Here is a 552,754-nt window from a genome sequence, read left to right on the forward strand (position 1 = left end):
CCCAAGGACCAAAAGTGGCATGGTTGTGCAGTTGTTAGCTCTGTGGCCTTGCACCTCCTTTGGTTTCCCCCCACAGTCCAAATGCATGCAGTTTTGGCTAATTGGCATTTTTAAGTTCAGTCAGTGATTTGGTATGTGAGTGCTTGTGCCCCTGGATTGGCACCCTCTGGAATAAGTCACAGACACTCAGACAGAAGATTTTATGAGACTGGTTTTGGGTCCTCGGATGTATGAAATGTAAAGATGTATTTAAATATTCTGACCAATGTACACACAAAACCTTTCTTACATAGTACCGCTCAAAGGTTAAGTATCATTTTTTTATGGTCGTTCCTGATTTATTATTTCTGATGCGTACAAAATTTTTTATAATCTCCTTTGAACAGTTAATGTTGAGATGTATCTGCTACTCATGATCTGTAAAACTTTCATAATGGCTCTAATCTGAGGTGGTGTTAATTGTTGATTTTTGAGGCTGGTAACTTACAATGTTTCTTTCTCTGTAGAAGTTGTTTTTGCTGTTGGTTTCTTTACATGAAATCATAAAATTTTATTTTCAATGCCCACTACCAGAAACTTCCCTATGAATTGCTTAATGCTCAGGTTAAACTTATAAAGCCACATGTGGCAATAACAGTAAATATATAGGGCTACTTGCTATACTGTATGCCAGCAGCTCTTATATGCCCCTAAAGGAGATCATATTTCTTAATTTCTATGTGAATGGTTTAAGGGAATCATGCGTGTGTGCATTTTAAAATAATTATTATATGCACTGCAATTTAATAAATTAACCACAGTCAAGACTTCAGGTCCTGACTGATAAATAATAAATTAAATTATATATAAATTACATTCTGTATTGCGTAAGCAATATGTATATAATATATACAACTTTATTCATTTTTACAGGAATTTTGACCCTAGATCTACATTTATTTTTGGGTAAAGTGGTTTTCAATTTTTAAGAAATTGTATTTGGTGTCAGAGACATCAATTCTATGTTACACTTAAGTTGCTGTTATGCTAGCAAGTATATTAGCTTATCAGTTATTTCCCTTGGTTATAATGAGCATGCTGTGCACAACTACACAGCTTGAATAAGGCTCCAAAATATTGTTGCATTTTAACATGGTGCGCTGTAAACGACAGATTGCTGCACTTTCATCACCTTTGCCTAATTTGCATCTAAAAGACTTCATGAACCTCCATAAAACTACAAGATCCTTTGTTTGAAGATTTCCTGCTGATAGGCAATGATACTGCAACCTGACAGCAGGATGGATCTTGGATCTCTTGACAAACACATGAAATATGTATCTGTTCTTCTTTTGAAATTCAATATGCATCAAACTACATTAGTGTCTTAGCCTGCTTACTGTATGCTGCTCCAAACTTATTGTGCTACAGATTTCGGTTCATAAATCAGATATAATTATGGTAATCAATATGTCGAGCAAACAATAAAAATTAATCATTAAGAAATCAATTACCAAATAATTGGATGTTGTTAAAAATGAAATAGTAGGACTTGATTTAATCAAAAGTTAAGGTCTAATATTGCATTTTAACAGTGGGCCTCAAATTTTAAAAAGACAACTTTGTTAGAATACATGGGTAAACAGTTTTGCCACAATAAAAAAATATGGTTTAACACATAACCCATAGACAGTCTGAAATATTGATGCTTGTCAGCTGGGTATTTGCATATTTTCCATTTTCACTGCATCTTTCACACTAAGACAGATTCTTGTAAAATTTCATATGGGCTTGTGAGCTACAGTGTGTCTGCTTTAATTGCCTTCTTTAGTTGGAACATTTAGAACAAACAATGATATTGTCATATATATCTGCACCAAGAAATGGTCAATTTTCTTTTCATATTAGTCGTCTATTATTAATGTCAAATCTGCTGGTGAGTTGATGAGGCAACAACTGACATCAGCATGGGGAAAAAGGTGGAAAGAAACAGATTAAAAGAGATATGTGGACACGATAGCAGAATCCAATTATTGTCGAAAAATGATGGGAAGTTCCAGTGTTGCATCAGATGGAGATAATTTAAAAAAAGATAAAAAAAATCCTTCAACATGATCCAGTCCTTGACAGACACCATCTCCATTTGCATCAAATGCTTGAAATGCATAATTATTTGTAAGCTGCAGTTATGCAAGACATTGTAGGCACAGTATATCACTATAAGAAGAAAGTATCTTTATACCTAAATGTCTATGTAAAGTATATATAAAAGTTCATTTAGGCATTTAATCTCATAAGCTTGTCAAATGTAAAAAGAAAATCACTTTCATGCTAAAAACTATGCTTTTTGTGTGACACGACTTGAAAGTTTCACCCTTCTTGGGTTAATAAACAGCTATTAATATTCTCTTCAAAGCTTGGTTGGTTCCACTTTTTGCTTTTAATAAATGTTATATTTTAATAAGATGAGAGGTTTCAATGGTGTTAGCACAGAACTGGCTAATTGGTCATGTATTATGCATTGATTCTGTATTTTTATGACCCCTATTAAAGTATGTGCTATGCTAGATTTAAATTAATACTGATTGCTGCCTGATTGTTCTTGCATTAACAAATCTGTCAAATAGGGTAATGAAACTGAAACATGAATAAAATTAAGATATTTGGAGAACAAGAAACGATAGACCATTCATTTAATTTCTCGTGACCACTGTCAAAAATGTATATTGTGCTTCATTACAAATCATCATTGCACCACAGACACTGCACATCTGTACAGTACTTGCCTCTGCTGAAAAATAAAGTCTAGATATCGATGTAACCTTAGTGATATGATCACCAGTGGTTTTATAATAACCATCATAGGTGGTGAGAATCAATAGGATGCCCTTTGTCCATGTGTGCACACATGCTGAGACCTTCCACATTTTTAAGGTGACTGTATAATGTAATCTTTAAGAAAACAAGAAAGAAAGGAAGAAAGAAAGAAAAAGTTACTATCTGTTAGTGAAACCTTGCCAAGTGTTGCTGGATCTCTTGGTCTCAACTGTGGCACCCTACAGAGCAGCTTGTTGAGCCCTTTGCTGTACTCCCTGTTAACACACAACTGTATGACTAGACAGAGATCAAATAAAACCATAATGGGTCTGATTGTAAAAGATGAGGCAGTCTACAAAAAGAAAGTGAGAGTCCTGGCAGAGTGATGCCAGAACAACAATCTCTCTCTTTCTAAATCAGCAAAAAGAAAGTCATTGACTACATAAAACAAGTGCAGCACACACACCTGTCTACAGTGGTAGAGGTACTATGAAGAGGGTCAACTGCTTTAAATTGCTTGGGGTAAAAAAAAAGGCCCACCAGTGCCTATACTTTCTGAGGCACTTAAGCTCCAGCAATAGAAAGATATTGCTGTCCACTCTAATCTTGATCACATCCTGTTGGAGATGAAGGTGAGTTGAATCATGAAAGACTCCAGCCATTCTGCAATCTTATTTTTCTCCATTCTGCCTTCAAGTAAAATACTCAGATCAATCAGCACATATTCAGCACAAATACCTCAAGACAAGGGACTGCTTCCAATAATGTAAAATTTGACAATTCAGCTTTTATTCATTTATTTTGGAAAGGTTTACCTTCTATACATACATAAATGCTTAAAATAAGATAACAAAATTTAAACCAGCAATTTATCAAGACAATGTCATAAATCAAGAAAAGATTGGGTTATGCCCATTAGGAATGAATGAACAAATAAAGCAATTCAAAATAGCCATACTTGGGAATAAATCTATTTATCTTATTTGAATAAATATGACATATAACTGACAAAAAGTGAAGGTGCTCATTGATGTCGGGCATTTAAATACTCATGGATGTTAAACATGACTAGCATAATGATATACACAACCTGTCCAAGAACATATTTCAATAGTACCTAAGAATTTGCATATCAAGCCTTCCAGTGGCTGAATAGCTTTAGTGCTTCAGGTTATAATTTCTGCTCTCGAAACATCTTATCAGTCATCTGTATTCTAAAGTTGCACCTAGAGAATGTGGCTAGCACAGCACAGTGATTGACATATTGCTTTATTTGGTGTCTGTGCTTGAGGAGGATATTTAATCAGCATAAATTTCATAGTCATACATTCATTCATTTTCCATACCCCTGTGTATGTTTGTGTCACATATTCCAGGGAGCTCAAGGCATAAGGCTGGATAAACTCTGCATGGGTAGCCAACCCTTTGCAAGACAGAGGCATACACACCCTGAAGGACACAGACACACGCACACACACACACAGACATGAGATTCGACCTCCCAATCCTGAAGGTTCAAGGCAACAGTGAACCACCATGTCCCATTTTATGATTATATAAATAAATAAAAAATTTATTGGTTGAACATTAATATAAGTCATATTAGCAGATTAGAACTTGAATTAAAAGCACAAATAAAACATTTCAGATTTATCAGTACAGTAGTGCTATAATACAGATTGTGATGTTTTACCGCTTGGTTATTGGGCAGTGTTCGGAAGAAAATGTTCATGAAAACATACAAAGTGCAGTGGTAAGCAAGCATTTGGATTTGGATCAGCAGGCTTATGATGCATTAAAAAGAGACACCTTAATACAGTAACTTTATTAAACATCCAACTGTGCAGTGAATCCCAGTGAAATATTAAAGCAATTATCTGTGTGCAATGTAATTGTCTTCATTCTCTCCAACCTAATTAAATTAATTTAAATTAGATAACTTAAATTAATTTAGGTTAAATTTGATAATATTTGCCTCCAAATAGGATTAACTATATATATATATACGAAGGGTAACTGTGTAAGACAAGAAAAGGGAGAGGGGAGGGGCCTCCTTATTTTAGCTTCACACACACAAACACGCACACATACACAGCGCATGCGCGCACAAACAAAAACACTTATCTGGATTTATTTTTACTTTTAAAGCTACAGTGCAGGTTAATTAGTTTAATTTCTACTTAATATTTTGTGTTTATTATTTTTATGTTTTTTTTTTTTTTTCAAAAATAATTTGACTTTCCATTATTTCTTATAGGAAAATTCAACTTGGTTTACGAATGTTTTGAAATACGAGCCGCTTTTGGAACGAATTATGCTTATAATCCAAGGTTCCATTGTATATAAATAAAAAAAATGGTACCTGTATTTGGTATGCATTCCTGTACCAGTAGCGCCAAAAAATACAATACTTTATTATTTTGCCAATTAAGATATAGGCATTTTTCTTTTTTTAGTTTATTTATTTATTTTTTTGTATGTGTGTTGGAGTGGCACTGTCTTATCATCAGAATTTTTTTCATTAGGATTTGTGGAAGTATTTTAGAAGTAAAAAAAAAACAAACCCTGTGTCAATCATGTTGATGTCTTTACACCATGCCAGTTCCGGATATGGAATTCTGTTTGAAATGATGGGTTTTAAGGTCATTGTTATTGGAGCTTATTCGGCCATATAATAAATGTCATTCTTCTCTTGATTTTTACGATCTTGATCTTTATAAAGCATGCAGCTTTTTTATTGATATTCACTGTCATTATGACCTTAAAAAAGGGCATACTTTATGCCATAAAAATGGTAGGTTTTTTTTTTTAAGGGGTTAAACAGTTTTATAATGAGATGAATGTACTAAACATTGTTGTTGTTATTAGGTCTATCATGAGTTTCCTTTGCTTAAAATTGGAATTTAACAAATTTTTAATAATATATTTATAGCAAAAATTGAGCAAAAGAACAGCAAAATGTCGTTTTAATTTTTTACTTTTATTTTGGCAAATTATTATTCTTTGACACACAAGTTGTCTATAACTAAATGTTTCATTCAAAAACTACTATAAAACTCATTTTAAGCAAAGCACAACATGAAGCCATTAAAGTATTTAGCAAAAGCAAATGTGTCATGATGAGCCAGTCACATTTGTCAGGTGATCAGTGAAGCAAAGATACTCGCTGTGTAACACAGTGGCTGCCGTGAGTGTTTAAATGCCTTCAAATGTTTTTTTTTTTTTTTTTTTTGAGAATGTTGAAGCTAGGAAAGCCCATTTACCCTCTGTTACTGCATTGCAGTCACTCCAGCAGCTATAAATTAAAGGTATGCATCGCTTAACGTCCTGTATATTTCATGGTAAATAGCACATCATATAATTTGGATGTGGTGAAAACTTTAAATACATACAAGCCATTTGTGTACAAGAGAGACATGAGATGCATGCACTGTGTGTGAAGCTGCCGTGTCATTCTGTCCTCTATTATCATAATGTTATAAACCATAGGATATGACTGGCAGAAATGAAGTTGGTTGATGTGGGAAAGTCATTACACGACACTACAATTGGGAGCTGTACTCATGAACAAAGTGAAATTAAAACCGGTAGAGGAGGAGGCTGATAACTAGAGTTTTGGTCTTCCTTATAATGTTTCTCATAATCCTCAACCATTTTTGTAATTTAAAAGTTTAAAATTTAAAAGTGGTTTTGTGCACACCAATATACTTTTTGCTTGATCTAATTTGCTGCGACTACTTTCTGTTAAACTCACTACAAAACTTGAGTTTGCTATCATTTCTTGTTATTAATACGGCTTTTTAGGGAGATTGTGAATATAAGCAGACTTGAAAACAAAAAACAAAAAATATAGTTACAGTACAGTTACAAATTACTTGGCTGTAATTATAATTGATCTAAGATTATGTTTATAACAGACCGTTGTGCTTTCCCTGATTTAATCATCACCAGCTTCCACAGAGGTTATAAGAATACTCTGTAGATAGTACACCAGTCAAATAGACCAATATGCACATCCACCATAGGGCAATCCATCTAGTTTCCATCAGAGTTTTATTGGGTATGAGTAAACTAAATTACCAATTTGAAACCCATACTTGCTGGGCTATTTCATATTATGTCAGCATAATGTTGTCATTTGCTGCCATTAGAACACCACATTTGTTTAAAATTTTCTATTGGAACAGTCCTGTTGTCACAATCAGGCCAGGCTCCGAACTCAATCCAACACAGCGCTCTTTATCGCCTGAGTACTAACCACCACCACCTGTCAGTAATCAGCATAAACGCATAAGACCAAACACCACACTTCAGTCAACGTCCGGGCTCGTACCCATGAGTGAGGACCCAACTTCTAAAGTTTAAGTAAGAAGATTAATACTTACCTGTTTACTTACCTTATACCTCTGCTTTCAGTAGCGTTCCAGTCACGGTCCCTGAGCGTGGAGCTCCGTTTTGCTGTGGTGTGTGGGTCTTAGTCGACGATCGTCAGTTCCAGGTTTTTGACTCTGTGTAATTCAATGTCCCTTCGCGAAAAATAGGAGAAGTGAAAGTTAACGGATTCCGGATACAACCCGAGGTTACCGTATGGGTTATTCCGGCCCTAGTTGCTAATAAGCTAAAGATTCCGGCCCTGCCGCAACGTACTCTGAATTAAATATAACCTGCTTATCTTGATACTTACCCCTGTGTGGAGTCCCACTTTGTTACAGAAGCCCGGACCTCACCAACACATCAAGATAAGCGAAACAGACCCATTACGGGAGCTGGTGAGTCTACTCCGCCGCTGCCATCACCGGCCGCAGCCACCGCGGCTTCTTCGGCGCCCCCAGTGGCCAGCCCAATGGCCCGACCAGCGCCCTTCTCCGGCACGGAGGGGAACTGCAAGGGGTTTCTGCTGCAGTGCTCGCTGACCTTCAACCTACAGCCATCCTTGTACCCGACCCATAAGTCTAAAGTTGCATATATTATTTTTCTCTTATCTGGACAGACATTACAGTGGGCCGAGGCAATCTGGTCGCATGGTGGACCTTCAATCGAGTCGTACGAGCTCTTCATGGATAATTTCAAGGAGGTCTTTGAGCGATCCGACAGCGAGGTACAATTCAATTTCGCACTTTGGCAGCAACGAGTGGATGGAACGAGAGTGCTCTCCTAACCACCTACCGTCAGGGGCTGGAGCCCGCTCTCCGACGCATGTTGGCCACATACGATGACGATATGGGGTTAGAATAGTTCATTCAGCTCTCTATTCGCTGTTCAGTACGACTCGCTTCATGCCAAACCAACTCCGGAAGCGAAGTCGTCCCAGTGGCTGGATCGCAGAGAGGGGTGGCAACTCCAGAACCCAAGGATGAACCAATGATTCTGGAAAAAGGAAGGATAACATTGGCGGAGAGAATCCGACGGCTGTCCCAGGGTCTCTGCCTGTACTGCGGCGACATGGGGCATCTCAGAGCCGAGTGCCCCGGCCATCTCGCGCTGGAAAACCGGAAAACCCCTATCCAAAGAGTCTGTGCATCTACTGGCCGGCCCCGTCAAACTTCAGATTGGCCTTTTCCATCAGGAAGAGATCCAGTTGTTAGTATTAGAAGACTCCACCTCTGACGTCGTCCTGGGTCGACCAAGGTTAATTCAACACGATCCGATCTTGTCATGGACCACAGGTGAAGTGCTGAAATGGGGAGGAAGATGTGCGACTACATGTTTCCCAACGCTACCAGTAAAACCACAACCATTACCAATCCAGACCACCTCCATCGAGTGCCCCATTGAACAACAATCAGTGAGTATCCCTCCGCAATACTCCTCCTTCGCGGACATCTTCTGCCCCAAAAGGACAACTCAGCTGCCGCCCCATCGACCTTGGGATTGTGCCATCGACCTGATCCCAGGAGAACCACTACCCCGTGGACGTATCTACCCTCTGTCTCTCCCCGAGCGAAGTGCCATGGAGAACTACATCTCGGAGGCAATGCAACATGGCTACATTCGCCCCTCAACATCACCAGCAGCCTCCAGCTTTTTCTTCGTGCCAAAATGAGGAGGTGGCTTACGTCCCTGCATCGACTTCCGTACCCTCAACCACGCCACAGTCAAGTTCCGATACCCATTACCCCTAGTCTTTCAGAACTTCATGCATGAAGTACTCCGAGAATTCCTTCACAGATTCGTTATCGTATACATTGACGACATTCTCATATTCTCCAAGTCAGAAAGACAAAATCGACATCATGTTACACAGGTAATCCAACGTCTACGAGAGTTCCACTTATTTCTGAAAGCTGAAAAATGTTCATTTCACCAGCCCTCGGTACAGTTTCTGGGCCACGTCATCGACCAGAACGGAGTGAAGATGGACGCGGAGAAAGTAGCAACCATAACCACATGGCTCCAACCTACCAACCTGGAGACAAGGTATGGCTCTCCACGAGAGATATGCGCCTCCGAAAGCCCTGCAAAAAACTTAACCCAAGGTATGTTGGTCCATTCGAAGTCTTGGAACAACTCAATCCAGTAACGTACAGGTTACAGTTACCAGCACACTTTAGAATTCATCCCACCTTCCATGTGTCACTGCTAAAACCTTACCAAAACCCTGTCATTTCTCCCACAGAGCCTGGTGCTGAGGAAGAAACACCCCCTCCTCCGATCGTCGTTGATGAAGGTACCATTTACCAGGTTCGTGACATCCTAAATTCCCGATGTCGCAGTGGCCGTCTAGAGTACCTGGTAGACTGGGAAGGATACGGCCCAGAGGAAAGATCCTGGGTGCCTCGCGACGACATTCTCGATCCCACAATGTTGGAGGAATTTCATCACACTCACGCCGAGCGTCCGGCACCCAGAGGACGAGGTAGGCCACCACGACGACAGAGAGGCCGACCCTCAGGAGCGGGTCGTGAAGGAGGGGGTAATGTCACAGTCAGGCCAGGCTCCGAACTCAATCCAACACAGCGCCCTTTATCGCCTGAGTACTAACCACCACCACCTGTCAGTAATCAGCGTAAACGCATAAAGACCACACACCACACTTCAGTCAACGTCCGGGCTCGTACCCATGAGTGAGGACCCAACTTCTAACGTTCAAGTAAGAAGATTAATACTTACCTGTTTACTTACCTTATACCTCTGCTTTCAGTAGCGTTCCAGTCACGGTCCCTGAGCGTGGAGCTCCGTTTTGCTGTGGTGTGTGGGTCTTAGTCGACGATCGTCAGTTCCAGGTTTTTGACTCTGTGTAATTCAATGTCCCTTCGCGAAAAATAGGAGAAGTGAAGGTTAATGGGTTCCAGATACAACCCGAGGTTACCGTATGGGTTATTCCGGCCCTAGTTGCTAATAAGCTAAAGATTCCGGCCCTGCCGCAACATACTCTGAATTAAATAAAACCTGCTTATCTTGATACTTACCCCTGTGTGGCGTCCCACTTTGTTACACCTGTCATGGAACATGGCTCAGTCCTGTCACTCAACAGAACACGAAACAAACCAGTAGGAGATTAAGACATGAGAATCAATGAGAAAAATATTCTATATAAATGAAGAATAAAGTACCTCATTATGTATTTTTTGTTTTTCATTTGTATTGTGACCTCAGGCTTTATATAACCTCATTTATCACATGTAAATACAAAGGCTTAGCTAATTTAAATGGTACAGAAGCTAAAATAAAATGATTACTGCTATGACATGGGGCACTTCCTTAAGGGTAGTGATATCTGCAATATGTCAAACTGGATCATAATAATCACTGAAGTGGAGGTCTGCAGTAGCACTCATTATATTTGCAACATCATCCTGGTATTTTCTCACCTGTGGTTTAACTCTGGGTCCTGGGGTCATGTCAAGCTCAAGTGTGAGTCTCACCCACTGAGTAAGTAGTCAAGATTTTTCACTCACAAGGTGCAACTGAAGAAGCTTCCGGCCATAATGGCAAATGTATTCATGACTGAAAAACAAGTCCAGTCAATAGGACTGCCTGGTGGGAGTGGGCATGCACAGGGCAGGCCTAAGGTTGCCTGGGCAACTGCTCATTAGACATTTTTGGCAAAGCTGCCCCTCTGGACGAAAAACAAAATTAATCATCATTTTATTTTTGCTATTGTGGCTGCGTAAACACAATTAACCCATAATTAATAAGGTCAAACCAAATTAAATTACAACATCTGCCAAAGTTTTATTAAGGCATGCCTATCAAAATGTCTATAGTCTATACTTTTATCTGTACTCATTCTAATTAATTTTCATAAATTTTGAATTCACTGTTTTAAAAATAAATGTAAAATTTAATTAAGTTTCTTAAATTCTGTATGGGGCCAACTTATTTAGTTATTTTCTCAGCTTAAAAGCATTTTTTCCTCCCATCTAACTTATTCATGTTAATTTGCTTTCCCCCAATTTGGTCATAGCCAATTCCCACCTGTCAGACCGCTCTTCCCTATCAACTAGCTACCAACCAGGGATGGTGAAGGCTATCACCAGCTTCCTTAGAAACACATGAAGCCAGGCTGTTCAAACTGCTGGCCATGCAACATTAGGGGGTGGCATAACACACTGAGAGGAAAATGCAATCTGTTCCCTTTTGCTTGCATAAGCTCACAGGCGTGTGAGCTGGTGTTGTTGCTGATAGGCTAGAGAAAGTATGCCACCTCTCCTTCTGTGAAAGCATGGCCAACTGTGTTCCTGATTTCTTTATACAAACAAGAAACTCCTTTTAGTCATATAGTATTTTCTAATATTTTGATCACTTAAATCACTTAAATGTGTGGGGTCAAACAAAAGGTGCAATGTTTTAAGTTATTTAATATATTTAGATAAATAAATGTAAATATATCAATAAATAAGAGTAAAAATTCCAATTAATTGTCTCAAATTCATCTTTTCATGTCCAAATCCAAATGTGTTCTGTGTATAGCAAAAAGAAAACAGAATTTATAGATCCATAAATACAAGCAATCATATAAACAGTTCTAGAATAGCAGAACTGATGATTCAAGATCCTATTTTTAGTTACCTTTTTTGCATTCCAGTTTTAGAATTTTTTCCAATTAAATGCACCCTCAGTGTCAGGGTATTAAGTTAGAAGTGGCACAAAAAGGTGGGTTATAAAAAATAACCCAAGCTTTAAACATCTCACTGTTCAATCCATCATTCAAAAAAGGAAAGAGTGTGGCACAACTGCAAACCTACTGCCATTCACAGAGAAGCAGCCAAGAGGCCTATGATAACTCTGCTGCAAAAAATCCACAAATCAGGTGTGAGAATCTGTCCACAGGACAACTATTAGTCATGCACTCGACAAATCTAGCCTTAATGGAATAAGGGCAAGAAGAAAGCTAGTGTTGAAAGAAAGTAGTAAGAAACCCAATTTGTGTTTGTGGTGGGTTCCATGGGCTTCACAATGCTATTTTGTTCACTGATGTTCTCTAAGAAACCTCTAAGGGCTTCATAGAAAAGGTGTATTTATACTGAAATTAGGTTGCACGAATGTGGACTTTACAATTATGGTCTATCACATAAAATAAAATAGATTTAGAATAGATTTACGTTTGTGAATGTAACATGATAAAATGTGGAAAAGTTCAAGGGGTACAAATACTCTTGCAAAGCAGTGTGTATATAGTATGCTTCACAGGAAAAGGTGACTTGACTGGTAAGTAGACGACCTGATGAATGTTAAGTCCATGACAGTACAGTTAGAATAAGACTGAACAAGTACAGATGTTACAAGTGTTACAAGGAGAATACATCTTTTGTCTATAAAGAATCCGGAAGAATCACCTCATACCCCCTGTCAAGCACGGCGCTGGAGGATAAGGCGCTGGATGATTTGAGCTTATTTTGCAGCAACAGGACCTGTGCACCTTGCATTAAAAAAGTCGACCATGAATTCCTCTGTGTACCAGAGTATTCTAGAGGCCAATGTGTGGCCATCTGCCCGACAGGTAAAGATTATTTTAAATTGTGTCAAGCAACAGGAAACAGGCAAATTCCCAAAAATCTCAAAGAACTCAAGCAAGGTTGTAAAGATTATTGGGCCAAAATCCCTCCATAACCATGTAAAGGACTGATAAAATTATACAGAAAACAATTAATTCACGTTCTGATTTGAGATTTTTGGTTCTAATGGCCATGTTTTTTCGTTATATGTAAAGAGGGTAAACAGATGGTTCCTGAACGTGTGGCTCCTACTGTGAAGGATAAAGGAGGTGTGAGGATGTAAGGGTGCTTTGCTGGTGGCACTGTGGGGGACTTTGTCAAAATTTAAGGCAAAATCAACTATCATGGCTACAACAGCATTTTGCAGTGACATGCCATCCCATCTGGCTTGTAGTGGAACCATCATTTGTTTTTCAAAGTTGACCCTCAACACACCTATGGGTCATAAGAGCTATTTTCTCAAAAAGGAGAGTGATTGAGTGCTGCATAAGATGACCTGGCTTCCACAATCACCTGATCTACATCCAGTTGATATGGTTTGGGATGAGTTGGACCAAAGAGTAAAGAAAAAAAATTAAAAAAATTGAAAACAATTAAAATACAGAGAAAATTTTTAATAAGGAGGTGTGCCCAAACTTTTGACATGCATTATATACACAAACATGGGATTGTATGTAGACAACCAGAAGGTTTTAAGTTGCCAGAAAAATAGATAAAATATGTTAATTCTCTGAATTTACTGGACTACAGTAACGTTGCCTGTTTAAAATAATACTTTACCTATTTGCATTTACCTTAAGCTAACAAGCTAAAGTTGTGTTGTTTGGGTAAAATGACAAAATAAACAGTTATTTAAAATGTAATGAAATTGTATTCACCTATTAAATTGTGCTATCGGCACTGGTTACTACTAATTGAAATTAGCTACTATTATAATTTGGTCACTGTACTTCAGTCTAACTTGTAACAAGCATACTGGAGCTAGGCTGGCATGCAATAAGATTATGTTCTGCTTGTGGCATTGCATGAAGACAAAGGGAAGGACAGTAACACCACACATACTGTAAAAACAGATAAATGAGAATTAAAAAAAACTAAGACAGGAGGTAAAAAAATAGAGGTTGACTGTTTCTGGTCTCAGTATTAATCCGCTTTCTATCATTTATTCTTACTTAAGTTAGAACTGTATACTGTAATAATAAGTTCATGCGTATAGAGTGTTTTATACTGTGCCAACAGTGCAACATCATTTGTCCATGAACCATTTGTGTAATTACTTGTTGTGCCTTTGATGTCTCACCCACTTCTTGACTCTCTCCAGTGTTTTTACCAAATTTTTAAATGGTAGGTTAATGATGCTATACTTCTGTGATACAGTACATAAATTTGCAATGACAAATCCTGCAATTCAACACCTTTGAATCATTAGCCACCTGGAAGTGTTTTTAATAAAAAAAATTTTTTTAAAACTATTCAAAAGTCCCTCTTTTTTCTTCATTCTTTTTTAAAATTTTAATTGCCACCCTACAGTAACTACAGAAAGCCCAAGAAAAACGATGGGTGCCTATCACCCTGAGTACACTAGAAATAGTGTGTGAGGCTGTAAAAAAGTATTAGAATTTTAATAAACTATTGCATCCATTTCTATGTCAACTTTTATTGCACTAAAAAAAAAGGTCAAAATGTCAGTTTTACCCTTTTCATTGATTTGTCCTTTTTCATCTGCAGAGCCGAATTCAGCAAGATTTGTCAAAATTAGAAAGGACTAGATTTAAAGGTTAAACTATTGATCTTTACATTAACTTTCATTAATCAAGTAAGATAGGGTATCTACTTTATTTCAAAATAATAGCCAAGAGACAGATTTATTTCACCTTGCTTATCATGTATAATGTGAAACAAGTGTTATCTGAGAAATGAGGAAAGTAAAACCCCTCGTCCCCATCTTTGAGTATTGACTTTGAGTAAATCATAGTTCTTTATTTACTTTAGTACTGAGCCTATAAACGAAAATAGGAGAAAAAGCCCTTTTTTGCAGGGTCCCAGAAAATAAGTTGAGTCAATCCAAATGGGGAACACAAAAAGAACTGAAGCCTTTGGAAAAAAAATAAGCCTTTGAAATGCAATAAAAAAAATGGCAGTAATGGTTGTGACAAAAGAGATAATCAGTTATGATTATGAATTGCCAAATTAACTAACAACTCCTTTGCAATGTTTGACTCTGAGGTTAAGGATGATCGATGCTATGAGATTTTAAGACTTGTTTAACTTGGTCAGACTGACAGGATTGTTATTACAGTACCATGGCTGGAGGGGGTAACATATAAAATTAGCTATAACCCAAATAAGTGCATAAGTGCATAGAATCATACTTAGGCTTTAGGCATTAGGCATTTATATGGATGCCACATCGTCATGATAAAAAAATGTGGAGTATTTATGCAATAAGTTGCAGCAGCATATTTACTTTGCCAGAGACCAAAATATACAGTTGGAGATATACAGTAGAGTGCCTTCACAACTGAAGAAAATATAAATTCTCTTCCATCCCTCTATCAGAGGTTAGGTGGACAAAGTGGTCAGAGTAGAATTTTTTTTTACGATAGATTTGAGTAATTTTTCAACTGCTATGTACATAAGCTATTGTGTTCACAAAATGCTCCTTATCATAAATATCAATCTGATACTGCAGTTTGATTATTAATTAATAAACATGACATGACTTAATATTCACCAAGTTTAAACAATCATAGATTTGCCTCAATTCTTGTAACCAATCATTACACAAAAGTTCAGAATTGTCAGAGAAATATCAAAAACACTGTACAGCAAACCCAACTTTGCATAAGCTTGCTAACAGTTTGACAATGGTTTAAAAAATGACAACAACGAGAAGTAATTAATTCATTCAAATCAACAAGTTCATTCAGAATTAATCTTGGATTTTTATACCCACTTTTAATTTGTTGTTTTTACCTTGTACTTGTTTAACCTAAATCATTATTGCTTGGGCTAGCTTTCCATAAGCTTCTCAAATTACTTTGTACTCTTTTGCAGTTAAGTCTAAATATTTTCTGTGGGATTCAGGTCATGACTTTATAATTTCCTTTCCTGTACTTTCTCTTTTTTTATCTTCATAGCATTTGGTAATCTTGAAGGTGTTACAAAAGCACACAGCATAATGTCACCATCATCGTGCTTCACGGTTGGACTGCTGTTCTTCAGATTAAATAGGGGAACACTTTTAAACAGTGGGATGGGAACATGGATGAAATAAATAACAACAGGCAGGGAATTACTAAATCTGACCTAGACCTCTTATTAAATAGAATTGCCTTTGTCATAGAATGGAATAAAGTCATAGAATAAATAACTATTTTGGATTTTTATTTAGCATATAAAGGTCAACAGTTAAGACATGTCACAGTTTGGATTATTTTGGTAATATTACTATTTTAAATATTGAATGTCATAGTTTGATAATGTTAACAAATTCGTTAAATAATCTTTATTATAGGAATCATAATGTAAAACATAATGTTAGACTTATGGGGTTTAACAGTAACAAATTTGACTCCATTCTCAGGTGCCTTGGGCCACCACGAAGCTCTAGTGTCAGAGGTTAATGTATATAATAGGTACAATAATGTGTACTGTGTCCTGTCCTACACAAAGACCTTACATTGCTCCATTTTAAAACCCAAATCAAACCCATAATTTTCACCTCACGTTTGCATCCTCTGAATGACTTTATCCATGTCATATTGTACCCTGTACATTTAAGTTTGTCATTCAATTCAATTTTTCAATAAACTTTTATTTGTATAGCGCTTTTAACAATTGTCATTCTCTCAAAGCAGCTTTACACAATCAAAAGATTTATTTAAGTGAATCAAAATGATCAGATAGTCCCTGATGAGCAAGCCAAGGTCGACAGTGGCAAAGATAACCTCCCTGAGATGGTAATAGGAAGAAATCTTGAGAGGAACCAGACTCAACAGGGAACCCATCCTCATTTGGGTACATAAAGCAGGAATTAATCTGCATTCATACTGTGTTAGAGGGCAGGTAGTTCAGTATAACAGTTGATGTTAATTGTTGTTAATATGAACTCCAGGTAGTTATTGGAGACTCAGGTAGACAGGTAGGAAATTCCAGTCTTGAGCAACTGCAGCCAAGTCAAGTCCTCAGAGAAACAACTGTCAAAATCAGTTGAGGCCAGAATCGTCTTCGGGGTAGAGTGAAACCATCCCCAGACACCAGACGCATCTCAAAGAGACACTTGGGGCATCCATGTGATGAGATCTCCAATTCAAAGTGGGGCACCAGGATGGGTCAGACAGGTCCGGAGGGCAGAAGGAGTCTGGATCACTGGAAGCTCAGGAACGACATAGCTCGACAGAGAAAGGGAAAGAGAGAGAGGGGGAGAGAGGGAAGAGAAAGAGGGGGAGAAAGAACAGGAAAGGAAAGAGCAGAAGAGGGGAGATAACAGTTAGGTATGGTCACAGTCACATAATGTATATTTACTGTAGAGTGCAATTTACCATCGTACATACTATGTTACATGTACTACAGTATGGTGTTATGGAACACATACTAAGATACTGGTAAAACATTTAATACATTAATATTTATTTAATAACATCATAAGTTAATTTTTGTGAACTGATGACAATATTTCTCCAAAATTCAAAATAAAACTATGGTTATTTATGGTATACATTTAAAGGAAATGACAACACCACAACACATCAGAAGAACCCAAGATCATGCAGTATTTTCAGAGCTTTATTAACTCAAATAAAACAAAATGCAAATAATCTGCAAACAAATTGTCTTAATGCTTTGGCTAAATAACATTAAGATGTTAAGATACTGTGTATTTGGTATACCAACCCTGATTTGCAATTACAGCTTTCATGCGGTTGACATGCATGTCTGTGTGTGTGTTCAGGACAGTAAATGGAATTTCTACCATGGTTCCGTACAACATTGGACACAACGTACCTGTGCATACAACATTAGGTACCTGCTAGAGGCTTTACTATTTACTAGAAAAATATATTATATACAAAATACAATTCCACACCACTCAAATATGTGTACACACAAAACATGTGTGCAGAACCATGGGGTTTGTTACTGGGAAGAGCAATTTATGTTTGATAATGGAGAAGGAGATAAGTAGAGCGGAAACAGATATCCCGGCTGAGGTAGACTGGATAGGTTCATCAAATACTAAACAACATGTTATTTATACAAGTGGCACTATGTCAGGATTTGTTGTCTTGCACATTTCTATTTCACTTCCTCAGACTGAAGATGTGTGATGCCCGGGTCACTAGCTGCTAATTCTAAAAGTTGCAAACTCACTTCATTTAACCAATCACGGTTTCGACTAAGCCTGGGACCGCCTACCTTATCAGCATACAGCGACAAATAAATAAATGTAGAAATGTGGAAATGCAGAAATAAATATATATAAAAATGTGGAAAATCTAAAATAGATTAATAAAGAAATGTGACAACACAAAAATGAATAAATGAAGAAATGTGGAAATTCAGAAATAAATAAATCTTGAAATATGTTAATAAAGAAAATTAGGAATACATTTAGCAATTTTCCTGAGTATATTGTATTGATGTATTAATTTGTTTCTATATTTAGTTATTTATTCATACAATTATTTATTTAAAATTATGTCATGTTTAGTTCTCCAAAATTAGCAACAAAAAAACAACAACAACTGTAGAACATTTTACAGGTTTGTTAATTAGCTAACATTAACTGCCAGTAAGTAGTCAAGTTAGCCTGTTTCTTCACTAATATCTACTTGGCTAAGCAACATTGTGATGCTCTGGGCAATGTTCAGCTGAGAAATATTGGATCTTGGCATTCATGTGGATGTTACTTATGTACCAGATGTTCCAAAATATTGTTGCAGATCAAATACAACCTTTATGCCAAAGGTGTTTCCTAATGACAACAGGATCATTTGCACTGGTACAGTACACTGCCCCAAAAATATTTGAATAACATGACAAAGATCTCAATCAGATTGATCACCAACTTTAATGTCACAGTTTACCTTATGTCACCATGTCCATAAAAACAGACAGCTGTACTTTTTACCTTAAAAATAAACTACTAAACAAAAATTAAAGCTAAAGTTTATTTAATGTTGTGCTGTAAGACAATTCAATGCTTTATTTTTGCTGGAACTTCAAAGCAGATGTCATTTTTTATTCAGTGTTTCTGTTCTCACTTTGTGTTCTAACTTTTCTACATGCAAGTAAAGTTGAGTGGGAACCACAAGCATAGGGACATGGTGTGTGTGTGTGTGTAAAATTTCAACAAAGGCAGTGTAACACTGTCACAATGTGTCTATCTATACACCCACTCACTCTGACACACACACGATGGACGGGGGCAGGTGTGGTTGATGCAAGGAATGAGACGCCTGCCAGGACAAGAGTTCATCGTCCGCTCCGGAGATTTGCTTTCACTCTTATGAAGTACGGGAAGGGGTGGAGCGTGGGAGTAGAATTTAGAGGATGAAATTACTGGAACTGAATGAGAACCAAGTGGGAAATTGATTTGTCGTTTAAACTTTTTTTTTTTTTTTTGTTGATAAGCAGTACTCAATGAGGACAGTCTACAGTATGTTTGTGACAACTTGACATTTCCCACAGCTGATTAACGTACTTTCCCTCTGCCTTTATTTAACTTTCCTAAGTTGGGCTAAGTTTAGCTAAACAAATCACACTTCACTTTACAAAGTTTTCCAAAATGTCTTTAGAATGTGATGTAAGAGTCAGAATACCTAAGTGGCCTAAAGCCACTTTAAATAAATCACTTTTAAGCATATTTGCACTGCACAAGACAATTTAAATACAGTATGTGGATTGCACAACCCTGGACATTACCATTTTTTTTTACCCTTTATTCAAACTTCATTCCACGCAAAAATGACATAAATCTATACTTACTTTGTACAGCTGTTCTTATTGTTCTATATTTATTTAAATTTTCATTCTTATATCTTCATTTTATATTTTATTTTATTCTTTTCTAGTTAAATTTATCTTTTATTTTATTTTTAATATTTATTTCCTATTCATTTCCTTTTATTTTAAGGTCGCGAGCAGTTGTCTAAGCATTTCACTGCATATCGTACTGTGTATGAGTGTGTATGTGACAAATAAAACTAGACTTTAAATTTGAATATTGGGGGTTTTGAATCTCTCCTTTGTTTTGTGTGCATAGAGTTTGTATGTTGTCCCTGCGCTGGGTGGGTTTCCTCTGGAAACTTTGATTTTGTCCCACTGTCCAAAGACTTGTTGTATAGGCAGATTAGTGTTTCCAAATTGCCCATAGTATATGATTTAGTGAGTCTGTGTGTGCTTCAGCCATAGATTGAGTTGGCACCTCATGCAACTCTGCACAGGATAATTGGCATAAAATTGGCAAAAAAGTATGGATAGATTTCCTAAGAGAATGACATGCAGTTTTAGAAGAGAAGATGCACGTAGATATACTGAAATTTTGATATTTTGCCTCAATATGGGACCATTTTTTTAATTGACAAGCTTTTTGACAAGAGAAGCACAAAACACAATATACATACAGCACAACAAACATACTGTAGGAGACAACAGTTTTCTTTAAAGACATTAAACTTTATATCTATTTTAAGCAGAACTATATTTCCTTTAGGCCAAGCATTACTTTTAGGAATCAACTTTTAGGTTGTATCAAACCTCTTAAAATCACAGCATAGTCAAAGTAATCTAGTGAAAATGTAAAGTGTTTGTATTCTTTTCATTTAAAAGAATGGAAATGTCACTACTGTCCTCACTTCAGAAGCACAATCAATCATCAAGAGGAAGATGTGTCTCACTGGAAAAGAAAAAAAGTGACTTTTTTTTTTTTTTACGATGTCTTTTCCACAGCAGGATTCAAACTTCAATTGTAAAGGTTAGCATCTTCTTTTATAGTAAGCCAAGTACTCTTCTCTGCTTAGGTATGTTACATACTCTTAGGTACTGTACTGTATGTAGATTTGAGATGTCTAATTGACCGCACTGTGTAAATAATTAAGAAAGTCCATGTGGAAAGTATGTTATCTGATAAATAATATCCGATTATAATTCACTTGTGCAATACTTCTTTTTACTTACACTACAGTTCTAGTACAATATGTATATAAATTATATGCCAGAGCTAATTCTATTCTATTCTATTTTACTTCTATTTATTGTTATTTTTCTTTTAATTTTTTCATTTCTATTTCTTTAATTTTATTTTCCTGTCTAATATATATATATATATATATATATATATATATATATATATATATTAGACATATATATTAAAATATATATATATTTCTTTTTTTTTTCTAATCTAACTTCCCCAGTAAATAAAACTGAGCAACGGTATAACCAAGAGCAATTTCCCTCTGGGATTAATAAAGTTCTTTAAATCTTGAATCTTATGAAATTTTCTTATGCAGTAGACTGCATTTCTGTCTAATTCCTCCGAACAGTCACTGACATGTCTTCCTGTACCATTGTGGTTAGAACTAATTACATAAATCCCTTCTTCTCTTTTAATCAACATGTGACAAGTCAGAAGATATGTTCCTGGATAGTATCTCTTAATATGTCCGTTGATGATGTCATTCGCACTATGCTGATAACAGTTTTGAACTAAAAAGTGGAATTTTCTGGAAGGCAGCAGAGTTTCATACAGAGTGAAATGTTGGCTATAAAAAATGTGCGGTATAAGTACTCCTGCAAGGTTTCTTGATCAATCAAATGAGTAGACCAGAGTCTACAAAAGTATTTTATAATATACAAAATATAAAAATGCCTTTTAAATAATCCTGCAGAAAAGGCATACATGCAAATCCTCAGCACTGATACTCATATTGCGAATGTGTTGGTGTAAACAATTATTATATTGTATTTCTAAATATTGCGAAAACCTTGCTTCCTACTGTATACCTAACCAGGGAGTTTTATAAGCACATTATACAAGCATCTTTGTTAGTGTCAGAATAGACGCTAAAACTGTATGCACAGCTATCAACATGTTTGAGAGTTTGTTTCAGGTTTTGTTTACATACTATAAATTGAAAGTTCCCATATTCTTTAATAATATCAAATACATTGGCAAAGGCTTTTGAAAGTGAGAATTGTTTACTGTTTTATATATGAGAATAAAACCTTTACAGAGATTAAAGTTCCCATAAACCAATGTCTGATGTTCAGGGAATCGTTGTTGTTATGCACAAGCAGAGGGCTGAATGCCATCTGCAGGCTATTTGCGGCTCTTGTGAACCTATAAATGGAAGCCTACAGAGCCCCATAGTTATCTAAATGACAAGAGTCCCCAGCTCATTTGCTGCCGAGAAGCAAGGGCAGTGCAATGTAGGCACAGCACTGTACTGTATGTCCAAACAAACTCTAAGTACAAGCAACAGCATGGCCTTGGAACAGCCACGTGGGGCCTTAGGAAAGGTGAGTGCTTCTCATGAGCAGTGACATTCTGGCTAGAAAGATTAACCAGGGTTGTCACACTAATCGAACTTCAGGTAGATTTATTGATTGCTTTCAGTATCAGTGACTATGTTATGGATTGCATTAGGACAGTTGATGTGGTGGATGGAGAACATTGCAGATGGAGTATTTGAGAAGTGTAAATAAATATATTGTTCAAACTACATGGTAAAAAAAATGCATTGCTTTCCTAAAGGAAGCAGGCAATTTCTTTGGCTTAAGTCCCAAAGAAAGATTTAAGATTTGAGTTTTAAGTCCCATCTTAAAACTCACATGTTTTCCCTGGCATTTAAACCAACATGACATGTTGTTTTTACATATTGTTTTACAATTTATTACAAATAATCTTTTATTTTTGTATTATTTTATTTTTATTTTATTATTATTATTATTATTATTATTATTATTCATTATTTTATTAGATTACAATGTTATTTTATTATTTATGTGAAGCACTTTGGGGCATTCATGTTGTTAAAGTGCTATACAAATAAAGATGAGTTGAGTTGAGTTGAGTTAAAAGCTGATTTATCCTTATTCTTACATTATATTTCTAAATTATAGCTTAAGGTAGTTAATACATAAAGCTTATACACACTGGCAAATCAAATTCAAAATGCTTACACACACTGCACATTTTTCACAGAGCAATACATAACCTTTAGTTTAAAAACAGGCATTTTGTTGTATTACAATTCAAGAATTCTTTACATTTTCTTTTAATTCTATTATGGTTCAGAAAATATTTACTTGTAAGCAATCTGGATGACAATTTTGCATGTGAGATATAATTCATATGATTCATACTGTATGAGCTGCTGTAACACAATAAAATCCCAACTTTTAGACGTAAAGTGAATTGGCTAAAACATAGCTTTAATTCTGAAATTTGCCATCCTATTCACAGAGCTGATTAAAAGAAAATATCTTGATATTTTAAGCTCTTTGCCATTAATTATGATGTACAATTAATGGGGGACTGAGATTCGGAAGGCGATTTGTGATGTAAAAATGCATATATCTTCAAGCAGACCTAATAGAAAGTTTAATATCCAGGGCTGGGTTCAGAGTTGAGTTAAGCATTCACAGAGAGAGAATACCGATTTTGGTATTCAGATATGACTACATACAGTACGTAAATGCTATTCAGACGTTCCTGAATGAAAAAAAAAAAAAACCTTGTGGTTTTAATTTTCTTATTGGAAAAGTCTGAGAAATCACTGCTGTTGAGGTATGGAGGAAATTGAGAATCATATACTGTATATCCTAATCAGCTGGTACTTTAAAAAGTTAATAAGAACCGTACAGTATATTGTTTATTGATCTATTTGGAATAGTAAGCAGCTACAGTATGTGTGAGAGAAGGTCCTGGTGGTCATTATTGAGAGATATTATTATGACATAAACACTATTACAAAGAATCTTTTTAGAAACCTTAAACCAAAACAGTTGTTGATGGCTGTCTTTCGTGCATCTTTCGAGCACCCATGGGATCTTTTGATCCAGCACTCATGGGATGCCACAGCACACCCACACAGATCTTGTGGAGTCATACATCTAGCAGTCAGAACTGTTTTTAATACAGAGCAGTATTGTGCATAATGTTTTACGGTTTTTATATTATGACTGATTTCTACAGTATGTACTTCTATTTGCATGGTCAGTATCTTGGACTTTGTGGGACATGATTTGTACAACTCTGATTTGTTTGCTTTACTGCTGTGAACTTGACCAATAATTCTACGCTATTCCCAGTTTTACCTTTTCTCAACTTGCTCGTTAGTCACCATAGCTATTTGTCAGTGGTACGGGCCACAAGGGGCTTATCTTGACATGCCACATCTTCTGTTTCGTCATGATCCACATCCCTTGTCTGTTCAAGGTGTTTTATGACACAAATCCATGGAGATTACTTTCTTTTCTAGGAGATTGCATTTGACATTATCCTCTTATTCACATAGTGTTTGGTTGCTATATTTTAGATTTTGGGTAAAGTGCTCTATCTATTGTAAAGAGGTTTTAGATCTTAAAATTAGCAGCTTCTGGTTTTACTTGTTTATTGTGGCTACCTGATGTCTGCTTATTTTTTTCCCCTCCAGATAGCTGTTTACGTTATACAGTTCTTTGTTTGTCCCCCTATTATGTGTCTGCACACCTTTTGTATACTAATGTTATTTTTTATTTATTGTCCTATTTTTTATGAAGATTTTAGCTAGAAACCATATTGGCAATGACTAATGAGCCTTGTAATTGCCAATTAACATTTTAGTGCCCTATAAATTTTGGTTCCTGTCTCTGGAATCAACATTCTCATTAGAAAGTTTGGCATCTGCTTAACACTCTCTTGGTGTGTGTGGCTGATAAGAATATCTTCAGGTTTATATTATGTTGCTTTGACCATAAAAGCAGGTTTCAACTGTTGTGTTGAACCGGAGAAAGAAGCTTGGCATGTCACGGTGTTGCAGTTATACCATTCTACATACTATACCATTTGTTTGAATACGCCACCTTTCAAAAATGAACACCACCAGTCTTAAAATGTCACCCAGTTTTAAATTGGTACAGTTATGATATATGAGCAGCTATGAAGCAAACTGTCTTCCTTTTGGTTATTAAAAATTTACGGTGAATCACTTATCAAGTAGTCAATGCGACATGTGCATTCTGTCCTCAGGGAAAGGTCACAATGAGACAGCAGACTGAGAAAAATAGGCCTTTGCCTGGTTGTGCTGCCTGAAATTGAAGCTAGGGGAATGGTATTACCCCTAATATAGATGTGGTTATTAAATCTCGGACACAGAGTGGAGTGCGAAAGAGATCTCCTGGCGAGTACAGAGTGTCTTCTGTAACTTTCCCTAGCTTATATTTGTTTGTGAGTCATTCTGTTTCTGTGGTTACACTGTAAACGAACACGACAGGGGGCGACATGGGGGTATTTTTCAAGGCATGTCCTACAGACAGAACTCTCTAAACCATCCTGGGACAAAACTATTAGTGTCCATACATGAGTAAGTTAAATAAGACTAATAAATTAATTAAAAACTTTCCCAAAAAGATAGGATTTTGTTTATATAACGTTTTATACAAAAACATGACAAGCTGTCATGAACAGTAAAAGTGTTACATACAGTAAGTTCTGGAGCACTGGCTTTAGTTAAGGATTGCTCATAGTATCCGTTTATCACATTACTAAAGTTTTAAACAGAACATTAACAATAAGGACATATTTGATTTAGAAATTAAATTATTATGCATAATTGTCCTGTCACAATAATAATAATATAACAAAATGTGTGTGTGTGTGTGTGTGTGTATGTGTGTGTGTTGTTTCCGGATATTCCGGTACTGGGGATCAGATCTCAGTTCACTTGGGAAACTGTTGGTTTTGGTGGAAAATGAAGATAATTGATAAAAATGTCTATGTAAGTTTCTTTTGATAGGGGCAGATATTTTTTGCTTGATATAGTATATGATCCATGAGTATTTTTTCCAGTGGGATTATAGTGATGGATTTGTTTTTTTACTTCAGTTCATGCTATGAATAAAACTGAATAATAATGATTAACGATTTATCTCCTCACAGACAAAGTGCAGGGGTTAAGGTGAGAGTGATATATGAAGAGAGCGATATCAGGTTGCTAGCTTCATGACAGAAATGTTAAATGTGTTTTCATGCTTGAGTCTTGTGTATATAGTTATCTCCAGTGTATTGTGTGTAATGTGAAAAGATTTCAGAGCCGGTGTATTTCATTTTAAGCAATGTTACACCAGTACACCGGTTTCCGCCCGCAGTCTTAAGACATAAAGATTAGGTTAACTGGCGTTCCCAAATTTTCCATAGTGTGAATAAGCATGGGAGTGTACAGTCGAGGCCAAAAGTTTTGAGAATTACATAAATATTGGAAATTGGAAAAGTTGCTTAAGTTTTTATAATAGCAATTTGCATATATTTCAGAATGTTATGAAGAGTGATCAGATGAATTGCATAGTCCTTCTTTGCCATGAAAATTAACTTAATCCCACAAAACCTTTCCACTGCATTTCACTGCTGTCATTAAAGGACCTGCTGAGATCATTTCAGTAATCGTCTTGTTAACTCAGGTGAGAATGTTGACGAGCACAAGGCTGGAGATCATTATGTCAGGCTGATTGGGTTAGAATGGCAGACTTGACATGTTAAAAGGAGGTTGATGCTTGAAATCATCTTCCATTGTTAACCATAGTGACCTACAAAGAAACGCGTGCCATCATTGCGTTGAATAAAATTGGCTTCACAGGCAAGGATATTGTAGCTACTAAGATTGCACCTAAATCAACAATTTATAGGATCATCAAGAACTTTAAGGAAAGAGGTTTAATTCTTGTTAAGAAGGCTTCAGGGCGTCCAAGAAAGTCCAGCAAGCGACCAGAAAAGACCAGGATCGTCTCTTAAAGAGGATTCAGCTGCGGAATCGGATAGCCACCAGTGCAGAGCTTGCTCAGAAATGGCAGCAGGCAGGTGTGAACGCATCTGCATGCACAGTGAGGCAAAGACTTTTGGAAGATGGCCTGGTGTCAAGAAGGGCAGCAAAGAAGCCACTTCTCTCCAAAAAAAGATCAGGGACAGATTGATCTTCTGCAGAAAGTATGGTGAATGGACTGCTGAGGACTGGGGCAAAGTCATATTTTCCAATGAAGCCTCTTTTCGATGGTTTGGGATATCTGGAAAAGGATTGTCCGGAGAAGAAAAGGTGAGCGCTACCATCAGTCCTGTGTCATGCCAACAGTAAAGCATCCTGAGACCATTCATGTGTGGGGTTGCTTCTCATCCAAGGGAGTGGGCTCACTCACAATTTTGCCCAAAATCACAGCCATGAATAAAGAATGGTACCAAAACACCCTCCAACAGCAACTTCTTCCAACAATCCAACAACAGTTTGGTGAAGAACAATGCATTTTCCAGCACGATGGTGCCATAAGGCAAAAGTGATAACTAAGTGACTCGGGGACCAAAACGTTGAAATTTTGGGTCCATGGCCTGGAAACTCCTCAGATCTTAATCCCATTGATTGTGGTCAATCCTCAAGAGGCGGGTGGACAAACAAAATCCCACTAATTCTGACAAACTCAAAGAAGTGATTATAAAAGAATGGGTTGCTATCAGTCAGGATTTGGCCCAGAAGTTGATTGAGAGCATGCCCAGTCGAATAGCAAAGATCTTGAAAAAGAAGGGCCAACACTGCAAATACTGACTCTTTGCATAAATGTCATGTAATTGTTGATAAAAGCCTTTGAAACGTATAAAGTGTTTGTAATTATATTTCAGTACATCACAGAAACAACTGAAACAAAGATCTAAAATCAGTTTAGCAGCAAACTTTGTGAAAACTAACAATTGTGTCCTTCTCAAAACTTTTGGCCACGACTGTACAGTATGTGTATGTGGGATTGGTACCCCATCCAGGGTGTAACCTGTCTCATGCCCTAAGTCTCCTGGGATAGGCTCCAGGCCTCCTGCAACCATTTTAATAGGATAAAGTGGTATACTGTAGAGGATGCGTGAGTGAGTGAGGGAATGTATCTCATATTAACGTCTTCCACTGTAGCATACTCTGGATATATTGATCTATTTATGAGTTCCAGATTACTGATATTAGTCTTGTGGAAATTGTTCCTACAATTTTGGATCAAGAAATAAGCACTGAGTGTAGTTCATAGAACTTCCACCAATTGTCTTGTCAGTAGGATTTAGTGAATCTGGTTTAGATGATTAAATGTATAATTTGGATGAGGATAGGTCTAACATATGCTCTTTTTTATTTAAATTTAAATAAGCAAATATTTAAGAGCCTTTGATTGGATCATAACTGCAGTGATTACTATGTTTTAATGGGCAGCAATTCTTATAACCATAACTGAGACCATAATGCAATAAGAAGCTTCTTGTCACTTACAGTATATCCATGTCAGAATACATATCCTGTGGTCATAAGAAAATATATTACTGTGTTGCAAAAGAGTCCAATGAGAACACCTAAGAAACTGTATAGACATAAGAAAACCAATTGTTAGTAAAGCCTAGATGAGCCAATTCCAGAGTCCAGATTCCAGATGGGTTCAAGGCAAGCACCTGAAGCAATATACCCATCATGCATAGTGCCAACTGTACAAGCCTCTGGAGGCAGTGTTATGATTTGGGATTGCTTCAGTTGGTCAGGTCTGGACTCAGCAACATTATGTGACAATAAAATGAAGTCAGCTGGTGAGCTGAATCTACGGAATGACCATATTTTTAAGATGTATGATGATGTGACCAATCTTTATAAACCATAGTGATAGGGAGATCATTAAACCTCTAGGAAAACTCTGTCAGGTACTCCTGTTTTTTCTTATTGTCCTCTCCCTCCTCTCTCACACTTAACAACCACAGAATGTCACATAGTGTTCCTCTGTTTTTCTTAACTTTACCAAGGTACAACTGTTCTACAGTTCCTCTTCTATACACATAAACTTATATTTTCAAATGTCTAATATATAACATTACAAAATATATTTAAGTTTTTTTCATTTGTATAAAAAAAGTAAAAAAAAAAAAAAAGTGCTTTTGTGGCTTTTTTAAGAATTTTCTTTTTTTGTCTTTGTGTGTGTGTGTGTGTGTGTGTGTGTGTGTGTGTGTGTGTGTGTGTGTGTTATTTATCTCTTGGTAGTAGTACTTAGTGATAAATCACAAAGTATGTAGTCCAGTTTCTGAGTTTAAATTTACATCAACACAGCTTACCTGCAGAAATACAGAGCACAGTTATAAAAGTAAAAAATACTTTTATTTATCTCTATAATGGCTTGCTAAACTAATGCACTTATCCCAGTTTTACACCAGTGCTTAGATACCATGAAGGTTGAATGTTTCCTCAGTACAAAAGAGCCATGATAGGACTGCCTGCTTTACATCTGAAACGCTGGCCTCCCAGGAGCTTCTTTAATGGCCCAAATGCCTTGGACTGAGGTCAGGACTGTAAAGGGGATATATATATATATATACAGAAAATGAAATGGCCAATTTGTTAAGAACAACATACAAAGAGAAAAAACATGCTAAAATTTAAAAGTGCTTAAATTCTTATAATAATTTTTCAGCTTTTACTCATTACATCAGGAAAAAATAATGTTGAATTTGCAATGACTTTTTAGAATACTTGTTCTGTGTAGCCTTGTAATCGTCAAGTATGTGACAGATTTACTAATGTTGGCCTGATTCAGCAGGTTGCAATGTAGCATTCCTCTAATCAACAAATCTTCAAAGGATTCCAGAGAATTGTCTTTGTGGCACCATCCCTTATTCCTGTGTGATATTTAGTTTGTTGTTAGGTTAGAGGAAGAGTTGAGGTTACAAGTGCTGCAGCAATATTCTTTCAATTCCTTAAATTACTTCTGTACCATTTTACAATTATATCGTATAGTTGCTATAGTAATAAAACTATTTTTGCCAAACATTTTTTATGCCTTCCTTCAGGTGTACATTTTTATGTGTGAACCTCTAGGCTACACGCAAATAATCCCTTTTCCTTATCTCTCAGATGGCAAAAAATAGTCAGTTCTGCTACACATTATGTTGATGACATAATGTTACCATCACCTGTCTGATTTGCAGCTAAATAAGAATAACTCAGGTTGTCAAGTTGCCTATTTCTCTTGTATTGCAGAGCTATTATTAAATCCCATTCATTTTTAAATAAGTGTTTTTTATGGTCAGAGCCATTTAGCCGCTCCATCCTTTTCAGTAAAATGCCTTTGCAATACCCTTTTGGAAAATACTGTACTTCCTGGTGTCAATATTACTTTTTTCTTTCTATATAAAAATATATGATTTATGATTTTTCTCCTTTTAAAATTCAGTTATTGCTGTGAAGTGGCAAAGAATTAAAATAAACGCTTACAAAACAGAATAATGAATGGTTGAAAACTGAATAGAATAGAATAGAAGAGAATAGAATAAAATAGCAGTACAATGACATTTATAGTAATAACAGTGACATTGTTAATGTTTATTTAAATAAATGGCATAATGACAGATTCAGATTTATTTCATTTGGCTGCCAAGTAGCTGGTTAGATTGGATAAAGTAGATGCCAAGAGTCTGTGTTAAGGTATTATGCAAAATTCCAACATGTCAAAACATAATGAGAGGATATTATTTAAAAATGTTCCACATATGTATTATTTATGTATAGACTACTGGCCAAAATCTTTCCTGTCATTTGTCATTTAAAGAGTCATTTATGAAATTCCAAATTTTTCAACTGTATTAGGTCATCAGGCAAAGCATAAAAACTATATTTTTGTGAAAGTGGTTACTTTGTGGTTTAACTCAGGATATAATAATAATGCAGATTTACAGTATGAAAAAAAGTGCTGTTATGAATCCTGTCTAACAATGTTTCAAGATAAAGATCTCATTTGCTCCTATTTAATGGTCGTAGTTGGATTCTGTATGACTGAAATAAATCTTTGATACATTAGAGTTTTTGTAGCAAAATAGTTTTTAATATTACATTCCACAGTTCACTCTTCAAAGAAAATCAATGTCAAGGGGGCCTGATTTATTTATTTTTATTTTATTTTTTACCCCCACTCTCCTTTGATTTTTTCTCTGGCACATAGCAAAGAACAGAAAAGCTACACACCACTCGTAACATTAAAACCACTCACAGGTATTAGGCAACATTTGAACAGTGACAAATATGCCTGAAACTGGGTCAGAGCATCTTCAAAACAGCTGGTCTTGTTCACCAGCAAAGCCTAAATTGCTGAAATTAATATACTTAGCCTGCTGCAGAATGCTTAGAGAGCACATGGTGGCCCCTGTCAATCACCTAAATTGCGTACAATAAGCACCTGAGCAGAACCAGACAATGAAGCAATGGAAGAAGGTGTCCTGGTCTGATTAATTATGTTTTCCTTTCCATCATGTGGACAGCCAGATTTGTGTCTATGTGTTTCACGGTTGTTAATCCATTTTATGAATTAATAAATAAATAAATCCAATGTGATATATAGTTGGAACTCTTTGGTTCCACAACGTATGGAACTATGTAGTAAAGCAACAAGTGTAAAACATCCTAGACTATGTTTTATATTCGGAAGAACAACAAGCAGAATGACTTGTTTGGGCAAAAAAAAAAAAAAAAGGAATTGACATTAGATCAGTGGAAAACTGCCCTTTGGTCTGATAAATCCAAACTTGAGAGTTTTGGTTCTAAACACTGCAACATTTTTGGACATAGAAAGGGTTAAAAATTATTCCTGGATGTGTGGTTCCCACCGTAAAGGATGAAGGAAAAGGTGTGACCGTGTAGGCATACTTTGCTGTTGACACTGTTAAAAAAACTTAACCAGAATGGCTTTCAGAATTTTGCAGCGACATGCCATCCCACTTAGTGGGACCATCATTTTTTTTCCAACAGGACAATGACCCCAAGAAGAAGAGTGATGGAGTACTGCATTAGATGACCTGGCCCCCACAATCACGTGATCTAAATCCAGCTGACATGGTTTAGGATGAGTACTAGTACTCAACACCTCCTAGAGCACCTCCTTGACAAGAGTGTGCATTGCTGTCATTAAAGCAAAAGGTGGCTACTTTGAAGAATAAAAATATATACAACATATTCTGGATTAAGTTACATATTTTTGTTGAATACATAATTCCATATTTGTTCTCTCATACCTCCAAAGTCTTCAGTATTATTATACAAAGTTAAAAACAATAAAAAAAAACCCCCAATGAATCAGAATTTGTGTCCAAACTTTTAACTGGTACTGTATAGCAAACAATGCATATAGTTCTAGGTGGGTTTCCTCCGGGTACTCTGGTTTTCTTCCCACAGTCCAAAAATATGCAGGTTAGGCTAATTGACATTCCCAAATTGGCCATAGTGTGTGAATGAGTGTGCAAGTCTGTGTATGTATGTGCGTGCCCTGCGATGGATTGGCACCCTGTCCAGGGTGTACCTCGCCTGGTGCCTTAAGTCTCCTGAGACAGTCTCCAGGTCCCCGCGACCCTGAATAAAGCGGTATAAAAGATGACTGAGTGAGTGAGAGTGTATAGCAAACAACTCTCATAAATGTATTCATGTGCTATTCTTCTTTGTCTTTTGGCTGCTCGCTTTTAGAGGGCGCCACAGCAAATCATCTGCTTCCATCGAACCCTATCCTCTGCATTCTCTTCTCTCACACCAACCAACTTTATGTCCTCTCTTACTGCGTCTTCCTCTAGACCTCCTGCCTGGCAGTTCCAACCTCAGCATCCTTCTACCGATATATTCACAATCTCTCCTCTGAACATGTCCAAACCACCTCAATCTGGCCTCTCTGATTTAATCTCCAAAACATCTAACATGGGTTGTAACTCTGATTAACTTATTCTTGATCCTATGCATCCTTGTCACTCCCAAAAAACCTTAACATCTTCAGCTCTGCTACCTCCAACTCTGCCTCCTGTCTTTTCTTCAGTGCCACTGTCTCTAAGCCGTAGAGCATCGCTGGTCTTACCACTGTCCTGTACACCTTTCCTTTAATTCTCGCTGATACTCTTTTATCGCACAACACACCTGACACTTTTCTTCACCCATTTCAACCTGCCTGTACCCGCCTCCTCACCTCCTTTTCACACTCTCCGTTGCTCTGGACTGTTGACCCTAAATACTTAAAGTCCTGCACCTTCTTTACCTCTGCTCCTTGTATTCTTACCATTCCTCTTGGGTCCCTCTCATTCACACATGTACTGTATTCTGTTTTGCTGTGGCTAACCTTCATTCCTCTGCATTCCAAAGCATACCTAGTGGAAAAATTTTATTGATCTATAATTGTAGTCAAGTGGAAGGTTGACTACACCTCTCCAAATTTTCCTCTACCTGTTCCCTGCTCTCGAAGACTCTTGTCTAACCTTATCTGTCATCCTGTCCATCACCATAGCAAACAAAAAGGGGCACAGAGCCGATCCTTGATGCAGACCCACCTTCACCTTGAACTCTTCTGTCCCACCTGCAGCACATCTCACCAATGTCTTACAGCTCTCATACATATCCTGCACCACTCTTACATACTTCTCTGCCACTCCAGACTTCCTTATACAACACCACAGCTCCTCTCTCGGCACCCTGTCGTACACTTTCTCTAAATCTACAAAGGCACAATGCAACTCTTTATTATCTCTGTACTTCTCCAACAGCATCCTCAAAGCAAATACTGCATTTTATTTACTCTTTTTAGGCATGAAACCATATTGTTGCTCACAAATGCTCACCTCTGTGCTTAACCTAGCTTCCACTACTCTTTGCCACAGCTTCATTGTATGGCTTAATACACTTTTTCTCCATTCCTCTGGAATCCTTTCACTCTCCAAGATCTTGTTAAACAAACTAGTCAGAAACTCTACTGCCACCTCTCCTAAGCACTTGCATACCTCCACAGGTATGTCATCAGGACCAACAGCCTTCCCACTCTTCATCCTTTTCAATGCCCTTCTCAACTCACTTTTACTAATATTGGCTACTTCCTGCTCCACAACAGTCACGTCTTCTACTCTTTGTTCTTATTTGTTTTTCTCAAACAAAGTCCACCTGAGTGCTTCTGCCTCCACTCTAATATATCACCCTATGTTCCTGCCTCTTCTGGAAGAAAGTATTTACTACTGCCATTTCCATCCTCTTTGCAAAGTCCACCACCATCTGTCCTTCTACATTCCTGTCCTGAAGACCAAACCTGCCCATCACATTTTCATCACCTCTGTTCCCTTCCCCAACATGTCTATTGAAGTCTGCACCAATCACCACTCTCTCACCTCTGGGGATGCTCCGTATCACATATCTAACTCACTTCAGAATTTCTCCTTCTGTTCTAACTCACATCCTACCTGTGGGGCATAACCACTAACAACATTGAACATTATCCCTTCAATTTCCAGCTTCAGACTCATCACCCTATCTGATACTCTCTTCACCTCTAGAACATTCCTTATAAACTCCTCTTTTAGAATAACTCCTACTTCATTTCTTTTTCTATGCACACCATGGTAAAACAATTTGAACCCTGATCCTAAGCTTTTAGCCTTGCTACCTTTCCACCTGGTCTCCTGGACACACAGTATATCCACGTTCCTTCTCTGCATCATATCAACCAACTCTCTTTTGCCTTCCCTGTCATGGTCCCAACATTCAAAGTCCCTACTATCAATCCTAAATGCTTGCCTTTTTTTTCCTCTGTCTGCTTTCGGACACGTCTTCCTCCTCTCCTTTTTCAACCAACAGTAGCCCAATTTCCACCGGCACCGTGTAGGTCAACAGCACCGATGGTGGTCGTTGTTAACCCGGGCTGCGACCGATCCGGTATGGAAGTGATATTTGTGATTCGCATCATTGATTTGGCAAATGTTTTACGTCGGATGCCCTTCCTGAAACAACCCTCTGCATTTATCCAGACTTGAGACTGGCACAAGAAGACATTGGATTGGGCCCCTCCATGGTTGCACAATTCATGTGCTATTGCCAAAAAAAAAAACTGTTGCTACATGTTAATTCATATACAAATGTTATTATTTACAATCATTTACAGTCTCTTGAATTTACTGCAAATTATTTACAATATCATTTTATATGTTTGTAATGAGGTTGACAGTACTTACCATATAACATATAAAGATATAAGAGAAAAAAGAAAGGGATAAACAAAACCTAAGTTAGTAGACCTTAACTGTCCCCTGATCCCACAAAAAAAATAAAAAAGTAAAAGGGTACCCCTTTTACATTTAAACAATAAATATATATATATAAAAAAAGAAAAAATAAATACAGTGGCAAGTAAAGGCATGTGAACTCTTTGGAATTTACTGGTTTTCTGCATTCATTTGTAATAAAATGTGATCGGATCCTCATCCAAGTCAAGGGTGTTAACAAATATAATGTGCCTAAAGTAAAAACAGGCAAAAAAAAATTATCTTTCATGTCTTATTGAGAAAAGGCATAAATCATAGTGCTAGTGCAAAAAAAAAGTATGTGAATCCTTGAGTTAATTACCTCAAAAAAGCTAATTGGAGTCAGGTGTTAGCAGACCAGGATTCTTGTTAGAAAAATTAATTTGGACTAGAGCTACTTTGGCTTCACACAAGAAGAATATGTGGGCCATGCCTTGCCAAAAAGAGCTTTCTGAGGATCTATGATCAAGAATTGTTGATTTACATAAAGATGAAAAGGGTTACAAAGAGATTTCAAAGACTTTGGAAATTTACCAGGGAAATGGATTTGGGACGGTGGCTACTTTACCAAAAAGTAGGATCCATTCAAAATGACCTGAAGAACACAACAAACTTCATCAATAAGGTAAAGAAACAACCGCAAGTGACAGCCAAAGATTTTAAGGCATCGTTAGAACTAGCTTACATCTGCATTCATGAGTCTAGGGTAGGTAACACGTTGAACAAGTAGGGTGTCCATAGCAATACACCACAAAAGAAGCTGTTGCTCACTCAAAAGAACATTGCTACATGCCTGAAGTTTGCGAAAGAGCACATTGATACTCCACAGTCGTATTGGCAAAATGAGAAAATGAATTCCCAAGTGTGTCTATGCCTCAGCTGAAACTCTGTAGAAGTTGGTTGATGCAAAAGAACAATGAGCCAAAACACCAGAGGAAATCCACAACAGAATGGCTTCATAAAAACAAAATCCGCCATCTGGAGTGGCCAAGTCAGAGCTCAGACCTCAACCCAATTAAGATGCTATGGAATGCATATGGGGGTTCCTTATTTTTTCCACTACCATTTTGAATGTTGAATGAGTGTATTTAATGAAGGCAGGAATGGTTAGATTTGTGTGTGTGTGTGTGTGTGTGTGTGTGTGCGTGTGTTATTATTTTAGGCACATTATATTTGTCAATACTTTTGACTTGGATAAAGATCAAATCACATTTTATGATAAATTAATGCAGAAACCTATCTTTTTCTTTTTTGTCTTTCAGCTGTTTCCTTTAAGGGGTCGCCCGGAGAATTATCTGCCTTCATCTAACCCTATTTTCTGCATCCTTTTGTTTCACACCAACTAACTTCATGTCCTCTCTCACTGCTTGGCAGTTCCAACCTCAGCATCCTTCTACCAATATATTCACAATTTCACCTCTGAACATATCCAAACACCTCAAAAACCACTTCCAAAACATCTAACATGGGTTGTCCCTCTGATGGACCCATTCTTGATCATATCCATTCTTGTCACTTCCAAAGAGAATCTCCACATCTTTCTCTGCGACCCCCAAGGCATCTTTGTCTCATGTCTTTTCTTTAGTGCCACCGTCTCCAAGCTCTAGATCATCGCTGGTCTCACCCCTGTCTTGTACACCTTTCCTTTCATTCTTGTGGATAATCTTTTTAATGCAGAAAACCATAATATTCCAAAAGGTTTACATTTTTCTTGCCACTGTAGCACAAAAATCCTGTACCTCACACACACTTGGTTAACAGGCAAGTTCTTGATTTTGTTTGTGGAGAAGTTAAACATTCATGAGTTTGATCGAATGAGAAAAGAATGCATTCTTCTCTGGTGGTATGCTACACATTGATCTGAGGCATCTCCTGGAGGGAATACAATCAAATACAGTATGTTGTGGCTGTGGATGTAAGGGTGTCAGTATTTATTATTTATGTATTTTGCTCCTGCTGCTTTCTGGATCTAGACAATATCAGAGAAGGTTTTTAGCTACAGTACAGTATGTGTCTTAGATATGTGTTCAAGATAATCAGAGAATATTTTGCTGCTCAGTTTATTAGTAGCCAAACCAAATTAGACCGCTATAGAGGTGAGGAAAGATTCAGTGGTGCCATTATAGAGGCTGTAATAGTTTGAATACTTAAATGCAGCCAGTTATGTGTCTTTTTGTTGGCTGAATAGCCACAAAGTGCTTTAAAAGCCAATGATGGAATCACAGAAATACCCTTTCAGTAACACTTTTATGAAGGTGCCCTTTTACACAAGAAGCAACCTAGCAACTGCTTCTCATCCAGCTAACAAAATGTTTAAAAAAAATCACCAACATTTTCATGTTGAGCCAAATTTGATAGGCTGGTCAATGCCTGTCACTTCAAGTTGATGACAATTTAGAGATGATCTGTTGATGGTGTGGAAAGTCAATAATCCAAAATTTGACATTGTGTCTTTCTGGCATGTAGTAAATAGGTTTTTTTTTTTTTATCCATATGTCTTGTAGCATCTGCTTTGTCTCTTTAGGGGTGGCTATTGATTCGGGTTTGTTGCCAATGTTAGGAGAAGGCTTGTTTATTTAGACAGCTTTTCTCTGTCTAAACCTCTTTAATTCCAAGAGTGATTATTCAATTGCTTCAATATTGAGCTATGCTTAACCCAAGATCCGACATTGAAATCATGAAGAATTGTAATTAAGTGTGTCTGAGTCATCGCTTTGCAATCACAAACCCTTGATTAGTGTTTTACCAACCGTTCAAGGTAAACTAAGCCCGAGAGTCTTTACTCAGAGGTGTTCAAGGAAAAACATTCTAATTAATTTCATAAAACTGTTTTTTTTTTTTTAGCGTTTTGTGTCTCTGCATTATTACTGAAATGAGAAACAAATTTTCTCTACCCCTAGGATTTTTCATTATGCCCTTTGTTTAAACTCTCCAAAGCACTGAGAAGGTTTAAGCATTAATAATGCAAATTTTGAATGGACTGACATAATAATTTATATACCGTATATTATATATGTGATTTTGTTTTTGCAGATCTCCATTGTTTTTGCAACCAAGCTCAAGTCATTTACATTCCTGCCAGTTCTCAAAAAGCTGCCTACAGAGAACATACTTAAATCCCCGCGGGAGGAAGGGTCGAGCAAAGTTAGTGAGGTAAGCATTGTTATGCAGGACCACATCATTGTAATCCTTTGTGAATTTAACCCTGGTGTTTGGATGTGTGGGACCTGTTTTCAATGTTTACTAAAAGAAAAAATATGTGCTTAATCTTTTTTCAGATGTATTGGCCGTAGCTCATTTCCACGGACAAATTATAAAATAATAATTTTTAACAACATGGTGGTCAAGTGGTTAGCACTGTGGCCTTGCACTTCCAGGGTTTAGGGTTTGATTACTGCCTCTGGTCTGTGTTCATGGAGTTTGCATGTTCTCCCTGTGCTTGTTTTTTTCCCTCTGGGTACTCTGGTTTTCTCCCACAGTCCAAAGATATGCAGATTAAGTTAATTGGTGTTTGGCAAATTGCACATTTTGTGTGTGTTTGTACTGTACAGTATATATGTGCGCATGCATGTTAGTTTTGTGTTGTCGCAGAGGATAACGATGGTACAGTAATTAGCCAGCTCCAAAATGAGCCCACCAGCAGCCAGAAAGACACATTATACGTACATGAAGGGCACGTAATACATACAAACAGCAGAATTTTGTCCCTCGTGTGTTGTATAGAATGGCCTAAATAGGATTCAATTGGATTAATGTTTTCTGTAGACTGGAATTTATGCTTTATCTGTTTAATTTGGCTAATTTAAAAGATAAAGAAGGGAAAATTTGTGAAGGTCAACACATACATGTGCGCATGCAAACACACACAGAATTAATTATTGATCAATTACCCTAGTTCAAAAGACTCTAACAGGTTGGGGCCCATGAGTAGCGTAGTGATAAAGTTCTTGCTTTATTATCTGGAGATCGCTAGTTTGATTCCCAGGTGATGCTCTAGCCTCCCGCAGCGAGGGGTCCAGAGAGAGCTGATTGGCTGAGTTCTCTCAGCGGGGTGGGATGGGAGGCACTTGGTAGCCTCACATCAATCACTGCTCTACAGCCAATTTTTATTTTGTTTTGCACTTCTTCAGCACTGTACATTGCTTAGAACGATACATATTCTGTACACATGGCAGGCTTCAGAAGACCATGGGGCAGCAGAGGAAAAAACAATGGATGAAGGTTCATACAAGGCTGAGGTTGTTTACATTAGTGACAGGGAGCCCCAAGAGATAACCAACCACTATGAAACTCAGGTGAGCACAAGGTCTTCTTTATTTTTCTACCTAAAGAACAAAAAGTCCAAAAACTATATCTATGATGACACTATTACATACTGACCTGTATTTGTTCTCAAATGAGATAATGCATAAGTAGCAAAAAGAGAAAAAATAAATATTTATTGTTGCTTTTATATCATTTTTACAGCAGAAATTTACTACCAAGTCAGCTATTGCCCCATTGCCTACACCAGAAGAAATGGGATACAGTACTCCAAAGCCTTGGTCTAGCACCCAGGACACAGCTAACAATAAAGATCCAAGGACCCTTCAGTTAGGGTGTCACAGCACAGGAGCGGTAGTCAGCTCAGGTCTGTTTTTAAACAATGGGTCTCAAAGAGAGGAGGATGTTCTGAGCCCAGTCAGCTCTGTGGAACTCTTTACATCCCCTTTCTCTTCTAAAGAGTCCATCCTATCTGAGGGCTGGGAGCAGGAAACAGGCTGGTCTGCACTCCGAATGCTCCAATCTCCCAGTGGTTCTATCTCCCCCTGTTCATCTGTCAGGTCAGGAGCTTTTACCCCATCAGTAAGGAGAATCAAATGCCATACACTGGCCCCAGCATCCAGCCTAATGCAGATGCCACTTACCTCCTGCCAGAGCCTGGGTTGCAACAAACATATCACCTTACCATGCCCATTGTCCAAGCGAACCCGACATAGGCCCCCACCCACACAGCTGTCACTATTAACAGCCATCTTAAGGAAGGGCCGTTTGCCAGTCCTTTCTTCTGCATTTCAGAGGCCCTATTCTCCTTGTTGGCCCATTAGCCAAGTTAACATATCATCCTGCGTGGCCTGCTCAGCAGCATCAAATGTAGCTCCCATGGTGGGCTTACAATCAAAGTCTTGTGTGTCTAAATGCAAAACATGTACAGATTCCAGTTGCAAAGCAAGACCAAAGCTGCCAGATATAACTGATAAGACAAAGCCTGTGTCACCCAGGGATGAAAACAAGGGAAGTCTCTCGCCAGCAGTCATAGAAACAACAGATGCAACTGATTCTAAATCATATGCAGACAAAAATAGGTTTATTTCTTTCCCAGAAGGTAGAAATTATTTGACCATGCCAAGTTACTCTCCATGCGAGCCTTCTCTATCACATACATACAAACAACCCCATAAAGGTATTGATTTATCCAGAGACTCCATGCCTTTTTCTCCTGAATCCTATTTAGGCTCTCTTATTCAAGCAAATGGACAGAACTCAAATGAAACCTCTTCAATTGTAGGAAATATAAAACCTTGTGAGACATCATTCTCTCATTTGAAACTTGTACAGAAGTCACATGAACAACCTTCTACCCCTGATCACAAATCCAGTCAACAGTCTCAAGACACCTTGGCCTCAGAAAGCTCAAAGTACACAGATGTCAACCTAGATTCTCATTTGCGAAACAACAGGAGAATCCTCCAAGAATTAGAAAAAATTCATTCAGCATCCCCAGGTCGCAGTTCTCAAAATTCTCCTTCCCCAAGGGTTGCTGGCCTCACCCATCTCTCCAACATATATTCTGTTTCACCTGTGCTCCCTTTACCAAGACCAGACTCCTGCACTTCAACATCAGATCGCTACATATGGTCTCCATCACCATCAGGCCCCTATCATCACCTCTCCCCTTCTCCCAATTACTCACTCAGTTCCTCGCCTACTCCATCCCTAAGGGACAGTCAGACTCCAGACTCCATAGACAGGGGTAGCAAAAGGGTAAGTAACCAAAAAGAAAAAACACATCATCTCACACATGGGGCTTTGCTGCATACTATTTTTGTAATGTAATGAGCATGAAATAAGAGATGCATTCATACTATGAAATGCAAATATCGTTTCCCAAAAAAGACCCCACACATTTCAGAGGAACCTGATATTCACAAGCAGGAAATCAGATTTATATATTCTATTTACTGGCTAAGCTCAATATGCTTTCATGCATGCTAATCTGGCAGATGTATTTTTATTTAAGACCTAAATTATTATTTTTTTTTCTGTAGATATTTTTCTGTACTACATTCTATTCAATGATTCCCTTCTAACAGCCATACAAGATTAAGTCTACCTACAAGGCTATTGCTGCTATTCCAACAAATAGACTTCTTCTGGAACAGCAGGTGAGACTTCACAGGTAGACAGTTATTGAATTTTAGTTATTATTAAAACAGATGACAGTCTGTGAATGTCCTGCATAATAACTGTACAGTCATAACCTTTTCTGATCTCATCAGTACTACCAATAACCATTGTTTCTCCATTGGACTGTTCTGTCTGATGGATTAGACCAATGAAGTTAAAATGAATTTATAAGTTGACATATATAATTAATAATTATTAAGTAAACCCAAAAACTCTCTTTATGGCAGAAATTATACATACAGCAAAAACAAGGTATCTGTCCTAAAAAGTCTACAGTAGGTGAATTTTTAGATGGAATCATATCACACCATTTTTCATAATACTTAATGCTTCTTATTCTTCGATCCAGGCTTTGTTTTTTTTTTTTAATATGCATACACATAAATTTCATGCCCTTATATGTAGTGTCCATACAGTAACTAATTTAAATACAATGATCTAAATTGTCATTTATGTGAAACTTGGCAAATTTAGATTTCACCTGAAAAGACATAAACCTGAAAAAGTGTATTTTTTTGTATTTAAAAATGCTAAATCGTTAAGATATTGCAACATAAATTTGACATGGTTCTTAGTTTTGCTTTTATTTAAGCAACAATTTTACAGGTCACATGCTTCTAGAAGCTTATATCAATTTTGGTATCTATACCCACAAAGAAATATGAATAATATTGATATAAAATACAGTAGACTTAACATTACCCACTATTGTGAATTTTTGGGTGCTGTATTCTGGATTGTGGTCTGCTTGAGTTCTAAGCACAATGTTAATGTCTCTTCTTTACATTAAAGGCGATTGATGATGAAGTCAGTAGAAATAATACTCCTTTGGACCCTAGTGACAGTTTTGCATGGGAGGATCCTCATTCTCAGGTACAGCAGAATCATACTGCCTAAATGATGTACTGTATAGCTTGATATATAAATGTTAAAAATTATAGTGCTGTGCAAAAGTCTTAAGTGACCCTTCATTTTTTTTTATATTAAATTATGTAGATTAAATTAAAGAAATGGGAACAAATATTTGACTGAAATAGAAAAAAGTAACTAAAGATGCAATTTTTAAAAATGGTATTATGTACAAACCACAGCAGCAGCCTCATTTTCCCTCTCATGTGTTCCGACCAATCAGCATTCAGCATCACCATTATATACTAATCACCTGTCATCAACTGATCATCTGTTTCACACTGGTTTATGCCTTGCTTTCGATGTTTTCTTTATGCCTAAATGATTAATTTGTCACTCTGTAGTTTAAGGAAACAAACAAACAACAACAAAAAAAAACATTTATCTGAAACTGGTCAGGTACATTTACTGGACTTAAAATGAGAGGCAAAAAAAAAATCATCAAAAATGTGAGTCAGAAAGTCCTTCAGGAAGCCTGGAGAACTATTCCTCACAACTGCTTAAAAAGTGTGGCTCGTTGGAAAAAAAAAAGATAAAGAAATAAGGGGTGGCTGAATACTTTTGTCTAGTACTTAGTAGTAAAAGCCTACTAAGCTTTTACTACTTATAAACTTTCTGTATATAGATGTACAGCCCTGCTGAGCTCCGACAGCAGTCCGCAGAGCTGTATGAAGTGATCGATGAAGTATTAAAGGACACAAACCAAACAGTAAGTTTACCACTTATCTACACTCTTTCTGGGATTAAAGATGTTTAGTGCTAAATTGTAGTAGTTATTTTTTACATGCTTATACACTTTCTTTTAGGTTACCTCAAGCCATAATAACAGACTCAGTGCGACATCTGTGGCAGCTGAGTCAACAAGGGTGTGTAATGTGCAACACTCTGCATTCAACACTGTAATTAAGCCCCAAATCTAATATAATCTAAATAAATAATTACAAAACTTAATAAAACAAATGTATCATAATACATAGTGTGTACAAGGTCAATAACAGTTTAACTAAAGAAAATACAGGCTACAATTTATTTATTTTTATTTTTTGCTTTGCCCACAGAAACTAACACCATCACCATCACCAAGATCTTTAGGACGAGAAACAAAATATGTAAGTTTATATTTAGACTTGCCAAATACATTTGAAGCCCTGTTCCATTGCATTTCTATAATCAAAATTTGATATAATTAATTTATATTGTGTTGTGGTTCTGTAAACAGCAATTAACTGTTGAGATCATGCCAAAACCTTCACCAAAGACACATATTGTAATCAAATATTTGTCACATGTACCTTACAGTACAGTGAAATTTTTTTTTTTCGCATATGCCAGTTAAGAAGCTGTGGTATAAGTGCAAGGCCAGCTAGGATACAGAACAGGGCTAAGGGGGCTCCCATTCAGGAACCCAGAGCTTTAATAGTTTAAGTCACCACTTGCTCTCATATGGAATAGGATTTGATTTATTGTTGACAAATGGCCATGTGTTTATTTTTTATTTTTTAGCTTTTTTTAATTTAGTGGCCATTGCTACAAAGAATGCAAAATGGAATGCTACAAAGTCAATTGATTGGTTAGCAAGCAATCTTTTTGCTAAAGAGACCTGTACCAGCGAGGTAAACATTTTTCTTTTGAGACAGGTTCATCTTTTTGAGGCCAAGGTTTTATTCCATTTGAAACAGTTGATCTATTCTGCCAGGATTATACTGTAGTTTCAATAGTGAAAGCTGCAGTAGAAATCAGGGCCTCTTGACCACAACTGGTCTGTTTGCTCAATTCTTTGCCAATGGCAGAGGTAAAAATTCCATATTATAAGTTCCACCCTAGATATCAAGTGTTTGATGTGGTATTACGCGGCACCACTTTGCTCCCCAGTCAGTGAACGAAGCATCAATGCTGAGGTTTTGTGACTCCCATATGGGGGGACAAATCCTTGCCTCTCTAGCCAATTATAGCTTGTGCCCCTCTTGCAGAGGACAAATTATATTTGGGGTTTAGCTGTGGGCTAAACTTCTGGGACTTCTGATTTCTGATAGGTAAAAATTTACTTTGCATTTATTTATACAGACAGACATCTACTAATTAATTACTAAAACTTATACAATGACGAATTGGTGAAAGGGTGGTCATTTAAGCACAGACCCATGTTTCTTATGATGTTTACAGTATCTTGCAGTAATGCTTGCAGTCTGTCGATGATGATCATAGGTTACATAACAGCTTTGCATCTCTGCATGAGTTGCAACCTATTTTATCCTTCTTTTATAGCTAGTGGTTCTGTTCCAGTTCAATAAATTAGTCATACCTTTGAATACAATTATTTAGCCAGGTAACCAGACTAAAACTGGTAAAAGACAGGTAAAACTCCTGAACAAAGGAAGTGCTTGCTATAAAATCTCATGGCAAAAACATAAATTACTAACTTACCGATGATAGTCATACAAAAAACTATAAAAATAAAATAATAAACTTTAAATTGATGTTAAACTGTATCTCTACAACAACTATCAGTCTGTTTTCTCACTGCTCTTGACTGAGCACCAGTAACAACTGATAATATATGACATTTGCCCAGTTGCACCCTCAAATATTTCATTCATCCACCTTTAGCTTTGATTAAGAAATGAGAGATGGTGGCTCATTCAATTTCAACTCATGTGTGAAATTGATTCCTCATGTGCCTAGAATCACCCTTCACATTAGGATTCCTGGAATATAGCTGTGTCGTCAGGGAAGAAAAAAGCATGCATTCATGGACTAACATGGCCATTCAATACATTCAGACTTCTTTTTATTATCACATAATGTTCTCCACCTAAACTCATGTTATTTCTCTGCCCACATTTTTAGAAATTAATGGTTCTATCTTCCCAGATTTAAATATTGCATTGAAGGAGTTTTAGCCCAATTCCATTAATTTCAAATCTCAAATTATTCAAATCAGGTCAATAATTTGAACCTTCTCTGGCCAACCAGATTTTAATGAGTTATTTTGATTTTCAAGAAAATCAAAAATAAAATCAAACATTGCTATTTTTCCACAAATATGTTTTATATGGATTGTTTCTAGTAAGGTAATTTATAAATAAAATTCATGTAAGCTTAACATTGATATATAATTCCTCTCTCAAGTAGCAGCAATTATAGCGGAAACATGATCATTATAAATAACTAGTTGATAAAACTTTTTTTGTACTACAAGTTTATCGTACAACATTTAAAATAAAGCCGCTCATTATAATTTATTAAGATTTCTCTTTTTATCCAAAAAAGCTGCCGCTCTACTGTTCACTTGCATTTGTGTGCCATATTCAACCGAGTCTTGTCTGTGCTAATAGGACATATGTATTAACATATCGCAGATCTGTCTAAAGCAGGCATGTGTGGGCATGATGGCAAGTGATGGACTGGTGTCCCATCCAGGATGCACTTGACAACTAGTGGAAAAGGAACTTAACAGCTGGTTTTCCTACTATAGTTGATTCTCATGAAATAAAAGACTAATTACAGTATAAGTTGGCCTGTAATTCCTAAATGTTTATCTAATATGGATAAGCGCATTGTTTCAGTAAGGCTGATTTCATGTGTTTTAAATCCAGATTTCGCATCTGTTCTTCTTGTTCTTTATGGCATAATTACCTTAAATTACAGGGAGCAAGTAGAAAAAAACACACCAGAGCACCTATACTCATGCTGCCTTTTTTTTTTAGACGAAATGTACTTCTCAGCAGGAGCACTTCTGAATGGAAAAAAAAAATGAATGTAGCAAATCTGTCACTAAAACTGAGGGGCAAATTAAAAATGTGCATGGTCCTGAATAGTTGATCTACATATTTCAGAAGATAAGCCTCAGTGAAGAGGTTTGCATAGCTAATATTTCACATGTACCAGTCCTCTTTCAATAACATGTTTGGTCTTTTATGAGGTAAATCTTGTCTATTTGAAGTAATTTGAGTCTATTAAGTCAAAATCAGTCCTGTGTGTGTGTTTATATCTACAGTATGTGAGACTCAATAGTGAAAAATGCAATAGTGATGTATTGACCTCAAATACTTCAGACCTAGCTGTTTTTTGTTATCTTCCATACACAACTTTATTATTATTATTATTATTATTAGTAGTAGTAGTAGTATTTATTTACTTAATATTATTATTATTATTATTATTATTATTATTATTATTATTATTAAAGCCAATCCTAAATGCCAGTGTTATAGTAAATTAAAATCATAACAATTTACAAAATTAACAAATACTCATTCAGATATATGTGCCATCATTTTTTTAGGCTCATTTTCAACACCAACCTCCTGCACATGCGAAGAAAACACTGGTAGGTATTTTAGTCCTGATTTTTGCATATGTACTAATACAGTATCAGTGGGTTTGGATAGTATTCAGACCCTCTTAAATTTTTTACTCTTTGTGATAATTCAGCCACTTGCTAAAATTATTTAAGTTAATTTTTTACTCCTCATTAAGGTACACACAGCACCCATATTGACAGAAAAACACAGAAGTGTTGGCATTTTTGCAGATTTATTAAAAAAGAAAAACTAAAATATCACATGGGCCTAAGTACCCCCCCTAAGTACACCCTTTTGATCTAATACAGCCATGAGTCTTTTTGGGAAAGATGCAACAAGTTTTTCTCACCTGAATTTGGGGATCCTTTGCCATTCCTCCTTGCAGATCCTCTCCAGGTCTGTTAGGTTGGATGGAAAACATTGGTGGACAGCCATTTTTGGGTCTCTCCAGGGATGCTCAGTTGGCTTTAAGTCAGGGCTCTGGCTGGGCCATTCAAGAACAGTCATAGTGTTGTTGTGAAGCCACTCCTTATTTAGCTGTGTGCTTAGGGTCATTGTCTTGTTGGAAGGTAAACCTTCGGCCCAGTCTGAGTTCTTGAGCACTCTGGAAAAGATTTATATCCAGGATATCCCTGTACTTGGCCGCATTCATCTTTCCCTGGATTGCAACCAGTCGTCCTGTTCCTGCAGATGAAAAACACCCCCACATCATGATACTGTCACTACCATGCTTCACTGTTGGGACTGTATTGGACAGGTGATGAGCAGTGCCTGGTTTTCTCCACACATACCCCTTAGAATTAAGGCCAAAAAGTTCTATCTTGGTCTGATCAGACCAGAGAATCTTGTAGTCCTTCAGGTGTTTTTTTAAGTGTTTTGCACTGAGGAGAGGCTTCCATCGGGCCACTCTGCCATAAAGCCCCGACTGGTGGAGGGCTGCAGTGATTGTTGACTTTCTACAACTTTCTCCTATCTCCCGACTGCATCTCTGGAGCCCAGCCTCAGTGATTCTTGGGCTCTTCTTTACCTCTCTCACCAAGGCTCTTCTCCCTTGATAGCTCAGTTTGGACGGACGGCCAGCTCTAGGAAGGGTTTTGGTCTCCCCAAACGTCTTCCATTTAAGGATTATGGAGGCCACCGTGCTCTTAGGAACAGTGCAGCAGAAATTATTTTGTAACCCTGGCCAGATCTGTGCCTTGCTACAATTCTGTATCTTCAGGCAGTTCCTTCGACCTCATGATTCTCATTTGCTTTGACATGCATTGTGAGCTGTAAGGTCTTGTATAGACAGGTGTGTGGCTTTCCTAATCAAGTCCACTCAGTATAATCAAACACGGCTGGACACAAATGATCAGAAGAAATGGACAGCACCTGAGTTAAATATATGTGTCACAGCAAAGGTTCTAAATACTTAGGCCCATGTGATATTTCAGTTTTTCTTTTTAATAAATCTGCTAAAATGTCAACAGTTCTGTGTTTTTCTGTCAATATATGGTGCTGTATATACATTAATGACGAAAAAATGAATTTAAATGATTTAGCAAATGGCTGCAATATAACAGAGTAAAAAATGTAAGGGGGTCTGAATACTTTCCTTACCCACTGTATTTATTGAACACGCACACATAGGGAAGAGCTATCTATTAACAGCAGAAAAAAAGCTTTTCTGAAAATCACCACTGAATTAATTACATTTATTAAAGAGCTCACTGGATGACTTAAATATCATAATTGGTTTAGAAAAAGGCAGCCAAATGTAGTTTTTAACAGTTATGAAGAAATTACGTACATTATAGCTTTTTTTTAATATAGGATATTTGCTTATCCAGACCTCATAAAAAATAATGATCTGATATGACAAAAGCAAAACTAGCTTATGGGAAATATTATTTTAGAGGCTGACTGATCTAGACTTGGGACATCATCTCGGATGTTGTTATGTAACTGAAACACAGATATTTGATTGTTACAACATGATTATCAAAAATAGTACAGTGAAAACAAGATTTACAGTACAAAAAAATAACCTAAAAGTTATGTAATTGTAAATTTAAAAAGAGCCAAACCTAACACATTAAACCTTTTTTTCTTTTTTCATTATTCCAGACAAAGCCGGGGGTTATAAGACCAGTCATAGTTATGGCAAGATTAGATGACAATGAGAAAAGTTGTTTGTTGAACGCCTGTCAAAAACAGCATGATAGTTCCTCACCTGATCACCAGGACAAGGTAAGACTTCATTCATTCCTTATTTATTTTCTTACATAAAACTGTATTCACTACTGTATATTAAGGAAATGGGTGCCGCTATTCAGACCTTTTTTTATTTTTTAAGCATCTTTTAAACAAAATATATATATATATTTTTTTAGAGATGGTTTGGGTTGTTTCCTTTTGTTACCGGTTTCTTCCACCTTCTTGGCAATGCATAGGCTAAATGAGTATGTATTATTTTTTTATGTATATATTTTAATAGTCATCGGCATTGGCTAATCATTAGTTAGGTTTCTATAGAATGTATGTGAGTTTTGTACCGATCAGCCATAACATCAACAGCACTGCCAGGTGAACTGAACAACACTGATCACCAGCTACACCAGCAAAGGGGCGTGATCATGGGCACCCAAGGATCACTCCTTCAAAAGCATTTTATGTCAATAACTTCTCTTTACTGTGTAAATCATTGTATTAAAATATTGTCCCCTGGGCTTTTGTCTGCTGCTAATTTTAACTTTTAAGTTAGGATTGTTTCCTGAGTACCATCAATCGAAACCGAAAAGATTTAAAAAAGTGTCATACAAATTCAAGATTGAAATAGTGGAATGCTATCTGAATGCATAGCTATTTGGAGCACTACAGCCTGGCCATGAGCACAAACTAATTTTTTTCATTTTCAGGTTCTTACTCATACTTGCTGTTTTATTTTTTTTACAGTAAATATTGAAGATAATGTATAATTGTGCACCACAATATTGAAGATAATGTATAATTGTGCACCATAACTCTTTTTCTTTGAAAATTGTCTGTAATTTGTGTAAAAAAAAAAAGTTACACGTCATACAGCATAATTTTTCCCCAGAATAGTTTCAAATCATCTTTACTGTTTGCTGCATTTTTTAGTAGGGCCTAAACCTTCTCCACTTTTCAAAGTTTAATGATATGTTGCAGAACATGCGTTTTTTTCCCTCTAGTGGTCAATGTACAGCTTGATTATTGAAGGGTTATAAACATCTCGTAAAACCAATGTCACAACATAATCTGAAATAATGAATTCAAAAATGCCTTAAGATGTGCTCTCTCTCTTTAAAGATTAAACTGACCTCATTATTGAATGGAAATGGGGTTTCTTGTGGGCAATCATATGCTCATCCAATGCAAACCAGGAAACTAGAGAAATAGGATAGCATTAAGGGAAGGCTAGGTTTCATCAGCTCAGATGTTCTCCCTTGTCCATCAATTTTCTTACCTAAAGTCTATGTTCTTCTCATAGGCAGAGCTAATCACTTACTAATAGGGGGTCTCAACGAGAAAAAAGCCCTTCAGCATTCCTCTGTTTAATTTGGCCCCTAAAGGCCATCTATACTGATCAGTTTCACCCATATATACAGTAATACACAATTCATCATCAACCCATAATATCCTTTGATCTATTGGTCTCTTCTCACCTTCAGAGCTAGCAGCAAACAACATAGGGAATGGGTGATAGCAGACAACCATCATGAACTTTGAAATGTATGTGAAGTGCTTTTGAAGGATGCTTTTTAACAAGAATTCTGCATTAAACCTATGTTATAAATCTCATATCTTCTTAGATCTCTTCCCTTCTGTTGGCTAAAAAACATTCTAAAGATGTTTGCAGTTCAAGTTTAACAGGATGATTTGACTCTAATTCTTTATTAATTTTCTATATTTTATGTGGTGAAATGAAAGTTTTACTAACCTAACGTTGTCAGGCATTCAATTTGAAACCATTAAACACCTTGTGGTTTAAAAAATCTCCCAAAAATACATTCAATAAAAAAAAAACCCTACTCCTAAATTCCTCCATGCATAATTTCAGGTGCATTATTTTATGCACTTCTCTTCTTGCTCTGAACTAGGCTAAATCTGGACTTATCAGACCACATGACTTTTATATTTCACTCCAAAGTCCAATCTTTATGCTCCATAGTCAACTGTAAAGGAAACTTATTAATGCAAATGTCTATTGATATACTCAAATGTATTAATGTTTGCTTACAGAATGTTTGTTAAACCTAGTCATGGTGCACATTATGGTGGACCCAAAAGTATTTATAATTTGTTGAACATCCGCCTATATTAAAATATAAAAAAAGAGCATGTAGATGAATGCTTAATGCCTATATACGTATAAAAGCATCTGCTGTTAAAGCCTTGCCTCACTCTTTTCATCACTCTCCTGTATTAATTTGGATTGTTGCCTTGAGCATATAAACAGTGTAGCAAACCAGACTTTGTAAATGCTTTGATCCTCAATTTATTCCATCGGGAGAAACAGGGGAAGGTCTTATATGTGATGTTTTAAATGTTATTGAATTGCAAAGTGATTCCTGAATACCAAAGCATTGGATACACAGTATATACTGCACATAGACAAACTAATAGAACACACACACACACACACACACACACACACACACAATTTCAATAGCCCATATGTTTGTATACCCAGATCAAGTTTTACAATTTATAGGTTTAAAACAGGAGAAAACATTTATGTTTATTCTGTATTACTCAGTACTTTACACACTGTTAGGCGCCATTAAATCATTTTAAATATGTTTATATATGTGCCTATTGCATTAATATGTCAGTAAAAAGAAAAAAAGCTTTTGAAAATTTAGTTTTTATCAAAAGGATTCAGTGGTAAAGAGAGCTGCTATATAATTTCTGGTTCTCTTGACTTGTTTATTGATTGCTTGACCCCTGCCTGCACCTTGACCTTGATCCTAATTCACATACAGTATTTGTCATTCGCAACATTGTGCACCTGCACTTGTGACCATTCCTGCCTTGCTGACATCCTCATTCATACCTTTGTTTAATATCTGTTTAAAAAGCCGCCGCTAAAACAGTGTTTTGACATTTTTGTACATCCTACTGTTCATACTCATAAGTCATGTGTATGTGTTTCTATGCAGTATGCTAATACTGTGTTGATAAGATTAGATTTTATTTTGTGTGTGTGTGAAAATAATTAGAAAAACTAAAACTTTAATCTTTGTTTAGTGCTATATTTCATGTTCACTCTTTGCATTTCATCCTTAGATATGTTTTAAGAATAGCCCATTGTTATGAGAAATGACATTGTCCATAAAGTGTAAAAAATTAACCGGTATGTCAAAATTTTGTTGCAATGTTAATTTGGCAACCCTTCAGATGTTGGGACACCATTGGTATTAGGCTGTTTTTAAAAGCTGGAATTATACTGCCTGACCAAAAAAAAGAGTCACACTGGGGGTTTAAACTGAGGTTTGTTTTGTTTTGCTTGAATTGCAGCACTCATTTGCCATCACATCATTTCGATAAGCTTAAGCAAAGTCAACAACATTAATTTTCATCTTGAGTCCTGTTAATTTCTTTCCAAGATCTTTTATTGATGATGGGAGAAATGAATTGTTGGATAAAGGTCTGGTGGTGGTAATCCATGTCCAAGCTTGGCATTGTCATCTTTCATCCATCGATTTAAAAACCTGGTTGTTTAGTTTATTCTGGTAATCAGCTGAACAATTTTTTGGACACATAATCTCGCCTTCATATAACACGGTCTTGTATGGTAGGCACTAGCATGGTGGGTGCCTCACGTCGTCTGCCTCTCTTCTTACCCTGATGCACCATCACTCAGGAACAGGGTAAATCTGGATTCATCAGACCACATGACCTTATTCCAAAGCTCCACAGCAAATTAAAGGCTTTTTTCTCATTAGCCTCATTGATAAGTAACCAACTCTTAATGCCTGCGCAGCTGTTTAGTTCTAATCTCTTGATTTCTCTTCACATTGTGTGTATATGGGAACACTTTTAATTTAACTGGTAAATATAGCTATAAAAACTACTTTTACAATTTTTTTTACTTTTTACAATTTGATTTCAGCACACATTTAAGTAATCTCCAATCATAATAATAAATTTTTCTAACCACATTTCTTTCTCAAATACCTTATCCCATGTGAATACACCACATAAAAACTGTGAGGATTTCTAGATCACACAATGTCCCCAGATAAACTAATCCTATGCGAATATGAAGTAAAACATCAGGTGTACTACAGAAAGAAATTAAGACAATGGTGGGACAATTTCCTGCAACTCAGTGTTTCTGAACCCATGCCCTAGATTATTTGATTAGTAGCTAAGGTAACCTATTTAATGGTACTTCTACAGTGTTAACTGGGTATTAATACTAATGTTAGTTTAATCACCACTAGTAGAAAATATGAAAACGCAAACAGTGTTTTTATGTTTCCCTCAATGTCTGAGAAAAATCTCGGCTATGGTTGTAAGTAAAGTTAGGATATAGGAGCTAACAGTACAGTATGTTTGTCTGGTATGTAGTTACAGCCTACACAGGAGATACAGCACCATATCATCAGAACAATAATTCTGTGTTACTTTTTGTCTCAAAAGCTATTCATTCATTTCACATAGAGTAGCTGTGCAATGGTCTGTTATTATCACAAGTCTTTATCCTTTTGTCCATAGCCTAGATCTACTGTATGATGTTACTTTCACTGCTTTGCTACATTGAAACATTGCTACTGTACATTTTAGTTCAAAGGATAATTTCTTAACTAAAACTACAAAAACTTCTTCCTGCATGTACATCACTTCTGGCCTCTTCAAGAATGAAACAGCCTTGACTGGTACATGAAACTTGAAAATTTGCAGCTATGACCATTATAAAATAAATAAGATCAATTTCCTTTCAACCCAAGTTCAAAGACAGCCTTTATACTTGTCTTTTTGTGGCTAATGAGGTGACAGCAGCACATTAATAACTGATCGTGGCAGTGCTTAAGTGTATTTTTCATATAATTATCACTATGTAATTACCCCTTCATTACTTCAGAAAAAGGTTATATGTAGGTGTCACTGAACATCCATTCTGAATTATAGCTAGTCTTAATTGATCTTGCATACCCTTATTACTTATACTTTATACTAAAGCTTTCTTGACAGCTGAGCACAACCCGCTGAAATTGACATGTTTTTGGTCATGAATTCAAACTAACTTGATGATTTGTCCTGAAATAAATTTTTATCTCTTTTACTTTAAGCACCAATCAATCAAGTGCAAGAGCTTCAGTAATCACTTACTGACTACAGAGCGCAATCAATAGGTTTTCCTAAGTAATCAAAAATTGCCTCCTGAGACCTTGATCCTGATTGCTGGCATTTTATCAATAACATCAGACCTTACTTTGCAGCTTGCCAGCAGAATGTCGTCCCTCAAGGATGAGGCTCATGGAAGAGGAGACTTGGAAAGGGAGAGGGATTCCTCAGAGGTACCTGAGAAGTGTATGTCAAGCTCAACACACATGATGAATCAGGCCAGGGACTACGATACTCCATCGCCAAGAGGCACGTCTCTATAACAAGTCCCCGCCTCTGTAAAGTCTTTGAAGAGTGAAAATGAAAAACTGTGGTAGTCACACAAAATAAGTTGCACAGAGGAAAAAAGAAAGAAATGCGACAAGGTGACCTCTTATATTGTAAAATGAAAGAGTCCAACCTCTGAAGATGACAGCGGAGGGTCTTCTAGAATTCTATAGGAAATAAGATTTACCTGATGCAGCTCAATTTTATTGTTACTATAGAATAATTTGGTGTATTATTTCTCTGAAGTATGTAAACAGCAAAAGCATGTATTTTTTTAAAGCTGTTCTATTTTAATGCATTAATTAAAGCGTCAATAGAAAATTAAGAAAATGTTGTATATTTTCTTTCTTCTGCATTTCTACAATCTGATTTATTTTGCCCGTAACGTGTGAATGAGTGTGTAAGTATGTGTGTATCTGTATTTAATAAATCCTTAATATAAAGCATTATTGTATGGTAGGCAAAAATTATTTGTGCTGTATATCGAGATTAAAAATTCCTTGCTTTCTACTGTTTCTTCTTCATTGAGTTCTTGCTAAAGGAAGCGTGCAGGCTAACAGACATCCACTGAAGCCTGCAGAATAATTACAGAGATGACACCACAGACAAGTTCAATGTGCACTTGTTGGATGACGAAGTATAAAGAATAAAAAAACCAGCATGTGGGAGAGCATTAATTCCGAATGCTACCACGAAAGTGCATAAGATAGTGTACACCTAAATTTTTAGACCATGTCGCATAGTACCTTTGTATAGGAGAAAGACTTATTCGACCAATATGTGCAATGTGAATGTGGAGGGTCAGTTAATATAAAGGGTATGCCTACTTTTGCATTACTTTTGGTACTGCCCTCATATAACCTGTTAAATTAATTTCCAAAAACATGCAAAAGTATTACTTCTCCTTGGGATAATTGTAGATTTTCACTCAGCGTATTACTGCTTCAATAATTCTTTGTGCATCTATAAACATAAAATTTATTGACTTTTACTAGCTTTCTACTTTTGTATTCAAGTTTATAATTGCACATATTTTCTTCTGAAATAAATCTAGTTAAAAAAGAACACTTTTAGATGAACAAACACCAGGAAGTTTAAACCATTTCTTTTTACATCTGTGTGTCTATCCACTGTCATGCTTTTTTTTTTTTTACCCACAATAGTGCCATCCAATAGCCTATTAAGAAAACAGGCTTCTGTTTTTTTTTGCACTCAGATTTGTGAATTAACTGTGCATTTTACAAAAGTAAAGCCAACAGATTCCAAGTAAAGCCACTTACATTTCAAATAGCATTACCCATTGTCAATAAGTCCTGATTACTTACCTATGAAAGTGAAGTGGGGAGTAGCTGTGTCTTTCTGTCTGCCAAACTTCAGGCCCATCAATTTTCAGTAACAAACACAATGGGCCCAATTACTACGATATTTGAAGCACATGTGGATTTAAAGATTTGAGACTCAGTGGATTCCTTGCCTGGGAAAATAGCTGGCAAATAGCTGAAATCTCATTAATTGCTCATTTATATCCAGCTATCTGACTTTGACAGGCTTATGCTAATTAAATGTTTGATTTGAGCATTCCATGGCTGTAAGTCCTATAAGATTTCTGTGTTTATTGCCGTCTGTGCTCAAATTTCCTGCATGGTTCTTTGCAACTATATAAGGTGCTTGCAATCTTTATCCCGGTTAAACTTTAAAAAGTCTATTTACAGCTCAACCAGCTGTGTAAAAAAAAAAAAAAATTCTCCCAACAACCAATTTTATTTTTGTTTATTTGTGTAGATTTGGGTCATACAGTATAATCCCAGTTAAGTCTATTTCAGTGCCAGATTGTAAAAACAACAAAATATGCACTACAAGTGAATATGCTTGCAAGCCACTGTATGGGAGGAAGAATATATTAACTGTTGTAAATGTCAACTGTATTTGGTTAAGATAAAGTCAGCTGTTTACACACCATAATGCTTCATGACTTCCTCAATTATTTTATCAAAGATGTTGTCTACAGTAGTTCCTTGGAATCAATCGATATAACATCTGCTAAGTGGACTTTGTCTTTTTGCAATACAGTCTGCATACTGTATGTGCAATACTTCTTAGAACAGAAAAGCCTTGGCTAATTATGTGCTTTCTTATGAGGAAAAATATTATTTTTGTGTAATGAAGCATCCTGCTGAAAGACACCACTGACATTACAGAATACTGTTGCTGTTATGGGCTGTACTTGGTATGCAACATCCACATGGATGCAGAGCCCCAAGGTTCCTCCGTAGCCCCATGGGCCACTTCTGATGCTCACATGCTCATATAGTAGGTGGTTTTAGTATTGAACAGGAGTCAGCACGGCCAGTGATCATTCTAATGCACTTTTTGTCAATATAAATAATTGTATTTTTATTATAGCCAGCAAATTTTTCAGCAATTTGTGTTTCAGTGGCACAGCACACACACATCAATGTGCTGCTCACACATCAAAGAGCAGACCCATGGCACACCCATGACCCTGTCAATGATACAAAGGTGGTGCTTTAGTAGACCACTTATGGTAGGTATAAGACAAAAAGTAGAAGAATGTCTCAATTGCATTCATTTGCCAACACAACAATGTTTATCCACTGGTTTACAGCACCCATACTACTGCCATTCCAAACCTGGTAGCTTTTTAAATGCAAATAGTTAATCATAAATATCAGATTGTAAACCTATCTACAAAACTGAAAGGTTAATAACTTTTTATTTATTTGTTATGAATGACCTCCAGCTGCCCCCTTGCAGTACCCTTATGGCCCACCAGGAGGCCGCAGCCCACACTCTGGGAAACACTGGTCTACAGTAAGTATGAAGGTAATTTATGTTTTTTTGTACTCTAAATGTAAGTTGAATAATAAGCAGATATCACTGATGCTGTATTTTAATGAGCCGTTAAACAAACAAAATGATAAGATAGATTAAGACATTTGGAAATGTTCTTAAAGCAGGCCTGGGAGAGCATGACTCCCTCTCCTAATGAACCTCTTTTACATGTGCATGCTGTAGGTAGAATTTCTGAGACTAGGTGCAATATTAACTCTGTGGAGCTAAATGGAACAGTGTGTCCAATACCCCACAGTTATTTAACATCTATAAAGACAAACATGCTTGGAACATCAGCTTTTGTCTATTATTAGAACCATTATTTAAATAGTTGGCCACTTGAAAAAGTAATTCGATTTTATAGGAATTAAAAACATGACTACATGAAGAGAATGACTACTTTATGATGATTAACATTTGATAACATATTATGGTTCTGCACCTGGGAAATGGTGTACGGATATATTCATGACTACGATAATTTATAGGCAACTCTTTTGTATTTTGATAAACCATAACAAAACGTTAAGACATAAACTGTTTGAATGAGGTCCATGTGAGATTACCTACAGCAGCAGAAGGCAAATCAGATGTGCAGAAGGTTCCAGATGAGAGGAAGGAAGAGAGCAAGAGAGCATTAGAATCAATCGTGCTGGGAGAGTAAAAGGAGCCCCACCAGAAGAAGTGTGTCAGAATTTGGCAGTGACATCACATGAGGCAGATTGTGTGCACATATTGCTTAACAGAGCGAGAGAACAGATTATATGGTAAAAATGATGATAAGATGAAAGGTGCATAAGATGAGAGATTAGATGAGGACAAGATTAGGCAAGAGGATACCTCAACAAATTTGATTTATCATGTGTGAATAAAAATTAATTAATTTTTCCAAAACCCTGGGCCTTTGGCTTGACACCATTATTGCAAGCAAGGGATTTGCAACAAAATATTAAGTGTTATTTAATTTAATCAGCAATTAAATGTCTTCACTGTAAAAACAAAACAGGCACTGTGGCTCAGTGGTAGGTGTTTCGCCTGCCATGCTGAAGGCCCGGGTTCGATTCCCAGCCAGTGCCCAAACCCCAACCACTGGATGCAGTGCTGGTCCAAAGCCCGGATAAAATGGAAGGGTTGCGTCAGGAAGGGCATCCGGCGTAGAACCTGTGCCAAGTTGTAGTGTGGACGGGGTATTGCGCTGTGGCGACCCCTTGCCAGGAGCAGCCCAACTTAAATAAAATCTTGTTATAGCTAAGGAACGACAAAGAGCATCTCTAAACACACAATTCATTAAGCTTTGAAGCAGATGGGCTACAGCAGGAGGAGACAACACCGGCTCCCACTTCTCAAATCATCTCAAACTAGTCTCTTGAACATGAGAATGAGTTGGCCTCTACAGTCACAAATCCGCAGTAACTGTGTGATGCTATCAAGTCAATAGGGACCAAAATCTCGAAGGAATGCTTTCAGATTCCTATGCCATAAAGAATTACGACAGTTCTGGAGGCAAAAGGGGATCCAACCCGGTACTAGCATGGTGTACCTAATGAAGTGGCCAGTGACTGTAAACATGTATTACTGAAAGGACTATGTGACCTTTAATATTTATCCTGGAACATAATTTTTCATTAATAGTAATGATATAGGTATAATTCTAATGGGAGTAGTAGGTCAGGAGTCGTTCATAATAACCTGTGCCTCAGAATCTTTTACGTGATCATCAGTCGTCCGGCAGTGTTTTTATATTTTGCCCTGTAAAAGGAATATAGAAGTTAAAGTGCATGTCCAAACAAGCTTACACGTATAATAAGATAGCCTGCATCGGATCCCAGCAAGCGATGACTGCACTGACAATGAGGTTTTCACATGACTCACTAATGATGCAACTTGCTCAAGGGAAAGAAACCAGTTGTGGTACGTATAGGTCATAATATACTTTCAAATGGTCTACAAACTCTACACCCACCTGAGTAATGCTTGCTGTTAGACAATACACCCAACATTCTTACCACCTGTTCAACTACTTCTTGAGAAATGTACAAAGGAAGTATTTTAATTCAGGTGGACCTCATGACCTTATATCATATTCTGTTTGCCAAACCACAATGGTGTTTATTAGCTTTCTTTTACAATCTGCCCCACATTTGTTGAGTGGATTACTGAATGTACTGGTAATCATAGCTGCGTACAACACAAATCGGATATTTAGTGTTTTTTTTTTTTTTTTAATCTTATGCAAACCTTTATTTTTAGTTTTTATGTGAATATTCCCTTACTGACCTTTTTACTTTGAAGGTCTTAAAAGGAAAATCCACTCACTTCTAAAGTAAATTTAGAAGTAAACACTTTTTTTAAATAAAGTGTTTCCCCAAACTGTTAAAACAGTTTAAACAGTCAAAATATGGAAACTATCATTTCAGTGATGATAATAATGTCTGAAAACCTAAAACACTGTAGTCCACCTTAGTCTTTGGTGCTTTACCTCATAATAACAGCCTAGTATTTTGTCCATTCTGCAACCACATTCTCATCATGTCACAACCTGCCACATATAGGACATGTCATATTCGTTTACAAGCCACCAGACTAAACCCACGGTAAGGTGCATTTGTATTTACCTTTAAGGTTTTGCCTCTGAAAACCTTTTAAGAAGTGTGACATGGTGTAACAATGCTGCAGGGTTATCGGCTTATAAAAAATCCACCAGTGAATACTGTATATGGTCAATTTAAATACATTTTAATCTGTTAATCTGCTCAGACTAATAACCTATGCCCAACTCGTGTCACACATATTCTCTGCTGTGTAACTTTTCCACGGTTGTTTGGAGTAGGCATGAGAAGGGACCAATCTGATCAGATTTTCTCTGTAATATCACCATTTCTTCCTGTAACACTTTGTATCGTTTCCTGTCTACTTCATGATCTACGTATTCAGCTCCGGCTTGTCCACACCCATTGATTATCATTTGTACATGTGTTTTAGTCAAAATACAATGTTCAATGTATAGATTCTTCAGTGTTTGTTTGCTTAAAAAGCACATTTGGTTCATTGCTACTGTAAGAAAATTAACGAGATTAAATGAAGACTTTATATCATACAGAACCTACACGTGTTCTCAGTGAAAAACAATAAATAGAAATATACCAAATACTGATATCTATCTACTAGTATCTAACTGAACTCTGATCTGTTTTTTCCACACAAGGAGGAGCGAGGGGGGGTGGGGAAAGATAAAGAAGGTAGGAGACATAGATCGAGGTGTGGCTAAAAGTGGCTCAAACAGGTCTGTTGCCTGTGGCCAGGGAGAACGTTTCAGTTTTACGAATCCCCACCCATTCTTGTTCCCAGCACTTTTCAAGTTGTGACATCTCCGGTTCTTGTTTTTTTTTCTGCCATAACTTGCTAGCAGTAAAGACCTGCATTGCTTAACAGGTTACATTAAAATTAGAATGGATAGAAATGCTTTATAACAACACTTAGGAGATTTTCCGGTAACTGACAGCTCAAGAGAGTCTTAAAGAAATAAAGCAGGGTTACAGAAATGGCAAGTGAGTAACATTTTATATTAAATGCATTAAAGATTCATGGCAATAACATAATGTTAACTGGATAATAATAATGTTTTACTAGATCACAATTACTGTACTATTTCCTGTAACTGACATTTCAAGCAAGTCCTAAGTAATTTGAATATATTTTATGTACTTACTCTTTCTAACGAAGAGCATGCATGTAACAGTGAATTACCGGGCTTTGCTACTTTCAGTCATTGTCCGTCTCTATCTGTTGATCCGCAATTATCAGCCAGTCATTATGTTTTTAAATAGACAGTTTAAAATTATGTAGCACAGTTATGTCAAGTATGTCAAAGTATTTGACTGGCCATTGAATAAACCTTTGCATTGAGAAACAATGACTTATCGATGTAGCATAATTAAATCTCTTCACAGAATGCAGAAAATGCAGTAATAATACACTGTGGGGGCTTTACAGCTGGGCTAGCTAGTAACATCCAATCAGGGGTGGCAGAATTCTCATAGTTTAAAAAGCAGATTATACTGTTGGGTAGGACTTTACAGCATCTTGTTCAGAGGTTGTTGTTGTTTCAAATGCGTGACTGTTTTTTTCATCTGCTGTATTTAGAGCAACATTTCATTAATTACCCTTGCCGGCACCTGGCTGAGCAAGTTTTCCATGCTTGCTGTGGCCATAGGGCAATAACACTGAACCATGTCTTTAACAGTTGCCTTTTGCCTTTTGTTATCCATTATTTTCCATGATGATTCATTTTAAATTAGAATAGAGAGAAACCTTTGTCATTTTACTCTTTTAGGAGAACTATAATAATATGGAAAAAATATTCTTTTTTTATCTATTAACAGAATTAAAAATAGAGCATGAACAGTGGTGCATGTTCAGGTTGATTTGTTCTACAGTTTAAATACAAACATTTGTTTTCTTACTGACTGACTGACCAGGTTACTGGTTTACTTTTCTTACCTACCTTATTTAACTTACTCAATTTACTTCACTGACTGACTGACTTGGGAAAACTAACAGAACATCTTTCATAAAACTCTATGCTTCCTTTGTTTAGGTGTTGGCTGATAAGCTGCAATTTTGACGAGTGATGATCCAAGACCCAGGTATAATGATGGAATCCAATCTATCTATGCTCTCATCCTTGAAAGAGGACTTCAGCTCTGAGGATTACATCCTGCCACATTATAAGGAAGCTTATAGGTTAGCCATTGACTGTTTGGTCAATGGTGGCAAACGCGACTATCAGGAATTCATCCAAGCTGAGAAAATCCTGAACTTCCTTTCTGAGGATGAGATTGACTTTATAACACAAAGCACAGAACAGCTACCTGTCAGTGAACACATAGATGATGTTGACTTTGCCAGGGATGATGACGCCTCCACAGGGACATATTGGCCCACAAATTCAGATACTCCTGCTCCAGACTTGGATCTTGGTTGGCCAGAGGTCATGCACAACAGAATCCAGACCAACATAGAGCTGCTTTATCATCCACCAAGGTTAAATAGCCCCAACATCAAGGAGGTATTGAGGAAAAATATCCAACAAGCTAGACAGGTAATGATAACATGACACAGAAGTGCAGTCTTCTTGCCCAAACCAGTCTTTATGAAGATTTGCTGAATGGCAGATGTAAATTACACACACCAATCAGTCATAACATTAAAAATACCTAGGCTTTTGGGTTCCTGTTGCGCTACCAGGTTAGTTCTGGCCCTTCAGCTGTGGCTCCGCAGGTGCATAGTTGGAGATCAATATTGTTCATGTCACCTGTCAGTAGTCATAACGTCAATGACATTATGCACATTGTGGCGATAAGGTAAAATACTAAGCAGCACTAAATCAATTTATATATAGTGAGAATTTTTTTTTCGTGTGTGTGTCTACACACTAGTCCTTAATTCTTTAAAATAACACGGAGTGCTATCAAAACTCAAGCCATTTTCTTCTCAGAGATATAGGATGACACTCGATTGAAGCTGCAGCACTTGTATGGAAATTCAGCAAACACCTGAAGTGGGGTCTCTGAAACATATTGAATTGTCTGGATTGCAGCAAATCTATTGGGCTGACAAGACATTGGTGGTGTGTCTTCTCTTTTGTTCCGTGCGGACAAAAATACTACAGTAAAAATGTCAAAGTGGCCATGCCGCTTTTATCGAAAAAAAAAAAAAAACAAGTCTGTATTGCTAACTACCTTTTATGTTACAGGATATGCTAAAACAGCAACTGCTGCTTGACTGCGAATGTGTATTTGACTTTAACATCATGTACATAAATTAGGCTGTTAGCTGGTTTAAAACATTTAGTAAATATGTTTGTTTGTTTTTTAAACTGGCTACTCCAGTTGGGTCAAAAATGAGAACAAGGTTGCAGAAAAAGTTTAAATAATATTATGTCAGAAACTCTTGTATTATTATCTTATATTACAGTTAAATTTTTTTATTTAAATAACAACTTAAAGCACATAGACGTTTAGGTCATACTATTAAACATTTAAGCCATAAATATAATCTAGTTCATTTGAGGAAAAGTGCATTATATCACATAAATGCACAGAAGATACGAGAATAGCAGCATGTGTTTTAACATGTCTTACTGACTGCCTGAGCAGCATGTTGCATTATTAAACAGCTTGAATTATGACGATATCCCTGTTTGCCTTGTGAGAAAAGAGTCAACACACAACATTACACCTGACCTGTCTTATCATTAGTGAAAGGAACATATAAGCATTAGACTCGGACTTAAATAATTCTAAAAGTCTTCTAGTCGCATTATTATGCAGCTTTTAAAAATGACCCGCCATAAATCAATAGCTGTGATCAGTCATAAGAAGCCGATCACACCATATCTTATATGAATTAAAATAATGAATCTTTTTGCAATGGTCTCACATCAGATGTAATAAACATAATCAGGTCGGACAAAGAAAATAAATTACACAACGAATAGTTCATTAGTGCACACCCTTTACTAAGCTACCTGGGTGTGACTAGAGAACCCTGCTTGACAACATATGCATACAGATTCTTTTTGGGTAGTGCTACCAGGGTGTGACTTCCATTCTTTTTTTTTTAAGTAGTAGTATGTGTTTCACAGCACCTAATATAAAAAATGGTTAGGAGGTGATTAATGTAATGCTTCATGAGAAATTCAGTGGAACTTAAGTCCTCGATGAAGCAGATATGCTGATAAAGTGCATGTACAGGCACAAGCTCTTTCCCATGACTAAATTCTTTGGGCCTACAGAAGCATGATGAAAGCATGTGCGTATTACATATTTGCTATAAATATATATTATAATGGCTAGTATAGTGCAGTCTTCCCACTCCAGCACTCCAGCAGACAACCTATGAGTTTCAAAAAAGTGTTGTTGTTGTTTTTGAGGATAGAGTGTATTCTGGTATCTATTATGTTATATATAATTTTCAGTGGTTATCATGAAGAGACTGACATCTCCTGAACACAGCAATCTGTCACACTCAGTCAACTGCAAAAAATAAGGGACTCAAGTAGGGAGCTCAATGGATATTGAACACATACTGCATTTCAAAAACTTTAAGACATAAATCTTTTAGCACTCAAGTCATATGTGTATGCGTGCACATCATATATCTTTTCTTGGCATTGTCTTTTGTAATATACTTGTGCCACGTGTTAAGAAAATCCACCTGTTAGGAAAACATTCAGGTCATCGAGTTCATTGCAAGCAACCTCAGATCACACCACTGACTCCAGGGGCTTGTGCAGTAGCCACTATGCATAATGGGTGCATCACTTTATGTGGTCCCTTCTCACCCTGATACACCAGTTGCTCTGGAGTAGAATCTGTCTAGACTCATCAGACCACATGACTCACTACCAAATAGTTTTCTTATGGCCACATGGCGGTTTAGTTCTGTGAGTTCACACTGATCAGGTGGAAATTCTTTTAATTTCACTGTTGAACATAGCTGTGATTCCTATTTTTTTTTTTTTTTAATGATGCAACTTGACATGATTAAATGATCTCCATCTATGTTTTGGTTAGGACATTAATATGATGCTTCCGAACACAGTAACATGTTTTCCACAATTACAGAAAACGTATTCAGACATGTTTTGTTTTTTTAAGAAACAGGAAGCTAATCACATTAGTTAGGGTTAAAATGGTTGTTGTTAGCTGCAGGACATTGATGACTGCAGGATTCTTAAGTCAACTAGTGCACATCTTAAGTATTTCTTTATTTAAATCTAAATTGCAACTATGTTTTGGCAGGGTAGTGTATGTGTATAATCTCTGTATCAGGTTAAAATTATGATTGATGGTAACTTCTGTGCCTTTTCTGGTAGCATATAAAATTACTATGACCTTCTCATGGAATAAAGTTAAAATATTACATAATATCAGTAGTGAAAATATGCAAATAGCAGGGTAAAAAAAAACACTTAAGAAAGAACATCCTGAATAGTGTTTTTTTTTTTTCAGAATTTTTTTTTTCATAAAAATTGAAAAACTAATGAAAGTTTATTATGTGTTTAATGCATAAAAACAAATCAACTAAAGATCAAGTCAACTGAGCATGGACAGAGACATGGATTAAAAGTGAATGTATGGAGCATTGTTTCTTGACTCTAAATTGACCTAATGAATCCAATAAGGCTTATATTGGTCAGACCCATTCTAAAAGAACTCTTAGAATTGTGTTTGCTTTCAACTGATTGTACAAGGTGTTGGCTTAATAACAAGATCTATATAAAGATTTTGGAGTCCATGTCTCTGCTTTTTAGCTATTAGAAGAATCAAGCTGCAGATGAGCAGCCAGCTGCTGTTAATGATAACAATCTGCTGACGTTCATGAAACCATCATCTTAAAAAGCATGCAATTTGTTTTCCCTTATGCCTTGTTGCTTTGAAGTGGTACTAATCATTTTGATAGTCAAATTAAGTAAATGCATGTAAATGCATCTGTAGTTGTGACACAAGAAATAGTTAATAAATAATGGCCGCAAGCAAGTTAGTTGTGTAAATCTTGTGGTGTCAAGAATGAGTGACATTAAATACTGTATATACACAGGTTAACTGGTATACTGTACAGTATATACACTGGTTAACTGGTATACTGTACAGTATATACACTGGTTAACTGGTATACTGTACAGTATATACACTGGTTAACTGGTATACTGTATATACACTGGTTAACTGGTATACTGTACAGTATATACACTGGTTAACTGGTAAACTGTACAGTATATACACTGGTTAACTGGTATACTGTACAGTATATACACTGGTTAACTGGTATACTGTATATACACTGGTTAACTGGTATACTGTACAGTATATACACTGGTTAACTGGTATACTGTACAGTATATACACTGGTTAACTGGTATACTGTACAGAATATACACTGGTTAACTGGTATACTGTACAGTATATACACTGGTTAACTGGTATACTGTATATACACTGGTTAACTGGTAAACTGTACAGTATATACACTGGTTAACTGGTATACTGTACAGTATATACACTGGTTAACTGGTATACTGTATATACACTGGTTAACTGGTATAATGTACAGTATATACACTGGTTAACTGGTATACTGTATATACACTGGTTAACTGGTATAATGTACAGTATATACACTGGTTAACTGGTATACTGTACAGTATATACACTGGTTAGCACAGTTTATAAAGCTTTTTAAAGAATGAATGTCTACCTTTGGAAAAATATTGATCATATTGTCCTACTATATCCATTTGCGAAATATATCCAAATATGCCTTTACTTCATTGCTAGTCATAACAATTCGTGCAGAAGGTGATGCCAATAATCTGACTTCAACAAAAACTGGGAATGTTTTCAACTGTCAACTTGTGTAAATTCTTTCTCCTGCTGCTGGGGCAAGAAAAGCGCTTAAGCAATTTTAGGCTGACAAATGTTTAAATATACCAAACAGTGTATTAAGACAGTGGTGAACTGCAAATTATGTTCATCTATTGCAAATTGATTCAGTATTGAAAGAGTGCCAGTACTTCAGTTTCAAATTGAAAGGATAATGAATTGTCATTACCAGTTCTGGTAATGAAACACAGTGGGCGATTGAAGGAAAACTTTCACCAGTGAAGTGTGTTGCCACAATTTATACTACGCTGAGGTTAAATATGTTTTATATAAACAAGTTAGTGTATTTATATATGAAACAAGTTTCTGTTATTACTTTATCAAGTTCATTTTCTTGTAGCCAGGGCACATTTTGCAGGCTTAAAGAATTGTCTCATTTTCCTATAGCATTTTCTGCAGTTTTTTCTAATAGTGTCCAAGCTAAGATATACAGTATGTATGCATATGTTTTATCAACACTTTGTGTTCAAGGCTACTGGCTTCCCCGTCACTTCTGTGCAGATGTGAAAATGCTACATCGGTTCATTTGTAACTGTGTTCTGAACAAAAAGGGATGTCCTACTTGTGATTTACACCTAAGAAGACCATGTGCCTGTGTTTTTGTGGTCTGAGGGTGTACCTGGTGTTGAAACAAGTTACAGAAGAGCAGATGAAGCTTGAGGTCCTGAAGGTCCAGGAGGTCTTTAGAGCAGTCGCACAGATAAGAGTAACACGTGAGCGGGGTGATGTAATGCGCCCCAAGGACTTCAAAGGCACAGAACCGAATGCCGGCATTTGATCTCCGCGTTTTAGGACTGGCGCAAAAAGACTGCATGAGGTCCTGCGGCACTTTTACTTTTGCACAGAGCCAGCTTCCGTAAAAGAAGAAATGGCAGCTGTAGTCCATGTTAAGGCCTCCGTTCCTAAAACTCCTGTCTGTGGCAATGCCCAATAAGGGCAGGGAAGGGCCGGTTCGCCAGTCAGCAAAGAGAACCTGTTCAAGGAAGCTTGCAGCATTTTCCTCCCCTTTTTCCCTTCCTCCCTCCCTAAGCCTCCCCATCACTACAATCCTGAGAGAAGTCAACCATCTGCTGAAAAATTACAGATGCTTACAGTTTTCTTTGGATTAAAGACAAACAACTACTATCTGAGGGTATTGTGATCTTGCATGACAATGCTCCATCTGACTTTCACCTGTTTGGTCCCCTGAAAGCAGCCCTACGAGAATGGAAAACAGCAGTGCATTCGTGGCTCGAAGTTCATCCTACAACTTTTATATGTTAATGAGGGAATATGAAAGCATGTTGGCAGATGAACAAAGTGTATTGCAAGTGAGGAGATTATGTCAAAAAATGATGCATTTGCCTTGTATACATACACTTAAGCTTAGGGTTATGATTTTGCAACATTAAGGTACTTTCTATGACCTATTTTTGTAATGCAGGTGAAATACGGGTGTGGTGCTTTAAAACTTTAGCATAATGCCACGTATTACAGACTCATCAACTTGTTGAAGCTTGAATAGAGTAAAGCTGGAATTCTGGTAAGATACTGTACAAGATCAGATTAAAGTGGCAAGCATATCCTGGAAAGCTAATCACTTAATCTATTTGACATCCCTCACCATTACCATGCTGGCTGTAAAAATATAAAATGTTAAATTTAGTGGGACTATGAGGCCCTGAGGGTCAGATCTTTGCTTAATCTATTGAAGAATTTTCCTTTTGTGAGACCACTGCTTTTATCTTTCTCAGTCCTGAGTAATTTTCCAAGCCCTAAACAATTAATAGATCCGTGAGGTTTTACATTGCATGTATAGAAAATGTCTGCTAATTGTCTACTTATGCACTTGTGCTTTATTTTCTGTTTTGTTCTTACACAGGTCATTGCAATTGCCATGGATGTGTTTACTGATATCGACATTTTTAAAGAGGTAGTTGACGCCTCTATCCGAGGGATTCCTGTGTATATCCTTCTGGATGACTTTCATTTCAAAAGCTTTCTCGCTATGGCTACAAACCTTGACATCCAAATTCAAAAACTCAGAGTAAGTGACATTCCTTTCTTTTTTAGCCCGCACTACACCCATTGCTCATGTAGATATCTTATTTTTAAATTGATCAGTTTAATGTAAGATTTTCCATGATGAAGTTGTCGTTCATAATTCCCCATTCGTTTCATTTAAATTTAAAAAATGATATGATTTTCCTTGCCAGATTCTATTCTGGACTTTTATTCAACCTTTTAAAGTATCAGATTTTTATGCACAAACAAATAAGGCAGCATCGCATTACTGATAATAAAAAAAATCTTTATTTCTAGTAGGATGAGCAGAAGCAAGCAATAGATCAATAAAATTATGTAAAAATGACACAAGTATTTGAAATAGTTGTCTTTGCCTAGTGTTGATAGAAATACGAGGTCAAATTGCCTTTAAACTGCCTTTGATGGCACAGAAGGTTGCTAATCTGCAGTGAATTAAAGAAACACTCTTAAATGAAAGCCCAGGATTTTCTTGTTGCATCGTGACAATACTTTGGTGCATCATTTTACTCCTGAATCAAAATCAAAATAGTGGAAGTAAACAGCCTCACCGCCTTCCAAAAAATGCATCTGCAGTTCAAGTGTCGGCCAGTATTAGTTGGGTGGTGTAAACTTGAACAGTGAATACAACTGTCACGTTCTATGAGATGTGTTTATCTATGAGATGTGTTCTATCTCATTAAAATAGCCTAGTTTGATCGCCAAGGGGGTTCTGCTTTTGCAGAACAATGCATACTGTAAACTTATACTGCCCACCTCACACACATTACAGAAGTTCGGTTGAGGTTAGCATTTACAGGATAGCCACTAAACTAGGCTACTCATCTTTAGATATAGTGAGTCTGAGCGTGCTACAGGGTGAAACTGAGGATATCATTGTGAAATAATACTGTGGCGTGGGCGGGGCGGCGGCTGACGACCAGCATGCCTTGCGGAAATGTCGGTGTGTTCACCATGATGGGGAAAGGTGTTTGGGTTAGTGACTTCGGCCCTGTTGTGTGTGTTGAGGTGTGACGTGTGAAATGTGCTCCAGTTCAAGCTAGTGCTGAATTGGATGTAGGCTCCTGAGTGAAGGTACTGCTCATGCCATACCTGCTGTGTGCTAAATAAAGTACTCCCAGCCATTGCACTGGGCAGCAAATAAGCTCACTCGTCTCTCCAGCATTCTTCCCGGCGTAAAAACGCTACATTGGTGTCAGAAGTGGGATGGAGAATAACGGGTTCGAGCGCACAAAGGAGGACCTTCTAAAAATCCAAGCGGGCCGCCGAGTAGCGGAGCGACTACTCGCGCAGAAGAAGCGCTTTTCTGGCGGAGCTAGCGCGAGCACACCACGTCAACCAACGCGGAGCGGGAAGCAGAAAAGTATTAGTTGGGTGGTGTAAACTTGAACAGTGAATACAACTGTCACGTTCTATGAGATGTGTTTATCTATGAGATGTGTTCTATCTCATTAAAATAGCCTAGTTTGATCGCCAAGGGGGTTCTGCTTTTGCAGAACAATGCATACTGTAAACTTATACTGCCCACCTCACACAAACTTTTGTTCCCGCAAAAGCAGAACCCCCTTGGCGATCAAACTAGGCTATTTTAATGAGCTCCGTGCGCTGTTAGCCGGCAAAGCGATCTGCCGCTGCGCGAGGCCGAGCGCGCTGAGCCCATATCGGCGGCACGAGCAGTTCTCCGACGTTTCGCGGCGAGGCCGAGGCACGGGACAGCGTACACCAGCAGCCGCTAAACTAGCGCTGGGAGGACGCTTGGGAAGCCGCGCTGGGCTTTACATTGACTGTGTGCTGGATGGCGTCTTACTGCGGGCGCTCGTGGACACCGGCTCCACTGTTTCGCTGCTGCGCTCTGGAGTACTGGGGCAAAGCAAGCGTGTTCGCCGACGGCCTGATCCTGCCTTCAGCATCCGCACCGTTGCTGGGGGCTCCGTCAAGGTACGGGCGTGTTGCACAGCGCGAGTCCAGGTGGGTGGTCGAACTTATTCCCACGGGTTCGTTGTGGGGAGTGTCGAGGAGAACTGCATTTTGGGGTTGGACATTCTGGAGAGATGGGGTGCGGTGCTGAATTTGGCTAGCAGAACTCTGCGTGGTAACTTCGGGGTAGCCAGGTTGCTCGGACCCAAACCACAGCCGGACAGGTTAGCAGCACACACCCGGGGGGCGGAACTTCCGGTAGCAGACCGAGTGGGAAATCTGCGCGCTAACACCGGCGCTTTACCTCGCCGGCCGGGCAGCAAAGCGCGTGGCCGGTACTGCGAGCAAGTGGAGCGCCGTCGCGACGTAGAACCCTCGACGCAGGACGTTCCCCCCGTGCAGTCCTCCAGGCTCTCCGGTGGTGATCAGCCGTCCGAGCCAGCGTGCAGCCGCGTTACTGCGTCACCCGCAGTCGCTCCGGTCTCACAGAACTGTGAACCGCTCCTCGCCAGGCAGAAGGGCCCCACCCAGCGCTCGCGGGCTCCGCTGCAAGACTTTCGGGTGGGGGCACCTATGGAGCGAATGGGCGTGGACACTCACAGCCAGGGGCAAGATTTTGCTGCTGGCGAGCAGGTGTGGGTGTGTTCCTCCGGAAGGAGAAGGAGGGGGCTCTCAGCCGGGCGTGTGTCTCACTGGGTGGGCCCCTGTACGGTAATAGCTCGGCTCTCCGATGTCATCTACCGGGTGCGGTTGGCGGGGCGGGCACGAGTTTTGCTCCACCGGGACCGTCTTGCGCCTTGCCAGCCGCACGCCGGGGAAACATTGAACTCTGTGGAGGCCGGACCGCCTCAGGACTACGTTTGCGTTCATCCCTCACCTGCCAAAGGACGCCGGCGTTCCCACCGCCAGCGCCGACCGCCTCCACGCCTTCAAAACCAAGTTCGTCATGGTGACCAGGGATGGTCACAGCTCGGGTGGGGGCAGTGTGGCGTGGGCGGGGCGGTGGCTGACGACCAGCATGCTTTGCGGGAATGTCGGTGTGTTCACCATGATGGGGAAAGGTGTTTGGGTTAGTGACTTCGGCCCTGTTGTGTGTGTGTTGAGGTGTGACGTGTGAAATGTGCTCCAGTTCAAGCTAGTGCTGAATTGGATGTAGGCTCCTGAGTGAAGGTGCTGCTCATGCCATACCTGCTGTGTGCTAAATAAAGTACTCCCAGCCATTGCATTGGGCAGCAAATAAGCTCACTCATCTCTCCAGCATTTTTCCCGGCGTAAAAACGCTACAATACTATTGTATCTACTGTATACACTAAATACCATGTTTGTTTGTTTGTTTGTTTGTTTTTTGCATGTACAAATACAGTAGAGTCCAATGTGCCTGCCCAAAATTATTATAAAGGTAATTTTGCATGATTGGTCTCCTTAAATAATCAACACATTAAGACAATTTCTGTTCAGATAGTGTATGTTAGTGTTTAATTCTGCACTATTTCATGCCATTGTTAGAATCATTAAGCTCAGTGACATATTTTAAATATTTATAGTTTATTTATTTGTTGTATCCGTAATCACATAGACTGAGGTAATACCATATTGGAAACAACTGCACATTTAGGCAATTATTGAAAAAGACAATCATGTGGCAGTCACACATTGCATTAAATTACTGAAACCCTACAGTTCAAGTGAATGTTAGGGATAAATAAAGATATAGATAAGTTGAAGTTCAATCAATCAATCAATTAATCAATCGATAAGATCATGCAGCCAACGATTAAAAAATCCCTGAACTGTCTTTCTACAGTAATATCGTAGCCTAACTGCCTCATGATTCAACATGTTGAACAATTTGGGATGCTTTGTGCTCAACAACAGTATCAAGTTGTTTGACCGTTGCCCTCCCATCAACAAATTATTTCTGCCTACTGAACAGCTGCGCACTGGATGCTTTCGTTTTTTACATCACTCTGTCTAAACTCCAATGACGGAAACATTTTCCCCTTTATCTGTAGCTTTACATTAATGTATATTGTACATTCTGTTGACCTGTATGAGCAGGATTTCCTGCATTGCACTGCCACAACACTTACTACTGTACTGTGAGTGTAACCAATGAGAAGATCAGTAACATTTATGCTTTTGAGAAAAATGACTTTTACCTTTTTTGCAGAACATGAGAGTGCGCACAGTGCAAGGTCATGAGTATGTTTGCAAATCAGGAGCCAAGTTCCACGGAGGCATGGGACAAAAATTTGTCCTAGTTGACTGCCAAACAGTGTTTTTTGGATCATACAGGTAAGTGAGTACAGTAAATGGCATTCACAATTAGTAAAGCTTAAATACGTCAAACACACACCCAAGAATAATAAAAAATGATGAATAAAACATGAGGTCATGAAAAAATAAAAAGTAACAAACAAATATATAAACGCCACCTTTCGCCACCTCCTGCATGTGTGTCTTCTGAAAACAAATGTGTGTTTTTTAGCTCATATTCCTGGTTATACTGAACTTCATATCCCATGTCTTTGCACTGTTGACTGTCAATTTATAAGTGTAGGGAAAACACTATTTATATGCTAACATATTTCGCCCTGAAAATAGTATGAAGACCGCATTATCATTTTCATTCAACACTTCAGTTTAAGTAGCAATATCCTGTTGCAAACTGTTAGTGTTTGTACAGTATATCAAAATAGTTATCAGGTAACATGACACATCACACATGTTAAGATTACATTCACACACCTTTTGCTTTGATTCCAGCACACAATGTATATGTGCATTCAAAAAAATTGCAATTCATTTTGAATTCTTTCATGTTGTTATGCAAAATATTAAATTGTGATTCTTTTGTTTCATTTAGTTTGCACTGAGTGTAAAGTATTTAAATTATGTTCTTTCACCATCTTTTACAGTCTCATGTGGTCCTGTGAAAAGATCCATCTGAATATGGTTCAAGTCATAACAGGTGGGTTAGTGGAGTCTTACGATGAAGAGTTCCGGACTCTTTATGCCCGCTCCAATATCCCAGTTGAGTTCCAGTCCCAGGACATCTTGCAAGACAGAAGGATAAATGGCAAAACTGAGAATTACTTTGGTCATCCCATTAGAAACTTTGAAAGGAAGGATCATTTGAGGCATACACTTGACTCTGTGTATCGACAAACCTGTGAAAGACAAGCAGGCTTTAGGAGCACAGTGGAAGATCTTCCTATACCTCACCATAGCAGATTTCTTCAAGATGCACTGGAGTTCAACAAGCGGCACAGTTATGCAGGGGAGCGACGGGAGCCTTCGCACATTATTCAGCACCCTAGATACGGCACCAGTAACTGGAATGTCACAGAAGACGTTAGGCTTCATGGGGGGAACTACCCTGCTGTTATGGAGAACCCCTTTGAAAGCTCCAGATTAAACCTAATAAACAGGAGTAATAACTTGCGCCAGTCCTACCATGGTCATGATAAGCAGGTTCTCTCAATGCAGCAAAACTTGCCAAGTTTGGCAAATACCTCCAAATCTTTTTTGCGCACATGGAGGATCGAATCCTACCTCAATAACTATGATGCCCCCATTGGAGAATCATATGATTATCTTGACCAATACGAGATGGAGAACAAACCTGTTCCTACAATGCCTTCACGTCTAAGGTCATCATTGGTGTTCAGGTCGATCATCCCAGAGGATTCAGAACCCAACAGTTACACTAATGATTCCTTATCCTCTAAATACCGCGAGGATCAATGTGGAATACAGCCTGTTGCACATTACTATCCTTCAACACAATGGAACCAAACAGAATTAATGGACAATCGAATCCAACCTGATGACTTTATGTTAAAGAGACGAAGTATACAGGTCCCAGAACGCTCAGGAACCAGCTTAGGTTTTGGCTCAGGGAGAGATTTAATATATGCCAGCCTTGGCAGAGCTAAAAGTCGATTTCAGGTAAAGGAACCTGAGCTCCCAAAAGACAACTTATACAAAAGGCACAGTGTAGCAGACCCCAGACATAATACATATAATAGTACCAACAAAGAGAATCCCAGCCTCATGTATGAACATCTATATAGAAATCACACAGAAAAGGGTTCAGTGGTTGAGAATTCAAAAAATGGAGGGTATCCCCAAAACCTTAAAGAAGACCAGAGATCCATCTCACAGTATGACTTCCAAAAAGCTGAAAGCAATGATGTGCAGCGTACTATTTGGCAAGAACCTCCCCTGAGAACCGTGTCAACAACAGTTCTAGAAGTGGAAGACATTAACCAGAATAAATCCAATGCATCATCGCCACATTTCTTTAAAAAGAGCACCAAAAAAATTAAATCGCTTTTAAACATTCCAGAGAAGCGGGACGGCTCACCAAAGAGAAAGCACATGTCAAGCCTTAAAATGGATGGCAGCTGTGACACCATTACTTCTGAAGACAATGAATACAAAACACAGTATAATGAGAGACAACACAACTCCACTACCACTTCTATGAAATCCACTGACAGCAATATGTCAAAAAGGGCAAATGGAAGGATCTCTGGAAAGGAGTTTGGCTTGACTGGAGAATCATCTGCTCCTCGTTTTAGTACAGAGAAGCTTCATAGTGATGGGTCTGTGAGAGCACAAGACCGGCTGCATTCCAGCAGTCAGGACAATAGAAAAAATTTGTTACAGAGCTCCACCAGTCAGTGGCAGCGAGACCAAGTTGGAGCAAACCGGGCATACAGTCGTTTTGAGCCACTTTGTTCCTTTGAGGCTAAACAAACCTCTGTAGTACAGGTAACCAATGCATCCATAAATAAAGCGGAGAGACACAGAAGCTCTTTCCATACAAGAGGAAACTTAAGTGCTGATCAGAGTAACCATTTAGGTCAACATAATACCAATCATGAAAATAAATTTGGACGTTTAATACAGAGGTTTGGAAATTTTATAAACAAAAAATAAATAACAGGTTACATACCAGAGAATATATAAATAAGGGAAGAGCTGCTTTCTTATGCCTTTTAATTGGTTTTTTTTTTTTTTTAACAAAGTACTTTTTTATCTTTTGCCCTTGAGCGAAGAAAGAACCCTTTTTGATCAACCAGCTGCATTATTGCTAGGGAAATTATGCTATTCCAATAAGTGCTCTGCAGGAAAAAATATCTTAATGATTTTATAAATGTCACCTTGGTATCATTTAAAAATAAGTGCAATATTTATATTGTATTATTTGTTTTGTAGCCATGAAATTATAACATGCATCATATGCACCTTTTCCTGCATATGGTCCTGTGCTGCCAGGTTGTTTTAGGCCATTACTTATTTTTAGGCACATCACACAAAAGTATCCAAAAACAAAGTATTAACATTTCTGTGTATCTCATGACAATCGGTTTGGAATATAACCAAACACACAAAACTACCCCTCAATGAAATCAAACACCATTTTTCAACTTAATCAGTTTATATTAAACATGTACATGTACAGGTTCTCCTTCACTTAGGAAACAGCAGAAAATGATATAGGACATTTTTGGATTTGTTACAAGAATTGTTTACATTTATAATTGCATTCTTTTTTTATCCTGTGTGCAAAATGTTACAGTACTTATTAAAAAATATTTGGGAGGGGGGATGGTGGATTTTAGTCATGGATATATGTCAAGCGCTTTACACCATGCAATGAAAACAAATTAAAATCAATTCTGATTTAACGCTGTGTGGTTTTCATCATGCATTAGATATGGCAAATGCTTTCCAAAATACTGTCAAGGACTCTTTTAATAGGAAAGTGCCAGCAATCTAGCAGAAATATAATGTGAAAAGAAATTCATGGAGAATTTATTGAATTTACTGATTTGCACAAAAAGTGTGCTAATTTTACATGATACAGTATATTAAAATCAGCATAATGGGACAAGTATTTCCTTGATGGGAAATGGCTATGATTAAATTAGCAAAAAAAAATCAGGGAACTGTGATACCATAATTGAGCCGCATACTCGACCCCACAAGTAAGCCAGTGTAGCTCAAATTGCTAAAAAAAAAAATCAATGCTGGCTATAATCAAAAGGTATCAGACCACTCAATGCATCAGAGCTTGCAGTGTGTGTGGCTTAGAGAGGAGAAATTTCAGTTATCAAGTTGTTGATCCAGCATCCAAATTCCCCAGACCTCAATCTGACTGAACATTCATGGAATGTGCTGAACAAACAAGTCTGATCCACGGAGGCCCAACCTTCAAGTTAAGGCACTTAAAGGAGCTGCTGGTAAGGTCCTTCTGCCAGTTAGTCTTCCAATGCAATTTACACATACTCTCAGGATCATACGTTTGGTAGGAACATTATTTTTTCCCATTTATAAAGACAAAGTAAGTGCCGTTTGTTTATTTATTTATTTATTTATTTATTAGTGATAAATAATACACGGTTTTCTGAATTCTTACACATATGGGTAGTAAGCTGAACATTTAAATTGTACATATTTTTGCTGTCTAAAGAAAATTATGACCACCCACCATAGACACACATCTATAACAATGTGATACGTGACACAACAATATGTAATAGATTCCAAAGCCAATAGCTCCTCACCAAATTTATTAAACTATTCTAGCTCTCATGCCTTTGTAACAAAATGTACATATTCCCTTTGTTCATTAATATTTAACCAACTTTAACTTTCTTTTCATAAAGTAGCCAGTATCAAATTGTTTGGGCATTTAGGTACCTGATCTATACCAACAACCTAGCCAAATAGTTTAATGCAGAGTTTGCCAATACTGGTCCTTGAGTCCCTTGTCTGATTGAATTTGCTTTTTAAAATTAAACCAAATTGTTGATCAATAATGTCTGCATGGACTAAATAGAAAAAAAAAGCACAGGAGTATAACAGCTTAATTCACAAAATACTTTGATAACGGTAATGCGTAAACACAACCCCACTCGAAATGTTCATCATTCTCCTGTAGGGAGAATGATGAGTGCAGCAATAGTTTTCTAAAAAAGAAAAGAAGGTACAGTATATGGGATAATTTCATTACAAATGTAAAAACAAATTCATTAGGTTTAATTCAATTTAAATTTATTTTCAATTGTATACATTTGGTAAAACAATAAAAAAAAAAAAGCTGCCTTATAGAAATCTGAATATAGTTTTAGAATTTTAATGAACAAGCCATAGATGACAGTGTCAACTCCCTGAGATAAGGAAACCCTGATTGGAACCAAACTTAAATGGGAGTCCAAACATTTCGGGGTACCACTGGATTGTGGAACAATAAATAGATCTTTGGTGGACTAGTATTCGTAATAGCGTACAGCACCTTCACTGCCATGGTCCATTTGGTTCATTTACTAACCCTAGCCATTATTACATGACATGCCAAGTATAATATTTGTAGAAGTTTCCTTATTAGAACACTGTTCAGTGCACCATACTGGCAATCATCCTAATATATAAACTGTGGCCATTTCATTTTATATAAAATAATAAATAAATAAATAAATAAATAAAAACAAGTCAAGAATTAGTGGTGATTCTCATCTCCGTGTGCATGGAGTTTGCATGTTTTCCCCGTGCTTGGTGGGTTTCCTCCGGGTACTCCGGTTTCCTCCCACAGTCCAAAGATATGCAGGTTAGGTGAATTGGTGTTCCCAAATTGCCTGTAGTGTTTGAATGGGTGTGTGAGTGTGTGTATGTGTGTGTGCCCTGCGATGGATTGGCACCCTGTCCACGGTGTACCCCGCCTCGTGCCCTAACCCTCCTGGGATAGGCTCCAGGTCCCCGCGACCCTAAATACAGAATAAAGTGGTATAGAAGATGAGGGAATGAGAGTGAGTAAGTCAAGAATCAATCAAGTTTCACATACCCAAATATAGGCCCTGCCTACAGTATAATGTTCTGAAGCATCAGCGGGCAATTGGACCCCAGGGTTAGAATGTTTGTCACACCACAAACAAACTTTACTTAGTATGAAATAGACGCCCTGGTTATGTCCTACACATCAAAATAGATCGTAGGGTGTGGAAAAACAATGACTTGAATTCTAAGGGTTTAGAAAATGAACCCATCAAACTTAACAAATCTGAAAGATAAAAAAAAAAAAAAGAGCTGGGTGTCATTGCATATATTTCATAAGTTTGCGAAAATTAAATGAGGTAATGATTAGGCATTGTTTGAAACTGGGCTAATTTAAAATGTTCATACCAGATGTCTGCTATAATAAATGCATCCTATTCCATTCTATTCTAATTAAACCCTACTGAGTTAAATAGAGTTCTCTCTCAAATGGTCTTAATTAAAATTAATTGTGCCTCATTCATAGGCAGAGCCTAACTAAATAGATCCCTTTTTGCTTTCAGAACTGCATTAATTCTTCATGGCATAAATTGAAAAAGGTGGTGGAAACATTCCTTATCTATTTAGGTCCATATATGATATGATAGCATCACACTGCAGTCCGTGATGGGAATCTCCTGTTCCACGTTTCATCTCAAAGGTGCTTTTTTTCGATTAAGATCTGGTGACCGTGAAGGTCATTTGAGTACAGTCAAATCAGTCTTATGTTCAACAAACCAGTCTGAGATTATTTTAGCTTGATGATATAAAATATTTCTCAAGTTATTCTTTATGTACAAAGTTTAAGAATATCAATGTACCAGTAGAGTACTTCCATAACTATACTACTAAGACATATTCTGTATTAATAGATTTATTTTCTTTAAAAATCATCATAAAAGTCATTATCATAACAAAATTGATAACAAACATACATTATGAACCCAGTTTTTGTTATGCAGCAACATCTACTAAATCATTCCCTGGCTGCCCACATGCAGATTGTACTTCTTTAGTTCCTGTTAAATGACTAATGCAGAAGAGACTTAAACCAAACTAACTGCTAAAAAAGACAGACTGGGAATGTTGAGTGTTCAACAACAATCTGACATCTAAATATTTTTTTAATCTGCATTATGATTGGTTAAGAGAATTCAGTTTCATCCATGATTGATTATAATCCTAAATGAGTGAATCCTGAATGTCTGATTAGAGCATGAAGGTGGATCCTAGGGGGTCCGTTAAAGTGATTTTTATAATATATAATATTTTTTAATATGGAACTGAGTGTAGGTTTGTTATGCAACTCCCATCTTCCTCTCAATTGCCTACAGCTTTAGTTCCACTAAGGCAACCATCATATTAGCCTGCAGCGCATTCTCCACTTTTTCTCTACACTCTGATTATCAGACACAGGCTATCAGACCTCTCCTACAAAGTGTTTCTCAAGACTAGGGAATAAGACACAGCTACTGAAAATACAACAGCAAGCGGAAATGTATGAACAGCCAGCCGTATTTTCCTAGACTAAAGGGCACACTTCACATGTCAATAACAAGTGTTTTTATTTGTGAAAGTGCAAATGTATGCGCTGATTGTTTTTAGCATGTCAATTATTTAAAAGGTCCATTAGTGCTTCATAGAACAAATACTTCACCTTTCTACCCTGAAAGCACAAGACATTACAACTGATTTTTTTTCAGACAAATTATGTGTTTATGGATTTATAAGATTACTTACTCTGTTTGTACACACTGCCTGTGCATTAAAAAAAAAAAAAAAAACTTAATTTCCATCACCCATTGTGCATCTCAGTAAACTGTATACTGCAACATAAGAATAGGCTTTTAACAAATTGATGCATAGCCATGTGGACTGTGTGTGTATATATGAACTTCTTCTTATTTCTATCTTTAATTACAGTATGATGTGAAAGCATCCATTATGAGTTAGTGTACATAATGATAAACTGACTGCAATCTTTTTAGGCAGACACACATACTTACACCCAATCATGCACAATGGACCATTTGGAAACACCAGTCAGCTCCATCACACATCTTTGGATTGTCAAAGGAAACCAGAGTACTTGGGGAAACCCTTCAAGCATGCGAACTCCACACACGAAGACCTAAGGCAAGATTCAAACCCCCAACCCGCGAAAGACACACCTTCATAATGAACCAAATAACCAGTGCCAGGTTTTTTTTAATAATACACAAACAGTGTATCTCATGTCTGAATCTGTAATGTACATCTGGACTAGGCAAAATGTTCCATATAAGGGCATATTTCAAATTTTGTAATTAAGTATTTTAAGTATAAGATTCTATATATATATATATATATATATATATATATATATATATATATATATTTTTTTTTTTTTTTTTTTTATAACTATTTCACAGAGGAAATGTTATAGGTCATAAATTACCAATAATGTATTACTATCCAAAGTAACTGTTAAAAAAGATTTAGTTGTAGTAAAAAGTCTCTTGTCTAAACTAAATGAAATAATTTCAGACTAGCTAACTTATATGAACTTAGCTTGGGAATAGTCAATGCTAATAAAAATTAATAGCAAATAAAAATTACCATTAAACTAATATATTATATTTCACAAGATAAGCAATTTCCAGCCTAACCTAGATTTGCATTTAATGATGTAAATAAACTGTGCATACACAGAGGAAAGGTTTATGCAATAAAACAATATATATAGTACTGTGCATTAATAAGCTTTCACGTTAACACAAGGGATTATCCTAAGGGATCATTAAACAACTATTAACTTAAACACACAATGTAATGGGATGGCCCTTAAGGTGGCATGTGGAATTCTTCAGGAGAAAAGGTATGTGCATGTTAAAGAGGTAATTGAAGCACATCCTATGTTTTGCTTTATTGAGGGTTTGCCTTTATTTTGTAGTTGCTCACCCAAAGTAAGTGGAAATTAAGTTTACTATCAGCCAAAACATGTGACAACGTTTTTCATAATTTCATTTTTGCTTAATGCTTCTCATCTCCTGATTCATGCCTACTTTTTTTTTGCAAATATGCATACACATTTTTATTTTTATCAGATATGAAGAAAAACATTTTCTAAATACAATTTAATGGACTTTGATGTAGCATTCGCAACCTTTTAAAATGTTAATCTTTCAAAGATCTTAAGTATCAAACATCACAGAGCTTACATTAGCTCATAGTCTCCCTTAAGTCAAAGTAAAACAGTCTCTCTCTGTATCTGCTTGTAGAAAGTGTGAATATAGTAGGGTGTAGTGAAGTGTAAGTAATGTAAGTAAAAAGTATTTACTAACAAAACTAATTAAGTACAGATACATAAAAGTAAAGGTACTTAGTTTGTTCCTGTCCACCTACTGTATGATCATAAGAAAATATTATAAAACACCATGCACACCCACTGCCCAGGTTAGAACACTTGAATAGTAATGAATACTGTTTGACAGTGCCACTCTCAGAGACCACTTTTTTTCATTCCTTCAGATGATCAGTCAAGCAAAACTATTGACTGGGGGACAAAAAAGAGAGAGAACAAAAGGTTCTCACTGAAAAATGCAGAAGCCAAGAAAAGGGACATTCATGGCCTATTACTGGCATTGTTGTTAACCAAGCAATCATGCACTTCCATGAGGTGCTATTGTCATTTTGCATGTTACAAATTGTTGTCACTTCAACATAATGGTAATGGTTTTGTGTGCTTTTTAAATATAACATTAGTACATTAAACTGCTTCGACAAAATAAGAGGCACACAAATGTTGGGACCAATTGATATGTGAAATGATTCCTCATGCTCCCAAAACCACTCTTTCACAACCTGAGTCCTGGAATATGAAGAAATGGACTAATGGTACTTAGTTATTAACCTAGTTAACCCAGTGTAACTATGTATCCAATGTTGTAAACATTAAAGCACTTTTTGTAAGTCGCTCTGGATAAGAGCGTCTGCCAAATGCCTAAATGTAAATGTAAATGTAAGAAAAAAAAAAAAAAAAATCCATTGCTGCGATAACCTGTAGTGGTTTTCCTACAGCCACACAACTGTTTATTCACAATCCTGTGAGTTTTCTTTGCATTGTGTATGTATTTTCCATAGCTATGATTTCTAATGTTAATTTTTTTTACAATGCAACTTTTCCAAATGTTTGTGAGCTCCACAAAGTTGACAGTTCAGCACTCTTTTCCCAGATTTTAATAAGATGTTAAAGGGTTCTTATCCCATGTAACTTAATACTGCTTTTTTTCAAATTAATATCAAGCCCAATATGCTGAAACTGGCTGAGCATGGCATAAATATGTAGCTACATCTAAGGTCTAAATACCTACAGTATGTGCAGAACAGAGCTAACCACTAAGCCATCATGCTGCAGTACATGAACCTTTAAAAAATTTGCAATTTGTTATTTTGGAAGCATGAGTGCTGACTGTTCTGTTTATCTCAATAAAATTATTATTGCAGGTGCGGTGGAAAGGACAGTTAATGACAGTACTAGCTTTAAAATACAAAGAATTTCAATAATTAATAATGACTTTTACTTTACAGTTTAAATTCATAGCCATATACTTAAAATAGATGCAATTTTCACACAAAAAACATTTCACCTACACATTCACACCAAAAAATTATATAAAAAAAAAAATTGTATGCTAAGTATATTAAATCCTAGCATGTCAAAGCATATTTAGGTGTACTTGCAGCCAGACTAATGACTCTTATACTTGAGGTTCGCTATTTTAGAACTAATTTTGTAGTGCATTTAAGTTGTAATTAAATTGCACAAAAAGCACAATTTTAAATGTATTAAGTATACTTTTGTGTGCTAAAGTGCTCCTACTTAGTGCGCTTAGTATATGGCTGTGTGTGTACTAATGTAGCGACACACCTGACAGTAATTAATTAAACTAATGTATATAATGTATATATTTTATGTATTATAAATACATTACAGCAATGTTTTACTGTCTTACAAATACATGAGTAATATATGAATATCATCTTGTTGCACAAGTAGCATGCGGTAATACTTTTAGCCAATTACAAATACTAAAAAGTACACTTTGTGGTTTATAAACTATACTTTTAGTATAATTCAGTATACAATACAAATACAAATGCATTTTCTACACTATGAAATGTTTTTGAAAAACATTACATCAGTTATTATGAGGCAAATTTTATTCATTAGTTCAAACAGATTTAATTTGCACAAGGTTTTGTGTTATCTCACGAACACACAAACAAAACTTTTAACTGTTGTCTAAACAAAGACAGACATTAGTATTAGAGTATACAGGCCGAGAGCTACGGAGCATTATACCACAAGCAAAGTACATAAGATTTAAAAAATTGATTTAAAGATAAAATAATAACGATATGAAATAACGCAAGTCAAGTTGGAAATTCAAACTAGAAGCGGAGGACTGGGGAGCCAATCAGAAAACAGACAGTCCAAATCTGCCTGCTTCCAGTTTCTGATTGGCTGGTGTTGCCCCTACTCTAGTCTCTGGTTGGCTGGAATAGTTAAAAATAGTTCTAACGCTGCTGCAGTTCATGCAATTGTAGCTTTCTGATATTGGGCGCGCAGAAGAGAAAGAGTTCAAACACATAAAGGAGCTTGAACATGCAAAAGTGAGTTTTAGCGCACAAAAGAACGTGCACAATGGTCGGCGTGCAAAAACAAGTCTGAAAGCATGTGTGTACGAGAGAGTAATGCACTAAATATAAGCATAAATAAATACATATGAATAAGTACATTCGCATTAAACTGAAAATATACTAAGACTACCGTATATTAAGATTTTTATTGTAATGTATACTTCCTGTACATTGTTACACACAATATTTAGAGAATATATTCAACAAATATGGCAAAAATTAATTGAAAAACAATGTTTAAATAAGTGTGCTTTACATTGACTTTTCACTTAAAGTATATTTTCCTGTACTGGAAAGTGTACTATAATACAATTATTTTGCAGTATGTTTAAAGTTTAATTCTAAAATTATTTAAAACATGATGCTAGTATGCATATATGTACTATTGAAGATTTGCATGTATTTATAATGCACTAAAGTGTATTTTTTTTACTAGGGCAGTCCCTCACCCAGTGATTTAGCACACATTTTTCCAATTATACATGCAATTAATAAAGACTATAGACGCTCAACCCGTTGTAAAGTAACTGCTCATTAACAACCCCTTGATGAAATGTAAGGTTTACATTTGGTTGATGGTGTGGTTTTGTTATCTGGAGTTTGAGTATTTGGCGCCTCTGGTCCTGTTTGCAGTGCACTGACCTATAGTATGCCTGTTCCCGTTTATGATTCTGCCTTGTATTTTTGGATTGTTTGCATGAACTGTTTTCATTACAGCATGTAACTGTAATTGCATCCGTTTCAGCCTGTCTGACTTGTCATGGTACAAAATAAGGCAAATAAAAAAAAAAATAGAAATGAGAACATGATGAGATATTTTTTATCATTAACTTTAGTGTTTTATATGAGGCGATGTTGACTCAGTGGCATGCCTTCCATGCATAAGGCCAGGTTTGCTACCCAGCAGCTGGGGTTGATAGACACCCTTATTAACAGTCTCAATCCCAAATAAAAAAGAGAGGGCTGTACCTGGAAGGACATCAGGCATAAAACCTTTCCCAAACCAAACATGTAAATTCTAAATGATTTGCTATATTCACCCCAAAATGAAACAGAAAATAGAACACCTACTTGTGTGTTGTATATTATTTATCTACGTACTGTACATCAATGTTTTAGCAAAGTTAACATTTCTTTTCCAACTTTTATGGAGAGCATACAAATGCAACATGCCAGTATCTTGTAAGATATCTTACTTTAGAACCCTTATGATTACTGACACTTCTAACACGATTAAGGGTGGAGTCACAAAAGCTACAGTAGATGTGTGACATCTAAATTGTATTTATGTGCTATGAGAGTCATTCAAAACAAACCAGGGCTATTGATCAAGGCATAAAACCAGACAGAAAATGGATTATATAGAAAAATAGGTAGTTTTTATCTTTGTCTTCTTTTATTCTGCACAATCAAAAGTATTAGTTTGACTTGAATGCCTTTCACAAAAGATGACAGCAAGTGGGAAGAACTAGTGAAAACTGCAGTGCTCTGTGTTCTGCAAGGTTTAGCATTAAAACAGTCTTATTCATTTCATTTTCTTCTGTTTTCTACAGGAAAGCTCTAAAATGGCCCTAGCATAACCTCAGGCTCAATTACTGAGCAACAAAATGTCATTTCCCACAATGTACCAATTCTTTCCACCTATTTCCACCTTTCTCTACTCCCTACTGTACAAGAAACCAGACCTACACCTTTGTCTCATCCTGCAGCTCACGAGTCAAATAATATGTATTCATGACGTAGTCAGGGGTGGTTATGCTGTAGGCTTATAAGGCATCAGATTCCTTTATTCAATCTCAGCCATTTTATGTATTTGGTTTATAACATTTTACCAAAAATTTAATTAATGTCCCTTTCAATAGCCAGGATGGCTCCACACCTAGTAACGAACCACTACTACCATCCGTTTACCATGTTTTACCATTTTAAGGTCCGTATTATTATTAAGGAGTGAAAAACTTAAATTTTACACATCATTGTTAGAAGCACTATTTAGGAAGTGATGGGGGAGTTAAACAGACATACACTGGGCAGAGTTTGCATAAACAAGAGGCTCATGATTCATGAATCTCATTATTCTTACTTAAGCTTCTAATCTAAACTTTAATCCACAGTATGTCCACTTGAAAGATGCTTTAGGTAGTATACATGTACTTCACAATTGTGGGATGGAATTCAACAGCAAGGACTGAATTTTATACGGCACAATGATTGTTTCAACAACATTAGGAAATCCACTGAGACCAATATGAAGTAAGCTGTGAGCATAGATCCTAACTGCTTGGACTGCTTATTGTTTACATGGTTAGCAGCACATCCTAACTAAAAGTTGTATACAGTTCATTTATTGTTAAGCTAAAAATGTCCTACTAAAAGCGGGAAGAGTATATTGTGCACATGCGGTACACCGCAATGTTACAGTCCTTAGTTTTGGATCTCATTGTCACTAGGTTGTGCTTCTAGTTTACTAGGCACACACAATTCAAAAGAATACTGATTTGGTTACATTTACATTTTTTCCAGCATTCGCACAGCACAAAACACTAGGCTTTTTCCAGTTTATCATACAAAAATATTAATATTCCATACTATATGCTAGTTTCTGATGGAAGCCCAAAAACTCACATAATCGCACAAAAAGTAATTATCAATAATTTTTCCAAAATTCATTTGTATTTAAAGTAGCCTACATTTTAGAGGTCGTACTGTACTTAGTACTTCAACTTGAGCAAAAACATTTAAGTTGTACCTCTACGTGTAGTGAATACAATTTTATGCAAGTAGTTGTCATTTTTTCTTGAGCATTGTGTTTGTGTTCTACCACCTATGACATTCTGCAGGAGCCCATAAAACTGAGAGCATTTTAGCCATTTAAATCCACTGTAACCCAACAAACCCCGAGGATTTTATAGCGTGGGGTGCAAGCCCGGGATCATTAGCAAGGATAGCTCACCAGCAGTGTCTAATTCCAACTAAGCCCTGCTTCTTCGCATATCTGAAGGGGAGGACGCCTAACTAGTAAGCGAGGAGTGATATTGATTTGGGCGCACGCCGTGACAGGCTAAAAAACCCATTGTCCTAAAAAATGTAACAGATGAGGACTCTGATTAATGTGCAAAAACTATAATAAAACTATATAAGACTACATAGTCTTTATAAGACTTTTATTTAAGCGCACTAACAATAATGAAAAAAACGTTATGATTTTGTAAATAGGCTATCAATAATGAGCAAATAAGCTGCACTGTTCTGTATTGTTTTTGGTGAACTTGAGCGCGTCAGAAAATGATGGCAAACGTTTTTTAAAATGGTCAGAGTCAGTCTGCTTGCTGTTTTTCCCGACGCATTCACAATCATTAGTCAACTTCTGCCGGTGCGCTCTGGAAAACTTTTTGCGTGCGGCTGAGCGCTGATTTAGACTACGTAGTAAATTAAAGAGGAGGACACATGACATGACGGAATTAGGCACGGCTGGTGAGCCGTTTTTTAATCACTGGAATGGAAGAGATAGTCCTTATCGTAACATGTCTTATATTGTTTTGAATCGCCCGATACACAACCCATAATTTTTTTAATGCTATTTTACAAGTGTAAATACAAATGGAATAATTTAATTTTGTTTTATTTATTTATTTTTTATTAAAATCTAAAATTAAAACATTGTAGAGTATTTAAAAGCATGCATGTTATAATAAGAAAAATCGCATTCCAGAGATTAAAAACGGTAACAAGGTCAATTTTAGAATGTAGAATCCAGAAGATTTTAAATTTACACAAATTTAAGAAGAGGCCCGAAGCAAGATCCAAGATCCTCCACTTTGCTGAAACCATGCACAGTGGAGAAACTTATTCACACCTGGGGAGGGGGTATTATTTGCATTTGAATGTGTCTGACATTGCAAAGCACGCACACTAACACTTGGACAATGGAATATCGCAGAACGTGCGAGTTGATGCCCTTGCACTGGTCACTAACCATTAAAATGTTGGATTTGAATTAAAATGTCACTTATATTCGTGTTTTTAATTAAATTCTTAAATCATCGTGTTCACCCATTGTTTAACTGCATAAACACAAAGGTCTAGGGACAAAACGGAGAAGTTTCTTTTTTTCGTTTTTTTTTTCATTGAGTTTAATCATGCAGCACTTTTAGTATTCATAGCAAAAGCAACTCAACAGTGTGATTAAAGTACCTGAAATAACACAGAATTTTGACCCAGCATAAACAACCGAACAATGTGATTACAGAAACCCAGCATTTTTTTGTCTACTACTACAGTACTAACGAATGAAGTGCAGTCAAAGCCCATTCTGCGTGCTGTCGCATTGTATTCAGAGAGTAGTACATATTTTTGTGGTTATTTTTTTTTTTCATTTCATGTCTGTTGTTTTATGGATAAATCTGCTCATATCTGCACACACGTTTATCAGCCTTTTGATCAAAAAGCCGCACGCGCAACTCACTTTCACTTTGCACAAGATTGTATATTTAAAGTACATAAAACAATAAAACAATTGTTTTAGGCTAACATATCATACATCATTGTAGTCTTTTTGCACACACGTGCGGGTGCGTTACAATAATAATAAGAAAAATAACAATGATAAATTCGGAGCACTACTACTAAAAATAATTATAATACTGATTGAAGAAAGCGCAGTTGAAGAAGTATCATCATTAAAGGAGAAAAGAAAATGAAGAATTAATACATATTAGTATTTACCGTTTGAGCTCGACACGTTTATGAGCTCCGTCGCTTGCTGTCGATAGGTGCCTAAGAGAGAACACATTTTCGGCTTCAGTAGACACACAATACTTCAGACTGAAACACGACTGCCCCCTACAGGTAATGAAGGCTTTACAGCTTGCCGCGCGCAGCCGCGCAGAGCCGCGGCAAGCCGCGGGATCCCTTTTCTCGAAACGTGTGTTTTTAATAGCAACATCTGTATATGTTTTGCTGCTATTAAAAAGAAAAAAAATATGTAAAGGGCTTAGGGTTGCAGCATGACTGAGTGACATATATTTTTCAGCCCCATTTAGGCAATATTGAATTTTAGCTAATTTTAACCAACTACCCAAACATAACTGAGCAAAAAAAAAAAAAAAAGAAAAGGTCACATAGGTAAATAAATAGCACAGTTACACATAATCATGTGTTTTATTGTTGTTTTCGGTTGTTTCTATGACAATTTTTTTTTTTACATAATATGCTCATTTTTTTCTTTTGAGGCGCGGCCAATCAGAGAGAGGCGCGGTCAATCATAGTAATGATGGCGAACTTAACGAGCGAAGAGCAGTTTCCACCAAATTCGGTAAGATCCTTATTAATATACCCGTTTTAGACTGTTGTGTTAAATTCCATTTTTAAAACTGTTTTTCTTTGTGTGAACCACTTTGAGATGCAACTTCGCTTGGAAGGTGATCCAGCTGATCATACCCTTTGATGTTGATTATTGTATTTAATACTCTCTTAAGAATACATGGCGTATTATACAATGGAAATTTGTTCATTTACTTTATCTGTGAAACTGGTGATTTTGAGGAGGAGATTAAATCATTACTGTTAATTGTAATCATCGTCTGACTGTTGATTCTAATTCTTATATTGGACTAAGCAAAGAAATATTTTGTCACATCAGCCCCACCAGGAAAAATTTTCACCAGCCGCCACTGCTGGTAAGGCTTCCATATAAGCTCTATAAGCCCATATAAGCACTTTTTTTTCATCATCATTGATCTACAGTATGCTGTGTTGCCAGCCCGTATCTGTGGTGCTTAAGTTTTAAGGGATATATTCTTATTAATCTACTTTTAGTTGTCTCTTGCTTTGCTACATCATACAGCAACATTGCTTTGTAAGTTAGAATTTTCTATCAAACATTATCCACTGAATGTTTCCATGGTTAAAGAAAGCCTTGTCTTATACAGACTGTGGACTGAATACAGTTGCGGCAAGCTTAATCTAGCAACATCAGTGATGTGAAGTGTAGGCACTTAGTTTCAAATGTAATGCTTCACAATGCAATTGCATACAGTATACCATATGATAAATATGGAGAATTTTGCCACACTAAAACATGTGAATTCCAGGCTCTTAAAATACCAGCTGTATAATAATTGTTATAATGGTGGGGATTCTGAATTTTTTAATCAGTTTTTGAATTTATGGACAGGATGATCAGTGCACAAGGCAGAAAAAAGTGCCAGTACACTTCACAGCATGTTCCTGCTCGTTAAGTTTTAACAAGTTTTAACAGCCAATTAAATAGGCTACACTGATTAAACGCTTATAGTCCCATTGGTGCAGCAAATCTCTCCCCTGTTTTGCAAGGCTTGTCAGTGTGTGGTTGAGTAGTTTGCTCTGTGTCATCCTCTGGCTCCATAAAGGTCATGCTTACTTGTTGTATACATGCATTTAACAAGTAAATTTAGACATTTAAAAACAGCATTGGGTGTAACAGGTTGTAGAGTACTTGGATTATGCATCTAACGCGTTAGGTCCGCCACTGAAGTACTCAGTTGTTTAGTTATATTTTCAAAAATGTAATCCGTTATTTATGTAATCAGTGAGCCAGAAAGCAGTGATTTTGTAAGTGTATGTGTGTGTGTGTGTGTGTGTGTGAAAGTCGTAATACAAGCCCTGCCCCCAGTAACCCACCTCCTCTGTTATTCCTGCTGTTGGTACTGTAGTTAACAGATAATGGGCCAAACTTTGCCGAATGATGATGATAGAATAATTATACAAAAAACAACATGCATAAAAAAATCACAAAGAAATTTTCATTTTCTGCAATGGAAAAGTACTCTAACTAGTTACTTTTATCAAAAAGGTAATGCTGTAATGTAACTGATTACTTTTTAATGACAGTAGTTTTGTAATGTAATTAGTTACTATATAAAGTTATGTCCCCCAACACTGTTTAAAAATAGGAGATTTAAAATGCTTTATGCCTATTGCCAACTCAAAGTAATTGTTGGTGGTGAAAATAGCCTCATGCCTATTAGCAAAATGGAACTTCATAGAAATTGGTTGCACAATATAAATCACATAGTCAAACTTTTTTAAACATACAGCCAAAATACATCATTGGTGCTGATTTTATGATTTTGTTATGTTATAAATATAATACAGATAATGTGTTTGCCAAAAACGCTACTGCTGAAGTTGGAAGTGACCAATCTTGCACTTTGGATAAGGCCATTTTCAGCATTATACTTTCTCACTTGAAACAACAATTATTTAATATTTTAATTATTTATATTTCTTTGTGTGTATTGATACTAAAAGTATGTATTGATACTTACTTAGTGTAAACTAATCATAGACCTATTTGGTCATTATTGATAGCATATGACCTATAAAATTTGTTGCTTAAATAGTTTTTTGGTAAATGCTTTAAAAGAAAAAAAATCTGTAGTGTCCATGTCAAATTTATCTTGCAATATCTTAATAATGCTGCATTTTTTAAATAATAATAATTATTGGCCGAGTTTCATCTAAATGACTATAAATAAAATTAAAATTTTTATTTTTTTGCACATGATTGTAAATAGAGGATTTCTACTTTTACTTTTTTTTTACAGAATTTGTGTGTCTTGACCGCCTCTGGGGTCTTTGCATCCAAAGTCATTAATTGGTGTCATATTTTATTATCCAAGCTGTAGCTTAATGCAAAGAAAAAGAAAGAAAGAAAATAGTTACAAATCTAGAATGTTTTTGTCCCAGCAGCAGTTAATGGCCAGAGAGATCGATGAGGCATACCAACATTAATAACATATATTAAACAAAATTGAGAGGCTATAACACTTGGCTTATTCTATAAGCTACCGGTAAGTGCCTTTTTTTTTTTTTTTTTGCAAACCTGTACTAGGCTGTCATCCAACAAACAGTAAAGCAGCTTGTTTTAAGCAGCTTTAGGTATATATTCAACTATGTTAAAGGTATTATTATTTACCTGGGTTGACTGGATTTAGCAAAAATCCCAGCACAGGTTTGTAAAGGTGGAATAGGGCAAGAGGTGAGCCTACACCCCGACAGATTTACTAATGGGTGCTTTGTCTTTCAAGGAGCGGCTGGGTGGAGATAAAGTGTGAAATGGCCACACACAAGAGAAAAAGGCAAGAGACATATAGTATTGTGAGAACTGAGCTGAACTGAAGTGTGTGTGTCTGAGTAAGACAGCATTTTAGGAATGTAGAAGAAGATGAAATAAAAGGCTTTTTAAATTGTCTCCTGCCTGCTTGCATGCCTTCCATTTCCTCACTTCCCCTTTGAGCACAAAAGAGGTCAAACTGGTGCCGAAACCCAGGAGAATTGAGATATACATGCCTCACCTTTTGACCACTACTGTTGTTATAATTTGTAAAGTAATTTGGGCCAGGTGTCTGCCATATGATTGGTCAATATCTAGACATGCAAGCAATTTAAAGGGAAATTGGAAAGTCCTGAAAAATAATGCCAATTCTTTTGCTGGCTGACTGCCGTGCCATTTTTAACCCGTGTATTAAATGGGAAAGCTCTGATGACCTTAATATCTTCACCTATACTTTTCCTCAGATATACGTTATGGTTGACAATGCGATAGACATGACACTCAAACCATGCATCACACATTCCAATCACATGCCTGCAAGGCTTGATAGTTCTGTAGAAAAGCTGTGGCTTGTTCTGCTATAAACTGGTCTAACAGACCCTCAGCGTGTGTTTTTTTTTTCCTGAAATGTTGATCATTTTTATAAGTAAGCTGTTATTGTAGTGATATTATAACTAACAAACCAATATGAGTGAATAATGTAGTGACATTAACCAAAGCACATAAAACTAAATTTCAATTTACTATTAAGTGCATGACCTAAGCAAACATTTAGAAGAAGCTTGTTAAGTAACTGAAAGAACAATTGTAATGTAAGAGCACTTATTCATTAAGATGGGAGACGTACTCCAGGTGTCAGAGCTAGATGAAAATAATGGATTTATTTAACCATGGAATCACTTTTTTCTCCTTAAATCAGAAAAGGCTGCACTTATAAAAAAAAAAAGAAAAGAAAAAAGGGAAGAAATGTCTTCTAGGTATGCAATTTATATAAGTCAATATGTAACACTTGCATTTTAGCTGCAACATTCAGCATCAAACACAAGCTGAAAGCCATCCCCACACCTTTAAAGTCTGGCACATGAAAGCATGTCAGCGCTCTGATAAGTGAGATGTTGACAGCCTAAAACATTAATACTCCCTGCTGCATTCAGGCAGCCTTTCCTTATTGATTCAATGTGGGTTAAAGAAATCACTGTGGCAACTAAGACATTCATACAGACAGGTCCATAAGTATTTCGACATGGATACAGTTTTTTTTTTAAAAACATATTTTTCCTTCTGTAACCCACCACAGTGTATTTGAAAAAAAACAATGTAGATGTGACTGAAGCCAATTTTGCACTTAATTATATATTGAATTAATCATTTAGCCATTTTTTTTAATCAAATTCAAATCAAATTTTATTTGTCACATACACAGTCATACACAGTACGAAATGTAGTGAAATGCTTATATGACCGCCAGTGACCTTAAAAAGAAAATTAAAGCTTATAATAAGAAATAAATATGAATAAAATAGATAGAAAAATTAAATAAAAAATAAAATAAAATAAAAAAATTATATAAAATAAAAAATAAAATAAAATCTAATAAAAATAAATATTTAATATCATCCCGCCATTTTCACAGGCTGAGAAGTAAAAAAAAAAAATCTAACAATTATCAACATTTGGATGATTTTTAAAACCACCAAAACTTTGCAGTTAATAACTGCCTGAAGTGTGAAACCCATGACTATTACCGAGTTTGCTCTGTTTAGATGTTTTGTAAGGGTTTTACTGCTTACAGCTTTGTTTTCAGTTAAGAGCTCTATCCGTTGATATGAGGTTTTTAAACTCTTCCCTTTAAGAACAATCAATTTATTTTCCCCTGTTGCTTCTGTGGCACATTTTTCACCATGATCCAGTTGTCTTGTAAAGCCTGTTCTGTCATTTTTGCAGCATTTTTCTGAATTTGGGCAGAAAGTGGAGCTCTTTACACTTCAAAATTCATCCTGCTACTTCGATCAGAGTCACAGCTTCAGTAAACATCAGTAACCCAGTTTTAACGAGGACCTTTTATCCCTTTGATTTGTCATAAAATAACTACAAAACAGGCCTTGAGAGTGTTATATGAAAATATGAAAATAGTGTTCTTGTCCAAATACTTATAGACCTGACTGTATTTGGTAATAGAGAGCACATGATTTAAAAGTCCATTCACGTACATGACCGTGAGAGCACAGTAATAGCAGATTTTAAAATGTTTCAGACAAACCCATAACACATACTGCATAAAGCTTGCTTAGGTTTACACATGCACAGCCTTGATACATCCACGTGTCAACTAACTGTACTTTTATCATTTTGGATGTTTTAATTAACCAAATATGAAAAGCACATATTCAAACAATGCTTACTTTTGCTCCACTGTCTATACTGAAAACGCATTATATTGTGTCTCAAAAAATTTAATTTAAGTTTTTTGGCAATTTAATTGAATTCAATTCAAGTTTGAGGATCTCTCATATTTTCTATATTTTCATTACATATCAAGTGGCATATTCCAATCCATGTTTTTACTTTAATGACTATGGCTTACAGCTCATGAAAATAAAAAATAAAAAATAATTATCTTAAAACATTACAATATTCCAATTTGAATACATTATTATTCATACAGTACACATGCCGTGTATATTTCAGGCTAGGACAGACACATGAACACAATCATGGGGAATCATGAAGTGCTTCCACTCCATGATTCCCCTACACCCTCTACTGTTTGCAGAATGCTGTATCAAGGCATATTCATTGAAAGAGTAAGGGCATTAAGATCCGATGCATTAAGAGCCGCCCCATGCACTGACATCTTCAGGCTCCAACTGTTGCATTCCTAGTATTAAGCCACCCTTGAATTAAAAGCAGTTTCAGACGTGTCTTACCTGGCCTAAGGAGAAAAAACTGGGCTGTTGCTCAGTTTTCCAAAGTCTTTTCTTTCAGATGAATGTAAATATTGCAGTTGCAAATTTTGCCCAAAAACCAAGTTGCTGAAAGTGGCGTCACAGGCAGTAATGATTTGGGACGCTGGTGTTGGTCCACTGTGTTTGTCAAGTGCACAGTCTACATCTTCCAGGACATTTTGGAGCACTTTATTCTTTCATCTGCTGATGGGCTTAATCGAGATGTCAATTGTGTTTTTCAGCAGCACTCAGGACCTACCCACAGGGATAAAAAAAAAAAAAAAATGTAAAAAGTATTGAGTGCATAAAATACCATGCCTTTCTGAATTTGGACATTTTTATATTGTAAATCCTATTTTAATTGACCTTAGAAAATGTTCTAATATTTAGAGATATTGTATTTTTAATTTGTATGAGCCTTAAAATATTTCTTTTTGATGTGTAATGAATCTAGAACATATGAGCGTTTCACGCTAAAAAAAAATCCTGATTTTCCTCCCATTACATAATTTTACGCCCATATACAGTAGAACCTTCTAACCTGAAAAAAATCAGGAATTGTTTGAATAACATGGGAAAGTGTACTTAATATTGACATCCAAATTTAACTTCTTGGTGCCAGATACCACAACGCACATTCAGAGAACTCCAACAATATGAAACAATTATGCCTTTGTACCCCACCACAATGGATTTACAATGCAGCAATAAAAATCCAGTTGAGTGTAAACTTTCATCTTTGAGGCGTTTGACAAAAATATTGCTGCGGTGGCAGAAGGGAGTAAGAGTCAGGTGAGTATAAAAGAACGGGCACCTGATGGGAATGTGTCTGATTATTAGCTGTCCTTTGCAGTGAGCCAGGGAGCAGGAGAGAGAAAGCAGAGCTTACTCCCACCACTGTGTGTGTGTGTGTGAGAGAGAGAGAGAGAGGTTAAAGCTTACAGAAAAATAACTTGAATTGAAATCTTCTATCCCCCATCGTGTCAAAGACGTTTGTGTCACAATTGCCTTGACCATTAATGTATTACAACAAATGACAGTATCCCATTTTTACATTTCCAAGTAATTGGACAACTAATTAATAATATGTTTGATGGAGGACCTTCACATTACAGATGGGTAGTGACTCAGTACATACTGTGAAAGCTACCCAAGGCAAAGTAATTCAATGATCCAAAGGGAAGAGTCAGTCACCTGATCAGAAACCAGTTGAGCATGCTTTTTCCTTACTAAAGGCAGAACTGAAGACAGAAACACACAAACACAAGTAGCAACTGAAAGCAGGTGCAGTTAGGACCTGGCAAATCTTTTGTAATGTTCAAGGGCAAAGTTTTTGCATCCAGGCATTTAAAATTTGCCTAAAATTTATTAATTTTTTTCTTTCATTTACTTCTGAGCCCTAAAGAAGGCTACAGTATAACTAAATAAAAATGTTCTTAAATTATCTTTTTAGGTAACAATTACACCTATCACAGCATAACATAATATTCCTTTTTTTTTTTTACAACGTTAATATGATGTAATTCTCAGTTTTTAACACAGTACACATAAAGAAACAAACAAACAAAAATGTTTTATGGGGAAAGATAGTTTCAGTGTTTCAGTCTCTTGTTATATTTGTCATAGCTTACATTGACAGTATTTCGGTCTCCTCGTCTAAATATACCATGCACATAGAACACATCAAGAAGGTGCTATAAAGCTCCTCAAGCTAGATCTCAATGACAATTGTGAGATTTGGTAATTCTATATGGGAAAAGTGGCATTTTTGGGTGCATTATCAGACCAGGGGGCTTATTATGGAGAAAGGCCAGCCCCAACTACACAATAAGGGAACGTTAGTGCTTCCTGGGGTTCTGAGTTTTATTAACACATTAAAAGAGAATTAAGCATGCTGTCCAGCCCAAATGACTTACCTCCTGAAAAAGGACATGAAGCATCTCAGCTGCTACACTTCCTTGACACCAAATCTAAAAAAGCTCCCCAATTTATCAAAGTGTCTGAAAATGGGGTACCCCAGAGTCAGGGCTTTGTTCTCACAGTGGTTTGGGGAGAAGCCTGAACTCCACCCTGAAGTTTTTTATCTCATGCAAGTTGCATATGTCTCAATGAGTGTAACTATGACATATGGCAACAGAAAACAACTTGCTGTGAAACTTGGTCTTGAGGAGTGGCTGCACTGGCTGAGGGGAGGACGCCATCCAGATTTGTTATCTACACCGACCACAAGAAACTGGAGTGTATAAAAACTTCAAAAACGGTGAGCTCCAAGCAAGCATTCTGGACACTATTGTTTACCCTCTTTTACGTAAAAATCTCATATTATCCCAGATTCCAAAGACATCAATGATGTCACGAAAGTACCAAGTTCCAGCCTGCCAGCAAACAGAAAAAAGCATACTGCTAAAATTTCACTCTTTTTGAAAGATTATGCCCTTCTCTTTTCAAAACAATCCCATTACTCTGCCTTATACGTCTCTAGCTATGGGGAATCCCAGCAATGAGAAAACACTGCAGCTCCTACAGGGAAAATATTGGTGGCTAAACATGCACCTAGACATTCACAGGTAAGCCAAAGTACATCCAGCACTTCCAGCAGGTAAACTACTCCCACTACATACACACTGGTAGCAATATTAAGTCCATTAAAGACCAGGCACTGTTCCAATAACATGATGACTATCATGGTAATAATGAAGTTGCTCTTCAAATCATTACACCTAATTCCTCTGCCCAGTCTTCCATATGCCATTAAAACAGCTGCCATGTATTCAGATACTTTAGCATCCTAGAAGTGATCAGGGAATGCTAAAATTCATGTAAAATTTCCAGCAAGGAATCATTAAGAAATTTAAGATACTGGTTATACCATTCCTAACCCAATGGGTAAATGGAGAAGTCCACAAGATTTTTGAGAGTACTTTATAAATCAAATAAAAAAAATGTGCATAGCTTATCCACTGGGCAGAATATGAAGAGAAATAACTAAATCAGATAGAAACCCACCTCACCTGATTCCAGTGTGTCCTGGGGTACCTTCCACCACTGTGTCCTTAAAATGCCAACCCCACATGGGGTTGGCCAAGACATACCATTTCTAATCCCCCACAATTCCATAGGATAGGTGTGCAACACTCAACAATGGACATCAGGACTTTATACTCATCCTTCTGCACAAATCTGATGCACCCCACACTGAACTCCACACTGAAGAACCCCTGTCTGTGGGTGACATTGCTTTTTACCTGAACTCTGGTGTACAGGCTGAACATAAGAGGGAGACACATATAATCATGCAAACTGTGCTCTACAGTGTAACATAAGTAGTGGTCAGTTAAGTAGTGACTTATACAAGATGATGGATTCAACCACCTGCCTCTACTGGAGTTTCTCTCCTAACAGATCAGGCTCATATGGTTCTATCTACAGTTAACTGTTTCTCTACAGTATGTCTTACTCTTACAACCGCTAAGATCCTAAACAGTCTGGCATTTAAGTAAAACATTCTATTACAGACTGTCCTTTTTACTATCTCTGAGATGACAATCCTCCTCCTTTTCTTAATCAGTATTTGACATACTGTATAGTGATTAGCTGCAAGATACTTTTGTCTTACCGTGAAACAAATTGTAATGGTTTGCTTCCTACCTGAAAGGTTGATCATATCATATCTGCTCCATGTAAACTCTCTACTGGTGTCCCACAGTGCTCAGTTATTGGTCCTCTTCTTTTCTCCTTTAATATTTAAACTCTGTTTGAGGTCATATCTTCACATGTTTTTTTCATAACACTGCTCATGTGGATAACATTGGACTCATCCTTTCAAGTCAAATCATGTCAATTTTATTTGTTGTAGCGCTTTTAACAATGGTCATTGTCGCAGAGCAGCTTTACAGAATAAATAAATAAATAAATAAATAAATAATGGAAATCCTCTCCTTCTCTACTGCAGCCACTCATGTTTCTGTTGAGATCTTAGCATCCCTGGTATCTTATCATAGATAGCAGCTCATCCCATGAAACAGTTTTCACACTAGGCACAATTGCTTCATACGTCGCATATGATTGCTCCCCACTAAGCCAGCTTTCACACTAGCAAAATTGTTCTGAACCTGATTTCATGTGCTTATTTACATAGGCCAACCATCATACTATGCTGAATATTATAAAATTTTGAAGACAATAAAGCTCTTAAAGCCTAAACAGTTCCAGCATTTTAATGTTAGCAGCAAAAAGTATATATATATATAGAGAGAGAGATATTGATAATGTTACATTACATTATATTACAAGAAACCAAAAGAAGCTAAATGGCATCTGCAAAACAAATGACTTACTGTAGGTTATGTCACTTACTTTAAGTAAATGGCTTTGCTTTAGACGTAAGAGCAGAAATATGAATATTAAAAACAAAGTTTCAGAGGAAATACAAAGAATAAAACATGCTCATCTTTAATAACAATATATTAAGAAGCCAAGGGATCTCTTACCAACAATAGCTAAATCAGAAAGATTTGTTACTCAGTTTTAAAAGAACAATCACTCCAGAAGCTCATGCTGTTTTGAAATTAATTGTTCAAATAGATAGAACTGCTTTCATATACTGTAATAGGGAACAAAATGCAATGTTTATAATTTATTGGGGATAGTTTCTCCCTGATGGGGTCAGGGCACAGGGTCAGCCATAATACTGGACCTCTGGAGAAGCAGGGTTAAGCGTCTTGCTCAAGGGTTCACAGTGGCAGTCTGATGAACTGGGGCTTGACCTGCTGACCATTTGATCAGTAACACAGTGCAGTGCCCACAGTGCATTAATCTACTGAGCTACAGTACCTCTGCCCCTGGCAAACCCTGCAACATGCAGGCAAGGATTCAATATACCCAAAAAGGCTACTGTATGTAACCAAATATTACCACCAGTTACTTGCATAATGTTACTATGGGCAACATCATTGAAGACTTTTAATAGTCTCCGAGAGTTTTACGTCGATCAGTAGACATTATGTTACAGATGTATATTTACTAAAGGTAAATTCAATTATGGTGTGAAATTTCTCAGGGTAAAATATAATTTACTCAATTTATGTGTATTTTTCTGTGCCTTCTGTGCATTGCTGGTTCAAAGTCATTGTAGGCTATTTTGCAAGGCATTTTCCTCTTTTTTAATAGTCCATTTTCTACTTTGGAGCAAATGGAATTTAGATGTTCTGTGAAGATGTCACATTTCAGTCCATTGTGACGATATACAGTCAAACTCAATACTACCTTATGTGAATGGATTAAAAAGCACAGGTCGGCTCAGCAAAATACACTATACGAACAAAAGTATTTGGACATTAGAACCTGCAATGACATTGTATGCAAATACACATACCTCAATATGGAGTTGGTCTCCCTTTTGCAGCTATAACAGCTTCCACATGATTTTGAAGTGTTTCTGTGGGAATTGTGTCCATTCAGTCTGTGGAGCATTTAGGCACTAATGTTGGATGGGAAGGCCTGGCTCGCGATTTCCATTTCAGTTCATCCCGAAGGAGCTCGGCGAGGTTGAGGTCAGGGCTCTGTGCGGGCCATTCAAGTTCTTCCACATCGACTGCATTACACCACGACTTTATGCACTGGGGGACAGACATGTTGCCACAAAGTTGGAAGCATTGCAGTGTCTTGTATACCTGTTTTGGAACTGTATACTGAAGCATTAAGATTTCCCTTCCCTGGGGATAAGGGGCCTGATTGAAACACCTGAATTCAATAAATAACAGGCCAAATACTGCCTTGGGTCTGTGTGCATGGAGTTTGCATGTTTTCCCTGTTGCTTGGGGGGGTTTCCTCCAGGTGCTCAGTTTTTCTCCAACAGTCCAAAGACATGAGCTTACTCTTATGCTCATCATCTGTAATGCTTTAGGGCACAAGGCGGGGTACACCTTGGACAGGGTGCCAATCCATTGCAGGGCACACACATACAGTACACGCACTCACACACCACAGGCAATTTGGGAATGCCAATTAGCCTAATCTGCATGTTTTTGGACTGTGGGAGGAAACCAGTGTACCCAGAGAAAACCCACGAAGCACATGAATCCCAGGGCGAAAATCGAACCCAGAACCTAGAAGTTCAAGGCAACACTACTAACCACTAAGACATGCAATGTTTTATTCACAAGGATCAATGTGACATCGGTTTTCCTACACATAAAAATCTTTTAACTTTTTGTTATATAGTACAAGACAAAAAACACCGTGTCATGATTTTTAAAATGTCTAAAATGCATAAACTATTGTATACTTCTAAACACATAATCAGCTAATTAGTGATATCACATGGTTAAAAAGGACGCATTAGTGAGGAAAACCATTCCGCGCAAAATGAGAGAGGGGATGCTTTATAAGGGATTCCTACGGACATGTCCGCGGATCTCGTGCGCGTCTCGGAGACACGGGATTGGTCACCACGAGATCCCCACGAGCGCGTCACGGCGGCGTTTAAAGCCCCTCGCGAGCGCGCTTTCGCCCCTCATTCATTCATTCATCCAGCTGCCCCGCGATGGTGTCGGAGTGACAGTCGGCATGGCCGGGGTCACCGTCACTTACGGCTGCCGTGACTGCTCCGTGTCCAATTTGACTGGGAGCTCCGCGCATCTGCGCTTCGACGAGGACGACGAACTTCTGAAATACATCTGGAGTGGATACTTGTATCCGAAGCAGTACGAGTGGGTCCTGATTGTAGCGTACATCGTTGTCTTTTTGTGCTCTCTGATCGGAAACACATTGGGTAAGTTTCAAATGAAACAGTCTTATCTTGTTTCGAACACGTGTCCAGTGGTTACCGCCTTTTAATCTAAACTGGGATTAAAAGGCGCATTTATTCCCCACCGACTGTGTGCTTTATCTAATTCAAAGTTGATTTAGGAGAACTATTTGGTTTTATTCCTATCATTATCAGTGAAGATGTCTGTCTTGCATATATATATATATATATATATATATATATATATATATATATATATATATATACTGTATATATATATATGTGAATGTGGAATATGTATATGGAATAAATCCTACTGCGCACAACCTGTTTGAGTGTGTGTGTGTGTGTGAAGATTTCTCAAATGTATATGGACTACTGTAAGGAATTTGTTCACAATATTATTCCACTTAAAGCCTCACTGGTGTGATTCAGTCTACAATGCATTGATTCATCTTTGTCATTCTGGTACAAAAACTGCATTTGATGGAGTGCAGTAATGTATTTTAAACATCAGCCACATCTGTATGCCTGTATATGCAGCTCTTCTCTCTACTTATTTGCATGCCCTGTAGCACAGATTTGGATGCCGGCGGAATATTTCATTTCCTATATTTTAATTTGCTAGTTTGTTTTTGATGTTATGTTTCTGAGACTCAGTGCTCATAGGCAGTGGTGGGAATTGATGCTATGCCTTTGATTATATTACATTCACATGATGGAGATGGTTGTTAAAGTGGGATTTCTGTATTTTAAGCTTATAGCCAATGCTCCAAACTGGAATGGAATCCAAATGACGAAGGATGCTCTGTACATATTTAAATTTGAATGATTGTTTAATGTTTTACCTTATACATTAAGGAGACTGCAGAAGATTTTTATTTATTAGTTTATTTATATGTTTGTTAATTTTTTTTCATTAATTTGCATAATAAAACAATACGTTTTAGTACTGTCTTTGGCAATATTTATCCTCTTTATTGCTCTCAGTTATACAAAGAAGTCCAATCAATCATTGGGCTCTCATTATAAATGCATTATTAAGTGCTACAGGGGGTACATATTTAAATTCTATCTTTATATGTTGTGATCACCTAAGTAAAGATTTGCTGAAAATTGATTTAACAGGTGTGTTTTTAGTAAATTAAATATTTGTATTTCCAGGCATATTTTGAGGCAAGTTTCCACTAGGTGGATGGTATCTTTCATTAACTGCTAGAGATTACTGATCCTCTAATTATATAAGTAATTAAGTATGGTATGGCAAATGGGTGAGGTTTATTCCCTGTCCTGATTCCACGTTGAAACATGGTTTTAAAATAGGGTTCTGATTCATTACCATTTATTTATTATTATATATATATATATATATATATTACTGATCTTTTAGTCTGGGAAAAAGAGGCACAAAGAATTGCATAATGACATAAAATACCTAGTACCCTACTGTATATGTTAATCAAATTCAATTGCTGTGACTGGGTTTTCATATTGTAATGTACTTAGGTAAAGACAAATAAAAAAGTTAAATAATTATTGGCATCTCGTTATGGGCATCATACAGAATAAGGAAAATACGCAAGCTGGTACTTTAAATTGTAAGGTGTGTCCCAATTATAGGGGAATAACATTCATAAGTCTCTCACAAAAAAAAATCTGCCTGGCAACTATATACAGTATGTGGTTTCCATGGACAGTATAGCAAAATACATCTAAGGGTGGGTAGATGTTCAGTGTGATGTGTTAGAGATAGTATATTGGCTTTAATTTGCAAGGCCATATATCTTATAGTTGGTTTGTAATGTTCAGAGATCTCTATGAGGAGCTGGAGATGATAAAGTCTGAACTGACCTTCTTAGTCTTTTACTACTATGACCTTGTGATGGTGGGCAATCCTCCCGGACAAAAGATCATATAAAATTCCTTATATGACTATCACAGTGGTGCTAAAAGAACAGCACCACTTCAGCACTACAAATATTGTGGATCAACAGGGAGGACATAGCAGGCAAGTTGAAGAAATGCAGCACGGCTGGTAAGCACTGTGGCTCCTCAATCCTTTGGAAAAGAGGGAAACGTATAAAAGGGAGCCAATTAATCACATAGCCTGTAATCCTGACACTAATCCTTGTGTTTTATTTTTATATGGAGACTACTGACAATTACTCCCCTCCTGTTAAACTAGCTTTGGTTCCACCCGCACTGAGGAAAATCTGCGCTGCCACTGCTGACAAGTTGGTCCTTGCTCTCTCCTCACCATGCTGGCAGACACAACAACCTTCATCAACAGCCTCCCCTAATCCTGCTCTACAATGCCTCACCCCTGAAGAATAATGAGAGCAGAAGACAGAGACCCTGGCCCATTTTCCATTAGGAGACTCCTTCTTAAACACTTGCTGGAGGTGAGGCTGAACCCACAAATAGTAACATCTAGCTCACCATCATATGGAGAGCCATATGAGAAGCCAGTGCCTCCTTTCAAAACTTACTACTGTGTATAATATGGAGGTCTACATCCTGGCCTTTGAGAGAATGACCATGAGAGGGAACTGGAAACTACTCATGGTTTTCTCCAGAATGCTGTCTACTTACTTCACCTGAAGTGTGAAAGCTGCTGATTATGACATGCTTGAAGAAGAGGTTCTTTACTCTTTGGGGTCTTTTATTTATCCAAGCTGCTGCCAACTTTCAGCAGGCCTACAAGGTAGGTAGCAACCCCAGACAGCTGCTACAAGCTCTGCTACACACCAGCCAATGTCGATTGCAACCGAACAAGATAATGGGCCAAGAGGTTACAGAACAGCACAATAGATAAAATCCTTAGGGTCCTGCCCCTAAAAAAATTCCTGAGGAAAAGCTGTTGGCATTTGTTTATCTACCACAATGAAACAAACAATATAGACTGGTGATATGCATTTTTCAAACTGGCAATGGAAAATAGAGCTCAGAGAAGAGAGATGCCCTCCATGGTGCTGACCTATACCATACATCACCTGACAAGTCCGTGCAAACTAATCTGAGACCCCAGCGAGAGACCAAGAAACTTTGGCTGGTCTGTTGTGTACCCCCTGCTACCTTCATGTCTCAAGCACATGCAGTGACAGTTATGCCATCTCCAGAACGTATGATTACCCTGGCTTGCTCCTCCGCCCTGTGGAGGTCGGTCAAAATGTACAAGGGATAATGAGGCCATTTTGAGGCCATTGTCACTCCACTTGATATATACATTGTTTTGAGACTGCATTTGCCACAACATACCAGATACTGAGAATATTTTATGCAGGGCAGAGTAATCTGCTCAACCTTGCGCTACCTGCACTAATAGTAGATCCATACCCCACCAGAAATTACAAATCACAACCAGTCACTTTTAGGCTACATTGGGCACAGGCTCACCAAAATCCACTCCGAAATGTTCAGTTTTGGTGTGCCTGTGTGCTCTGTAATTTGACTTCTTACTTGTAGTGTAACTGATCATTACAATTAAGTATGAGAGGCTTACATGCTTCGATTCACACCAATCCAGATCATACATCTGGCCAGGGACCATTTGAAAAAGAGACTATAGTCTCAATATGATTTCCCCTGGTTAAATAAAGGAAAAATAAAAAATAAAATAAATAAATACAATTTTGAAGGTTTATGCAATTATATTTCACATGAATTATAGGTGATATTTATTTTATACTGGGACAAACAAAAATATACAACATTTTAAATAGTGTCAAACAATTGAGCTTTATAAAATAACAGTTTACCTATATTTAAATTTAATTTACTCTTCCTTTATGTGTATATAAGCATACATAACATCAGTCATAGAAAAATCGTACCCATCCATGAAATTTGCATTTTAATGGAATAAATGTGTAAAGGCAGATGTACTTTTTCATGTTACATTCACTTTTGTTTTGCATTTTTGTATAACTAAATCTCAAGTGGCACTACAGGTAATGCATGTTATACATAGTTAAATACAGTTTAAATTTATTGGAACTCTCTCAAAACTAATGTAGGTACTAAAAATGAATGAATTAATTCATTAAGCATTCATTATAAATACCCAACTTTTTTTTATAACAGTATGTAAGAAATGCAAAACAGGAGTGTGGGGTGGAGGGGTTGTCCCTGTATTAAAACTATGAATTAGATTGTAAACACAAGACAATGGAATGTGTATGGGCCGTGAAGGATTTTAAATGAACAACTTTTAAAAAATAAAAATTAAGCACAGTGGCTCAGTGGTTAGTGCTGTGGCCTTGCACCTCTAGGGTCCAGGTTTGAGTCCTGCCTCGGGTCTGTGTACATGAAGTTTGCATGTTCTCTCTCCCAAAGCGCCTTGTGATGTATTGGCACCCCATCCGGTGTGTACCCACCCTGTGCCCTAATTCTCCTGTGTTAGGCTCCAGGCCACCCATGACCGAGTGTACAGGATAAAGTGGTATAAACAATAGTAAGTACGTGAGCTACACCTGGACAAACAGTAGAATAAATATGTATTGTATTTTATTTTTAAGCAAACAATACCTGTAAGGGATAAATGTTCTTTTATTAATTATATAGTTCAATAAAGAACCTGGTCATGATGGGTTTTTTTTTTTCTTTTTTGGCAGGGATTTGCCAGGTTGGCGGTCAAGCTTTTAGCACTAAATTGTAAAGAAAGAACAATAATTGTTTTACAAGGTCAGACACCTGTATGGTGGTTTGAAGTTATAATAGAAGGGAGCAAGGGAAAATTAGAGGAGTCTGTGTCCTTCCTTCCTGCTGATGAAAAAGGAGGGATTTGTGGTTATCTGCTATTATTTGAGGCAACACAGATAAAAAGGGACAGATGTCGTAAATGAATGGAATCCAATGTAGCAATCCAATCCACCATTGCACCGCCATTCCCATAGATAATTCTCGCCTTTTAATAGCTTTACACTGTATAGTGCTACACACAGGGGAAAAGTGGGTGGTAAGGATGTACACCTGAGCAGGATTTATCTAACAAGTGCTGCGTGCTTCAGTGCCACAGCAGGAGCAGGGATAAAGAGGGGAGAAATGAGAGCCATAAGCTAGACAGCTGAGCGACACAAAGCCAAGGGTGTGCATGTGTGTTTAAAAGTGAAAGTGATGAGAAAAGAAAGCCTTGCAAGTTATTTCCTCATATCCAGACCTATAATGACATGGTGTTGTTTTAAACAACAACACCTCATCAAGTAAAATATTATTTTGGACAGACGTATTGTGATTAAACTAGCATTTTAAGATATGAGATCGAAATGAATTCCAGTTATGCAAGCCTCTTTCCTCTTGCAGTTATGACTGATATGTCCCTTGATGCCACATTCCACACCTAATGATTTCTCGTACAGTAGACAAATACATAAAATTTCTTCGGTAAGAACTGACCAAAATTTAGGAAGTAGTTATAAATGTGTGGGTGTTGCAAGCCCGTTAAACTTGAACTCGAATCAAGATGTGTATGTGAAGGTGTGAGTTTAAAGAATCATTAACTATTACAGCAGTAATTTTGACTGTTGACACCAAGGCTACCTTGACCACCAATATCATCACTGTGAACAGTCTGGGTCAATGTAATTCACATGACTGCAGGATCTTTACATATTATAACACCACTGTATATACGTATTCACATTTTTGCTCACAGACAGTAGTATACAGTAGGTGATCAGAATGTACTGTACACTGACCTCTCAGCATCTTTGATATTACTCAATGAGTTCACCAGAACTATAACTACATTAACATTTATCAGTATTGCACATTTTTTGGTAGATGTTTTAACTACAATTACCCAATTCTCAGCAATAGCAGGTTTGAGATATAGTATATTGCATGAATTTGTATAAAAAGAGTGACTTGATCATTACTTAGCAGTGTCTGCACTCCCTCAATCGGCATTACATTTCAGTTGTCAAGTGTGCCCTATAAACATGGCTACAGTCTTTACAGAACTCATGTTTATCTGGTTACTAAAGCACCTGGACTCACACAGCCACAAGATTTAAGGAATCTCTGCATACTCAGTTGTGGTGACCTATTAGCTGTGTGGTCATACAACCCACAAGTCATTAACCCATTGATCGTTTCACTGGTTTTTGATTTTGTTTCTGGTTCTACAAACTTGCTCTCTTGTGCCTTAGTCCACTTTGTCCTGCTTGCTGATATTGGGAGAGATGCAGTCACACACACACACACACACAAGGATTTAAGTCTCGAGTCTTAAGCCAAACACTTTATGTCACATACTTCTGATACATTAAAGAACATAAACCGTTTAACATGTTCTGGTGAGATCCAGTAGAACAAAGAGATGAAGTTGTATAGATATCTATCCAGAGATGAAAGATTGTGGGAGAGTTAATAGCAGAACAAAGAGGAAGACGGGAGTGTGGGAGAGTTTATGCGTTAAAAAATCAAATGAAATAACATATCATGCACTATAACCATAACCCTTATTTACGTTTGCTATAATTTAATAATCCCCTGTCCTTCAGACAAACTGCACATTGAGGTATGACCATGTACCTGTCTGAATTTAAGTGCCGAATGTATTGCTCTACATGATGCTTGCTATCATCAGGAAGTTCCTTCCGGATACGAGTGTATATAATGTAGTATTTTTGCAATTTTGGACAAGGTATGACAGCATTTAGAAAAGCAGACAATTAAATGCATTTACTTTATTATTTTGTGGGCAGTGGTGGCTCAAATGGTTGAGGCTGTAGGGCCAACCAGAAGGTAGGGTGTTTGAGTCCCAGCTCCACCAGGTTGCACTGTTAAGCCCTTAAGCAAAGCCCTAAGCTCTATCTGCTCCATGGGTGCTGTTTTCTGGTTGGCCAAATTTGTGGAAAATTTGTGAAAATTCCAATTTCCAACTGTACTTCAGGATGGATTCATGAACTTAATTTGAGTAGTTTTATTGGTGCATAATGTTTACTTTTACTCCTTTAAAACCTACAACAAATATTTGTACTCCTTCCTTCCTTACATAGTGCATAGTGTTGCGTTACATAACCACATTGGTGTGTAGCATTTGAAATGGTAATATCAGCATCTGCTGACTATTACATGTAACTGCACGATTTTCCTTAGAGGTCTTCGAGTTTTACTTAAGGAACATTTTACCTGAGATGTCTCTGCTTTTACTCAAGCACATGATTTGTGTACTTGGTCTACCACTTTATGTAAGAGAAAGACAGAAAGAAACAGAGTTGAGAGCTCCCTGGCAAGTAAGGCACTCAATTCACTATCAACAAACCTGAGTGAACTCATAAGACCAGGAGGAGACAGCATCCAGACGTATCAGTTCACCATAAAACTCTACATGAGTTCCCCAGATCTGTTCCTTTAACTAAGGAAAATATTCTTAAAAGGCTTTAAAAAGAAAAAAAAAATCATCCTAGTCTTAAACACTGTCGCTGTTCCTGAGAACTAAACTCTAATTGGATAACTACATGGCTTAGTAAGCTCCTCTACCAATTAAACATGGTTGCCTTACAGTATGTAACTGTATCCAGGAGGACTAGCTCATTTGATGCATGGACTTCACAAGATCTCTGAAGGTTTTCTGTGGTTATTAGCAGCAAATCAGAATTAATTCTATAGGTCGTGATGTGAGGTCTCCAGGGATCAGACTTGATTATCCACTTCAGTGCGGCAGGGAGCATTATCCTACCGAAAGAAACCATTGTCACAAGTAAGTAAGTAATGCATACGCATCAGGACCACCTATTTCACTTGTTCCATGGTGATTCCAAGGTGGCTTTTTTGGCAGTGGACAGGGGACAGGCTTATATTCAATAAGCTGCAGTGCATTTTGAGTATTTTTTATTAATTCTTTCTTTAATCACAACCAGTATTAACTTAGAAGTAGCTCTTCTGTGGTATCAAAACAGACAGGCTATGCTTCACTCCCTATGCACATCATTCAGCCCCCGAACATACAGTATGGAATGCTCTGACCCAGTCGTCTATCTATCACTGTTTTGCGACTGTTTTACCCTTTCCCATTGATCCTTCAATTAACACTTCAACTTTGAGAACTGACTGCTCACTGTAACGAACGAATTGTACTACTTGACAGATGATAATCCATATTATTTGCTTATCTTGTCAGTCGTTTTAATGTTATTGCTGATCAGTGCATCATGTAGTTTAAGTCTTTATAGCTGCAGTCCTCATCGGGCAAGAAAATTGTTCTGTTCTTACCGACACAACTGATGAGTCATTCTTTCTGTAATCTATTCATCATTATACAATAGTTAGTTCCAGTCTACCGATTTGATTGGATAAGTGACTTTGACAGTGTCAAAATATAGCACTACATATTGATGTTTGTAGGACTTTGCTTGTCAATGTTTGCCGCTTAACGTTTTCTATTTTCTTTTTCTATTTTTAAAATTATTAATACACTTACCCCCGGCTGGTGGGATCTGTTTATTGATTGGCAGCATGCAATATTTAATTAGTTGGGTAAATCTTGTCAGATTTGACAATGATTGTGACTATAATTTTAGGACTTGCCATTGTGCACAGATTCCTAGTAAATTTCTATTAAATGTCAAGCGTACACTTTAATGAGTTCTGACCAGCACTTGTTTTTTTTCTATTACCAAAAAATAATAATAATTTGTAAGTGACAGTATGTCATTGTGAAAATGTCACTATCTGCATTCCTACACTCTTGCACTCTTGTTCTTTAAAGAAACAAGAAAATATATATTTAAAATGTTATATTGCCACCTGCGCCCATTCTCATGGAAATGGCATAAATATTCAAAGCAGTCTTGTTGGTGCATGCCATAATCACCAAAATTGCTTATACTGTACACCAACCTACGTTAAGTAAACATTATTACTATATTTTGACATGTGATGTATGAAAAAGATCACACACAACTAAACAGGCATTATCTAAAAATACACTATTGTAACAGTGAGCTTCTTTAATAAGCACTTACAAGCAGGTTATAAGAATGCGGTCTTAGTGAAGTTACGCTCTGTATAAGCAGCATGGATGCATGCAGTGCATGCAGATACGCGGAGCAAGTGACACAAGCGATGCTGAGCAAGCAGTGCAATGCAGGCAGGGACAGCAGAGTGTGTGCGAGAGCAGGAGATTTCTTCTTGGTGAGTTGGACTCAGACGTAGTCGAATCTGTGGCGACAGGTGAAAAGTTTTAGAAAATAAACAGATATTCTCTTCTTACTGAGTGGAAAGGTCCATTATGAGCAAGGCGTAAGTGAAGTTGGCATTTCCTGATGAGCCTTCAGCCCTGGTGAGTTGGCCCACCAGCTTGTTAAGCATACAACGCCACTGGCACACCTTACACCGCATGCACAGTGTTGTGAGTGCGAAAAGCGCCTGCAGTGAGTAGCCCACTGTCACACTATACAGTATGGTCAATATGTTTGTGGACTCCTGACCCATACATTTACAGAGTACAGTGGATCCTTGGATTACGAGCATCATTTGTTCCGGAAGTAGGCTCATATTCCAAAACACTCGTAATCCAAATGAAAATTTCTTATAAGAAATAATGGAAACTCAAATTATTCGTTCCACAGCTCCAAAAAATAAATACATGAAAATAATTACCATAAAATATTAAGTAAAAATAAAACTAATTAACCTGCACTTTACCTTTAAAGGTCCTACACATCATATTTTTCATTAAATGTTAATATGATCTTTAGGGTCCTAATGAAAAGTTTGTATTATACGTTAATTAAAAATTCAAAAGGATTGTGTAAAAAAAACACTACTTTTACCTGGTAAAAACTAGCTCTGTTCTCAGCAACCTGTTTGCCTCAGCAACATGCTAATTTAAATGCTCATGACCTCTGCTGAGCCCCCCCCCCCCCCCCCCCAGTTCTGTGGGGCGTGACACGTGGGGTATAGCCACAGAAGTGTAGCCCAGTGCGGGCAATGCTTTGTGGGTAATGCAGTCCAAACTGGAAAACGCTGTAATATAGAGCCTGAGCCTGTTTTCTTCAGTCGTTTTTGGTTTGATTTAAGTACGGAACCTACGCGGAAGTTTGTAATATCGCCTGACAACGCAGAAATTAAAAGAATGGACATGCATCGACTCGATTTGTCTCTCATCACTGCATGGGCATGAATTAACGGGCTGTTACGCTGCCGCGAGCAACAACAACAAAAAGCGGTGAAACTTACTGAGAGAGATACGGACGCGATGTGTTTACTGATGTGTTTACATGACTTCTTAATCTTCTAAAGACATCGTTATAAATCATCTAACGTAACACATCGTAAGCATAATATAGTTTTCCGACTACGTACACAGTTTGCAACTAGACAGTCACCTTAATGCATTGTTTATTATAAACGGGCGATTAGGAATTATATAGAGACGGATGTACATAGAGAAGAAGCCATAACCATGTTCTATGAGAGTATAAGTTAACTTACACTCCGCATTCATCGTGATTATTAGAAAAGGCGATCTGCAAAGAGTCATAGTAAAATAAATCACACTCACCGAGCCTGGTGAAGATGAAGCAGGAACACGAAGCGTTAGTACAGATCCATTTTTAGGAGCAGCTTCCTAGTAAAACCTGCTTTATATTGACCCGCGTTTATAAAGCAGTCTGGTGAAAAATGATTATCGCAAACATGAACGCATTTAGGTAAATCAGCGGGGACGTTAGCTTTAAAAACTAAATTCAGCCACTGCCTCCTCAGTGGCTCAGATACCTAACCCTAGGTAGGTACCCTAGGTCACTAACCCTAGGTAGTGAATGACGACTGCTGTGTTCGCTATTACACCCAACAACTGTACATCACACTCGCTTAGGCAACATTTTGCTCCAGCGGCGAAAAACAATGGCCGACAGCTTCTTCTCACTCGGGGCGGGTCTTTGCTAAAACACCAGTGTCAATCAACTTGTGTAGGAGCGGCCTCTGTCGTTTTGGCGTCACATCGACAGGCATTTGTGATTGGCCTGATTTCAGAAGGGGGATGTTACTGTAATAAACGAAAAGAAAACCACTGGGCGGCTCTTTATCATCGTAGAGTGGTTGTGTACGCACTCTCCTAACACACAGTTCAGTCCAAACAGCTTAAAATAGTGCATGTAGTGCTGTATGACCCCTTTAAAAAAGTAAAAATAAATCACGACAGATAAGTGTTTTCGTTTGTGCACGCAGGTGCTGTGTACCTTATGTGTGTATGTGAATCTAAAGTAATCTCCCATTTTCCCCTTCTCGTCCTACCGCCCTCGTCTAACTGCTCTTCCTCTTGGGGGTCTGCATGGTGTCCGATGACGCGCACGCACACAGACACACACAGCAGGCTAAGAGCAGGCAGAGAAAATGGATTTTAACCTCTCTAATGAGACTTGCTTTTGCTTTACACGCACGCTGTTTACACACGCATACAGACACCAAATAAAATATGTTTCACATGCACATATTTATGGTCACAGTGTTATGGTACACAGTACACGCGTGCATGGATGGTAAATACACCCAGAAAGGGACGTGCACTAAGATCGAGCAGGGGAGACGATTACTCACAATTTCGCAGCACAAGAGAGAGATAAAACCCGTTGGTTCATTTGTGATCTTGTGACCCTCGGCGTCAAAACAAGAAGTGCATTCGTGATACATGATACTCGGTACTCGTAAACCAAGATTTGTTTGTTTTCCACATCTAAATTTATAAAAAAATCTTTGCTCGTCTTGCGAAATACTTGCAAACCGCGTTACTCGCAATCCGAGGTTTTACTGTATGTGCAATTTGGACATTCCATTCTAGATTTATTCGCCCATTTGCAATCAGTGTTTTGGTTCCTCCCAGAGGTGTACTGTAGATGAGATAAAGGCTTTGTGCTGGGTTTTGTTCAATTCTACACCAGCCTTGACTAACCATGTCTTCATAGAGCGTACTTTGTGCACAGGCGTATTGTTATGCTGAAATAACTATGGTTTTCTACTTTCAGTGAAGAGTGAAATTATTGTCATAGAGCAAACAAAGACATCTGTTATATGCAATAATATACTCTTAGGGCTTCCAACTTTGTTCCAGTAGTTTGGGCAAGACTCATACATTTTTGATGTACCAGTTATATAATTGGCTTATTCTTATCAAAATGGGGTTCACCTTTTTGATTTAAAAAAAAAAAAAAAATTTGATAGAAATACTGGATTTTGGCTTCTCTAGATGTGATCAAATGAAAAACTTATGCTTGACATATCAATTATTTAATATATTGTACTTTCAAGCAATTTCTTTGCTTCAAAGGGAACAGGGTTAAATGTGTCTGCATGCACTGCAAGATAATATGGTTAATAAAGACTTGCTCTTGAATGAGATGGAGTACAATGTTGTGTCAGTGGGCAACCAACAACTGTTTTTCATCAAGTGTAAATGTATACTGTACAAGAGAGACTGCGCAATCAACCCTGTACTGTAAGAATACTGACAGAAATTTGACAGCACACTAAAGCAGAATGAATTTCTATCTCACACTTAAGCAACCTTTGTTCCATAGGATTTCTATATGTCACTAATGCACAAAAATTGACTTATTAATTGTGTGCATCAACCGAAAAATGTGTTCTTTTTCAGTTTGTTTTGCAGTGTGGAAAAACCATCACATGCGCACAGTGACCAACTACTTTATTGTTAACCTGTCCTTTGCTGATATCCTAGTCACCATTATTTGCCTTCCTGCAAGTCTTGTAGTGGACATCACAGAAACATGGTTCTTTGGAGATACACTCTGTCGGATCTTACCTTATTTACAGGTAAGTGTGTGAAAAAAGCAAATAAAGCAGTAGTGAATGTATTTTCATATTTAAAGTAGTGTTGAAAGGCAGATTATTTTTACATTTTATTTTCATATGTTAATATTAATAGTCAAACATTTGTTAATACAAATTTTTTTACCGATGTTTTACTTACAGTAAGGTCTGGTTAAATCATGAGAATACTAATATGTTCAATTACCTGTGAAAAGTAATCAGCGTTGGTTTCAAAGACGTTTGTAGTTATACTAAAATCCAAGAAAGTTTAATAGACTTGGTGTGTGGACCTTAGCTTATCTTTGCTACAATACAGAGGAACCAGTCAGATCTTTTACCTGAAAGCTCACAAGCAGTTTCAACAAATATTCCTGAGGTTAGTATTAAGCCTTTAGCTTAGACCTTTTAATAATTAGGACAAACATTTACTCCCATCAGCTTTATGATGGTGTTTTTCCTACAGGCATATTTCACTAAGAAACTGGGAAAACAACAATTTTATCCCTTCACTGATCATTAAACATAGATCAAGATCACAAGATCATTCTCCTGCCGTATAAGATATCCAACTCCCCTGCAAACCTCACGAGCTTCCAAAAGAATGCACAGTGTGTAAATGTAATTGTGCCCACCAGGCGTGTACTCTACCTCATGCTCTCAGTTCCCTGGGATAGAGTCCAGACCACCTGCGGTCTCACCTGCAAGCTTACATCAAACGTAGTTTTGGAAGATACTGTTTAATCTGGTTCCAAACCTACTACAGTATGTTCGGATTTTACTCATTAAAATCTCTATTCAAGAAATAAATAAATAAATAAATAAATAAATAACAAAAAAAAAGTAGAATGTTGTTAATTAAAGACCGAAAACTCAAAAATATTTGACTGACAGTGTACACAAAACATTTTTTTTTCTTTTTTTTTTTTTTATACAATAGGTTTAAAACTCCAACTTGGGATCAATTTTTTTTTTCCAGTGTTGATTTGCAGGCCTATCGTGTGAATATTGATACAACTCGTATACTGCCACAAAAAGAGACAGGTAGACAATATGCAGGTAAACTATTTAGAAACATTGGCAAAGACAAGCACACTTCTTTGTTTTTATCTAAGAAAGTTATGAAAATCTGCTGTTTATTTTTCTCCCTGCAAATATTATTCAGTTACAACCATTTAAAACAGTTTAGTTACACCAGCATCTAATGTGATTTCATTCCGCCTACAGCTTCACACGACATATGAAAAGTATGTGTTGATACTGTATGAAAAGTTAGTGTTGAAAGCTGTACATGCGAAAGGTGTTTGTTCCCCCTCTTTGTAGATAAGACCCATGAGGAGTCAACAGGCATTCCTTTAAAACCCATAGCAGTATCAGTTTCCCCAGCCTTAAAAGGCAGACATATAATTTTAAGGAGAAGCTTGGATTTTTTAAGACAATGCAGAAGTAACCTTGTCTTTTTATTCAAAATATGAATATATAACTACTGTAAAAATAATCTCACATCAGAAGTGGTTTTAAGCTAGTTGAATGGAACATCATGTATAATCCATTCATTTGACTTCATTCATGGGAAGAGAAAAAACACTGAACCTTTTATGTTTTAAAAAATCAACTTTGAAGTATTTAATTCCTATCCTGTTAATTCATATTTTCTTTCCTCTATACTAGCAAGTTTATATTAGTCAGAGTGACGGTGGGATGCATGCACCCACACATTTATATAGCCACTCGCACCTAGAGAAATTAATCATACTGTAGCTACTGTACTTTAATCTAATGGAAGGAAACCTGCATAGACCTTGGAAAACTTGAGAAAGGATGAAAGAAGACTTATACTTCAAAAGTCACATTTTCAAAGCCTTTGTTTGTTGTTGGATTAACTCGGTTGATGGTATGGAAATGGAGTTTTAATACATTTGTTACTTATTGTACTTTTGGTTGACATCATCTACACTGCTTTATATTCATCAGTTTTTTCTTTCTAATCTTTTGTTTGTGCCAGACAATATCTGTGTCTGTATCCGTTCTGACGCTCAGCTGCATTGCCCAGGATCGGTGGTATGCTATCTGCCACCCTCTAAAGTTCAAGAGCACTGCAAAACGGGCTCGTAGGAGCATCATCTTGATCTGGTTGGTGTCCTGCATGATTATGATTCCCCAGGCTGTCGTCATGGAGTGTAAAAGCCTGCTGCCTGAGCTTACCAACAAGACAGTTCTCTTTACTCAGTGCGACGAACAGTGGGGAGGTAAGCCATCGAATCAATCTGGGATATACACATTGGCATTTATGGAATTTGATAAATGGACGAATACATTTGCCTTAGGAATGTTTCACTTGTTAAATATTAGGGTTAACATTTAAACAGCCAGTTAGGCAAGTGTAGGAATTGATCACTAAACATAAAAAATATATGAATATTTTGGATTAATAGTAAGCAATGTCACTTCACATCTCATGGATTGGAGACTTGAATCCTGCATCTGGTCCTCAGTGGGACAAGTTTGCATTTTCTCCCAATGCTTGGTGGTTTAGCTCTGGTTTTCAAAAACATGCCCCATAGGTTACGTGGTGTTCTTAATGTTCCTATAATGTGTGATTAGGTGTGTTAGTGTGTGTGCCTGTGCCCTGCGATTGGTTAGCACTGAGTCCAGGGTCTATCATGCCTTGTGCCCTGTTATAGACTCCAGGGTCCCTGCAACCTTACACAGGATAAGCAGCACAAATAATGGATCCGTGGACATTTAGTCAAACATGCTGTTTTAGAATATTTTTATTTAATCTGGTTTCAAAATCTGCTATGAGCAGTTAAAACAGGTTTTGTTGGATTTTAGGTTTACAAGCTAATTCTTTTTTCTTTAAATACTAATTTTTAGATCCCCCAGAAGCCTGTACACAAAATACTGGCTTTAATATGGTAAAGCAGAAAAAAAATATCACAGTTTAAAAATGATTAAACAGAGACAATTAACTAGCAAGCCAATTTCATTTAATGTATTATTTTAAATAAATTGTACAGCAAAGATCATAATGGTACACCACTTAATTTATGAATGAACACAAAATAAAGGTCTCACATTTTATTGTTTCGTAACAAGTTAACAGAGGTCTCAGAGGTCCCCCAATTGTGTATTGTATTTTAATGCTCCAGCTGAAATACCATTTACTGTAGATAGTGCATTTTTGTCATCTCTCAAACTGACTTCTTTTGTGCACGTGCTCTTTCAGTGTAATCAGTTTATTTAAGCCCCAGAAAAATTCAAAAATAAAGCACTGAATATTTATTTCTGCTTGAGTTCTAATTTTTTTTTACACACAGGAGACCAATTTATGTGCATAAAAATGACTTAAAAGTCTATTTTATATAATGTTTCTCCTTTAAACTATAAAAAATATTTGCAACACAGACTCTTATGTAAAATTATGCAGAAGATTTTTGTTGTTGCATAAGGAAAAGGAAAAACAGACTGCTTCCTTAAACAGATGCAGGATTGGTCAGCTAGCATTTCTGCCTTTCTAAACAGAGACTTTGACACCTACAATTCATATTAGCATTAAAATACAATACACAATTGTGGGACCCCTGAGACCTCTGTTAACTTGTTACGGGAGCCCACAATCAAATTAGTATTATTTGAATTAAAAACATCTCTTTTCTCAACATTTTTATGAATGTGGTCCTTAATAATAAATTTTCTCAATAAAATGTGTGCATATGTGTGGCTGCCCTCTTATATTACAGATGAGATCTACCCCATGATCTACCACACCTGCTTCTTTATTGTCACCTATTTTGCCCCTTTGTGTCTGATGGTTCTGGCATACATCCAGATTTGCCAAAAACTCTGGTGTCAACAGGTAAAATATTTCCTACCACTTTATATAGTTTCATCATAAACAAAAATAAATGATTTGTGTATCTTGTAGGTTAAGTTTTTATCTTGTGTGCACAATTTATTAGCGTCTACAAACAGATTATTTATCTATTTAACCAACAGAACAACCCAAAACCGGAAGAAAAGCATTGTTAGCTGCATCAAGATACAGGTTTATCCAGAACCATTATGGCCACTACCTTGAAATATCATTTCAAATTTAATCCACAGAGAAAAATCTGAATTAAACCTTCAATCCAATTTAAAGAATAATGAATGACTGGTAATTATAGCCATTTCTAATTAAGTAGCCTGCAGCAATAATGACCCTTTCCAGATGACCCTGAGGGACCCTTAGGTATTATCATCCATAGTAAGCTCTCCGGTATCTTAAGTGCTATTCTGAACGCATCATCTCTGGAATAGCGTGGCCTGCCATGTGTACAAAGTACTGCTTTAAAGCTTTTTTCTTTCTTATAAGATGAACTGTGATGGACTGAAAGTTACATAAGGTAATTTCTGATAAGATTCCAGGGAGCTCATCAGTGGTGCAGAGAAAATGGAAATCCCTGCAGTGTTCAGCTCAGGTTGCCGGTCCTGGTGAGTCAGTTAAGGTCAGGACCAGTGCAGTGCCAGCTGAGATCAAGCCAATGAAATCTCGACGGAAAACTGCAAAAATGCTGATGGTGGTGCTCTTTGTCTTTGTCATCTGTTACCTTCCCATCAGCGTCCTTAATATCATGAAAAGGTACCTTCAGGCATCTATACAGTATGTATAGATATCAGAGTTCTCTAAAGTTATGTTGTAATTGTTAATGTTATTCCAATAGAGATTAAGCTTGATATGTTAATGAAATGTCTTCATCAAGGCATTTCTTTAAATCATAGCTGTCCTTTTAATGTTGTTAATCCTTTCTTCTGTTTAGAGTGTTTGGTTATTTCAAGAACACAAACAACAGAGAGACAGTGTATGCCTGGTTCACCTTTTCCCACTGGCTTATATACGCCAACAGCGCCGCCAATCCCATAATCTACAATTTCCTCAGTGGTAAGTTTCTGAGCTGGTGCTCTAATCTGCCTGTACTGTATATGAGACATTATCTCCATCTGCTGGACACATTGAAGCTTTGCTGGAAACTTTCTTCCACACCATATCACTGTCAGCTATGGTTGAAATAGATATCCATAACTTTTAAAAGACCACTGTTTTTCAACAACATCTGTTCCCATGCAGTTCAAACAGTGTAAACTCAATTAATATTTAATGGTTCATATTCTTTACGGATCCCTGATATGTATCCATGATACAATACTTCAGCAACTTATTGTAGCCAGCCAACTCGATGGCATGTTTTTGGGAACGTTATGGTTACTGTGGGACCCAGTAACCCATATTACTGTATCCCCCGAGGTCTGGATCAAACAGGAGCCCTGGAGCTGGGAAAAAACAATGCTACGTGCTCCTACATTTAATTCACATTATTATTTTTTTTTACTTACACTACCAATGAAAAGTTTGGACACACCTTCTCCTTCAGTATTTTTTCTTATTATTTTAGTATTAATACTGAAGAAATCCAAACTACGAAAGAACATGTATGGAATTATGTGGTAAACAAAATTGTGTTAAACAACCCAGAATATGTTTTATATTTGAAATCGTCCGAAGTAGGTACATTTAGCTTTGATGAGTTTGACATTAAGCGTATCTCTCCTGCTTGTTGTTCTTCTGAAGTAATGGTTTCTTTGCCTTTTTTTCTGATGAAACTGTTGGTGACTTTAAGGTCAAAATTAAGGGAACACTTAACCTGCATTTTCATTGCACGCCATCACATCTGATTTGCACTTAGTAGGACCATCTTCTGTTTTCCAATGGGAGAGAGACCCCAAACACATCTGTAGGTCATGTAGGAGCTATCTGACCTCCACAATCAGCTGGTCTAAATCCAATTGCGATAGTGTGCAAAGCTGTAATTAAATCACATCTTTGTTGAATATATAATTTCATATTTGATCTGTCATCATTTTAGTGTCTTTAGTATAAATGTACAAATTAAAAAACAAGAAAAAAAACACAGAATAATAAGGTGTGTCCAAACTTTTGACTGGGACTGTATATCCTAATAAGCAACACATGGCAACCTGCACATTGCTTGTGCCAAAGTCCTAGAAGAGTAACAAGACTTGCTGGCAATTCACCTTAAGTCACATCACTAAATAAAACAGTTTTAAATAATAAAAAAAACAGCTATTAAATAAATAAATAAATAAATAGAAATAAAAAATTAAGTCATTTAGTCATTACTTTATGCACATAGCTCTCCATGTACACTATCACATTTATTTAAGGCAGTTTATTAGTGTTTGCACAAGCTTGCATTATTCATTTATCTCTCCGACTTGCTCACTTGTCATGCTGAGAGATATTTGCTCCACATAATAGCTGTTTGCCAAGGCACATTTAAAGATCTTAACATATGGGCTGTTTTCACGAACATTCACCATTTAGAGATAAAAATGTCACTCTTGGTACTTAGGATATCCATCACATAAAATGCAGTGCTGATTTCAGAAGCTTATACTGTATTTCGAGCTTTTTGTGCTTGTGCCACTATTCACACAGGTAAATTTCGAGAGGAGTTCAAAGCAGCCTTTGCCTGTCACTGTTCAGGTCGAGGGGAACGAAAGGAAAGGGTGAGGACCAAGATGGGCACCGACAGCCACAAATCCCTGTCCACGCAAGTCAGTCATTTCGACAAAGTCTCACGGATCTCGGACCAGGTCATGTAGCAATGATCTGCAAGAGTTAGAATTGCACAGCATGCCACTTCACTACTGGTTTATAGGACAAAGCAAAGACAGTGAGGGCTCAAGGGCTCAGACTTACTCAATTGATATGCAAGATGAAGTCATATTTGCTTCAGCGTATCACCCACTCATCAGAGGGAAAATGGCATTCTGCATCATTAAAGCAGACAAGAAACCAATGAAATTGTTGTTTTTTTATTTTTTGTTAGGATTATTAATTTCCTTTCTTGCAATGCATTTTGAACAGAAACCGCAAAATGTTAGGATCGTATTTTAAACAAAACATGCCCTTTTATTTATACGTCACGAAGATTTTACCTTGATAAAAATGCAAGTTTATGTTTAAAACTTTATAGTAGTTCATTCTTTATAATGCCTAATCGGCAAGTAAGACAAAATAGTCTGAAATCTCATCAGCAATTTCTAATAATTTAAAGAAGATAAAAAAATAGCTTGCCATTTGTTTCATTTGAGATTATGCTGAGATTGTTTTGCCAAAGCTTATAGAATTCATTTGTCACTCTGTCTTGCTTGCTTGTCATGTGGAAAGATATTCGCACCAGATAATAATTATTTGCCAAGGTACATGTAGGGATCAGAGGGCAATCAGGGAAAAAAAGGCTAGCAGCAGATTTTACATCTTTGTTCTGCTTTCATTTGCCTCTTAAATATGAATGCTTTTTAAAGCAGGGCGTAGAATCGCTTTTGCAATAGTGCTTTGTTGTTAGACATTCTTTCATGTTTATTCTTTGTTGAGTTCTTGCTGCTACCCATAATGTAAATGCACTCCTGTTGAACATCATCAACAACAAAAAATAGTATAAATATGCTTTATGTTGTCTTTGCTGCTTAATTTGAGGTGTTTTACATGTTTGAATTAAATTTAATAATGTTGTGCTGTTTTAATTGCTTATGGCAATTAAATATATTTATTTATTTATTTATTTTAATATTCACAAATCATTTGCATATATTTATATAGTTCATTATATTTTGAAGAACAGATACCCCATTACACTAAAAAAGGTGCAAAAATAATTTTACTACTATCCAGTGAATATCATGGATCTGTGAATTATATTCTTTTTTCTGTATGAATGTATTCACATTAAATAGTTTATTTTAAATCGAATTGTTTGCGATGTGGTTTAATCAATGTTATCCCTTGATACCTAATAAACTGTTTTAAAGGTAAAACCCCGTATTGTGTGTTATTTCTGCTATGATAAATCAGAACAAATTTTTGTTGACATTTAACAGTACTCTAACTAATAATACAATCATAAGTCAACAGAGTGACACAGTTTAGAAAGCTGGGGGGGGGGGAGGGAATGGTTTGCGGGGTGTTCAGGTAAGGACGATTTCAATGGCCCATAAAATGCTATGGCAATTGAAACAGGTAGGCATTATCAGCATGTTAGGATTTCAAGGACCCCAGAATCTGTGGAGGTGCCCTTGTCATAAACACTTAGTTCCTAATTTACATGGTATTGCAAACTGAATTAACACACACTGCATTAGCATGGCAGAGGTAAATTAACTAACAAAACAATGAATTAGCACCACTGGTGCTAAAGATGTAATGTGAGGCTTTAATAAATAAATAAATTAATTAATTAATAAATAAAGCGAGTCACGGGGCTACAAAGATAATTTTGCACATTGGTATCTATTGAAATGCTTTAGATGTTTGTTTTGTTTATTTGTTGTTGGTTTTTTTTGTTTGTGTTATGAAGATTTTGTTTTAATATCCTCCACTGTTTCACTGTTTGCTGAAAAGAAATAATGGCTTGACTCTAGGGTAACATAAAAATGGCTAGCCTGGTAAGTCTCAAAACTAACCACTTACCTTCCTGCCAAGACAAGGAAAAACACACTCAGAATCAGCATCTGTTCATTTTGCGAAGTGTGTTAGGAATCTGTCTTGTTGTGTTATACACTAACAGACTAGACAAATTAAACAGACATTTACAACATATAAATAATGTCCACAGAAGCATCAGGGCAAATAAATAGTACTATAGAAGAGCAATTCCTAAGTGCCACAATGTCCCCACTGAAATATTTTATGATGGTTCCAAATGGTTATTTCGGAGGGTTAATATGACGTACATAAAGCACTGCTGATTATTATACATGTGTTTGATAACATTGTATTGTGCAGTAATTGCACTGTAATGATGCTCATAAAAGTGCACTAAGTCATCTTTACAGACGCATTGCTTTGTTTTGAATATAACAGTATTTTATTGGTTTACCAGCTTGCTATGTTAGGGTTGTGAGTCTGCCCCTTTAAAACCCCAGTTTAAAAACTACTAGCCAGCAAAATACATTAAAAAATCGCAGTGACATACTGTAATATATTATACGCAATACATAAAGTGGAATCTGTGGTTGGGATAAAGCTGGACTCACTGGTGCTGGAAAGAAGGACATGAACAAAATACTGTCCATCATGTCTAACACCAGTCACCAACTATATAGTATAGAGCAAGCAGAGGAGCATGTTCATTGGCAGAATATATATATATATATATATATATATATATATAGTCTACCAGTGAACATGCTATTCTCTCTGTGCTTGGTGGGTCTCCTCCGGGTACTCCAGTTTTATCCCAGAGTCCAAAAATTGTTGACATGCAGATTAGGCTCCCAAATTGCCCATAGGATGTAAATAAGTGTGTGTGTGTGTGTGTGTGTGTGTGTGTGTGTGTGCGTGTGTGTGTGTGTGTGCGATGGATTGCCACCCTGTCCAGGGTGTACTCCACCTCCAGGCCCCAGCGACCCTGTATACAGAATAAAGCAGTATAGATGATGATATAGAAGTAAGTTAGTGAGTGGAATTTCCATTGGGGTGAATAAAATATCTATCTATCTATCTATCTACAAATTACTTTAATTCTATTGTTTAAAGTGGAAGTATCTAAATAAAATAAAATTGAACTGAAATTGTGATTTTTTTACTGAAACCGTCATAAATGTTTCATTAACCTTATTAATAGGCTATGAAAAAAAAACAGTAATTGGTATTTCAATAAAGAAAAAGAATTAGCAACCTCGGAATGGCATCACTGCTTTTGCTTCAACCCACAATTTGTTCGCGTAGTCCAAGCAACAGATACCTTTATAACATTCCATTTTGTACACCATTTTCCTTTTGTTAATGAGAAAGCGCAAAAAAACACATGAAAGGATAAACAAGCACGTCACGTGAACATGTAAACCGAACATGTGCGCTACATGAAACGCTAGATGGGAGGGACGTCATGTCCGGTTGCTGGCGTTGCCATGGGGACACCAGCGGCAGTCAGCGAAGTCCGCGAGCGCAGGTGTTGCGGCAGCAGTTGAACTTCAGTATAGAGTCACGCGCTCTGAGAGAGAGCGCGCGCGCGAGAGAGCATGAGGACGGCCCTGGGTATCGGTGAGTAACCCTAATGTGGCGACATGAAACCCCTAATATTCCCCTTTTTTGTTGTTTAGTTTTATTAAAAAAGTTATTTTAAGTGTATGCTTGGTTGGTTGGATTTACCCTGGGGATATACTGTATGTAGTTTTTTATTTAGTGAAAATGTCTAATTTTAGATAAAGGGATATGTCTAAGAATAGGCTTGGAAAGTGAAAATAATTACATTTTAAAAAAAAAAGAAAGAAAAGAAAGAAAATTAAAACTAAGTAAATTTAGTGTTATTATTTGTGTTGCATTTTATATTACTATTGTAATGCATTTAATGGCATCACAGTGCCTTAGTGGTTAACACTGTCGCATTGCTCCTCCAGGGTCTGGGGTCAATTCCCGTCTCGGGTCTATGTGCATGGAGTTTGCATGTTCTCCCTTGGCTTGGTGGGTTTCCTCCAGGTTTCTCCAGTGTACTCCCACAGTCAATAGACATGCAAATTAGTTTAATTGGAGTGCCCAAATTGTCCGTCATGTGTAAATGTTGACCGGAGGTCCTACCACAGTTGTAAAATAGGAATAAATACAATGGTAATCACCACTGGCCCCTTTAGTGTTCCCAGACGGATGGATGAATGCATTTATGAGTTGCAATATTTACATTGCAATGCCTATATTTATCCATTTTCTCTGAAATTAAAAGTTATATTACAAATCATATTTACAGTCAGATTATGCATGCATATACTAATGTCTAATTGTCCTAACTGACATTGCTTGTAAATGAGTATTATTTATAAGTTCTTAAGATTTGGATTGAAACTCAAGCAATTATATATTTTTTTTCACACATTCAAGAAGACTAATAACTCTACATAGCAAATACAATAACTTTTTAATGCTAATGATTTTTTTAACTGCATCAAAATAAAAAATAAATAAAATAAAAATCAGATCCCAGACAGTCCTCTAATATTGATCAGAGCAAATTGAATTGTTTGTTTGTTTGTTTGTTGTTTTTATATTTGCAGGACTCTGCCTGGTTTTGCAGACAGTTTGCGCTATGATATCGACACCCTGCTTGTCACAGATGCAGCCTTGTATTTCACCAGATCTGTGCAGAAGCAAACAGACTCTTCTGAGAAATGCTTGTGTTTCTGAAGGTATACATTTGTCTTCTATAAGTGATTTGTGAATAATCCAATATATCCAAAGGGCCATCAGTTTTCTGAAATAACGTGGCTTGGCAAGATATTGATGCTAACTCAACGTAACCCGATTTGAAAGCAACAGCCCACGGCACCTGTGTTTACTTGCTTATCCTTGAAACCGATACATTATCAAGTGGCTGTCTTACAAAGAAAGATTTATTGGTTAGCTAGCTGTTATTGAGCACATTGAATATTCCAGATGTGTAGTGAAGAATGATGGGTTAAACATATAAACAGCACCAAATTATTTTTATTTAGTGGTAAGGGAAAAAATGTCATTTCAATTCAACACAATGTTTTGTTAAAAAATATATATATTTTTGTATACTCCAATCCTATTTGTTTCTTTTTTAAATACTTTTGAGGCTAAATAAACATTTGCAAACATCCTCTTAATGAGTTCATTTGTGCCATTGTTTGTTGTTAGCCTAGATAAATACGTTTGAATACAAAATGTTGCTTTCAATAGATACATACATGTATTGCAGTTTACATCACGTGTCAAAATATTCTTCTTATTATTTTTTCATTAAATTGCGCAGCCCTCACTTATAGATACAGGTGAGAAATTAAAAACAATCACCTTGATTATTTTGGATAGACACGTAAGACAGGATATCTTTTGTAGAAACAGAGCCAGAACATAAATAGGTAGATAGAATTAGTGCTCAGAAGCATTGAAGCTGTTCTGGCAGCTTGTTGTGGTACAACACATTAATCAACCAATTTATGTGGGTTTATTCTTTTAATATAATACAGCTTAGTTTGATGAAAGTCGAGCCCGTCAGTAATATTTTACCATTGCAGGTATCAGTGCTTAGTGGAAGTCACATCACTAAAACCGGCTTTTCTGCTTCGCCTCTTTTATCAGACAGCAGCTGTCAGATAGAGAGTTTCGAGAGCTGTAATGTGATCATTCAGGCAATATTTGCACCCTCGATAGAATGTATATGTGCTGATGAAAATCCCTGCAACGTTCTACAACTCCTGGCTTCCTTCTGCCGTTCCTACTTAGGTACAGTATACAGCACACATCTTATCTAACACTATACTCTGAATAATTGTAAATTAAAACCAGTTATTTTCAAGCAGTTGCTGAGCCCTCGCGTGCATCTGACAAATCAAGATTAGCACCTCAACACTCGAGCCATAAGGACAGTCGTCTACATCCTCATCCAGGTTATTACCTAATCTTATCAGGTCCTACTATTTCATTTGTCATTTGGTTATTAAATAATATTTTCAGCATTTCATGCTATTTCTTTGCAGTTATTGAGAACAGCCTGAAGGATGAATGGACAGAAAGTAAACTGTTAACCTATGGTAAATGGATGTTCTGTTTATACTGACCTGCTGACTTAATATTAATAGAGGCTCTGCCAGAGGGCTGTATTATTAAAAACATGACACCCCGTCGCATAATTAGGGATCTACTGCCGACATGTGTGTATGGGTAGGAGTGCAAATTAGCATTGGAGGAAATGAGACAGGGATCAAAATAATGTGTTGTCATTTTTAGAAAAACCCAACATTACTTATCAGCTTTATTTCACACTGATAAAGGAGGGTTTGTTATGTTTAGGTAATGATAGAATGACCTAAACATCATCCTTATAATTTAATTATCATTCTTGTGTTAAAAGTCATTTTTAGTCACATATAAAAGTAAATGCCAAAATTCTGACAAAGTTTCTATCTGCTTATTTCTTTTAAAACCCCCCAAATTAGCACCGGCCCCAAACACGTCCTGCGTACAGGAGATGACGCTATGCCTTCAAGATGAAGTGTGTAATCGGCAGCTGGTGCCGTTTGTCCAGTCCTGTTCTTCTCCTCAGTGTGATGAGAGGCTTTGCAGGCTGGCAACAAGACGTTTTTATTCACACCTACCTGAAAACGTGGCCGAGATGCTGGTTTTCTGCCAGTGTGTGACAGGTGACCACGATTGTCAGCATTTTCAGAACATGCTTGATTCCAAATCCTGCAAAAAACACCAGACAGTACAATGGAACTGCCTGGAGATGCTGGACAACTGCACCGGAGAGAAGATTTGCAGGTTTGGTCGTTTAAGAACCACACACCTATTAAGTTTTAAGACCATCTATTTTGCCACACTGTGTTGATTTATGTGCACCGTTCCAGGATAAAGCCCATCTGCTCTCTTCATAAAGTATCAGGGCAATGCAGAAAATGATGTTTACTCCTGCTTGCTGATTTATATATAAACCATTTAAAGAGCTACTTTGATGGTTGTTAAGAGCCGCTGGTAACAGTACACTCATTTGTGTTAACAGGCAGACATTTGAGGCATTCCTGTCCAAATGTTTTGGCTCAGAGGATCAGTCATTTAGTGGATATTCAACCAGGGACCTGCTGCATGTCATAGATCTCAACTTTTTTGTCAGTGGAAACAAAGAGTGCAGACTGGCCTTTGTAGCTACAATGGGATCTGTGCTTCAGAGTCCGTGCACCTGCCATGGACTGGATCATCCCAATCTTTACAGGTGCAATGTGTTGCAACAAGCCATTCATAAGAGATCCTATTTCAGTAAGTACTTACGCACAGTCAATATTTGTTATAGCCAGAAATATCTATTTTCTGTACTGACTGTTGATTGGCACCAACAGTGCTGACCTGCTCTTAGATATCTAGGTCAGCGAGAGACATGAAAGTTAAAGAGACTTATTCCTTATACCCAAAATATGCAGAAATGTATATTGTACTGATGTAATTATGTACAGCATGTACATGCATGATTCAGAAGGGACTATTCAATAATAGTTTAAATTATTCAAACTCCCTATGTAGAAATACTGTAGTTCTGGCCAAATGTTGGGCAATATGGCTTGCTAGGTTTGTCAATAGGGCTAAATGCTTTGTTAAGCATGAAAGTTATGTAGAGTATATGCAGGATCACCAGGGGTATTCCATAATGCAAACCAACAAATTTACTCAGCTTCCATGAGGTTCCACAAGGAGGCTAATCATAAATGCTGTTTAGTTGCTATGGCAACATACACTTTTTTGATAAATCTGTTCTTTGTCAGGATAATGGCAAATATTTATTTAGCTTGATCAGTTCTTGAATAGTGGAAAAACAGCAAGTCAGTAACTATGTGCTGCCTACCTGGCATGTTCTCCATTGACTTGCCTAACAAGTTTTATTGGTATCCAATACTGAATGTATATCAATTCATTTGTAACTGTGGTGTAAGTAACAGCAACTGTAAGAACAGTTTTTTTTTTTTTTTGTGGTCTGAGAGTGAACCTGGTACCATAAATGATTAGAGACTTATGGAGAAAGTTTTTCGTCGCAAAGAAGTGCGTATGAAGTAAAAAGCCATCAAGAAAAAGCCGGGCGTCCGTCCATGGTTGATGACAAACGTCCGCACACTTCTGCCCACACTGTCGAACCTCTGCAAAAACTTTGTTTCAAGGTGTTAAAGCATCCTCCCTATAGTCCTATATTCCTAGTCCTGATCTTAGATCATTAGACTTTCACCTGTTTGGCCCTCTGAAAGCAGCCCTATGAGGATGAAGATTTACTTTGTGGCTTACAGCTCAGCCTAAAAGATTTTTTTAATAAGGGAATATAAAAGTATTACAAAGTAAGAAGATTATGTCGAAAAATTATGTATTTGTGTTTTCTAAAGTTACTTGAATGCTGATTTTTGTTGTTGTTGTTGTTGTTAAAAAGAATAACCCAACATGATTACTGTCCTTTGGAGAAAAGCAAGCCATTCTAACCACTTGCTTTCCTCACAAAGCGCGACGATCAATGAGAACCATTTCACAAGCATAGCGCATAGTCAATACAACAATTTCCATGTGCTGAATCAGAAATAAAAAAACTGGTTTGTTACCAACGTCACATCAAACAACAGCAATTGATGACTGAAACATTCTGTATGCCAATTTACAGAGAATAATTTTATTATGTAGCAAGACAATGACTCAAAGTACTTTGCCAACACTGGAAGCAAAGTATTTCATTCCTCCAATATAGTTTTAGAGACTTGTATAATCAAAGCCCAAGGTGTAATGAAGCAGTTCTGTCAGCTTGTGGTGGCACAGCACGTAAAAGACTTTCTGATGTATTTGCTTTTAAATTGTTACCAATCTATAGTTGTGCAGAAAAGGGAAACACTTCATTCTGCAGTGACTTAGAGATCCAGGATTGACAGTACGTTCTTGTAAATCAAATAGCAGAATGTCTTCTTGATAGTTTTTTTTTTTTTTATGTCATGAATCTAGGACATCAAGGACCTAAACAAATTTTTTCATCTACAAAGTCAAATGTAAACAAATCACAGGAAGAGTATTCATGGCTAAATGGTAAGAAGAAGTGGAATTGTTGTTACACTTGCTGCACATCTACTGTACACCCTGCTGCTGATTATCTGTATGCTATCATCCATGAAACCTAACTATATTTTTTCTAATTTATAGATCAATTATTGTACATTCTGGTGTCCGTTTGTGCAGTGGTGCTAATGATCATTGCAGTTGCTATCGGCATTGTTATGCATAAACTGGGGTGAGCAGTGAAGCACTATATAAATCATAAGCAAAGTATATAGGGAATTACTTTTAAAAAATTGTTTTGATGCTTTGTATTTTTTACTTTCAGGAAAAAGCAGAATATGTCCCAGAACCCTGGTTCCAGGTTTAAACCCCCAGAGGACTCCACAAAATCACTCGTCCTGTAATTTTCACTTGTTTAACTATAAATATTTGTAACTATATAAGCATACTGTATAATATAGTGATTGTTTTACGTGATGGCCCAGGTTTGTACAAATTTAGATATTTTTGTTGTAGATCTGCGAGTTTTATTTTCTGATGTGAATGTACACTTGAGTGACTGTTGTTTTGTGACTGTGCTTTAATTATGGAATAGTTGAACAACAGAGATTTATTATTTTCTACAGACTATTACCATTTGAAATGCTCTTTATATATAATGTACATTCACAGTCACAAATAACTTTTATATACTTTACCTAAAAATTAGGTCCTGGGTTTCTTTTTTTTAAGTTTTTGATGCATGTATGAAATGTGCTATACAAACTTCCCGTCCTTAGCTCACTATTGCTGCCACTTTCCCTACTGCTGCTGCCGCTGAAATTGCTGTATATGTGCATTTTTCTGCATCACACAATAATAAAGATAAAATAAAATCTGATATTTCCCAGCAGTTTGCGGGGCATTTACAGTAACTATACTGTCTGTTTTCTATTTTGGCAAAATCACTTGCCTGTGACTTAAAACCCTGGCTTTTATGTTCGCAAGTCCTGCAAGTAAGTTAGAATAACAAGTAAGCTTGTTTATCAAAAGTGACAGCCAGGTTTTTATTTCTCTTATATCTTCCTGCTTACTGCTTTTGTGTCTCTGCCTTGTGAGTCAAAATAAGCTCATCGGTATTATTTCACCGAGTGCAACTTTGCAGCTTGTATTTTGGGTTGAGCTGGGATGCTTTAATATTTTTTAAAAGATCTAATCTCTTAATTTATTGTTTATGTAAATCAATTCACTGTATAAGGTAAAAGCTTGTTAAAACTCAAAAATAAGATTTTACTGGGGCACAGCACCTCAATCAATACCATGCTTGAACCTGCCTCACATGAAAGTCAATATCTCCCACTCCATTCATATGACTTTTTTTATGACTTCATACAGTATGACTTCCACAGGACCTGCTTTTAAATAGGTCATAGTATTTATAATAATTAAATAGTCAGAATAATTTATTTGTATTTGTTTACAGTGTAAAACAAAAAAATTAATGTTCGACAGGATCACAATTTATTATTTATGTAAAAAGCAGGAAAGCATAAGAAACAACGAATCAAATAAAGAAATAATAATGCAACCATTCATTCGAGAGTTTAAATTAAATGCTATGCATGTACCTTATCCTGCTTTGCCAGCATGCAGTGTGCTGTGCTGTTTGCCTTCTATTTCCTTCCTATTTATCTTAGCTGATATGTAAGCTTCTCGAATTGAAGCAAAGGCATATCTGGATAGCATTATTTCAAAGATACAATTTGCTATATGATTAACTTTTTGGAATTGATTGATTTGTGCTAACCTGTAACTCAAATCAATAAAGACCTGGTTTTTGTATGTCTATCCAGCTCTGTGCAAGCATCACCACAATCACAGTAACAGCATCAAGCAAGTTGTCAACTGTTTAATATTTTTGTCTTTGGCACGTTTCCTACAAATTAAGGTTTAAGCATGTATGAAATCTGCCTTGACATAAAATGTACTTCTGACCAACAGCAACCAATAATATTAAAAACCTGCTCATCACCACCAAGTGATTACAGTTGCATTTTTTGGAGAACGAGTATTTCTCCAGAATGCACAGTGATACAGCTCATAAAGAGGCCTGGATTGATTGAGTTTGGGAAAACTATTTTTGTCAATAAAGCTCTTGTAGTCATGTGGGATACAATTAAGACATTATGTCTAGTAATCGTGCCTGCCACAGATATTTACAGCTCTTACAAGGTAGGCTTTATTGTTAAACTACCATTTAGTAAAATCCAAGTATTGTTTTAAGGTTACATTATATTATTAAACACATCAGTTTCTGTCTAATAAGTAAATGCATTTATTTAGCCATTTAGTGCATATGATAAAACCGATGTGGAATAAACAAAATTAGATGGAAAAAAAAATCCATGTAATGTAAAATTTAAAGAAAACAGTAACTTTATACCATAAAAGCAAATGAATACCATGGGCAGATAAAAAATGCTGATAAAAACATCATACCTGTATACCCTATAAATAAAAGAAAAAAACACAAGCACCTTATAGATAAACACAAGTACCTTACGGATATACTGTATAATATTGTGCTAAATGTACTGGCCATTTGTTTCGTGATTACAAGAGTTCAAATGATTCCTACACAAATACCAATAATCACCAGCAGGGGTTCAACTTTGACCAGGATTAGCCTCGTCTCCCCAACAGTCGTCACAAATCTCTTTTCTTTTTTGTCAGTAAGAAACTGGTAAAACTGTATTCCAGGTTTATATCAGGACCTTGGATGTTGTATATTCCCATGCACAAGTATTGAAAAACAGCAGAGAGGTCAACAGACAGAAAGGCGAGGTGTTGAGTTTTACAGCAGGTCTGACATTACACACAAGAGCTCTATAAGTGAAAAAAGTAACCTCAGGAAAAAAAGATCTTTTACACCAAACCACAAACCTTTAAGACAGAATAATCAAAAAACATACTCCATAAATACCATTTAGTTGGAAATTCACTTAGAAATAAAAAAAACCTCCAGGGATGGAATATTAATTGCTAATGAGATCAAGACTAAGTTCCTTTTAATGTTTTATTCTATTGATATCTAGTCACTGCTCCACATCCCAGTCCGCACAGTGAATGTTACGTTGTCCTCTGTCAGCTCCGATCATGGTCATACAAGAGTTTCCAGTCATGATCATACAAGTGAAAACATTTGCTATCTTTATTATAAACCTCTAAAGAGCAGTGTCCTAGATGCAAAGTAGATCTTTAAAAACATCATATAAAACCTTGACTTGGCTCAGTTTTTTAGGCATTTATGTTTTAACACTACATAATTGTGTATGAAGTGGAGGAGGTGACTAAGAACATTAAAATTCAATTAAAATGAAGCTAACAGTTAAAAATTCAAGATCATCCATTAAACACAATTTAGGTATTCGTCTAACCTTTAAACAGCATGTATTGCAAAACAGAGATGATATAAAAGTCTTGCACCTGCATTAGGAAAGTGATTTGAATTACAAGTAGCTCCACAGCCTCTATTGTATTAAGACATTTGGTGTTTATAATAGTGTTATTGTAGCCATCTCTAGACAAGCTAGAAATATCCTGAAACATGTATCCCCTCGCTAGCTCAAGTTAAGAGGTTCGATTCCCGCCTCGGGGTCTGTGTGCCTGGAGCTTGCATGTTCTCCCCCTGCTTGGTGGGGGTACTCTGGTTTCCTCCCACAGTTCAAACACATGCAGATTAGGCTAATTGGTGTTCCCGAATTGCCTTTAGTGTGTGAATAATCGTGTGAGTGAGTTCAGGGTGTACCCCGCCCCGTGCCCTAAGTCTCCTGGGATAGGCTCTGGGCTTCCTGCAATCCTGTGCACAGAATAAAGCCGTATAGATGATGAGTGAGTGAGTGAGTGAGTGAGTGAGAAGTCTGTAGAATCATACTTGGATTGTGGTAAACAACCTATTTAGAGACTCTGTTGAATCTCTAAGAAATGACAAAGACTTTTAATGCAATTACTTCTTTTACATTAACATTAAGGAGAAGAGTATGACCTGGAGGTATTAAGGTCTGGTAGGCAGCAGGGGGTGCAATAGATGAGGAAACCTGGTTAGTTCTCAATGGCTTCTGTTTTGTTTCGTTTTTTTAAAGGTGGGTGTGGACGAGGGTGTGTGCGAGAAATTGTAGACCATAATTACCACCAGGACAGTTCCCGTAGCATATCAGGTTCATAACTGCCAAACAAAGGCCTCAAAGTTCTTTGCCTCAAATTTTTTACTACATCTGAGTAACATTATACTTTTTTACAAAACTGTTTCTGTGCAATACATACTTAAGAGCCAGACACACAATATGAACACTATGTTTTGTTTACAGTGGAATTGTCTGGAGATGTATTGTTGCCTGGCAATAAATCATTCACTGCATTCAATGATAAAGATACAGTTATTTATAGTAATGGGATTCCCGTTCTTAACATTTTTTGAGAATGATATTGAAATGAAATAATAATAATAAAAAGCACATGCACTGTTTCAATCAATCCAATGTATACTGTACATTATTTGTATACAATATTTATACATATGTCTGCTCTACATTACTTGGAATCGAGATTGAGACCAATGAGATTTTAAAATTGGGAATTTCCACTCAACTCTCTAGAACGAAATTTTTTTTTAAATGTATTATGGCTATTATCTTTGACCTTCTTTGTGTCTTTATTTATCTTGGAAATACATTGACTGGCCATTGCATATTCATGCAGTTATTCAATTATGTGGCAGCAGAAAAGGCATAAATATCATGCAGATGTGGATCAAAAGCTTCATCAGAAAAGGGCAAAAATGTTAGCACAGTGACTTGGCCATGGCACTACTGTCGATGCCAGATGGGCCAGTTCGGGTATTTTAGAAAGTGCTGCCCTTTTGGAATGTTTGCAACAAACTTGTCCAATTTATACAAGTTATTCCTTAAAATTAACATGCTAATATCTTAAGCCATAAAATGATTATTATAAACTCTTTGTGACTAATTTGTGTAAGGTTAAACTTGTCAAGTTACAGCAGGTTGTTAGTGATTAAGTGGTGCAGTGGTATTCCGGATCCATAGATCGCGAGTTCGATTCCCGGGTGATGCTGTAACCTCTAGCGGCCGGAGGTCTAGAGAGAGCTGATTGGCCGAGCTCTATCAGAGGGGAGGGATGAGAGGTACTGTACTTAGTGCTCCTATATTAGTCACGGCTCCACAGCCAATCAGGGGCATCTGTGAGCTTGCGCAAGCGGAAGGAGCGGATAGCGCTGTCCTCCGAGTGTGTTACGCCTCCCCCAACGGAGTAACGGAGGAACACCTGATAGTCTTTGGCCCTCCTGACTGAGTGGTAGTAGCCTTAATGCCCCCTTAAAGCCCCCTAGTGACGGGGAGGAATTGGACACGACTAAATTAGGGAGAAAATAGGGGGAAAATCCCCCCCCCAAAAAAAAAAAAACCTTAAGTTACAGTGTTGGCTCAAGCTTTTGTGAATGGTGGCCAAAACAGAAACAAAATTTAATGCTTTAATGACATTATGAACATTTTCAAATAACGACGATGAAGATCATATAAAATATTGTGTTATTAGCAGCAATGAAATTGCTAAACAACAATCAATATTTAGTGCAAAGTCCTTTATTCTTCAACACTTGCTGAATCCGTCTGGACCTAGAGTCAAAAGATGTCTGCAGTAATGTGGTGTCACTTGCTCAATCTGTGCCCACTTTGGCTTCAGAAAGCAAAAATCCTGCCACATATCCTTTAACTAAACCAGCAGATTTGAACTCATCAGAGAGGTGAGAACTTATAAGTGATGTCACCTGTTCTGTGCCAGGGACAACTTTAATACATCTTGGAAGCTAAATATTTTCTATAATGTAACATTTCCTAACATGTAACCTTATGCAAAAAAGGCTAGGATACTTAAATGCTCGTGCATGTTTGAGAGACGAGAAAAAAAATGGAGAAAAAGAGATGGAGAAAATAAATTGAAGAGACTTGATGCTATTGACATAGCTACGTTCTTCAGTAAGAAAGCAGCAACGGAAAAAATGGTGAAAGAGACAGAGGAGCCAGCTGTGTCAGCTGTCACTTTTGACCAGCCAGGTATGCTGCAATTATTGTCCACGCAAAGAAATGAATAAGAACTGTGTTGTGGACAAGTTTACACTAGTGTCTAGGTATATTTTAGTAATCAAATTAGTCTAAGTGTGAAAGTAAGAAAGAAAGAGACTGTGTGTGTGTGAGAGAGAGAGAGAGAGAGAGAGAGAGAGAGAACTCAAGGCTATGAATCGGAAGATACTTGTAAATAATAAAAAAATATAATCTGCGCTTCCCCAGGAAATAATTAAAGCCCTTTATAATATTTTTTGGCAATAGTACATTTAAATTGGAATTTGACAATTAACGATTACTATATAATAGCATGACCTAATATTTACAGGAGATCAGCCAAGGTATTAAACAGCATGAACTTTTTTATACTAAATATAAATGCATGATCTTTATCTTGGTATTCCTGTAAGTTGCTTACCCTAAACCTACTCTGTGCTGTATAGTCTTCTTTGTGTGTCACTCCAAGATTTTCACTGGTCCCATTAAATATTTTCTGCAGATGCCACTGAGAGAGATTACAGGACAATGACCAGAACAGAAAAGCTACAGTAATGCAATAAGCAAGCAGAAAAGCATCGCAGTGCAAAATCCACAGCATCTTGAGATGGATGAGCCACAACACTCCTGTCAGCCAGGAAGAGGAATCTGAGACTACAGTAGGAATAGGTTCATTTAAACCAGCCAGCTGAAGATTAGACCAACATTGCTCCTGTAAAAGCACCTGTACCTTCTTCTGTATTTTTTTTTTTATCAGATCCAGAGAGAATCGTATATTACCCGTGGCACCCTATATGTGGGATTTTTAACATATGGAAAGTAATAGATTCAGTAGTCTGGTGATAAATGTTTTGTTAATGATTTTTTATTACCACTTTCTCATAGTGTCACAAAAAAGTGTAGACAAGAGCAAAAAGTAAATTAAGTCAGGGGAACGCTGTCATTTCAAAAAGAAACATTATGACTAAATCTTAGTTCTGTCACTTGGTAGACCTAGAAAAAAACAGAAAACGAAATCACACAAGGCCCTATGGTGTCTTTGTGACCATGAATAAATTCGTAGTTCAAACATATGAAAGTATAATTACATGCAAAATGTTTTCCTTGTCTGCCTGAACTTCCTCAACATTAATCTGAATTGCAATGTATTGATAATAATTGCAATTAATTATGTAAGCCATTTCTGCTTCCAGAGATTTTGTTGGATGGCTTGCATGGTTGAGCTGCCAGAATTTTTTTTCTTAGCTGGGTTTGACATTTCTGTCAAATGTTTGTATTTACTTAAAAAAGGAATGTGTTTGTACTGGCAAAACTGCTGATATGTGGTTCTGCTCATTCAATATGAGTCAATATATGCTGCATGTCCCAAAAGCATCATCTAATTAAATCAACAGCATTTAACCAATTCCTAAAGAGTGATTTGACCCCATTCTGTCCCAGGTGGTATAAAATAAACTTGGACCTAATATTTTATTTCGAACACTCTTCGTGCTTAGATGAAAGATGGACATTTTTGGCATTCATTCCCCTGTATGGTGGGAACTGCTCATTCCACCACTTACAAACTAGATGCAACACTAAATGAGGGCAAGATATTATAAATTTTCTTGAGGTTGGTTTTGTTTATACATAATTACAGTGTTAATTAAATCTTTTAATGGTTTAAACCGCTTTCTGGTGGGATCTACACGATATAAGGTGCAAAAGAATTTTTGTCCTGCTTTTCGATGGATCTGCGTCTTAATTAGTTGAAGTGTGAAAAGTTCATGGTGCACCTGAGCTAAATAGTCAGGTGCGACAACACCTACAGAGGCGGGGCTTGTTGTTATAGAAGCTTTTTAATTACTTTCACACTACAGATTAAAATATCAGAATGTTTTTTTTTTATACATATCCTGTTTAACTGCCAGAAGAATGTTCAATATGTTTTCCAGATTTCTTACGAAAAGCCAGATGTTGAAAGTGGGGAGAGGAGGAGGGTGGTGGTGATGGCGGAAAAAAACAAAGGGGAGAAGTAAAAATTAGATTCAGTACAGCATCAGTACTATAAGGAAAGGGCACACTTCAGGGTTCTTTGGAGGAAACTAAGTGGGAATAAACAACAAATGGAGCACATATTGCTTTAGAGAACAATTCATCCCTAATTGTTAACTTTTTTTCTATCTCAAGTCCTGTTTTAGAGCAGGAGCTTGTCTGGCTGAGCCATAATTACTGTTTGTGTTGGCAGGAAGTGGAGTAAGCTTCATGCACTGTTCACTGCACAGACCTTTCTGACTCAGCACAGAGCAAGGCAGATGGGCCTTGTAGTATACACTTTTACTGTTAATTACAATTTAATGTTTAGCAGCCAGAAACCATGGATCTGGTGGGAAGAAAAGGTGACATGCAGTGTCAGGAAGATCACCTGCATATCAAATTCAAATTCAAATTTTATTTGTCACATACACAAACATACACAGTACGAAATGTAGTGAAATGCATTATACGGCTGCCATTGACCCTAGAAGAGAATTAAAGTTTACAAATAAGAAATAAATATGAATAAAAGAAATACGATAGAAATTAAATAAAAAATTAAATTAAACTAGGAAAAATAGAACTAAAAATAAAAATAAACATAGAAATAAACATAGAAATGTGCTAGGAAAAAAATAGAACTAAAAATAAAAATAGAAATATGATGTGCAAAAATAGAAATCTACTGTACAAATTGAAATATACTGTGCTGTGTGTGCAAATATGCATAGAACAAAGTGTCTTTGTGCAGAGGTTATTAAAGTGTCTTTGTGCACTGGTCCAGGATGTAAACGTAAAACTGTAAAATGTAGTGTAGTTGTGAAGGTAGGTGTGCAAAGTTATTAAAGTGTCTTTGTGCAATGGTCCAGGATGTAAACGTACGACATGTAGTGTATATATGAAGGAAGGTGAGCATGTAATTGTCCATCGTGTTCATGAATGTAAGAAGATTGATGGATTTGATCAATTATGAAAAAGATGAAAAGATTGTTAGCTCTGCATAGTGGTGTGGTTGTGGTTGAGAGACCTTATCTCCTGCGGGAAGAAGCTCCTCCTCAGTCTCTCTGTGTTGGCCTTCAAGGAGCGGAATCGCTTCCCAGACCGCAACAGAGTAAACAGTCCGTTATTGGGGTGACTGAGGTCCTTCACGATAATTGAGCAATATCATATGAGAGGGAGTGCTGTAATGCTGGGGGTGCAACCTGTACAATCCCTTGTTTCACATACCAAGTAGTGCCCTAGGTCAGGGGTTAGAGAGGGATTTGGGTATTTGTATTAGAAGCTACTTAGTTTTGTCACTTGCATGTCACTTCATTTGTCACTTGTTGTCCGAACTGCCAACATTCTATAAACCTAAAAGCTAAAAAACACATATAACATGTTTAATATGCAGTGCATGGGCTATAGACAGTGTAAAACATTTTATTGTTAGTGTTAGAAATCACAAATAAGCCTTGAAGCCTCTGTATTTTTTAAATTTAAGATTTAAGATTGGAGAGGCTTTATTTGTCGGTTGTATGGAGTACTGCAGTAGTGATATGGAAATTTTCAAAATTCTTGCATGTGCAAATTAAAATGAGCCTAAGAACAGCCATAATTATAATAGAAATAAAAATAATAATAGAAACACCTACAGACTGTCATACGAAAAAACCTCATTTGGAAATGTCTTTTACAAAAGAGAATAATTTCTTTTTTACCCGCAGAAACCTTCACTTTCTCTGTATCTTCATGCAACCTATCGTCCCCCCCCCAGACCCAGACTCCTTCACCTCTCTATCACTGGAGACTGCGACTAAACTTTCCTCTCCTCTCTTTCCTTTTTCATAGATCTCCTATGCCCTCTGTCCTCTAAACCAAGGAAAACTTCTTGTCCTGCTCCTTGGCTATCTGATATATTGCAGCAGAGAATTAGAACTACAGGGAGAAAATGGATGAAATCGCAGTTTGATGCAGATCTTGGCTCTTACCGGACTTCGAACTCTCATGTGATGTGACATCTGCCAGAACTGACTCCTCCTGCCCCATCCTCTCTGACTGCTGATGATTTTGCCACATTCTACGACGGGAGAATTGCAGCAATCCACCTGTTGTTCGCTCCCTACCCAACTTCTAAACCAGAACTTCACGACCTTTCCTTTTCTCCCTTAGCAGAATTCTCCAACCTATCATCTGATGAGATTCATCAGATCATCTCGTCATCCAACCCCACCCCTGTTCATTAGACTCACAAGACCTCCTTTCCTTCACCACAACCATTATCAACAATTCTATATCTGGTCAAGTTCCTGCTGCTTTTAAGAAGGCAAGGATTATTCCGATCCTCAAGAAACCCTGCCTGGACCCAACAGAAGTTAATAGCTATTGCCCAGTATCGCTTCTCTCTTTTATTTTCAAAATACTTGAAAGGACTGTTCATAAGTAAATCTCTCTTTATCTCTCACAGAACAACCTTAATCATCCCAACCAATCTGGATTCAAAGTGGATCTGCTAAACAGCCATCTGTCCTCATCCTCCTGGACTTGTCAGCTGCATTTGACAGAGTGAGAAACAAGATTCTATTATCTATTCTTACAAGCCTTGGAATCTCTAAAAACAACGTGGCAATGGTTTGCTTCTTATCTAGAAGATAGGTCATATGAGGTGACATGGAGGGGGTCCACATCTGCCCCACACAGACTCTCTACTGGTGTCCCACAGGGCTCAGTACTTGGTCCTTTTCTGTTCTCCCTCTACACCCAGTCTCTTGGTAAGGTCATATCTCACATGGATTTTCATACCATTGTTATGCAGATGACACACAACTTATTCTCTCTTTTTCTCTCTCAGATACTCAGGTTTCCACCCGGATCTCAGCATGTCTGACAGACATCTCATCCTGGATGGCAGCTCATCAGCTAAAGCTTAATCTGAGAAAAAACTAACTGCTGTTCATCCCTGGTGACTCATCCCCAGGTCAAGACCTTGTGATATCCCTGGACAACAATTAGATTCTTTCAGTCACTGCCCGCAATCTTGGGGTAAATGTGGACAATTATCTGTCATTTTTCTCACACATCACTAACCTTACTCGCTCTTGTTGATTTCTTCTTCAGGTGCTTGTTCTGTCACTCGATATTTCAAGACTGGACTCCTGCAACTCACCTCTGGTAGGTCTACCTCTGTCCATGATTAGTCATCCGCAACTGATCCAGAATGCAGCAGTACGTCTCATTTTTAACCTTCCCAAGTTCTCCCACACCACGCCACTCCTCCACTTCCTACACTGGCTTCCTGTAGCTGCCCGCATCAAATTCAAAACCCTAAGGCTTGCCTACAAAGCTAAAAATGGCCCAGCACCCACTCATCTCACTTACCCATCACATTACGCACTGCACCACGGTTCCTTCGATCCTCCAGCACTGCTTGCCTCGTTCCACTATATCCCAGGGATCGAGGACAACATTATCCAGATTTTTCCGTTCTGGCACCTAGGTGGTGGAACAAACTTCCTCTAGATGTCCGTTCAGCAGAGTCTTTGACTATCTTTAAACGATGGCTTAAGACGCATCTGTTTCTTCAATACTTGGACTAATTACAGCCCCCACCCGAAAAAAAACACATCTTTCCAGTTGCGTTTGACTGATGGCACTTAGTTAGTAACCTGGTAACCCAGTGTAAGTATCTATCCAGTGATGTAAACTTCAAAGCACTTTTTTTTAAGTCGCTCTGGATAAGCGACTTATTTGGCAGACGCTCTGGAAAAGAGCGTCTGCCAAATGCCTAAATGTAAATGTAAATGTAAATTCCATGCACACAGACTTAAGGAAGGAATTAAACCCAATGCTAACGACTACCCCACCATGGCACTTTGTGTCATATAAAATTTCAAATACATTGCAAGACTAGCTATTAAAAAAAAGATTGAAAGAGTAGGAGTAGATGTACAGTGGTACCCCGACATAAGACCATGCTGCCTCACAAATTTACAAATTATTTTCAGCATATGAGCAAACAAACTGAGCCGAAACAAAGTTGTGTGTACGTCAGGGAGCCGTTCAAAACTTATATGTGTCAGTGGAAAGCCAAGTGAAGCGAGTTAACGTATTTTTTTGTGAATTTTTTTGCATTTAGTAAAGACATACTGTAGCACCATGGGTCCCAAAAATGTTAGAAAGGATGGTAGCAAGAAAAAAAGGAAGCCACCTTTAGTTTTGTTTTTAAGCAGCTGGTTCCACGAGGAATCATAAATTAAGGTAAAGTGAAGTTTAATGTCTATTCATTTTATAGTTTACATCATTTCCATGTCTCTTCTAAATGTTTTGAAAGTTTTTATATACAAAAATATGATTGTAGTGTTGGAAATTGGATATGCTTTTGGGTAGCTGGAATGGATTATCTGCATTTACATTATTTCCTGTGAAAAAGTATGTTTCACAATGTGAATTTTCATCTTAAGATCTCGCCCCCGAAAGGGAATAAATTCCTATGCAGAGGAACCACTGTATGTTGTAAACCAATAGGATTTGTTGACATGTGCACAGCTTTAGACCCTTGCTGTAACCAGAACCTGAAGATTACATCAAGTACAGTACACACAAATTTGTTAAGTGACAGAAAATCATTTGATACTTGTAGATGGCCCTTTTTTCAAATGGTGTTAAGTGGAATTATAAGAGTAATATCAAGAATTTTCAAATTGTTTAATTTAAATGTCGCATACAACATATAATAAAAAATTTTTAAACATTTAGTTTGGTGCTAATTTCCTATTAAAATCATCTGAACTGCCACAATATGCATTCACATTATTTGATTTAAAAAATGAACCTAGGAATGCTGCTGAAGTGGTAGCTTCTGTGGCCGATGCTTTTCATAATAGTCTTATGTAGTAGCGAGCCCTCATTGTGCTAAATTAAGGTTAACGTTTACATGTTATGGATTATTCTCAAAGATTAATGAGTTTAAAAAAAACTGTGTGGCTCCAAATCACCCAATCATAAATACTTTGACTACTCTTTTTCTATGAAAACAACCAGGATCTATTGCAAATAATTTAGCATGGAATCAATTGCTGTGTTTTTATTAGGAGTGGGAGAAACAAGAACCGAGCAATCTACTTCCCAGCTGCAACTGTAGGACCCTTGAGGAAACAGTGGCCCCAGAACTTTGACCCTCCAGACTGACAACATGGGCCATATAAACATGGGTCATTTATCCTCATCTCAGGTCAAACACTTCCTGTTGAGTTAAGCATCTTTCCTTCTCTTGATATATGCTTTGCTTCCCACAGAGACCAAGCAGCAGAGTTTCTTATATAATACTTTACTTTTTCTAGTATAGTTTACAGTAAGTCTGCATACTCTAGAAAATATATGCTTGTTACTGGTGATACTTTCAATATTACTTTCCTGAAAAGTATTAAAGAGATAAAATAATGTGAGTTGTGATTTATTTTTAATCTAACATTATTATAATTTAAAGTCATCAATGGTAAACAGTCATAATACTCACACTAAACAAGTAATGGAGCAAAATAACCTCTGTCAAAAACAATCTTAAACACAGGCCTGTTCACTCAGAACTGTCTGCTTTATATTAACATACCCACTTTACATTGCAATTTTTTTGCTTTTAAATTTTAATATATACCATAGCCAAGAAGCTTTTACTTGTCTTGCCAGAGATAGATTACTTTTTTCATCCATGCAGAGAGGTCGTGCCAAGAAGGGTACAAAGAGCATGCCGTGACCTCACAATGAACAAAAGCACAAGTGACTCCAAGTTGACAGGGTTACCAGAATTCATTTCTAACTCAGCTGGTGGTAGGGAACTACTGAAACTTCATAATGAAATGCTATGATAAAAATCTTTACTTTCCCCTACTTTTTTGGGTGGGGGTAAGGCACAGGACAAACGGCAGGCGAGTTATTTTCCACACTCATGGGGTGTGCGTGATAAATCAGCTCAATTGCTGATTCATTCCCAGGAATTCCTGTCTCTTTTTGTCTCTTCTGTGTAGTCAGGGATGCTGAACTTCCTGACATGAAGCTCTAACCCAATAAAGTCAGGTGTATAAGCATTCGGACAGGGACTGTTATTTTTGTTTTGTTTTGTTTGGGTGTTTTATTTGGAGGTAGAAACTTATGTGTTTTTTAATTAGTAATTTTTCGTCTATGAAACAGCACACAGGCTTTAAAATAATTAAGATGTAACTGAAGTGTAGGCTTTCCACTTCAAAAAATAGTCTCGAATTATTTTTTTTCTCTCTTGATAATCATTTATATTTATAAAACAAAAACCAACAATTGCACAGAAAATGCATTTATTCTTTTTTCCAACTGCCAGGAAATGCAATTTTCCTCTCTTTTTTTGTCATGCACACCTCATGGGAAAGCTCCCACATGCAGTGACTAAAGACCAGTGGTTTACAATGTTTAAGTCCAATAATAGCATAAGCTTTAAAAAACTTAAACAATATATTTTAATCCTAAATTGTCTTATTTGCATTTCCACAAACACAACTACAGGCTGATTTATCACTTGTGAAAAACTGGTAGGTGGATTTATAGTGTTTTGCAATATCTGGCAAAACCCACATTGATATCACCAAAACAGTTTTGACATAATATTTTGTCATTTGTGCTTTTTGACTCAACACACAAACATTGCTTTTCATCATTTTGTAACACTTGTTCTATTAGGAAAAAAACAACAACGTATAAGCCGTGCAAAACATCTAAATACTACATTCCAGAATTTGATATGTTCTTCTCCATTGACACCAAAATATTATTTATTAAATCCATGCGCAGGTACAACAAAATGTTAGCTATTAATGAATGTACAATGTCAGCATATGAACATTTATATTGCCATTTTCATGACTTGAAACACAATTTAGCTAATTGAAATGTACAGGAACTGAAAGAACAACCTACACTTCATGGCTAAACGTCTGTGGGCACTTTTCCATCACACACATCAGCTATTTTAAAACATTCCTTTCCAAATTTTGGAAGCCATTTGCTGTTTTATATATAAAAGTTATTTATATGAAAGTGTTATTTGACAAGTTATTAACATTTTGTATATGTTTATTTTTGTTTCATCTATTATTAACCCTATAATTTTAAAAATGAGGGGGTTTATCTTAAAAGTCAGTCTCTAATTTGGTTCTATAAGGTTCTATCTGCTAAGCACTAACCGAGCGGGCAGGCACTAGCCCTCAGGTCGTCTGTGGAGAGCCTTTAAAACTCAAGACTTCTTAAGAGGATTTTAGGTCTTCAAAATGACTTTATTATGAGCTCTTTAGGAAATTAGTCTTAAAGATGTCAGGAGTGTTAACCTTTTTTTAGGATTTAATAGCTGCTGACGATGTTCCCCATAGGTCCCTAGTTCTGAAGACATTCGGAAGTCTAACTTGTGCCCACTGGAGATCAGTGTTCAGAATACACACCCAGGGGCCAATCAGCTTCTAACATTTTGTTATGACAACTAACTGCCCTCTGCTACTAAGATTAAATGTGATAAAAAAAAAATAAACATTAAATTGTGTTGAATTTGAAAAAAAAATGCATAATCGATTATTCTATTATAGGGATTCTAAGGAACAGATTCCAGCTACTGTACATGGAAAGGCCTTATTTATGTAATACTAGGAACCATGCTTGTTGATAAGTAAGGTGGTAACTACAAAAAAAAAAAAAAAAAAAAAAAAAAAATATATATATATATATATATATATATATATATATATATATAATAACAATATAACAAAACTTTCTTCTTTTAGTCACTGAAGCTCCTAGGAAACATTTTCACACCAATTCCTTTACCATTATTTGTCTTATATCTTCCCCACTGGGTTTTCATCATCTGCTTTTTTCTGTTTTGTTTTATTGCTTTTTTTTGCCTGGCATGTTTTAAGTGGTTAAAAGGACCTTTTAAGTCACGCATGTTTATTAACAGCAGGTTTGAGCTCAGAGCTAACACACATACGTCTAATGATGCCATCCAAACTTTCATCAACAGCTATTTGGATCACATTTAGTATCACATTTACAGTTAGGTTTAGAGTTATCTCATTACACATCTGAGCAGTTGAGGGTTAAGGGGCTTGCTCAAGGGCCCAACAGTGGCAACTTGGTGGTTGTGGGGTTCGAACCTGGGACCTTCCAAACCATAGTCCAATGCCTTAACCACTCCAAGACCCAAACTCCAAGTCTGTTATCTTCTTAAATTGTCGAACAAATGGGGACACAGACTATATATGTATAGCAGTATAAGGTAAAGAATATTTGATGGTAGGATCATGATTAACAACTTCCAGCATGACAAATAAGAATGTTTATTTATAGCAATGAGTAATTCTAAAAATGACACATCTACGACATTCATCTGGTTTCGCATGCTGTAATTAGCACTTCTAGGTGTTAAAAGCTGCTTTTATTATCTGCCAAATCTTTAAAATGGCCATTAAGATTGCAGGCCAGCTTTCAATTTGCTTTTGATTTTGTCATAAAACTGTCAGTGGAAGGTGGGAATTGTGAATTATTTTACAGTTTTTGTTTACTGACCATCATGTCAGTTTGAGCCTTTTCAAACACTTCCATCAAGTTAACCAATTCTCAGAGTAAAATTGTCTGGGAATATTCAAGGCCACTTTAGTTGTGCTCTCACGTCAGTTAGGGTTACAAAGTTCAACGAGGGAAAGATGGATAAACAGACAGAGGAGGGGAAAAAGAGGAGTGAAAGCAAAGGAAGGAATACTAGAGCCTATGGAGTTTTTCTTTCTCCCCCATTCTCAGTGCAGTTAGTAGCGGGCGATGAAAAGATAATTTCTCTCTTGCCCTTTAAGCAAAGCATTGCCATGGGGGATCGATTCCACTCCAAAATGCTCCTGTGCTCCCCTCCAGCTCTCAGGCTTTTCAAGATCAGGCCACTGTCACATGAAATAGACACCTAATAGGTAAGCTTTTGTGTTGACCACTTCACATCTGCCAACCGTCCCAACCCCCAAAGACCACTATGGCATAGTGAGCAAAGACAAACTGGGAAAAAGAGTACAAAGGGGGCTGTAAAGGATTTAATAAAGCTTCTGGTTTCTGCTACACAACCAGAGCTTCCCCCCTTTTCACATTTACAAAAGAAGATGACCACAGGAAGGTATCATTTTGAAAAATATATGAGGAAGCATATATTATCAACCACAGGGCAGGGGCGTAATGTTATCATGTTTTTTTTTTTTTTTTTTTTTTTTTAATAATGTGGTTTGTTAGTATTCTGGGGATTTTTTAAAAAACTGTTTGTGCTGTATTTTTACCTCAAAGGGGGATTTTCGTGCTTTGTAAATGATTTTGTTTTTTACCAAATCAACAGACACCCACAAACGTCTCCTTGAGACATGTGCATATAGTGTATCTTTGATACCATTTGTGTATCGGGAAAAGAAGGGCAACACAAATGTGCGTTTGTCTTCAGTAAATTTCTCCACTGCAAGACAAAAAGGCTTCTTTGCTCGAAATGCTGCATCGCCCTGCCACAAAATATTACCCAAGCTACTTTACCTCAGAGGCCACAAGCTCTCGTCTAGAGCATAAAGAGAGCATTGAGAGTCCTCACCTGAAGTGCGGTTAGGATGTTGGCCAATGCCTGGCCGTAAGTGTCATGGCGGTGCGCTGCCGGAACGTGGACAGGCACCTGTGTCGTCACTTTGTACAGCATCATGCCCGTGCCTGTGCCAGTTGTGTGCCTCAGGGACTCTTCATAGCAGCCAAGCTCAAACAGCCGCTTTGCCACCTGGGCCAGAATGAAGGAAAGACAAGCCTCTAAAAACATAACCCCCCCAGGAAAGATAAACAAACAGTGGGGATGTGTATACAGAGAGCCTAGTCTGAGGGCCAGAGAGGCCCTGCGGCTTTTACAGCAAACAACGTAATAAGCCCTCCAGGGAGTGTGAACCTGATGAGAGAGAGAGAGAGAGAGAGAGAGAGAGAGAGAGACGTACAGTTCTTGGATGATCCACTGGTTTGGATGACCTGCTGTGGTTTAGCACGTTCAAGTTTCTGAAAGTGCATAGACTCAGTATGAAGTGTAATGTTCAGAAACCGCCAATATGGGCTTGGTCATGTTCTTACTTTACCTGCTCCTTTACAGGTCCAGCTGTACTTGTTTTTCACATAAACAGCAAAGTGCACAGGAAATATACCTCAAACGCAGTGCATTCGCAAGTGCATGTGAATCTGTATTGCAAGATTTTAAACGAGAAAATCTGTGACAAAGCATGTCCCGCTTTAGCAGTGGCTTGAATAAAATAGTGGCTGTAGTGTTGACAGTGACAAATGAGAAATAATGCAAGAAGTGAAAAAGGCATACTGTATGTGCTTTCCATATGTGGAGGAAAAAAAACATACTGCTTGAAACAGTAGACAAACATCTGAAAAGTCGTGAATGTTTCTCCTGGGCATTTGGATGATACCTTAGTTTTGCTACTGGAATTTCCATCTCTCACCCGGCCCCAGGAAAGGCAGAGCATTTTAGTTGTCTCAAACTGCAGGAATTAAGTCACTTTTGCCAGAATGACAGCATCATACAAATGGAGTTAATGCTCTCAGTGTGCAGTTTGTTTTTCTCTCCACCACTTTTTTTTTTTTTTAAAACAAAATACTCTGACACATGTGGACGTGTATGTGTGTGTGGACGTGTATGTGTGTGTGTGTGTGTGTGTGTGTGTGTGTGTGATTACAAAAAAATTTTTTTTTTCAAAAACATGTGCACATCTGGAACTTCATTTATATACTCATTAATTTTGGGATCCGCTAAGGTCCCCTAGTTCGGAACCCTAAACATAAACAATGGAAAAAATAATGCGGGGTCTGTGGTATAAACAAAGACATTTAGAGCATGCCATAATCACCCTCACATTGCCGGTGAGCTGTTTAAACCTCTGCATGCTTTCTTCTATGGATCATTTGATGTTCCTCCTACTAAACATCTCAGGAGCAGAACCAAACACAGCCAGTTCACTAGCACTTGTCTCAAGATTTAGGAAGCAACACCTGACTAAATATATACATGCAGGTCCGCGAAAACACCACACACACGTAAACATTTATAAATAATGTTCAAATTGACACAGGTTTTTTTTCTTTTCTTTTCTCAGTGCTGTTATGTAAGACGTTGTGTAAGTTAGAAGCTTTGCCAAATATATGCAAACATAATTTATTAAAGTGGATGACTTGGCATGAACATGTTATAAACACTTGTGGAAATGTGGCCTCTGGGGAGGCAGCAAAGGGTACCTGATGTCTAATATGTGGTGATAATATTAAAAAGCAGTTTTAAAACCCAAGTAGCTACTGGGTCATTCGTGCAATAATCTACTTATCTGACTGAAGCATATGAGAAATTATTTATAAGGAACAAAATGTAAAAAATAATAAAGAAATAAAACATCCAGTTAGTAGGCGTTCTGATGGTGGGTATAGCTTGTTGATTAGAAAAACGAAGATCTGGTTTGAGCTGATAAGAAGGCTATGATAACTCTAGTAAAAGTTTTTAAATCACCATAAGCAGAAAAGCATCTCAGAATGCACAACACCTTAAACCCTGAGGCGGACAGGCTTACGAATGCAGAGGACCACACTGGGTTCCTGTGGGTGCCAGCCAAGAACAGGAATCTGAGGCTACAGTGGGCACAGGCTCACCCAAACTGGGTAGTTGGAAAAGCTGGAAAAACATTGGCTGGACTTTTTCTTGCTGTGGGTTTATTCCTGTGGTGTGTGTGTGTGTGTGTGTGTGTGTGTGTTATGCATGCATTAAAATACTTATAGTTATGGCCTAGGGTATTTTCCCATTTTAGGAAAATAAGTCATCTAGGCTCAATAATCTAAATCTAACCTATTTATGGAAACTGGGTTTTAACTTCTTTGGTATTACTTTAAATAATAATGTTAGTTCCTTGAAAGCAGTGCATATGATATTTTAAGATTTGGTTTGGGGCTGGTTTTAAAGATCATTTTATAAACCATTGGTCTGCTTTTGTCATGCAGAGCTGCTAACCCCGAACACCAAAACAGGCAACTGTATTCATAAATGCATGCCTAATTACTAATAAACACATCAGGTAGTTGTTGATACAGATAATTATATTATATATATATACATAGTAATCACCAGGGGCCACCCAATACAATATTACTAAAATATCTCGATTTGTATTGCGATTCTGTAAGCATGATTTAAAAAAAAAAAAAAAAATTAATGTATATTATGTGGCAATTCTAAACAAGATTAGCAATTAATTTTTACACAGGATGTTGCGCTGCCTGCCAATGTGTGTATAGTAGCCTATAGAGCGCACTGCAAGATTTTACAGCCTCTAATTCAAGAATATATGAATGTAAAATAAATTTTAAGAATCGATTTTAGGGTCAGTGTAGCGATACATGAAATTCTCCACACAAGAATCATGATACATCACTGAATCAATTTCTTGCCATCTCCCATCTGGCGTTTTTCTGGGCGCTAACAGTGATCTAAATACTTAGTCCAGCTAAATGCAAACTAGGTATATTACAAACATGATACAAACAGTGGAGATAAAAAAACTGCTAATACAGAAGCCAACCTCCTATTGAATATCTGTAGGTCTACAGGCATAGCTGGAATAACTCAGAGCACATTTCATCCTCAGTCCTTTTTGTACAGGACAATGAGCCCTTAGTAAATCACTCAGCGCACTAAATGCACACCCTCCAAATGCTGGATTATTACCTGCACAACCCACTTTTAGGACACCAGGCTCGTCTAGGAGAGTCTGTCAGCTTCTATTCCATCTACAGCATTTCCTGTGAATAAACAAAGACCAAAAAGAAAAAAAGATTTTTGCTCTATATATATTCATATTTACTCTAGACTTGAGAAGCCCAGTGCGGTAAATGCTTTACTACATACATTGTGCATTTATTGTGAAGTTTCTGAAGATTCTTTTTGTCGGTTAAAGAGTCCATGCTGCTTTGACTTCAAATATGATTCCCTGTTTTCAGCTTAAGGGCCATTTTTCACTTATCAGTTCAAGTCGGGAGACTGGAGGATTTAGTCAATGTAACTGTAGACTTCTGGTGTAACTAATGACTTCAAAATCATGTTTAGAAAACAATATGAGTAAAAGTGTCAAAAAAGTATCTGATATTTACTGTCAAAAGTAATCAAAGTCATTTTCTTATATTAAATGTACTTAAGTATTAAACAGTATAAAAAGTGAGCAGTTAGAATTCTGATTATGAATGTGAGACTTGCTTATAGTAAATATAATATAATATATCGGAGTTTCCAACCTCCTTAAATGGATTGTTTTTTCTTTTTAAATCAGTCCCAAGTTAAAATTGAGGTGCATATAAGTACTTTACAATAGGTCTCGGTCATTTACAATTTTCCTGCTCTGCACAACCACCATGAAGTTTGTCACCTGGAATGTGAGTACAAGGTAAGTAATTGGGGCCAAATTCCACAACACTCATTCAGTGCAAAAGTGCATTCCAAAGTTCAGCTGAGACTCGTGAGGTTTGTGCAGTCCCACTGACCGAAATAAAGTTGGTATCTTTTCAAAGGACGAAGTGCAAATTAAACTTTGTTCTTTCACAGGAACTAGCCATTAGTTAGCGTTAGTGTACTTGGATTACTTTTTTGATGCAACGAGTAATCTAACGTGTTAGGTCCGCCATTTACGTACTCAATTATTTAGTTTTTTTTTTTTTTATGTAATCCGTCATTCAGACAATTTATGTAATCTGTGAGCCAGACAGCAGTCATTCCCAATCCGTTAGTGTGTGTGTGTGTGTGTGTGTGTGTGTGTGTGTGTGTGAAAGTCATCTTACAAGCCCCGCCCCACAATAACCTGCGTCCCCCCGTTATTCCTGCTGTTATACCCCTATCTTACCTATGCGGTTTGACTATGCGAGGACCGGCACGCTGAAAGATGGAAACCTAATCACAGCACCAAAAAACTCACGGTAAATCATGAAGCCATACTTATGGCCACTGGGCGAAACTGCGTAGGTGAGATAGGGGTATTAGTAACAGATTATGGGACAAACTTCGCTGAGTGATGATGGTAGAATAATTATAAAGGTCTTGACTAAAACAACATGCATGAGGAATTACAAAGGAGTTTCATTTTCTGCAATGAAAAAGTACTCTCACTAGTTACTTTTATCAGAAACTAACGCTGTAATGTAACTGATTACTTTTTAAAGACAGTAATTTTGTAATGTAATTAGTTACTTTAAAAAGTAGCATCCCCCAACACTGGTAACGACTAACAAGGTTCTGTTGGGAAATGTATCAGAGTAAGTTATTTATTTATGGCATTCAATAGAGTAAAAGTGAAAGTTGATGGAAATATACACAACAAAGTACAAATACATGAAAATTTTATTTAGGGAACAAAGTATACTTCATTAGTTACAACCCTGCAAATAACAGATGAGCAATATGGTTGTACCGCTTTGTGTTTTCTAGATGTTTATGGTCAGATTACTAGTAAAGTGAGTAACAGAAAAATATGAACCACATGTCTAATGTCCTTGGGGGGAAAAAAAAAAAAAAAGGGTTTAGGCAACCCACCAGCAGGTAATAGGTTACAGTCAAAGGAAGTGTGCAAAAAACATTAATATGTCATGTAAAATGAATAAAGATCCATTGTTTTACCTGTAAGTTATACTACTACTACTACTACTAATAATAATAATAATAATAATAATCTCACAGGTTAATATTTTGTTATTAATGTGTAGTAATGCGAAATCTAATGTTTATTTCAAATTGAGTTCAAATTGAGTTCAAATTGAACACTGTAAGATTGTTCTTACTTTTTTCCAGAAACTCCTCTTGGGTCCTTAAATCCTGTCTGCAAATCCAGGTGCTTCATCAAGTGCCTGTAAATTGAATAACAGTGATTGTGTACTGCCCTTCAGTCCCAGAACACATCAGACTTTGTGCTTTGATTCAGGAGATCCAGATCCTTCTTTTACTTTCATTAAATTCATGATGAACAGTTTCCTACCCAAGGAACATCATTTCATATTTCATATTTTAGTTAGTGTGTACAGATGAAGATTAGAAGACAGTGCATGGAATATTTAAGCTGAAATAAAATCCATTTCCAAAATCTAATTTATATTGTTGTATTGGCTTTTGTAACTGGAAAGTTTGCTCGTCTACCATCCCACCACAGAAATGACAAGAAAGTGATAAAGCAGTAATACTTTATTAGTTTAATTCAAAAAATTAAGAAAATTTTACTTTTTATCATTATGACATTAACAACACATTTAAACAAATATTAAAATATTACATATTATATTGCACAATTTAGATGGAGTTTACATTATAATATGTTAAAGAGATGGGAGCATTTTCCTAACAGTACATCTTTCCGCACTACTGTTTCTGCAATACTGCCTTTAATTCATGTATAAATCACACAGTGGAAACTCAGACGGAGATAAAAACCCCAACATTCTCCTGCAGAAGTCATGCCATCCAAAGAGAGCAGCGAGTGAGATTACCGAAGCTAGCTAGCACCGCTTGCTTCAGATTTATTAAACACCTGCTGCACAGGCATGCAGTGTTTTCCACAGCATAAACAGCTAAATCATACAATGATGTCACAAAGCTCAGTTGTGTATATCCATGTCTAATGATGGGGGGACAAAGGAAGATGCATCAGGGTTGTGAGAGAATGGGGGAGTACAGGGGAGGGCTGGGGCACGAGACCTTATGCTTAGCACGTTTGTCACTGTGGGTCTGTCAATGTTACAAGGAGCTCTGTGTGCAGTCAAAGGGAGGCATGGGACTTTCTGGGGGTCCTCTGGTCTAGAATAAGCTGAAACCACAAGCAGCTTATTTTGCAGCCCCCTCCTCCCCCACCTTCAGTGGAAATCTGCAGCTTTAGGGAAACACGCCTCCTTCATTGATCTCCTGCGAATAGAGTGGGCTGCAGGGTTTTCATAGTCAGCCATGCCACTCCTGCCAATGTCAACTGTGCTCTGTTATAAAATCTCTCTGTAAAGCAAAGCCACAATTTACTTGTGAATGGGCCTTTCTTCTGAGCCCAGGTGTTAACAATAGAGGGTGTTTAAGGAAGCCCTTGTGCGGAGATTCTGCTCAATAAGATGCCAGTATTTACTGTGAGAACCAGCCACTAGTTCAGCATTGAAGGACTGTTTTATACTGACGCTGAATAAGTTATTCATTCTGCAATAAAATGTACGATTCATGTACGATTATTGAAGTAAAAAATGTCACATTTACAGTACACACCCAGCAAAAAAAAAAAATCATAACTTACAAAGAATTAAAACAATCAAGATATAAGTAATAGTACACGTTTTAAATAAAACAAAAACACAATAAAGGGATGCCTACAGTAGTACGTGCAGATATACTATAGATGCAGTGGAACAAACTAAATGTATGAACAGTTCTCCATTGTGATTATAATAAACCACCATAGTATGTCCTTACAAAATGGTACAAATGTGTGCCTCCTATGTGCCTCAAGGTTGCTTAGTTTAATTTTCCACTTGCTCAGACCTTGATGATATATTTTAATGTGTAGTTTCAACTCAGTGATCAACTGCAAAGCTATGCAGGAGTAATTTGCGGTAGGGAAATATGATTCAAAATTGCCCCCAGCTGGAGCAGACGCATCAGATTTGGGTCCCTACCCAACCATTTAGCGTTCCCTTTTCTCAGCAGCTTAAAGGACAAAACATGGACATTCGTCTTGACAAACACCAGCTGTTGAGGTTTACTTCAAAGAGGTGAGCCATCGCCTCCAGGCCAACCTGGGTAATGTTACACAACACAGTGCAGGTGAGTGGGGGGTCTGAAGGTTTTGTCTAGGTTTTGAAGTTCTTTTTGCAGCCTAGACATGGTTGTAGACATTTCATTGATATCAGTGGAACTTTAGGTTTAAATTTTAACTTTAAATGAGTGGATTTCTAGCATACTTTAATCTACTTTAATCTGTGTTGAACTGATAATGTTAGAAGGACACTCGATATGTTCTGATAACTTTGCATTAGAGAAATTAATTTGTGATATAAATATGGGACATATTCATCATTCCTACCATAGACGTTTCTACAGATCTACAGTACATTTTCACTTTCTCAGCTAAACAGATGTGGACCTCTTTTTGCAGGACTCAGGTTTAGATACAGTAGGCATCAAACTAATATCATCAGAAAAGTCCTAAGAACGGCTAAAGCTATTTTTCTTCTTCCTTATAACCACATTCTTCCTTTTTAAAGTAAAATAATAAGATTTAAAATGTACACACAGAAACATAAGTTTGTTATCCTTAATTATGAAGTTCTTTAATTATGTTCTTTAATTAAGTTCTGTGCTTTGCAGATGTAACGGGTGTGGTTTAGTTTAGTTCAGTGAGGGCTGAGCTAGAGGGGTAATAACTAACAGGGCACACCTGAGCACTGTTGTCCTCTACGTATTTATGTGATCTGTCTTTCTTTCTTTCTCTCTTGCCGTAAGCAGCGAGGTGAGTGGTTATGTAGGTGGCCCTGAGCAGAACAAAGCCAAATCTGTGAAGAAACATGTGAGAGAAATGGAATGCTGTAAAGTAAAAAAAAAAAAAAAAAAAAAAAAGTTTACATGTGCTTTGGGTTCGCAAAAAAAAAATTAATACTGAGATTATGACAGCAGACTTAATCATAATTACATGTATCTAAACAAATCAATGTAAAATTAGTAAACATGTAAGTACACTTCAAACTATTTGTAACATGTCAATGGAAAATACAGTCCCAGCTCTATTCACTATTCAAGTTGTAGGAATGCCTTTGAGTTTAACCTTAGATCTAAACAGGTCTTAATTTGAAGGCAGATCTAAAAAGATGCCAGCACTCCCACCCCAGTTAAAACGCGGCAAATGCAAAACAGACCACCAAGGCAGATTTTTTAGGTACTACTATAGTGTATATCCCATCTTCTTGTTTCCTTACCAAGTACCAGCACCAAAATCATGAATTCAGTATTTTAATTTTAATTTATTTATGTAGACATTCGAACAAAGAACATTGCCACAAAGTAGATTTACAAACATCTTTAGAAAGAAAATGATTTATCCCAAATGATCAAGTCAGAGATGACATTGGCAAGGAAAAAAACCTCCCTGAGACATAACGAATAGGAAACCGTAAGAGGATCAGACTCAGGAGGGAAATCATTCTCTTTTATGTGTTTCCACTTTGTAAGAATATAAATGAATGATCATTTACTATTGTACAATATAGCATTTAAGTGTGTCTAACAAACTTCAATATAACATCAGAGTATTTTTCTAGATTTTAAGATTTTGCTTTACATCTATAATGTCCAGATTAAGTTATCCTATGTTCATTATAATCCTCTGAATGAGTCTTAAGACCTAGTTTTTACTGAGCATAATCCCATTTGAGAGATGTCACAATGACCTTTGGGGTACCAACGACAGCAATGTCAAGGAATATAGTGTATTAGGTACATACACATAGGGACATAAAGCAGCCAACCACTCCACCATTATGTGAATGTGTGAGAATGGTGAATGACAGGAACCAAATATCCCAAATGAAACACTGTGAATACCCATGAACCCTGCGCATCTACATGAAAGAAAAAAGACTTCAAATCTAAGCCTATATATGGATTCCAAACACTAATTACAGGCTGTTTTATAACTTTCAGGTTTGAAAGGACAAAGCTCTGGCATACGCAGTATTAACCATTATTTTAGGTACCAACAAAAATCCTGTAACTTTAGGCTTCTTACAACTTATATGATTAAAATATACACAGCAGATTATGAAAGAAAAGAAATTTTACTGCCGTTCAAGACCATTCACTGCTAGTATTTTTGTCTTATCTCACCAAATAATATAACTACACAAGCTCCAAATAAGAGACTGGAGTCAATTATCACACCGACATATTTTAATGCTATCTATCCAGAATTTCTTTGTAATAAAACCTATGAAAAAACTACATTTTTGCAAACAGAAGTTCCTCAAGTTGTCTGGCATGCCTTTACTAAGTCATAGACAGAAGAATACATAGATAACCTTTGCCTGCAAAACCTGCAGTTAATCAAGACATCAAAGTGTGTGCACATGTCCTTGCCACTACTACAGTATTGACACATGCATTGTGACATGGCTGACCTGTACTTAACACTCTCTGGTGCAACATTTGCTGTTTTCACTACTGTTGCAAATATCACCATCCTAGTCAGGAAATAGCCTGTGTGACCACTCAAATTTTCAAAGCTAAATCTTTATTTTCAATGTTTGTCTTTTATCAAAAACGCCCGCAGAGTATAAGAGATGATCCTCAAGCTAAGGGACAATAACTCAGACTTGCTAGTTGGTATGGATTTCACCGCTTGTGTTTTAGTTATGATCAGTGATAAATCTATAAGTGGAAATATGTTTTCACTGATACAGAGATGCCTCAACACATTTTATTTCTAGGAAGAATAGCTGGCGCTGATCTGATTTGGATCCATTTTATGAGCCAGGGTTTTACAAAGTGGTCCATGCCTTACCCTGCCAAACTCCATCCACTAGTACTCTTTTAAGAACAAATCTGGTGGAATAGTGTGGTGGCTACAGACAGAATGCTTTTATTTCATCATTTATTTATTCATTTATTTTCAATACCATGGTGGCCCTATACTAAATTTAATAGGTCCTGGAGATTTCTAGTGGATGCAGTAGTAATGTTCGGTTGCATGATCAAGTATAAATCAGTAAAGACAAATTTTCAACTTTACTCATTGCAGATAAGGGTACTTAACAGGTAGACTGCTGCTTCCAAATGTCCATTCTGTGTTTAGTTCTAGGACCCGTTCTCTGACACCTGTCCTGGTACTAGGTGCAGCAGATTGTTTTACCAGACACAAGCATTGGTCTTTGAGCCAGTCAACCTGCTCTCTTATCTTCTTCAGTCCCTGTAATTTACCAGACTGCTATGTCGTCCAGTAGGACTTCTATAACCATTGAGCCTGCAATTTATTTCATTAAGGGCCAGGAGCAGCTAAGTTCTAATGTTAGAGACATAACCACCATTGTGACATATGCTTTCTGAACCAGTGTGTTAATCCTTTTAAATTCAGCTGGATGCCGCATGGATTTACACGCAGAGATTTGCCTGCACCACTAATTAGTACTTCTACATCTGCTGGTGTAATTAGCAAGAGTGTTCTTTTTAGCTTCAATGTGTTCCTGAAAGCACATAAGTGCTCTTTGATTGAAACCATGCTCGATTGGGTGACAATGCCATGAAATGGTTTTATCATCACTGTCAAGTGGATGATCCGACCGCGGCACTGTGGAATTACCCTAAATTATAAGGACATTCTGATGACAGTCTGTCAGAAATCCCTGCCCTAGACTACCCAGAAGGTTGCATTTAAATTCAATTGTGCTTTGCTTTTAACAGTGAATAGTCTGTGAATAGTCATCGTCGTATTCACACAGTTGCACAGTATTTTATAGGTTATTCATATTAGGTCACATTCACAATATGATAACTTTGTTGATGATATGCAGCAAGGAAACGAGTTCATAGAAATACTTCAGTAGTTTAGATGGAAACTAGTTTTGATTAGCATTGTAAAGATGACATTTTGCACACTGCAAGCATTCCACAAAAGCTACGTACCAGCACCATAGTGTGCTTGACTTATCAAGAAAATAATGTCCAAATGTATTGTTTAATCATGTAAATTAGACCTGGGGATACAGCCTATAATTATTATACAACTAAATATAAAGGTGGCATGACACAGTGGGACAACACTGTGTAAACACTGCATTGAAGGATACATTTTAAGACTTTTTATGATTTATAAGCTATTTATTCATGGTTTTAAAGTAGATAGAAAGCACTATTTCAGTCGATTCCCATAATTTCATGTTTCACTAATGGGGAAAAAAACACGTAAAATAAGAGCTGCACAATCCCCAGTTAGAATGAATTTCGACACTCACTTGTTTGCATTGCAACGCATTGCCAGTCATTTGTTTGACCTGACAGGTTGCTTACTGTTAGTAGAAGGTCTTGACTGTAAATTTGCAGTAAATTGACTGTCCAAACAAAACACTATATGTATATACACATTTAAATGCTCAAATGAGCTCTACAATCAATAATAATAATAAAATCATAAATAAACTAAATCACTTATGATGTCAAGTCATTTGATGAAATATTTCATCAAACCAACCAACCACTCAACAATACAGTTACCATATGTATTTAAGGTGTCTTCAAAAAAAATCCCAGTTTTTATAAGCCTTTGGCAAATGCTGGGCATGGAAACTAAATGGAAAGTCCCTTCTAAGCCCAAGTATGTGAGCGCGAAACATGTGAGAATGGCACAAAAAAAAGGAAACCATGCTGAAAACCTCTTTCAAATGAGATGTGAGATGTTCTTTTTGTTTGCCTACCTACTTGAATAGATCCTTGTTTTCGTGTTCAATGTGCATTGCAAATAAGACATTGACACATGGACTGTTTTATTTAAAGAAGGAACAAAAGATTAAGCTGTAATGAAACACAGCCTTGAAAAATTACCTTAAAATACATTTACTTTCAGTAATCTGGGTGACAAAAAGTGCAAAAGGTGTCTATAATGCACTTTGGAGAGGGCTAAGATATAGAGTCTTTTCAATTTTCATAGAAATGTGCGCTTTCAAAGAAGGTCAGAGAGAGAGAGACAGAGAGAGTTTATATTATGGCTGAATCCATTCACAGGATTTGGATTTAACATAAGAAAAGCTATAAAAAGCAACCTTCAGCACAAAAATATAAAAAACCATATGTGGAAAAATTTATAAGACAACATTTTGATTCGATAAGGTTTTAGCGGCCTTGTGGACTGGCTGTGAGCTGATACTTGAAAAATAAACTAACTAACATGTGGACACATGAATAGAATTTTATAAATAGAAATGCCAATAGTTAAATCAAGTGGATTTTTACTAGAGACATTTACAAAAATGATAGTTAGAGACATTTTTTTTTTTACTACTTGTATTAGTAATGTTCTGTATTCATACTATTTTTAATTATTATTAGTATTGGTTCTATATTAAGTTTAATTGAATATCAACTGTAAGCTGTTTGTATTAGTTCATGGCTTTACTGCGAGCCTGAGAGTTTTCATAGTCACAATGTGGTAACAAGGATATAATAAACGTTCTGGCAACTGACACAGTATAATATACATATGAACTTAAAGGATGTCAAGTTTATAAAGCACAAGGGGCAGAAACAAGGCCTCAATTCAAGGTAAAAACTATGATTTACAGGGGAACATAGCTCACATTTGTAATCTAGTGGGCAATGTCCCTTGGTGTTATGGTTTAGGAAACCTCAAATCAAAATACTACTTCACGTTTATGTTCCTAGGTAGTTTAGAGAAGATGCCATTTGAGCCCGACTGTGACGGAAATAAGATGAAATTGAGCGTCAGACCTCCTCTGACTCACTCTAGAGTTTCCCTAGTTAGACGTGCGCACGTGTTATATAGCGTATCAGCTGGTACATTAATTCATGTTCAGAACTGTTACCTTTCCCACATATACATTCTAGCAGCCACATAGTTCGGTCCCATCTGGCAGAAAATTCCATAAAATATTTATTCATATGGGCAGAAAGGAAGACATTAACCAGAACTGGAAAAAGTCCCACAACATTAAACACTAGATAGAATTGTGAAGTGGCAGCAGTAGTCATGCAGGGTAGTGGGCCATAGGAACGCAAATTGTCTGCACTGCCATAAGTTAAGCTAGCAGGTGGCCTCTGCTAGTCATCTTATCTCACCACTTGTTTTCATATACAGCTTCTGGTTGGCTGCACTTTTGTTTTGATTAAGTGTACACACATCAATGGTAAGTATATGTCAGAAGATATACTTGTATTTTGCATGGCTCAACATATTGATAGCTGGACACATTAAAATCTAATTTAATCTATTTGGTTTGATGCAAATCCAGTGCTTAAAAAAACTAGATGGACACATTCTGGCTTGATTTAAAAGTAATTGGTGTGACAAGGGAATAATGCTGCACGACTGCCGCAAAGTCTAAAGTAGAAATAACATACATTTTGAGCTTGGCATGTTTAAGCTGCAAAGTGGAATAAACCACAAACACAACCATACTAGCCAAATATTTGTGATCGTGAGTTGTAATGATGCATATATTTTCACAAAACAAAAATTTGAACAGGCGGCATGGTGATGTAGTGGTTAGCACTCCAGGGTCTGGGTTTGCATGGGGATTGCATGTTCTCCCCTTGCTTGGAGGGTTTCCTCCGGGTACACCGGTTTCCTCCCACAGTCCAAAGATATGCAGATTAGGCTAATTGACGTTTCCAAAAAAATTGGCTATAGTGTGTGAATGGGTGTGTAAGTGTGTGTATGTGTGTGTGCGCTGCGATGGATTGGCACCCTGTCCACGGTGTACCCTGCCTCGTGCCCTAACCCTCCTGGGATAGGCTCTAGGTCCCCGCAAACCTGAATACAGAATAAAGCAGTATAGAAGATGAGTGAGTGAAAAATTTGAACTAATACAGTATATCTAAATTGATTACTATAAAATAAATACTACTATTAGATTATTTAAAACGCCATTGATGCGATACAATGATTATTCAGTAGTATTAATTCATCAGCTGACAGAAGCTGACTTTCAGGTCATCAGCTGACTGTTATTATTTTATTGCCAAATAACATTGCTGAGTCTAGATCTGACTCACTGAAGCACCGGCAGATCATAGCACTGCCTCCAGAGGCTTGTACAGTGGGCACTATGCATGATGTGTGCATCGTTCGAGCACTTCGCTTCTAACCTAGAAGTACCCAATGAGATTGATCCTTAATCTGAACTCATCAGACCACTTGATCTTGTTCCATTGCTCCAAAGTCCAATCTTTATGTTCTCTTGCAAATTCAAGACTTTTTTTAAAATTAATATTAACAAGAGCTTTTCTTGTGGCCAAAAAAAAAACTAGATGAATGATGAATGAATTAATACTGTATTGTTGGCCCAACGTCTTACAGTGGTATTTGTTGAGACAACAGGTAACATTGTGTTCTGGAATACTCTGGAGGCCCAGAATCAAGTTGAGCCAGTAATTGACCTTCATTGAGATGCAATCACGTGATTTATAAGACCCACCCCCCCACCCCCGGATTGACGCTGTCAGACTGCATTAAAGAGGTGAAGACGGCCGTTTTGTGGACTCATTATTATTTTATTAAGTATTTATTGATTATTTATTAATTATTATTATTATTATTATTATTATTATTGATAAAATTTGTTCTAGTTGGCCTACAGTGTGTTTCCGCTTATTGTTATACTGAGGCACCCTGACAATACTGAGGTGAGCTTAACTAATGTTATGTACAACTGTAGAGGAGTTAGCGAGCTAAACATTCATAGCCATATCTATATTTTTCCCCACTTTGCCCTGACTTTTGCCCAGCAACAGCGTACACGGCTGCGCAAGCGCTTAGCTAACGAAACTTCGAGAAACCCTGAAGTGTTTAACAGTTAAGGAGTAGCGGCGCTTCAGTACTCGGTAAGTTAAAGGATATAAAAATGTCTGTGCTAGTTTGACCTTAGAGTCGCTAAGGCTCATCTACGAGTGTTATATCGGTTAACTTATCTGTGTGAAAACCGAATGAGTTAATGTAAAACATCACTTCAAACATGTATTCCTGAGAATGATAAAACCCTGAAAAATATAAAAACCTTTTGAATATGGAACAATACATAACTTTAGGACATCATTAAAATTTTAGAAACAGTGTTTTACACTTTGGTGGTATATAGCCTTATTGATATATTTTAAATTTGATCATAACTAGTTATTCAGGTAAATTTATCATCTTTGTCTTTACAAGACTCCACTTGTTCTCATTAACCAGAGCTCTGCTGTGGAGGATTGGGGTCAGAGGGGTGATGGAGCTTTTGGAGCTACTGGAAGAGCGTGAACATGGTGTTGGAGGGGACTGTAGTCTTTGAGGGTGACATACAGCGGCTTTATGAGTGATGTTTGGTCAGGTCTTCACTCTAAACATTGAATTACAAAAGGACTAGACGTACACCTATGAAGCCCCATAAACGATTATTATTGGACATGGAGAGACATGCTCAGATTCACATGCTGAGAAACAAACTCTTGTTGCCATATACTGTAGACTCTTTTTTTATGTGTGACACATTGGAGGGAAATAGTCTTCAAATGTCAAATTTTTGCTAGTTTTTAAAAATGGTTATTATGTTGCAATGTAAAAGAGTTAGTAAAATACTGATAAGCATCTGGGGTTATCCAGATATTTTATTGACCTTCAAGCAAAATAAAATGTGTTTTATGCAGATCACTGTTTTAACTTTAACTAGTTTTGAAAGAATAAAGTATTTTAAGTAATGTTTGTGGGTTTTAATTTTCAGAGTATTGTCGGGCCAACCTGTTTTTATAGAAAAATTATCACTTTAACAAACTACATCAATGGGAGACATCTTAAGACCGTTGTTTTGTTTCACTGTGTACTAACTGTATATGGTTGAAGTGACAGTAAAGCCTACTTGAACTTATATTTTAAGTAGATGAAAAGCTGGGCTAAATCAACCCTAAAGCAATATAATTAATTGAACCCAGAAGCAAATACTACTTGAGCTGACTTAAATATTTAAATTACAAGTTGAGTCAACTTAAGATTTTGAACTGGGTACACAATGTGTCAACCAAACAGCAATGTGAAATATTTTGTTTGGACAGCAAATTTCTATACAAATTGAGTAAACTTAAAAAAGCTTTGCAACTTGTTACTGAATGTTTTTAGGTTGAGACGGCCTGTTATTATTTTTTTACAGTGTAATTATAGGCTCAATAATAAAAAAAAAAATCACAAAATTGTCAAAGAGAGCATGATACATTTAAGTATAATTTATTATTTTCTAACTAAGATTTATAAGAAACTGGTATGAGCATATAAAAATGTTTCTGTTAAATGATCCTAAACAGTCAGTAAAGTCAAAGGTTGGTTACAAATGGTTTCTATCTGATGATACCAAAACCCGATAGATGATGAAACTCATTTAAAGGTGAAAATTCCCTTAAATTTAAAACGAATAAACCTTGAAAGAAATTAGAAATAAAAGGAAAATCATTCTCCTCTGAGTGATTTGGACATTTAAAGTTTAACAGTCATGCAGGTACAGACAGACAATAATAATCACTATATAAAACCAGAATTTGGGAAGTGCTAGTACTATTCACGGTAGCCTAAATGTAATTGCATAAGACTTTTGCCTGCTGTATGCAGAATTAAGATGTATGATGACTGATGAAATTATTATGTAAAAGGAAAAGAGACATTTCATTAAGATTGTTTAAAATATATTTAATAACACATTAACATTGGTCCTAAAACAATAAATGTAATATTTTGATATATATATATATATATATATATATATATATATATATAATTCAAATTACTAATGTAAATGTGTGTAAAGTCTGAAGGAAATCAAAACATCTCCATTTAAAATCACCAGAACTGATCAAAGGAGCAAAAATAGCTGCTGCTTGCTTGACTGGCCTCAAAGGGGGTTTCAGGAAATACCGGTTATTACCTGCGAGTGGTAAATGTTTAATGTGTCTCCTACTATTTAAAAATAAAGCCAAATAAATAAGCACATTCATGAGCTAATATATACATAACACTGTACATTACTGTAAATCTCCAAACTATCTATCTGGTATTTTTTCCAACAATACAGAAGTGGCAGATTTATTTCTTTTTTAACTGATTGCTCCAAAGACTCCAATCAATAAAGAACTTAATTTATAACCCGCACTGACAGTGTGAAGCATAACAATATAAGGGCTGATGTGTGTTCCCTCCAAAAAAACAAAACAAACAAGCCCTCTCAAAGATGTACTGTATGACTTCAGTGGCACCCACAAGACCTGACTACCATATTGCGATATTTTTTCAGAATTACATTTGAGCTGTCATCGAAGTATAGCACTGATATTGCATTCAGCTTGGTTGGTGCACAGCAAGGCTTTGGCACATTATCAGGAAACATGAGATGAACCTTAATGAAAGAACAACAAAATCACATCAGTTTTTACTCAACAGCCATGGCGTATTACTCATATCAGGATTTATTGTGTTTTTATGACACATGCTGCATTGCCTTATTATATATATAGGTTTCAACTTACCAGAGTTTGCACAATTGCATGGTTTGTTGCATTCATATGTGCATTGAGTGGGAAGGAGCATTCTCCATCGCAGTAAAATGCTGCATAGCCCTCCGGTGCAATTATCCAGTCCTTGAAAAAGGCGGAGAGACAAAAAAGGTAAACAACAACAAAAAGACAATGTGTTACCTTAAGAGAGAAGCATTTTAAAATATTAAAAATTTATGCTCATTTTTGTTTTTTTTTCTGAAACATGCCCCTCACCTGCCATCCTAATTCACGAAAACTGACGTAAAGCTCGTGCTTCTTGCAGGCCTGCTTCTGTTCGCTGATGTTTTGATCTAGATAAAGGCAACCAAAACCCACCATCAGTGTTCAAACGCTAGCATAGTCATTTACTGTTGTTTAGTCTACTCCTGCATGGGTGGGCTCGGTGGCCAACCCTTATGAGCACTTCTTCTCCAGCTTCTAGAAGGTAGTTTTTCAAATAATGATGTTAAGCAAGACATGTCTTAGTTGCCTAAGGATTTACACTAGTGTGTGATATTTAATCCATATTCAAAGTAAAATGTATTGCCTATATCCAGCTTTCATGTTGGGTTATACCTCCGGTCCTGGGAACCGGTGGGGTTTTCGATTGACTTCTGCCTTTGTTTCTGTTAGGATTCTTCTTCTTCCCCCCTGCGGCCCTTACAGAGCGCAGCAACACTTCGCTGGCTTTGAAAAATGCCACAAGAAAAGGCTGCTTGGATTGAGGCCCACTTCTGCCAATGATCCCGGCTGATTTCATGTTGATGCTTCGACCTGTAAAGGTGGACACGTTTCAAAATGCCTTGTTTATTCAGCAGCACTGATAATACATTGTCCAATAGCGAGCATATGTTTATACGTAATTAAATAACTAGCAATCCCTGAAATTGTTGCCCTGAAGTATTATGTATTTCTACAAATTTATTTGGCTCAAAAAAAATTAATAAGCTGTCTTAGATGTCTTGTGACGTATGACTTTGTGCCATGCACTGTTTAGCCAAGTGCAACAAAACAAGCACTCAACAGGAAATAAACATGGTTTGTGACAAATGATTAATGACACTAGAATAGTCTTCTTTTTTTTTTATAAGAATCATAGCTATATAACTTGTACAAATAAATGTTTGTTTGATGAAAAATATACCATGCAGTTAACATTAATTAATGACTGGATAATCCAATTCAATAACTACTGTATATTAACAAGATATTTTTACTTGATATATACTATAACCCTGTTTAAAAGATTTAAAAGTGGTAATTAATATAATAATGTCTGACAAGCAATTGTATTAACACAGACAAGGTTTAACGCATATGAGTTTATGCTAATTAATCCTGTCCATAAAAACAGTTCCAGTGTCAGGCAGGTTGTATCTTAGCTGATGGTTGTAGTGCAGCAGGTGGTGCAAATGCGTAGTACAGTAGCAGTGTGGAGAGACATTACCTGACTGTAAAGTGCATCAAGCTTAAACATAGGTAAATAGTTTGTGTGGGTTATCATGAAAATAAGGAGTAGGATTTTTCTTTCTGTTTCTGGTTGTTAAGCCTACTAACCTATAAATGAATAATGAATAGCACAGACTTTAAATCTTCTTATCCCTGGAGCCTGAGCTTATTATTTTTTTCACCCTACGTGCCCGAGAACACAAATACTGAACTTCATAGTGCCACTAGTTACTGACAATCTGATAATATTACAATGCATTTATTATTTCTTAGATCTACTCCCAATAACATGGGTGTCATTTCCTTACCGTCCATGGTCTCTACACAGAGCTGGAGGCCCTTGTTCTGCTGTGGGTTAAGTACCCAGTGATTACTGGTGGCTGTGATGTCAAACACCAGCCATCCTCCATCTGAGGCACGGATTTTCTTTGAGTCAAGCAAAAATGTATCTGCATCCCTAAATAACAAATTCAGAGGACAGCTGTGAGAGTAGGTCTTAAAAATGGTGGTCATAAATGCCTGAATTATTTAATAACAACTTCCAAATGCATGCTTCAGTATCAATCTGTTCCAGACATTCCTTTGTCATCTTGGCATCAATATCATGGACCAGCAATTCCTGTTAATCTAATTGTCTCATGTTCCAAAATGGTCTGTGGGCCACACACCATGAGAACAGACACAAAAAAAAAAGCAGATCAGAGACAGCAGCAGGCCCAGACATGCCACATGCACACTTTTGTTCTAATCATATCACAAACAGTTCTTCTTAGACTTTACTCTTCTTTGACTGTTCTTTTTTTCCTTTCTTTCTTCTTTTTACTTTGAATCTAAAAAAACTCATCCAACAGGATGCTAAAATTGTTTTCCTGGCCTAATCCCTTTATCTTTATTTTACTTACATTTGTCACTTGTTTTTACCAATTTATAAAGAGCAACCACAGAGCACTCTTATTTTTTAAACATTATTTCAGTTCAAATGTTAACATCTTGTGAAAAAAATTATAGCAAAGACTGTTGGCATTGGCATTGCCAATAAAAACTATTGGCATCAACAGCAATTGTCCCTAAAACTAGTCTAGTGGTACAGTAGGCCTTTGATGACTACGATAGCTTAAACCCAACTCGTGGCCATCACAGGGGTCACATATCTCCTCTGCATTCACGCTGGGCAGGTATAGGCTGTGTCTATGGTCTGGTCATATATGATTAAAGATAAGTAACAGGTTTCTGTTTCAGATCATTATTACTATAAAAGGGACCAGTGGGTTAGCTGGCACACTATATGGAAGTGGCGCTTCTCTTTTGGAGGTCATTATTAGAAGCAGATGGCCCTGTTTGGGAAACGACTAGCCTGACAAGGTGGTAGGGATATATCAAAAGCGATAACTAAATGGGCTTCCGAGACTTCATAGGTAGAGGAAACTTGCAAATGGTCTGTTAATGGAAACCTTTGATCTCTGGGTTTTATCGGAGAACATGGTGAGAGAGAGGCAGTGCAGGGTCTGAATAGAAGGTGAACTAATAACAAATCCCACAACATGTGCATGGTCCCCCTTTGTCTGAGACAAAGGAACGTACGCAGCTACAGATCTTGGCGCAGACTATGAATGAGTGTAAGCCGATAGATTAGATATCATAAGTGCATAAGCACATAAGTGCATAAGCACAGCTGCTTCTAACTCACTTTTGAGTAGTGATTTAGAATGGAACTGCCATTCTAACGTCTATTAATTATGATTATGTGTACTATTTACCATCCTACCCTCCATTCCGTTTTATATAAACGTCCACAATCATTAACTGTTATTAAAAATCATGTACAGCCCAATGATAACCCTTTTCTACAGAGTATGTGTCTTCTACAACACAGTTATATGACATATTTAAACATATTATTTAAACATGTTTATTTTTTTATTGGAGCTTATGAAAGAGAAATAGTAGCAAGATTAATAAATCATTTCAGCTGTAAAAAGAGAAAAAAAGAATTTGGGATTTTTTTTTCTATTTTTTTTTACTAAATGTATGAATTGGTTATTTTCTTCTCCCCTTTTTCAATGTATATAAGCTGAAATAGTATATTAGCTGACACGTGTGGGCAAAGACAGGTCAGTATTTCAATGGTGACAAATTACTCTCTTAAAACTTCCTGAAACATGCTGTTTTATCACCACTAGAGAAGACTCCAGACAGACTCCAGACACACACAAGTGTAAACAGGATGTTCTTTTATTTTCTGCCCGATTGCCTACCTAAAGTTTTACAGAGCAGCTATAGTTTTAAAAGACTAATGGAAAAAAATTTAAATGTACCCTTAGTTAGAAAATTTAGTCCAGACAGTGTTGTTGGAAGACTGGGGATAAAAAAAAATAATCATTCTTTTCTTTATCAGAAAAACAAATAAAAATGGTTTATGCTCTGGTGTCTGGTTCTAAACATCATGATTTGTGCCACATAAAGAGAAAACTGGACAGGTAAATATAATTTCCTAAGTAGTCGTGGTACTTATTGTACAAATGCGTATACAACATTACATCATTATATGTGTCTATTGTACTCACTTGTTTTGATATTCCCTCGTCACCTGGTATATGGAGACCTTTAAAGTGACATTCTCATATCTTCCATGACTGTGATCTTTATAGATGCGAAACTCTGCTGCAGTTACAGCCTCCCCTTCTGGAATTTGAGTTAGGTCGAAACGGAACTCTTTATAGTGTCTCCTCTGGTGGGAAAAGTCCCTGTCTCTTTCCACTACAAAAGAGAGGGGTGGAAAAGTGTTGGTAAAATGGTATTGACTGAGCTCTATTCTCTTCAGATCATGAGGTCTTTGCTGGAGGGCCATGATATGTCTGTTAACATTTGCTTCCTTTAAATTCCCATCATACAAATTTCGAAATCTAAACATTTAGATAAAAGAGACAGAGACAGAGAAAAAAAAACTGTATGTCCATTAAATTAGTCAAATGTGCAGAGGTAACGTTTTAAGTACTGGGCCTCTGCTGTGAGCTTTCTGTATTCTCTCAGTATGATGAATGATCTGCCTGTTAAGCAAAACAGGCCTTCACTAATGACACTCTGCCCTTCAGCATAGACAAGTCCAAGATAAAATGTTTGTTCTCTTGGACAGGCTGGCAATATTGACATATTTCACATATTTTACCTCATGGATGTTTACTTTTTAATTGTCCTGTTTAAAGTGCACACACATTCCAAAGATAATAAGATGTTCCACTGCTTAACAGACATTTAAAAATGTCTTCATCTAAGACGTCCTGCTTCCCTAAACTTATAACACCCAAAGCTTTAGTCACAACGTCCCTGATTTATAGACTTTATGAACTCTGAACATTCCGAATATCTAGAATCTAAACAACCAGATGTTTATATGTCTAACGACACTACGGTCGGGGTTGTTATCACATTGAAAAGCAGTGAAATCATCCTTACTGTTATATACAAGGCCTAAAATAAGAGTGCAAAGTGATAACAAAGGAGAAAGCATTGTACGTCTATAGTGTCAGTGATATAAGGCAGCACTGATAATTTATCTATAGTAAAAGTTTACGGCTACTTAACAGGAAGAGGTCAGAGGCCAGGCCCAAGTCATACCAGCTGCTCAGGCTCAACTTCAAGCCTGGTCGGCTAATTAAGAACAGAGGTCAGGGTCTGTTAGGACACGGACAGCACTGGTTTAATTCACAAGATTGATTTAAAGCATAACTTTCTGGAACAGTGTTTGCAGTTTAAACAGTGAACCTGTAAAGCAGTTACTTTTACAGGATTGGAGACCCATGGTTGTGAGTTACTCATTTATTTTATGTTTCTAAATTTTAGATTATACATTACAATGCGAGGTTTAATCAAATTTATGAAAAATGTAGTGATATCCTGTCAGAATATTTTTGTAGTATGGTTTATTAGGCAAGAATCAACTGACAGAAGTGTTCAGAAATGAGATATTTAATTTTACTTCCAAATAGAGTGTATACTTCTAATAAATACCTTTAGGATAGTTTTTTGAAAATATACACACATTAATAAATAAATGGATGGCAATTTGTCAGTATTAAGTTTTTAACTGCATACAATGATTGTCCCAACATTGGTTGTGTCTTATTTTAAATTAGTAGACCTGTTCTTCTAAAGTGAACCGTGGACATGCCCCCTAAACTCTAAGTGAAAACACATGTAGTATAGTCGTTGTGAGGGCTTTCCCCGTGGGCTACCTAAACTGAAATGTTTCAAAAGGTCAGCCAGAAATTTAATCTGCTTTTGTCGCTCTCGTGTCAAAAATCTGTTATTATTTTTGACAATTTAACAACTTTTACATACAGTAACTGACCAAAAACACAGCACAGGATATGAAAACTTAGTTTTGGTAATTCAAGCTCTCATGAAACATGACGCAGTGCAACCATGAACTTATGTTCATAAATTCTGACGCGGGAAAACAGCAGCACTCGCGAACGTTTCATGACCAAAACCAGTCTACCCTGTCCCCTGTCCTCCCTATAACAACAGGAAACAATTACGTCAAATTATCAACAGGTCAAACATTCATTTGATAAGTATGCATGAGCTTCTGGGTGAGAGAGGTCATGGCTACTGGAGCATTACGGTCTTAATCATGCGTATCGCTGTGACTCTTTAAAAACACACAACATTCCAGAAACCAGGGCCTTAATAGCATGTATTCAACACAACACTTGAGCATGTCCCAGAGAATTTATTTAATGTTTCCTGCTTACCCCTACTGCATACCATGTGTATTTATCCCATGTCTAACAGAATTTTCACAGACACTACAGAGGCTTTACAAATTATCAGATATAATAATACTCTTTAGAGGCCAGTGTCTTTTCCTTCTCTAACCTGTAATTGTCTCAGAGTTTCAGAGTTTCCAGAGACTTTGCTGTTCTATTTTATCTCGGTTATGGAGATTTAAATGCCATGCTGTATATAGTCTAGCCTATAGGTTGTAAATGAAAGGGTGTCAAAAGAAAATGTAAGAATAGATCCTGTTTTAACATTACATTTGGTGTAGTATTCATACACGATATAAAAATAATTTAATAAAAATTGGAATTACTTATTACTATTTTTTTCTGTGTAATTTGAGGCATATTTTTGTTATTATAATTTAGAAAAACAGTTTTAGTAAGTTTCATAGATTACAAGTGACAACACTGGGGTTTGCGACATACAGTACAAACATCTAGTGATTCATTTTTATCTTAATACAATCATCAGAGCAAAACACTGACCCTCATGTATTCATCTACGGTCACTGCCGATAGGAATTCTTTTGTTAATGTGTTGAAAAGTTTACTAATAGATAATAAATGAATGAACATATTGCTGGTTATGTATATTTATAAGCCGGTGAATCTTAAAATGAGGTCTGGGAAGCTGAGCCAGGGGTGGATGTGGATGGTGTTGTTATTTTTTTTTTTGTTTTTTGTTTTTTTTTACATGAATTTAACAGAATTATCAAATCTACATTATTTATTATTGAATTTGCATAGGTATTACTGTGACTTGAAAATGTAATTCTACAACACAAAAACAAATAAGCGTAAAAATAATGTTAAGTTGAAAAAGGAAGAATGTTCGAAAAAAACAAATAACTTTCGTGGCAAAAAAATAATAAAGGAAAGAAATACTGTATATTTGAACAGATGGGATATGTTTAAAAACAAATCTTTACTCATAGGGTTTTTAAACCTTGAAAAGTTTTGAAAGTTTCTGAAAGTGTGCGTAGCTTCACCACAATGAATTAAATCATATTTTAAAATAGTACTACCAATAGTAAAGTATTGTGCTGATGGCGTCCCGGCCCATTCTCCCCCCAAAAGGAAAAAGTTACTAAGGCCAAGCCAGACTGTGAACAAAGTTCTGATTGTGAAGGTGGAAGCTTTTTCTCCATCCAGATATGTATTGTTTTCTACAGGATGTCCATTTAATATTTGAATATGAGTACAGCTGTGTGCATTTTCTAAAGAAAAAAAAAACCTGAATACAGGTTATAGAGATATATATATATATATATATATATATATATATATATATTCTTTTTTTGTACTATAGGTGTGTTGAAGAGAGTGGGCATGTTTAGTGCGCTTATAATGGGCTCTAACAGGCTTTTTTCAGTGTTGGTAAAAACTCTCAGAAAGTTTGCCAAGAGCGAAAAAACAAAACGAAAACAAGGTAAAGTATAAAGTTCCTGGAGTGTATACCTACCCAGATTGACAAAGCTCATAACCATGTCGGCATCGTTGAGAAAGTTCGCGTCGTGTGAAGTCGCCAGAGGTGGACTCTGACTTGTCCAGGCCACGGGCGCTCGGGAATATCCATAGGGAGCCGCGCTGTGCTGGCTTCTCGCCGGGTTTCCCAGGGAGTTCATGCTGATCGCTCTGCCTGCGCTCTCGAGCAGCGCGTCCTCCTCCTCCTCCGCTTCCTCGGTCGTCATGGCGTTGTACAGATCGAGCATGAAGAGAGGCGCCGAGGATGCCTGCTTGGCCGGAGAGAAAGGTTTCGGGCGATGGGGCAAACCCAGGATGGAGAGGATCTCCCTTTGGATTTCTCTGCGCTCGTGGTTTCTCAAGCGTCTGTACACGAAGCTCGAGTGGACATGGTTGTCCCCTAACGCGCACTGGACGCTCTGAAAGAAGCCGAGGCAGCTCCAGACGAGTGCGAAGGCCGCTCCGTGGCAAAGCCTTAAGACCTTCATAGCTGGCGAGGTTGTGATGCTGTTTGTTCACCACGCGCGTCTCGGGCTGTTGACCAACTCCATGACAGTGCGTGTACCATTCATAATAATCTAATCAAGCAACAGCCGAACTGTAGATCAGAAGTAAAACCGCGTCGCCAAGAAGTCAGAACCTTCCAGTGTGATGGGTTACATCACGCGGGATCCGTGTTAGTAAACTTCTTAGCCTGTTCTTTAACTTTGTTCTGCGCAAACGGAAAGCAAAACCCCGACGTACAGACGTACAGACAGACAGACAGAACTGCTCGTTGAGATCAGTGCTGGTGGACTTGGTGCTGATCGGCCCCAGAGCTCCGAGTCGCCCGAGTGAGTGAAGAGTCAGGGCTCGCTGTTTAAACCCGCCGGAGCTCCTGCGCTACAACAGTAGACATCAGTGTGGGGGAGGAAAAAAAAAAAGAGTTCAGACCGAGTAGTCCGTCCCACACACACACACACACACACACAGGATTCGTGTTCACCTCTAGCGGTCGCATGAAGTCTCGTTGACCACGCTTCATCGTGAAATTAGAGCCACTTGATATATGACACCCGTAGTAATCATGCAAAGCAGGGAAACGCACAGAATAGGGTTTAGTCCCTGCACGTTCTAGTGGAAGTGATTTTTATCACGCGCATTGGCCTCACGCGCACTATAAAGAAACACCAGCAATAACTTAGCAATATGAGAGTTTAACACCTGTTGCTTAAAAAAAACAACAACTCTAAACTCTACCTTTCTTTATGGATGACTTTGCAACCTCAAAGAAACGCCTTTTTTTTTTATTTAGTGTGGAAATCTTGTGCACACCTGATCATTATAACCCGTGGCCACACACTGGTCTAGAAAGTCTTTGTGTGCTGTAAAAGTACAATTTCCCCCCACTGGACTCAACAGGCTGAGCTCCAACATGTTCCAGCATGACATTGCACAGGGCTGTGCACAAGGTTGGAGAGGAAGAACTCATACACACCTGATCTCGTGGCCACTAAAAACCTTTGTGATGAACTCATGTCAGATCATCTTGTGCCTAATCTCACAAAGAAGATTGGTAACACAAAGGAATGGGTAAATGCATGCTTTAAAAATCTAGTGGAAAGTGTTCCTGGAAAAAAGGATGTTATAATAATTAAGGGAAAGGGGAAATAAATATAAAATAATATGTTCAACAAGCACATGTTAAGGAAGGTGGTGGAGGGTCAGCGTGTTAAGGTTACTGATTAAAAAGGTTGGCAGTTCAAGTCCGAGCTTCACCAGGTTGCCGCTGTTGGGCCCTTGAGCAAGACCCTTAACCCTGTCTGCTCCTGTGGCACTGTATAATGGCTGACCATGCGCTCTGATCCCAGCCTATGCTGGGATATGTGGAAAATAAAGAATTTCACTGTGCAGTAATGTATATGTGACAAATAAAGGCAGAACTTAAGATACTGGTCAGATATCCACAACATTTGGTCATATAATGTATATTAGGACATCAGGTAAACTTGGACAATTTAACTTGGCAGTATGTATTTTCTGGCCTAAGAAGTGTAATTCAAAACTTGTGCTACTGGACCTTGCTGATAGAAATTTCATCACCTTATTGGTGTAATATCACATAAGAGGATGTGATAAGCATCAAACAGGATGCTGAACACCAAAGCTTTAGTGTTAAAAAAAAAACATTGCAAAATATTTTTTAGCTAGTTTATATACAGTTAGCAAGCTGTCATGAATTGTCATTTGGGACAGTCTGTGTCAGGCTGAATGAAACATTAGGTAAACGGAGGAAAATTAGAAGAAAAATAACAGATGCATTGCCCCCACACCTATGGTTAAATGATGCTCCGATGTGTTTTCTAAGCATTTTATGAAGCATCTTAACAAGCAGAGAGAAAATGTAGACTGGAAAATATATAACATTACTTAGGCCTAATAACAAGTAAGGTTCATAGACATTTATTGTAGTTTGCGTATGACATTTATATTAATTAGTGCACTATGGTTATATAAGACCAATGATTATGTTTCTTTTTATAGTCATGTCTAATGATGCTGTTGATTCATAACAAATTATTATTATTTTCCAGTTGTTGCCTTTTTTAGTAATTCCATACTAGAATTAGAACACAGTGGCTTAGTGGTTAACATCGCCTTGAACTTCCAGAATTGGGGGCTCAAATCTCACCTCCAGTCTGTGTACATGGTGTATGTATTTTATTAATGGCAGAAGTTTAGATGTATTTATTAAGAACTCCCTAACCTACGTAAAACCCCTAACCTACATAAAACCGCTGATCATTTCAAATAAACATTTCTTCAGGTTACTGTTCAGCAGTTTTCATTCAGCCAGTTCTTTGTTTTGGTTCAGTATCTTACGGAAAAAATAGAAACCCCATGAGCATAACACCTGTTGCTGAAATAACTTTTGGACTTTTTTCCTACTGTATTACAACCAGATGGCATTATAAACCAATGAATTGAGCAGAAAAGCTATACAAATCGTGGATTTATTTTTGCTTACAAAAAGTAGGCAAGTAGCCCGGCTGATATAAAAACTCATGGATTACTTCAGAGATTTTTAAGTGAGTGGCTAGACAGGTCTGGGGATATTTAGGCATGGTGGAATATCTGGAGTATCTCTATACTGAAGAAAATGGGGGAAACATCTTTTCCCACAGAATATTTATGATGCCAAATTAAACAGGATAGAATTTACTAGGGGATTAATATACATGTTATTTTTTTGTAGTTGTAAAGGAGGTGTATCTTTCCAGATTCAGACAAGACTAAAGTGCCACTGATATGATATGTTGGTAATAATTGCATTTTTCCATAATCCTGTGGGGGGAAAAAACCCTTATTTAGTACTCATGACATTGTACAAAGAACAAAGAATAAGGATTTCTTTCTCGTCTGTTCAAAAAAGAAAAAAATAAGGAGTCACAGGTTTGTATTTGTACCTGTTTGTTTAATTAAACAAGCACAATGTAATCATGAACTGTGTGGAATGCTGATTCAACTGAAAAAATATTAGGATAGCAACTATCAAATGTCAACTGTATTTCATGTATATAACTTTCTAACAATGAAATTCCTTGTACTTATCAGTAGCTGTAACTACTTTGTACAATTGTCTGATTACATTGTAGTGAAGTACAGCTGTGGTAACATGCACAGCCACGTGACAGTGCAAGAGTCTGTCCAGGTAACAGTCTACTCCTTAGCAAAAGTCCTCCAGAGTAAGATCTCTGACCAACTGGTGCCCTACCTCAGCGTGATGGTTGAAGTAATCTGAACACCATGTACTCTAGTGTATATTAAGTGGGGTTGTGCTCCAAAGCTTGCATCACATTAGATCATTGGGGATGCGGGGCACGGAATCATGTACTGTAGTTGACTGACAGGCCAACAGTAAGAATGGCAAATGTTTCCCAATGTTTTAAGTGGCAGTCTGTTTGTTGGCTCAAATGTCAGGTCCTCTTAGTTATGTGGATGCCCAGGTGGCAGCACAGTTCTTTCAGGCATAATAGCAAAAACACTTGGCCTGGATTAAGGCTGAATGTTTCATATTTGTGCTTGTTCCATAGGCTAAATCTGGCCCTGTGTCTACATGCACAACACAACAAAAACAAGCATGGATCTGTATTACGGTCTGCAATGGCCCAGTTCCATGATTTTTTTTTCAGTGCTTCCTTTAGTTTAAATGTGAGCCAAATCTGTTTTATATCATTCTCTGGATCACTTCTTCCCCAGCATAACATGCTCAGCTGTTTTTCAGGCTTTGCCTTTCAGGTTTCAGGGTCTATCATCACAGGCTCACTGAAATTGGTCAACATTCATATGGGTTAAAACAGCAATGACGATTCTTCCTATGCCACCTCAGGTGTGTGCTCAACATTTTCCTGCCTCTTCCATCTCTAAGATCACTTAACCAAGAGGATCATTAACTGTTAACTCAGTAACCGGGTCATTTAGATATTTAATTGACAACTAACTTAAAACTTTTTTCTCTATAATGTGAATGCTTGATTGCATTGTTAATTATCTGGTTTAATGTCTACTGTTTATTTGTAGTATCATTGCACTGTCTGTTGTCTGATGTCTTGTCCAGTGTCATGGAATGATTTTATTGTCTGTTTCTGCTTGTTTGTGGTGAGCTCAACTTGTACTGATTCTGAGTTTAGCCGTTGCTGCTCTTAAGCATTAAGTTTGTAGATAAAACATAGAAAATATTAATAATAAAGTAAGATTCTATACATACCATAGGTGCTAAATATTAACATTAACAAAAAAATAGATGTAATGCACATTCATTACTGTACATGAATTAGACTTCAGTACCACAGTATTATGTAAACAAGTAGTGTATTTGTTTATTTCAAATAATATTAGCACTGTATTTAAATGCAGAGGTGGGTAGTAACGAGTTACAGTTACTTAGAAAAAAATTTACCCGTATGAGTAGTTTTAGTGCACCATACTTTTTACTTTTACTTGAGTAGATTTGTGAAGAAGAAATGCTACTCTTACTCCACTGCACTCAGCTCCACTCGACTCGTCACTCTCCTAACCATTTATTCTACACATGCAGGCTGTGGATCTACCACATGACTTTATGTTTCACCTATAATAGCAACAATAATCACATGACTTTGTTTGACCAATCAGCTGCAGTAACAGTAATCACATGTCACATGACCACGCGCAAACCGGCGGCATTGCGGGAAACATCAATGAAAGTGAATAAAAATAACAACAAAAATAATATATAATTCTTATAATAAAATAATAATATGACGTTACGATTGAAACTGTTACTCAGTACTTGAGCAGTCTTTTCTCTGAATACTTTTTTTTTACTATTACTTAAGTAATATTTTGGATGACTACTTTTTACTTCTACTTGAGTAATATTATTTTGAAGAACAGCTACTTTTACTTGAGTAAATTTTTTTGGCCACTCTACCCACCTCTGCTTAAATGTCCTATAATTCAAAATTCAAATGAACAACCTTTTTATACATTCTCTATAATGTTATTTTGTGTTATTCCTAATCCCATATTCATAAATATAATATCTAACACATGTGTTAACCTGAGTTTCTGTTTGGATAATCATAGTGATAATCATAATAGGTATGTTGGATCGTATGTTATTTCTTATTGAAGAAGCTAACAAACTAACATAAAAAATATAATTTAATTAAAAAGTAAGCAAAGATCTAGTAAAGGTCTGGTTATTGCTAAAGCAGATAAAGTGACAAAATTTTGGGGGTCATTTTTTTGCATACCAACCAAGTTCTACCTACATACACCATACAGTACATTATTACAAAATTACAACTATGTGTGCAATATGGTGCACATGCAAATTTTCACAGGGATCTAAGATAATAATCGATGTGATGCTACCACCACCATACTTCACTGTGGGGATGGTGTTTTAATTATATTGTTTTATATCACAAAACAATATTGCCCAGAATGTTTTGGCTTTCTGGCCTGAAAGTTTGACAAAAGCCAAACATTTACATTTGGCATTTTGGTCTAGAGAAAAATTTCCCATGTGGTTTCTGGGTCTTCAAAATGTTTTTTACTAAACTCCATATCATACAGTATGACTCAAGATAGCCCAGCTTTTAATCATGTTACTTCTATGACAGTTCTTTCTCAAACTTTGTTTCCATAATTTCATTATTATGATCATTTTGTGTAAGTTAATGACAAAACAAATACATTTTCTATTTCAGTTGCAGGTTAGAACACTAGAAAATATGCAAAGTGGGGAGAAACTTATACAAACCACTGTACTTGCAAATGTTTTCAGGCTCCCACCTGAGATCAGACTGAGGATGTGAAATGCCTGACTGTTAAACAGATGTGGAAAATCGATTTGGAGTCATCTGCTATCTAGGAAGAATTTTTTTTAACATCCTCAGTAATCTCAAGAAACCTGAACAGCTTTTATAAGAAATAGGAACACACCTCATAGCATTGGACAAATCAGTGACCCAAGGTCATAGCATGCAACCCAGACAGTTATGAGAACTGGCCCTAATGTCCCTTTATTTAATGGTGCTCAGGAATGAGCCATGACACCAATATATGTTCTTGGTCCCAGAAAATCTTTTCCACTATCCACAACCATAATGAAATACCACACCTGTTCCACTGTAAGAACACAGCTCAGGGCTTCAGACATCTTCCAAGCTAAATGCAAACTATGTCCAAAACCGCGACTAAAGACATAACAAAGGACAACAACTCCCTCAGGACAAAGAGGTATTTTACTTAGATGCATGCAAGGAAAAACAGGAAAAAAGTCTCAATGGGTAAAAGCAATGATTAATCAAAAATACAAAATAATAAGGCTCAGGCTTACAGGCAAAATTACACGCCCTTGCAAAGAGTATTAGAGTCAGGTGTTTAAGAGGAAGACAGGGAGGAAATGAGCAACAGGTGCTTGTGATGAGTAAAAAGACTAATTCAAAATTGGGAGATTGAGACCTCTGGTGGACAGAGTTTTTTGTTGTTGTTTTTTTTGTAATTCGACTTCCCAAAGTACAGTATTGAAACACTAAAGCTTTTATTCAGATACATTATTATTATTATTATTATTATTATTAATAATAATAATAATACTTCTACTACTATAACGAGTAGTAATAATAATAATAATAATAATAATAATAATAATAATAAAATGAATAATATTTTTTTATTAAAATTTAAAAGTGGTTGAAATAGGGCAAATTAAGAAAACAGCCAGCGTGGGTTAAATAAGACTTAACTAATGTGTCTTTACTTTTTTTGACAAATCTGAATTCAGTGGTGGATTAAAATATCCAGTTCGAGACAATCCAAACTATGTTGTCTTTGTTCTGGTTCCAACTCCAGCACGGTTCCATTGCAGTTAAAAAGTGATTCGACCCTGAATTGACCCAACTGCAGAAACTGTAAATTATACACACCCAGTATTTTGGGTTGCAGACAGCATTTTTATTTCTGGTTTATATGACGTGCTAAATAAAACTGTAAGCCAAAAGACAACAATAGCAATGCAGAAATGTAATTTGTTCTGTATTTTTAAACTACAGTAGTTCTTTATGTAATTCTTTAATTTTGTTATTTAATTATGTTTTTTTAATTGTGAAACCAACTGAAATTGTTTAGCAAACCAAAAATATTATTATCACTTTCATTCAGACTCTAAGTCTAAAGTCTATTAGAAGCAAAACATAAACTGATCCACACCCTGAGGGGTGTAGTAATGAATAGACCATTGTAGTCAAATCTAATTCTGTAATTATGAAATACATAATAATCATTAATTTATTGTTGTTGCTTTTTTGTGACATAATATAAAGAGCTCCTTGTGAAAGTGTTCTACCTGGGTTTCTGCAGACTACATCCTGGAAGTCCAGCTTGCTTATGTGAGGCCTTTCAGGGTGTTAAAGCACTTACTGTATGTATCTTCAGTGTGTTTTCAAACATTTTTCAAAAAGTTTTATGAATTGTCAAGTAGTAACAGTTGATATAGTACCAAAAATATAACTGAATTAGGACAAGTCTGGACCAATTCTAACGTTTTAATAATATTCAGGCTTCCAATATGGCAGCATGGTGGTGTAGTGGTTAGTGGTAGTGGCAGCTTGCACCTCCAGGGTCCGGGTTCGATTCCCGGCCAGACTCGATGACCGTCTCTGTGAGCATGGAGTTTGCATGTTCTCCCTGTGCTTGGTGGGTTTCCCCCGGATAGTCTGGTTTTCTCCCACAGTCCAAAGACCTGCAGGTTAGGCTAATTGGAGTTTCCAAATTGCCAGTAGTGTGTGTGTATGTGTGTGTGCCCTGTGATGAATTTAGATTTAAGCAGTATAGATGACAGTGAGTGAGGCTTCCAATACAGGTCTCAGCAAATTGTTTTAGTTTGATTAATTGATCATTTGATTGATTTATGAAGGTTTAGGATTTTCAACAATGTGGTTGATTTATCATTTATCATTCATGGATGAACTAGGAGGTGAAGTTTTTTATCAAATATATATATATATATACTGGTCAGTCATACCATCAACACAACCACCATTCGAATTAAACAACATTGATCACCAGCTATCCTCCAGCAGACCCATGCCCCTGGTAACCTAAGGCCAGCCTGTCTGTTTCGATCCCACAAAACAGCCAATGTAGCACAAATTTCAGAAAAAAAGTCAACGCTAGCCATTAAGAAAACCCATCAGAAACCCAATGAACCACAGCAATAAGATAAGTCATGCCAGCAACCTAGCAGACAGGGCCCAAGACCTCCAAACAACAAACTGGGGTGGGTCATGGAGGACCGACCCCACGACCCACAGCACACACTGTAGAGACACCACAGTATCTGGAGGACTCATGAACCTATGGCCTGAGGGTCTAGTGCTGCACTGGTGGCACAAAGGGAACCCAAAACCTAGGTAGTTTTAATGTTATGGCTGATCAGACCAATATACATATAATCCAAATACAGTGTACACATCACTGGAACTCTATGTAATTGGTGTCAAGTGTATATGAGGTGATGTTCCTTTTCACTACATAGGTCAATCATGCACAGCGATCACTTCTGAGACTGCCAATATTTTCACCATTCATATACTGTATACTTTTCTGTGAGCTGCCTTGTACTTTAAATCTCTTTGATCACAAATTAAACTTTAATGTAATTGTGAATTTTATCTGGTTTAATTTAATTTATGATTCTAACATGTATTTATTTTGTAGCTCAAAATAATAGATAATAGATAGATCAAATAAATGACACAGAATGTAATAAAAATGGGGTTTAATTAATATTATTAACATTGAACTGAAAGTCACAAAAGACAAACAAAACAAGAACATTTTAACATATCAAAAACAATTTAAAATGTGGAATTATTATGCTTTTTAAAGACAAATGAAAACAATACTTAAAAATTTGTCTTAGCTGTTAAAAAGGCATGTTGGGGGAAAAAACAGTTTTCCTAACAGTAAACAACTGCTTTATACAAAGCTCACATTTGTCATCCACAATAATAATAATCATCATCATCATCATCATTGGCTATAATATTTCTCCCATGACAATGAAATGAGGCAAAAAACAATAAAGCATCATTTAACAGATTAGCAGAAAGTCACTTTTCAGCATGCAGGTTTATGGTTTATATTTGAGCTATGGAAAAAAAAAGGCTGAAAATGTACAAAATGCTGACTAGCTACACAGCACATATCTTGAACATGTTAAATAAAAATCTATGGGAGTGGTGAAAAGCTACAGACATACACTGGAGGGTGCTAGAGATTCAGAAAATTAGTAGTGTTGCGCATTCACTTGAACGTCTGTAAGCTTTTAAGTGCTTCAGACATTTGATGCTACCGTTTGTCTGATGTATTTTACCCCATACGAAAGTAACTTTGCAGCTCTGATTGCATTCTTCATGATTATGAGAGACAATGAATGGAGACAGTTTGTGCCATTGAGAAACCATGTAATGATCCATACACACAGGGATGCACGTATTTATTTACACTATTAGAGGTACTTAATGACTTTATGCCTTAGAGACACCCTTCAGAGTATGATCATCCTGAGTTTATAAAGGCTGTTAGTTAACTTTTCTCACATTCTCTGAGCACCAAATCCAGACTGGCCTGTTTCATCCAGGTCTAATTCAATAGTTTGGCCCTTTAAAAAAAGGGTCCCTTCTTAAAACACTATAACACATAGATGGGTGACACACACCTGGTGACCCAGGTTCTCCTGGATATCCACTCTTTCCCTGTTCCCCGTCCCGTCCAGGTAAGCCAGGTGTACCTGGATGACCAGTTTTGCTGATACCTGGGGGACCCATTGGACCTATAAAAATAAACCGAACAATATTGATTATAATTCAATATCATGACTCTTGAGTGCCATATCGTCACATGTATTTCAATTCTAGTTAATGTAGCATATTAATGTAGCATTGAACAGCAAAAGCATTTAAATGGTTTAAATGGAATAAACCTTGTCCTTTTGAAGGTAAAGTGCTCCCTGAAGTGTTTTTTCACTTTATCTGATGTCACAAATAAGTGTTACATTACCTTAAGTAGTATTTATGCTTTAAGCGACATTCATACACCAAACACCAAATTTTTGTAAACCATAATTTTCTTCCTGTTTTTTTATTTCCACAAACAATTTATTAATAGCACAGTATTTGTTTCTTGCCTGGAAGTCCTGGTTGACCTGGATCTCCGACTCCTGACCGTCCTTGATTTCCTTTTTCACCCCTTTCTCCTGGATCACCTGGAAAATCCCCCCCGCGAAAAAAAAGTTAATACACAAGCCTGTGTCTTTTTTTTTTTTTTTGCATTTGATTCTAAAATATATTTAATTCATTTTGGTTAATCTAAAGGATTATTAAAGTAATTAGAGAAATTACAGCATTGTCACTCCTTATCACAAATGGTAGGAGCACTGCCTGTAAAAGAACTTGTTTAATGCATGCTTTAAGTGCATAAGTAATCTTAACAGATAAATTGTGCACTAGTGGCCAAGTTTGGGAGTTTTCCCAGGACCACTAGAAAGCTTCTGTTGGGGCCTTGACCAAGATGCTTAACCCTCAACTGTTTCGAGGTCATTGTACAATGTCTCAATTTGTAACGTGACCTCTGCTTCCTTTCTAACTGTAATGAGAGATGGCCTGGGGAAACTTCACATGGTCCAATTTGACTATATATATAGATCGGAAAAAGTTTCTAAACTGAAACTTTTTTTTTTTTTTTTTTTTTTGCGCATATCTGAAGTTTACTGAAAGATGCCTGGCCTACCTCTACATTTAGATCCTAATCTACTGATGGAAAAGCAACAAGAATGCTCAACATTTCTTCACACTGATTATTACAGTACATTCACACTAACATCAGTGTTGAAATAATCCATCGCTTTGGAAATGTTTCCTTTTCAAATGTATTTTATTTACACATGTCAAAACTGTCAGGTGTCCTATGAACAGAGTGTGTAAGCTATTGTGTTATAAATGAGCAACATAGCAATGACATTGACCCAATACAAGAAAAACTTTAATGAAACAAGCCACCCCTGTTTAATAGCCATGCCTTGTTACCTTTCATGCCAGGAATCCCAGGCCGCCCAGGAAAACCTCGATGTCCCTGCAATCCATGTGATCCTGGTACTCCGGAAAATCCTCTGGAACCCTTGGGACCAATTGGCCCTGCTGGCCCTGGAGGTCCCAGCCTTGTGTGGCAGTGTTCACAACTTCTCTGTTGGCTGTGTTGGGTACTAAGAAGAAGTGAGGGAATCTCTGCTGCAAATAAAAGAATTATGTTCGCCATCAGGCACAGCAGATGATACCAGAATGAGATACTGTACCTACAAGAAATACCTACAAGGTGGCAAACCTCTCCTGATACCTGTGGCTGTAGACATGCATTGTCAAATTATAAACATCAACCATTAAAAGGAACTAATTATAAGTAAGAAATAACATTGTGTAGTAGGAATCTGGAGAAACACTTGTCCCTGCCTTTGGTCCTAGGAACCAATCAAGCCAACTATGTTGGTATCTCATACAATCTGTGACCATGGAAAATGGATTCAGCTTTTTTTTCACCTATTAAAATATCAACATATGCATTTGTCAGTTGTGTTTTTTTTTATAATATCACAGCTCTACATACTGTGTTTTTTAACAAATTTTTAAAGTTTTTGACACATTGTCAATTCAAACAAAAATATAAACCAATGCAGTTAAAGACTTCCATTACACCAACTACTTCTTCTAATTCTGTAGAATTATGTCTTTATGTAGAATTATACTATATGTGTTGTTACTCACATCGAAGGACCTCTCTGCAAATCTGCTGAATGCGCTGCTCAGACAACTCTCTCCCCTGCAATAACATAGTTTATAACAAAATCTTTAAAACACTGATAATGAGATCATTACCTGAAATATCTGCATCAACAAATGTTATGAATTGTACATGCAATAATATTTTCAGGATCATTGCACAAGTTCAAAATGGGGTCAACAATAAATTTGAAGGTACTCTTAAAAAAACTTAAAGAAGGCCTTGACATATGGTAATGGTGAATCTTTGGATAAGGTAGATCTGAATAAATCACTGCTCGCTCTATGGATTTTGAAGGTTACCTCACTGTGCTGTATTACATCGCCAACATCAGTGCAACTGCTTTGATTTCTTATTATGAAAGAAAGTGACAAAAAACAACCAACGTACTATACAACAAGCAAAATCATTTGGCATAAAAGACGCTGTGTACTTTAAATTATACTGACCACAGATTCATAATAAGTTTAGTGCTAGGGCGCATGAGTTACAGTTAACAGTGAGATACTAATACTATTTTCTATTACACTACCAATGCCACTGAGACACTCTATTGTCCATATTTATACAAAAGGCATAAGCAACAGTATGCACCTGGGGAATTTATGTCTAACAGGTATTGGAAGCTAGCATATCCATTAACGAATAAAAGAACATACTGTATATGCTTAACTGTCCAGGATAAAAGCTTATCCATGTAGCAAAAAAGTCTGTTCACAACCTGGCCTCTTTATGTGGCTCGCACAAGGGTGGAGTCTTCCTCTATGGACCAAGATTTAGCGATTGCCAGAGTCTGTAAATGCCCTTTGATGGACTTTGTTTACATATCTTTGTAGACTGGATTCCTTGTTCATTATTATTAGACTTGTTGCAAGTGTGAATCACTGTATGCTGGGTTTTTTCTCTGGCTGCAGATGTGTGAATCAGAGCTGGCACTGGCAGATGTGCAGGCTGGCAGATGGTCCTGGCAGATGACTTCAGTACCTTTCTGATCTGTGATCTGATAGAGCTCAAGTGCTTTGTTCATTTCCTTCCCAAGCATGCTTCAATTTGGTGTGAACCCTATGTGGAAGTTGGATAGACATCTGTACGGTTCTGTAAAGTGTGGCAAGTATTGACAAAGTCCTTTTGGTTTTCTGCCATATATTTTTTTTGTCTTGCGGAACAATATGGAAAACCTGTAATGGTCTGCTCAAAGCCAAAACTAATAGTCAAGCACATTATTCCTGAATCATCTTCTATATTTAAATACTGCAGGCGAATTTTATTTTGTTAGTACAGTACGGTAGCATTGACATGAAGACTTAATGTATAAACCGTGTTGGAGCTTTGACAAAAAAAAAGCACAAATAATGCCGCCTGAGGCACTGGTGTATAAAATAAATCGTAGTGGTGTGGAGCGGTGGTTGGTGTCAGGTGGTTGTTCAGCCTCTCTAAAGCTATTTCCTGGGTTTTATCTCAATGGACCTCTTTCATCCTTCTCAGTTTAATGTGCTGCAAGGTTCAAAGAAAGTCTTCGCAAAGCATCAATAATAGTTTCAAAGTCTCAGGAAGCTTTTCATTTCCCAGAGCCTTTTGCACAGTTTCAGTCTCATCTCTGATGTTGTGGACATGGTTTGGCTTTAGCTTGATGTATTTACCATGGTAAGTTGTCACAAAAGCAGAGCCTCATCCTTTAGGATATTGTATTACGCTTGGCTTAAGGCTTTAAGCTTCAACCCATGTGAAGACTCTCATTCTCAGACCACCTCAACATCAACAGGTTTACTTCATTTTAGTGATCTAGAAATACTACAGTTTTCATTGTTGATATATTTAAAACGTTTTGTTTTTTAATATGTTACGAATTTAAAAAACTGTTTATTTTCTGTTTTGAATGAAAGAAAACCCACTTTGAAACGTTTTAACTCCACTGTCCATGCAATGAGTAACATAGCTGAATCAGCCTGAGGCTGGGGTTGATGCCAAACACTCATGAATAATTCTGAAGAAAAAGTGGGATCTTCTTCTCTTGGTTCCTAATCAGACCATCAAAAGCAGATGTGAATTATTCACAATGTCTAAAGGCTTAAGGCAGCAAAATAGTCATCTATCTATTGGTTATGGTCAGAATTCACTTCATTAGAACGCTTAAAGTTATCGAAATATTTTGACTATTTCTCCTCGGGTAGTTGTTCTTCAGTCTGTAGATATGTGTGTGCCAAAAGAAAATGCACAAGCAGGTATTTTGTTCCTATTTCAACAAAAGCTCAAACAGAAGCCAGTCGCATATGAAATTTAACAGCATTGGAGCCTTGGTACAAACCTGTCTGCTACCAATTGGTCTTGTAGTTATAAATCTGTTCCTGGGTATGCCAGTGTGACTAGAAAACAGACAGACTGGAAACCGACTATTGGCGGAGCTCACAGTGTTAGGCAGTCTGTAAATGATCAGGCGTTGCTTCTATAAAAAATGCTCCAAAAAATTCATAACTCAAAAAATTCTCTCATACTGTACAATACAAGGTGTCCACCCTCTGATCACTAATGCTGCTGAATGCTACCTCTACTGTAGGTCATTTTTTCACAAGGAGCAAAGAAGTCAGGAAGTCAGCTTGTGATAAGTCAGCATGTAAGAAAACGAGAGGGATCCTGAATTTCAGTGGGATAGTGACCCTCATGTAGGAGTCTACTACTCTAATTAAGGGATGATGTGTCTTAATTGAGTCATATTAGCTAGCAGGCCTCTACTCCTACCAGAAATTAGGGAGTAAACTGATGGCTGTGTGGAAGACCCTTCCAAAGTCCATTGTCTGGAGCTTAAGTGAGAGCAGGATGTCAGATCATGTAAATGTCTAAGATAATATTAAAGACGCCAGCTGAGATTACAGGAGTTACCTCATGAACGAGGTGTTGGCTGGAATAGAGGATGAGGTCAACACATTATTTGAGCATTCAGACCTCTATGCCTGGGTCTTGTATGTTTTGACTAATGGATCCATTTGACTTATTAATCCTGTTTGATTAGATGTTCCAAGTTAGCTGATCTGTTCACTGCAGATGGAGTGTCTTTTGTAGGAATATGGGCGATTGTCTTTGTTACGATTTTTAGTGGAGACTATTTGTTGAAACAACTAAACCATTCCAGGACATGAATTCTTAGTGATTTCAGTGATGAGGTAATATAATTCAGCAATTGTCTACATAAGAACAAAACGCCTTCTTCTTATGTACTAGTAGAGTCATTATTAAAGTACTTTTCTCATCCAACTACATTGAGGCAACGCCTGTGTTTGCACAAAATGTTTGGTTTGAAGAACTGAGAGGAATGAATAACGCTTACAGGTCGGCCTTCATGTCCAGGTGGTCCAGGTTGTCCAGGGTCCCCATTCTGTCCTCTGGACCCAGGAGGACCTGGCTGTCCTGGCTGTCCTGGCTGTCCCTGGTGGCCTATATGTCCTGCCTGTCCAGGCTCTCCTGTTGTCCCTTTCTGACATGTACACAAGCACAACCTCAGCAAAATAAAAAAGTCTAAAAATTCGTAAAAGATCATTCAACATTTTTTGTCCAACATTTTTTTCATCTTTATGAGACTATCAGACAAGTGAACTTTTCCACTTAGTTTGGCAGTAAAACATGGATAGGATTCTTTATATACACTGCCTGACCAGTCACCATTTCAGAAGGGTTAAAATATTGGCCAGCATCATAAAAAGAAAAAAAATTGGGGAGATTTAAAATTAATGGAACACACTACTCCAACCTGGTGAGGAACTTCACAGAAGAAAAGAATCATGAATGGAGATCACTTTAACATTTGGTAAAGTTGTGTCATAAAAAAAATTGAGAGTAGAAATCACAACAATGTTTAATAGTGAAAGTAAGAGCATTTCCACATGCAGAATGTAACGAGAATTCACAGCATTGTTTAAAAGACTGCTGTGTGACCATAAAAAACACTTGTTAGAGAGATTAATTAGAAAGGATTTCAGTCTGCTAGTGAGCATTAAGACTGGACTTTGGAGAAAGGTCACATGGTCTGAATCCAGACTGACCCTATTCCAGAGCTCATGAAACAAGCCCCTGGAGTTAGTGATGTGACTTGGGGCTGCTTCAGTTGGTCAGGTTCAGACTCTGCAACGTTACTTGGAAATATAATAAAGTTAGCTGACGGACTGAATGACCAGGTTATCACATCAATGGATTTTTTTCTTTCCTTGCCTGATGCCACAAAAATAATCCAGGATTCAAATAGTAAAAGAGGGAGCATGAGGAATCATTTTTTCACATGAACTAAAGTTAAAGGTGATCATAGTGTGTGCAATTTTTTAACCAGGCAGTATAGACAAAAAAAGATGTACAATTTACAGGATTTAATACAATACTCAAGGTAATCATTGTGTTTGCAAGTATTTTTGTGTGCATACGGTGCAAATATTAACTCACCTCTCCTTTTTGTCCTGACAGCCCAGTTAGACCCTGGTCAAGAACAGAAGTGGGACACGGGTCATTAGGGAAGAACCATAAGCAGCGTCGACTTTATCCTCCATCCTGTATTGCAGGTTTTATGTGTCTTTTGTACTTCTGGCAACAATGAGCTACTACTTTCATTATGTGATTTATCACACCTGTTCTTAAACCCATCTACTTTCCTCACATCAAACCAATTGGGCTTTAGCATATTTTTCATATTTTAAGATCATTTTCCTTAAAAGCCCAAAGCTTAGGGCTGTATCACATTGATATTGTTCTCAGGACAGAGCCGATTAATTACCAGTAATTACCAGACTCTTAATTGTCTTGTTATTACAACCTAAAATTGCCTTGATTATAATATTATCAGTAATTATCGACAGTCAATTCACGACTAAACAAATGGTTTTATTCTTCTAGTCATTTCACTTGTCTTTCACTTGTGTTGATAACAGTGATAATCTATTATTACATTTTATGACACGAGCTTTTCCACATAAGCAGAATATGGCACATATAATTAATTATAAATAAAAATGTGAAATATCAAGCTTACACTGCGGCCAGGTTCTCCTGCATCTCCTTTGTCACCTTTTAACCCCTGTTGTGTTGTAGAGACGGAATATATTTGAATTCTGTTACAAATATTTCAAATGTATGTACAATATAAAATAAAACAGCACTTGGAACAAGAATACATTTTTTCACAAATTTTTAATTGTGCTCAGGATTGTGTGCACAACTTCATGCCACCACAAGGTACTAAATAAAACAAGCTATTTTATAAGGCTTTTCTTTTTCTCTTTGAGTTCCTAAAACTAAGCTAATGTTCCTTAAATTTGATTTGTGCTCCCATAAAAAAGTACACTGTTTAAAGGATAAACTGAGCAAGCACTCCTCTTCTGCTTTCAGCTCACTTTTAGGTGCTGCCTTTAGTCTTAGCACAGGTGAAGTACTTAAAAGACAGGGAGTGATCCGATCTGAACTCTGTTTTCAGTTTTTTATTGCACTTGTCTACTTATCCAACAACGGGAGCAAGACATGCCTCCTGAATGGGCTTTAATCACATTTAAGTAAATTGCAGGGATGAAATTTAAAATGCACAAAGCATTTTAGAAGATGTCTAATTTTATATATAGTTAATGGAAAGAAATACATTTAGATGTGTATGTACTTTAAACTGTCACATACCTCTTCCCCTCTTTCACCTGGGCCTCCTGTTTCCCCCTGGCAAAAGAAAAAAAGAGGTTAAGAGAATAACGATTGCATGATCTATTGCATAAGGGAAACATGGCAAACAGTGCTTGTTGAAAATTGTCATCAAGGGCTGTGGGCTGATATTTGTCACATGAAACTCATTCCACAAGAAAATCTATTTTAGCTTTTGTTCACTGTAAAAAAAAATAACCATAAAAAATAACCTGGGTGGCTTAAATTCACCCTGTTGCCTGGTCAACCTAGTGTATGTTGTAGGCAACTTTCTGTCAAGTTTACTTGTTTAAATAGAATTTAACTATAAATATGACTCAATGTTCAGAAGAAGTTAAGTCACTGGGATCTTTGTTCAGCAGCATCTATTTTTTTCCATTGACCTTTATGCATGACATTTATGATGAACTAATCATAAGGGAATGTTGCATCATCTTTCCACTGTAGCAACAATCTTCAATAATAATAAATCTGGCAAGGTTTAACAAAGCAAGGTTTACATTGAAATAATTCAGTGAAACTCTTTCTTCGCTTACAGCTTTTTGGGGGGGGGGATTGGGGGGTATGGGGGTGGTGGGGGGGCTGATGATATAGGGTTAAGGCCCTAGCTCAAGGGTCCATTCATGGCTGCCTAGTGTAGCTGGGGTTTAAACTGATGACCTTATGATTAGTAACCAACTGTTAATATCCATGTTTGTGAAGTACTTTACAGCTTTAGAATAACTGGTTAGATCTCATTTCCACTGGGTGCATGCATGTGTATTGCTGCCTTATGTGGCCAGTGTTCCTACGGGGCTGCTGCAGAATGCGATGAGTTCATTCTAGATGACCAATCATGGTACAAATTTGCCTTGTCATTTTAAAAAGGAAAAACTTTTTATAGTCTAAAACATAACTAGATTGTTGACTACAGTTTTATTTTTATTTTTTTTTAGAAGTACCACCAACCATCTTGTCCAGCAAATGGAAAATAAATCCTAGCCTGGTACTGTATATATTGCATGGGGAAAATAATACAATATTTTTACACAGGTAAGATACAGTACAATGAGGTCCAGGTATACTGCATGTATCTCAACTTGAAAGCACAATTCATTTACAGTACATCTGAAATGTCTATCAAGCACTATACAACCTGCACCTACTAAAAGGACACCTTGTGAATTGCAAAGCTGCAGTTAATGGCTAAGAGCTGTCATGATGTTTAAGAATAAGGAGCAAATAAAAGTTCAGTAACAGGGATAATATGGTGATAAATGAGGTTCTTTTTAAACAATAGTTTGAGGAGACATGTCGCCCTAATTTGTGATTGAGAGAAGTACGAACAGCTCCAATAAACAGACAGCCATTGTCTGTTTGGAAAAAGCAACATTTAAACCATTACACCAGAGAACCAGAAAAATGTAAAAAGATGCTATCTTTCCCGCATGCGATTGACCATACAGTATGTGCATATGTAAGTCCATGAAAGAAGGTGGCTTTAACTAGTAAAAAAAAATGCAGTCGCAGAGTCAATAATTTGATAGCTTCTGCATGTTACAGTGCCATGAAAAAAAAATTACCCTTCTTCCAGTTTAGGCATAACCCTAAACAGATTAAACCCTCCAATTCTTCAAAGAAGAGTGTGCCCAAATTTTTCAAAGACTTTTTTCGGTTTGCCAGATCCTCACCTTATCAAACAAACCCCCATTAACAAGGATTACTGTATTTAAAAATGTACACTACCGTTCAAAAGTTTGGGGTCACTTTCTAACTCCATGATGGTTCTTGATTTTTATTTATTTCTACATTGTAAAGGAATGCTGAAGGCGTCCAAAAATGCATTAATCTCCTTTGAACAGTTTATAGGTGAGATGTATCTGCTACTTATGCTCTGTAAAGACTTCATAACGCCTCTAATCTGAGGTGATGTTAATTGGTCATTTTTCAGGCTGATAACTCTAAATGAAATTCCTGCCTGCGGCAGAGGTAGGTTTTGGTCTCACCCTCCTGGGATGGACTGCATAAGAGCCAGTTTCATTATGGTGCTTGATGGATTTTGCAAATGCACTTGACAATACTGTTCTTGCAAGAACTATTACAGAAAGGCTGATCTCTGTGTCTTAAAATAACAACTCACTGTTGTTTTTGTTGTTGTTACATAATTACCTAATTCCATATGTGTTATTTTATAGTTTTGAAATCCCCAGTATTGTTACAGAATGTAGAAAATAAATCATGAATCACAAATAAATCAAATGGTTGCATTTTTTAAATATTCGAGAAAAAGCGCACATCTGGCAACCCAACCTGCACCAATTCAGAGCATCATTTTCACCTGGATACGGGAGGAGAGCAGAGACACGTGCACACAACGTACTCCTGCTAAGTAATAATTTCAATATTGTTCAGTATTTTCATTTTTCTGTTGAATAAGTGCTCATTTGTTGTCCAGTGGCCTTTAAGCAAGCTCATAGATAACCGTGAAACACTTTTCACGCAATTCCTAAACCTTAAGGGAGGCTTGAATAAACAGTCCACTAGGCGTCCAGTGGCCATTTAAACATTGGGGAAAATGACAAACGAGTAATAAATCTGATAAAGTGACTAATACAGATGTGTATAATAATGTTAACCACAATGAGGAGTTAGTGATGTGGTATTAGCTGCTAAGGTTTCAGCTGTTAGTTGAAATGCTAACATTTATGCTAATAAGTCGGTGACTAGCCGATGAATGTGTATTAAATAAAACGGACGGCGTTATTTTTTTTTAAATCACATCTTTAATACTTTAAGGTTTTAATTAAAAACGTTTTATGTTCATAATTTTGCAAATGCCATGAATCTGCGTGAGCTTTAAAACAGTTTATATCTATTTATGTTTGTTTATATCTTTATTAGGGATAGGAATCACCAGTCAATATTATCATGATTCTTGCCGCCGATTTGGTTCTAGAAAATTCCAGAAGTGTCGCGACTTTATAAATATCCCAATTCGATTTGTATTTTCACTTGATTTTAAACCTATAAAAAGTTGAATGATTAAATACAGTACAATACGTTCCTGATAATGTTGGTTCTCTCACATAAAAGCCGAGCGCAGCATTTAAACAATACACAAGAACTTCAAACATTTTAAATTATTTTTTATTCAAAATTATTTCTAAACAAACTTAGCAAATTATTCACTCCTCCCACGGATGAAAATGTTTAAATAGTTTACATGCAGGACGGTAAAGAAACGGTGACCTTTCACCTCCACAAACGCCTCCAACGTTTCAAAACTCAGAAGTGTTGTAATGAGTGGGTTTGAGACTAATTCACTCAGAGAGTTTGGAGAAACCGTTTTGTACAGAATCGTTTATATCTGAGGTTGATCAGATGGTAACCAGCTTTAAAAAATAACTGTCAACGAAATTTGACACACTAAAACTGTTCACCAGGGGTACTGAATTAAAAATTTAAAATTCAGTCTGGTCCATACAATTTTCTTGGAGCTAAGGTCCAAATTTCATGTTTGTTTTAGGATTCATGTGAAGTCATTATAAATCTATAAGAATTAAAAATGTAATTTTAGTAGTATTAATTGTCAGTTTTCACTAACTACATTGTATGGAAAATTTTCTCTTTGGTTGGCCTGTACAGTATATTTTCTTGTTGAAACGAATGCAAACATCAATCTTTAATCAGTATTTAGTGAATCTTCATTTGTACGCTGCTAGGCTGTAAATAAATGTGAAAGGACTCTGATTGCTTTGATATACCATGCTCTCCAAATACCAGGTATTTTACATGCCCTCACCTCAGACTGCTGCAGATATGTTTGCTCTAATGGCACATTTTGTTATATAGTGGCGCTTTGCATCTCTGCTTTTTATTATCGGCATGGTTTCAAAACCTATGAGACCAACTGATTTTAAACTTCCCGGAGGAAGAATAAACATGTATTGGTCTGTCTATTCATCTTTGAAGTTTCAGTTTTCTTTAAATCTTAAAAAGCATCAGGGTTGGGATAGAACTGTCAATCGGTTAAACAAAACTGACAATAGTATAGTTGTTTCTTAATGCTTTTAATTAACGCAAAGCAAACTGCAATTTAACGGCATATTTAACTTTAGTTTCAACATGGGGGGGGGGGGGGGTGACATCTCCTCCAAGGTAAGTGATATTGGGTGATATGTCCCGCACCTACTCCCTGAAGGAACATCACATGCATAAACTAGCATAAAATCCTTCACTTTGTATAAAAGCACCAAATTTGAAATGTACAGCATCAGTTTGTTGTTCTGGCATTAGTTAATAGCATGCCTCATGTTGGGACGAATTTTTTTATTATAAAAAATGGGTTGGAATGAGAGGATGGGTCGGGGTATTTTTTGCTTGCCAATTACATTGTAAAATGTAGACTTGAACTGTAAAAGTCATCCAATTTATCAGGTTTATAACAATGTAATTTTAATCCATCATAATATAGTATTTGACTGGGTTTGTACTGGCTGGTTTTAATTATCGACCCCATGTAGCAAATTATCAAAAGGAGCCTACTACATTATCTTTCATATTACAAACAACCCAAATTGGTTTACCTGGTGCTTAAATATGATTTAATACAGTACATAGTGGGAGGACGGCTCATCTGGCCATGCAGAGCTTTATCCGTGAGTGAAACAGAGCACTTTACGTCACTGTGAGCACTGAGACACGTACAACTCCGTCCCCTCAACTTGCCATGGTCCAGGGGCAGTGCTATAAAGTTGCTTGACTTTTTAGCAAGGGAGATTGGATGGAGTTTGAGGTTTCCATCATTGTGCCGGTCACTACACTTTAATATCTATTTTACCGGTCCCAACTTACACAAACACGTATATCTCACTGTCCCACTCTGTGACAGTTATAGTGCCATTTTGTGTTAAACACAGTGTAAGATATTCAGCTAATAGGATATTTTTGAAATGATTACGAGCAAACCTACAAAAACTGACATGAATACAAAATTTCTTATAAGTACAGTGCCCATGACATTTTGTCACGTTACAGCCACAAATGTAAATGTATTTTATTGGGATTTCATGTGATATACCAACACAAAGTGGTAAAAAAATTTTAAAGAGGAAGGAAAATGATAAAAAGTGTGGCGTGCATTTGTATTTAGCCCCCTTTACTCTGATACCCCTAACTAAAATCCAATGGAACCTACTGCCTTCAGAAGTCACCTAAATAGTAATTGGAGTCCACCCGTGTTTAATTTAATCTCAATATAAATTCAGCTCTTTTGTGAAGCACCTCAGAGGTTTGCTATTGAACATTAGTGAACAAACCAAATCATGAAGCCCAAGGAACACACCAGAAATGTCAGGGATAAGGTTATGGTGAAGATTAAAGCAAGGTTGAGTTATAAAAACTATCCCAAGCTTTGAACATCTCACAGAGCATTCAATCCATCATCTAAAAATGGAAAACGTATGGCACAACTGCAAACCTACCAAGACATGGCCGCCCAACAAAACTGACAGGCCGAGCAAGGAGTGCATTAATCAGAGAAGCAGCCAAGGGGCCCATAATAACTCTGGAGGATCTGCAGAGATCCACAGCTCAGGTGTGAGCTAAGAAATCCACTGTTGAAAGAAAGCCATAAGGCGTCATGTGGAGGACTTTTTGGCCTAAATGCAACCAAGACTGCATGTTGCCCTGAGTACACCATCCCCACCGTGAAACATGGTGGTGGCAGCAGCATTTTGTGGGGATTCTTTTCTTCAGCAGGGACAGGCAAGCTGGTCAGAGCTCAACATCTAGCAGGAAAACAACCCTAAACAGCCAGAGCTACAACGGAATGGTTTTGATCAAAACATATTCATATGTTTCATAGTCCACTTTCAGACACTTTCAATTCAATCTGACTGAGCTTGAGCTATTTTAAAAAGCAGAATGCACAAAAATTTAACTCACTAGATGTAAAAAAGTTGGTAGAGACATACAGTACTTCTGTAGCAAAAAAGATGCAGCTGTAATTGCAGTGAAAAGTGATTCTACAAAGTATTGTCTCAAGGGGGCTGAATACAAATGCATGTCACACTGCCTCTTCACAATTATGTACCACATTGTGTTTATCATAAAATATCATATAGTTTTGCAACACACTGAATACCCTAGCCACGGCTTACACACAAGTAGCAAACCACACATACAAGGATTTAATCCTGCAACCAGCACCTTTGCAAGTCGTGGTTAGTTAGTTCCTCCATTCACAGTACATAATCGAATCAATAAACAATTATAGTCTGTTAATAATAAGTGGCCTGCCCGTGCCCCGCCTATCCCAAGGTTTAATTGTGCGTCAAGGTATAATTTACAGCTCCCATCAACTCCTAAAAATTAAAATTACCATTTAAAAGCCAAAATATTAACATAGCTGAATAAACTGTTCATTTATGCATCTATTTAATACTAAACAAGTTGCTCTTTTCAATAACAATGCAAAGAATAGGTTATCAGTGCATCCTTGAAATAAAAAAAATTGAACTGATTGAAAACCTTGGATAGAATAGTCAAATATAGGAGATTATATTTAAAAGTGTTAAGATATTTACTAAACTTTCCTGTTAAGTTATTCATACCTTGGGTCCAGTTATACCAGGCATTCCAGGATGACCTGTCTGTCCTTCGTTTCCTGGTTCTCCAGGTTCACCCTTAGTTTAAAAAAAAGAAAAGTTAGGTATTAAAAATGTTTAATGATTTATAAAATCAATTTCTTATGCTACACTGCGTGGCCTAAAAAAGTTTTTAGAAGGTAAAAATTATTGGGACGCATCAAGCAAGAAAACAGCTAAGGAGATTTAAAAATTAATGGAACTAGGTTAAGAGCACTTAAAACCTGAACGGTTAGTGCTGAACCATCAACTTTGTGGAAGAAATGTGGCTAATGGGGATCACTTGGTAAAGTTGCATGGTAAAAAAATCAAGAGTAAGAACCATAGCCACCTTAACAGTAAAAGTAAGAGTGTTTCCATACATGCACAGTATAATGAGAACTTTCATTTTGTGTCCCAACTATGTGTCCATCAGCCACACTGATTAGTAAGGCTTTTAAAAAAAAAAAAGGCTTTTTTTTAGGGAGCAAAAATATATAATTTTGGAGCAATGGTAAATTGTCATGTGGAGTGATCATTTTTAAAATCAAAACTACGGTTCTGAGGGATGCACTTTTTTTTCTTTCTTAAAACAATGGCTTTCACAATAAATGAGCTGATGTTACAGAAGATTAATCACCTTCTGATATGAGAATTCATTCAAGCTGGATGAACATCAGTATCAAATACCTGTGAATTTTTGCATATTATTATTCATGACTAGGGCTGTAGCTATCGAATATTTTAGTAATCGAGTATTCTACGAAAGATTTAATCGAGTAATCGGATAAAATACTTTTGCTTAATTAAGCAGCAATGTAAAATGTAAGAGAAATAAAGCTTAATTGGTTTTCTTTTTAGAAAAATCAACTTTATTTTTTTAAATGCATACAGCATCTTATCAAAAATAAAATTGTCATTATTCACAATAAAAGGAATAGCTTAAAGTTGACTAAGATATATTAAGTGCATTACAGTGACATACATTCTATAATGCAAGCTTTAAAAGAAGCTTCAAGGCAGAAGATTTTGCCTTGACCATTTTTTTGTAATAAAATTACATGAGTTACTCGAGAAATCGTTTCAGCACATACAGTGGAACCATGGATTGTAAGTACCTTGGTCTGCGAGCATTTTGCAAGATGAGCAAAATTTTTTAATAAATTTAAACTTGGTAAACGCACGAGGTCTTAATATATGAGTAGTACATATGGGCTTTGTCTGCTGAGTGTATTTGAGGAGAATATGTACATATACTGTACATACAGTACAAGGAGGTATACATGTAAATTGGGAAAAGCTGAGCCAATTTGCTCCCATTTAATCTAAAATGGAATATAAGTAATAAAATCAGTATGGTAAATAAATGTAAGAACTTAAATAAAGTAACTTCTGTGTGGAAATTTGTGGCATTTCAAGACCTTGTCAGAGGTTATTATTTTTTTATCAACCACACAGTCACAATCCTTGAATTGCTGCATCATCCCTAGCAACGGGGTCAACCACACCTCCTCACTATAATAAAGGTTTTTGTACTTTTCTTATTCTAGAAATTTCCTTTAAGTTTCACTTTTAGTCTTAGACTCCCAGCGAAGACTTTTTATGCTAAGATAGGAGCTCTATCAGAGAATTTTTAGTAGAAGCTTTGTGAATACGGGCCCAGGACTTAAATTGTGAAAGAATGATTCACTCATCATAAAACATGAAGCTGGAATCATTTTGCTTCACTGGCCACCATATTGTGTGCTGTAATCAAAGCTAAAGGTGACTGAAAATCTTAGTGTATTCAATATTATAAATTTTTTTTTTTTTTTTTTTTTTTGCCAGGCAGGAAATTTTACCTGTAACCATTAAAAGTGTGAAAGTATTCATGTGTATACCTGTTTTCCAGGTAGCCCGGGTTGACCCTGCAATCCGTTGTCTCCTTTACTGCCCTAATGACAAAAAAGAAAGAGTAGAAAGTGCGTAAAAATAAAAATGCTTGAGATACTTTGCCAGGCCTGTACTGCAGTTGCTGCTTGTTTGTACTGTATGGCTTTCTGCCTTCAGTTTTGTCTTCAGTAAGTGAAAATCATTTTCAAGTGTGACCGACCTGACTGTTTAAGGTCAGTCCATTTCTTTACTGTTTTGAGTCTGTACTGTGAAGCCCTGTCCTGCCATTTTCTAGCATCTAACTAAATCTGAGTGAAAAGTATATCTTTATACACGTCACAATTCATCCTGCTACTTCTATCAGCAGTGACCGTTCAAAAATAATGACCGAGTTCTGTGCCTCCACCATGTGTGACAGATGATGTGTTCTGCTTTGGATGAGTTTCTTCCAAACATTTGTGTTGCAAGTTAATCTTGGATCTATAAAATATAATATGTGAAATTAGTAGAAATGCCCAGTGAATTATGTTTGTCGAATGTGATAGAACACATTTGTCTCAGGAGGTAATGCCAGCCCGTTCCAGCATGGGAACCAGTGACTTCTGTGACCAGAACCAGGGAGGTTTTTAACATTTGTTAGCAGATATTAATATTTTATTTCTGTTCTTTGGTGCTTTAGATCTTGAGGCAAACTGTCTGCCTTTACATTCATGAAAGCGTAATTGATTATCGACCTTGATAGCATGCATTCCTCCCTGAGATTGTTCTTTACTTGCCTTGAGATTGTGTAGGGGATTTTTAAGGAAGCAACTCTAAGATCATCCAATTCAATTGTCTTTCAAGGTCTTCCAGGCCTTTTGGTGTTTTTGAGATTGCCATTGTTTGTTTGTTTGTTTTTTGTTTGTTTGGTTTTTACATATGAACCAGATTTTTGATTTGGCCAATCTTAAAGGGTTTGATTTCTGATTTTTTTTCCCCCCAGTCTAATGATGGCCTTCCTCACTTGCACTGGTACCTCTTTAAACCGCTACCCAATGTAAAATCTAACTGGAATCCACTCTAGACCCGCCATCTCCTTGATTTTCAAAAATTATGTGGGAACAGGTCACAGCTGGGCAGCAAAACTGCTTAATTAATATATTATATATAGATATATATATATATATATATATATATATATATACACAGTGTGTGTATATATATATATATATATATATATATATATATATATATATATATACTGTATATATATATATATATATATATATATATATATATATATACAGTGTGTATATATATATATATATATATATATATATATATATATATACTGTATATATATATATATATATATATATATATATAATACTATAATTCCATTATGGTTAAATTAAATTCAAACTAATTGTATTATAATAACTCCACTGAGGTGATGTATAGAGATAAATTACTAATATAATCACTGTCTATTGTCACTACTTATGGAAGTGAATTTAATTCCTGCTATTGACATCCAGAGAATTAAGTATACTGTGCAATATGGGGCTAAAAACATGCATTATGACCTTAGATCCAGGTAATCCGGATGGACCAAGTATTCCAGGCAAACCCATCTCGCCCTGTAAAAAGACACTTTCAGTTGTGTGTTTTTTTTTTTTTTTTTTTTCAAGCAGGGTTCATTGTTGAACATTTATTAGAAATGACTTTGTATTAATATTGCAGTAATGACCAAAGGGTGTGAAATATAACTGAGTATGTTCACTTACATTTTCCCCTGGTAAGCCTCTTGCTCCCTTTGGTCCTGGCAATCCACTCTCACCCTAAACAATAAATTATTACAATTAATTTTTTATATACTTTAGGTTTATTATCTACAGTGTTCTATTTATATTTATTCATTGACTAATTTATTAGGAATTCACAAAATTGGCCAATCCGCCAAATATATAGCAGATGAATGAAGTCATTACGCTTCAGTTAATAATCACATCAAACAGTGTGTGTGTGTATGTGTGTGATCTCGGTGGGGGGGTGGCGGTGGTGGTGGATGATGTGATCTCAGTGACTTTGATCATGATACTGGCTCACAGAACCTACACAGGAGTTCCAGCTATGTTTTCCAATCTACATTAGTAGTCTTATTCTGCCACAATCAGTTTAAGATCTTTTGAAGCATGGCACATGTGTGGATGTAGCCGTTCTAAGATGTTTATCAGGTCATAGTGGGATGTATGTACTCAGCAACATTACTTGAACAGACGGTGGAGGTTCCAAACAAAGCTTTATTTGGTAGTAAGCAGCTAGGTGTGAGTCAAGGAAACATTCCTTTATACACACCAATACACTACCTCCAGCGTGAACTGTTGACACAAGACAGGGTGGGTAATAATCCAGTATAGGGGTGCTTGATACTTGCTAATATGTGAATCACGATTTTTATCCATGGGAAGTAATATCATAATATCTAAATGATTCTCACACAAAGTCCCTTCATTTTTAGAACATTTTAAAGTGAAAAAAATTAAAAGCTGTTACACACAAATAGAATGTTAACAAAAAATAACTAAAATAAAAATAACAAAAAAAAATAGCACCTGTTTTATTTTTTTGTTTTTTTTTTAAGACACGCAGTACTTGATCATTATGTGTTAGTTTATAAGTGTGTGTGTGTGTGTGTGTGTGTGTGTGTGTGTGAGACTAGTGAGAGTAACTGACATAGCAATCTGGGCTTGCTGTCGAGTAAATAAGTGAACGTGTAAATGCAGCGTGATCTGAATAAAGGGAAATACATGCAAGTGATTCGCCATCATTCAGAAATGAGATTGCGTGTATGTATGAATAAAGATTGTGATTTATTTTTTTTCCCCCTCCTAGATAAATCATGCAGCCTTTATCCAATTCCATAGTAAAATTATACATTCTCGTAGACTATAATTGAACTGAAGATTAGGGAGAAAATTAGATATAATCTTTTAATTATATTAAATAATTATTTGGAAAATTGCATTCTTGGCATTGCATTGCAGTTTGGTCATCTGTTTTGTTAGATGATTTCCTTTAATCCACTTATGTCTGAATGTAATGTGCCTTATTATTTAAAATTCTATGGCTTTCATTTACAGTTTCAATGAAGTATTAAAAAAAGAGAGAATTCTGAAAGTAATCTGAGCATTAATGCTGTGACAATTCTGACTGATTATTTCCCAGCTGCAAGATGAGTTTCAGGATTCACTGAAATGGGACCCTGGCCACAACTGTATGTTCGCCACTGAGTAATTATGCAATGGTAAAGTTTTTCAGCACAGATTTAGCTTGTCCACAGTGGAGCAACTGGGTGAAAATATTTGGCATAAGGAGATGCATAAAATTGACAATGCATTTAATTTAATGCTCAAAAATGACCAGGCTGCGTGTGATCTACAGTGCTGCAGACTAGAGATGGCCGAGTGCTCTCCTAAACACCGGTGCTTTTTAGAAATCTCGGAAAAACAAACTTTAAACGGTGTATGCATTTAGATGCAATTAAGACCTTTTAACTAACAGTCTCCTGACAAACACATGGACACCAAATGCACAGTGCAGACACTGTGGAGGAAAGTGCAATCAAGGCAATTGCTTAGCTAAAGGCAGACAGTGTAAAACTTCTGGAAATGTAAAGTGCTATGCCAAAGCCTGTCACTCATCCAGGAAGACGCCTGCACAGCAGATTCCTGGCAAGGACCCTACCCTCAGCAAGCAGCCCAGTCTACAAAAGAAAGTTGATCACGCAGCTGTGACTCTTACAATATCAGCTGAGACAAATTCACCAGCAATGATGCTTTCGTGTTTGTCATCAACATTGGCGCATTCCTACAGCAACTTGTTCTCCAAGACCTGCTTCTCATCATTAGTAACACTGCACGGTTGTTAAACTGGCCATAAAATCCTTAAAAAATGATTTATCAGTGCTTACCAAGCCAAACACAGCCACTCTGTGCCATTCTCCAAGCTAGACCTCACAGCGGGTTACCCTCAGGATAGTCAGACCATTCTGTATTCTCTCAACTGTAGAAGATGTCAAAGCCCAAATTGTAGCTACTGTTCTGCTACCAAAGTGCTCCTGAATTTCCCAAATGCAAACCGTATAGTTGAAGCGAATAACCTCAGGGATATCTTCTCTATGCTTTCACAAGACGCATATGGCAAAACTCTCTTCCAAAACATAAATGACAACAGCCTGTGTCTCAGCAGAAAGAACTGTGGGCTAAATAAAAACACATCTCGAGTTCCTTGGGTTCATTTTCTTACCAGATGAGATTTTAGCTGGCATCAAACAGGTGATTGACTGACGTTAGCAGCCCCAATAATTAAAAAAAATTAGAAGCTTTTATGTCACAGCAAATTACTAGTCCAGATTATTCAAAGACATTTCCATCGTCATTTTATCTTTTTGTAAACTGACAAAAAAAAGACATACCCTGAACATGGAAAGAATGAAACTCAACAATTCTTGAATAATTTACAGATGTAGAGACAGTTCTGCATGTCAAACTTTAATCCAATGAAAAAAAAGGCTTGGTGGATTCCAGCCTCCCTCAAGCAGACCAGGGGGGAAGGGCAAACATTGCATGTACAAGCTTTGACTTTAGATATAAATGCTATTCATAGACACAGCATACATTTCCAGACAGTCGAAGTTGGTGTCCATACATGTCCATGTTATGATTGAAAAATGGGGATTTGGATTTTAACCCTACTTCAGAGTGGGAGCTGAAAACCTGGCCAATAACATGTCCAGACACCTCAATGCAGACATCCAAAATATATAATGGCACAAAGAAATTACAATGCATGCTGTCAGATTCGTACTCCACAAACCCTTTTATAGCGACCTATAATGACCTTACTCTTTTAGAAAACAGTGTTCTAATTCCAGGTCCCAGCATGGCCTTGCATATCGCGCTTGATCAGCTACAACATACTCAGGAAAGTCTTCAAAAGGTAAGATTCTGTAACAACCAAGTGTAGATTTTTATTAAGCACTGTCTAGAATGTCACGCAAACACCACAACTTCCCTGAATGAACCACTTAAGATGTGCATAGTCCAACATTAGTGCTGACTTCTGCAGTCTGCTCCAATCAGGAGAATATTCGTTTAATCAGCAGGAATGATTAAACATGCTGTCCATGCCTCTAGCAGTTTGCTCCACGTCAACACAGCATACGCTTCTTGATTGGTATCCCGCAGGTATGGTTGCTATGTTTAAACATTCATGGAATGTTGATTTGGTCTTAAAATAACACATGATATTAATTAATAAGCTGTTGGTTAAGATAAAACGAAATATCAATTACAAAACTTTGTGCAAATGTGTCTCTTGTATTAAGAAAAACCAAAAAGAAACACCAGATTAAATGCTTTGTCTTTCTGGGGTAAGATATCCAGACATTTGTGTTGAGTAATATTACCACACGATGCCTGTACTCACTTGGGGTAAATGATCTCAGGATAAATTTCAGAGTTGGTGTCTTCACAATGTATGCATGGCTTTTAAGCCAAAAATTCTAGACATATGCCTCGTTTTAATACAAACTGGTTATAACAGTCATTATCATCATCATCTCTCTGACCAGTTCGTTAAATCATATTTTTTATTTTGTCATTTTAAACTTGGCCAAAATTTAGTTTTATTTTGATAATTTAAAAGAAGGCCCTAAAATAAGTGCTTTTTTTTCTATACAATTTAGAATTGAGTTCTCACCAACATATCAGCTCAGATGATACGTTTGTTAATGGTCAGTTTACAGTGGGTTATGATTATTCTGAACCTCTAATTTATTGAAAGAAATGTAATAGAAAAAAAACATGAATGGATTTCAGTTAAACATTGGTGAAGTTGGAAGCATAGAGAATATACAGTAGAAATGACAGTTATTTCATATATATATACCACACTGTGCACTGTAATCCCAGATTAAGGTGGAAAGTGTGTTGAAGTTTCAGTGTGTGCATCTTCATTTTGGCCAGGCAGTGTAATATTGTTGTTCAGTGTGAAAAAGGAGGGAGCTGTTGCTATCGTTGTGGTTCGCACAAATACTTCATAATTGTTTCGCATTCCAGGACAGCCAAGTAATTAATTTGGGAATCTGTCGTGTGTTGTTGTTAATGTAGTGTGTATGAAAATACCCCAGATGTTAAACATTACCTCTTACTGTTCTCATCATAAGAAGTGTCTCACACAAACATTACACCATTCCTTATGGTTTATGGAGAGCATTGTACGTTGACTTGTTAGTTTCCTTTATGAAAGTTAAGCACTGATTGGCCACTGGCATGGATGGAATGTGTGATGTGGATTGGACACTCTTACACAAGGCATCTGGCGGAATTTAGTACAGTTCCAGTCTGGGAATGGATTATCAATGTGTGTGCATAAAGAGTTATTTCAGTGATTTACAGTAGGCATGCCCAAGACACAGATCCTCTCAAACAAAAACTGACCTTTAATCCTGTCGGTCCTTCACCTCCGGGCGTTCCTGGCCGTCCCTGAAAAAGGTCAAAGGAGCATTAAGATATGGTATAAATAATAGAGTAGTGGTTTATTTGCTGGTGTTATAATTTTTTTTGCATTTCATTAATACAGTACATATAGCATATAGTATTTATAGCATACAATTTTAAAAGGCTAAGTATACTACTATGTCAGTATGTTTGGGTGATTTACACTGGGATCAGATTATATTGTACATTCGGACAGCGTAGGGGTTTTCTTCCCCTCTAATGCCACAAACATACATGGTTTTGGAATGAACTTTTCATCTGGCTGTCTGAATTAATCACATATGACATGTTTCCCTGCTGCTTTTGCCAGCCAGATTAATAGAGTAATAGGTTTAACAGGATGTTGTTTTAATACTAATGCCAACATATAACAGGAAGGAGCTCCATTTGAGATGACTACTCCAAGGCTCTAGGGAACATGTGGAAAGACAACTAATCAAAGCTTGCTCTTGAAACATGTTCTGCTGCTGCTGTAAATTGTATCTAGACGAACATTTAAATCTAAAGATATTTAAAGACCTATGTCACAAATTGCAAAATGAAAAGGGTTGAACAAAATATTGGATCACTTCATCATTTATCTTACTTTTGGACTAAAAAAGGGTTATGAAGAACAGAAAACTGTTATAGATTTTGTTAACCAAATGCGTTCCGTTGCATTTATTTGTTAAAGGCATGATAGCAATGGCACCTCATGTAAAATAAATGAAATACCTTGCCTTGTCTATATAAATAATGTCATGCTATGAAAGTTGGTATTTGATCTTGGAAAGCATACATTAAGCTATTACTATTTTGAAGTATTTCCAAGCAATTCCTGCTTCCTCTTTGAACAGTGATGTATGTATGGGCCTGGTATCTGTTGGAAACATTTCTGTCATCAAAACTATGACTTATGGAGGTTTTTTAAAAGCAAATTTAATGACTGTTCCATGAAGTTTGATTAGTTTCCCCAATGCTTATGTCAGATATTTTTATATTTTAGGAACATCTCTGCATGGTTTCTTCGTATTGACCAGTTCTATTACACAAAGTCGCTCATATGTACACTACCACTCAAAAGTTTAGGATCACTTCCTAACACCATGTTTTTTTCTGATTTTAATTTTTTTCTACATTAAGTAATGCTGAAGATGTCCAAATAAAACAAAGAAATAAAAATATTACTTGTTTGGAAATCAAGTAAATCACCTTTAATTTCAACTTAAACCTTTCAAATTTTAACCTTTACTTTTAGCTTTAATTGTTTTGTGTGTGTTATGTGTTCTGTGTGGTGGGTTGTGTAAAAGGGATAAAAAAATAAATAAATTATGAAATCAATAGGACATTAACACTTTTTGTAACTGTTCAATTGTGTTCTTCCTTTAATAAAATATATTAAAAGGAAATATTAACTTTAAATACCTATAGTAAATATATTTTATTAAGTAATTTAAGTTATATAAGTAATTTATGATGGTACCATGTTAATCACATCCTGGGGTGAATTAATTGGCAGAAACAATAAATGCAGTGTTTAGCAAATTTAAAGGAAAGCAAACCAACACTTTATCATTTAATGCATCCAACAAAGCCACCTTGAAATGACTCTTAGCTACATTTTCCATGATAAGCTGAAGCAGATGTTTGGTCTGAATTTGCTCTGCAGGGATTAGGAAATGAACACAAACATGTTGCAAAATAAAGTACTTTCCATTCCTTTAAGCTGTATACAAAGCAAGAGAATGGGCTATAATTTTAAGGAATATGGGATGGTAAGGGTTGGTTGTATAAATTAATTAATGCATGAATGTTACATTGGAGACATTTTTAGGTTAATACATTTCATGTTTTAACACAGTCGGAGACCAGAGGTCACAACATATTTTAAACTTTTCTTAAAAATGCCCTGTACCCAAAGCAGGTGAAGTAAGTACCGCCGTTTAATTGCTGCACAGGAGACAGCAGATAAAATGCTGCCATCATTTACCAGTCTTAACACGAGAGTGGCATGTGGGCTGGGCAATATCCTGTGCCCCGGGGGGTTTAAAGGCAGGTTGACTTAAGTACCACATTTTAATCGCTGCATAGGAGACAGCAGCTGAAAGGTCTGCACAAGCTGCCGTGACACAAAATAAAGATCGGTTCAGCCTATAGGTCACCCCAGAGTCATCTGGCCGCAAAGCAAGCTTATCTCCAGAGGACACAGCTCCCCAAGACTCTTACTGTATCTCCAGAAGTTGCTGGCAAAAAGGTTTTTTATTTATATATAATTTTAGTTTACATGTAGCTTCAGTGTTTCCCACACATAAAGTATACTTGGGTGGTCCACCCAAGTACGGTATGCGCCAAAATATACAGTACTGAAAGTCATGCATCTTGAACATGTGCATTTGTGGACAGGGCATAGCTCCAACCACACTTGTTCGCATTAAAAAGGAAGTAGCGTTGTGCAGTTGGTGTTGGAATTGGGTCTCACCGGAGGAAAACGTATTAATTTTCAGTTTGTGAATAGTGTGCATGTTAGTTTCTTTCAGGAGAAATAAACTCACGGATCACAACAAGGTAATATTGTCAGTTTTTTCATTTTAATATTCTATACTTTGGGTCATATTTTCTATTGATGGCCACCCATGTATATTTTTACATGCTCTTTAAAAAAAAAATTCCAATATCATTCCTTTTAAAACGCATTCATTTTACTGCTACCGGAAGATGTGAATGCCATCATAATAATTTATTTTATTATTATTATTATTATTATTATTATTATTATTAATACTATTTGGTCACATTTAAAACAATCTAGTAATCTTCTGGATCTTCACTTTTTTTCTTTTTTTTTTTTTGTTATAAAAAAATAATAAAAATCAGCTCATTATGTTGTTTCCGTTGGGGGCCTAAGGGCCCAACAGTGGCAGCTTGGTGGTCGGACGGCTATCAGATAGGAACTGTGGCAAACAATATATACTGTAGATGTTGGTCAGAAGGAAGCACAGGGTGATTTTGGAGTTTTACACTGATTTGTTGTGATGGTCAATGCCAAGAGAGCATCAGTACTGTGACATGATTTAGTAACTACTCATTTGATACAGTGTGGTTTATAGGTTCAATCTAACCCTAGTTTAGAAAAACACTCTAAAACAAAGAGCTGCAAAATAATAATAATATTAATAAATCTAACATTCTGACTCCATCTCAAAGATTTAAGTTTTCTCCATTTTTGTATAATTTTATGCTTATCTAATTGTTTCTTCCATATATGGATTTTATAACAGTCCTCTTCTACATAACCTAGCTGGCAGTCATGCATAATGGATATTAGTTGTTTGTTACAATTTTGGTTGTTTTTCGCCATTATTGCTAGGTTTCTCAGCTTTGTGAGTGTGTTGCTAGAAGGACGAGCAGTTTGTATGCTTGTCCAGAATAAACTGCATGCTTTTGTTTTGGGGTGTATGGGGCTATAAAAGTGTCTGCCAGTGGTTATCATGTTTTAGTTGCTACTTCATTGTCATTAATGACCTAGTTTTGCAAAAGTATAAGGCGTCGCTATTCAATGTATATTCAATGTATGTATAGAGGCCCTACATGTTGCATGCTGGTCAAGAGGTACAGTAAGCAGAGTCAGTACTACAGAGTGGATTATTTCAGAAAAGAAGTGCAATGAAGCAGGAATGAATAAAAGAAAACCAGACCCAGCTATGACCCATAGTGCTAACAAGCTGCCATGAGGACAGTTCCCTACTCTTCTTGTTGGCTAACGTTAAAATGGGCAAAATACAATGATTGCTGTGAGATAAGATGGCAGTATTTATAGTCATTACTGCATCATAAGTTACTGTGTGACCTTGTTGGAAGGTTTTTGTATGTCCAGTGATTTTTATCCCCTGGCGGTCGGGAGGGGTGAAATATAACCAACTTTAATAATAATTTGGTAATATTAGTTATAACTATGAGAAACATTTTTATAGCCTAATTATGTTATGATTTCCTTTAAATGGTAAAAAAAAAAAAAAAAAAAAAACAGACTTCCACATGTTTAAATTGCTATTCTCCAAGTGGCGCTAAATTAAACAATTTGTTTTGACAGTTTTAGGCAACAATGTGCCTTTTTATGTAAACCTGTAAAGTAGATAAAATTTATCATTCTGATTTTTTTTAATGACTTAGTGGTCCATAGCTTGGGAGTAAATCAGCTTTTTGTTGTCTTGTTTTACCCCATATTTTTAGATAGTCAGGACAAAAGAGCACAGTGCCGGTCAAAAGTCTTAAATCACCTCTCATTTCTTCATATTTTGCTTCACAGGGCCAGACTTGTATTTTTAGGGTAGTCTTGAGGAATAGTTCTCCTGGATTCCTGAAAGACTTTTTTGGATCTTATTTTTGGCAAGTTCTTGGCTCTAATTTTGTCCAGTCCCTGTACTTGACCAATTTCAGAGGATTTTCTTTTTTGTTAAGCATCATTAGACATAAAAAGAAATCAAACTTAAGGCATGAACCAGTGAAAAAGAAGTGCAGTCGATCAGGTAAATATACTGCTAATTAGAGCAGAGTCGTTCTGCTCTAATCACACCACGCACTGCACCACGTTCCCTCCGATCCTCCAGCACTCCTCGCGTTATTCCACCATCTCTCAGGGATCGAGAGCTGCATTCATCCAGGCCTCTTTTCTGTTATGGCACCTAGGTGGTGGAATGAACTTCCTCTAGATGTCCGTACAGCTGAGACTTTGACTATCTTTAAACGACGACTCAAGACGCATCTGTTTCTCCAGTACTTAAACTTCCCAGTTGTTTTGGACTAATGGCACTTAGTTATTAACCTAGTTAACCCAGTGTAAGTATGTATCCAATAATGTAAACTTTAAAGCACTTTTTGTAAGTCACTTTGGATAAGAGCGTCTGCCAAATGCCTAAATGTAAATGTAAATGGTCGATAGACGAGAGGGGAAATGAGGTTGGAGCTTAGGTTGTTACATGCACATTTTTTAATTCTCTTCTGGCACTTTGCAGCCTGTCAGTACTAATTATCATTTCTTCAATTTATTATGTATATTTAATTTAATAAAATACTAATACATAAGGGGTGGCTCAAGACTAATATAATAAAGTAATCCCTATTCAAAAATTGTGCATAGTTTTTTTTTTGTTATTTTTTTTAATTTTATACTTACTGGATGTCCTTCTCGTCCATCTTGTCCAGGAAGGCCAGGAGCACCTGTCTCACCCTTAAACAATACAAAGGCATATGTTTTAAAATAGAACCATCATAAAGCAAAATATTCAATTAATGTTATTGTATTATATATAGATATAACTTTGCTGGACACTAAACCTCCAGGCGTGAATTTGAACACTTTTGCTTTACATAGTACATACAGACTATAAACATGGAGTTACAGTCCCCTCTGAAAGTATTGGAACAGCAAGGCCAATTCATTTGTTTTTGAAATACGCTAAATATATTTGTAATGTTTGCATTAAGACATGTTAAACACGTTCAAACTGTTTATTTAAATGCATCAATTTTTTTAAGTAAAAAAATTTTTTGTTTTGACTTTGCAGACTGAATTTGCTGTTAAAAATGATTAACCAGCATGAAGCTCTCTGGGAGAAAATAAGTCGTTGAAATCCACCATCTGCCAATGAAAACAGCAGATGACAAACATTGTGAGAGCTTTAAAACCCCAATGCAACAAATTGTGAAATCACCAACAACTTCCACACCACAAAAGTATATAGAGGCTATATCCCAAAATTCCAAACCACTCATCACCGGTAAGAATTAGGTCTCACCATAAGTACTGGAGCCAACATTACCCTCTACTAAACTGACTGAAAAGCCAAAGTGTGGGAAAGGAAGGGATCAGCATGGGGTTAAGGGCCTTGCTCAAGGGCTCAACAATGGCAACCTGGTCTTCGGATCAGTAACTCGGTGCCTTAGCCCTCTGAGCTACCACTGTCCTAATCAGCTCATTCATTAACTAATCAATTTGGTTTTTTTACCACATCTATTTGAAAAGCTACAATAAAAGCTGAAAATGTGCCATATTCATCTTTTGATGTCCGACCCAAAATATCCCCAATGTATAGCAAGAACAATGTTGCTGGTCCAATTGAAGGGTGTAAGGGGGACTGTACATGTACCACGGAATACTCAACAATATATACTGTAGGTTTTTAGCAATAACTTGAGGCATTAATTAAAAGATGCACAACTAAAGTACTGTAAGCAAATGTGAACTTTTAAAAAAACATTCAGCTAAAGTGCATCCAAACACTTTTACAGTGGAAAGCAGTATAATAAATAATATCTTCATATGTCTGTCTGAAGGTACACTAGTCTACATCTATTCATACCTAAAAAAGTATATGTTGTGTGGAGATGATCATGCCAACTTCATACACCATTTGGTCAACTCTCAGTTCAGTACTTTGTTCTTTATGGAGCTGTGTCTGTGAAGTATTTTAACTCATTCCTCTCCTTCAGGAATCATGTACTGTATAACTTTACAGTCATTTGTTTCACTTGGAAAAGTGCTTTACTTCCTACAGCAGTTGTAGCCAAGGACATCCAAGCAATAAAAACACAAATGTAAGGGGAGGCTCTAAAGATTTGCTAATGTCACAGTAGCATCCTTCATATTGAATGCAGTTGCTTCTATTATCGTCTACACAATAATTTGGAGGAGTAACTGCTTAGACAGTGCCCTCCAATGGACTTGATAAATGCAGCTGTCTGTTCTGCTCAGATTCAAGTATAGTGCCATAGAGTATAATGCCAGGGAGTTTAGTTTAGGCACATTCGTTTTTGCTAAGGCTTAATCAAGGCAAAGAAATTCTGGTTATTGCCAAGGATGATTCCCAGGTGTTTAGACTTGACCCAAGTCTAAATTGGCTTCTATTGAAAGTTATGTTCATTGAGTTTGTAGCTCGAAATTAGAGATGAAGCATTTGCAGTGGATGTTGCCAATTGGATGCTGGGTCCATGTCTGGCCTACCAATATTGGTCATGTACTGTACATATTACCCCCTTTTTTAATTTTGTGTTTTTGTGTAAAAACATAATACTAAGACCCACTGTGATCAGATTATTAGGCAAATGCCACTTCATATGAACAATATATATTTTTTTTTCCACCATGCCATTATTTATTTAACAAAAATGAAGCCAAAAAGAAATGTGGACAATACCAGGTAACCACTTGAATCAGTAGCTAAGGGATCCACCTTTAGCAGGAATTACTTGAGGAAATTGTTTGCATTATTACTTTCAGTCGCTCGTTTCAGTTTATTGAGGTTTTTTCGGCAATTGTTTGGGCACAGATTTCTTCAGGTCTTGGCTGACCGTTAAGGACTTTGGCTAGGCCATTCCAAAACGTTGCTTCTTTCTTATTCAGCCTTTCTGATGTACATTTAGCTGTTTTACAGATGGCTTCTTATTTACCACCAGAATCTCTGCTATACAGAGTTGTTCATGGTCGAGTAAATGGTTGACTGCAAGCTGCCCAGGTCATGTGGTAGCAAAAAAGCCCAAGTCATCACAGTGGCTATGAGATGTTTCTGCAAAAAATGTATTTGGTTTTCCCCAAACATGGCGCTGGGCATTAAGGTTAAACAACTTTAATTTGGTTTCATCTGTCCACAGGACATTGCTTTCAGAAGCCTTGTGCTTTGTTCAGATGCGGTTTTGTAAAGTTCTTTTTGGACAGAAGAGGCTTCTCCTGGCAGCCCTTCCAAACAAACTGTACCTGTTCAGTCTTTTTCCAATTGTGCTGTCATAGCTCAGTAAGGCCTATAGGGTCTGAGATGTAGATCATAGGTTTTGTTGCATTTCTTAGAGCATTGCACTGTCTGTTCACTCCCGGGTAAATTGGCAGCTCTCTTGAATGCTTTCCACTTGGGAGTAATCTTTCTCAAGTGGAAGAACGATGAACTTTAAATTGTATGGAAATGGTTTTATGACTTTTTTTAGATTTATGTGTAGAAATAATTGCTCCTCTAAGACAACTGCCTACAGAATGTCTTGCCCTCTTGGCATTTTGTTAACACACACCTAAATGCTCCAGACCTGCAAACTGCCAAATCCTTTATAGAGGTCTTAACACTTGCTGATCACTTAATCAAGGGCTGATGTTTAGCAGCATCTGGCTGCAACTTATCCTCTTAAATCTTTAGAAAGCAGTAAAGAGGTGCTTAGTATTGGCCACATGTTTGTCTCTTTTTGGCTTTATTTTTGTTAAATAAATAATTGCACTGTGAAAAAAAAAAGTTATATACAGTATTGTTTGTCTGAGGTTGTATTTGCCCAATATTAAGACCCATTATGATCAGATGATAATTTTTTTTAACACAACAACATATGAAATTAAAATAAGAGAGGATTCACTTTTAAACACGACAGTACTCTGAAATTACTTGAAATGGACTTTAAGATCACACATCGACTACTAGTTTAAGGTGTTGAGTACAAGATTATTTAGATGTTTAGAAACTGCTACTTGTAGTACTCTTGTACTTGTACTCTTATTTTCCTCAAAAGTCTGGATCCAGCTACAGTTTTTAATTATTTTGGCCAGTCCCCGAAAAAAACTTGTATCAGGTAGAATAGGATATATTCGACTTACTAAGTCAGTTTATGTCAAATAATAAGAAAATATACACTTCATAAAAGAAAACAAATGCCTAAAGGTCCACAATTTTGTGTCACCATTATCTAGTACCATTTATCTACAGCAACTTTGAGTTATCTAATTTATTGAGCGCATGTATATTTATGATGCTGTCGACATAAACCGTCATGTCCAAAACTCACCTTATCGACATTTTACGGTGGCTAATTCAATCATGATGGGCCTTTTAATACAAGGGGTGGGTACAACATATCACCTAAAAAGTAATGACCTAATTTTCCTTGAAACTCACTCCCATACCTGGCTAAGATGAGATTCTGCATAAGTTGGTGAACAACAAGAACGCCTGCCACCACCTGATATGCAGTAAGCAACTGCATCAGGCCACCTCTAAGAGTTTCTGTCATTACTCATTTGATTTGCCTTGGGATGGTTATTATATTGATCCTCATTAAAAAATAAAAAACTCTAAGGACAGTGAAGAATTTCTGACTTTTTCGACTACAAACACATGCTGGACAGGCATCAACAAGATTAACAGCAGCTAGTTTAAAGACATGCAACAGCATGCTTAAAAAGCTGGCAAGAAGTTTAAAGAAAATATTTTATTGTGATGCCAAATGGGATTGTTGTCATTCTAGCCAGGGGAAATTAGTTGAATTAATAGTTTGGTATTAATACAAACATTGGGTGAAATCTTGGCTGGATATGTAATCTGGCATCCTTTCTTTTTCCTGGTAGTCCAACGTGCTTTGGGGCAGATTTATTGGCAAGGACAGGCCCATCATCCACCTGCTGGTTTTCCTTCTATATGGACAGCATAGGCACTATCAAATGATGGTGCAGCCGCCCCTCTTCTTCTCCAGTCAAAAAAAGGACAAATATAAGTGGAAGGGTGATGTGTAAAAGATGCGTAAGAGAAAGCTAAAATCGGTTTGTGTGCACCAGAATGATGAGGGTTAATTAATCTAAAGTACTACTCAATCAACTGGTGTAACAAAAGCTACAGTGGAACCTTGGATTGCGAGTGCCTTGGTCTGCAAGTGTTTTGCAAGATGAGCTAAAATTTTGAATAAATTAACTTCATTAATGAGGTCTTGATATACAAGTAGTACGCATGCACTTTGTCGAGTGTCATGTGATCACAACTGAATCAAGATTCTTCTCTCTCGTGTGCTACGAGATTATAGGTAATCATCTGAAATGCTCAGTCTCATTTTACCAAATTGTTTCCTAACTGTTATGAAAAGGCCTAGAAACACAGCATGATTCCTAATTCAAAATGAAACTGTAAGCCATGAAATAACAGCGCACCATTATATTAGATTCACCCATATAATGCATTAGGATTTATGAAACTAGCCTTGCCAAAGAACATTCTCCAAATGTAGAGGTAATTAATATCGAAATATGCTTAAGCATTTCTTCTTAAACTACTGCATACCTTTTGCCCTAGCCCTCCTGGAATTCCGTCTTTTCCATCTCTTCCATGTAGCCCCTGTTAAAAAAAAAAAAAAGCAGCTTAGTGCTTATTTACTAACTACTATCATAATAATAAACAAGGGAAAAACTGCGCACATACAGGTTGTCCTGGATATCCGGTTGGACCAGTAGGTCCACTGCTTCCCTTTTCACCCTGTAATAAAGACGATGTTAAACTTGACATATTTCGTGGACAAATGCATATGGTCATGGTGAAGCACGAAGCAGATGAGTCCAAACAAACTCTCTACATATTTTATTTGTACCTGTTCCCCATCTTTTCCTGGTATCCCTTGCCCACCTTGAGAGCCAGTTGCTCCCTTAGAAAATGCAGAAAAGATGATAATGAGATTAGTAATGGCAGTACAATATTGTCAATTGTGAAATTAATGGAAGAGGTTGTATGTATTTTATAACACTAAGACTGGGGTGTTTTATGCGTGACACCTGTCTTTGTGTGAAGAAAAGGAGACAACATGATTAGTGATAATCACGTACAGTACACTTCTCCTTGCCATGTGTCTATTCTACACTCACTAGCCACTTCATTCGGTATACTGTAGCGTGCTAGTACTGGGTTCAAATACTGCCTTTAGAACTGCTTTATTCTTTATGGCATAGATTAAACAAGGTGCCTAAAACATTCCTAAGAGATTTTGGTTCATATGACATGATAGCATCACATAGTTGCAGCAGATTTGTCGACTGCACATCCATGATGCAAATCTCCCATTTCACCACATCCCAAAGGTGTTCTCTTGGCTTAAGATCTGGTCATTTGAGTACAGTAAACTTATTGTCACATTCAAGAGACCAGATTATTTTAGTTTTATGACATGGTGCATTATCCTGTGGTTGAACTGTTAATTGATGGACATTGTTCAATACTCAGGTAGGCTGCATCTTGTAAATTATGCTTAATTGCTACTAAGGGTCCAAAAATGTCTGAAAAAAGTATCACTCACACCATTACCAGCCTGAATGAAGGTAGGAAGAATTTAAGCTTTCATGGTGTTAGTCAAATTCTGACACCCATTTGAATGTCACAGAAAAAAATCAGTGCAGGCAATGTTTATCTTCTGTTATCCAATTTTGGTGAGCCCATGTGGCCCAATTGTAGCCTCAGTTTACTGTTCTTAGCTGACTGAAGTGGCACCTGTGGTCTTCTGCTGCTGTAACCCATCTGCTATAAAGTTTGATGTGATACATGTTCTGAGATCCTCTTAGTATCTCAGTTGTAAACCAGTTTTATTTGGGTTACCTTTGCCTTTCTACCAGCTCAGTCTAGCCATTTTCCTCTCACCTCTGACATCATCAACATGGCATTTTCAGCCAGAGAACTGCTGCTTACTGGATAGTTTCTCTTTTTTTTTTTTTCAAAACATTCTCTGTAAACCCTAGAGGTGCTTGATTTGAACTTCAGTAGATTTTCTTTACCAAGCCTACATGCGTTGAGTTGCTGCCATTTTATTGGCTGATTGGATTATGAAATGTGCATAAGTTACATCCCTGGCTATCTAGTTTCAAAGTAAAATTTAAGAGGCCTCACCTTCGCTGACATTAAACACACTGAGCTCATCATCAGGAGGGAGTGTTTTTGTTGTCAGAAAACATTCTGCCTCCAGAATCAATACCTTTAATGGACCTGCGTGCAAAAGACTTGCTTGTGTACTGGGAGCCGGAGGCTTAGAGGGTTTTCACAGGCTCTGGCATTTGTGCCATTTGAGCTAGCCAAATATACATTTTCCATTGTGTTAACAGTCACAGTTATTTACTGCACCTTTTTCATTGCTGTCCTAGCGAGTTCCCTATTTGGACAGGGCACAATTCCTTCCTTGTTTACTTCCTTGTTGTGTCCATGTTTGGTCTGCTCAGGGGGGCCAACTTTTACCCTGCTGAGTCTTGAAATGTCTGGCCATAAATATAAGCAGCCACTCATATAGTATACGTGTGTGTATGTAATATATATATATATATATATATATATATATATATATATATATATTGTGTGTGTGTGTGTGTATAAATACCGCTTAAAAGTTTGGGATCACTTGAAAATTTCTATGTTTTTGTTTACTGATTTATTAGAAACATATTAACATTAACTGTTCAAAGGAGATTATAAAATAATAAAAATCAGGAACGAACATGGAGTTAGAAAGTAATCCCAAACTTTCTAACCTTAAATATACAAAATGTATTGCTATACATTGTATACATTTATATACACTTGTGTGGGTGTATGTATGTATGTGTGTATATATAAATACAAACATACATACACACACATACGCAGTGTTGGGTGTAACACATTACAAAGTAACGCGTTAGTTGGATTCCTTACTTACTTGGATTCCTTACTTGGATTCCTTTTTTGATGTAACGAATAATCAAACGCGTTAGGTCTGCCATTTAAGTACTTATTTATTTAGTTATTTTTCCAAAAATGTAATCTATTATACAGACAATTTATGTAATTTGTGAGCCAGACAGCAGTCATTCCCAACCTGTTAATGTGTATGAGAAAGTCATCCCCGCCCCGACAACCCGCCCCCCTCTGTTATTCCAGCATACCCCTATCTCACCTATGCGGTTTGACTATACGAGGACCGCCGTGCAGAAAGATGGAAAATAATCACGGCGCCAAAAACTGAGGTGAATCATGATGAACTGTACTCACGGCCACCGCGTAGGTGAGATAGGGGTATTAGTAGTTAACAGATTATGGGCCAAACTTCGCTGAGTGATGATGGTAGAATAATTTTAAAAGTCTTGACTAAAACAACATGCATGAGGAATCACAAAGGAGTTTTCATTTTCCGCAATGGAAAAGTACTCTAACTAGTTACTTTTATCAGAAAGTACCGCTGTGATGTAACTGATTACTTTTTAATAATAGTAATTTTGTAATGTAGTTAGTTACTTTAAAAAGTAACGTCCCCCAACACTGCATATAAGTTTGCTGTTTTTTAAACTAAATACCTTCATATGGTAAGTTCAACTGAAATAGGTGTTGTGGATTTATAAATGTTGTTACAAATGGCTACACTACCTTTTCACCTGGTTGACCTGGAGGGCCAGGTAACCCTGGGATACCTCTTTCACCCTGCACAGAAGAAAAGAAAGTAATGTTTGTTTGTTTTTTCAATTTAAAAGTCTACACACCACTTATGTTGAAACAAAACAAATAAACAAAACAAATAAACATGGCTCAACATACATTACTGTGTGCACACCCCTTAATTAATACTTTGTTAAAGATTCTAACCACTCGTCTAAACCCTTTAAATTCATCAATATTCTTTGTAAGTGTCTTCTCAGGTTTTTAGATAGAACTTGGTTTGGCCTCTAGCTGGGCCATTTCTGTGTATTTAGTTAAATGCTTCATCACATTAAATGCAGAAAAAGTCTGCATTTAAAAGACATGACTTATCTTAGTTTTGGTTTTTCAATAGAAAAAGCCACAATTTTAACAGGGTACACTTTTTTTTTGTTTACCTCCCCTACAATGTGGAAAAGTAATTGTATAGTAGAAAAAAAAGTATTCACACACTGCTGTTTCTTATAGTGCATATACACACTTAATTCTTAAAAATGTAACCAAAAAAGTTATTCATTAGCATAAGCACATGTTTAAAAGAAACAGTAAGGGGAAAAATCGTTCAAACACCATAAGCTACCAACATTAGATTCATAGAATTACCTTTGGGATCAGTAAAGTATCTCTCTATCTGTCTAAGACTCAGATATTTGTCACATGTACCTTATAGCCCCTGAAGCTGATTAGGGTTTCCTCAAGGGCTTTTGCCCACATTGGCAACATGGCTGTACTGAGACTTGAACCCCTTGACCCCAATCCGTAACCCCGAGCCTTAACCATTTGAGTCACCACATCCCATTAATACTTTCGTTTTTGCAATTGCAACTCTATTGAAAAAAGCAGGGACATGTTGCCGCAATGTGGCTCTTGGCAAATTGTCTTCATTTTCCCCAGGGTTACAATGGTCTTTTTGATTAATTTCCAATTTGAGTCCTCCCAAAATTGGGATTTAAGTTAATATATTGTGTAGGCCAGAGGTTGGCAACATTAAACACTTAAACATGGTCCAAGCCATTTGGACCGGTTTCCCACAAAAAAGAAAACACTGGGAGCCACAAAACCCTTTTGACATCTAAAATGAAAATAACATTGCATACAGTATATATTTGTTGTTGTTGTTGTTTATTTTTTTTACCTTTACGCTATGTATAAAAACTGGGTTAAAAGTTACTCTTTAAACTATACTCAATGTCTGTTTGTATCCTCCTCATATTTATTAAATAAAATGCCGAACTTTAATTATCCACCTGCAGCTAACCAAAATGCCGTCTGCTTCTCTGTGCCATCATCCTTTTATCACATGTACTGGAGGCTGAGGTCAGCTGTCAATCTGAATATACCCGGGGATCGAAAAGCTCAATAAATCGCATGTCGGTGGGTGTCACACATCGGCAGTTGTGACGCATAATTTGAGCGACAAAAAAAATCAACACGTTTTATTTTACTTGTTTTGCTTCTTTGTATTTCATATGGGCTCGGTGTTCATGGGATCATAGAGATATGATGAAGAGATTTATTTAGGTCTTTTTGTGCATCTTTAACCTGTCCTTTGTCCAGTTTACTGTCCTGACTTCTCACTCACCTCAAAGCCGGTCGGTGGCAGGTCTGACAAGAGGTAACAATGAGACAGCTTATAGTGAGGTAATCAAGCACCTAGTACCATGAAGTGCAGTGGATTTGAGACAAGCTGGCAATTACAATTGTGCTCCCATTCCTATCAATACAGTTGCACCTAGCTTTTCCTTGGATCATCTCACATGGTTTCCAAACTCTTCTTTCCTGATTAGAAAAGCACAACAGCATCTGTACTTTCGGAGAAGACTTAAAAAGTCTTACCTATGCGCCAGGATACTGGAGAACTTTTAACACTGTGTCAGAGCATTCTCACAAACTGCTTCTCAGTGTTTTACAGCAACTGCTTTGCTCCGGACCGTAAAGCCTTTAGAGGTTGGTGAAAACCACCCAACGAATCATTGGCACCCAGCTACCCACCTTGGACGACGTTTAAATGAAACATTGTTTGCACATGGTGAGGGGAATTATCAAAGATTACTTTCACCCCAATAATGTACTATTCACTCTTCTTCCATCGTGCAGGTGCTACAGGTGCCTCAGAGTCCGGACCAACAGACTGAAAAATTTCTTCTGTTCTTGCTTTTCGTCTGTGGCTGTTACTGCACTGAGCAGCTGATCATGCAGTGTTAACTAATACACCACTGTACTGTCACTTTCTGTTTATATTGACTGCTTCGCCCACTGTGCATCTTTGCACCATCCATAACTTATGCTTATCATTGCACTATTGTATATCCACAATGCTAACTGCATTTAATTGGCTCTGTACATTTACCTTGCCCAGTGACAATAAAGTTGAATCTAATCTAATCTGTTTGTTTAGTCAGTCCTGAATTTATGTTTTTCATTTCTTTCTTAGCAGGTTTTGTGTGGATTGTAGAGAACTTGGAATAGAGAACATGGCAGTGCAGTTCATTGCTTATTATTCTGTATAGTCATTGTCTCTGCTGCTTCTAGGTCATGCTGCTACTTATTTCTTTTTTTACCGTTCTTATGATTATTCTAAGAACATGGTGCACTGTCAGAATGATTAGTTGTGCCTCTATGAATTTTCCAACTGCCTAATATTTAACTGATTGTACTGATGGGGGTGTTTAAGGTCTTTGTTTTGGCTCTGTAGGTTTCCAATTGAGTGTTGCTTTTAATATTGTTGTTTCTGAGAACAATATAATGTCCCGATCACCATTGATACGATTGCTACGTGTTGCATGAAATCAACTCAACCAGTGGCAATGTCTCTTATAATGAAACCATGTGTGTTTTTTATAAGCATTTATATTAAGTTCTTAAACAATTTTTTGTAATGTTACACCTTTTTAATTCAGTATCTCAATTATTTTTGTAATTATATTTTTCATTGCTTATGAATACATACATTTCTGTTACAAAATAAAAAAAAAATGTCTGAATACTTTTTCCCCTTACTGTGCATTATATTAAAATATATAGAATAAATAGCCTCTTACAGGTTCCCCAAGACTTCCTTTATCACCCTTGTATCCATCTGCTCCACGAAGCCCCTTATTGAAACAAAATGTGTTAGATCTAAATACACTGTAGGTTAATTTACAGAATTAATTTACAGTATTAGTGTTTCCATTCTTACCATCATGCCAGGAGGACCTTGAAGGCCAGCGCTTCCTCTTGGCCCCGGTAGACCCTTGAATAAATTAAGAGATCCATTTATTAGATTATCAATATAGGACATCTTTTATATGGTCAGAGGTATCCAGAGTTTGGTTGACGTTTAAGATACACTTCTTATTGCTATGTGCTAAACTAAATGCACTGCCCTGTGGCCTTGATAGTTTTGGTATTGTTTAATTGTGGCACACCTGGTATGGAAGCCTTTTCTGCCTCACTGTGTGTAATGGCTGAGATGAAAACATCTGTCATTTCATGTATGCATTTGGATGGGACTAACATCTCCGTGTTTATTACGAAGGTAGGGGTATCTGTGTTTTACATGTGTGCGTTGCACAAGACATTATTGGTGCGCAAACTTGAATACCGGGGCACTGGAGATAGTACTGTAGGTCACGTTGACCAAAACGTGTTTTGGAAAAAACATTTTCGGCAATCACAGACATTCACATTGGGACGGGATTAGATTTTCTTAAAGTAGGTAATTTGCTCTGGAATTTCTACAGAGGTCATGTGAGAGAAAGACAGACATGGCAGATTTGGGCGGGATTAAAATCACAAAGTACGTCTGTAAAACAGAAATTTCTCTAACAACCCCCTGTAAAACTAGTCCCTTACGAATAGGGCTATAGTTCTGGTTAATTTGCCTGGTTCCAAAAACTAATGATGGTGCTGTGAGAATGGTACAGTACTGCCTCTGTGTTTTGCTCCTACCTCTTGTGTTTGCTTACATGTGTGAATGCAGTGTTTGTACATTAAATCCAGCATGGAACAGGAAACAACCTATTACTCTAAAATAATTTAAACAGTGCAAACCCAATAAAGATTATGCCCAAATACAGATAAATACGGTCTGGGAAAACCGTGATAGTAATTAAAGCTATCTTGCTGTTATTAATCACAGCATTACTCTTAGAGTCCTTGGTCAGTCTGATCAGTTCATTTGATTCAGTCAATCTATTGAATTGCTATTTTATCTTAATAGATCTTAGGCTTATCTTCGAGGAGGCAATAGGCGGACAAGATCTATACCAGTGCTGTCTAGTGTCTCATAAAGTGTTTGTCATGTCTTTATGTGTCTCATATAAGACTTATGTTAAAAGTTTTGTCATTAAAGTTTTTTTTAGATTTAAACTGGCCCATGGCATTCTAAAAAAAAAAAAAAAAAATTGGAATGGGTGGGCTAGATGTTTGAGAGAAGAGCATCAACTGATGACCCTGTGGAGCATCAACTGATGACCCTGTTTGTTTTACCCTAACCAGGTGATGTGAAATTCTGTTGAAAATGAAAACATTTGAGATCAAAGGCTGTACCTTTAGACTGGCAAACCAGGATGTCAGTCCATATAAAATAAATAGACTAAGGGATATGTTCCAATTATAGGGGAATCATACTTTTCAGCCTTCCAGGAAAGTCTGTGCTAGGGTTTTGGAGAGAAGATGCCAGCAAGCAAGTTCTGCCAAGGCTCTTTAATCTTGTACAGCTGTACGAGGGGGTCATGAAAGTATGAAATTGCAGTATAAATGTTTAGAGGACAAGAAAAAGGACAACGGTCTGTCATGTGCCAGCATTAGTTGAAGATTCTGCATGGATACAGGGCATCTAAAGTCCCCTAAAAGAAATTTGGAATGACAAGGTCATTTTGGCTTTTCCTATACATTTTGCTTAAACATTTATGTTAGTGATTCAGTATGTAGAGGAATTTTAGCTTTAATTTCCTGATATTTACTGTATACTTGCATGTTTTAAAACATGAAACACTGTACCCTTTTGTTTAAACACATTATTTTTCAAGTGATCAATATACAGTAGGAACATTGAGCTGATTAACAGGAAACACATAGGCAAAGATACAGTGGGTATAGATAAGAATCACCCTCTTTAAAATAATCACATCAATAGGAAAAAAAAATTACTTGTAAACTCAATCAGGTGTAGGCAATGTCCTTCTCAATGGCACACAACTACACACTTTCTACTGTACATCGAGACTTTGCAATATTTGCCCACTTTTCTTTGCAAAACTGCTCAAGATGAGTTAAATTTGATGGTGACTGTTTGTGGACTGCTGTCTTCATTCAAGTCATTACACAGATATTCAATGGGGTTTAAGTCTTAAGCTCTGACTAGGCCATGCAAGGACATTCAGCTTTTTCTCCTTCAACCAGCGTGTGATTAGATTTGCTGTCTGCTTTGGGTCATTATGTTGGAAGGTAAAGCGTCTTCCCATTAACAACTTTCTGGCACAGGGCAGCAGATTTCCCTGAGCAAAGCTCAGTATTGAGTTGCAATCTTGCAACTCCCATACAGTACAAGCCACATTTGTGGAGAATTTGTGATATTATTGTCACATACACACAATGACCACTCTTTGACATCAATTCCTACAACTGCTTCAGAGTTGCTGTAGGCCGCTTGGTAGCCTCTCTGACCATTTTCTTTCTGGCTTTTTCATTCGGTTTGGAGCAACGTCATGATCTGTTTTCTACGGTATTAAATATCGTCCACTTGTTAATAATGTACTTCACTGTAATATTTTTTTATCCATCTCCAGACTTTTGCCTGTGTACAACTTTATCCCGGAGATCTTTTGACAGTATCTTTTTGACACCCATAGTTGACCCATAGTTTCCGTTGCACTACCAGGTGCGGAAATGCTCCAGCTTTTCATGCTAAGATAAATAAGATCACCATAGCTGATTATGGTTCAAAGTCAGATGGTATTGTGTTTCAGGATATTAGCTTCACCTGATAAGTTTACAAGTCATTCTTTGGGAGTGGGGAGCAGGGTGATCCGATTAAAGGGGTGTTATTCTATTGTATACCCACTTTATGTATATTTGCTTGGACAATATTAATTAATAGCTATAAATGCCCGATCTTGTTTGTTAAAATGTATAAACAAGCATGAAGACCACAGCGCTGTCAATGGGGGAAAAAAGCAAGCTATTTTTAGACTGAGAAATAAGTAAAAAGGCCATTGCAGACATACTGGGTCTAGTTAATTCAGAAAGTCTTAAAAAAATAAAGAAACCAACCAGACATTAAACTGGCCAGCCAAAGAAAACAACAGCATTTACTATAAATTTTGTAAGATCTGTTATGAGGAACGAAAAACATCATCAGTAACAATTCCCACAAGCAGCGGTGAAGGTTTTACAACTCACTGTTTGAAGAACTGTTTGGAAACAGACCTGTATACGTCCGTAATTCTAGATGCAATCAACTTATGAGCAGAAAGACTTGGAAGGCCAGAAATACAGAGATGAACTGAAAAAATTTTTGGAACCAACATTAGCCTACAACAAAGTGACTGAAAGGCGAAAGCACTAAGAAAGAGAGGATCAGCTTACGATCCTAAACATGAGTTCACTGGTCAACCATGAAGAGAGACATGGCTTGGGAGTACACGGGTACTTTTCAAATAGGCTTACTAATCAGTAATGATGATGTAACTCATCATTACAGCAGCAGAGTCTAAGTTTTAAGGCCTAAGCTTTATCCTACAGTAAGTTTTTTTAAAAATATCTTCTTCATGAAAATACAATAACACACTGTGAAAGGCTTCCGATTGGCCAGAATATACACTCAACAAAAATATAAACGCAACACCTTTGTTTCTGCTCCGATTTTTCATGAGATGGACTTAAAGATCTAAAATTCATTCCAGATACACAACATTACCATTTTTCTCAAACATTTTTCACAAATCAGTCTAAATGTGTGATAGTGAGCACTTCTGCTTTGCTGAGATAATCCAGGTGTGCCACATCAAGATGCTGATCTGACATCATGAGTAGTGCACAGGTGTACCTTATACTGCCCACAATAAAAGGCCACCCTGGAATATGCAGTTTTGTCTCACAGCAAAATGCCACAGATGCCACAAGCATTGAGGAAGCGTGCAATTGGCATGCTGACAGCAGGAATGTCAACCAGATCTGTTGCTCGTGCATTGAATGTTCATTTCTCCACCATAAGCCGTCTCCAAAGGCGTTTCAGAGAATATGGCAGTACATCCAACCGGCCTCACAACCGCAGACCACGTGTAACCACACCAGCCCAGGACCTCCACATCCAGCAGGTTCACCTCCAAGATCGTCTGAGACCAGCCACTCAGACAGCTGCTGAAACAATTGGTTTGCATAACCAAACAATTTCTGCACAAACTGTCAGAAACCGTCTCAGGGAAGCTCAACTGCATGCTCGTCGTCCTCATCGGGGTCCTGACCTGACTCCAGCTCGTCGCCGTAACAGACTTGAGTGAGCAAATGCTCACATTCCATGGCGTCTGGCACGTTGGAGAGGTGTTCTCTTCACGGATGAATCTCGGTTTACATTGTTCAGGGCAGATGGCAGACAGCGTGTGTGGCGTTGTGTGGGTGAGCGCTTTGCTGATGTCAATGTTGTGGATCGAGTGGCCCATGGTGGTGGTGGGGTTATGGTATGGGCAGGCATTGGTTATAGACGAAGAACACAGGTACATTTTATTGATGGCATTTTGAATGCACAGAGATACCGTGATGAGATCCTGAGGCCCATTGTTGTGCCATACATCCATTTCAGCAAGATAATGCACGGATGCATTATCTTGCTGAGGATGTTGCAAGGATCTGTACACAGTTCTTGGAAGCTGAAAATGTCCCAGTTCTTGCATGGCCAGCATACTCACCGGACATGTCACCCGTTGAGCATGTTTGGGATGTGCTTGACCGGCGTATATACGACAGCGTGTACCAGTTCCCACTAATATCCAACAACTTCGCACAGCCATTGAAGAGGAGTGGACCAACATTCCACAGGCCACAATTGACAATCTGATAAATTCTATGCGAAGATGATGTGTTGCACTGCATGAGGCAAATGGTGGTCACACCAGATACTGAGTCCCCAGACCCCCAATAAAGCATTCCAGGGTTTTACTGCCTTTTATTGTGGGCAGTATAAGGTACACCTGTGACCTACTCATGATCTCAGATCAGCATCTTGATGTGGCACACCTGTGAGGTGGGATGGATTATCTCAGCAAAGCAGAAGTGCTCACTATCACACATTTAGACTGATTTGTGAACAATGTTTGAGAGAAATTGTAATATTGTGTATCTGGAATGAATTTTAAATCTTTAAGTCCATCTCATGAAAAATCGGAGCAGAAACAAAGGTGTTGCGTTTATATTTTTGTTGAGTGTATATTCTGGCCAATCGGAAGCTTTAAAAAAAAGTACTCGCCTAGTATGTGACCCTCTGATCTCAAACAAAGCAGATTCCGACTATGCATGCTCTTAAAACCCGAAAGCTCAGTTTTTTCCTGTCCAGACATTAAAATAGCTTCACCCTGGAAGGAGTTTTCCCAAAAGTCTGCTTTCAGTGACCAAAAATGGAGTTTGCATTTGGCCAAAAAGCCAAAACATGTAAAAATCCCCTGCTTTTAAAAATACCTGTCTGTGTGGTATAAATGGAATAGTTATCTATTATCTATTCGACTATCGAGTTCCATCGTCCTACATTGCCAACATCACCCAAGTATATGCTCAGTCAAGCATCAGACCAGCTTTCCTCAGGAGAAGTAACCAAACAGGTGTTGCTAAACTGGTTTCTGCACTTCATCCCTGATGAAGAAAGGGAAAGCCATTAGCATTGACGCCCCTGACACAACACAAGTGACAGTAGAAGCCCTGGAGACCCCCAGAGACAAGCCTATGACCACTACTCCTTATGTGCATCCATCGACCTTGGCAAGAGGGCTCAGGCAAGAAGGCCATCTCAAACAGTTTTACTCGAAGAGACAGTTTTTGCCTTTTTTGAGAGAGATAATTCAAGTGCTTTGTACCTAACTTTTGCTAAAAAAAAAAAAAAAAAAAAGGCCAACCTGAAAGTCTATGGTGGACATACAGTAAACAAAGTAACGAGCTTTCCAGCAGCTGAAGAAACAACTCAGACTTTAACCACCCTTTCCTGGTTCACACCAATGCCTCGGAGACAGGGCTGCATGCAGTGCTGACACAAAGGTTTGAGGGCAAAGGACATCTTGTATGTGAGCAGGAAACTTACTCCAGCCCAGAACACCACTATGTGGAGCAAGAAGCCCTTGCCATTAAGTGGGTCATGAAGGAGCTGAAATACTACCTTTCCGTTTGCCACTTGCATTTTGTAACTGACCATGCTTCTTTACAGTGGATGGGCTAAAGACACTAATTCTTGCATAACATGCTGGTTTCTCTCCATTAACGGTCTACTGTACTTGTTCGAGGTGTAGCGCCGGGCCAGAACCTAGCTTGGAAAGAAAGCACTTTGCCCCTTCAGCCCCTCTCATGTTTTGGACAGCCAAAGAGCACGCACACAGGCTATGAAACATGGAACATCTGGTAGTACATAACAACTTGCCTTCATCGACTCGCATCCTGGATAGAAAAGGAATTTGATTTGACCATTGGATGAGCGGTGTGCTATGTGCACCTTTCAGTCTTTGTTCTCTTCCCAACTCCTTAAATAAAAGAGAACTTTTTTCCACCTTTGTTGGCATCTGTGTTCTGCCTGTCCACTTAGTTATACTGCAAGTTTTATTTAATTTTAGACCATCTATACCAATGCTTTTACTTGTCTAGATATTGAGTCGTCTCCCACCAAAGCTGTTATGTTCCAAGTTTAACAGGTCTGGATGTACATATCAGGAAATGAACTTCTGGTCTGTTGTCTTTTTTTTATCTTTTTTTTTTTTTTTTTGCATCTAAAACCTAATTGTCTTTATCTTGAAAAAACAAAAACAACAAAAAACAGCTGAGATGAAAATAAAGGCTATGGTTCTCAACGAGATTTGCATAGGCTCTTCTGTTTTCAGAGAAGATTTAACATCTCTGCTAAATTTACCCTCCCTGACACAGTATATAACAAAAGTACAATATTAATAGCTAAGTATAGGGTAATATTAGGCCTAACTAGCTAAATTTTAATTAATAAAATAAATTACTTAACATAAAATGACTCACTGAAATCAGCTGAGAAATGTAAACATTATCATACTTCTTATCCAGAGGAAACACAGCTCTGAATTTACAGACAAGTTGTTCCAGGGCCAGTGTGGCAGTGATGGTGGTGGTGTCATTAAGCATGGCCTCTAGCTCATAATCTAAAGCAGAAGAGGACTGAGAGCTCCAGAGAACCCAGAAAGAGGACCAAGGCCACACCAGAGCTAAAGAGGATCAGAAAGAGACCAGAGTCCTCTTTCAAATGAACTCACAGTGTGAATTAAGAAAGAACTTAAGAGTCTCTTTTTTGTTGCTTCACTTTTTGGTCCATTTAAAGAGGAGTGAGTTTAGTTTGTTTAAAAAGGACAGTGTGTGAAAATGTGTTAAAACAAACCAGAGATAATTAAATTATTTTTTGGCCATTTTTTTTTTTTTATAAACATTTTTTGCCCATATGAACTAAATTTGTTGGGGACTTTAATGACAAACATTCATAAATAAAGCTTTCATAAAATATGACATGACCTGCATTATTTGATTAATTAATCAAAAGTTACTTTTAGGTCATGTCATATTTTGGAAATAAAAAGTTAGCAGTAACTAAAAAACAAATAAATTCAAGTTATTGGAGGTGTGTTGTGTTTTTAACTGCTTAGGTAAAGGTTAAGCGAAATAATTTAATGTTTCTAGCTCTGCATGCTCCCTGCTGATTTGAGGTTTGTATTAAACTGTGTAGTACTCACAGGCTTACCATCAGCACCAGTAAGACCAGGTCTCCCAGGATCCCCAGCTCTTCCTGGCTCTCCCTAAAATGATTCGAACATGCAGATAATATAACACATTTTATATAAGAACTAACATCCTCTATAAATTAAAGGTTAAATATTTAATAGATAATTGGACATTCCTAGCTTAAGAAAGTGATTATTATTTACTGTAGTAATACAAGCTCTGCTCACTTTAAGCAGATGGTTAAGATGGGAGTTCAACCTAACAGTAAATTATTTTCTTATTTTACTCACTGTAATGGGTATGACTCTTTATTTCTAAGTCTTCTACTGTATGTGGCAGTTTAAAGCTTTATGCCATGGTAAGATTTTGCCAGTCTGATTAACCTTTATTGTGATCACTTGCAGCACATAGTTTCAAGTCAAGACATGACATTATAAACTTTAAACATTCCTTATAGAGTGTTCAGGTAAATGTACAGTAGTGCAGTGTTAAACTGAATTCCTGAATCCTTTAGAAAACTACATGTCTCCCTTTAGTCATACTCACACATAAAGCTTAATTTACTACAGCAGAATAGAAAAATGGCTAAAGGTTTCAACCTTTTGGCCTGGAGTTCCAGGTGCCCCAGGTGGACAGATGCATGGCTCTGGGGTAGGATCAATATCATCAGCAAACCCGTTGGCACACTGAAAGAAGCCCCAAAAAAAGCTCATATTAGTTCAAATTTCTCAGCTCAAATGAAAGTCCTGGGGTTTCCATCAGCTACAGTTTTGAATAAAACATTGTTTCTGGTGCATTTGAAAGTACATGCAGCATAATGCAAAACAGCAGTCAGTGCCTCGAGAGAATAAAACGTTAAACATTCAAAATTTTCAACATAGGGTAACATTTAGTATGTAATCATATCCATACAAATACAATTGCATGCATGTTTGTTTTTTATTTTGCTTTTGTGCTTTTGCAACAAAAAAGAAAGTACAGAAAATCTTACCTCTGCAGCTGAAATGAGCTTAGCAGTTACTTTTGAAAGTAAGAAAAGACACTGGCCAAAATACATACCTCTCCGTTCTACAAATGAAAAGAATGGTATGATGTTATCAGACAACATGAACTGTCTATCAGGCAGTTCTAGATCAGGCAGTCAAGTTTAGTAAGTTGAATGTGTGACGGAGGAGCATAAAAACTTGGTTAGATTAACATCATTATGCATGCACAGCAAAATCTCCAGTGTTGATATACTGTAACATTTAGGGTCCATTTAAGTCCTACTGGACCTGCAGAAAGACCTTAGGGTGTTGTTGAGTGCTACTACAAATGTGAATAAATTCATTTATTAGGCTAGGAAATGGGAGGAGGGGGCGGGTTATGAGGATGCGTTATGAGATTATCAGAACACATCTCAAATACCAAGTCACTCATAATTGATATCACAGTATGCTTTATTCTGGAAAAATAATGTGACATTAATAGTTGGAATATAATAGCTTGTGCCAAAATATCAATATCCAAGAATTTGGTACTCACAACTCCAGGTATTTCACAAGCAGTTTCCCTGTTATTCTGCTCGGGGTCACAGTAGATTCGTAGTTTCTGAATTTCAAACTGTTTAAGCATAATTTATGATGAATTATTGTTTCTTTGTATTAATATTAATTAAATATTAAACCATTATCTTACCATGTTCTAATATATTTTTTTCTAAAATTTCAATTACACTGATTAAAATTAAGTATATGGTACACTTACAGGAACAGTTGTTTCTTTTCTGACATATTTCCCAACTTGGGTCTTTCCATTGATAAAAATGCCAGCAGGGGGTTCCAGGGGCAAGCTTTCAATTTCCAAGTCATCAACATAAAGCGTTACATCTTCCTCTGTTACCAGAAGACGAACCTGATGCCACCTTTCGTCAAAGAGCCTCTGAGGAAGGAAAAATGAACAGTAATCTAATAAAATGTCACAATTATGCTTGATCTTATGCAAGACTACAACTACACTATTATTGGCATCTTCCATTAACAAAGTTAATATATAATATACAATCATATATAAAAGAATGGTATGGGAAATATTTTTAGCACAAATGGAGCGGCACTGTTGTAATATTCTTACATATATGTCTCTCTCCAGAAAAAAAAAACTTCTAGTTCTTGCGCTGTCAGTTGTTGATCTTTGTTGATTGTTGAACATGTACAGGCTACATTTTCAGGTTTGCAGGCCTTGTCTTTGAAGCATTTAACAATCAATCAATCAATAAATTATCTATTTAATCGAGGGCGATTTTCATTCATTCTGTGAATCATTCCCCTCCACACAGTTTTATTGATCACCACTTGTTTGAGTTTAACCATGCCCGTGTTGGTTTTAGATTTGACCAGATCTAGCCATCAACTCCTCGGGCAACCTGTTCTCATACTTCCACAGACAATTCCCAGCATGACTGCTTTCTCAAATTAATTGCTTCACGTGACGTGACCGAAATAGGATAATTTCTGCTTGGTGATTTTTGCTCGCACCGAGGTCTCTGGCTTGATGCGCTCTAGGACTTCTTTGTTGTTGATTCTGGGATTCACAACCATCTCCTCTAGCACTACAACTCAAAGGTGTCAGTCTTCTTTATGTCTGTCTGTTCTGATTGTCTAAGTCTCGATGCAGCCTCTATTTTCGGAGGTTATCACCGTTGTCTTCTTAATGTTGAAGCGCAACCACATCCTTGCACTGTTGCTGCTTCAAGTTTTCACTCCACTTTTTTTCAATATCTTCTGGTAGTTGAAAGTTGAAAAGTACAAGTAGTAAAATGGAGCCTTGTTTTGTCCCTTTCCCGATATTGAGCCACTCCGTATCACCATACACAGTTCTCAATGTGGCTTCTTAGTTGACATAAAGCAATCTCCTGAGCTGGACAAAATGAGTAGGTGTTCCCATTTCTAGGAAGAAAGTCCACAACTTTTCATGTTTAATATAGTCATATGCCGTTGTGTAATCAGTGAAACACATGTAAAGGTCTTTGATATTCTCGTGCCTTCTTTATGAGCCATCCAAGGTTGGTGATGTGCTCCCCAGCGCCACTTCCCTTCTAGAAACTGTAGGGATAAACAGGGCTCCCAGAGCGGACAATCAGTCTATTACATTCCAGAACTCCGCTCCCAGCCGACTGGCAAAATCCTAATAACCTTATTGAGCATCCGCGAACATAAAGAAGCATATCCACGAACATAAAGGATCGTCTGTAAAACAAAGTTGCCGGAAGCTTAACCAGGCATAAGACAGGAAGCCCCGGTGTGCCTGGATCTACGCTGAGACCAGATGCCGCAAATTAAACCCGAACACAAAGCGGACAGTTTTGCGGGTTCACCCCGAGTTGGCGAGGGGAACCACCGAGACACTTTGACACTATCATTGACCCCAGGACGCAGGACGTCCCGTGTCCTCGTAACTGAACAAATAAAGAGGTGTACGGCAAGAGGCACTATTTCGGACAATATTTAAATGCCATTAGGGCAAAACTTTTTCCACAGAAAAAGCCCGCATTTACACTAGACAGGAGCTCAGCGGGAGCTGCATGATAATACTTCACAGGCCACGCCCACTAAACAGAAACGACCATGGCCGAAGTCAGTTTACTGGTTATGCTCCAAATTAGTATGAAAATGTATTTCAGTATCCAAAAGCAGCTTATTCACTTTCCAATTCCTGCTGAATCTCGGCGAATGTCCAAAATGCCGAAAAAACACTTTTTTTTTAAACTCTTCCAATAACTCCGCCCACCGCTCGGGACGTCACAGGTTCTCGCAACTAGACCAGCAGAGTTTAGGGGCCGGTTCGGTGTTTATTTTGGGGCTCTGGCACAAATTTTTTTCTGTGGAAAAGCGCCGCACTGGTTCCAAAATTGGGAACCGGCACGGGAACCAGAGCAGTGGAAAAGGGGTATAAGGGTCCTCTATTCGTCGTCCAATGGCTGAAAGTCACTTACAGGTTGAAGCAAGCTCTTCCACCGTCAACAATTGCCCTGCATCTGACCGGCAAGCGAACTGCTCATCCGCACTCCGAGACCTTCAAGAAACTTCGTGCCAGAACTCCAAAAGTTCTGCAATGAAGAATTCATAGAAGTGCCAGAGCTCCGCCATCAGTAACCAAGCAAGCAACGCAGCCCTGAAGGGCTTACCCGAGAGACGCCACCCCAGCATCAGAGCACCAGCCAATCAGCAATAATAAACAATACTAGAAAACTCCATTTTCCAACTTTACTCCAACTTTCACCTTTGAACTGTTTGTGTGCGTGTCTGGTTAAGTAGCGTAGTATTATCGTAGTATCCATGGTTGTACTCAGACGTTGTTCAGGACGAGCGTGTGGCATCATTTGTGTCAAGTTTTTTCTGTATTGGGACGATCACTGGCCTTCTTTGCTCCTTTAGCCACAGACATGTTCTCCAGATGTCGATGGTCGAATTAGGAATTTAGATGCTGGTTAGATGATGAATGTCATCTAACACAACACTGATTAGTACAATGAAGTTGTCATTGTTTCTACATGTGCATTCCAGTCTATTCTCCTTAGCTGCCAGGTTACATCATCACGCAAACCGTTCTCGTGATATTTAAAATGTCTGGACTTTTTCTGGACAGACCTTGTAGGTATTAATATAGCTTCACAATATTAACTAATAGGGTTGAAAGGGAACACTTCAGTGCATCTTTCTATAATGCCTAACAAAATTGCAGAGTACTTATAGCAGACAAAATACTGTAGAAAGACAGTGCAATGCTCTAAAAAAGACCACTGTAAGCTATGTTATATTCTTGGGTTGTGCTTATGCATCCTTTTTGAGGCAAACTGTTCTATTGAGTTACTGTTTAGGGTTTTCCCCAAAGGGGTTTCCAAAATTCCCAAAGTCATACGACTAAATTTAAATTTGAAGGCCTCTATATACTGTATCACTTACTATATAATAGTATTTTACTATGCATTCAAAAGTCTTTAAATATGAATATAGAGTATCCTTCTGACATAGGAATAAGAAAAGTGCTGAAATATGAAAAAGTTACTTTCAATATTTTCGGGGAAATGTCTAAAACTACTACAGGTATACCTTTGCTGGTGATTTGCTGAAGACCACTGTCTGTATTCCGCTTGGAGCAGTGCTTGTAGTAGTGAACATAACTGTTCTCTTCAAACCACTCAAAGTAACTGCCATTTGAGACTCTCCATCCCTAGTCTGTATTCTCCAGAGATCCCAGTCCTCTGTTAGGAGAGAACCCTTGTATTTAAGTGTGGCCACAAACACGTAAGAAGGTGGAAGCCCATCAGGAAACAGTGTCCTATGAAAATTAAAGACTTGTGACTGTTTGCAAGCAAAAACAAACCGATGAAAATTTACTGTAAGAACAACAGAATTCTTTTCAGATGGTACCTTGTATCCTCCGTTAAATCATCTTTGGGCGTCACTTGGTAGGCTTTAATTCCATAAAGTGATCCTTGTGTCTTTTTAGCGTTTTTGGCCAATTTCAGGTGAGACAGAATGTCAAATCCCTTCTCATCCCGAGAGTTAATTGGTATTTTGTTTGGACATACAGTCTCTAAGGATATATTAAAGAGGGGAAACAAAAAAAAACAGTTGTGTTATTGCACCGTGTATGGCCATACATAAAAGTTCTTTTTCATACCTCCTTAATAACCTAATTCTCTTTCCTGTATTGCCAAAAAAAAAAAAAGTTTTAAAGAATTGTCTTTTTTTTGGTCTTGTGCTAAAGTAAAGAATCTGTAAAGTAAATCAGTAAGCATCAGACCTTGGCATGGAACTCTGGACATCTTGCAAATATGCAAGCTGTCCAAGGTACAGCCTAGCCAGTGCAAAAAAGTCCACAAATGCTTCATAATTCACATTTATTAATATTACAATGGTTTTGTGTTATTTATTGCAACAAGAGTGGTGAAAAATGAGTAACTTCCAGTTATTTTTTTTCCATAATTCTGACCCTAAACCAGCCATGAATCTTTTACCTACTGTCATGAATTCACAGACTTGTGCAGACTTGACAGATGCAAATAAAGGATAGGGTATATTTAATAAGTACAGTGATCAAATCCAAAGGGCAAGAATCACAAAACTGAAACACATAAATTATTAGTGTATAAATAGAGTTAAGCGCAGCAAATACAAACAGGAAAGTATGAAACCTACAGATTGCAATAGAAACAAGAGACTGTCTCAAATGTTGTTTCTTTTTAAACATTTATTCTTGAAGCAGAGGTTCACCCTTTGAGTCATCATGCTGAATTTACCTCCAGGTGAAAGCTTTAGTCAGACACTGCTTATAACTTGCTCTGAATGCAAAAGAAAAGAGCCATGCCCCATATCACCAAGTCCACACTTTGGTGACATTGTGGTCTGGTAATCCAGCATGCATTCTTCTGTCTGCTTTGATTTTTTCTTACTCATACTCAAACAGGTTTTTGGGTAAAAAGCCGTAGCAGTCTGCTTTGATGACCTTTTTTGATAAAAAAAAAAAAAAAAAAAAAAAAGCTGCTTGCAGCATGGTGCATAGAAGGCACACCATTTAAAGGTTAAAAATTAAATAGGACACAACCTTTGCAGGCATGCAAAAAAGTGGACTTCAGGATATGATACAGGGCCTAAATCTACTTACTTATTTCACAATATTGAAAAATTGACCTATAATTCATAAAAAGCATACAGTAGCATCTCTTACATACTACTGATAAAGTAACTTTCTAATATTATACATTTGTAAAATGTCTGCATTTGTAAAAACATTTATAAACAGACACCCCCCCCCCCCTCCAGGCTACTCGTTAAGAGCTCCAAACGAAGCTCAAATGCATTCTGTCTGCTCTTATTATCTTTAATTGTCTTTTATACTGTATAATGTTACCAGGAAACAGTGAGCCTCATCAGCAAAAATAAAAAAAATAGAACAAGGTTGGAAAGGAGCCAACTGGTTACCTGGCCAAACACAGTAGGGTTAGGGTTAACCCTAGAAGGGTCTTGGTCAGGGAAGTGACCATTAACCCAATGACCACACCATTAGAGCTTCAGATGTCCACACCAAAGATGGGAGAACCCTCTGAAAGAACACCAATTTCAGAAATCCTGTCTCTACCATTAGTCCTTCATGGAAGAGTGACTAGATTGATGCCATTTAAGAGTAAAAAAAAAAACAATTGGAAGACACTTATGATGCACTCTTCAAGCATGATGAAACAAATTTACTCTTATGGCTTCACATCTAGTGCTACATCAAAGCCATGTACCACTCATCAGGTGACAAATCCTATCCCTGTGGTAAGGCATGATTGCAGCACCATTGTGCACTTTAGGTGGGGGTAGGATCTCACTAGCAGGAAAAGGGCTACTAAGTAGAATTTGAAAGAATGAGCATCCTTTATTTATTTGAACTATCTTAATACTGGTTATGAATGTCCTATACATAATTCTGACTTTGAAGCTTTTTTTTTTTTGGTGGTTCAATGTAGTGAATAAACACTACAATATTATAACCGAATCAAACTTTTAGTTTGATCAAAGCCAAAAAACAGAAATAGTGAGTGCACAGTTTGAGCCATCTCCATCTTTTCTTTTGAGTCTGAGCTTTAAAATAGTATTTTCTTTTCTTTCTGAAATTTATAATAACTGCATTACTGTTAATGTAACTCTATTTACTTTGCTAGCTAGTTAAAGATAGACATTTTACTATGAAATAGATTTAGTCTGCAAATTAGCTAGGAACTTAAGTCATACATACTTTCAGCAAGTGTGTTACCATTATAAAATCATCATTTTCATGTCTTTTTGGAAACAAGGAGGTGATTTATATACAGTAGGTGAGGTTTGTTCTGGTTTAGGTTCATTTGATCTTGATTCTTTATATTAGAATTGTGTATGTTTCGGATGAGATTCTTGGCTTGGAACTGCCTTTGTTTTCCTGTAAACGAAAGCCAGGGTTGTTGACCTGATATCTAAACTTATATACTGTATATATAAGATCTGGTACTTCATCTGTAGTAACTACTCTAACTTGATGAAAGGTAAAGGTAGAGAAGCACCCAGTCAAATTTTAATGATTTACTTGCAAGTCTTAAGGAGGCATATATACCATAAACAAGTATCCTTTAAGTAGGACCCAGACTAACCTTTTTCCACTAGTAGCACTAACATTATTACTGAAAATGGGAGGGAAAAAAAGGGAAAAAGAAACTGTCCCTAGTTTATGATTTGAGTTGCTGGCAAACTTTTTTTGTCCCTGGAAAATGTTGGGCCATGCTGAAAGCAGTGCATACAGAAGAAGTTTACATATACTTAGAAAATCTATTTTATGTATAAACCAAGCAATTGTTCCAACAGTTTACAGATAATTTTACTGAATTTATTATATGATGACTACAATGGGTCAGAAGTTTGTATACACTCAGTTGATTATGTATTTAAATAGTTTGAAAAATTCCAGAAAATTATCTCATGGTATTAGAAGCTTCCGTTAGGCTAACTGACATCATTTGAGTCAATTGGAGGTGTGCTTCCATGGCTTCAAAACTAAGTCTCTCTTTGTTTGACATCATGGGAACATCAAAATAAATCAGTCTAGTCCTCATAAAAACAACTGTGAGCCTCCACAAATCTGGTTCATCCTTGCAGACAATTTCCATATTCCTGAAGGTACCATGTTAATCTACACAAATAATATTACACAAGTATAAACACCATCGGACCATGCAGCTATCATACCTCTCAGAAATAAAGGAAACCTATACTTTGCTACAAAAAGTACAAATCAATCTCAGAACAACAGCAAAAGGACCTTTTAAGGAAACAAGTACAAAAGTATCTATATCCACAGTAAAACGAGACCGATGGCAACATAACCTTTAGGGCTGCTCATCAAAAGAGAACTACTACTCCAAAACCACCAAAGAAAGCCAGACTACGGTTTGCAGCTGCACACAACGACAAAGATCTTAAGCTTTAGAGAAACTTTCTCTGGTCTGAACTGGTCACTGTAAAACACATGGTTGGCAGCATCATGTTGTGTGGGTGCTTTGCTCCAGGAGGCACTGGGGCACTACACAAAATAGATGGAATCATGAGGAAGGACCATTATGTAAATACAGTATATTAAGAGACATCTCAGAATATCAGGAAGTTAAAGCCTGAACACAAATTGGGCTTCCACATGGACAAGGTCCTGTTGTGACCCCAATTCAAATAAGGATTTGTGGCAGAAGTGAAATAGCATGTGCAAGCAGTGAGGCCTGTAAACCTGACTCGTTTGCAACAGTTCTGTCAAAAGGAATGGGTTAAAATTCCAGCAACTTTTTTTTTGCTTATTAAAAAAAAAGACATTTGACCAACCTGAAACAATTGATAAGCGATGCTACCAAATACTAAGTGTGTGTAAACTTCTGACGACCTGGGAATGTGTTGAAAGAAATTAAAGCTGGAATAAATCTCTTTAAAGTACTATTATTTTTGATATAAAGTAGTCTCATAACTTACCAAAGACAGGGAGTGTTTACTAGGGTTAAATGTTAGGAATTGTGAAAAATGTTTCCAACTATGCAATACATGGTGTTCCTTGTTTTGCTGTGTGTCAGGCATGTGATGGAGCTATTTCTATTGGAAAAAGTAGGTCCTAGGCCTTTTTAAACACCTGCTGATTCTTTCTTAGAAATTTGGGACCATGGGGCAAAGGAGCAGCGATTTGGTGGTTTGTTTAATGTAGCACACATTACAGTTAAGTTCTGGCCTGTTTTAAGGGCTATGAAAACACTTTTCCTATGTTGATGATTTTATTTACTTACACGTCTCGAGTCAAGCCGCATTCAAAACCTCCAGTCTGAGGAAAAGTTAAAGTGCAGGAAGAGATCTTGCTTATCCAATCTGAATGTTCTTGAATCCCCCTCCCCATAATTTAATGACTCTAAACACCACACAGGACTACAACAAAGAGTTTCCCTATATACAAATAAACCTATGTATTATATACCTATGTTATTTTATAAGCAGAAAAATTATTTGTGAAGTCAGTCCCATGGCAATCCAATGCAAATTGATAATCCACCCACATACACCTAACAACCTGTAAGAATACAAATATAGAACTTTAGGTCAAACAGTAAATTGTTAAGCCCATATATAATAAACAGCTCATATGTTATACATAAAATGATGTCATCTGTCAATTACAGTGTGATTCCTGCCATTGAAGAGATCAATAATAGGGTAAATAAATAAACAATATCACATAATTTCTAAACCCTGCCTTCGTTTTATTAGTTTTAAAAAATTTCAAGGACAATATTTAATCATAAGTATTTAATGTTAGTTAAAATTTGTTTACAACACAAGATTAAAAATGTTTTATTTATTCATTAAATATCTACATGAGTTTGACCGTTTTAGAAGGTCCCGGATTCAAAGCCCACAACCACCAAGTTGCCATTGTTGGGCCCTTGAGCAAGGCCCTTAACCCTCAACTACTCAGATGTACTGTATAATAATCTGGATAAGGGCGTCTGCCAAATGCCTAAATTTAATTGTAAGTATGCGCAAAAGCAGCGGGGATGAAGCTACTACTGCTAAGAAGCGCCAAGCAATAACGATGGAGACAAAAGAGAAAATAGGTGAAAAGCTGGCAGACATTGCTCATTCCTTTAACATGACGTTCAACCATTGGCATGATTCATTCTCATGTAGGAACATACTAGCTTTACTAGGTGAAAATGGAAAATTCCCAGAATGCCAGCTGTACTGGTATAAGTAATATGCATTACATTAAGCATCTTTCATCTCTCTCACTTTCTTTCTCTCTCTCTCTTGCTCTCTCAGGAGTAACATATAACCTTCACTACTGATTGATAGTTTAATTTTGTTTTTAATAAGACTAAGACATCTAAACACCGTAAATGGACATCAGCATGCAGAACAACACTGGATTGGATCTGAGCAGCATAACACAGATCATGCACATAAACACAGGCCTCAATTAACACACTGCCAGTGTGCCTGTGATGTTTCACATCATGTCAACAAAGTCTTGCAGAGGCGCCTTTGTTACGATCAGAATCAGATGTGCGCCAGCTCTTAGCATTCATGTTCTTTAAGTTAAAAAAGTTTACCTTCACACAGCTTCTGTCGAATAACTTCACGGATCTTGGAGATGGCTTTATAGTCTTCCACATAGAAAACATAGGTTGAGGACGGCTTGTTGGCAATTGTTTTCAGCTCTGTCTCCTCTGTCTCTGACCCAACACCAATTGCAAAAAGTATTATCCCTTTTTTCCTTGCCGCCTCTGCAGCTTCCATCACTGCATCTTGTGACTTCCCATCTGTCATAACCACTGCGATTTTTGAAGCCCCATTCGGACCACGCTCTGATAGTGCAAACAGTTTCTCGTTAGCAAACTTGATAGCTTTTCCAGTGTTGGTGTTGCCCCCCATATATTCTATGTCCTCCATGGCTTTGATTAGGTCATTGGTTGAGTAATGTTTTCCCAGGGGTATGTGTAAAACAGGTTCATCACTGTACTGGACCACCCCAACTTGGGTGAACTTCTGGCCAATGTTAAAGCTGATTGTAATGTTCATCAGCCACCGTTTCACTATTTCAAAATTTGTGTCATCCACACTCCATGAGCCATCAAGTATAAATACTAAGTCACTTGGAGCTGTTCTGCAACCTGCAAGGCAAAAGAAGCAGGCTTACTAAATGTATTTAGTTGGGAAAGTATATATACAGTGAATCTCAAAAAAATTACAATATTGTGGAAATTCTTTCTTCCCCTCTTAATTTGATTAAAATTCTATTTATGTTTACATAACTTATTCTGGATTCATTTCACATCTACTGAAATATTATAAGATTTCTTTTTCTTTAGATTTTGATTAGATTTTGAGTATGGCTCACAGCTCATGAAAAAAAAAATTCATTATCACAAAATATTAGAATTTCTAGTCTGACATTTTAAGTAAATTACATATTTAATAAGTATATTCTTATAGACTATATTCTATAGTCATATAGTCAATTAGTCATATAGTATTACTACAGTACACTGCAGCTTTCGTTCTAGTTCCATGCATGCAAACACACTCATGGGGAAGACTGCTGCCTTGACATTTGCCCAGAACATGATCAAGTTCTGACTGTTCACAGAGTGCTGTATTGCAGCATATTCACAGAAACGTGTTTGAGAGGGGAAAAGTATGGTAGGGAAAGGTGCACAAGCAAGAGGGATGACTGCAGCCTTGAGATGATTGTCAGGCAACTCTGATTCAAGAACATGGGAGAGCTTCACAGGGAGGGCAGTGAGGCTGGAGTCGGTGCATCGAGAGCCACCACGCACAGATGTCTTCAGGAAACGCTGTTGCAGTCCTAGTCAAGCCACCCCAGAACCAGCCTAGGCTAAGGAGAAAAAAAACTGGACTGTTGCTTAATGGTCCAAAGTCCTCTTTAGAATGTAAATTTTGCATTTCATTTGGAAATCAAGGCCCCAAAGTCTGGAGGAAGGGTACGGAGGCACAAAATCCGAGTTGCTTAAAGCCCTGACCAAGTATTGAGTTCATAAATTTACATCCTTTTTAGATGTTGGACTTTTCTGTATTGTAACTCCTTTTATGATTATAGAAAATTCTAATATTTTGGATTTTCATTACTCGTAAACAGTAAAAAATAAAAAAGGCTTCTATTATTCCCCTTGTTTTGTAATGAACCTAGATTAAAAACCTACAAAATAACATTTTCCACAATATAAATTTTTTTTAGATGCAATGTATATATATAAAAAAACATTACAATCAATCTTTTAATTAACTTAAGTCCTAATAAAAAAAAAAAACTGCGTTGACCATGATTATTAGATGATGTTATTTCAAACCGAAGTCTTCATGCAGTGATAATGGGAATGAGAGAAGCATCTTACTTAATCTCATGTCCTTGTCTTGGGCTGCGCAAAATAAGTGAAGAAACATGAAGTGCATACACCAAAAGACAAAATGCATGGATCTCATTTTGCAACCAATGATCCTGAAGCACGAAGCCTCAGTTTTGTACCTAAAGAGAGATGAAGATAAATGTGTCTTAGAGAACCTCAAGTTAGACAGTTGATTCTGTGAAATCTAAAGTGGTTTTAATGGCTTGTTGCATGAAGAGATGTTAATTCCTTTTGTTTGTTGTGTGCAAGATGACAGACAGTATTGTAGTGGCACCCAGAATGTATACAATATGTTCAGTATTGTAAGTCCTGCTGCATTTTAGGACCACAGGTCACAGTTTGGCTATGGAGTATTACATTTTGAGAGGCTTTATATAACTAGGGTTCCTGTGGGAAACCACATACTCTATTATGGTTTCCAGAGGGGGAAAGATTTGCAGGCATTATGAAACCACAGTAATAAACAAGAAACATGAATGTAAGACAGTCTTTTTGATCTGGTGATCATTCGATTTATTTATTTTTTTATTTTAAAAAATTGTAAATTTCTCCTACAGTTTTACAGTATGCGTAGCCTGGTGTGTTGTATCAGTGGGTTGTTCTAGGCTTAGACCTCAAGAAGCAAGTATGGCCTCTTGCTCCAGTTCTTTCCTAAATCCCTCTGTGTGTGTTGGGGGTGGGGGGGCGTGGAGGGGTAAATCTGGAACTCACCACCATTTATATGAGCCAGTTGCCATATCCCCTCCTACTTGCTCTTTCTCAGAACTGGATATTGCTACTTCTTTGCCAATCGCACACGGAATCCATTTACAGTGTCAGACAGTGAAATTCCAGTTCTGGTATAATGACCAAACACATGTATTCATGACAAAAAAAAAAAAAGTATTTCAAAAAATATAACTTACATTACAGTACCTTCCTGTGTGTAAAGATGATGCATTTAACTTGCTCAAAACTAGCTGTACATTCACGCCTGCCAGACAGTTAGTTAGATGGCATTTTTAATTCATGACCTCTTTTTGAGGACCCTTTCATTGAACTCTGAGAGCGTAGTACTTTCACTACTACCGTATTACTACTAAAATTGTTGTAAATGCATTATTAACAACATGACTTGGAAAGCTTTGTGGAATTTGGTTGTGAGCAATGTTCAGCTTGCTTGCTGATTTATTTAGGTTTGGAGCAAGACATGAGACCTTTGTTCAACAACTAATTCATCAAGATGAGATATTGCTACTGTACGTGTGTCCATTGCTCAGAAGCATTTAAACAAATTACTGAAATTAGGTTTCTTTTTTTTTTTTTTAGTTAAGAGTATAATGTATAGGATGTCTGTAGATGAAATTCATTAATGAATATTGCAACACACGTGGACAACAAGGAAGAGTCCAATCAGTGTCAATTAGATATGCTGAGCTTAATTTGTGTTTCAAGTTACAGTATATGAACTGTAAACCCCACATTAATGAACAGTGAGCCATTCTGTGTATCTCACTATGTAAAGCCCCAGTTCTTTCCATGTTGGGGATTCCCCCTTATGATTCCTGCTGTTCATCCTTATCTACACTGTCATTCTTTTCCCTACATGTAAGTTATGTGAAACACACAAAAAAAAGCATTGTTTTTGTGTAGTGCAGTGCCTGCCAATTAATTCCATTCATTCTTCATATGCATGTAACTGCATATGTGTCACAAACGTGGGAAGTGATGATTAGTTAATGTCTTAAGTATGTTGCCACTGCAGAGACTGTCAGCCTATATGGTTGGGTACTTAATTTCTGTTTCGATGCATATGAACTGTAAATGTGATTACGAGAGGATATGACCCATTGTTAAACATAGAACACAACCATGAAATGAAAAACAGATCTAGCAAGAAATTTGATTCAACAAACTGCAGAGAGAGAGGAAAAAAAGCTTTTGTTACTTATTAGCTCAACAATGGACACAGCCTCAGAAAAATAGGATATAAAACAGTCTGATTGGCCTTCTCAGTTACTTCTAACTGAGACTTTTATTTAAACTTTCGTGACAAAAAGTTTAAATAATACAAAGCCGAACAACTTCCAGCCCAATCAGCCATGCAAGTAAAATTAATGCTATCACAGTAGTAATTAAGACAAAAGGGAAAGGGTTTACCCAAAGTCAGCGTGTGCAGAGCTGGATTCTTGCTGAATGAAGTCCCTCTTACATCCTCATAGGTGTGCCATGGCCGTGGTTCCGCAGTGTACTAGGCTGCAGAAGCTTTGGAAAGCTGCAGAGTCGCAGATGTTGCTCCAGTGAATGTTCCTGCCCTTTCCATCCACTTTCCAACTCTCTCTCTCTCTCTCTCTCTCTCTCTCTCTCTCTCTCTCTCTCTCTCTCTCTCTTTATCTGTCTCTCTCAGCTGTCTGAGCTCTCTCTCTCTTTTTTACTCTCTCCCTTTTTTGTTTCTATCTCTGGCTCGTTGGCTCTTTTTCTTTCTTGCTTTGTGTGTCACTCTCTTTTAGTCTCTTTATATCTGTCTCTATCAGTGTCCATTTATCTGTGTTTGTCTTTTTCTGACTGTCTTGCTCTATAGTTTTGGATGACAAGCACTCTATTATCAAGGTATTAAAACAGACCATGTTAAAGCAAAAGATAAACACAAAACACTGTGTACTTTAAGCCAAAAAAAAAAAAAAAAGGGTGCACACTTTAATATTTTGTTGCACACACCTGCGCTTTGGTTACAGTGCACATTTGCCATGGCACTGTTTCAAAAAATCGAAGCAAAACCAAACTGAAGCATGATGTTAATTTCTGTTCAGACTTACAGCATAATTAATTTTTGGTTGAGAAGTTTATTGATGATGGGAGAGTCTAACCATTCTGCAAAGTCTGTTCAGCACAATGCAAAGACTTTTAGTGTGGTTAAAAACAGGACTCTCTGGTGACCAATTCATGTGTGAAATTGATTCCGCATGGTCCCAAAACCACTCTTTCCCAATTTGAGCCTGATAAATCTTGGCATTCTCATCTTGAAATTTGAAAGGAAAAAAAACAAAAAACAATCTGCATTGATGTGATGACCCTAGTCATTCAGTACACGCAGGTAGTCAGCTGATTTAAGGAATTCAGGTAGACCTGACCAACTGAAGCAACCCCAGATTATGATGCTCCCTGTATAGGCTCATACTGTACAGTGGCCTTTATGCATGTTGGGTGCACCACTACAAGTGCTTTCCTTTTTATCCGGACATGCCAGTCGCTCTGGAATAAGGTCAATCTGGATTCATCAGTTAGTCTGAAAAAGAAGTGGTTTTCTTATAGCCACACAGCTGGTTAGTCCTAGTCCTGAGAGTTCTCATCACATTGCGCATGTTGAGATGCTCAGGGTCAGCTACCGGGTCAGGGGTAGCTCAGTGGTTAAGGCATTAGACTATGGTTAGGTAGGTGCCAGGTTCAAATCCCATGACCATCATGTGTCCCTTAACCCTTACAGTAACTGTTCAGATGTATAATGAGATACAAATGTAAGTCACCTTGGATAAGGTTGTCTGCCAAATAATGCTTGACATTCACTATTAAACTTTCTACTTTTTTTTTTTTAACCTTGTGACTTCACCAAGTGTTTAGTGATCTCTATTCATGTTCATTTGTGTGTGTGTGTGTGTGTGTGTGTGTGTGTGTGTGTGTGTGTGTGTTTTTTTTTTCTTGACTACATTTTTCCCAATTTAGCACCATCCTTCCAGGTTTTAATAATGTGTTTGTACAGTTTTTAACCTAATTGCAGTAATTTTTGCAATCTCCTTATTTGTTTTCTTTGCTTGATCTGGGCCAATACTTTAACATGTCTGAAACACAATAATTCCATTTCAATGACCACAGAATACTTTCTGACATGCTTGTTTAAGAAATGAGAAGCTACACACTGAATCGTTGCCAGCTGAAATATATTAATCACAGCAGAAATTATCCAATCAAAGGCTCTTTTTTCGATTTTTGGCTTGCTTATTTATATACAAACGGTGGCTTTTTTTGGCCAGCCAGTGTATTTCCAGTCGTGGATTTGGAACAATAATGCCTGCAAAGTGGGTTTTTCGAATGAGGCATAAAATTAGAAACGTGTAATGTATTTGGGAACTAACTCCAATATGTGAATAATTATTCTCTTTTTATTGTTCTTTTTAATTGACTTAATTTGTCATTTTCTTGTTTTTTTAATACAGATTGTTCAGTTTGATGCCTGTGGTGTATTTTACAATTAATTATTTTCCATGTAACTTTTGAACACTTAATGCTAATAATAATCTGTGCAAGACATTCCGCTTTAACTGTAAATTTAAATATTTCACATGCTTCGAGTCCACTGCATTATTCTTAATTCTTAGTAATCCTGCTCGGTGCATGTTCCTACATGTGGACTCTTGTATTCAAAACTATTTAGAGCCCTTCTGGGACTTTGATTTAGTATTTCGCAAAAATATTCTTCACTTTCTTTTGCTCATCAGAGCTTAAACCTACATGTTGAGATACTAGAGTTGGGAAAATGTGCAACTTATCATCTTCAAACTGAGCAGAGCAGCGTTCTAGAATAATATTACAAGCCAATTTTTTTTATTATTATTTATTTTGGCAGAAGTACATGCTCGGCTTCCGGATCTTTGTGACCGCTAAAATAATAATCGCTAATAACATGAGGTGAAAAAAGTCCTTAAAAATTGAGTAGTTAATTAAATAACAATGTATACTGATAAACTGTGAATAAAAGAATATTATAGCTGTTAAAAATTTTAAAATTAAGTTGTATAATCATAAATCATAAAAATATTTTATAAAATAAATAACTGCACAGTGTAATAGATCCACATTGTGAACATTCTGAACTGTGTGTGGTAGCCTTATGTAATTCGGTGCACCATGTGTTTTTGTTACACACTATTTGATTGAGCAGACATGCGTGGGTAATGGACAGCTCACAGATGCTGCTTTACCCGCAGTGCCAGTATCTGTCTATTCAAATTTTCTTGAATACTTTCTTATTAGGCTAATTGGCGTTTCCAAATAATGTGTGCATGAGCGTGTGAGTGTCAAAATTCTGTCCAGGGTCTACCCTGCCTCGTGACCCAAGTCACCATGCTGTGCTGGACCAAGCTATTCACCTGCCTAAAGTGAAAGAACTTGTTTCTTCTATTAATCTGCTCGACCCTGTTCTGCTCCCAAATCGTGCCCCTGGTTTCCTCTTCCTGCTGATCCCAACAGAGCAGCTGCCACCTTGATGAATGTTTAATCAGTGGTTAGGGGATCCATGATTGATACATTCGAAAACAATGACTTAAAAACCAGAGAATCACTTGTGGGTCTCACAGGAATCCTAGTAATTGAAATGTACAGCTGGGCTTTGTAAGACTGTATATTCCATTTGGCCTGAAAGTCAACTGCTAAGTCATGACTGTAGGGTGAAGGTTAAGCTTGTTTCCTGAATAGGAAAAAATAGCAGCAGGATGTGGCAGAAAAATGATGGATTTTGGAGTGGTTGTGTAGTTTGGACATCCTCAGGCTTACTATTATCAAGCCATGACACTGGAAAACATATGGCATGCCTAAAAAAATAGGAACTGTTTTGAAATCAGAAACTTAATTTGATAAATGCTTTTCCATATTGAAGAAAGTAAACATTTATAGGATGAAAGTGGTATCTAGGGTAAGTGAAACAAGCATTCTCACTGCACTGCATTAGTCTAATGCATTGTATACTGCTTGTACAAACATGTACAAACACAAACGTTATAAAAGCAACATGTTGCCATTACAGGTTTGTTGACCTTCAACTCCTTGACATTTTTAGGTTTAAAAAAATAATTTCATTGAAAAAAAAAAAAAAATCATAATAGAAAGCATGTTTTTTTTTAATGTTTTGTTGCAGTACCCTAACTCTGCTTACCTCTTTGGTACGTTAGTACTTTTCGCTTGTGCTGTAATGGATAAAACTATTGTGTATTAAATGACAATTTACATGCTTACATTTGTGGTAACCAAAAAAGATGTGTAGCTGAAACACATTTCCCTGACACAGAAAAAAAGAGATCTGGAGGGATGGAGAGAAATTTATAAGACTTTCCATGGAAGAAATTGGTGAATCATCTTGAGAGGGAACACCGCACCGCCTCCCTGCTCTTGCTCAGTTTGATAGGGGATCATGCAGATGCACATAATAACTCTAGGGGACTTTCCCTGGGCAGTTCAGTGGAATTCATGTTTAGCAGAGTACAAAATTAACTTCTTGTACAGTAGGTTTAAGAAGTATTCTGTGTTTCAGCTAGTTTATTGCATTTTATTTGTTAATGGAAGGCGACAGTATGTTCTTTTGATATATCTTGCATACTGTTGCACAACTCTTTGCATAACCCGCTGATTTTATTAGTTGTGACTGTTTGAAGTCTACCATGGAATATCTGATTATGGAACAAGTTTGTAACTAAGCAGGATTTAAATATATACAGATATAAAGAAATGCGTCTTAAATGGGATGGCAATCTATCCCAAGGCACCAGTCAGGCACACTTTCACAGACTTGCAATATTCTGGAAAATTGTTGAGCCAATGATTCAGCAAGATTACACTATAGATCGGGATTTTTGTGACTGCTTAACACAATCACTAATAACACGAGGTAAAGTAGTTAATTAGGCTAAGTATTTCATAACAGAAGAAGGTTGTTAGGACAACCTTGCAAATAAGGTTCCCGTGTTCATTGATTATAAAAGGTGTTTGTTGTATACTGTATTTTTACAAACCTCAATACAATACTATGATTCTATCTAGCTGTCTATAATAATCTCATATAGATAGGTGCGCATTAAATCTCACTAATTCACTAACTCATTGTCTATCCCACTTTATTCTTTATACAGAGGGGCCCTGGAGCGTATTCCAGGAGACTTGGGACACAAGGTGTGGTATACACCCTGGGCAGCATACCAGTAAGCCCTCCAGTTAGCACTGTGATAAGCTAAAACTACAGTTAACATTATCTGCTCCTCACCTTCTTCAGCTGGGAGTCTGGTTTGGGGAAGAAAATAAGGACTGTCTGTCCTGTGATTTAGAAAGCGAGAATGAATTAAGATATTATTGTGAAAGTTCACAGTAAATTTTGAAACAGCACTGGGTGGAATAGTAAATTACTTTTATTCTTTTCTTGAGACCATCTTTCACAATCTTTGTTTTGATAAAGAGAACCGCTCTTACATGGCGTAGATTTTGTCATGTAATGGTGAATTCTCTCGCTCAGACTAAATTAAAGTCTGGTGTCCCACAAGGCACTGTTTTAGGGCCACACTTTCCTCTTATTCATGTTGGCACTGGGTACAAATATATTGTTAGCTGGTTTGCTGTACGGTTTGGACACGTGTTTTATGCTTCAGCCAAAACAGTTCATAACTACCATTTTAATGCTCTATGCATGGGATTTATTTTTAACAACTAATAAAAAGCTTGGTTAACGAAGTGTCATAACTTCTAATAAAAGTGGTTAACAGAGCTATATTATGGGTGTCAGATTAGAATTGACACAAATTTTGTAAACATTTGTCATGCTAGCTAAACTGCATCACGCACACTGACTTTAGAAAGCTGTCTAAATGGTGACTGGCTTGGCCCAGCAATTAATTAGCCAGAGACATAGTCTATAATAAACCAAACTTTGGGGAGATTTAAATACCGTCATGGTCAAAAGTATTAAGACAACATATGCCATGTATTATAGTTCTCCTTGTGCACAAAACTGGTGATGTCACTAATTAGTTAGAGCCTATCTGGCTTAAGAGTTGTGCTAATTTGAATCAGATGGTTTATTTAATGGATGCAGCATGACCTACTTTCTGAAGCTGTCACAAAAATGGCTAAAACTAGGGAATTCTCAAATGAATTGTAAACCTTTGTGGCAATTTTCTGTATACGATTTTTAGGAAGCAATCAAGCAGGCATTAAGCGAGTGACATCAGATTTTTGCAGAAGACTTTTTGACTCTGTGCCCAGCAAGATACAGCAGGTTTTGAAGAATAACGGACTACATAATGTACTAAATATTGATTGTTGCATAGCAATTTTATTGCAGAAAAATTATTTCTATTATTTAGGATTGATTGTGTCATTAAAATACTTATTTTAATATTGTCTTAACACTTTTCGATACCACTGTACAATATTAGGTAACTAGGTAGTAAGGTTATTTCCTTCTCCATACCATACCATGAAGGCCACACTTAATCATGTTTTTTCTTTGTTATTAGCTTCCTAAAGAGTCCTGATCATTAAAAGTAAATTTACTATTTACAGTGTAAGGCATTTGTGGAATTTCTTGGGCACAAACAAAAGTCTTCCTTAAAAAAGAAAAGAAAAAAAGACCTAAACTTGGCATTCACCATTTTGATGCAACGTTACTAGACTAGACCTTTTGGTCCAGTGGACCAAGCTGATAGAAGATAAAAAGAGCAAATCAATCACTGCAGGGATGCACCAGAAAACTGACAGGAAAATGATTGTATGGCTACCGGCTTAAATTATGTTGGACCATTCAAGAGCCAAAATCCTCATTAAACTGGTGTATTATACAGCTTCCTCCTCAGCTCAAGTTACCCTTATCCCATTTCTTCTTAAACTTTTCATAAACTTGCCCTGGGAGCATACACACTCCACCTCTCCTGAATACTGACACCTGTGTGCTACTGAATCAATAACTCGTGCAATAAGTTTCTTTAAGGTTTTTTAATGTAGATGAGGAGCTGGTGGAGAATCAACTCCATTTGTCCTTTAGATTAATCATGGGTCAGGTTAAGCCACAACTATCACATCAGGAAAATAGCTTAAGAAATGAGTTTTATGTTGTTGTTGTTTTCTGCTTCCTAGATTTGCTTTTAAAGATTTTCAATTACCTAGGTGCAAATGCAGAATGCAAGTGACTCACCACTATTACCCAGCTTGCCTTGAGAAATTAAGTGCTAAAAGCTACTCATACAGTACAACAGTCAGTTCCACACAAGCAATCTGATTGGAAGAGGCATCCCACAAGTGTTGATAATAGATACAAGATAGAGAATAGTAACACCCATCTGTATCCAACCAAAACACATCTGATGATAATATCATCTGAAGCAGAAACTTGTTTCCTTACTAATTGCTTCTAGGTTACTCTGAATTGTCTCTATTTATTTTATTTAATTATTTAAAACGCCTAGGCCAATTACAAAGCTAGTTTATAAAGCAAGACTGTATTCCAACTCTAACCCAAGCGCACTACTTTAGTGTGTGGAACAAGTGATCATGCGCTAGCTTTCCATTTCGTGCTGTCTGGGATTCAACCCCGGAACCTGGAAGTTAACAGAGCTGATACTCTAAAGTGGAATAAATGAAAATATAGACTTATCTAATGAGATTTACAGGACTGTCCACCACGTTCTTTTACTCATATTTTGGCTACACAGTACCAGTAAGAAAGAACCAGTAATCCCTGTTAATTACACTAACTGTCGTGGTTAGTTAGTACCAGTACCAGTGCCAGTCACAGAAGAATATGTGTTGGTGGAGCAAAAATAACTAGCCTCTGGCGGCATCACAGCTGCGCTAATATTTACGTTTACATTACGCCATTCAGTAGACGTCCTTATCCTGAGCGACTTAAATTTTATCTCAGTATAGATCTGAGAAGTTGAGGGTTAAGGACCTTGCTCAAGGGCCCAACAGGGACAACTTGGTGGTTGTGGGATTTGAGCCTGGGACGTTCTAAACTGTAGTCTAACATCTCATTTAGTTTGATGAAGAGAGAGGGTGTACTGTACGGAAATATTTAGGTATCAGAATTTGAAACACCAAAGACCAGGTCAAAAATCTTAATGTTTTGATGAACTCTGATTAGACAAATGAAAACATTTAAAAGAAATCGTAAAGTCTAGTCAGATCTAATTTAGTTATGTTAGTATATCTAGCTCGTAAAAATATTTTAGACATCAAAAATTAACGGACTGACAATTATTTATAGGCATAATGTAGACCAGCCTTTCATATCTTTTAGAAACAGATCATGTCAGTCATTTAAAGAGAATGAGACAAATTGTTGCAGGGAAATTCATCAGCAGCAGCTGGGTTATTTAATGCTGGTAATTTAATTTCTAAATCTTTATTTTTAATCACTTGTGTTTATAAATCAGTTGTAATTGTTTATAACAACTGTATTTTACTGCTTGTTTTTTAGGATTTTTAATAAATCATACATTTTCTTACAATAAACTAAAACTACGGAGCTTGCTGAAAACACCAAGATAGAGCTTTAAGAGAATCACTTTAATAAAGTCATGTGTTATTTATTCTGGATGAACATGGTATAAGAGCAGTATCCTACTTAACTGGATTTTTAAAATGTTCAAACTCTCCAGGAAAATTTGGGAAAAGGGAAAACAAAAATCCTGGCAATTTGAGGACATGACATCCAGTGACCTATCCAAAAAACTGTCGGCATCTGATGGACAATAGTTAAGTATCATTTGCTTAAAGACCTGGGGGGGACAATCTCCTGACAGTAAAGTGGCATCATCCTCTTTGGGCAAAACGTTCTTGGAGGAATGTGGGGAACTGTGATTAAAATGTTCGGCTACGAACAAGACATTTTAGTATACTGGATTTCATAAACCATGGCATGGCAACAGGAGGAAGATGAATGTAATTGGAACTATGAGTTGGATTTTTTTTGGTTTGTTTCAGTTACAAATGCTACCACTAGGACAGAGGAACAGTGTGTAAGAATCAAAATCTGTCAAGAGGTTTCTGTCAAACACAGAGCAGACTTTACATAGTGTGGAGGTAAATTTAAAAAATTTCCTGAAAGCAGGACTGGTCAGAATCAACTGATACACTCTGGTGTATTCTAAGGAAATAGATTTTGATTTGTGATGCTGTATCTTTGGGGAAAACACTTGCCTGGAAAAACCTTTAATAACCTGCTTCCAAATACAATTACAGCCTACTTTCTGTGTATGTCTAATGTGACAATCACAATAAATCATCTTCCTCAGGACCAGGACCTGGACATGAAGTTATGCAACTGTGTGGACACATTTGGACAGGAAAAAGGTTTTCATGATGCTCGGAGGAATCTCCCATAAGAGTAATTAAGAAACCACATAAATGCCTTATTAAAAACACAAGATAATGTTACAAAGACATAAGCCAATAAGCAATAACCCAGATCAGCTTCTAAACATAAATTTCTCAGGAGGCGTCAGTTGATCTTGTACCTTTGTGATGGTTCTTCTCTTTATTATTGGAATCTTACAGTCTTTTGATGTGATGGGGTTTTTAATCTATTTACAGCAGTTGTTGTCTCACTACGCAAATGCATCTGTCCTGTAACATTATGGGCGTGCCCGCAGTCTCTGTGGTGTCCTTCGGGATGAGCTCTGAGGTTCTGGTTGGGGTGTGCTACCAGCAGGCCCGGTAAGCGAACCACACCCTGAAGTCAGGCAAACTCCAGGAACCCCAGGTAGTCCAGGGTGACCCCTCAGCCCGGGTCGGCCAACATGGCCCCTCTCACCCATTCGACCAGGGTGCCCATCGAATGCTCTGCCAGGTCGCCCACGCTGACCTGTTAATGTAAGAGGTAAAATTTAACAGTCTGTCTGCTTTGTCGTGCTTTGCTTTTTTATCACTGTAACATAATTAAGAGTGCTTTCAGCTAAATTCAGTTTGTAAACTCGAGGCCAAAAGTATCATATACCCAAGCCATACTCAATTCTTCACAACCTTGGACAAGGTACAGGTAGGATATCTCCTTTATTTCAATAAGAGGACATTTCAAAATACTTGGCCAGAAATTTGTTTAAGCATTTACCTAAAAGATTTTCAATGGCTTCATTTTGCAGTGAGCTTTTTTTTTTTTTTTTTTGGTGGTAAATGCTTTGGTCAATTTTTTTAGCAAAACATCCCCTATACTGATTACCTATGTATATGCATAATAATATTTTTGTTTGTTCATTTTTTTTTTATCTGCCCAAAGACAACTCTTCCGAATTTCTTCTGTTGATCACCTGCAAACTTCAGTCTGGCTTTTCCATTGGTTTCTTGGATCTGGTGAAGGGGTTCTTTATGTGACATTTCTTTAAAGTTATCACCTGATGTATCCAAGGGGCGATTGAACCCCTTGGACAAGTTTATTCATCCCACAAAGTTAATTCGTGTCAGTAGTGTCTGTGCAGTATGGAGCTGTTTATATTTTATATCATGTGTCCAGATGCCTGTGGTTCCTTTTGTTGTTTAAAAATTGTTCCTACTGGACTTGTGGAGGTTTACAGGATTTTTTCTTTCTTACTTACTTTTTTTCTTAAAGTCTCGACTAAATTTTCCTATGGTATCAAGGCCACCAGTACACTCCTGATTAACTCATAAGTATGTTACTAGCCAACCAAATGTTTATAAATAATATTTCATAAATTTCTTAATTCTTATAGACAGAAAGAAAATGTGGTATATGTACAGTATATGTACATGGTATATGTGCATTTTTAACCCACAGAAATAAAAAACTGAATACATCTGTCTCAAATCTGACATGAACAACAGGACTTTTCATAAAAGAAACATCTGGTAACATAAAATATGTAAAGTTGTGAATTAACTGAGGCCGAGTCAGGTATACATAAACATTTGGCTTCAAATTTAAAATAAAATAAAAAATGAACTTGATTTCTAACTTGAATGCAATAACTGAAATTACCTTTTTGTCCCTGGTCTCCAGTGTAACCAGGTAAACCATAACCTTTTGGACCTTTGCCTCCTTTCTCCCCTTGATCACCTGTGTTAAACAATAAATACATACATACATACATTAAAGTCGATATTGCAGTCTAAAGACTATTAAAACTTGGCTAACAGGTACTTATTGAATCTTATTTTTAACCAATTGCAAGATACATCCTGTAACTGCTAGCTGTATTTTTGCATTTAGACTTTATCTTACTAAATGTGTATTGTTTTGTTAAGTTATTATTAGGAATGAGTATTACCTCGCACTCCTTGTTTGCCTGGATCACCGTGCTCTCCATAGAATCCTTGCTGCCCCACTTCTCCATCAACACCATCAGTACCAGGAATACCCTAATGAAAGATCAGCAAGAGTAATATACTGCACTAGGTTCGGCTATAATGAATACATAGGAAATGTTTGAGCTTTATAGGTCAGGAGATGTTTTAATAAATTTCTGCTGACTATAGTAAATTTTGGCTGACTACATTTTTGTTCACTACAGTAAATTTACTAGATAACACCAGAACCTAAAGTTATTCAGTCTTTCCCTTAAAGCACCCGAAGTCATAAAACATAAGTTTGGAAAGAAAAAAAAAGCACCATAATTCTTGTGCAGAAGGATTTTATAACTCATACAGAGTCAGTTTTATAACTTTATACTTTTTACATGCATTGGAGGCTTGGTGAACTTTTATCAGCCTTTGAGCTTCCCGAGTGAAATGTTTGATAATTCAGAGGAAACTGAATGTGGAAAAGACTTTTTGCTCCAAGGGAAAATGATGGATTCTCTCCAATTATTTAACACAGCAAGTGCCTCTTTCTCTGACCACTTATGTGTCTTTATAGACCCTTGGAAATGTTAGTGTCTCAATTTCAACCAGTAATATCAACCACTGCACCATGTTCTATCGCGGCCTACATGCTATGTATCTAACTCAGCCCAGAAAATATTGGAAAAGTTGATATATGGTGCACGTTCTGTCTTTGTTTATCATTGCAAACAATTTCCTGATGTGTAATGGGGCTGAAAATCATGCATTATCACTTCAGGTTGTCTAAATCAAACCACATCCAACGGTGGGTTTATTTTTTTATTTTAGAGTTTTGTTTATTTATTTATTTATTTATTTATTTATGGTACTCTTTTCACTTTAATGCCATGCAGAAATGGTAGACTCACAGGTGGGCCAGGTGGTCCTTTTTTGCCTGGGGGACCAGGGGCACCCATGGGCACATCACCATACAGCGGACACACAGCAGCACAAGTCCGCTTCACTGAGTTGGCAAACATGGACATCTGTTCCAGCACCACACGCTTGCAAACCTCGATAACATGTTGGGCCGAGAGCGTCGGGCCCTGGGAGAGAAATTAATTCCACATGCATTACTGGCTTACACCCATCCCTGAAACAGTTCGGCCAGCTAAGGACAGCTTTGCCCTATGTTATACTGAAGCTTGGAAAGGAAATAGCTAACGTTGTAATGAGTAAGAAACAAACACAGCCAGCCTTTTGCTGGGATCATTATAGATTTACAGCTCATAGTAAATTAAATCCTTGCTCCAAGCTGCAAAAACCACACTAATGAGATTGTGTTTTACTCTCTTGACACACCATGGTTGCCACACATCTTATGCATGCAAAGCTAAGTGGCACAATAATATCTTTGAAGTTGCAGTGCAATGCAAATAGCTGATGAGGAAGGTAAAGAAGCCCATTTTATGAAACATTACTTAGTGGACCATTGGCATGATGTATGTATTAATTGCACAAAATGTGTTCATGAAAAGCCATCATTTATTTTCATTATTCAGTACCAAGAAATCCACTAGAATGCTTTCAACCCATGGCCACGAAAATGGGTATTTTTTAATATTTGTAAAAACATACACATTTCTTTATGTTTCGGCCTTGCATCCACAAAGAGATGGCAATTGGGGTCACAGAAAATCAAAAAACACCAGGAAAACAGCTTCCAGAATGAAGAAACTGTAACTTTCCCCCCAATCTGATACAACCTGTTTTAAATCTGTGCATGTTTGTTTTAGTCTTTTTGTTTGTTATTGTATTACATTGAGTGACTTTATCATTGCTGCTAGCTAGCTTGTTTCTTTGCGGACTGTATGTTATTTCATAACATTTTTGCAGTTTGATTTCGCTATTATTACACATCGCGATTACATGCCAGAATATTATCCAGGCTCTCTTGCTTTTAAATCCACTGCTTCAGCCTAACTAACCACACAGCAAACGGATATTTTGGATGAGTCTCAATTATAACATTAAGTTCTAGTTTCATCTTGTCATCAGTCCATACAAATCCTTGTGTGTAACATTTTTTGTTGTTTTAAAATCTTTTGCCAAACTTTTTGCAAACCACAACCCTAACCAAGATAAAGCATTTACGTTTAGACAAATGAATGAATTTTTGGCCATGTCACTGTTTTTTCTGCATTACAGCTTCTCTTCCACTTAACACACGGCTCTGAATGTTGCTCTTAAGGAATTTAACCAAACAGTTATAATGTACTTTTGCCATTTAATTGTCTGGCAGGTTCATTTGAGCATTTCCATAAATTTTTTGTTTAAACAGAAATATTTAAACATTCTGTTCAAGATTTTTCCTTTTTAAACAGGTTTAAACATATGTGTGTGTGAGTCACTGTTCAGCTTGCGCTTGATAAATAATTTCAATTTGCAGATCATAAATGTAAGATTTATTATTTTTTTTTAAACAAATGCAAAACACTTTCTAGGACAAACTCAGTAGCTTCAATAACACACAAAAGTGAATAAACCTAGAAAGTCTTCTTACTTTATGGTCAGGGTCAATGAGGTTGATACACAATTGCATAGTATATTAATATAACAAGGCAATAAAAGGGCTGTTACGTTTTCAATTTTGTACATTCAGTACTCACTGGTGGTCCTGGAGGTCCCTGAAAGCCTTCTAGCCCTTCGTCTCCTTGGATGCCTTTGGTTCCCACGTTGCCTTTACGACCAGAATCTCCAGCTGGACCTCGCTTTCCTTGGCCTCCCTGTGGCCCTGGCTTACCTCTGTCCCCCACCTTAAACATGTACGAATAACAGTTATTTTAAATGGTACAACAGTTTTTTGTAGGCTCCTAATTTAAGTGAACAGGGAGCTGAGAGTGCTGATATTAAGCATAACAGCACTGGTACCTTTTACTATTTATTCCACTCTGCTTTTCTGTGTTTGCTAGATAAAATTCCAATAGCAATAGTTCATAACATTGAAACTGTTACTAAGCCAACACTGGGTTGTTGGCAATGTGCTGTGTTTAATGGGAACATACAAAACTATATCCAGCTGTGGATTTTTGAGGGAGTATGTGCATTGTCAGAGCAAAAATAAGCAAAACATCAGGCCATATATTGTCTGAAATGTCAGTTTCTTGATATTCATTTTACGGTTAGAAATGTTTTATAAAATTAATCTCTCACTTGCAGTTGTACTGTTCTACTGAATGTTAGCAGTACTTTTGCTCATGAGGTATTGCTTAAGTACAGTATATGCAGGTTAAGTTCTCTGTGGCGGTCACTGTCAGGATTGGACCTTCCTGTTCAATATTTAATCCATCATTTTGCATCTGTACACCATCAATTGACTTAAAATGCATAAAACTTTTAGTTTACAATATAATAACAAAAAAAACTACAGTAAACCTACAGTATGAAGATAAAGGGAGTGTAGTACATGTAGCATTTTTAAACACCTTAAAGCTGAATGTCTATAAATCAATTCCATCTTGTTTGCTTATTCAAATTCAAATTCAAATTTTATTTGTCACATACACAGTCAAACCCAGTACGATATGCAGTGAAATGCTTATACGACTGCCGGTGACCTTATAAAGAAAAATAAAATTTATATATAAGGAATAAATATTAATAAAAAGAAATGAAATACAAAAGAAAATAAATGTAACTAGTAAAATAAACAAACTGTACAAATAAGGGCATGTAAAAATATCACAAAATATAGGAATATGGGGGGGGGTGGAATATATATATATATATATATATATATATATATATATATATATATATATATATATATATATATATATAAATTTTTTTAATGTTTTAAAGTCGCATTAAAATGTTTTAAAGTGGCAAAGTGTCATGTGCAATGGCAGATAAACATGTATTGTATAAAGTGACTTATGAAAAGTGACGTGCAATGGCTTCAAATATGTTATTTTTAAATGCATTGTGGTGAAGTACAGAGACAAAATAATAAAAATTGTGTCCTTATGAATAGTATTTACTATTTATTATTTCTGCCATATACAGTAGGGGTCATACAGCACTGTTTTACTGACTGTCAACTGGGTGCAGGAGTAGCTTAATGGTTAAGACATTAGACTACTAAAAGGAATGTCGCAGTTTCACACCTAAACACTGCCAAGCTGCTGCTGTTGAGGCGGCCCTTAACCCTTAACTGCTCAGCTCTGGATAAGGGACCTCCCAAATGCCGTAAATGTTGTACAGTATTTATGACATTCATTGCAGTCACCACAGTGTTATGTTTTGAAAGTACTTCTGCCAGAAACAGTACACTACCAGCTACTAATGTCTATAAAATGTTGGATGAACCTTACCCTGCCTTTTGGTCCTTTTTGGCCTTTCTCACCCTGCATGAGCAAGAAATTTTAATAAGATCAGCTGGACGCATATAACAAGAACTATGTTTATGCAGAGAAATTGTGATGTATGAAGTTTTTTTTTTTTTTTACCTTTTGCCCTTTTACTCCTTGAAATCCTGGAATACCAGCACTGCCCTGGAAAATACACAAGTAACAACAGGAAAATAAGACTACAAAATAGTGATGGGAAATCCAGCATTTTTCAGAGAGCCAGATGACTTGGCTCAGCTCAGCAATATGAGTTAATTCTTTCGGCTCCCAAAACGCTTTAAATTTAATAATATTTCTGGCTTTTATAATTATCCAAATTTAGGAATGTTTTGAACTCTTATTGGTATGCATGCACCTATACAACTTAAATCATTTAATGTAATTATACTAAACCTTTCTAATTCTAGAATACCATTTTTTTGTAGTTTATGTGTGGTATAAAAATATTAATGTGCGAACATCAAACATTATTACATATGTGTAATGAATGTTTTATTTATACTGGACTTTGTAAATTAGCATTCAAATGATGAAAGAAAATCGACGCTTGTTCACATAGTCTATTTCGCTACTAGAAAAGCCTTTTTATTCAGTTATTGTACATTCAAGATGTTGGTCACATTATCATTGCCTTCATACAAGAACGTGTGCCAAATTTAGCTTTTATTTTTACATTGTAGCTTTTTAACTGCTTAATATTTAAACTGCTCACCTTACAGGAAGGAGAAAATTTGTGGTGCAAGAGGCAGAATATAAAAAAAAACCCGTAGTAGTGGAGTTTGTTACTAATGTTTATCTCCTTGTTTGTCATTAAACTGTTTGTGTTTTAGGTTTGTAGGCCATGTACTGCCCTGAAGGGTTCCTGATCATGCATATTTCATAAAATAGCCATTAGCAAATTAGTCAGTGAGAAGAAAGGTCTGTTCTAGATTGCCCACTGGATGTTTCCGCAAAACAGCTTAAAGCTATTATAATAGTGTTGTTGCAAGTTTGAGACAGTAAATGTTTTATAAATCTTGCATATGAAGAGAAGAAATGTACCATCAGTCACATGTATAAAAAATATACAATTTGAAAAATTATGATAAATATACAAATCTCTCTCTCTCTCTCTCTCTCTCTCTATATATATATATATATATATATATATATATATGTATGTGTGTGTATATATGTGTGTGTATATATATATATATATATATACATATACATACTTATTTATTTATTTATTTATTTATTTTTGGCTATACTATAGCAAGGAATGAACATCTTTATAGTTTATGAAGAAAAACTGAAAGAATTTTGTACAAGTGGAGTTTGCAGGCATTGTTCCCATCATGAGGAAATGGGTTCGAGAGCGTTATGTGCTGCTTTTGCTTTCCATGTTCTACAAACCATGGCATGCATACCATTAGCGTCATGATTCATTAGATTCTCTGATCATGTGCTCTAAAAAATCCATCTAAATGGTCCAGTTAACTGATGACAAACACTTTATGATAATATAAGTCATTGAACTGTTTGTCGGGTATCTGTTTAGGCATCTGTTTGAGGCAGTTTTTAGATTTCCAGGCAGATTATGCAATTATTGTTTACAGCTCTAAGGGTGGCAGATTTTTTATCGACTTAAGCATCTTAGATGAGGTTTTCCAGTAGTGTATTAATAAACTCAGATACAAAATCGGGGGTACCTGATACCTAACTTTGACGGGAAAAAATTTAATTGATTTTGCTGACAAGAAAATATAAACAAGACTAATTTGATGATCTGTGGATGAGACGATGGCAAGCACCGAAGTAAATATCTGAGAGAAGGCTAGTATATATTTGAGCAGGGTTATCAGTTCAGTGATGTAATGTATTTGTTTTTTTATTATTTATTTATGGCAGTCTGTGTATATGCCCACACTAACTCTATTTTTTTTAATTTTTTTTACTATATGTGTTACACCTGGGTTTGAGGTGGTAAAACGTTTGATTTTCTTTATAATTCTACAGATGGTGCAATCTAAACTGTTCACACATTGGCAGGCAGCACAGCATCCTCTATTAATGTATAAAATCATGATACGTATAAAATTGCAATAAAAATCGAATCGCCTCCATTATCTCACGATGATATTGTATTGAGTGATTCCTGGTGATTCCTTCTCTTGTATGTATCACATTGATCACTGTTTTTTATTTATTTATTTTAACAATATGTTTATATCTTCAAAATCATACGTAACTAAGACATCTCTTAAATAACTCTATAAATTAAGTCTGTATTTATATCTCAGGTCAGAATACTGATTGCTGTATTAAATCCTCAGCGGGAGGGTAACTTATCTCTGAATACAGCTCTAAAAGAGGAAAATGATCTAAATCCTTGGGGAATTCCATTAAATGAATTGTAAATTAAATCTAAAATTTAAAAGAGGTTGGACTGAAGTAGAGAACTGAGATTGGAACAAGAACAGAGGACTCAGTGTTTTTAGTCACAGACAGTTTCTTGTACGAGTTTCTTGTGTGTGATACTCTCGTTGCCAGCTGGCTGTACATGGGTAACATGGTGCACGTTGCAGGGCAGACATGACAGCACTGTTTAAACACGTGGGGATTCCACGCTGTTAGAGAAGCACGACCATATCGATGTGCATATGCTGTGTTTCCTGACATTTTGGAGAAAGTTATTATCCAGAATACCCTACATTTTATTTATTACACTACCCCCAAATCCTGGACAGATGTTCAAAATGACACTATAGCTGCTCAGTAGGGTGAATTCTTAAATCTGATTTGTAGGAAAGTAATTTCTGTTGTAGCTGGAATGAAAGTTTATTATTAAGGCACTTTTCTAATATGGTATTATTTCTGTTATAACTGCTTATACACAGGAACTTCTATGTCAGACATTCAAAATTATATGAGACTAATAGTAAACAAAAAAACATGTTTAACAGCTTTATATCTATTATTGCTGAGAGATTTATGAATGTTGAGACATTTAACAAGACATTGTGCTTTGAGAACAGGATTGTCGTGAGGACAGGGGTTTCTGGAATGTCAGGAAAATTATATGATGCATTGACTGAGTAAGCAAGTTGTCTGATCCACTGAAGTTAAGGTATAAAGAGCAAAGCTAAAGAAGCATAACTATTTATCATATCTAGACCATATGGAAGAACTGAAATCCTCAAACATTCCACAACATTGACTCGAACTGTAAACAAATAGATGTGCTATATTTTGTACATGAACATAATGCAATTTATATTTTTCCAGTTATATGTGTTGAGCCTGGGTAAATACAATTTCACTCTTTCAGTAAATGGAACTTACATTTGGTATGTTAGATTTAAGTTCTAATAAAAATGTACAGTAAAAAATGTTTATTGTACGTGTTTTATTGTACATTTTATATTAGAATTTAAATAGAATAATAAAACATACTCGCTCGTTTGTCCCAACCTCATATAGTAAATGCATATACAGTACCATCTCCCCGCTTGCTGTCATGCTTTGCGATCTCAGGCCTCATTTTAAAGTACAGCGGGCCAGGGGTAGCTCAGTGGTTAAGGCATTGGACTACGGTTCGGAAGATCCCAGGTTCAAACCCCACAACCACCAAGTTGCCACTGTTGGGCCCTTGAGCAAGGCCCTTAACCCTCAACTGCTCAGATGTATAATGGGATAAAAATGTAAGTCGCTCTGGATATATGCCTAAATGTAAATGTACAGTGAGCATTTAGTTACAGTGGCATTGTAAGCAGAGTTCATTACCTTGGGTCCTGATCTTCCAGGTAATCCTATATGTCCCTAGAAATAATACACCACATTGTAAGATCTAAAACAGTTTTATAGAGGATGCAATTAAATTTTACAGGACTTTGGAATATCTTTCGAAAACATATACCGTTCTTCCTGGAGGCCCAATGAGTCCTGGTCTTCCTGGCTTTCCTCCTGAGCCTTTATATCCTTGGAGACCCTGCAAAATAGTCAGTTGTTATAAATTCAGCTAAAAGCTGACAAAACTGTATTGTTATAGAGGCATCAAGATGTTCAAAATGTTCAGGTGATGTGTAACCCGGTTGCGGATTGTAAGCAAATACTTACAGGTCGTCCCTGAGGCCCCATGTTCCCTGGAGGCCCCTGAGCACCTTTCTCACCCTGTTTCATAAAGATTTCATTATATTTCATAGTCACAAATAACAGTTGTTCGTTAGGACTGCTGTTTGAGAGTGAAGCTGACATTACCCTTTCTCCAAGTCTTCCAGCTTTGCCCTCAGCCCCCTGGGGTCCTTGATAGGCCTGAGAGGAAGCAAGCCGAGATTAGCACAGAAGAAGAAAAAGTAAAAGAGGCAGCAACATCACAGGAATGGCGCCAGAAACAGAGCATACCTCAACGCCAGCGTCTCCATCCCTCCCAGGTAAACCTGGATCACCAACAATGCCCTGAAAAATCCACACGCTTTCCATTTATTCACACGCATTTCCATTTCATCATAGATAACTTATGTTTAAGGTAGATTATGGCAACCTTTATTCCCATGTATCCAACGTTTCCCTTAGGACCTTGTATACCCTGGATAGATGGAAAAAGAAACCGTTAAAAGTAGTATACGCGTGTAAAAATCAGTGCATTTGCATTATAAATTAATGGCGTGATGTAAGAGGAAGAATATTTACAGGCTTTCCTTTTTCTCCAGGTTGTCCTCTTTCACCAGGATCTCCCACAACACCCTATCATATAGCACAACAATGAACTTTATATTAGGGCAGGGCCATTCAAGAGAACATTGAAAAAGGCTGAAATCTAGAACCATTAAAGGTGTGTTCACACTTGTAGTTTGGTTCTCTTGGTTCAGACCATGAAATGATACATTAGTTATGGTTCGTTAATATAAAGTCCTGGTTTGCTTAGCTTTCACACGGGATTTTTTAACATCTGACCAAAAGACACAACAGAAAACGTGTTGATTTTACATATGGCGATAACTTTACCAGCTGATGAATTCTTAATCATTTTAAATGGTTACATTAAAAACAACTAAATCATTGCTCCAGATGGTAAATAGAACGTCCTTAACGTGGCTATTTTTTGTTTTTTGTGCGACTAGCTTTTATCCTGACAGTTGTCAGTGGAGGCCGTCCCCCACATAAATAAATAAATAAATAAATAAAATACGTGACTAATAAAAAAAGCAAGCAGTTATTTATTTATAATTTTTTAAGTTTGATAGACTTTCCCTTCTCCTGCGTCTGCCTGCATGATACTAAAGCACAGGACCATGTGTGACAGGGCTGCGTTCAATAACGAGAGCACTCGAAAACATATGACATTTCATCAGACCGTTCGACTATCATGTGTTCCTTAACGTTTCACAAGTGTTCGTTAATGAACGCAGCCCTGCTGTGATATCACGTTTGCTGTCCAAAGTGAATGTCCTTGGATGCCCGTTTAATGTAACACTTTATTTGGCGCTGTTAAATTTATTAATGGCGGGGTTTTTTTCTCTCTCAGCAGCTTTTGAACCTTGTGCCATGCTTACTGACACACATGCGGAAAAGCTAGGACTTTTTCCCCACTCCCCGCTCATCCAAATGCTGCCTCCTCTACTGTACATCGGATGTCACAGATACAGAGTTGACCTGTAAAAGATCTCAGGTACACTCAACATTAGAGTACAGAAAGTGTTAGCAAAGCATACTACTGTAGGTTTGTTTGCATATCTTTGGTACATACAGTACAGTAGCGCCTCTTCACATTTCAGTCGAACCACACGAGTTTATTTGGAAGTGACCCGACACACACATTTTAAAGAGGTCTCGGTTCATTTGCAGCGCTTACGGATTAACCGCATTCGTTTTAATCAAACTAAACATCTCAATTGTGAACACATCCTAATTGTTCTTTCGTTTTTTCCTTAGTTTCAAGGGGGCCATTATAGGTTATATCCAAAACACAAGAACAGGGTTTTCAAGTAAAATCCCTATGGCAAGGGGAAATTATACCCCAAAAAAGTTTACTAAACGAATTATTTAATAATAATTTCAATTTTTTTTATCTTTGTGGAAAGAATAACCAATTATATTACTCAATTCTTTTGTAATTTATTGTAATTATATCAGCGTAAATGACAGAGACTACTAAACCGGTTGATAGTTCTGAATGTTACAATAAGTTAAATCTTTTTATGTAGCAGATTAAAGTAGTGATTAATCAAAACGCTGTAAACAAATCAAAACATTTGAGCTGCTATACACTTCATAAATGAATTTAGAAAAGTGTAACAATTTGCCTCAGGATCATGGCCTTCGCCAACGTTCTGTTTTATTTCCAACAGTTTAAAGTATGTAGGTGATGCAAACCGTATAAACAAAATTTTCAAAGGCTTCGAAAGCCTCCATGACTCCATGATTGTTGTGTTTAAGCTGGTGTGGATTTAAACAAAATAGAAGCGAATGTTTTCCACAAGATGCTTTAGAAACGCTTTTGGGGCACATGTGGACATGGTTTATCACTAAGTACATTTTTATATCCTATCATGATTCTTGTCCCTGTCACTTCTAAAAAAACTAATTTATGTCCATATCAGTTATTGTTCTTACATAACAAACTTGTACAAGCTGCTGATAATCAGCAAGCGTAAAGCCGTTGTTATTCAGCTACCAACATGACTTTTCCAGCTGATTTTGTGTTTGCAGTGTCAGCTAAAATGATGCCCTTAATAAAACATAACACGAAAACCATAGCTCAAACCTATAACAACTTAGTCTGAGCCCAAAGCAAAAGCTTAGATGATTTTCTCTGTAGACTCAACTACATACAGATTTACTCATTTCCCAAGTAATGCATGCATGGATGACCTTAGATTTTGATTTAAAAGTGGACCAGGGGTCTTAAATGTCTTTGTGGTACATAATGGAGCATAGTGTGTTAATGCCTCCGTTATATTTGCATACCTGCGCGCCCTGTGGTCCTGAAGGTCCAGCTTTTCCAGAGGGACCTTCATCTCCCTATAAAGAGAGACAAATGGAAACAATGACACTGGCAGACCACACACAGTAGATACCTGTTTTTGTGATTGAAAGCACAAAGTCCACTAAAAGTACCTTCACTCCCTGATATCCAGGAATTCCCTGGTATCCCTGATCTCCCACTGAACCCTGGAAGAGACAACAAGGAGCAAATGAGTCATGTATTATCCAACAGCAGTACAAACTGCTTGCAAAACATTTGCTTTTTTAAAATGGACTAAAACAGTTATTTAATTTTGGTCTAACTTACTCTCTCTCCTGGCAGCCCAGTCCCCCCTCTCTCTCCAGGAGGTCCTCGCACTCCCTACGGTTGTTAGTAGAATACCATGCAGTAAAATATAGATAAAAAGAATGATGCAATCAGTTCCATTGTGCGGTTGAGTTATATCATACATGCTCATTCGTTACACTAACATAAGCCTGAAACAAAAAATATGATCATTTAAATCTATGCTTTTTACCTTGTGGCCTGTAGCGCCTGGTAAACCTTTTAATCCTTCAGGGCCTCTGTCACCCTGCAAGAGGAAGATTCATTAACAATGCTTATGTGTAGAAGCAGAGTCACAAATGCAGAACAAATGTCGTCCACAGTTTGATCATACATCAGGGCCGTGGAGTCCCCGCATTCCCTTCTCTCCTTTGATCCCAGTATAGCCCTAGGGGGGGAAACATACAGTACGATCCAGTTCAACTTTCTCTGTATAGATTTTTTTTATTTTCATGCCAGACCAGGACCAGGAGTGAATAAAAATCTTTATGTCTCAATAGAGACGGACTTACTTTAGGACCTGGTTCACCTATGTTTCCATAGTCTCCAGTGTCTCCTCGTCGGCCCTGCAATAAGATAGCAACGGCATGGACATTGAATAAATAAATAAATAAACAAACATAGTTTCTTTTTTCTTAAATCTGTTTCCCTGAGATGTGTTGTAGGCTTAGGAAACCCCTAATATATACAAACACCTGTGTTGCAGAAAGAAACCTTTTTTCTTTTCATCATTGCACCAGGTTTTAAAACATACAACATTGCATACAGTAAATATATCTAATAATAAATTAAATAATTTACTGATCAATGGATTTTTAAAAAAAAATGCTTACACAGTGCAAAGTTGCTTCAGTTTTTGCTTTAATATGAACTGAAATGTGCATAATGTAAATGTACTACCATTTGTTTTCAAAGTAAGACAGCAGTAGCTGCAAGGTCAGTTATTGAAGTTTAAAATTTGTGTTAATTAACCCCTTATGCATTTTGTTATTCATCCTGAGGCATAGTGTAATGTACAAATCATACTGTATGTATAAGGGGCCCAACAATGTGTTTAAAAGTATACAGTTAATAAGTGCAAATGCTCAAACTGATGACCTGTGAGATTGTGGCACTTGTGTATATGCTACTGTAAAAGCAAAAACTTTGAACATTTATTAATGTATCAGAACTAATGTTATATGCAGAGATGATTTCATTTTTTAGTGCAACAATTGTTCTGGTTCTTAAGAGACAAATGAAACTTGCATTCTAATTTTATAACATTTTCATTTGTTAGAAGCCATCTTGGTTCATATAGCCATCTCAAAACATATTTACAGTATATGGAAAATGCCTGAAGCTTTCTATAAAATTCTAAAAACATGACTGTTTTAAAGTCGACTGCACTTGAGTCTTTAGCTCCTGCTTTTTATCAAACAATAAAAACCTTAAAAGTTATAGTACTGATACACCTTCGAACTTGAGCGGTTCATATCCTAGGTGCCTTTTCTGTTTTTCTTGTGATTTTTAAAGGGAACTTTAAAAAAGGGAACTCATTCATGTATTTACTAGGTTAAACCAATTAGATTTTCTTTCATATGATGCTCAGCCCTGCTGCTCTCAGGTAGCGTGTGTGGCTCAGCAGTAGCTCATTTACCTACACATTATGAGACCTATGATACCTTGTTAAAGGGATAGTGAAATATGGGATGTTTACCACCAGCTGTCACATATTTAACAGATATCTAAGTGTCAAATTACTGCTAAAATGGGCATTAAGTGTTGCTTTGCACCAGTAAGACCAGATATCTAATTGACTGTTTGTCTTATCCCAGTTTCCTTGTCAAGTCATTCACTTAGCACCTATCTTCTAAGCAACTTCATTTGAAAGTAGTTGATTAATACAAGCTGAGTCTGGTCTCTAAACACACTGCAAGTGTCAAAGAGTATAAATGAACCTCTGCAAACAGGTGTTCAGAGTGAATAGTAGAATGTGTCTAACATATCTAATACCACCAAGTGCAGCAAATATCCAGTGCGTCTTGGCAGGGAAGGTAATACTGTGCCGTCTTCAGCAGAGCAAGTGTAAACACATGTGATTGACTATGAGGCACTCAACAAGACTTCCTTTTTCAGTGTTCATGTATACCCAGTTTAGTTAAGGGTAGTTTCTCTTAAGGCAGGGGCATGCAGTTTCTCCCTTAAAGGTGAGATCAGTTTATGCATGTCCCATGGTTTTAAAGATATTTCTCTCTTTCAGCTCACTTCTAAGAACTGGATGCAGATCAAAGGCATAAATTAGTTAAAAGTCTGGAGTGGAAAGAACTCTCAAGGGAAACAAACACCAACCAAATGTGTGCAAAGTAAGTGGATCCTCATGCATTGTGCCTTGTCATCTAATTATGCTGATCCTGAAACCCTGCCGTTTGTATTTGCTGCCTACTCTCTGGCTTCACTCAGTTTGAGCGTACTGTCACCAACCTATGTTTTTAACCCCTCTCTTTATTGATATGTTTAACAATTAGTCAACTAGAACGACAAATACTTTGTCTAAATCGATAATTATACTATAAATATGCAGCGCTAAGCATATTTCTGTTTACTGTATTGATATAGTGTCTCATCATCTCACCTCCCAAACACAAGCGCTCAGTGCAGTATGAAGCATGCCTGTACATGCTAACTATTCTAACTTTCTCATCTGATCTTATATAGATTGTGTGTGAATGTGAACTAGAGACTCATGTTTTAGTGTTACTTTGTGTAATCATAATAAAGGCTCATTATTGCCTTGGCTGCCCGCTGTACATCCCTTTGCTAAAAGAGTGAGGCAAGCCGCAGGATTACTCGTTTACCAAGGCCTGTTCCTAACTCTCTTTCCATCATGCCGACACTCAACAGGGCTTTCGCTGCCATTTTACACAACTGCACTCTTTTCCCAGGCCAGCTCCACTCCTACTTTCTGCCTTCATCTCTCTGTCTTTTCCTTTTCTCCTTTCATTTGTACTCCACCCCTTAGCTCATGACTCGGCATGTTTGTTTCCCAGTGAGTCCCTAATGAGACTCTATCAAAAGTTACATCAGTTGAATGCTACAGTTAACTGCTGCCAAGGTTGCCACATAAGGGGTAAGAGTTGTTGGCCTGCAGTTCTTACCCAGTTTCCCATTTGCCCTGGATCTCCAGGCTTTCCTGGTAGACCGCTGTGACCCTGCGCATGGACAGAAGAAAACGTGGAACTCATCATAGTGCAGCACACTGTGTATATACTGTAACCACAGGGAAATGTGTAATAAAACTATGACTACCTTTGGACCAGAAATTCCCTGCGGACCTGGCTGTCCATGGATGCATTTACATGTGGCTCTGCCTCTACTGGCACTGAGGCCAATCTCTGCATGTCCCCCACACTGCAGAAATCAAAGGGAAAGGGAATAGTAATAAAAGAGGACTGATCAGAAAATGTAAGCATACACACAGCACAGGCTGACTCACCACACTGGACAGCTCACAGCAGCCGTCAGAATATGCCTGGTCAGCATCACAGGAAACACGCATCCTCTGCAGGTCCACCTGTATAATCATAGGGCACCAGTGTGTACATTTAACAACCTATTTGATGTAGCATGGTGTTTCTCCAGTCTTCAATCACATGTACTGTATAGGTTTTTGATTTTTCGACTAGAAACTAAACGGATATGGTCTTGAAGCAGTTACTAAAAATCTATTCTAGAAAGAAAGTGAAATACAGTATTTCAAGCCCTTATTTTTGTTTTTGTTTATTTTCAATGATTATACTTACAGCTCATGAAAATCAATATTTCAATATCTCGATTTATGAAAGTATTTAATTTCAGTGTGAGTAAATTATCAGTCTTATAGTGTTATACCAGATATCCCTAACACTGCTGATTGACATTTCATCGACACCCTCCACAAGCCACAGAAGGTCATCACTGAAAGGGCTGCCTGTTCACAGAGTGATATATCAAGGCGTATTCATGGAAAGTCGAATGGATTAGAAAAGTGTGATTAAAAAAAAGTGCACAAGCAATAGGGATGAGTGCAGCCTTAAGAAATGTAAGCCACTTCTCCGCGCTGGCTTCGTGTAGCTGCCCGCATCAAATTTAAATCCTGATGCTTGCCTACAAAGCTAAAAATGGCCCAACAATACCTCTCAGCTTTAATCGCACCTTGCACCGCACCACGTTCCCTCCGATCCTCCAGCACTGCTCACCTGGTCGCATCAACTCTCAGGGATCGAGGAAGACATGCATCTAGATTCTTTTCTGTTCTGGCACCTACAGTAGGTGGTGGAATGAACTTCCTCTAGATGTCCGTACAGTTGAGTCTTTGGCAATCTTTAAACAACATGTCTATTTCTTCAGTACTTGGGCTAATTTCTCCACCACCACAAAAAAGAGAGCATCAAAAGGAATGTAGTGAACTGGAGCCAGTGCATCAAGAGACACCATGCACAGACGTCTTTAGGAAATGGGCTAAAACTATTGCATTCATAGTATTAAGCCACTCCTGAACCAGAGATAATGTTAGATGGGTCTTACCTGGGCTAAGGAGAAAAAGAACTGGACCGTAGCTCAGTGGCAGATATCTACCAAGAGATTTTGAAGCAATTCTTGCTTCCATCTGCAGACAAGCTTTATTAAGATGCTGATTTTCTTTTCCAGCAAGACCTTGCACTAACTTGTTTGCTGACCATGATTTTACTGTGCTTGTGCATTGTTTAGCCAACTTGCCTCACCTGAATCCTTTAGAGAATCAATAGAATATCTATGCTGAAGGCTGCTATCAAAGCAACCTGGTTTTCAGTCCCACACAGCAGTGCCACAGACAGATGCCATGCCGTGCCACATTGCTGCAGTAATGCGTGCTTAAGAACCCCCGGACAAGTATTGAGTGCATAAATGAACATAATTTGGTTATTGACCATTGGACGTGTTCTAATATTTTAAGATACTGGATTTTTGATTTTCATGAGCTGTAAAGCGTAATCATGTAAATTAACACACAAAAAAATCTAGTATATACTGTATGAGTATATATTTTTTTTAAATCAAATGACCATAACAGGTCTTAGCAAATACCACGGAACAAAAAACAAATATTATAAAACATTTTTCACCATGCCATTATTAATTTTTTTTTAACAAGAATGAAGCCGAGAATAAAATGCATGTGGGTAATACTAGGTACCCTCTTACTGCTTCCACAGGATTTGAGAGGGTAAGCTGCAGCCAGGTGCTGCTAAGCATTAGCGCCTGATTAATTGATGATCAGCAGGTGTGCTGATCCACTGTTCATAGAAAACATGACTTGAATGTCTAATTTAGAACTTCAGTTAAATTATTCATTCCTCAGAATAAACAAATAATGTGTTCTAAACAAATGCAGATAGGAGGCACACTTTCTGTCTTCCTTTCTCTCTTTTTTTTTGACCTCACCACAACTGGAATTTATAATGAAGCAATCAAGATGTAATTGTCTGAAGTCTGGAACCTATGGATGTCACCAAATGCTGATTTTCCTTTCTTTAGATGCTTTGTTAGGCTTTTACTGCTGTCGCCTCCAGTTGCTGCTTATTTGCGGGGTTTTATGATGTCCCTTTTGTCTTTAATAAGTGAAAAGCGGCTCAACTGCGTTGGGCACAGGTCACTGATTCGTGCCTTCAAAAGAATTTCATTTTTTTGCCTTGTCCTGTTTTTGCAGTATGCTTTTGGGATATTATCCCTCTCTATTGTGAAGCACTGTCCAATCTGTTTTTAAAGAATTTGTCTGAATCTGAGCAGAAAGTAGAGTTCAGTGCACATGAAAATTCATCCGGCTACTTCCATCAGCATTTCCATCAGTAAACAGCAATGACTCAGTTCTATTAGCAGACATGCTGTACATGCTCATACCAGAACAATGTTTGACAGAGATGATGTAGTATGCTATAGACTACTAGCACTCTTTCCCTTCTTTATATTCTTCTTTTTTAGCCATTCTGGTCTAAGTGAGTCTATTTATTTATTTATTTATTTATTTATTTATTTGTAACTTTCATTTAAAGCAGTGTTCAGTTCTTTCTAGGCCGTTCTGTTCTTGATTGTTAGCAGTGGTTTGCATCTTGAGGTAAAGCTTCTGTATTTTACAATCATGATATTTGAAGCCTTCAATTGAACTTTGACAAAGATCTAACCATCTCCCCCAGAGTGTTCTCCACTTGGCTAGATGTTATGGAGAGGTCTATCTTCACCAAAAAAAGAATTTTGTGATCTTCCATTTTAGGTCACATCAAGTTCTGTGACGTTAAAGGCCTTTTGGTATTGCTGCGCTCGCCGGTGCATTCTTTCTTTTTCTTTTGTCCTATTTTTGACGACTCCTAAAGTTCCTGCTACCTCTCTGATACTGTAGGTCTGTTTTTTTTCCCGCCTAATTAGGGCTTGATTCACTTGCATTGGCATCACATTGGACTGGATATTAAGAGTTTCCATGAATACTCATCGAATGCAACATCCTCAACAAGGAAACAAGCTGCAGCTGGACATCAAATTCCTTATCAGTCAGTTGTCCAGTTGGGTTGTTTGAGGAAAAACAGTACAGTACAGCAAAATTTCTATTAAACTTTAATCCCCTGGGATAAAATGAAATTCTACACAGGAATCATGTCTTGATTGCTCTTTCAAGAGGCAAGACTACAAAAAAAAAGTTGCTGCCTGAATACCTACATTATGAACCAACTGTGTTTTGGGAAATAGAACAAGCTTATGGCATTTTTTTTTATACAACTAGAGTGCTGTATCTGTTGTGCTGTTTATAATTCAGCTGTTTTTCTGTGTGTCAGATGGCAGAGTGGTTGGGTTTATATTAAATAAACAAAAAGACGAAAATACGAATCTGTTCAGGTTTAATTCTCAATTTAGATAATCATATTTTAACCAGATATTTTAAACTAATATTTAACAGATACAGTACTTTGTATACTAGAGCCTGGGTTTCTGCTTCATTGGAGGTGTCCTGCAAGTGTGGCGACATAACAATGACATGTTTATGTTAATTTGCTACTCATAATATATAACTTACTAAGTTCACACACTTTCCAGTTTACATAAAGATTATTCACGAAGTGTTGTGAAGCATTCCTGATTGTTACTCACAGAGATAGACCGGTCGCCTGCAGCTCTCTTGACGATGGAGGTGTAACCGCGGACGATGACCGGCCTCGGCTCATCCAGCGGCTCAGTTCGCACTTCCTCACAGTCCACCAGTAGCTTCACTTGGTCTCCCTTCACGCTGAGCGCCAGTTTGTGCCACTCACCGTCAAACAGCTTCTCCACACCATGGAAGGAGTGCAGCATCTGTGTATTGCTGGGGCTGCTGTAGAAGTAGTCCAGCGTTCTAGAGTCGCCATTAAAACGCAGCCCTACCAGGTCCCGGCCCTCAGGGTCGCTAACCTGCCAAAGGTTCCAGGACGCCTTCGCCTCATCCTTGGTGATCTTGAATGTGGCTATGACAGAGTAGTCAGTAGGCAGACCATCTGGGTAAACATCGCTGGATGAATAGGAGGTTGGCCAAAATGTTGGGAGTAAGATGGATATAAATAAGAGACAGAGTCAGGTGGTTATGGCGGAGAGATTATACTGGAGGTTGTCAATGATATATAAATGCAAGAAATCGCAAGTAGAATAACATTTACAAATCGATAAATTAATAAGACAGGCAAAATCAGACAATCAGAGCTTTGTTTTTGGGTGTTCTTTGGGTCATGGTAATGTACTGTAGGCCACATGTGCTCTTTTGTTTTACTCCCTTTATTTTATGGTTTAGCTAGTTTGTATATTATAGCTTCTGTGGCTTTCTTTCTTCTCTTTTTTTTTTTTTGGTTTGTTTTCAAGCAGAGCCAGTTTGTTGAAATTACTGTAGTAGTTAATGTTTCTAGAGAACAATGGAGCTGTTTCACAATCCACGTTAGTGGACAGTTTACTTGGGAGGCCCCCACTCAGACTTCTCTCTATTTTCCTTGATGCTATTAACCACATTTTGCCTGAACACTTTTGCACTAATGTGCACCTCTCCATATGTAAACATGATTTGGTTGTCAAGCAGAAGTTGTTCCATGAGGACAGCTTGCTTGGCCCACACACAACTAGGAAAGACCCGACACATGGAGAAAATACTGCTGTTTCTGGAAGAACACAACTAACCCACTTCTAGCTTTCTGTGGTCCCAGCAGAATATTATATTGTACTTAAGGTCATGAAGCTCTAGGGGAACTTCAGTGCAGCTGTAAATAATGAATAATGAATGTATATATATATATATATATATACTGTATATACAATGCAGTTTGATCCATATTATCAAAACCTTTTGCATGTTGTCCCGGTAATCCGGCTTGACAGCAAATTCTGATCGGAAACGGTTAGCACTTATCAAGTCTGATCAGCAGAAGGAAACTAGAGCTATTGTTTGGAGGAGGGAATGATCACACTCAGTGGAAAATCAGGACCAATGGAAAACTCATGAAAGTAAAAAAAAAAAAAAAATTACTGTTCCTTCTGAGCACCACATGTCGCAGGGGACTAAACACTTCTCATGTGTCTAAGTATAACACTCTCAATTTAAACCTTGGCAAGGAATCAGGGTTGGCATGAACAAGCTTTTGAGCCACCTGTGCACGATCTGTGTGTAACCCGGCTCTTCTTTAGAGCCAATTAACCCCTAAGAGCCCGGGCTTATTATTCGCCAGGTTTATTTTAAAGCCTACGTATTTTCCCGAAAGTACCATGAATTATTCATAGTGAATCTTGTTTGCATTTAACTTGAGAGTTTTACCTCAAGCTCTTCCTGAGATGCAGGGAGGGGTTTATACGGTACGCTACTGAGTCTGGCTCCGAGCCTTTTACCTGCCTCACCCCACTGCTCTCAACCAAGCGGAACTCTTCCAGCAGGTCATAACCTAGAAAACCAGACAGACATAGCAATTATATACGGTGCAGTTTTTTTTTTTATTCACATGATTTACAACTATGCAAGTCTTTTCTGATATAGAGATTAACAAAATTGGCTAAACATTACCAGTTGTTGAACAAGAATGGAAAGCGTCTGACCTTTATTTGACTAGGTTTCGATGAGTAATGAGTAATGTTCAGAAAGACTGACTGAAATTCTTGACCGTTTTGTAATTCCTAAAAAGTCTTAATGAGTACATTATTTTAGGCATGATTTAATAATACACAGGCAGTTTAACTGCAGGTAGGATTAAAGCCATCTGCTCTTCCAATAGCCCTAATACCAGTAATGATCCACACACAAAATACTTATATTCATTTGGCAAATCATTATTTTAGAGGCAAAAATCATACCAGGAAAAATGTTGAATTAAAGGCAGAGTACTATCGATAGCTGTGTGTCCTAGTTTGATTTGCTGACTCTATGTTTAGCCTCTCTTTTACGTATTGAAAGTTTTGCCATTTTTTCCCCAAATACATCTAACCTGCTCATGAAATACTGCAGTGTGTCAAAATGCTGTGCCATATATGGTACAGAATACCCATAATGCACTCTGCTATAGTGCCTGGTGTGGCTCAGTGCTGCCCCTTGCAGGTGGGACTGCAATATCAAACACCTACAGTACTGCACTGTGGTCTGGAGTGACATGGCACCCTGGAGCTCTTCAGTCCACTCATGTGACGTGTCCGAGTTTACGTTCTCTGGTATCTTAGCACAGTAGTTAACATTAACAGTTTTATACTTACTTGGAAAATCCTGACATTTTGCAAAGCCCAAGAAAGCCAAGAAAACCCCGAGAACCTGCATTTTATTTAAAGCTGGCATTGTGAAAATTCTGACTCTTAGTTCCTAATTATACCTGCAGGACAGAGGGGAAGAAAAGCTGAAAGGTTTGTGTCATGTAATCAGTAAACAGATGTATCAAATGCATCAAAAATAATAATAATAATAATAATAATAAAACAAAAAAAATGCAAATTTTCAAACATTCCTGAAAATAAACTTTTAAAAAATGAATGAATGTATTAATATTGTATGATACAGTGTTATATACTGTGCATAAGTCAGCACTTTATGAGGAAGCTTTGGGATTCAACAGCATCTCACTTTCAGTTAAAAAAATTCTTTAGGCTTGAAACTGAATGATCATGTACACGCAAAGTAACTGGACATAGGCTTTAACATAACATATATCATTAAATACATTTTTGGTAAAGCAATGTAAAAATTCCTATTTTTTAAGACATTTTCAGTAAATTAATTAATTAGACGGGCAAAAAAAAAATGTATGTGATGGCAAACCACCATTTGGCATTCTGTGGTTTAATAACTGACTTATTGATTTGCTAAACATGCCTACTAGTAAATTTTTTTGTGTTGGCCAAGTGAAGAAGAAAAAAAAACCCTGATTAAAAAACGAGAGCGATAGAGAACAAACTCTTAGCTGCATTTTCACTTCATAGGCAGAGGTCGCTTATATTGCAATGTCTCCCAACAAAAAATGTCTACATTCACCAGGACGAGTGCTATGTACTAGATTTGTGGCTTTATAAACCTTGATGAAGACATATACATAGACTCTTTTTTTCTTTTAAATAGCCAAACCACTTTGCAGTTGAGTTGAGATCAATTAAAACCAATTTTAAAGTAAATGTATAGTTAATTAAAACAGATGAACGCATTTGACTTACATGTTCCTCAAAGAGTGGTGTATGGTGCTGAGGGAAGCCGGTTCCTCACCAGGTTCCTGCAGTATAGTCAGCTTTAAAGTGCCATCTCTAGGCCGAGCACTGCTTTAAGTTCAGAGTCCATTTACAGTCGCTTGTTCTCCAATGCGATCCTTGCGCTCCACTCCACCCTAGGTCCCGATGGCTCTTGCCTGCTCCTGTAGCTCACTGCACCTGATTTACCCCGAGTAAACAAACACTGTGCAACGAAACTTTTAAGATGAGTCGGATAGATCAATACTTCTCAAATTTGATCTCTTGACATCCACCACTTTTGCAATTTCTGCAATTCCTATCACACCCGATTCCCTTGAGCACTTTACCAGTTAGAATAATGTGAAAAAGATCAAAGCGTCAAAGTCATTGTTGCATTTTAAAAACAGTCCTAGATGTAGTACTTTATTGAATTCCTAAGCGCTTTGATTTATAATTTATCAGTTATAATTTAAAACAAGTAAAGCTAATACTGATAGAGTAAGTGCTACTAGTCAAGCCTAAAGATTGTTCAGAATGGTGGCTGCTCTTGATAGAAAGATGAAGAATGTCACAGATAGGCACGACTCAGGCTTTGCAAACATTCCAATAAAAAGGAACAAAAATGTGCTGGTGTACACAGAAGTGGAGTGCGAGCTAGATCCTACAAAGCAAAACAGAAAATGAATTTTATAAATGAATTCAATCGGTCCTTTAATTCTATTAGTTAATTAACCGGTATGTGGGGATTCAGCGATAAACATGTACATTTCTTACACTTGAATATCCAGTGTAATACGGTAATTTCTGTCACTGTTTTATCACAATGTCTATTCTTAATTAATACTTATTTAATAGAATAATGTGATGTGACTTCTGCCAAAACTACCTTCTTCAGACAAAAGTTGGAAGCGTCTGCACATGATCCTGGCAAACTCCACAACATCTTCTCCTCACTACTCAACCCACCGACTCCTCCTGCCCCTTCCTCTCTGACTGCTGACGATTTTGCCCCATTCTACGATGGGAAGATTGTAGCAATCCGCCAGTCCTTCGCTCTCAACCAAACTCCTACGGCAGAACCTCAGGACCTTTCCTTCCCTCCTTTAGCAGAATTTTCCAACTTGTCATCTGACGAGATTCAACAGATCATCTCGTCATCTAACCCCACCACCTGTTCATTAGACCCAATCCCTTCCACAATGCTCCAGGCCATCTCACGAGACCTCCTTCCCTTCACCACAGCCATCATCAACCAATCCATATCATCTGGTCATGTTCCTGCCGCTTTTAAGAAGGCGAGGGTTATTCCCATCAGAAGTTAACAACTATCGCCCGGTATCACTGCTCTCTTTTATTTCCAAAATTCTTGAAAGAACGGTTTATAATCAAATGTCTCTTTATCTCTCACAGAACAACCTTAATGACCCAAACCAATCTGGATTCAAAGTGGCACATTCCACAGAGACTGCCCTTCTGTCAGTCACTGAGAAGCTCCATGCTGCTAGATCTGCTAAACTTTCATCTGTCCTCATCCTCCTGGACCTGTCAGCTGCATTTGACACCGTGAACCACAAGATTCTATTATCTATTCTTACAAGCCTTGGAATTTGTGGAACAGCGTGGCAATGGTTTGCTTCTTACCTTAAAGATAGGTCATATGAGGTAACATGGAGGGGATCTACATCTGCCCCACGTAGACTCTCTACTGGTGTCCCGCAGGGCTCAGTACTTGGTCCTCTTCTGTTCTCCCTCTATACCCGGTCTCTTGGTAAGGTCATATCATCGCATGGATTCTCATACCACTGTTATGCAGACGACACCCAACTTGTCCTCTCCTTTCCTCCCTCTGACACTCAGGTTTCCACCCGGATCTCAGCATGTCTGGCAGACATCTCATTTTGGATGGCTGCTCATCAGCTGAAGCTCAATCTCAGTAAAACCGAACTGTTGTTTATCCCTTGTGACTCATCTCCAGGTCAAGACCTTGTGATATCCATGGACAACAACCAAATCACTCCCTCGACCACCGCCCGCAATCTTGGGGTAACCGTGGACAATCATCTGTCATTTTCCCCACACATCGCTAACCTTACTCGCTCTTGTCGATTTCTTCTTTACAATATCAGAAGAATTCGCCCATTTCTTTCTTCACAGGCTACTCAGGTGCTTGTTCAGTCCCTTGTTATTTCAAGACTGGACTACTGCAACTCACTCCTGGCAGGCCTGCCTCTGTCCACGATTCGTCCTCTGCAACTGATCCAGAATGCAGCAGCACGACTTGTTTTTAACCTTCCCAAGTTCTCCCACACCACCCCACTCCTCCGCTCCCTGCACTGGCTTCCTGTAGCTGCCCGCATCAAATTCAAAACACTGATGCTTGCCTACAAAGCCAAAAATGGCCCAGCACCCACTTACCTCTCTGCGCTAATTACACCACGCACTGCACCACGTTGCCTCCGATCCTCCAGCACTGCTCGCCTCATCCCACCATCTCTCAGGGATCGAGGGCGGCATTCATCCAGGCTCTTTTCTGTTCTGGCACCTAGATGGTGGAATGAACTTCCTCTAGATGTCCGTACATCAGAGACTTTGACTATCTTTAAACGACGACTCAAGACGCATCTGTTTCTCCAGTACTTGGACTAACCCCCCTCCCCCCGAAAAAAAAAAAAAAAAAAAAAATCAGTTGTGTTGGACTAATGGTACTTAGTTATTAACCTAGTTAACCCAGTGTAAGTATGTATCCAATGTTGTAAACATTAAAGCACTTTTTGTAAGTCGCTCTGGATAAGAGCGTCTGCCAAATGCCTAAATGTAAATGTAAATAATGAATAGCAAATTGCCTTTAAACAAAATACCATTGTGTTTAGATATTTTAACAATATTGAGATATTAGGAGTAGGAGAATAGTTGCAACAGTATTAGTCCTGAGAGTGTATAATGGGAGAGTGTGAAGATTTTTACAATTTGTGTTTGGTTTTTGGGACACATTCAGACCTCCAAATAATCTTTACAAAGCTACAAACTATACCAGATTGCTGAGAAAATAGAGAGTATTCAATGAATCCATTTTTTAGGTTGATTTTTTTCTTGTGTTCATTGTTTTTGTCGCAGTTCCAGATGAATCACGTTTTTCTTTTTCCAACACCGGCTACCAACAACTTCACCACGGTCAGGAGTGTGCTCAGGTACGGTATATAACCTGCCTGTAAACTCTGGATGGTTCCTTTACTAAATGTGTAAATGGCTGTTAAGTTTATCTAAATGCATGTGTGTGTGGTAGAAATGTGTGTAGATTCATTTATTCACAAGGTTGCAGCAAATCCTGAGCCAATCCTGAGAACACAGTGCAGGAGGTGGGAACAAACGATGGAAAAGACATCAGTCCATCTCACATTCACACACTCCTCCACAATTAAGCAGCTCAAGTCTAACTGCAGGTATGTCTTTGGAAGGTAAGAGGCAACTGGAGAACTTGAAGGAAGCCCACAGGGAGAACATGTGACATTCTGTATATACAGTATATCTATACTATATGATAGAGGAAATTCATAATAAAAAAAATAATAAAAAAAAACTTAATGAACTCGTACTTTCTCAAAATACAATAATATTCCATAAGATTAGTCAAAACCAACCAAGATCAATCTCCGTCAACATAACATGCTGGTTCAGAAGTAACTCAGTTGTAGCCCATTTCATGAAGAGTGCGTGTGTTTGTGTGTGGTGACTCTTGATCCACTGACTCCAGCCTTACTTCACTCCTTATAGCAGCTCTAACAAAATCTTAAATCTGCTTTGATTGACGATTTTCATAAGAGTGCAGTCATGCCTGTTGTTTGTGCATCTTTTCCTACAACACCTTTCCAGTCAACTTTCCATTCATATGCCTCGATAGAGCACTCTGCAAACAGCCCTCCCTTTCATCGATCATCTTCTGTAAAAATATTACATTTGCTGTGTAACTTTTTTTCAAAATTACAATTAACTTTTCTATAATATTAAGATGCACATTATAAATGCACTATATATATATAAAATTACTATTTATTGGAACTTTATTGGATAAAAATCAATTCCTTTAATAAGTGGCCTGCCAACATGGGCTAACACCACTGTTAAAACACCACTGCTCCAGATGTTTTAATGTAAATCTTCAATAATCTCATTTTATTTCCCCTTTTAGAAGATTAGATGCTTTGCAGCTAACTGTACCCAAGCTATAAAGCTAAATTTTCACTCGCACGCATTTTAAAATCCCGGTAAGCGGAAAAACCCGCATAGGTATTAAATAAATGCTTATGACCAGGCAGTGGTCCACTCATTAATTCAGTAAAAGTTTAGTACAATTATGAGGCATGAAAATGCTTTACAGCACAGCTTATAAATTTTGCTTCTACTTGCACTTTATATACTGTACCAAGCCAAATCAAATTGTCGTTAATGCTGGAGCTATAAGAATTAGATTTTTTTTTTACTATAATGTTGTTTTAGTCATGTCATAGATGCAGGGTTGTAGCGTGCCATGTCAGAGATCTGAGATCTCCACAGCCGGATTCTTTCACATGATCCCGTTAATCCAGTACACAACATAGGGCCATCTGGCACGCTTTAGTCAGGAAGTCCCCCTTTTCCCCTCCACTGTGCTTTGTGCCAAATGCTGACACTGTCTATTTTCCTCTCTCATGTCCTGTTAAATTTAATTTACTTCTCATAACTCATTAAAACCCACTCCTTTAACATTACAGCTTGTATCTGACACAATGCGTTGTTGTTTAAGATGGTACAGAATCAGCACAAACCACAAACAAAGTTTAAAAAAAAAAAAAAAAAAGACCAGGCTTTGCTTTTTCGATACTGCCATAGCTTTCTGCAAGCAGGTTTATTACAAAAATGTTGTGAGGAATCCACCGACACAGAGTCAAACAGTACACAGACATGAATGCACCTACAGTATGAATATCTGCTATTAGAACCGTGAAAGGCTCCTGTCAAGGTTAAATGGCACACAATGATAGGATCAGGAACTTAAAACATTATGCATTATGCAATGGTTTTACGTTTGTTTTTTGTTTTTTTGGATTGAAGGCCATGTAGTGTTTTAGGAGGAGCACTTGCAGTGATTATAATTAGTATTGTATTGTATTGCCCTTTACAATGCATTCTCAGCAACATATCATTGCACTTTAAATAGATGAATAAATAGTCAGGTGCCCTGGTGATATGCAGTGGCATAATATTATTTGCAAGCTTTGTGGAGATTTACAGTACATTCAGCTTTCAACGTGAGCTCGATCCCAGAAAATGGAAAATTGTTATTTAGCTTCACAATGTACAGTCTACTTTTCTCCCGCCGGTGCTTGCTAAGATCTCCGGTTGTAGCAGCGATACGATAAAATAAAATAAAATCTGATGCGACATTATTCACAGAAATTAAAAATACACAACAAATACACAAAACTGTCATGTTCCACTCACACAGCATCAATCCCATGTACTTCACACCTTGTTTCTCCTCGGAATAATTTACAACGTTTGCTACACTTTTTTTTTTTTTTTTTCTTTGATAATTTACAACTTGCTACCTGTTCGTTTTAAATAAGGACATTTCGCAGGTTTAGTGTCTTCGGGAGTCCAGTTTTTGTCCAGTGTGTTCCAGCACAGTGCTGTAAAGATAGAAGTCAGCTGCTGACTATCTTTTGGTCGTGCATTTGGCCAGTTTGCTGCTGGCTGCGATTCTCCTTTGCGGCGTAGGAATTTTGGAAGGTTTAACTCCAGGCTGTCGTGGAGACGAGCGTGGCCTTGCGGAGTCCATCACCGTCTCCGACATGTCAGAGCAGACGGACTGGATATCGGAGATGTCGAAGTCGGAGGCGTCGCTCCCTCGTCGGCTGCTTCCACGACTCCCTGCCTTACTGCCAGGCCTGCTGGGAAACTTACTGTGTCCTGAAAAGGGACAGATTCAGCCATGTGGTAAATATCTATTTGGAATCTACATGCATTTTAGATGCATCACAGCAGACTACACTCACTGTTCACTTAAATGGAACACTAGTACATTAATGCAGTTACGTACAGTATGTGTCAATCATCTCACAGTAGCGCAATGCAAAAAAAAGAAAACACGCAGCTACAAGGAAAGAGCTTCAGTTAACCTTTACATTAGTTTTAAGTTTTTACATTAAATATCGGGATATTAAAAAAAAAGTTATCTCTGTGGTTTGAGTATTTCAGAAACTGCTGATCTCCTAGGAATTTCACACACCATACTTTTTAGGTTTTAGACAGAATGGGGCGATATAAATTAGTAAAATATATTAAGTAAGTGATAGTTTTGTGGGTGGAAAAAAAAGCCTTGTTGTTTGGAGAGGTCGGAGGAACATGGCCAAGTTGGTCCTAGCTGCCAGGAGTGCTATAGTAACACATGTAATCACTTTTTCTCTCAGCCACGGTGAACAGAAAGGCATCATGCACAAAACAATAAACTTCAAGGTGGCTGTGCTGCTACAGCAAAAGACCACATCAGATTCCACTCCTATGAGCCAAGAACAAGAACTTGTGGGTAAAGACTTACTCAAACTAGACAGTTAAAATAAAAAAGATGATCGTCTTTAAATAATTTCAAATCCTTAAAACTTTTGTGTCCAGTGTTGGTGCCCATGATGGCGTCACATTCCTGTTCATGGCTGACGGGAGTGAACCCTGCTGTGCTCCTCTGCTGATGTCTACATCCATCCACATCAGTTAAGCTTTGATGGATCATTTGTTCTGAGCTCCTTTTCTGGTTACTGCTATTGTAAAAAGTGCTTATTGGAGTTATTATAGACTTCCTTTCAGCTCTCATTCTCAGCAAAGATTTTTAGCCTGAAGAACCTCTGCTCACATTTTTTGTGCACTATTCTGTTTAAACTTCAGAGTCTGTTGTGTTTGAAATTCCCAGTAGATCAGCAGTTTTCTGAAATACTCACACCAGCCCATCTGGTACCAAAAATCATGCCAGGATTAAGTCAGAGAGAGAATGTTGTTCCCTATTCTGGGGTTTGATGTGAACTCTACATGAAGCGTTGACCTGTACAGTACCTGCAGCTTAAGCGTCGTGTTCCTGCCATATGTACAGCTGATTCAATAAATGCCCAGACGTTCCCAATAAAGTGCATGAAAATGCCATTTCTATGGCTATAGTATTGCATAGCAGTGTTTAACCTCTTTTAGCCAGGTATAATCAGCGTGTAGAGGAAAAAGGATTTCATTTCTAATAAGTTCATAAAGATGAGTGTTTGATTGTTTAACTCACCAGCAGCCTGACTTCTAGCTTTCAGAATAGCAGCGTTTAACAGGGTTCCCTCCTCTCCAGACTGGAAACCTTTTCCTGACAAATAGCCAGGCAACCGGAGCTTGCTGCCTTGGATGGGTGTGCTCTGTGAAAAGCAAAGGATTTAAATAAAAATAATATTATCAATAATATATTTTCATAACAGATTAGAACTTCCTTCACCTGGAAAGATTTACATCTAACACAGAACTGACAGGGCAGGCAAGTCTTAAAGGAGTTACATAAGAAATAACATGCGGTTGTAGGAAAATAATCCACAGAGTGTTGATGTGTTCTAGCCTGAGACAATGCAGAGTTACTTTGACCACACTGGAGTGGATTATTTTTTTAAAACGGCATGTCCGGGAGTTTTTTTTTATTACTCTTATACCACAGTGAGCTTGCGATAATTACAAGTTGTGCTTTGTAACAACTGGTTCAATGATGTGCGACCAGCTTCTCCTTTCTCTTCACTAAGCTACAGACTGGAGACGTAGACAACACTGTAGTATAAAAGTAATAATCTTTCTTTTAGTAGTGTAAAGTGACAGCACAGCCCAGCTAAAAGAAGAAAAGATATTAAGAGAGAGTACTACAAAAAAAAAAACCCACACTGAACAGAAACGACTTAACCGCATTACAGAACGTGTTCACTGTGAAAACACTTAAACAAAAGCGTAAAGCTGTGAGACTGAATTGATGAAACCCTCACACCGAGTCTGTTAAGTTAAACAGCAGGAAACTGACAGCGAGTTAGTGATAGTGTTAGATCAGTATTAGGCTTCGTCACTCCTGTTAAATCACGATACCTCGTTGGATGACCCCTGGCTCTCAAAGGAGTCGGACGACTTTAAGGGAGTAGCTGATTTGCTGTTTGTCAGCCAGGGTTTATCGTAATTGCGGCTTAAATGTTGGAGAGTCTGTGAGGAACAACGTGGATCAAATACAAAAATATAAAACAGTGATTTAAAAGAGAAGGGAGCTGAGAAGGTGAACAAGGGGCTGGGGTGCAAAAAACTTTGCACTCTAGAGAAGGTGTTTGAGGAATACTCTCCTAATAGTAAGAGAATTCTTTTGGGATAATAAGGCAGCAATTATTAAAAACATATTTAGTCAAATTTAATGACCTGCTGAACCTTTGCTTTGCATTTAGAACATAAATGGACACATAAACTAAATGTAGTTTGTAAAAGTGTTAAGATGACGCGTCTATAAGAGACACTTTAACGCTCCACACTTGACAAGAAAATGCTCGTACCTTCGGCGTGCCCGGTGCAGCAGGGTTGGTCTGTACAGGACAGCTTTGGCTGGAGTTCGACCTGTTCGGCGAGGCACCTCTTGAGGATGGCCGTGACCTTCGACCTCTGTAGCGGAAGCTGGCCATCACCTGAGTGGTCCCTTCCGGCAGTATGAACTTCTCTCGCAACTCCACATTTGTCCTCCCTTTAGCTAAGAAGAGAGCGCATAAAGGAATAAGCCAGAGCTAGCAGGAACACAGACACACACACACACAGTGCTTGTATGAAGTGTATTTTATGAAAGTGTCCAAATGAGGTTTTCATTTAAGGGTGAATGTGTTCGAGTGAAGGGCAGTGATGATGATGATGAGTCTGGTGAGCAGTGGGCATGCAGCGTAACATCACTGATGTGTAACAGGTTTTCTGTACAATCTACTGAACATGATGGTGACAGAAGACAGACTCTTTCTTATCCTTCTGTTAACAACGTGGTTTTTAGTAAGGCTGTTTTTAAATAACACTGGGGATAAATTAATTCCGTACTGAGTATAAAAGTGTGTTCACACTTGACATTTTTGTATTAATAAAAAATGAACTCTTGTGCGGTCGCTCTGTTAGCACAGATCACTTGAACAAGTGTTTAACTTAAGTGTTACATTTAAATGTAAACACATCAATAACAAAAGTGTCCACGAAACGTTCATAAGCAAACAACAGTTGATTGAATTAATGAAATGTTATATTTCAGAATCTGATACTTTCGCTTAATACTTATTATTCTCTAACACATTTCATGCTCATTTCCCTAATCTTCTTTTTTATTATTATTATTATTATTAGATTTTTTCAATTTTCTCCCCATTATTAGTCGTAGCCAATTCCTCCCCGTCACTCGGCTAGGTCACATTAAGGCTACTACTACCACTCAGTCGGAAGGGCGAAAACTATCCCGTGTTTCCTCCGAACTGCGTGACATCAGCCGACCGCATCTTTTCGAACTGCTTGCTCACGCACCATTAGGAGTGGAGTAACACACTCGTAGGAAAGCGCTAGCCGCTCCTTTCGCGTGCGCGAGCTCACAGATGCCCCTGATTGGCTGTAGAGCCGTGATTAATGTGGGAGCGCAAGTACCTCTCGTCCCTCCCCCCTGAGAGAGCTCGGCCAATCAGCTCTCTCTGTGCCTCCGGCTGTGAGAGGAAAACAGCATCACCCGGGGTTCGAACCAGCGATCTCCGGATGATAGGGCGAGCGCTTTACCACTGGGAGGCCTCTTCCCTTTTTTTTTTTTTTCATTCTGTAAAGCTGCGTTGTGACCAGCTGTTGTTGAAAGTGCTATATGAATAAAATTAAACTGAATGTTTTTAAACACTCTCGTTATTGAACGCAGCCCTTCTGTAATATCACGTGCTTGTGCTTAAGTCTATCAAAGGATTAAAGATCACTGCTAGTATTTTTTTTCTTCACATTTTGTTTAATACTTTATTCGTTATTTTGTTGGGAGCGGTCACCAGTGGCGGCTGTATGGATAAAAGCTACTCGCGAAATAAAAACATTAGGGAGCACTGATGTCGTTTTATTTTTATTATAATTGCGTATGCTGTTTTTAATGTATGACATTACATTTTATAAACACAAGCAATTATAGTAAGAATAAAACGACATTAGTGCCCCCTAATGTTTTTATTTCGCGAGTATCTTTTATCCATACATAAGTACCAACGTACAACATACGTTACTTTAGGTTCGCTAGTATAAAGTCCTGGTTCACTTTGCAATCACACTGGCACTAGTGTGAACGCTAAGTGAACCAGGACTTTATACTAGCGAGCCTAAAGTAACGTGTTGTACTGTACTTGGTCCAAGCAAAAGAACCGAACTACAATCTTCGTACGTAAGAATCTTCGTAATGTAAGCCTACAGCAGCATAGACTGCCATGCTTAAACAGTTTGGGACTACCCTTTGCTTGTAGGTTAAATTTGTGTCACCTTTGTGTTCGTTTCTGATGAACATGTTTTTTGAAACTGCTCGCACACCCTAAACATTTCTATTACAGATTTAAACAGCGCATAACATCACGCCCATAAAACACTGCTGCAACAAATATAAGCAGAGTTAAATAAAATGTAAAATGTTAAATAAAGATGCCCTGATTGCTTTATTCCAATTCTGTACTAACTTGGAACATGCAAAAAAAAATACATCAATGCATCCTTAAAACACTAAAGTTTAAACTGTATTTGTTTTCTAATACAGTTTTATAACAGAAACTCAAGACCAATTTAGTGCGAAGATAAGACTGTCAGGCAGAGCTGCATAGAAAGAGCTGCGAACACACAGAGCGTTTGCATGGAAAGGCAGCAGGGACCGGCCAGGAAAGCAGCCTGGAAACGAACAGCAACAAACAAGTGCATGCAAGAGAGGTCTCAGGAAGAAGCATGGGATTAATGTTAATGAGAATACCATCGCTCCAGCAAGAACACTCAGGTGCACACGCGCACACACACACAGTCACATGGGCCTGCACACATACCACTGGGATGGAGCAAGGAGAGAAAGTGTGAGAGTTGCCAACCTATAGGAGACTGAGTAATGGACGAGTTTGATTCCGAGCGCAACATTTTACTCCCGTGGTGATGAACTAGAAAAAAATGATAGTTGGGTTCTTAGCACAAAGAAAACAGTGGGTATATTTAGCAGGAAAACAGTAGAGATAGACAGAGACAGAGAGTAGAATACTGAGAGAGCTGCTTTATAGGAACAAGACAGCAAGCTTTCAGAACCTCATACACAGCCAACCAGAATGCAGAGGCAGAAGACACGGCAACGATGTCGTGTACAGTATATATGAGCAAAAAACCTCAGTCTAAACATTAAAGGTGGCTTCTAGTACATGCCTATATATTAAAATGGTACACGTTAATAGCAGAAATATAATTCATTCATATAAAATATGTACTACAGAGTCTTATCAGTGTCACTTCTCACATTATAAAGTGCATGTTTTTTTAAGCAAAAAATAAATGAATATAAACTCTGTTACCTCGACACGGGTCGTTCTTTACTAGGAACTCATCGAGAGCCATCCAGCCTCCTCCGACCCGCACCATAACGGTGCTGCGCAGGATCCGCACCAGCCTGAGCTGCTGCGAGTCTCCAAACTGAGCAGGCAAAAGAGAGCAGTGAGTCCATACTGAAACTCACACAGCTTTACTGACATAAAGACGCCACAGGCTGGGAAACGGCACAAGCCAGACACTACAATGACATGCTAAGCTGTTCTTGAAGTAATTGTTCTTTTCTGTATAATGTATATATTGATGAAGATGCGATGAAGACTGATCATGGTGTTGATCAGACATGTTTGATTGTGATTTGTCCTGTTTGTACTAGTTTCCCAGCTGAGCAAACTATTTTGGACATAAACACAACATGTTTCATTCCAAAGAACAAACAAATGAATGGTCAATCCAACTGGTTCAAGCCTTGTCATTTGCTAAGTATCTACAGTACTATTAAAGATTAGAGTTTTTGCTTTATATATGTGAAATATGTCAATATTATGTAATAAATCTTGATATATTCTTCTTATACGGTCAGACTTGACAGTGAATAGTTTTTTTTTTCTTTCTTCACCCCCATATATGAGCCTCAACCTGATGACCACTAGAGTGTGCTGTAGTGTTGTGAGTTTCAGAACAGCAACTCCACTGTATATACTAAAAAGCTTTTTTTGGCATCAAAGATACAGTAGTATGAGGGTGTGCAGAACTCTTATTCTTAAACAAATCAACAAAGTGCAGGTTTCCAGTTGAATATGACCATGGTGTCATTCACAAGACACACAAAGTTATGGCTTCATGCTTTCTGTTCCAAAACCAAATTAAACCAATCATAAACCAAAAGAAATCTTTCCACAAATTAATAATGCATACAAAAGGTTGCACTTTCTAAAAACCACCATACTGATAGAGAATGTGTTTTACATTGATGCAGAACTAATGTGGCTAAACTCCAATGACAGAATTAAAACATTATGGAAAGATGGCTGGACTTCACTCTCTAACACTCCACATGATCGACACACAGTGATGACCCCTCTCGCTGAGCCCCGTTTTGGCCTCCGGTGTCTCGTAGTGAGAACTGAAATGATTTAATGTCTCTGGTGAATTTGGTGATTGATTGCAGGTAGAAGATGGGGGTTGAAGCATGATCGGATAAGAGGTAAAAAGAAGGCACAACAAACGGCTTAAAAGTGACCATTTACCAGGATACAGCTTTCCATAACAGCAACGTGCAGTTGGGAGTTTAGATTTTGATTGTCCCTGTTTGTTATACTCTCATCGGCGATTAACGGATCATGTAAGCAGTGAACCAGACCAAACTGTCAAAAGAATTGTTTCAGTTGATATGGAACAGCAAAGAACTGAACAAACTGGTGCACACGACAGCCAAAAAAATAAGAAGAACAAAGCTTCAAGACAAGCAAAGGAAAAATGAGGTTTGCATGAATTTCCCACTCCCCAACACGTCACCAGATAATCAGTTATGAGTTACCATGTATCTTTACAAAGCATGACCTTGAGAAAGCATGCGGACCATTTTTTCAGTGTCTTCTATATTTACAAAGCAGTTTCAATCTCAAAGACTTCATTGAAAAACAAGACAGAGATAACGCAAGTATTAGGTGTTACTGAAGCTTGGGTTAAAGGTCCTTTGAGATGGAGATTTAATCATATAGCAAGGCAATATAAGGCAAGCACCCATGATATGTTAAGCTTCAAAGCTCTCAAAAGATGAACATTAAATCAACTTAAATCCTGGCGATGGAGGGGGGGGGGAGGTTGCTCAAAATGCACTGTGACTCAAAAGCAGATAGGCAAGATCATAAAAGCCATGAGATGTCAAAACTTCCTAAAAAGGACTAACATTCTTTTTCTTTCTAGATAAATTGGGATCTATGACAGAGAACTCACTCCTACTTTATCCTGACCTTAGTTTCAAATAGTTTGCTCATGCTGGCATTAATCTGACACTAATAATCACTAAAAGTAAAGTAATGTTCTACATCCGAGAACCATAATGAATATTTTTAGCCTCTTTTTTATATACCCTATAGCAATCCACACCATTTTTGGTGTCATTCTGAATAAACGCTTTTAGCTCTCTCTCTCTCTCTCTCTCTCTCAGCTCCACCTGATTTTACACACCATTGAAATACTCCCAAGGAATTTGCCAGAAACAGAGGAAAACAAAACTAGTGTTGTCGAGACCCGGCATTCCTAAAATTCTGTTTGCTTATCGGCTTCTGAGTTCATTAGTGACTGGGTGAAAATCTGATAAAGTATTAAAAAGGAAATTGATGAACCCAAAAAAAAAAGGCAATCACAGCAGCACAAGGTTAAGGAAGCTGGATACTGTATGTATATACCTGGTTTCCGAGGTAGAACTGAACAGCAAAGAAAAATAAAAAGACAAATATTAGAACACAGTAGATTTCACTATGATTTATTAACATTCTGTATTTATTCTGTTGCAGAATTGTGACAAATCAATACACGAGTTTCTACAGTAAGGAGTTAAAAGTGTTTTGGCAGTCCACCTGCCCTCTCAGTGAAAAGTGAAAAATTTAACATCACATGAGAATGCTATGAAGTCAGCCCTTCTGGCAAAAGCTGTAAGAAGGGAGGTCTGCCTCAAGAAGTAGCTGGACACCAGCCAATGGCACACTACCAATTTTCCACAGATTTACACTGCCATTGAAACGCACTTTTCACCACAGGACTAGATATGAGCTGCAGGATGCTTCACAAATGCCAAAAGCAGATAAAAGTAATATGGACAGTTTCTTACCCGGTATTTGTTTGCACCAATTTGTTCCACTTGGAACCGTTTAGGACACTTGCACTTTGCCACTTGGCGTGTTACCTAAAAACAAAGTCGATATATTAGGATGGGAAAAAAATTATGGACCTGAAAAAAAAAAATCTAAACAGTCCCAAGAAAATTCCATACCTCGTCTTCTATCTTATCGGCATCAGTTAGTGGTTTGTAGGCATCTTTATTTGGGTGCAGAGCAGCCACAAACTCATAGTAGTCAATGTAGCCATCACCATCACGGTCGAAAATGTCTGCTACAGCACTCATCTCCAGTCGACTGGTGGGAAACTCTACAAGGAGCAGAGAAAGAAATGATTGGTATATTATATAATTATAACACAATATAATAATCAAATTGTGACATTTTCTGATGTTTGTATTGCCCAGGATTACACAATCCAATTACTGTAGACAATACTTGTCATTTTCTTCTTCTCTTTGGTTGGAGTCCTGTAAGTAACATTTATAGATCCTATAGAACTTACTCAATTTCCGGGCTTTTAAAGCCTACTTTTCAGTCGTCTTCCTCAAAAAACAACATTAAGTGTTTCCTCCTTACCTAAGTGTGACTCCCCAGTCTTAAAGACTTTTTAACACTGCCTTCTACTCCCCCTAGGTAATGGAGCTGTGCCACCAATTCAAGCCTCTTCTGCATATTATTTCCTGCTTGAGAGCAGAACATGTTCATCAGTCTCACTTTCATGGCATGGAGTCCCATTGGGTGCTCATTACTTTTTTCCTATTGTAACATCATATAAGAATATGCCCTGTTATGACTTTATGCTCAGGTCTGCTTTATTTGGAGGAGCGTGGCTCAGCAGTAGCTAATTTATATAGACAATGAATGAGTTTGAGGTATAAAAAATTCATTTACTGAGGCGCAGTAACACACAATCTGGGGGAGCTCCGATACTCATGTTAACTTGTCAAAGATTTAGTAAAATATGGGAACTTTCAAGGAACAATGCAAACAAAAACGAATACAGAAAAAAATATGAGAAATGAGATTTTTGTCAGTGCAGACTAGGTTTGTCTAAAAACTAGTAAAGTAGGTTTTACTCACTTGAAGAAAGAATCCCATCAATAAACTCCTGCCTTGTGACTTTGCCATCTTGATCCTTATCCATGCGACGAAAGAAATCCATGACTCGTGATTTCTTGTGGTTCATCCATCGCATGTATCGCTTCCTCCAGACATCAAAGTCGAAGTTGGCGAACTCTTTGAGCTGAGAAGATTATTACGGTATAAGCAGAGTGAGTCAAATTATTTCACATTTGATACGCTTAGCCTTTGGCTTAGTTGCTTAAGTTTGTGGTTGTAACTGACCTCCTCTAATCGGTCCAGTGCATCGTTCAGTTTTCTTCTTCTGTCCAGGGCCAAAAGCCAGACCTGCTGCCATTTACTGACTAACAGGTTCACTCTGGGGTTCTTGGTCTCTATTGGAGCCTGGACTGTCGCTGGATACATGGTCTGTACCTGGGATCTCTTTCCTGATTATCACAGACATTCACATATTGTTAACATAAGATTTGGCATAAAATAAAACATAAAAATTGTAACAAAAAGATTTAAGGTAAAACCTACTGCTTGTTCTTCCTTTTTCCAGTACTGGTATCTGAGACTGAACTGGTGGATCAGCTGTGGTTTTCCTTTTATGAGTTTTAGTGACTTTGTCCACATCTGGTTGTTTTCTGGTCATCTCCTCCATAAAGGTCTAAATCACAAAATCAAATCATAAAGCTTCAAAAATTTAAGTAAGGATACCTTAAAGCAAAGAGAATTTAATAGTCGTATTAGGTGTAAAGTGTTTTAGTGCATATTCCTCATACCTGATGCTCAGTGATAAGAGCTTTGACCTCCTCAATCTCCTGAGGCAGGGCCTCCATGTCTTTCTCAGTGAGCGTGGTCTCTGCCCACTGTAACCAGCTCAGCAGGTTCTCTAGGAGCTCTTGAGTGGCCATGAGCTCGTTCAGAGCACTAGATAACCTCTGCTGATGCTGTCGTGCCCATGCTGTGACCTGAGCAACAGCACATACATTAATTTAAGATTTTTTAATTTTTTTAATTTATGTACAATACCAGTCCACATTTTCGACACACCTTCTAATTTAATGTTTTTTATTTTGTGATTTATTTTCTACACTGGAGAAAAATACTGGAGATGTCAAAACTATAAAATAACACATACAGTATGGAATTAGGTAACTAAGTAACAACAAAAACAGCAGCAGTTATTATTTTAATACATGAAGGTCAGCTGTTCTGAATCTCATCACTATATCCACTGTTCAGAGGAGATTATTGCAAATTTTGGATGCTTTCTGCATTGTTTTACAATGATATGTTTTGTTCTCTCTCTCTCTTTATCTCATTTTAGATACACCTTGTTTCCCTTTCATACTTAATGGAATTACTTATTTGTACAATATCGGTAAATCAGCTTAATTTTTTTAATCTCTTAAGCAATCAAATGTAGTCAGGTATTTTGTTACACAATCTAGGACAAAAAACAAAACAAAAACTCAGACCTCCTCGAAGCGAGCTTTGATTATGGTGTTCCAGTGTTTCACAGTGGTGATAGAGTCTGGATGGCAGATAGCTAAGATGGCTTCACCCATGCTGATCGCTTTGCCCAAAGCCACACTCTTCTCTTCGAGCTTTCTTATAAATTCCTGCGTGGAACAACGTGCCTGTCGTTAGTCAAATGGCAACACCACCATAATCAAAACAATAAGGATTTACTCGGACGTTCCAGTGAGACTTTTCTCATCCATCCACCTTCTGTGTGTGAATAATGTCTGGTGAAAACTATGTGGAACAAATTATTCTTGTTTCAGATATGAGCTCATGCTCAGGGGATATGTGTTATTAAAGGCTGAGTGCTGTTTTGGCCAGCTACAATTAAGCCAGAGAGGCCATGTATGGTTTATTTTACTCTACTGACGTCACTGACCGGTTAGCAAATAGTAATGTAAGACTTAACATTTTTAAAACTATACTGTAAAAAAGGCCACAAGCACTGGTCACTCTGGGGCATGTTTGCATTGACAGTATAAATACAGACCAATATGGTCAGTTTTTTTTAGGTGTGTATCAGTGTTTGTGTTCCACTTTAAGGCAAAAATATGGATGCAGGCCTGGTGTCGCAAGAGAAGCTTACTTTGTGCTGCTCAATCAGGCCACGCAGGGCTTCCTCGTCCTCAGGCAGAGACCCGTGGAAACGGAGGCTCTGTTCTGCTTCAGCCAGCCACTCTAGCAGGATATGGACAGTCGAGTGAAACTCCTCTGCCTAAAAAAGACAGAATATATACCATTTATTTGAAATCATGCACTTATAAGCCATTTAATTAACCCCTAAATATTCTTACAAACCCATGACAGATTAAATAAAAGGTCATTTGTCTTTTTATAAATTTCAGACCCAGAATAGAAGACCAAATATAACTTTTTCTCTTCTCATGAGAGGATTCCCCACATCTCTACAGATAATAGTCTAGTAACTCAGTTCATATTGCTATGTAAAGATCATTTTAATACATGTGCCATTCAGATAATAGAATTTTATTTTTATATTTTTTTATATTTCTATGTATATTTAAATGTTTGCAATATCTGAATATATAAGAGAACAGGCTTATTTTACAATTAAAATAAAATGTGGCTTGGCTGAACTGTAATGCAGTACGATGCTAAGAGCTGTTTACCTGAGACAGAGCTTGTTCCAATCGTTTCTGTTTCTGCACCGAGAGGGCACACACAGTCTCCCAGCGCAAGCCCAGCTCCTGCATTTGAACTTTGACCCAGGAAGAGTCGTCATGGCTGCTGTCAACAAGCTCACGGGCTGAACGTTTCAGAGCCTGTACTGAGCCCGTTCTTTTTCCGAGCTCCTTTTGAAACACCTGTGAGAAACAGAGTCAACCTGTTTAATGGCCTAACTGCAGGGACTGAGCCAACAATACTTTACACCACTTTGTGTTGTAGTCATATACATACTATGGCCAAAACTATGTGGACACCTGGCCATCATAGCCATATCTGCATTTTAATTTACAGTATTTATTTTTTATCATCCCATTTCATATGGTTAATTATTTATCAATTAATTCCTGGAATGTTAGTTTTGCATAATGTTTCCCTGTAGCCCACATATTAAATACCTTGGGAACCACAAGAGGGCAGCACTTAAAGTTCCCAAGAACTATTGGACAGTTGACATTAGATATTTAGAATAGGGAGATTTTTGTATAAAATATATGTGCTTTAATAATTTGTTATATGTAACTTACTTGCTGGGATTTTTGTGCTGTTAAAATAAAAATAAAACTGGGGAAAATGTCCATCTTTTTATAAACTTTTCAAGGATTAATTGATTATAGATTGCTAATACAGTATGTGTTCAACTATCGGTTAAGGAAAATCTAGGCTTGATTGAAAAAAAGAAAGTAATTGCTGGATGCAATACACAAAGTGTTTTTAAATTAGTTACTTAATACCTAATTACCTCATTGTTTGGTGTTGGCTCAGATTTTTGCATGCTCTTAGCAATGATTTCTTTATTATTTTTTTTCCATCACTATATGTCTGACCAATGAATAGGGGTTTACGAGCATTTTTACAACCTTTTTACATTTTTTTTTTTTTTTTGCTTTATAGTGCATTTAAATATGTGCAATGTGAAAAATGCACAAATAGCAAAAGTATCTGCTTTGTGTTGAATCAAACTCCACCCCCTCCACAGAAACAAGAACATTCTGGCACATTTCTGTCTCTGAAGTTTAAATCGAATCCAGAAAACAAAGAAAATGATCATCACTGATTAGGAGGAAAACGTAATAGCTGAATCTAAAAACACTGCAGATTTAGTAATCTGAGCCTAAGGCCCTTTAATTTGATGAGCTCAATCAGAGAGGCCAAAAAAGGCTTAAGTAAAGTGGAATGTAATGATGACATGAAGTTTTGTTCAGTGACTAAGTTAAGTTGTCTAATAGAAACCTGCAGTGACAACCTGAGATAAAAGAGATGAAGGGAAAGAAAACATAACAAAACTTCACAAACCATAACAAACATAACAAAACATAACATCTTCAAAACATAACAGAACCAAGAAGCCCAAAAATAGAAGCACACAACGGGGTATTTCAAAACAAAACTCTATGAACTCAAGCAAGCAGAAATTTAATATAATAATTAGTCAGTCCTGTTTAATTCTGTACTGGGCTAATTGAGTAATCATTTACTGTAGGTGTGCATTGTGTTTTACAGTGAAACATTTCCAAAGAATGCAGAGGGCCAGCAGTACCTTGTGGCTGTCAATGAGGTTGAGAACTAAATCAATGTCTCCATGGACAGGCTGGTCCTCTGCCAGCTGCGGCTCTACTTTATAAAGCCAGTCAATCAGAGCCTGCAGAGCGTCTGTGAACTGGCCTGAGAACAACAGAGCCTCCTCCAGCTTGTTCTGCCTATGAGGAGAGAATATTTGAAGTCAAATAGTTGCATTTCTAACATGTCAGTTCAATGTCCATTAAAAATGAGAATCTTTTTTATTTAAACTGGAATCTTTCACAGAAGAATAAATTAACGTTAGGATTCAGTTTCACTACAGATACGCGTACCAGTTCGATGTATATGTTAAGTCAGTGGATACTCGGCTTACAGGATATAAACTTACCTTTCTACAGACTTGCCACAAACCGTGTCCCATTTGTCTCTGAGCTCGCAGAGCATGTCGTCCAGTTTCTGGTTGTCATCCTGAAGTGAGGTTTTGTCCTTCAGGGCTCGGCCTGTCCGGCTGGTGGTGTCGTAAACAGAATGCTTGGCACCCAGGGCCTTCTGGAACTCCTACAGGAGCCAGAGACAGCATTTAGCCTCAAGGACACACAGTGAAACAAGCAGTTTGATTTGGCTGATTGGAATTAGATGCCTGAGTCGACAGAATGTGAGGGAATCTGCTGAGGCCGCGCTGCTGAGCTGTTAATTACATGGCACTGGCACTGTGCTCTCTTCTCTATTGTCAACAACACTGAGTCATGCTACTGTTAGAAGGGAACAGCAGAGGATACTTTGGTGTTTTTTTTTTTTTGTTTGTTTTTAGGGGGCAAAATAGTTATAAAGTAGTTATACACTAATTATGCAGTGTAAAAGATATGTGCAATCAATATAATACTATTGTGCTGTGGGAATAAGAAAAAAGTGATCATAAGAGTTTAGTTTAATTGTACAATCCTCACAGCCATACTTAATGACTTTGGTCTTGTTTGTGAGTCAGCTTTTGTTTTTTAAGTAAACTGTGGTTTAACTTGCGAAAACAGTTTACACTATTTTAATGCCAAATAGGACATTAAAATTCAGATGGATTTTTGTCTATCACTGTGAAAGAGTAGTTTTATGAACGGAAATAACACAGAAACTGAGATGAGCAAGAGCAGCTGGTTGATGCCGTGATTCACCTTGTGCTGAGTCAGCTGCGTTTTGATCTTGTCGGGGTCATTAGCGATCTCCAGCTCCGAGTCCAGAGCTGTCTCTGACTCCTCGAGCCACTCCATCAGCTTGGTCCAGCTCTCATGGAACTGCAGGAAAATAAAAATGTTCCATTGAGTTCTGCATTATCACTATCGAATTCTGATATTAGGTCAGGTTTGCGGTGAAGTGAAATGCACCTAGGACACTAAAGTGTAGCCATATTAGCTAGATCTTCTAGGCGCAGAGATGGTATAGACCATGAGAAATTGCTAATTATATATATATATATATTATTGAGAATCTACAGCATGTAGCATAATGCCAGTCAAATCTTCACTCTAAAACTACTCCTCTGGATACGCAGCACTTACTGTACTACTAAATACTATATGTATTTGTTTTGATTGACTCTCTTCTCAAAGTTAATAGTATCTTTAAATATCTGTAAGCACTTTGTGCACTTGTTGGTTCCATACCTGCTTCGCACGTTTCCTCGCATCATCCAGCAGGCGCCCTCGCTCCACTGATCGCTGCACTACTTTGTCCCAGCGGCTTTGAACGCTCAGGAGCAGGTTTTTAATCAGGACCACATCCTGCTTCTGGCTGAAGTATTTCAGATGGGTGCCTGTCTTATCCAGCTCAATTATTTGATCTCGGTGTGAGTTGACCTCTGTTGCAAAGATCTGTCAGAAAGCAAGTTAGAAGCTAGGTGGATAGAGCTGGGACTTCAACGTCTTAAAGGCTTACATGAATTGTGTTTACAAATACAACAAACTCTAAAGTATATAATATCTAGTTTATATATTCTTTTATATAAATTCTTCATCTTTTAAATAAAACAACATGACAAAGATCACATGCCTTATGTTCATCAATCTGGAACAAGATCGTTTCTAGGATGAGGGAGCCTGGAGAGACCATGTTGAGTGTCTGCTCTGCCTGAGTCAGCCAGTTAATGAAGTCCTGCAGAGAATTATGAAAATCTGTGGCCATCGCTAATGCCTCTTCCAGTTTCACCTAGATACAACACACACACACACATAAACAAAGATTTACTCATTCGAGCCATAATTACATCAGCGCAACCGAAATAGCATTAAGAGCTGCTTGTGATTGAGCACGGACAGGAAGTGTTGATCTCTCAGCGCTATAATGACAAATAAAATAGGATGTGTAGAAGAAACATTTCCCCTGCAGGCACAAAAACATTGTCCTTTGATTCAATATTCAACAGGGTGACTCACACCATGCATCTGGTACACGGCGTCTTTCTTAAGCGAAAGCTGAGGAGCCTTGGAAAGCATTTAACGATATTAAATAAGCGGCTTCCTTAAACCTTTCTGAAAAAAAGTCAAGGCCAAATCTGCTGGTACCTTCAATATATAAGACATTTAATAAATAAAGCAATAAAGCAATGTCTTTAAGTCAGGCTTTAATTCCAACATCGTCGGTCAAAGAGCATTAGGTCTGGGTTCAGGAACATGTCTGGACCGGGATGGTCTATATTTTTCTTCAAGGTATGACACAGCCCTTAATAAGCACTGGCATATGACACATTTCACAAACAGACTATTATGTCTCATACTGATTGCCAAGTTCCCCAGACAGTCACCCCCACACTTTCTGACCACATTCGCACTGACATCATTACAGTTCTCATCTCACATGAAGCTGCATGATCAACCATGTCCTTTATGGAATCTGAAGATGTAGTTAAGCTGCTTAAGTGACTTTATTTTATTTCTTATAAATAAATAAATAAATAAATAAATATAGCACTTGCCTTCCTCTCAGCCACTTTGGCCTGCACACATTCCCACTTTTCTTGAAGGTTATGGAGGTCCTGATCAGTACTGCTGTCCTGGTTCTCTGGGGTCATGGCTATCAACTGCTGACCTTTTTGAAGAAGCTTCTGGTAAAGGTCTTCCTTTATCTCCATTGCATTACATAACTCCTACAAACACACACAAAAAACAACACAATATAAATTAATTCATCTTATATACCTTATCCTGTATACAGAGTCATGGGGGGTCTGGAGCCTATCCCAGGAGAAAGGGTACACCCTGGACATGGTACCAATCCATCGCAGAGCACCCGGAAAAAAACAATCAAGCATGAGAAGAATATACCAACTCTACACACTCAGACCCAAGATAGGGCCTGAATCCTCGACCCCAGTGGTGGGAGGTCAAGTTTGCCATCAGAAGTAGGCTTTTTGTAGTCTTAAATACATACCAGATGGGTGTTAAGCTGCTCGCGGGCCGTATCTGGTAGGCCTCCAACTGCTTTTGATGCCAACAGCTGACATTCTGTTTCTTTCAGCCATTGTTGCATATCTTCAATCTCCCCATGGAAACCCTGGGCCTATAACACAATACAGCTAGCATCACAACAATGAAGTTCACGTTATTCTCATTAGTGCAGGCTTCTAAGCGCGAAAAGAAGTTTAGATTAAAATGGATGTTCTTCTATATTAGTCTAGGAGGATTGAATAAGGCAAGTTAGTAGGAATTCCCAGCTACAGCATTATCGTCTGGGTCAGAATTCAGTATTTATCGGTTTATAATGCAGCGATGTTCCCTAAGTGTCTACACGTTTTGAATGAAGAAATTATTTTAATACTAGGTGAATTTATATTTATGTAAAATAATGTAAAGGTATATCACTAATAATAAAGATGCATTGCTACAGAAGCTGAATTAATAAAATCAGTTAATGCATTATTAAGTGATATATCACTACATTATTTTACATAATTATAAATTCATAATCAGCTCTCAAAATGGGAGAACTTCAACAAAACTCATATTTGTTGTGCTTTGTTGTTAAAATGAGAAATTTACATACTCTAAATCTAAAATGTTTACTGTGAGCCCCTACAGTACTGCAAGTAATCGTCAGGATCTAGAGTAAGTCATCTATGACCATGTATGGGCCATATCCAGAGCTGAGTTACTGAGCAGTTAATACAGATGTTGTGCACTTAATACAGAAGTGCTCAGTTCTTAGAAGCAACTACAGAGTTAGAGTAAGAAAGCTGAGTTTGCCTAAAACAAAAGGGTGTGTCTTAGTTACATTTGATTCTCTAAAATTAGAGACAATACTTTTCTCATTATCTCAAGGAGCACATTTGTCATGCATAAATAGCACGCTGTTAAACTGGACGAGGCTGCCAATGAGCTAATCCGTGTGTTTGAGAAGAACCTGGAGTAAGGCGCTGTCCAAAAGCTGCCTCCTCTGCTCAGTCTTTTCCAGGATGCTTGTCCAGCGTTGGTTAAGGTTTTCCAGCTTGCTCTGCAGGCCACATGCCTCCTCCCCTGCACTGGACTCCATCAAATCCCTGCCAGCTTTGTTAACTGCTTCGACTGTGGTCTTATGGGCCAATACATCATTATGCAGAACCTGGTGGTTAAAGACAACATTTAATATTTTTGACCACAAACAATTCTTTTAAATTAAAATGCAGATCTAATAGCAAAGAGACAACATAATGATAAAGCTTAAAGCTGTTGTGACTGTGAAGTTATTTCACAAGTCTGTTATGTCACTATGATTAAACATTACATTGTAAATATAAATATACTGTATATTGTATACAGTATAGATGGCCTTACATGGTGTTTGGCAAGCTCAATCTCTATAGCCTTGGGGTCACCACTGGTTTTCTTCTGTCCACTAAGCAGCTCTTCAGTATGAGTCAGCCAGGCCAAAAGCTCATCCAGAGCATGTTGGAACTGTCCTAAAGCCAGCAAGGCTCCCTCCAACTTGTGCTGTAAAACAGACAAGACAATCACATTTAGCAAAAATCTAGATTCTGAGGGCAAGCCAAGGTTATGGAGCATAAATGACACCAGGAAGTAATAGATTAACATCTTACCTGTCTGTTGATGACCTTCTCATCCAGGTTGTCCCAAAGCATTTTGAGTTCGTTCATAGGTTCCTGAATGGCAACGCGGTCTGCTTCATCCAATACTTTCTTTAGGAGCAGTCCTGCCTGGTGATTCAGCCTCTCCATCTCAATCTGAAGCTGGTATGCCTCACCTTTAAACTCCTGTGGAAAAAACAAACATTGGTTAAAATAAGATATACGTTTAAAATCACTTATTGAATAGCCCTCAAAAATCCGGATGTGCCCATGGGTCAACAATAAAGAGACGTCTCAAGCTGGCTCAACGCTGACTAGACAATGCATCTTTGAACTACTTGTGGGAGAGCACATAACATGATAATCCTCTAAATAAACACAGCTGGCATTTGGCCTGTATGCTCACTGCATTTATCAAACAAAAAAGGACAAGGCATGGCTGGGTGTGATCACTGACACATGTTTACATGCTTTGATCAGTATAAACCACACATGTGCAATAATTCTACTTCAAAAATCCCTATAATGAAACATGGTAAAAGAAATACCTTCAGCTCATCAATCTGCTGTTTCACAGTTTCCAGGTCTGTTCCCACAGGTGACATGGAATCCAATTTACTCTCCAAAATGTCTACCCAGTCAAACATGCCCTGCAGAGGAAGAATGAAATGCTATTAGTATGTATAAACACAAAGTACACTCAAGTTACACTATTACCAGCTCAGACACTAGACATGTGGGAAAACTGCATCACGCCTCAGCCTGTGCAAGTGTGATATGTAATGATTTCCTACGGCCTGTCACCTTTTTTTATTTAGAACAAATTTTAAATGAATTCTAATTAAATTAAAACATTGTCTATTCTCTAAATGGTTTTTACACTTCTTCGTCAGCTGAATAACTTTTACATCAATTCAGCTTGCCTTAAGTTTTTCACTCAGATGACACACAAAAACAGTAATATTTTTCCCATGTTTTAAAGATATTTTATGCATGCATTTAAATCATAGGATGTGACGTGATTAAAATATTAAAATATATGATTGATATATTTTCATTTATGTCTAATAAAATTAAAGAATAAGCACTGTCAATACTCAAACCCATTCTTTGTCATAATGAGTTTTTTAAGTTGCTCTTGCAGAGAAAAAAACGCTTTCGGAGTCATTCTGTGACTCACTGTACCTGTAGACCATCCTGGAACTGTACAGCAGCCTGCATGGCCTCCTCCAGTCTGTCTACTCGCTCTTTCCATGTCTTATTCAGAGTCTCCCATGCCGTGTTCACCTAGTAGGCAAGAGCACACAGAGGATTGAGTATAATATGTTTTAGTCAGAAAACACAAGAACATTTCTAATACAGTGAATTATTTACTTAAGACTAAAAAGGTTACAAATTTCTCATTATAGTCAGTAGCAATTTATATGTCATATACCTGTATGCTTCTTCATATAGTCCTTATAATGTTACCTCATCAATGCTCTTTTTGATTACAGGCTTGTCTGGTTCTCCACAGGCCGTCATCAGCTCTGCCCCTAAATTCTGGACCACATTCAGTTCCTCCTGAAGAGAATCGATTTCCTCTCTGTACCCCTGTAGCCAGTAAATTCCACCATGAGCCCAGTACGTGAAATAAAAGATCATAAACAGGCTACTTCCTACTACAAACATAAATTTATAGGTTAAATATAACTGCTTTAGTTATATATAACATATCCTCTTCATTAATAACAGATTATTATCTCCAGTAAAAAGTTAAACCTGAGATGAGAGCTCACTAACCTCCACAGACTCCTGTTGCTGTTTAACAACAGAGGGGTCGACTCCAGGGTCCTCCAGGTCTTTTAGCAAGTCCTGGGTGTCTTTGATGGTGATGATGAGCGCACAGTGGTCGCACCAGAACTTCTCTGCCAGGTCCATAACATCCAGAAGCTTAGCCTCCCTCTCCTCCAGCAGAGCACGGATATCACTCCACACAAATACCATCTGATCCAGTTTGTCTTGTACAGCTTTAAAACAAACAAATAAATGTTTACCTTTAGATGACTACAGAATATTAAAGTTTTTTATATCCTTTACAAATAAAAATGTTTACCCTTGGCTGACAGGTCTTTGTCTGCGCCCTCTGAGCGGGTGATCATGTCCTCTCCTCTCTGCTTCAGCGTTTCATAAGACGGCTGCAGTTTCTCCAAGTCCACATTCACAAATTTGTTTTCAGAAATCTGCTCACGAATCTTTTCCACTTCCACAGAGATGGAGGGGGGCTGGCGCAAACGCTCGGCTATACGATTCAGAGATTCCAGCATCGGGTCAATCTTATCATGGAACTAGGAGAAAAAAACGGCGATGTTAAATAATAGAATTTTTAAAGACCTGTTAAAATACTTTAGCTGAAGCCCTAAGCAGCTGGGCAATCACGCAGTGGTTAGGTCTTTCAACAGGACCAATCAGCAGACCTTTCACTAAAGCAGGTAATCACTTGTAGACATGTTAATCGTCAGTTTGTCAGGAAGTTTCTTCGTGGAAACATTATGTCAGGCCTCACATTTCCTCCTGGTCTTATCAGTAACGACATGATTGATATATCCTTCCCTGATAAACAGCGGTTTAAGATTTACTTCCGTCAAATTGTTTTTGGCTGCACACTTCATTAACCGGCTGTCACTTGTGTTTGTAGGACATGAAAGATCTTATTGAAACATAACTTACTAAAGATAAGATTAACAGCAGCTATTTTTGAAGCCATGTTCTGACAGGAGCGCACACAAATCAGGGTAATTAACATATAATTAAACTAGGAGTACTCAAACTCTCCCTAACATTGAGAACAATGGCATTAATTTATCTTTATGTATATTCCACTAACACGCTTTGTTAAATGGCCGATTTAATTTTTTTGAGCTTTTTTTCCCTAACATAAAAGAAATTGAAAAAAGAACATGGCATAATAAAGCGCTGTTTTATTTATGAAGCTAAATAGAGAACAGAATCAAAGGCTTGAAACAAACCTGAGTAGACTGAGAGATGGCCTCGTCCAGGGCAGCAGCTCTCTGCTTAACATCTGCTTTAAGCTGTGCGTACAACTTGTCTGTGGCCTGGAATTTCTCTCTGATCGGCTCACCCTCCAGTGGACTGATCTCCACCAGCTGAGGACCCGTTTTGTTCATCTTGTCTATGTGCGGCTTATGCTCTGCAATCAGCTCCCTCAGTTGCTAGAAGCAAAAATATACAATTTAACAGGGATATGGAAAAATGTATATACACTGCCCGGACAAAAACAAAGTCACCAGCTGGATTTAACTAAGCAAATCTCCATCAGATAATTACTGCAGTGATTAATATGTTTCACCTTGCAACAAGTTATTTAACCCTAACTGATGCAGTCAGTAGCTTCTCATTTCTTAAACAATCATGTTAGAAGGCATATCCTGTAGTTGTGGCAAAGATTTTTCAGATGGGGCGAATTACTGTCCTGCATCAGGCCAAGAAAACAACTAAGGAGATCGCTAAAACTACCAAAATTGGGTTAACAACTGAAAAAAACTTCTGGAAGGATAGTGACAAACCATCGACTTAGAAGAATTGTGGTCAGTAAAACATCCTAAATGAAAAGTGAAATTTAAGAAAAGCTTTTACATGTGAAAGTAAGTGCATTTCCACACGGACAACATGAAGAATTAAGGGATTTGGACTAAACAGTCAGGAGGCTTCAAGAAAACTACATATTAGTGAGGCTAATCAGAAAAAAGCTTCAACTTGCTAGGGAGAATAAAGAATGGACTGTACTGCATTGGAAAAAGGTCATGTTGTCTGATGAGCTCAGATGTACTCTGTTTCAAAATAATGGGTGCATCAGGGTAAGAAGAAAAGTGGGTGAAGTGATGCACCCATCATGTCTAGTAGCTATCGTACCAGCAGTGTTATGATCTGGGGTTGTTTCATTTGTTCAGGCCTAGGTTCATCAACATTGTGTGCCCAAAAAAATTAAGTCGCCTTATGACCTGAATATACTGAATGACCAGGTGTTCCCGCTATCAATTAATTTTTCTTCCCTGATGGCATGGGAGCATGAGACATTATTTTCATTTACGGATTGGCCACATTGAGAATCTTTGGGATGTGCTGGAAAGAATTTATGTAGTGGTCTGAATTACCAACATAAGATCTTTGAGCGAAATTAATGCGATTCTGGACTGATATAAATATTGTGACAAATATTGTGATAATGAATAGGTAAATGTGTGCCGTTAACGAAGCAGAAGGTGGACCATTGAAATATTAGAATGTGTGGCTTTTTTTGGCCGGGCAGTGAGTTCCGCTTAGCAATACTATTCAATAGATCCTATTCATCTAGGTAAACTCTTTTTTTATAACAATAACTTGAACACGATCCGTGTAGAATTAGAAACAAGCACCCATGTTTATTTATGAATTTAGCACTTTATTTCCAAAGTTATTTAAGCAAACAGACTGCATGATGGAGTTTCTCCAACAGTTCTGGTTGATATATTAGTTGGGCTTTTTAAGAAATTTCTTACCCGCAGTTCCTCCTGTTGCTGTCTGAGAGTGTCATACTCAATAGCAGGGGACGGGAGCTGGGTAAAGTTGGCCCGGGTCTCCTGCAGCCATGGCCACAGCTCCTCATAGGTCTCCCAGAACTGGCACGCCAGAGAGTGCGCTCTCTCCAGCTGCAGACAACGCTCCGAGTTCAACTGACTCACCACGTTGTACTTCTCCAAGAGGGCCTGGATCTTAGCCTGAACAACACAGTCACACTGGTCACATCCCCCCCAAAATAATCGAGCATCTAAATGTAATCAAATATTTACTAATTTTTTTCCCTTACCTTTAGGGCTTGTTTTTCAGTCTCGTCTTTGCCGTTCATTATGGTCTCGCCTGTCTTAGTGATATCATCCACAGCGTCTTTATGCCTCATAATGTCCATAGAGAAGCCCTTGAACACAGAGAGCACTTCAGTTGATGGCATGCGCCACACATACACATGTTCGCTGTTTGTCTCCGTGGCGAGTGTACAACTAAATGACCTGAAGGCATCAGACTGACCTTTTGAGCCTGCAGCTGAGCTGTGGTCTGCTCTGCCTCCAGCTTGATGTCCCCTAGAGATGACAACTTCTTCTCTGCTTCAGTCAGCCAGGCCAATTCTGTGTCAGTAGCCTGTTCAAACTGGACAGCAGAATAAAAACATATTTAAAAAAAGCAGTAGATTATGCAGTGACGCCCCTATTAAAGGTCTGATTAAGATGGTCTGTCCATCATAGCAAACTCAACAGGCAATAACCAGTAGCCTTTCAAAGGAAAATCTGTTTATTTTTGTTAGTATTTACATATTTGCAGTATTTCACCTGCTGTGATTTTAAGATGGCAGCTCCTGTCTGGTCTACGTGCTGAGAAATGGCATCACTAGTTGTCCTGTAGCGCTCGTTGTCCTCTGTGATCAGTTTGTCGAGCCCCTCTCGGGCACGCCATGGCACCAGCTCTAGCAGAGCGCTGCTCGCTTCATTCAATGTATCTACTACTGACTTGTGCTCTTGAACCTCCTTCATTAAAGCCTGAACAGGAAGCACATTCAATGAATACAAGTTGTATTTAGATTAAATCTGATCTAGCTGTCCCTAATTTTCGCCTCTTTCAAGGCGGAGAAGGCTACTTACTTTCTGCCTCTCTTGCACCTTCCTCAGTTGCTCTCCCACTGACTCCTGAGCTCCAAACGTGTCCAATTCGGATTCCACTTTCTCCAACCAGAAACGCAGCTCTTCGTGCGTGTGTTGTACTTTGTTGGCCAGAGACAGTGCTTTGTCCAGGGTCTTCATTACGTCGTTGCTCATTGAGCTAATGTCGGAATATCTCGTCTTTATTCCATCCAGTTTGCCCTGAATGATAATGACTTCATCGCCTGCACAAAACAGGAGGGCTTGAAACAGTTAGGAAAAATGGAAAATGCATTCCTGAACTGATATATTATACAAGTACAATGTTACTATACAAATGATGTCATTTCCATGCTATGTTCTCTATCAGGCCAGTCACAGAAAGAGTGAGGCTGCAGTTTAAAGCCATTTATTTATGTTATTTAAGTAAAGAATAGATACAACACAAAGTGGTGTGATACATTACTACCCCAAGGTAGATAATTTTCCAATAACATCACATGATGAAGTGCTTTATGCCTCTCATACTACAACAGGTTCCCAAATAGTATGTTACTTTTGTTTATAGTTACAGTATGTTTATCAACTGGTTTTTCCTGCTATCACGTATAATAGCAGTGCTAAATCGTTGTTCTTGCACCAGCCTGTCCACTCACAGGAAAGAAATTCTCAAAAACATCCCTTTGTAGAAAATGTTCTTTAAATACGTTTACATGAAGCATCTGGGATAAACATGCGAAGGAGTACATTTATATAAACTTTGCATTTGGAAGTAGCTGAAAAAAAAAAGTTAATCAACGCCTTCTGACCATCCACAATTGAGATATCAACAAGGGCCGTAAACTTAAAATTAAATGCCACGTAAAAAGGAAAGGAATGAACACATCTAATTATGGGGAAAAAAGCCTTGCCTGTGGTCTGTTTGAGGAGCTCGAGTCCATTCTGCAGGGCCTGTTCAACATGCTGTCTCCTCAACTCAATATCCTCATGAAGTGCCTAAACATAGAACATGCGCGTTAACTGCAGTCGTCATAACTGAATGACCACGCGTTAATTAACTTAACACATAAATCATATAAAATAAACTGATGAAAGATAAATTAATAATGATGGGTTTAAAAAAAAAAAAAACAGATTTAAGAGGAGGATGTCTGTTCTACCAGCTGGTCAGCATGTTGTTTTGCCAGTACGTCTGGTGTATAGTGCTGGACAGAGATGTGGCTCAGTCTGCCGTGTATTTCATCCAGCCAGTTCATGAGTGCTACTTCGTCCTCTCCAAACAACCGTGCGTTGCCCAGGGCCTGGTGCAGCAGCTCAGCCTTCCTGCGGCAGCGTTCCTGCAACTCGATGTAGCCACCCTGAGTGCTGTCCAGTTTAGCTTGGACGAGTTCTTTATCATCCACACAGCTGACTGACCACAGAGCCTGTCCAAGACTCATTGCCTGGTACAAGCTCTTACTGTGCCCTATAATCTCCTCCTCTAAAGCCTGATTAGCAATTAGGGCAAACGGTGTGGATGGGGCGAAACGTATGAGTGGAGGGATGATGATTCCAACATAAAGAGAATAAGGAAAATCAAGAGAAAATAGACATAAAAACAACCAAACATAAAGAATACAAAGGAAAAAAATGAACAAAAAGTACCAGTAGCATAAAGCTACTGCCAAACAATAAAAACAAATCTGAGGGTCTTCACAATAAACTACTAAGGAGAAGCGGAACACAAAAGTATCTGAGTTATGTGTGTACCTTTTGCTGGGAGATCTGCTCTTCGAGCTTAGAGGCCTGGGTGCCGATGGGCTCAGAATTGGCCAGGCATTTCTCTGTAGCTGTCAGCCACTCTGTTAGTGGCTCTAGGGTCTCATGGAACTGTTGGGCCACTCCCAAAATGCTCTCCAACTGTTTGTGTCTGCCAGAAAAAAAAAGCATAACGGCTTACAATATAATCAGTAATTAACAATGAACATAAAATAAAAATAGCAATGTGTAAACTTTATCATGGCATTGTGTTATAATATATACTGTACTGTAGGTTCATGTCCAGATAATGGACATGTTCATGAACTAACATTCACTAACATATGATTTTAAATGTTATGATATTGCCACTGTGTATCAACATAGTTTTAAGAGTCCAGTTAAGTTGCGCTAAATAAAAAAGAAACGATTTGTGTCTATATACATGATTTCAGTTCAGTGTCTTGAGCCCCCAGCTATTTAAAAAAAAAGAACAATATCATCAATACTAATGATTATTAACAAAGTAATAACTTCATAGATCGGTATTCTAATTATCCTGATGTCAACATATACATCTTTTTACCTGCGCTCAGCTTTCTTCAGCAGAGCATCCCATCTCTTCCCCAGGCTATCAATCTCTTTTCCAATCTTCTCTTTATCCACAGAGTCAGCCATCTCTAACACTTTCCCTCCTTCCTTCTTAATAAGCTCCACTGTGGGTTTGCGGTCATCTAGCAGCTTCTGTAAGAGCTGAATAAACCAGAGAAAAATAAACTTTTGGGATGTAAGGAAATCCAATATGCATTATACGTATAACCAACCATAGACACTCCAAATCTCCGGGAAAACCTGATCTCAATGTCTTGCTTTATTAACATTAATAACATTATTATTTATCATACATAAATGTAACATTTAATAACATTAATATTAATAGCAGTTTATTCAAGGATCTATTCAGAGTGATAAACTGGTGTAGAACTTTTAACCTCCTACCCTCTGTTCTTGTATTTGTGCTTTAACAACTTTAAACTCTGCTGATGGAGGCTTCTGACTGGACACCAGTTCCTCTGTGTCTTTAAGCCAGCTGAACAGGGACTCGAGAGCATCCTGAAACCTTCCACAGTGCAGCAAAGCTTCATGAAGCTGCGCCGAACGTTCTGCTACCTGACAGCATTGCAGACACAACAACTCAGACATTACGACAAAATAACAAAATTACAGGGTTTTTTTCCGTTGATGCTTGAAATCAAATTCGTCCAGACCTTTTTGTTTAGCGTGTTCCATCTCGTACCGATATCCTCCAGGTCATGTTCAAGTGCTTTGGTGCTGGTCCCTTTAGATGCATTTTGAATAAGTCCTTGGCCTAAACAGTTCACCTCTTGCAATTGGGTTTGCAGTGACTCGATCGTTTCCTTCTGGAAAACCTGAAATCAGTGAGGAAACAGAACCGTAATGGAAACAGTCATGCAAATCTCATTAAGACACATAGCTTAAAGTGACACAGTAATTTATTATGGTTTGCTGAGAAGTTACTGATTAAAGCCATTTTGAATAAATACCCATTTGGCACATTTATTCGTCTGGCACGTGGATCACAAGAAAGAACACACTCCAAGCACTCACTAGTCGCTGCTAACAGTGCTGGGTTCGAAGTCACCTCGACTTCTGATCTCCAGCACAGAACCACAGCCATTCTCCTCATTATGCTGTACTTCTATCAACACCAGAAATGCAAGACTGGTTTTGTTAAATAAAAAATACATTTCTATTCGTATTAAACCAGTTTTCAATAATAGATCATGTAAACTTTGCACTGATAGTCATTTGGTATTTTCCTCTCATACCATATAAGTCAAGGCCAAAATAATAAGACCTTTGCACTTAGGGCACCAGAACAGGACCACCACGGATCTAATGTTTACTTCACCTGTCACACTTGTACCAGCACTTGTCTAACACTACCATGTCAGTGTCACCTGCTGCGCTAAAAATGGGTTTGTAGTTATTAGTCAGTGTCTGTATACCTACAAGGAGACCTATATGGTAAGTGAACTTGATAACATTGCCATTTAGTGTAGATAAAGTGGGTAGAAAACCTTAAATCTTGCATCACAACCCAGTATTCCCCAGCACAAACCATCTGTGTGGACAGGATCCACCCTATCAGCCACCTTTGTACCATTCAACCATTTCACAGGATGTACAAAGCAACGGCCACATACAAAGTCTCCATACAAAAGCTTGTTTACAAAAGCCGTGCATTAAATAAAATATTAAATTCTACTGCCTTGACTGCTATAGCACGTACTCTTGAACATCTCAATACCAAATAGAAATAAATAGTATTTAGTTTTAACATAAAATGTAATTATTTATTGATAGACCTATATGTACAGTACAGTAAATCATATTGGCAAGAGATTCATGTTAGTACTGCTGCATTTCCTGAACTACAAAACTGTCCAAGTAGTTTAGTGCAGGGACTGTCAGCTCCCTACAAATATAAAGCTGAAATGGAAGAAATTCTTTTCAGTGTAAACCATTATTTGAGTACCTGCTACTTTACGGCGTCGGGTAGCTGAATGATGTTTACTTTTACTTATTCCTTACATGGCAAGAGTCTCTACTGAACATAGCATACGCTCTAAAACAAGTCTCTGTCTAGGAGCTGAAATCGATGCAGATCTGTGCAGTATCAGACAAGCTGAGTCACTGACAGATTATTGCACCAAACATCATTTATCCAGCTCATGATCAAGATAAAGAGAGATCAGCACTAGCTAACTTCCCAGGAATCCATAAATCCACCCAAGAAGATAAGGTTTTTGTGAACTACCTGTGAGGACTGCATGTCCATGAGATCCATTTGAGAACATGCGGTTAGGGAGGTTAGAAAGCTCTCTAGCTCCTCATCTTCTATGTAATTCACAGTCTGGTTTATTCCATTGGTGAGACCTGCCTCCCTTTCTACAGACAACAAAAACTCTTCCAAATCAGCCATTTTGGACTCGGTTGCTCTTTGCTCACTTTCATAACATTCAGCATCTTTGATCACATGATGCTCTACAGCCAACCTATGATGCGGGGTTGACTCTGGCTGTGTGACAACCACGCACAGGAGTTCACAATCTTCCTGAGATGTGTCCTCAGGAAGCTCAACTGTGGGTAGCTCATTGTATCCTAAGCAAGTCCTGGTCTGGCTGTCATAAGTAGAATTTTGTGCTCCATTTGTTGACCTTGCTGTCACTCCGTCCGAGTAATGATCACTGGAAATGATGTGCTTGTTATTGTGGAGATTTATGGTACATGTGTCTTTACAATGTTGGTCCTCATGCCATGTCGAGTCTGTGGAGCACACTGGAGTTGGTACCAAGCTTCTGGCAGGGGTGAATGGAAACTCCTCTTGCCCGGAACTGATGGACCGGCCCGGTTTAAGCTCACCAGATTCAAGGGCAGCCTCGGTGGAAGAGAGGCTCCTGGTACCTGGACCTGGTCTCAGCAAAGCTCGCTGCTTCCGCCGCTCCTGCTCTGTAGTGGGGCTGCACAGGCCAGAGTCATCCTCTGAAGTTAGAGAATTGGTCATGCTCCTACCGTGGCCCACTCGTACCAGGGCTTGCCGGTCTGGTCCATCAGCACACAAGGTTGCATACTCATTGAGGTTGGCTGGCCCAAAGTTTTTCCAAGAACGGCGGTGTTGTGGGGGTTCCTTTTTCTCCCCCTGTACTTGAAGCCTGCCAAAAATGGTACCTGTTCCCCGAACAATGTCTCCATTAAGCTTGTATCCATCAAACAACGGCCGCTCGTCCAGTCGCGTCACATCCCTGCTGCGCAAATCAAGGGTGCTGGAGGAGGCTAGAACACCATTTCCACAAAGCGTGGCCATGTCCAAAGTCCGGTGGCTGTAAGGCAGCGTGCCAATGAAGTGCCGGGACGCCAAGCTTCCCTTTGAACCAGAATCGATTTGCTCATTCAGACGCACAGTGTCGTAAATGGACCTCTGGGGAACATAACAGTCATCAATGTTCAGGTCCTCTTCTTCTGGTTTCGCCACACAGGAGGGGTTTTGCCGCAGACAGTCAGGTCTGCTAAGAGGTTTGCCCATTCTGATGACACTTTAATATTGAGGTAAATGTTTTCAGTGCAACAACGTTTTTACTTTAAAGGAAAAAAGGATGTATAATCTTTGCACATTTTAAGGAAGACACCTTAGATAATAAATATGTAATCAGTTTCATGAACAGAATTTCATAAAAATATAGAGAACTTTTAAAATCCTATAAAATATAATTTTTATAAAACCTAATAAAAAAGACAAAATATAAATGCTTTTAGGATGCTATGAACAGAATAAACAATAAGTTCCACAGTACAGAGCTCTTCTTTTAATACTTCCTTTCCTTTTTTTTTTTTTTTTTAAATAAAGTATCCTATTTCAAGATGCAGTCCAGATCATTCGTTTCCATATCTTCTCACTGTCAGAACTTGCCCATTGTTGCTTATTTCCTCAGTCCTAAGTTCCGGCACGAATTCCATGGAGGAAAAAAAAGTGCTTGGATTTCCATGCGCTCCTGAGTGGTCAGACATGCCCCAGAAAAATATCTCCGATTGAAGGTGACATCCTGCAACAAATCCTCTAATTTGTGAAAACAAAGCGGCAGGGCTCCAGGATAAACACAAAGCTGCTCCTGCCTCTCTCTCTCTCTTGTGGTCCACCCGGCTATGACATCCACCCTTCTGGCAATGAGCTCAAAGCCCCGCCCCCCTCCTTATTATTCTGGCAACATCTGCCACAGCTCCATTTGTCCTGAGAGCACATGTTGATTGGTAGATGCTTGAGCCTTTTTAAATTCTCCCCCTTCTGTCTCTGTGGCGTGGCCTGGTTGATTTTACTTCCTTATCTTCAGCTCTGAGAATATATATAACCCTCCCTTCTTCAGTAAAGTACAAAATGAAAAAAAAAAATATATATATATATATATATATATATATAAATAAAAAGCTTTAAGAGTGAACAGCTCCCTCCCTGCATGAGATCACACGGTGCAGAAATAGATACTCTCTCTCCCTCCTTTCTTTCTTCTCTTTCCCTGGAACGATCATGCAACAAGCTGTCTACGCATCTGTATACTGTCCTAATTACTCTGGAATGTTTTAGGAGGTACTAGTCCTAGGTGATAACACTTACAAACTTGGCCAAGTGCTTGTTTTTATAGTAAGCAATCAGCCTCGGAAAATGTTTGTAGCTAAAGCCATTTAGGAGTAAAATTTATTTTGCTTCTATTGCTGTTAACTCCAGAGGACTGTGGTTTGAAATGCTCCGCTGTCCTTGAGTGGAGAAAATAATGTGAAGCTGGCAATGATGTATAGGTGCTTAAAAAGATCTGTGGGATTTACAGTAAGGATGAATCATGCATACTTTTGACATAATCCAGGCACCGATTTAAACTAAGTGCTACATTTGTCAGGGCACACAGCTCACTTACTATAAAACGTATTCAGGTAATAGGGTTTAAAGGTTTATTGTTTTTTTGTCCATGTCTAAAAGAAGACCTGATAAGACTGTAGTACTGTTGCAGCTTTGTTACAGCATGTAATAAACTCTTTATAATTAGATGTTCTTGGGCTTTAAAGAGAATGGTTATCAAGAGAATGCATGGCAAGGCACACAAAGAAGGCAGGAACACCGGCACGTCTGAAAAAAATCCTCTGTCAACAGTATCTTTTATTGCTCGCACAAACAATAGGCCCAGTTAATGAAACACACAACTAATTTTTCACGAGAACAAAGCATGTCCCGGACACTTTTTTTTTTTTTTTTTTTTTTAAAGCTCTCACAGTTTAGATCATGAACACTGGGTGTTCCTCCAACTCCACTCTCACTGTTGAAGCAAGTGAAAGGGGATCGCTATAAAATTCCAAGGTCATGATCACACAATAATGTGCAATAGGCTTGTTGTACTGGTGCAAGCATCTCATGTTTCCTCTTGGGGGTTTTTCACAGAGAGTCAGGAAGGTGACTAAGCTCAAATCTGTACACTTCATAGGGCTTGCACTTTTTTTTTCTCTTTTTTTAAACAGTCATCACCTTTAGTGTTGGGCACTGGAATGACTGAGAGAGAAAAAAATTCCTTTAGGTTCATGTTAGATGCTGAGGTCATAGAGAAGTAGTGGAAAAAAAGCATGCGCTCAGCCTTTACAAACTCAAGTTGTCTTCCTTAAACAGAGTGTGTACTATTTTATACTGTACGTACAATGAGCAGAATATAAAAAAATGGTCAAAGAATATAGAAACAATAAAGTCCTTAGCAAGCAAGTAGATTAAGTTTTCAGGAGGTCCTGAAAAGCCACTGAATCAGATTTGATGAATTGACTGAATAGCCAAGTTAAACAATAGAAGCCTGAGCTGAAGCCATTAGAAATATTCTTTGTGTTTACTTCACAGAGGATTCTGCTGCAAGCTAAAAGCTAATTCTGTACAAATTATACTAATCAGCCTGGGCAGCCAACTAATAAAAAAAATAAATTTAAAAAATCCAGTTTTTTTTTTTTGATTTATTGATCCGGTTAATTTTTTACTTAAATGACTGGGCCATCGAGAACAATAATGATTTTGACCCAGCAGCTGATGTAGCAGCGAGGAGCCTCCCAGACGCTGAGGCAGGACAAAAGAACGACAGCATGAACAGCATGAGGCCCAAACGATCAGCTGCAGCTGATAACTACTAATACAACCCCGACTATGCAAACAAATGCTCCTTTCACATGCATACAATTTTGATTTTGCTCATATTTGCGCTTTGCAAGCCTTGTTAAAATGCTTCAATCATAAACAACTGACTTAAAAAAAATATATGTATTTATTTATTTTCACTGTATGAAAAACAGGGTTTAAGGTTTATATCACAAGTGTTTAAAATCTTGGATCTCTTGAAAACATCCAGAAATTCCGCTTACAGCAGCAGGATATGTTTGATGTTTGGGGTCATGAAATATACCTTCCAATTCAGTCAGAAAACCACATGGTCCAAACAGATAACAGAAGGGATGCGTATGCAGACGCTAAACTTTGTACTGTATTGCTGAAGTTGGCACAAGTTATCCTACTGAAACTTGACATAAAGCATAAAAATGACATGCAAGCCTATTTAATTCAGTTTGATCTTATTTTTATCTATACATCTTTTGGTTTAGCCAGTGGGATGAAATAAAACCACTTCATTTTAAGTAGGGAGCTGTTGTCCAGGGCATATCTCTCAGGCAGAATAAAACAGGAGTGCTGGGTCACTAGTGCACACAGGCACACGTTGTCTCCCTGCTGGCAGAACGTTCTCCAGCACCAAAGAGCCAATAAGCAGGCACTCTTTTGTTACCACCAGATGCTTACGAACAAACTGAAAGGGGCATCTTAAAGCATAACCAAGCATGTGGCTACAATATGTCAGACTATAAGGCAATAGTTGATTGTTTTTTTTTATGACAGTTTAACACATTGACACAGGGTGCAATAAATGTGTGTATATGCTTTTACAACTGCATGCAATGTACTGTAAACACATTTCATATGATTTTGAACCACATGACCAATTAATCTGGATTGTGATTCCCCAAGGAACATAAAGAAGGCAAGTACGTTATTTCAGGTGCCCTTGGCCTACAATATAAAAAAGCAATAATAACATGCCTGCTGACTTGCTAGGCAAGGTTCAGTGAGTGAAAAGTGAGAGACACATGTGAGACATGTTTGAGGAGAAAACATTTCCTAATTCCAAGATGACTTGAGATGATCTAAGACCCGGTAATGTTGCAAGCCAGGGTTTAAGATTGACCTGCCTGAAGTAAATGAAATGAAAACATTCATCCGGCTCTGTGACACCTTGGGGAATCTCTCTGTGGTGAAAAAAGAAGTGGCTTTTTCAAACTAGCTTCCCCACAGATATGGTCAGCGACAGACTTTCACTTATCACACACTCACTCATCGTCTATACCTCTTAATCCTGTATTCAGGTCATGGGGACCTGGAGCCTATCCCAGGAGGCTTGGGCACGAGGCGGGGTACACCCTGGACAGGCTGCTGATCCATCGCAGGGCACACACAAATACACACACTCATTCACACACTACAGGCAATTTGGGGACGCCAATCAGCCTAATCTGCATGCCTTTGGACTGTGGGAGGAAACCGGAGTACCCAAAGGAAACCCACCAAGCATGGGGAGAACATGAAACTCTGAGGCGCGAATCGAATCTGTCCTGGAATCGAACCTGGACCCTGCAGGTGCGAGGCGACAGTGCTAACCACCAGGCCACCTGGCACAGATTCCTATTTTAATCACATTTCAAAAAAGTTGTGAAAACTACCACTTAATTTCACTCACTCCGTGAGGTGAATGGCTCTGTGACAGGAGATGAAAGCACGGTGAAATTTAAGGGACGGCTTGCCACCTTGCATTGTGTCTTCCACTCTAACCAACAAAATGGGATGTCAAGGTCTGGATCGTGGCAAAAAGCTCCAATGTAATATGGTTATATAGTTATACTACAATGAGTCAAAAATTATCCACACTTTTGTTATATTAAAACTAAATATTGGTCTTATCAGTGCTTTCCATTCAAGGATACTGTCTCCCCAGTCACTAGCTGAAGCCGAAACTCTGGATTAAACACTGCTATCCAAGGGGATTGTGATCTTGCATGAGGTGTTAACGCATCTCCCCTATAGCCCTGATCTTGCTCCATCAGAATTTTACAAAGTGTTTTGAAAAAAGGGAGATTGTGTATTTTTCTCTTCTAAAAGTTAATTGAAATACATTTTACAGCGAGAGAGCAGATCATTTTGTCTCTCCCTCGTAGTTATTGCGCTACCAAAAAAAAAAAAAAAAATTAAATATGTAAATCTGGATGGAAACAACAAGCATATTTGCCAACATTTTCAATTATGTGCATTTGTGCGGTTTTCCTTTTTTTAATGAATACACTTCATGGCAATAATTTGCAATAAAAGCCAGATGTTTAAATTATTTAAGAAAATAAAGTTTTAATGGATTTAAAATAATCTGTAAGGTTTTTCAAAAGACCATAATAAAATTATGAGGAGGTTGTAACAATTTATAGAATATATAGAGGAGAAGCATTCTTATCATTATACAACACAGTGCATGTTTTTTAAATAGAAATCAAAAATAACACTGCTTATTGTCTGGACAGCATGCCCTAGCACGTTGCATGTTTATCACACCTGATATAGTATTTCATCAAAAACAGACAGACTGAGGCTGTTCTTACAGTACATGCATCACTATGTTACAAAAATAAGTCTGATATGAGAAAATAATCTGCGTGCTGTAAAGTAAGCCGTCATGAATCTAATTATTCAATTAATGAATAAGAAGCAAATTGTTTTCTCCCACAACACAAAGCAACAAGTCAAAATAATATATAAAGTTATATTACCTTGAAAGCCTCCAGCTGTTGGTTAATGACCTCTGTCTCCATGCCAACTGGACCTTGGGATTCCTCCTGCTCCTCAGCACCAGCCATTTTCTTTGTGAAAGTGTCCAGCTTGTGGTAAAACTCCTCCAGATTTTTCAGCGTATCCTCAACCTGCTCTTTCCTCCCAATGGCCCGATCCATGAGTTTGCCACTTTGCTTGCTCAAGGCTTCCAAGTCTCTCTTCAGGCCTAGTAGATCTGGTGAGGTCTCTGACTCCAGCATTTTCTTGCAGTTATCTCTGGCACTGGCTGTGTTGTTCATTAGATCCTGGAGTTTTGTCACAAAGTTCTCAATGGTTCCTTGTTGTTCCTTTAGCGTTTTCATGTCCCTGGCTACTGGACCCATGCTATCCAATTCATCATCCAGATCCGCAAAGGAGGTGAACATCTCCCGAATATTGTGCTGGAACTGTCCAATGCCCTGAAGTTTGTTCTCCAATGTGGTGCACTTGTCATCGATTGCTTTACTGATGGAGCTGTGCTCTTTTTCCAAAGCGTCTGCCTGAAGGAGAAGATCTACCACCCCTTCAACTTCTGGTACATCTGCAACCATACTTTGAGCTAGGCTTTTTAGGTTCTCTACCTGGTTCTGGACAGCCTCTAAATTTTTCTGCTGAGCCTTCATGTTAGTTAGGTTCTTTGTACTATAACCTTGGACACCAAGACCAGATTGATGTTCTAGTTGCTTTCTGGCACCATCGATTTGGTCTGAAAGTTCTTTATGTGTATCACTGAACTCTTTTAACTTCTGCGAGAGCTTCTCGAGAGTATCTTTCTTGAGCTGTAACCCCTCTGTCAACTTATCCACATTCTTCCCGATCATAATCTTCTCTTCGTTTACATCATCTAAATCTGCTGTGGCCACCTCTAAAAGGCTGTCAGCAGCGACATTCAGTAGTTCCATCTGACCGCGATGCTTGTCCAGATCCCTCTGGATGGCCTTTACTTGCAAAAGAGCGTCCTCAACCTCTACAGGCTTTACACTGAAATTTGCCTTGTTCTGTCTGTCTTCACACTCCTGCAGCCAAGTGCCAAAGCTTTCTTTATGTTCTTTATATTTTTTGGCCCTCTCTAATGCAACATTAAGCTTCTCTGCTTTCTCCATTGCGCTCAACTTTACTTTCTCCCAGTTGGACCTAAGGGCTGAAAGCTGGCCTTGGAGGGCCAACTTTTCCTCTCCCTCTGTGTTTTGTAGGAGAGCCTCAGCTTCCCGCATAACGTTCTTGTACGGTTCCTCTTGTTGACTCAGTGCACTCTGGACAGCACTGTGCTCTTTTATACTTTGCAACAGTGTCTCCTCCTTGGTTGAGATTGACTGTGGCCCAGCCTGCTCATTAAGCGTTTGCTCTAGCCAGCTCTGGAAGTCTTTAGACGTCCGATGAAATTCTTGGGAGCTGGCAAAGGTGGAGGTAAGATGTTGAATTCTCTTTCCTGGAGAAAGTATGAGGCCACAAGGTCAGATAAGCAAAGGAAGTGACAATTTATTCTGATATTCAACATTATACCTCAATTATCGTCGGCAGACAGACAGACAATCGGTTTATCAAATGTGATAGCTATTTACAATAAAACCTGCTGAACCTGTTCATGTTCTGGAAAATTATTTTTCAGACAGTAATGTCCCCTTTTACCATAATAATGTGACAAAAACAGGATGTAGAAAAGTTTTTTTTTTTTTTGTTAAAGAATACCCTGGTTAGTAAATATAATCCAACAAACCTGCTTTGTCTTCAAGCGTCTTAAAGGGTTTGGAGACACCTTCCAGCTGTGCCGTAAGGTTGGCTCTAAGATACTCCTCAGTCACTAGAGCTGACAGTTGAGAGCAAACACTTTCTGCCTCCTTTAGCTTCTTCTTCTCTTCACATAGCTTAGCCAGGACAGCATTAGTGGCTTCTAGCTGCTTCTTGACAGCATCAGGCTGTGTGCTAAGAGTCTGCTGGCCATTCAGCTGAAACTCCAGGTCTGCTGCACTCTGACCTAGGTGTCGTAGAAGCTCCTGGAACTGAGTGGTCTTACCCACGGCTTGCTCAATGAGGGCATCGCGGTCAGAAAGCTGGCTTGTCAGGTCCTGCCACTTCTGGTTGATAACATCCAGCTGTTTCTTTACATTTTCCACAGTAGGGTCCTGAGTTCCCGATGCAGTACTGATAACAACGGCAGCTTCGTTCAGCTGCTCGTACTGAGGTTTGCGGCCTTCAAATTCTTTCAGCAAAATCTAGGATTAAAATAGATATGTTGTACAGTGTGTTTAGGTGGTCAATGGGTTATAGGTGTGATGTTCAGGGTTTTATGGCAAAGACCATAGGGAAAAGCTGCCGTTCATCTGTAGACACCAAAACAGTTTACATGCACACTTGGAAGACACTGTGAACATGTAAACATTTTAAGTGCATACAGTTTAACTAAAACAGATGCTTTTCAAGAGGCTGGAGGTTGCATTAAAACTCTGTGTATGTACATGACCATGATCTGACTGGGGTTTTTATCACTTTCTAGTTATCAGTGTTCCTCTATCAGGATTTCTGCTTTAATACCTGGACTTGCTGCTTTTGTGTATTGAGCATATTGGGGTCCATAGACAGAGGGCCCAAAACACTCATCATCAGATCTTTCTCTTGAAGCCACTGTGAAAGCTGCGGTTGGTTTGTCTGGAAGATCTCCAGCATGCGAGCTGACTCCTCCAGGTGCTGCTTCCTGTTCTCCACAGAGCCCTTGACCTCCTCCCATCCTGCGTCTGTGACATGGAGCAAAGAACAGGGAGCATCACTCAAAAGCTCTTATGAGGAGAAACTGCATGTAAGGTCAGTAGAATTGGTTTTATATAAAGGAGCATTTTATGCAGAAGGCAAACAGGTCACTACTATGGTTCTAAAATTTTCTTAAGTCAATAGATTGTAGAAGAATTATTAATTATTTATTAGATTAATATTTCTGAAAATGCATACCCATCTGTTTCAGCATGTTCTTCCATTTTTCTGCTTCAGGTGAATCAGGATTTTCCTCGATCAGGTTGAGTAGCTTCTGCCGCAGTTCTTGGTACTGTTGCTGTTTTTGGTGCATTTTGTCTTCATAAGCCTTTTAAGTAAAAAGAAATGTGATATCACTATCAATATACAGTAAACAAAGAAAATATTTAATTGTCATTGAAATGTGTATATTCATACAAACAGCCACACATAACTTATTAAACACGAGCACACTCACTTTCTGCCGTTCCATTTGCATTTTCATTGAGCCATCGCCAGCTCGCTCAGAGTTCCAAGACTCCGCTGTCTTCTTCATTTTGTCCAGCCACTGCAGCGTTGTCTGAGCCTCATGCTGAACCCCTTGGACCTTTAGCAACAGTGCGCTTAGCTCTGACCCCCTGTTTTTCAGCAGCTCCCCAAGGCTGCTATAATCCTCATTGATGCCGGACATGTTCTGCTGCACCAACATCAGCTCTGTAAAAATTACAGGGAAAAAAAGGTGTAAAAATAAGGTATATTTGGTATTTTATGATATGTCTTAAGCAGCAATAGCAATAGCTATTCTTTAATAGAAATTGTATTACACCGTATGAAATGTAGAACTTTAAGCAAAGATGCATGGGATACATTTTTACCTTTGTTCGTTAGATATGGACCTCCAGGACCTGAGTTATTACTGACTACTGAACCTAGGGCGGTAAAATAGAGTACATTGCTTTTCATCCATTTAAGATCATACTGAAAACATTGTCTTGGACAGAGACAGGCACAATAAGTGAGCTAATAAATTCCTGAAAATAATTTCTGGGAATACCTGATTTATGATGCATTCTGGCTTTGGCTGGAGATGTTAAAACACTGATTAGGGAACACAGTGCAGACCCTTTGCTATTTATGTCTTGGACAGCAGGCGCTTTAGTGGTCCATTCTTCCAGCAAACTCTGTAGAGAAAGAACTGAAGTTTATTAATGGGTTTAATCCTGCTGCTTGAAAATGTGTTGGAAGACAACTATTTGATTAACACATAATTGAGTCCATGTTATACGCTCAGGAACGATGTTACTGTATTCTAGGATATCATGGTCCTTCTTTTTGTCGGAGATAACCCTTTTCAAGATCATATGTTTTGTTGTGTACTGTAGTTCCATACTACAGTACATGGAAAATAAGAACGAGAGCAAATTGGCATAGCCTTAGCCACAACTCAGGATAATTAATACACAAGCATTCTCTATCCGGTTCTGCTCTCTTATTAGATTATTTTGCTGCAGCCCCCCCCCTCCTCTCTCTGTCTCTCTCTCTCTCTCTCATTCACTCTCGCTCTGTTTCTCACAACTGACCCAAAGCTGAAATCACATCATGCCCAAATTGGGAACAAGGCATGTCTGTATATGCTGCGATATTTTCTACTCAATGTAGTTGATCCTATTTCGCTAAATATAAACAAATGCAAACCACTACAACCCTGACCAGAGCAAAGCAAAGCCCAATTTTCACAAGAAGCAATAAACGTGTCACATCACGCCATATCTCCTACTACCGCGTGTTAATTAACATGGCATTTCGGTGTCCCGGGAGCTTTATATCTGCCTGCCTGCTCCCGTTCCTGAGCAGACAAAAAAAACAAAACATTCCCACGACTTTTGTGGGGTCCCACGGGATCCCAGTCCGAATTCACACCTCTACTACACTGTTTTGTCTAAACGGAAATAACTGCATTTTTTTTTTATGGCCGCAAATAAAATTGAGCTCAGCTCTAAAATATCACCTGTGTGGGAAAAGAATGAAGAGGGTGCACTCACATTCACTTTCTTCACGTCATTTCCCAGGCCCTGTTCACTGCAGTTGGGCTGAACCACAGGCACTTGCTCTTTTGTCTCTTCCAGCCACTTCATCAGCACCCCTGCAGCTGCTTTGAACTCACTCAGCTGGTCCTGGCAAGACAAAACCTCCTCCTGTCTGTAATACACAACATCCACACACATACTGTTATGTTCTCATGACACAGCACTAATGAGGTCCCCCATGCAGGTGGCAATAATTATATTTTTCGCCATGACTTATTATTGAGATTAATCTTGATTATTAATTCTCACATAACAGAACACAGTTCAGATGGCAGTGTTTTCATCTTTATACTGTTTATAAGGCAAAAAAAAAATAATAGTACTAGAAAAAAACACAGCACTCACTTCTCCTTAACCGTGTCCTTAAAAGTATTAAATGTGTTCGACAGGTTCGCCATCTTGCCCTGAATTAGAGCTGTGCTTCCCTCTGGACCACAGTTAGAAAGCTCCTTTGACAACAAGTGCAGTGTTTCCATGTCCTTCACGTGTTCAGCCAGCTCTACATTTATATCCTAAAAAGACAGATTTGGAATGTTTTTAAATCGATTCATTTACACACACGTACTGAAGGGACAATTGCCTTCAGTAAGTAGCCTGGAAATTACCTGGACCAGCTGCGAGAGCTCGTTTACATTTTTCCCAGGTCCGTCACCCTCACAAAGAGCATGTGAATGCTTTAACACAAACTCCTGGACCTTCTCAGATGTTTTCTCAAACTGTTCCACCTTGTCCTTCAGCTGCTCCATCTGTGAAATCTTCTGCTTGTGCTTCTCACAGGCATCGTCAAAGCGTTGTGCCAGTCCTTCCATCTTTGCCTGGAGCGTAGCTGCTGCTGCTGGCTCTGCAGTCTCAATAAACTTCTTCACTTTGGCCTTCATAGTGGAGATGCTGCTGTGTCTGCTGGACATGTCCAGCTCCAGGGCCTGAAAAAAAAAAAGTGATCACCTGGTTAAATTTGGCTTTCTTGTCTACATGTGCCATCAAATATGCCAACATTATTCATGATATTTACAGCAAAATGATCTGCATGCTGTCAGCATTGCATGAGCTAGGTGTCTACTAGTTGGAGGGGTGGGACAAATGGTGAGGAAGACAGGAAGTGGATACTACAAGTAGAATTTTTAAGCAAACTACTTTAATAAAAATGTCCTAAGAACATAATACTGGTAAGGAAAAAAAGCAACATACTGCCTCCTTGCTGAGAGCATCCGCAATAGCAGCTGAGTCTAGGGGCACTTGTAAATCGCCTTCAACACTTTCCTCCACTTTCTTCATCCAGTTCATCATCTCATCCAGACCATCCTGCACACTGAGCGAGCGTGTTAACGTCACCTGGAGCTTCTCATTTCGGTCACTCACTAACTTGGACAAGTTATCGTACCGTTCCACAATGTCGTCTGCAAACAGTTTAGAGACAGTTAAATATGGACACCACAAACCATTTCAAATCATAAACACTATATGAGACTGACACAGAATTCTAGCATACAACATGGTGTTCTAAAATTTTTTTTTTTTAAATATATGGTTATCAGGGTTCAGTTTGTTCTGACAGAAATTGGCTTTAAATTGAGCACAATAAGCAAAGAAATTTGAGAACGTTTGTCTCACCAACTGCTTCTTGAATGTCTTCCTTGTTGTTTAGTAGGTCTCCCTCTGCTGTGATGAGAGCATCTGCTGTTTTGCGCAGTGTCTCCAGAGCCACCTGATGGCCAGTGGTATGCCCTTGAAGAGCCTGAAACAGAAAACAAAATATTTAATTTCATCACTAAGCAACGGAAAATAATTCAAGAGAACTTTTAACAGAATACCCTTTGCCCCTATATTGATTGCAGAGTAAGCATACAGTAAATGGTATATTTCACATATACATTACTGCACAGTAAAATTCTTTTCCTTACATACTGTATGCTCGCAGGAAACCTGGTCCAAAGCGCAACATCGACCATGATATGGTGCCCCTGGAACGGATAGGGTTAAGGACCTCCCTTAAGGGCCCAGCCTGGAGGAGCTCCTGATCACTAACCCAGACCCTTAACCTGCTGATCTACTACTGCCCTTAATTAATACAGATTGTATACTGGAGCATGCTGGCTCACCTTTTAAGCGTTTTTTGTGGTTCATGTTTTTGTAGGCTGTTTTGAAAAGAGTGTATTTATATATATAATGTTTGCTCAGTCCTTTTTGGACCCTTTTGGGACTTTGAGCAAATTCTGAAGTAAGTGTGAGACCAACTTTTGCATTCCGTGTGTCTATGCGAAATGTAAATGTTTGGACTCTAGCAACATAGCTGTGTATGGTGAAGAAAATGTGTCTGTTTTCATGCCTTGGTTTCTTCCAGTTGTTTCTGGAGTGTTTGGGGATCTGCAGCAATCGGTTCAGACTGTTGCCTTCTGGCCTCTTCTTCAGAGCTCCTGAGCCATGTCGATAAACTGCTCGAGGCATCTTCGTACCTTTTGTACTTGTCCACAACATCTTTGAGATTGTTTCCAAGCTGGTTGCACTGAAACGAGGCAGAATTCAGAATATGTGTTTAATAACATGGTATGATGATGCGAATTTCTTTAAAAATAAGTAAAAAAAATTTATGCTCTTCATATAACAGTTAAACCATTTATTTAATATTTTCTGTGATGTGAAGCTGAACATATTTTCATTTACACAATTACGTATTTATTTTAAAGAAAATTATTTATAGGAGGTGATAAAGATGCTTAATTGTATAATAAGCTAATAATTTAAGGAATTAACAGTCTGAGCTATCAGCTTTGGATGATGGGGCTGATCATTACTTGAATTGCATAGAAATGCTGCCATCTGTTGGTCAAGAATGGAAAGCACCATGAAGGAAAACACTGCAAAGACCAATAACAAGCAAAGATAAACGGCAATTACTTGGGTGTGCATGACTTTGTACTGAGTAGCAGTGGAATCCAGCTTCTCCTTCACAGCAGCGCAGGTTCCCGATGCGTCCACCTCAAGCGATCCTGGTTTCTCCTTACACTCACCCTTGGCCACATCCAGCACCTTCTGGCCTGCGATGGTGATGAAACGCAGGTCTCCCTTGTGGGAGATCACATCTTCGTAAAAACTTTTCTGTTTCTGAAGCTTTTCATGCAGATCATCTATCTGGCTAGTGGGGGCTCCCAGCTCTGCCAGCTGCTCCTGTGCCTGCTGCAGCCAAACTCCGAATTCCTCGTAGTCACTTTGGAATTTGCGTAGCTCCTCCTGAACACTCTGCATCTGCTTCATCTGTTGCTCAGCCTGGGTGAGTGAGGCCTCGTATCGCCCCTTCAGCTCCTTGATGTCATTCTGGAGCTTCTCTTTTTCAGCTGGAGAGAGAACGTCACCCTGCTTGTCCAGAAGTGTCTGGGCAGACTGTGTAGCAATGAGTAGGTCTTGCTGCTGGGAGAGGATCTCTTGGTGGTGAGCCTGTAGAGAGAATGTTTTAACACTTTGTTATTTATTTCTAAATCCTTAGGAATCTTTTAATAATTTTATATAGCTCAATAAAACATGATTAAGCAACATGACGCTCACCTTAAGCCTTTCATATTGCTGATCTATATCTAATTCCTTAGTGTCTCCACCTGACCACTGTGAGGCGTTATCTGTGGTGTCCATTGCATTTCCATTAGGGTCATCTTCCTGTCCTGTCATTTTTCCTTTTATCGGTATGTTTCCATTCTCTTTAACCATTCCTTCTTTTCCGATATTGGATACCCAATCTAAGAGAACCTCGATTTTATTTTTGGTCTCTTCAAGTTGTTCCACAGCTGCAACCTAAACACACAAAAAAAAAAAAAAAAAACTAAAATACTGATGACGAGATAGTAATTATAAGCGCTAGCACAAGCAGCAACAGAAGCTGTCCAACCTTTTCTGTCTCCTGTTTTATAACAGTTGTCACAACTTTCTCCAGGTCTTTCCTGGTTTCTTCTGCTTTCTGGTTAAGCATATTGGCTTTGCTCTTCACTTCTTCTGACTTAAGCTCAATAGCAGCTACCTGCTCAGGTGTCAGCTTGTTTCGGTTCTCCTCCAGGAACTTCTTAGAGCTACTGATGACTTCATTCAAGGCACTGACATTAGACTGGATGTCTTTCTGTAAAGCCTGATTGAACAGTGGAGAGACACCAGGTACTAAGTATACGAATCTTAACAAATTGCACTTGCAGATGAATAGAATTAAGTTTGAAATACAATCTTACATTTTACATGTTTTATTTTTTGCCAAAATATGGTACAGTAAACCATTGTATTGCGAGTAACTTGGCCTGCAAGTGTTTTGCAAGACGCTTTGTCACATGATCACAACTGAGCCAATCAGGTGATCAGTGCATGTGCTCAGTGCGTGTGCTTTGGATTACAAGCACGCTTCCGAAATTAATTATAACCGCAATCCAAGGTTTAACTATATATGGTGTGTGTGTGTGTGTGTATACTTGGTTCTCTTGTTGGTATTGCTGCAGGTCTTCCACATTCTTTGCATTGCTGGATTGCTGCTGGTGGCCGATGAGACGGTTCTCAGTTTGCGTTAGATCATCACACAGCTCCTGAAGCTTGTCTACAAAGTCCTTTTGCCTCTCAACAGCATTCTGGCATAAAAGACAACTTGAGTTATTCAATGGAAATTTCTTGCAATTAATATTAGCTTCGACAAAGTCAAAAGAACTGAGTATGCTGTAAACATGCTAAACTATTAACAAGACTAGTGTTTTGAGTTCTGATAAAAAAACAAGACAGGTTTTCTTGGATGTGTTAGGGCTGACTTGTTGGAGAGCATTCCAAAGATAGAGAGCTGCAAAGGAAAAAGCTTTGGTCCTCTCGATTAAGTGCTCGACAGTTTCTTGAAGCCTGCAAAATGTCGACAAGGTCAGAAAATATTTAAATGCTGTGATCATGCAGTGTTATTGTTGTGTTGTTAGGGAAATCATGCAAACCATGACCATGTAAGCATTTCCTACCAAACAGCATAATGATTCTTTCATCAGCAAAAGCATCCTGTTCCAAAACAGCTAAACACATTTCAAATGTAGTCATTCAGACCTGCTGCTGAATCTCGTCCTCACGGATCTCCAAATTGAGGTCCAGCGTGTGCCTCTGAGTAATCACTCGGTCTGTCACTTCCTTTAGAGCTCTCTGTGTAGCACTGAGCGATTTCAGCATCTGTCTGCTTTGGGCTGGGTTTAGGAAATGTGCATACTCAGATATAAAGTTCTGGACATCAAAAGCTAGATCTTCTAGATTCTGTCGAGTGCCAGATAGGTTCTTCTCCAGATCCTTAAAAATAATAAATAAATAAAAATGTAGATGAGTTAAAATATTTTGGGATTATTTAATTCCAGTACGCTTTACATTATTTTCATCTGTTTTTTAATGAACCATACCTTATTCTGTTGAATCCTATATTTAACTGTCTTCAAATCGTCTGTGTTCATGATGTCAAGCTTAGACAGCATCTCAGAACTATCCTGAATACAGTATGATAGTTTTCCAAGGGAGCTGAGAAGATCTTCATATGTAATCTCCAAATTTGCCTGAGAAACATTCAGATGTGAATTTAAATTAAAACGTGTCAATGCTAACTATTCATTCTAATCCTAAATTAATAAAGGAATATAGTCTATTTGTTAAATACTGACCTTGGCTTCATCGATGGCCTGGAGAACCGAGTTAAGTCTCTCAGATGATAAATGGCAAACATCTGTGAAAGCGGTTTGCAAATCTACAAAAACTGTTGCTAAATCGTGTTGGACTTGTGTGGGAATGAGTTCATTAGCAGATTGTAAAAGCTGTTCAGCTACCTCCAAATCTTGTGTTAAAATGCCAGGAAATGCGGCAAGCTGTGCTTCCCATGACTACAAACATAAATGTTTGGGATTAGATGTTGTACAAACAGGAACATGATGATGAATGGAGATGAATGAAGACAAATCTAGCTAATAAATCAAAAGAGTCAGAAGAATGCGACTGAAAAAAAAACAAGACTGCAATAATTGACAAACCTGAGCTGCTTCCAGTTGGTCTTGTAAAACTTCATTGTGTGCTGCTATTGGATCTTGGGTCAAAAAATCATTCTTGATGTCTTCAAGTGCGTCATAGTGATCCTGGAGTTTACCGACACACTCCAAATAATCCTGGGTGGACCATTTCTGCAACATATTGCAATATAATGATTATTTAAGAATTCTTTATAGATTTAGTATTATTTAAATTCAGAATGTTTCTCAAGTTTAAAGGCTCACTCTGTGTGTAACTTCTTCTACTTCATCAGTGATTGAACCATTTGCCTTGAAGTGCTGCTGATCGGACAAAGCCGATTGAAAGACATTATCATCATCACAACCATCACTGGCAGCGGCTTTTGGCTGATTTTCAACAGAGTCTTCATCATCCAGCATTTTGGCTTTTTTGTCAACAGATAGCTCCTGGATGATCTTTTGAATCTGTGACTGCATTAGCACTGGACTACTCGGTTCCTGCCCATGGCCAGTCGCATAGGATGGACACTTCTCTTGATTTACACACCCTGGAAGAACTTTCTCATGCTCGCTTAAGTCTTTGTGCAGACCTAGATCTGTGACCTCATCAATGACTTTACTGATATTTGAGTCATGTGGAGTGGCTGAGATGCGCTCAGTGCTGTCAAAGGCTTGCCTTTCCTCGCTCTTTGTCTCATTAAGAGTTTCTTTCATTGCAGCTTTTTCCTGTTCAGTTAAGCAACTTGGTTGAAATGCGTTCTCTGTCTCTAAAGAATTCGTACACAGCTTATCCCCATTACTGTTGGATTCCTGGGGTGTATGAATATTAAGCAAGTCTTTGTCTAATGAATTTGGTTGGATATCGGTCTTTGATGCAACAAATTCTAAAGACTGTTCATCTACAGTGTGCACTGTGGTGGTTTTATCCTTTAAGGTTTCTGTATCAGAGCTGTTTTTCTCAGATATAACAAGGTCTGAGTAAGGCAGGTTGGAGTCAACTGCTGTGTCAGGCACTCCTTGCTTGGTGGGTCGCTTATTATTTGAATCATCACTAAAATGCTCATCAGGCAGGAACTTTGAAGTGGGACTCATTTTGCTAGTTTCTCCAAAGCAAAACAGTGACATGTCCATAGACCCTGAGGTATTGACACTGGCCAAGTCAAAATCACTGATTGTCTTATTGTCAGCACCGACACCAATATGATCAGATTGGGTCTCTACTGCTTTGAATGTGTCATGGCCTTTTACAGTTCCTGATGTGCACTCATGCTCAGGTCCTTCCACAATCACCCTTGTCTTGCTAACCATACACTGATTCAGATATCTTCCATTCATATCTGTTTGAACAGAACAACCCATTGACTGAGATGATTCAAAATGTTCCTGATCCTGCCTGTTTTTCCTTAATGCGGGACTCATGTCTGATAACTGACGTAACTGAGAAGATGACAGTTCATTATCTGTTATTGTTTTGCTATTTTCTTTTGCATTTACACTTTTTGAACCTCTCTCATTGGTGAACGTACTTGATGTTTGTTCTGGTTCATTAAAAGAACTGAACTGCTGTGTATTTACTAAGCTTTCTGATTTCCTGTCATCTAAATTAATATAACTTTGTAATGGACAGAATCTTCCAGTGTCAGTCTGAATAGAACTTGTCCTCTGGTTTGCTGCCTCATCCTTAACACAGGCTAAATGAGGTTGACATAATGCATTATTGAAAGAAAACCCATTAATCTCTTTTCCATTATGCTCTGTATGGTTTTTACACTCATCGTATCTGGTATCCAAATTATCTAAATTGTCCAAATCCTTTAAATCATGGGCATGGACATCAACCCCATCCTGTTTTTCTGGATCAAAACCAATACCTGGAGAAATATCAGTAACTGTCTTTAAGATGAATGTGGACTTCAGACAAGACATTTGTCCTGGTTCTGTTAATTCATCAGTGATGACTTCTGTTTTTTTCGCTACATTTTCAGTACATTTTTCACCCAGTGTCTTGTCAGTGATTGCCGCACTACTGATTATTTGGGTTGAGATGTTTAATAGAGGAGTTGCTTCCTCTGTCCTGTTCACTTTGGTTTCAGTACGTGGGCATTTTTCATCCAAATTTTTATCAATGATTGCCTCACTATCTGACCTTGAGTCCAAATTACTGATTATTTGGGTTGAAATGTTCGATGGAGGAGCTGCTTTCTCCGTCCTGTTAAGTTCGATTTTAGTACTTGAACATTTTTCACCTAGATTTTTATCAGTGATTGCATCATTACCTGGACTTGAGTCCAAACTACTGATTATTTGGGTTGAGATGTTTGATAGAGGAGTTGCTTCCTCTGTCCTGTTCACTTTAGTTTCAGAAGATGGATATTTTTCACCCAATTTTTCATCAATACCTGGACCTGAGTCCAAACTACTGATTATTTGGGTTGAGATGTTTGATAGAGGAGTTGTTTCCTCCTTCCTGTTTAGTTCGATTTTAGTACTTAAACATGTTTCACCTAACTTTTTATCAGCGATTGCCTCACTACCTGGACTTGAGTCCAAACTACTGATTATTTGGGTTGAGATGTTTGATAGAGGAGTTGTTTCCTCCTTCCTGTTTAGTTCGATTTTAGTACTTAAACATGTTTCACCTAACTTTTTATCAGCGATTGCCTCACTACCTGGACTTGAGTCCAAACTACTGATTATTTGGGTTGAGATGTTTGATAGAGGAGTTGCTTCCTCTGTCCTGTTCACTTTAGTTTCAGAAGATGGGTATTTTTTATCTAACTTTTTATCAGTGATTTCATCAATACCTGGACTTGAGTCCAAACTACTGATTATTTGGGTTGAGATGTTTGATAGAGTAGTTGCTTCCTCCGTCCTGTTCAGTTCGATATCAGTACTTAAACATGTTTCACCTAACTTTTTATTAGTGATTGCCTCAGTACCTGGACTTGAGTCCAAACTACTGATTATTTGGGTTGAGATGTTTGATAGATGAGTTGCTTCCCATGTCCTGTTCACTTTAGTTTCAGAAGATGGGTATTTTTTATCTAACTTTTTATCAGTGATTTCATCAATACCTGGACTTGAGTCCAAACTACTGATTATTTGGGTTGAGATTTTTGATAGAGTGGTTGCTTCCTCCGTCCTGTTCAGTTTGATTTCAGTACTTAAACATGTTTCACCTAACTTTTTATCAGTGATTGCCTCACTACCTGGACTTGAGTCCAAACTACGGATTATTTGGGTTGAGATGTTTGATAGAGGAGTTGCTTCCTCTGTCCTGGTTACTTCAGTTTCAGAAGATGGGTATTTTTCACCTAATTTTTTATCAGTGATTTCATCATTACCCGGACTTGAGTCCAAACTACTGATTATTTGACTTGAGATGTTTGATAGAGGAGATGCTTCCTCTGTCCTGTAAAGTTCTTTTTCAGTACTTAAACATGTTTCACCTAACTTTTTATCAGTGATTGCCTCACTACCTGGACTTGAGTCCAAACTACTGATTATTTGGGTTGAGATGTTTGATAGAGGAGTTGCTTCCTCTGTCCTGTTCACTTTAGTTTCAGAAGATGGGTATTTTTTATCTAACTTTTTATCAGTGATTTCATCATTACCTGGACTTGAGTCCAAACTACTGATTATTTGACTTGAGATGTTTGATGGAGGAGTTGCTTCCTCTGTCCTGTACAGTTCTTTTTTAGTATTTGAACATGTTTCACCTAACATTTTATTAATGATTGTCTCACTACCTGGACTTGAGTGAAAACTACTGATCATTTGGGTTGAAATGTTTGATAGAGGAGTTGCTTCCTCCGTCCTGTTCAGTTCGATTTCAGTACTTAAACATGTTTCACCTAACTTTTTATCAGTGATTGCCTCACTCCCTGGACTTGAGTCCAAACTACTGATTATTTGGGTTGAGATGTTTGATAGAGGAGATGCTTCCTCTGTCCTGTTTACTTCAGTTTCAGTAAAAGAACATGTTACATCTAACTTTTTATCAATGATGGCGTCACTACCAGGACTTGAGTCCAAACTACTGATTATTTGGGTTAAGATGTTTGAGAGAGGAGAGGCTTCCTCTGTCCTGTACTCTTCGGTTTCAGTACAAAAACATGTTTCATCTAACTTTTTATCAGTGATTGCCTTACTACCTGGCCTTAAGTCCAAACTACGGATTATTTGGGTTGAGATGTTTGATAGAGGAGTTGCTTCCTCTGTCCTGTTCACTTCAGTTTCAGAAGATGGGTATTTTTCTCCTAATTTTTTATCAGTGATTTCATCATTACCCGGACTTGAGTCCAAACTACTGATTATTTGGTTTGAGATGTTTGATAGAGGAGTTGCTTCCTCTGTCCTGTTCACTTCGGTTTCAGTACTTGAACATGTTTCACCTAACTTTTTATCAATGATTGCCTCACTACCTGGCCTTGAGTCCAAACTACTGATTATTTGGGTTGAGTTGTTTGATAGAGGAGTAGCTTCCTCTGTCTTGTCCACCTCAGTTCCAATACTTGCATTTTTTTCATACAACAATCTGTCAGTTAACTCATCAGTGTCTGTCTTTAAGATGAACGATGAGTCTAAACAACTGTCCATTTGTGTTGAGATGCTTAGTGCAATATCTTTTACTACTATGTTCAAAACATTTTTATTATATGGGCATTTTTCAGCCATCTCATCGCTAAATGGCTTTAAAGTGAATGAATCCATACTACCAGTCATTTGTGTTGAAGTTATTAATGGAGGTATGGCCTCCTCTGTACTGCTCACTGAATTTTCAGCACTTGGGCCTTTTTTAACCAAGTCCTCATCACTACTTATCAAGCTAGTGTTTGATGAATCCAAAGTGCAGGCCACTTGTGTTTGGATTGGTAACAAAGAAGCCTCATCTGATGTCCTTCTTGCATTTTCAGTACTTGGACATTCATGGCCAAACCCCTCCTTCTCAATGGTCTCCTCATTAATTATCTCTAAAGTGAATGAGGAGTCCAAACTACTCTTGATTTGTGCTGACGTCGTTAATAGAGGACTGACTTGCTCTGTTCTGTTTACTGCATTTTTAGTACATGGACATTCATGGCCAAACGCACCCTCAATAGTTTTCTTACTAACTGTCTCTAAAGTCAATGAGGAGTCTAAACTACTCTTGAATTGTGCTGATGTCGTTAATAGAGGACTGATTTGCTCTGTTCTGTTCACTGCATTTTTAGTACCTGGACATTCATAGCCAAACACATCTTCAATGGTCTCCTTACTAACTGTCTTTAAAGTTAATGAGGAGTCCAAACTTTGTGATGATGTTAATAAAGGACTGGCTTCCTCTGTTTGGTTTTGTGCATTTTCAGTATTTAGACAATTTAGAACAGGGTTTTTGGTGCTATCAGTTTTTAGGGTGGCTAATGAGTCCAAGCCATATATGATATGTGGTGTTTTTGTTGTGTCGTTTATTAAATCTGTGCTTTGCTCTGTTCTGTCCAGCACATTTTCAGTGCTTAAACGTTTTTCACTTAGATTGTTAGCATGAATCTCATATTTATCTGTTTTTAAGGTGAACGATGAATCCAAAATGTTTGCCGTTTCTGTTAGGTTTGTAGACAAAGGAGTCTCTTCTGTTGTCTTCAATAAATTGTCAGTACTTGGACTTTTTCCACCAAATGTGGCTTCAGATATCTCCTCACTAACTGTCTTTAAGGTAAATGCAGACTTTAAACAACTACTCATAAATGAAGGTGTGTCTTCCTCTGTTCTCTCCTCAGTACTTGCATTTTCAGTAATTGGGATTTTTTCAGTAGGGATCTCATCACTCTTTAGGCCCTTTGATATTTTCAGCTCACTTTCAGTACGTTGACATTTTTTACCAAGTCCCCCGGGAGTGACCTGATCATCACTAACTGTCTTTAAGTTGAAAGATAAGTCCAACATACTTGCTATTTGTGTTGAAGTTGCTGTGCTTTTCACTGTATTTTCACCACCTAGACATTTTTTATCAGCACTTTCATCACTAAGTGACGATAACAATAGTGTGTTCAGACTACTGGTCATCTGCGCAGTGTTTGTAAAAAGGGCATTGCTTTGGTCTGGTCTTTTAATTTCAATTTCAGTACTTGTATATTTTCCCTCAGCAGTTACATCATCACTAACTGTTGCTAGCAAAAACGATAAATCTAAACAACTGGGCATTTGTAATGTGTTTGTTAGCAGATGAATGTCATCCTCTGATGTGTCCACTTTTTTGTCAGTACTATGAGCAGTGATTTTATCAATAACTGTCTTCAGGGTGAATGATGTGTCCAAATTGCTGGTTAATTCTGTTGAAACTGGTAATAAATCAGTCATTTCATTTGTACTTTTAATTGCATTTTTAGCACTTGGAGATTTTTCAGTAGTGATCCCATCACTAACAGTATTTAAGGTTAAGTTTGAACTACTGATCATTTGTTTTGAATTCGCTGACAGATAAGTGCCATCTACTGTTAAATTTACTGTACTGTCAATACTTGGAAATTTTTCACTGAAATCCACAGCAGGGATCTTAAAACTCTCTCTCTCCAGAGCAGTCATTTCTGCATCACTGGCTGTCTTTATCAGGAATGGTAATTCTACACCAGTAGTAGTTTGTTTAGAATTAGTTGACAGATGAATGTTGTCTTGTCCTTTTATTGAAATTTCAGTACTCAGACACTTCTTAGACACTTCATGAGGAACAGCAAGTTCCTCATGAAAGATCTCATCACTAACTGCCTTAAAAGGAACTAACCTGTCCAAACTGCGGTCAATTACTGCTGAGTTTGCTGGCAGACAATTTCCTTCCATTGTTTTTATATTAATGTTATTGTTTAAACCTGTGTCACTGGAATTCCCATCAGTGATGTACTTATCACTATCGTGTGATGTGCCCAAGCTAGTGGTAATTTTTGCTAATTGTGTTGCTAATAGATTAGATGTTTTCTCTGTGTGCTTCCCCTCATTTTTAGTATTTAGACACTTTTCAAAAAAATCCGTGCTCTCCTGACCAGTAACTGTCTTTACGCTAGACGCTGACCTACTCGTGAATTGTGTTAAATCTGTTAACAGGGCACTGCTTTCAGTTTTTCTCATTAATCCGTCCTTAGTACTTGGACATGAAAGAGTTTCACCCGAGTCCTCAGAAACAGTTTTCTCATTGCTATATATCTTTAAGGCGAACGATGAGTCCAAGGTATTTGTCAATTCTGTTGAAAGATTAGTGACTTCATCTGGTGTTTTATTTGCATTTTGAATGATTAGAGAATTTTCAGCGGCGATGTCCTCGTAACTACCAGTATTTAAGATGAGTGATGAATCTAAACATCTGGTCATTTGATTTGAATTTGTTAATACTTCTGTTAGCGTGCCTGTATTTTCAGTACTTGCACATTTTTCAGTAAAGTCCACAGCTACGATCTCTACATGGTCTTTCTCCTGTCGAGTGATCTTATCATCACCAAGTGTCTTTAACTGAAGCACTGAGTCTACTTGTGCTGAAGTTGCTAAAAGATTTTCGGTACTTGAACTTCTTCCCCCAAATGCCTTAGCAACAATCTCCTCATTACAAACTGTAGTTAAGATGACTGATGAGTCCAAAGTACTGTCAATTTGTTGGGAGTTGTTTTGAGCTAAACAGATGAATTCTTCTGATCTATTCATATCATTTTCAGTACTTGGACATTTCAGCACTGATACAGCAGAGATCTCATCACTATCTGCTGTGTTATCATGAACAGTCTTTGCCTTAGACACACTGCAAACACGTTCTTCAACAAGCTCAGCGGTTTCCTCCTGGGCTCCTTCTAAACCAAAAACAGATCTGCCAATATCATCAGTTCTCAAACCCATCTCCCAAGCCTCCCTAGCACTGACGCTTTTTCCAGATGAGTCACAGAAACCACTATGTAAATTTTGCTGCTGTATGATTTTCAAAGCCAACTGAGATGAAATATAGCTTTGTGACACAGCTTGTTTTAGTACTGACATGGTAGCAGTGTTGTTTCCTTTAACACTGGGCGTTCCAAGCTGCAGTCTGACTACCTCTAACACAGTTTCTTCATCAATCATCTCCTTATCAAAAGCATCATCGAGGTTATATCGCTTTGCAGAGGCAACATCTAAAATGCCTCCTTCTTTTAGTTCACTCAGAAGGCTTAACACCTGATCTCTGTCGAGCTTGTTATCATACACACCTTCACAATGCGTGGAGTTAGTGAGCAGATCCAAAGTTTTTTTACCCTCAGTAGAGACCTCTGAAATACTCTCTTCTGCTGTTTCTGGTAAAGGCTCATCGATATGCAAAACTGCAAGTTCGCCAGTGTGTGTGTAGCAGTGCGCATCGTCAGGAAAGTGCTCATCTACACTTGACATTTCTAGCAGTACTTTGGCCATTTTATTTATTTGCCTGTCGAAAATTAAAAGCCTCCGTCCTGATTTGGGGTCCATGTAGCTGTTCATCATTAAAAATGAAACGAAAAGTTGTTTGGCTTCCGAGGGAGACGGGGCATTTACGCTCGGTTTGTTAACTTCCGATTCTTCTCTGGAGCCATCAATTTGAAGCTCACGCATTACTAACCATGATGAAAATCTGTCATTGAGATTATCTAGATCAGGAAGCATATCCGGTATCTCTATCGTTTTTAAAAAGTCTACTGTGCAAGCATTGATGAAACCATTCTGGGCAGCAGTGTCAATATCAAGCACCTCAGAGTTCTCTGGTATGCAAAATGCTGCTGTTTTATATCGGTTAGACAGAAGCTCACATGCCAGCTTCTCAGTCATGATTTCGTGCTGTATGGACATCGAGACAGAGAGGATTTCACCAGAGTGTGGCCAAAGGAGGCCCATAAAACATTTCTGCCTCTCCAGAACTAACAGAGCACTTCTGGAACTAATTAAATCGCACTGGACAGCTTCATCGACTGTCATTCTGGCGCCGTCTTTAGGGTTTACGATGCCACCGTGTTGGGCTTGGTGACTTAGAATTGCAGTGGCAGTGTCCTGATCAATAAGCCCCTCAGAGAGCGCTTCTTCTACTGTAAGCTTGCAGTTTGTCCTAGGATCAACTATGCCTCCTGCGAAGAGCTGTGCACTCAGCAGGCGGAGCGTGGTCTCTCGATCTATCAGACCCTCATGCATGGCTCTCAGAATGCTCACCTCGCTTCCTGATCTAAATGCTACGCTTCCGGACTTTACCGCCAGCAAACGGAGCCCTGTCTTCTCGTGGACAATGCTCCTCTGCACGAGCTGAATAAGAGAAACCTTTTCAGCTGTATTAGGATCGATCAAATCCTTCCAGCTATTTTGTCTTTGTAAAATTTGAACATAGAGAGACTGGGGAATTAAACCAAATTCAAATGCTCTCTCAAGACTTAAACTTTCTCCAGTGTGTGTCACCCTTAACCCACCAGTGGCAAGTTGGATCTCAATGATCTTTACAGCTAGACGTTCGGAAATCGCCCCGTCCTTCACCGCAGCTACTGTCGGCAAGGGTTCAAAGGCATAGCGTGACCTTTGAACACGTGTATGGGCTTCGTTCAAGTCTTGCAGCTGCTTATACATGGGTTCGTCCACAAGGTTGTGCTTGAACGCATCCTCCAAGTCTAGGCACATGTGCAATTCAGGTAGGATAAGTTCAGATGTTATGAGCTGGGCCTCTAGGAGACTGAGCCCAGTGCAGTGGTCAAGGAGACCATTCTGTACTGCACGACATACAGACAGCACTGCTCCCTTTTCCACATCGAGAACGCCTTCAATGACTTCAAACTCCTGCAAGAGAAAGAATCCGAATTAAACATACACCACCGTGGTGAATTATTTGCAGCTTTTTCAACCTTTTTATAATGTTAAACATGTACTCACCCATTAAACATTCATTTTCAACAGTCAAATCAGACTTTCAACAGCAAGAAGAGTAGAATTAAAAGCACTCATGCATCTGTGGACAGAAGTTTTTGCATCTTGCACAAACAACAATAATGTCAGTAAAAGACGACACAACGAGTAGTACTGTGGTGTGGCCAAAACCTTTTGCGTGAAGAAAGAACGAGCATTGAAAACCCATGCTCTGCTATGTTTACAGCATACTCAGTTCACTCTGTCCAAGAATACAAGAAGATAACCACCTTACCCAGAGATGATTAAAATGTTAGAGTGAATGTACATTTCCAACATTTCCTACAGAGTCATGCTCAATATGCTGAAGCTTTAACATTGTTAGACATGCATGGAAAACAGCACTCGTTGCTCATTTAATTACGGCAGAACGAGTTCACCCGCCTCACCTGTTCAGCAGCGCGTGTCTGGTTGTCACTCATCTGAGAGAGCTCACTGGAGGCTTGCTCTAGGAGTTGTAGCTGCTCGTTGGCTTCACGCTTTTCCTCCTCAGACATCCTAACGAGACAATCATTCATGATTCAGCTGATTTAAACAATAAAGTGGAAAAAATTCTTAATGTTATGAATGTGAAAGAAATATAGAAACATACTTGTCACTGTGCTTGGTCAGTATCGCCTTTGTACTTCTTAATGCTTCTGTTATTTGTTCCTTCTTTGACAAAACCTCTTCTATAGGAATCTTGCATAATAAGCAAAAAAAAAAATTATTATATTAATAAATGAATAGATAAAGAAAAAAATTTCTGCCCACATTACATTGCATGCTATACAATATTTATTGTGTTAATATATACAAATGTATTCTGTGAGAGAATCCCGCATGTTGCTCCACTAAGGCATGGATATAACATTTTTTTTTTCTTAATGGCCTTACACCACACTTTTTTTGTGGTGTAAGGCCATTAAGCACTCTTTGCACCATTCTATGGGGTATGTTTTTATAAATCATAAATCAACTGTCATGATCAATGTAGCAGATGAACAATGATGAAAAAAGGACACAAAGGTCCATATGCATCTCTGATGTTCACTCATTAAAAAAATTTATTCTGATTAACTGTAATCTCTGTACACTCTTTGTAATCTATTGCCATGATTGCATGCAACATTTTCTATTTGGCACAAATGATGTACAAATAATAGATGACTTTTTAAATGCAGGTGAAAGTATACTGTGTGCATGTATTTAAATGAAGGGAAATGTTTGGCATAAATAATAATAAGGGATGATTTCTTGATATAAATGTATCTCCATGTGTAAAAACGTAGACAGGGTTCTTTATATAAAAATAATAATAAAAATAATAAACTATCAACTTTGTACGTTACAGGTTTTATGCAATATCATTTGTGCTGAGGTGAAGATGCTTCATATGTTATACAGTGATATGTTCTCAGCCATGATGTATAATGAGAAATATTTAAATATCCAGGGCAACTGCACTGTTTACTATAATAAATATTTTTATTAGAATAAAATGTTATCATTTTTAAATAGAAATTATAAATGTTGTATTTACAGTGGGGATGGGAATCACTCCCTGTATATACAATCATCATGCACCTTAGATTTGACACAATTTTTACCCCTTGAATGCACCTTAAAGTGTTAACAGTGGTAATTTGTCTCCTCCTCACTCATTGCAATTCTTGTTTGCTGCTTACTTGTTGTATCTTATATGAACTGGCAGCTGTAATGATACAATTTCTCTTTGGGATTAATAAAGTACTCTCTCTCTCTCTCTATCCATCTATCTATTTATCTTTCTATCTATCTACCACCTGTAGGATCATAGGGGAACTGCAATTTATTACCACCTCATATGCAAACAGAAATCAATTTAAAAAACGTATTTAAAAAAATTCTTTTGCAACACAAAAGAATCGGAATACACAACCAAAACGATTACCCCATCTCTTATATACAATATATGACAAACGTGAGTGTGAAATTGTGTTTGTGTGCTTGTGAAACTTTTCATGGTCATAAAAATACCATCATCATGTAAAAGTTATATTTTATTAAACTCCTTTATTCAAAGAAATGTACACACATACTGTAAAAATTAACTTTCCCAACACTATAAACTTGCTTGAAGCTATTTCCAAGACCTATAAAAAACAAAATAAAAAAAAGGGAGGGGGGGGGCTGAGGTTTGGGACATTGTGGAAAATGATTTACCTGTGGCTTATTAGAGCTGCCTGTGCTGCCTTTGTCATCACTTACAGCCTTTCCATTTTTGTTCACGTCCGATTTCACATCAGACATCCAGTTTAATAACTTGCTAACTTTAGCACCGTGCTCTTTTCTCTCCTCTTCAACAGATTTCTAAAGTTTGTGGAAAAAGACGTTGTAAAAAGTGAATTACTGTACAAAAGCAAAAATGTCGACTAACTGTTGTTGAGTTGAGTAAGTATACCTCCTTGCCATTTTGCTTATTACTTGAGAAGTCAATTCTTAAAATTAAATACAAATCTAAACAATTGCTTTAGATAGGTTGTGTTCTGTAGTTGCATCCTGTCGATCAGTATCAAACAAATCAATGTACTGTAAATATTAAACAAACAAATATACACACCTCTGACAAGAAAAATATCTTCTCAGTTTTGACACATAGATACATACAGTATGCATACATTCATACCACACTTTCTGTGACTCATAAGCCCATTTAATTGATATTCCTGTCATGTTTCTTGCCAACACCTAGTCATATTTAACAAATAGCTTAAACTAACATACTAACAATAATTGGAAGCTAATAGCTGCCAATTTACATTCACACTTTCATTACACTCACACAATTATGCTTTGCATATTTTAGCTCAAATATCTTTAAACAATGCTCTAGAAGTGACGATAGGTCCAAATATATTGAAAAGACGATGTTGCCCCAATACTATGCGGCTTCGTCGCATCAAGCAGCAGGAGTCCGGTATGGTTGTCAAAGACTCCTTTTTCCAGAGCTTCCTTGAAAGAAATCTTTCGCTTTGTTTTGGGGCAGGTGATATTTTTACTGAGTGGATGGTCATCTTTCAACTGGGCAGCTGTTGCTTTGTCGATCAGCCCGCTCTTGACCGCGTCCTCCAAAGAAACCCTGTCGTGGCTTCCTGGGTCTATCAGGCCTCCGGTTGCAAGCTGATATTCCAGACACCTTAATCCAGTATCTTTAGGGAAAAGGTTCTCGTGCATTGCCTGACTTACTGACAATGTCTTTCCAGTTTGAGGTTGGGTGATGCCATAATAGGCTTGCTCACACTGGTGCAGAGGTCGGACAAAACCTTCATCCAGAAGTCCACGGTGAAGAGCGTCTGCAACCAGGAATCGGTCACCCGAGGATGGGTCACAGATGCCTCCGGTGCAGGCTTGAGCTTCAAGCAGTTTCATTGCAGTGAGCCGGTCCACGAGGTTTTGTTGAAATCCTTTGAGAATAGAGAGCCTTTTTTTAAATGTTACATCCCAGAGTCCTGCAATAGGACTGTGCTTGTCGTTTACTACAAACTTTCTAGAAATTAGAAGGTCAGCAAGCTCACAGATGCCCATATGACCGTTACGATAGCTTTGAAGTTCACTTGTTTGAAGGATCTTCAGACTAAGAGCATTTTCAATGCAAAACTGCCGCCCACTTTTTTGATCAGTTAGAATATGCAAGGTTTTTCCACTGGAGTCGACGACTGTGGTCTCTTGCCATTCGCTTTCCTGTTGTGAGAGGAACAGATAGATTCTTTTATCTATGAGATTAGCCTTGTACGCCTCGTATGTTGACATCTCTGTCCTGGTAGAACTGTTAATGACTGACACTCTATGAGTGCTCGCTGGGGTGAAACTAGAGATATGGTCATTTCCAAAGGGTAGAAGATAAACTCCCCCGTCGACATCATAGACACACAATTTGAGGAGTTCGCTATAGTATGCTCTCTGTCCTGTTTCTGGGTTGTGGAAGCTTTTTGGATTTGAGATAGGATCAAAAAGGGTTTGAAGGGTGGCTTGATTTATGAGTCCCTGTTCAATAGCACAATCTAGTGGAACTCGCATGCCAATTAATGGGTGAATCAGCCCTCCAGTTGCTATTTGGGCTTCAAGTATTCCCTTCCCTCTGTGTCTATCTAAAATTCGTTCTTCCATAGCTTGAAAGACAGAAAGCAGTTTTCCACCATGAGGGTAACCACTGACCGCTTTGTCAGCATCTGTTATCCTGTCCCTTATCTCTCCACCAATAATCCCTTTATCAATAGCATCTGAAGCACTGTAGCTTACACCAGTGTTCGGATCGATTATGGCTCCTGTGGCAGCCTGTGCTTCCAAAAACTCAATTGCATACGTCTTGGCCATAATGCCCGCATCTGCAGCGTCCATGAAAGACATCTTTTGCTTGCCAGATTCGATATAGATCCCAGCAATTGAGACAGGTTTGCCACTAAATTGGGTTAGTGATGCTTGAACCTCATCCATAGTTATCAGTCCAGATTTTAACTTAAGTGCAATTTCCTCAGTGATTATTTTGGTCTTAATCAACTTTTTAATACTGACCCGACCCCTGAGTCCTTGAAGCTTTGGAGAACTCGAATCATTCTGTTGGCTCGTCTTTGAGGAATCAGATGCGCTATCATCAAAGATCTCAGTGGTGATGATGTTAAATGTGACAGACTGATTTCTCCCAGACTTGCTTTTGTCAGAGAGTGAGCTTTTCATGGAGGAAACCGTATGTTCAGGATAATTATTTTGACTGATGGACAGATTCAACAGTTGTTCTTGTGTAGATGTATTTAGTTTAGAGTTTTCAGTTATCCTTAGTTCATGTGATGGCTTCTCCAGTGGTACCATTTTGTCATGTTTGACAATTTTCAGGTCCTCCAGTACTTTGTCCTTCTTCCAACTAGCGATCTAAAAGCATGATGAGAAATTATAGTTAGTTATTAGGTATTTATTTCAGGTGTAATACATATGTAATACATAAAAATGATTAAAAATCTAAATTAAGTCATAGTGTCTAAAAATTCTATAAATCCTTATTCATACATACCTCTGAAGTCACTTTCATTTTCTTAAGTTCCTCTTCCAGGTTTAGCTTTGCCTCTTCATAAGAAGACACTATTTTCTGCGTTAACATCAACTCGGTCTTCAGCTTTGCAAGCTCGCCATCTTTGGCACACTGATGATTGACTTGATTCACACTTTCTGACTCTTTCAGACGTTTTATTTCTGAGGTATAAGTCACTTCAAGCTTTAAGTTCTTCTCCTGTAAAGATTTCACTTCTTTTATGTAGGAAGCAATCTGGTCCTTCGAGGATCTTGCTTCATTTTCTGCCATGGTTAATTTCTGTTTAGTCTCAGTCAACATCTTTTTAAGTCTTGAAGTTTCTTCAGAGTTTTCCTTGCGGATGTTGTCGAGCTGTGATATACTGGATTTCACCCTAATTTTCTCGGTTTCTAGTTCTGTAATCTTAGAATTAGCTTTGAGCAATTCAAGGTCCAAAGCTCCTTTTTGTTTTCTGGTCTGTTCCAATTGAGAGTTCACACTGTCAAGTTGTTTTTGAGCTTCCTGTTTAGCTTTCATGGCATTTAAATGCAAAGTTTTCAGCTTCTCGATTTCTTGCAAGAGTTGCTGGTTGTCTCGTTCGATTGACTCAGTGCTTTGCAAACGTTCCTTTGACTTTCTGTCATATTCTAGTTTCATGCGAGACTCCTGCAATGCCAGTTTTTGTTCCATCTCATTCTGCACTAACTGCAACTGTGTCTCGTAGCCCTTCTTCTGCAGTTCAAGCTTCCCTTTCAGGTCCTCAAGCATTCTTTTACAATTTTCCAACTGGTCCTCCAACATTTGGGATCTCAATTTGGCAGCTGAGGTTTCCTTCTGTTTTTGCATCAGATCTTCTTGAGTCTGGTTCAGCTTAATTTTTAACTGTGAAATTTCATTGGTCAGACTCATGACCTTATCATCTGCCGTACCTTTTTCTTTAAGAAGGTTAGAACGCTCCTGTTGTAGGTTTGCTGCATACTTGTCAGAATTAGAGTTAATTTCTTTAATGATCAACCTGTTTTTCTGCAGTTCTGTCTCTAGCTCCTTGGCTTTCGACTGATTTAGCTTCCCTTCCTGTGTCACTCTGAGCAACTCATCTTTTGTCTTTTTGAGAGTCAAACTAAGCTCATCAAATTCAGTCTTCAAAGCTTGCAACTTTTGGTCAGCAACTTGTTTTTCCCGCTGAAGAGTAGAGATGTCCAGTTTAAGGTTGACAGTAGCCTTTTCAGAAGTGCCGCTCATCCTGCTTATGGTCTGTCTGCATCGTACAAGTTCATTCTCAAGCTCTCTCAACTTGGCCATGTTCTTTTTACCCTCTGTGGATTCCTTCTGTGCTTCAGCCTTGGACTTTTGTAATGCCACGTTCAAATTGTTAATCTCCACTTTATGCTCCTGAACCTTTTGATTGGATAGATTTTTCTCCAAAGACATGGATGTCAGCTCCGCTTTCAGATTTCTGATTTCGGTTTCATAATTTGTAATGGTTGCATTGAGAGTTTTGACTTTCTGCTGAAACTCTGAAGTTTTGTTCACTTCCTCATTGTAGTCTCGAAGTTTTAACTGAAGCTCATGAGCTGTCTGGGTTTTTTTTAGAAGTTCTTCTTCAATTATTTTCAACTGAGATTTTGCACTCTCTGCTTGTGATTTAAATATGCTGATTTGCTGATCTTTGCTGCCAATGTCCATATGAGCTTTGTCAAGTTCAGCATTCAGATTCTTTACTGACCGGTCATTTTCCAAAATGGTTCTTCTTAAATCATCTACTTTTTTTGTAAGTTGTGTCACTTGTACATCACTTTTCTGAAGTTCTAGATCAAGATTTTTGATCTTTAGCTGCAAATCCTTTTCGACTCTTGCCTTAATGTTAATTTCTTCTTTGGCTTTCTGCAGTTGCTCCTTAAGGTTCTCAGACTCACTTTTCAAGGTTTTTATCTTTTGCTCAAAATGTGATTTTTCTTGCTGGAATGACTCAATACTTACCCTCAGATGCCTGACATCACCCTCCAACATCTGATTTAATCTGTTTAGTTCATTTACTTTAAATTTGATCTGTTCTCCTTCAACTTGTTTTGTGGAAATCTCTTCTTCTAGACTTCTCACTTTCTGACAATTCTCTTGTTCACTAGTACTCCACTGAAGAAGCTTCCCTTGACTGATCTTAAGTTGTTCCTTTAATCCATCAACCTCTGTTTTATGAAACAGAACTCTGTGCTCTAGCGAAGATTTGTCTCGCTGAAGGGATTTAACTTGTTCTTGATATATATAGACTGATTTCCTAAGTTCAGAGGCTTCCTGCCTCAGTTCGTCTGATTTCTGTCTGATGCCGCTTCTATCTGACTCCATTTCCACCTGAAGCTTCATCAGCCTATTATTTGCGTCATCCAGGAGCTCTTTGAACCGTTGTGCTTTTTCATCAGTCATATTCTTCTGCATGAGCACTGAGTTCAGCTCAGACTTTAATGTCTTGATCTCAGTTTCAGCTTTCATTTTGCCCATCATGAGTTCATCCACTTTGAACTTCAGAGCTTCAGCTTCTGGTGCAGAGATGGAGATGGTGGATTTCTGTATTATGTCCTTTCGTGATTCCCCATGCACTAGTCTAGATTCAGACTTTTGAGCCAGATCTATTTCCATGGTCCTAACCTGACTCAGGAGATTTGCTTCAGCGCCTTCCTTGGCTTTCAGTTCCCTTTCCAATGAACGCCTGTGCTCCTCGAGACCTTGGACATCGTTGTCCTTGCGTCGCAAGTGATCTTCCAGTTTCCTACGTGCCAAAGTGCTGTCCTCTATGTTCTTCCTTAGGACACGTAGACTCTCCTCCAGAGACTGCTGTTTGGCCTCTGCCTGTTGAATTAACTGACGAGAATTTTTTAACTCTTGTTCAGTGGCAGCTTTGGATCTAATAGCACTCTCTAGCTCTACACGGTATTGTTGCGCTTCATACTCTGCCTTAGATTTCTGTACATTCAGTTCCTCAATACACTTTTTCTGCATCTCTATTTCTCCTCCCAGGATGTCCAGCTGCTGTTGTCTGTCGGATAAGGAGGCCTCCAGTTCCAGTACCTGCCGCCTGAGCCTGGAGATCTCCTCTTCACTTGCCACCTTCTGCAGCTCCGTACTATCCAACCAGCTCCTATATTCAGCTTTGTCCATACATGTCTTCCTCTGCAATTAAAGGTAAAATTACCTTCCATTCCTTGGCTAGAGAAAGAGAATGTGGCATAAGGAAAAGCTCTGGCACACTTACCAAACCAAGCATCAAAATGCCCCTCCACCTTCAACAATACAAAATATTGAATATTTTGTATTAAAAAGCAGTGTTTGAATTTAAAGAAAGTGTAAAAGGGAGCAGTTTGCCTTATTGTGCCTGTGAAGAAGCAAAACACTTAAAGAAAGTCAACTAGGATGAATAGTGTTTCCAAACTCCGCACAAACTTCTCAGTACACTAAAAGGTGTTTGCAGAATGGCAGAAGGTATACAGTACCATACCCAAAACCAAATACACAGTTATTAAAAGCACCTGTTGCAGAACATATATGCAGCTAACAATGTCTACATTAAAAACACCAAGCATTTCATTATATTCAAGATTATACTTGAATATAACCTGAAAAGCAAGCACACCGAAAACATTTCATATGCATGTACTTGAACAAAGGCTATTTTAATAGTGAAAATCGACACAGTCATATGAATAACCTACCTCATCTTCTTCTGCCCTTTTCAAAGTCTCACTAGCAAACTTCACATACTGTGTCATAAGAGTGACCAGCGCTGTGTAGCGAGTGCGGAGGTCCATGAACTGAGGACAAAAAGGAATGAAAATGTACAACTTGAGTAAAGTCTGATCATTGTTTAATGATACCTTGACATTGCTAGATACATTTATCATGATTGTTCTCCCTTACCTCCTGCTGAATGGTATCTGATGAGCTCTGCATCCTCCTCCTCTTAACTGGAGACTTGTGCTGAGAGTCTACCATGGCCCTGTAGGTCATCAGTTGAAGCTCGTAATCCTGAAAGCAGAGAACAACATGATGCTACATCTCTCTGGTTCACCATAAGGTTCAGTAAGGTGCGTTTAGAAGCCTGTCTTACTTTTACTCCAGATGAGTACTGCTCTGAGTACTTCTGACATTCATCAATCTTACTCTGCTTACGTTCAATTTCTGCAACGAGCACCTAAAAGACATGAATATGACAAAATAACTAAATGAAAAATGTGTAAGAACATTTAAAATAAATAATAAAAAATAAGCAAATTATGCTGTTTACGTAATAAAAAGATTTCTTACCTTCTGTTGGTTTAGCAACTCAGCCAAAGCTTTGCTGTCCTCTGGCTGGTTCTCTTGTGTTTTCAGCTGATTGGTCTCCATCTCTTTGCTCCACTCATCAAGGTTACTATACGCATCCTTATAGTATTTCAGAGACTTGCTCATGCTTTCCAGGTCTCGAAGTCTGACAAATGTACACAAATTTGAAAGAATTGTTTACATATTTCCATCAGACAAATTAGGTGGCAAAATCACTGCACAGAATATTAAAATTTTACTTATTAGCCTGACTGACCTGTTTTCAATTTGGGAGTGGACATTCCTCCATCTCTCTACAAGCTGCTCAGCCTTCTCCTTGTGCCAGTCAAGGTCAAAGTCCCTCTCGTTATGGGTTTTGAACATACGGTCACTGATGGATCTAGCTTTCTGCAGTTCGTCCTCCAGGTCATGGAAGACATCTCTTCTTTCGTCTATCTCAGACCTCCATTGCTGAAAACATCGACAGTGAAAATTAAACAAAAGCAACTGTAAACAAATATGTATGCAAAGACATATTAGTTCTGACCGTTTACCTTGAGAGTGCTCATAACTGCGTCAATGGATCTGATGTCCCCGTTGACGGAGTCTTCCTCACATAGTTTGCCTTCATACAGCTTGACCAAAGCCTCGGCGCCCTGGCTATGCTTTACCACCAGACTCACTGTCTTTAACCTGAGATAAATCGACATTTTAGAACACAGCCAGTTTCTGTCAAACACTACTTCTGATCACACCAGTAGATGACACACTCACTTTTCCAGGTAAATTGAGCACATGGAGTAGACCTGAGCCATGCTTTGCGTGAGCACATTGAGTTCAGAGGACAGCGTGGGCACCGAAGGAGAGTTAGCTGCCTGTCTGAGGAATACCTCACATTTATCCCTCAGCACCTCAAGATCCTCGTTTAACCTGTCCAACTCAGCCTTCTTCCTCTGTGGGTGTGAAGAGAACCAGACACAGAAGACCTCAATCAGTGCTAATAGTTGAGTTGAATGGTTGTGCTTGAGAAACCCGGCCTGTTGTGAAAACATACCTCCTGGTCAATGATGCGCTGCATAATGGCCTTCGGTTCATCTCGTTCAAGAGGGGAGCGGATCTGACGAATGAGTTGCTCCTCGTGTGCTTCCACCCGCATCCGAAAGTTACGCACCTCAGATATGAACAGGTTGTACACGGACTCCTCGTGTTCCTCTGTTAACCGCACGAAGAAGTTTCAGTCAAAGTGGAGATTTTTAAAACTACTCATGGAAAAGACGTATTCACTCTAATAAATGTTTTTTTTTTTTCATTATGCTCTAAATCATGATTGGAAAGTGATGCATTATGTTAGATCACAGTCTTAATAGAATAGTTCAAAGCTGGATAAACAATAGTTCTACAAGATTTTAGTTTTCTATTCAAGATGCTAAATAGTGCATGATGGAATAATTAGTTTTGAGTGGCTTACCTCTCTCTGCAGACTTAAGCAATTCTTCATAGTACTCTTTCGAACCCAGCACCTCTCTCTCTAGCTGAGCGCAGTCTGCCACTGTGAAAACCTCTGATTCCTCGCTGTCCTCTTGGAACTCCTCAAAGTGGGACTGTAAGTTGCTCAGGACCTGCTGGTGCTCGCCGGGCAACATAGTCTTAATCTGAGGAGAACAGTTTATGCCAAGTTAATTCTGGCTACCACAAAGAGAAAAAGGAAAAAAAAAACTTGTTAAGCAAACTTGCCCCGACAGGCTGTGGTTTTTTAATTTAATAAACGGCATGTTGATACATCATGCCTTCTGGTGATGAAGTAAGATCAGAGCTTGGCATGCATGTAATTTTCTTTTATCTTTTTACTTATTTGTAAAAAATAATTTAGATAATTCATGGAGGCAAAAATGCTTACAGAAGCAACAGTGCTTTTGCGAATGTTGCGGATATCCATCATGAGATAATGCCAGGACACCACACTCTTCATGTTCACGTGAGAGCGGTGCCAGAGAGCGAGAACTTTCTGATACAGCTGCTCAATCCTGATCAAAAGGGGAAAAAAAACGCAAAGACACGAAAACATAGTCACGAAACCTATTCATGTTCAAAGGCCAGATGAGGTTATAGGCAGGGCAGAGCATTGTGTTGCCTGTACAAGCAGGGAAACTGATACTGTGGTTAAAGGGGAGTGGTGCAGGATCACTGAAGTTTTTAAAGGGAATGAAAAGATTTGATAATGGTGCTCACCTGCTGGCCATCTCAGCTGCCTCCTTATTGGGTGGAGGGACAGTAAAGCAGACAGAAGGCACCATGGCCTCGTTCCCTGAAGGGCTGATCACCTTCCATTTTGCTCGGTGAGAGTTATTAGCCAGGACACACTCATCATCTTTGTAGATAGTGATCTATAATCAGAAATAGGATCCAGCCAAAAAAGAATAAAAAAATGAACTAACTATTTAATAAACAAATGAATAAATATCAGAAACATGTTTTTAAAGGGATTCACCTCAATCTGCCGGTAGTCACAGATGGCCTTGACAGGTAGGGATGTTCGGACAGGGTTCTCTGGGTTGCGAGGCTTGAGTTGGACAACAGACTTGGCTCGACCCACCAAGCCAGCCACAGTGGTGCGGTACTGAAGAAGCTGCTCTTTTTCTTCCTATTATGACAGACATAACATACCAGATTAGAAAGTTACTGATGATGACTGAGAACACATTGTGTAGTGTTTTTTGTAAGATTACTAACCATGGACTCCTGAATGAGATCCTCCAGTCTATGCAGACTGCTGGTACGGTCACACCCATACTTCCTTGTAATTGAATCCTGAAGACTTTTAAGGTAGTCCATAGACTCTTTGGCATCGTTGAAAAACTGTTAGAAGAGCACATGCTCAGTCAGGCAAGTTGGAAAAATATCGAGTTATTAAACATAAAGTGGACTCTAACCTACCTCAATGTAAGTCACATTCTCTTTCAGGTGCTGCTCCACACAGTAGCAGAGCTGCAGGATCCAACTCCATTGGGTTTGCATTGCTGCCTTGTAGGCCTAAGGGGGGGAAAAAACAAGCCAGTAGACAAATCATTTATATTGTTGTAACAATTCATTCTGATCTAAATGCAATTTTTAGTGCAAAAAAGTGAAGCAATCACAAAACATGCAGTTGTGCTTTACCTCTATAGTAAGTCTAGCTGGATGGTTCTGTTGTAAAAGAATATCGGCTTGGTCCTGCACTGACTTGATTGCCCCCTCCTTCTCATCCAGCTCTCTCATTAGTTCCTGTGGTGGTGCAGGGTGAGGCAAATTACTACCATTTTATGACTTCTGGCATGTTTTAAACTATACTGGCACAATGGCATGGGCTCAGGGTGGAGCCTAAACTATTAAAACCCACTGCAACCTATTACATTGACTGGGGCTGACTAGATAAATAGAAAGAAGAGAAAAAGATAAAAGAAGAAAACATGACAGAGACTCACAGCGTGGTAATCCTTCTTCCTGGAGATATTGCTATTGCGATCACTCCAGTCAAAGGCGACCTCCTCTTCCTCTTTCTCATTAAGCCAAATTAACTCCTGGGTGGCATGCGACACAAAGCTATGAAGGCTCTCCAGGTGTTTCTGTCTCTCTTTAGAGAAATTCTGAAAACAAAATAATCAAGGGAAACTAATGGAAAACCAATTCCTAATGGTAGTCATTAGTAACTTTAAGTTTAAATAGCATCATACTCACAAGTAGTCTCCCATACTGGCTTTCTAAAAGGTCCAGCTTGTCTGAGTAACTTTGTTTCAGTGGATGAGTCATCTGAATCTTAAAAAAAAGACAAGCATTTTGTATTCCAAGCGATTCATATTGCTTTAAACGGCAGCACCACGAATTGAATTGAAATTGAAACCCACCTCACTCATTTTTGCTTCCTTGATGCTCATCTGGAAGTCATCAATGGCTTTGTGAACATTTCTGTGATTTTCTAAATGAGACTCAACACTTGGTAGATCAGATCCCCATTCACCATGATCGAGTTGAACCTTAAAAGTGTAAAAACACCACTTGTTTTTATCAACACCAATCACTGGAAATATATCCAGGCAAAAATAAATCACCAAACAACATTCTCACCTGCATCTCATCCACCCAGTTAAGCAAGTCCTGGACGAACTTCATATTGACCTCTTCCTCAGATAAGCTGGGGTCAACTAGCGAAGCTTTAAGCATCGGCTTGCGGATCTGCATGTGTTTCATGTGCTGGAGGACCCCTGGCTCCATGGACCCTCCGACGACCCTCAGCGCAGGCTGCAAGCCAGGTATCAGTCCCGGGGTCAATCCTGGGGTCATGGCCGGTGTCAATGCCGGAGTTAACCCTGGAGTCACGGCTGGGGTCAGCACTGGTGTCATGGCAGGGGTAAAGCTGGAGGAAAGAGCAGAGCCCGGTGTCAAGGCAGGACTTAGCCCAACATTCAGGGTCTGAGAGAAGCCGGAGTTCAAACTCTGTGTGATGCCAGAGATCATCATCTTGGTCTGTTCCGTGCTGAGACTGCGTCCCTTGCTGTAGACCGAGGAGCATTCTGTTCTGAGTGTCAGGAGGTCATCACGAAGCTTGGATACCCTTTAACAAAACCCGGTACAGACATATTTAATCGTGTAAAAAATGTCAACAATTACAGCTGTAAAATTCAGCAAAAGATTCAAGAACTTCGCATGGGTTTCTCACCTTTGAACAAGTTGATCTGCCAAGTAGAACTTCCCATCCAATAAAATCTGGATGTCAACCACTTGTTGCCTCAACAGATTCTCACACTCCAGCAGGTATCCTGCAATTTCAGGCTCATTCTGCAACTGGATCCCAGATTCAAACCTTTTTATATCCTGGGGAAAACATCAACAGGGGGAACTCTGTTAACTTCCTATGCATGAAGACAGATTTCATAGATGTTTTGACTCTCCCTATACTTACAGATTGCAGAGATGCCCGTGCCAAGGCTAATTTGTCTTCTCCAGCCACACAGTCTCGCTTAACTCTGTCTGCGATTTGCTGCAGCATTTCAAGTCTAAAATAAAAAATATGACAATAGATTTAGCTGCATGCATAGCTATATCACAGACTGCCATGTGCTTAAGATGAGTAGCTTTATCTAAGCAGTACCCAGGACCTCACCTTCCCCCGTATACCGAGTGGTTGTTAAGATAGAACGGAGTGCTGGAGAACGGCTCCTGTGCTCCAGACAGCAAGTTCTCAGCCGAGCCGAGGCTTGTCAGAGTGCTGTTGCTCATGGATGACCCCCCACTACTCCGATATACCACGTTGCTATTCATGATATCCAGGCCACCCAAAGAAAACAGTGTCTACAACACCATCATCCGAGACATAATCCTCACAGCGCTACCCTTCTGCTGGCACAGCGCTCTATCTGCTGGCATTTATAAGCTCACATGCTGCAGCAGAAAAGCCAGCCCCCCAATCATATTTCCCTCTGGTGAAAAACACCTAACATTCTTCTCAGACAGATGAGTCGCTGCATGTCCGGACACTTACGGTTTGTTTCAAAGAGCGTGGAATGTAATACCGAATCTGCCACACCCACCTTTTCCACCCATCTCCCTCAATGGGGTTATTTAGCTGTTTTAACTGGACAGAAGACTTATAATTATGAAGCTTAGTGTCCATAAAAATATCAACAGTGGAGGTCCTGAACAAGACCCAACACAGTGCCGCCTCTAAATATGACTTAGATTTCCTCTGATATGAGTCACAAACTGCAAACCACTATCCAGATCTATCCCTGTAAACAAACCACTCCCAGCTTGTTCAATAACAGAGCTGTATTTGCAAGCAAATACTGTACCTTAGGGCGTACAATTAAAAAGAAGAAAGCGAGGAAAGAAAGCAATCTGCAAATCACACACCTCGCAGGAGAGTTAACTAGCACAAAAACAGCTAAGCATTTCTACGTTTACATTTATCAACATGTAAAAATCTTGTTTTGCCTTTCTCCAAAAAGGTCTACGAATACCTTCCCCGGACCCGAGAGCCAACGATAAGAAGAAAATAAAGTACAGATTCATACCTGTCGACCTCAGGCCTTAGGCTCTTCTCTCTCTCAAGCATGGCGACGATTAGCTTGCCCCATTCCTTCTCCACGTCGTTAGGGTGGTAACCCTCCGGCAAATGAATGCGACCAAACTCGATCCACACCTGCATCATTTACAGCGCATCTTAATAGATCCTCAAGGATCTTAAACAAAATCAGAACATATTCTGAAGCATACCAACCTCTAACATTTTATAGAGATGCTTTATTTTGGTCTTTTCATTTTCCTTGAGTGGGATTTCACTCTCCTTGAAGTGCAGGTATTGCAAATAAAGTGCCTGGAAGGGAAAAAACGACCAGCTTGGTTTACAATTGCTTTTTTACGCCAGAAAACAAAAAACAAACTGTATTCGTTTTTTTTTAAGAAATCTAAAAAACACTTTTAGCTGATCTTTTTAGGTGCAGGAGAGCTCTTATCACCTCCACACTTGTCTGAGCAAAGGCTGAGCCGTACGAAATTTAGTCAAGCTTTAATACTCGTTAACATCAGAGGGACGCTACATGTTCTCAGAGTAAGCTGGCACAATGCCTCAGGCTTTCGTACAGCATAGAACGAGAGCCAGTTACACCTCAAATCTCAGCAGATGCTGAACACAAAAAAAATTGCAGGTTCCCGATACACCTTATTTGGACTAGCATTCAAATAAATCTAATCCACATTTAACCTGTTAACTTCTACAGACATCCTGATAATCCTACAGGCTGCATGAAGGCTAATTTATCTTCTCTCTACTTGTGAATTGTTGCAGCAGGATACAGTATGTGGTGTTTTACCTTAAGTTCCACAGGGTTGCTGGGAAAGTTTCTGTCCGACATGACAGACACATTGTGTTTGATCCATTGGCTGAGGTAATTGACCATATTCTGGTATTCCACCCATTTAACATCGACATCCTACACAAAAAAAGTGAAGTAATTCAGGATTTTGTTTTGTAACAAAAATGGTTGGACAAGGAAATCTTTCTGCTCCTTACTCACATTTGCACTAATGCCCTCAAGACCCTCGGGTACTTTAGGGAAGACATCATATAATGTCGATACGTAGGTAATGACGGACTTCTCGTCCGGAGATGTGACGTCGACATCTGTGGAGTACGAGAGAGACGTTAGAGCAAAAGCTGGATCTAAAATGAGATTATGGTTCTGATAACAGACTAAAATGGCCTAATTGGTCATTTAGAAAAGTGAACGTGGAACCTGTGAAGTGTAAATGTTTCATAATGGCAAGCTTATCAATCAGCTGACTTTACAGAGATCTATCATGCACTATGGAAAGACCGTAATGGACACCTGTGTCTATGGGTCTTACCCTCCGGATCCAGCAGCCGAGCCACACCCAGCTGCTCAGCAACATTGAATGCTTGCTCCAGGTTTGATCTGCTAGTTTGTGTTGATACTTTGCTCATATCCACGAGGTCAGGCCTAAAAGGGTAGAAATTCTTCTGATTAGCTGACCGAGTAGCTAAACTCCAAACATCATATTTACAATCCTATCGGTCATGAAGTCTTTTTCTCAGCATACAGCGAGCACTGTTTGTTTATTGTTCTCCGTGTGCTTTTTATTTTGTTATTGTAGTCTTGTCTCCACCTCATCATGTTATTGGCTGATCATTCCTGTTGCGTTTGTCTGCTCTGTGTTAAGTCATAGTTTGGGTTGTCAATTTACAGAGGTAAATCTGCATACATATTCAATCTGATCCTTCGTCGAGTTCTTCGAATTGCGAACTGCATTTTTCTCAAAGGAAATCAGGTAAATGCAAACACTGCAACACTGATGATGGATAACCAGAATAAAGCTCACACCAAGTTTGCATCATTCTTTTAACAACACAATTTTTACAACACGGTTTTTGTAGTTAATCAGGTAGCATTATATTTACTTATAGAAATACTTAGTAAAAAATTATCCGCATGCTGGTGGTGGTATTTATTTTAATTATCTTTCTAAAAAAACAAACACATCATTTTTCAATATACCGTAATCTCCTTGCTTTTAACACACTTTCCACTTCTGTCAACAAGCTTTAATATTCCCTCATTAAAAATCCCTTATTAAAAATGTCTTAGGCTGAGCTGCGAGGCACGAATGGAAGTCAAAGGACAAATAGCAGTACTCTGAGTTTAATCTGAAGGTTAGACTTCAGCTTTTCAATAAGCATCTCACTGTAACAAGCACTGTTGATTATTGAATGTTTTCCTCATAATATTTAAATACTGGCCCTTGAAAACCCTAGCTGATGGTTGACTTTTGAACTTAGGCTCATAGTGATAAAGCCATGTCACGCCATCAGTAATGATAATTTTTAGGGAACTTTCACCGAATTTAGTTTGGAAACAGTTACAGTTACCACTGAACTGATAAAACACGTTTACATCTGCACAGCAGTGACTGGGGAGACAGTAGCCTTGAACGGAAAGCGCTAATAAGACAAAGTTTTAATATAACAGGAGTGTGGATAATTTTTGACTAGTTTTTTTAATTATGCTAAATTTAATATCTGTAAACATCTCAATGTTTAAATACTTATCAATAAATTTCTTAATCACCAGCATTATTGCCCTTTTGCTGGCTGGGAACTAACAGGAGAACCCCCCAACACACACACACACGCACACACGCACACACATTGAATCATGTGACTATCTACAGAAACACAAGTAGCACATAATGGGAGGAAGTTATTTTTAGTCTGGGAAACATGTACCGAGGTTACATCTGAATACTAAATCAGTGTCCCTGGCAAAACCTGGATGTTTATCCTAGTGGCGCAATGGGTCAAAGTGATAAGAATTTCAGTGGTTATAAAGACAAACTGAGGTTAGGTCACCCTGCCTGCTGCAGAGTATTTTAAATTTCAGAGCATTAATATAAAATACAATGCCTGGGGAATTATTAACTTTTAAAGCCACTTGAACAGAGTGCGGTTATTACCTGTGCTTGTGAATGATGGCATTGAACAGCCTTCCGTCTTTCCAAGAAGTAGTGAAGTTGTCACAGCGGACCCCTACGTAGCCTTCGGTCATCTGCTGGGACCAGAGCAGAAGCCTCTCCTTTGCTGTCATGTCCTCGGACTCTCCAGTAACATGGATGTCCGAAATCTGCGGAAAAGAACCACTTTTTACCCAGGATTGACTTGACAAATAAAATACGTGACTATGTGAATATCCTCGGGAAAAATCGTGAAAGAGTTTAAGCTGAAAAAACAATGCTACAAAGCCGAGTGTATTTGAACCCTTGATTAAGACTATTTAAGTCTTATTTAACTCAGCTATCAGATGTAAATTTATTTTTGGTTTCACATCCATAAATTGTCCACTTTAAGAGAACTTTATATTTGAGTCTGGCTAGCTGCTTCATTCTTGCTGATCCCACGTCACCTTGCCCAGCTCATACCGTATCCCATGTCTAAGCCGTGCAATCTTTCTTTCCAAACTCAACAATGCATTGTTCAAATTTCATGTAGGTGCCAGTTTAGTGCCAAATAAGTAAAAAAAAAAAAAAAAACTTTCACTGTTAACAACCGCCTAAAACAGCAAAATGCCATATAAAATGCAGCCTCAGGAAACATCAGCAAGATGTCTATAAATGCAAAGGTTGTTCTTTACAGTGGAGAAAATGAAAGTGAAGAACATGCCATAAAAAGTGCTAGAAATGTGTTTTCCATTTAACAAAGACTACTTTTAAAAAGCACAGGCACAGAATGTTCAATTTCGAAACAAATTGTGAGCAGGGAAAAATTCTTCGAACAAGCACAGAACATTTTGCTTGTGTTTCCTTTGTGGTACAGAAATGCTAGATAGATTAAAATAATCAAAATCATCCCATTTGTCTGCTAATGTCAGTCTCTTCAGTTCACAGCAAAGTATCAGGTCATTCCCTTGGTCTCTCTGACCTTTTGTCAAAATTGAGTTATTCACATTTTTATTATACTTATTCTTAAGAATGCATTAATATGTCATGATTTTTTTTTTATGGAAAACTAATTTTTTTACTTTTTATTTGGAAAACAAAAAGGTACAGCACGGGTTTGCTATATGGAGCACGAAAAAATGTTAAACCTGTTTAGAATGCAGATAGAATATAACTCTAAGGAATGAGGTATCTGTACACCTATATGCTTTGACATCACAAACACTGGACTGTACACATTTGTATCGTACCCCTCAGTACAGGGTGGTAAGTTCGGTGCTCAAATGTCAATTCAGACATCTGAAATTAGTTTAAAAAGTTAAAAAATTTGGATGAACAAGGTTATTTAAGATATAATTCAGGGTTTCATACTAAGTGATAACTCACTGGTCAGAATTTACGTCATTTTCAACTTCAGCATGTTCGACAGACCAATGTCAAGAAAGACTGATTCACTGCTGATTTAATTTATGTCGTGACTCTTTCTGTATCACGATTTTATAAATATCCTGAATCAATTATTTAAAAATTCCAATTTTATTAAAATTTTTATTACAATTACAGCTTTTCGTCTTCAGGACTAATTTCTTCTTGCAGTGTTTTGAGAGTACGTGTGTATAATCAGTGGGTTTATGATTAATATCGCTTGCAGAGGCTGGGGGGAAAATGCTGATCAAAGGCTATTTAACACGTGAAACTTTTGATAACATAACTCCCTAAAAATGTGTTTCTGTTACAGAATCGGGGAACATGCCTCCTGCAAGCCATCACACCCTTCCTCCGCTCTCATTTCAGAATGAGCCAACACCAATGCTTGCACTGTTAATTGTTTTTGTTTACACAGGAGAAATATCCACCTCTAAGGGGTGTCAGAGGTCGGGGTTTAGGGGTTAATAGATACAGTAGTTGATCCTAGGATTTAGCAGGAACTATGCAATTTGCACCTCAGGCTCTAGACGAGTGAACCAGCCTTTTATCTTTGCTCCTTTAAGACTCAGTACTATCCCTTGTGGAGGTTTCCAACCCCCATTTCGTACAAGGAAGAAAGTGGTTTTTGAGGTGGAAGTTAAACTGATTTCTTAAAAAATATATTAAATAAATCTGCCAGCTGCTCTCTAGAAACTCAGAAGACTCTCCTGGGGTTTCCAGGTAAATTTCCAGAGGACAAATCCAACTGACAACTAACTAAGAGATGATCAGTGGTATCCAAAGGTCTCCGCAAAATATGGGTTCATGTCTGATCATATAATGGTCAAAACTAATTGTTGAACTTTGACACAAGGTGCTCTGGTAATATCTACATTTACCTAAAACCTGAACAAATTTGTTTGAACAAACTGCTTTTAAGGATTAACAAAAGTTTACACCTTGAAGGCTTTTACAGAAGCTGTAACAGATCATCATATAATTTAAAATCTCTAAATCTGTTCTTTTTTACTCTGGTGTCCCCTAAAAGCACTAAAATAGAAATGTACTTCTGTGAGAAAAGTTTGGAGACATTTTATACTTTCTACATCGTAAAACAATCACAAGTCATCAAAATACACAATAACCTTCTGAGGTGCTCTGGTAATTTGAAACTGGTGATTTCTGAGGCTGGTAACTCTAAATAAGCTGATTGATCCTCTATAAGCACCAACGGCTCCTCTGTGGGAATCGTCTAAAGCACCAAATTCCTGGGTGTCCACCTAGAGAAGGACCTCACCTGGTCCCTCAACACCAGCTCCCTACACAAGAAAGCCCAACAGCGTCTCTTCTTTCTGAGAAGACTGAGGAAGGCCCAGCTTCCACCACCAATCCTGACCACCTTCTATAGAGGAACTATCGAGAGCATCCTGAGCGGCTGCATCACTGTCTGGTTTGGGAATTGAGCCATATCGGACCGCAAGACCCTACAGCGGATAGTGAGGACAGCGGAGAAGATCATCGGGGTCTCTCTCCCCTCTATTGAAGACATCTACACCACACGCTGCATCCGCAAAGCCACCAGCATTGTGGCTGATCAGACACACCCCTCTCACACACACTTCACACTCCTGCCATCTGGAAAAAGGTACCGAAGCATTCGGGCACACACATCCAGACTGTGCAACAGCTTTTTTCCACAAGCCATCCGTCTCCTCAACAAAAGGGACACACACACACACAAACAAAAACATTATCACTCAGCTTAACTCAACTACCTCAAAATATTGGGACTGGACTGACTAATCAACACAAGTGCAGACACACTGACCTACACCACCAAATTATCGTACACACCAACCTGTAAATGCTTAACTGTTTATATCTTTTGCACAATGATCATTACTGGACTACTTTTTGCACTAATTCCTCAATTCTTGCTGCTGTGTTAAGGAATGTTTATGTTTACCCACTACCTCAACACCATATTTTATGTTCTGTTATGTCGTGGTTGCGCACTGTCACTTTGTTGTTGCTCTTGTTTGCACATTTGCACATGCACTTTATGTTGTCTATAAAACCTGTAGTTATACTTAGCTAGTTAGTTTTTGTTAATTTATGTTGTAATTTATGTTAGGTCTTTCTGTTCTGTCTCTGCTAGCCAGCTAACTAGGCCTCTTGGTTAGCTAGTTTAGTGTTTCTGTTAATTTATGTTGTAAATTTATGTTGCATGTAGCACCTTGGGCCTGAAGGAACGTTGTTTCGTTTCACTGTGTACTAACTGTATATGGTTGTAATGACAATAAAGCCTACTTGAACTTGAACTAATACAGAATATATAGAGATGTACTGTATAGCTGTACCTTCCCTCGCATCATGGTATAAAAATAAGCCTCTGATGCCTTACGAAGTGGTCTGCAACAATTTTTGCTCCATGGTCTAGCCCTAATGTTCACATGCCCATTGTAGGAGCTTTTACCATCGGAACTCTCACTAGTCTGTGTTTATGCAGCAAGCTGTAATGCACATGGGTTCCAACATCTTCCTTTGATAGCCAGAAATAACTTTTTTATCAAAGTGTTCTACAGTAGCTCTTCTGTTGGATTGGCCCAAACACCAGTAGACCAGTTGTCCTTTCTTGGATTGCTTTCGATAGGTACTAACCACTGCATACCAGGAAAACCCCAGAAGACATGCTGTTTTGAATACACAGCTTTTTAGCCATCGCAGTGTAGCCCTGGTTGAAGTTTCTCGGATAAGGTATTTTTTCCTAAGGTATGCTTGCCTATTTTTTTTGCTTCTAGCACACCAGCACATTATTGACTGTTCACTCACTGCCTGATATATCCCACCCCTTGACAGGTGTCAATATAAGGATCAATAATATTCACTTCACCTCTCAGTGCTTTTAATGTTATGGCTAATTGGTGTACTGTATGTTGCTGGAAATGTGTAGTGCAATTTTCACTAGAGTATTTTTAGGTGTTTTTTTTTTTTTTTTTGTATTGTTGTTGTTGCAGATTATAAGAGTTTTGCAATTCGTTAATTTGGTTGTCCCTAGGATTGCTAAAGTAGAACAACTGTTGGATAGGTAATGCTTTCCATGTTTTACACACTGCATGAGCAGTGTCACGTACAGGTAGTGATGAAAAGACTTGTGCTTACTATCAGTAATCCTGTTCCTTATTATAATGTTATGTGGAGTCAAGTCGAGTGTTAAATGTTTAAAAGTCTTTAATTAAAGATTAAATATGATTTTATATATGTTATATATTATATTTTATATATTATTTTCAACTCTACATGAGAAATAGACGATACAAGAGAAAAATCCCGAAACTATATTATATGAATGCATGATCTAAAGAGGAGTAAAACAAGTAAAACAAACAAAGCCCAAGTACTGCAATCATAATAGTAAATAATTTGAAAAGTAGTATAATCTAAATAAGTTGAGTTTAATTTTTTTTTTTATTAGACAATGATCAAAATATGAGCAGGACATGTTTGGAGAGCTTTCATGATTCGCTGTGGCGACCCCTGAAAGGGAACAGCCGAAAGACAAAGAAGAAGATGATGTTTGGAGAGCTTTCATATCCTATTTAAATCATTCTAGTTTTCCAATCTCATCAAAAAAGCAAAAAGATGCTATATTACAAATTGCTTGTACAATTTTTACCTTATGATCATTATGAGAAGAAGACTTTTTTTGGATGGTGTCCAGAGACTTGTGGGAAACTAATTCTCCGGAAGATGTGTAGGCCCTCTTCCTGTGCACTTGGATGTCACATAAAATCCTTGACAGCCCTCTAATGTCTCCCCACTGATGTCCCTGCAGCGTACGAAGCGAATGCTCCACAGCTCCAAAACTCACTGCCCTCCTTAGCTGTCTCTGAAGTAGCTTCTTTTCCAGGAGCCCATCCTTTGGGGGAATACGCTTAGATCTCTTGGAAAACTTGTGGAGGTTTTCTTCTATAGTGACCCGGCTTCCATCTCTCTCTGACTGTTGTGTACATGGTCTTCTGCCAGTTCTGATAATCACTGGAACCTCTCCAACATAAACCCCTTGGTCTGTGGGATCACAAAACTTTTCTTTCTTCTCATTTTCACTTTGGGTCTTCGTGGTGGCATCAGGTGGAAGTTCCAGTGACTTTCTGCTCTTTCTTCTCTGAAAATACCGGCGTCCTCTGAGCTCCTTCGAAGTAGGGCTGAGTGGAGCTTTAGAGGGGTCAACATAACATTCATCTTTATGCCCCCTAACACAACCACAAACATTTCCCATTCCAGACAGACTCCAGGTTTCTTCAAATACAAAGACCAGAAAATGTAACAAGTTTAAAGGTTGCTTTATCCTGGCAAAATGCGGCCATTTTCCTCGTTTCTATTTGCAATTTAAACAGCTTTTTAGAGAGTCACCGTGAGAAGTTTTCCCTGGTAAGTTTCTCTCCATGTCCCGCTAGCACTCTGTTGACACGTTTCAGAGCTCATGTTCCTTCTCCCAATCCGCTGAGCTCTCTTGGCCCAGTGCCGACACGCTGGAGTCCGCAGTGACCTTTGAAACTGCTCCCTTTGCCCTGCTAGCCCAGAACAAATACCATAAACGCGACGTGGCCTGGAGGAAAAAAACAGTTCACGAGCCACTAACTGCAACTCAGTCACTGCTGAGAACCTGGGACGTGCACACAAGGGCAGTCGGAATAATTTTCCCCAAGCTAATCTGTATGCAAATGGCCAAAGCCTGGGGACACGGGACAAACTGTAAAGGAAGAGGACGAGTTCACACTGTGTGTCCTGATGGATTCTGGTTGCAGTAAGCCACCTGTGAAATGCAGCTCAGCAAAATGAGCTGTTCAGATCACATGAAGCGGCCTGAGGGAATATGTGGACTATCATGCGGGCTTTAAAAATAACAGGGCAACGTGGCTGGCTCAACAAAATACTCTGAGGCTGAGGTGGCTGGAGATGACTAAGCTTATTTGCTTTGTTTTGTTTTTGTTCTTTTTGTGCTACAAAGCCTACGGCAGGTTGTGCAGGACTTTAAACACATGGGCCTTACCAATGGTGTACGCTGATTTAACACCACAGTTATAGAAAATATCTTATTCTCACAAATTCAGGTCTACATCATCATACTACTGAACTCTACACTAAACTACTTTATTATTTTCTTTCCCAATTTTTCACATATATAAAACTAGATTTGTAACTGTAGATTTGTATACATCACTAGACTCTCTTAATACATACACACACAGTTATCACATATTATCTCTATATACTGTATATATTACAAATAATCCAGCATTGTTCTTTTGTATATATTTTTTTATATTCAATATGCAGCATATATGACCAAAAGTCATCATGACTGTTTAAATAATGACAGTATTATCATTAGATAACAAAACTAAGAATAAACAGTCACATGATTATGATCACATGATCACATGATTTTTTTTTTCCAGACATATTTTATTGTACTTAATGCTGGATTAATAGAAATTTTAAGTACTGACTGTGGTACCTTAAAATACCTCAATCTGAAATTAATTTTAAAAATACATTATTATAAAATTTTCATAATATCCCTAATACATATTCCTGATACATACATGATATGCAAGTATGATATTGATGCTGAAATATTATTCAGCAATACTCCAATATAATATTTATTACACAAGAAGCAAATAAAGATGCCAGTTTATGGAAATCAATCCTCTACATATTATTTACAAAAATGGTCCGAGTCACACAGTGTTCATGTTAACAGACAATTTTTGTGCGCTATTAGCTTTCAAGGGCAAAAAAATATATAATAGAATGATAAAACAATTATAAATTATACAACAATCATTAAATGAACCATAACCCTTAAATTCATTTAATACCAATTCTTTTTTTACTATTTATTCTTTTATATATTTATGTATTTATTTATTTTATTATTGTTGAATTGTTTTACCTAATAAATCAACTTGTACAGCCCCACTGGCTGGGTGTATGGTGCATTCGCCTGGGTCACCCATGTGGCAGATAAGGATTCTACCAATGTACTGTAATGTAATAATAATAATAAATATTATTATATTAATATGTATTAACATACAAGACATCACATATGTCTGTGACTAGAGTTCCTTTGATAGACAAAGACACAGAGTGACACACGTGTCCCATCTAGACAGCAATTTTTCCTCTCCTGTTTTTTCAGACATAGATAGCTGAGACCATTTATTTTGAACTTTTCTGTTCAATTTGAAATGAAGTTTTTTTTTTTTTTTTAATAAGAATAGATTTTCTAGAGAAAATGTGTCTATAAACCTGATATAAACTCATACAAACACACAAACATCGTTCATATTGCTAATAACTATTTATGCCACTTGGATGCCAACAGTTTTAAATGTAATAAACTCACTATGACTGTATTGTAACTTCAAGCAGATGATCCTTATGTAAGTTTTGAAAAGCTTCTTTTGTAATATTATTGCATGAGGAAACATGAAATACATGTACGTATTAAAGTAAATGTGCTATTTACACTCCCTTTCTTCATTAAGATCAAAAACTTGCTCATTGTTAAAAATATAAATGAATAAATAAATAAACAAAAGAGTGCCATATACACAAAACAACAAAAAGCAAGGACTAGAACTGGAAAATAGAAACTCAACTTTTTTTTTTTTTTAGATGAGTGACAAAATAAATGGTTTACACTAAATCCTATTAACACACAATAGCTCACAAGCGCATACATTTGAGAAAAAAAAATCTATCTGCTGGATAGAAAAGACTAAGACTAAGATCTAAGACTGCTGCTGGACTCGGACATCACCCAAAGAGCTGGAATGTGCAGGGAACTGTCAAAAAATGCTGCCACATCTACAGAATCAAGAGGCAACAGGCCCACAGTCACCAGCGGCTCATGCCCAACGGCTTGCGTGAGACTGACGGGGCAGGTGTTTGGCACACACTACCCCACGCTATCTGTCAACGTGTTTTATGTACTCAAAAGTTAAAAACCTCGGCTGCCACACCTATTCACTGGGCATTTTTTCTTTCCTCTCTGCGCAGCTTCGGACCTGCCTCGAAAGCATACAAATATTAGTGTTTCATCTTTAGCCCAGCAGCTAAATCTTGAATGCTGTCTGGGTGTAAAAGTGTTGTCTCACTTTAAGCAGTCTTGACTGACTTTATACCTGAAGGAAAAAACATAAATGCTGGAAACGTGCTGGCTTGTGAGCTAGTACTGCGTGCTCCGGACCTGACCGCAGGAGCCAGGAATATTAACAAACTCAGTCAGAGGAAGGAAGTAGGAGAATGAGGAAGACAGAAACAGAGAGAGAATTACACAATCCTTGAGACAAAATAATGTTAAAACACTGGGCCAACAGTGAAAATATTCTGGAAGATCCCAATAACTCACTCTGGTCTGTTAACAACCTAATAAATGCTGTGTGTGAGTGTGTGGTGCTACAAGCAAGGGCAACTTCAGGATGTTTTCTCGCTTGGCCCGAGTCTGAAACCTGTATCAATTCTGAACTTGTCTGGCGGAGGGAGCAGTCATCTCAGGTTTGTTTTCGCACAGAATCATTTCTTAAATACATTAGATTGCAGTATTGATTCACAGGCTTTAATGAAACTGTTCTGTGACATATTTATATATTGCTGTGTTTATACACATCAGTGTCCTTTAATCAGTATTCCTAAATGTGTTCAGGTTTACCAGAGACGTGGCTGGATTTTCTGCTCCTTGCACGTCGAATCAGAAGCTAATGTGCAGTACCATGCTAGCATTCTTAAAAAAATTTTCATGGTAAACTGTAACAAATCCTCAACCTGGACCTGCGCTACATGTTTTACTGCGTCAGTCGTCATCCATTTTCTTTCTCAAAATACGTGGCAAATCCTACAGATATCGCGAAGGATCGTACAGACACATGTATATTATTTCGCAGAAATGGCACGTAATAACCGAAAACTAACATTCCACTACTGATAGCCGCGAGCTGCGATCCCGAGTATAATCACGAGCACGTCAATCAAACAGCACAGCCAAATTTTATAATCTTTCATCATACATGTTAGCACACTGCAATATTTGACTGAAGCTTGACAAGGAATGTTCCTGTAGGCGAGGACATTAAACTGATATATAGTAGATTGGAGTGTGCGCTTATTATTACTCCATACCCTGTAGTTATGAGTGGAAATCACACGCCTTGTATGTGTGTATATACACTATTACATGCTATTTAGCGCTTGTTACCTCTTTACTGCAAAGCCACATGCTGTCAGAAACAAAAACTACACGTTTTACAACGTAAACAAATCTGTAAGTTACACCGACAGTCCTTAAGTTCTGATTATGCACCTTATATTATTGTAATGTACTTATGTGTATTAGGAGTAAAGAAAGACTTAGCCTTTACAGTGTCATATCATAAAGCTGTATTTCTTTACATTTTCTTTGCACTTTCTTTGGTGCACATGAGCCTAGTCTAAGAAATGAGTTCTCTTTATCACTGACTCTTTACATGAAAGACAGAAACTGACCAAACTGAACATAATGTTTACGTCAATACAGATATTACAGATGGCAACACAATCCTTTATGAGAATGGAGTTTACTGTTGGTTCTTGTGCCCTCTTGTGGGTGGAAAATGAACTGCATGATCAAGACAGTGCTGTAAAAACTCACACTATCTCAACACACAAACTAGAACATCACACAAAGGTAACAACAGTCGCAAAAGTACATGTACGAACAACAATGAACAGCTTACAGCAAACATGTAGATAAATGGTAAAGCGTGCTTACCTGAAAGTGCAGAATTATGGTCCATATTAACCCCAGTGTCAGCTTTGGGTTGCCGTCTGTGATGTCATCATTTCTGATGTTCACTAGTTTCACCTGTCGAGAAACACACATCAGTGTGAACAGATAAAGTATAGCCTTTCAATTGAGTTGATGATTGTTGATGAGACTTTGTTACGTTATTTTTCGCTACGTTATTTAACATTCCAGTTTTTCAGTAAAATGACAGGCTGTGATTTTACAGATACTGTAACTGCTGTTGCAATATTTTCAGACTCTTTCAAGTTAGTTTTTTCGCTCAACTTAAAATAGATTAAAATGCTTTTTTCCCCTCATCATTCTACACACAATACCCCTCTCTCAGGACTTTCACAGTGCTTCTACTGCACAACAATCTTCTAGAAGTCACTTCTGTGTTTTCTAGGGTGTTGTGCTTCGGGTTGTTGTCTTGATAGAAATGTAAACCACCACCACAGTCAGAGATCCTGAGCACTCTGGAGAAGGTTTTCCCTTAGGATAGCTTTCTTCCTGCATTACCTTACGCTCTATTCTCGCTAATCTTACAGTCCCAGTTGTAGAAAAACATCCCCACAGCATGGTGCTGCCACCACCGTGTTTAACTGCACGATGCCTGATCTCCTGGTCCCAAATAGTTAAATCTTTGTATCAAAATACCACAGGATTCTTCTTTTCATTCGTATAAGAGATCTTCTGGTGCTTTTTGGCAAATATCCAGCCGGTAGTTGTGTACATTATAGTGAGTAAGGGCTTCTGTATCATATAGGCCTGATTTGTTAAGTGCTGCAGTGATGTCTGTCCATCTGTAAGGGAAAGAGAACTCCAGATCTCATTTATAGTGAGTTGCCATGAGTATCCCTTGAGTTGTTGGCTACGTGTCACGTCAAGGCCCTTCATCCCTGATTACTGTTCCGGAATTTTTTCCCGTCACTAGGGGGCTACCACATTAAGGCTTCTTCTACCACGCAGTCGGGAAGGCCGAAGACTATCACGTATTTTCTCCGAACCACGTGACGCCAGCCGACCGCATCTTTTCAAACTGCTTGCTGACGCACCATGAGGGTGGCGTAACACTTTCTGCTACTTTCTGCTCCTTCCGCTTGCGTGAGCTTGCGTGAGACGCCCCTCATTGGCTGTAGAGCTGTGATTAATGTGGGAGCACCAAGTACCTCTCATCCCTCCCCTCTGAGAGAGCAGCACTTGACAGAGTACAAGCATTTGGCAAACGCCCTTATCCAGAGCGACTTACAGTTTTATCTTATTATACATCTGAGCAGGGTTAAGGGCCTTGCTCAAGGGCTTAACAGGGATAACTTGGTGGTCGTGGGATTTGAACCTGGGACCTTCCGAACTGTAGACTGATGCCTTTAACCTACCCCAACTATGTGTTCCCGTCTTCTAAGCTTTAAATACATGTAAGTATTCTTAATGTTTTCCAAACTGAGACACAACTCATGATAACAATCAAGCCAAGAGTTTTAAGTTTTAAAAAGACTTAGATCTTATCATTGTATTTAAATTTGTCATTGTGTTGAAAGTGAGCTCGAGAACCCCTGATCTAGAGGGCCTGCATACAATGCTCACTTCTGAGCAGACAGCTTTACTGTCTGAAGTGAAACGTTACTGTCTGTTATGGCCATAAGAGGGCACTAGAACACAAGAAAAACAGGACACTATTACACACAGCTGTTATTCCAGAACAATGACTTCTTTGGGGAGATGTTTGCCCATTAGTAGGTTTCTTTGTTAGTGTAGTGATGAGAATGAATAACAAGATCAGTAGAGCCAGCTGTGATGAACCAGAACAATATAAAAACTAACAATGACGTAATGCGCTTGTGATTTATACAATACCATCATTACTTTAAGTCATGAACACAATACACTTATAAGCTAATTCTCATGCTTTCCTCGTAAGACTACACAGCAAGCAAATGGCAAGATTTAATATCTTCAGGATGTATGCTATAAATCTGGTGCGCCTCCTTTTATTATTCCCATAGGTGACCAATCCAATTTCCCATTAGCCCGAGGCTATTCTGAGGAACTGTCTGCATAGGGGAGAGATCATGAGTTTGTAGCTTGGTGACACATTGGTGTTTGTGTGATTTGAGGATAAAACTGCTTAAGGGAGGCTCGTTCAGGCTTACCTGCCGCCTTTTCAAGTAGTCCAGTGCTATCTGTACGTTCTGCAGTCTGTGGAAGCGCATGCGGCCTTTCTCCCGAGGCTGCAAGAAAGAAAAGAAGTGAAAGAAAAACGTGAGCGCACATCATTCTGCAAGGCGCCAGCTATCAGCTGCACGTACTCACTGCATCCTCAGTGGCAACAGCAGTATATTCCTTGTTTATAGCTTTCTGCGGGAGAGAGAAATACTGTGACCCCTATTTCTTCTAAGGGTCATGGTGTAATTATACAACCCCCATGCAGGCGAAGCTGAAATTACTCTGCCAGTGATTACTGATGCATCGATACCATTTTTGTTTCCGGACCGAGTATGAATGCTATAGTAGCGCCTTTTGATATTGCTTGGATTGCTATCATTAATCGTGAAATACTTCCAGATCCCTGCTATTTCAGTTTTCAGTTTTTACAAGTAAAAACAAGTATGTTATTAGACTCAGTACAAGTACAGGTATAGATGCATCACAAATGAGCAGAAGCTCATGTAAAATGGAAAACATAAACCAGGTCATAATCCTAGGACGTGTAGCCGCTCGTGAAGAAACTCTGTGTTGTCTAAAGTGTGAGTTACAGTACAAACAGACTCTGTGATGAAAGAGCAGACAGCCAGTGGCAGAACGACTGGTGCTATAGCATGACGCAGCGAGGCAAAAACAACATCGTGTGCCGTATAAATCTGACTCACATAACTGAAACAATGTAAAACAAGTGAAAAAAAAAGTGATGCGTGTTATAACAGGATGGTGCTCATGCCAGCGTTTCTCCACTCAAGCCAATTTACTCTTCCTAATAATTACTACCTTTAAGGCAGATTAGTGGAAACGTGTCACTAATTATGCCATTATCATGCACCAGTTTTCAGAGCTAAAAATGTCTGACAGTTATCATTTTGTGTTCCACTTTGTCAATGTCTTTCATGTAGCAATACTGTATGTACATTTCCAGCCACTTTCAACAAATTCACCTCTGAATGATTCATGGTTTACAAGAACGTCATTGTTAAAGCCCTGGAAAATGTTATTAAGAGCGGGATGTGATGATGATCATAAAGAAACTCGTATATAAATAAAACGAGATTCAGTATCACTGCAGAATTTGTTTCAGGTTCACATGAAAGCCACGATGCAGTTTATATAAAAACCACAGCAACTCCATTTTGAAAGGATTCTAACTCTATTTTTACACTAGCAAGCAACAAAGTGACAGGTGAAAAAGTTCGGAAGTCACAATCTCTGGTGAATAGACAAACTGTAGCTAGCAAACTTATCTTGCTTTGCTAATCTAAAAATACAGCTAGGAAGAAGGTATGCAAAAAATCTAGTAGGCTATACGTTTTGGCTACTACTAGGGGTGTAACAGTGCGTGTATTCGTATTTTACCCATTCTGTAAAGTCACTTAGATTGTTGTGTTGTTTTCCTGTGAATACAGTCTAATCAGATGAACAAGTTTGTTTAAAATATAGTTCAGCGTTCCATCCTAAGTGCCAAGTCATTGATCAGAATTTCCTTGTTCGACAGACAAAGTGGGAAACTGAATGTTCAGGTTTTGTTGGCAGCGTTAGTCAGTTAACCCATAAAATGTTTATTTGTATAGCGCTTTAATCAAGTGTCATTGTCGCAAAGCAGTTTACATAATCAAAAGAAAGTTATGCAAATTTGTACGAAATGTGAAAAACGAGTATGAACCAAAATGATTAGATTGTCCCTGATGAGCAAGCCGAGAGCGACGGTGGCAAGAAAAAAATCTCTGAGACAGCAATAATAGGAAGAAAACTTGAGAGGAACCAGATTTAACAGGAACCCATCCTCATTTGACTGATAACGGATAGCAGGGATTGTTGTGCAGTCATACCGTGCGTTAGACAGCTGGAAGTTCAACAGAACTATAACAGATGATGTCTTTAAGTTAATATGGAGTCCAGTTTGTTACTGGAGGCTCAGGTAGACTGTAGGAAATTCGATTCCAGTCACAAGTCTTCGGAGGACAGCTGGTCACAAAATTTATTCCATTTAGTCTGACCACTGCTTAAAGTCTTCTCCAGCACACCCCAAATGGGACGCAGTGGGTTAAGGTCTGCACTCTGTGGTGATCAATCTATTTGTCAATTGATGTCTTCTGCCCCAGAACATCTCTTTCACCTCAAGGAAGAAAAAAATCCATTGATGGGAAGAAAATCTGGTCATTCAGTATATTTAAGGTCAGTCCTGACCTGAGTTTTTGGGCATATAACATTGTTGAAAATACACCTGTAGAACCGAACAGCCCCAGATCATAATACTGCTGCCACAGGCTTTTATGGTACTGGATGGATGCATCATTAATCTTATACTGATGCACCCATGGCGGCACTGTGGTGGTGTAGTAGTTAGTTAGCACTGTCGTCTTGCACCTCCAGGGTCCGGGTTCGCTTCCCGGCCAGGTTCGATTCCCGTCTCTGTGAGCATGGTGTTTGCATGTTCTCCTCGTGCTTGATGGGTTTTCTCCGGGTACTCTGTTTTCTTCCCAAAATCCAAAGATATACAGGTTAGGCTAATTGGTGCTCCCAAATTGCCCGTAGTGTGTATGTGTGTGTGCCCTGCGATGAATCGGCACCTTGTCCAGGGTGTACCCTGCCTGACCCTTAGTCCAAGTCTCCTGGGATAGGCTCCAGAATAGGCAGGATAAAGCGGTATAGAAGATAAGTAAGTGAGTGATGCGCCCATCACTCTGGAACAGGGGGCATCTGGATTTAACAGACCACATGACCTTTTTCCAGTTCTTCACAAATGTTTACTATTAAACAAAGCTGTAAGTTTTTTTTGTTGTTGTTGTTGTTGTTGTTGTTTTTTAAACAATTCACCTAATGTTTAAGTGATCATTTGATCTTTTTTCCCCCAACCACATTTGATTTGATTTGATTATTCACCATGATCCTTTCAGGTTTTAATAACATGTTGGACAGAGCTTAACCCAATTTTAATAGTTTCAGCAATCTTGCAAGGAAAGTTCTTTCTTTTCTTGATGCAGGACAATAATTTGACCCTTCTGAGACCGAGTAACATTTTTGCCACAAACATAGGACTGCATCAGTTAGGGTTGAATAACTTGCTGCCAGATGAACTCCAGTAGAAGGCTCTTTACTAATTGTTTAGTTAAATTCAGGTGGTGACTTTTTTTTGCCCAAGCAGTGTATATTTTCTTTCTAAAAATACTGACTCGTTTAAGATTCAACAAACAAATATACCTGCATGTTGAATATTCTAAAGCTTATACTTAAATATACAGTATTTGTCTTTTAAAGGTAATAAGTTTTACTCTGTTCATTTCCAATGCTGTGTGCAGCCATGTTGGTTTGACATCACTCTGTAAACTGGGAAAAAACCCTGAGTGGACTATCACTGTGTATTCCTCTGTTTCTGAGATAACCCCAGGACTTTGTTTCAGATTATGTGTTGGGACTTTGGCTGGGATGTTATTTCCCAGAATGCACTTTTGTCACATGTTTGGATTGTCATTACCTGCAGCTTGTTTAGACATGTGTGTATAAATAGTCCTTGGGGTAGCCAGCAAGATGTATCATTTCCTTTTTTATTATACTGTACATTTCAGGGCTGTTTTGTTCAAGTGTTTAGGTTTTGTTTGTATGTGTTCAGTTTATTAAAATGTATTTACATCCACGCCTATGGCTTGCCTTCAACATTCCACACCTGAGACTCAGTCAAGTAAAAAGGTTCACAGAGTTGAGCAAAAATAGTAAAAGCAGAAGCAAGTAGGTTAAATAGCCCACTTTTTTAATTATCCTTCAACTATTCCTTATTTAAAAGAACCATTGTTTGCTCTATTTTTATCAATACTACCGTTACACTTAACTTGCCACCTACTGTAGATACCTAAATATAGGATTTTTTGGGGAAAGAACGGTACATGCCTCATGAACTGTTGCACTTAATTACACATCTACTGTATACTGAACACTATATTAACACTATACTATAAACTATACTAAGTTTATGTTTTCATGTTAAATTCATAATAAATTAAAAGATACTTTCTAATAATTCACTGAGCTGTGATTTTTGCATACTATCACACCCTTAGCTTCTACAATTTCTAACTAAATGTATAAATTCTGTACAGCATTCATTACATCATGTCCACAACATGAGTGACTTGTCACTTGCTAGTGTGAAGGTAGAGTAAAGCATCCTTTATTATGTGACTGCTAGAGAGTTCAGGCACAAATACTGAACTGTTTTTTTTATCACATTCTGCCATAACTCTGTGAATGACTGATGACAAATGGACACACAAACAGATTGCTATTGGATGCAACAAACCACCCAAGAACTAAAAACTATGACTCGATTCCAATGCGCTTTATGAAAAACTGAAGGCGTATCTATGCGATTCCACAGTAACGCCACTGAAATGTTTGGTGATCGATGAAGCGCAAGGAATCATAGTCAGGTCATTTAGTTCACAAGCTTAAAATGACACATTCTGAAGCACTCCATGGCAACCCCATCAATGGCAGAGGCTCTATTCATACCAAACAGCACATAGGCTTTGGGATCCCTTAAAGTAAAAGTGCAAGTCTTAACTTCTAAACTCCTACAGTCCACCATCAAGAAGACGAGCTCGCTGGTTAAGCCACGCTGATTAACTGTCACTGCACACTCTTCATTAGTTGTGTTAAAGAGGGGCAGGAGGTCATGTGACCAAACCTACCCCCTTATCCTCATCCTCCTTCTCATCATCATCATCCTTCTGCACACGGCCATGCTGCTCAACCGTGCATGCTTCAGCTGAACTCACCAACCGTAACGTCTTCAGAAAATTGCGCTCTCTTGGCTAAACCATGGGAGAGCGAGCAAGAACGAGAAACAGACATAAAAAAAAAAAAAAAACAGACAGACAAACAGGGCACAGATCAGATCAAGAAGGCCGAAGGACGAACAGAGAAGAGAGAAAGGGAAGAAGAAACAAACTACAGTAAACAAAAGAAAATGCATTAACATCTATTACTGTTGATTGATTTAATTTATTTCTTTAAACTAATTCCAGCGGTTCTTTTGTGCTTAAATGAAATCCGCAAAACTACCCTCCTACTTCACGCTCCAGCACAATGTGTTTTTGCACCAAAAACTCTTTAACTGTGTAATCAGCTATATATTAAATGTAGCTGGTTTGTAGCTGGGTTTATCATTGAGGATGACTATTAAACACACAGGACAGCATTGGCAGAACTGCACAATGCCACACTTATGAAAATATTTTTTGTGTTTTTTTTTTCTTGCTTCTTGCACTTTGCTTTCTGCATTCATAACAACATAATATGGTAAGGCAAAAATTTTAAACTTTAAACTGTCCATTCAAGGCTACGTTTTGAACGCACTTTCCATTCAAGGCTATGTTTTCCTCAGTCCCTGCTGTGCATGTGTGAACGTGTTACATTAGTTCATTTGTAACTGCGATGTGAATAAAAATTTATGCCCCAATGGTAATTTGCAAAAAAAAAAAAAAAAGAGCGTGCAGTGATTCGCTCTTTAATGGGGGAGTTTGAAAGCTTGGTGACAGATGGGACAAAGTGTATTAAAAAGCAAGAAGAAATAACACGAAAAAAATCATATATTTGTCTTAATTGAATTAAGGTTAATCTAAAATAAATTTTACATCCAGAGTGAGAATAATTCTTGACTCACCCTGGTAAATACTAACAGAACAGTTAGGGAATTAATTCTTTATTACCATTCTTTTTTTTTTTTTTTTGTCATACAGAATATTCAAGTACATCTATAATTCTGTTTGTGTGTTTTTGACTCTACTTTTAAATTGGAAATAAATGGTAGGTTTTTACCATTTAAACAATGAATGTCCATTTTTTTAAAATAATAAAATATATTTAATTTCAAACTACTTGTGGGGTCAATGTCAGCTTGAGCACATAATCCAGTAGGTTACTCCAGGTGTTAGTAACATTATCAGGGGAAATTCGATTCAATAGCACTAAAGTTTACAATATGATCTGTCTCAAGCAGCTACATTTCTTACATATTTGGAGTAATAAGAACAACTAAAAGTGTCAAACACTGAAATTCTGTGTTAAGCGTTCAATCTTTTTTTCATCTGCCCCACTCTTCACTCCAGGAGGAGGCGGTATTGCACCAACAACAAATAAAGAAGTTGCGATACTCTCACAAAACTTGAATATTTTCATAAGATGAGAGCTATGGTGTATTTTTAAATAATTAATACTTTTTATATTTGTAAGTTTAGCTTAGTAATTTAAAATACTTGAATCTACAGTATTCTGTATTGAAAACTGACCCATCGATTAAAGTCTTGAAGTGGATCGAGCAACAAAAAAAACAGTTTGGTTGTAGTTGATCAAATCACACAGCTATAGTGGACATAACAAAAATATTTTCAGTAATATACATTTTTTTTTTTTATTAAGTTTGTCAAATGAATGAATGACAATAAATTTAACAAGAGACTCAACTTTTAATTACATCATACAAACCAAGGTGAGCTAGCTATTATCTAGCGAAAGTGAGCAAGGGTAATTTGAAATCTATTTCTGCTAGCGAAGAGATAATTTACAGAGCATTAACAGAATAAACTGAATTATTCTGCTTTTTAAAATTATTTACAGGCTATAAGAACTTTTAAAATGAGAATCAAGCCACAGAAGCTTCGATTAAATTTATATTTGTATTTCTTAATATAGACCAACTGCAATGAAGTACACAAAAAAACTAAACTCTGGAGTTACTGGCACAATTCATGACAATAACCAGAAACAGAAACATTACATAGATATAAATATCCATATAATATAAAGATTATAATTGCCTTTATTGTTTGGAGAACTATTCAGTTAATAAAAGAAGTCCTGCAAAATGATTTATCTTCAGAATATGTAATTAAATAAAAAATGTGTTAAATTATTTGCTTAATAAATATTGAATACTATACTCTTTTGATGGAAATTGTTTACTTTTTTAAGTATCTAGAAACTTTATAGTATGTTCATGTATCACTGGGGTATGAATATGAGGTACCTCATTGGTAAAAACTTTCGTCATACACCAATATGGATAAAACCAACTTAAACACGGGGGGGAAAGCCCTGCAAGCCTTAGTAAGTAAGTTTGGTTAACATAGAACCGTTAAAAATTCACTCAAAAAAAGTCTGGTGAAGAGAATTCTAAGAGAGGCAAAGGGGATACTAAATATCTATACAGTTCTATACAGAACTTAAAGTATATACCATAAAGTATAGATGAATCTTGGGATTTTACTTTTTCAAAACTAAACGTTTTTTGGATGTATCCCCTGAAAGAATCGCTCCAAGACACAAATCCCAGCATCTAAACTTTACCATAAAAAAACAGCTAGAATAGTGTGTTGTAGTCAGACAAGGCAAAATAAGTTTTCATCGTCATTTTTGGCGAGGGAAAAAAAAAGGGACTGCAGACAAAGAGCAGAATCCCATACCCTCATACCCACAGTAAAACACGGATGACATGCTGCTTTGGTGCTGTTTGGCTTCCAGTGCCTCAGCTCCTTTTATTAAAGCATAATAAATTCCAACAAATAAAAATCTGCTTGTCTATGCCAGAAGCCTGAATCTGGGCCATTGTTAGGTTTTTCAACAAGAGGAAAGAAATTGTCGCAATGATATAAAAATCAAGTTTCCCAATGGCCTTCTCTGTCTCTAGTCTTGAATCCAGTTGAAAATCTGCAGTATCAAATACTGTAAGAGGGCAGATTACAGAAGAGACCCCAAGAATCTCACTGAGTTGGAGAATATCTTTTCCATGTGGAACAGGCAATTTTGTCTAACACTGCAGAAAGAGGCTGTTACTCTCGCCAAGGGAGGCTCCACCAAACTAAAATCTGTCTAATGAAAACAACATTTTGTTTATTCCGAATATCCTTATTGCACATGTGGTTCTTTTTATATATTCATTTCAGCTTATTTTCATGAAGAGTGCCAATAATTCTGGAACTGACTAAATATAATTCATTTATATTGAGAATACCTAGCAAGGTTCGTTCTCAGACTCAGAGTCCACTCTATTTAAAATGTTTAATTCTGTAAATGTTAAAATGTATAAAATATAAAGATAGTTACGTTTAAAGTGTCTGTAATGCCTTTTAACCCACACAAACGTTCTACAACTGCAAAACAGTAGCACGATCAGCAGATTTCTATTTACAAATGGTATAAAACTGTGCAAATACAATCTGCAGATAAGCGCTATAGCTCAAAAAAAAAAAAAATAATAATTCTCCAACTACACCCTAGTTGCAATCCTATTTAAAGAGCAGTGTGTAGCTGAAAGGGTTTTAAACACCGCACAGCAATGTTAGATGCAGCGAACACACATTCATGCGTCAGCAACTTAGTCGTGCTGTGTGTTTTACAGGCTTTTTAGTGACATACAGTAAATGTGGACTGCTGTGACTACACAAGGTACTGATGCCGGCCTTTAGAACATTGTGAGGTTACCACAAGAAAGTGCTAACTAACAAACCAGTTTACCAAAGACAGAAGACATACCCGACAGCAGATACTGATGTTATAAGAACTAGACAAAAACACTACTCACCAATTTGTCACCAGACAGGACCTCCAACAACGAGATCAGGTTATGTCCATCCCGCAAATCCTCATAAAGGTCGTTAACATGCTTTCGTACCTGGAACGATAAAAGTTTGAAGTTTTACACATCCGCTAGTAGAACATCAGGTCTGGTCTATTTCAGATGTTTTTATTATACAAACACTGGGACTTGTGTATTTTTTGTCATACATTTCTTCAGAATTTTATGCATCAATTAACAAATACAAAATCAAGTTCTTTCTCTCTCTTTCTGTTGAGCTACACATGGCATTCCTGAGATGTCAGTGATGCTGACCCTTTATCTCCTCCAGACCTGATTGATCAATCTTAATACCCTACTTCTGATTGGAGTTCACATCACTACAGCTGAGTAAGTCCCTATATAATGGATCAGCCACTAAGACAGCATGAAGGTGGATTTGGACTGCAATTGATACAAACAGTTTTGCTATCATGGCTTATAACTAATTGCCCAGATTCATGCTAGCAGGTTGCTACAGTACATCATGTTAACTAAAATTAATGTACAGTAAAACCTCGGATTGCGAGTAACGCGGTTTGCGAGTGTTCCGCAAGACAAGCAAAGATTTTTAATAAATTTTGACTTGAAAAAAGAGCAAGTCAACTGAGCATATTTTTTTCTCTATTGCGCTGCGAAAGTGGGTAATTGTCTGCCCTGCTGGGTCTTTAAAAAAGTACAAATAAATCTCCTCAGATAAGCGTTTCCATTTATTCGCGCAGGCGCTGTGTGTGTTTGGGTCTGTCGATATGTGTGCACATGGGTAATTTGACTATGCGCGCACACATAACGACAGACCCGAACACACACGCACACAGCACCTGCGCAAATAAATGGAAACTTATTATTTTTCAAAGGTAAAGTGCAGGTTAATTTGTTTTATTTTCACTTTATATTTTGTATTAATTATTTTTATGTATTTTTTTTTTTTGGGGGGGGGGGGTATTAGGGTTAGGGTTAGGGGGCTGTGGAACGAATAATTTGAGTTTCCATTATTTTTTATGGGGAAATTACATTTGGTTTATGAGTGTTTTGGAATATGAGCCCACTTCCAGGAATGAATTATGCACATAAGCCAAGGTTCCGCTGTATCTGTTATACAGCTGCATATTTGACCCTACACCACATAGTTTTAATAGAGATTTATGGTCAGGTCATCTGTTATCACCCAAATAAAGTTGAGTTTCTTTCTGAGTCTGGTTCCTCTGGTTCATCACAGGGAGTTTATCGCAGTTAACGCCAGCTTACATTTTACATTTATGGCATTTGGTAAACACCCTTATCCAGAGCAATTAACATTTATCTCATTATACATCTAAGCAGTTGAAGGTAAAAGACCTTGTTTAGGGGCCCAACAGCGGCAACTTGGTGGTGCAGGGGTTTGAGCCAGGAATTTCTGATTAGTACAGTAGATCAATGCCTTAACCACCAAGCTACCCCTCCCCCCTGGATTAGGGATGGATCCCTATTTGTATAAGTTATTATTATTATTATTATGATTATTATTATTATCATCATCTTCTTATGACTTATATTTCAACTTATATTTCTGTAAAATTACCATGATCCAATGTACATTTCTTTTTATCTATATTTCTTGATGTATACTTAATAATAGCAGTGTAAAAATAAAACTAAATTAAACTGCTAAAAAAGGTATTTTAAAGGATGCTGTGTGTGAAATCTTCCATGCCAGTATTTAATCATTTTAAATTGATTATAGAAATTCAATCATTAATTTTCTATACCGCATCTTCTATGCCAAAATTATAATTTTCTTGTGTAAAAGGTGCCACTAATCTTGTTTTTTTTTATTGTAAGATCCTGAAGATTTTTTAGCCGAACAAACTATAACATTTTAACATGTCACAGTTTAAGCATAAAAATAAACATTTCTCACATATATTCATCAGGATCATGTAAATAACATGATTATAAAATTTAAGTCTGAGTCTTTTATTTCCTTTTTACTAACTGCACCAGGATAGCCCTTTTTATATACGAGATTAATACAGCACCATTCTCTCTCCAAGTCGTTTATATCTCTAGGCTGATTTCTTACTCATGAAATCTCATCTTTAGGTTCTTTAGGAATGCATCCAGGCACAAGGTCAGTCCTAAATGACTGTAAAAAGTCACTCGAAATGTTGCCTTACTGACCTACTTTTACCCCATCCCTCCTGCTCCTAATTCCTTAGTCACAACTGTGCAGCCAAAATAGCTCAGGGGCTTTCAGGTCTGAGTCTGTTGCCGTCTGCATGTTACACAATACCACAGACACCCAGTAGAGATCAACCAAACTTATGCTGCATCAAATTCTTTTACTGTCAGTTTTGTTCCATCATCATCATCATTATCTTTCCTGGAAGCATTAGGAAGGAATAACCTTTAAACACCTTCACATTTGCATACACATTCCTGTCCAGTGTAGACATTGCATCATTGAGTAGCTACACATGCCTCTAAGTAGAATTCCTCATGACGTAGAGTTTACTTTGTTCTTAATTAGGTTATTTATAAATGCTTTTTCAGAAAGGACAAAACAATATAGTATGTTCTGTCTCAGTCACTCTTGAAACACTGCTTTAAAAAATATTTGACTGAATTTCTCTTATTTTTTATAGAAATTTACATATTTGACCTTTCCACTTTCCACTCACTTACCACCTGTTCCTTCTATGATCTTTTAAAGAGGACACATTCTTAACAGCCAGTTCGATGTGATCATTTTCCTCTTTTTTAGATATATCGTATGCTGTGCGCTGGATCATATTTATTTATTTTCATCCACACTACAACACATACAGCTATATGGTTGTATGTTTTAATAGGTTTATTATGTTAATTTGGGAATTTAATAGATATAAATATTTGTAATTTTTTTCTTCTTCAGAATTTTTTTAACAAGCTGATAAGATGCCAAAGTAAACAAATGCCATGATTTACACATTACTGATCCATGAATTATGGCATAATTGTTAATTCTGATGGAAACCCAACAAGTCATCGCTTGTAATTTGCAAGGGAGGAATCTCTAAAGTAAGCTCTCAGAGTCAATACAAGCTTTAGCCAGAAGATAATTAGGCTCCATTCAGAACAAATGCTGGCAAACCAGCTTTTTTTTTCTTATATGTGAACCGCACCTTTCCAGCAGAGCAAGAAAATATTCATTACAGAAAGACTAATAAATCATCATCAGGTGTCTGCAAAATAAATATGGACAAACTATTACAAGAGTTGTCCTAGTTGTCTAAGAGTTGTTCATTTTTTTCCAAAAATGTTTTTTATAACAAGCGTACCATATCACTGTAAACCTGTCTACAGGTTAGAGGATCATGTTTTTGTTGACTTGATGACATTCTGTGCAACTAGGTAACCTTTTTTGATCATCATGGAAATTATACCAGTTTCATGAGGACATTGACCCACTCCCAGACATTCAGGGGAAAGATGAACAGCATCACATCTCTGGCATCACATCTCATCATTACTTCTAATACATTTTATTTATAACATTTTTTATTAAAATATGTAAATTCGCCACTTAGGTAACTCTGTGCCAATTCCTTCTGTTCCGTGGATCCAAAACAGTAAAAACTAAACTGCCTCTGTTGTCACAGGTGAAATCACAAATGAACAGATGACACATGCTGTTCTGATAATAACATGCTCAGAACATTTTAAAAATATTAGCTATATCAGTTCCTTTGTGGCAAAAACAGCACAGTGACACCAATAGGGGAAAACAACAGCAACAAAAACTATTGCAACATTTTACAAAGGTACCAATGTAAGTAGATTATAATTAAGAAAAATCACTCAAGAGTGAGTGCGGTACTGCTGAATGTACTGTAGCACAGCCATGATGGCAAGCGAAAGTTAGTGAAATTAACAGGTAAAAGTAGTTTTTAATTATTGGTACTACATAGCCAAAATGTGAGGAGACTAAACCATGGAGGTGGAGTTTCTCTTTATATTCCACTTTAGAACATCAGCTCTGTTAACCTGAATCCCAAATAAATGGAAAGCTAGTGTGCTAGGGTGTACAATCCCTTGTCATACATTCAAAAACAGCCCTTGATCAGGGGTTGGAGAGCGATTTGGAATTTCGCCCCGTGTTCGGAGCTAGTTAGCTGGGAAGTCGTAAATAAAAGATCACAGATGGTTCGGATGCAATTTGGAATGACTTAGTGTTTATTGAGTGTTTTTCAAAATGACGTAACCAATAATAATCAGATGTGTTTTCTTGCTGAAAGTGCTTCTTTGACTGGTTTTAAATGTGAGTTTTGGCAGGAACCTGCTCTTTGCTCAATACTGCAAACCGTACCTAATTTCACACATGCTGCGATTAACGGTTATTTTATATTATATTTTTTATACAATTATAATATTTCAGATAGACATGTTTACTGCTTGACTGTGTAAATAGGGAGACCATATTAGTATAGTAGCCTAGATGAGTAAAGATGTTATTTTTAATTTTGCTCTAAGTGATACATTACATGCAAAAGAATAGCAGGACTTGCTAGGCTGGTGGTGAGAAGAAAGGTTAGTCTCGTGCTGCAGTCTAAATTTACAGGACTTATTCATTGTAGCTAACTGAATTTTTACTTTGTCATGACTAAAAGCATCATTTTGTCAGGGTTTAATATTTTTGTTCAGGTTGAAAAAGTCACACAGTGGATCAGTTAAATCGCAAATCATTATATTTGAACATTATATTTTTTTTGTATACAGGATATCTTTAGTTTTCTTGTAAGGTGCTGTTAGAATAAAGCAATAGCTCTATGACTGTCTCCTCACATAATGTGTAACATAACAGTGTATGAGAAATCTGTAAATATAAACTTAAAACATATTACACAGACGGCTTGTGGAGGCGTTTTCATGTAGGCAGGTCAACACAGTGCTGACTCTTGTGCATCCAAGGCTTCATAAAAAGTCAGTACGCCAGCATGACCTTAGGAGTGTTAAACCATTAGCCTATATAAAGTGCCTCAAACATTGAACTTTACACAAAAAGTTCAGTAATCACCACTTTCTCCTGTATCTGTTTGGGTTTCCTCGGGGTTCAATGCTCTTCTCTTAGCGTCCGAAAAAAAACAGATGAACTGCCTACTCTAAATTGCCCCGAGGGGTAAAAGAGTGTGTAAATGTGTGTGCACGTTGCCCCCTTCAATGATCTGATCCGGGGTTCCCATCCTGCCTCACTTTGGAGATACGCTCCCTATTCATTACAAATCTGTCAATAATAAAGCAGGAACTGAAAAGAAATAAATGACTTGCAGAAGCTGTTTCCTTTTTTTTGAGCACAGACAGCATTTTTTGTAACTGCTGTTTACGCAACACAAAGGTTGTTGTCGGACGAAAGCGCTATCCACCCACTTATGCATGCATGAACTCAAAGACGCCCATTGGTGGCTGTTGCTGTCCTGATAGACAGGAAAGAAAAAGTATCCCTCCCCTACATCCCTCTTACCTCCCAGAGAGTACGGAAAGTTTAGCTTCCAAGCACTCTCTGCATTATTAAGATTCAAAGTTGAGATTGAACATTGTGAGCAACAGACATTTTGTCTTCGCTTTTGGTTTCAAAGACCTGACCTAAACCTCTTACTATTATTGGTATTATTATTATTATTATTATCATCATCATCATCATCATCAAGGCCATTTTATTGTTCTTCCTTTATCCCACCCTGGAGTTTTTTATTATCTTTTCATTACACACAAAAAAAACAAAGTCCTACCTTGAGGAGATGCTGGTTGATCCATTTTGTAAACGTCTTTTTCTGCACTCGGTCTCTTTCATCTGTAAAAACAATAGGTTTAAATTTAGTGTTGGTTTGACGTTGTACGCTACAAAGGGGAATGTTATATCTGTATGCCTATATGTATTAACAGTATAAAAGCAGCACTGTACTCATGTTTTCTTATTTGTTTTTATGTATATAATGTAAATTAGCACAAAGTAAAACAATCAGGACAATCGTGTACAGCAACACTATTGTTTTCCAGCATTAACACCCCACCTGCAGCCCTCATTTATAGTCTCAGATCAAACCTTGACTTATCGCTATGATGATAATATTCTTTCTGAAAATAAACTGTGCATTACAGTACAATAACTACGACTGTGTGTACAATTAAAAGGATATAAAACACACAGTTAAATAGGATGTTTCCCTGCCATGTGATTCACATATTCTGAAAGGAAGTATATTTATAGAAAGCTGCATTTAAAAGAGGAGAAAAAAAATCGTGGTCTCCATGAGGCACCGGCTCCATTACGTACTATTCCTGACCACAGTATTTTCTTTTTCCTGTAACTACGGTGACAGTCTTCCCCACACCCATGCCTCATGTCTCACACACACAAGCACCAGTGTCCCAGTTAATTCTGTAAATGCACATGGAGAGATTTCATTAGCCAGTAAAAGTCCTGCATTATTCACAGAGTTGGCGCTGCCAATTTAGCAGACTGTGAAATAAATCATCACGATTTTCTGTGTTTTAATTACCATATTACTTAGTAGATGCACGGTGTATTGAACTCGTCACAGCTTTTTCAATACTGATCCTGACTAATAAACTAAATTTATTAAGTAACGATGGATACGTCCGGTGCAGTTCAAGATTAATCAAACTGCGGATGTTAATTTGACTCACACATGGTGGCTAAAGCAGCAAATGCAAGGACAAAGAGGAACGTCAATGAAGACAAAGACCTTCAAATTTACTTTTTATGTTTAGTAAGACACAAGCTGTGTTATAAATATTTCTACTGTAAAACAGCCAAGATGAGCAACTTTCCCAACTAACATCACAATGTCAACTGCGATTCGATTGCCAATATCCTGAAATAGCCAATTATTATATTAATCCTAATAAGAATCTGTGACAGCGGCATCTCAACAAATCTCTACATGCTTAATATGGAAAAAGTAACATGCATAGAACATTCCTTCAATTTAAGTGCTTAGAACATAAGACATGACATAAATTACACTACTTCAGCCGACAAACATCTAATGCTCCACAATCTTCCACCCTGGAAAGGGAAGCGCCACATGTTTTGCAATAAAAAGCTTCATGGACTTTTGACTCGTTATCACAGACAAACGCAACCTTTCCCCCCCTTTTCCCCAAACACATTCTACAGAGCGAAAGAAGGAAGCAGGCTCGTCAGGCAATAAAGAGGCAGAGTAAAGCGAAAGGAAGTGGAGAGAAGCTACTGACCCATGCAGCACATGAGCATCACCAGGTGAGCCCTGATCTCCCTGTCGCTCTTCAGAAGACTCAGCATTGTGCCAGGTGACTCGGCCACTCTCACAACTCCATGCAGGTCTCATATTCCTGCTGTGGAAAACGCGTGTAGCTGAGGGAGTGACTCCTAAACTGCTGAAATGCCTTACACTAATACTCCCTCCTTCTCTCGCGCTCTTGTTTTTTAACGCGCACGGTGCCGAACGAGTTCTGTCAGGTTTTCCAGCGTCACTTGCTGACTGGGCGACTTAGTGAGAGAGCGACTGCGGCACATGGGGAATGTTTACTTTGTGGTAAAGGAGGGTGTGAAAGACTTGAACGTGACCTGCTGCTTAAAAACTGGTCCAAAGGATGAGCCGACTGACTATTTTGGCACATATTGGATTTTTTTATTTTATTTATTTTTATTGGAATGCAAAAGTTGTTTGTTTTGTTTGAGAGAGTTTCAGAGAGCCACGATGTGTGGCAGTGTCACGTCGCTTCTTATTTCAGGACGATGTGATCAGGGGAATTGTATGGTTTGTGCAAAGTGTCTGTGATTAAACATTTGTGATTAGGAGTCGTTGCAATAATAAAATAATAAAACAATTATCTCTTAATGGCATATAACTGCCTACTGTGCAACTATTACTGTGGCCTGGACAAGAAATTATTAACAGTTATACTCTTATCACACAACCTTATAATGTTTATCGATACAGACTAGAGCAATTTCTGCCATATAACCATGACACTAAGTCATATTCTCTCGCAGTGAAAGTGAAAACATATCTAATCATGATTTTGTTTCAATTTATGGAACATAAGGTTTTATTTATGTATATAATATCAAAACTCATATGTTCATGTACAGTACCATTAGAATGTTTTACATTGATTCTGTAAAGCTGCTTTACAGTACATCAATGACCAGCACTATATGCTGTAAACAAAATGGAATTGAATTGAACTTAACTGATTAAACACAATTACCTAGGGACTATCTGGACACAGATGTTCATTTCTACCACATAAGCAATTACAATCCCGGGAGAATTCTGCCCCCTTGAGGACTATAGCACGAAAGTGTGCATTTTTATACTGTATATCTACATAGATTATAGGGTACAAGTTAAAAGGATTTATTTTTCTACATTCTAAAACAATACTGGATTCTTTTTTTAAAACTATAAAATAACAATAACAATAACAACAACAACAGTCAGTTATTCAGACGGTTCTTGCAAGAACAGTATTGTCAAGTGCATTTGCAAAACCCATCAAGCACCATGATGAAACTGGCTCTCAACTGCTTATTTAAAGATATGCCACAGCATATCTGGACTTTAAGTAGGCCACTCCAAAAACTTAACAGATCATTGTTCTTCTCAAATGCGCAGTCACAAACTGTTCAAAGTTTTCTTTATTTGTGAATAATTGCTCTCACTAGGGTTCGCTTGAGTCCCAAAGCCTTAAAAAATGGCTTGGTAAACCTTTCCAGACTGATACAGGTAAACTATTTTGTTTCTTGAATTTCTTTAGACCCGACAAGAAATATTGCTTTTTGAGATATTTATTTGGATAGATTTTCATAAAGGTCAGGTCCTCCTCTGAAACCTGTGCCATACAACACCTCAGAGCTGGTTAAAGGTGACTATGTGACAGTCACCATATCAGTTATTGAGTATCTGATAACAAGATACTGATAAATTGGTTCCCTAGTGATCATAATCACATTATATCTAATAAATTCATAAACAGTCTTCTCTAATCTCTCTTAAACGTGTCCATGCATGCTCCTCTAATTTTTTTGGGCAGCTGTCAAAATGTCTGTCACTAAATAATCAGAATGTGTTCTGTTGTAGTTCTGATTATTTCCAACAGGTGGAAACGTTGTAGCCTGGAAAGCTTTTAGACACCGGACTACACACACACACACTGGACAACAAATTTGTGTTGCAAAAATGGTTGGGACGAAAACTAAGCCAACTAAAGTTGCCGTTTACATTGGCTGTAGACAATCTTAGTCTTGAGTGGATAAAACAGCGGATTAACACCATATCTGGTTGTCCAGATTAGTTTTAGGGACATTAAATATGCATTTATGTACACTACGCGTGATAGCTTATTTTGACTGTTCTTAACTCAGCTGGAATCAAGGTAGCTATCCTGTCAGCTAAAATATGTATAGTAGCTAAATCAGTCCTTAATACTTGTAGTATGGTTGTTATATAACACATGGACCTGAGCCACAACTCTGATGAGAACTTCCTCTAGAATCAATCTGTCACTCCACAAAAGACTAAAACGTTAATGCAATCAAGACTGCTTTGAAATGGTTTTCCGGCACAAATTCTTGTGTTAAAATCAAAGCTTATCCTTTATCCTACAAATTTCCTCGGCTGACAGGTCAGGGATGCAAAACTGAATTTTCATTATAACTGTTCTCATAGAATCGAGGGGACGTTTCTGGTATACCTCATCATTTTAGGTGATGATGCACAGAACTCAATCGGCTTGGTAGATGGTGGTAGTATTAAGTCAGCTTGTGTCGTTCTTGTAATTAAGTGCCACGTCTACAGTAGGTCTCATCAGTGCACCTGTACAATTAAGTCAGGCAAGTTTTGCCTTCTGGGCCACTTTTTGTGGTGCAGGGTTGTAACACTGTTAAGGATGAGGGTAAATTCCCAGCTGTTACTAACGACAGGCATAGGAGATTTTTTTAAGAAAAAAAATTAATAGTCGCCTGGCCATTTACACACAATGCATTTTCTAACTAAGAAAAGCCAAAGGTTTATACTGTAAATTACATAATACTTATAATATACCTAAATACCAAACATAATACTTATAATACAGTTAAGAACTCCTTTTCTTGTGTCTGTATTGCAGATACTAACCTGGTGATAATGCAGACATGATTTTGATGCTACAAGTTACAAGAAACATAACACAAAATCTGGAGCTCCTCTGATTTTCCAGGTCTTTTATATCTAGTGCAAAAATGAAAGCTGCCTTTTAAAAGCAAATAGACAATCTAAAGCGTACAAAATGGTTTGTCTTTAAAAGGTTAATGGGTTAAAATGTTGGCTTTAACAGCTTGTTTCTAAAATAAACCTTTTTTTTTTTTAAAGATATCACATTTTTACTTATAAAGATGCACCAATGCAGGGATACCATAAATTATTCTGGTTCATCTGCACCAACAGCACTTTATCTCCCCTTCGCACAGCCCCTTCTCCCACTCATTTCAAAGTGAGTGTAATAGCAACAACTTTAATGAAAGGAGCAAGTGGGACTATCTTTTTGTCTTTACTTTAAGTTAAACATCATTAAGTAAAAGTAGGATTGAGCTTAGCACTGCACCTCTTGGTCGCCTGGCAGCATCTATGTTCTGTGACAACAATAACAATAGTGAAAGTAAAATACGACTATTTATTATGTCTCACAAACACAAACGGCGACGGTGTTATAAGCCACGTGGGTTATAAAGATAACCTTGTCACGTGTAAAAACGTGTTTACATGTGCACGTGCATAAATTGAAACCTGTATGACAGAAACAGTGGTAACATTATGTTGCCCTGCAGTGTATAGGCATTCTTGCCCAGGGTGTACCCTGCCTCGTGGCAGGAGCCTCCTACGATGAAAATATAAATGAAAATAATAAATTCAATTTAATTTTATTTTAAGGCTTTTAATTAGGGCTGCACGATTTGGGAAAAATGTCATATTGCGATTATTAAGGTCAAAATTGCGATTTACGATTGCGATACGATAAACAAGTGGTATGACTCAACTTGCTTGTTATTAAGGAAAATCCACCCACATTACTAATAATGCAGAAATTTAAATTTCTGAACTGAGATGTAGTGTACAGAGCAATCTAGCAACTATGAACAATGTTTTCTAATTAAAACAAAATTGTACAAATTTAAATAACAGTAACATCTTTACATTATTGAATTAAATACATTAAATTAACTTTAAAATAAAATTAAAAAGTAAAAAGTACAGATAAATAAAACAAATACCTATTTAAAATTTTTTTTTTTTTACATTTTGTCCCAAAACAGGGACATTTAAGGAGGATGTAACATATACTTTATTGGTATTCTTATTAAATCACTCACCATTTTTAATCTAATGATGAAGAAGAGATTAAAGGAAAGAAAAGTGTCCTTTAAACATATTAATTTTAGAGTCATACACTCTCGTACACTGTATTTCCATTTGTTCTTAAATAAATCTGTTAATAGCTGTCCTCTCTAACATACAGTTAAGTAGCTTTAAATAGCTTTAAAAAATTAAATTAATTTAACTTACCGATGGCCAAATAAAGTCTATGCCCGAAGCATTGTAACCTAGTCCAGTGATTAAGTGCCACTGCTTTGGCGATGTTGTCTGTTGTGACAGAGACCAAACCATCCCTACAGGGGTCCCATGCAGCCAGTGCCTCTCTCAAACTCGCGGCTACAGTATGTTCTCTCCGGTGTGATCGTCAGGGAAATACCATGTTTGCAGGCAACGGCTTTTCAGTTTAAACTCATTGTGCGCGGTTAGGCTAATATATGGCTCAGTCGTCCTGCTTGACCAAAGGTCCGTAGGAGTTAAAAAAATTTTCACTGCAGTTATTTCAAGTTCAACGTCGCTACGTCACTTACTGAGACTTACAAACACATCTGTAATAATGTGTTGTTTTGTTTTGCTCACACTGGGTTGTGCTTTGTTTGGTCTTTTTACTACTCTTGGCTTTTACCGCGATGCATTTATCATACTTTTCTGTGTTGCTTCAGGTGCTGATATAAATTTGTCGTGTTGCCACCTGATGTAGCGACTTTAGTTTTGCCAATTTTGCGCAGTAGCTCTTTCTGCTTAGTGTCCGATATCCTGAAACCAAAATATCGCCAAATAACAGAGCTTGCATATTTTCAAGTTCAGCGTCGGTCTCTTCTGTATCCATTTTCTTCCGTCTCCACACTGCGCTGCGGAAAGTCACGTGACCACCAGCACGCGCGCTACACGAGTCTGACTGGTTATTTTTTATTTTTGACATAAAAAATGGCCATACAGCACTTAGAATGAATGTCTTGTTACGTCCGCGAACGCATTTGTTTATTTAATATAATCGCAACATTTGCTGTAATGTAATCGCATAGGCTGACATTGCGATTGCGATTGCGATATCGTTAATCGTGCAGCACTACTTTTAATCAAAGTCACTGTCACAAAGCAGCTTTGTAGAATCAAAAGAAAATTAGGGCAATGTGTAAGACTATATATATATATATATAAATGAGGCGAATTTCCTGTCCAAAAAATATTTACTGTTATTAGAATGAAACATAAGTTATGTAAAAAAAAATATTTACACAATTGTACTTTCCAGGAAGCACAACTACATGTAATAAATTCATTAGGTACACCTGTTCAACTGCTTATTAACGCAAATTTCTAATCAGTCAATCACACGGCAGCAACTCAATACGTTTAGGCATGTAGACATTTTAGGCATGTAGAAGTTTTGCTGAAGTTCAAATCAAGCATCAGAATAGGAAAGAAAGGTGATTTAAGAGACTTTGAACATGGCATGGTTGTTGGTGCCAGACGGGCTGGTCTGAGGATTTCAAAAACTGATCTGCTGGGATTTTCACACACAACCACCTCTTGTTTTGTTTTTTGTTTTTTACAGAGAATGGTCTAAAAAAGGGAAAATATAAAATGAGTAACAGTTGCCCTGTTGTTGCCCGAGGTCAAAGGAGAAAGACCAGACTGGTTCAAAATGATAGAAAGGCACCAGTAATTTAAATAACATCCCATTACAACTGAAGTGTGCTGAAGAGCATCTCTGTATGGACTTGTTGAACCTTGAAGCAGATGGGCTACAGCAGCAGAAGACCACACCGATGCCACTTCTGTCAACTAAAAACAGGAAACTGAGGCTACAGTTTACATGGTCTCACCAAAATAGAACAACAGAAGACTGGAAAAATGTTGCTTGGTCTGATGAGTCTTAATTTCTGCTGCCACATTTAGATGGTAGTGTCAGAATTTGCCATAAACAACATGAGAGCATGGATCCGTCCTGCCTTTTATCAACAGTTCAGGCTGATGGTGGTGTAATGGTGTGGGGGAGACCTTCAGCCTCTTAGTATCACTGGAGCATCATGTAAATGCCACAACCTACCTGAGTATTGTTGTGACCATGAACATTCCTTTCTGACCACAAAATAATGCACCATGTCACAAAGCGCCATGTCAAAAATCATCTCAAACTGGTTTCTTGAACATGACAATAAGTCCACTGTACTCCTTCTACAGGCACCAGATCTAAATCCAACAGAGCACCTTTGGGATGTGGTAAAACAGGCAACTCGTGATGATATCATATCAATATGGACCAAAATCTCTTAGAATTTTTTTAAGTACCTTGTTGTATCTAGACCATAAAAGATTAAGGCAATTCTGAAGGCAAAATTTGGCCCGACCCAGTACTGGCAATGTGTACCTGAAGAAGTGACTGGTGAGTGTAAAAAAAAAAAAAAAAGTACTACAAAAGCTTTTTTTTGAAGAAGCACATCAACAGGTTGTTGCAGGACATTTCAGTGTGCAACTTCATCATTGATATCTGTTCTAGCATTATCAGGGCTGTGTCCCTAATCAGTTTAATTGATTAATGAGGAATTTATTTCTATATGCAAAGCAGTGCAGATGTGCAGTAGATTTCAGGCCTGGTACTGATAATGGAAGTTCTCATATTCAGTCTGACAAAATGTGCCTTCCTATTTCTATATAATCAATATACGATATACATATGAACATATAAAGCAAATACAGAAGAATATATGTTCTGCTTCTCTGGAAACATCTCTATATCTTCTTATTTAAAAAATTATCCAAATCATCCAATCATGGGGCAGAGGCACAAAGCCTAAAATCATGCAGAATCAGGTCAAGAGCTTTAGCTAATATAAATCAGAATGAGAAAGGAAAATGTGATCTCAGTAGCTTTGAGGTTGGCTGGTTGCTCGTGCTGTTGTGAGCATTTCAGGAACTGCTGATCTCCTGGGGTTTTTATACACAACAGCCATTTTATACACAACAACGAGACTGAAGAGAAACGAAAAGTGAGCGTGAAGTTAGCAAAAACATCAAAAAACATTGAGAACTGTACAAAGGAGAATGTCCAGTCTGGTTAAAGCTGACACGAAGGCTACCAGTCTCACCATTCAGAAGAGAAATCTCTCAACACATTAACACAATGATCCTTAAGGTACTGTAAATGGGCTACAACAGCAGAAAACCACACTGGGTTTCTCTTAAACTTGACATTAGAAGATCGACAAAACATGACCTCATCTTTTTCCAATCTTCCACTTCTCAGTTTGGGTGAATCTGTGCCAATTGCAGCCTTAGATTCCTGTTTGTGACTCAGATTGGTTAAATCTCCTCAGACATGTTTAGGAAATTAAAGTACTGTTGTGTCTACTTCAAACTTCTGCAAATTTTTTTTAAGTTAAAAAATAAGATGATTTCTTCATCCTAGCTTGTTTGCTGCCAGAGCTCAAGTTAGTTCAGTACTGTAATGGGGCTCAGGGACAGCCTGTGATTTGGTGAGGCAGTTGGTGTTACTTTATGGAGGGTAATGTTCAACTATAATTAGACTCTTCAGTGAATCATGGGTCTCGTGTCATGCCCACAACAAGGTAATCTATGCCAGTTTAGTGGCATCCTACCAGCCTTTTAGTTTTTGTGCAATGAGTAATTTTTATACCTTAACTATTTCATTTGTCGATTGTATCACTTTAATTACTGTATATTCATAGTGTAAAAGTTAAAGGGACTGACATTTTGTTTATCTGCCTTTTGCCATTTAGCTTTGATTATGGTGTGCAATTTGGAAGCTAATTCATATTTCAAAATGGTTTCTTACTTCCCTGACTTTTCTGTCTTTCATAATTTGAGTCCTGAAATATGCCCGGGCCATACGGGAAGACAAAGCATCGCTATATGTGCTGCCTTTCTTTTCTTCTGAACTAATTTGTTCTATAAACTCAACATTTCAGCACTACACCTCCAAATTTTACAAATAAAAATTATGTATTTTAGTATTTCTTAGAAACCATTTTGAAGTGGTCACAAAGGGCTCCTTAGTTCATTCTGTATTTCAATGTATTAAGGAGGCAAGCACAAAAAGGGTCTATTATTATTGTATGCTTTCTTATTAGTATAAAAGTTTTTTTTCCTCTACTTCTTCTTCTTACTATTTTTTTATTATTATCATTATTTTCCACTCTTTTGCTAAAGTATGAGATCATATCTCCACAATGCAGTTACATCTGAGAACAAACTTCTCACATAGTCAGAACATTGTCCTCTCAAATACAGAGATATACGAAAAAGCAAGGAAATTATTTTTTATTTATTTTTTGTGTGTCACAATGTTTCTTTTTAGCCTTCATTATAATCTTAAAACACTAGATAGCAGCACCAGGGGTGGTAGCATACACAGCTAAGAGCTTACGAGTGGTAACCTAACACTACGTCCACACAGTTCATTTGATTCAATGCTTAATGATTTATGTCATTTATCTTAGATGTTATCTTACTTTCTTATCGGGTACATGGCCACCAGAAACTACGTCAGAGCCAACACGTCAGCTATGATGTAATTAATGTAGTATGCGATTTGTGTGGGTATGTCGGCTACAAACGTCGATTGTAAACAATACACAATACTCTTCAGCCACTCCTCATCACTTCATATTTTGCTTTGAAAGAGCCAGACTTCCTTGGATTTTAATGTAGTCTTGAGGAATAGTTCTCCAGCCTTCCTCATATTCACTTCTGTCCCTGTACCAGATCAGTTTCAGAGGAATAATTGTGTTTGTTAATCCAGGCATAAAAAACATCTACCTTAAGATAAACCAGCGAGACACAGATGCAGACGAGGACAGATGATCAGGCTAATGATTAGTATACGGGTGACGCCGAATGCTGAGTGGCTAGAACAGACGAAAGGGGAAATGAGGTTGCTGCTGAGGTTGTTACATAAACAACCAAATTTTTGCAGCATGTCAGAGTAAAGAGTGGTTTCCATTTCTTTAATTTAATGTATTTTAACATAAAGAAATGAAGTGTGACTTTTGCACAGTACTGTATACTGTATGTGTAGAAACTAAACTGACAAACTCAATTTTACTGATTGCAGTTCACACTGTGTGTATGAATTGAGCTTGAACCTCACCCTTGCCCTCTTAGTGACTGAGCCTAGCGACTGAGACAGAGAAGTAAATTAAATCTTCCTTCTTTACTGGTGTTGAAGACAGAGTGTCCGTAAGGGTGGGTGGCTTGAGCACTTTGACTTTTTTCCCCCTTAAACTCAACTGACTTTCACCTCCATTTCTCGTTCTGACCTTATCATTTGCTTCGGCTCTTTCTTTCCTGCTCTTCCCTCCTCATCTCCTGCAGTTCCCTCACTTAAAGAGAGGTCACCTGACTGCTGTCCTGGATTTCTTTTCTTATCTGGTGCTACGCTGGAGGGAAGGGGGGAAGTTTGCTTGATGTTTCATGGTCAGTTATGAATGGGTCATTACTGCCACATTTCTTATTTTTTTATCCAAATTCCTCTCCATCTTAAACCTGTCCCTGAAGGACTTCCACCTGATCCTTCACACTTCCACATTTGAAATACAAAAAAATAAATAATAAAAAAATAAAAAATCAACTAAAGGATTGTTAAACATATTTAACAAGAAGCTCTACGCTGCATTAGTGACATGCCTTGTAACTGTGTAATCACTATCATTTTACTATTTATGCTAACTTTGCTACTTAATTAATATAGAAATTTGTCACATATTATGAATAGCATCACAGTCATTTGAATCAGGTGGATCGATTTCTGTGCAATAGCATTACATGCTAACTGGAGTCCACAGGAACTAAACTCCACAACCAGACATACAGTATGCGTACCAGATGTGTCCATTAATAGCATTGAGATGATGTGACATGATGCACTGTTTTAAAGTAGAGCCACATGCTGGCTCATGCTAGAAAGTACTCAGGGGGGTTGAACTCCAAACCCACACGAAGGCCCAACAGCTACACCATCCTTCATCCATAGTCATGATTTTCAGAGTGATTTTGAAAGCTAGGCATTATTCCAAACTTGATTTGTTTAGCCCTGCACTGTAGTTTGAAAACCTTGCTCAACCTTCATCAAAGCAACATGATCCAAGCAAACGAAACCACAACTCTGGATGTCATTCCATTAAAAGTGAATTGGGAGTGCCAGTTAGATCCGTGTGAACTAATCAGAAGGAAGCGCGCACTACTTAGGATTCACAGCATATACGTACTGTAGAGTGGTCATCCAAAGGGTAATTACTATGTATTATCTCACGCAAATATATGATCTTACATTAAGTGATTTCATTTGAAACTTTAAGGGCTACTATAAAAAAAAAAAAAAATCATATTTCAGGAAACAATAGTACGTCTTGCTTTCAAATTTATTTCACTTCTCAGGAACACACACTGATGCCCTCCAACAGCTTGTGGCCTTCCTCTGTAGCCACAGAGTATAAATAGTCAAGGCTTAGCTTGTAGTAATAAATAAATAAAATGAAAGTGCCACATCCTGACATTAGGTTATTAGTGTGAGCTTTTGACTTGCACAACTCAGCATAGCAAGACCCAATCATGTTGTATAAATTAAAAATTACAGTATGTACAAAAACAATTGTAATTTTATAGTATAATAGGTAGGGATGCACCGAAATTTCGGCCGCCGAAAATTTTCGGCCGAAATAGCATTATCGGTTTCGGCCGAAACGTAAGAAAGCGCCGAAAATAAAAGCCGAAATTGTCGCCACGCCTCTCCCATCCTCCCGTCTCGTTCGCGCTGTCATTACGCATCAAACACGGAGTATGTCGGCGGTTTGGAAGCACTTCAAAGTTTCAGATGAGGACAGCAAAGTTGCAATATGCAACATTTTTTTTAATACAAACAAAAAGAAAATATTTTAAACATGTTTTTTAATGAAGCCATTTTCGGTTTCGGTATCGGTTTTCGGCCAAGTGCATCCAAAAATTTCGGTTTCGTTTTCGGCCCAGAATTTTCATTTCGGTGCATCCCTAATAATAGGTATATATTACATATTTTAAATTCTGAATGAGACGAACTAATAAATTTATTTTATGATATACAGTAAGAGCGTTTTCCATTCAAATTTCAAATTAGCATGTGCCCTATTCCCGTGGGCTGACTGCGATGAAACAAAGCCTATATGTTACTGAGCTCAGCCAAACACATCTGTGAAAACTACATTAAAATCTGTTGAGTAGTTTTGATGAGTGTACAAACAAACAAAAATGAAAAAAGACAGACGAAAATTCCAAAAACCATGTTGATGTGATTTGTTGCTCATCAATTAATTTTTTTTTTTTGTGTACAAACACGTCAACTTTACTTTATTCAATTCAATTCAATTTTATTTGTATAGCGCTTTTAACAATTGCCATTGTCTCAAAGCAGCTTTACACAATCAAAAGAATTATTTAAGTTTGAAATGTATAGTATTTATGTATAGTACTTATACATAAATAGACTATAATACAGAACAATATATTAATATTTAACAAAATGGTACACAAAAGGTCTCTGAACTACCTATTTTGATTTAAATCTCTAATTATGTGTTTTAATTGTTCACATTGGACACGGCTGACCCTGGACAAGGTGTTGCTTACCAAGACATAACAAACAAAAGAAGACGGAGACAAACTTGCACTGTATGAGACATTCCTCTCATGCCCCACTACTGAGACAGAGGAGAGGCTGGCTTTGGAAATATGTCCATGAGACAGACCATATGTACTAAGCCCTGAAGGCTTCAACATAACCATTACTGCCAAACAGAACCCAGTAAAACATGATCTTGACGGTCCAGTCACTGACCTCTCTGTTCAGCTCTCTCTCGAGATATAGGCTTCCTGTAAACTGTGATTAACTCTTCCTGCCTCATTACTTTTCCAATTGTTTTTTTTTTTACAGCTACAATCTTGAATCTGAAGTAATGAGGAACTGAACCGAGCTTATCTTGCTCCAAATTCAACCTACAAGAAAACTTTACATGCACTAATTAATAATGTTAATATTTTGGGTTAATAATGTGGGTTTAATTTTGGGTTTATTTTATTAATAAGCAAAGTAAGTAAGCAAATGGTTGACTGGTATTAGATGTGTTGCTGTCTGCTTTACAGCTTCATTAAAAACTGACTAATTGTATACCATGGTGTGGGGTTGCTTGTGTTGAATACTGGTTACTGGGTATGCTTTAAAAATGTCATACAGACTGCTCCATCTAAGCCTCTCTACATGGCCCTGATGAAACATCTCCTCCTGTCATAGAGGTAGTGTGAAGTGTTTAACAGGAGTTCATGGCCACCTGCTAAAGTCAGCCAGGCAGCAGCTGAAAGGCCAGAGGCTGCGTCATCGTACGGTAACCAGAACCTTAACCTCAGCGGTAGGTCAGAGCCAAAAGAAAACAGGAAGAGAGAAAGTAATAAGCTCCAGGATGTTTTTAAAAATTCCTTGCCACTTCTAAACATGATTCAGGAGACAATCGTGCACTAATGTATGTATGTTTAATACAGAGCTCTAAGGCAGGGCGTGGCACGAGCACAGTGATGTGTATTGATTTTTTTTTTGTCTCAGCTATTAGTGCACAACCACTCAGTCCTGAGTCAGACTCTGCGTAATACAGTAGAGCTGAAAGGGTTTAAGGTTTAAATACAATGAGTGACAAACGAAAGGAAAAAACAGGAGATGTGCTTTGTGTCCACATGTCCTCCTAAACAGAAGCATTACTGGAAATCAATACCAAAATTACTTCAAATAAATTTTCATCCAAATATCCATCCAGCCACTAATTCTCTACATCGCTTAGTTCTGCTCAGGGCCGCAATGACAGCAGGAGAAGCAGAGATGCCCAGACATCCCTGTCTCCAGCAGCCTCCTCAAGCACCTCCCAGGAGATCCACAAGGAGATCCACTCCAAGGCCAATCATCCAAGGAGATCCGCTTACAGGCCAATCATCCAAGGAGATCCACTCCCAGGCTATCTGAGAGATATAATCCCTCCAGCGTGTCCTTGGTCGGCCCCGGTGCTTCAGACAAGCTGGATATGCCTGGTGAACTTCCAACAGAAGTCTCCCAGGGGAAATCCTTATCAGGTGTCCGAACCACCTCAACCCGTTCCTCTCGATAATCAGGAGTAGTGTTTTTACTCAGAGCTCCTTTAGAATTTCTCGGAGGGCAAGCCGGACCACAATACGAAGCAAACTCATGTCAGCTTTTTATATTGCAATCCTGTTCTTTTGGTTAAAGTTCATGACTTGTTAAGTGGCGGGAGAGTGTGGGGCCTTTATGGGCCTCATAGTTTTTGGCAGTTGAAACGGTTTTATGGGTATCTTCATCCAATGGCTAAACATATCGTTTTAGCTGTGAGTGTCATCCAGGGTGACTGCTTCTCTTACACCCAATGCTACCCAATACTGAATGGGTTTTAATTAAGGAAGAAAACTGTAAATCCTAAGTGATGACCTTAACAGTAACAGCATAACAACGGTTCTTACTATGTAGCTGTTCTCTGTGAATTCTCAGAATGTTGACTTTTGGAAGAGACTAATTTGCTTTAACAAAAAAGTTGACGTTTTTGTTTCTCTACAGACCCTTTGTAAAATTGTACAATGTCTGGCACAAAAGTGAAATTAAGCATAAATGTATGTAGTTAAATTTGTCCAGTGCTTTCAATTAATCTCAAATATATTTTCCATGCTGAAATCAGACACAACTGCAAGATTTCTTTTTTAAGTAATGCAGTTGCATTCTGGATTATTTTTTAAAGCGACACAAGAAATATTAACCGTCATGGATGATGTCTTATTTTATGCTGTGTAAGATTTTCCAGTACTACAGTATTTACTTAAATTACCTTTTTATTACTGTTTGACAGTAGTACAGTTTGTTTACTGTAAAATTTCTTACTGGAAAACCGACTATCTGTAACAATTTAAAACTACAGACTCCATAACAAATAACTAATAGTAAAATGCTTTAATAAGAAAACTCTGAATAGAGCCAGTAGAGCAGATGCAGGAAACTGCTAAATGCTGCTTTTCACCGAGTCCTTGTCGACTCTAAAGTGAAATGTGACGCGGGCTCTCTCCTTTCCATGGACACTTACATCATTAGAAATCTAAGGCCATATAAATGACACAGAAAAGGCTGGAACAAAAGAAGAGCTTCACTCATGCATATAGTATAATGATGCACAAATTCAGGCAGATGAAGATAGCGCTAACTAGAGCTAAAAAAAACCCCCACAGATTTACAGAAATAAAGCATTGACATTTCATTGTTTTTCAGTTTAAGGCCTGGACAGAGCAGCATGAATCTGTCTCAGTGGGTGTGATTCTCAGCATCCTCCGTCTATTAAATAGAGGAAGCTCTGTCGAGTCAGCCAATAGCTTGAATTCGTGAGGGTGGAGGGGAGGGGCCTGTGAGCAACCACATGACCTCATCCAGACAAAGCTGAACTGTCCAGAGCAGGGAGCGGCATGCACACTTGGCCGAGTCACCATGACTACCAACCAGTACATTTACACACCCTCCCAACACACAGACACACACACAATATATACACATATGTAAAATTCACTAATATTTACACGCTCGATTCATTGCTGTCATACAGGGAAGCATGTTCTGCTCATCTGAAGCATGATTTTAAAAAATTCCAGTCCTGTTGCAGCCGTTTTCCATGAGTAATCGCTTGCAGCTGAGATTTGTGAAAGGGATTTAATCTTGTCCCCGAGCCAGACAAATCTCACAATCAAGAACTGGTCAGCATATAACATACTTTCCACCGTTGCAGCTGTTGCAAAGAATATGTATAATTATATTATAGGTGCCTGTCACACATCTACATTCGGGGATGGAATATTAGAATAAAGCGCATCTATCTACCATTTTCTGATAGCAATTCCAGTTAAAGAGATGATGTCATGCCATACCCAGCTGCCGGACAGCACTTTGGGAAATGACATCAGTACTGCAACATATCTGTGAAAGCACTTGGATTTTGAAAAAAAAAAGAAGAAAAAAAAAAAGACAACTCTATATTGAGTCATATTTCATGTCCTAAATTTTACATTCACTATTAACCCTTTAAACTCCAAAGATTGCACCTTTCTGACTTCCCTCGTATCTACAAACCCTCTTATTAGTTCAGATGCATATAACTAATAATTCAAATTAACGTTATTTATATTAAAAGAACATGGGACTTTAGTCTGACACTTCAAAGAACTATGTTATGAGTTAAATATTCATTTCAGTAAATCCTTATCCTGGTCAGGGCTGCTGATCATTAAGACAAAACAAGGCAGAGACACACCCAGGTTGTTGCAGGACATCACACATTCCCATTCATGGGGAGATGAGAATAGTAGATGAGAAAACCTGAAGAATACCCATACAGATACAAGGAGAACACGATAAACTCCATATAGACAGTAACACGAGCTTAGGATTGAACCAAGAACGCTGGAGGTAGCTGAGACATGGCGATGCTCTGATCTAAATACTGAACGATGACATAAGATAAAAATGACTGCACAAGTGTTAAGAATAAACTTGTCCATTATGAATAGTACAATTCATGCTGTGGACTTCTTCCTTTTATGCTGTGAGAGCAATGATGGAAGATTCTTCACACAATCGCCTGAGACTTTCTGAAAGAAATATGTGTCTGTCTGCAATGCTGAACGTGAGAAGCATCTCTGTCACCTTGCCTGTCTCTCACCTCACCATGTCCTGGCACTGCATAAAGCTCAGAAAACAAACACTTACAATATATAATTCTAACATATTAAACTGTTCTTTTAATTACTTTTGAACTGATTTGATCTTAATTTAAAAGCTACACAAATTTTATCTGACTGGATCAGGAGACTTGCTATGCACTGCCACACCCTTGTCCTCCTTCTCCATTCCTCTCTCTACATAACCTCAGCACAACTTAAGCTGTATAATGCAGCAATCACACACAATCAGTCCTCCCTGTCCTCAATTCTGCCCTACAGGACACATAAAAGTCCTTTGTTGCAGGCATAGATGTACTGTAAATGTGTCAGACAGTCAGCTGGCTGTTTGTTCTAACGGTTTGAACCAGACGCTGTGTGTATGTGTGGAGGAGGGGTAAAGGGATGCAGAGGAGGTGAGGTGGGGCTCTGCGGAGGAACAGCACAAAGATAGTGACTGTGCAGAAACACATGCTTTGTGTGTTGAATGACAAGAATCTTGATCTAATCGAGAAGGTATTTTTTTTATCATGCGTACTACATGCACAATGCTAATAAAACTGGGGAAAAAAGCATATGATGTCAGGAATAAATATTCATAGTCTTGGGTTAATGTGAAAAATATCATACATGGCATGAATAACTTAACAAGACAGGGTGTTATAGGAAAATAATTCATACTGTATTGTGCAAAGCTGATCACCTTTCTCTAAGTGACAAGGTTGTTTATCACTTACATCACACCAGCTACCAACACTCATAGCCTCTGTTTTTTCCTTTTCTCAAAGTTACTAAGAAAAAACACAGCAATGTAAGTGAGAAACTCCTAAAAACCTGCCTATGACGAAAAACTTCATCGACCACTCACTGGCACTGGAGACTCATCTCTATCTCGTAAAAGGAAGCTGTTCTCACAATCGGCGTTGAATGATTGCTCCGCCCTCTGCACTTTCCCGCTGGCCAACGTCCACATTATATCTCCGTTCTCGGGTACATTTGGGCATTTACACTGATACAGCATTTATATCTTATACAGCAGGTGACAGTATGCTTCACTCTGGTTTGTGAGCCGCAATAAAAGAAAATGAAACCCAAGAGAATGAGGAAGTTAACCTTCGCACTATGCTTAATATTATTGATATTTCTGTAAAAAAAAATGTCAAGAGCAACATTCTTGTGTTTCTTCCTTGTTTATTAGTTATTGGTTATACAGGTCAAACAATAAGATTTGTGACGTCCTATTCACTTTATTGGTAGATTTTCAGGTATGATTGGCCTTCAAATCTGATTCAAGCTCATGTTGATCTTTTTTTTTCCCCTTGGCTAACAACAAAGGGTCTTGAATCCATTTATTACAAGTCTTTTATTATCCATCCATCCATGCATCCATCCATCTTCAACTGCTTATCTAAAGTCGGGTCGCGGGTCTTTTATTATTATTATTATCTTATTATGTTATATTATTATTACAAGCTATTGTTACCATGGAAACTATGGCATATTAACATATCGCTGCTGTGCAATGACATTTAGGTCAAGAAAATTAATTAATATTTTCTATCCAGTTTTAAGACTGGATCAGCACTGTGGGGTTATTTTGGCTGAGACACAGTGTTTTGTTTTGGAACTGAAAAACATGATAAACAGCAGAAAGGTGTAGACATGTTTCTAAGCCAAAGCACAATTAACATGCATGGACTGGATATATTTATGTATATCGTGGTGGCCATGACGTGTGGAGCAGGCTTTCATTGCACTGAACAGAGATGAAAAAGAAATTTAGCAAAATGTACATTTTTGCTCTGTAAAAAAAGGCATGGCGCATTAAAAATGCGAAGGAAGCTAAACCTCATGCTGACCGATTGCCACTTCAATTCAATGACTTTGTTTCATTTAGCTGGGATTAAAAATAAAGAAACATGTCTGAGACAAGACAAGATTTACTAAATATACTTCTCATGATCATTATCATTAGCCCTGAAGGCTCTCAAGAATACTCACTATAACACTAACAAGAAGGAAAAAAAGAAACTCCCAGCTGATCAAACGAAGACGTCGCTTAGCAACTAATCAACAGTCTGAAAACAATCGAAATTCCTAGAACGCAAAGAGAAAACAAGGTGCCATGTGACTGCTGAGGTCTAGTCCGGCAGTCATATTTTGCCAAGGTATCTCTGACCCCTGGCCTCTTTACAAATCTAATGTTACACGTTTGGGAGATATTTACGGAGGTTAGTTTAGACTTTCACACTCTACTGTACTCGAGTGGTTCTCAACCCATTGGGTGTGAGCAGGGAGAGCAAGAAAAAGTACAGTGCGCATGATCTGCCAGGACCAAAGTTAAAAAAAGCAGAGTAGAATAAAGCGAGAGCGTTTGAAAGACATCGACTTCTCTAATCTATTTCTATCTATCTAGTTTTTACAGATGAATTCGTCTTTTTACGGGCAAACTAATCCTTTACTGATATGTAAGGTCTGAGTGTCGGATATCGGCTGACGCCCGACACCTGATTCTCGTACCGTTGAACTAACGATTCTGAACATCTGACAGCTTTTACAGCCAAGTTATGCAAAATATCGCAGGCATGATACCAGTCTGTCAACATCACACACTTCTAAGGGATAACACATCTACAGGGATACATTTAGGTACTATGCTCAGTTTACCCTGATACTGGTCAAGACCGATACCTGCTCCAATACCGATAGCAATACTAGCCTCGGTTCACAGACACCCTACTTCTTCTGTCAACAAGCCAATAATAATGTACATAGAACCTGATCTTGTGAATTTTCTCACAACACAATCATCCAAATCATGCTGCTATAATCCTAAAGACAGTCATATGATCACTGGAACTCTTATTTACAACAGACTTAGACTGAACATCCTTTCATCAAATTTTTGCTTTGCATATCTACAAAAAGAGTCGAAACTAAGAGCCATGATGCTGTGTCAGCTGTGAGGTATTTTTATTTATTTTTTCATTTGACAAATTCACACAAATATCAGTTCAACCTGAGTTCATACGATTTAAGGCCAATTTAGACTAATCACGACGGGATTAAATTCACAAGAGTTTTAGGCTGATTACCTATTTAACTGGTGCACATCTGTCCGGATGTTTTTTTTCTGTTGTCTTTTGAGAAAATTACAGGCTAATTGTAAGGATACTTACTGATAGTATTCTTTGCCTCACACTTTTAAAAAAATATATGCGTACATCAGTGGCCTTTCCACGGTATTAAACACTTCCAACACTTCCCTCAAATCAACAAATCAACACGATCCAAATCTGGCTTATTCTGAATTGTTGCTGAACATCAAGTCACATTTCATTTAATGACTGAATGTTACAAACCAACTGTAGCAATAAAAACTGGGCTGAAATATAGATTCACAAATTTGACAGATGCAAAATTCAGGAAGCCATTCTGCAATTAAAAATGTTTACACTGTCCGCAATGGTTTTCTTGACAGTTGGTTTCTCTTAAGGTTTTTTATTTCCAATTACCTCTGGCTAGGATCTATAGATAAATCTGTGTCCTGATTTCTATAATGTTGCTCTTTCCTGTCCTTGTCAATTAGCACATCCAGTCCTTGGCAATTAGCACATCTCACCCTGTATAAGATAATATAGACTTGCATCAGATACATCATCTATGTATTTTCTGTAACAATATACTTTAAAGACAAAACAAGACTAGACAGAACAAGGCAAAACAAGACAATTTGGGTAATTACATTAATGCCAATTATTACTAATCATTTACGTATCACAACTCTTCTGTGTGGTGATTCGTGTATCGCCATGCTGACATAATTGTTTTTTCACAAATTATTTTATAATAATTTTATAATTATTTATATCTTTGCATTTTAAGTGGTAAACAAGTGGTTGCAGTTCGTCTATTATCATACAGGTGGAGTGCTCTAAACTATTTACACATTTGAAGGCAGCACAGCATCATGTGTGGTAGGAGCAAATTATTTGCTAAGTTTTTTTTAGAATTGTCAAAATAATAATAAATATTATATTAAATCGAGATATTTATTAAATCATGATACTTACAGAATCGCGACACAAATCAAATTGGTACGCAGGTATCATGATAATGTTGTATCGGGTGATCTCTCCCTGTAGATTCCAATCCCTACCAATCAGCACCATACTTCAAAATCAAATACTGAATCAATGAAACGGCTCCATTTACAAACACCTGCACAAAATCTGGTACTGTTGTTTATAACAGAAGCCTTGGAATGTCATGAAAGACACAGAGTCAATTATATTAAAGAGAGAGAGAGAGAGACAGAGAGAGAGAGACAGAGAGAGAGACACGCCCACCCTGCTAAGAAATCTTGGGCTTTCAGAGCAATGCTCTGCTTTGTATAAAGCCACAAAGGACTTATGTAATTCATCCTCTTCGCATGTCAGATGCCTTTGTCAGAGCACTGTGGTCCAATCCATTCCCAATCCATTCCAAGTAATGTCCAATGTGCGTGGTCTGAAAACGCCACGACGGTCATTTTGCATTCGATTTATTTTAAAATGTCTGGGTTCCTAGCTGCAGGATTTGGGCTGACAAACAAACAGCTCGGTATTATTCTTTTGTGTAATTACCTGAACACCTAATTACATAGGTAGGATGTCTACCATTCTTAGAAACATGAGAGCCATTACATTCAGCAAAAAAAGATTACAACTAATCATGCTCACACTGTACAGAATTGGGTAAGTATGGGGGGGGGACCCCTCCACAACGAATCTGAGGTTCTTTTATCTGAAGAACAGTTGCATGACTGTTGATGTATTTCTCTACTGTATGGTACTGGACATTTATTCTGCCATTGTTTAATCTGGACCCCTTTCACCTTTAAGCTCCAAATGGTCTACTCTTCATTAGGCCTTTCTAATAATTTTACTGTATGTCCTGATATAATCTAACATGATACTGAAGTGTTCATAGTATAGTATATAGTTAGATATAGTTTGTTTACAATATATATAGTTACATTATTAAATTGGATATCAAAAAGATGTACAGCAACAGAATAAACAATATACACAGTTTTGCCCATTGATTTCTATAAACTGTGTGCCTCCGGAGTACCAAACCTATAGCACTTAAACACAATAGTGTTAAACTGTATTAAAAGTGAACAATCCGAGCACTGCTACAACTGTGAGCGCACCAAAAGCAAAATATTAATTCACCTAAAGCTAAATGATTGAACTTTTATCTCAGTCGAAAAGAGAATTATACACAACTTATTAATATTTAACTATAAATATTTATCTTGTATCTGTTTCATACAATATGTGCAGTATTTCTGTGTGCATGTGTCCGTATTTAATGTGATTTGTATCTAAATGCATTTTCTGTTATTGTTTAGAATCGTGTGTAGTCTAATGCTCAGACTGTTTTACTACAACATTTTGTTATGTCAAACGCAATAACGATAATTCTCTGAATCCTCAAAAACAGTTTGGTAAGAAGATGAAATCAAATATAAGTCATAGTTTCTAAGCTAATGCAAGCTGATGCAATGTCATGTGACTTAAATTGCGTGTGAATCATTACATACATTGGTGTGTGTATTAACCATTTAAACAACCAGCATTACTCTCATTGTACAATACTGACAGATTAATAAGGGATAAAGTTAATTTATACCTCAACATCAATTAATGTGATGTTGAAACTTCTATAGTATCAACTAATTCGCAGGAAGATTTGTGGCAGACGCTACACATAAAATAACAGGTGTCTGATTAGTTTTTCTAAGAGGAGATGCAATTTACTTGTAAGTGCTGAAAAGTGCAGTTCCTCAAAAGACCACTTGGAGACCAGTGATAAATTATGAGTTGATCCCCACAGACCACCCAAAGTTAAATTGTCCAACTTCACAATAGCAATAACATTTGTAGGCTGGTACAAAAAAATGGCTTTGCTCTCCTTAGCTAGATTTTCCATTCATGACAACTGTATGGAGATGATTTTTTTATGCGACTTTTCAGTTAAATTTACAGTAACCCATAAAATTGTGCCTAATGGGTGACGTGCAGTTATGGATGATGGAGTTTAATCAGACGCAAAGTAACATTAGTGTATAAATTAACATTAGCCACTTTAGCATTTTAGCTACAATAGGTAGCTTGTTGTGATTGAGGTAAGTAGTTGTGTTCCAACTAACAGCCAGGCTCCCTTCTTTCCACACATTTGCCCATTTATGGATTAATCAGGGTTTAGGCGTGGTGAGATCCTGGCAAGTCAGTGAGACCAGAGCTCCCACATTTGAGCTTCAAATCCACTCTTCAGAAAACCTGGGGGTTACATCATAAAGGGTTTATCCAGTTCTTTTTATACATTCTATGTCAGCTGATGTGAAGACGAAGCATTAACAATTTTCCCATAACAGCACATCCTTTTTACCCCTAATAGCAGTGACAGTCTGCTATAAAACCAGTGCTTACTGTCTCTTAAAAAAGTTTAAAATAAAACAGTACTTCTTTTTCACAGCTGAATAAATGGCGTTATTATTACATGAAATACAAAGTGACTTATTCATAAACCATGCTTTTCAGATCCTGCAAAAAAAAAAAACAGCAATATCTATAGAATGATAATGGAATAAAGACAACGCATGTTAGTAAGATACCATCTCTGAGGCACATACTGTATGATACAGTCTGGCCTAAGTGGAGCAATCGTAGGTGACAAACAGGTTCTTCAAGCAAGCAGATATTTTAGTTATGAGCCGTGGCGTTGCCTTAAATGAATGAGACATACAGTAGTAACTGATATCCAATGCACATCCTGTTGCTTAAAAGATTATCTGTTGTGCATTTTTACACCAGACCCATGGTTCTCAAAGTGGGTTCTGTGAAGCACAGTCATGAAATGTGTAATTTCTTTTTTTAATTGTCTATATGCCTTTGGACAGCAAAGGTCACAATGTCATAGATCAAGTGACACCAACAAATCCTGAAGCTAAATTAAGCCTTACTGACAGATTCCTTATAATACTCAATATATGAGGGAAAATCCCAGTGTTGGATACTAGTAGTCATCCTGCTGGATGTCTCAGGAGGTCATACATTAGGCATGTAGCTCTTAAAGGTACATAAAGCTGGATTTTTTTACCAGATTAGATAGGTTTGATCATGAAGCACCGTGATGTTGATCATTATTATAAATGTGATTTATATTTGCCTATTGTTACTAAATAAAAATATATACCATGCAGCCCTTTATAGCCTTACTGGTAACTAAAGTACTATATTCTGGTTATTACTGACTCTAAAAGCACAAATAAAATGAAAGCCTCTCATCCGATAGATGAGACAGATCAACAGCCAAAACCTAGCGCTATCACCTAAGCCCACTTCATGAAACCCCGCCCACAGGATCTGCTCTGACCACTAGAACAGCCAATCTGTAAAATAAATGTCAAGAAACCAAACAAAACACTAACAAGCTCTTTGTACTGGAAGTCTGCTTTCCAAACAGCAACTAAACACGTTTCTGCAACAGCCACACCTCACAATTAATGTTCCATTTCCAGGTTTGTATACAGGAATTCAATGCATGCAAATATAAATATTATTCCTTAAATAAAAGACTGCTGTAATCGTGCAGATCAGACAATAGACAGGACTCAGGGAAGCAGTACTTTACCGAGAGCGCACTGAAAACTGTCTCCTCTAAGGCGAATAAAACCAGAACTGATGTGATGGATGTGACGGCTGATATCATGTGATGGTGGAATCTGTAGCCTATTTAATTATTTACTACAAAAAGCTGAATATCATAGAAGAAAATGTGATATTGGAAAAGTGAATAAAAAACAGAGCTACAAACAAAAGGCTTCATATTTATCCTTGTGCTGAACGCAGGTCTTGTATCTTCCCACTGTATTTTCATTACTGCACGTTGAGGCATTGATAGCTTTAGAGCAACAATCTGAATTTATTTGCAGAGTAAAAGCACTTATAGCTAAAACAAAGTCCTGACGCCATTTTTGTTTTTTTTAATTGTTTTATTCATCTCACGAGCGCACTACAAAATAACGGTCGCCTCTAAAGGATGACGGTTAAACTCAAAACTACACCAAACTTTTTGCTAATTCTTGTCACATTTATTATTATTTTTATTTATATAAATAATTTTAACACACGAATTGCCTTCCTATAGTCTTAAGCACAGAGCTTGTCAACACTCGAGCTGGCTCTGGCTTATTTTTAGGTCCTCACACTCGACCCTCGGTACACAAAGTCATTCAGGATACAAAAAATATATTTATATGATACCTTTATATTTCTCGAGTACGTCCTCGTAGGCTTGGAGGAAGTCCGTCTCAGTGGCGAGCACACACGGCCCCGGGGTGTAATGAGCCATTTACCCGGCTGCTGGAGGTATAAAGGAGCGACTGCCGCCCGGACCCGGACCGAGCCGCTGTGTCTCACTGAAGGCGACGCCCCAAGTGCTTGTCCCGCCCACCACATCCATTAACCGACCAATCAGAGCGACTTCCTCTCAGGCGTCGGGAGAGAAATCACAGCGGCGTGCGCGCGCTCCATCATATACCACGCCATGTGCAACTCATAAGCTATATAAAATCTATATTAATGTATACAACTACATAAGTTACATGAAGCTATATTTATAGTATAAACGCAGATTTATAAACGATCTATTCACGCGCAGTTTAAAATGTGAATGCATATTTTGCGTAAGCTTTATTAATGTACGTAAGCAGCCACAGCAGGGACGTGATTGCAGTTCAGGGATGATGTATGATAATTCCATGATCGCAGATCACATCATGACACATCAACACCAACGCAGAATCATGACCATCTTTGTCATGCTCAATTATAACACAGTGTGTGTGATAAGCTACTGACAAATCCTCTCTAACCCTCATAGTAAGGCAAAATATTTGTTTCCCCCCCTCCATATTAAGGCAAACCCAAATCGTCCCCTGAGCGACTGTGTGAGAAACTGCTGGTCATACACGTGTCTGGAAGGACAGCCGATATCCTCATGGTCCTGCTGCTAGCCGGATTTTATCCCTCTTACAGGTTGAACTGTGCGCCTTTTACAGGTAGCACAAACAAGACCACTGAACGTTTGAGCATCGGTGTATTATTACACATCTGGCTGCACAGCATAAATGTTCTTATAATTCCAGCTAGACACAAATACATCTTATGATATATGAAAACGAAACACTATGTCTTTTGTATAATTAATTAATGTCTGTTATTCGTGTTTTCTTACAATTCACTTGCAATATGATTATTCCACCAGTCCTAATTAATATATTAGCAGTGAACTAATTATTATAATGATTTTGAATAAATTACATTATCCTTACTAATTTCGTCCTGTCATATGATTATTTATTTTAAACTTTTTTTAGAACACACCAGGAGGTTTTATTTTTCTGATTATATTAGGATTAGGACTATATTTAGGTCAGTCATCACATCATTTCATCATTTGCAATGCTGTGCTGTGTTTAAGGAGGAGAATGGGGAGGATGACAACGATAACCATCATCATCATTATGGCCTTTCAGGTTATACAAGGACAAGTCGTCAAGGCTGTAGATTTACATACTGTCCACGTATATATTCGCCTTTAGCGATTGGTTTACAAACAAAAATAACCCCATGCAGATTTTTAAAGCCTTACCAACACCTGGTTATTAATGACTCAGAAAGCACAAATAAAATGAAAGTAATTAGACAGAACCAAGCCTTTCATCCTGTACCCTGATCAAAAGCCCAAATCTAGCGTTATATCTGCGCACGCCAACAATAGACGACGGTGATATATTTACAGACACAGGCCTGCCCCAGCCCTGGATGTAATTACGCAGCGAGCTGTGAAATGTCTAGGGGAGGGGGGATTTGAAGAAAAAAAGGAAAAACACCACAGCAGCCTGTAGCTCTGACCTGCGATCCTGAGCACGGCTCTCTCAGCCGGATCCAGCACCGAGCCGCCGTGGATTTTGCGCTTGGAGCGCTCGTGCCGGGGTAAATTCCACGGAAGTGTGTCTCCGGGTGCAGGGGACACACAGCCCGATCTGACGCTGTAGTCGTCCTCATCCGAGAAATCCACAGATGAAGACATTGAGCAACGCAGGGACGCGTTCCCGGATCCGGAGCTCTGTAGAAACAATGGTAAAAAAAAAAAAAAAAAGGAAAGAAAGAAAAAGAGAGAGATCTCAGTAAACACTCCACATCCTGATTGATGAATAACACCAGCGCACCGGCGCGTTTTCTGCTCTCACCATCGCTGCTGTGCCCGGGGAAGGTGAAATCACGGAGGAAATGAAACGCTTCAGGAGATCATCTGCTCGCTGGCACTCTGAACCGAGCTCTCACTGACAGTCACATAAGCATATAAAAACAAAAGCGCACGCCGTGTGTGTGTGTGTGTGTGTGGAGAAACCACCGTCTGAGTGCGTCTGGCTCCCCCGACAGGACAAGACGGAGACTTACCGCTGTGCAGATTTCAGCTGGAGGAACCGAGCGGCTCGTGCCGCTGATCATCGCTATAAAGGCAACTCAGAAACCGCGCCCTATTCGGACGGTAATCGGTTTCATCCAGATCGATCTCGGTGGGCTTTTTTTTTATTTTGCGGAAGCGCGCAGGCTGAGAGCAAAGACCAGGCGAGACCTTGTGGCATGATAACGCGTCATCGCTCCCTGGATACAGACAGACTATATTTATTATTATGGGATGTATAGCAAGCATGGTGTTACAGCGCCATCGCTCTGAGCTCGCTGGGTCGGCGCGTGATTAACGGTACCTCCACACCAATTCCCGCACACACGCAAAACACCCCCCAAAAAGCGCACGGTGCAGGTTTTACGCCTCTTTGTTTGCCACTAAAACTGTATATGAGTAATTTATTTTTAGATGTGAAAATAAAAATCTTTAAAATATCCAGAATTTTTAAGTCAGGTGGTTTAGTGGTTGGCCTTGCACCTCCAGGGTCGAGGGTTCCATTCCCATCTCATGGTCTATGTGTGCAGTGTTTGCATGTTCTTCCCTTGCATGGTGGGTTTCCTCCAGGTACCCCGGTTTTCTCCCACAGTACAAAGACATCCAGATGTGTCAATGAGCATGTGAGTGTACTTGTGTGTGTGTGTGTGTGCCCTGCGATGGATTGGCACCCCATCCAGGGACTACCCCGCTTCGTGCCCTAGGTCTCCTGGGCTAGGTTCCAGGTCCCCATAACCCTGTATACAGGATAAAGCGATATAAAGGAGTGAGTGAGTAAGATTTTCAGATCATCATAGCAATGACTTTAAAAACCCAGGTCTGGTTTCCACCTGAAATCCCAAATGGACTTTCAACAGAACACAAATGTCAAATCATGGCAAAAAGTGAAAATCCCTAAGATATTTCTGATTTTCAAAAAGGCTGGCTTATTTGCACAGTTTGAGGGTGGACTGTCTCAATAACATCCATACATGCTTTTGATTCCACTTCACATACGTACTTAACTTGTCTTTTGTATATTCAGGCCCTATTGCACTTGACGTGGTTTCATATTTTCCCCAGGTGTCTTTGTTCAGGAAATCAATAATCTCTGCTGTGTGTATGTGGGTGTGTGGTGCTCAGTCATAGACTGTCTGTTCCAGGGTGTATCCCTGCCACGTACCCAGTGTTCCACAGATAGACTTTAAATCCACAGGTATCCATACAAGCACTTACTAAAAATAAATGTATTTAAATTTGCGTTAAAATTGACCAAATTCTTTGGCACTAAATGAAAGTTTCATCTCAGGAAAAGGTAATGAATTTGCTGGGGCATTCAGGAGCAGACAGGTGTGCCTTCACTGAGAATACCTGAGGTTTTAACGCATGACTCATTAGATTTTTATCTCCACAAATGTTGAACGCCACACGTGTTCTTGCTCCGGGTTCCTGTGCCATCTGTTTGTTCTTCTCCTTGGAATACTGAAGACTGAGTGAGGTCATCTGTTGGACCACGGTTTCAGGTTTCCGAAGGCTGTCCGGTTTTCCTTCATGGCGAATGTTTTTAACACTGAACTAGGAGTGCTAGTTTTCCAATTTAAAGCAAGTAGAAACAAATAAAGTGATACTGGCAATGCTTAATATGAAAACCCATCACTGCAAGATTACAGGTAGAACAACAAAATGACATTCAATAAATGAAAAAAAGACAGAAATGTGATAGAAGAACATTAAATGTAATGCAACCTGTTAAAATTATATCCCATAATAGTTTTTCTCTTTTAATCACATGGTAACCTTAAAATAAACAAATGGACACACTGAAATTGAAAGTAATGACTAAATGTAAATGATTCCTCCAGTAAGTGAACAAATGTTGAAAATATGTGCATATATGCATATTGATATAATATACCAAATGGGCAAAATTGAACATTGGAATGAAATGGATACCAAAGTTATTTGAAACGTTTTTTAGCAAATATACAGCTCCAGAATCGAGAGTCAGCTCCAGAATTGGTGAGATCCTTATCCTTATCTTAATAAAATATTATTAATTATAATAATAATTATATTAATCTCACACTAGCTTTTTTCTTATTCTTTTGACTTTTAGTTTAGAAAACAGACAGGCCATGTTAAAAGCTTCATTTTATAGTCATTGAGCTAGGCACACATCACCGGGTGCTTAAATTTATGATGAAAGAAAAAATATGATAAATTTGAGCTGACCTTTAAATCCATTCAATGGAATCAAGGTGGTGTCTGATTTGTAGAGTTGGAAACGTGGTGATCACAAAATGTTCTCATCAATCAGAAAAAATATCTGCCTGTTATCTTCCAAGAAACCGTTACATCTCTAAGCATGCTCCTCATGGTTTGTGGGAGGAAAACCATGCTAAAACATTTTTGTTTTAATTCCCTCCATTACTGCAGTAGACGTGGGCTTTTTTTAAAGCCTTCGCCTAATTTACAAAGGCCAACACTCTCTTGTCTCATTTCATTTAGCAAATCCTAATTCGCAAAATTCCGCATGTTAATGAATGACTAAGGAAATTTTGTGGTACCTCATTACAACAGGAGGTCTTGAACAACTAAAGCATAAAATACAAATCGGAACATGATTAAAAATTTCTAGGTTTGCCAATAATTGTGAAATGTGGTTTTGAAAACAGGTGAATGGCCAGACTGCTCTGATCTAACAGGAAGGATACATGGTAAGCAGAAAAGCATCTCAGAATGCAAAATACATCGAACCTTGAGGCATATGGATGACAACCGTAGAAGGCCAGGTCAGGTTCCAGTCCTCCGAGACTAAGAGAGCCACACCAAAACTGAAGAGTTAAAGATAGCAGGAAAATATCACCATCAACAGCGTTAAACCATGGACGTAACCTGCATTTTTTTTGTGTGTGTGTGAACACTTCAGGCTGGTGGTGGCGGTGTGATAATGTGGGAAAGATTTTCTTGGCAAGCTTGGTTTGAACACCACAGACATTTTATATTGTTGCAATCAATATGTATGCCTTAATGGAGCTGAGTATATGTTTTTGGCTGAATACATTTGTACAAATCCTCACCTTTAAATATTTGCTATTCAGAACCAGGAGAAGAATCTTAACTGGCTTTTTCCCACTGTATATCTGATACGTTTCCTCTTCCTGTACCAAGAGCTCTTTGGAACATAAATTATAACTGATCATATTCTCCTTATAATGGAGCATGGCCGAGCCTCTCAAGTATCAAATGCTGGGGCAATCTGATACAGGTTGATAAAAATGGAGCAATATCTTCTATGGAGAACATAATCTGAGGATAATGTGAAAGCCTGTCTCACAGCTTCCCTGCTCAATCCTCCATTTAAACAGTAACAGGACGCAAATATCTCAAACACGCTATATTCGAAATCTACATTAAAAAGAAACACAGAGTAATGATGAGGCTACAAAACAACATTCCAGCTATTATGGAGAATGATTAACTGATATTTTATAACCCATTTATTAATACATGTTATAATAAAAGGTGTGCAATATGAAAACCAAAGCAACAATAGATGCCGGATCAGAATGAAGAACCAACAAGCACACCCTTGTCTATACATGTTTAATCCTCCACGCATAAGCACATCCTGTTTTCTTAAGTTAAACCCCAGCCAAAAAAACATCTGACTCCTTTCCTGTTTTATTACATTCTATTAGGAGTCTTGAAAGACTTATGACTGTTAGAAAATAATTTTTTAATAACCTCAGTGTCTGGCTGAGTGGTACAGGTTCTGCAAGATCAGCACATTTTTATCATAAAAGCATAGAGCATTAACTAATACAATGCCCGAATGAATTCATGTTACGAGTTTATAATAGAGGCCTAACATTATGCAAATGAATGCTGAGTAAATTCATTTTTGTGAGGCAAGTGAAGTAAATTTGGGGTATTATTTTAGATTCTGCAAGAAAGGATTGAGCTTTAGTAGCACTGACAAAAGCAAATCCTTTGCCTGAATAGATACAAAGCAAAGGAGAAATTTCTTAAACATACACTTTTACCTGCATGAATCAGCTATTTTATAATATTGAGCAATAAGCAATAATTTTTCTGATCTCATCTTGTTCACCCCCCCCCCCCACAACATAAACAACTTTATGATCATAATAAAGCTTTTCGTGTCATGCTTTGGTCCTAAATGTTCATTAAACCTATCTAAATTAAAAGCCTAAAATGAAAAACTCTAAATCTAAATCTGTCTCATTCCATGAGCCCTACAGTATAACTAGCTTTTAAAGCGAAAATGATTTATCCAGCATTGATTTTATAATCTAATTCTCTTCCAACATTACCCACAATACTATTAGAGGACCTACTGATTATGCTGCCAGTGGGACTTTGCTTTAACTGTACCTTAAGACAGTGATGTAGCAATATTTTATTCCCTTACGGTGCCCATATACAACGGTGAGTCGAAAATTATCCGCACTCTGGCTGTAGAATGTATAATGTAACTTTTAGAAAAGACAAATCCATAATTTTTCGGCATAATCTCCTATAACGCAACACACTTAATCCCTCAGTCAACAAGCTCATTTAAAAATGTTTAAGCTGAGAGTCACAAATGTACCGCTGTCCTCACTTCTTAATCAGAATTGAATCTTTGTCCTCTTAGGGCTGCCTTCAGATGACCAAACAGGTGAAAGTCAAATGAAACAAGATCAGGACTATAAGAAGGATGCTTTAACGCCTCAATAAAACTTTTTTGCAGATTGTCGACAGTGTGAGCAGAAGTGTGAGGACGTGCATCGTCATGCGATGTCACAACACCCTTGGATAGCAGTCCCCTGCGTTTAACCCGAAATTCAGGCTTCAGCTTTTCAATAAGCGTCTTACTGTAGCGAACGCTGTTGATTGTTGAATCTTTTTTCTGATAATGTTCCAATACTTGCCCTTGAGAATCCCAAAAATCTGTAAGCATCAATTTTCCAGCTGATTGTTGACTTTTGAACATATTCTTGGACAGCGATTGAGGATGTTTCCATTCCATACTCATCGTTTACTCTCAGGCTCGTAGTAATGAACAGTGTTGGGTGTAACGCAATACAAAGTAGAGTACTGTATTTGGATTACTTTTTTGATGTAAAGTAATATCTAACACGTTAGGTCCACCATTTAAGTAATCAGATATTTAGTTAGATTTTCAAAAATGTAATCCTTTATGCAGATAATTTATGTAACCTGTGAGCCAGACAGCAGTCATTCCCAATCCATAAGTGTGTGTGTGAAAATCGTCCTACAAGCCCCGGCCATGATAACCCGCCCATCTCACCTATGCGGTTTGACTATGCGAGGACCGATGCGCGGAAAGATGGAAACCTAATCACAGCACCAAAACTCGCAGTGAATTATGATAAACTGTACTTATAGCCACCGGGCGAAACCATGTAGGTGAGATAGGGGTATTAGTAGTTAACAGATTATGGGCCAAACTTCGCTGAGTGATGATGGTAGAATAATTATAAAGGTCTTGACTAAAACTAACTAGTTACTTTTATCAGTAGGCAATGCTGTAATGTAACTGATTACTTTTTAATAACAGTAATTTTGTAATGTAGTTAGTTACTTTAAAAAGTAACATCCACCAACACTGGTGATGAATCTATGTCTCGTCACCTGTAATGATTCTCATTAAGAAACTTTCACCTTCTTATAGAAAACTTATAACTGCATGGTGCTCTTCTTTTAGGCAAATCACAAGTGGGGAATACACTTCTGCTTGCAGCGCAGTTACAAAATGAACCGATGTAACACGTTCACACCTGCACAGAAGGGACTGATAAGGCAAACAGAAGTTTTAATATAACAAGTATATAAGTGTGGAGAATTTTAGATTCACCCTGGTAGTTGTGCACATGCAGCTACAGCAGCAACTCCCGTGCCAGGGGTCACATACTGGACTTGGTGTATCATAGACACATCTGGAGGGTTGGGTGAGGTGTCCACTAGTTGGTGCATAAGAGCCAAAACATCTGTGCACCTGTGTTTAAAGTTGTACCCTTATGCAATTTCATGCAAAGCAGCAGTCTGACTGACTTTTTTTAAAACCATTCCGCAGTAGGCGTGACTGTTGTCCCTGGACTGTGTCTCTATTTGTAAACGCGAATATAAAATGTTATATATAATTATTTATCAAGCTAGAAAATCCAAATGACAGATATTTATTGGCACCCTTTGACAGACAGGCATAAATCAAATAACATTTATGTTAAAGTTTTACTCAAATAACAGAAGAACCTCTTTAACTTTTCGTTAACAAAAAACATTGCGTGTGGCAAAATTGATTACACAACAATAACTTTCTTAAATTATTCTCAGTCTTAAGGACCTCTTTTTCGTTGCTCTGCCTACTTCTCTTTTTTTTTCCCAAAATATTGCACTTAAACACATTCAGCCCTGTCCCAAATAGCTTCTGCATCCCTACTATTCTCCTCCAAGTGGCTGTAATGTTGTTTCAGTCGCTTTGTTGCTGTCTACTAACCTATTTGCTGCTTCTGGTCCTTTTTTAACACCACAAAGTGACAGTGGATGAGTCAGTATTGATGTAAGCATTGCTGGGGTTATAGAAGGTGCCCATCAGCACTCTCCTAAACCCCGAAGAGACAAATAAGAGATCTTGCAAACCCCCATGGGCAGGCACAAATGAGGACCAATAGATTCCACTTTGGGATAAAGGATTTGTCATCCATTACCATGAGGAAAGCCAAAGAGTATTTTACATATAAAAAAGAGACAGATGGTTGCTGATCAGAAATCAAATAATAGATATTAAAAATGAATAAGCATTAAGTACCATTAAGCACTATCAGAGGCATAAGGGAGAATGTCTGAAAGCTCTGGGACGATGTACAATTTGCTCAAAAGTAGTCACATGAACAGTGAAAAAAATGGAAACAAAGACAAATGCATGAACCATAGATTTTCAGGATTTTCAATTGTTAAAGATCAAAAATTAAACAAACAAAATATTGTTTGTAAGAGTTTCTTATAATCTATAGAGAGAGAGTGAGAGTGATACAGTTTTTTTCTTATTCTTTTTAAAAGTAAAAATAATTCTGGTGCTGGCTCTATACCGGCGTACAGTGCTGTGCAAAAGTCTTGACCCAGCCCTCATTTCATCATATTTTGCTTCCAAAGAGCCAGACTTACTTGTATTTTGTTGTCAAACCAGTGATTAGTATACTGGTGATGCTGAATGCTGAGTGGTTGGAACAGACAAGATGGAAAATGAGGTTGCTGCTGGGGTTGTTACATAAAAACCAATTTTTAAATTGTGATCTTCAGGCGTGTTGCAGGCTGTCACAATAAAACATTTGTTCCCATTTATTTATTTTAATTGATTTAATTTAAAACGAAGGAATGATGCTGACTCAAGACCTTGGTACAGTACTGCATATTACATGAAGTAACATATAACAAGAGACCACTCCAGTAAGGCTTGCTGAATTATTTCAAAGCTGCACTGGGCAAATCCACAATTTCATTATAATTTACTGTAAGTTTTGAGTGCAAGAATGAATATGTACTTAAATTAATTTTTTATATTTAGATCTACTTGATAAAATACATTAATCATCACCTTAATGATTCAACACTTGGATTTTTTTTTTCAGTTTGCCCCTTTTTAAATAATAATAATAATGATAATAATAAAAAAGCTTTTAATGGTTTAAAGAAATCCATTGTGTCCAAGTGATCTATTAAAGTGTTCCAAGTAGGCTACATGTAAAGGCTATAATTTCTCTTGCTAGCTAGTATTTAGCACACCGTCTGAACACGCCACAGCTGAAGAGAGAGTGTGTGGGTGTGTTGAATGACCTAAACAAAACTCATCCAGTTGATTCATTGCATATGAACTAAACAGAAATCAGCCATGTTACACGTTAACCTACAAATGAATGAAATGCATCATGAAGATCAATATTAAATTTTTACCTTTTAGTCATTGTAATTCTGGCCATGCCATAAACACATCAATTTTTTTACTTTGGCTGTTTGACATTACCCCTCTTAATTTTTACATGAAAATCTATTTTTAAAAAGCAATTTCCTTTCTTAATGAGCTGCTGAAGAAACTGTGATGTTTTATGTTTAAATACTAGAGTAAAGTCCACTCAATTTACATATAAAAGGTTAAAATAGATGTTAGAAAGAATAACTGTCCAAAGTTTAACCCTTTGAAATGTGGTTCTGTGCTCTGTATAGCACTAATCTGTAATTTTCAGTCATTGATAGGGTGAGGAAAATGACAACCTACCAGAAAAACTCATTGAGTTTGAACCGTTAAGTACTCCAACTTAAAAAAATTCTAATAATAATAATATTAGGTCAAAGTATTATATTATGATTTGACCAAAACCATTAACCAAAGTCATCTTGTGGAGGTAATGTAGGGAAAATCATTGACTCATTATGTCCCACCAGGGTTAAAGAGGTCTAAATAGGTCACTTTGAGGATGTAATAATCACGTTTAACATATATACAGTATATATATATAACAAAGTGAATTTTCTGAGGATGTAAGGAATGACCCCCAAACAGGAATGTGAAACGTACACCTACTGGTCTCCGCGTGGGTGTTACTTGGACAGAGTGATAAAACTCAGGTTGTACTCTCTTGGTCACTTTGCGTTTCCTGACAACACTGCTAGATTCTGGCTCGCTCTCGGCTGGATCAACCACAGGCTTTTCTTCACACGCTCGGGCTCTTATAAGCCTCCGTCCATGGCGCGGACTGTGCCGGAAACCCTGTCGACAAGGATCAGAAAACACATTCACTTCCATACACAGTATCTTATGTTTGAAATCCTTACCGTAACCATGACAACACTTAGTATCCACACTGAGCAATGGCAGTAATAGTACTAAGATTAGCAGATATACTAATTACGCGTGCACAGTGCAAATTAGCCTGTAAATTTTTTAGATCTTGTTATTGTATATCTGACACACTTTTAAAGTGTTATAATACAACTAAGACAGAGCAGACACCATGGGGGTTTAGAAGTTAACACCTAAAGATTGCATGTCTTTTTTCCATGCTTAGAGGGTTTCCTCCGGGTATTCCGGTTTCCTCTGATAGTTCTCAGATATACAGATATAAAAGCCGTTCCCAAATTGCTTGCACTGTGTGAATGAGTGTGTATGTGTGTGTGCCCTGCTAAGGATTGGCACCCTGTCCAGGATGTACCCCGCCTCGTGTTCTAAGTCTCCTGGGACAGGCTCCAGGCCCCCCACAACCCTGTAAACAGGGATAAAGCAATAGAGAGAGTGCACAGCTTTCTTATAAGCAGGCTCTTTTTAAAAAAAAAATCAAATAATAATAATCCCCAGACCATGATTACACCATTATGTAATTCTTATAACCTTGACATGAGGGGGAAAATGATCTTAGCTCACATTTCACTCGCTGCACTGGTACTATTTAGGTTACTTATTGCGCATGCGCAATGCGTATTTTTTTTGGCGTTATGCTGACTGCTGATATACACCGAAAGTGTCATAATGGAAGAAAAACAGCACAACTTTTCCCAATGCGGATTCATCTTGTATACGAATGGGCAGAGGATAATTACAAAGCTTGCAATGACCTTGACATGAATAATGAGACAGAGAAATTACCTCAGATCGAAAATGATGCGTCCGAAGACCAGCTTCTGGAACAAACGGGAGAGATTGAAACACCCGAGTACTGTTAGCTTTAAGCATTTATCTATAAGACGAGAGAGTCTGATCGATTAGTTTTAATTGTAGCATTTTTTTTTTTAGATAAACATTACACAGCGCTCGTTCTGATGAAGATGCAACAATTCTTATTTTTATTATTTATTTATTTATTTGTTTATTTTTTAAAGGACGAATGCACACTAAAACACACTGAAATACTTTATTCATGAGAACAAAAAATAAGTCTTGGACTCGCGCCAACGAGGCGTCTTACGCACCACGACTCCTCGATCGCCGGGAGAAGACGGATTTTATGGGGATCTTCTCATGGCGAAGCCTCCGATGCCAGCAGCAGAGAAACAGGATCGTGGCCACCGTTCCCACCAAAAGCAGGATCAGCAGGAGCAGGCACTGGAGGCTCAGAGGTCTCAGCAAAACCAGAAAAGCCGCAGCGATCATCGCGATGTAGCGCAGCCGCACCTGCACATCCGCGCATATCTCTGGGCTAAAGGCTAACGGCGCGCGCTCCTCACTCTCACTGCTACATGGCGCTCCATTGATCTAAGACAGGCCGTGAGTCAGCACGAGCCCCGCTTATACTGCTCATGCAGAACAGAGGTGTGTGTGTGTGTGTGAGAGAGAGAGAGAGAGAGAGAGAGAGAGAGCATCTGCATCTGAGCTCAGCAAAGCTGCACGATATTTAAAGGCATCCGACCTGCGCACTCACTGTGGGCTCTGTCTCAGATTAACACACACACACACAAGCACTCCAGCACGTTCACTGGGTTGTTCTGAAGCAGGTCCTGAGTTTTCTTGGTGTTAAACCTCCACCCCAGCCTGAGATCCCGAGCGCTCTGGAGAAGGGCTTCACTCAGGGTGTCTCTCTGTTTTTCTGCATCAATTCCCCTTCTGTTATGTATGTAAAAGCATTAAGGGCACCATTTAAAATATATTTGAGTTCTGACCTCCCCTCCTCAGACTTCTGACTTTAATCGTAGCATTCTGACTTTTTTCTTACTATTCTGACATTAATATCAAAAATTTAAGTCAGATTTCAGAATTCAGAGTTAGTACTGGTTAAAATATTTATTTTTCAAAAAATATATTCAATTTCTGACATTTCTTTCACAGAATTCTTACTTTAATTGCAGAATTTTGACTTGAATGTCCGGATTTTAACTTTTTTTTTTCTCAGTAATTTGATTTCTTTCCTCAGAATTATGACTTAAATCGTAGAAGTCAGAATTTTGTAAAAAGGTCAGAATTCTAAGATTTTACTTTCTTTACATTTACATTTTCAATCTCAGTATTCTTTTATTCCAACTTTAATTCTCAGCAATCTTTTTTTATTTATTATTATTATTCTGACTTTTTCCTCAAAATTTTGAACTGTGACTCAATTTTCTCTCTGTTAACTAGGGCCACTATTTAAAATATATTTAAGTTCTAACATTTTTTTCTTAAAATTCTTACTTCAGTCTCAGATATTTTACGTTAATATTAGACTTTTAAAAAATTCTTGGTATTCTGATTTTTTCCCCTCAGAATTCTAACTTTAATCACCTACAGTCAGAATTTTGTGGGGAAAAAAGTCGGAATTCTGAGATTACAGTCACACTAACAATAAACTCTGAATTCTAAGGAAAAAAGGTTAAAAAAAACAACAAATAAATAAAATATCTATCTATCTATTTCTCTCTGTCTCTCTCTCTGTTTTACTTCACGTTCATTACACGTACACAACCCCACATAATATGATATGCAGTAAAATGTTTAAGATGCAGTGAGATGGTTTTAACAAGATGATGTACAGTGCCTGATTTCCTGTTTAAAAATTGTTCCATCTTCATGTCACCTGACCAGAGGGTTTTATTTCCCATGGACTGAGAGTCTTTCAGGAGCTGTTTGAAAAACTCCCAGTAGGCTGTCATGTCCTGTATGATACCATAAAGTTGGTTTAAAGTTTTTAGTTTTTCGCTAACAGGGTCCAGCAACAGAACCCCACCTACCCCGCTGATAATCACACTGAGTTAGGGACCATCTGCAAATTGCTGTCAATTCAGCCTACTTTTCAAAACCTATATATGGATATGCATTAGGAGTAAATGTGGTTACTGATTGTTTTTAATATCTCTAATAGTAGCGTTTTATGACTCTGCGTCTTTATGAATAAATAATAATTAGAAATGATTTTTATTTTAACTCCCAGTTCATACAACCTGTTGGTTCAAAATCCATACATTAATGTGTCGCTGTATGTCCTGCAAAGGGCATACTGCTTTGTATAGGATACTATTGGCTATTATATATAATATATATATTAACACTATTATTAATGCATTTTAATAAAAATATTATTCATTTTATTTCAATAACTTCAGTGTCGGGTTACAACACTTACATGAACTTATTGGTTAACCCACTGGTATCACTAACAATGAGGGTCATTTGTTGTTACTTTGTTACTTGAGCCATCTTGGGTCTCAAAGTAAAAAGAAAAATGCTAAAGATTTTGGGCCACAGTGTGTTTTTGACAGGCACACAATGATGCTTTCATTAGCCCTTTCCACACTCTTTTGTTTCTTTCTCTTCAGTAGCATTGATTGATCTCTTCTCAATGCAGTTCACTCCTTTTTTGGTCGGCAGCAAATGAGAAACGGTCTGTTTTTTTTGGACAGCGTCTGCCTCAGTAGCAATCAGGGATGAGTCGCCTTCATAAAGGAACTCTCAGACACACATTCTTTAAAATGCATTAGTGAGTGTGTCTTAAATTAGAGTGGAAGAGAAACAATAAGGACTAGTATGATATATCATAATTGATGTACAGTTTGAGAGGACTAAAAAAGGAAGATGGAATTGAGGAAATAGTAAACTATAAAGTTGACTGCACATAAAGATTTGGAGTACAGCACAAGGTTGCTTTACATAGGATGTTTTGATACCAAAAAGAAATCTGCAATGTCAAAGTTGTAGTGGTATTTGGCTGACAATAAATTCTACTGTTCTGCCTTTTTTTTTTTTCAAATTGATTGCCTGATATTTTAAGAACGACAATATTGGTCTTTCATGCTTAATTGTGTTGGCAAAGGAAGATGTTTAAATAACATTTGAAGTATTCAAATATTTCCCAAAAAATGTTATACAAATAACTGTCAGAGAAGAATCTTTGATCAAAGGAAAGGTAAAAACGGAATAACAGTTATAATTGTTGGTAAATATGGAAATAAAAAATGTAATTGATATATTAAATATATCAATTATATATGAAATGTATTAAATTAGAATTGTGTAATGTTGAAACTGAAAGAGTTTTTAAAATAAAATTTGTAGGGGTTGTGATTGATCACAAACTAACATTAAAAGGAAAAATCTTAAAATGTCTAGCAATTTTGTATTAGTGATGTGTTAAATTATAAGGCTTTGTGTATAACTTATTATCTTCTAATTTATACTCCATTACTTATCTTATTGCTTTGAGTTGTGAGAGTCATTCTTCAAGAAAACGATAAACGTAATAATTCCTCTATGGTTCTACTACAAAACCAAGCTACACATGCTATAAATGAGGCTGGTTACTGACCATACTAATTTTTCATCAATCACACATTAGTGTATTTAAAAAAAATCTAATAATATTTAGAGCAAAATCCAGGTTACTCCCAGATTCTGTGCAAATTAACCTTTTACACAGAATCAGGGAGTGACCTGCAATAGCTGTTGATTTCTTTATAATGTTTGACTTGGTGATATTGTTTAATTCGTACTCTTTTATAACTTTCTATTATTAGAAATAAAATACATAAAGAAAATAACTAACTAACTAAATTGATGACTTAATTAAAAAAAATTAATCATAAAAGGATGAGCACTTTGTAAGACATGTGGGTACACCACAATAGGGCACACTACATGGAAACTATCTAAAAATGTTAATTGTTTAAATACATATAAAAATCCATAATATACGCTAAAAGGGGGTGCGCCCTCTGCAGGACATGTGCCTACTACACATTTTAAACAGACAGTGTTTTTAACCAATAGGTCACATGACCTGGCAGATACTACAATAAAAACATATTAATTATATAAAAAATATTACTAAATATGAAGAAAGTTATACTATTCAATAAAAGGGGTGCGCCCTCTGCAAAACATGTAGACACACAATTTAAAAAATTTGATTTTAAACCAATAGGCCACATGACCAGGAAGTTATTAAAATAATTGTATAATATTAATTTAGAATTATTATAATAATAATAATTATTATTATGATTATTAATAAGTAAAATGTAAACTTACACATTCCAAAAAAATACAGTAGGAAATGTTTTTCCCCCCTGTATATCTTGTCTTCTTTTCCCTTTATTCACATCTTGGGTTTTGTTTTCCAAGAAAAATTTATCCTATTACACGTTACAGAAGACGACACACACGACACAGTCATACATTTTGGGATAGGGTTTGAACCAGTAGGTCACATAATTGGTAAGTTATTAAAAGAAAATGACAACATTTATTTTGAATTATTATTAATAAATATAATCGTAAAATGGGAATAAATACAGTGTTAATCACCACTGGCCTCCACGGTCCTGCACTGGAGATGTAGATCTAGATGGATGGATACAAAGTCATCATATAAAAAAAAAAAAACAGTGTGTGCCTTCAGCAGAACACGAGGCCACACATTTAAAAATCAATTTTAAAACAGTACTGGTACTCCATAGGTTATATGTCCTGGACGTTAATAAAATAAACTTTATTATTATTATTATTATTAGCAACAAAACAATTCAATACAACATAGTCTGGGAGGATAAACTATGAAGTACATAAAATATATAAAAAAATATTATTATTATTGTTATTATTATTATTATTATTAATAATAATAATAATAATAATAATATCGTGCCAAAAAAAGAAAGAAAACACCGTCAAGGGGAACTAGAAGTAGACGCTGAAAACCTATCCCATGTAACTCACAATAAATGTCATTTTTAGTACAATAAAGATGTTTATACACGTATAATAAAAATCTATGAATAAAAAACTAGCAATTATAAAGATTGAATTTATATAATAAATTAAATAATAAAAATAAACGTATCATCGTCGTCGGAGATTTGTGACGTCACGTCAAGATGGCGGCTCTCAAAACTAAGAACAAGAGTCTATATTAAGGTTTTAAGCCTTAAGATTACGTACACTTAAATTTACTATTATATTTAAATGATTATCACTATTCTTTCTTGTAATTTCGGTAACTTTTGGCCACCTTTTATTCCCTGATTTCGCTACTTTAGACGATAGTTCCGCCCTTCTCAATATGGCTGACTAAGTGTGCTAATATGGCTAAGTGCTGCGTTAACCTAACAGTTTTCCAGGTTCCTCCGCTGCAGACTGACTTTTACTATGAAAATTCGCTGCATGTGTGTTTTTTCCGCGCTAAAGCCACTTGGGCTGTAAATCACAGTGGGTATGTTTGTATCTCCCTCGTCTACGGTCTGTTTGCAGTTTTTGTAGTTGTTATTTTACTAATATGTCATGCGAACGTAAAAACCATAGGATACTCTCTTTTTTAGCATTTCCTCATGATAACTTCAATAATAATAATATTTATATGAGTGCAGACATGAGGTAAGGAAGCTAGCTGGCTCGCGAACTAGCCAAGTTCATGTTGTTTGAGTGAAGAGGGACGTTTGGCAGGGAGCATCAGCATTAAGCAGAGTTTAGCATGTGAATGAATTGCATTGCTTGTAAATAATGAGTTATTATAAAGATGCAAATCAGTCTGACGGGTAACACATTTATCCACGGCACTAAAAAAAAGCTTCTGTTATTGTTTTTTTTTTCTCTCCTTTCACAGATCTAAGACTCAGGAACTAAAACACACACAGGACAATGTCCACTAATGCAGGCACTGAAGACGCAGAGGAAGATGATGTGGAATTTGTGTCTGTAAGTGCAATCCTGTCCCAAGTGTAACATAACATTCTGATACTCACACACACACACACACACACTGATGAAATCCTCACCTCTATCACACAAGCATTTCTATGATGCTACATAATGTTTCATTTAATCAAAATGAAACTGCAGTAAAATCTGAATGACGCAGCAATTTTATTTGTATAGCGCTTTTAACAATTGGTATTGTCCCAAAGCAGCTTTACACAATCAAGAGAATTATTTAAGTTTGTATGGAATTTGAATATGTATGAATCGAAATGGTCAAATAGTCCCTGGTGAGCAAGCCGAGGGCGACAGTGGCAAGAAAATACTCCCTGAGATGGTAATAGGAAGAAACCTTAAGAGGAACCAGACTCAACCGGGAACCCATCCTTATTTGGGAGAAACAGAGAGAAGGAATTGATCTGCATTCATACTGTGTGTTAGTTGGCAGGCAGTTCAGCGTAACAGTTGATGTTAATTGATGTTAATATGGAGTCCAGTTAGTTATTGAAAACTCAGGTAGACTTGTATGAAGTTCCAGTCCTGAACTATCGAACAGTTAAGTTCTTAGAGAAACCGCTGCCAACACCAGTCGAGGCCAGGACCGTCTTCTAGGTAGAGAGAACCATGGGGCACCGGGCTGGGTCAGACAGGTCTGGAGGGGAGAGGGAGTCTGGATCACTGGCAGCTCAGGAACGACATGTGTAGCTCGACAGAGAGAGGGGGAGAGAAGGAAGAGAAGGGAGAGAAAGTGCGGGAGAGAGAGCAGAAGAGGAGAGATAACAGTTAGGTCTGGTCACAGTCATATAATGTAAATGTATATTTACTGTAGAGTGCAAGCAGAGACTCTGGCAGGACTAACTATGACAGCATAACTAAAAGGGAGAGCCAGAAGGAGAAACAGACATGAGGGCTTCCTGAGATGTAAAGCAACCAATCACCTTACCGTCAGCAAACCTGAGTGATCAATGAGAGTGGGGAGGACAGCATCTAAACATACCAGTTCACCATAATACTCTATGTCCATGAGTCCCCCAGATCTGCTCCTTTGCCCAAGGCAAATCTATTTATAAAAATGCTTGATTAAATAAATAGGTTTTTAGCCTGGACTTAAACACTGAGACTGTGTCTGAGTCCCGAACACTATTTGGAAGACTATTTCATAATTTTGGGGCTTTGTAAGAAAAAGCTCTGCCCCCAGCTGTAGTTTTCATAATACGCGGTACTGATAAGCAGCCTGCATCCTTTGATCAAAGTAGGCATGGCGGATCGTAAGACCCTAGCAGTTCACTCAGATACTGCGGTGTGAGACCATTTAATGCTTAAGATAAGATAGGTGTAATGTGCTTGTATGTTCTGGTTCTAGTGAGAACTCTCTGCTGCATTCTGGACTAGCTGAAGCTTGTTTATGCACCTAGTTGAACAACCAGACAGTAGGGCATTACAATAGTCCAACCTAGAGGTGATAAAAGCATGAACTAGTTTTTCTGCATCGTTTAGCGACAATATATTTTTTATCTTGCCAATATTTCTGAGGTGAAGGAATGCTATCCTGGTAATATTATCTACATGAGCTTTAAATGAGAGGCTGAAATCTATAAACACACCGAGGTTTTTTACTGTTGCACTTGATGCAACAGAAAGGCCATCTAAAGTTACAGAGTGATCTAGAATCTTAATTCTAGCTGTATGCGGTCCTATGACTAGAACTTCTGTCTTATCTGGATCAAGCAGAAGGAAGTTAATTAGCATCCAATTTCTTATGTCCTGCACACATTGCTCAACTTAAAGGGGTCATACAGCACTACATGCACTATTTTAAGCTGTTTGGACTGAACTGTGTGTTAGGAGAGTGCGTACACAACCACTCTACGATGATAAAGAGTCGCCCAGTGGTTTTCTTTTCGTTTATTACAGTAACATCCCCCTTCTGAAATCAGGCCAATCACAAATGCCTGTCGATGTGACGCCAAACCGACAGAGGCCGCTCCTACACAAGTTGATTGACACTGGTGTTTTAGCAAAGACCCGCCCCGAGTGAGAAGAAGCTGTCGGCCATTGTTTTTCGCCGCTGGAGCAAAATGAGTGTTGTGTACAGTTGTTGGGTGTAATAGCGAACACAGCAGTCGTCATTCACTATCTAGGGTTAGTGACCTAGGGTACCTACCTAGGGTTAGGTATCTGAGCCACTGAGGACGCAGTGGCTGAATTTAGTTTTTAAAGCTAACGTCCCCGCTGATTTACCTAAATGCGTTCATGTTTGCGATAATCATTTTTCACCAGACTGCTTTATAAACGCGGGTCAATATAAAGCAGGTTTTACTAGGAAGCTGCTCCTAAAAATGGATCTGTACTAACGCTTCGTGTTCCTGCTTCATCTTCACCAGGCTCGGTGAGTGTGATTTATTTTACTATGACTCTTTGCAGATCGCCTTTACTGATAATCACGATGAATGCGGAGTGTAAGTTAACTTACACTCTCATAGAACATGGTTATGGCTTCTTCTCTGTGTACATCCGCCTCTATATAATCCCTAATCGCTCGTTTATAATAAACAATGCATTGAGGTGATTGTCTAGTTGCAAACTGTGTACGTAGTCGGAAAACTATATTATGCTTACCTTTGTAACGTTAGATGGTTTATAACGATGTCTGTCGAAGATTAAGAAGTCATGTAAACACATCAGTAAACACATCGCGTCCGTATCTCTCTCTGTAAGTTTCTCCGGTTTTTGTAGTTGGCTCAGCAGAGGTCATGAGCATTTAAATTAGCATGTACTGAAACAGGTTGCTGAGAACAGAGCTAGTTTTTACTAGGTAAAAGTAGTGTTTTTTTTACACAATCCTTTTGAATTTTTAATTAACGTATAATACAAACTTTTCATTAGGACCCTAAAGATCATATTACTCTTAATGAAAAATATGATGTGTAGGACCTTTAAGTAAGCTGGTTTATCTCATTAGGTTTTGCTGAGACATGTAACTGTGTGTCGTCAGCATAACAGTGAAAACTAATACCATGCTTGCGGATTATGTTGTCCAGAGGAAACATGTAAAGGGGAAAAAAGCAGTGGGCCTAAAACTGAACCCTGTGGAACACCAACCTCCACTAGAGAACAAGCAGATTCCCACTTCCGTGTGTGCATGAAATTTGCATATTCTCGCCATGCTTGGTGGGTTTTCCTCAGGGAACTCTGGTTGCCTTCCATGGTCCAAAGACAAGTAGATTAGTTGTGTGTGTCTGCGATAGATTGCAATTTCATCTAGCGTGTACCCCGGCTTATGCCCAAAGTATCCTGGGATAGGCTCCAGGTGTCCAGAGACCCTGTATACTGATTAAAGTGGTATAGACAATGAGTGTGTGAACATGTAAATAGCATAAGTTGAGAGAAAAAGGAGCAATGTATCTGAGACTGCTCCTCAAAAATGACAGTTTCTACCGATTCCTCAGGTGTCTGGTTCCTCCTCTCTTGAGGATTCAAAGCAAACCTTTCAAAAAGGTAGCATAAGCAATAGGGATTAGAATCACCAGTCAACGTCTGATACGATCACATCTTGTAATCTTTATAATTCTAAAAAATTATACAAATAATTTGCTAGATGATAACTTCCTCATATTTGAGTCTTCCAAAAGGTCTTGGTCTTCCTCGTGGTGGATACAGTAGGTGGACAACCAGAATGCTCATTACCGTCGCGCTCACCGCTGTGGGGAAACGGCAGCAGCCAAAATAAATCAGTTGCATTTTAAAGTCATTCGTGAAATGACCGCCAGGTGGCGCAAAGTGACATTTTTCTCTCTACGTAGTTTAAAATATAATTAAGTCAATAAAAAAGTCCTAACAATATGTTGTATCGAAGACATACTACAGTGATTGTAATTTCCATATCTGAGAACTTTATACAACAAAAATGAAAAATCTGAACCAGAGATATTGATATTTATTGTATAATAATGAGTAAAAAAAAAAAACATTGGTTAAATGTTGTTTTGACAAAGGATCAAGTTCACTAGCTTTTTATTTGTACTCACTCATTTTATTTGTACAAAGAATGAACTGTTATATAGCCTATCTCTGTTTGTATCTTTTTATTATCAAAATAAAAAAAAAATACATCAAATTTTAAATATAGAAATAACTGGTAAAATAGACTTTCAGCATAAAACATTACAATAACTAAAAAAAGACGCACTATAAATGCTGTGTTGTTTATGTAAACACATCGTTGGGTGGTTTATGCTGGGTCAAAATTCTGGGTTATTTCGGGTACTTTAAACACATTGTTGTGTTGCTCATGTTGGGTCAGATGTAGTGAGTCATTTACAAATGAACACCTGGTTGGGTTATTTTGAGCCTACAACTGGTTTATTCTTTATTCTCTGGTTTCTCCAAACGGCAGCCTGCAAAATGTTTGAAATATTACTGTTATTGTATCACAGGTGTAGCTTTCGGAGATTTGAGCTTCAGTACATCTCCCGGCGCTCTGCGCATAACACCGGCCCAACGCAGCCTCGGAAAGAATTTCTAAACGTGGGCTATTGTTGTTTACTTACAATATTTGTTAATTTAATTTAAATGAGGTTTGGGCTCGGGATTTGGTATTTGTAACGGGTTCGAGCCTATTTGCACGGGCGGCACCATGAAGCACGGACACGAGGCGAGGTCTTAAAGGAAAAGGGATCATTTATTTAGGTAAAATAGGAAAGGAAAGGGTTAAAGGAGAGAGGACAGAAAGAAAGGGGAAGGGTGGGAGTGCACGTGCAGATCCGGGGGCTGTGCCATGCTGGCATGCGGGCACACAGCTGGTTAAAGGTGACGGTGAGCAGAGTGGCAGAACGGAGCACGTGGAGGCAGCGCGAGAGTGTGAGGATCAAAGGGCGGACTTCCAGTGTCCTGTTTGAAGTCCCTGGACCGCGTCACATCGCCCTGCTCGCATGCCACTCTGTCCTGCTCCACCGCATCACGTACTTCCCGGACTCAGCTCCGCGCCTTGCTTTTATAATGCGGAGCCTAACATTAATTATCGCCAGCCGGCCCGAATAGGCGGCTCCGTCCCTTTACATACCTGCCGCCTATCTAGGGAGCCTACGGAGTGAGCAGGGAGCGATAGTATATTTAGGCGCACGCCCATCATAGGCGCACGCCGTGACATATCGTGATCCACGTTTTTAACTTCGTAGTCTAATCAGCGCTCAGCTGCACGCATAAAGTTAAAAAAAATGCGTTGGGGGAAAAACAGCAAGGAGATTCACCCTGTTTTATTAATGCACGTATACACGGAGTTTCGGTTCATTTTCTGACACGCTCAAGTTCACCGAAAACAATACAGAATAGCGTTTGCTTTAATTATTTACAAAATCATAAAGTTTTTTCATCATTGTGACGCCTAAAAATAGATGCAGATTATTTTATAGAGTCTAAATAAAACTGCTTTTCTAAACGTAGGCTATTGTTGTTTATCTCCTCCTCTCGCACGCATAATGTTTTCCCGAGCGCGGAGGAATTTTGTTGTAATATTAAATAATATCCATGCCGTTTAATCAGGGGCTCTTATTCCTATTTGTCCTGGTATGTTGTTCTTTTAGTGTTACTTTGTGTGCTTTACAATGGCAGGCAACATCCAAATGCAAATAATTTTTTATAATAAATAGAAAAATGAAGATTTTCCTTATCATAACATAAATTGTATTGGTTGTAATCACTCTATACACAATATATATATATATATATTTTAAAATAAAATATTAAAAGTTAATATTTTCTAGAAAATAAAAATAAAAAACAAAAAAATATTCCATTTGTATTTCCCATCTCTAAAATAGCATAAAAATCACGGGTTGTGTATAGAGTGATTAAAAACAATACAAGGCATGTTATGATGAGGAAACTTTCTATCTCTTCCATTCCAGCGATTAAAAAACGGTAACAATGTCAATTTTAGAATCTGCAGGAGCTCAGTGGTCTGAGCACAACCTCTCGCGGGGGCGCTTTCTCTCTGAATACGTTGTGTTCACGGTGGTGGGGCTAAGAAACACGCAACTCGGTTTATTCATTTTACCCCCTTTTACATTTACATTTAGGCATTTGGCAGACGCTCTTATCCAGAGCCACTTAGATTTTTATTTGGGGTAAAGTGACTGATGTGCCTAACGTTTTTCAGCAGAGCCTACAGTATGTTTCACTGAATAATCCATGACTTTTCATGAGTATGTAAGACCTCTCGACACTTCTCTCTCTTTCTCATAAACACACACGCATCGATGTGTGTGTGAGATTTATGAGATTTCTCTTTCCCAGAAATACAACAAACACACATTTATACGTGTTAAATAAGTGCTGTCTTTGCGGCCCTGTGTAACAAAAAAAATAGACTATCAAATAAAGGTCAATAGCTAACAATTTTATTTGTACAAAGAATGAACTGTATATAGCTTCTGTTTGTATCACATTCAAATGCAAATAAATCACCCTCCCTAGGTGTAAATCAGCTGTTCTCACCTTTACACATTTGAAGGAACTATATAAAACAATACAAGGCGTGTTATGATAAGGAAACTTTCTATCTCTTCCATTCCAGTGATTAAAAAAACGGTAAAAATGTCAATTTTGGAATCCACGAACGCTTACTGGTCCGAGCACAACGTAATGTTTGTATGATAAAATAACTCGTGGCATAAATCTACACGAAGCTGTTATTGTCGGCTCATATCGGGAGCACTTTGATCAAAGGGGAGATTAGAAGGAGAGAAGTGAAAGTGTACAAACAACATAGCATAATGCATGTGTGAATGGCTGAAATGTGGTTGTGAATAAGCCTTTTAGTGAATGTATAATGTTTGCGTGAACCCACGGCGCGCGCGTGCGCCCTTTCACTCGTTCACGACGATATGAGAGATTTATGGGAGATTTCTCTTTCCCAGAAATACAACAAAAACACCTTTATACGTGTTAAATAAGCGCTGTCTTTGTGGAGCTGTGCGAAACGCATGCCAATGTAAGCTACTTTATTATAACTTAACATATGTTTGCTTTGTAGTGGACCGCGCGAGCGTCCGAATACAACGTTTTAACGGGGGCAGGGGATAAAAAAACACCGCACCGGCAGAACTGGACTAATTATTATGAATGCGTTGGGGAAAACAGCAAGGAAACTGACTGGCTATTTTAATAATTCATTGATAAGTTGACACACACACACACACACACACACACACACACACACACAGCAGACCAAATCGTCATTAGCACGTCCCTCCCCAAACAGCACAGCAATGAGATACATACATTTAAACAATTTATTTATACAGACGTACCTGTATGTGTGTGTATGTGTGTGTATGTGTGTGTATGTGTGTGTATGTGTGTGTATGTGTGTGTGTGTATTTGTGTGTGTATTTGTGTGTGTATTTGTGTGTGTATTTGTGTGTGTATGTACGTTTATGTATGTACGTTTATGTGATCCTGCATCAGCACGCGTAAAGTTTTCCAGAGCGCACCGGCAGAAGTAGAGCAATGATTATGAATGCTTCGGGAAAAACAGCACTGAAACTCACTCTGATCATTTTAATAATTAATTAATAAATTAGTGATTTCTTTGGTTTCGGCTGTGCTGATGGTAATAATGTCATCTCGTCGTCTCTGCACAGGTGGACGCGCCTACAATTCACTTTTCATACGAATTACATAATCTAATAATTTTTTTAAAAATTATTTTATATAAAAGCAGATATTTCGCTTTCTATAAGTATATATTTTTCACGTCTGTGAGGCGAGTATACACGGAGTTTCGGCTCATTTTCTGACGCGCTCAAGTTCACTGAAAACAATACAGAACAAGCGCGCCTTGTTTACTTTCTTTATTTAACAAGATCATAGTTTTTTCGTCATTGTGAGCGCACCTAAATAAAATTAGAGTTTTATAAAGGCTATGTAGCTTATATAGTTTTACTATATAGTTTTTGCACATTAATCTGACAGTGTTTTAATTTTATGGGCGTTTAGTTTAATTTATTTCAGTTAATAAATCTACTACAAATTTAAAGAACACAAAATAAAAGATGACGCAAGACCCTACATGTGTAGCTTTTCTAATTACACAATCTAAAGGCTCAGTGTGGTAACGTTTATGTTGCTAAAAATATTTTTAAAATAATTGTAATTATAAATTTGTACTGTAATGTTAATACTGTGATTATGAATTCGTTTAATTACAATGTTTCACTTGATTTTATCTGCAACTACATGCGACTATAGCCGGGCTGGGACTCATTAATCCTGGAGAGAACGAACTAAGGCCTGAGGAGTCAGTCTGTAGATATATAGCGCCACTCAGCGGTAAAATCCAGCAAACGCAAATGCAGTTGCCGTGCGCCGCAACGGTAAAAGTCGCATACCGCCTGTCCACCTACTGTAAATGGGCAGCATGGGAAAATAGAAGGAGCAACACCTCAGGGCCTAAATCAGGAGTATAGTGTCACCTTAGGTACACACGGTTGAAGATGAAAATGTAAGAATTTTTGATAGAGGGGACAGATGATTTGAGAGAGGGGTGAAAGAAGCCATCTATATGCAGGTAAAAAATCCTTTCAACAGAGGTAGACACCACCTGTGTTGTATTTTCTAAATCACACAAGATCCACAGATGATACTAATCCTGTATAGTACAAAGGGCTCCCCTCGTTACACCTTAACGACTTTCTCCAATTTCTCTCTATTGTCTTCCTAACACATCCCCCCCCACGGTCTCTAATGACCCTCCCTCCTACTCTCACCTTCTTTACTGTTCACCTAACGAGCCTTTTCAGACAGGGGAGGATCCTTGGATTTTGAAGGACTCAAATATGAGAAACTTACCAACTTACTCTTAGACTGAAGAAGCTACTTGTATGAGTAGTAGGAAAGATGTATCTACCTACTGTAACAAAAAAGTTGTCAAATTGACATGATGCAACTTCCAGATTGAACCAAGAATAATGGAATAATAAGTTTATCTAGAAGTTGAAGGAACTGCTCATGATCTGAAGCGTACCGCTTGATTTCATGGCATGGGTGTGTATGGCTGCTTATGGATACTTTGCTTCACTTGTATTTATTAATGATGTTACTGCTAAGAGAAGCAGCAGGATGAATTCACAATGCAGATGGACAATGACATAAAGCATTCAATTCAAACTCAATCCATTATGCAGCTCCATTTTCATTTCTGCTAAAACTTAAATACAACTTTTTGAAGAAAACAGCATGGTCACACACATTCTCCATCATTTCGAACAGTGTCAATTGGATTATTTTCCATGTAATCACCCTTCTCCCCCCCACCCTAACTTGGGTGTTTGTTGTCAGAATGTACCTTTTGGCTTATGTGACTAATCAGAAGTGTCACTGAACCCTGCCTACTGAGGTCACTCAAAAAAATAAATTTTTACTATATTGTTCTACAGTACATATCCCACAGTCCTGTGCGTCATTAAGTTTGTCTTTAACTTGGTTTAAAGCATTCAGATGTTTAAGTCTGATCTGGTCATGTTCATGGTTAAATGGGCCCATAACTTTCTTCTACTCTTTTCAGGAGGGTCCTCTTAGACCTGTCCTGGAGTGTATCGACCTGCTGAGTGATGGAGACGATGATGCAGGAGTTTGTACGGTGTGTGTCGTACATAAAACATTTATTGCTCTAGAAGATAGAGGTTTTATTACAACTTCACACACGCTCAGCAATTAAATATGGACAGATAATGTATTAGATAGATTGGATAGATTATATAACAAATAATAAATTATACATCTAATACATAAATATTAGTGATGGTAAAATACAAACAGTATCCGCACACAGATTTTAAAGTGGTATTTTGTTAAAGGTGTTTAAGTACACGTGATTGCTAAACCAAAAACTCTGCTGTAATAAGTTTTAAAGTTGATCTATATGAATAATACAACTTTCAATTATATCTTTGTTTTATACCGAAACCAGTCTCAGAACATTTCTATATGAATTATCTATATGAATAATACAACTTTCAATTATATCATTTTATTTCATTTCAAGCCACAATTATACAAATACCATCACCTAATGTTGTATTAGATCTCTTTATCAACTACAGCTCTTGTGAACGTTACATGAATAGAACTTGTATTTGCTGTGTACGTCCTGCAGGCCTAATTTACCTGAACTCATACTGTACCACTAGTTTTTTAGGTAAAAAACTAAAAGATAATATCATAAAGATAATATTTTCGCTAAAACAAATACTAAGATGAAACTTATTTTATTATCTTTTAAACTGTGGTATAAAATAACTTTAGTGTTCCTGGTCAAAACTGACGATATGATTATTTATTGCAAACAAAAGCCCAAATGTACACAGGGAAAACTTAACTATATTACAAATATAATGCTTGACCCATTCACTGGAAGAATATATTTACAATTTTAAAGTAGCCTTGCTGTCATTTCTAGGACCCAACTTCCCCCGTTTTTCTCACCATCAGCTGGTTTGCCTGTGTACACTTGCATGTTTCAGGCATAACTTGTTTTTACATCACATGCTATTCATATCTTTATACTATACTTAGATGGTTTGTTTGGCATATACTGCTTAAATGGGCACCGTACGCTAAAACCAACGAGATGCTTATCAACAGTGATGTCAGGATCTGGTTTATAAATGATTGGCAGGTGCTCCGCCCACTTCTGCCAAACTTCTCATGTGTCTTGTTGACTTCGGGCTTCTTTTGTTTGGTGGTCTTCTAAGGGAATCATACGTGACAAGATATAAAAGGTCTGCAAATACATTGTGGTGTGAAAAATTGCCTGACCAGTTTACGCAGCCTATAAACTGGATGCAGATATGTAGACTTTTGTCAGGTTTATGACAATATTTACAATGGAGGAAAATTTGAAAACAGGACTTGATGTTATCCACCCGGGATATGGCATATCGGGTTAGGGTTTAATTCCATGTTTTGACCAAAAGGAAACCACAACTTCAGCTGGGTCTTCTTTCTCATCAGTGTCAGAGTCTTCCCTTCTCGGGTTATACTGTGTGTTATCCTCACCCTCTGACTCTTCCTCCTTTAAATCCTCCTCACTGTCGTTGTCAAATATAATTCCACAGCTTCACGTGCAGTATATCATGCTGCCAAAGACTGAACTGTAAGTAAGGTCTCAAAAAGCTGTATATACTACACCTGCAAGAAAGTTGTATGACTAAAACAATGTTGCAGTTTTGTTTTTATACAGGTGTGGTAAAAAATAATGTTGTCAATAGGTTCCCCTGTGGGTTGCCATAGTAGAAAAAAAGGGGCATAAGAAGTGTGTCAGTGGGTGTGTCGGTGTGTGTGTTTTGGCGCATGCATGTTTGTGTGTCAGCTTAAAGACACCGGCATGTTTGGGTGTGGGAATGGACTGTGGAAATGTGCTTGAACTCTGTTTTATACACTAATTGTAGTCTTTCCCCTTCAATGACCGGTCATTTTTGACCAGGAACACCATGAATGTATAAAAGTTCCATAAAACACACACAAATTTTTATTAAAATGTTTCAAATGTATTTTGTGTGTTCAAATGCCATTTGCGAACAAAGTCATCGAACCTCATGAGAAATGAATAAAATTGACTGCACTTTTTTTTAGAGAGGAAACATGTAAATCGGTCAGATTTGACCAGAACACAGCATGAGGGATAAAAAATTATAAGGTTCATCTTTGTTGCAGACAGATATGTAAATGGGTTTCAACCTGAAATAACAATACAGTATAACTGATTACATTAAACCTAATCAGTTTATTTTTAGCTTTAGCCTTTAAACTATTTCTACTAATTATTTTTCCGTTCTACTATAAGGCGAAAATATTAGACGTGTGTAGTTAGTGATCCACACCATTCATTCAGTTTTATGTTTGTAGCACTTTTACCAATGGACGCTGTCACAAAGCTACAAATGCTTTACGGAAATCCAGATGTTGATGTATATTTAGATCGCTAATACATAAGCCAGTGGTGACGGTGTCAAAATAAACCTCTAAGACAATATGAGGAAGAAGCCCCGAGAGGAAGCTGACTACGAGAATTAAAAGAGAACCCATTCTCTTCTGGGTGACTCTGGCTAAAATTATTGTAAATCATAACAGTATGCAAGTGTAGAACAGGAAAGACAAAAACAGTATGAATAGTTTTAAAGGGATATCAGCATGAGCATTGTGAATAAGCGTTCTGGGACACAAACATTTCTCTCTCCACCTACGCGCTAATCTCTAGATTATTTAACTTGAACCCCTTACTTGATTTTTATACGGTGTGTCAAAGTATGTGCAATTAGAATAATTATCTTTACTTTTCCCCTGTTTAAAATGATATTGCCAGATTGAGGAACAGGTGAACAGACAGAAGGCCCAAGCAGCTTCAACTTTGGATCGACTGGCTCGCCAGGTTGCCGTGGAGAAGAAGGAGCGGGCAGAAAAGTGCAAAGCGTTTAAGGTCTGTATTTGGGAATGATGATGAACTAAAGAATATTATACACTGCTGATAAATGTAATATGCATGTGTTCGGCATATAGCAAGGGCCATGGTTGTATTTGCCCTTTAGGAGAAGATGATCTCGCAGCAAGCTCACGGGCGTCGTGAGTTGGCAGTGACTCAATGCAGCAACGAGGACAACAGTGATGCCAAACGCTGCGTGGACATCTGGCTGAAAATGCCAGGTTGACCTCACCTTACATAGCTTATTGTAAATTGGTGGAGAAGAGGTTTTGTGTGTGTGTATATATGACCTAGTACATGGGGCATTTAAGTCGAACCGGGACTTTTGATTGTGCAAAATAACAGAACACAGTTATAAGAACAAAACTACCTTATTTCTCTATATAAGCACCTGCTACATTAAAGTACTTATCCCAGTGTTTCACTAGTGCTTGGATAACATCATGGTGGAAAAAGTTCTCCCAGTATGCCGGAGCCATAATTGGACTGCCTGCTTCACATCTGAAGCGCTGGCCTCCTAGGAACTCCTCTAGTGGGCCAAACATGTGGAAATGGCTTGGAGAGAGATCAGTACTGCACAGGGAACCGTACCAATAACTTCTAGTGACTTCCTGTAATGTGCAAGTGGTGTTCGTGAATGATTGTGTGTATAGTTCCCACAGACACATGCGTCTCTTCTGCAAGGTGGCAAATAGTTTTCAAGGATTTTCAAGGATCAGGCGTTCCACTCTCTGAATGTTCACAGGAACGACTGCAGTTGGCTCTGAGGCACCTCAGCCGGAATTATCATTCACAGACGTACATGTTTCATGGCACTGTACTGTGCTTGCAGTCTTCTTCAAATGTCAATAGATTTAACACCTTCATTCCTGAGAAATTTTTATCAAAAGTCCCGTTTTTGACTTGAACGCCCTTCATATAATTCGTTTAATATTTCATTTTTATGTAAAGCAGAACATTTCCATGAATGTCTTTTTCCCCTCAGGACTAAAGCCTGGTATCGTTAATACTGGTATGGGCTGGAGGCGCAGATCTGCTCCCAATCCCTTGTTAAGGTCCTCCCCTCAAACCTGCCCCGTCATCAACTGTGGACGCGTATATGACAATGTCCCTTTGCTCGAGGGTCACCTTAAAAGGTAAGTGTTTTACATCTATTCGAACTAGGTTGCTCCTGTGTGCACCTGTGTATATCTGCTTACCATGACTTGGGTTTACAGACCGGTACCATGTAGATATATTACAAAGGAGTTCCTCATTTTAACATTGGAGTACACTAGTTTGAATTATTTCATATTTCAATAAAAATTACAGATGAACTAATAGACATGAAGCTTCTTAGAAAGCTATGTCGGCTCTTAAAGCTGCTTTCCTTAAGTAAAATATAAATTTTCTTTATGTTGTGTGGACATTTATAGGTATCTTGTAGAACAAAGGTACTTTGGTGTGGTTGTGGTTTAATCTTATTTGTGTTGATTTTATAGATTTGACCACTCTCCCTGTGATCCCACTATCACGCTTAAGGGAAGCCCCGCGTCTGTGTACGCCTGTGTGGCCTGTGGGCGTCATTTTGACACCAAAGAGCACTGGAGAATGCATCTGGACTCTGAGGTCTGCCCTTGTTTCATAAAATCGATGATGCGTCTTTTCTTTCTAAATCATTAAAAGGAGCAGATTGCAGAATTTTTTTTTTTTTTTCAAAAATAATGAATAAAGTGTCAGTCATTCCCTTTAGTTTAATTTGAAATCCTTTAACATCTGAATTGAACCTGTTGTGTTTGATTGCTGTTTCAGTTGTCCTCTTCTAATGCAGCTGGTCATGACAGCTCTCAAACCTGCCTGTTGATTGTTTGCTTCGCTTGCCCCATATGTTTCCTCCTGTTTAACCTCAAAAACGAGTGTCTCCAGCACATGGAAGCCAAAAACCACTCCGCTCAGTCTGGCTCTCTGCACGGTTAGTCCCGATGCCTTACTCCAAACTACTTCAAGTTATTTGCTTTTCCCACATGCGGTAAAAATGCTTTACAGCTCATGTTTATGTTCATTTTTTTCATAGCGGCGATGAAGTCATCAGGGCCAATTCCAGTTCCACAATATGCAAAGAACCGGCTAATTGCTTTATGTAAAGATATTGCATTTAGAGTCAGATGTACAGCTTGCTCAAAGGTGCTTAATTCACACATGGAAGCCAAGGCTCACTTCAAGTAAGTTGGTTTAATGTATAAAATTTGTGCATGCTTGAAATTTCATCTTAACCTTCATTTAAATATTTGTCACTCATCTATGGGCCCTTATCATTTCATGTGTAAAATTCCCTTGGATAAATAAGAAACCACAGTTAAGATGATATTACACATTTATTATTACATTATAAGGTGCTATTGTGCCCTTTCTCCACTTCCAGTGTGCTCTGCAGACAGGGCTGTGCTATTGCACAAGCCGATCAGAGTGTGGCTGATGTCATGAAGCAGCTGAGAGTTTTGAGCCAGTGCACTTCCTGCTTCAAAATCTTCTTACGCCAAAGACAGATAGAGGAACACAGAGAACAAACACAGCATGAAGTAGAGATGATTAACAGCATGGAGCGAGCACTTCTAGTCTACAGCAATTACAGTGAAATTCGACATGGTCTCAAGGCTACCGCCAGTCACACCTCCAAACATGCCAGTGCAACCATATCTTCGTCGCATAGAGATAAAAGAGACGAAAATGACTGTATTTTGTCTCCTGCCAAGCGGCAGAGACTCTCTAACTCAAGTCCTCAAGTGATATGTGATGGACCTTCGAACCTCGCTTGGTTCTGTGAATGTGGCCTGCACTTCCTGGAGGAGGATCAAGCCAGCAAGCATCTTCTAGCAGCCAACCAGATCTTTCACAAATGTGCCGTCTGCGGTAAGCTAATGGGCGAGCCGTCCATCGCTCGTCTGCACATGAGCAGGTTCCATGGCGGCGCTCATCTGTCCAACTTCCTCTACCACTGCAGGCTGTGCAAATTAGACATGCCAAGGATTGAGGACATCCTCTCCCATGTTGGTGGTTCCCATCAAGGGCACACCTTCTATGAAGAACGAGAAAGATCGAAAGAGGAAATCTCGTCTTGTCCTCCTCAGAAATCGTCCACCAAAGCAGGCAATAGGCCAGCTGTTTGCACTCCACACGATATCCAAAGCAAAGAACGGTGGCTGTGCCGAATGTGTGAGGAAATATTCGACTCTGAAGCAGTGGCGCTAAAGCATTGCAGCGATGTGACCAGTCACAGCTTCCAGAAGTTCGCTTGTGGCCACTGTCCACAGAAGTTCTTCAAAGAGTCGACCCTTCGCAGACACTGTGCTAACGAGCACAATAATCAGCTGCTCCTTCGCTACTTCTGCGGACTCTGCGACAGCATGATGTATGACTCCGAGCAGGAGTTCACTGATCACTACGCCAGCCTGCACAGCAAGGATTACTACCGCTTGGACAAACAAGAGGATGGATCTCTCTCAGTCCCAGAGAGTTCTGAAGAGGTACCAACAACAAGTAAAAGCCTTTCCCAACTCTGTCCATGCATGGGCTCTCAAAAAGAGAAAGGGGAAACCAAGGCCACCTTTACAAGGTGCATGAAGCAGCTGGCCATAGAAGGCAAATGCAGATACTTCTGTCACCAGTGCTCAGCAAAGACATCCTCTTACGCTGAAATGAAAACACACATGCACTTAAAGCATGAAGCTTTGGGCAAGGACAGGAGCTTTGACGTCATCTGTGAGTCATGTTCCAAGAGCCACAAGGACGTGCCCAGTTTCCATGCACATTACCACGCTCATCACTGCTTACTGGAGCCATGTGTGTCCTCTCGATGTGGTGGATCGAGCAAGGTGGACGAACCATTCATGAAGATTCTGAATGCAGAGGAAATCTCTGCTGAAAAGAATGGTGAGGGTTAAACGAGAATTTCTAAATTGTTTCCAGAGTGAAACTTATTATTTTTTAATCTACAGTTATGCCACAAAGTGGGAATTAATGTACTCACTGACCTGTTTCTATTTCTAGCTGAGGAGTTTCAGGATGTAAAGACAGCCATTGCTTCAAGCACCATCTCCAAAGCAAACCAGGGTGAATTTGCAAGAATCTAGTTATTTTATTTTTGTCTGCACATGTGTACATTTTATACATTTATTTATATTTGTATATTTAAGTTAAACTTTATTTCCTTAGATGACTTTGATGAGGAGATTAAACTGGCTTTGGCTTTAAGTGCAGAAGAAGCGAAGAAGCCAACATCATTTGACCAGGGTGGGTCAAGGTATTCTTTTCTTCTTTTTTTTACCCCCAAAACGTTTCCTTAATGTGCACATTATTTCTAAAAGTGGATGATGAAGCTTGTGTTCATTAATCATGTTTTTATTTTTGCCAGCTTTGTGTGTCTAAAAAGAGGTACCAGCATAACTATAAAATCTTGAAAACTTGGTAAACCCACACTGGGGTGTTAAAAGGAAAAGGCGAGCTGGGTGATAAGGAAGCACTATATTAGACCTTTTTTACACACGGTGGTGTTTGGGGCTCTGTTAAGTCTTGGATTGGTTAAGAAGTAGAAGTGTACATCATACTGATGATAAAATTAAACTCAAGAATTGACTTTTAGAATGGCTTTTTCTCACATGCTACCTGGCCCCCCCCAAAAAAAGTTTTCTACAACAATTAGACAAATTTGATGACTTTGTCTTTGATTACAGTGCACAGTCTGGTGGCAAATTCATGTATGAAAATGATTCCTTATGCTCCCAAAACCACACACTATCTGCTTACTATCAAGTGGTTTTCTTATTATGGCCACACTACTGTTTATTCTCAATCCTGAGAGTTCTTGTCACATTGTACATGTGGAAATGCGCTTATGTTCACTATTAAACAAAGCAAATTTTTACCTTGCATCTTTAATAGGTGCTCAAGTGATCGCCATTCATGTTTTTTCTGCCCACATTTCCTTCATGAAGTTGGAGGTTCAGCACAGTCCTTACATTTTTTAATAATGTGTTGGACAGTTCTTAACCTAAGTACAGTAATTTCAAATCTCCTTAATTGTTTTTGGTGCTTGATGCAGCCAAGTACTGTAATTTGGCCCATCTAAAATGGAAACCTTTTTTATTCCTTGACCAGGCAGTGTATTTTGACATATTGTGCCAGTTAAGTTCATTTCATTTCCAGGTTGTTATAATACAAATGTGGAAAGTTCGGGAAGGGAAAAATTTTAAAGCCGAAGTGGAAAGTGTGATGAAGAAAGACTAGAAAACAGGAGAACTTCTATTTTTCACCAAGGCTACATACCAAATTATTATATTAATATGAAGGGTTTTTTTTTAATATAGGAAAGATTCAGGCAATAAAACTGGAACAATATGTAAAATATTCTCACCACATGATTCACATATCATGGATGAACTACTTCTTTTCTGTGTATTTATAAAAAAATTTAATGTCACCATTTCCCCCTTACTTGCTAATTATATATACTTTACTGTTGTTGCTTTATTATTTATCCTCTGTTTTCTGCACACACATATGAGCTGTACATAGAAATTACTTGTTATCTAACTTTCTTTTTCGATTTCCTCACTTTAACAGAAATGGAAGAAGCTCTCAAGAGAAGTCTGGTGGACTTTTGATGAGGAGCTATACACCCACACATCATTGATCCTTTATTTTCATGTTGTTCAAGTACCGACTGTTAAATGTTTTGTGTTCTATGGAGTAAATAAAGAAAACTAAGTGTAATTGTGGTGTTAAAAGTTATTTAGTCCTGAACATTATATACTGTATATTAATCATCATAATTGATATTTGATTAATTAATCTTTAAAATTCATGAATGTTGAAATGACATTCTAAGTTGATTCAAACTTTAATTTTAAATAGTTCTCATTGGTCTATTTTCACCTTTACTGACGATTTCCTATAATGCAATACTATGACACCATGCAGAGATAGGAAGGCTAGTAAGATTTAGTCCTTATTGCATCCTCTACCTAATATAAGCAATACACACTTCTTTAATCTCACCTTTATATGTTCTCTGCTCAAACAGATAAGGTTCAACTTTTTACTTTTCACAAATTACAGTGCTGATTGTTGCATAAACTGCGTACTAGCTAAGCCGCCTCTCTCGCATAACTTGGTACAGTTGTGCCAGAAAATCTTTTTTCTGAGATTGAGCTTGTTGCTATTTCTATGTCTTTAGGAGCCAACAGAAAAAAATGCCTTTATGTTTAAGGTGTAGTCAGGGCAGGCCATATGTATTGGTCAATTTGTATTTTTCCCTCTGTACCCCACAACAGTTTTTAAATGAAGCAAGCAATGATTGAAGTATTTTTTTTTTCTTCTGAAGGAACTGAAGATTGCTATAGTAAAGGTATGCTGTCTATGGGTTCCAGAGCTGAGAAAGTGATTAATTTCTCTAAATTATCCTTTTACAGTTTTTTACTTTACTTGCTCTTCCTTCCTTTACCAATTCTTTACTGCAGATATCTTTAGTTCCTGCTTGTTTGTGTGTCTTTAGTTTTGTCTTCAATAAGGCAGACTCGGGCTCAGTTGGTTTGCGGCCAGGTGACTGCTCGGCAAAATCATTCAGTTTCTTTGCCTTGGATATTTAACATTTATGTTTATTGAATTCCTTTTGAGCCTGTAAAGGTGAAGAAATTGTTTTTTGTTGTTTTTTTTTTTTAAAAAAAGGCTGTAAATTCTAAAAATGAGGTGTTATAAGTTTTGATATTAGCTCTGTTTACAAGAAGGTACTTTATTGTATCTGTATTTACACACTATCACCATCCAAGTGGTACTCTTGAGCAGCAACACAGCGCTCCCATCGCTCCTGCCACTTCTGGGACATTTCCTGGAAGTGTGGCGAGCACCTTAGAAATTTCACCCTGGAGATGAATCTTGAATTGAGATTTAAGTCTGCGGGAGCCAAATCTAGAGAGTAGGGTGGGTGCAGAACTGAGATAATCTTGTTTACGGCAAGAAACTCTGTGACAGTCGTCCTGGAGCATTGAGTTTTAACGATGTGGATGCACATGTGGTCCGAATAGCACCAGTCGCACAGTTCCTGATGTACACAGGACAATGTCTTTTGACACAGACTTATGGAGGTCGGTGCTCCCTGTGACTGCCATCTGTTGGCGTGTTACAAAATTAGTCTCGAAACTTTTTGATACCACCTGATAGTTTGAATTTTATTGAATTAAGCCTGACACACATATATATATATATATATATATATATATATATATATATATATATATATATATATATATCATAAATCATTTACAAATCGTTTGTATTGTATCTTTTTCCAATCTGTGTGTAACGTTAATACATATGTTTCTTTAACTGTAACAGAACTAAACAGTGTTAGACGTTTAAAACGTATTTAAAGTGTTTCATGGTGGACTTTACAGTTCCCGCAAAACACAATGCTTATTCTCAAAGGTCTTATCTTCCGAAGAATCCCCTCCTTCCCTTCCCTGTGTAACACTGGAGAGGAGTGTGAGTTTACCGCTGGAAAGTTCCAGACCATGTTTGGAGATGTTCCTCAGGCCCGCTGTCCATCAAGGAACCTTCTAGAAAGCTCTGGAGTGAATACGAGAAGAGAGAAAACCCGCTGCACGGCGTCACACACACACAAACACACACACACACGGATATACAGAGAGAGAGAGAGAGCGCGCGCGCGAGAGAGACAGTGTGTGTGTGTGTGTGTGTGTGTACTGTACCATCATGGCTCAGGCGAAAATCAGCGCTAGGTTGAATCCCGACGCCGCTAAAGGGAAGTTCAGCCGGTCGGTGTCGATGGCGGATCGCTCCACGCGCTTACTGGAGAGTCTGGATGAAATCGAAATGAGGTGGGAACTTTTAGCATAAACGGGACACTTTCGTAAGGGTTTGTGTGTGAAGCCAGGGCGAGGTGTTCCCTCCTTATCCTACGACTTCTACTGTATATGAATAAATAATTAAATAAGTAAGGTTTTATCTGTACATAGTTCAGAACTCGCTCTTTCAATCATATCTTCATGTTTCATACACAGAAACCAGTCTCAGATGATAGTATTATTAATAATCTTTTTTATTATTAATAATTATTATTATTAATAATAATAATAAATATGTCTGTATGTCGGTCCAGCCAGATCATGTCACAGCATCACACAGAACTGTCTGTACCTTAATGAAACTTTAGCAGTACCTGGATATCTGTCTGAAGTTTAACCTTCACCATAAGTGAAACCAAAATGTTGAGTAAAAGCGATGTTATGAACAGTTATGTGCCGCATTTAATAATCTACTTTCAAATATGTAAACAAACACCTGCAGCAATAGATGTGCATTAGAAAAGCTCAACTGATTATGTTTCCTGGGATTATGTAATATTTTTCACAGCGCTGGAGAGGGAAAAAAAAATGATCTGCGATCTACATTTTCTATTACCGAACAGAGAGTGTGTTTGGCTGATGATGGAAGAAGTAAATCTTTGCATAAACAAGGCATAAGATATTTCTCTGTATTAGTAAGTTAGACAGAGTTCTGCCGTACAGACAGACAGGCATGTACGTGGGCTTCAACCTGAAGTAATAATAATATCACTGATCACGTTAAAGCTGAGCAGCTTATTTTTTAGCTTTAACCTTTTAATTCCTTCTAAAAACTCTTTTCCAGTCAATGACGGGTTCTGCAGCTAGTTATAAACAAGTCTTAATAAACTCTGGTATATCCTATAAAAACTTGTTGACATGACTAAACCATGAACAGCTGGAAGAATGCTGCTGATCGTGCGAGGCTATAAATACCATCTGCAACGCGAGGTGCACTGGAGGCACTACACCAGACTTCCTCAAGTCCAGCCTCGAAGAACTATACAGCTTACACAGACTTTCCTGTTTTCCACATCTCATTCAACCAGCTTTGAGTGTGTGTGTGTGTGTGTGTGTTAATGCAGGGAAATCCTGCTAGGCTGCATAAATAGGATGTTAAAACTCATATAAGTCATACCAATTATCTTGGTTTGGGTATGTTTTCCATCATAGCCAGGTTCAACAGAATGATTCTATACTGGGTCTCTTTGGGAGAGCTCAGAGTGGTTATTCAGCATTTTCTGTGCACTTCAGAGAAGCACTCCAACCCCATGGGGAACACACCAAACTAACACCGCTTCTGAGGGGCCTGTGTTTTGTGAACACAACATGATCCAGGTTCACTTCACTTCACCTTTTGTTATTGTATTACAGCCCAGTCAGAGCTACAGTGTGAACAGAAACAGGACTGAGATCACATCAGGGCTGAAGTGGACCAGAAAGAGAACTAATTTCTTGCTAAAATCAACTTATAATGTGAACATGAAAAAATAACCAAGGTGCATTTCTTTTGTTCAAATTTTTGGTTCCCTTTATTAATTAACACCCAAGCGCACAGATCTGTGCCGGTAACACAGCATACTGTAGAATAATGACGCTTATATATATATATATATATATATATATATATATATATGCTTATGTGGAAGCTTAGTAGCCAGTGTGTGTTAACGGGGAGAGTACAGGCATCCAACAGAGCGTCACTGTTCTGCCCAATACTACTGTAAGTCCTACAGTATATATGTTTATTTAATTATAAAGAAAAACTAAATTGGCTAAAATGATCTAAGTTTTAAGGACTATAGGACTTTCATTTAAAAAAGGACCATATGTATAAACACATTACGTGTTGGATTTTACCTTCGGGTAAGGTGGATCTTAAGGAAACTCCAGTTTGTACTGTAACAGTTTGTTTGGTTGTAGCATGGAATTATGCTCATAATTCAAAATGGTTGAATGTGGCTTTGCCGTACTGTGGTGTACTAAGTTAGCCTTATACCTCCATGGTCTGGGTTCGATTCCTCGGGGTCCGTGTGTATGTATTTGTACCTTCTACAATACAAACGCATGCAGATAAGGCTAGTTGGTGTTCCCAAATTGCTTGTAGGGTAAATGAGTGTGTGTGTTTGTGTATATGTGTGTGTGCCCTGCAATGGATTGGCACCCTGTTCAGGATGTATCCCGCCTCGTGCCGTAAGTCTCCTGGCATAGGTTCCATCATCCATCATCCAGCGGTATAGATGATGAGTGAGTGAGTGAGTGAGTGAGTGGATGTGGATTGATTATAGTACTGGAAGCTTTTTGGCAGCAATAACTGCAATCAAACATTTGTGATTTCTGGTAATAAGTCTTTTACTTTAATGTGAAAAAATCTTGGCCCACTTTTCAGAATTGTTTTAATTCAGCTGCATTGGAGGGTTTACGATCATAAATAGATTATTTAGGGTCATGCCACAGTATCTCAATCAGATTGAAGTCCCGACAATCATGACTAGGCCACTCTAAAACATTCTTCTTCAGATTTTTCCAGTAGAGAGCAGAAATTATGGTTTCATCAATTATTGCAAGTATATTCAGTTCCAGAAGCTGTAAAGCAGCCCTAGTTTACCAATTACTTTTTCACACAGTGCCAGGCAGGTTAAGACAGCTTTCCTCTCTTAATAAATGAAATAATTAAAAAACTGCATTTTGTATTTACTTTGATTTAGGTTAACTTTGTGTAATATTAAAATTTGTTTGATTATCTGAATCATTTAAGTGTGACAAATATGCAAAAAAAATTTGTTTTTCAATGTGTGTGTTAATGCTTCAACAGAAATACCTTTTAGATAATGCCTTTTTTTCACTCCTCCTCCAAATGCACCAGTTCAGTGTCTATGTAAATGAGCTACTGCTACATAGACACTGACACATAGAGAAAAGCAGAGCTAAGCAACAAGTCGGGGGAGGAAATCTTCTTAGATGAGTTTACTTTCGGGGAAAAAAATGTAATTGGCACACTGGAGACCCATCTGAATGTCTAAACATGACTAAAAAGTGATTTTTACACAATAGGTCACTATTAGGCTACTTACAGTATACACTAATATTATCTATCTGCTATTGTAAATAGGCGGTCACACACTTCCTACTCTAGAGATTGATGTGTGTATGTGATTTCATGTACTGAAAAATGTCTTGTATAAACAGTAGTGTATCCATTGTGTGTTTCAGGGTGGAGGCACTAAGGGAAGCCGCCACAGCTATGGAACACGAGAGGGAGTGCTTAATTGAAATGATCCAGACCATTCAGAACAGCCAGGAAATGCGAACCATTTGCGATGGTAAGGCCACACATTAAAAACCCCTTGTGACTTGTGCACAGATTATAGAAAGCTAAGTGCAGAACTGATACACACCCTGCTTTTCTGCTTCTCCAGGAGAGAGAGAAGAACTCACTCTGACTGCTGGTAGACTCATGGGCCGGACACTGACGGTGACCGTGTCTGTAGACACCATCCGAAACCCGCAGCAAGAGGACGCACTGCGGACAGCAACAGCCATCATCGATGAGATCGCTGCTAAAGTGCTCGATGACATGGAGAACGCGAGGAACAAGCTGCAGGCCCTTCACGCCGCATGCCTGACGGAGACAGCGCTTGTTCCAGTTGACCAAAAATTCCAGACCATCGTGATCAGCTGCGCGCTGGAAGACCAGAAGAAAATCAAGCGGCGTCTCGAGACACTCATACGGAACATGGACAATGCGGAGAAAACCATCAAGATCATGGATAACCAGAAGGTAGACGAGTCCAAAAGTGCTAATGGCAAATGATGACGTTTGGACAGCACCACCAGTTATGGACTGATTAGTGCCTTTACTAATCGATGGGATCAGCACAGCTTATCATTTCTCACCATGTTTTTATGTAATGTTACATTTGTACAGTCCACCATTTTGGACTTCTGGTTAATTACAAGATTACAAAAATTTTATACACTGCTTGGCCAAATTTTATTTTATTTTTTACCATTTTCAGAAGGGTCAAATTATTGGTCTGCATCAAGCAAAGAAAACAACTGCGACTGGGTTAAGTACCGTAAACAGTCAACTCTGCAAATGTGGTCAGAAAAAAAGGAATGAATGGAAATCACTTAAAGTTGCATGGTTAAACAAATTCAACAATAAAAACCATAGTTATATTTTATAGTGAAAGTAAGAGCATTTCCATATGCACAATGTGATCAAAACTCATCATGCATAGTGGCTACTGTACAAGCCTCTGGAAGCAGTGTTATGATCTGGGGTTGGATCTCAGGTCTAGGCTCAGCAATGTCATGTGGCAATAAAATTAAATAAAAATAAAATGACACTGCAATTCAATTTTTTTAACTTTTTTAATTAATTAAGTTCTACCAAACATTGAGTGTTGAAACATCTTAAAGATTAATTACAAAAAATGGCTAAGAGTTTGAGTCTTATGGACATCTGTAGTTGAGAGCGCTCATTAACGTTCCAGGTTTTTTAGGGTTTCAAAGTAAAACCAAACAACACTAAATACTTGGTTTGGGTCACACTCATCAAATACAGACATGGATAGCATTATACTGCATCCAATGTACTGTATGATGGGTTTTGAGCTGCACATGGTATACACACGCTAAGTGTTCAGGTCAGACCCCATCTGCCATCATGTCTGGATGGAATTCTTCATAAAGCTGCTAAGGAGCAAAGTGTTTGAAATGGAGGAGTGTCCGAGAAGCCTTTGTAAACAGAGATGGGACCACGTCTAAACGCTAAGTGCTGTTGAGTAGCCATTGATCATAAAAATAAACCACTTTAAAGTTTTTGCAATGTCATGTAGTATCTTAGGATTTACCTTTAGGACAAAAACAAAACATTTTACCTTAGAAAAAAATAGAAAAGGTTTTTTTTTTATTTTGTGATAAAATAATTAGTAATGCACAGTGCAATAATGTAGTTTATTCACATTAGCTTACTGTAGATTAAACAAGCAAGCATGCTTAAATATTATAGTAGAATATATATTTTTAAGTAAAGAGAGACGGAAGATTAAAATAGAGTCTTTATTTGTAAAATGACCACCATCTACCAGAGCAAAGACGTAAATGTACAAAGTGACACCAGATAAGACACTTTCGGGGGGGAAAAAAAACAGGTTTGAAAAAAAGTTGTTTTTTCCTTCAATAAACATCTCAGGAATATTTATAGACCAGCGAGCGAAGAAATGCTCACTACATTTAGTTGAAATGTAAATCTTTTCATTTTTATATAAAAGCATCATAACCGAAAGCACAAACGTAGACCACAATTAGCAGTTAATATAGCAGAATATTATGCTCGAGGTTGTGCTCGGTGATAAAGTGACCTGGTAATATACAGTACAGTGCAAAATCTTGAGCCACCTCTCATTTCTTCATATTAAATATAAGTGGTAACAAATGTTTTACTGCGACAGCTGCAAGTGCCTAAAGATCCAATAAAAATAAATAAATATATTTTTCTTTCTGTAACAACCTCATCAGCAACCTCATTTCCCCTCTTGTCTGTTTCAACCACTCAGCATTTAGCACCAGCAGTATATATATCATGGGTCTGATCATCTGCACCAGTTTCTTAATGGTTTATGCCTTACATTAGATTTGGGGTTTTTATGCTTGAATGATTCACAGGTCACTGTGTAGCTTAAATAACAAAAAACATTCCTCTGAAACTCAGGTACAAGGACTAGACTAAAAATCAGTCTCTAACATGGCAAAAATGAAAGCCTGGAAAGGTATTACTCAAGACTAGATAAAAAAATCTGAGCCTTTGGAAGCAAAATATAATGAATTGAAGCCTGGCTCAAGACGTTTGCATAGTACTGTATACATTTTTTTTTTTTTTTTTTACAAAGTGCCTCGACTCCATTGTATTGTAGGTATGATTCTTATATCCAAGGAGCGTAAATGATTAAATCACACACAAATACAAAATACAAAGAGAGTAAAGTCATATAAAGCTGTAAACATATCGCTGGTCATTGTGGCTAAGTACCATCGATACACATTCGTACATGAATTAAATGTAAGGCATGCGTTGTGTGCGAATGTAACAAAAAAGAAATTGTAGCAGTGTGTTTTACATATTGTCATGAATGCTCAGCTGCAACGGGTGATTTTCTCATTTCATCAGATATTATACAACAGAACAAAACATGTATAGTATAAAAATATCAGTGGGGAAAGAACTCGGGCTGAATATTTGCAGGATACTGGAGGATCATCTCTGGCTTTCATTTTTACATTTTATTCAGGATTAATACAGTATATCTCATATCTGTCTTGTATCGTATTCTATATCAATTGTTCATTCATTGCTTTGTATAAAAGCATCTACCAAATCTACATGTGCACAAATGTCTTGCAAACTGTAGTAAGAACACAATCCGAGACACAGGACCGTTTCACAAAAAAGATTTTATAGACGGCAAAACTGAATGCCCCAACTGTTTATCTCTTTTTGGGAAAACACAAATCATTACAACACATGGGTTGTGTTTACATTACCAGGGTGAGGTGAGTCTGATTTGTGTTTTTCTGAATTCATGAAACAGATCAGTTTTTTTTCCATATCTGTGTGATCACAAATCTGATCTGATCAAAAATCTGTATAAAAAACGAGCCACTGTCATATTTGGATTCAATGGTAAATAACCATGTGACATAGAATCAAACACTCAAATTTGTGACTTTTTTCCCCTCTAACACACTTCCCTCAATGTCTGTGTCCTCATCTGGCATGGACAGTGCAACAAAACGATTGAGAAAAATTCATTGAAAGGACGGGTAAATTATAAATCTTAAGGCAATCTATAGAAAGCATGTAATGGTCGTGAGCATGCAGTCAAAAGATTATGGGTCACTTGTGGTCACTTTTTCACATACAAAAATCAGAATCGTGCAAGTAAGCTTGCTGTGATTGTTTTAAGTGATTCTGATGCCTGAAGAGGCAGCTTGTTTAATGCCATGGTTCTCGAACAAGATTCTCTGAAGTTTATCCAAGGGGTCAGTAATGTTTATTCTTACATTGATAATATGGGAATTCGTCTTTATTACCAACAAATTGGTCCTATGAAGAAAATGCTCAGGAGTAATAAAAAGGTTTTGCGGCTTTAATGAATAACCCGAAATATTACAATGAATAACAAATATTAGTGTACACGTAAATATTGGTCTACCAGTTGAATAGTTGGATTACACTTTCTTGCAATCCACTTTAGCAGCAACGCCTATACAATCAGCTAATCCGTGTGTCAGCAGCACGCTGCAAAACTGACCACCGCCAGCCTAAACAAGACATGGTTCAATACATGGATTCCCTCTTTTAATGCCAAATTCTGATGCCACGTCTTCACACTAAAGCAGAAACTGAGAATCAACAAACCAAACTAGGTTGACCACAACTGACGAGTTATGGGTGACTCGGTGTAGTCAGATTAATGCTTTTGGCATCTTGATAGGAATGCTTTCCTTGCTGGTTTCATTTTTTGTCCAGTCACTAAGGTCACATTTCGGTTATTATATAACTCTCAGCATTTGACTTCTACTTCTGTATCTGCTGCCATATGATTGGCTGTTGGTATAACCACAGAAAAAAATGCTAATTAATATTCCGTACAAGTAGTGGAGTTGCTACGTAATTTAAGGGAACTAAACCCAGGAGCGTGAACGTACTGTACACTACATGTCACCAATTTTAACCAGCATAATAATGTTTGTTCACTTAACAAATGTTAATAATGATAATAAAATAATGAAACGAGGCTTTAATAGAGATATGCAGTGTAATCCACTGCTCACGGTAAATATTCTGTAGCGTTCGTGTTTACAAGCAGCCGAGCTGAACATTATGGTCTGTGCTTCTGCTGTGCATTGGTGAACTCTAGTGTTGGTCAGGACAAGCTGCATGTTAAACAAAGTGTGGTCACATTCTCGGAGGTTAAAATGTTACTAACAATATTTACATTTCATACAAGTACATACAGTTTTAAAAACTTTGTTTTTGGCACTGTTGTTAATTCTAAGGTTTTTAAGATGACATACAAAAATACTTTTTTTTTATTTTAACATGAACATCTAATTGTTTTTATGGAAAGATGTGTTACCAAGTCATACACCTCCACACACATATTGCACGAGAGAGAAAACAGTCCAATGCACAAATGGTTTGAGTCAAAATGATGTACGTTATAAAGAATCTTGTTAGTGTGTGTTGTGTTAGTTACCCTGCTCTACACCATATAAAGTAACACACAAGTCTTCATTCCTATAATCTTGTTGCATCTACTACTTCCTTTCATTTCATATCAATTTGAAAAATATGTTTGTTATCCAAATCAATGGGTCAGAGTCTAGATATAACTATTTAAGGAAAAAACACAACTATTTTTAATCTATTGTTTTTCTTGGTGATTGTAACAATGCGGAGCTACTTTGTTAGTCTGGCTGTGAAAGCAAGGCATCATTTCAAAGGCCTTATTAAAACGTACCAGAGTGTCACAAACCAACATCGCTTTCCTGCAATTCCATCGTTAAAAGACATCCAGCCTTACATGTGACATGAGGCTCATCCACAGGAACCAGAGACATTGTAATAAAAAAGAAAAAAACACAATATGGGGAAAAGCTAACCTCAATCTAAACACCACCTCCGACCTCAGAGTGTTTATGCCGAGGCGCAGCCTTTTACATACTCTGATTGATGTTGACGACTGACGCATGTTACCCGGACCTACAAGGCAAACAAGGCATAACGCGTACAAGGAAACGTTCTAGAGAAGTCTGCAGCTACCGAATGGGATTTTAGTCTTCTTGGTTCTTTGCTTGTTTGGTCGCAGGTTGATGACCTCACGGCCATTGAGATCACTGGAGTTCTGGTTCGGGTGGTTGCCGCTGCTAGTGTTGAAAACGCCTAAAAGGTAAAGCAAACAAATTAAAATGACTGACACGACCTCATCATTTACTTGGACACAGGACATACTTTTTAAAAAGAACTTATGATCAGAGATGGGCAAAGTACACAAAGTCCTCAATTTACATGTGTACTTGGGTAAAAGTACAGAATTATCGGTCTTAAAATGTACTTAAGTGTCAAGGACAGAGCTAGTGTTAGTGCACAGAAGCCTTTTCAAAAATAGTAAAAAAAAAAAAAAAAATCTCTCTCTCTCTCGAGAACGTGCTGTTTTTTTTTTTCAAGATGCATTTAAGATTCAAAGAACTTAATCTCAGAGGGAAATTGCTTGCCCGTCTTCGAACAGCTCCACTTTTGATTCAAACTCCGGTCACATTATTAGACGTGTCTTGAAGGAAAGGCAATTCACATAATATTTCAAATACCTCACACCAATGTGGTTATATAACACAACGGCATGAATAAATATATAGTTAAATAAAAGTACAGATATTTGCTGTACTGTTGAGTGGAGTAAAAGTAAAACGCATGTATTTAATAATGATAATAAAATAATTAAAAACAGTATCGAAGTATACATACTCGGTTATCTCCCACCTCTGGTTAAAACATTGTGGTGTAGCGTTTCCCAAAGGAAAAAAATCATTTTCTTTCTCACCAATTTTATTGCTTGATGTGTGAACGACTTCAGGATCTTCAGCCGTCTGCTGCTTGAGTCGCTGCAGGTATTTTTCCGCTAGATATTTAAAAACTATAAGACAGAAGAACCGTGCAATTACAGTAGGGAAATAAATACTAATACACCAGAAACACATTTAGCTTTTAGGACAGATCAACCAAGCAGGGTTATGTACAACTGGCAATAGAAAATGACAATGATCATTTTCATTAATATTAATGTTTTTGTTATGGCCAGATCTACAGACTACATGGAGGACAGTTTCACTGCAGCAACACTTATATACAGTAGAGCTGCTAGTGCTTATATTCACATTTTTAGAAATATGATTATTTCATTTGTTTTATTAGAACTTAGAAAAAAGTGAATTGGAAATATTTGAATAACAGACTAATCAAACCTCATATTGTGTCCTGAAACAAAGTTAAATATTAAATTAAGCATCCATGTTAGCTTTTGCATCTAAAATGGTATTAACCTTTGCACAAAATGTCATGTCTCTAGGCTTGGTTCCTTAAAAATTAAAAGATATTTTAAAATATTAAAAATATTGCTATATCAGTTAGTAAACTCTACCCTCCCACATCACAGCTAATATTACGCGGTCTCTATCTTTTGCATTTTGTGTGATATTTAGCTGAGAGTTCAGTATGCTTTTACTCTCATAATAAACTGACCATGACTGGCCACTTGTGCGTCATTTTATTGATCAAGCAGTGATGTCATTTCATTCATTACCTGTCCCTGTAAGATCAGTCACGTTACTGTCACAGTGTTACCGACCTTCGTTGACATTGAGATCCTCTTTGACCGAAGCCCGATAAAATCTCAACTTCAGCTTCTTAGCAAGACCCTCTGCTTCCTCACTGTAACGAAAAGAGTGTCCGATATTAATGTAACGTGAATGACGGATCATTAAAGTACATTAGAATAAATTCAATTAAATTCAGTTTTATTAATGTATGTCTCTTTTAGGAATGAAAAAAAAAAATATGTAAATGAGTTTGTCATGTGTGAGGAAATATGTATAAATCATAATTATAAATTTGTTCCTGATGAGCAAGCCGAGGACAACGGTGGCAAGGAATAACACCCTGAGATGGCAATAGGAAGAACCCTTGAGAAACCAGACTCAAAAGGGAAACCAACCTCATTTGGGTGATTTCAGACCTGCAGTCGTACTGTGCATTAGGAGGCTGAGAGTAAAGACTCAGTCTTACTTTTTAATCACTGTGTCATCCAGGAGGTCGATTTTGTTCTGCACCAGAACAGTGGGAATATCTCCAACCTCCATCTCCACTTTCTCCCTCCAGGTGCTGATGGCCTCGAACGACTCTCGGTCCGTAGTGGAGAAGACGAGTACGCAGGCCTGGGCACCTACAAAGTGTACAAATAACAATAAATAAAAGGGTATTTGTATTTAAAAGTGCATACCTTACAATAAACCAGTATTTACTTTTAAGACTTTACTCCATATAGATTAGTCACAAAATTATATTTTAGATGTTTGGCAAAAAAAAAAAAGGGGAAAAAAAATCCCTGGTTCTAGCTGCATCTAAAAAAAAGAAAGAAAAAAAAACCCCTCTTTAAACTTGCTGGTGAACCTCACCTCTGTAATAAGCCTTAGTGATTGCGTCAAACTCCTCCTGACCCGCCGTGTCCCACAGCATCAACCGCACGTCCTCATCGTTTACTCTGAAACACACATGAGCCGAAGATTTTACAGATTAGCAAAGCAAAAAACATGTGCATGTGGAACATAAATAATAATTAGCTCCGGTTAATTACACACATCAGTGCATTTGTACTATCGACAACTAAACTAAAACAGCTGCCCTTTACCCTTTCCATATACAGTACAGTTCCTTACACTTCAGGAAAATAAAAACGTTTTAATACTAAACAATATACTATAAAAGAAAATTTTAATACTAAATTAAATGGCCATACTAAATGTATTATCCTAAATGTATTTATTGCAATACTTTTAACATAAATTTATTACTGTGCTATATTAGTATACATATGATAATAACATAATATTAGTAATATTTTATTATAACATACATAATATTTTTCTTTTTCTGAAATGGGTATACATCGTTTATTACTCTGTATTTTCACCTATTTTATTTATTTAAAAATTCCTGTACCCGATGCATCAATTTCCCAGCACTGTATCAGGATCGAACTGATCTATGGGAACGCCTCATGTTCTCCAGAGCTGATGGTGTCTATTATATACAAACGGTTCACTGGTAACATTACATTCATATCCTAATAAGATTAATATTAAACAAACTTAACAATATGCTAATAGTTGACGAACCTATTCATACTCCAACCTAAAAAGAAAGAAAAAAAATCTTGTCGTATCCTTTCATTGTAAATTGTTTGTAAAGATTTCAAACAATGGATTAGCCGTTAAAATAGCGCTCTCGGGCTTTAAATCTTGTAAAACGTTATAACGCTGCTCACCCCACTCCCCTCATCAGTGTTAAATAATTCATCCGTGTATCAGCATGGATCTGACAGCAGGACTCCGGCTTAGCAAGTTTCCATTGTTGATTGCTGCACATTTTTGTCCGCACGCTGACTAGCAGTGATGAGTCAGAATCTTAGTCACAATGGCCTCTGATGAATTTTTACGTAAGACAATCACACTCTGGACTCTATACATAAACGCATACACACACACACACACCATTTAAGCTTCTGCCAGTTTAAAAGACTAAATCACAGGAAGAACATTCTGTCTGAAGGAGCGCTGATCACGTGCTATTAATTATGTGAAGGGGACGGAAAAAAAAATAAAATACTGTAAGCTTTTTTTAATGACAAGTTTATAAAAGAGTGAACAAAATATAATTGGATAAATAAACAGCAGGAAACCCAGACATCCACTGATGACTAAGAGAGTGGAAAGCAGAGCTCATTAACAACAACAAAAAAAATAGGGCAAACAGGGCACTTACATTATTTGCCTTTCCAGGAAGTCGACGCCAATGGTCTTCTTGTAATCCTTGGTGAAGATGCCCTTGCAGTATCTCTGGATCATACTCGACTTTCCGACGGCACCGTTTCCCACAACCACCACCTTGATGGCCACCTCCATGTCCTCTTCCAACATGGCTGCAAGCTTGGCTGGAAAACTTGCGGGCTTGTAGTCGTCTCACTTGAAGTCTGTTTGGGGAAAAAAGGTAAGACAGCTTTTTAAACAGCGTCCTCAGACATTTAAAGACGGAAAAATCCTTCGTGTTTGAAAAACTATGGGCGGCCATTCTGGCTGTTTGTTTCCTACTGAAAGGCCGAGCTGCTTGATTTAGGGTGTGGTCACACAGCGAGACAACAAATGCCATGACCACAACGCACTGGTTTTGAGGAGAAGATGTTGTACGCAACAAACACAACAAGCATTTTTGGACGTTTAGCTGAGTGACTGTAGAGAGAGATGGTCGCACATTAAAGTCACATGAATTGCTGATGAACAGGCACAAAAACATTTCGGTTGGTATAACAGAAGTTTCAAATTGTACCCCAAAACCACAGGAGGAATATTTTTCCACACAAACAATCTTTGTACAAAGATTTCCTGATAAAAAGTAGTATTTATTTTACATATGGTAGAATTGGAAACTTGCATTACTTATCCTCAAATTTGTATTTGTATCCTCAATGTACCTAATGCTCAAAAGCTGCGCATATACAAGAGGGTGAGTCAAAAATTACCAGCACTCTTGCTTTTCAGCACACTTTGTCCACCTGTCAACAAGCTTTTACATTCCTAAATTAAATGTTTTACCACAAATGCACCGCCGTCTCCACTTCTTCATCAACCTTCGTCCTCGTAGTGCTGTTTTAGGGGACCGAATAGGTGAAAATCCAATGAAGCGAGATCAGAACTATAGAGAGAGAGGATGCTTTAACACCTCAAAACAAAGTTTTTGCAGAGTGCCGACAGTGTGGGCAAAAGTGTTTGGTTGGTGCATCGTCATGATAGGTCACGCTCACAACTGCACAGCACGGATTGGGAAGACAGTAGCCTTGAACAGAAAGCGCTGATATAATAACAGAGGGAAAAAACTGATATGATATCATGCTATTTGGTGTATTGAGATTTATCTCAGTTCAAAATTATTTTTAGCTTTTGTTACAATTCTAAACTAACTTGGCAAATAATTCACTCCTCCACACAGGATGCTGTGCTGCCTGCTCATGTGTGAATAGTTTAGAGAGCACCACCTATAGGATCATAGAGGAACTGCAACATTTAACCAAATATGAGGGAAATTGCAAATACCACCATATATCAAAAACCTTTTTTTTTTTTTTTTTTTTTTATAAATGGTGATGCATGAATTACCACACAAAGAAAAAAATCCTGATATAATCACCCTCATCCCTTATATGCAATGACCTGACCAAAAAAATAAAACAAGAACCACAGGAGAGACATTAGGACACAGGAGAGACCACACTGCTTGCATATCCTGTTACATTACAGAGGCCTCTTGACTCCTGTCTCTTAGAAAGGTAACTAAATACAGCGGGACGGTCTCACGCAGCGACAGTACCCACAGGAGCACTTTAATACCCAACAGAGCGAGATAGAATTCACATTGTTTAGCTCTCAGGACACATGTCAGTGGAATAAAGGGAAATAAAGCATTCAAGACCAAACCTTACTAACTAAATGATTAGAGGTAATGTGTTGTCATGCTCAGGGTCTGTATCACAACAAGGACGTAATTAGAGCCTTTTAAGAACCCTAGTGTTATTTGGTAGTCCCTCTCAAGAAACTATTAAAAGTTCTTCTTGACAAAAGGTCCAAGCGGAAACTTTTTTTTTATTGCACCAGCTTTAAAAAGAAAAAAAAAAAAAAAAAAAAAACGCAGATTAGAGCCCGTTGCTAGAGGACGCTACATCAACATTAATTATTAGCAATAGAGCAAAATCACGTAGTCTCTCGAGTCATAGCCGATCTCTCCTGCGCTCTCTTCCTCTCTCTCTCTCTCTCCAAGGCACACCATTTTATTTACCAAAATGCTCACATGAGGATTATTAGACAGAGGAAACACAAAGCAAGCTTACTGTACCTGTAGTAAATGAGCTGTTCTTGAAGAACATAAGAAAAAGAGAGACAAAAGAAAGTGTCTTAAATGGGCTAAGACTCCAAAATGCTCGGAGTTTTTTGGCGTAAAGAACCCAACAGGCTATAACTATATTATGCAATTCTAAGGTCACATGACACAGGTCCAATAACGTCTCCGCAGGCAGGTGCTCAGCTTCAGGCAAGTCGCTGCTCAGATACAGCACATTCATACATGACAAGAAAATCCCAGGACATAAGGATGTGACAGACCTACACACTGGCTACTCTACTAAACAAATTACAAGATTTCCACTCACAATTTTATAATGTCGTCCTAACTGAAATTAAAAGCTAGAAGTAGTGGAGAAAGTAATCACTGCAACATAGCTAAATGCGAGGAGCTACTGCAGACGCTCAGCACAGCTAGTTAGTGACGAGTAGAGTAGTCACAAAGTTGCTGAGGTCAGAGGTAGCATGTAAGACTTTGTCAGGATGTCTTTGTGAATATCTAAACAGTCAGTTCAGTAGTTTGGTGTGCTGTGGACGAAGACTTTTTGTTTAACAACGGAAAAACTAAATTGTTCTTGTGGTGAAGATTTAGTCCCATTCATCCCTCTGGGAACAGAGCAGGCCAATGTTGAGTACCCGGAGAAAACCCACCAAGCACAGGGAGTACATGCAAACTCAGTGCACACAGATCCCAAAGCAGGAATCGGACCAAGACCCTGGAGGTGCAATGCTAACCACTAAGCCACCGTTCCATTGTAGTTGGTTAAAATAAAATAGCATTCAGTTTGTCATATTGCCTAGGTTGTGCTGAAAAAAGGATCTCACTCTATATTGCACAATCATGAGCCCTAAAAACAAACAAACAAAAAAATGCTCTGGTTTTTAAGTAATACATGCTCTGACAAACAGCACCATCCATCCATGTTTGTACACATGTGTGTTTAGTTCCTCACAATTTTACTTGGTTTTACTCTTTACATATGGATAGATGCAGGTAAGGGGCTGGTAGGTTCGATCTCTGAAAAGCGATAATAATAGAAATATTAAATGAATCAAAATTTTGTGTTAAAAAAAGTTCATATGCATTTGTTGTTTGTAGACCACTTTTGCACTGACAGCAGTATATTTCACACACCTGTGGGGAAAAACACTGGATTAACTAACTAGTCTCTCTGGTGTGTGACAAGGACCGTGACAATGCACACAACATGATGTTGTTTTATTAATAAACTAATAGTCTTTGGCAAATCGCTCTGTTATAAGTGGAGTGACACATTCCAGACTGTGACTACATGAAAAATAATAACCCACACAGTTCCTCCTCACCGTGTCACATCACACCACCCTGGGGCGTGGATTAACCCTAGCATGTTTTGAGAAATTCACACAACACCTTTCCATTATGATTATGACGGATGTGTACAGTATATTGATCTCTGACGTCATCAGGTGACTTCCTGAGCGTGCATTAGCTACTTACCCCCCTGAGGAAAAAACACTGACTTTCAACACCTGTGTGTGTGTGTGAACAGGTGGTGATGAGGTGTGAGTGTGTGTAAGGATCTATTCCTGCCATGCCTCCAAGCAACGCGTAACCAAGGAAGTCTAGGTGTGCGCGCGCGCGCGCGAAATCAATTAGATGAAAGCGATGGAAACTCTTTAATGTACACTGTATCCGTGACGCAACGAAATATTAAACAGAACGCGATATTTAAAGAAAGACTCGTTTACAAGGTTTAGAATGTGCGCTCGGTGTTAAAGAAGAGTGTGTGTGTTGTGTGTGAGAAGGCAGACGGTGATAAGATGATAAACACACTGATTAACACCCAGTTGCTGGGGGAAGCACCGTTACCGATAGCGTTACGGCTAGCAGCGCAGCTAACGGCGTCCCTACACCGCGCGCTGCGGCGAATTCACGCCCCGAAGGCAGGGATAGTTAACGCGTTAAACACCAATTGTCCGTGACATCGCCGTGTCGTCTTACCTGCTGCTCTCGCCGTTAACGCTTTCTCTTCCCGCTACATTCTTGAGCTGGGAGCGAAGCGCAAGCCGCCGCAGCCCCGCTGTCGCAAAACGTCGCAAATCTCCGCAGTTAAATCATCTGAGCTGCTGATTTCAGGCTGTACGCGCTCACTGCTCCCGTTAAACATCTACATAAAGTAAAAAATATTCGCAAAGAACCGCTTGTCTCTTTTATCCGAAGCGCTTTCTTTCACACCCGTGTTCTAGAAAAAATAAAATAAAATCCCGCCCACTTTTTCTGCATTGCCGAATAGCTCACGCGCTGGCATTAGCTGCTGTTCATGGCGCCTGTGTCACGTCAAGGCATCCGCCATATTGGAAAGGACCAAATGAAGGGTGTGTTCACACTTGTAGTTCTCAGTTCTTTTGGTTTTCACCTCCATACGTTTCAAGGTCAATTCTCTGTAGTAAAAAAAAACATCAGTGACAAACTGATATTCTGCAGAAGGTACAGGGAGTTGGACTGCTGAGGACTGAGATAAAGCCATTTTTCTGATGAATCCCCTTTCTGAAGGTGCTCTTGTCCCCAAGAGCACCTTCTCCCAACATATGGCACCTTCTCCTCCCGAATATGGCAAAGGTGATAATTGGCTCGAGGAACTGAACATTAAAATTTTGGGTCTATGACCAGGAAATCCCCAGACCTTAATTCCATTGAGAACTTGTGGTTAATCCTCAGGAAGCAGGCGGATAAACAAAAGCATTGATTATGCAAGAATGGGCAGCCATCAGTCAGGATGTGGCCAAGAAGTTGACTGACAGTGCGAATTTTAGAGGTCTTGTAAAACAAGGATTCCTTATGCTTTCAAAATCACTCTTACACAATTTCTGGAATATGGCCGAGCAAGCAAGGAAGAAAAACTCCACAGATGTGATAACCTGGTCATTCAGTTCATCAGCTGATTTAATTTTATTGCAGGAGCATAACATTTCTGACCACCTGAAGCAACTCCTGATGTACTTATCACACTAGAATAGAGTCACTCTGAACTCATCACACCACAAGACCTTTTTCCATTACTCCAAATCCAATCTTTATGATCTCTAGCAAATTCGAGCCTTAGTCCCAATCCTGAAAGTTCTCATTACATTGTATGTTTATGAAAATGCTCTAATTTTCACTATTATACATCGCTATAGTTTTTTTTTAATGATGCAACTTCATTCCCACACAGGTACGCTCACAGTATGGCATCAATGTTGATTATGATGCCTACTGTTACATTCAGTAAGGAACGCAGACGTTCCCCGCGACTCCATCCATGTGCATGAGTTTTACCTGCAGCTCCGCCCAAATGCAGATTTTGAAAGCCTGTTTGCTACCATTTCAAATGGGGAGTCCAATCAACTCGCTGCTGCTCCTCATGCTCCTCCTCGGCAGCCTTTGTTTCCGCCTGTCTTATGTGCCATCATTGTAGACACTCTGTAGTCTGATCTGGGGTTTCAGTAGCTATGAGCTCGGCCCAACGTACCCAGTTGTGCCATAAGACAATGCTGCCTACTGTTACAGACAGTGAGGAATGATCACACGATCACAGTATGACATAAAAAGTGTTAAGTGTGTAAAGTATAAAAAAAAAAATGTGCAAACACCTTAAACAAAGACCACCAAGATTTTTTGTTCGATAGATAGATAGATAGATAGATAACTTTAGTCAAGTCCCCAGAGAAACAGCTGTCAACACCAGTCGAGGCCAGAAACATCTTCATGGTAGAGTGAAACCATCCACAGACACATCTCAAAGAGACACATGGGACATCCATGCGACGAGACATGTGTAGCTCGACAGAGAGAGGTAAGAGAGAGAGGGGGAGAGAGAACAGGAGAGGGGAGAGCAGAAAAGGAGAGATAACAGTAAGGTATGGTCGCAGTCACACAATGTATAATATAAGTTAATATTTGGTGTAGAGTGCAAGCAGAGACTCCGGCAGGACTAACTATAACATCATAACTAAAAGGGAGAGCCAGAAGGAAACACAGACACGAGGGCTTCCTGAGATGTAAAGCAAACGATCACCTCACCGTCAACAAACCTGAGTGATCATTGAGAGTGAGGAAGACAGCATCTAAACATACAAGCTCACATAATACTCTACGTCCATGAGTCCCCCAGATCTGCTCCTTTACCCAAGACAAATCTATTTATAAAAATGCTTGATTGAATAAATAGGTTTTTAGCCTGGACTTAAACACTGAGACTGTGTCTGAGTCCCGAACACTATTTGGAAGACTATTCCATAACTTTGGGGCTTTGTATTACTTTTCGTAATACGTGGTACTGACAAACAGCCTGCCTCCTTTGATCGAAGTAGGCGTGGCGGATCATAAGACACTAGCAGTTCACTCAGATACTGTATGTATATATTAAGCACAAGACAAATTGGCAAGAGAAATTAAACATTCGGTAAACTACTGGGACAAGTTAAAGAATAAACATTGCTAAATTACTAGTAATTACCCAATAAAAAGTAGTGCTGCCATAATGTCAGTTGTACAGCATTGATAACGTATAAAATCTTCCTTAACTTAAAAACACACATACTACTAGAACATTTAACTTTCTTAAAATAATTATTTTAAATCCAAACGTTCCTCACTGTGCCAGAGTTTTCAGAGAAAAGCTGAGTTAACAAACCACTTGTAATTAAAACCACTGAATTTTGCTCTCTCCAATATGGCGACACGATTGAGGAATCTACGGTTTCTTCTCTACGCAGTGAGCTGGTCAGACATCCAATCAGTGAGCTGTTTGTATTAACCAGTAACCAATCCTAGCAAAAGGGGGCGGGATTTGCCTGAAAATAGGTCGGCATTGTAACCACGGTTTAATACGTACCTTCAGATTGCCTTGGCTCGGTTTATAACGCGCATGCGCAAGTATTTCCACGCATGACACATGCGTACTACGCGCCATGTGAGAGCATTTGGCAGGGGGGCAGGATTTCACTACTTTTTATGGAATACATACACACACACACACACGTACATAAATGTACATATAGTATATGGACAAAAGTATTTAGCTAAACCTGTTACTTATAAAATCCAGATGTTTCAATCAGGCCCCATATCCCCATCAATCTTAATGCTTCAGTATACCAAGAAGTTTCGGACAATGCTATGCTTGTGGCAAAAGTTTGGGAAAAGCCCTTTTCTATTCCAACATGACTAAGAACATGACTATAAAGACATGAATTGATGAGTTCATTGTGAAAGAACTTGACTGGCCTGCACAGAGCCTTGACTTCCAACCCACTGAGCACCTGTGGGTGAACTGGAATGGAGATTGTGAGCCAGACCTCCTCTTATTAAAAGCCTATAAATACAGAAATCTCTTGAATAACTGGGTTTTATTAGTTCTTATTTGACATATATAACAAACCTAGCAATAACACACACAAGATAAATGTGAAGAGAATTCTCCCTTATGTGGGAATAAGAGTCATCTGGTTTGAAAATTATTTTATTAACTAATATCCTTATGTGACTTTAAACCATAAATTCAGTAAAAGTATTATGGATGAGTAGCCAGGGTTTTTTTTTTTTTTGCTTTTTGAAAAGCAAAAATATGAATGAATAGCAGGGCTGAAATAGGATGCGAGACCAACCCAAACCACATTTTCAAAAAGGGCCAGCAGAGGACATACTTTCTGCACCAACTGAGGACCTACAGTCCCTCACGCCAGCTGTTGATACAGTTCTATACTGTAGTCTATACTATACTATGCTATACTATACCATACTATAACGTCATTGAAAAGCCAGAAACACATCAGAAAAAAAATATAAATCATTGGTGCTTCCCTGCCTACTCTCCATGACTTTTACTCTACAAGAACCAGGAGACAGGCAGAAAGAAAAATCACTACACACCCCTCACACAATGGACAATTTATTCCCACCGCCTCCCTTTTGGCAGGCGCTACAGACCCTTGTACACCAAAACTGTTAGACACAGGAACAGTTTCTTTCCTAAGGTGATCACCCGTTGATGTTCACAACAGTTGATGTTAATTGTGCAAACTGCTGTATAAAAGCACCAATGTGCCTTTTTACATGACCGAAAACATGAGCTGGACCAAAAACAGTCACTACAGTCGAAAATACTCAGCAACGGCTGTGCTTTATGAGGCTGCTCCCTTATCCAGGCCTACAGATATAAAGAGCATTTTCACTTGTGGCATTATGGTCTGGTTCGGAAACCCCACCCAGGCAGAACCGAGGGCTCTCCAAAGACACAAATTTTGCAGAGAGAATCATTGGATCTGACAACGCTGCAGGAAAAAAAAAAAACACAAAGTATCCTCAGGGGTGCTTATGCACTGTTCATGCACAACCGAACAACAAAAGAAACAAGGACAGAAAAGAACATGTCTGCCTCACCACTGTAAGTTAGTTTATCATCATATAGAGGCCTGCTGCTATAATTAGCATACATGTTTTTGGTATAAAGAAACCTGTTACTATCCTTCGTCTGTTTATTATCAAAGAAGAAGGTACATTATAAAAACTAACAAATGTGCAATTAAACCTTAAAAACAAATTGCAATTTGAAAAGGTAGATATCTGGGGATGATGTTTAGAAATATACCATAGTACATTACATTTTTACAATGTTATAGTCTTTATAGTCTAATATATTAAATTCCCTTGCTATTTATGTATACTCTACTTTTCTTATCTTTCTTGAGTAAGTGAAAAAGTTTCTCCACGAAAAAAATAAAATAAATCCAATGCACTTATATAGTTGGTATGTACTGTGAAAACAGCATTAAAAAAATCTTGTGAATATCTTCTACAAACCTCTTACATCCTACACATCTACAAACAGTGTACTCGAAAAATGATCAGTGATTACTTTATCGCGATATGTGACACATTTTCATGTTATTTGCACTACACACATCTTGTACTGTGTATTGTACTCATCATATGTGACACTCAGCACTATTATTTTCGCTACCATGCACACACACTTTATGTAAAACGCGGTCCTGTTCATACTTGTGTTGTGTACTTTCTGTATATAGTGTCTCTGTACTTTTGACAGGATTCAAATTTCTTGTGCGTGTGTAACCTAAAAATCGATATCTTCAACATGCCACAGATCTTTAAAATCTTTGAAATCTCTATCAAAAACTGTGTTTCACCAGTTAACTAAGAAATAGTTAGCTTTAACACTTTGGTGCTAAAACAAAACGAAAAGTACAAGTTGTTATTGATTTTTGTTTTTAATTTATGGAAATAATTTTATTTGAAAACCAAACAAACAACAAATACCATAATTGACAAAGAAAAAAAAAATGCTTAAACTATGCACCAATCCAGATATCTATTTCAGATATCCATTTATACAATTTTATGTATTAATTTAAATTTGATCTGCTGAGAAATGCTCTTCACCAATGCATATCAGTCCAATCATCGCATACAACTAACATTAGTTGTAGTTGCTAAATCAGTGATTGCTTGAGCAAATCAACAAGGAATGTTTATTTAAATTGATACACACTTTCTCACACACTGAAACAAAGTCAAAAAGACATGATTACATGTACTGTACTTGAATAGTTTCTATTGTAATACTTGTATAGCATGCAGTGAATATTAGGCGTTGCTTGCTGGAAATGTACTGTAAATGTTGGTTTAGTTAGACAAAGAGGTACATACATGTAACACTAAAGCAGAACAGGCGGTATTTTTGTATAGTACAGTGACCCTGATTGTGTTCCATTCTGTTGCTGCTGCACATTTAATGCTAATAAAACAAATTTTAGCATGTTCCTTTATAGTGGAACAAAGGTGCAAGAAGTGATGCTTTTCACAGCATGGCAAAACATCCAGACTGTCATATCAAATTAGGAAAAAAACAAAACAAAAAAAGTTTCAAGTGCTCGAACAAACAGCAAATGCCTAATCTGGGTAATCTTAAACACGGTGAAGGAAAAACATTTCTTTTTTTCCTTAAGTATTATTGGATGCTCTTTTATAGCACTTAAAACAACAGGGAATGAAAGTGATCAAGCCCAGTCTATCCAATTCAACATATTTAAAGTGCCCAAAGACGTTGCTGTCTTTGCAGAATTCAAGGCCTCAAATATAAAATGCTACTCCTCTAACAGTCAATAACTCAGTCTGTACTTTACTTTCACACCAAACTAAAGCTATTATTGAAATGATCTCTCACACTGCCGAAATTCTGAGTCATCACTTCTTAAAACCCTTCTATAGTCTTAAAAAAATTGACAATTGCATTTTTATTTTAAATTTAAATAGGGCTAAGTGTCAAACCTCTGATTAACCCTAATAACAGTCTTCAATGTTTAGTTCCTCCCCCCCATGGGAAAAAAAATAAACAAACAAAACACTGAATATGCACCAATAAAAAGTCACAACGATCACCATTTACAATACCAGCTGTACCAACCGTTTGTGTTAGCACAACGAAAAAGCTATTTTGACTTCATAGTAAAGCCAAGGTCATGAGTTGGAAGCAAATATTGGTAAACAAGTTCTTAATCCCCTACTTGAATAAATGCTAGCGTATGGTCATTATCTGAAATGTTCAAGCGAAGAAAATCAAGTCCTTGGGTGAAACGGTACTTATACGAGAAGCAGGGAAAGCAGGACAGAGCTTTCAACCGGTGTAAGATAACACCAAAGCATTTCAACAGGAACGTCACTTGTTCCAGCTTATATTTCGATCTGCTGTTTTAGAGTAAGGCTCCGCTGGTGGACTTTTAAACTATAACTCATAGCGAGGTATGCTGATGTAAAGAGGCAGACATCATGCGTACAGATTTGCAGATCTGGTTTGAATGCACAATGTAGAATATGAATGGTTGTTATCGCTCTGTAGTAAACTTGTCGTGTAGACATTGCAGTTTAAAGCAATCACAAGTGCACGCTTCAGGGCTAACGTGGCCCGTAGGCCTCTACTATGTCTCCTTGTCCCATATCGATAGGAAACTTCTGGCTGTCATAGCCTGAGAAGCTGTTACCGCTGTTAAAACCTCCAGAATTACCATCCTCGTCATTAAATTCTTCATCTTCTGACTGCTTGATGTCAGGATCGAACTGATCGGGGATGTGAGTGGGAGCACTGTCGAACACAGGGCTAGAGGAGTTTGAAAGATCTGGATCGCAGGTCTCCAGCAGAGGGGTCTGACCTATAGACATCACCTCGGTCACATCCGCGTGCTCGGGCACATGGACAACATGATCAGAGTTCACCATTCCCTGCAGAAAACACAGTGGAATGAAATTACTTTACATGCTTAAGGCACCGTTGTTATCTGCATTACAGGAAAATCAATAAACCATATTACTCGAACTTTTGTACATGTTTAACAAGACCACTGTTTAACTATTCACTCGCCACTAAAAACACAAATTGACAATGTACAAATATTTGCATCAATATCCAGAAGGTTTAAATAAAGTCTTTTAAACAATTAAAAGCCTACCAGGAGTTTGGAGATTATTGTGCTTTGAGAGTCAGGCCGAGTCAGTTTTATGTAAACCACGACTGCCAATATGATTAAGAACAAAAGGGCACCCCCAGAACACAGGAGAATGGTCACAAGCACTGCCCAATCTGTAAAAAAAAATAAAAAAAAGATTAAACAAAAAAACTCTGATGAAATTTGACAAATTAAACAAACCAGTTAAAATTAAAGTTCCAATACTTTGATTATTTCTACAGTAAAAATAATAGGTACAAGTGAAATAAATGACTTTCTGGTGTGCTGTTAAAAAACACTTAAATTTTTTTTTTTACTCTAACAGCACCATGTGTTTTTCCTTACATATCCATGTGGGGTTTCGCGCTGAGGGAGCAGATTGATGAATCTTACCCGGGTCATTAGGACGAACTTCGCTGCACACCTCTTCGCTAGTTTTAGCTGATATTCCATTAACGGCTCCTCGGACATCTACAGGCATGCATCTCCCGTTAAGACTGTCAGTTAGGGGTAAACCTCCTGAGCATTCCTCATCCTCATCATCATTACAATTAAATTTGCTCTGGATCTGTAAAATTGATTTAAAAAATGTAAATATGGATTATTTAATAGGAAAGAACTGCAATTTATGACTGGTAATGTACACACAGTTAAACTTCTTTTCCTTTTTGTTTTTATACTTCTGGGGAAATAAATAAATAATGTCAAAGATCCTCTTAAAGAGACCTTAAGTAAAATAATTTGCTGTTAGCCTTGATAAATACTGTATGTTTGCTACGAAATAATACATTTATTAGTTACATTTTCTATTTTAAATTTCAATTTCATGTGTCAAAATAACCTCAATGTGATTTTCTTTATCAAATCGTAAAGTCCTATTAACTTACAAAATGATAATCTTTAAGAAACAAAGACAATTTACAGAATAAGTATAAAAAATAAAGCTTCAATAAAAATGGACAAAATTAATCAAGTTTAAAGAGAGAATAGATACACAGCACTAAGAAAAAAATTAATTAATTTACCAAACCACTCTAAGAATCTATTATTATTATTAGTAGTAGTAGTAGTGGCATCAAGTCAACACTGGCAGAAAATGCAAGGTTTTCCAAGTTAAAAGCATTTGATTGTTCTCCCTTTGCTCCTGGCTCGCTCTTATTTTGTTCAATTGGAATACGAGCCATATCTTGTCAAACAACTTCTAATCTCTAAGACTTTGGAAGAAAGAAAAGAATTAATTAATCAAATTAATAAAAAATGTTATCCTTTCTAAACCACCTTTTAAAACTTGCTTTAATCTCTCCATCGAAAATAACTGGGATTCTACAATGGTCGTAAATCTTCAAAAAACTACTACTGTCTCCCTGTGATTCCCCCTAAATTTTGTAACCCTCCAAAAACTTAAAACAAAAACAAAACTTATCAAAATATATTTTTCTTTCAGCCAGATCTCCTGAGTGCTTCAAAGGTGAAGGTTTGATTAGGACCTGACACAAGACCAAAATTCACATTAATTACTAATCAAATTTACACGTTTACATCAGATCTTCACAAAAAACACAGAACTAAACCATTTTGGATAAAACTGCCATTCTGATTCCAGTTTAGGAAATGAACACAAAGACTCCAGTAAAAAAATGAACACTCTAGCACTAATGGTTCCTGAGAAATTAAGCAAAGACCAAAACAGTCACTTTCTCTTTCAAGTAAGTACAAGATGTCACATTACATTCTCTGTGAGGCAGCGAGAGCCGTGGTAAACCATCCCCACCTCAGTAAAAAAAAATCCCCTTCCCCCAAAAAAGATAGATCAAGGTCATATTCACAGGAACCCTATGGGCTATAAAGGCCATTTTCAGCATTTTCCCCTTTAAATAATTTCCTCTTTAGAGTAAGGAACAAATTAAATGAGTATTTCTGTATGTCTGAAATACTTATTAATTTGTCCCTTACTTTGAAGTTGTTCCCTTCTTTGAAGCCCTGATAAAATGGGAGGGTAGCGCCAGGAAGGGCATCCGGCGTAAAACCTGTGCCAAGCTTGTATGTGTGGACCGGATAGTCCATTGTGGCGACTCCTTACCAGGAGCAGCCGAAAGACCAACAACAGATAATCTAATGTGGTTAGTAGGTTGTCCAGCTCACCCATAATAAACCTGATGAAAATTAAACTGTTAAAATGTTCCACAGGTTAAGTCTTAACAAGAGAAAAACTAAATTAAATTTGCACATCTTTTACATATCTAACATCTGATCATTTTAATTTATAACTATTTCCCCCCACATTTAATTCTAATTTCCCTAATCTTTTTATTTGCCTGAAGCCCTGAAGAAGTTGTTGATCAAAAAGTGTACAAACCCTGACTTACGGATTTAATCAGTTTACGGCTGCACACAAAATGGTCCTTGTTAAGTAAAAAAAAAAAATACACTTATCAATAATAAAAATCATGTTAAAATGTATAAAGAGCATTTTTAGCATTCCAATCACCACAGGGGGCAGCAGGAAATTTATTTTGCTTCACATGAATACTTTCAAAGAGAAAATATGTTCCTGCTGTCCAAAACACAATGGACTACCATTAGCACAAAAACAAATGTGCAGTAAGAAACAGCTTTATTACAGCTTTAAGACATTTTGGTAACATATCTGCTTATGAATCTGATCAAATTTGCAGAATTTCTGCATTTTATGCAGGACAGATGAACAAGCAGAAAATGCTCTGACAGAAACACAAACATGTTGCATTTCAGATTTTTCATTCCCTCATCTATCTTTTTTTAAAACGACTTCAGTTTCTAAACATACACCGATCTCTACACTAGATGAGGCAGTTGGGAATCCTAAGTCAGTCAATAACACAGACTAGAGGCTGCCAGTTAAAATGTTTAAGACATTTCAAATCTGACATAAGAGCACTTGCTCTAGTAAAAGGTGTAGTGGGATGCTACTACTGCTACAGTACAGGTCTGGAGGTCTGGTATGCTTCGCACTAGCCAAGTGCAATTGGCTACATTCATATCCCAAGCCACATTGATCAAACAAAATTTATTTTGTGTTGATGTGGATGCGTCTGTCCTCTGAAACAGCAGGCATGTGCACATTGATGCATTTCTGTCTCACGTCATCTAGGTTTAAAAACGTCTGTATATACTGTATGTGCGACCGCCCATTCGTTTTAAACAACGGATGCACTTGGCATTTTGTTCCGCAGGATGTCAAGCAGTTAGTCTGGCAGTTAGCTGCCAGTGCCCGCTGATTATGTTAGAGGCAAAAAGTCACATGAATTCTGATCTTAAATGTCCCCATTTAAGTCACATGACCAAGTGTCAGAGTATCTTAAAAGTAATTCTGATCTAGGATCACATAAAAAAAAAAAAAAGAGAGAGACTCCGATCGGTCCTAAAAAACATCAAATTTGTGTTCACACAGCCCTTAAAAAAATAATAATAATAATAATTATAATTTTTACATTTGGGTATAAAGAAATAAATAACGTATTTGAGTCGATTCATCCAGCTAATGTGAACATAGCTATTGAGAAACGTGTCAGATAGTTTAAAGAATCCTGTAGGTCTTTAAAAATAATGTGATCTTACCCCATTAAAACTAACAATGTAGTAAAATGTGCCTTCCAGGGATGAAATGTTATAGACATTAAAGGGATGAGAAAAGAAGAAGTCGACTGTGTGTTGAAGGACGGAAAACTCTATCACTGGGAAGTCCATCATGCCTAGATAAAGACATAAAAACAATACAGAATGAGGAAACTGGAAGGAATAAAAAAAATCAAAAATGAACTGTAACAGCATAACATTTAAAACTAAAAAAATTGTTAAAGAACAACTTTTCATTTGAGCTTTAGGTTTAGTGTAGTGTCTTTACATATAGAGTCAAAAGAACTGTTATTCGTTAATTGAATTCGTTTAAACCCACATGTTACATCAGATGACTCGTTTTCATTGTAGCTGAATGTAATGTCTTGAGATGAACTTCTGAGCTCTGATCCTTTCGCTTGAGCTTCCACTGTTACATAGTAACCATATTCATTTTTCTGAGTGTATTCACTGATGTCCAGGTAGGTCTGATTGGTGAGCAGATTTCTGGGTTCACTGTAAATAACGAGACCAAAACAAACAGTGTCACTCATAAGGGGCATTTTCCATTATAAATGATATCCTAATTAACTTAAAATGTTTCATTTATGTCATAGAATTCGATTATATTTGTTAGGTCAAGACACATTATTATACAACAGTTAGTTTCAACTGAGCAATCTGATCGGAGGAGAGGCATTCCAAGAGTGGTTATGATAGATGGTAACAGCACTGGGACATTTAATCATATCCATCATCCTGCGTCCCAGGTCTTCTAATAACCATAAGGTTATTATAGGTAACATTCGGTAATGAGGAGAAAGCAGTTTTGCCTACGACCGCATCATAGCCATGCTGATGTACATCACAACACCACTCCCTCTTCTGTGATTGCTTAATTAATATTATTACTAAAACCATGTAATGAATCACTTAAAATTACAGATATTTTAAATGTTTTTCTTTTTTATTATAAAACTGTATCGCTTTCTACATAACCTCCATATCGTTCCAGGGCTTATCAAGTTTTCAAATTTCTTTTAAAAAATTGTGTCACACTGTGTTTTTCATCAGACTCACCCATGGATGAGAAAGAGGCTTTGTAATTGTTAGCGTTTCCATTATAAAGAGACATGACTGTATCTTATGTAAGGACGGATTTTATTCTAATTATATGTTATTATATTTGGCATACAAGATGTGCCCATGACTTACTTTGTGTGGAATTTAAGCACTCATAAACGTTTTTTTTTTTTTGGTGTTTTACAATCTGTTTGGAACGAAATAGAATTTTTACGTTACCGTAAAGTGCGTGGAATGTGGGTCTGAGATCTCATATATTAAGTAGATTTCAACTGTGCACTCCTAAGCGCGTATTTAAAAATGTACAGTTCCACCAGTTGAATTTTGAGATGAACTAATATGTCTATATTTTTATAATATACAGGCATTTTCCCATTTTTAAATTTAAAATTCTCTCCCATTAAAATTCGTTCAGTAGTTTTTACGTGATGCATGCACAAACAAACAGACAAACAAAAATCATCTTGATGTGTTAGATTTGTAAGAAAATACTATTAGATGCATAACAATGTCAAGAGCTTCACAGTATAAAATATGTATTTTTTTTCAATTCATGAAATAATTTTATACATTTTTATATTTGAGAGGCGTTACTGCATACAATTATTACAAACAGTTAATAAAACAAAGTGGCTTAAATATTCATAGTTGGAATTAAAAATATCTACAGTTGGGAACAGATTAAACTTTAGCCTAATGTAATCTAATTTAATTAAATTTAATGCTTAATTAATTAGCCTACCTTGCATATCCATTGATTGTTATGTTGAATTCAGGCTGTAAATCAGGTTCACTGTAGTTCCAGTACAAAACATTCTTAAAATTGTGGCATGTCACACTGATATTAGTCGGGGCAGGAATTGTGGAAAGAAGAACTGTGAAAAGAAAAAAAAAAAAGAAGGAACAATAAAAGTAGTTTATAAACATTACAGGCATTCATATTTTACATTACTGACAAAAAACCTAACAATAAATATATGGCTATATACAATGAAACAGATCAAACAAGTTTAAGCACCTTACTAAGATGTTTTATATCTTTTCCCTTTAATTTGCCCCCTGAACAGAAAGCAAGAAATATATTGATTTGGATACAGTTTGTCTTGTTAGAGACATAATTTAGAAATACTAATTGCTGGGTTGTCACATGGAACATGGATTCCCTGGTAAAGACATCTCGGAGCTTGTCAGCTTCAGTACGCGACTCAATTGCAACCTGTTCAGAAATTCTGACATCCATGACTTAAAGCTGCGATTATGTATCAGTGGAAAGACTTTCACTTCTGCATGGCAGTTTGACATTCGTGAAAATCTGTGACATTTAAAAAAAAAAAGAAAGAAAAAAAAAGGGTATGGGCTAGGGGGAAGAGAGAGTTACAGGATCACACATGAATAATGAGTGTGTTTTGTAAATTACTTTCAAATAACATTTATCCAAATTCTCTACCTATACAGCTTAATGTCAATGTGGCATTAGTTCTTAGATCAGTTATAGTCTGATAAGATCTACACAGGATGCCACCCTCAAGGAACAGGAACTTAATGTTCACTGCAGAGTGTTTTTTTTTCTCAATCAAATAAGAAATACGTAATTTCATTTTCTTGTGGTGATTTTAAGGTGACACTTTTAATTACGACATGACAATAATTCATAACTCTAAATAGTCTTTAGACAGCCCTGTGAAAACATTAAGCTCATTTTGGATGGACTGACGATGAGTGTGGTTGTAAAAGCACGACTCCTAGTGCGCTTTTAAAGGCAAGTTGAATTAAGAAATAATCAAGCATGTCAACCTCATCCATTAAAACCTAAGAATGGATTGGATTGTCCATACTCCTAAAGAATGACATGCCACAAACAAGTGAGTCATAAAGACCAGTACAGATCTGATATTCTTTTCATTTACAAGGTAAAATTTGACCCCCCTCGAGTAATAATCATGTTGTATAATCGTGTGAAAATGAACGTAGCTTATGATCGTCCCGTGTTGGTGCCGGCAAGGGTCTAAAACTAATTCCTCTCTCAAAACCATCTATTGCGCAACAATGAAATAAAGATGAGGAACACAAGAGGAAGTTGGTCGTCATGTGTTACGAGGTGTTGAAACGCCAAATTGTATTTTTAATCGAAACATTTTTACATTTGTAAGCGTATATGGTTCAAATCCTGATGTCATCGAGGTCAAAGATGCAGGCCAAGGTCTTTTAATTAACAGAAAACCGTTGACGCCCTTGCAGAGAAGAATCTTTATCAGATAAGAACACTGAGAAGAGTTCTTCAAAAGGAAGTGGCAAAAAAAAAAAAAAAGAAAAAAGCTGTACAGTTCGGTTGCCACACATTGCTCTACCTCGAACAAGAGGAAGTCAAAGCACAACAAAACTGTTGTAATAGACATTTTTCCCCATTTTTCAGCAGTTTTTGCTCTTGCTGTGCGTACACAGAGCCCAGCACCTACAAAAAATTACAGCCAATCTAGATCCAGTCCTGGTTCCCACAGAGGCCAAGCGCTAAATAAATATCTAAATATTAACTAGAAAGCAACGTCAGTAGTGACTAGCCAGCAATAGCTTTTCAGATCTGTGGAAATAGAGCTGTGTTTAATCACAGTGTATGACCACATTAAAAAAATATTTCCCGTATCTTGACATTTTCTGGTGAATTTTATGCAATCAAATTTCATACTTCTGTGGTTTATCCTCCCTGTTGGCTGTCTTTGTGGTTCGGACTCCCCAAAATCGTGGGCCCTAAACCCGCAAATCAACAACAGCAACGTCTGTTTCTCCTTACAGGACCTGTGACTGCACTGTAAAGCATTTGGCTTTGTAACCCAATTCTGCTTTAGGTAAACGGGTGCCAAAGTGGTACATGTGGGAAAAATTTTTGAAATTGAAATAACATAACTGCATGGGCTTTAAGAAGTCGCTTTTACTGCCTTGTGCTTGTTGTTGTTGGACTGTCGGCTGCATGTAAGGACATGAAAATACCAACGAATTTAGCAATTAAACTGGTATTTAAAAACACAGGAAAAAAACTTTGAGTCTCAAAATCTGATTGTCCAAGGTTACTCGAGTGTTTTTGATTTAATAATAATTAAAAAAAAGGATTAAGGTTCAGACATTTAATTTGAGATTTTCTTGGGTACAAAGAACACAAAGGGTATCATTAGGAAGTTAGTGTAAGGCCATATCAATTGTTTCGGTGCAGGATATAAGTCATGCAGTTTCAACTAAAACAATTGATATGTTCCTTTCATATCATATCTCAATCATATCAGATTTAGTACTTTGCCAGTAAGCATTGTAATATGGCAGAATTTCATATACGGTGGGGGAAATAGGTTTTTCAGATTTTCTAAGTTTGCCCACTTACAAAAAAATGGAGGGTCTATAATTTTTATCATAGGTTTATGGTAGAGGATTGAGACAAAATACAGTATCAACCAAAAAATCCAGAAAAAGCACATGATACAAATGTTATGAATGAAGTTATATTTCAATGAGGGAAAAAAGTATTTGATCCCCTACCAACCAACAATAATTCTGCCTCTCACAGACTGGTTATGTGCTCTTGTGGTACACATTAATTTAAAAATTTGCTTCTAACAACAATGTGGTATGTGTTTAAAAGCCACCTGTCCACAAAATCTCTATCGTCCATTTAAACCTCACCACCATCGGTGAGACAAAAGAACTGTCAAAGCAAGTCAGGAACAAGATTTTAGACCTGCATAAGCCTAGATTGGGCTACAAGATCATCAGCTAGAAGCTTGATGAGAAGAAGACAACTGCTGGAGCGATTATTTACAAATGGAAGAAATACAAAGTAACCATTAATGGCCCTATATGCAAGATTTCACCTCATGGACTAAGAGTAATCATGAGAAATGAGGGACCAGCCCAGGACTACACAGGAGGAGCTTGTGAATGATCTCAAGGCAGTTGGGAGCACAGTCACCAAACAAACCATTGGTAACACACCTGCATGGATTGAAATCCTTTAGCGCAGTAAGGCTTCCCCTCCTCAAGAAGACACATGCATAGATCTGTCTGAGGTTTGCCAATGAACAGAGAAAGATTGGGATAAACTGCTGTGGTCAAATGAGACCAAAATTGAGCTCTTTGTCATCAATTCGACTTGCTGTTTTCAGGTTAAGAAAAAGGCTGACTATGACCCTAAGAAAACCACAGTCCCTACAGTCAATGCTTTAGGGCTTTTTCTTTGTTATCAGATTGACTTTGCTGCACTGAGGGGCCAATGGATGAGGCCATGTGTCGTAAAATTTTGGATGAGAACCTCTTAAAGATGGGCTGTAGATGGGTCTTCCAGCATGAAAATGAGATAGAAATGGCATACATGAACTGTATCAGTCAGGATTTAGGCCTCATCACAGCACAGAGACAGCACTTGTTAAAGTAGTAAATGACCTCCTATTGGCCTCTGATTAGGGTTATGTAACTATGCTTGTATTACTTGACCTCAGTGCAGCTTTTGACACCATTGATCACGCTATTCTTGTAGTAGGAATTAAGGGTACAGCCCTCTTCTGGCTCAGATCCTATCTGACCGATCGTTATCAGTATGTAGACTTAAATGGTGATTATTCTGCATGTTCTCTAGTGGAGTTTGGCATTCCGCAGGGTTCAGTTTTAGGTCCACTGCTTTTTTCCCTTTACATGCTTCCTCTGGGCAACATAATCCGTAAGCATGGTATTAGTTTTTTTTATTGTTATGCTGACGACACACAGTTATATGTCTCAGCAAAACCTGATGAGAAAAAACAGCTTACTAAAGTTAAGCAATGTGTGCAGGACATAAGAAATTGGATGCTAATTAACTTCCTTCTGTTTAATCCGGATAAGACAGAAGTTGTAGTCATAGGACCGCATACAGCTAGGAGTAAAATTTTAGATCACACCGTAACTTTAGGTGTTCCATCAAGTGCAACAGTAAAAGACCTTGTGTGATTATAGATTCCAGCCTTTCATTTGAAGCTCATGTAGATAATATTACCAAGATAGCATTCTTTCACCTCAGAAATATTGCCAAAATAAGAAATATATTGTCGCTAAACGATGTAGAAAAACTAGTTCATGCTTTTATCACCTCTAGGTTGGACTATTGTAATGCCTTACTGTCTGGCTGTTCAGCTAGGTGCATAAATAAGCTTCAGCTAGTCCAGAATGAAGCAGCGAGAGTCCTCACTAGAACCAGAAGTTATGAGCACATCACACCTATCTTATCTTCACTTCTTTGGCGCCCTGTGAAATTTTGCATTGATTTTAAAATACTACTCTTGACATATAAGGCATTAAATGGTCTCGCGCCGCAGTACCTGAGCAAACTGCTAGTGTCTTACGAACCGCCACGCCTGCTTTGATCAAAGGATGCAGGCTGCTTGTCAGTACCGCGTATTATGAAAACTACAGCTGGGGGCAGAGCTTTTTCTTACAAATGCCCCAAAGTTATGGAATAGTCTTCCAAATAATGTTCGGGACTCAGACACAGTCTCAGTGTTTAAGTCCAGGCTAAAAACCTATTTATTTAATCAAGCATTTTTATAAATAGATTTGCCTTAGGTAAAGGAGCAGATCTGGGGGACTCATGGACGTAGAGTATTATGGTGAACTGGTATGTTTAGATGCTGTCTTCCTCACTCTCATTGATCACTCAGGTTTGCTGACGGTGAGGTGATTGTTTGCTTTACATCTCAGGGAGCCCTCATGTCTGTGTTTCCTTCTGGCTCTCCCTTTTAGTTATGCTGTCATAGTTAGTCCTGCCAGAGTCTCTGCTTGCACTCTACAGTTAATATACATTCACATTATACATTGTGTGACTGTGACCATACCTAACTGCCATCTCTCCTCTTCTTCTCTTTCTCCCTCGCATTTATCTTTCCTCTCTCCCCGTCTCCTCCTTTCACTCTTTCTCTCTCTCTCTGGCGAGCTACACATGTCGTTCCTGAGCTGCCAGTGATCCAGACTCCCTCTGCCCTCCGGACCTGTCTGACCCATCCTGGTGCCCCGCTTCTGGTTGGAGATCTCGTCACATGGATGCCCCGTGTGTCTCTTTGGGATGCGTCTGGTGTCTGGTGATGATTCTCTCTACCTAGAAAATGGTTCTGGCTTCGACTGGTGTTGGCGACTGTTTCTCTGGGGACTTGACAGTTCGATAGTTCAGGACTAGAACTTCCTACAAGTCTACCTGGGTCTTCAATAACTACCTGGACTCCATATTAACATCAATTAACATCAGCTATTATAGCTGAACTGTCTGCCACCCAACACACTGTATAAATGCAGATCATTTACTGCTTTCTGTTTAACCCAAATGAGGATGGGTTCCCTGTTGAGTCTGGTTCCCCTCAAGGTTTCTTCCTATTACCATCTCAGGGAGTTTTTCCTTGCCACTGTCGCCCTCGGCTTGCTCACCAGGGACAAACTGGCCATTTTGATTCATACACATTTCATACAAACTTAAATAATTCTTTTGATTGTGTAAAGCTGCTTTGCGGCAATGACAATTGCTAAAAGCGCTATACAAATAAAATTAAATTGAATTGAAAATGACCACAAACATCCTGCCAAGGCAACTAAGGAGTGGCTCAAGAATAAGCACATTAAGGTCATGGAGTGGTCTAGCCAGTTTTCAGGCCTTAATCCAATATAAAATTCACAGAGAGAGCTGTAACTTCAAGTTGCCAAGCAAACTACTTTAAACATTAAGAAAAAATCTGTAAAGAATAGTGGATCAAAATGCATCCCAAGATGTGTGGAAATCTGGTAAACAACTACAAGGATTTCTTCCCACTGTGCTATCCAGCAAGGGTTTTTCTACCAAGTACTAAGTCATGTTTTGCTTGTGGATCAAAAATTTATTTCCCCTATTGAAATGCAATTTAATTCATAACATTTATATCATCTGCTTTTTCTGGATTTTTGGTTGATTTTCTGTCTCAACCTTTACCATAAACCTATGATAAAAATTATAGACCATTCATTTCTTTGTAATTGGGCAAACTTAGAAAATCTGTAGGGGATCAAATACTTTTTCCCCCACTGTATTGCTCCCTGTGTTACACATTTAGTGCAGGATGCAAGTCATGCAGTTTTTAACTACAGTACTAAATCATTGCAAAGGAACACAGTAGACCAAATCATCTAAACTAGTTTTTTGGGAATACAAAAAAAAAAATTTTTTAAAAAGAAGCTGCTTAACACCAGCTTATTTTCTATTGCATTAGAGTGTGTAACAATAGTCAGGGGATCAACAACCTTTAAAAGCAGACCACTGGGTAAGGCATGTTCTAGATGGATAAAGCACTGAGGTTTACTGGCTGATTTATTATAAGCAGCTAAATTCTACATGTTTTGTAAAATATGAGTAAGTATGGCTAGGTTTAAAATAAAGATAAACGTGTAAACCGCTTGGTCCGCCTGCTGTGGTTACGGAAGGAGTGTCAGAATGTTCTCTGTTTATTAATAGCAAAAGACAGAGTACTTAAATCATTCACCCAGCACCTTGTGTCACATACAGTACATATGTTATATTAAAGAACAAACCGTTTAATATCTCCTGAGAGATATTAAACGGTTTATGAAAGAGAGAGATATCATGGTAGTGTTCATATTTATAATTTCTTTTGTATAAAAATTGAATAAAAACTACTAGAAATATTTCACAAACATGAAATGCAGTAGGTCGGCACGGTGGCGTAGTGCTTGGCACCATGGGCTTGGCCCTCCAGGATCAAGAATTTAAAGCCTGCCTTTAGGTCTGTTTTTGCATGTCTTCTCCATGCTTGGTGAGTTTTCCCCCACAGATCCAAACATATGTACATTAAGCTAACTGGTGATTCCAAGTTCCCCAGTATGTGAGGATGCGTATTTTAGAGTGACCCTGTTCTAAATAAGCGATATAGCAAATGAGTGAGTGAAACTGTGTGAGTGAGTACTGTGTAATTTCCTAAGCTGTGAATCATAGGTAAAATGCTGATTCAATTTAAATTTATGGTTTCAATCAATTTAAGTTCAACAGCAGTAACGTTTATTACTTGTTTTGTCTCAATCAGCCATATTTCTTACAGGTTTCGAAGTATAAAAACCACTTAAGGTATCTATCTTAATAGATAATAGATAGATTATCTATTATATTTATCCATATTATCTATTAATAGTGAAATTTTGTGTAACCCGCGCTTTTTTTGTCTCGTACAAAGCGATTTTCTTTACTCCTGTCCATAGGTGAAGGTATTGCATCAACCGTCTATAAAACCTAAAGTTTATAAGGATTATCAAAGGTAATAATCAATGATATTATTGCCAAATATCTAAAGTAGAAACAGATTGCATTTTCTGCAAACACAGAGATGTACTGTATATATTTTTTTTTCTAAAGAAATTCATCGGATTTATACAATTTCTTAGTTTATTTAAGTAATTTTTAAAAAGTAACTCAATTTTGAATCAAAAACTGACTCATCAATTCAACTTATTGAACTGACTAACAAAAGACTGATTAAATTTCATAATCCATTAATTTGCATAGCTCCACTCGTCATAATAAAACAAAAGGATTTAGTCAAGGTAAGACAACATTATGTACAAAAATTAAATAAAAATACAACATTTGATTCAACGGCCTAGTTGGCGCATAGGTAGACATCAACCAAATTTTATCAACCAAAATAACAAGCTAAATTGTGTTATTTGCACCACATATATATGACTTTCAGTACATTTTATTACAATATACAGATATAAGGTATTTTGTTGAATACAAACTGAAAGGGGAAGTCAGTAAAATTTGAAGCAAAATGAGTTTTACTGACTAACGATTAATTAACAGAGGACAAAGACACATAAGCAAAGGGGTTCTTCCTGCATTTATGGTCACAAATGCTTTCTAGCTTGATATTTATTTCTGATGACAAATGAGTTGTTTCGTCTTTTTCTTTGGCATACTGGTGACACACCAAACAACTCATCACCACTGCCTCGGTATCACACTGTAGCCAGCCACTCAAAACCACCATTTTCCTTCCGCTGCGTCGTCCTCCTTTTCCAGCCAAGAAGTTGGCTAACTTCTTGTAAATATTACCACATACTAGCTAGCTACTTAGTTAGCCTGAGGTTAACACTAGCTTGCAGCAGACAACTTGCAGCCAGGTGACTACAGTGTAGAGCAAAAAGAGATGTGGTGTGGTGGCATGTTTGCATCAGTGTGAGGCTCTGTGCGTCGGCCCGCACCCACGAAGCTCCAATGTGCAGACAGCAGAAAAGCAGGAGAAAGAAGCTGCAGCTTGGCCAAGATGAAAACTTAATTATATGACTATTTGGGTATAAATATTTTCCTGCCACGTGGCGGACGGCCCTCTGGGAGTTACTCGCTAAAAGGAAAATCTACACACATTTAGGGATTGGCGAGTGTTAACTCCGGAGACTGAGCATGCTAATTTGAGATTGTGATTTTGGTGCCACCATGACACAATTATAATGTAACATTGGGTACAAAAAAAAAAAATTATATATATTATATATATATATAGAATCACTTAATGTTAAGAAAAAAAAAATGAAATAATTTTGTAAATTGCATTTATAAAACATATACCCAAATGTAAAAATGGTAAATTAGTCTGTATTTAAAGACAATTGGTGACCTTAACAAGCTGTTGGTCTTGGCTAACTGAAAGGAAACTTGGCCCGACATAAGAGCTGACAACTGAAACAATGGAATGGATTATAAAATTCCTTGAAGAAGGAACCCCAACATGGAAAATGGCTAAAGAAAAAACAATCATGTGGGTGTGGGAGGTGATATTAATGATATAAAAATGATATTCATTGTGCACGGGCCAAGGAAATGATTCTTGAACTTTTGTTTGGTGCCGTTTTTATAAAACATATAAAGTTGTATGAAGTTGAGTGTCAAATTTTAAAGCAATCAATCAAAAGCAATCAAATTCCCCCATTTGTTTATGATATGGGGGTTGCAGGGGACCAGGGGAGACATTATGACACAGGTGGACAGAAAAAAAAATAAATTGGACACTCCCCTCATTCAGGTGATAGAAAATATTTTTTAGGATGATAATGTGTTAATACAGAGCAAGGTGTTACATGTTTTTTTTAAGTAAAAGAACTCAATGATATCGCCAGCAAGCAGTCCAGATATTTAAATAAATAAATAAATTTTGTATCGCTGATCTGTTAACTGGTAATTAAAAAACAGTTTGATGGTGAACATTCATTTTCATTACCTCAAAGACTTTAAACCAAAGCAGCCCAACAAAGTAAAGACTGTGTGCGTGGTTTTTTTTTTTTTTTTGATGATGATGAATCTATCCTTATTGTTGCATGAAGTTATAATATGCCAGGAATTACATTACATCATACATTTGAAGTATAATTCACAATTCATCCATTAAACAAAATGACTACGTCTCATTTTTAATCTGTGTGGAAAACCTATCTGAGGATCCTGTAGGTGTGGTTATTTTGCTACCGTCTGGTCGTATCTGTGTGGGAAAGTGCCTGCTGAAAGATTCCACATGCTCATAAAGCTCCAGAGACCTCACCTTCTTTAAGCAACATAAAAAAAATCAACTGAAGAGGGTTACAACAACACTAAAGCACTGTTTTAAGTCGAACTGTTTTACACTCTGGAACAAAAATTACAATTATATATTTAAAACAATGAACACATCCCCCTCACACTTGGTCTCCTAAATACTCCAGATGACTATAAACTATACTACCTGCGTAGGAAAGATAACAGTGTTTGCTCTGGTAGTGGCCTTATTGGTTTTGTTACAGTCAGCCATGTTCAACTCTCCTGTTCTTCACAGATACATGTAGGGCTCATACACTTCTGTCCCGTATAATGCAGCATAATAGTTAAGTTCTCTAAAGAAATCTTTTTACACTACTCTACACAAAAACAGCATCATTTAAGGATCATGAAATTTAGGCTATTTTTTAATGACCTCTTATTTAAGCATGATGACGGCGTTTTAAAGTGTCCAGAAAAAAAGTAACAAATTAATGTGATTTTAAATATTGATTATAACTTGCTGTGTTATAAAACACTAAGTAAACTGATTTTGCTTAACTACCCTTTACTCATTTAATGGAAAGTAGGGATGTTTTGCAGTCAAAATAATGTACGTGGCTAGAACACCCAATTAAGGTCTTAATCATCACAGGGAAAACAACAACAATAATAAATAATAATAATAATAAAAAGCAATCACAGGAAGCAGCGGTTTTAACCTACGCTTGCTTTCTGTTTCTAACCACAAGCACCCCTGATGCGTTTTCTTGTAAACCTTATAGAGCAATGCTCACTGTGGTTTAAAAGTGTGAAAAAAAATCCAATGCTGTAAAAAAAAAAGAAGAAAAAAACCCAGCAAAGTCAACACTTTTGCCTGTACTGTATCTGGGGCATCTACTGTATAAAACAATACACTGTACACGTCATTAAACAAGTGCCAAACTTACACAATGAATAAACAGAAGCTAAAAGGAAGTTAAAATTTTAGTGAGAACAGCAGAATTGTCTTATTTTTTATTTGTTTGAAATAACTATTGGGATTTTAAATCGATCAGTTTGACTTAACAAGATCGCTCAGAGCCCAAATATGAACTGAAAACAAGGCAAAAAAGTTTTTTTTTAATGCGTTTCAGCACATCTGATGGAATATCTTTTTAAAATCTTTAGCATCTTTATTGATGTCTGAGTCTTTATTATCCATTCCTCCAAGTACAAAGAAAACAGGTTGAATGTAAGGAAATGAAACAGGTTTGTACATGCTATGCATTTAAAAGTTCACACTTCAATGCTGGATTCTGGCGGTAATTCACATTGGTTGTGTGCCAAGATACCAAACGATAAGATAAGCCTTTCCTCTTTCCGGGAACCTTAAATCACATGACATCCATGAAGCCATTATGTGAACACTTACCAACTGAGCCAAGACTAAACTACATTACAAAGCCATAATCATCCTACATGACTAACAGACTTATGACAGTTGTCAACTTTCTGAACTTGCTGCTAGATCTCTCAACTTTTTAGCCTCCTGTTCCTCCTATTTTTCATTCCATATAATAGCCTAGATACAATAGAATAGCCTAGAGAGCAAACTGAGCAATTTGGTCACCAGCCCATTCACACAGACCAGCCTGCTTTGTTAAGTCATGACAGCTATTAACTGCTGGAGGTTACGGCTAACGTGTGAAGCTGGCCAAAGACAACTTTTTCAAACTGCTGCTCATGCTGCATCACATGGAAGCTGAGAACAGGCTTGGTGGAACGTGTTGTCTATCCTTATCCATAACGCTCATAAAGCGTAAAGAATGAGCTTACAGACACCCACAATTCACCAGGGTTACTGTAACTGACAGGAAGAGAATGTATGCCACTAATCCCAAACAAAGATCACAACCAGTTAAGCTTGTGGTTCCTCCTCCTAAAAAAAAAAAAAACAAAACAATACCCCAGTCGCCAAATACCAAGCCCCAATCAGGGTCATCTTTTACAACAACCAATCCCCAATCAGTGTCACCTTTTACAACAACCAATCCCCAATCAGTGTCACCTTTTACAACAACCAATCCCCAATCAGGGTCACCTTTTACAACAACCAATCCCCAATCAGTGTCACCTTTTACAACAACCAATCCCCAATCAGTGTCACCTTTTACAACAACCAATCCCCAATCAGTGTCACCTTTTACAACAACCAATCCCCAATCAGGGTCACCTTTTACAACAACCAATCCCCAATCAGTGTCACCTTTTACAACAACCAATCCCCAATCAGTGTCACCTTTTACAACAACCAATCCCCAATCAGTGTCACCTTTTACAACAACCAATCACTGTTGCTTTTCTAATACCCAATCCCAGATCACCTCTGTTTTTCCCTCCACAACAACTAATCACTGATTAAAATGAGGATCTCACCACTACCAGACAAACAAAAGGAAAAAATTGGAATGAGACCAAACTGTTTCTTTCTTCTTGTCTGGTGATTACAAATAATGACAGGGTATTATACCAACAAAGACGATATAATGCATTTGTTTTATCCTGATGAAATCGTCTTCAATCTGAAGCGTCACCTTTTCTTCTTTCAGAATACAAATTTCATGCAAATGGTTTTAACAGCTCAACGAATTCAGCACATGGCGTTTGCTGAGCTCTTTCTCCTGATACACACTCGGTAACTCTATATACTCCCTGTCCTGAGCGAGTAAAGACTTACGATAGAGAATTACATTAGGAACATTTTACCACGGGACCATCTACGGGAACTAAGAGGCTTTTACAGTTTATGGTAATTATATTATCTCTCTGTTTAACCCTATTATTATTATTCCCCTGTACAGGGCCTCGGCTTGATCAGGCCTAGCGGACATTTTCCCCTATTTCGCACACAGCGCTTCACCAAACTCAGAAGCGAGTGTGTAACCTTCACGGTTTCTGGATTTTAACATTACAAATGCGTGGTTGTGTGTTGAGCAGCGATAGCGCGGTATTAAACCTGAAATATGAATGCTGCCAAAAAAATAACAACAACTCGGATGTAATTTAGTTCACGTTATAGCCTCTATGTGACTAACAATAATGCGAGTCTTCACCTATATGTTAAGCTTTTATATCGATTATATGTTTACATTTTAGCCTGTATAGCATTCTGAGCTAACGTTAAACAACACACGCAGCAATTTCAAGGTAGAATTATGGTTATATGTTAGACTGCCAGTGTCACTGTTGTTTCTCTCTCTCTCCCTCTTCCTAGCGTTGATTATCTAGATTACCAGGCTGCCGCTAACAACTAAAACAAGCGAAGAGTAAAATAATAATAAAAAAAAATGAATTAAAATTTTTTTTTTCAACTAACTAACTAGTTCAGGGTTAATCCGAATGAGACATGAATACTCACCAGGAGAGATTAACAGGCAGAGCGGTAACAGGAAACTGCTGAATCTCGGCAACATTTTATCTCGGATATTATATATATTTATTATTAAACAAAGAAATAGATCAAGGTTTGTTTAGATGTTTATCCACTTCTGGGAAACATTTTTTCTTGCCATCTGTTTTGGTAAATCTCACTTCTCCGCAGCGAGGCTCCTTTAACACCAAACCTTTGCTGAATTTCCCCTTAAACTCCACGGACTTCCCAAACCAACTCGGTTCAATCACAACTTACTTCCTGGTTCTCTATATAGGCGCCCTAAACAGTGTCTCAAACAAAGCAAGCGCGCTTCATTCGGCACGTACGCGTTTAGGACACAGTCAATTTTTTTTTTTATACATATAACGCGTGCGATTCTCACGGACTGTCGTAGTAGAACGTTACTATCTCTCGTGCACGAGCACGGGCGCGGGACACCAGTGCGAGGTCGGATAAGGACTGTCGCGCGCGCTCAGAGCTGCAGGGTTTCAGACGTAGGAACGTAGGGTTCGTGCAAAACATAGGCGTGTCTCAGTTTCCCAACTTGAACCGTAGCTTGTTTTTTCCTCATTGAGCTGGACTAAGGAGAGTCGTTAAATCCTGCTGCATTGTCCTGCGTTTTATTGTAAACACGTCGTGTTTTTTTTGCTCTGAAGTCCACTTCTTACCTCAAAGAGCACATTTTTTGCAATACATATAAACTTCTAAATACAACTAGAAGTAAGTTGTAATGTAAGCAAGATAAAAGTGGGCTGGGTCAACCTACAGTTCACTTCTAAGTGTTATTTAGAAGTTTATCTATTACAAAAATTTGCACGCGCGATGGGGAAAAACTCCTTTGTTTAAAACACATATTCATTATAAAAATGTGGTCTCAAATCAGAAATACTGCCTACAGTGCTGTAAAAAAAAGAATTTGTCCTTCCCTGATTTTTGTTCATTTCTTTTTTTGCATATTTGTCACACTTATATGATTTAGATCAGCACTTACTCATGTTTATACTGCGTTATCCTGTATATCCTGTGTAGGGGAGGGCCTGGAGCCCATCCCAGAAGACTTGGAGTGGAGGAGGTGGGATCACCCTGGACGGGGTGCCAATCCATTGCAGGGCACACACGTACACAACCTCACGACAATTTGGGAACACCATTTAGCCTAATCTGCAGGTCTTTGGACTGTGGGAGGAAACCAAAGTACCTAGAGGAAACCCACCAATCACATGAAGATCATACACAAAGACCCGAGGCAGGAATCTAACCCAGACCATGGAGAAGCAATGTGACAGCGCTCACCACTAAGCCACCGTGCCACCTTACAGCTCATTCCTTTTTTATTATATTTTTATTTATTATATTTTTTATAGATTTTTAACAATACGAAAACAACAGAGCCAAATCAATATACAATTGACACACACAGCAGATATTTAAACTCAATATCATTTTATTATGAAGGATTAACAATTGAAAAGCCAAAGAGCAAGATAGTCCAGCTAAAGAAAACGTACGAGAAAGACAAAAAAAAACGGAACAAAGAAAGACAAGACAAGACAAGGGTCTTTATTGTCCTAGTAAATTCCACAACGAGGCGCACATCCGCCTAAATAGTTCAGATTTTTTCTGTAAGTCGTACAGTATGTAGGTTTTTTCGGGGGTGTACTCGTGGCAAACCTTCAGAGTTGGTGCACGAAATGATAAGTCTAAAATAAGTATACATTTGTGTGCCAGATAAGTGATGAAATTTAATAAACTAATAAATTGAATCAGATGGAATATACAGCTCAGCAAGAAAATGACTTTGCTCTAAACACAAATATCTAATACAAAAATATGCTCTCAAAGAAGAAATCCTGCTTGCCGTAAAGTGAAAAATAATTTGTCCCTTTCTGATTTTTATAACTTTTTTTTGCGTATTTGTCACCTGTAAGTTATTTAGATCATCAAACTAATTTTTATATTACACAAAGTAAACAACCAAAGTAAATACAAAATGCAGTTTTTAAATAGCCTACTGATTTCATTTATGACTGAAAAATATTAGTCCAAACCCGTCTGCTTCACTTTGTCAGACAGGTTCTATTTAAGTGATTTCTTGAACAAACATGTCTGGCAATAATCAGGCCTGGGTGTGGCAAATGAAATGGGGGGGCATCATTTAAAAATGTCAAAAATAAGTAAAGGCAAATGTTTTTTTTTCACAGCGAAATCTCTAAACTTCCAAATAACACTGAGTTGTAAACATAACAGATGACTGCTTGGTCCGCTTCTCTTTCCAACCTGTACTGAACTGACAAAACATAGACATATATTCGTTTATTGATAGATTTCTTTATTGTCAGTGCACAGGGAGTAGTTAATCTACAGTGTTGGCCAAAGGTATTGAGACAAAAATGTATTGTTTTAATGCCATTTTCATTATTTAAGAATCAAGATGTTGTCCAGGAACAATGTTTCTAATGTTGAGTTTCTTGGCATTTTTTGGAATGAAAAGTCCCCTTCCTCTTCAGTTCTCTTAAACCCTTATACACTGGTGCTGGTGTCATCGATTAAACAATTGATTTTCTCATTTTAAGTTTGTTTTTAGTCCCCTACTTTAAAAAATTACCAAACAAATATACAACTTTTAGAAACAAACCACCTGGCTAATCTCACTCACCAGAACAAAATCTCACTTTGATACATTAATATTTAAAATCTATTTGCATCTACCTGTAACTAATTTACATGTAAGTTAATATCCAGTTAAGTGATCATGCTACCTACAGTACAAGCACATCTGTACAACAGAGTATTATATCAATGAAGACCTACAGTAGGAACCTAACTGAATTTTCAACTTGAATCCCTTTTGGTTTCATAACTGTACTTACGGTTTTTCAATTTAGGTCATACTTTCATGTTGAGGTTTAAACATAACGCTATTCTCTCCAGTTTGATCTAAGATTAAATGTTTAAGTGCTTTGGCTTGTTCTGTTAATTCATATAAAAAATAAAAAAAAAGGAAGAAGTAAAAATAAACAATTACTGTAGTCAGTAAAATAAAAAATAGCTAATCTGAAATGAATGCTAAAAATATTTAATCAAACAACCAAAACAAGGCATATATTGAACTGATTAAGGACTGCTATGAGTAATAAACATAAGTGGGTGGTTCACTCACTGATGTACAATTACTAAAGAACAGTCACTGCACTTAGATGGAAAATGAAAAACACATGGTCACAATCTTATAATAAATTGTCCATCAACACAGATGTTCACTATACAAGTGACGCATGCGCACTAAGACTGAGCATGGGAGACGAATACCCAAAATCCAGCCCCCTGAGAGAGAGAAGAACCATTGTCTCAGTTATGATCACGTCAAAATGCAAAGAGCATGCGTACTACTCGTATTTCAAAACCTTAAGTTAAAATATATTTACAAATTTAGCTTGTCTTGCAAAACACTCACAGACCATGTTACTCGCAATCTAAGGTTTTACTGTACTGAGCAATTAAATCACACAATACATTACAGTTTTTGCTTGAACACTTCGCTCATTGTGCCAAAACTCTAAACACAAACATGACACAACACTGGGAAATATACCATTCACCATCTGTATATATATACCATCTGTGCCGAATTGAAACTCTACTCTCAAAACCTAAACTCTGCTATCAAAACCTAACATTCCTTTGTCAAAATGTAACTCTGTTGACTAAATGACACATACTTGCATCATATGCAAACACTTTCAGATCAGGGGGAACACACTAGTCTACTTTATATAAAACACTGCAGTCTTTGATTTTCATTGTTTATTCAGAAGGCATATTTTCAGGAGACACATTTTCAAACAACCAAAAAAGCAAATAGGCCTACTAAATATACAAAAAACATAATACAGTAATAGAAAAAACACTATACTGTAAACACAAAAAAATCATGACAATTGTGCATACGTGGGTTTTCCCATATCACCACAAACCTGGGCTGATCTGATCTGTTCTGAACAACTATATTATGGAGAGCATCTAAAAATGTGAGTATATGTTGGCTATTGTATGGACCTAGTTTTGCATGATGATGCAGAAGCCCTCAAAGGCTTATGGCGGCACACAATGTGATATTTCCCCCGCGCTGTCCTGGGACGTGCACAATTGCCCTTTGGCCAATTACATTACGACCCCGTCGTCTTGTTTTGCACAGGTCGAATCCAGCTTCATCAATGAAAATGAATTCATGAGGCTGTGCAGCTCCATCCATGGCCAAGATTCTCGGTAGAAAAAGAAGATAACATATTACTGTACTACAGTGCTACACATACAGAACCCTCACCCCATTACACAGGTACCTGTGTAGCTCTCAGAATGGATCCATGTGGTACTGATATGGTACATATTTAGCTGCTACTGGATTTCACCAATACTGTATTGTAAATGTAAATGTAAAGGACATTTACACTTACTCGTCAGCTGCTTCATGGTGATGCTGTGTTTTCCCAAGATGCGTCTAATGGTGGTGATGCTTACATGGTTTATGTTGTTAAACACTTGCCTGTCTGCAAGTATTTTCATTTGTAGCTGGTGGAGACGGATGGCATTGTCTGCCCTCACTAGGTCCACAATGGCAAGTTCCTGCTGTTGTGTGAACAGGCGTTGGCGTCTTTGTAGTTGGCTAATTGGTGTTCAGTTTTGCAAGTAAGTGCCTTTGGATGTGTATTTGAGTGGTTGCAATTACCCGATGTGTTTTGTATTCTGGATACATGTGTTTTCCAAATGGCACTCTAAGATTTCATTTTTGAACGAAGTGTCTTATGTATGAAATAGAGTGTAGTATGCAGGACCATGTGTGTTCCATAAAGTAGTAAGTGTGTTGCATAATTGCAACTAGAGTGCAAAGCAGCGCTTTTGTTTAAGGTATGGGTACATGTTTAAGGTATGGGTACATGTGTTTGAGGTATGGTAACAAAAACCTTAAGTTGTGTTACTTTAGTCTAAGCATGGGTTTATAGTGTTCAAGCAACTGGCAAAAACTGTAAAATAAACAAGAATTAGTTGACATATTGTATATGGAGATATTGTAGAACCATAACAAAAAAACATTTATTTATTTATTTATTCATTTATAAATGCACACTTTATTAACCCTTATAAACTCTGCTAATGAAGTGTCTTACTTGCAAATATCTTAAAAAGTGAGACTTGAATAGGTGAAAACTTGTACTATCTGAACTGAGCCCATACTCTCACATCCTAAAAAATACTGGGTTAAAAACAACCCAGTCTGGGTTGTTTTTAACCCAGCTGCTGGGTAAATATTGGACCAACTACATGCTGGGTTAATTTAACCCAGCAAAAAGGGTTATTTGTTTACAGTGAATCTGTAAAAAAAAACAAAAAAAAACATGCATGTCTTTTAAACAGTTAAATTACTTTGATATACTGGTCTATTACAAAAAAACGTCAAAGTTTTGCAAACTATACATATATGCAATAAACAACATCTTATAAATGTTCTTAGAAAAAATATTTATTTTTCAAAAGCACAAGAACAGATAATCAACAGCGACATCATTACTGTACTATTACTCACAAGAGCAGAATGGAGTAATAACACAAATAGGCTGAGGCAGCTTCTACAGAGCAGGATGTCTGTGACTTCAGATATCTTTTCTGCAGAACAAAACTATCCAGCCCTGGTGTCATTTTAACATACAAACACTGTCTACGACAAGTAGGCCTCGCTATTTCATAGCAACATTACAAAAAGTCCTATACAGGAGCACACTGCTTTGGATAGTTAATGTCAAAAATATAAAATGCCTTGAAGCACACATCAACCGCCCCAAGTAGTGTGCATTGCTCCAGAGCCTGTCCCACCAGAATGACAAATGCCTGAGAGCAGCGCTGGTCATTATCTCCCAACGTCAGGATGTAGGGGTACGGCCTTGACACTTCAGCCAGATGGAGGTATTCCACCATGTTGGTTCCAACCTTAGAAAAAATTAAAGAAAGAAATTTTGTTGAATAGCAAAGATTAAACTGAATAAGACTATTAATTTAGTGTGTAATAGGATTGATACTAAATAAAAAATGACAAAGCTGTCCATTAAGATGGGGTATAGGTAACCTGAAACAAAAACATGGAGACAGCTATTACCAAAAATAAAGCAGCAAAATAAGCATGGCTTTTAGAATACAGCTCTTTATGTCAGAATAATTGATCTTGTGGTCTGTGTTGATTTTAAGCTAATTACCAAAAAAATGTCATAGCTGGTGTCATACTGGTACATTACAATCACCAAAATATTAATACTTCCATCTAGTAGTTAGAGACAGGGGTAGCTGCAGCTCGGAGTAATGGGCGGGTTCGAAAGGTTGGGGCGTGCCGAAAGGTAGGGGGCGTACCGAAAGCTCTTCATGATTGGTTGCACAAGTTGCCTGTTTAAAGGCTATGTTACGACCTCTATCGGAATCATAACAGGCTAATATTAAATGCTATTGTTCTTTCTAATGCGTTTAAGTAATGCAGCCAACATAATCCTTCATATTAAAATTCCATTGTTTTCCTATAAAATATCAATATTACAAATATTCCTTTCTAAACATTCTACTGCGTTGTCACTGGTTACTGACGTCATCCTCGCGCGTTTGAGTCAGGGTCGTGGCTAAAAGGGCTATATAGCTTCGATCGGAAACTAACAATGAAATGAATTGGTATACCTATTGTATCATTTTTCACGTCTAAAACTTATCCTTTCTGTAATACAAAAAGTTTTATTGTTGTATAGTGAGAGAAAAAAAAAACGTTAGATTGATTCAAATTCGAATTTTATTTGTCACATACACAGTACAATATGCAGTGAAATGCTTAGACAACTGCTCGTGACCTAAGAATAAAAGAATATGATTAGGAATAGGAAATAAATATGAAAATTAAAATAAAGGGTAAATTTAACTAGGGAAGAATAAAATAAAAAAATACAAATAAAAGTTAAAAATAAAATAACTGTACACAAAAATACACAATAATGTTTATTTAAGTACACATTAGGTATAATCATGTAACAATGATGTGCGCATACCCAATAGAGCTCGAGCTGTATTCCTTCTAGCCTTAACTGTATTAAACCCATAATCAAAATCAAATTACAATTATTTAAAAGAATATAGTACCACACGTTGTTCATAAAATTTTTAATGTAATTTTAATATTTTTGGAATACTATTAACTTTGTATTGGTTAAACAAGACCAAAAAAAGTTACAGAATTAGTCATTCAGAATGTTTTAAACTGACAGTTGTTTTTCTGTAGTCTTACTAAAACTGCATAAAAACTAAAAACATTTTTGTTTATACTGTTTTGTTCACCGTTTTTTATACTGTTTTATATTGCTCTTTAAAATGTCACTTTACTCAACTAAAATAAGCACACTTGCACTATTCTTATTGCACTGTTCCGTTTTTCACCATATCAGCCTTCTGTGTGGTAAACTGTCCCTTTTTGCAGAACAGTTTTTTTTTTTGTTTTAAGTTTTTTCAGTGTTATTTGTAACAAGGGTTGAGAGAAATGTAATTTAAATTCTCTATATGTATGCACTGTACATGTAGCAGAATTGACAATAACGTTGACTTTGACATTGCCTGATAAGGACAAATATTAGATTAGATTAGATTAGATTCAACTTTATTGTCATTACACATGTACAAGTACAAGGCAACGAAATGCAGTTTAGGTCTAACCAGAAGTTCAATTAGCAGAAAGTGCAGGATAAAGGTATAAAGTCTAAGTACAGTGCAGTGGTGGCTCAGTCGGTTAAGGCTGTGGGTTACTGGGTTACTGACCGGAAGGTCGGGGGTTCGAACCCCAGCATCGCCAAGTTGCCACTGTTGAGCCCTTGAGCAAGGCCCTTAACCCTATGTGCTCCAGGGGCGCTGTAAAACTGGCTGACCCTGCGCTCTGACCCCAGTTTCCTAATTGGGATATGCGAAAATTTAGCAATTTCCCTCTGGGATTAATAAAGTTCTAATTAATTAATTAATTATTAATTACATTTAAGAGGGATATGTGCAGGGAGAAGCTATAGGTAACTATTACAGAAGGATATTATACAGATTGCTGGTAACTATACTTTACTATACTAATTTACAATGGATGAGCCGTATATACAGGTTGTTATTACCTGTAGTCAGAAATTTACAAATAGATATGAACACAATGTGCAGGATATTATGTAAGCATAGTATACATATTGCAAGTAACTATAATTATAAATTTACAGTGGGTGGTCAATATACAGTGGTGTGAAAAACTATTTGCCCCCTTCCTGATTTCTTATTCTTTTGCATGTTTGTCACACTTAAATGTTTCTGCTCATCAAAAAATGTTAACTATTGTTTAAAGATAACATAATTAAACACAAAATGCAGTTTTTAAATGATGTTTTTTATTATTTAGGGAGAAAAAAATCCAAATCTACATGGCCCTGTGTGAAAAAGTGATTGCCCCCCCTTGTTAAAAAATAACTTAACTGTGGTTTATCACACCTGAGTTCAATTTCTGTAGTCACCCCCAGACCTGATTACTGGCACACCTGTTTCAATCAAGAAATCACTTAAATAGGAGCTACCTGACACAGAGAAGTAGACCAAAAGCACCCCAAAAGCTAGACATCATGCCAAGATCCAAAGAAATTCAGGAACAAATGAGAACAAAAGTAATTGAGATCTATCAGTCTGGTAAAGGTTATAAGGCCATTTCTAAAGCTTTGGGACTCCAGCGAACCACAGTGAGAGCCATTATCCACAAATGGCAAAAACATGGAACAGTGGTGAACCTTCCCAGGAGTGACCGGCTGACCAAAATTACCCCAAGAGCGCAGAGACAACTCATCCGAGAGACCACAAAAGACCCCAGGACAACATCTAAAGAACTGCAGGTTCTTGCCTCAATTAAGGTCAGTGTTCACGACTCCACCATAAGAAAGAGACTGGGCAAAAACAGCCTGCATGGCAGATTTCCAAGGCGCAAACCACTTTTAAGCAAAAAGAACATTAAGGCTCGTCTCAATTTTGCTAAAAAACATCTCAATGATTGCCAAGACTTTTGAGAAAATACCTTGTGGACCGACGAGACAAAAGTTTAACTTTTTGGAAGGTGCGTGTCCCGTTACATCTGGCGTAAAAGTAACACAGCATTTCAGAAAAAGAACATCATACCAACAGTAAAATATGGTGGTGGTAGTGTGATGGTCTGGGGTTGTTTTGCTGCTTCAGGACCTGGAAGGCTTGCTGTGATAGATGGAACCATGAATTCTACTGTCTACCAAAAAATCCTGAAGGAGAATGTCCGGCCATCTGTTCGTCAACTCAAGCTGAAGCGATCTTGGGTGCTGCAGCAGGACAATGACCAAAAACACACCAGCAAATCCACCTCTGAATGGCTGAAGAAAAACAAAATGAAGACTTTGGAGTGGCCTAGTCAAAGTCCTGACCTGAATCCTATTGAGATGTTGTGGCATGACCTTAAAAAGGCGGTTCATGCTAGAAAACCCTTAAATAAAGCTGAATTACAACAATTCTGCAAAGATGAGTGGGCCAAAATTCCTCCAGAGCGCTGTAAAAGACTTGTTGCAAGTTATCGCAAACGCCTGATTGCAGTTATTGCTGCTAAGGGTGGCCCAACCAGTTATTAGGTTCAGGGGGCAATTACTTTTTCACACAGGGCCATGTAGGTTTGGATTTTTTTTCTCCCTAAATAATAAAAACCATCATTTAAAAACTGCATTTTGTCTTTACTTGTGTTATCTTTGACTAATAGTTAAATGTGTTTGATGATCAGAAACATTTTGTGTGACAAACATGCAAAAGAATAAGAAATCAGGAAGGGGGCAAATAGTTTTTCACGCCACTGTATACAAGTTTTAATTAACTGTAGACAGGAATTTACAAATTGATATGAGCATAATGAAAATGTATAATGTAATAGTTCATAAAACCCCACAATAAAGAGGAGGATGGGTACAGTTTAGTAACCTTTGAAGTGGCACTTATTCAGTAAACAGTAAACAGATTTTATTTAGAGGCAGAGCTGCTCCATTTAAAAGTGTACTCCACCCAACCTGTACACTCAATCTGCTCATTCATTCATTTATGCTGTAGTAGCAGTCCATGGAACAGAATCCTTCAAACTATTGGTCAGAATAAAATGACGAGGCCTAAAACATTTCACGAGGCCTAAAAACATCTGTAGCGCAAAACGGACACCGATACAAACTGCCAACCATTACTTGGGAAAACCTGTCTGTGTTTCGTCTCACAGTAATATGTGTTTGTCGACAACAATTAAATAAACAATTAAATGACGAAAATAAAGAAAAAAATTATTTATATTGACTAACCACACCAAGCCTTACCGCCGCCATGTTCTTCCACGCTAAAATAAAGGTACTTACATATAAATAGGATTTACCGCTGATTGGCAAACGGAGAAGCTCCTTTCACCAATGATAAAGCTTTCGACACGCCCCCTACCTTTCACCACGCTGATTGGCCAACGCAGAAGCTTTATTCACCAATGAGAAACCTTTTGGCACGCCCCTACCTTTTGGCACGCCCCCTACCTTTCGACACGCCCCCTACCTTTCGGCACGCTGATTGGCCAACGCAAAAGCTCCATTCACCCACCAGTTTCTTTTGACATGCCCTCTACCCTTCGGCACGCCCCGACCTCCGGCACGCCTTAGTGCTCCAGCCTGCAGTTATCCCTACTTGAGTAGTTACCTGTTCAGCTGTGGTACAGTACTTTTTCCTGTGGTTGGCGCGTTGCCTGATGGTTAATTTAGCCTAAGTCACAAGCAACTTTGGTTAAAGAGGGCTACCTGGTTAGCTTACATGCAATTACTGGTGATACATTTGCATACTTGCCAAAGGGGGAAAGGAGTAAAATATTGTTATAACTCGGGAGAAACTCGGGAGAAATTTGACCGTGGAGTAAATTACTAGCTAACGAAACACGGGAGGTTAGCAGGTCTGCATATTTGTGAGAAGATCAGTGTTTTGTAACACCCCAGCATTTTATTCTCTCAAGCAGTGAGATTAATAAAGTTCTAATGTTAATGTGTGTGCTATCGCTAGCAACCTAACTGAATGCCTGCGTCATGCTAGCACTACAATTAACAGTTTAACAATCATTCATCACTTCACCATCTTTGTACACCCTGCAATCATTCCATAAAGAAAGCTAAGCTTAGCTTAGCTTTGGCTAACTAGCAGCTATTGTCAGCTAAATTATCATACTTCAGACCAGCCTGAAAGTTTGGTAACAGTAATAAATGTTACATATAGGGATGATTTTTTCAGTCATATGTGACTTAGGTGAGTGAACATGTGTATACAGACCTTGTATTTAACGTCATTTTCCCTTAAATGTCCGAGGAGGATGAACCATCATCAGCGGTGTGGGAGCTCAAGAGAAGACATGAAGCTGACACAGCTGCTGAATCCACCGGTGAACTTTGGGGGGGAGCCAAGCAAACTTCAACCCAGCAGCTGGGTTACACAAAAACTGCCCAACTCTCTGTAAATAACCCAGAAAAATGACCCAACAGAGACAACCCAGCGTTTGGGCAGAAAAAACAACCCAGCGTTTTTTAGTGTGCAGGGTATGCCTAATAACTGAATTATTGATTGATTTAATTGAGGGGATGGGGAATGGAGATCCAAGGAGTGCAGAGACAGAGAGGTTTTTGACAGAGTTTATCTCCATTTCCACCCAGGCAGGCCGATTTGGTTGGTTATGAAAATATATCCAAAATATTTTTGCTGCCCAGTAGTAAAAACGAAAATTAAGTAGAGCCATACCACTGTCTTTTTGATCTTTAAAGTAGGGTCTTGTTCAACCAGGGATGTGTACTTTTCCAAAGGTAAAATGATATAATTGAATCCAATACACTAAAGTAAGATTTGAAAATAAAAACAAGTACAGACTGAAAAAAATATAAAAATTTAGAAAGAGTATTCATTTTAATGGCATTAATGTGGCCCACCAGGGACATGGACAGTGGTGACCACTGCCCCAAGTCCTTTTTTGTTTGGTTCAACAACCTAATAAAATTTTGTTTAAAAAGGTGTTCATGTTTCCTTGTAACTGTAACACCAAAATAGATAAACTGATTTTTCACAATTTTGAAAGGGAGGTGGTGCATTTCTGTTGTTAGTGCTGCACACAGACAGGGGTTTGGAATTATTATAAAAAGTATAAGATCATCTGCATACAGAAATTTATGTTCTTCTCCCTGCCTCCAAATCCCAGATATGTCCCTGCAACTATGGAATGCGATTGCTACTGGTTCAATGGCAAGGTTAAAGAGTAATTGCCCAAGAGGACACCCCTGACGAGAACCCCGCTGAAGACTAAATGGTTGAGATTGCAGAGCATTCGTCATAACTGAGGCAACAGGGCTTAAATATAATAATTTGACCCAAGTGATGAAACTTGGACCAAAATAAAAATTTTTTAAAGCCTTAAATAAATACTCCCATTCCACATGGCCAAAAGCCTTTTCAGCATCCAAAGAATGGACACACTCAGGGATCTCCTCTGACGGTGTGTACAAGATATGCATAAGGTGTCGAATGTTGAAGTAAGAAAAGCGATAACGACAATTTTTTTAATCTATGAGCTAAGACTTTAGCTAGGATTGTAACATCCACATTAAGAAGGAAAATTGGTCTATATGAAGAGCACTCTGTTGGGTCCTTCTTTGCTATAAGGGTGATATGAGTCTCATTAAATGAAGCAGGCAGCTTACCTTACTTAAAAAATTCAGATAGAACCAAAGCTAGTTGTGGCGTGAGGAATAAAAATTCCTTAATGCATCATTAATATTAGAATGGTCGGTAGTGATGGTACCATCCTCCATCCGAATTTTTGTTGTGTTGTGGACTCCTCCTAACTGATAAGCTAAAAAGTTTTGCTGGATTTGTCACCATGAATGTAAAATTGGTTAAGTTGAGTACAAATTTAGTTTAAAATTCTACATGTTTTTAAAATACAAATCAGGGTTTTTAAATAGAGCATACTGCTGATCTGTTTTTTAATTTCGTTTTCGAAACTTTTCGTTTTTTATATGCCTTCCTTTTCATATTTGCAGTGTACGAGATTAACTGTTCCCTGGGGTAGGCTTTCAGAGAAACCCAAACAGTTAAATGTGACTCTTCAGGGGTTTCACAAGTGTTTAAGAAAAAAATCTATTTGGGCTTCCATAAATTACATAAATAAAATCATCATCTATCAGTAACGATGATTTAAAGCGCCGATGTTTTTTAATTTGAGGGAGATTAAGGAGGTTTACAGACATAACAACTGGAGCATGATCCGATATCACAATGCTCTAATAAGCATAAGAATTAACCATTGGTATCATTTGATTATCTATAAAGAAATAATGAATTCTGGAGAAGGTATGATGAACATGTGAAAGTATTTTGTCTTTTTTAGATGAGGGAAGTGCCATATGTCAGAGATACCAGAGATAGGACTGAAGTAGCATGGCGGAGTACCCGCTCAGAAGTACCAGCTCAGATCTGGTAAAACAAACAAAAAAATGTTTAAAGAAGGAAACATCATCATAGTTAGGAGCATATAAATTAGCCAACACTACATTAGTATTGAAAAATTCCCTGAAAACAATGATATGACAACCATGTATATCCGTCATAACATTATTGTGCTCAAAAGAGATGCTTGGGTTAATGAGAATTAAGACACCCCTAGCTTGAAAAGTAGAGTGGTAGTGCTGCCTGCCCCAACGCGACATAAGGCGAGAATGATCAGAATTGCAAAGGTGAGTTTCTTGTAAAAAGGCAATTGCAGTTTTAAGTTGTTTAAGGTGTGAGAGCACCTTCCTTCTCTTGACCGGATGGTTTAAATCCTTAACATTCCAGCTCACAAAGTTTAAAGAACTATTCATTCACCTTGGCAGAAGATGCGGGTAAAGGCTTAACATAGATGACCGTGGGGTAGAGTATAAAATTATTACATTCTAAAGAGTAAATTTATCATTCAGGGACAAATAGTGAAGAAGTTTAGAATTGTCGGAGTACCACGTCTACTCCATGTGGCTGCTAACCGGAATAAGTCTTGTGTTCAGTGGTGGACTAGACATTATTGAAAATGTGATCTTCGACATGTCTGCTTAGAGGTTATTTAGGGTTTCCTTTCACTTTGAAATATATGGCAGTAGATTGACTGGCTATTTCAGATCCACTTGTACCCTAATCAAGATAAGACGTTTACTGAAGAATCTCCTATGGTTTCGTCTCACATTCCAAAGACGCGTGGTGTACACTGACTGGCGTTTCCACATGGCCTATTTTGTTTAAGTGAGTGTGTAAGTGTTCTTGTGCCCCTGCAATGCATTACCATCCCATCCAGGGTGTAGCCCACCTTGTGCCCTCAGTTCCATGAGATAAGTTCTTGGAATCACATTCATGCTAGTATTACTCGCTAGCATGAATTAATATAAAAAGTATATACATTTTTTGCATGCCAGAGAGATCTAATCAGCGAAGTGTTTGTTCTAACCAAAGACTCATGTAGTCCAATATTGTGCTACTATTATTTACCCCATTGTGGTTGTAGTGTCTGTCTTTATGGAACGCTACTGACAACCTGCACCAATCAATACTAGGTAACTGCTTCATTCTCTGTTCATTTTTAATGTGCTTAAGATAAAGTCTTACTCTGTGTCAGTTTGCAGCTTGTACTGTAGCTCACTTTCAGGAACAACCATTAAAAAAGGAAGGCGTTCCTCTTTTGAGTTTTGATTCCTTTCATGTTTTCTAACTCATTCCGCACTGTGGAGCTTCCCATTTCTCCTGCTTGTCTGCTTTGTTAAAGTGTATACGGTGTATTAATATTATTACCAGAGGTGGGCAATGTACACTACCATTCAAAAGTGTGGGGTTACTTTCTAACTCCATGATCATTCCTGGTTTTTATTTCTTTCTACATTGTAAAGGAATGCTGAAGGCGTCCAAAAAATGCAGTAATCTCCTTTAAACAGTTGATATTGAGATGTTTCTGCTACTTATGCTCTGTGAAGACTTCATAACGCCTCTAATCAGAGGTGCTGTTAATTGGTCATTCTTCAGGCTGATAACTCTAAATGAACTTCTCGTCTGCAGCAGAGGTAGATTTTGGTCTCACCCTCCTGGGACGGTCTTCATGAGAGCCAGTTTCATTATGGTGCTTGACGGATCTTGACAATACTGTTCTTGCAAGAACTACTACAGAAAGGCTGACCTCTGTGTCTTATAATAACAACTTACTGTTGTTTTTGTTGTTGTTACGTAATTACCTAATTCCATATGTGTTATTTTATAGTTTTAAAATCCCCAGTATTGTTGTAGAAAAGTTGCAAATGACCCCAAACTTTTGAACGGTAGTGTACATAAATCCTGAACTTGAGCAAATTTCTCAAATACTAATTAAGTAAAAGTAGAAGTCCTCCATTTACTTTTGTACTTGAGTAAAAGTGTCAAAAAAAGGCATCAAAAGTACAGCTCACAGCTCATAGTAAATCTCTCTCTCTCTTTCTCTCTTTTCTGATTGTGAATGTGATGTTTTCACTTACACAAGAACAGCAGGTGACTAACTTCAAATTCATATAGAGCAATGTGATAAGGTACAGTAGCACAATGCCATGCAGAAATGTACTTAAGTAGAACTACGAATATTTGAGCAGAGTAAGAGTGAAAGTATCCTCTAATAAACTCCCCAAGTAAAATACAGATACAGTATGTGAAATAGATACTTAAGTACAGTAATAAGGTACATTGACTTGGTTGCCTCCCACTTCTGTTTATTACTAATGGCAGTATTGTAATGAAACCAAAAGGTAACCAAGGTGAAAATTCAGTCAGGTTCCTTGGTCTTTAATAGTCTGTTGTACAGATGTGCTTGTACTGTAGGTAGCATGATCACTTAGCTGGATATTAATTTACATGTAAATTAATTACAGGAAGATGCAAATAGATTTCAATATTAATGTATCGAAGTAAGATTTTGTTCTAATGAGTGGGATAAGCCTGCAGGTTAGTTTACACCCTGTAAATGACAAGCTCAGGCCTTCTAATAGTTGCATATTGTGGCGTGGGCGGGGCGGCGGCTGACGACCAGCATGCCTTGCGGGGATGTCGGTGTGTGTTCACCATGTTGGGGAAAGGTGTTTGGGTTGGTGGCTTCGGCCCTGTTTGTGTGAGGGGTGTGTGACGTGTGAAATGTGCTCCAGTTCAAGCTAGTGGTGAATTGGATGTAGGCTCCTGAGTGAAGGTGCTGCTCATGCCTTACATGCTGTGTGCTTAATAAAGTACTCCCAGCCATTGCATTGGGTAGCAAATAAGCTCACTCGTCTCTTCAGCATTCTTCTCGGCGTAAAAACGCTACATTGGTGTCAGAAGTGGGATGGAGAATAACGGGTTCGAGCGCACAAAGGAGGACCTTCTAAAAATCCAAGCGGGCCGCCGAGTAGCGGAGCGACTACTCGCGCTGAAGAAGCGTTTTTCCGGCGGAGCTAGCGCGAGCACACCACGTCAACCAACACGGAGCGGGAAGCAGAAAATCCCGGCGCTGGATCTCGGGGCGGAGGCTGGCATTGCGCAAGCGCCGGAGCAAAATACAGCTCCGTGCGCTGTTAGCCGGCAAAGCGAACTGCCGCTGCGCGAGGCCGAGCGCGCTGAGCCCATATTGGCGGCACATCGCGGCGGAAGAGCCGAGCGACCGCCCGCAGCTCAGTGGCGTTCGGTTCGTGAACCTAGCCGGGGACAGGGCTACCCGTCGCGGCTAGGCAACGAGCAGCTCTCCGACGTTTCGCGGCGAGGCGACGGCGCGGGTGACCGTAAGGAGGCGCTGTGCGAGGTCGAGCGCGCTGAGCCCATAATGGCGGCACATCACGGCGAAAGAGCCGAGCGACCGCCCGCAGCTCAGTGGCGCTTGGTAGGTGAACCTAGCCGGGGACAGGGCTACCCGTCGCGGCTAGGCCTCGACACCGCTTTCGAGATTCCGCGACGACGCCGAGGCCAGGGACCGCCGGACTACCGCTGCAACGTTCTCAGGCCTGAGGGACAGCCGGACTACCGCTTTAACATTCTCAGGCCTGAAAGACAGCGTACACCAGCAGCCGCTAACCTAGCGCCGGGTGGACGGTTGGGGAGCCCCGCGGGGCTTTACATCGACTGTGTGCCGGACGGCGTCTTACTGCGGGCGCTCGTGGACACCGGCTCCACTGTTTCCCACGGGTTGTGGAACTGTGAACCGCTCATCGCCAGGCAGAAGGGGCGAATGGGCGTGGACACTCACAGCCAGCTCGGCTCTCCGATGTCATCTACCGGGTGCGGTTGGCAGGGCGGGCACGAGTTTTGCCCCACCGGGACCGTCCTGCGCCTCCACAGCCGCACGCCGGGGAACCATCGAACTCTGGAGGCCGGACCGCCTCAGGACTACATTCGCGTTCACCCCTCACCTGCCAAAGGACGCCGGCGTTCCCACCGCCAGCGCCGACCGCCTCCACGCCTCCGAAACGGAGTTCATCATGGTGACCAGGGACGGTCACAGCTCGGGTGGGGGCAGTGTGGCGTGGGCGGGGCGGCGGCTGACGACCAGCATGCCTTGCGGGGATGTCGGTGTGTGTTCACCATGTTGGGGAAAGGTGTTTGGGTTGGTGGCTTCGGCCCTGTTTGTGTGAGGGGTGTGTGACGTGTGAAATGTGCTCCAGTTCAAGCTAGTGGTGAATTGGATGTAGGCTCCTGAGTGAAGGTGCTGCTCATGCCTTACATGCTGTGTGCTTAATAAAGTACTCCCAGCCATTGCATTGGGTAGCAAATAAGCTCACTCGTCTCTTCAGCATTCTTCTCGGCGTAAAAACGCTACAATATGTTTGCTAATTTTTCATAGTAGGAGGCTAAAAAATAAACTTAACGTGAGACAATCCTGTACAAGTCAGGGAGAGCATCAAAGTAGAAGAATGCTACAGGTTGGTGATGTAATGGGTTGCTGACTTGATGCAGTTAAAGCAAGCGAGTGATATACCTTCAAATATCATGCAGCATGCACTGTAATTTTCATTTAGACTATCTGTTTATTTAGATTTGTTTGGGGGAAAAATTGGGTGGTCTGTCACACAAGTTTTAAGTTAACACATCTAGATTAAAGTATCAGGAAATGATAGCTAAAATCTTATATTCCTCTTATTATCTCTAATCAAAATGCTTTCAGTATAAAAAAAACTGCCATTGCCAATACTTAATAATGTCGTCCAGTACTTTCAGTGTGGACAGTGGACAGTCTGTCAAAAAATGTATACACACTTCAGAAAAAAAAAGTAAAATGTATATTATACTTTCTCACTCATCTTCTATACCTCTTTATTCTGTATTCAGGGTCGCAGGAGCCTATCGCAGGACGCTTAGCCACGAGGCGGGGTACACCCTGGACAGGGTGCCAATCTATCGCAGGGCACACACACACATACACACACTCATTCACACACTACGGGCAATTTGGGAATGCCAATTAGCCTAACCTGCATATCTTTGGACTGTGGGAGGAAACTGGAGTACCTGGAGGAAACCCGACAAGCACGGGGAGAACATGCAAACACAGACAATGCAAACCACTGGGCCACTGTGCCAATCAGAATTGGTTTTTATTGATTGTTAACGCAGTTACTGTAGCAATGATGGATGGGATAAATGAACAATTTTGACTTCAGAACTGATCACTGACGGGAAACCGATCCAGCGTCTAAACAATGAACAATGGCGACATCTGCTGGTCAAGTGCGTGTAAAGCCATGTTGTTACACATCCAACCCACTGTTCTTAGACACACACCACGCAATTAACTATGACTTCAGTGATTTCATTGAGTTAACTTCAGAGATCTTTTCACTGAATATGACTTGCAATTACTTTTATGCCAATTAATTTGTATGACACAATGATACTATAAACTGACATTATCAGCTATAAGATGAAGAAAATCACGATATTCCAGGTGTTAGACTAGTACAGTATTCATATAAACACGTACTCCATATACACACACACTCACAGATACAGGCAATTTGTAAACGGCGATTAGTATAATCTGCATGTTTCGCGACTTTGGGAGGAAACCGACCAAGGCCAGGGAGAGCTTGTCAACTCTATGCACACAGACCCGAGGCGGGATTCGAACCCTCAACAAGCAGGTGGACTAGGTAAAATACAATGCTTTAAGAGTGGATGTGTTTGAGCATTGTGTAATAATGATGCATATAGACATAGATTTATGTTGTACATACAACCCCCCAAACAAGTCAAAATAGTAATAAATAAACACATGTTACAAACCAAAAGCTATGTATATTAGTCTCTAGTTTCTATGGTGCTTCAGGCATACTAGAAAATATTTACAATTTTTTAGGATTTATCATCCAATACAATACCACATTGCACACCACATATGATATTAAACGTATTAGATAAAAATAAGATTGTTTAGTTGTTTAATGAATATTTTGATAAATTATGCTTTATTGTAGGTGGCACAGTGGCATAGTGGTTAGCATCGAGGCCTCACACGTCCACCGTTGAGGTTTTGTTGTCTGTGTGTGCGGAATTTATATGTACTTGGTGGATTTTCTCCGGGGACTCTGGTTTTCCCCCACAGTCCAAAGATATGCATATTAGGCTAATTGGTCTTCCCATATTGCCCGTAGCATGTTTGTTTGTGTCTGTGTGTGCAATGGATTGGCACCCTGTCCAGGGTGAACGCCATCTTATGCCCAAAGATCTTGGAGTAGGCTCCAAGCCCATACGACCCTGTACAGGATAATTTATATAGAGGATGAATGAATGAAGATAAGTGCTTTATCGTCATTTTTAATATTGCAAATATAATGGATAAACCATTTTTGAATGAAACCCTTTCACAGCTGTATTATTATTATTATTATTATTATTATTGTATACACTAATTAAAAATTATGATTTTATTATATGATGAAACACTTTTAAAGGTTCGGTTCTGCCAGTTTTATTAATTTTTTAGCCGTTTGATAGAACTCAGTAGTTCTCCACTGAACCAGGCTGTAATGTATATGATCAGATAATTCAGCACGGTATCAGTTTCTTTCCCTTGTCCTTTATTCACCATCACGTTTCAATTCTGTCAGCATCAGCATGTGACGTGGAAAGCAAAAACCAAAAAAAAAAAAGAAAAGGGGGACGAGTGATGAAAAAAAAACTTTACAGTTGCCTGCAATGATCCATTCTGAAGCAGTATTTCCCAGAATTGACCTTCCTCCCCGAGTTCAACATGTGTCAGGAGCAAGGGGGTTTCCCAGTATTTAAAGCAGAAATTCTCGCTCTATAAACAACTGCATTACTGCTGATATAGATATATAGATATGCATTTGTTTATGATTAATGTTTCACAGCGTTATCTGATCTCATAGCTTTGAGAGTTCAGTGCTTTAAATCAAAACATGAAGCCCGCCATTTGTTAGCCGCCAACATTATCATGTGTTCTGGCTAAAAACCCAATTTTCAATTGTCATGCTCCACCCTTTCTGAGCTAAAATGAAACACAGTCAGTGTATAAAGTGGACCAAAAACTATAACGTTTTCCTTCCCTGTAATCCAAAGACAAGTGCTGCTCTGGATGTCAGTGGATGTTTTAAATTATCCGCACTGACGTCATATTAGTGAGTGACTGCCCCGTGTTGTTCCATCCTTAGTTTAGGTTTTGCTGCTTGACTTGGCTGGTCATGCATAGCAGGATGCTGAGGACATTGTCTGTGGCTTTGGCAAGCACTGCGGATCCACTGCGGAGTCCAGTGAAAACTTCGAAACGTCCCACATTCCTCATCAGTCTCTTAAATCCTCAGCTTGGGAGAAGAACTCGCGCTGGATATTTCTTCACTGATGAGGCTTAGCAGGTAGTCTTTCTTTTCTTTCTTTCTTCTTTCTTTCCTTCTTTTCTTCTCTCTCTCTCTCTCTCTCTCTCTTTTGATTTTGCATAACTAGCTGTTAACTGTAGCTTTACTTGATGTTGTGGTGTTTGTGTTAGAGAAGACAGGATGTCGCCCCAGCTGGATACTTCATCCTTAATGAGTGTCATATAACTCATATACTAAGTGTATGCTTTATTCAGAGATAAGGCACCTTTTCAGCCTGTGGTTTTCTAAATATTGTTTTGGGCCGGAGTTAAAACAGGCTAACATGTAGCAAGATTTTGTAAGATTTTTACGAAGTTACGAAGGAGTTGTTATACTGTTAGAAAGATCATCAGGATGGAATCTAAGCAGAATGGAATGACATGAGTCAGAAAATTCGACACATGAAACAGGATACTCCCCTGTTAGTGCTGCCTCAGTTTTGGCCATACATCTGTACTGTATATATCGCAGCTAAGGTGATTTTTGTGTGTGTTTGTGTGTGTGTGTCTATCTTTCTGTCTTTCTTTCTGTCTGTGCGTCCTTGCATATTTATAATAGAGATCAAATCTTGAGAATGTCTTTGCACATGTGGTCCCAGCATGAGTCAAGGGGGAAAATGAGGGCAGCAGTGTGTGTTCTATCCATTGGATCTGGAACAAAATATACAGCAGTTTGCTAAGCATTGGCTGTGTTCAGCTGGTTCGTTGCAAATAAAAAGCAGCCTTGTGAGTGTTCTGTTCATCAAAAGTGAAATTCCACTTCCACCAACAAGATCATTTCCCATAACAGCAAGGGCTTTCTGTGACAAATAAAGACACTAGCGGAAGTCTTTGGGGTAAGTGGAATTTAGCCTGAAAACCACAAACCATGCAACATATTGTAATATGTACAGTACATTTATATTCCAGGATCGTTGGTTTACAACAAGTTGTCAGGGCTAAACCCTTTCTGGATTAAAAAAAAAAAAGTTTATGTAAAGTTTACCCAAATCAGATAATTTATTGTTAGGAAATAAATGACTTATTTAGTGTTATTTATGGAATCAAGTGTAACAAAATAAACAATTCTTTGATCCATTATCTATGTAGTCACGGGAAGCCTGGGGCATATCGTGGTGAACGCATGCCACAAAGCTGAATAAATAAACCCATCATAGCGCACAAGCACAGGCACACTTACAGTACACAAACACACCCAACCATACGGACAATTTAGAAACACCAATCAACCCATGATGCGAAGAACCAAACTCCCAGCTATGAATGTGATCGTGCTAACCGCTAAGCCTCCATGCTGCCATAAGCAACAATGGTTGCAAATAGGGCTGATTTCTTTCTCGTTCAGACTGCAGACCCATGTACTTAACCAGTGGCAGGTGATTATAAAAAAGGACACATCGCTAGACTCAACATAAACCCCATCCTCTGTAGAGGATATATGGAGTTTGCATGTTCTCCCTGTGCTTGGTGGGTTTCTTTCTGGTGCTCCGGTTCCCTCTAACAGTGCAAAAACAAACTGATTAGGCGAATTGGCATTCACAAATTGCCCGGAGTGTGTGAAAAGTATGTGGATATTGACCAGAGCACAGTAAAAATGGAAATAAATACGGTAGAATGGTCGCCATTGGCCCCCACGATCTCTAGTTGGACTACTTTGTACATTCACTTTATGCATATTTATCTGCTACATACTCTGAATATTTTCCCGCCCAGTGAGTGGAATGCCTGATCCTTAAAAGTCGACAGATAACTTGTCACCAACTTGTGGAAGAGACGCATCTGTCTGTGTACACTTACTCATTTACAAACATCACTTAAACCTTACAGGAACTCAGCTGGGAGTTATTCCACATGTTTCAGCCATTAAAGGAGTTCACGGACTTTCTACCTTTATGGTATTTAAGCACTAGGGAAATACTGGAATAAGTGCATTGGTGGAGCTGAGGATTATATAGAGAAATAAAAGCAGTTTTTACTTTCATAACTGTGCTCTGTAATCAGAAGTTGCGTGTTGACATGAACACCCATTGTATTTCGCATGCCTTTTAATCAGATTTCTTCAAACAGTACTGGCTCTCTTATCTGTGTTTTTATTATCACTTACAGAAGACTCTACTCTGGTGCCTGTCTCAGATCATGCTGGCGGTTTATAACAGTGGTCTTGTTTTCAACACTCCTACAGAAGCTCCCTTGTAATTCTCATTTCAACCGGATTCATGCGACCTAACAGAAAGACATAACGGACACAGGGGAACACAGTAGTAAGGCTGCAAAAATGTTGCTGATACCACAGATTTCTAGCTTTGTGACAATGACAGAAGTGAATCTTCTGGGGAATATGGGCTGTGTTGCTCTCTACTGTGTCCTGTCTCTGGTCATGCCGGCGATCCTGCATGCCGAGTTCACTCTGGCCAATGTGAGTGAGCATCACATCACCATCTGTACATGCATGCAGGACTTGGTAGCCTGTAGCATTATCAACTCCAGTGAGTGTGTTTGTCACAACTACCCGTTCTCCATGCTGGAGCACAACGACAGCTACAGCACAGTGACTTACAAGCATCTGACAGTGTGGTACACCTCGCCGCTCCACGTCGCTCGCCTGCTGAACAACTCAGAGGTCCGCCATCTGGCACTAGTCAAGTGCGACTCAACAAAAGCTACTTCGTTAACTGTTAACTACTTTACAGTAAAGAGGCTGGAGAGGCTGTCTGTCTCATACCCTTACTGGATGCCTGGGCAGAACCATGACATTGTGCTGGGTAGAGATGTTGGCATGCCTTACCACGAGGAGCCAAGGATAGCTGTTATTCACACGGACGTGTTGGTGGGGAAAGTTGATTTGAAAGCATACACAGTAAAAACTATAGTGGATGGAACTGGCCTGACTCCATTTGCTGACATCATTATGCCTATGGATGAACTTCCAGATACGTCCAGCATATTCGTATCTTTCTTGTACTAAGTGTCATTTCAATTCAAAGTCTGGAAGTGGAATGGAAGTGTCTTTCCCCCCTCTTTTTATAGTTTTATACATTTATATTGTTATACATTTCCTGAGGAAATACTATCTAATTATACACAACAAAGGGTTAAATCAAAGATGCTTAAGCATTATTTGGATTATTGTATCTGGGGGAACCCCTAAAGAAATGAATGTTTGTGGTTAACTTGGAAAAAAATGGGGTCAAGTGAACTAAGAATGATTTATAATTTTTTATTTTTTTTTTCCATTTATGTGAAGATTTGCAGTTTGTAGGGTCAAAATTTGGAGCCACTAACATGAACGCATGGACCCAATCTGTCTGTGTCAATGATTCAGACTGGTGGTGCTGGTGGTTTAATGGTGTGAGGACAAATTGGCATACACTAACTTTTTAATTAATCCCAATCCAGCCTTGGTTGAGTGCCACATTTATTTTGGACCAATATTCTTACTAACCATGTACTACCTTATAAGACCACAGTTTATAATGTATTTTTTAATGACTTCCAGTGTTTTAAAGAGCCAAAAGCAAAAGTCATCTCAAATGGATTTCATGAATAGGGTTCAGTGTACTTAAGCGATCTTCCCAGTCACCTGATCCAATTAAGTACTTTTGGTATATGGCAGAATGGGAGATGCTAAACAAATATGCAGAGAAAAATGCACATCAATAAAGATTATAATCCACATAGATTATAATCTTTAAGGAACAGTTTTAGTGGCTCATGGGAACCATGCCATAAAGTACCTGAGGGTCTGGAATTAGTATGGAAATACTAATTGCAATAACAAATGCAAATGCCTTCAATAAAATACTCAATGAGTGTTCTACTCAAATCTGAGGGAGCATAATGAATAATCGCTTAATTACAAACTTTCATTTATTCGTTTATGGTATACTTTTTGTTTATTTAATTTTCCAACGATCAGCTTCTGTTGTATGTCCATTCTGTTGAGATGCGTCAGCCATACTTGTCCATTTTACTCTGTACAAATAAATACTCTGAGTATACACTTGAAATAAATATGAAATCATATCTCTAGCACTTAGTTAACATGGATTATCATTGATAAAGTTCAGAGATGATCATATCACCGACAGCAAAACGGGTACTTACATGCAGTAACCTGAAGTCCTTTGCAAAAGATCCATAATACTGGGAACAAAAAGAGCACGTTTAATTCTTCAGGTTAGTCCTATAGAGTATGTTCCTGCTGATGTTTATGTGCAAAGTGAATAAATTTGCTCTTTTCTTTTATCCATAACTATAGAAGATGCTGTATATATGGATACTCCAGGCATGTGCTTCAGCCAGATTGAAACACTGTACAGCTGTGTAACAGATTCAGTCCACAAGGGGGAGGTATTGATTAAGATAAGATAAGATAGGATAAGATAAGATAAGATAAGATAAGATAAGATAAGATAAAATAAGATAAGATAAGATAAGATAAGATAAGATAAGATAAAATAAGATTAGCCTTTATTAATCCCAAAGGAAATTGTTTCTCCACTGTCTGCATATTTAAAAGATACAAATACAATAAGAGAGAGAGAGAGAGAAATAAAATATGGTATAAACAGATATAAATAGAATAAGAAATATATAGAAAAAAAAACTACAGACTGTACAGAAAGGTGCAGATTAATGCAGTATCGATTCCATATTAATCCAAACTTGTATAAACAAAGGTAAAAAAGGGAAAATACTAAATATAATACTATATATATAATAATTCAGTAATATCAGAACAATTATTATTTTTATTTTTATTATCATTTTGTATTCTATTGTACTGTATTATTTATTATAGTTAAGTTTTCAAAGCAAACAAAGATATATTTCCCAAATTCTTTTAGAGAATCTCTTGATCTATTATATTTTGGAATGCTTTACTTGACAACATTCTGTAGATTAGGTTTAATTTAAGTCATGTACAGGTTTTGATATCTGGTTTTATGTAATAAGCTACAGTACATATCACAGGCAGAATATTTTAAGATAGCTATAACAGCGTAATTATCAAAAACCTTTAAAGGAGTTTAAAGATATCTAAATATATTCCCATTTCTTAAAATGTGTTGTGTACCATTAAAGACTGTATAGGGGGAAAAAAGTAGGTCTTGTGCTTAGTTTGAAGCAGGTGTACAAATTCACCATCAAGTACACAGGCTGGTTTCTATGAGCCCTGAACAAGGGTCAAAGTGTCAGAGCCTCTGATCAAATTACTTTCAGCAAGGCAGATGTTGGCGTTTAAAATTAATAAAGTACTCTGGGAATTAGATGGAACCAGTTCAAAACACACATATTGCAATTAACAGAGCCCAATTAGCAACTCTAAACTTAGGGTTTTTTTTTTTTCTTTTTTTTTGTAACTAGCTTTTAAAATGTCTTGAGTAGAGAAGGGAAAATATGTGGCCTTTGTACAATTAAACTGGACAGGTTGAGATGGTCATGCACACTTACTTACACACACACATATGATATGCCTGTAATTATATTTATAAGTACAGTATATGCAAGTATATTTATAATGAACAGATAATACATTTTAACAGATAGAAATACAGATAGTAGATTCTCTCTCTCTGCAGAAGGTTTACGGCATCAGGCTGATACTTAAAAGGTGTGCAACTGGTGCAAAGAAAAAAAAAGTTAAGCAAGTAACAAATTTTTACTTTTCATGCTTGTAAAAGCTTGAGGGACAAGGAAAGACCACATTCATGACCATGAATGTTAGTCACTGCTCAGTGACTTTACAACGCTCATTCATTCATCCTTAGTAATTGCCTGGTCAGGATTCGAGCGGTTTAAGATAGGCATAATAAGTTGTTTATATTCGGGGAAAGAACTAAATTAGTGATACTGCCTTTAGATACTACTAAAGGCAGAGACAAGCAAACACAATAACTGTATACGGAGGATTAAAAAAATCATTTGTTAGTTTAGTGTTTTCAGTTTCAGATTTCACATTTCCAAAACTAAAATTCCAGGTTAAATTTCAATGCAAATATAAATATATAAGACGATACATTGTCGTTGCAGTGCCCCTTGTTTACATCTTGTATAGATGGATGCTACGCAGCTGGTACTTCATGAAAAGCAGTTCTCTAGACTATTAGGGACTGATTGCTGGGTCACACAGTTGACCTCACTGAGTATGTGCCAGCTAACAGTAAGGATTGTGAGGCATGGACAGGGAAAGGCTGGGCTCTCCAGTACCTTACACTAAATTGTGTGTGGGTTTTGCCATAAAGCTGTTGAAGTCTATAAAAAAAATCAGCCTTTGATTTCCTCACCGGCAGTTTACCACCAAAAGCATTTTTATAATCAGGCTTTATTGTTCATTCGCTCCTTGAGGGAGATGCGCCCGTGTTCATTTTTTAAAAGGGCAAATCAACCATAATTCAGTTTATAAACTACGGGCAGGCCGCTGTGAATGCGCGGATGAATATTCATGAGCCTCCCTCAAGCTGCCACGGCGCCATGATTCATTAGGCATATGTAAATATCACTCACTTTAATTGCCCCTAAACTGACTCAACATAATGTTGTCATTAGCAAATTATTACTTATTTGTGAAACTAATGGTACAGTATGGCACCACGCTAAAGCCTCACATATATGATTGCAATTATGAGGGCCTTTTGCTCAGGCTGCTCGGCACACGGAGCCTCATGTACGCGTGATGGATTGTGGGTAAAGGCGGTGCAGTGGTAATAAGTGAGCTTAGCGAGGACACGTCGCTCTGTTGATGAGCCAACAATTAAACACACTGGCAGTTTGATGGGTTTAGAGACACGGCTTAGTTCCTCATCCCACCCCAACCATCACACATACAGAAAATCGGCAACATCCATCTCTCTCATGCCAGACTGCTACCGACATCAAGTTTCTCTGAAGCTGAAGATAAGCTGAGAATGTTTTTTTTTTTTTTTTTTTAGTGACATGTTTTATGTAAATATATGCTAATATAATAATCTATAATACAGCTGGACAGAATTGTGTACTGCAATCATATTGTTGCATATGACAATTGTAAAATATCTCTTGCAGTAGAATACTGTTGGAACACTGCTGTTGTCTTCCTTATTTCGGCCAAAAATATTTTTTTGGTGTTATGTATGAATTAAAACTATAGATTAAATCACAATCATACTTCAATCACCACACGCACAAAAAAAAAGAAAATCTAAGTTATATATACGGTATAGTGATTTTAATCAAATTGAATGCAAATTATACCAATACAACATAGTATATAGAAATAATGATCGAGACCCTGTGAATTAATTGGTGAATTTTAATCAATTATTCAGCTATACTTTAAATCTTATAATTTTCTTAAATATAAACCCCATACGAAAAATAAATTTTATATTCTTCAAGTAAAGAATTAATATTTGGTTAAACAATTAAATAGACTGAATGTGAAAAAAATCATGACTTAATTACAAGTACATATTAAAAACAACGATTATTATTTTGTCATTTATTAATGATAAACCCACTATGATTAAAGAAATTGTGTGAGGTGAAACAAAAACAACAGAAAATTAAAAATAGAAAAAGTAAACTTGCTAATTAAAATGATTACACTCTTGACTGTCTTTGAGACAGAAATAAAATGCATAACTTCATGAACTAATGCTATAAATACACATTAACTGTAAAATAAACTGAATAAAATGTTACACTAATTAAATATCTTTTTTCTTTATTATAAGAAGTTTATACTTAGCCTGTATATTTAAGTGTAATATTTTGTCATGAATATACTTTTATGAAAATAAAATAAAAATCAATCAAAATTTATATTGTATAAAAAATTCTTAATATTTAATATAAAGCCAGTCAAATTATTACACATTAATACATACTTATAAGCTTCATATATTTTTCACTTTTTATGTGATTTTTAGAAATTCCAGCAACTTCCAGTAATGATCCCGCAACTTCGCTAAAAGTTATAGTTACATATAGTATTATCCCAGAACTGCTCAAATGGTCCATATCAACATTTTGAGTGTTTCTTCAGTTTCTGCAGTATGATAAAGAAATCCAGCTCAGGATATAATTAAGGACTCACTTCTTCTTGACACCCTCATTCTTGTCACAGGCTGCAAATAGGGCTGTTTAGTAGTCGAAGCATGCATGCCTAGGTTCATGGTAACAGCCCTGCTGCTGACCTCAACAGATCTCAAACCCATAATTGGTGGCAATTCAGAAGGGAATTCAGTCGGGCATTTGTGTGGGCAATGTTGCACTTGATGAGGATGATGATGTTTCTTTCTTGGCCTCCCCCAACCATGCAGACTCTGGTCTCATCCCCAACCTTCCTATTATCCCATCCTTCCCTAGCCACTCGATCCCCAACTCCCACTACAACACCACCCGCCCCCATCCAGAACATGCAAATCTTTTACAACCCAGCAATTAAGCTGTTTGGAGTTTTTTATGGGGCCAGTTGTGCTGAACAGAACAACAACCATGACAAAACAGGGGCCAACAAAAAAAAAGCGAAGAAGAGTGAAAGGCCATCTAGAGTGAGAGAGGAGGGTGGAAGGCTAATAAACTAACGTGATGTATGAGAGTTACCGATACACCCCCCTCCCCAACCCCGATTGGCTTCAACACCATATAAATTGGCATGGGGAATAAATTATGGATAAGGCATGTGAGATTGATATTATAGCTTATTAATGTGTTTCGCCTCTTGCATATCCCCCACCTCACACCCACCCACATGAAAACACACACACACACACACACACACACACACACACACACCACTGCCGACCCCTCTGTTTGTGTGCAGGCAGGGACATGGTCACCTCATTGTCAGGGCATGTGGGTCTTTAGGTGCAGATGGAAAGGGCACTAGGGGGTCCTTCGCTGCAATCTGCTAGACGTTGCTGCAACAAAATGCCTTAGCTATGCACAAGTCCAGCAAAGTGCATGCAAGGATCTGGCACAGTAGTTATTCCCAGTGTTCATTCTGAAGTGTTTTTTTGCTCCCAGCGCCCCTGCCTTGACTCGTCAGCCAATAAACAGGACTGTTTCTGAGTTATAAAGACACACAAAATTTTTCTATAAGGCACAACAGGTGGATGACGGAAATGCCAATTCGGACAATAGAGAAAGGATAATGCCAATTTCTGTGCTTTTTGTTAAAGCTATTAACAAAATTATCATTTGTGCATTATAGCAGGGATAGCAAAAGTCCACAGATAATTTGAGAACCAGAAATAGAAACTATTACCATAGAGAAAGAATTTGAGTGTGTATGCATGTGTATCTAGAAACCAGAATGTAGCAGTCGGCAGGGGACAGGGCCGTGGCCATATGCCTCCGCATTGCCTTCTCGGTGTGCAGGCCTCCTGTCCGCCTAGACTTCAGGCCATCTGTTTAAGGGTGAGCTTTTCTTCCTCTTCCAAAGCAGACTGTGGTGTGAAGATTACAGTGGATTCACAAGTATTGTTACTCGGCTAATGGTTAGGATTACAGCTCTAATTGCGTCTTATGGATCAGGACTTCAAAGAACATCGTGAAACTACGGCTCTGAATGTTCATCTGAAGTACGTCGATAATAGGGTATTAAGTTTTTGCATACTTTTATGAATAAATTAATAAAGAAATAGTTTTGAATCTTTCCACAACAACAACAACAAAAATTATTTTTCATTAGGATAATCCATTTATTTCTTAAATATAAATTGTATTCCAGTGGCTCAAACTGTATGACTTTTCAAATACTGTTTGGAAAGTTTGACAGAAAGGAAAGCCTGGTTGCCGTGGCGGATATTAAAGAAGAAACAGTTCATCATTTATTTGTCATTTTTTAAAGCTTAAAACCATACAATAAAATACATTTTCATTACCTGTTTAAACAATTAATAGTGAAGCAAACGCAATCAAAAATAAAAAGCATTTAAATATAAAGTACCAGTTTATTGAAAATCACTCAGTTATTATATATGTATTTACTGTGTTACCCATCAGATCAGCATCTTTTATTAATTTGATATAAATATATCACTACTTTATTTTAAATAATATGAATAATATGTGATAGCCCATTTAAAGACTATAAACTCTAAATATATTATAACTAAATAAGTTGAAGCTCTGGTCACATCTAACATCTAATCTTATAAAACAAAACCAATGTACAACGCCATACACAAGAACCTTTTTAAAAAATGGCTGATTAAAAAAAACATCTCACAACATCATTCAGGATGTACACTCAAACAAAAATAGTTTGTTTTTGTAGTAACAAGATACAAACTTGTATTTAACAACGGATATTTCAATATTGTAATATTTCTTATCCATTATTATCGGGAAAAAATTCTAAAGAAAAGAATAGGCGTTGCTGACCTGCATAAGTCAGGGAATAGATATAAAAAAAAAGGCATAAGTAGTTAAATTACTTAATAAATAAATAATAAGCACAATTAGGGTTATTCTAAATTTGTCTAAAAGAGTTGGAAATTTTCCAGAAACTTGACCCATGGCCACGTCATGAGGAGGATGGTGCGAAAGAGAAAAAAGATTTTTTGTCTTAACAAAATTTATCTTAACAAACTGTTTGAAAGAATAACAAGAAAGCAAGATGCCCTTTCCAAGAGCATGTCAAAAAAACATCTAAACTCCACTAATCGTCTTTAAAACTACAGTGGCCATCATCGACCATCAGCAAAAAAAAAAAAAAAAAAAAAAACTATGCATGAAAACCTGCAAACAAGTTTCCTAATTATGCCTAAATATGACATTATTATATAATAATAGGTGATTTATAGATAGTTTTTTTTTCTGAGCAGATAATTGTGTTTAATTTTTTTTGCAATAAGCTCAATTATATTGCAGTAGAATAAGAAAATTTCAAGCTTGAAGTAAGTAGAAATAGCCAAAGGCTTTATTGTTTTATATTTGTTTAAAATACAAATGAATTAATAGAAATATTAGTTAAAGCTGACTATATTTAAGCTATTTTTACTTGTTGCAGTGTTTTCTTTCACCATTGTAAATGAAAAAATTAAAATAAAACACTAATTATTTAACACCTAATTATTTTAAATCGTGCAATCATTTCTTTCTTAATAATCCTGGATGCCAGTGTAGTTTTTAATAAACTATCACAAACTTTAAAAAAAAAAAAAAAAAAATAAAAAAAAATAAGACGTTTTGACTGCCGGACTTTTATTCATGCTAACCTGCAACCTGCATTTTTTATTTCAGCATTAAAGGCTAAAGTATGAATGTCATTAAAATAGTTTTAATAAGCTTTAACAATGATAGATACCTACATTTATTACACAAGTGATAAATTATACCAATCAATCAGATGCAGAGGACTTCTGGGTAATACAACAAACAACAAAAGTAAAACTTCTCCTTCAATATGACATTTCAGCATTTTAAGCTTTCTAGTTGCAGGAGTTCATTGCTCGTTGTCGTTAAAAGTTATTAACATGATGATTTTTGGACTTGTCTGACACTTCCAGCTAATGTTGAGCTGGTGTCGTTTTGATGGAATAGGTGCGCCATATGCTAGCAGAGCCAGACACCTTCATTTGCCTGAGCAACCTCGCTGTACGTCTTAAACGTGCCATCCTTTTGGCTTGTTTATCTAATGTGCCTGTTAATGTAATTTATTACATTGTTTCATGGTGCTAGCTACAGCACCACATGCTAAGGAGGAAGGCATAAGATATGCTAATGCCTCTGCTGGCCCAACGCTCTAGCAGTAAAAAAAAAAAAAAAAAGAAGGAAAGAAAAAAAAAAGAAAAAACATTTGCATTTGACAGCGCACATAATAAACCAGTTATTAGCATTTTAAATGCATCATAAGAAAAGATGGGTGCAAAAAAAAAAAAAGCAATGTGCGCTATTGCTGAGGTAAATGCACGGCCACATGTCATAATCCTGTCTACTGTAGACATAATTCAACAGTACTCGATGACACTAAACAGCTGACAAAATTTTATGTCTCAAAGTCCTACCCTTTATGTAGTTCAAGAACACAGAAGCATGTACAAACTTTCAACAACCTCATTCTAAGTCAGAAAGTAAGCAGGATGGGCCATGGGTGTGCTCAGCAGTCTGCACTGCAAAAACAATAAGAACTGCTATCATTTCTTACATTTATCAATTAGCCTTGGTGTTGAACTTTACATGTTAGAGGACATCCTGTAATTTGGCCAGGAAAGCAGTTAGTCAGGCATCCCCAGCTAGATTATAACTGTGGAGACTCTCACTACATCTGTTAATTAGTCTTGTTTAAAGAGAAAAGAATCGATAGACAGAGTGAGAGATATAAAGCAGAAGCTGCAGAGAGAATGGACAGGATGTGATACAGATGGCCTTGTTAAACATGGCACTTTAATCCTCTAGCACTTTTGTCCAAACTCGCCAAAATGCCGCTAATGGATTGTGTATGTAACAGAATACATTATTTGAACTGAAGAGATAAAGTTTCTTAACTAATACAAATACAAATACAAATAGGAAGTAATTTTTTTTGTAAAGCTTGCCTGAAAGAATAATAAAAAAATCATGCAATGTTTTAATTTCAAAACTCCAAGTTTGCACCCCAGCTACAACTTTGAATTTTATAAAATTCAAAGTCTCAACACAAGACCAAAGGCAATGGAAAAGGGAAACAAGGGGTGTTTAAGTCAAACCAGCACTCGTGATGTGATTCCTTGAGAATGAAGGCATAAAACTGATTGACATTTACAGTACAGGCAGTAACATATTTGAATGGTGCAAACGTTTTAAGAAAGGGCTCCGTGAATGATGATCCTGGACGAGTTAGCTTAGAAACCATTGTGAACATTCAATGAGTGAAATGCCTGATTTATGAAAATCAACAGATAACTTGTCTGGGAGGTCTGTCTGAGCAGGCAGTCCGATCATGGCTTTGGCATATTTAGAAAACCAAAACCTTGATGTTATTGAAGCCTCAATGAAACACAGTCTGGGATAAGTGCATTTAGTGTAGCAGTGGATTATATGGAAAAATAATGGGAGTTTTTATTCTCATAACTGTGTTCTGTTATTTGTACAATCAAAAGTCCTGATTTGACTTGAACACCCCTTGAATCCTTCTCACTTTTTACAGTAATATATAGCAGTGGCGCTCACAAATTCTGTGTTAATTAATTATAAATGTTTTAACAATAATATAAATGAATTAATAAAAATGTCTCCATTATAATGTCCAAAATAATTATCTTCAATACAATCATTGCACCTGATTTCCTCATCTTCTGTAAAGGAATGTTATCTGTTTTTGTTTAAAGCAGTTCTTCCTGGCAAATTCTACAGGCATTTCCCCTCTAGTCTCTATATTGGATTATGTATCTTTTTGGGATGTCATCCACCAGCTGATAACTGAATTCATTAAAAAAATATTTTTTTTTTACAGAAAATTCAGATAGAAGAAATTGTATAAATGTACATTTGCAAGTGTAAATCAGATATACACTGTTCTGAATACAGCTGCTCAAGTGTCTTAAGGTGGACTTTTTTTTAAAGGAAAATGTGTGTGTCCGTATTTGAATTGTCTTTGAAACAGGCATAACTGATTCGTGATCATGGCTGAGGCATGCTGTCCATGCCGCCCTCTTCCCATTACTATGGAAATGAAGCTGGTGTGACAGGTGGCCTTACAACCAACACAATTAACTTCCTCCATTAGCCAATGGGCTGACAAAACCAGCGAAAGCTTTAGTAGCACACACAGTGTGTTTTGGGGCAGAAACTCTGTGTTTACAGCCGGGTATTAGTGGGTGGAGAGGGGTAATCCTTCTCGATATCCCTAAATTGCCCTCTAGTAATTATCACTTGGGAAAATGGCCCTTTTATGTTTCACGTTGACGTGTATAGTGTGAGGCTTTTGTCCGGCTTGGAAAATTACAAGAAGCTATTTTGTATATATTGTGCTTACCCAGGCTTTAACTTATCTGTTGTTGAATATACACCATTTAAGATGCTCTCAAGGGATGCAAATTTTTCATTCTGACTTCTTGCATTTGTATTAAGTAAAGAATAAAACATACAAGGCAGGGTGTTGTGATATGGCCAGATGCAAAGCATTGCAAGTAATAACATTATTAATTATAAATGCATAATTATTAAATAAAATAAAGAATTAATTCCTGAAAGAAATCATATTTTTATTTGTATTTATTGTTCCGGAACGTCTACAAAACAAGTTCCTGTTATCACTTATATTCTAGCAGCTGTTGCCCCACTGTCCGTTTTTTGTCTCTTTCTTGAAGTTAATTACATAAAAATTTAACATTCCATGGTAACGATAAATCAGAAAGTGCAAAGTGCCACGTCCTGAACACTTTCTCATGGAGGAAAAACTTTCACTAGGGACATCTTCCATAAACATTAACAACCTTAACAATGAGCATACGATTGTTTTTTTAATTTTTGATCTACTCATGATTATAATTAGATTATTTTGGATGTCTCCAATACATGTTCATGTAAATAAATTCTTGCTAATCAAATGACATATTAGTGAATTACAGTACTATAACCCTGTGGTTTCGTATGAGATTATTAAAGATGTATAATATTGGCGTATATAAGCTTCAATATGTTTAAATCTGTTATGCAAGATGACATTTAAGTTTTTGCTATGACAACTCTAATTGAAAAGAGCAAGATCATTTAACAGGTTGTTTCCTCCCTTGATGTCACAGCTCTTTACAATAGTGGATCCACAGTATCGCTCTCCTGCATTGGAAATGTTTGTGTTTGCGTCTGTGCATTTCAGCAATCAGCTGAATAACACTGCTGTGTTCCTGCTCAGATAGTAATTAGGTAAGTGTTAGTTTAACTCCCTGCTGCCCTACAGTAAACCTCTCCTCCGTCACTGATGGTATTACCTGAAGAGCTAATGGCCCTTGACTAGTGAGCGCTAATAAGGTGTGGCCCTGCTTCCCTGGGGAAATGGACAGAGAAAGAAAGAGAGGGAGGGCAGGGAGCGTTGTGTGTGTGTGTGTGTGTGTGTGTGAGAGAGAGAGAGAGAGAAAGAAAGAAAGAGAGCGATTGAGTTTATTAGTACTCTAATGATATTAACAAGAACTGTACAATACCCAACAGTCTTCTACTGTGGAGCCATCAGTTTAAATAAATGAATAAATAAATAAATAAATCTCCACGAAACTACAGTCACCAGCCAACATCCATAAAGTCTGTCAAGAGGTTCTTTTCAAAGCATTTCTGAAAAGCACAGAGCCTAAAGGCCAAAACGTGAAGCATGACCACCAACACTCCTAGATTGACCTTGGGTGGGTGGTGTGTGTGTGTGTCTAGTGCAGGAAGGATCATCTAAAAAAAGGTCAGATCAAATTTAAACACTTTTGACAACAAGTGCAAAAAATATTATAGAGTTTAAAAGCTGACAAAAGTTAAGTAAATTTTGTAGATAGATAGATAGATAGATAGATAGATAGATAGATGTTATATTAAATTGTTTTAATTTTCTAGTGGTATATTTAATAAACTTTTTTTGCCAATTCTTTTTTTTTTTCGTTTAAAACATGTAATTCCAAATTACTGTAATTTTCAAAAGACAAACAAAACCTCAAATAAAAAAAATATATTATTATTATTAATATTATTATTATTTATTATTATAATTATTATTATTAATATTATTATTCAATAATAACCATTCAAAACTAATGTAATTATTTAATGCTCATTCATTCTTAGCAATGACATCATTATATTCATAAATATAATATTCATAAACCACAAGTTGTATGAACAAAATAAGATTAATGTAAAATGTTTTAAAGATTCAGGAGCACAATTTAAGCACTCAAAATTGCATATGAATTTAAAGAAGTAGACAACATTATTACAGATTATGTAAATAATGTTATTTTTCACAGCTAGTCATTTCTCAGCTATAACAGTTCCTAGCGAATCCTGGTGCAGAATCCTGGTTTGGGCGAATGACAGGGTTTGGAATGGGCCCGCCATCCTTGGCATCCATGTCGTTACTAGGGAGGAGGAGCACTGTAATGGGAAACAATCGGAGAGGCACATTTTGGACAGGCCGTTGTAAAGTTGTGGTCCTCCCACTGGTTTTACTGGGTTACCAGGGGGCTGGAGAGGGATGGCCTGTGTTCAATGAGAGTAATCCTGAGCAGGTCATAAAGCTGTGGAGGTCTCTGGTTGGGGCGAACCTGAAGAGAATGAGCACAATGGAGAGACGCCTGATGTACCCTCTCAGGCTACAAGCCTGAACTCTTTTCAGCCTGAATCGCTAAAATGTGGGAACTTGAAAGCCTGGTATTGGTAGGCAAGGAAAGCCATTAGGTCTCTTCAAGCTACTGTGGGGAGTCCAGCGAAGTGGCTCCAATGCCACAACACGGCATAACTACAGGGAGAAAATACACTTGCAGAAAAGGCAGTATGAGGCTGAGGAAAGGAAAGTTAACATGCTAAAAGAATGTTAACATACCCCTATCAGGAAAGTCCATTGAATGAGATCAAGGTCTTTACATTTTTTTCCATATTCTCTCTCTCTTCCAGCCTCCTTACCTCCTACCTCGCAGTCCAATAGATAATGTGTAATTAATGAAACAACCTCCCTCGGATTGACACGCACAATAGGTTGAGCCGTCCACACCCTCTCTACTTACATGTAACCCTGGCCGAACACAAAGCACCCTCCCTTGGGCTCGGCTCAGTCTGCAATAGCTTACATGTTAATCTCTTCTCTGCGCTCTGCGTTTAGCTGAGGCCTCATGCAAGCCTTCATTTTCTGGTCATGTGCACCCATTGGAATGGGGCAAACCAGACACCGGGTGACATACAAAGCAGAATGGAGGCTACCAGGCTTGAAACCAGGCCTGAAAAGAACCTAAAAGGAGCTGGACAATTGTTTCAGGGCTGAAAGGGACAGTTAAAATAAGGCGAGCTGAGGGGCTGTTACCACCATGGAGGATGTGACGGCGAGACGGCCGGGGAGGAACTCGACTGCTAGACGCAAAGTGAAACAAACTCAGAGCTCAGGACCTTGTGGCCATCTGGCAGACTTGTATTTACAGAGAAACATTATAAAATGAACTGGTAATGTGCAGAAATAATGGTGATCTTGTGACAGTTCTTGCAGCACATAGGAAAATCTGTACAACAACAATAGCAACAACATTTTTATTAATTGATTTGAGATATGAATACTCTCTGTCTCATGAAATGCAGTCAAGCTGTTTAACAACTTCAAATTAAATTGTAATTTAAGTTGAAAAGTTTTATTGGCAATCTAACAGCTAAAATAAAATGCAAACTTTTTCCTTTAAGATAAATGTAAACTTAATTTGGAAATTTGCATCTTTTCTTTTAATATGTTTGCCTAATTAATTCAAAAGCTTTTTGTACATCTTTCAAAATATTGCGGAGAAGCCACACTCTTTGTAGTTCTCGTTAATTAGCAAGCTTTCTTATTTGATCTCAGGAACAATCAAATTCTATTAACAACACTGGATTTTTTATGGACAACAAACTATAGAATACATCCTCTAATTGTTTTTATACTTTCTTCATACTTTTATAAGTATGTGTTTTGAAGACTTTTCATATGAAGAATGTAGGCATAAAAAGACAAAGGTTTGTTATTAACCACTAAATTTAATTGAGGATGGTTTTACTTTTTCTGATTGTGAATACGAATTGAATAAAGGTTTAATGAGACGCTTTCACATGTGCTTTATATAAGCACCCCTTGACTTTCAGCTATTATGATTTGAAATGACTTCAGCTTTGAAAAATTTGTCATTTAAACTTTTTATGAGATTTGCTTTAAAACTGTTTAGAAAAAACAACATAATGGTTTCACATTGTACACAAACTGGAAAAACTGGAAAAACCTAAATGCCATAGTTTCAGATGCATTTTTAGAGATAAAATTTTTATGAGACTAAAACAATATTTGGTCCTCATGTTAGAGTTCTTGCTTATTAACCAAGCTGAGATTTGCAGTGCAGGTATTTTCCAAAAGAAGAAAAGAAAAATGACTCAAAGTAACAGAAATGCAAAACTATGTTAGAGTTCAGTTGTTAACGTCAGATTAAAAATCATGTTTTACAGGTATAATTTTTTTTGCTGCAATAAATATAAAATTGATTTTAATTGATTTTCTAATTTAATTAATTTCCCTAGAAAACAAAAACTTTCCAAGGATAGTTAAATCGTACTTTTACAGTATATAAAACATTTAAGTGTTATTACGTTTCTTCTGTCTAGGCGTATGTGCCCCTATGGTACCTTATTGTCTTTCTTATTAATCTGAACCCAGTTAGGAGACGAGTTAAAATTGCTTAAATTAGCAAGTAAATTATTTCTAACACTCAATCCAGTGTTTTAAGTCTGAGGTTGTCTTGCCTGACAAATGCGTAGTAGTTCCACTACTACGCCCCCCCCCCACATCCCCAGATTTCTTAATATTTTGTTTTCAAATAGCCAGACTTTAATATTTTTAAGATATTCTTGGAGAATAATTCTCCAGGATTCCTGAAGGACTTTTTTTTTTCAGCTCTCACTTTTAGCTCTCAATTTTTTTGCCTTCCATTTTCAGTCCAGTCCCTGTACCTTACCAGTTTTAGAAAAATGTTTTTTTTATTTGTTAAGCCACACAGTGACCTATAAATTTAAACATACAAGAAGTCCAGGTGGAAACCAGTGGGAAACAGGTGGAGATAATGGCAGATGATCAGACAGGTAATTGGTATACTGGTCATACGGAAGGCTGAGTGGTTGGAACTGATGAGAGGGGAAATGAGGTTGCTGATGAGGTTGTTACATAAATAACCTATTTTACATTAGATCTTTAGGCACACACACAAACACACACATTGGAGACATCCAAAGTATTCAATAATCTCCTTTAAACAGTTGATATTGAGATGCATCTGCTACTTATTTTCTGTAAAGCCTTCATAACAGCTCTAATCTGAGCTGCTGTAAATTGATGATTTTTGAGGCTGTTAACTTTAAAGGAACTTCTCCTGCAGCATAGGTAAGTTTTGGTCTTGCTTTCCTGAGAGAAAAATTCATTATGATGATTGATGGGTTTTGCATAGGATATCCTATTATATATATATATATATATATATATATATATATATATATATATATATATATGTTTGTGTGTGTGTGTATGTATTAATAAAGTGCAATATAATTTCTTAATTTCTTATTATGTCAGTGTTCACTCTTGATTCTTATTACTGAGTTGTAAGTAAAATACTAATTTCAAAGGATAGTGATGATTATTTTTTTCTGAATAGATCCATAGGTTATTGTGTCTTCCTCTGAACGGATTATTTGCTGTAACCCCTTTCCTAAGTGGACCCACCACATGGATTTAAGCTAAACGTCTGTTTTGGATGAGTTGGGAGCGTGGGGAAGAAACGAAGCACAGGGCGCGAGGAGAATAAAAAAGCCGAGGGCTTAAGAATGGATCGGCCACATTAGAAGCTGCCTGCTGGGACTGTACTGCTGACTAAGGGGAAACTTGAAAACAAGTCGGACATTTGGGCCACTGCCCTGGTACTGTGGGGAAAATGTGTGGGCCCAACAGACTGCAGGAGGGTGGGAGTGTGTGTGTGTGCATGAAGAAGGTTTTCCTGCTGTTTGGGTTTCCTGCTCACTGAGTATATGACACCCCTACAGATCTCCATCCCTGTAACAGGCACCTCTCACATGCATACACACGCACCCCCTCCTTTCGTCCCTTCTTTCCTCTCCTGCATCTCACACACGGAGACATTTTTCCACATTGGCCGGATTAGGAACACTTTCACTTAGATCTATGCAGTCGCCCCTACAGACAAAGAAACACTCGGGGACAGGATTAGTAGGATTAAAGGGGATTCACATATGTCCAGTTCAAGCAATTGGTATTCAAAGCTTTACACTTTCAAATGCCACCAAGAGAGAGCAAAGAAGTCCAGAGCTTTTCTTTGCATTGCAGCACCTTTATGAGGTACGGTTCCCTTTCTGCTTCTACAATGCCACTCTGAATACACATTTTCACTTTTTTTGGGAGGGGATTTTTTTTATTGCTTTGGAACACCAAGAAGTGGATAAGATGGAAGGGTGTTTGTGTGTCTACAAGTGTTTATGAATAGATGGTCTATTTCTACCTTCTCAAATTTTTACCAAAGTTTGTGCTTATTCCCTGTCTTGGTTATCTTTCCACTGATTCAATCATATGGGACGAGTTTGTTATAATTAGTCGTGGTCATGCAGATCTTTGACAAATATTCGTTCTATTTAACCTCATTGGAATCTTGATAATTGTTCATAACGCCTCATGGTATCCAGTCCCAAGGTTTAATTAAGGCTATCGATGTCACTGTGATGCGTGTTGTATACTGTAACTGGTTTACAATATATAGTTCTACATTATTTAAAGTATAACAAATATCATCCCAAATGGATTTTCTGAACAACCAGTTTGTATTTAAAAGCATTATGATTAAGAACAGAAGTTTTTTTTTTTATTTATCTACAAAATGAAGACTTTTAGGTTGATCAAACATAGGCTTATTTTATATTAATGTTGTATTTTTTTGTCTTAATGGCAGCCTGTTTAGTTAAAATTAAATCATTATTATTAATTAATTAACAAAACTTAAAAAAACTAAAAAGTATATAAAATCTAAATATATATACAATATAAATATATTTATTCATTTAATACTACTACTATTACTACCACTGCTACTAACAACAACAACAACAATAATAATAATAATAATAATAAAAAAAAATGAATACACATACATATAGCCATAAATATAATTCTTTAAACAGATGAACAAATTAATCTCAAGTTCATGTTAAATGCATCCTTATCCGCTCCACCTGTTACTGCAGTTTCAATAATTGTCTAAATTCTTTTAAATTAAAAAAAAAAATTATTTAGTGATTCCCCTTAAATCTGACTTAAAACATGCAGTCTCACAGAAACGTATCAGTTTCAAGATCACATATGCAACCTGTGTTTTTCTTTAAAAAAAAAAAATCTAATCTTCTCTGTATTATATATAAAACCTTGTTTTCTAAAATTATCAAGTTTTTTTTTGGTTAAAGGTCGGAAATAAATGTTCCAATAAATAGGTTCAATAAATATAAATAAATACATTAATTCTATTAAGCCATTCTCTACAAAAATAACTATATATCTAGAATAATTTAATCTAAAACAAATTACAATTAAATAAGAAAAAGAATTATAAGGGATTCAAGGTTTACATTATACCATTTATTTATGAGATGTCAAAAACATTTTTGTACATGCATAACTATCAAAAATATTGAAATGGATCTAAAGGGATACCTGTTAAAAAGAAGGTGCATAGTGGAGTGAGCTGATTAACCTGACCCCCGGTGTTATTCTAAAAAGTGTCGAGAAGGATTGTTCAAGCAGCTTTTGGACTCAGAGGATCCTGGACTGAAGTGTCCCCCTCCCCTCCCACAGCGGTGTTACAATGAATATGAATAGCTGCTCCTCTGGTCGATGGGACAGTGAAAGCGCAGCGCCGCGGATAATGCGCACGTCATCCTAACGAGGTCTTTATGAATGAGGGCTTCTTTTGTTCCGGCTTCTCTCAGTCCGCACTATAAATGCCCGAGTCCCGCGATCGCTTCACCAAATAGCAGGTTGTGCATCCTCGGACCCAAGTCAAGACAGTGTCTTCTCGGTTATCGGTTACCGGTTCCAGAACCCACTACGGAAACGGAGGAAAAAAAGAGAGAGACTATATTACACGGGAAAGAAAATCAGGTGACAAAACAGGAGTGACTTAAAATCAGAGATAGTGTGAGAGACGGCCTCCCGACTCGAACCGAGGTGATAAAATGAATTCGGACTCAGGTTCGAGCAGATCCTCCTCGCCGGACGTGGACGAGCTGTATACGCTCAAGACTTCCTCGTCCTCGGGACAGAACGAGTTCGCGGCGAAGATGAGCGAGCACTTGTCGCGAGGCGCCGGCGTGGACAGGACGTCAGCAGTTGTCGGGGTCGGAGGCAAGTACAAGCTAAAGAAGCAAGTCACCGAAGAGGAGCTCCAGCAGCTTCGCCTGAAGATCAACGGACGGGAGCGCAAACGCATGCACGACCTGAACCTGGCCATGGACGGCCTGCGTGAGGTCATGCCGTACGCGCACGGGCCGTCGGTGCGAAAGTTGTCCAAGATCGCCACACTGCTGCTGGCGCGGAACTACATCCTAATGCTCACCAGCTCTCTGGATGAGATGAAGAGGCTGGTGGGAGAGATCTACGGCGGCGGCCATCACGCAGCCTTCCACTGCGGCGCCGTGGCGAACCACGCGGTCGCACACGCGCCCGGTCCCGCAGCCCCCACGGTGCACCACGCGCTGCTCGGAGGCGCTCTAGCACCGCCTACAGCGTCCTCCGCGGCCGCGCTGTCCGCCGCACTTCCCGCGCTCAGCTCCCTCCGCGCGCCTCAGACCCTGATGAAGACGCCGCCGACGCCTCCTCTCCAAGTTGGCACCGGCTTCCAGCACTGGGCAGGACTGCCGTGTCCCTGTGCCATCTGCCAGGTGCCTCCACCCGCCGCACACGTGCCCATCGCCTCCACGGGACACACGAGACTTTCTGTCGACAAGGAGGCGATGAAGTGACTATATTCAAATGTCATCATGTAAATTGTATAGGGCTGGACTCGCAAAAACAAACAAAAAAAAAGTATCTTGCATGATGTGTATTGTTTGTATAATTTGCTCTTTTGTTTCTTTTTCACGAAATCTGAATTCCCTCCTTGTAACAAGGATCTCGTCCAATTCATTGTAAATTAATTGCCTGCGCGTACTTAATCCACTGTAAATAATCTAAAGGCATCAGAAGACTTACATGTTTAAATGTTAGCTCTGCTTTAAAAAAAAATGTCGCCTTGTTGTTTTTAGACTGCGAGAAGCAGTACATGATGGTGAAGGTGAGAGAAAAGCTAAATGCGCGTCTTTACGCAGAGGTCAGGAAGTGCCGTGCGTTCCTTGTAACAAGGATTGTCAGAGTCTCACAGGATAAAAGTGTGCGACGGTGTTTTGAGTTGTTGTTAATTCGTTTGTTTGACAATTTAATGTATTTCACTGAAGTGTGCAAGCAATTGAACTCGGCGTGATGTTTTGCTGTCGGCGCGCGTTCATGTGTTGAATCGGGGTTGAATTTTCTGCATGAACGTCAAGTTAAAGCAGTTTAAATAACTACAGCATGGTTTTCTTGTTTTCTTGCTTTAAAAAAAAATCATTTTTGCTTATTTTGTTTGCTTTGCCAGAGACTACTGCCGTCTTTATTTTTGTAAATTCTTTATGATAAATAAGATATTTATTATTGCCCAGTGATCCTGGACAACATTTCAATAAAACACTTATGATGAAAGAGAATTTGTTCTGCTTTGCTTTTTTACAAGCTGTCGATCTTTCAGAAGTGAGTTTGTAAAAGAATAGCTTGTTAAATTAAGGCAAAACAGATTAACTTTATTAACTTAATGGTCTGAGCTAATAACTTTTTGACTGCAATAATTTACAACCTACTTTCGGTTTGATGGTGGTGGGGGGGGGGGTCTTGAAAAAATAAATTGCAGATAAAATGATGCAGTGTTTAAAAAACACTCAATAATTTGGCTCTGCACATAGGAGTTTTACTAGACCAATTATTAGTCCATGGTATCAAATAATTAATCACGTAGACACAAAAAATATATATAATGTAGCAACGACAATTATTATTGTTCTTTATTATTATTCTTTATTATTATTATTATTATTATTATTATTATTATTATTATTCATACACCTACTAATAATAGCAATCCCCAAACCATTCAAAATGTCAGAAAACAAAATTTACTGGCTGATTCTTGTTCTAAACTCTATCATTAGTGAAGCATTATATATATATATATATATATATATATATATATATATATATATATAATTAAATTCAATAATTCAATAATATATTTTATAAAATATTATCCTAAATCGCACTGACATGTTACAGTGTTGCTCTGAACGGACTGGAGGACTGAACCTGTAGTGATGCACTTCAGGCAGATCTCCAGCCTCTGGGGTCTTTTCATACTTATCCGGTAGACAGCAGCTAAACGTGTGTTTGTGGAGATTGCAAATTAATTGTTCATATGGGAACGGGAGAAGAAAACATCAGAGAGAGCGTGTGCTCGGATTACGGTAGATAATCATTCAGGAGAATGAAAATGAAAGAAAAACAATGGGGTTTTTCTTTTTAAAAAAAATGTAAGAGCAAAAGAGTACGAAAATAGAGTATTATTGCAAAATCAAATTTAAATATATATATATATATATATATATATATATATATATATATATATATATATATATATATATATATATATTTATTTAAAAATTCTTAAATCAATTGTCACTTGCTGATTAATACGTAAGCAAACAACACAGCATGTATTGGGATTAATTTTGGAAATAAATTATTAAATATTATATATTATATAATATAATTATATATAGCTAGTCCTAAAAACAAGGAACACTGTCGTACATCTAGGTTCAAGAGAAACCTGTTGTTACGCAGTAGTTAAATAAATCTTATCATTTTTTTCCCTGTATCTCTCTCTTTCTCTCTGTGTCTCCATTTGTTTCGCTTAATTACAGTTTTGGTGTTAAATAAAAATCCTCCCCTGCTGGAGCCTCATTAAGCATGTGGACTGTAGAGCTACAACGACTCTGCAGTGAGCAGAAGATTTGCTTTATTAAACTTTGCAGGGTTGATCTTCCCAGAGCGTGTCCAGAATCCTTAAAAAAATCAGACTAATCTGTCCAGATTCCTCTCGCCCTCCCTTCTGCGTTTTTATATTATTATCATGATTATATGTTCTCAGCAGACGCATTGCAAATAATTCCTTGTTAGTTCTTTTGATTTGCACCTGATTTCTCATGTCTTGGAATTTAAGGACGACAGAACGGGCATTTTCTTATTGTACAGATTTAGTGTATTTCATAATAAATATAGTTATCAGATATTTCACTTACACAGTGAAAATATTTTTAAAAGTCAATTTTGTTTCATGCAATCTTGTAGCAGCTGATCATCTTAAGCTGTCATATAAAAATTTATTTTCATTAATTTCTTGTGTCATATTTCTTGCCTATCAGAAATTGTTCCATTTATGTCCTTCTTAAGGAACCTTAACTGTTCAAAAACATTACATTACATTACCTGTCTGCATTTAGACTATGCAATCTGTTTTGTATACTTAGGGTGCAGCCATAATGACATAAGGGTCATGAGGCTATAAATGCTTCTGGATAATTTTCTTGTGGCCTCAGTTGAAAAAGAAGGAGCCACTCTGTTAAGTGGAATCTGCTCTATTCTTTAAATGACAAATGACCAGTCTTCGCCAGTGGACACACCTGTTACTGGAACCACTTGAGATTTTCTACAAGAAGAACCGTAGAAGGTCCCTAACAAAGGCCATGGGTGCTAACGACACTATGTCAGAGCTTAACTTGTGCCGGTCGACGCTGGGGGCTGCAATTGAAAATAAATTTTGTCTGAAAAAGGGCGTGTGGGGGCACACAGGAGAAACAGCCAGAACAAAAGCAGTTGTGGGATAAGTTATTGACTCCTCTGACAGGATGAATGCAGTTCATTATGCCCTGCCAGTTAGCACTGTGGTTCGCGTCCCGGCCTGCATTAGGCGGCAGGTGCAGGAGCCATTTTGTACCGTCCCGGGAGGGGAAAATGCCTGAGGCCTGTCATCAGCTGATTTCATAGACAAATGTTTGCACCGCACAGCTAAAACAGAAAGCATATTTCCATCATAAGAGCGTTTTGCAACAGCCATTAGTGTCGGCGCTCATTTGCATTCTAATTGGGCTGTTAACACAGTAAATGTCTATACTTCCTTGTTTGTGTAACACAGTGGTGTGGTTTAAACCTTATATATTCATTTCCATAGACCTGGTATTTTTATTGGGAATTCATTTATACATCTTCACATGATCTGATTTAATATAATCGGACCCATTATCAGTCTGTTGGAAGCTGGGTTTGCCTTTATAGCCCAATCAAACAAATCTCTGCAGTTCTAGTTCATTGCGACCAAAAGCATTTGTTAGCACATCGTAAATTACAGGACAATTTATTGGTGCACTTCTGGACCAACTTCAATGTAACTCCAAACCAGGCAGCTTAATCAATTAGAAATAGAGGAAACCTGGAGCCAAACTTACAGAGAGGAACAACTAAAAAGCAAGTCTTTTTAATGGCAAGTCAATCTACAACATCCAAGTCAGTGTTTAATGTCCCTTTAGCTCGAAAAACGCAATGGCAAAAGGAGTGTGCGCTCCCCAATATCCTCCCACTGTGTCTGACAGATGGCGTTCACTAGTTGGCCATAAATGGCTGTCACAGAGTGTTTGTCTGTCTGCCAGAGCCTATGAATAAGGGACTCCCTAGGAGAATGTTACTGCCCCGACATCGCCCGAAAACTAACCGTGCTTGATTGTCAACCACCAACACGTGAGGCCCTCACACCACCCAGCCTTCTGCTCTGATACGGAAAAGGTTTGGGGGAGCAGGTGCGATCAAGGGAAGTGTATTTAGTTAAATCATATGCCAGCACATGCTTCAAAGCTGCCATGGCTAATGTCGCTCAGGGCAAACGTCCTCTGAAAGATAGAGGATTCATGGCCTGGCCTCTACTACTACTCACAGTGGGTGATATTCGGACAGCTTGAGGATGGTGTCATGAAATTCTTAAAAACCAACCAAATCAGATGGCTGCATTCTTCCTCCTCCACTGCCTATTATAATACTTGAATGATGTGGAGAAGACAGCAATAATTAACCAATGTGATAAAGCCATTCTTATCCAGATGTGAGCCATTATTACATCTTACTTTTTTAGCCAAACGGAAAACTGCTGAATTAGCTGAAGGTGCTGTACTCACTATCTCTTTAGGACCTTATAATGGTCAGTAGATATTGAGGAGTCAGCCATAAAATGGTGTCAGTTTTATTGTCTGCATGAGTTTGGAATTATTATACAAAATCATATTACAAGGTGGACGAATCACTAGTTTGGGGACCCGAGTTGTTCGTTTTTTATTCATAGATGCCTGGTGGACAATTTGGTTTAACAACCAGAAAAAAAAATAAAAAAATTGTACTCTTTATTGACTTTCACAAAAACAGAAGTTTTCATTTGGTATTAATGCTAAAGTTTAATAGACTTCACAGCCTGTGTGAGTGTAACTATAATGCTACTTGTTCCAACTTGTGCTACCAAATCCCACTACATCCAATCCACACAAGACCTTTTTTTTTAGAATAATGAGCACACAGGTTTTTGGGTGAAACACTGATGAAATGGTGCAAATAAAATAATGGCTCTAGTCTTATCAAATCACCTAATCTAAAACAATGACCAAAAGCTGACTTTTTATTGAGAGAGCACATATTGGAGTACACATGATGCACTACAATAAAAAAAAGAGAGAAACTTTGTAGATGAGCACAATAATTAAATAGATGTTTATTTCCCTTAGTGCATTTCCCTAACATTAATACCAGAATGGTTTTTAAAACTCATATGTATAAGTGTTTATTTAAATTTTCTGAATGTTCATTGTGGTTATGAGAAAATCATTATATACACATACACAAAAAAATCATGGTCACATGATAGCATCAATGATGGTGTGACTACTGACATCCTTAGGAGAAACAGAATACTACATTTTGCTGCCATAATTCAATTTGAGTTTTATAAAAGGCATAGATCGGCAGATGGATAGAAAATGAAAGGATCAATGTCTTTGGGTCTTTGTCATAACCTGAATTTCTTTGCATAAGAGAGTCTAAGACTGGTTTAAACTGTAATAGACAAATTGTGTTAGACAAAGAAGTGGCAAAAGAATTATAAATAGTATAGATATTACTAAATAAAAAAAAAAAGGATATTACTAAATATATGTCAGTGTCAGTCAAAGAATCATTGTCCTGTGACAGGTTGGAGGTTAGATCAGATGAGAAATATCTTAAACAAACCATGCTTAACAAAATGAACAACGTAACTGCCTAATCATGGCTAAATTTAGTGAACTAGTTAGTTCTTAGAGTTATTGGCCTTTTGACTGGCCACTAGAATAAAATGAGTTTAATCCATAGCTCGATAACGTAAAACAGATCTCTTATAAAAAAGGGGAGATGATTTCTGAAATAAAACTGTTCTGAGAAAAGTAACTTAAACTATTAAAGCAAACTCTGGCAAAGGAAAATATATATAATAAGTTAGCAAAACGATCTACAGTGGTTAGTGTGATGGTTGAACTGGTGCTTTTACTGGAAGTAAGATGAAAGGTAAAGGGGATGTGATATTAATTCGATGACTTTCAAATGATAAAATTTATAATTTTCAAGTAGACCAAATGAACATGGATAATCATTTTGGACTTGTGGAAAGGAGGAGAACTTGGTTCTCCTAGTGAACATGAAGATTCTGTTTTCTGTTAATAGAAAAAAGGAAATATAGAGATGAATAATGAGTTAACTAGGAAAGAAGGTAAAACCTCATTATTGGTTGTCTTGTTAAAGCTTTACAACTGCATTAGTTATGAGAGGTTTTAAGCATGTACTTTTAAGCTTCATTTCCTTCGACACACTTAAAATAACGTAGTAATGGTAACAGCGTGTAGTGAGGTTCAACTCATCCGTGTTAACATTATATAACAAAGTCTTATATCAAACTTTTATGTTTTATGTTTTAAAAGATTAATGCATTTATTGAGAAAAAGCCACAACTATACATACAGTTGAGCATATTATAAAGCCAAAACAAGTTGCATGTTTGTCATATATTTGACATTACAGTAATGCCCTTTTGGAGGGGGCGTGTTCACTCTAAACAACCATGTATAACAAAGCTTATTTTGGAAGTCTCTTGGCAGAAGTGGATCAATGCCAGCCATGTGCCAGAGGAAATTGGTCACAGTGGGGGATTTGTCGATCAGTGTCTACAGAAAGAGGAAACTCCCTGCAATTTCACAGAAAAATGAAGAGAATCAAAGGAAATACCAAACATGTCATACACTGTTTACAAATGTCTTAAATCTAAAATATTAAGCAATTTCTTAAATTTAAGGGCAAGCACAATTGCTGTATGTTAATGACAGCATGAGTTTTATATTTCAATACACTACCAACAACACACAAATCTTGGAAAAAATCTATAAATGATAGTTTTACCAGTTGCCATGGACTGCCACCGTGTGTCCTTCTTAAAGAAGTCTGAAAATATATGTACTAATGTGTGATGAGGCCTCAGGACAGCACAGCTAATTATAGTCTATTCTGTGTGCTGGTGTGAAAACAGAAGTGACAGCAGCAGTGGTCCACTGGCATGGCGGAGGCCGCGAGCCCCCACCCCCCTGCGCGTCTGGCTGGGCCAGAATCATCATATGGACAAATCACAACTGATCTGGGGCTGTAATGGCTGCCAGATGTTAACGCTTTGTACTCAATGGCTCTCCTGAGACCTCACCTAATCAGAAAAGAGGCATTACTGTGGGGAGGAGCACATGTGTGCGTGCGCGTGCGTGTATATATGTGTGTTGTGCACATGACTTGGGTCATTATGTATTTGTCTCCTGTCTTCATACAGCTAGTGCATAATGTCTGATCTATAGATATTCATTAATTAGCAATGAGACAAGAACAGTGTATACACATACAGTAGTGCTTGGTAACTTTGATTAAACCTCTCCTCTGAGTTAAGTTTTGGTCTTGCTTTCCTGGGAAGGTCTTTATGAAATACACTTGAAAATACTGTTCTTGCAAGAACATTTCCAGAACTGCTGACCTTCATGTCTTAACATAACAATTTACTGTTACTTAATTACCCACAGTAATGGCATACTTTTTATTACATGTTTATTTTTTCCAAATACACACACATACATACAAATATATAATAATTAATTCACCTTCTATACTGCTTATCCTGTACAGGGTCAAACAGGGTGCCTGGAGTCTATGCCAATGCGAGGTACACACACACACACACACACACTCATTCACACACTGTGGGAAATTTGGGAATACAAAATAGTCTTTGGAAGGAAACATGTGTACCTGGAGGAAACCCACCACGCATGAGGAGAACATGCAAACTCCTTAAGCCAAGGCCCCGAGGCAGGAATCAAACCCTGACCTTGGAGGTGTGAGGCCACAGTGCTAACCACTACACCACCATGCTGCCTTAATATGTTGGAATCTCAAACCAAATGTTAAAACTTAGTTAAAGAGCAAATTAATTTTAAATAAAATATATTATAATTAACCAATAATCATTAGATAATGTGATTTGCAGCTTAGGTAATTATTTAAGCTACCAAAATTGATGCTAACAGGTTAAGGTAGTACTGTATTAGCCAAAAAAAAAAATGTAGTCCTTACCTCAGCAAGCTTTTTCATATTAAATAAAGTGTTCATGCTATCTAGGGAGGCTGTTTACTCCCTAATATACATTTTATTATAAGGCAGAATATTACATTTTACTGAGTTGAACCTCGGTGCACTCATCCTCGAGTACTACACAACAGTATGGTGGCTAATCCATCAGATGACAATTTCGATTGATATTTAATTGTTCTTTTTAAAAATTTAAATTTAGGAAAAGTAAGGTTTAAAAAGACAAAAACAATAGTTATATGTAATAATGAAGTACTGTATAGTTGCTAAAGTATTTTCCACTCCTGTATCCCATTATAGTCTCTCTTTTCCCCATAGCTAAACCCTCTAAATCCAGCTCCTGCTACTCTAACACTAAAGCAATGTTGTGTAGCTTTGCTCAGAGGGCAGTGGAGGGTGTAATGGTATGGGTGGAATAACAGGCTGCTGCTATGGGAAATATAACAGATGTTGTGTTTGCTGTCGGGGTAGATGCTGAACTGGTATCAAACAGCTGGTCACCGTGACACACACACACACACACAATCAGGAGAGAGACCAACTACCAATCCAGCACAGGCGAAAACAAGCTGGATTTGTTTACTTCTTCAAACATTTCTACTTGTTTTATAATACAAGCATATATCTTAAACCAGTAGCCACAATAAAAGCTGAAATATAGTCGCTCTGTGCTCAGTGAGATGACGGATTTTGCACTGCACACGATGGAACCTTCTGTCTGAGTCTTTTTCTGCACTGTCAGCCGGACAGACCCCTGCACTCGCTCTCAGTTTGAGGTCTGTCTCATTGCAGATGCATAGAGTCATAGGAACACACACACACAAACCTCCAAGACACTTCCACAGTGGGAAGAGGAAATGCGACAAACTGCCAGCCGTCGCTCTCGTCACTCAAATCCCTCTCGTCCGTTCTGAGCCGCCGCTCCCTGCAGCAGGGACGGCCCATCTGTCCCCGGCACTGCCTCATTATCCCATTAGCAAACCATTACAGCGTCCTCCTCACCACTGGAGCCTAATGTCATTGCGGAGTGCATGTGAATATACGCTGTAGACCCCTGTAGCTGCAGAGCATCCTTTTCAACACAAAAGGCCAAGATGGCACACTTCTGCAAGCATTTGCTCTAAACCACACAGCACTGCATTGCCATTTGGACACACATCTGTCACAAGGATGCATGCAGAAGGCTACCTTGTTGTGATCGCCCTGGGACGTTCTGACACATTGTGGATTGATATATTAACGAAATGTCGCCAGCTTGTCAGTTGAGATTGACAGAATATGACCAGGCTGAAACAGCTTCGAACAATTCAGTAGTGATCCGAGTGGATTCTAGGGTTTTCTCTTTATAAATGTTTGAAAATTTTCCTTTATTTTATAAATATTTGGTGTAAAAGGAAATGCTTGATATCCAGTAACTTTGTTCTAAATGCATTTACAATGGTGTTCTAAAAATCTCAGGATATACGAGAAATGATCACAATTTGGCCCATGGATTTATACTATGAATTATGAATTTGCTAATATGTTTGGCAGCCGTGTTGTTTGTAATCGGGCCTGCCCTGACCATGATATCAAAGACATTTCAAATAAAATCTAAAACAAAAAAACAAACAAAAAATTTTTTTTACTATTTCCCATTGCATGGAGACTTTTGGGATGCTCTAAATTATAAAGTGAATAATGATAACGTAAAGCCATATATATATATATATATGTATGTACTATATCCAAACATGTAAATCTATTGGCTAAAAAAAGGCATGAGTTAGCATGATGTATGTGCAGTACTTAGATTGACAGATATATGGGGATATATGACAGATTTGTGATAAAGCCATTGCTTTAAAAATGTATGTGTTTTTGAAAAGTTGAGTGTTACACTGCTTTTTTTAAAAAATATTTCTTTTATGGTTGAAAGTATATAAACGATTTAAGTATGCCAAAATGTGAGGTCTGCTTTAACTAAAGCGATACATACACTAAAAAAACGATTTAGGATTTATTGTCCCATAAAAACGCTCAGAATAAAACAAGTGCCCCCAGATACAGAATAATAGACCCTGTTAAAAATAAAAACAACAACAAGTTCTCAAAAATGTCATTATCATGAATGATGTAATACGACTGACACATCAGGCAAATAAGTGTGATAAAGTAGATAATGTGATAGCAGTCATAAATAAAAATTCCATTTTCAATATAATGTGAAAATGTGTAATATTATGAGAAATGCGAAATGAAAATTATTATTATTATTATTATTATTATTATTATTATTATTATTATTGTCTTTAGACAATTATAATTAGCATTTAGTAAATTCTAAGATGCAGGTTGTTTAATTTTTTTTTAAGAAAAAAGGACTTAATTTAAACAAAACATTGCACAATTCTAAAAATTTTAAACCACACCCCAAAAAAGTAAAGAAATAAAGCAGCAATAGTGCTTATTTCAATCAATAATTACTCAATATTAAGTGTAACACATGTTGTATGTTTAAAACAAAGCAGTTTACTTTGTTAATGTAGGAAATGGTGCACAAGCAGGATCTTGTGAAATTTTTTGAAATTTATAGCTACTAAGAATTCTTAAACCAGTCCAAATAAGGTAAATTGGTTATAAATAATATATTCTCTATTCTCTATTCTATTATGAATGATTAAAATATTTTAGAATATACTATAGAACCTTTCTTATACTTTCCATTGCATATCTTATTAAGAATTATGTCATATTATCAGTCCACTACAATATCATGTACACAGATTTGATCACATGATCTTTGATCAACTTGCTCAGATCTGTCAATCAAAGCAGACCTTCCTTATCCATCTGTCTTTACTCACAGGGTAAAAAGGAAAGTGATTGCCCCCCATTAGCAACTTATTAGAGATGGAGGGGCATTTTACTTTCTACTTGAGTTTTGTTCCTTATTCCATTAGAGGTCATTTAAATACCTGTGCTGTGCTTTGTTCCTCGGGCCGGCCCTGCTCTTTACATGGCCACTGTTATGCAGGAGAAGCACCAGGGCTGGAGAAGGTTGCTCAGGGGTCATCCATCACCCGGTGTCAGAAGAAGGGGCGGCCTCCTGGAGAGTGCCCACCTTCTCCTCTCCTACAGCCAAGAGGCGGTGCAGGAGGGCTGACTGACACACCCACTTTACTCCCAATTTATATGCCAATATTTAACCAGGTTTTTTTTTTAAGTGGATTTTGGATGTGTGTGGAGTTGCTTTTACATTTTAGTAACAACAAAATGTTGGTAAAACATTTTAGTAAAAAAGGATAGTACTAAAGGATAATAACACACACACACACACACACACACACACACACACACACACATATACATACAAAAAAAGAACAATAATATTTGTCTTTTGTTAGCAACAATTAACGAACAGCTAATGTTAGCACCGTAAGCCATGTATATTTAGTACCTTATATAAGCAAATGTTTAGTTAATATTATAGATTTAACTAGTTAATATATCTATGCTGACAGATTTAAAGTATATAAAGAAAGTCATGTTGATCATGATTTCACTTTTTTGAGGTTGAGTAATTTTTTACTTTCTTCCTCCTAGTTTATAAAAATATATAATGTCCTGATTATGTCTCAAAACAAAAACAAAAAAAAAAGCTAAGGGCAAAGTACTCCTGAGAGTAGATATTGCATTATATACAAACCTATAACAAACAGGATGAATAGTAAATTTATTTCTTTATGGTTGCTAGATTTAGGATTTTGGGAAATTCAATTCAATTCAATTCAATTTTATTTGTATAGCGCTTTTAGCAATTTTCATTGCCGCAAAGCAGCTTTACATAGTCAAAAGAATTATTTAGGTTTGTATGAAATGTGAATTTGTATGAATCAAAATGGCCAGTTTGTCCCTGGTGAGCAAGCCGAGGGCGACAGTGGCAAGGAAAAACTCCCTGAGATGGTAAGAGGAAGAAACCTTGAGAGGAACCAGACTCAACAGGGAACCCATCCTCATCTGGGTGAAACAAAAAGCAGTAAATGATCTAAAAATGATCTAGGAAATGTCATACTACATGTCCTAAAAAAAAAACCCTAAAAACAAATCTGTGTGTGTGTGTTTGTTTGTGTGTAAGTTTTAAATGCTGGAACAAAAACAATAAAAAGACACAAAATTGCATCGTTGTTGCAAATTAGTGTAAAATATTGCCAATATGCGAAACACATTCGTTTGGATAATTTGCTTCCGCGAGTGAGTTTCGGCTGTTTTTTTTTTTTTCCCTCCAGCCCACGCTGCTGTCATTACACTGACCGCTCCGCGCCTACCATCTGTGCATTGTCTTGTGAGTGGTAGGTAATAATGACTAACAGGGGGGCAAACACTCTATTTAGCACATTACTCAGAAAACTACTGAGCTGAGCTCCCAGCTGGTAAAAAATTCCTCTTCTCCGTATTATTTCCCCACAGGCAGGCCCGTAGACACAGTAAACACTTTCATATGGAAACACAGCAGCTGGAGACCATATTAACACACATCTGCTTTTACAACAGAGGCTGCATCACGTGCATGCAGCTTTCCAATACAACAATTTGTGGAATGCAAGTTGATCCATGACACCATGACACCAAGACCGGCCTAAATGCATGCTCTCAGGCTATTTCACAGCAGACGAAGGATTCCCATTGAAGAAAAAAGAAAGAAATGATAATACATCATTTGGAAGACTAAAACTCATCCTAGCATGTTAAAAATTGAAAAGTAAAATCAGTATGTTGATTATGCAGAACATGTAGGCAGGGTGGATAAGGCTCCCATGCCGCATGGCTGACTGGGCATTGTGTGCCACTCAGCAGTGTGCCGAGGCTGCATCAAAGTGCAGTCCATGGCAGCGTTCGGCACATACGGGCCCCGAGCCGCGGGTTCCCGGCGCCGGGGCCGCCTGGCCGCTGAGGCTTCACAGTGGTCCAGTGAAGGGTGTGAAATCACCATGATTAATAATTACAATTATTTGCAAATGTGCCAGCTGCTCTCGCGCAGTGGATGCCTTTGATTTATGGTGCTGTAAGCGCCTTCAGCTATTGTGGCGTCTGAAGCGGGGAGACTTTAAACGACGCCCATTCCCCAGTGCATACACACATACACACACAAAATATGATTTCGCCTTTCTTATCTTTCCGGCCCTCGGGCCACTTCACTTACCATCAGAGTGCACTGGGTCTTGTTTTACTGTCATAGTGCAGCGTTTCTACTGACTTGTGTATAACCGTAGGTGAACAATTCTATGTATTCACTTACTCCATAACCTTTTAAACAAAACAGAAATACTTTAGCTCTTTTAGTTTTACAAATAAAAATCATCTGGTAGTCAATCAACATTCCCACAAGTTCTAAATTACCATGCATTCTTGTATTATGAGGACACACACATGCACACACACACACACACACACACACACTTTTCAAAGGCATCCCTTGCAATCGGATGAAAGCACAAGCCTTATGTCGTTCTCCTTTTAACATGGCCCATTTTAATTTCTTTAATGTCTTTTATTTGTTCTTGGCTCAGTTTCTCTAACAAATGTATTTTATCACCCTGATCATATTTAAAGTAATACATATACACGAGGGGCGTTCAAGTCAAACCGGGACTTGTGATGAAATTTCTTTTAAATGAGGGCTTATATAACTGACATTTCCATAAGACCTCAAGGTGGTCTCCCACTCCCAGGTGGAAATGATGCGTCTGTCTGTGTACACACAATCATGCACCAACACCACTTGCACGTTAAAGGAACTCAGCTGGGATTATTGCTACATATCCCATACAGTCCCGATCTCACTCCAAGTCATTTCCACATGTTTGGGTCAGTAAGGAGTTCCTAAGAGGCCAAAGGTTTAGTTGTAAAGTAAAAATTAGAACATTTTCTACCTTGATAGTATCCAAGCACTAGTGATAACACTGAAAAAGTCCTGGTTTGAGTTGAACGCCCCTTGTCAATATTCTGCATATATTAAGCAAATTTCGTGTGGCTTTGTAAATAGAAATGTTTATTATTATCAAAATAAAAGAGCAAAGTAGCGATTATAAGTGATAATATAAAACACACAAAGAATATTTTTGGGAATATTAATACCTTATTTTCAAATTACTGCAGTAAAGTAAAATAAATCTTTTCAAATCAATGGCAAAGCAATAATAGTTTTATCTCCTCAAAAAAAAAAAATCATTATTTTACTTTTAGAAAATAATGAAGAAACTAGAGTGAACTTTTTCTTATGCAAAATGTGTAATGGATAATATTTTGAGTACTTGAAAAAAAATGTTATGTTAACTACAGATTAAAACTTATGATTAATAATGAAATAATGTGTGTATTCTGTCACTCTATCTTGCTTAATACAACAAATGGACCAGATGCTCATAGAGTTCAGTTTCCACTGATTTTATTTGGATGTAGTCTGATTTTCCTTTTTTATAAGGTAAATAAATAAATGCAATAAATAAATAAATGAATGCAAATATTTATAATCTAAATGTTTTATTTTATTTAATTAAAATCTGTTTTGTTTATATTTCCTTTTTTGGTAAATACCACACAGCATCAAAAAAACATATTGAAACGTAAAAAAAAATCTAAAATAATTTCAGAAACTACAGTACATTATGCCACTACTATAAAGATACATTTCTCTCTAATGCTTGTGCTAATTAACACTTATAAAGCTAAAACCTAGTCTGTTACTTGTAAATGTAACTTGTTTGACGCAAAGCTTTCACTTATCTCAGGCTAGCTATGATAATTTACTGCTTAAAATTTGAAAGAAAACATTAAAATGTGTCCATTGACTTAAAAAATGTAAATTATTTATTTTTAACTATGGCTGTTTAAAAGCCAATTTGCCTTTTTTAAACCTAGGAAACATTAATTCTGGATTAAGTCTGATAAATCACGTCATTTTAAAACCTTTGGCAAGAATCTTGTATTCTTATTGAAACTTCTATGCTGAACTTATATGTTGTAGGTTGTTTAACAGTTCAATTAACTTGATACAAATGAACATCATATTTATAATTGTATTATTAATAGCATTAAGGATTTACTGTGTGTGAGACCATGTATTATACACTTAATAAATAATGTGGAGTTTTACAAATGTGCTGGCCCATTTCCAGCATTTAAGCAAGTTTATTAGCATAGATACACATTATCTCCTCTCTCTCTCTCTCTCTCTCTCTTTCTCTAGCTCAAAAAAAAACAAAACAAAAAAAAAAACACAAACTGCTTAACAAAATGTGCTTCTTCTTGTGCTTGGTCTGAGTCAGGTAGTACTGCCGCTCACGTAAGAGCTGGCCAGCCCCAAAAGTAGTTCACTCACTATCGGCTGGATTTGTCTCTTTTGGCACACGACCCAGAGGAAATCAAATGAAGTGGGTGCCAGCCAAGCAGCCCCTCAGTGATGTGTCTATCAGCGGAGGAACGATCCACCAGATTAGTGCGCTCATTAATCACTATCAGAGCCGTATCAGATGATTTCCACCCAGAAGGGAGCTGACAGCCAGAGCCTGTAAACCTGTCCAAAAGTCTTAATTTGATAACTGTCCGACCGGCATCTGTGCCATTGCCTTTTGACGGAATGAAAGAGACAGGCTGCTCATGCGTAAAATGGACAGATAAATAAATATTTCCATATTCAACTTTACAGCAGTTTCTCAACCAAACTTAAAGGCATTTTGTACTGTTGAGTCGAAGTCATGGAAAGAGATTAGAAACCAGGCTTGTATTTCATTTATTTATTTTTTCTTTCATCCCAGTCACTTTCTGCTATACTCCAGGATTGAGACAAGACAAACAGCTTTAAGAAATGTACAACAGAGTTTTGGATGCTTGTGGAATAAGTAAACAAATGCTGTACTTGCTCCAGAACTACAGAAATATTTACTTATATATCATTAATCCGGTAAAGGCCCAGAATTCACATCCTTTACATAAAAATCACTTAAAAGAATAGGTATATCAAACAAGATCAAAAACTGCAGCAAACTTAGACTTCCAAGGTATAAACGTTTACTGTAAATACAATAAAATACAAATACTTTGGTTTTCAAGTACACAGGTGATGCACTCAGTGTCCATTACCCCTTGTTCCTGAGTAGGATATCATGTCGAGCACTACAGCTATTTTCACTTCAAAGCACTGCTCATACTGTAAC

General features: G+C 37.7%; 14 protein-coding genes and 1 long non-coding RNA gene across 23 annotated transcripts; 9 read left to right on the forward strand and 6 right to left on the reverse strand.

Annotated features, from left to right (window-relative positions):
• The first annotated feature begins 22,144 nt into the window (after positions 1-22,144).
• mlip (muscular LMNA-interacting protein) lies at positions 22,145-54,765 on the forward strand. Of its 2 annotated transcripts, none has more exons than XM_053502503.1 (12): positions 22,145-22,259; positions 38,059-38,178; positions 39,201-39,320; positions 39,493-41,049; positions 41,379-41,450; positions 42,265-42,345; positions 43,007-43,090; positions 43,188-43,247; positions 43,440-43,490; positions 46,667-46,711; positions 48,792-48,914; positions 54,134-54,765. In XM_053502503.1, the coding sequence occupies exons 1-12, from the start codon at positions 22,191-22,193 to the stop codon at positions 54,299-54,301; spliced, it is 2,550 nt and encodes an 849-aa protein (XP_053358478.1). In that variant the 5' UTR covers positions 22,145-22,190; the 3' UTR covers positions 54,302-54,765. The 2 variants fall into 2 exon arrangements, with proteins under 2 accessions (XP_053358478.1, XP_053358479.1); XM_053502504.1 differs by having other exon boundaries at positions 39,496-41,049.
• Positions 54,766-57,064: 2,299 nt separating this feature from the next.
• On the forward strand, positions 57,065-76,204 carry fam83b (family with sequence similarity 83 member B). 2 transcript variants are annotated; one of them, XM_053502449.1, is made up of 5 exons: positions 57,065-57,137; positions 61,756-62,259; positions 68,466-68,630; positions 72,714-72,838; positions 73,462-76,204. In XM_053502449.1, the coding sequence occupies exons 2-5, from the start codon at positions 61,789-61,791 to the stop codon at positions 75,488-75,490; spliced, it is 2,790 nt and encodes a 929-aa protein (XP_053358424.1). In that variant the 5' UTR covers positions 57,065-57,137; positions 61,756-61,788; the 3' UTR covers positions 75,491-76,204. The 2 variants fall into 2 exon arrangements, with proteins under 2 accessions (XP_053358424.1, XP_053358423.1); XM_053502448.1 differs by lacking the exon at positions 57,065-57,137 and adding an exon at positions 60,567-60,706.
• A 25,437-nt stretch (positions 76,205-101,641) lies between these two features.
• hcrtr2 (hypocretin (orexin) receptor 2) lies at positions 101,642-121,477 on the forward strand. The gene is made up of 7 exons (XM_053502684.1): positions 101,642-101,861; positions 114,439-114,617; positions 116,617-116,860; positions 118,355-118,470; positions 119,015-119,235; positions 119,414-119,535; positions 121,111-121,477. The coding sequence occupies exons 1-7, from the start codon at positions 101,657-101,659 to the stop codon at positions 121,275-121,277; spliced, it is 1,254 nt and encodes a 417-aa protein (XP_053358659.1). The 5' UTR covers positions 101,642-101,656; the 3' UTR covers positions 121,278-121,477.
• A 3,196-nt stretch (positions 121,478-124,673) lies between these two features.
• gfral (GDNF family receptor alpha like) lies at positions 124,674-130,808 on the forward strand. Its single transcript, XM_053502817.1, has 10 exons — positions 124,674-124,719; positions 125,724-125,855; positions 126,775-126,918; positions 126,996-127,082; positions 127,173-127,226; positions 127,632-127,956; positions 128,195-128,448; positions 130,156-130,236; positions 130,351-130,438; positions 130,532-130,808. Exons 1-10 carry the CDS (start codon positions 124,698-124,700, stop codon positions 130,608-130,610), a joined length of 1,266 nt encoding a protein of 421 aa, XP_053358792.1. The 5' UTR covers positions 124,674-124,697; the 3' UTR covers positions 130,611-130,808.
• Positions 130,809-164,883: 34,075 nt separating this feature from the next.
• bmp5 (bone morphogenetic protein 5) lies at positions 164,884-174,225 on the reverse strand. The gene is made up of 7 exons (XM_053502500.1): positions 173,338-174,225; positions 169,656-169,848; positions 167,400-167,548; positions 166,219-166,416; positions 165,877-165,953; positions 165,634-165,744; positions 164,884-165,503 (listed from the first exon to the last, which is right to left on the reverse strand). Exons 1-7 carry the CDS (start codon positions 173,825-173,827, stop codon positions 165,354-165,356), a joined length of 1,368 nt encoding a protein of 455 aa, XP_053358475.1. The 5' UTR covers positions 173,828-174,225; the 3' UTR covers positions 164,884-165,353.
• An 8,416-nt stretch (positions 174,226-182,641) lies between these two features.
• On the reverse strand, positions 182,642-245,784 carry col21a1 (collagen, type XXI, alpha 1). The gene is made up of 31 exons (XM_053501292.1): positions 245,584-245,784; positions 244,156-244,280; positions 243,433-243,563; positions 241,630-242,190; positions 235,907-236,072; positions 235,586-235,814; positions 232,242-232,415; positions 232,020-232,097; positions 231,555-231,563; positions 231,095-231,181; positions 230,507-230,569; positions 222,760-222,813; positions 222,620-222,673; positions 219,531-219,584; positions 216,745-216,798; positions 216,579-216,632; positions 216,441-216,494; positions 211,538-211,591; positions 206,326-206,370; positions 201,610-201,663; positions 201,409-201,462; positions 199,852-199,905; positions 197,960-198,031; positions 191,349-191,384; positions 190,714-190,758; positions 190,131-190,163; positions 189,028-189,174; positions 185,690-185,744; positions 184,958-185,158; positions 184,060-184,137; positions 182,642-183,705 (listed from the first exon to the last, which is right to left on the reverse strand). The coding sequence occupies exons 2-31, from the start codon at positions 244,179-244,181 to the stop codon at positions 183,521-183,523; spliced, it is 2,961 nt and encodes a 986-aa protein (XP_053357267.1). The 5' UTR covers positions 244,182-244,280; positions 245,584-245,784; the 3' UTR covers positions 182,642-183,520.
• On the forward strand, positions 193,662-222,441 carry LOC128528454 (uncharacterized). The gene is made up of 3 exons (XR_008360959.1): positions 193,662-193,734; positions 204,759-204,823; positions 221,676-222,441. It is a non-coding gene; the product is annotated as an uncharacterized LOC128528454 (long non-coding RNA).
• A 7,944-nt stretch (positions 245,785-253,728) lies between the features above and the next one.
• Positions 253,729-279,276, reverse strand: zmp:0000000760 (collagen alpha-1(IX) chain). Its single transcript, XM_053501293.1, has 27 exons — positions 278,833-279,276; positions 277,888-278,000; positions 276,965-277,088; positions 275,287-275,680; positions 271,625-271,702; positions 271,438-271,539; positions 271,287-271,340; positions 268,662-268,715; positions 268,484-268,537; positions 268,343-268,396; positions 268,132-268,185; positions 267,957-268,010; positions 267,807-267,860; positions 265,530-265,583; positions 265,381-265,425; positions 265,242-265,295; positions 265,098-265,151; positions 264,957-265,010; positions 264,757-264,828; positions 264,624-264,659; positions 260,958-261,002; positions 260,823-260,855; positions 259,119-259,265; positions 257,379-257,555; positions 256,458-256,548; positions 256,169-256,246; positions 253,729-255,040 (listed from the first exon to the last, which is right to left on the reverse strand). The coding sequence occupies exons 2-27, from the start codon at positions 277,964-277,966 to the stop codon at positions 254,811-254,813; spliced, it is 2,325 nt and encodes a 774-aa protein (XP_053357268.1). The 5' UTR covers positions 277,967-278,000; positions 278,833-279,276; the 3' UTR covers positions 253,729-254,810.
• A 4,410-nt stretch (positions 279,277-283,686) lies between these two features.
• On the reverse strand, positions 283,687-424,452 carry dst (dystonin). Its single transcript, XM_053502886.1, has 103 exons — positions 424,159-424,452; positions 423,836-423,870; positions 422,777-422,962; positions 413,634-413,847; positions 386,299-386,360; positions 380,519-380,608; positions 371,889-371,966; positions 369,724-369,816; positions 359,517-359,683; positions 357,894-358,006; positions 357,563-357,669; positions 357,359-357,478; positions 356,767-356,862; positions 356,561-356,688; positions 355,450-355,543; positions 355,207-355,361; positions 354,615-355,101; positions 354,395-354,523; positions 354,228-354,305; positions 353,975-354,136; positions 353,670-353,774; positions 353,448-353,543; positions 353,244-353,369; positions 353,002-353,154; positions 352,743-352,897; positions 352,411-352,537; positions 351,982-352,165; positions 351,568-351,725; positions 351,288-351,466; positions 351,068-351,206; positions 350,791-350,984; positions 350,517-350,679; positions 350,320-350,403; positions 350,130-350,237; positions 349,925-350,023; positions 343,382-343,528; positions 341,790-341,878; positions 341,587-341,695; positions 336,852-341,071; positions 331,559-333,503; positions 331,319-331,465; positions 330,956-331,171; positions 330,701-330,850; positions 330,360-330,593; positions 329,756-329,908; positions 329,191-329,424; positions 328,854-329,096; positions 328,209-328,745; positions 327,640-327,816; positions 326,925-327,048; positions 326,502-326,710; positions 325,919-326,236; positions 325,659-325,825; positions 325,269-325,425; positions 324,281-324,407; positions 324,102-324,155; positions 323,705-323,940; positions 323,446-323,575; positions 323,035-323,234; positions 322,220-322,715; positions 320,463-321,931; positions 312,275-312,436; positions 312,006-312,176; positions 311,593-311,759; positions 311,019-311,178; positions 310,430-310,756; positions 310,181-310,265; positions 309,273-309,514; positions 308,964-309,170; positions 308,665-308,784; positions 308,447-308,554; positions 308,139-308,357; positions 306,609-306,812; positions 305,696-305,927; positions 305,383-305,609; positions 305,071-305,193; positions 304,786-304,887; positions 304,149-304,250; positions 303,613-303,786; positions 303,350-303,505; positions 302,940-303,137; positions 301,971-302,099; positions 301,516-301,686; positions 300,594-300,749; positions 300,209-300,415; positions 299,720-299,839; positions 298,942-299,111; positions 298,573-298,732; positions 296,978-297,172; positions 296,434-296,562; positions 295,802-295,945; positions 295,103-295,291; positions 294,858-294,987; positions 294,600-294,763; positions 294,336-294,498; positions 293,408-293,562; positions 293,246-293,320; positions 292,824-292,841; positions 290,436-290,553; positions 287,415-287,605; positions 286,966-287,076; positions 286,139-286,262; positions 283,687-284,790 (listed from the first exon to the last, which is right to left on the reverse strand). The coding sequence occupies exons 1-103, from the start codon at positions 424,337-424,339 to the stop codon at positions 284,537-284,539; spliced, it is 23,892 nt and encodes a 7,963-aa protein (XP_053358861.1). The 5' UTR covers positions 424,340-424,452; the 3' UTR covers positions 283,687-284,536.
• A 4,775-nt stretch (positions 424,453-429,227) lies between these two features.
• Positions 429,228-448,073, forward strand: znf451 (zinc finger protein 451). Of its 6 annotated transcripts, none has more exons than XM_053502768.1 (14): positions 429,228-429,362; positions 429,753-429,844; positions 439,410-439,484; positions 442,209-442,322; positions 442,432-442,546; positions 443,311-443,461; positions 443,807-443,933; positions 444,117-444,276; positions 444,379-444,526; positions 444,727-446,234; positions 446,352-446,414; positions 446,517-446,604; positions 446,716-446,735; positions 447,924-448,073. In XM_053502768.1, exons 2-14 carry the CDS (start codon positions 429,788-429,790, stop codon positions 447,962-447,964), a joined length of 2,667 nt encoding a protein of 888 aa, XP_053358743.1. In that variant the 5' UTR covers positions 429,228-429,362; positions 429,753-429,787; the 3' UTR covers positions 447,965-448,073. The 6 variants fall into 6 exon arrangements, with proteins under 6 accessions (XP_053358743.1, XP_053358745.1, XP_053358741.1 ...); XM_053502770.1 differs by having other exon boundaries at positions 446,517-446,594; XM_053502766.1 differs by lacking the exon at positions 446,716-446,735.
• A 1,823-nt stretch (positions 448,074-449,896) lies between these two features.
• Positions 449,897-454,565, forward strand: bag2 (BCL2 associated athanogene 2). The gene is made up of 3 exons (XM_053502553.1): positions 449,897-450,196; positions 453,416-453,525; positions 453,622-454,565. Exons 1-3 carry the CDS (start codon positions 450,072-450,074, stop codon positions 454,014-454,016), a joined length of 630 nt encoding a protein of 209 aa, XP_053358528.1. The 5' UTR covers positions 449,897-450,071; the 3' UTR covers positions 454,017-454,565.
• Positions 454,566-455,255: 690 nt separating this feature from the next.
• On the reverse strand, positions 455,256-467,214 carry rab23 (RAB23, member RAS oncogene family). Its single transcript, XM_053502598.1, has 7 exons — positions 466,920-467,214; positions 462,810-463,017; positions 461,444-461,529; positions 461,055-461,211; positions 460,618-460,700; positions 459,814-459,906; positions 455,256-459,155 (listed from the first exon to the last, which is right to left on the reverse strand). The coding sequence occupies exons 2-7, from the start codon at positions 462,962-462,964 to the stop codon at positions 459,016-459,018; spliced, it is 714 nt and encodes a 237-aa protein (XP_053358573.1). The 5' UTR covers positions 462,965-463,017; positions 466,920-467,214; the 3' UTR covers positions 455,256-459,015.
• Positions 467,215-472,436: 5,222 nt separating this feature from the next.
• Positions 472,437-493,442, reverse strand: ifngr1l (interferon gamma receptor 1-like). Its single transcript, XM_053501864.1, has 7 exons — positions 493,048-493,442; positions 479,841-479,973; positions 478,356-478,531; positions 478,019-478,152; positions 474,815-474,989; positions 474,425-474,555; positions 472,437-474,197 (listed from the first exon to the last, which is right to left on the reverse strand). The coding sequence occupies exons 1-7, from the start codon at positions 493,100-493,102 to the stop codon at positions 473,874-473,876; spliced, it is 1,128 nt and encodes a 375-aa protein (XP_053357839.1). The 5' UTR covers positions 493,103-493,442; the 3' UTR covers positions 472,437-473,873.
• A 20,232-nt stretch (positions 493,443-513,674) lies between these two features.
• On the forward strand, positions 513,675-517,249 carry si:ch73-52p7.1 (uncharacterized protein LOC100321084 homolog). 2 transcript variants are annotated; one of them, XM_053501449.1, is made up of 2 exons: positions 513,675-514,034; positions 516,140-517,249. In XM_053501449.1, the coding sequence occupies exon 2, from the start codon at positions 516,309-516,311 to the stop codon at positions 516,996-516,998; it is 690 nt and encodes a 229-aa protein (XP_053357424.1). In that variant the 5' UTR covers positions 513,675-514,034; positions 516,140-516,308; the 3' UTR covers positions 516,999-517,249. The 2 variants fall into 2 exon arrangements, with proteins under 2 accessions (XP_053357424.1, XP_053357425.1); XM_053501450.1 differs by lacking the exon at positions 513,675-514,034 and adding an exon at positions 514,626-514,869.
• An 18,563-nt stretch (positions 517,250-535,812) lies between these two features.
• olig3 (oligodendrocyte transcription factor 3) lies at positions 535,813-537,289 on the forward strand. Its single transcript, XM_053502703.1, has one exon. The coding sequence runs from the start codon at positions 535,928-535,930 to the stop codon at positions 536,711-536,713; it is 786 nt and encodes a 261-aa protein (XP_053358678.1). The 5' UTR covers positions 535,813-535,927; the 3' UTR covers positions 536,714-537,289.
• Positions 537,290-552,754: the final 15,465 nt, after the last annotated feature.

The sequence above is a fragment of the Clarias gariepinus genome, chromosome 8, assembly GCF_024256425.1.
Source record: "Clarias gariepinus isolate MV-2021 ecotype Netherlands chromosome 8, CGAR_prim_01v2, whole genome shotgun sequence".
NCBI classification, from domain to species: domain Eukaryota; kingdom Metazoa; phylum Chordata; class Actinopteri; order Siluriformes; family Clariidae; genus Clarias; species Clarias gariepinus.

Coding starts and splice junctions, on each gene's coding strand:
- mlip (XM_053502503.1), top strand. CDS start 22,191: ATGTCCAAACAAACTCTAAGTACAAGCAACAGCATGGCCTTGGAACAG. Junction 41,451..42,264: donor GACTTCTTCTGGAACAGCAG/GTGAGACTTCAC, acceptor TTTACATTAAAG/GCGATTGATGATGAAGTCAG. Junction 48,915..54,133: donor CACCTGATCACCAGGACAAG/GTAAGACTTCAT, acceptor CTTACTTTGCAG/CTTGCCAGCAGAATGTCGTC.
- fam83b (XM_053502449.1), top strand. CDS start 61,789: ATGATCCAAGACCCAGGTATAATGATGGAATCCAATCTATCTATGCTC. Junction 68,631..72,713: donor TCCAAATTCAAAAACTCAGA/GTAAGTGACATT, acceptor CCTTTTTTGCAG/AACATGAGAGTGCGCACAGT. Junction 72,839..73,461: donor GTGTTTTTTGGATCATACAG/GTAAGTGAGTAC, acceptor CATCTTTTACAG/TCTCATGTGGTCCTGTGAAA.
- hcrtr2 (XM_053502684.1), top strand. CDS start 101,657: ATGGCCGGGGTCACCGTCACTTACGGCTGCCGTGACTGCTCCGTGTCC. Junction 118,471..119,014: donor AAAAACTCTGGTGTCAACAG/GTAAAATATTTC, acceptor ATTTCTGATAAG/ATTCCAGGGAGCTCATCAGT. Junction 119,236..119,413: donor GTCCTTAATATCATGAAAAG/GTACCTTCAGGC, acceptor TCTTCTGTTTAG/AGTGTTTGGTTATTTCAAGA.
- gfral (XM_053502817.1), top strand. CDS start 124,698: ATGAGGACGGCCCTGGGTATCG. Junction 125,856..126,774: donor AAATGCTTGTGTTTCTGAAG/GTATACATTTGT, acceptor CTCTTTTATCAG/ACAGCAGCTGTCAGATAGAG. Junction 127,957..128,194: donor ACCGGAGAGAAGATTTGCAG/GTTTGGTCGTTT, acceptor TTGTGTTAACAG/GCAGACATTTGAGGCATTCC.
- bmp5 (XM_053502500.1), bottom strand. CDS start 173,827: ATGAAGGTCTTAAGGCTTTGCCACGGAGCGGCCTTCGCACTCGTCTGG. Junction 167,549..169,655: donor ACGAGGGAATATCAAAACAA/GTGAGTACAATA, acceptor TTTGTTATTTAG/GGATGCAGATACATTTTTGC. Junction 166,417..167,399: donor CTGTGTAGAGACCATGGACG/GTAAGGAAATGA, acceptor CCACCTTTACAG/GTCGAAGCATCAACATGAAA.
- col21a1 (XM_053501292.1), bottom strand. CDS start 244,181: ATGGCAACTGGCTCATATAAATGGTG. Junction 222,674..222,759: donor AAGGTCCTCCTGGCATGATG/GTAAGAATGGAA, acceptor TGTTTCAATAAG/GGGCTTCGTGGAGCAGATGG. Junction 190,759..191,348: donor CAGGTGAAAGAGGGGAAGAG/GTATGTGACAGT, acceptor ACAACACAACAG/GGGTTAAAAGGTGACAAAGG.
- zmp:0000000760 (XM_053501293.1), bottom strand. CDS start 277,966: ATGCCAGCTTTAAATAAAATGCAGGTTCTCGGGGTTTTCTTGGCTTTC. Junction 268,397..268,483: donor GGGGACTCCACGGCCCTGAT/GTATGATCAAAC, acceptor TTCCTCTTGCAG/GGTGACAGAGGCCCTGAAGG. Junction 259,266..260,822: donor AAAAAGGACCAAAAGGCAGG/GTAAGGTTCATC, acceptor TACATGTTTAAG/GTGGGGGACAGAGGTAAGCC.
- dst (XM_053502886.1), bottom strand. CDS start 424,339: ATGATCGCTGCGGCTTTTCTGGTTTTGCTGAGACCTCTGAGCCTCCAG. Junction 328,746..328,853: donor AGCAATATGAAAGGCTTAAG/GTGAGCGTCATG, acceptor TTCTCTCTACAG/GCTCACCACCAAGAGATCCT. Junction 312,437..320,462: donor AACAGCTGGAGGCTTTCAAG/GTAATATAACTT, acceptor CACTGATTTCAG/GTTTTCCAGAAGGAAACGAT.
- znf451 (XM_053502766.1), top strand. CDS start 429,788: ATGTCCACTAATGCAGGCACTGAAGACGCAGAGGAAGATGATGTGGAA. Junction 439,485..442,208: donor ATGATGCAGGAGTTTGTACG/GTGTGTGTCGTA, acceptor TGATATTGCCAG/ATTGAGGAACAGGTGAACAG. Junction 443,462..443,806: donor CTCGAGGGTCACCTTAAAAG/GTAAGTGTTTTA, acceptor TTGATTTTATAG/ATTTGACCACTCTCCCTGTG.
- bag2 (XM_053502553.1), top strand. CDS start 450,072: ATGGCTCAGGCGAAAATCAGCGCTAGGTTGAATCCCGACGCCGCTAAA. Junction 450,197..453,415: donor CTGGATGAAATCGAAATGAG/GTGGGAACTTTT, acceptor TGTGTGTTTCAG/GGTGGAGGCACTAAGGGAAG. Junction 453,526..453,621: donor AATGCGAACCATTTGCGATG/GTAAGGCCACAC, acceptor CTGCTTCTCCAG/GAGAGAGAGAAGAACTCACT.
- rab23 (XM_053502598.1), bottom strand. CDS start 462,964: ATGTTGGAAGAGGACATGGAGGTGGCCATCAAGGTGGTGGTTGTGGGA. Junction 461,530..462,809: donor TTCCTGGAAAGGCAAATAAT/GTAAGTGCCCTG, acceptor TGTGTGTTTCAG/AGTAAACGATGAGGACGTGC. Junction 459,907..460,617: donor GGATCTCAATGTCAACGAAG/GTCGGTAACACT, acceptor TCTGTCTTATAG/TTTTTAAATATCTAGCGGAA.
- ifngr1l (XM_053501864.1), bottom strand. CDS start 493,102: ATGTTGCCGAGATTCAGCAGTTTCCTGTTACCGCTCTGCCTGTTAATC. Junction 474,990..478,018: donor ACATTGTTAGTTTTAATGGG/GTAAGATCACAT, acceptor TCAATTTTACAG/ATCCAGAGCAAATTTAATTG. Junction 474,198..474,424: donor CAATAATCTCCAAACTCCTG/GTAGGCTTTTAA, acceptor TGTTTTCTGCAG/GGAATGGTGAACTCTGATCA.
- si:ch73-52p7.1 (XM_053501449.1), top strand. CDS start 516,309: ATGTTGCTGATACCACAGATTTCTAGCTTTGTGACAATGACAGAAGTG.
- olig3 (XM_053502703.1), top strand. CDS start 535,928: ATGAATTCGGACTCAGGTTCGAGCAGATCCTCCTCGCCGGACGTGGAC.